The sequence below is a fragment of the Triturus cristatus genome, chromosome 2_2 (genome assembly GCF_964204655.1).
Source record: "Triturus cristatus chromosome 2_2, aTriCri1.1, whole genome shotgun sequence".
NCBI lineage: Eukaryota > Metazoa > Chordata > Amphibia > Caudata > Salamandridae > Triturus > Triturus cristatus.
The window spans coordinates 207,919,594-208,454,273 of NC_140582.1; the positions used below are offsets into that span (position 1 = coordinate 207,919,594).

General features: G+C 45.8%; 1 protein-coding gene and 1 long non-coding RNA gene across 9 annotated transcripts; one reads left to right on the plus strand and one right to left on the minus strand.

The window, feature by feature from the left end:
• Positions 1-199,971: 199,971 nt before the first annotated feature.
• Positions 199,972-275,461, minus strand: LOC146862034 (uncharacterized). The gene is made up of 3 exons (XR_014978082.1): positions 275,330-275,461; positions 200,260-200,308; positions 199,972-200,054 (listed from the first exon to the last, which is right to left on the minus strand). It is a non-coding gene; the product is annotated as an uncharacterized LOC146862034 (long non-coding RNA).
• On the plus strand, positions 205,718-472,938 carry TMEM150C (transmembrane protein 150C). 8 transcript variants are annotated; one of them, XM_085641227.1, is made up of 10 exons: positions 205,718-205,939; positions 270,904-271,221; positions 355,569-355,724; positions 426,458-426,539; positions 433,941-433,994; positions 434,112-434,144; positions 434,232-434,299; positions 450,995-451,122; positions 462,299-462,476; positions 471,114-472,938. In XM_085641227.1, the coding sequence occupies exons 3-10, from the start codon at positions 355,655-355,657 to the stop codon at positions 471,320-471,322; spliced, it is 822 nt and encodes a 273-aa protein (XP_085497353.1). In that variant the 5' UTR covers positions 205,718-205,939; positions 270,904-271,221; positions 355,569-355,654; the 3' UTR covers positions 471,323-472,938. The 8 variants fall into 8 exon arrangements, with proteins under 8 accessions (XP_085497353.1, XP_085497357.1, XP_085497356.1 ...); XM_085641231.1 differs by having other exon boundaries at positions 355,569-355,712; XM_085641228.1 differs by having other exon boundaries at positions 205,938-206,240.
• Positions 472,939-534,680: the final 61,742 nt, after the last annotated feature.

A 534,680-nucleotide genomic window follows, 5' to 3' on the forward strand; every position in this document is an offset into this window, starting at 1 on the left:
GAAGGCATAGACGCCTCCCAAGAATGGGCGATGGTTATTCTTCCCGCTAAAAGCATTTGAAGGATAAACCTACCAGATGGCATTGAGAAGGGGAAAGTATCTTGCTTCTCCATGCCCCCAAAAAATATTCTCAGAGAATCCAGATAAAATGTTATTCGTGTCATGTCTTCACCAAGGACAAAATCTTATCCTAAATTGAGCTCACCACCTCACACGCCTGCCAAAGAAGTAGCATTGTGCCTTGTTGGCTGCTCCCATTACAACATTCCCTTGTGGAGCGAAACATAGGGTACGGTAGTACCATAATACCATCATTTTGTATGCACTTTCTCTTTATTGTGAACAAAACAAGGACACACTTGTCCAGATATTGCACCATGATTATCCAGAGATGCCTGGTGAAAGGTCCTGTTTCTATTTCATCACGCAAATAGGAGTATGTTTGTGAGTTGGGCCCCTAAATATGAAGTCTTTTTAACGTAAGAAGCAGCTTCTCTCTACAGCCTGAGATTGTGAGATATGTACTACTTTTCATTTTCCCATCCCACCTATTCAGACTTGATTACCCATGATCTTGCCTGGCTGAAACTTTTCTGGAAAAGAGTAGGATGGGGACATTGAAGTAAGCACGAGGTCCATGTGAAGGAAGATATACACTTGATATAAAGACTTTTTTACATACATTTTCTGCTAACTGATCTGCCTATGATGTGGGAGCTCCTTCTTTATACGAACCTGCAAACCATGGAACACATTACTCCAAATATGAAGACAGCCACCTATAACTCAGAGAAGCAATAAAAGTCGAGTATTCCCCAAAACATGACAAATGTTCTTGACGAATGCATGCTCTGTCATGACATAAAGCAATCCAGATGGCACACCTTGGCAGACTAGCTGTGCCAGCAGTGGAGACGGGCACTGCCACTACTTGTCATATGCATCTAAATGCTACCAGAGGGTTCTCAATGTTTTACTGAGTTAAGCCCAGAACACCACTAGGCTGGCCAGAAATTAAGGGGGTTTTCTTGTTTCTTTCCTACAACGGTGCACACACCCTTATAGTGTTCTAACTTGTGAACTATATAGACCCTTCCTCAATTTTTAAGAATTTCTGCACAGAGATGGTAAGTACCAATATGTGCAACCCTGTCTATTCTTATATTCTCTAACACACCCATGCACAGTTAAGCCCCGTGCACAACTTCTACTGTAACTTTAAGCCTCACACACTGCGCCAAACATTTCCAAAATTGGCCAAACTACAACCAACACCCTTTTTTTCATCAGTCTACTGAGATTAAATGGGAAGAGGATGTGGCATAACCACCAGAGCTGTTGACTTTGGAACTGGGAAACCGGGTTCGGAGTCTGCTCAACAGCCTGTGATTCTGGCCATATCACTTAATCTCCCTGTGCCTACAAAAAACAAATGTGTTCTTGTGTAATGTAACTAGTTTTCATGTAAAGCGGTCCAATACCTTCAGGTTGAGTTTGCACAATGTAAAACCGTAAAAATAAATAAATAAACTGACAGACGCCTTGTAACCCGATGAAAATATGAGCCATCATTGGCCTTGTCGGGAATATAAAGTACTACAAAACTGATGCATATATTGTACCTGATTAACTCAACAATCTTGAAAGTATTTTAGGCCTTGCAAGGTGTATGGAAAGCGCTATATAAATACCAGTGCAATACAAGTCCCTGCATGATGGCACAAAGGTGCTCTGGGGCAGTCATTTGATGCCACCCATACAGAAACCGCAGTGTAAATGGGAAGCTCGTGGCATGTCTAACATTTATAAGTGATATCTTAATCAAAAATTGGCTCACATTCTTTGAGCAGTTGAGAAGCCAATCTTGCTTGATAAACAACAGATACTTTTTACTTTTCTACATCTGTGATCATGCTGCAACTACGAATCATCAAGACCTCCCTTCAATACCACCCTGAATTATTTTTGTTTTAATGATTTTTTTTTTGGGGCAGGCTTGGACAAGAGGATTATATAGCTATTTTGTGGGGTGGTACAACAAAGCCACAAGCCTCGCCTATCAAAGGCAGTGGGCTAACTTTTAGCTTTGCCAGTGCTTGTTGCCAATGCTGAACGGCACTTGCAAAAACAAATGCTTGGTGCTGATTCCCTTCAGCACAAAGAATCCACACAGACTCTTTTAGAGGTCGCTGCAGTGCTAAACGCAGCAGAAGTGAGGTGTGCACCAATTGGAAGTTCAACGCTAACTGTGCTCCTTCCTTTCGTGGTCTGTGTTTCGGGTAGTTTCCACCTGGTGAAAAAACCAAGCACATCAGTCATTACACTTTGAGAGTAGGGGAAAAACTGTGGGGCAGAGTTACTAAAATCTCACGCAACGCAGCAGGCAAAAAAGCTGCGCTGCCTTCCGCAAGAAGAAGAGAGCTGGAGGGCGCCATATTTGCAGAAATATGGCACTCTCTTTCCCTCTCCTTTGGTGCTAAAATAAACACCTTTGCACCATGGTCCAAGGGTGTCTGCGTGAGTCTAGCATAGGTTTTGTATTGGAAGGATAGCCTTCCAGTACAAAATACTGCGCTCAGACTGACGTTAAAAATGTTCCCACTTTGTATGTGTGCTGCAAAGTGCAACACACATACAAAGTCGGAAAAGGAAGGAGAAATGAAAACATTTCTCCTTCATAGCGCCTATTTGAAATGGGCCCTATTCTCTCAAGCTAAACCTTGTCTATTTTTTTTTTTAGTAAATAGGGTTTTGCGTCAGAAACCTTGGGTGGTAGCGCCCATGCACCACACATGGTACCCCCCCTTAGCACTAATTAATGCAAAACAGTGCTATATGCTACTTTTGAGTGTTTTCCAGCGCTCCTTAAGTTTAGCCGCCAGAAAGCAAATAAGTAAAACATGATTTTGTGTAATTTTGCATCACTTTTGTGACGCAAATACAGTGTTAAATCTTAGTAAATAGACCCCTGTGTGTATTATTCTCATTTTTTAGCACCGATGTGTCGGTCAGGGGGAGAAACTTGGGAAGATGCCAGCACAAAGGACATGGCGAGTTTTTATGCTGCAGCTTTGCATGCAGGACCGGACTGGCCGTAGCGGACATCACGCGTTTGCCCAGGAAGCTGGAAGGGTGGCGGCTGGTTTTGCAGCAGTGGGGCCGTTTTTTTTTTATTACTGGGGGCTGGTTTTGCAGCGGTGCTACAATACCGGCCCCTAGTACCAAAAGCAGCAGTGCTTCATATTGCATCTCTCCCCCACCCCCTGGTGCTGGTCCTACAAAATTGCCAGGGCTGCTTTGGGTTCCCAGTCTGGCCCTGTTTGCATGGAAGTCTAAATGAGGCTCTTGGGCGTAATCAGAGGAAAAATCCACCCAGTACACGTTTGTTGCAGGTGTCATCTGCATTTTTGTCCCATGGTAAAATCGGGAATAACACACGTGCAGGTTTCATGCATCCATTTTACAATTCTTACTAAAGCCTCTCCACCAGGGGCGGCCGGTGTTCATGAGCTAAAAGGGCGTTGCCTACCACCCTTGGGGAAAAGGCAAGAACAGGGAAAATAAACTCAGAGCAACTAAGAAGAAATCACTGCTCTGAGGGGGTGTGCTGAATCTCCTGGGTGAACTCTAGTGAACTTTGCAGATGTTCTATTGTGCAAGCGCCAGCAGGGTGCTACAGCAGTGACATCACATGAGAGGAAGTGCTGAATTAGAAGGCCATGGATCCAATTGCTTTTGGGGCGCATGAACAGTGGCCCTGGGAGGAGTTACAAAAGTCCATGAACTTCAATGGCTGAGGGTGGGGCAGGCCGATGAGGAAAAGGAGGGAGTGGGTGGCAACAATTTGTTCATTATCGTAGCGGGGCAAACTGGGGAGGGGTGCAGGGGCTGCTCTTCTGGCAGTAACACAGTCTTTAAGACTCAGATCCAGGCTGATAACAAAGAAAGTCAAACCAATTCATTAATTATATTGGAGGAAATACAATTGTCAAATATAAAATTGTCACCATCCTCTTCAGTTGGTAAAAAGAAAATTCTTATACAATCTGACAAAGTCATTTCAGGACCAAATTGTGAACTTGTTGAAGAATGTTCAAAGAGCTCCAAGGTTACAAGGCACAAGTTTAAATTGTAATTTATCTTTGACAAATCATCTACTTAAAAAGAATCGAACTATGATTGCGGATGGTTGTGCTGCTTCTCCAGCAAAGTTACTTTTATATTCCATTGTATGTCTCAAGGGGTCAATACGATATTTTAAATCGTGGCAATATATTAAAGCTAATAGCTTCTATACCAGAGCTTAGTAACCTAACATCGACCGCCTTAGAAGCTGTTCAATTTAAACAGGATTCTGATAACCCCAAACATGAAGTAACTTGTACCATATGGCAAAGTGAAGAGATCATCGATAGGATACTAAAACATACACAACAATTTGAGAAATGGGGAATTAAAAAAGAAAAATGTAAAGACAGTTTGTATCCAATATTGTTGATACCCAAGATCGACGAAGAAAGACATCTACAAGCTAAACCAACGATTATGGAATCAAAAGAGAAGAATGTTAAAACTCTGAAAGGGGCAATAGATCCACAACTCAATCTTGACTTATCTTCTGGCATAAACATCACATGTAGTAGCTGGGCCCCTCGAATTTGTAAAGAAACAAAAACAACTAGCGCCCATGGAGGATTGGGCCTGGCTACCGAAAATACTCAGCAGAGGGAGACTTAATGAGAATGATTGAAGATGGAGCAGTCTGTCAGGAAAGAATGGACCTACTCATTTTAATATTTGCTTTTGGAATGTATATGGACTTTCTAAGCTGTTAGAAGAGCATGATACATTTTATACAGAATTATAAAATATTAATGTTCCAGGAAATATGGAAAATGTGTCATGAGCTCATATTAGGCTTTTACGAATATGCTCACTTTGCAACTAGTACATCTGTTTATGGTCGAGCAAAAGGCGGGCTCTCAATCTATGTTTCTTTGGACCTAGATGTTTCTTATTATATAATAGATTTCCAACTCGCCTGGTTCTTGTGTGTTAAAATACCAATAATATTCATAAATGTGTATCTGAGTGTAAAGAACGCAATTGAGATGAATCAACTTTCAGTATTATGGGAATCAAATGCAATCTTATCACTTCAGTATCCAGCAACTAGTATTGTTATTTCCGGAGATTTTAATATGCATTTGTTTACTAAGAATTCAGGGGTCATAAAGAAGAGAGGTAATGCTATTACTAAGATGTTCTGTTCCAATTGCAGATATTGGATCCTGTGCTGTTACAGGATACTCAATACAATACGACAGGTGTCCCAACCTTTAAAAATTCAAGACATCAAGACAACACTCTACTATTGACTATACCATTATTTCAAATAAATTAATGAATAGCCTTATTGAATTACATGTGACCCCCAGAATAGAAAGTGATCACAACCCACAAATAATTACATTATCATTGGCAGTGGACTATCTACCAAAATTAAGAGCTCCCGATAAAGGGCCAGTTGTTTATAATCTGAAAGGGCTGGCGTGGCGTTCAATAAAACAAAATGAGAGTGGGGCGTGGCCAAGCATCGAACCGAGATGGCCGCGTAGAGTGAGACTCCGTCAACCCTAACCTTCTCCACGTCTATCCGTACCCTTCATCCGATCTTCCTGAAGTTGGTAATGTGCATCGGAGCCTTGGCGGCACCTAACCCTGCTGTCCCCGCTCGCGGCCGACGTCTGTGGCTGAAATTACAGGGACCCGCGATTGAGGCCTACTCATTGTACTGGAGCCGGGCCCCACAGTACTGCCGGAGGCCGAGGGTCTGCCGCAGCTGTGCTGTCTGGTATTTGTGGTGACGCGAGACCCGGAGGGAAATCGCCACCGAGAGAGGAGTGCAAGACCTCCTCACACAGATCGGGGCATATAGGGGCTGAACACCCCGGAGAGAGGGCTCCGATTGGGCTGGAGGGACCCGGACTTGAGCGCCATCTTACTTCACTTGGCGGAGACTAAGCCGATGGTGGTAATGTGAATCGGAGGCTTGGCGGCACTTAACCCTGCCACCCCCGCTCGCGGCCGACATCGGTGGCTGAAGTTACAGGAGCCCATGGATCGAGGCCTACGCACCATGCTGGAGTCGGGGTTCACAGTACTGCCGGAGGCCGAGGATGTGAAGCAGCTGTGCTAACTGTTTCCCGCGGTGACACGAGACCCGGAGGAAAATCTCCACCGAGAGAGGTGTGCAGAACCCCTTCACACCGATAGACGTATCGGGGCCGAGCACCTGCGGAAATCCGGAGGTAGGGCTCCGATTAGGCTGGAGGGACCCGGACTTGAGCACCATTTTCCTTCAATCGGCAGAGGCTAAGCTGAGCAGTAGCGGGCGTCCCGGAGAGAGACCGAGATCGGGCTGGCTCACCCTGAGTCTGGACCTCGGGGCCAGTGGCAACTCGAAGTCACCGAGTGTGGGAGTGCAGTGGGGTGCGACAATTGCGATTTGCCTTGTTTGACTCTGGCAGGGCTCAGTGTTTACGGTTAACAGCGCAATGGACTGCAGCAAGACCTCTGGGGCCTGAGGGCTCAAAACAGCCCAAACTAACAAACTTGACCGCTACACTATACCCAAGGATACGCAAATGAATCGGCTGTCGAGAGGCGCCTCCCTGAGTGGCCTGGGGGACGAGGAGCAGGAACTGTCACTGAAGGATGTCATGGACGCCATTAAAGGTGTCAAAACCTCCCTAGAGTACAAAATGCACACTATGGCAATCGATGTAAACCTCATCAGGGCTGACCTGGTTAAACTAAACGAAAAAGTCAAACAAGTGGAAATCACCACCACCAGCCTCGTCGGAAATGTCACACAGCTCCAAGGAGAGGTCTGCGAACTTCCAAATTTCCGCAAATTTACAAAACTAAAGCTGGACGACTACGAAGGGCGCCTTCGGCACAACAACCTGCGTATTTTGGGAGTTCCGGAAAAGGCAGAGGGACAGTCCCCCGACCTCTTTGTTAAGGACCTTATCCTGAAACATTTGCAACCCAAAGGCATCAGAAAATTCTTTGTTATTGAAAGAGCTCATAGGGTCCCAGGCGGCTGTCCCAGACCGGGCGCTCCCTCGCGACCGATGTTAGCCAGAGTCCTGAACTTCTGAGACAGATGTTATCCTCCAAAACGCCAGGATGGGGGCCCCCCTCTGCTACGAAAATGCTGACATTACCTCCTTCCCGGACTTCACACAGAGGGTGCAAAAGCAGAGATGTTCGTTCCTTGCGGTGAAAAGGGATCTCAGAGAGAAGGGCCTGAAATATTCAATGTTGTTCCCAGCGCGTCTCCGGGTCGAGGCGGAGGGGAAAATTTGGTTCTTCGAACATCAGGAATCAATGGTGCATTGGATTGAGCACAGGGGAGTTGGAAGCCCGAGCGCCCGCAGCGACAGAGAGGGAGAAATCCGTCGGCCTTCCTGAGGATGAGACCAAGCCTTCAGCCGAACCTAAATTGGGTATATTGGGCCTGCAGCGGGGTGGGATCGGGATGGGGGGTTGCCTTGTTAGGGGGTTGTTGCTGTGGTGGAATCCTACAAACTTGACATGTTTATTATAATTGGGGAAGTACACTTGAATCTGCTGGGGACAGGGAAGCGGAGCACTCCACCCCTACTTTTCTTCTACTTTTAGTTCTATACAAGGGCGACAGGCACTCTGCAAGTTTTCAGATGGGCAGTTCTAAGCCCAGAGTGCAGGGCAGCAGGGTGGGGGGTTGTTGGGAGGGGGCATTTTGTTTGTTTTTTGTTGTAATTCTTGCATCAGTAACCTGTACGGCGGCGCTCATAGAGGAAGTAGTGACATTTCCTAATCCATCATGGCTACACAGCGGGAGAAAGGGGTTAAAATTCTGAGCTGGAATGTCAACGGGTTGGGGGATAAAACCAAACGCTGTGTTGTCGTCCAATACATTAAGCGTCAGGTCCCTGATTTTGTATTGCTTCAAGAAACCCATCTGATCGGTAATGTATGTAAGGCCCTGCACAGAGGGGGATACATCATGTTGACACATGCGGGGTTCACCTCCAGCTCGCGAGGAGTGGGTATCATGATAAGAAAATCCTTCCCGCTGACAGTACAGGCCACTTGGACGGATGACAGGGGTAGATACATTGGAGTCTCGGGTACGTGGGAGGGGCACCCCATCACACTTATGTCAGTTTACATACCGCCTGGCTTACAAACCACCACCTTCAGAGACCTGGGGACTATCCTGCTTGCCATTCCAGGGGGCCTGTTAATACTTGGGGGTGACTTGAATTCGGTGGTCTCAGGCGAGCTAGAACACCATCCCCCCGAGAGGTGGGTACAACAGCGTGTTGGCTTCCTGAATTCCTTGAGACCATGGGGCTGGTAGATGGGTGGTGTATCTATCACCCAAGCACGGTGCAGCACACCTTTCATTCGGGGGCACATGGGAGCCTTTCACGCATAGACTATTTTTAGTCCCTGCTTCTCAGGTCACACATATATATATCTCTATATATATACGCGACATTAAACACCTGTCCAGAGGTATCTCCGATCATTCACTGGTTTGGCTTCCCTTAGTTCTTAACTATAAGCAGGTGGGGAGAGTGGCCTCTATTAACCCATGGTATCTACGGAATCCTAAAATTCGCAAGGAACTTCTCACAGCCATAGATAATTATTTTACTGACAATGATGGATCAGTGACCTCTTCTAAGATGCTATGGGAGGCTTTTAAGATGGTGATCCGGGGTCAAGCCCTATCTCTGATCTCCGGAGCAAAGAAAGAAAACCAGAAAGAGATAGCTGACATCGAGGCTGAGATTAGTCGACTAGAGACTGACCTGGCATCAGAGGTAACACCAGACAAGCTCCACTATCTGAAGCTCCGACAGCAGGAATATAGGGCATTAGTGACTGAACAGGCCAAAACCTTGGGGAGAGCCACGCAAGGAAGGATATACGACCTGGGGGATAAGGCGGGGAAATTACTAGCGTGGCTTGGCAAAAAAGAATGGGCGAGCAAGCTGGTGCCAGAACTCAATGATGAGGGAGACAACCCTCTCACGGATCCACAGGACATTGTGGACATTTTTGCTGACCACTTTAGCGTTGTCTACTCTGCCGTTGCTCCCTATTCTGTAGAAGACTCTGTTAGCTGACATCACGTTGCCCAAGCTCCCAGTAGAGGACTGTAACTTTCTAGAGAGCGATATATCCAACGACGAAATAGCGAATGCGATCAGGTCCTTAAATTCAGGGAAGGCCTCTGGTCCCAATGGTCTCCCTATAGAATTGTACAAACTTCGACCGGATAGACTTGCCCCTTATCTCCGGTCCATATTTGAAGAATCCAGAGACAAACGGTTACTCCCTGTGGATCAGAGGACTGCTACCATAATCACTATCCACAAGGAAGGGAAACCCAAAACTAAATGTGCGTCGTATAGGCCGATTTCTCTCTTGAATGCTGAGCGCAAGATTCTGGCTAAGCTTCTGGCCAACCGCCTGGTCACTGTGATTGGGACTCTAGTCCACCCAGACCAATCCGGTTTTATTCCTCATTGCAACACAGCTCTCAATTTGCGTAGAGTTCCTGGGGTACTGGGCAGTGCAGCCACCATCCAAGAACCAGCTATAATAGTCTCTCTTGACGTTACCATGGCCTTCGACACCATCGAATGGCCATATCTCTGGACAGTATTGGGAAAAATGGGGTTTGGCCCGAAATATATTCAATGGGTACAGCTCCTATACGCTAGACCTTTGGCACAATTGGTGGTTAACAATAAGAAATTTTCCACTTTCGAGCTTAGCCGGGGGACGCGACAGGGATGTCCGCTGTCCCCCCTCCTGTTTGCCTTGGCATTAGAACCACTGGCGGCATGGATACGTGGGGACCCGGTGGTACGGGGGCTGTGTTGGTCCCCAGAGTGGGAAGACTGCATTTCACTCTATGCGGATGACATCCTACTTTATTTGTCCTCCCTGAGAAAGTCCCTGATTGTTGTCTTAGATATCCTGGCCATCTTCGGTAGATTTTCTGGATATTCTATTAATTGGAGTAAGTCCCTGCTGCTTATTCTAGCGGGAGAGCCTCCTATCCCACCGAAGGGATGCCCTATACAAATACATACAGAGGGCTTTAAGTATCTTGGGATTTTTCTCTCCTTAGATCCATCACTCCAGTACGCTCGGAATCTGCTTCCGCCTCTGGCCAGGCTGAGGAAAGATATAAATAATTGGAAGTCCCTTCCCCTTTCCCTGCTGGGTAAAGCGGCTCTTTTTAAAATTATGTCCTTGCCCCGGTTTTTGTATGCCCTGCAGAATTCCCTAGATCCTGTTCCGTTGTCTTATTTCAAAGAGGTAGAGAGTCTTCAACGGGACCTGCTGTGGGATGGGAAGCCACGTTTTGCGTTAAATGACTGGTACGATAGAGGCATTAGCTTCCCAGATATTAAAAAGTATTACTGGGCAGCCCACCTTGCTGCCATCAACCATGGCACCTATGCCCAACCCAGGCTATACCATGGACTGGTGGCTTCTCTCCGGAGGGAACTACAATAGAGCTCTTTACTCCAAACCTCAACACTCTAAACTAACGGGCCCTACCAAACATTCGGTGCACGTTTGGCATACTGCCACTAAATGCCTTGGCTGGGATCGCAGACTGACACTAGCGACTCCGTAATGGGATTCAGAGCAGCTGGGTAGCCTATGGAAATCCAAGGGATTTGACAAGTGGGACCTTATTGGAATCTCGCGCGTAGGTGACCTATGGGAAAAGTCAGATGTTAGACCGTTCATCGCCATGCAACAACAATTCGATCTAGCTGACACAGAATACTTTCGCTACACGCAGATCCGACACGCTTTGCGCTCCCTTTTGCTGCGAGTTTCCACCCTCCCCGAGTCTTCCCCGCTGGAGGATAGGGTACTGGATGGACACCTTCCCGATAAAACTATCTCTCTGATATATAAAAAATTGATAAATAATATGCCAGACCCCCTTCACTCATTTAAAAAAAAAAAAAAATTTAAATCTGTTTTTATGTATTGAAATTTCGAAGATTTACAGACACTTGAAAGACATCATGAATTGTGTACACTCCCTACATGATGGCATTTAAACGCAGTAAGTACAGGATTTCACCACATACATGCTGGGTCTTATACCCGTCCAAGGCACAGTCGCTACACCAGATTAAACATAAGAATAGCGTTCGGTTCTTGCCGTGTCTGGAGTACATCCCTGTTCAGTAACTGCTCAGTGTCCAGACCCCCTTCACTCATTACAGGAAAAATGGTTAGGAGATGGTATTGAGATGGATGACGAAGAATGGCAAGAGGCAGTTTCCTCACCAAGAGTCATGGCTATGCCAGCGCGACTCAGATTGGTACAACTTAAAATCCGACATAGGGTATACATGACGGGACCCCAGCTGGTGCGAATAGGAAAAGCTGACGGGGAGTGTAGACGAGGATGTGGCCAAGTGGGTACTTTTATGCACATTATTTGGGAGTGCGACATTATTCAACCCTACTGGCGTAAGATACATGACACCATCAACACAGTGCTGTCCACACAGCTCGGTCCTGAAGCGCGTTGATGTCTATTGAATATATGGGAGCCGACAGATTTGAATGTTTCCCTGACACAGTGGGTCACCCTGGGGCTAATGCTCGCTAAGAGAAACATCGCACAGTTATGGGGAGCATCACATCCTCCTACAGCGGAAAACTGGAAGAAAGACCTAGACTGGTCCTTGCATAGAGAGAAGACAGTACATGTGGCTCGGGGTTGTCCTAAGAGGTGGACCCGCATATGGGGTTTGTGGAATTCCTACCGTGGGGATATCTGCCAGCCGCCCTGCGCTATCAGGTATGATGATGCCCCTTACCCCTAGATTTTCCAGGTGCTACATTGTAATGACTGATTTTACCTATTGTCTCCAGGATGCCAGATTTTATTACTTCCTCTGTATTGAAACTAACAAGCTCATGTATGTTAATAAAAAGATTTACAAAAAAAAAAAAACAAGATGAGATTTTGGACTGTTTAGTCCCTTTAATAGATCAAGTAATAAATGAGGGTTGCCACTGGAACTCAATAGTGGAAACGTGGCCAGGTCTCTGCTCTTTACTGGTCGATCGCTTTCCGGTAAAACCAGCTTTTAGGGGAAACCCCCATACATTGAAAAGGAAAATGTGGGATTCACACAGGTTACATTAAAAAAAGGCTCTAAATAAAGCTTCTCGTCCTATTTGTAAATCATCACATGGAGTAGTTAAATTTACCCAATTATGTTTAATAAAGAAATTGAGGAAATCGTATAAAAATGAGATTTGGAAAGCAAAAAGAGAACATAAGGAAGATTTGTGGATAAAATTGCACCATGTAAGTAAGATGTTATGAAGATGACACTATCTCAGGTAAGACACAGATTTTTATTATGTCACCACCAACTCAGTCCAGAACCCTTCTGTCAACCAACCCACAAGAGGCTGTAATAGAACGTTGGGAACAGGGGAGGGAAAAACCATGAGGGAGGAAAAGAAGGGGGTGGGCGGGACAAACCACAGGTTACAACACATCTCCCTGGGCAAAAGAACCTTCAGCAAAGCAATTAAACTTTATGATGGATAAGAGATAACAACCATATTAAGTAATAACAAAGTCTTTGTGCCAGACCGGACTTGTGATGTTTCTTGTGGACTTACGACCACTACCAGGGTTACTAGGCAAAGATACAGCAACTCCGCCATCCCTTTGTGGAGGCTTACATTTTACCACTCTGTCCATACCCCATGTTTGTCCATTTTCCAAATGGACAACATTTCTTCCAACACTTGCGATCTTTATAGGTTCCGAAAATCTGGAAAAATTCCTTCTTCTAGCCGGTGGTAAGTCTATACGGACCCAGTCACCTGATTCAATTAATGGTATCTTGACACTCTTTTTCTGGTCATACCTCCATTTATACTTCTCTTGATGAATTCCAATATTCCTTGCAATGTTCAACTTGTCTATGTTGCAGTTGTAGGTATTACATAACCACCCTGCTGTGAGATTAGTTTTAGGTTTCCTTCCTTTCAAGGATACAAATGGTGAAACATGTGTGACTGTGTTAGGTGCCGTTCTGTATGACCATATCATTTCTTGCAGTGCTTGTTTGGCAGCAATACCGGTGGCTTCTGCTCTTTGTATACATTCTTTAATGACTCTGTTCATACGTTCTACTAGCCCATTGGCTCTCGGACTATACAACGCTGTTTTCAAATGGTTGATACGTAGATCCGACAAAAATTCCTTCATCAATTCAGAAGTAAACTGGACACCATTGTCAGTCACAATGGCATCCGGTATACCCTCTTCATAGAAAGTTTCCCTTAAGAACTGGATTAAGTTCCTCGTATCAATCCTGTTCACCCATTTGGTTACCACCCATCTTGAGTGATAGTCTATGAGGACCAGGATAAAACGGTCTGTGGTTTGTCTTAGGTTTAACGGTCCAATTATGTCTAATGCCAGTTTGGACCATGGACGGTCCGGAATATCAACCGGCGATAGGGGAGGTTTCCTTATAGATAGTGTCTTGTCACTTTTGGCACATTCTACACAGTTTTTTACCACTTCCTCTACCCTTTTGTCCATGCTTGGCCACCAGTAACCTTCTCTTACTTTGTTTTTTGTTAAGCTCCGCCCAAGATGACCCACATGGGCTAAAGTAATGATTTTGTTTCTCATACCTTCTGGGGGTACAATTTTCTCCCCCCGATATATAGTTCCATTGATCACACTCATTTCATGCCTAACTTCCCAGAATTTTCCAACCAGGTCAGTTAACATGCTCTTTTGCTCCGGCCACCCACTGCGGATTAGTTCTTTTACTGTTTTATATGTGTTGTCAATTTCTTGTTGTTCTTCCCACTCTTCCTTTGTCAAACCTGTCACTTCCAACACTACTACATCACTTTCTTCCTCCTTCACATCATCCACAACCTTTAAGGGAGAACGAGATAGAAAGTCAGCAATCACATTTGTTCTCCCTGGTACATATTCTACTTTGAAGTTGAACCCTTCCAACCCTATCATCCATTTAGCTATCCTCGGGGTTAACCTGGAAGACCCTTTGGTCATGAATACATATATGAGGGGTTTGTGATCCGTCTTGATAGTAAACGGTATTCCCCACAGAAAAAATTTAAAGTGGTTTGCAGCCCAAAAACAAGCCAAGGCTTCTTTCTCGATTACCGAGAAGTTCTGTTCGGCACCTTTTAGTGTTCTAGATGCAAAGGCTATCACTTGCTCTGTGTTTCCTACTTTTTGTGTAAGGCTGGCTCCTAACCCTTTATTGCTGGCATCTGTGGAAAGGTAAGTAGTTTTCGTGGGATCGAACCTACCCAGGAAAGGAGCTTGGGAAATGCAATTTTTTATATCCGCAAAAGCTTCCTTGCAGTTTCCATTCCACTCAAATGGAGTTTTGTTTTTCAGAAGATTCCTTAACGGTTCTACTCTGCTGGCGTAATTTTGAATAAATTTGGAGTAATATTCGGATAAGCCGAGAAAAGATTTTAATTCATCTATATTGGTGGGAGCAGCTGCTTCCAGTATTGCTTCCACCAGGTTCATTTTAGGTTTGATGCCTTCACTGGAAATGGTATGTCCTAAATACTCTACCGACTTTACACCTACTTGGCACTTTTCTCTTTTTAAGGTAAGACCTGCTTGGCTCAATTTTTTAAGAGTACTCCTCAACCTGTCATTGTGTTCAAAATCACTTTTCCCAAAAATCAAAATATCATCCTGAAAACACATCGTACCTGGTAGATCCTTGAGTACGTGTTGCATGATTCCTTGAAATGCAGCTGCCGCTGAGGCTAGCCCAAAAGGCATACGGAGATACTGAAATACCCCTAAAGGTGTAACAAACGAGGTAAGATGTCTGCACTCCGGATGTAACTCTACTTGATGGTATGCTTATGATAGATCAAGGACACTAAAATGACTGGCATTCTTGATTAGAGTAAGAATTTCGTGTATTCTGGGTAGCGGGTGCCTATCTACCCACATTGCTTTGTTTAGATCCCTAAGATCAATGCAAAGCCTAATATCCTTGCTGGCAGCCTTGGACGTGATTACAATGGGGGACAACCATTGGGAACACTCAATGGGTTCTATGACCCCTAACTCAAGCAGTCTGTCTAGTTCTCTTCGTAACGGTTCATGCATTAAATGAGGAATAGGCCTCACTTTATGTGCAATGGCTTTAGCCTTGTTCTTAAGTTTTATACAATGCTGATAGTTTTTAAGTAAGCCTAATTTAATTGTGAAAACATCCGGGAATTCTTCACAGATATCTTGTCCACACACCGATCTATCCACTAAACGAACTTGGTCAGCGCTGTTGGGATCCAGTTTCATACCTAAGTCTTTTTGATGTCTCCAACAAATTAGACCCTTTCTCTGATACATAAATTTTCCCAACTGTGCTTCTGCCTTTGTACTCAATTCTCATGGTAGTCATCCCCAGCAGCGAAATAGGGTCTCCCCCATACCCTCTGGGTTTTATGTCAGCTACTTCAAGAGTACCTAATTTATTGGGAAATAACCCTTCAAATACTTTGCCGTCTAACAAGGTGTATGGAGAGCATGAGTCTGCAAAAACTTTTACCAACTTGTTGTCTACAGTGATGGTGCATTGCGGGAAATTTACTGCACTGTCCTTATCTTCTACTTGAAAAATCAACTTATTGTCAGCAGATACACATTCTGGATCAATCAAAGAGACTCTCTTTTGAATTATCATTACATACCCTGGCTATATGTCCTCTCTTGCCACAATTATGGCATGTAACACTCCTAGCGGGGCAAGAAGGACTATTAGCCAAATGTGCTGGATTGCCACATCTGTAACATTTAATTTTAACACTTGAAGTTATCACATTTTTAAACTTAACCTTTTTTTCTTTAGATCCCTCTTGCTTGACCATAGCATTCACTTCTTGACATGTGGAATCATCCGCCACATTAATCTCTTTTATGCACTCCGCTGTGTGTTCCACACTCAAAGCTATTTCTACAGCTTGTTTAAGATCAGGATTACCTGTCAATAGTTTCTCTTGGATTTTATGGTTGTTCGTGCATCTGACTAACTGGTCTCTGATGAGAGAATCAGTTAACCCTTCAAACTCACAAGTGTTGGACAACCCCTTTAGAGCTGCAATGTACGATTTGACTTTCTCACTTTTACCTTGAGATCTTGAGAAAAATTTATGTCTCTCCAAAACCATATTTATCGCTTTACCAAACTGTTTCTCTAGCTTGTTCATAGTAGCTAAATACACATTGAAATCACCTTCACTACCTCCTTCATCTTCTGTATCAGGTCCTTCCAAATTATTATAAATTTTCCTACCCTGTGCTCCTAGATTATGTAGTAAAATATGCTGTTTCCTGAAATTAGAAAATTTTTCTCCTCCTATCGCAATCAAATATGATTCAAATATGACTCTCCAATCTTTCCAACATATGGCAGGATCCCCTTCCTCATTTAGAAAAGAAGGAGGTAATGCCATATTTAACGCAGCCATACTGGAGGCTCCAAATAGACAACACCCCACGAAATTAAAATGGAGATGAACTTGTAGGAAAAAATATAAAAACAGTGCTCTAGACCTATGTATCTCATATAACAGTACATGTAATGACAATAAATACTGAGAACAGAAATACGACCCAACAATGCCACCAAGCGTGAAAAGGTACTTTTTCTGACCAATATTGTCAACTATAAAGTGTAATGGGTAAACCCCGCACAGTTATGTAAAAGTTCCACAGATCTGATAGGCAAAAAGAATGAAGCTGTGCCTATCAGCGTGTGGGAAACAAGGTCAATAAAGAAAAAAAAAAGAAAAAAAAAATTCCACTGTGGAAACCGAACAAGCTGTGCCTATCAGCGTAGAAGAAAACTTGATAGGCAATTAGAATGAAGCTGTGCCTATCAGCGTGTGAAAAACAAGGTCAATACAGTCACAAAAGAACAGAATTCCACTGAAGAAAACGAGCAAGCTGTGCCTATCAGCGTAGAAGAAATATGTAGAAACTGACGAAAAGAAAACGAAATGCTTTTACTTGAGGAACAGCTGACAGAATTGAAAAAAAAACAAGCTGTGCCTATCAGCGTAGAAGAAATATGCAGAAACTGACGAACAGAAAACGAAATACTTTTACTTGAGGAACAGCTGACACAATTGAAGAATCTGCTGAGAGGAATATGGAGCCACACGGGCGCTCTATCACTGAAAGATCTCCTCAGAAGAACACTGCCGCCTTGGAAACGGAACACGCTCCAAAGGTAAGGAGGCTAACAATAACCACTCCACTAAATGGTGTTCCCTCACGGCGGAACTCTCAGCCATGTGACGGCCCCACCTCACAGAGAACCGGCCACTCCGAGAAATCCAGGCTCAAATGTGCAAGTGTGGAAATGCGCAGGCAGATTTACGCTAATCAGGAACCAGATTTTGCGATGAGTGTGAGTGAGGAAACTCCACACAGCAGCGCCAGACAAGAAGCAGAATGAAATTTTTTTTCCCAAAAGCGCTGAAACCGGAGTGGCAAACTCACTTGACTGGTAGTGAATCGAAGGTACCGGACCTCCACACACAGGAATCTTCCGGTACTGTAATGAGAAACTCCTTCAGACTGGAACCATTACCCCAACAGGATGGACCGAGAAATGCTGAACAGCAGGGGATGGTGGTGCACTGCCCCCACGCAGCGTACGTCGCCAGTGTTATGAAGATGACACTATCTCAGGTAAGACACAGATTTTTATTATGTCACCACCAACTCAGTCCAGAACCCTTCTGTCAACCAACCCACAAGAGGCTGTAATAGAACGTTGGGAACAGGGGAGGGAAAAACCATGAGGGAGGAAAAGAAGGGGGTGGGCGGGACAAACCACAGGTTACAACACAAGACAACTATTCTAAGAGCTTTTTGGGGTATTATTAACTCTTTGGAACATGGCGATATGAGAGCTAGTAGTGCTAATATTTCTGCGATAGCCTGGGAGTCTTTTATTCCTACCCTGTATGGGACCAATACTGCAAACGGACCAAACTACATTAATGACGCATGTAACCCGTTGTCGATAATTATTATACATAATGAGAATAGAAGGCACGAAACTTATGACGATCAATCATTAATATTTGAGCTACCGCAGGTGGACACTGTAAAGTAATTGATAAGCAGAATGAAAACAAATGGTGCGCCTGGTCCAAATGGGATCCCGAATGCTGTTTTTAAAGCAAGAACTGGCATATGGTCAAAATTTCTTACCAAAATGTTTGAAGACATCGTAAAAACTAAGCAGGTCCCAGAATCTTGGCAAGGCAGCATAACACATCCAATTGATAAAAGTGGCCCGCCTGAAAACCCAGCGAACTGTAGGCTAATTGCCCTAACGGATGTAGAGGCAAAAATGTTTGCAACATTATTACTTAAAGATCTAGAGGAATGGCAACTACAAGGAAAGTTTTCCAATTTTTCAAACAGGATTTCGTAGGGGCAATCAACAATATCGAATCTGCTGATACTTACCTTGTTGGCAGAAAACTAAAACCAAATACAAAAAACAAAAACTTTTTATTTGCTATGTAGATCTAAAGGCAGCTTTTGATTCTGTTCCGCGTAATCTTCTTTGGGCAAAGTTATCAGCATGGGGCGTACCAAAAAATCTTTTAGATATGATTATACTATTGTATACAAATACGTGGGTACTGGTCAAAGTGGGGGATGGAAGTAGTACCACTCGTCGCCTTGAGACATATAGTGGCCTTAAACAGGGCTGCGTACCTGCCCCCTGTCTTTTTAACCTTTTTATGGCTGATTTGTCACATCATTTACATAGTGTCAATGCACACTCCCCAATCCTTGCAGGCAAAAGTGTAAAATATTTGCAATATGCAGATGATACTATTCTGCTAAGTCACACGCAAATAGGGATGCAAAGATTAATAGAGTCATTTGATCAATAGATATTGACAAATGGTTTACAAATAAATACTAAAAAAACTAAATTTATGATACTAGGATCAACAAAATCAGATAAAACGTTATGGAGAAGGAAGGATCTATTTATTGAAGCAGTAAAGCAGTATAAATACTTAGGAGTTACGCTGGATGATAGAATGACTTTTAAACCACACTTTGATAACTTACAGGCCAAGACAACTTTATTGTCTTTTGCCTTTAGATCATTGCGTGATAAACTTTCATGCCCAAGTTACAATCACTTATTAATAGTAATGAAGGCGAAACTTATCCCTGCGCTTACATATGGGTCAAAAATTTTCAGAAGTAAAGATAGCCAATTGTTGGATAAATTACAAATAAAAGTTTTTAAGTCCATTGTTAGGATTTCAAAAATTTTTGGACACGCTATAGTTAGACTCGAATTCGGTTTCCTAAACCAAATATTGGTAAGACAAGCTGCATTTTTAATATGTCTATTTTCACTTTATTTATCGACCCTGAGTCCCTTGCTTATAAGGGTTGGCAAGAAATGAATGAGGAGTATACCCGATCATGGAGGTCATACTTAACGGAAAGTTTGAATACTTTTAAGCCCCAACCTTTTGACAATATGATTAGAAATAAAAACATTTTAAAACAGATTTTAAAGCAATCAACTAAATTGGTATCATTAATATTGGATCAGGAGCAAACTGTAAAAAAAAAAAGCATGCCTGGTCGGTTATTAATTCGTATAATAAAATTGATCCACAATGCTATCTAATTTCTTGTTTGAAACCGACGGTAAGGGATATATTGCTTAAGCTTAGGTTTGGACCCTACCCAACAAAAGATGGTACACCTAGATGGGTACAAGTTTGGCAAACACAAAAGTGTAGATTATGTGGTTATATAAATGAAACGTTATTGCACATTGTATATATTTGCCCCAAATTGTGTCAAGAAAGATTAACACTTTTAAAACCAATATTTAATGAACAAAGGGTGAGAACGTTTCGCAAAGCGATAATACTGTGCCTTCAAGGACGTATCATCAATTTAACAGTTAACTTTGTTAAATTTATCTTTATAGCGGAGATAAAACTGGCTCAGGATGATGGTGTGGTCCAATAATTCTGAATAGAAAGCAGTTATGATTCCAACTATATTGTTTTCCTCTATACTGGCAATGTAACTTGATACATTTTATAAAGTATCTAAGTTTTGGGGTAATTTTAAGAAGCACAGATGCACTTTATATTTTAAGCATTAAGATCATAATTGGACCAAACATGTGTTACTGTATGCTTTACTTCTTTTAAGGGGCTGTTTAAAAACCAGAGAGGGGACTCAAAGATTTTCTGTATGGATGGGTTTACTAATATGTATGGTGATTAACAACGAAATGTAATGGTCATATTCGGTTATGAACAAAATTACTTTTTATGAAATGTTATGTATTTGTAACAGCTATAAAGTTTTGTTAACACCTCCTCATTTTTAAGGAATGTAAGAAATTGCTTTGTTTTATGAACTGTGTTTTATTATAATGATTTTAATTAATAGGACAATAAAGAATATACATACACATGTTTAGTAATGTATTTGGTTTCACTTTGAAAAAAACCCATTATGGAGCTGAGCACACAAAGTGCTCCTTATCTTGACCATAGAGGCCAAGAGAAGGAAGTAACCAGATGCAGACACCAGTTGCACTAGTGGAGTGAGAGGTAAGTGTGCAGTCAAGCCTCTGCATCAGGGGCATTGTCACTCCCACCCCCTCCCTGATTTAGCAGATACAGAGGAAGTGGGGTTCTTGATGGGCCTCTTCTGAATGCAGCTTGGCAGACAAAGGCTCATAATGAACTTGGGAGGGTGAGTGAGTAAAAGGAGGGATGGATGGATAGATGGAGGGAATGGTGGATGGATAGATGCATGGGTGAATGAGTGAAAGGATGGATTTAAGAAAGGAAGACAGGGTGTATGAGTGAAAGGGAGGATGGATGGGTGAAAGGATGGAGGAGTGAAAGGATGGATTGCTGGACGATGAGAGCAAGGATGGATGGAAAAATGAGTAAAAGAATGGATGAGTGGAAGTGTAAAAGGATGGACGAGTGGATGAATGGATGGAGAGAAAATATGGATGGATGAGTGAAAGGCTGGGTAGATGGATGTCTGGATGAAACGATGGATGCATAAGTGAAAGGGTGAATTGATAGATAGATACTGCTCTTCTTTAACACATACTGTGACCCCCTTTATTGCCCGTTTACACCTGTTTATTATAACCCTCCATGTTGCCAATTGTCTTGTAATATGCGATCATTCCTGTTTTTACTCCTACTTGATGTAGATATTGCGTTTATGACCTTCCTTCCATCCTAATGTAAAGCGCTCTGATATCCTTCGGGATCTTGTTCGCACTATATAAAACTTTATAAATAAATAAATAGATAGATGGATGTGAAAGAGCCTAAACCTGCGCTTTCTTACTAATGGAAACCCTGCCTTTGCTTCAGAAATATAGAACTGTATTTAAAAGGTGACACACACATTTCTGTGCCACAGAGTGAAAACATGAGCTCTTGAAATTCACAGACTTCAGCCAGACACTTTAATTTAGCAATTTATGTAACCCATGTGCAAGTAATTCATAGTTTGATTTAAATGTGTTTAGTTAGATGTTGTTCTAGCTATGAAAATGTGACTCAAACTTGTGAAAACTGTTAAATGTGCATTAGTAGAAATAATTTGCATTTGAATTAGCACAACATTTTATAATGTAGAAACAGAACCAGCTCGTGATTTAGCTTGGTCTGTTAGTTTCTGTCGACCTTAAAGATGAGCAAAGGAATGTTTTTCTCTCCGTGCGAAGAGAACAGTGGCATGATTTGCAGCTGTGACCTCGGTCTGAGCCTTATCTCTCTAGTTGCTGGAAATGTTGAACAAAGCCTCATTTAATTCTTTGCTTTAGTGAGAACAGAAAATCACATATTTTAAAAGTGCATTATCAAGTTTAATGTTTCTTGCTTAGTTTAAAAAGGTTCTTTTGCAGTTCATGTTATGTGTGTAGTTAGAAATAAAATGTCTCTTTTAAAAGGTAGGTTAGGAGATGAAATTGTATTAAATAAGATGCAGAATGTACCGTGGGAAGGATCTTTGCCTGTCTGAGAGATGACGTATGAAATCTGCAGATGGGTGGAGGCATCCTTTAGGAGAATGCTGGATTACAGTTGGAGGAAGAGAAAGTCACGTCACATGCTTTGTAACATTATTATTTGATAAATGCGTTCCTAGTTAGGAGTTTCAGAGGGAGTTCAAGAGAGCAGAGGGGGAGAGCAGAGGAGAGAGAAGAGAGGAGGAGAGAGGACGCTTTTAAGAATGCAGGCAGGAAGACTTTCAGAGCCCTTTGAGAGAGACAGACAGACAGAGATTTAGAGACGCAAAGCTGCAGAAGAGTTTCAGACTCCGACGCAGAAATGAAGGAGAGGGCAGAAGTGATTTATAGATGCAGTGAAGGAGAGGGCAGACCTTTGATGGAGAGCAGAACGTAGGCAGATTAGATGTAGGTTTAGTTTCATTCTGATTTTTGCTTTGACTAATTGGTTTTGCCTTCATGGGAGATTCTGCAATTATTAATTATTGATTGGCTTATGCTAACTCACTCTTGTTTCTGGAACTTTTCAGAAGTTCTGACTGACATCTTTTGAGCCCCATTGTCTTAGAATAGGGATTATTTCCTTTATGGAACGTGCTGTTTGCAAATTATGATGCTTTGTGCTAACCTAATTTTTCTGTTATCAATTCTGTAACCTGATTGATACCTGACTACTGAATGAAGAGTCAGAGATTCTTAAATTTTGATTGGAAAATAAATCCCTTTAAAACTGCTCATAACTCTCATTATTGGCTAAAATGTTTATTTGCATTTTATGAATTGCTCATGTTTATGTAGAAGCTCCCTGGTCATAAACGGTGGCAAAGATCCATTGACCTTTAGCGGAAATCCGGGTTACGGTAATCAGAGGAAATGGTGTCACATTTCCTAGATTTTCCAAAGCGAGATTACCGTGGGATTACCGCTGCAACAGATGGATGAGTGAGTGAAAGGATGGATGGCTGAGTGAAAGGGTAAATGGAGGGATGTGTGGGCAGATGGATGGATGGATGGAACAATGGATGGATGCGATGAAGGGTGGATGGATGGCTGTAAAGATGGATGGCTGAGTGAAAGGGTAGATAGATGGATGGGCCAAAGGGAGGATGATGGATGGATAGAGTGAAAGGTTGGATATATTGAGTGAAAGGGTGGATGGATAAGCAAAAGGATGGGTGGATGATTGAAAGGATGGATGAATGCTGGATGAAAGGGGGTGGATAAGTGAAAGGATGGATGATTGAGTGGATGGATTGGTTTGATGGATGGGTGTCCCTGGACATGTGGGGGCTCTCCTTTATGGGCTCCACAGCTACACTAAACCCTCCGTGTTTTGTGGTCCAATTTTATTGTATCAAGAGTGAATAAATATTCACTCTGGGCACAAATAAAATAAAATGCAGACCCGCTTCGGATTCAGCAACAAAATGAGGCAGCTAGTTTCATTGATTGCTGACACAGGTGCATGAAGGTGCCTGCCCATTCCAGCACTGTGAGTATGTCTGTGTGACTATGTGTGTGAGAGAGAGTCAGTGAAGAAGTAAGTCAGAGTGAGTGAAAATGAGTGACAGTAGGGATGAGTATCAGTGAGAATGAATGTAAGTGAGTGAGGAAGAATGACAGTGAATGTGACTGAGTGTTACTGTGTGTGAGGCGCAGTAAGCCTGAGTAATTCAGAATGAGTGGGACTGTGTAAGACAGAGTGGCTCAGAGTAGAATGAGTGAGTGTGTGAATTAGTGAGACAGAGTGACTCAAAGTGAGACAGTAAACTTAGGGGGTTATTTACAAGAGGCCTGCACCGCCGGAGCATCACTTTTTTAGACACTCCGGTGGCGCAGGCCTCTTAATCATATCTACGAGGCGGCGCACAGCCAGCCTGCGTGGCTTTGCATGGGCTCATAGATATGGAGTAAAACAAGGTAGCCCAAAGCGCTGCATCCATCACTCTGTGTTAAGGAGGCGTTCCATGGGTGTTGAAGTGGGTGTTCCTACGCAACATCCATGGATTTTGACCCTCCCCCAGATTTACAAAGTCACATAAACCTGGGGCAGCGCCAAAACCTTACGCCTCCCCAGAGCAGGCGTAATGAGAAGACGTTTTTTAATTTCTCCTCGTTTTTTCCTCTTTCCATGTGTGCTGCATTCTGCAGCACACATAGAACAAGCACAACGCCTCCATGGATTGTTTTTATGGAGGAAGGTGTTCCTTTATGCACAAAAACAATGCTGCCAACAGCCCAGAACAAGGGTGCCAGTGTTGGCGCTAAATACCAAATTGTGAGCTGGATGAAAGGAGAGGAATGCACCATATCTCGTAGATACGGTGCATTCCTGCCATTTTGATTTAGTGTAGGGCAGCACAGCCAAAAGACTTGCGGCACTGCCCTATGCCAAATCTTTGTAAATGAGGCCCTTAGTGCAAGAAAGTGTGAGCGAACCCTTCAAGAAGAAGCTCATTGGAATTTGAACCAAGGATTAACATGCACCACTTTTAAAGGTCACCAGCCGCCACTACTCTCCACTCTTTTTTTAAATAAAGATGGTAACGAAACTGAATTCTAAACCTGGGTGAACACTATGATTTCTCCTCTGTCAATCACTACAGCACTAAAAATGTGCACAAATTGTAAACCATGGGCACCAGTATTTAATACTGTACCGACCTCTAAATGACATGCGCAAAGTTGGTTGGATGGCAGAGTGGCCACTGGCAAGAAATCCCAGTGGACATAAGAAAAGATAAAACTGCAGGTGTGTTTTTTTCAATGTCTTGTCTGAAGATAGCTTTAGTCGAGTCACCATCCGAATGTGATAAAACAATTAGTAAACAAAGAAATACATACATATCCGTACACTGGGAGGCTTTTAGTCATCCCATTACATCCATTGCTCTCTTCAAGTGTCACTCACATCTGGCATCTGCCCAGACCAGCATCCAGCATGGGCTAACGGTCCAGCCCACTTCACCATTTATCCGTATTCCACAGTGAATGTATTTTCACTTGATTACATGTGCACATTCACCTAAAAAGAAGTGTACCTGCTAGGACTTGTGGCAAAAGCATAGGTCCTTCTCCTTTACAGGTGTGCATTATCTTTTACTTTTAATGTTTTAATATCTATTGCATACATTAAAAAATAATAATAAATAAACCACTGCAGGCTGGGCAAGGCCAGACTTGGCTTGTTTTTTAAAAACTTTTTAAATGAGAGACACTAGTTTTTGAGGGAAGTTAAGGAATCCCCAGGGCGGGATCATCAGTTCAGTGTTCCATTTCTGTATTTGTAATAAAGCTGCTGACACACACATATGAGGCAACTTTTTTATGTAATATTTTAATACTATTTTGATAAAGTAAAATCAGTTTCTAGCCCCACTGAAGAAGAGGCAGTGGAATCATAGGCCTCGCCTGACCAGGTAGTGGCCAAGTTGTGATTGAAGTGGGGAGTGAGCTGGAGGTTGCACATGTCTCTCTCACATTTAGGGGCAGATTTACAAGCCTCTTGCGCCACTTTTGCGTCACTTTCCCCATGTTAAAAGTGACGCAAAAGTGGCGCAAGTGGCTTGTAAATCTGCCCCCTAGTGTTCAAAGTGGAGGGATCTGAGAGGCATAACAGTTCCCCTACTTTTTGTGAAAATACAACCATCGGGGACAACAAATTCTGAGAGCTGAAATGCTTAATCTAACATGTAAGGCAGGGAGTTTCCTGTGCTGTGAAACCAAGGGAGGTGCAGACAGCAAAACAACCCTTCTTGCCAGGGTACCTGCTGCCTGAAAGTAATGTCAATGTGCACAACTAGTCAATATGTAAATGTAAAGGGGGCTTGGAAGCCAGCATTGACTTTAATTGAGGGAGTCACTTGAAGCTAACTGATGACACAGATGTATTCTTTTCAAGTGGTATTGCAAAGGGGTTAGCAGATGAGCTGTGACGTGCAAGTATTTAAAGGACATTTATAAAACAAATGTATTATGAACAGTCTGGGTATTACTAGAATCAATATTTTAGGACACTTATTTTAATCTTAAACCTTTTGTGCTTTTTGGAGTAGCCTATCTTATACTGTGTGTACTGCAAGTTTAAAATAATGATTCACATATTCACAGTGCTTTCTGTCACAGACTGGGACCTCGTAGCACTAAACATACACAAATCACTATTCTCCACTGCACCAACCAGGATTACATTATGTGGCTCTCTGGTTTCAGGCACAACCCTCTACAGTGCATTAACTATTAGAGGTTTCCTAAAGTAGAATAGTGTATTTCCCACTGATTAACATAAATTGCATTTAATCTTCATTGAAGCTGTCTTATTTTAAATGCAGTTACCTGAAGGTGAAAGATTGAAAAAAGTGACAGAATAGTTTGTGTTTTTTAGCCACACCTGTGACTCCATCCCTACGCTCACTCACCCCACCCACTTTGCGCACAGCAATACAGTTCCCATAATTTTTATAATGCACTTTGACAGCTGCTCAAATTCACCCTTCATGTTATTCTGAGGCTTTCAAACCAGAGTGAAATTCCTGTGGCGGGCAGGTCCCAGTTAACATGTGAAGAGCAAAGCAAACAGGAAGTAAAAATGAGCCTGAAAGCCCCCTGGATGCCATTGACTCGTTCAGTGATGTCGCTCACAAATTCGTGGTTTCGCTAATAACCATCTATCCTGCTTTTAGTGACCACAACCCCCTAACATTGGTGGTTGAGGGTGTGGTCACTAAAAAATCTGAGAAGAAGGGAAGAGGTGGTAGCATAGAGAAAATAACAGACCAGGGGAGAAGATTAAAAGGGGCCAAAGTGGATGGATGTACCTTTTATAAAAAAACTCATAAGAGATGGCAAGAGAGAACTAGAAAGGTGCCTGGACCCCGCGGTTGAGGGTCCAGAAGTAGTTAAATGCTTCGAGGCAGTTGCCCATCTAATGGACAAGTTGTTGTGCTCCGCCCACCATGGTCCAGTTATGGATAATTCAAGATGGTTCGACAAATCCTGCACTTTAGCCCTTAAAATTTTAAAAAGTTGTTTAAAAATCTCACCAAGGCCCGTACTTGTAACCGAATTATTGCTTAATAAAACTTTTTCAAAAAAAAAAAAAAAAAAAATCTCACCAAGGGATAAGTGGAAAGTAAAAGAGTCAAGGCTGATATACAATCAGGCCGTTAAATGCAGGAAAAGAGCCATTCAAACACAGGCCTGGGAAGACCTAAGGGAGGCTGCCTTAAGGAGGGACACATCCGCTTTCTTGAAAATAATTAATAATCCATGTTTCCAGGATGCTAGTGTTCCCGCACTCGGCACCAATATCTTGCCGGAAGATTGGGTAGCTCATTTCAAAGGCCTTTATTATTATGTAGCGGATAGTACAATTCCCTCTGAGGTGGAGGCAGGGGAGGTACCTGCAATTATGTTTACGTTGGAGGAGATCATTGGGGGAATACAGGGTCTATCCCCTAATAAAGTGCCAGGACCGGATGGCATTCCCCCGGAAGTAATATTGAGTTGTGGGCGCCCATACTTACAAGAGGGATCAATGCTGCAGTAATGTTTGGTTGTCCCAGTTCGTGGTCCACAGCGATAATTGTCCCTATATTTAAAAAAGGGAATAGGGACAATCCTCAATGTTATCGCCCGATCTCTCTGATCGACGTCACAGCGAAAGTTATGGGATGTGTGATTTTAGCACGATTGATGGATTGGTCGGAGGAAAATCGGGTCATTACTGATGTTCAATATGGTTTTAGACCGGGGAAATCTACATCCGACCAGTGTATAAATCTATATTTACTAGTGGCTAAATATACTCTAGCAAGTGAGGGGTCGGTTTATTTAGGCTTTATTGGCCTAACGGCCGCATTTCACCATGTAAATAGGGAGAAATTATGGGAACTTTTAAGTAGGCTGGGGGTGGATGGGGGACTTATAAATATACTTAGGGACCTACACTGTAACACATCTGCTAGAGTCTGATATAACCGTGAGGGGAACTGTAAGAATAAGTCTTAATACAGCGTAGGTTGAAGAGAAGATTTATTTTCTGTCAGTTCCCAGCTCTCGACGGACCCGTTCTAACTGCCACCCACCAACATTCCATTGTCCCCTTCAGGATGAGATTATACCATGGGAGGGGGGAAGGGGGGGGGGAGAAGGGAAAGGAAGCGGGAGGAAAATACCAAGACAGAAATAATTATACAATAAATGGAAAGAGAAATAAAGACAAGTTACAACACATCTCCCTTTCCATAGAAAAACTTAACCAACAGTGAGTACATAAAACTCATTTTGTTACAAAGTCTCTATGCCAACATGGTGACTTTACCAGTCTGTTATTGCGTCTACTTTCCAGTTTGCCCGGATACATGTCTGATGCATCCTTTTGATTACATTTGGTTGATTGTCCATAATATGGAACTAGTCTGTCCATGCTCCACATTTTTCCATCTGCCATTTTTACTACGTTTTTTCCAATCTCACGTATTTTCTCGGGAGCATAAAACTTGTCAAACTTGCTAGCACTGGAAAGGGTTTTTTTTACTAAAACTAATTGACCAACTTTCCATTCACTATGTTTGGTACTCCATCTCGAGTCATACTTCTGTTTGTAATAATTTTGATGATACACAATCTTTTCTTGAGTAATACTTTTATCACACTGAAAAGTTTTATCCTCAAAAAGCCAACTAGGTGTAAATTTAGATCCCGGTTTGCATCCTCTCAAAAGACAAAAAGGGGAATAACCTGTTACACTATTAGGTGTTATGGCATGTGACCAAATCATGTCTTTAATAGATTGAATAATAGGTTTGTGAGAAGCAATAGCTAATTGAAGAGCAACTTTTATCAATCTGTTACATCGTTCCACCAAACCATTGGCACGAGGACAATACAGCGGGGTAGAATCATGCTTTATGGCCAGACTAATCAAAAACGCTTTCATCTCTTCCGAAACAAATTGAACGCCATTATCAGTAATGAGTGTATGGGGAATCCCTTCACTGGCAAATGTGTCAGATAAAAACATTTTTATAGCCTTGGTGTCCACTTTGTTAACAAATTTCAATGTAATCCACTTAGAAAAATAATCTACTAATACTATGATAAATCTTTCTTGCAAACCCAGTACTTGTAACGGCCCAATGATATCTAAACCCAACTTTTCCCAGGCTTTGATGGGAATTTGTACTGGTTCAAGAGGAGTCCTTCTAACACATTTGGTTTTGTCACTAATTCCGCAGGCATGACAAGATTTGACTAACTCTTCAATTTGTGAGTCCATGCTAGGGAACCAATATTCTGTACGCAATTTACTTTTAGATAGGCTTCTTCCTAAATGATCTTCGTGGGCTAATTCGCATACTTGTTTTCAAAGTTCCACAGGAGGTATTACCTTCTTGGCTTTGAAAATATTAAATCCAAGAATAGACAATTCCTCTCTCACATTCCAATAAGGCTGCAAAAACCCCGGAAGATTACCACATTTACTAGGCCAACCCTCCTTAATCAATTCCCTTAAGGCTTTAAAAGTTGAATCATGTTTACATGCAGAATTCCATACGTCTTCAAGAATGGCAGGAATGGAAACCTGGAGCACTTTGTAATCATCAATACAATCTTCATCCTGTACCTCAATGGGAAGACGAGAAAGAAAATCTGCAATTTGATTCTTAACGCCTGGCACATACTCTATAGAATAATTGTAATTCTGTAACGAAACCAACCATTTACCAATTCTGGGTGTGGTTTTTTCAATATCTTTGGATAAAAATAAAGCAACCAGGGGCTTGTGGTCAGTTATTAATTTAAATGGAAGACCCCACAAAAAATACTTGAAATGATTGGTTGCCCAAAAGCACGACAACGCTTCTTTCTCAATGGTAGAATAGTTCACTTCAGCCCCTTTTAATGTTCTAGAAGCAAAAGCAATTATTTTTTCCTTGCCATTTTGAAATTGTGAAAGTGTGGCCCCAATGCCTCTGCTACTAGCATCAGTTGTGGTAAATTTAAATTACCTAGACTTAATTTATGCGGTAAAATTCAAGAAGAATAACTCAGTAAAAATAAGAGGCAGAATCCGTGGTATTCGAGGGTATAATAGGGAATTTATTCCTTACAAAGGAATGATGATGATTCGAACCAGGCAATCGAGTTCCGTCACCACGAAGGTTCAGGAAGGGATCAGCAATACATTATTGACAGGTTATAATATTTATAGTAAAATGCATTACAGTAAAGACATATGCAGAAGGCGTAACAGCTGATAAGAATACACATACGTAATGAAAAAGGCGTTACAATAGGCGTGCATAAAGGCGTATACTAGAAACGTCATTATGATGATGACACAAGTGGGTGGATCCATAAGAGAATCCTGCAAAGTCAGCAAAAATACATGACAGAGATGCGCGCGCAGCCGCATGACGTGTGATTGACGTGCAACTAGAGGGTGAAGGGAACTCGACATTTAGCCCTACATGAGGAGACAGAAGTCTGGGATGTCAGGACAACCTAGTCCCAAATCGTATCTAATATCTTTTGTTTAAGGAACTATATTATCTGGAAGGAAAGGTCTTTTCGGACAGATCCTATTCTATACTGACTGCTAGTGCGTGTACAAGTGTCTAAGTGTCTACATGAGATGCGAGGGGGCATGGGCCTACCATGGTAACGAAAGTCATGAATTACTTGCACGGAGACAGTAAGGCCGGGCCCTTTGCTCTGCAGCTGGAGGGATGTTTACCTAAGCTACTAGACAGGAATGCATTTCTCGAGGAGCGGAGCAGATAACTTGAAGGCTGAATACAGTTTTGGCAGGCAACAGGCCGGGCTAGGCACCGTTAGCCGCGCAGGAAGTAAGACAAAGTTCATGGATACAGATGCAGATCCAGGCTGGAGCATTCAGAGGCAGAAGCAGGAAAAGCTCGATGGCAGAATTCAGGGCCTACCTTGCCAGAGCTGGGAAACGTGAAAAGTATACCATATAAAGACGGTGGCAAGGCATACTTAGGAACGGAATATCTGACCCATTCATGGCAGATCTGAAAGAGGACATATTAACGTTGGACACAATTGTATTTGCGTCTTCATAGCTTGAAGTGGAGGGAACATACATGTACTTGTAGCATGTACATGGAGCCGATGGGGTCTAGATAGGGGACACAATTGATCATAAAAATTCATATTTCCTCATTCCCTCCTTGTCCCCTACGGACCCTTCATGAAATATCGATCTTCAGGAATCCATCAATCTGTTCATGTAACATCATTTGCTCTTCTTTCTTCTTCCGGGATTTTGAATGAAAACTTGAACGTGGAATACACGATGTGGCACACAGGCCGCAAATCGCTGGTCCACATTGTAGACACAGGCAACAACTGAATACTATGAGAAGGCCAATACCTAGGAAGGATAGGACTTTCCATCCCCAGGCTGACAACACGCTCCAGAACCAACCGGACTATGTCCAGGTGCCTGGATTCTGATGTGTCTGGTTTGCAATCTTGTGAAGACGAGTTATGGCTTTATATACGGATGGCGCGTTTTCTGGGATGAAAACACAGCAACTTGATCCGATGACCCTACAGGCTCCGCCCCTATCGGCTAGGATGACGTCAAGGACAAGACGATTTTGGAGAACAACAATCCGCATCGCAGACTGCTCCTCTGTTAAGTTGCCTAGGGCGGAAGTAGTTTCATTCACTACTGCTTCAAGGGTTCTGGTTAATCTGCGTATCAGTTTACTATTTGAGACAACACCTATGTAAGGAAAGAGACCTTTATTGAAGTCTGTATATTGTTCCCATGCTGTTTCAGTGTAATCACAATCGGGATATCTCTCTGGGGTCTATGGTGTACTAGATTGGTATTTCTATGATAATCAGGAGGGGCTAAGAAAACAGGTGGCAGAAGGAATGCAATGTAACAGGTACCATCCCAATCTAGAGGTAGGCGTATATATGCGGTATGACCACATATGAAGTAGGAATGACGGGAAGCTCTAAATGTAGACTTGCCTTTATCACTGAATTCGATCACAGTAGTACATTTACTATGACCCAGGTGTACTGAACCATTCTTTCTTACACATAATTCACCTTTGACTGGTAATACGGACATAGCAGGCAAGACTAGTGCAGCTTCGGATTCAACATTCAGAATCATGAGGTTAAGTGTAAAGTTACCTAATCCGTATACTTCATTTTCTAGATCAGTTCCTGTTCTTTTGGGAAGTCCCTCCTTGTTAGGATAACAGGCTTTAAGCAAAACTAAGTTCAGGTTTCCCCATACCCAGTTGCTCTGGTAAACTACAGTGTTTGAATCTAAAGAGTTAATCAAACTAAACCATGCTCCACAGGAACCATTGTGTGTGAATGGGTACGGAAAGAGAGGCAGAACTCCTTTGTACTTCTGATAGGGAGGAAGTCGGCCACATATCCAACAATTTGTAGCATTGCTGGTCTGATGGGAATGATGTAACATACTAATGAATGTGTTGTTGTGCAGCGCAAATCTATAGGACAACTCATGTGGAGGTAGTTCACTAAAAGAATGTTCGGCAGTAACATTGTAAGCAGAATGAGCACGCTTGAAAATAGGATAGTACATGTGCAACAGTATACTTGCAGCAATAACAAAAAGACTTAGAAAAAACATAATCAACAATGTCACTATACAGTGACTATGAAGTGATTTACAGTATGCATGTTTCTTGAGCTGTGTCTGTCTATTTCTCTCTCTAATTCGGTCTAGAGGATACATGTCAAAGACTTAATTCAACCGGTTCACCTTGGAGAGGACTTAAACAATCGAATTGTCTAACTTGCTAGACCTTAGTTTCAGTTTATAGTTTTGAGATTCAGTCTTTTCAACCAGGAGGAGTTTTGAATCAGTCTCTGGAAGGGGGCAGGGCTGAGAGTTCAGATCAGACGGTAGTCCATGAAATTTCTTGATATGGCTCGAGTGTAACCAACCCTTGCGACCCTCGACCTTCACTGCTGTCCTCGTGGTTAGAAGTACCAGCTTTGGTGTTTGCCAGCGAGGCTCCAACGGGCTCCTCCTGTCGAAGTTTCGTATGAAAACAAGGTCTCCAGGAACCACTTCATGGGGCTTTACCTCGGTGTTGTCGGGAAAGGCTGCAGCTACCTGTGAACGGCAAGATTGTAGTGCAGACATCAAGGAAGCAAGGTAATCTGTCAGCATATTACAATCAACATCAGTGATTTTACGAGGTATAGGCGTCCCCCACATATTTGGTGGCCTACCGAAGACCACCTCGTACGGGGATAGCCCTGTGCGGGAATGCGCTACCATTCTCATGTAAAAGAGTGCAACCGGTAAGGCTATTATCCAGTCGACATCTTTCTCTCTACATATTTTAGAAAGTCGTATTTTCAGGGTCTGATTATGACGTTCCACGAGACCTGCTGCCTCGGGATGTCGGACACAGTGGAATTTCCATTGATAGCCTAACAAGAGTGAAATGTGTTTCATTAGCTCGGATGAGAACGGCTGGCCATTATCTGAGTACACGATACGGGGCAAACCATACCGTGGGAAGAATTCACGAACTAATTGTTTGGCAGTAGTCGGGGCAGTGTAATCTGAGACGGGATATGCCTCTGTCCAACGGGAAAGAGCGCATACAACTACGAGGACATATTTGAATCCTCGACATCGTTCCATCTGGATATAATCCATCTGGAGGACTTCAAAAGGATGATCGGGAGGTTGAAATCCACCCTGCTCTACAGGTACGCCTTTACCTGGATTGAACTGACAACAAATCATACAAGTTCGGACTTTCTGTTTGGCTGCAGCTCGTAAGTGTTTGTTGAACCAAATGTGTTGAATACTGTCTAACATGGCTTTTTCTCCTAGATGTGCTGGACTATGTATTGTGTTAATGATAACTTGAACCATTGAGTCGGGGAGAAACCATATAGATTTTCCCTTCGTCATCCATCCCTGATCTGTTTGGATCCCTCCTAATTCAGTCCATTTCTTTATTTCCTCTGGTGTAGCATGTGTCTGTATGTCAATTACATCAAGGGCGGGATCCCTAACTGTCATGCAGTGTGTCGGCGTCGGAACTATTGTCTTTGTCAAGTCAGTTGCATGATTCCGATTCTGAGCTGTTTGCTTAGCTGTTCGGTCTGCTAGGTCGTTACCCTGGGAAATGATATCGGTGACTTTTGTATGGGCCTTACACTTCATGATAGATATTGAAGTAGGTAGATGTATTGCATCTAATAGAGCTTGAATGAGGGGACCGTGTTGAATGTTGGCACCGTGAGAAGTCAAATAACCTCTCTCTCGCCAAAGGACTCCGAAGTCGTGTACAACTCCGAATGCATAACGTGAATCTGTGTATATGTTAACTTTTCTATTTTTGGCTTGAATACAGGCTTGTGTCAGAGCAATAAGTTCTGCTGCTTGAGCTGATAATGTGTCAATACAATTTGTTTCTATGACTTCGGTGTCTGTCGTGACTGCATAAGCGGCCACTAACTCTCCTGTACTTGTTCTCATACATGAACCATCCACATAAAGTGTCAGGTCTGGGTCTGGTAATGGGACGTCTGTCAAGTCTTGTCTGGGTTTCGTCGTAATAGTAATGACTTCACTACAATCATGTGCCAGTGGGTCTGTTCCACTTAATGGCAAAAGTGTGGCAGGATTTAATGTACTACAACGTCTGATTTCTATGTGTGGCTGAAACAATGTTAGTTCGTAACCTGTCAGTCGTGCTATAGTCAAGTGTTGTGTTTGTGTCCGGTTCAAGAGAACCTCTACTGCGTGTGGTACTTGTACTGTCAATTGATGTCCCAATACTATGGAATCGCTTTGTCTGATCGCTAGAGCTGTTGCTGCAACTGATTTCAGACACGCAGGAAGAGCTTGAGCTACGGGATCTAATGTGCTAGAAAAGTAAGCACATGGCTTGTGTGATCCTGCTTGTTCCTGAGTGAGTACTGACAAAGCAGTACCTTCACGTTCTGTAACAAAGAGTGTAAAAGGCTTACTGTAACATGGTGTCGCTAAAACAGGTGCTTGGCATAAAGCTTTCTTTAAGTCTTCAAATGCTTGTGTATGTTCTGAAGTCCAAGGGAGAACAGTCGATGTCGCTGCCTCCTGGGTTGTCAACTGAATGAGTGGTTTTGCTAAAAATGCATATTGGGGGATCCACTGCCTACAGTACGAAGTGAGGCCTATGAAGGCCCGTACCTCCTTTTGTGTCTTGGGTGGTGGCACGTTTACAATTAACTGGATACGGTCAGGTGTGAGCTGTCTCCCCCATTTGGACAGCAAGTGCCCTAGGTACACAACTTGCTGGGCACAGAATTGCAGCTTCGAAGGGGACACCTTGTGCCCCTTGTCGGCCAGAAAATGTAAAACCGTCAGTGATGCTTTTTCACATTCGGGTTCGCTTCGGGCGGTGATCAGCAGATCATCGACATACTGAAGCAGTGCAGTGTTAACTGGCATGTGGATACTGTCAAGTTGTCTTTTCAGTGCTTGGCTGTAGATGCTAGGACTTTCTGTAAATCCTTGAGGTGCGCGTGCGAATTTAAAACTTCGTCCATTTAAACTGAATCCGAACAAATATTGGCTTTCCGGATCGATTGGGACGCTAAAGAAGGCGTTCTTGAGGTCAATTACAGTAAAGAACGTTGCCTCTGAATCAATAGCTGTCAGTAATGAAGAGATATCTGGGACCACGGGATATTGTGGTACAATGCATTTATTCAATTCGCGCAGATCAATAACTAATCGATATACTGGGGGTGTTTTTGGATCAGTTCGTTTAAGAATCGGAATGATCGGAGAATTACATACATTGGAGTCGGTTTCTACAACCACTCCTTGTGCAATGAGCTCGTCAATGATTTGCATTAAAGCCACTACAGCATCTGGAGGTAACTTGTATTGTCGCATTCGTGGTAATACCACTCCTGCTTTGAGTGTGACTCGATATGGTGTAATGTGCATACAACCTACATCAGTGGGGCCTTGTGCCCATAAATGCGCAGGTAGATTCTGTAACCGGTGATCCATGTCTCTTGACACGTAGTGACCTTTAAAGTCACACAAAAATAGTCGTACTCCGTCCGGAGAACAACATATTATAGCTCCTAGAGCTTTCAGTGTTTTAATGCCTAACAAGTTTTCTGGGCATGATTTTGTAAGCAATAGATCTGTAGTCCGTGTCAATGGACCAACTGTAAATGCAAGCGGTTGCGATACTTCGTTAATAGTAGGCTTTCCTGAGAAACCAAGGGAAATATTTTGTGAGCCTGAGAGGGGTGCCCCTGGGACCTCGTCGTGACTTATAGTTGTTCTGCTTGCCCCTGTATCAAGTAGAAACTTTCTGTCTTTCCCTAATACTTGACTCTGTACATAAGGACCCTCTTGATCTACAGGAACCTCAATAAGGGGTAAGCCAACTTCCCTCTCTAGGCTATTTCATGTGTATCGCTGATACTCTGGATAGTCATTTTGTGCATACTGGTACATCTGTTGTGTCGTGTTTTGTGTTGCGGCAATAGGCTGTGGCTGTGGTTGTGGCTGTGGTACCACTACGGTCTGTTGTGGAACCGGCATAGGCTGTACATGTTGAGGTGCTTGTTGTTGGATCTGATCCTGTCTAGGCGGACGTGGTCTCTCCTTGGTTTTACCCGTAGAGATATTATGTTTCAGAACTGCACAATCGTTTATATAATGACCTGGCTGTTTACAATAGTTGCATGTCTCTTTAACGGGAACCGCTGAATTACTGGACTGTGTCGCACCCTTTTTATGACCGTCAGCTGGAACTGACTGAGCGACGAGCATTTTCATTTTCGTGTCTTTCATACGTCTTTGTTCGTGTTCTTGTTCTTCTCTAATTCTATTCTGGTGATACTGTAACATTTGTAACATCTGTGAAGGAGTGTTAGCTTGCCAAGTGCTCTCAACTTTCAATACTCTATTTTTAACCTGTGGCAGCGAATTCTCGACTAGTTTTGTTACAAAAAGATGTGGATATGACTCGCTACTTGCTTTCAGGCCGCTATTAATACCAAAACATTTTTCAAATCGGGAATAAAAATCCCTAGTGTCTTCATCGGGTTTCTGTTTACAAGCTGAGATTGCTCCCCAGTCTTCCTTTTTCGTAGTTAATAAACGTGGCAATACTTGTACTAATAATCCTGGCAATGCTTTTGTTCTGTCCCCAAGCCCTACGCCTGCAGTTCGGGCATTTTCTTCGTTTTCTAATACTGTCCAATCAATCTTTTGGTCTCCCACTTCCCACTCTTTTTCTTTGAGTTTCTCGTAAATACCGGCAGGCAATAATACTTTCAATATTTTCATAATGTCAGGATAGGTATAATCACCCATAAGTAACATGTCCTTTAGTTCACGGTGAAAACCTGCTGGATCTTTGTCATGGCTGGGCACTAGTTTTTTCATTTCCAATAGTTCTATTTTAGTTATGGGCGTGTACACAAACACGCGTCTAAACGTATTGTCATCATTTCTAACTGGGTGTACTTCGCGTAAGGGATTCTGTCTGTCTATGTAATACGTTTTTCTCTCCATGGAAGGAGCTGGATCATGTTCTGGACACAAAAAGGCACTATATCTATGTCGGTATTCTAGAATTACTTTAATTAGATCGGTACCTAGACCTCTCCATTTATTCAGGAGTAGTTCTATCAGTATATCAGGTAGGGGACCAGGATCGGAGTGTTGGCCTTTATATAATATAAGGAGATGTTGTATCATGTATATACTAGCTAAACGCTGTTCATCTGGGGCGAGATTCAGAAACGTGTGTGCTAGCGCATCATCACTGTATTTTTCAGAGCTGTCAGCCCATTGTACTGCTGACCTGGCTAATTCTTGTTCATCCATAGAATCGAGCACATGGTACCCCCTTCGTTCTCGAAGTAATTTATCAGTAGCCTGGAATAAGTGTTCAGGGGTCCTTGGATTTGAGATAACTGTTTGAAAAATTCTGTTACATTCTGGACGTATCGGACGTATTGGATTATTGAAAGATCTTCCTTTTCCTACATAAGCTATCGTTTGTCTAGCTGGTAATTCTAATTGTCCTGTGTTCATTTCTGACTGTTCCTCCTCCTCTTCCTCTGATTCAGTTTTATCTGCTTCTAATCTTCTTTCATGTATTCGTTCTACTTCTTTTCTGATCTTTCGGCACATGACTTCTATATACTTCTGTTTATCATGTTTCCCGTCTGCTATATTCTGACCCCATCTGGTAAGTACTTGCATTTCCTCCTGATCTACCTCAGGCCTATCTCTGTTTCTGATCAAGCAGTTTATGAAAAAGCGTAACAATAATTTTTGCATGTCTACTTTCTGGTATTCCATGGCCTCGCCAATACTTTCAGGACCTTGCCCTGTTTGGACAAAGCGATATATTTTGTCTAGATGTGCTACGATTCCTGGTAATGTCATTAAATAGTTTGCAACTCGTCGTAAACGTACTGAAGATAGCAACATTCTGTCGTGTTTACCTGGCACTGGATCATATCTACAATCTGTAAGAGGCTCATTTAATATATTGTCATTAGCTCTTTGGGGTGTACGTTGGTGTGCTAAATCCCTATAAGTCAATCTAGTTGCTGGCGGTGGCGTGGAAAAACCTCCTGTCGCACCTCCTGAGGTGCCAAGTCCAAAAGGATTTGTTGGGTGTAGGGTAGAGAGTGTGGGTGCAGGAAGGACTGTAGAAACAGATGGAATGTTCTGAACGTGAGGAGGGGTTTGTTGCTGCGGAGGTTGGTGCAGCTGATCTTGGGGTTGAGCGTCGTTAACAGGTGGTGTGCGTGGCTGCGCACCATTAGCATATTCGGGGGCTGCATCATCTAAATAGGAAGAAAGGAAAATGTCCTTTGCGGTCTTGGGATGTACTTTAATCGGGAGTAATGGAGGTGGCAGATCTTTTGGTACCTCCAAGGTGGCCTTAGGCAAACCCTCGGCCAGAAGAGGATACATACCATTCATAAGAGTGTTTCGTTGTCTGTCTACTTGTTCTGTTTTTACTCGGATACCTTCGTCAATTAATATGTTTTCTCGGGCTCTTTCTGAATCTTCCCTACTTTTCTCTTCCTTTCTGAGCGCTTTCTCTGTGCGTCTATGCGATTCTTTACGCCATAGTTCAATGGCATCTTTCTGTGACTGTCTGGCTTTCTTTTTCCATAATGCTTCTTCTACTCTCATGATGCAATCTGCATCCCATGTTCCAGCAACGGGCCATCTCTGACTCTCTGCTAAATCCTTGGTGTAGTCCACCCATAGATCAAGATATAATACGGCATCTAGGCCATGTTTATGGTACATAAAGTACCCTGGAGTGTCCCTAGGTGGAATGGGAACAGCTTCCTCAAGTATCCCTTTTCTAGTTTTTATCTGTCTTAATTTTGAAAATAACGGCATCTTGAACCTTGCTACTTAATTCTTACTCGGTCTTGAACACAATAATTACAATAAACACAATAATGGAGATCGAACAATCACTCATACCACGACATTTAAAACATATCACAAACTTTTTTGAAACGAACAATAATAATTAAAATAAAACTAGTTAACTGCATAATACTAAATATACTGTATGTACTGCTAAACAGCACAGATACACTGCTAAAACAGTGCAGACCAGGTCTGTGTACCCAAACCCGTCTTGACCGGCACAAACTAATGTGCACGTCTAGATGCGTCCCCAGCAACGGTACTCACCGGGAAGCACGGAACGGAAGGCCTCGGAAGTCTGGACTGGACTAGACCAAACTGGACTGGACTCGACTCGTGACTTAGATACTTTGGAACTTCGGAATCTGGTGGGCCTCTGTATACCTCGGATCTTGCTCTCTCAGCTAGGCTCTGGTCGGGATTCTCCGCACTCCTCACCGCCTCGTCTGGGTGTTGATCGCAGCCTCAGTCGCCCCCGTTGGCCTGAGGGAGATACAGGAAATCCTGCGGGTACGCGTAATTGTCCGTCCGGCCGTGGCAGGAGACCGGGTCTGCAACGCACCTCCGGCGCGTGGGGTGTGAGAGGTGTCCCTGTTCGGGCACCAATTATGTGGTAAATTTAAATTACCTAGACTTAATTTATGCGGTAAAATTCAAGAAGAATAACTCAGTAAAAATAAGAGGCAGAATCCGTGGTATTCGAGGGTATAATAGGGAATTTATTCCTTACAAAGGAATGATGATGATTCGAACCAGGCAATCGAGTTCCGTCACCACGAAGGTTCAGGAAGGGATCAGCAATACATTATTGACAGGTTATAATATTTATAGTAAAATGCATTACAGTAAAGACATATGCAGAAGGCGTAACAGCTGATAAGAATACACATACGTAATGAAAAAGGCGTTACAATAGGCGTGCATAAAGGCGTATACTAGAAACGTCATTATGATGATGACACAAGTGGGTGGATCCATAAGAGAATCCTGCAAAGTCAGCAAAAATACATGACAGAGATGCGCGCGCAGCCGCATGACGTGTGATTGACGTGCAACTAGAGGGTGAAGGGAACTCGACATTTAGCCCTACATGAGGAGACAGAAGTCTGGGATGTCAGGACAACCTAGTCCCAAATCGTATCTAATATCTTGTGTTTAAGGAACTATATTATCTGGAAGGAAAGGTCTTTTCGGACAGATCCTATTCTATACTGACTGCTAGTGCGTGTACAAGCGTCTAAGTGTCTACATGAGATGCGAGGGGGCATGGGCCTACCATGGTAACGAAAGTCATGAATTACTTGCACGGAGACAGTAAGGCCGGGCCCTTTGCTCTGCAGCTGGAGGGATGTTTACCTAAGCTACTAGACAGGAATGCATTTCTCGAGGAGCGGAGCAGATAACTTGAAGGCTGAATACAGTTTTGGCAGGCAACAGGCCGGGCTAGGCACCGTTAGCCGCGCAGGAAGTAAGACAAAGTTCATGGATACAGATGCAGATCCAGGCTGGAGCATTCAGAGGCAGAAGCAGGAAAAGCTCGATGGCAGAATTCAGGGCCTACCTTGCCAGAGCTGGGAAACGTGAAAAGTATACCATATAAAGACGGTGGCAAGGCATACTTAGGAACGGAATATCTGACCCATTCATGGCAGATCTGAAAGAGGACATATTAACGTTGGACACAATTGTATTTGCGTCTTCATAGCTTGAAGTGGAGGGAACATACATGTACTTGTAGCATGTACATGGAGCCGATGGGGTCTAGATAGGGGACACAATTGATCATAAAAATTCATATTTCCTCAAGTGGTCAAAATGGTGTCATTGGAACTATCAAAATTGCCTATACATGGTGCGGATGTTATTGCTTTCTTAATGTTGAAGAATGCTTGATCGTGAACAGTTGACCACACATATTTAACATGCTTTTTCAATAAATCTCTTATGGGTTGTGCTAAATCAGAGACATTTTTTAACAAACTTAGACATATACTCTGCCAAACCCAAAAAAGATTTAATTTCTTCTTTGTTTACACGCACAGGAGCTTTAACTACTGCCTCAACTAAATCCACTTTGGGTTTAATCCCTTCGCTAGAGAGAGTATGTCCCAGGAAATTAACAGAGGCAACACCAATCTTACACTTGCTTTTTTTTATGGTGAGACCCGCCCCTCTTAGTCTGCAACATACCTTCCTCAAATTAGAATCATGTTCTTTTTCACACGATCCATAAATCAAAATGTCATCTTGAAAGCATAAAGAATTGTTTAAATCCTTCAACATATGCTGCATGATCCTTTGAAAAGCAGATGAGGCAGACGCTAACCCAAAAGGTAATCTGAGAAATTTGTAAGTTCCAAACGGCGTAGTGAACGCCGTTAACATTTGTGAATGGGGATGTAAAGGTACTTGATAATATGCTGATGTGAGATCCAGCACCGAGAAGAATTTGGCACCCTTTATGACTGACAACATTTCATTAATGTTAGGCAACGGATACCTGTCCACCCATATGTTAGCATTTAAACTCCTAAGGTCAACACACATACGAATATCCTCACTATTTTTTTTAGATGAAATCACAATGGGGGCCACCCATTCAGAAATCTCTACCTCTTGTATGATACCTTGTTTTACTAATTTGTCAAGTTCATTTTTTAATGGTTCACGCAAAAGTAGAGGAACCGACCTAGTTTTATGCACAACTGGTAACGCATCCTTTTTTAATTTAATTTCATGTTCGTAATTTTTTAAAACACCTACTTGATCAGAAAAAACCTCTGGGAATTCTTCATAAATGTCCCGACCAGTTAAAGATCAATCCACTAGTAGAACTTGTTCTTTGTTATTAGGGTCAAGGGTAATACCCAAATCTTTTTGATGTTTCCACCCTAACAAATTACTTCCCTTTTCAGTGATGTTAATTTTCCCATAAGTATGTCTATCTTTGAACGTGATGCGCATTTTCACCATTCCTTTTAGCGGTATGGGTTCCTTATTGTAACCCTCAGGGTGCACATCAGGTTTCTCCAAAGTGTAATCATCAACATCAAATAAAGAATTAAAAGTATCACCATCTACAAGGGTATAAGGGGAACAAGAATCCGCATAAACATTAACTTTTCTCCCATCTAATAGTATGTCACAAGCAGGATAACTAATTTTCTCATCCAACTCTTGGTCCTTAACTGGAAACACAAACTTACCATCCCTATGTGAGGAAACTTGCTCATCATTAACTAAATGAACCTCATTTTTAACCTCTTTAGAATTACACATTTTAGAGAAACGGCCGACTTTATTGCACTTCCTACAACTTACACCTCTTGCTGGACACTTAGGGAAATTGGCCAGATGATTACAATTCCCACAACGAAAACATTTGAAATTTCCTTTTTTAACTTTAGAAATAATCGAAGCATGACTGTCAGAAACCTTAAGAATATCTTCTTCATCTTTAACTTCATTGACCTGCTTTTCATTTTTTTTGTTTAAATCTGTTTTTATTAATTTTGTAATCATAGTTGCAAAACTTACAGCACACAGGCTTATGCATTCCGTAGTCAGAACTTTTAGTGCCAATAGCACTATACATCGCACAAGTCAGAAACGTGGTCATGTAACAACACCTCGACTGATAGCTCTATCCAGTTCCTCAGGACCCCTGGTACAGTTCAAACCTTAAACAGTACGATGCGCAACCCACCATTTCTCTGCAGTAGTTCAGCAAATTGTCCCAGTAAGCCTCTCAACCAGATCCGCAACTATTCCCAACAAATGATAATAGAACAACAACCCCATGGAAAACCTCAACCACCTCGAACCCAGACCAGCTCCGTTGGACATAGCCCTGTGCCCGCCACCCGCCCGTCCCCTGTCCCTCACGCTGATGCGCTATGGCGCAGACGTGACTCACCGCCTCGTACATAAGCGCGTGTTCTCATGGTATCTAAACTAGCTGCATGTTAGGCGTGGAACACCACGAAGTCATTCCGGCAGGTCCCCTGGTGCCCGCCTTGGAGTCGTCTCCCCACTTGCTGTCGCACCCTCTCCATCCACCTCCTCAATCCGTCGAAGTGCCCGGAGTAACTCCTCCCACTGTGTGACGATGGGCGTCTTCCGCAGCCCTAATGTCTCCTCCCGCCTAATAGCAGTCCCCTCTGCCCCGGCCCATGCAGTAAGCGAGTACCTCCATGCCCGCGCGTGAGGTGGGTCCTGTGCCTTCCACCTCTTAGTTATGAGACGTTTTGCGACCGCGAATCCCAGATCTAGGAATCGGGACGTCACCTTGGTTGTCGGGGATCTGCAAAAGTGGTGCAGCAGGTGGACCATCCATTCAAAAGGTATCTCACGGTGTGTGATAGCACGCAGGGAGTCGTGGACCGCGCTCCAGTAGGATTGCAGCTTACAGCAGCCCCACAGCATGTGAATGAGATCAGCCCCCATCTCCGCGCACCTAGGACATTTTGCGTCATTACAGCGAAAGTAGCGATTAAGAGCCGCGGGGGTGAGATATGCTCTGTGGAGTACAAACAGCTGTATCTGCCGAAGGCGCATATTTCTAGGTATACGCACCGGGCTTTTCAGTATACGGACCCATTCTGTATCTGTCAGCTGCCTCCCTAGGTCTGTTTCCCACTTGCCTTTAAGTGGTTCCAGGGCAAACGCCGTATGCGTTCATAATGACGCTGCAAACCAACCAATCAGCCGCCGGCCTCTCCCCATCACGTGCAGATATTGTATAGTAAGGTGTTGACTGGGTTCCGCGGTCATATCTCCCCACCTAGCAACCAGGGTCCTAACTATGGAGTGGTAAGTCAGGAATTGCCCCGGCGATAGCCCCCACTCCTCCACCAGCGAGTCACTTGAGAGGAGTACCCCACCCCGGTACAAATCTCCCAGAGTTTGAATATCTACCTCTCGCCACTGCAGTAGCGCACGGGAGGTGAGCGGTCCCGCCACTCTGGGGGTGCCCTCCAGCGGCAGCGCGTATGGGGTCACATGTCGAGTGAGGAAGAGACTCCTGCGAAAGCAGCGGTACGCCACAGCCAGAAGGAGCGGGGCCGGTGCTGTAGCCCTGGCGGCCGGGTGGAAAAGCACCAGCAACTGCTCAAGCGAGTACGGCGGCAGCAGTGTTGCGGTATCGTCTCGGCCCCTATCCGCCAGCCAGCAGGCTATCCACTGCAGCTGGGCCGCCAAGTAATAGTGTTCAAAGCAGGGTACAGCCAATCCTCCCTGGCCTGTAGGGAGATAAAGCTTTTTAAGCAACATCCTGTGACGGCCATTCCCCCAGATGAAGTCTCTAAGAGTTTGCGACAGTTTGGCAAAGAAGGCCGCTGGGACATATAGGGGCAGGTTAGTAAAGTAATATAGGAGTCGCGGAAGGATCACCATTTTAGACAGTGCCACCCTACCCGTGACCATCAGAGGCAATGTGGTCCAGAAGCGTATCTGAGATTTTATAGCCACAACTGCCCTGCCTAGATTGCCATCCAGCAGGTCCGCTGGCTGACGGTAGATACAAAGTCCGAGGTATCGGAAGGTGTCTCCTCTCCACTGTACTCTGGTGCCATTCAAGATATATCCGGGATCCTGTCGCCCCTCGCTAAATGCGTAGAGACAAGATTTGCTGGCATTCACCCGTAGCCCCGAAAGGGCAGCAAATTCACCCAAAATTTGGGCCAACTGCGGGGGTATATCATCAACATCTTTAACGTATACCAGCAGGTCATCCGCATAGAGGGACACCTGATGGACCGCGTCCCCCAGTGGTATGCCAGCCCCCATCCTCTCCCGTATGGCCACTGCCAGGGGTTCCATCGCCAGAGCGAACAGGAGCGGCGATAGTGGGCAACCCTGTCGGGTCCCCTTACCAATCGGTATGGCGTCCGAGGTATACGGGCCTAGCCGTACCCGCACCGTAGGATCCTTGTAGAGAAGGCCCACCAGCTGTAAAAATCCCAAGCCAAGATCGTATCGTAGCAGCAGGACCGACAGGTATCGCCACTCCAGGCAATCAAATGCCTTTTCCAGATCTAGCATTAGACAGCCCGCTCTAGGCCATGCCTGTGTGCTATCCGCCGCCACCCTGAAAAACCTCCGCAAATTCAAGGACGTATTTCGTTTCGGCACAAATCCGTTCTGATCTTTATGGACTAGGTGCGAGACCACCGGCGCCAGGCGCTCTGCCAACACCTTTGCAAGGATCTAATAGTCAGTGTTAAGAAGCGCTAAGGAGCGGTACGATCCCAAATCCATGGGGTCCCGATCCGGCTTGGGGAGAGACACCAGATAAGCCTCTCGCATCGAAGGAGGCAGTCTGTCCGCCTCAACCGCCGCCATATATACCTTATGGAGGTGTGGCACCAAGTGTTCCCGGTAGGCCTTATAAAACTCAGTGGGCAGTCCATCCGGACCCGGAGTTTTCCCGGACGCCATGGAGGATATAGCTTCCCCTATCTCCTCCAACGTGAGAGGGCAATTCAGGGCCTCTAAGTGCTCGGCCGTAACCATTGGCAGCTGCGTTTGTCCAAGGAACCGCTCCAAATCCTCTCCTGAGCAGTGACCCCGCGCGCGGTACAACTGGGTGTAATGGTCTACCAGAACCCTGTGAATTTCCCTCTGGGTGCACACCAGCTCTCCCTCTGGTGTGCGCAGCGCCGCAATCGGAGCCCGATTGGCCTCTTGCCGCAAAAGCCAGGCCAGCAGCCGTCCTGCTCTGTCCGCTGAAGCATGCGTGCGTGCTGTATGTGCCGCATAATTCAGACACCTCAGGCGCTCCAACAGTGCTGCATGAGCCGCACGCAGGTCTGCCAGCTGCCAAACCCGCTCACCCGGGCCCTCCCCTTCCCGCTCATACTGCAACAGTTGGGACTCCAGTAGAGCAAGCGACTTCGCCAGCTGCCTCCGCGAGTTCCATGTGGCTCCCAAGCAGTGACCGCGTAGCACCACTTTAAGCGCGTCCCATTCCACCCTTGCGTCGCTCGCCGTGCCCTCATTAAGCTCGTAATAATAGAGGAGAGCAGTCTCCACTGAGGAGCGAAACTCCGGGTCTTCTAGCGCTGTGGGCTGTAGGCGCCATGTAGGGATGGGTGGGCGATCCACTTCCCAGTTAAGTTGGAGCCACATTGGATTATGATCGGAGTGCGTGCGCCCCAAGTAGTCCGTCCGTGCCACCAGTGGTAACAACGCCTGAGATCTTACTATCCTATCCAGTCGCACATGTAGGTCGTGCAGTTTGGAGTAGTAGGAATAGACGCGGTCCATAGGATACAGAGCCCGCCAAATATCCAGTACTCCCCACTGTGAGAGCCAATCAGCCAGCGCGCGCGCCGTGGATGCAGCGGACGTCGCGCGTAGCGGAGGAAATGACCTATCAAGCTGTACGTCGAGTACCGCTTTAAAATCCCCTCCCAACAACCAGGGGAGCCCAGCGTACGGGGTGAGCGCCAGTGAGAGCCGGGCAAGGAAGGATACTTGATCAGTGTTTGGAGCGTAGATCGAGGCTAGCAGTACAGGCAGGCCATTAAGTGTGCCCCGTACCAATGTGAATCTGCCTGCAGCGTCCACAGACACCTCCCCACAGACAAATGGGACTCCCGCCCTAACCCACACGAGCGTGCCCCTGGCGTGTGCCGAGTACACTGTGCCATATAACTGGCCTCTCCAGCGCCTGCACAGTTTCTCTAATTCAGGCTGCGTCATGTGCGTCTCTTGTAAAAGAGCGATACCGACCACGTGTCGCTGGAGGTAGGCAAAGACAGAGTATCTTCGCGAGGGAGTATGCATGCCCCGTATGTTCCACGTCATAACATTAACGCGCGTCATGTCTAAGCAGTATAGGTTCAGAGGGAAGCGGGCCCAGGGCTTGCAGCAGCCAGTCTACATTGCAGTAAAGTAAGGGAGTAGTGGTCTGAGGTAACAATAACAACATGGTAACAAAAACTGTTTAACAATCGGGGCGAACCTCACAAGTGCGTCCGTCCAAACTTGCGCAACCGTACGCAGGTGAAAACTAGGTCAGTGTGAGACCTGGGGGAATATGTGTGTAGATGGCAGCTCCCTGGCTCTGTCCCCTTGTGCCCCTTAAGTGTGGCGCGCCGCTAAGAAACGTCCTCTAATGCTGAGTGGTGCGGCTAGCGAGGCCCAGTCAAGACTCCCAGGAGCCAGCCCCAGCAATTGCTCTCCCTCTATGGGCCTTAGCGCGGGAAAGGTACCTATAGACATTACAACTTACTCTCCCCAATCAGTAGGTTTGCCGGGCAGTCCCATGTTCCATACTCCCTCCCCTTCTCATTTAAGTAAAGCAGCTAGCTACCAGATACTTGTACGAGTGCCATTTGCTATGCCACCTTTCAGTCTAGGATACCGTCCGCAGTCTGCGGGGTGACCACCGGCCCACGATAGTCCTCAGAGTGTGTCGTCGATGGCGACGTAGATCCGCTCCTCAGCACCTCGGGTCGCTCATCCGTGTCTGACGGATCTACGTGGCTTGGGCTTGCGATTGACCTGCTTTTCATCATGAGAAATATCTTTACAAGACTTCATTTCCTTGACGCAATAAGCTGTATGCTCAATACTCTTAGCAATGCACACAGCTTCATCCAAATTAGGGCTCTGAGTCAAAAGTCTTTCTTGCAACTTATGGTCATTAGTGCAGCGAACCAACTGGTCCCTAATCAACGAATCAGTTAGTGCACCAAACTCACAAGTTGCTGAAAGACCTCTCAACGCCGCAATGTAAGACGTTACTTTCTCATTTTTAGCTTGGATGCGTTTAAAAAATGTGTGTATTTCTAACACTACATTTATTTTGTCTTTAAAATGAGCAGCCAATTTCCTCAAAGTTGAAGTGAACACATTGTCATCCCCCTCACCTCCTTCATCAATTTCATCTGACAAATCTTCATATGCTTTCCTCGCTTGCGTACCTAGATTATGCAGAAGAATATGCTGTTTCCTAACTGAAGAGAACTTCTCCCCCCTCCCCCGATAGCAAGTAAATAAGAGTGCAACATTTTGACCCATCTGTCCCAAGGAATTTCAGGTTCGCCATCATCATTCAAGAATGGAGGCGGTTGACACATGTTAGCTACAGACATTTTACAAAAATAAGTGGAGAAATAGTACAGCACACGATGATAGCACAGAAGGAATCTCCCTGAAAATATTACTCCTACAACAGGAGAAGAAAAGAAAAAAAAAAAATTACTGAAACATGTTAAAAAAAAATCAGCCCAGCAAAGTAGTACAAAGCATCACTGGAAGAAAAATAGTTCCATGCAGCGTCAGAAAAACTAGTGAAGAAACGTGAAGAAAAACTCACAGGATGAAATGAAACAGTCAATATAAAAAAATTAAGGCAGTACATAGAGATGAATCACTGAGAAAAAATGAATTCCACAAAGAATGAAGAAGTCCCAAAAACAGCAAAGCTCAAAAACAAAAATGCTGGAAAAACGAAGTCAAGTCAAGCAGAACAGAGCTTACTTCAAAATCAGAAACACGCCAACAGAGAACTCCAGAAATGTTGGCCTGAAGATTAGGGTTTCAAACTACGCGATGTGAAAAGAAGGAATTTATGCAGGAGGTGCAGAAATGAAGAAACGCTACTTCAGGATCGCCTCCGCAGCCACGCCAACAAACACTGCTGCAATCCGGAAGAGAAAAGCGTTTCAGGCGATAATGCGGAAAGATACCACGCAGACTCCCAAAGGACACTATTCCTTCACAGACATGCGCATCCTTGAAATGATGGCTGAGACACTTTTGAAGTGAAACGGCGCCGGCGCATACTGAACCTCTCTTGAGGACATTTGAAGAAGACACACCTCACAGGATATCCGGAGGACTCCACGTTAGAACACAGAAGGTACTGAAGGAAGTGGATGAAAAGCAAATCCACACAGGTACGATGAAGAGAGCTCATGTAAATCAGAAGAACTGGGGGGGAAACTGACGCTGTCCCCAGCACAGCGGACATCCCATCCTCGTCGCCAAATTTGTAAGAATAAGTCTTAATACAGCGTAGGTTGAAGAGAAGATTTATTTTCTGTCAGTTCCCAGCTCTCGACTGACCCGTTCTAACTGCCACCCACCAACATTCCATTGTCCCCTTCAGGATGAGATTATACCATGGGAGGAGGGAAGAGGGGGGTGAGAAAGAAGGGAAAGGAAGCGGGAGGAAAATACCAAGACAGAAATAATTATACAATAAATGGAAAGAGAAATAAAGACAAGTTACAACAGGAACCTATCAGCATCATTCTCATGCACCAGTGGGGTTAGACAAGGGTGCATTTTGGCCCCCTTTTTGTTCTCCCTATATATTAATGGATTGGAGCAAGCATTACTTGATCTAAAGGTGTATTCCCCCAGGGTAGGATCTAGGCCAATCCCGGTTCTGCTCTACGCAGATGACGCGGTACTTCTAGCACGCACACCCAGGGGCTTGCAGCGTCTAATAGACGGTTTTGTTAATTTCATGGACACGCTGGATTTGTCGGGCAATCTCTCCAAATCCTTTGCCATGGAGGTTGGACGCAAACCCATTAAGAAATGTACTTATAAAATGGGTGACAATAGTATAGGGAAAGTACAACAGTTCTCATATCTAGGCATTTTCTTTGATGGGCGTTTAAATTTTAAAATTTTACTGGAGGAACGATGCACAAAGTTAGTCTCGGCCACAGGTTCCATTATGAATTATGGACGTAGGCTGGGACGGTGGTCCCCGGAGCAGATAGCAAGATTGTACACCTCAATTTGCTGTGCAAAGGTGTTATATGGAGCTGAACTTTGGGGCTGTAGAGAAGTCCATCAGCTTCAGACAGAGGAGAATAAATACCTGAGATCCCTACTTAACATTTCCCAAAGTACCTCGTCTTATGTCACCCATGAGGAATTAGGATTGGTTTATATAGAGGATGTGGTTCATTTGAAGCCGATTATGGCCTGGATTAGGATATGGGCGAACCCAGAGGCTGAACTAAACAGGCAAATAATTATGGACAGCATCAGTAGGGATAAAGAGTTGTCCATTTCTTGGTTCGAGATATGTAAAGTCCTCTCTTGAGTCTATTGGATGCAAAAACCTTTTTAGTACCCCCATGGTAATTACCCGTTTGGACAGGAAATTGGTGATGAAAAGATATTTTAACTATGTCCAATTGCAGAGAGAAACAAAAGAAGGGGGCAAGAACTCTGTGATAGCTTACAATATGTTGAAAACGGTGGTGGGGATGGAACCGTATTTGACTCTTATGTGTAATGCTCAGGATCGGTTTTTAATCACCCATTTTAGGCTCAATCTTTTACATCACTTGTTATCTGTGCCTCATGCTGTTTCGGTTGAGCAGAAGGGTCCCTGTGGCTGCAATCTATGATCTCCTCAGGATACCCTTCATTTTGTACTGTTATGCCCATTTTATTCAGTGCCGAGACGTCGATTTTTAGTTGGTATTTTAAAACAGGCTAAATTCAAGCAGGCCAGGGTCGCCTTGCTACACCTACAAATGGTAAATGACTCTCGGACTCTGTTTTGTGTGGTGAATTTCCTGAAGATTGCTTTAAAAAAAAGGAAAACAAGAGGGGTTTGCTGAAGCAAAAATTAGTACTGTATTTGATGTATATCAGCATGGATTTTAATGACATTTTTTATTTTTTATTGCTATGTGCTTTTATGGTGTTTTCTAGATGCCGAATAAAGATTTTTTTGATTGATTGACTCGTTCAGTGATGTCGCTCACAAATTCGTGGTTTCGCTAATAACCATCTATCCTATGGTGGCACCACCATTCAGGCCCAGGTTTGTATGTAAGCACAGTCACAGCATGGTGAAGGGTGTCAACGTGACTGTTATTTGCTTACTGCAAACACTAAATATATGACACTGCAACCAGCATCTTTTTAGGTCTGGCATACTAGACAGCATACCTGCTGTCTGTTGCAAAACGTATCGTCAGCTTACAGTGGGCTTAGAGTCCACCCACTGCGTTCATTGGTTAACTTAATTGATTAAAACAATTGGCAAACCCTATAGGTCCCAAAGACAAGACCTATCGGCTTTGCCAAAGCTTGTTTCTATCTAGGCACTTGAAGATTGGGTAACTACCAGTGGCAGCCTCCACAAACAAAGGGTGGTAGGGCGGGTGGAGGGAGTGCGGGGGAGGGGAGGTACACGGGGGGCTTAATACATTTTTTTACATTTTTTTTTTAAAGGAACTTACCTTAAGAAGCTGGCCCCCCTCCCACGTCGCACCTCACCTCATTGTTCTTCCTGGTATCACCCGACACTGGGACAGACTCCCTGTGCAATACCCGCGCTACTCTCATGCTATGAGAACAGTGCAGGGATTGTGCCTGAGTGGGATGCAAAGACGCTCCACTCAGGACAGGGAGTCTGTGCTGTTACTCCAACCCGCCTGTACAATACAGCCAGGTTGGAGAAAACTAAGTGCGCATGTGTGTTTGGCCGGCCTGAGACGGCCGGCCATACTCGCATGCACTCTTGAACGTACGCATAGCACTCCTCCTCGCTCTTCCCATGGCCCGGCCTGACCCTCCCTACATGCGCTGGCTCAGTGCCGGCAAATGAAAAACTAACAGATGATATAAAATTGTTTTATTTTTCACCTGCTGGCTCTGAGCTAGTGTGGCGACGCTCCCCGCCCATCTGCGGAGGAGCCGTCCCCGGTAACTACAAAACGAACTCATTGAAGAGCACTTTGGAACCTCAGGAGAAAACTGCCACAGAAATGCCACAATAGAATACTTTGTAAAGGTGTTATATTATCTATTATTTGCATAGTGTGCAACTGCTGCTGGTGTGGCCTCATAGCAGGCTAACAGTCTGAAGTGATTAAAAGCAGACATGTATTTTTGGGGTGAGAAGTGTGTGGTTGTAGCTTGACACATCAGGGAAGAACTGGTTGCAATGTGTGTGGTCCTGACTACATCTGGTTATGTTGTGGCAAACTCGTCGCTTGCAGTAACGCCAGTAAATGTTTGTAGATCTATGTGAGAGGGCTAGGCCTCGCTTCGTGCAGCATTGTATGCACCTGATGGGAGAATGGTCTCATGGCGGCTGTACTATCTTTCCATTTGAGGGTGGAGGCGCAATGCGGGGTTGTAAACTAACTTTACAGTTTGTCATAAAGATTAAAACCACCAGAAAATACAAGGGTGATTTCATTAACCACCAAGCACTAAAAAAGGGTTGCAATCTTTCAGCCATAATCTGCCTGCAAGCCAGTAAACCCTCTCTGATAAGGCTGATATGTAAACATTTGCCCGTAGAACTGCAGCCTCGCAGCAGCCCGTTAATACGCTTAAGGGGAATGCCAGGGTGAACATTAACCAATGTACGAGGTGAACATTAACCAATGTACGAGGTGTCTGTCGGTTTTACATTGAATAGAAAGAGCCAGAGAGGAGCCGAAGAAAATGAAACCAGAACGCAGGTTGCACAAAACCGTGAACTAATAGCCCCGAGTATGCAGGGGGGCAGTAAGTGCCTGCTAACTAAACATGTGTGAGAATAAGCATTGGCAACGTCTGGGTTTAATGTGCCAACCTGGCAGCTAACGCAGACTGAGCTCGCAGAGCAAGAGCAGGATACATGGGAGGGGAGCCAACAGGAGCAGAGGACTGGGCTACAGTCTTAACCCCTTCCAGGCGGCGAGTCTCCCTTCCCCGCTCCCCCCATCATTCAAGCCAACTGCGCTCTGCTACCTTAAATCACCACTGACAACTTTCTTGGGTGCTTGAAAAGGTCGCAGTTTATTCGTATATCTTCTTCCTTTGTCCTAGAGGGGGGGGGGGGAGGGGGGGAGGATGTGTGACTCCAATAGGGCCGTTTTGCCCGGGCCTGTACTGGGTCCGGCTTTGCCTACCCGGCCCGGGTCCTAAAGTGGCCCCTCATTCAAGCAAATGAAAGCACTTCAGTCGAGGCAAGACAATATACCCAAACCGGAAATGGACAGTCCACTAGGCCAAGATACGATTGCCTATTTCTCGTCTCGAGCCAATGGCTGAGAGCCTGAGGCTCATCACAGAAAGCCAGTTTTGGTAAGGGGCAAGACGCAGAGGCCACTGTAGCTATACTGTTAGCATTAGTTCAGTTTCACAGCTGTACTGTCAAACCCCAGACTTAAAAACAAGTCTATATTTAGCAAGGGTTGTGTGGAAACAGCAAGCATCCAATTAAACAAAGCTGGCACCCACCGCTCCTCTGAATAGCTTTACTGCTCTCCAAGCATTGGAAAATCCAACCCTCCACCACGAAACAATCAACTGTATTTTGACACAAACTCCCCTAAAACACACCCCATTTTAAGGGCAACCAAGCCCAGCAGAAACAACCTACTCGGCATATAAATCCACACAGAACACAGCACAGTAATGGAGATTAAGTAAACACACAGGATGAGCGGGCATCTGGAAACAGGGTAACTTGCTGCATGAGACTTGTCTCTGGTACCCTCAAAAGTGTAGAGATGTGTCGCACAGAGGGAATGGACAAGTGAGCACGGAAACTAGATCACGGGTATGATTGATATCATTGGGAGTGGGCGGGGCCTGGTTGTTAGCGGTGACCATAGAGTGTGGGATTTGGCTAGGTGTTTGAATGGGTGTGCCCCACGTTTGTCTTGGCAGACATTTTCTTATAAGTCCCAACAGTTTCACTGCATCTGGGCTCACCTCCATGCTCACAGACTTCGAGTTATTAACAACATTGTCAGGGTTTGCAACACAAGTCACAATGTAGCTGGCCTTGCTGCTGAGCTGGCGCTGCCAACCTCAGAGAGTGTGTGACATTGTGCAGGGCATGCCATGCTGCTCGGAGGATGGAGCGGAGCCAGAGGGCTGCAGGACGTGCCAGATGTGTGACCCTGGGCAAGCAGAAGTGATAGGTAAGTAAGTAAAGGCATGCGTGTATTGATTGAGGAAGAGAAGGGTGAAAGGGAAGAGGGCTCTGGCTGAGGTGTGAGTTTGTACATTTGGGAGTGTTTGCGTGTGTGCGCATTTGTGTATGTGTGTACATGTGCATGTTTTTTTTGTAATGTTTTCAATGTGTGAGCACAAGGAAGAGCATGTGAGTGAGTGTGTGTCCCTCAGTCTGGCCTTATCCTTCTCAGTGGCTACTGTGGCTTGATCCCTAGCATCCTGGCAAATTGTGAGCATCCATGAAATGATGAGCCCACACGAGCATGGAATTCATAGTTAAATTATGCCAGCCCCTAGCATAACTCCTATGTAGGCTTAATCGTGGCCATTCTGGTCATATTGAGGGTATCCATGGCGTGATGGTGACCTCTCTAGCTGCTCCTTTCTTCTTTCTTTTGCTCTCAGTTACCAAGCGCCATTGTAAAACCTTGGAGCGTAAGTTGTGGCAAAACTATTGCAATTCACCTAAATACCTGTCTGGGAAGGCGTGCAATGATTATAAAAAAACTTGTAAAGGTCACTCGAACATCCTTCTATGCTTCGAAAATTGTGGAAGCCAAAAATTCTATTCCAAAGGTTTTTGATATTGTTAAAAATCTTCTGCCCTCAAATCCGCCCTCCCCAGCCTGGTTGTCCCTCTTTGAGTATTAGAGATGTCTTAGCCTTTATTTTTTTCAGGTTTATTTTACTGTTGATGGCAACTCAGTTGGCCCACTTCGGCTTGCTGACCAGCTGCTTGAGGGTGCCATTTTCACCGAGATTTCTTCTATCTCTGTTGCTGGCCTAGCCAAAAGCATCAAATCGGGCTCTGTGAATGACCTACCCTTGCGCACATCCTTCATAACCCCGTCCAGGCGGCGAGCACTCCCTCCCCGCTCCCCCCTGGTTGTTGCCATCGCTGCGCGCTTTTCCCTTAATCAGCACTTGACCACTTCTTGGTGCCTGAAAAGGTCGCAGTTTTATTTTTTACAACAAGCCTTTTTGTAACAGGAAATCTTCATATTTCAAATTTCAACATTCATGGTCTTACCATCGTCCTTCAACGACCATGTTTCACTTCTATCTATTGTTCATTATTTTCTCTATTCACATTCTGGACCCCAGCCGCCCCAAAAGCCCGGGAGGGGAGGGAGGGGCCCCAATCCCTGGGTTTCGATTCACGGGTCTAGGCTTCAACTTGCTACCGATTTGTAGGGTGTCCCTTTCTGGGCATGCCCGGGCTGCAAGTGCCGTCCCGCTCGTCCTGTATCCTTTCGGGGCCCTCCCTTCTCCCAGGGGTCTCTGCCGTTTGGCATCCCAAGGACCTTACTTGAGCATCTACTCTATTTTCTTGCGGCTGGGTCCTTGTCATCTTCTCCGTCTGTACCCCTGCCGTGAGGCATCCCCGGGGTCCTGCGGGAGTGTCATCTCTGTTCTTTCTCTGGCGGCACGCCGCCCAATGGCTCCCCCAGTGCCCCTGGCGTGAGGCATCCAAGGCCACTGTGTGAGCCTTTCATCTATCTCCTAGTACTTTTGTTCTCTACTAGGTTCCTCGTGTCAGCTCCGCTACCCTTCCCCCCCTACGGCTGCGACGCCCGTCTCCATAGGTGTGGGTGGGTGGGCTTTTTCTTCTTCTTCTTGGCGAGGGGGAGCCTTGTGATTGACTTTCCCGGGCCGTTGGCCCCTTTTAATCTCCCCCTTGCCTACCTTTCTCGCCCCCTGATTGGGGGGGGGAGCTTCCTTTGTTTGTGGGCCTATCATGCCCTCCCCGGCTTAGCCGGGTTTTCCTGATTGCGGGGCGTGGCATGGAGGGGTCCCGCCGCCGGCCGGCGTTTTACCCTAGGCCTCTATTGGGTCCGGCTTTGCCTTCCCCGGCCTGGGTCCTAACCCCGTCCAGGCGGCGAGCACTCCCTCCCCGCTCCCCCCTGGTTGTTGCCATCGCTGCGCGCTTTTCCCTTAATCAGCACTTGACCACTTCTTGGTGCCTGAAAAGGTCGCAGTTTTATTTTTTACAACAAGCCTTTTTGTAACAGGAAATCTTCATATTTCAAATTTCAACATTCATGGTCTTACCATCGTCCTTCAACGACCATGTTTCACTTCTATCTATTGTTCATTATTTTCTCTATTCACATTCTGGACCCCAGCCGCCCCAAAAGCCCGGGAGGGGAGGGAGGGGCCCCAATCCCTGGGTTTCGATTCACGGGTCTAGGCTTCAACTTGCTACCGATTTGTAGGGTGTCCCTTTCTGGGCATGCCCGGGCTGCAAGTGCCGTCCCGCTCGTCCTGTATCCTTTCGGGGCCCTCCCTTCTCCCAGGGGTCTCTGCCGTTTGGCATCCCAAGGACCTTACTTGAGCATCTACTCTATTTTCTTGCGGCTGGGTCCTTGTCATCTTCTCCGTCTGTACCCCTGCCGTGAGGCATCCCCGGGGTCCTGCGGGAGTGTCATCTCTGTTCTTTCTCTGGCGGCACGCCGCCCAATGGCTCCCCCAGTGCCCCTGGCGTGAGGCATCCAAGGCCACTGTGTGAGCCTTTCATCTATCTCCTAGTACTTTCGTTCTCTACTAGGTTCCTCGTGTCAGCTCCGCCACGCTCCCTACGGTTTTTCGATCGGAGGGAGCTCCCCCCTTAGCTCGGCCTAACCTCGCTACCTACTCGCCACCTCCTAGCTCGAATATGCCCACGATGTATCGCGTGAACTTGTCTCTTCCTGTCTCCGTGTGGTATACCCCCTCATCGAGACGTTGCCCTGGCTACTACCAGTTTTATGCACCCGTGCTGCCTGACATCCACGCTTTGTCCCTGATGGTGTTCAGCTCTCGTCAGGATTTGTACCTATGCCCTCTGGCTTCGCCTCCTCTAACTATGCTTGCTGCGTGGCGCAGGTATGCTGGGCTAACTGATCGTAATTGACATTGGGGAGATTGGGGGGAGCCCTCCCCTAGCCTAAACGCGGCTTCCCCAGGGTCTTAACTTGACCATCGCCCTGACCGCGGGTAGCTTTTGCACTGCCCTGTCCGGGTTTTGCTCTGTTCGAAACTTATGATATTCAATATGACCGCAACCATTGGGTTGACCTGCGCACCTCAGGGACACCTCACTATCATTTTGTGTATGCCCCACTGTTGCTGCTACCGCCGCTATGCGTATATTTATTTATTTATTTTATTTATTTATTTATTTATTTATTTATTTATTTTGCTCTGTTTTTTCTTACCAACTCGTCTTGTACCTGCAAGATTTTGCAACTCACAGATCTTCGTTTAGTCTGGAAAGTGCTAGCACCTCCGCTGGACACTATACATCTGGTTTGTTCTAGCTAAGGAAGGTCTCCCAGGAGCCAACTCTCCTTGTGTACTCCATGTAATTGCGTTTATCTCTGCTAGTTGAGCAACTTAATCTGGTGGTACCGGTTGAGTCTTTTCTGCACGGTAATCTGTAAGGTACTGGGACTTGTGAGGTGGTCGGGTCATTTGTCGTGGCTGTGCTAAACCAGCATGGGATTTGTTGTCAAGCTTCCCATCTCAGGTGCTTGAGGCTGGCCTTGATAAGCCGGCCACCCTTTGAACCCTGCTATTTGTCTACTGGAGGTGGACGGATTGGTTTGGCCTCGCGCCTCTGCTGGAGCACAGCAGAGCGGGCACCTCGCGGCCTAGTGCCGACATAAACACTCTTGATTCTGGGAGCCCGCCTGTCACAAGCCAGACACAGGTCTTGGTTTACGATCGCATTCCTGGCGCCTCTATACTTGCATCTGCCAGGGGATGTTTGTCCCCAATCTACCAACATCCCGCTCCCGTCAGACGAATAAATCCTTGTCATCACACAGCTTCAAGTGGGCTCAAGTGGGTTCAACAATTAAAGCCACCTCCGCATGCCCGAACCCTAGCCCGTCTATTAAGTCCCGTGGAAACTACATGCTCTGCCCGGAGACCCGAAAGTTGTCAACGCTTCATTCGTTAGGCCACTCCTCACCCCCTCGATCAATCTCAGAGGATGGTGGTCTGCCACACCTCTTGGCACTGCCTTGTTCTCCGGGTAAGTCAACCTCCCCATGTGCTAACCCGGGGCTTTTTTTTTTTTTTTTTTTTTTTTTTCTCCGATAACATGGTAACCCACTGACATGTTGACCTTGCATTCCCTTTATGATCTGCATGGTCCATGTTGTTTGCCGCGGGCATATTAACCCTCGGCATTGTTTAATATGAACAACACAACCCACTCCCCCGAGTCAACGCTACTACACCAGACTCTGCTCTCGCCAGCACGTTAGTAGCTATCTTGCCTTACCATTGTTTCCTGACAATTGCTGGAGGCGGGGATGGGCAGCATAGCTTTTTGATCACAACGTAAAGTAACACAACAGTCATCACCCGCTGCGGTCGCACTGCCCTGGAGCCGGTCCGGAGCTAAAAACATGCCTCTTCGCTCGTACTCTTGGTAACTCGAGTCTGCCGGCAGGCTGACCTGCTCCAAGCAAAAACGCCTTTGCGCCATCCATGTGATTACTATAAGGTATGCTTTTATTATCTCTGGATTTCAAGTTTAACGCACCAGTCTGCAGAGAACCCCGATAGGCAATTTAAACCTAACAACTTTCCAGGTTTAGATTTGAAGATTGTCAATTATTTTAGAACGGGTAAGGAAAACTGATGCCATGACGTTTTATTGCTGTAATTAACAAATATTGGCAAGGCCAGCAGAACTGGCTCCTTTTTAATTGTCGAGCCTAGCCCAGTTTACACACTCGATTTAACCTAGCCCGTGTTGCAACTGTAATTGCCAAAGTAGACATTTTAGCATTTTTTGCGCTACTAAATAGCAAGCAGCACCCTTGCGCCAGGGGGTTTCCTCTAGCGGGCAATTTCCGCCGGCCGCATGATAACGCTCCGCAGCACATGGTTCTATCGGTTGCCGTATTTACGGGCGCACTCGCCCGTTTACCGCCTGAATAGAAGATGGTTGTGCACCGTGCTCCCAATGTACGTCCTGTCCTGTTTCTACCTGTAGGCAGGCTGCCGCTAGTTAGTGTGTGTTGCGCATTCAACCGTTGCGCAGCATTTTACCTTGGAAACCACTCCCTACCTTTGCCGTGCTAGGGGTGAGGCGGCGTGCTCCCGCTGGGGTTATTCTTTTTGACATATTCCAGTACCTAGGAAAGGCTTCCACTCCCCATGTGATTATTAATATGTATCTAGCACGGGGAGATTAAAGTGATTTGCACAGTCAGCGTCATCGCCGAGACTCGAACCCTGTTCTCTAGGTCAAAAGCCCTAGCCGTTAGGCCAACCCCTCTCCCTAGGCTCCCATTATGCAGTGCTATGCAGAAATCAAGTCTCACGCTGGATGAAATAAACTGATCAATTCCTCCAGGTCCACGCTAATCACAGGTGTGCTAACTTTCTGCTCCACCTTAAGCCTGTGATGCCGTGAGTAAACCTAGTAGCAGCGTGGCCTTCGAACATAATCCTCAAAGCCAGCATTTTTAAACCAAGAAATTTCTTGACATTTCCAAAATGTGACCGAAGCACACTTTCGAACGCAATCGTATTTTAAAAACACTGTTGCTAATCAGGCCGCAAGGGGGGCTGCATTGTCTAGCTGCTTACTTTCTACAGACTTTTCAACAGATAGTGTAACATATCCGGACCTCAGTCTGTATGTTCCTTTTTTTGCCCCTTTCCAAAGGATATGTATTGGGCTTGGTTTACTGTACACGCAGGTATCTGCAAGTGCTCAGTCTGCCCTGAAATGTGTGCTTACACTGGTCCATGGCTTCCTAAGGCGCCGTGTTCGAAAGCGAGCTCCCTGCTTGTAAAGTTGAGGTTTCGACTTAGCCGAAGGTATTGCAGCGGGTTACTATGCCTGCTGCCAAAAGCGTGACCCAACGTAGATTGCAGACTGCATATGGTGTAACTATCCGCAGGCTACTGCGTTCAAAAGAGACATCTTATGTTACTTGGGCTTTTTAACTTAAAGCTCCAATATCGAATAACTCTTAACTTTCATAACGGAACTGCCTATAAACCGCAGACTATACGTTATAATTTCCTTCATTTGTTTTGCTAAACGGGTTACTTTTTTTTTTTTTTTTTTTTTTTTGCCAAAATTCTGTTTTTGCAAATTGCTTTGGTTGTACCCTGGCTTCGTGCAGCCCCGCTCCTTACCTCACTCGCTTAATTTCACTTCCGGGCTCGTTAAGGGGGCACCGCCGCCCGCACCAGTCTTCCGCCTTTTTGGGGGCACTGCCGCCCGCACCGACCCCCGCGTGGTCCCACCGTGCTTTTCCGCCAGTTGCTTGCTCGAGGTTTGCAATATAGGGGCTCTTGTGTAGACAGGACTGCTCGGAGCGGAGGATGAATGGTATCTATTCCCAACGAAGAAGATACTTCCATGGATTGCCTCGTGATTTCTTTCGTGATCCCGCTGTAATTGCTCCCTGTGCCTCCGGGTGGCACCGATCCAGCTCCCCGCCCAGGTCGTTGCTCTTGTTGCTCCGGGCACTGCCGTATTGGCTACAAGTGCTCGTGTGTCCTGCAACTGTGGTGGACCCTGCCCGACCCTCGACGACAGATGGGACGGGGGTGATCGCTGCATTTTTTCCCTCCACAAAACGGCGCGAAACGCCATGTAGCGTCCTTGCGTCCTCTTCTCCGGTCAGGTGGCTTCCCCCTCCTGACCCCCGATGCCGTTGTTCCCTTCGCTCTTCCACCATTACGAAGGAGGTCGTGAGGTCCTGCTGCAGTGCATGCAAAGTCTCGGATTCGGAGCAGAGCGGCACTGACCTGGAAAAAAGGACTAGCGCACTCGTGACTCCGCGATTCCCTGCGAGGCCCTCTGGACACCTCGCGTGCATCCGCCGCTGCCGGTGAAGGGAAGCCCGATGTCCCTGCCTCTACCGCTCGGATACTGCCGGCCGGCGTGGAGGCTCTTGCACCCGCTGCTCCCATTCTTGTGCGGCTGCACACTTCCCGTCGCCGGTTCGTGCTCGCGCCCAGTTTCCCCCGCTGCTCTGCAGTCCCCCTCGCGTGGGAGCGCGCCCCCATTGGCCGGAAAGTCGCCTGGAGCCTGCCGGGGTCCTTAGTCCTGCTGGTGTTTGGCGCGAAAGCTCCGCAGGTACGTCCAGGCTTTTTCTTCTTCTTCTTGGCGAGGGGGAGCCTTGTGATTGACTTTCCCGGGCCGTTGGCCCCTTTTAATCTCCCCCTTGCCTACCTTTCTCGCCCCCTGATTGGGGGGGGGAGCTTCCTTTGTTTGTGGGCCTATCATGCCCTCCCCGGCTTAGCCGGGTTTTCCTGATTGCGGGGCGTGGCATGGAGGGGTCCCGCCGCCGGCCGGCGTTTTACCCTAGGCCTCTATTGGGTCCGGCTTTGCCTTCCCCGGCCTGGGTCCTAACTCGCTTCATATTGTTTCAGCTCTTTGTATTCACTCTTTTGAACCAACTACTATTCCTGCATATTGGAAGGAAGCAATGGGAGTTTCTATACTGAAAAAAACCCAGCTGACCCTAATTTTAAAAGTAACTTCAAGCCCATTTCACTTTGGCATTTCCAGCTAAAGTTCTAGAAAAAGAGGCCAACAGACTACTGGTCTCATTGGATGAGTCTATTTCCCTCTCGGCAATTATTAGCTGTATCTTTGGACCTCCATTTGGTTCTAGATCAAGAAGGCACATCAGTCTTGGTTCGTTTGGACCCAAGTGCCTCAGTGGATGGGTCTATCCCAAGGGCCTTGTTATTTTGCTCTAGTCTCCTGGAATACAGGATTTAGCATGGACCCATTTAACATATTTTTTCAGATAGGTCCCACCAAACCATCTTCCCCCATTTCAATCCATGCCAAACGCCTATACTTTCTGGGCTGCCTCAGGGATCTTCCTCGAGTCTTTCCGGACTCTTTTGTTTTTTTAGTGTTCTTCTCCCCCCCTTAAATTTAATCACTTGAAAGATTCATTAATCGAAAGGCAACCAGTAAGCACAAAAATAGTTTGACTCTGCTCAGGCCTTGGCGAGTTCATCTGTTCGTTGAAGGTAAAAGCCCAGTTAGTAACATGTCACCAGTAGGAAATGCTCACAATTTTGGAAAATAAGGAGACTGCGGCACAGCGGGTAGAAGTCCTTTGCCCAGGATTACACAGTGCAGTCCAGCTGACAAGCTCTGAAAAAAACAATCTCGAGGACACCGCTTGACAACTTAAGCAGTAGATTGCATGTATACATTTGCTTTATTTACAATATATTTTTCTAAAATGAACTGAATGTTTTAGGGTAAACATGATGTCTCTTTTAGAGCAATTCACAACACCCTTCATTCCTTCAACAGTAACTAAGTTATAAGACAAAGCGACAACATGGTCAGAAAGCTTGAAAGTCCAGGATTTTGCCATAAAATGTTGGAGAATGTTATTGCTTTAATATACACTCACACTGCAATCCCAGTACAAAAACATCTTTCTAATTTTGGGGCATATCTACAAGGCGCCGATAAAAAATTATCGCCGCTTTTGCGGCCGTTTTCGGCCGAAAAGCGGCGATAATTGTATCGCTATATCAGCAAGGTCATGCTATCGCGTCAATCCTTGCCTTAGCGCCTGTTTTCTGAACGCCCAGCGTCGCATCTCTAATGAGAGGCAAAGTGGGTGTTCCTTCCTGAAATAACTGGAGAAATGTCGCTAACCGACATTTCTCCAATTATCAAGGGAATCGCTAACAAGCATAGCGATAAGAAAAGTAGCGCTAACCATGGTTATCGCTACTTTCCTTACGCCTGCTTTTCAACTGACTTAGCCATGATATCCTAAGGAAGGTGGATATCGTGGCTAAGTCTGTCTTGCCCTATCAGCAAGCTTTCACCAAACGTTGTGCGATTATCACTGGATTTCGCGTTGAATTTTATCGCTTTGGAGATAAGCGTTGCTGATAGCACGCTATCTCCGCGATAAAATTCAGCGTTGGCCGGCGATAATTATCCTCACGCTAAGAGCGCTGAGCGATAATTATTGCCTTGCAGATATGCCCCTTCCTTATTACAGTCTAGTTTTGACATCTCTAGCCACTTATAATTAGAAAATTATGTAGCTCCTCAGCTGTATAACTGCCAGTGCCGGCAGCCAAAGTGTAAGGCACGTCACTGTGCATTATTACATCTGCAGTCTAAACATGGTTCCTTTTCTAAAATGAACAGTGATCAGCACAAGGAGAGCTTTATGGCATAATGTTTATGTAATTGCACACATAATTTGTTACAGGAAAGAAATAATCTCTCTACATATTAAAAGTCTAAGCTACAGCTGCTTTTTTAACCTGATTTACATTAGAAGCATTGTAGTATTTTTTTTGCAACAAAATACTAACTGCTTTTTGGTGTATATCATTTCTCACTTCGGATTCCACTGTTATTCTTCATGTCTGTAACCTTATTCTCACTTTCTTAGGAAAGAGCAAGACACTAAAGATTTATGCGGTTTGTGGAAGGGGTGATGGTGTGACCATGTGTTAGAAGAAATGAAGGGCCTCATTTACAAGGAATTAACACAGCGCTGTGCCGCAAGCCATTTTGCTGTGCTGTGCTGCATTACTTCTGAAGCAAAGGGATGCGTCATATCTATAACAATATGAATGATCCCTTTGCTCTCCCCTGCGCTGGCGCACAATTAGCTGCCATGCACCAATGCAGGCACCCTCGCACCATGGTGCAAGGGTGGCTGCGTCACGGGGCTGATTGTTTTTGTGCAGGAAGGGATACCTTCCTGCACAAAAACAACCACAAGAGGTGATTTCCTCTTCCTATGTGTGCAGTAGAATGCAGCACACATAGAAAGAGGAAAACAACAAGGAGAAATGAAAACATTTCTCTTTGTTGCACCTCCCTTTTCCTCCACTGGGGAGGCGTAGCATTTCAACACATTTCCAGGTTTACGATTTCTCGTAAATCTGGAAATGCGACAAAAGCCATTGGTGTTGAGTGGGAACACCAACAGCAACACCCCTCGCATGCCCCTTTCACGCAAAGTGTTGCGTGTAAAGGGGTTGCCTGTAAAGGGGCCCATATTTACAAGAACACGAAAAGCCACGCAGGGTGGCTGTACGTGTCCTTGTAAATATGGAGCAGCAGGTTGCGCCACCGGTGCGTCACAAAAAGTGACACACTGGCGGCTCAAGGGGCTTGTAAATAAGCCCTGAAATACCTAATGCTGAGCTTTAAAACTATAGTGCAAATCATCTCAGAGTACCATGAACTGGTTAAGGAACTCAGCCTCCGCCCCTTTCCTCTGTATGGTGACAGAACCCCTCGATGGCTTGCAATATTCCTATCATGTAAAGCTGGGAGTACTTTATCCCAGATAGAATTGCCTGTTATTCATGTTCTTATTAAAGGCACATTTTGACATCAGAACAAACCTGTAATTAACAACATCACATCACTGCTCATAGGAAACCAAAACAAGATAAAGAAAACCCTTCAATTAAGACGGAAGCAAATTAGATTGACAAGCATTGTAAGTGTTGGTAATGACAGAGAAGGGAAATGAAAACTCCACTTCCTTCCTTTTATGAACTTAATTACTGCTAAAATCTTATTGCAGACAGTAGAACTGCAGCCTTTAGCCTTTATGCAATCTCAAGTGTGGACATAGAAAACCGGCATATTTATAATGCATCCCCTACAAGCACTAATTTGACTTTCATTTTGTATTTAGCCTATGAAATACTAGGATTTCATGCCAAGCTCATTATATATATTAGGACTAATACATGTGTTCTCTCTTTAACAGTCATCGTAACATAATGTGTAGTCATATGCAACATTCTGTGCCTCACAATTGGAAGAAGCACATTTATGTACTTGAGCAAACAGATTCCTTTCTTCCGGATTCAGTTTTGACACATCACATATGCCTCTGACTTATTTAAAAAAAAAAAAAGATTTTCATGCTATGGATAAAAAGAATTGGTTGGTCATGGTGGGGCACCATGAGCGGTGCCCGACCCCATTGGAAAACTATACTGGGGGTCTCCCAGAGCAAATGAAACAAGCATTGGCAAAGCCAAGATGTCTCACCTATGCGAGAGCTGTTGGCTTTGGTAATGAGTTTTAGCCATGCTGTACACCAGTGTGGCTTTTGTTCAGCATGGCTACAAGTTAGTGGAGTGGGTTGGAGTAGATTGGGGTAGAGTGGAATGGGGTAGATTGGAGTGAAGTAGGGTAGATATAGGTAGAGTAAAGTGGGGTAAAATACCGTAGAGTGGAGTGGGGTAGACAGGATTGTTGTGGAGTGTATTGGGGTAAATTGGCGTGGGGTAGATTGGAATTAGAGTGGAGTGGGGTAGATAGAGTGGAATAGATTGGGGTAGATTGAAGTGGAGTGAGGTCAATTGGAGTGGAGTAAATTGTAGAGGGGTGGGGTAGAGTGGGGTGGGGTAGAGTGGGGTGGGGTAGATTGGAGTGGGGTGGACTCGGGTAGAGGAGTAGTGGAGTGGGATAGATTGAGTGGAATGGGGTAGAGTAGAGTGGGGAATATTAGAGTGGAGTAGATTGGGGTAGACTGGACTGGAGTTGGGTGGGATAGATTGGAGTGGAATAGGGTAGATTGGAGTAAAGTGGGTTAAGTGGTGTGGAGTGGGCTGTATAGAGGGGAGTGGCATGTTGTGTTGGGGAGTGTAGTGGCGAAGAGTGTCTTAGAGTGGGGGGCGTAGAGTGGTGGGGCATGTAGTAGAGTGGAGTGTCGTAGAGTGGAAGGGCATAGAGTGGAGTATTGTAGAGTGCTGTAAAGTGGAGTGGAGTAGTGTTAAGTATGCATGGTGTCGTAGCGTACTGCAATTACAGACATTTTCAATTGAAATTACCTTTACATTAAAGCAGAGGCATACAGTTTAACTGTGCACAAAGGATAATGTGTGGAAATGTCATCACTTAATGTATTGATGTGTTTTGATTGCATTCAAATATTTGTTTCCACCACACCTTAGAATTACAAAAAAGTGCTTCATTTGTATTTTTGTAAATCTGATATATTCTGAAATATTAGCACAGTTAATTTGTTTTGTTGTGTACTAGAAAAAATAACGTCTTACACACTCTCCTCCCACATGTCTACTCAGCAGGATTGTCAGACAAAGTCTCTCACTTTGAAGTCGGAGGAAGAAAAATAAACAACAAACTCCCTCAGAAGACAGCGCCTGCTAACCTCTGTCTTGTAACACACAGTACAGCCAAAGGGTCAAGAAAAGAACACGTTTTAAAGGGTTCTTTACAGAAAAAGAGTACTTTGAAGGATACAGTTAACAAGGTATGCTCTTGGGAGGGACAAACTCAAGCTGGACAGCCTAAAGCAAATAAAGCAAGCAAATAGGAATCAGGAAACTGTGAGCTACAAATCACAAAGCCAATAGTAAGCAATAAGCTAAATGCATTCCTAGGAAAACTTTCAGAAATGATCTCAAAAAGTCGTTAGGCTTTGACCTAAAAATGGGCAAAAAAAAGAAGAAAAAAATAGGTCACATGCAATAAAATTACAATTTTCGTGAAAAGTGCAATCTTGTAGCAGACATTTTGTGAGCAGCAAAAAAGGCATCATTTTGTTCTGAAATTAGCGATTTTCATTCCAATTATGATGTTTCACTAAAAATAAGAGAGAGAAAAATAATTTTCCTATAAAAAAAAAAAAACAGGACAGAAAAACACAATTTGTGTAGCGGGGGTTGGCTGACAGCGATGGTGAACAGCAGTGGGTTGGCACCCTGTACAGGATTGGTAACAGGGCTTGGTTGCAGGTTAGGCACTGCAGTCAACTTCTGAAGCTCATGGGCAAATCTTGTATAATATGTCACAAATGTTTTTAATGCATGCCTAACATTAATTGGATGAACCATAAAGATAAATGAAGGCCACATAAGAGTGCGTAGTCTATTAAAGCAATCTTGTCGTCATTCCTTAATTTGCATTTCATCATTGTATGACCGGTATCCCTACGGATAGGAGGATGGCTGTTGTCTGTCTGATGAAATGTCTTTTCCGATAAAGAGCTACATATGCTATTCTCCAGCTCTGGATCTTGCATAGATTCACTCCCCGCCTTTGAAGGGGGCGTCCCTCTGTAAATTTATAATGGCAGTAAAAGATGCTGACTGTTGTAAATCAAAAGGCAGTATCCACTTTGCTAGCACATCCAACTCGTTTTAAAAGGGCCCAAACGTCTGCCAATGAGGTGAAGGCGCTCTCTGACTCACCCCTCCCAGAAGACTCCACGCCTCAGATTTCTACCGCACATCGCGTAGAAGTGAGTTTTTCTTAAAGTACAGCTAAGTGAACTTTTTTGCCTTTTTCCTGCCTTAACCCTAATACCCCTGAGAAGTGCCATCAATGGAGAAAGCCCAAAGAATCCTGTGTAAAACTATTGATTCCTGTAGGAAAAGAGGGTTTTTAGCTGATGATCCTTAAAAGAGATGCATCTACTGCCTTTACCCAGACCATTTGGCCAAAGACTTCACGTTTTGAAGAACATTTTCTGCCACAACTCTCAGTGACAAAAATGGGAGAGTTCTCAGGTGCATTCAAAAGAATTGAGTATCACTCTTAAGGATGCAACATAGAAGACAAATAAACAATTTGTTGAAATGTGCGTGTCTCCATCAGAAAGGTGAAGTGTAGCCAGAAGACAGTGAGAGATGCCCATTGAAGGCTGGGGTGGGGGAGCTGAGATGTCAGCATATTGAGGAAAAATTTCCCGCAATAAATCAGCTGATAGTGGCTCTCTGGTTCTGCCCAGGAAGAGGTGTGGTGATCTCCAGTATGAATGAGATGTACAGGCATAGCGTTGGTATCACACCTTTCCTTAATGTAGAGGCACGGATTACCAAACTAAAGTCACGTCTCTACAAAAAGCAAAGGTGATGGATTAGAGACCCTCCACAATCAGCTGTGAATACTATAGGCAAGGTCCAATGAGAATCACAAGCGCGCTGACATGTTCTGTGGCTGTAGAGATGTGCTAAATCCACAGAACACTTTTTTGGAGGCAAGCTTTCTCCAAAGTTGAATGGCCTCCGTTGGTGATTACAGAACTGCTGAGACTGTTGATTGGAGAGAGAATCTTAATGACCGCTTTAGGAAAAGTGCACAGAAACCTAAATGTTCTGAGCGGATTGTGGTGGATTTTGATCCATGCTTAAGCAAACTGAAACCCTTAGTCATAAATCTTTATTTAGCTGATTCAAAAAGCATAAAAGTACAGAATTAAAAATAGTTTAAATACTGATTTAAAACAAATACAGTATCATCACTATACTGTCTTAAAAATTTTAAAAAGCATGTTTTCCATAACTTAATAGCAGCAACAATACAGCTCAGGACAGCAGTGCAATTTTCAAAGGAAGACAGACATTGTAAATGTACAAATGCCTCTTTGTACGAAGTAAAGTGCTTGTGCGTTAATATGGGTCATAAGAAACACCTTCTAAAAATGTTATACAGGGAACAAAAGAATAAAAAGTGTGCAGTAGATTAGGCAGATATACCATCGCATGGGCAACATGGAAGATAATTCAACCACATGCCAACTGAAGGAAAAGCAACAAAGAATGGGTCATGTTGGGTCCTAACCTAGTCAGGTAAAATCTATTCTCTGGAGTAACAATCCAGGATAAGTAAGGTTCCAAACCTATGCGTGTATCAATTTCCAGCTACATAGTAATTTAACTCATGTCAAGTGATCTTCCTAATCTCGTGTCCTCACTATGTGATTTAAAACTCAGTTTGACTATTTCTTTAAACTTGGGGGTCATTCTTTCCGGTGTATCAAATAGATGTCTTAGTCACAAGGTACAAAAGGTATCTTTGACATGAGTCAGCCTTGGGATGGCAAACATATTATCTAGACTAAGAGAGTCCATTAATACCTGTCTGGAGAATTCTGCCCTGGGATTATGCCATAGGTCTCGCCTGACCCAGCGCATGCGCTGGTCTGGCGAGACATTTTGTGAGGGATCCAAAAAGTGCTATCAGGCCAGCCTAGAGCTACAGTGCATGTGCGCGGGCGCGTGCGTCGCGCTTTACCGCGATTACTTTCACTTTTGCAGCTGCGCGGCCGCTTTGATGTTTGATCGCGCCGCTTTGATGTTCTCCGTGAGGCTTCAATAGATTGCAGCAGTTAAAACAAGCATTGGTATAGCCAATAGGTCTCGCTTTTGGGACCTTATAGGTGTTTAGTTATGCAACTGTTGCATGGCTAAACACTTATAAGGTCCCAAAGGCGAGACCTATTGGCTATGCCAATGCTTGTTGGGATAGCTAGGAGCTTACATAAAAAAATATTTTTAGCTACCTGTAACTTCCCTGGGGCAACATGATCCCAAACGCCAGCTCCATATGCACCAACTGATAGACATTTGCTTTTATACAGTTGGGTCATCTCCTTAATGGGCTTGTGGCCAACTCTTTTGGCAAATCTGAAAATTGAGTCACATACCGACCCCATTGTTTTAGCTCTCTGGGTCATTAATCTGTCCCATGTACCATTTGCCTAAAATAAATTCCAAGATAATTAAAAACGTGAACTTTCTCAATTGGGGACCCCCCTATAAAAAACTTTTAGATGTAGTACTTTTCCACCCACATGTCATAACAAAAGATTTTTGTTGATTCAATTTAAGATTCAAATTGGTCATAAAGTCATGAAATCCATTTAATACATTTTGACAACCGTTTGCGGTTAAAGCTAAAAGAACCGCATCGTCGGTGTAGAGCAGTGCCAGAACTGGTTGGGTGCCAATTCTGGGGACATCCTTACTGTACACACTCAAGGTTTAACCCAAAGAGTTGATGTAAAATACAAACAGGAAAGGGGCTAAAATACAACCTTGCCTGACCCCTCTTGTATCTTTAATAGATGCAGTACAATCCCTCTTCTTCGTAAAACGAACTCTTTATCTAGAGTGCCAGTGTAAATGTTTCACGAGAGCTAAAAGGGGAGCCTCTATACCCACTTTACCCATAAAGTCCCACAGCAACTCCATATCAATCAGGTCAAAAGCACAGGAAAGGTTCATATAAGCCATTTGTAAGGCACCACTCCTGGCTTTGACATATTTACCTGTGATAAGATTAAGGTTTACTATTTGTTCCACAATTCCTAGGCTGAATCGAAAATCGTATTGTGGTGGTGAAAAAAAGAGTTTATCTCTGCCCAGTCCTCTAATTTATTCAATATTACACAAACCAAAATCTTAACTGTGGAGTCGAGCAATGAGATTGGACGGTAACATGATGGTAAGTTTTGATCTCCCTTTTTATAAATGGGCACTATTATGGCTTCTCTCCGGGTATCAATCAACTCTCCCTTCACTGCTGCGCTTAATACATTAGTTACAAGAGGTGCCCAGAACTCCACATTATGCTTAAATAAATCAATGGTTACCCCATCCGGACCTGGGGCTTTCCCATTGGCGGCACTCTCAATTGCTTTGGTGACAGACTTAAGGTCTATGAGATTTATTACCCAGTTCTCTTGGGAAGCAGGGAAGTCAGCCCTATGCCCTGTTTACCCCCCTCCCTTCACATTATCTCAATAAAAAATTAGGGGAAAGTGAATAATCCATTCTTCTTCAGTAATATGACATTCAATGCTTTGAGCTTTCTGAAAAGAAGGGGCGATTTACTATAGTACAAAAAGGTCTAGTGTCTTTCTGAAGAGCAGCTTCATTTAAGTCCTCCCATGCCTTCCTTTGAATCTCTTGTTTCCTATTCTGCGTGGCATGCATATAGATGTTTCTTGCTTCTGTGACATCAACAATATTAAGGGGGCATTTTATTAGTGGCCAGCTTCAAGGCTTTGAGAGTTGAAGTAGATTCAGGACTAAACCATGCTTGGGGGGCTTTGTCTTTTGGGGATTTATTTGATAATAATCCTCGGGAAATGACTCAACAAATCCCCCAAAAATGTCACAGTACTCTGCCTTTAAGGAGAGGCAGCAAAAATGATCGCAGGAGGCCTTCGTGACAAGTTCGGTGAAAAAATATAATGGGTCAGTAATGACCCAGTTGAGCCGTATCTTACTTACCGAATAAATAACCATGGGCACAGTCCTGTAAAAGGCTCCTCGAAAAAGAGGAATAGAAAAACTCAATGTAATGGGGCTAGGAACAGTGTGAGGAGGTGAGCGCACCTCATAGCTCATCAGATTCTGTGCCAAATCCCTTGACAGAAGAATAAAATCTATTATACTGCTCTTGCCTCTTCCTATGAAAGTGGGCACATTTATTTGACTATTTCCCTGCAAATCTGAGGCAAAGGTGAGATTAAGTGTTAAAACCAGCTGGTTTTAAGGCTTCACCATAAATTGAGTGTGTAAAATGAGTCATATTGTCCCCTTGATTGTTGGAGAATCTGCATATGCGGTTCCCACTATGCGGATATTTTGTAATATTAAAGTCATCTGCCCAAACTATTGAAATAGAATTCCTCTGGGAAGATACAAAGGGGCATATCATCAAGGCCAGGCGATAAAATTATCGCCGCTTTAGCGTCCGTTTTCGGACGGAAAGCGGCGATAATTTTATCACCTTATTAGCAAGGTCACGCTATCGCGTGAATCCTTGCCTTATCGCCCTTTCCCCCAACGCCCATCTTCGCATCTCTAAGGAGATGCAAAGTGGGCGTTCCACCCCAAGATAACGGGAGAAATGTCGCTAAGCGACATTTCTCCTATTATCTAGGCACACGCTAACCTGCAGAGTGACAAGAAAAGTAGCGATAACCTCGGTTATCGCTACTTTCCTTACGCCTGCTTTTCAACGGACTTAGCCATGATATCCTATGGAAGGTGGATATCATGGCTAAGTCTGCCTTGCCCTATCAGCAAGCTTTCGCCAAACGTTGTGCGATTATCGCTGGATTTCCAGCGATAATCGCACAGTTGGCAACTTGCGTGTTGAATTTGATCACTTTGGAGATAAGCGTTGCTGATAGCACGCTATCTCCGCGATAAAATTCAGCGTTGGCCGGCGATAATTATCGCCTGGCCTTGATGATATGCCCCAAAGTCGGAAACAACTTTCCACATTTCATGGATTATACCAATTGAGTGTGCTGATAAAAACTTTTTTATAAAAATGTATTAAAAGAATATTGAGCCCTTTAGGCAATTTAAGATTTATAATTTGATAACATGGCCTTGATGCCAGTTTTTTCACACTCAGATTCCTAATTGAGCATGCCACAAACATAGCTGACCCCCCTTTTCTCTTCCTGCTGCAGACAGCGTTGCATCGCAGCAATAAGATGTAAAACCTTTTAAAGCTACGGAATTCAAAGCCCATGTTTTCTGACAACACATGATATCAAAGTTAGCTAAAAGAGTCAGCCAGTCCTCATTACGTTTCTGGCATTTTACTGCAATATTCCATGGTATATGCGGCATACCTCGGCAATCAGACAAAGTGATTGAATCCTTGGAATTTGACTCAGGGGCTGGGATAACTGCAACACCTGCATTTCCCCTTGTACACAGCCAATCATTCTCCTCTAGTCCCCAGAGGGACCCAGACTTGCTGTTTAAGGATAAATGGAAATTCAGATGGGGTCTATTTTGCGTTTGCTTGGGACCATAGGGCCAATTTGGTTTCACCATTACGGGGGCTAAATGTTTGTAAAAGAAACCCAATGGCAATATCTGTATAGAACTTGATTTAGTGAGCCCTGTGCATGCTTGGTTCAAGATATCTAATGCAACCTTAGGTTGTCAGAAATTAATCATGACCGTGTCACCTGAGTAGCTTCTCTCCAGGGGCCCAATGCTGCCCACAAATAAAATCTCGTTACAAAGGTCTCAATAACAGCTTTCTGTATCATACAGCCAATTAAGAACCTTGTTTTAAGGACCCCCTGTTGATTCACTGATCCTGATGCCAAACTCAGCAAAACACACAAGATGATGGACGGAATGTTGCACAATGGCAAAACATTCACCCCACCCCCTTTTGTACCGCTTTGTTCGCCATAAGTTGGCAGGGTATGCTCAGACGTGAGTCCCTTGCTCACTTTGCCACTGGATTCAAGCAAGCCTGGCTGAAGACGGATGAAATGCCAGAAACTGGTCTTAGGAAGCTTGTTTCCGGTCCAGGGAAGGCATGGCTTGGTAGTTCGGGCTGGACTGTTCCCATGAGGCACAGGGTCAGACTGATTTGCATATGGCCATGTCTGAACTGGGGTGGCAGAGTGGGCTAAAGAACGGTGATGGATCAAGCCCAGATCTCTTGACTGGGTGTGAGTGTTTGATTGGTTCTGATGCTCCGTCCATCACCACCCCTTTTTGTACCGCTTTGTTCGCCATAAGTTGGCAGGGTATGCTCAGACGTGAGTCCCTTGCTCACTTTGCCACTGGATTCAAGCAAGCCTGGCTGAAGACGGCTGAAATGCCAGAAACCGGTCCTAGGAAGCTTGTTTCCGGTCCAGTGAAGGCATGGCTTGGCAGTTCGGGCTGGACTGTTCCCATGAGGCACAGGGTCAGACTAATTTGCATATGGCTATGTCTGAACTGGGGTGGCAGAGTAGGCTAAAGAATGGTGATGGATCAAACCCAGATCTCTTGACTGGGTGTGAGTGTTTGATTGGTTCTGATGCTCCGTCCATCACCACCCCCTTTTGTACCGCTTTGTTCGCAATAAGTTGGCAGGGTATGCTCAGACGTGAGTCCCTTGCTCACTTTGCCACTGGATTCAAGCAAGCCTGGCTGAAGACGGCTGAAATGCCAGAAACCGGTCCTAGGAAGCTTGTTTCCGGACCAGGGAAGGCATGGCTTGGCAGTTCGGGCTGGACTGTTCCCATGAGGCACAGGGTCAGACTGATTTGCATATGGCTATGTCTGAACTGGGGTCGTAGAGTGGGCTAAAGAACGGTGATGGATCAAACCCAGATCTCTTGACTGGGTGTGAGTGTTTGATTGGTTCTGATGCTCCGTCCACCACCACCCCCTTTTGTACCGTAAAACTCAGCACTTTAGACAGTATGATGACTTAAGGACAGGAGGTTGGGGCCAATCACTCACCAGGAGGGGAATTAAGTTGGTGGTAGTCCTACTTGGCTGATTTCTGGGGTGAGTCGGGCAGCTGAAAACCCAACATTATGGGATAATAAATTTGAGGCTGTTTCTAGAGTTCTAGTCGAATTTAGGATACTACCTCCCTAACAATCCCCCCAGACATATTACATGTAGCAGATTGTACAACATGTTGCAAGGAAGGGAGCGAAGGAGTAGTCGAGGTTGCAGGATCGTGAGATGAGTGGCTGAGCTTTCCTTGTATTTGTGGAACAACTGGCTACTTGTGTAGCTATTTTATCCAAGCTGGCTTCTATAGACATCGTAGATGGGCCGAAGTTTGGCATTTAACAAATCACTGATGCACCGAGTTCTAGAGTCCCAGTACATCTGAATCCACCACTTTTTTGGGAATAGGTAATTTCTGTTTTGCTTCTTTTTTCCACACTTTACCGGTGGGCCCGGGCTTAGTAAACTGTCTATGTTTAGACTCAGGCCCTTCTGTCTTACTGCAAGTAAGAGGGCTGGGGTCAAGACCCGGTGGCGTAACACAAGCCCTAGCAGCCCCCACAGTGCTTGGGGGCCCCAATCTCACGGGGGCTCTCTCAGCCCATTACTCTGGCCGGAGAGCTCCTGATTGAGTCCGGAGGGGCGCCCTACACGTACCTTGCAGGGGGGCCCCCTCAAGTTTAGTTACACCAGTGTCAAGACCCTTTGTGCTTTCCCTTCTAAAATCTACTTGGGTTACTGGGTGAGCATAAATGCTGGTAGCATCAGTTTCCAAAATATTAACACTACATCAAGGGGTCAGAGGTAAAAGGGGAACAGCAAGACCTTCTGTTGTCAGGGAAAAATGTCGCTCAGCAGGTTTGATCTTTTTGGAGACCAAGTCCACAGCCCTCACCAAAAAACTGTCTATAGTTGTGCGTTGCCGGGTTGTGAATCCATATTAGGCAGTGGAGTAACCTTTCTCTTCCCCATTTCCACTCAAACAGATACCTTAAAATACTGGAAGAGCTAATTGGTTGGGCTGCCACCATTTGTCCTCTGTCAAGCGAAGAGGCAGATTCTGTGTTCCAGCGACAAGAGAGGGGCTCACCCCAGTCTCTGTAGGGCTCTGAAGGGCTAAGACGGGCCTGCTCTTGTCCTGGTCTTCGCCCGGGCACGCTCCACTTTCAGTGCAGCTAAAAACACTTCCCCCTCCTCCACCAGCATGGGTCCCTGTGGGCTGAAGTCCGGCCCCAGGCAGCTTGCTGCAACAACGTTTCAATGCAGGCAGAGTGCCCCGCGCCATGAGCAACCTTCTGCCCTTTTCAATGCAGCTACAAACACTTTCCCCACCTCCACCAGCACGGGTCCCTGGGGAATGAACTTCAGCCCCAGGCGCTGCTGGGAACCTTCTGCCTGAAACCCATATCCCTTTGATGAGAGGAAGGCCACCTCTGCTGAAGGGAGGATATCAAGAACGGAAGATTCATCGAGGTCTTTAGTATTCTCAAGCTGAGTGGCAGAACTATTCTCTGGCTGACCAAGTAAGTGGTTTGCCTAGAGAACTTATGCAGATCCAGAACAATCAGAGTACTGGGGTGACCCCAAGAAGATGGCATGTCCGATCTCAAATCAACATTGGACGCCTTGTCGTAAACAATGTCTACTGACTTTTGAAGAGGCTCTCCTGATATTGAAGAAAGCAAAGAGGAATCATAGGAAGTGCTCTAGGCTTGGTGAAAAGGATAGGGGAAGAGGAATATATAACCTTTCCCAAGTGTTCCCTATCTCCCTTCCATTCTTCTTGGTGAGTACACCTATACAGCGAGATGTGGCCACCAGCCCTGGGAACTTCTACTGCCTCTTATGTTTCCACAGCTCTCTATTTCTTTATTTAACCTTCCACAGCAGTCCCTCTCCTTTTTACCCACCTAGTCCATGTTGTTTAACCTTCCCATTCGAAGACCCTCATGGCACCCCATCTTGGGTGTCAGATACACTTCTCCTTTTTTAGGGGGTGGGGACCCACAGGATAACAAAGGGTACTTATGTGTTATTCCGGGTGGACTCCCTCAGCGTACTTTTTATGCATGGAGCTTATATTTTTTTGGGGGGGAAATGGCATGTACAACACGGGTTGAACCACGCATGCTGTTACCACGCACGCCGTTGCCACGCACGCCGTTGCCACGCATGCCGTTGCCACGCAAGCGGAACAACACTTGTCGAAACCACACATATGCCTTTTTTTCACGTGGCATTTACGGGCTACCAGGGGTTGAAACTGCAACCCCTTGCTTTCTCCTTGCGACCCTTGGCCTCAAAGGTGGCAAGGGCCCCATCTCCCTGATTTCTGCCCATGTTTTATTACATTAACGGTTATTAGTAGCGTATTATAAACTATTAGTGTAATACAAAATGGAGCATCAGGAGCTGGGACGAGACCTTCACTGGCAGCTAAAATAAGTACAAAAAAATATTTTTAAATGTATGTTGTGTACGTGATTGCGGCTGAGATTGTGTTTGTGTGAGAGTGTTTGTGTTTGTGAGAGTGCGTGTATATGTGAGCATGTTGTGCAAAAGTAGGTCGCACACTGCTCGTCACAACAGCAAGTTGCCCCAAAGGACTGTGGGAAATGTAGTGGCGACGGCGGGTACGCCTATGCCACGATGTGTAAAAAGAACAGTATGTGTTGCGTTAGCCATCCCTGGACACGTGTTTCGAGGTAGTTGCCTCTCGTCAGCAGGGAGCAGGTCAGTGTAAGGGGGTGCCGTGTGGACTGCCAAAATGTAATTAAAAACAGGTCAAGTACCTCTCATGGCGCGCAGGTGCAGATCCAAGGCTCGTCAGCCCGTTGGCTCAAGGGAGCCGTAATAAATTGTGCAAAAGTAGGTCGCACACTGCTCGTCACAACAGCAAGTTGCCCCAAAGGACTGTGGGAAATGTAGTGGCGACGGCGGGTACGCCTATGCCACGATGTGTAAAAAGAACAATATGTGTTGCGTTAGCCATCCCTGGACACGTGTTTCGAGGTAGTTGCCTCTCGTCAGCAGGGAGCAGGTCAGTGTAAGGGGGTGCCGTGTGGACTGCCAAAATGTAATTAAAAACAGGTGAAGTACCTCTCATGGCGCGCAGGTGCAGATCCAAGGCTCGTCAGCCCGTTGGCTCAAGGGAGCCGTAATAAATTGTGCAAAAGTAGGTCGCACACTGCTCGTCACAACAGCAAGTTGCCCCAAAGGACTGTGGGAAATGTAGTGGCGACGGCGGGTACGCCTATGCCACGATGTGTAAAAAGAACAGTATGTGTTGCGTTAGCCATCCCTGGACACGTGTTTCGAGGTAGTTGCCTCTCGTCAGCAGGGAGCAGGTCAGTGTAAGGGGGTGCCGTGTGGACTGCCAAAATGTAATTAAAAACAGGTCAAGTACCTCTCATGGCACGCAGGTGCAGATAATGCGACACATACTTACTCTTACACTTCGTAGCATAGGCGTACTCGCCGTCGCTACTACATCGCCCATAGTTCCATGGGGCAACTTGCTGGTATGACGAGCAGTGTGCGGCCATTTATATCTAATTCATTACGGCTCTCCTGAGCTACCGGACTGACGAGTCTTTGACCGGCACCTGCGCGCCTTGAAAGGTACTTTACCTATTTTTAATTGCAGGCAGTCTACACGGCACCCCTCTACACTTACCTACTCCCTGCTGACGAGAGGCAACTACCTCGAAACACGTGTCCAGGGATGGCTAATGCGACACATACTTACTCTTACACTTCGTAGCATAGGCGTACGCGCCGTCGCTACTACATCGCCCATAGTTCCATGGGGCAACTTGCTGGTATGACGAGCAGTGTGCGGCCATTTATATCTAATTCATTACGGCTCTCCTGAGCTACCGGACTGACGAGTCTTTGACCGGCACCTGCGCGCCTTGAAAGGTACTTTACCTATTTTTAATTGCAGGCAGTCTACACGGCACCCCTCTACACTTACCTACTCCCTGCTGACGAGAGGCAACTACCTCGAAACACGTGTCCAGAGATGGCTAATGCGACACATACTTACTCTTACACTTCGTAGCATAGGCGTACTCGCCGTCGCTACTACATCGCCCATAGTTCCATGGGGCAACTTGCTGGTATGACGAGCAGTGTGCGGCATTTATATCTAATTTATTACGGCTCTCCTGAGCTACCGGACTGACGAGTCTTTGACCGGCACCTGCGCGCCTTGAAAGGTACTTTACCTATTTTTAATTGCAGGCAGTCTACACGGCACCCCTCTACACTTACCTACTCCCTGCTGACGAGAGGCAACTACCTCGAAACACGTGTCCAGGGATGGCTAATGCGACACATACTTACTCTTACACTTCGTAGCATAGGCGTACTCGCCGTCGCTACTACATCGCCCATAGTTCCATGGGGCAACTTGCTGGTATGACGAGCAGTGTGCGGCCATTCATATCTAATTCATTACGGCTCTCCTGAGCTACCGGACTGACGAGTCTTTGACCGGCACCTGCGCGCCTTGAAAGGTACTTTACCTATTTTTAATTGCAGGCAGTCTACACGGCACCCCTCTACACTTACCTACTCCCTGCTGACGAGAGGCAACTACCTCGAAACACGTGTCCAGGGATGGCTAATGCGACACATACTTACTCTTACACTTCGTAGCATAGGCGTACTCGCCGTCGCTACCACATCGCCCATAGTTCCATGGGGCAACTTGCTGGTATGACGAGCAGTGTGCGGCCATTTATATCTAATTCATTACGGCTCTCCTGAGCTACCGGACTGACGAGTCTTTGACCGGCACCTGCGCGCCTTGAAAGGTACTTTACCTATTTTTAATTGCAGGCAGTCTACACGGCACCCCTCTACACTTACCTACTCCCTGCTGACGAGAGGCAACTACCTCGAAACACGTGTCCAGGGATGGCTAATGCGACACATACTTACTCTTACACTTCGTAGCATAGGCGTACTCGCCGTCGCTACTACATCGCCCATAGTTCCATGGGGCAACTTGCTGGTATGACGAGCAGTGTGCGGCCATTTATATCTAATTCATTACGGCTCTCCTGAGCTACCGGACTGACGAGTCTTTGACCGGCACCTGCGCGCCTTGAAAGGTACTTTACCTATTTTTAATTGCAGGCAGTCTACACGGCACCCCTCTACACTTACCTACTCCCTGCTGACGAGAGGCAACTACCTCGAAACACGTGTCCAGGGATGGCTAATGCGACACATACTTACTCTTACACTTCGTAGCATGGGCGTACTCGCCGTCGCTACTACATCGCCCATAGTTCCATGGGGCAACTTGCTGGTATGACGAGCAGTGTGCGGCCATTTATATCTAATTCATTACGGCTTTCCTGAGCTACCGGACTGACGAGTCTTTGACCGGCACCTGCGCGCCTTGAAAGGTACTTTACCTATTTTTAATTGCAGGCAGTCTACACGGCACCCCTCTACACTTACCTACTCCCTGCTGACGAGAGGCAACTACCTCGAAACACGTGTCCAGGGATGGCTAATGCGACACATACTTACTCTTACACTTCGTAGCATAGGCGTACTCGCCGTCGCTACTACATCGCCCATAGTTCCATGGGGCAACTTGCTGGTATGACGAGCAGTGTGCGGCCATTTATATCTAATTCATTACGGCTCTCCTGAGCTACCGGACTGACGAGTCTTTGACCGGCACCTGCGCGCCTTGAAAGGTACTTTACCTATTTTTAATTGCAGGCAGTCTACACGGCACCCCTCTACACTTACCTACTCCCTGCTGATGAGAGGCAACTACCTCGAAACACGTGTCCAGGGATGGCTAATGCGACACATACTTACTCTTACACTTCATAGCATAGGCGTACTCGCCGTCGCTACTACATCGCCCATAGTTCCATGGGGCAACTTGCTGGTATGACGAGCAGTGTGCGGCCATTTATATCTAATTCATTACGGCTCTCCTGAGCTACCGGACTGACGAGTCTTTGACCGGCACCTGCGCGCCTTGAAAGGTACTTTACCAATTTTTAATTGCAGGCAGTCTACACGGCACCCCTCTACACTTACCTACTCCCTGCTGACGAGAGGCAACTACCTCGAAACACGTGTCCAGGGATGGCTAATGCGACACATACTTACTCTTACACTTCGTAGCATAGGCGTACTCGCCGTCGCTACTACATCGCCCATAGTTCCATGGGGCAACTTGCTGGTATGACGAGCAGTGTGCGGCCATTTATATCTAATTCATTACGGCTCTCCTGAGCTACCGGACTGACGAGTCTTTGACCGGCACCTGCGCGCCTTGAAAGGTACTTTACCTATTTTTAATTGCAGGCAGTCTACACGGCACCCCTCTACACTTACCTACTCCCTGCTGACGAGAGGCAACTACCTCGAAACACGTGTCCAGGGATGGCTAATGCGACACATACTTACTCTTACACTTCGTAGCATAGGCGTACTCGCCGTCGCTACTACATCGCCCATAGTTCCATGGGGCAACTTGCTGGTATGACGAGCAGTGTGCGGCCATTTATATCTAATTCATTACGGCTCTCCTGAGCTACCGGACTGACGAGTCTTTGACCGGCACCTGCGCGCCTTGAAAGGTACTTTACCTATTTTTAATTGCAGGCAGTCTACACGGCACCCCTCTACACTTACCTACTCCCTGCTGACGAGAGGCAACTACCTCGAAACACGTGTCCAGGGATGGCTAATGCGACACTCTTACTTTCACACTTCGTAGCATAGGCGTACTCGCCGTCGCTACTACATCGCCCATAGTTCCATGGGGCAACTTGCTGGTATGACGAGCAGTGTGCGGCCATTTATATCTAATTCATTACGGCTCTCCTGAGCTACCGGACTGACGAGTCTTTGACCGGCACCTGCGCGCCTTGAAAGGTACTTTACCTATTTTTAATTGCAGGCAGTCTACACGGCACCCCTCTACACTTACCTACTCCCTGCTGACGAGAGGCAACTACCTCGAAACACGTGTCCAGGGATGGCTAATGCGACACATACTTACTCTTACACTTCGTAGCATAGGCGTACTCGCCGTCGCTACTACATCGCCCATAGTTCCATGGGGCAACTTGCTGGTATGACGAGCAGTGTGCGGCCATTTATATCTAATTCATTACGGCTCTCCTGAGCTACCGGACTGACGAGTCTTTGACCGGCACCTGCGCGCCTTGAAAGGTACTTTACCTATTTTTAATTGCAGGCAGTCTACACGGCACCCCTCTACACTTACCTACTTCCTGCTGACGAGAGGCAACTACCTCGAAACACGTGTCCAGGGATGGCTAATGCGACACATACTTACTCTTACACTTCGTAGCATAGGCGTACTCGCCGTCGCTACTACATCGCCCATAGTTCCATGGGGCAACTTGCTGGTATGACGAGCAGTGTGCGGCCATTTATATCTAATTCATTACGGCTCTCCTGAGCTACCGGACTGACGAGTCTTTGACCGGCACCTGCGCGCCTTGAAAGGTACTTTACCTATTTTTAATTGCAGGCAGTCTACACGGCACCCCTCTACACTTACCTACTCCCTGCTGACGAGAGGCAACTACCTCGAAACACGTGTCCAGGGATGGCTAATGCGACACATACTTACTCTTACACTTCGTAGCATAGGCGTACTCGCCGTCGCTACTACATCGCCCATAGTTCCATGGGGCAACTTGCTGGTATGACGAGCAGTGTGCGGCCATTTATATCTAATTCATTACGGCTCTCCTGAGCTACCGGACTGACGAGTCTTTGACCGGCACCTGCGCGCCTTGAAAGGTACTTTACCTATTTTTAATTGCAGGCAGTCTACACGGCACCCCTCTACACTTACCTACTCCCTGCTGACGAGAGGCAACTACCTCGAAACACGTGTCCAGGGATGGCTAATGCGACACATACTTACTCTTACACTTCGTAGCATAGGCGTACTCGCCGTCGCTACTACATCGCCCATAGTTCCATGGGGCAACTTGCTGGTATGACGAGCAGTGTGCGGCCATTTATATCTAATTCATTACGGCTCTCCTGAGCTACCGGACTGACGAGTCTTTGACCGGCACCTGCGCGCCTTGAAAGGTACTTTACCTATTTTTAATTGCAGGCAGTCTACACGGCACCCCTCTACACTTACCTACTCCCTGCTGACGAGAGGCAACTACCTCGAAACACGTGTCCAGGGATGGCTAATGCGACACATAATTACTCTTACACTTCGTAGCATAGGCGTACTCGCCGTCGCTACTACATCGCCCATAGTTCCATGGGGCAACTTGCTGGTATGACGAGCAGTGTGCGGCCATTTATATCTAATTCATTACGGCTCTCCTGAGCTACCGGACTGACGAGTCTTTGACCGGCACCTGCGCGCCTTGAAAGGTACTTTACCTATTTTTAATTGCAGGCAGTCTACACGGCACCCCTCTACACTTACCTACTCCCTGCTGACGAGAGGCAACTACCTCGAAACACGTGTCCAGGGATGGCTAATGCGACACATACTTACTCTTACACTTCGTAGCATAGGCGTACTCGCCGTCGCTACTACATCGCCCATAGTTCCATGGGGCAACTTGCTGGTATGACGAGCAGTGTGCGGCCATTTATATCTAATTCATTACGGCTCTCCTGAGCTACCGGACTGACGAGTCTTTGACCGGCACCTGCGCGCCTTGAAAGGTACTTTACCTATTTTTAATTGCAGGCAGTCTACACGGCACCCCTCTACATTTACCTACTCCCTGCTGACAAGAGGCAACTACCTCGAAACACGTGTCCAGGGATGGCTAATGCGACACATACTTACTCTTACACTTCGTAGCATAGGCCTACTCGCCGTCGCTACTACATCGCCCATAGTTCCATGGGGCAACTTGCTGGTATGACGAGCAGTGTGCGGCCATTTATATCTAATTCATTACGGCTCTCCTGAGCTACCGGACTGACGAGTCTTTGACCGGCACCTGCGCGCCTTGAAAGGTACTTTACCTATTTTTAATTGCAGGCAGTCTACACGGCACCCCTCTACACTTACCTACTCCCTGCTGACGAGAGGCAACTACCTCGAAACACGTGTCCAGGGATGGCTAATGCTACACATACTTACTCTTACACTTCGTAGCATAGGCGTACTCGCCGTCGCTACTACATCGCCCATAGTTCCATGGGGCAACTTGCTGGTATGACGAGCAGTGTGCGGCCATTTATATCTAATTCATTACGGCTCTCCTGAGCTACCGGACTTGAGGAAATATGAATTTTGTGATCAGTTATGTCCCCTATCGTAGACCCCAACGGCTCCATGTGCATGCTATAAGTACATGTATGTTCCCTCCAGTTCCAGTTTTGAAGACGCAAATATATGTGCGTCCACCGTCAACATGTCCTCTTTCAGATCCGCCATGAATGGGTCAGATATTCCATTCCTAAGTATGAAAGGCCACCGACTTTATGTGGTTCACTTTCCACATTTTACAGATTCAGGCGAGTAGGCCCAGAATTCTGTCATCAAGCCTTTTCCTGCCTTCTGCCTCTGAAAGCTCCAGTCTGAGCCTGCATCTGTATCCATGAACTTTGTCCTACTTCCTGCGCGGCTAACGGTGCCTGATCCAGCCTGTTGCCTGCCAAAAACTGTATTTCACCTTCAAGATTATCTGCTCCGCTCCTCATCCGATGCATTCCTGTCTAGTAGTTTAGGTAAACATTCCTCCAGCTACCGTGCAAAGAGCCAGGCCTCGCTGTCCTCATGCAAGTAATTCATAGCCCCTGTTACCATGGAATATTCCCACCCCCTCGCATCTCATGTAGACACTTAGACGCTTGTACACGCATTAACAGTCAGTATAGAATAGATTCTATCCTAGAGACCTTTCCTTTTGGATAACACAGTTCTTTAAACATAAGATATTAGATATGATTTGGGATTAGGTTGACATGACCCCCAGACTTCTGTCTCCACATGTAGAGCTAAATGTCAAGTCCCCTTCACCCTCTAGTTGCACGTCAATCACACGTCATGCGGCTGCGCGCGCATCTCTGCCAAATATTTCTGCTGACATTGCAGGATTCTTTTATGGATCCACCCACTTGTGACATCATGTATAATGACGTTTATTAAATTACGCCCATATGTCCGCCTTTATTAGTTACGTATGCACATTTTATCTGTATTATCAGCTGTTACGCCTCTTGCATCTGTTTCACTGTAATGCATTTCCTATAAAACTAATTATCTGTCAATAATGTATGCCCTTCCTTCCTGAACTTTCGTGGTGATGGAATAGAAGCCTGCAATTCGAATTGTATTCCTTTGTATAGGAATAAAGCCTTTTAGAACCACTAATACCACGGATTCTGCCTCTTATATTTACTGAGTTATTCTTACTAGACTTTACCGCATAAAAAATAGTACCGGTAATGAAATATTTACCACATAAATTGGCGCCCGAACAGGGACACTTTCTCATCTCACGCGCCGGCGGTGCGTTGCAGGCCCGGTCTCCTGCCACAGCTGAACGGACAAAAACGCGTACCTGCAGGATTTCCTGTATCTCCCTCCGGCCAAGCGGAGGCGACTGAGGCTGCGATCAACACCCAGACGAGGCGGTGAGAAGTGCGAAGTATCCCGACCAGAGCCTAGCTGAGAGAGCAAGATCCGAGGTATACAGAGGCCCACCAGGTTCCGAAGTTCCGAGTCCAGTCCAGTCGAGTCCAGTCCGGTCCAGTTTCAGTTCCGTTCCGAGGCCTTCCGTTCCGAGCTACCCGGTGAGTACCATTACCGGGGAGGCATTTAACGTGCACATAGTCTGTGCCGGTCAAGACGGGTTTGGGTACACAAATCCGGTCTGCACTGTTTCAGCAGTGTATCTGTACTGTTTAGCAGTATATCTAGTATGTCTTGCATATAAATAAGTATTATCTAGTGTCAATATTATGTCAGTAACTAGTTTTCTATTAGTTATCATCGTTCGTAAAACTGTTAAGTGTTAAATGTTTTAATACGTCCTATATATTGTGGTGTGAATGACTGTTCATTATTGTGTTTACTGTATAAAGTGTGTTCTAGCAACCATCTAAAAATGCCGCTCTTTTCGAAATTAAGACAGATCAAAACTAGAAAAGGGGTACTCGAAGAAGCTGTTTCCATCCCACCTAGGGACACTCCAGGGTACTTTATGTATCATAAGCATGGCCTAGATGCCATATTATTTCTTGATTTATGGGTGGACTACACCAAGGATTTGCCAGAAAATCAGAGATGGCCCGCAGCGGGGACCTGGGATGCAGATTGCATCATGAGAGTAGAAGAAGAATTATGGAAAAAGAAAGCCAGACAGTCACAGAAAGATGCCATTGAATTATGGCGTAAAGAATCATATAGACGTACAGAAAAAGCACTCAGACAGGAAGAGAAAGGTAGAGAGAATTCAAATAAAACTCGAGAAAATCTATTACTTGAGGAAGGTACCCGAATAAAATCAGAACAAGTAGATAGACAAAGAAACACTCTTTTGAATGGTATGTATCCTCTTCTGGCCGAAGGGTTACCTAAGGCTACCCCGGAAATACCAAAAGACTTGACTCCTCCACTGCTCCCGATAAAAGCCCACCCCAAAACACATCCCAAAACAGCAAAGGACGTTTTTCTTTCCTCCTATTTAGATGACGTAGCTCCCGAGTATACTAATGCCATACCACACACACCGCTTGCCGATGGTGTTCAACACCAAGAGCATTCGTCTGTACCCCCGCAACAACAAACTCCTACACAAGTCCCAACAGGTCCGTCCGTTTCTACAATTTTTCCCGCATCTACAATCTCTATCCTACGTCCAACGAATCCTTTCTTGCCCAGCACCTCAGATGGTGCTACAGGAGGTACGACAGACATGTTTGCCACACCGCCGCGAAATAAACAGACCCTTAGAGATTTAGCACTCCAACGTACACCCCAACTAGCGACATCCGACATGTTTAAAGAACAGCTTGTAGATTGTAGATACGACCCAGTACCAGGTAAACAGGACAAATTGCTCATATCATCACTACGTATACGACGAGCTACATTGTATTTAATGACGATACCAGGAATGGTTGAACACCTAGACGATATATATCGCTTTGTCCAAACAGGGCGAGGTCCAGAGAGTATTAACGAAGCTATGGAGTACCAGAAAGTGGATGTACAGAGACAACTACTCCGTTTTTTCATAAATTGCGTAATTAGGAATCAAGACAGGCCTGGGGCAGATCACGATACCATGCAAAGACTTGCCAAATGGGGTCAGAACATATCAGAAGAGAAACATGATAGACAGGCGTGTATAATCGCCATGTATCGAAAGATCCGCAAGGAAGTAGAACGAATACATAAAGAAAGACGAGAAGCAGACAGAGTTGAATCAGAGGAAGAGGAGGAGCAAGAATCAGAACAATTAGAAACGATAGCTTATGTAGGTAGAGGAAGACCCCATAATAATACAAGAGGCTTTAATGATCCGATACGTCCGATACGTCCAGAATGTAATAGACATTTTCCAAACCCTATGTTAAATACAAGATCCCCTGAACACCTATTCCAAGCCGCTGATAAATTACTCCGAGATCGCAGGGGGTACCACATGCTCGATTCCATGGACGAACAAGAATTAGCCAGGTCAGCAGTACAATGGGCTGACAGTCCCAGCGAATACAATGATGATGTACTTGCACACACGTTTCTGAATCTTGATCCATACGAACAGCGTTTAGCTAGTATATACATGATTCAACACCTCCTTATATTATATAAAAGCCAACACTCCGATCCAGGACCCTTACCTGACATATTGACAGAACTACTCACGAATATATGGAGAGGGTCAGGTACTGATTTGATTAAAGAAATTCTAGAATTTCGAAACCAATATTTAACTTTCGTATGCCCAGAGCACGTTCCAGTTCCCATCATGGGAAGAAAAATGTATCACATAGATAGACAGAACCCGTTACGCGAAGTACACCCAATCAGAGGTGACGGTAATAACTTTACACGCGTGTTTGTGTACACGCCTATAACTAAATTGGAATTATTAGAAATGAAGAAAGTAGTACCCAGCCATGACAAGGATCCAGCAGGTTTCCACCGTGAAATAAAGGACATGTTACTCATGGGAGAGTATACCTACCCCGACATTATGAAAATATTAAAAGTCCTACTACCCGCCGGTGTTTATGAGAAACTCAAAGAAAAGGAATGGGAGGTGGGAGACCAAAAGATAGATTGGATAGCATTAGAAAACGAAGAAAGGGCCCGAGCTGCAGGAGCAGGGCTTGGAGAAAAGACTACAGCACTACCAGGATTACTAGTGCAGGTACTGCCACGTTTATTAACTACGAAAAAGGAAGACTGGGGTGCAATATCAGCCTGTAAACAAAAGCCAGATGAAGACACTAGTGATTTCTATTCCCGATTTGAAAAATGTTTTGGTATAAATAGTGGCATAAAAGCCAGTAGTGAGTCATATCCACATCTGTTTGTGACAAAATTAGTTGAAAATTCTCTGCTGCAAGTCAAGAATAGAGTATTGAAATTCGAAAGTACCTGGCAAGGTAATACCCCATCACAGATGTTACAGATGTTACAATATCACCACAATAGAATTAGAGAAGAACAAGAACATGAACAAAGACGTATGAAAGATACAAAAATGAAAATGCTTGTTGCACAGTCAGTTCCAGCTGATGGTCATCAAAGGGGTGATTCCGCAGGTTCAACGAAAGGGACATGCAACTATTGTAAACAACAAGGTCATTATATACACGATTGTCCAGTCCTGAAACATAATATTGCCGCAGGTAGAACCCAGGAAAGACCACGTCCACCTAGACAGGATCAGAATCAACAACAAATCCCTCAGCATGCACAACCTAGGTTAGCTCCGCAACAATTAGCTCCGCAACAGGCAGCTCCACAACAGACCATAGCACCACCACAAGTGCAGCCTATTGCTGCAACACAAGCAACGACACAACAGATGTATCAGTATGCACAAGCAGATTATCCCGATTATCAGCGATATACATGAAATAGCCTAGAGAGGGAAGTTGGCTTACCCCTTATAGAGGTTCCTGTAGACCAAGAGGGACCTTATGTACATAGTGAACTATTGGGGGAAGACAGAAAGTTTTTACTTGATACAGGGGCAAGCAGAACAACTATAAGACGCAGTGAAGTTCCAGGGGCACCCCTCTCAGGCTCACAAAATATTTCCCTTGGATTCTCAGGAAAACCTATAATCAATGACGTAACACAACCTCTTCCACTTACGGTCGGTCCATTAACACGTACTACAGATTTATTGCTTACTAAATCATGTCCGGAAAACTTGTTAGGTATAAAAACATTGAAAGCTCTAGGAGCCATAATATGTTGTTCTCCGGAAGGAGTACGACTATTTTTACGTGACTTTAAAGGTCACTACGTGTCCAGAGACATGGATCACCGACTGCAGAATTTACCTACACATTTATGGGCACAAGCCCCACTGATGTTGGTTGCATGAATATTAAACCATATCGTGTCACACTAAAAACAGGAGTGGTACTACCACGAATGCGACAATACAAGTTACCACCAGATGCTGTAGTGGCTTTGCTGCAAATCATTGACGAGCTCATTGCACAAGGAGTGGTTGTCGAAACCGACTCCAATGTATGTAATTCCCCGATAATTCCGATTCTTAAAAGAACGGATCCAAAAGCACCACCAGTATATCGATTAGTTATTGATCTGCGCGAATTAAATAAATGCATTGTACCACAATACCCTGTGGTCCCAGATATCTCTTCATTACTCACCGCTATTGACTCAGAAGCAACGTTTTTCACTGTAATTGATCTTAAGAATGCTTTCTTTAGCGTCCCAATCGATCCGGAAAGTCAATATCTGTTCGGATTCAGTTTAAACGGACGAAGTTTTAAATTCACACGCGCACCTCAAGGATTTACAGAAAGCCCCAGCATCTATAGCCAAGCACTGAAACGAGAACTTGACAGTATCCACATGCCAGTTAACACTGCCTTGCTTCAATATGTCGATGATCTGCTGATCACCGCCCGAAGCGAACCTGAATGTGAAAAAGCGTCACTGACGGTTTTAAAATTTCTGGCCGACACAGGGCACAAGGTGTCCCCTTCTAAGCTGCAATTCTGTGTCCAGCGAGTTGTTTACCTTGGGCACTCGCTGTCCAAGGAGGGAAGGCAGCTTACACCTGATCGCATCCAGTTAATCGCTAACATGCCACCACCCAAGACACAAAAGGAGGTGCGGGCTTTTATAGGCCTCACTTCATACTGTAGGCAGTGGATCCCTCAATATGCATTTCTAGCAAAACCACTCATCCAGTTGACAACACAGGAGGCAGCCACATCGACTGTCCTCCCTTGGACTCCAGAACATACACATGCCTTTGACAGCTTAAAGAAAGCTTTATGCCAAGCACCTGTTTTAGCAACACCATGTTACAGTAAACAGTTTACACTCTTTGTTACAGAACGTGACGGTACTGCCTTGTCAGTACTCACTCAGGAACAAGCAGGATCACACAAACCATGTGCTTATTTCTCTAGTACATTAGATCCGGTAGCTCAGGCTCTTCCTGCGTGCCTGAAATCGGTGGCAGCAACAGCTTTAGCAATCAGACAAAGCGATGCCATAGTGTTAGGACATCAATTGACAGTACAAGTACCACACGCAGTAGAGGTTCTCTTGAACCGCACACAAACACAACACTTGACTATAGCGAGACTCACGGGTTACGAATTAACATTGTTTCAGCCACACATAGAAATCAGACGTTGTAATACGTTAAATCCTGCCACACTGTTACCAGTGGGCGGAACAGATCCATTGGCACATGATTGTGTCGAAGTCATTACTATCACGACGAAACCCAGACAAGACTTGACAGATATCCCTTTGTCAGATCCAGACTTGACATTGTATGTAGATGGGTCATGTATGAGAACAAGTACAGGAGAATTAGTGGCCGCTTATGCAGTCACAACAGACACTGAAGTCATTGAAACAAATTGTATTAACACTTTGTCAGCCCAAGCAGCAGAGCTCATCGCTCTGACACAAGCCTGTATTCAAGCCAAAAATAAGAAAGTCAACATATACACAGATTCACGTTATGCATTCGGAGTCGTTCATGACTTCGGCGTACTGTGGCGAGAGAGAGGTTATTTAACTTCTCACGGTGCCCACATCCAACACGGACCCCTCATTCAAGCCCTATTAGACGCGATTCATCTACCTACTGCAATATCGATCATGAAATGCAAAGCCCATACAAAAGTTACCGATATCATTTCTCAGGGTAATGACCTAGCTGACAGAACAGCTAAACAGACTGCTCAGAATCAGATTCATACAACTGACGCGACAAAGACAATAGTTCCGACACCAACACATTGCATGACAGTTAAGGATCCCGCCCTTGATGTAATTGACATACAGACACATGCTACACCAGAAGAAATAAAGAAATGGACTGAATTAGGAGGGATCCAAACAGATCAAGGATGGATGACGAAGGAAAAATCTATATGGTTTCTTCCCGACTCCATGGTTCAAGTCATCATTAACACTATACATAGTCCAGCGCACCTAGGAGAAAAAGCTATGCTAGACAGCATTCAACACCTCTGGTTTAACAAACATTTACGAGCCGCAGCTAAACAGAAAGTACGTACCTGTATGATATGTTGTCAGTTCAATCCAGGTAAAAGCATCCCCGTAGAGCAGGGTGGATTTCAACCTCCCGATCATGCTTTTGAAGTCCTCCAGATGGATTATATCCAGATGGAACGATGTCGAGGATTCAAATATGTTCTCGTAGTTGTCTGTGCTCTTTCCCGTTGGACAGAAGCCTACCCGGTTTCAGATTACACTGCCCCGACTACTGCCAAACAGTTAGTTCGAGAATTCTTCCCACGGTACGGTTTACCACGTGTTGTCTACTCAGATAACGGCCAGCCGTTCTCATCCGAACTAATGAAACACGTTTCCCTTTTGTTAGGCTACCAATGGAAATTCCACTGTGTCCGACATCCCGAGGCAGCAGGTCTCGTGGAACGCCATAATCAAACTCTGAAAATTAGATTGTCCAAAATATGTAGAGAAAAAGGTGTCGATTGGATAGTAGCCTTACCAGTTGCGCTCTTTTACATGAGAATGGTAGCACATTCTCGAACAGGGCTATCCCCGTACGAGGTGATCTTCGGTAGACCACCAAATATGTGGGGGACGCCTATACCTCGCAAAATCACTGATGTTGACTGTAATATGCTGACAGATTACCTGGCTTCCTTGATGTCTGCACTACAATCTTGTCGTTCACAGGTAGCTGCAGCTTTTCCCGATAATACTGAGGTGAAACCCCATGACGTGGTTCCTGGTGACCTGGTTCTGGTCCGGAATTTTGACCGGAAGACCCAACTGGAGCCTAGATGGAAATCACCAAAGTTGGTTCTACTAACTACAAGGACAGCCGTGAAGATCGAGGGACGTAAAGGGTGGTTGCACTCGAGTCATATCAAGAAATTTTATGGACTACCATCTAGTGTGAACTCTCAGCCCTGCATTCCCTCACAGACAGACTCAAAGCTCCCCTTGGTTGAACTAAAAAACACTGAACTTTATAAACTAAAGTTAAGGTCTAGCAAGTCAGACAATTTGATTGTTTAAGTCCTCTCCAAGGTGAATCGGTTGAATTTGTCTCTGACATGTATCCTCTAGACCGGAATAGAGAAAGAAATCAACAGATGCAGCTTAAAAAGCATGCGTATTGTAAATCACTTCGTAGTCACTGCATAGTAACATTATTAATTTTGTTTTTTCTAAGTCTTCTGATCATTATTTCCAGCATACTATTGCACATGTATTACCCTATTCTTAAGCGTGCTTACAATGTAACTGCAGAACATTCTTTTAGCGAATTACCTCCGCATGAGTTGTCCTATAGATTTGCGCTGCGCAATAACACATTCATTAGTATGTTACATCATTCCCATCAGACCAGCAATGCCACAAATTGTTGGATATGTGGCCGACTCCCTCCCTATCAGAACTATAAGGGAGTTTTGCCCCTCTTTCCCTATCCGTTCACACACAATGGCTCCTGTGGAGCATGGTTTAGTTTGATTAATTCCCTAGATTCAAATTCCGCAGTTTATCAAGACAACTGGGTATGGGGAAACCTGAACCTAGTCTTGTTTAAAGTCTGCTATCCTAACAAGGAGGGACTTCCCAAAAGAACAGGAACTGATCTAGAAAATGAAGTATATGGATTAGGTAACTTTACACTTAACCTCATGATCCTGAACGTTGAATCTGAAGCTACACCAATCTTGCCCGCTATGTCAGTATTCCCAGTAAAAGGGGAATTATGTGTAAGAAAGAATGGTTCCATACACATGGGCCATAGTAAATGCATCACTGTAATACAATTCAGTGATCAAGGCAAGTCTACATTTAGAGCTTCCCGTCATTCCTACTTCATATGTGGCCAGACCGCATATATACGTCTACCTCTAGACTGGGATGGTACCTGTTACATAGCATTCCTTCTGCCACCTGTTTTCCTAGCTCCTCCTGATTATCATAGAAATACCCATTTAGTACACAATAGACAGCAGAGAGATCTCCCAATTGTCGATTACACTGAAACAGCATGGGAGCAATACACAGATTTCAATAAAGGTTTCTTTCCCTATATAGGTACAGTTACTAATAGTAAGCTGATACGTAGATTAACCAGAACCCTTGAAGCAGTAGTGAACGAGACTACTTCCGCCTTAGGCAATTTAACAGAAGAGCAGTCTGCTATGCGGATTGTTGTGCTTCAAAATCGTCTTGTCCTTGACGTCATCCTGGCCGATAGGGGCGGAGCTTGTAGGGTCATCGGATCAAGTTGCTGCGTTTTCATACCAGAAAATTCACCGTCAGTATATAAAGCCATAACTCGCCTTCATAAGATTGTGAGCCAGATACACCAGAGTCCAGGCACCTGGACTTGGTCCGGTTGGTTTTGGAGCGTGTTGTCAGCCTGGGGATGGAGAATCCTATCCTTCCTAGGTTAGGAAACGGTGGAGGGTGATGCCTTCTTAATTGGTCCACGTCAGTGGATAATCAACATCAAGAACATTGCTCAGAATGAAATTACTTGTGTTGTTTTTATTTCTGGCAGACAAAACAGGTATAAATTGTGAGAGGAAAAGCAACAAGCCGACACGTGTTTCGCCCTAGTGGCCCATTGGCCTTGGGCTTTTTCAAGGCGGTTTTCAGTAAATAACAAGGTCTTCCTGCGGATTAAATAGATGAGTCTCTGCGGTCTCAGGGAAAGCGGAGGAATGAGCTGCTTATGTCTACAATGTGGGCCAGCGATTTGTGGTCTGTGTGCCACATCGTGTATCCCACATCCAAGTTTTCGTTCAAGATCCCGGAAGAAGAAAGAAGAACAAATGATGCTATATGAACAGATCGATGGATTGATGAAGATCGATATCTCCTGAGGGTCCGTAGGGGACAAGGAGGGAATGAGGAAATATGAATTTTGTGATCAGTTATGTCCCCTATCGTAGACCCCAACGGCTCCATGTGCATGCTATAAGTACATGTATGTTCCCTCCAGTTCCAGTTTTGAAGACGCAAATATATGTGCGTCCACCGTCAACATGTCCTCTTTCAGATCCGCCATGAATGGGTCAGATATTCCATTCCTAAGTATGAAAGGCCACCGACTTTATGTGGTTCACTTTCCACATTTTACAGATTCAGGCGAGTAGGCCCAGAATTCTGTCATCAAGCCTTTTCCTGCCTTCTGCCTCTGAAAGCTCCAGTCTGAGCCTGCATCTGTATCCATGAACTTTGTCCTACTTCCTGCGCGGCTAACGGTGCCTGATCCAGCCTGTTGCCTGCCAAAAACTGTATTTCACCTTCAAGATTATCTGCTCCGCTCCTCATCCGATGCATTCCTGTCTAGTAGTTTAGGTAAACATTCCTCCAGCTACCGTGCAAAGAGCCAGGCCTCGCTGTCCTCATGCAAGTAATTCATAGCCCCTGTTACCATGGAATATTCCCACCCCCTCGCATCTCATGTAGACACTTAGACGCTTGTACACGCATTAACAGTCAGTATAGAATAGATTCTATCCTAGAGACCTTTCCTTTTGGATAACACAGTTCTTTAAACATAAGATATTAGATATGATTTGGGATTAGGTTGACATGACCCCCAGACTTCTGTCTCCACATGTAGAGCTAAATGTCAAGTCCCCTTCACCCTCTAGTTGCACGTCAATCACACGTCATGCGGCTGCGCGCGCATCTCTGCCAAATATTTCTGCTGACATTGCAGGATTCTTTTATGGATCCACCCACTTGTGACATCATGTATAATGACGTTTATTAAATTACGCCCATATGTCCGCCTTTATTAGTTACGTATGCACATTTTATCTGTATTATCAGCTGTTACGCCTCTTGCATCTGTTTCACTGTAATGCATTTCCTATAAAACTAATTATCTGTCAATAATGTATGCCCTTTCTTCCTGAACTTTCGTGGTGATGGAATAGAAGCCTGCAATTCGAATTGTATTCCTTTGTATAGGAATAAAGCCTTTTAGAACCTCTAATACCACGGATTCTGCCTCTTATATTTACTGAGTTATTCTTACTAGACTTTACCGCATAAAAAATAGTACCGGTAATGAAATATTTACCACAGACTGACGAGTCTTTGACCGGAACCTGCGCGCCTTGAAAGGTACTTTACCTATTTTTAATTGCAGGCAGTCTACACGGCACCCCTCTACACTTACCTACTCCCTGCTGACGAGAGGCAACTACCTCGAAATACGTGTCCAGGGATGGCTAATGCGACACATACTTACTCTTACACTTCATAGCATAGGCGTACTCGCCGTCGCTACTACATCGCCCATAGTTCCATGGGGCAACTTGCTGGTATGACGAGCAGTGTGCGGCCATTTATATCTAATTCATTACGGCTCTCCTGAGCTACCGGACTGACGAGTCTTTGACCGGCACCTGCGCGCCTTGAAAGGTACTTTACCTATTTTTAATTGCAGGCAGTCTACACGGCACCCACCTACACTTACCTACTCCCTGCTGACGAGAGGCAACTACCTCGAAACACGTGTCCAGGGATGGCTAATGCGACACATACTTACTCTTACACTTCGTAGCATAGGCGTACTCGCCGTCGCTACTACATCGCCCATAGTTCCATGGGGCAACTTGCTGGTATGACGAGCAGTGTGCGGCCATTTATATCTAATTCATTACGGCTCTCCTGAGCTACCGGACTGACGAGTCTTTGACCGGCACCTGCGCGCCTTGAAAGGTACTTTACCTATTTTTAATTGCAGGCAGTCTACACGGCACCCCTCTACACTTACCTACTCCCTGCTGACGAGAGGCAACTACCTCGAAACACGTGTCCAGGGATGGCTAATGCGACACATACTTACTCTTACACTTCGTAGCATAGGCGTACTCGCCGTCGCTACTACATCGCCCATAGTTCCATGGGGCAACTTGCTGGTATGACGAGCAGTGTGCGGCCATTTATATCTAATTCATTACGGCTCTCCTGAGCTACCGGACTGACGAGTCTTTGACCGGCACCTGCGCGCCTTGAAAGGTACTTTACCTATTTTTAATTGCAGGCAGTCTACACGGCACCCCTCTACACTTACCTACTCCCTGCTGACGAGAGGCAACTACCTCGAAACACGTGTCCAGGGATGGCTAATGCGACACATACTTACTCTTACACTTTGTAGCATAGGCGTACTCGCCGTCGCTACTACATCGCCCATAGTTCCATGGGGCAACTTGCTGGTATGACGAGCAGTGTGCGGCCATTTATATCTAATTCATTACGGCTCTCCTGAGCTACCGGACTGACGAGTCTTTGACCGGCACCTGCGCGCCTTGAAAGGTACTTTACCTATTTTTAATTGCAGGCAGTCTACACGGCACCCCTCTACATTTACCTACTCCCTGCTGACGAGAGGCAACTACCTCGAAACACGTGTCCAGGGATGGCTAATGCGACACATACTTACTCTTACACTTCGTAGCATAGGCGTACTCGCCGTCGCTACTACATCGCCCATAGTTCCATGGGGCAACTTGCTGGTATGACGAGCAGTGTGCGGCCATTTATATCTAATTCATTACGGCTCTCCTGAGCTACCGGACTGACGAGTCTTTGACCGGCACCTGCGCGCCTTGAAAGGTACTTTACCTATTTTTAATTGCAGGCAGTCTACACGGCACCCCTCTACACTTACCTACTCCCTGCTGACGAGAGGCAACTACCTCGAAACACGTGTCCAGGGATGGCTAATGCGACACATACTTACTCTTACACTTCGTAGCATAGGCGTACTCGCCGTCGCTACTACATCGCCCATAGTTCCATGGGGCAACTTGCTGGTATGACGAGCAGTGTGCGGCCATTTATATCTAATTCATTACGGCTCTCCTGAGCTACCGGACTTGAGGAAATATGAATTTTGTGATCAGTTATGTCCCCTATCGTAGACCCCAACGGCTCCATATGCATGCTATAAGTACATGTATGTTCCCTCCAGTTCCAGTTTTGAAGACGCAAATATATGTGCATCCACCGTCAACATGTCCTCTTTCAGATCCGCCATGAATGGGTCAGATATTCCATTCCTAAGTATGAAAGGCCACCGACTTTATGTGGTTCACTTTCCACATTTTACAGATTCAGGCGAGTAGGCCCAGAATTCTGTCATCAAGCCTTTTCCTGCCTTCTGCCTCTGAAAGCTCCAGTCTGAGCCTGCATCTGTATCCATGAACTTTGTCCTACTTCCTGCGCGGCTAACGGTGCCTGATCCAGCCTGTTGCCTGCCAAAAACTGTATTTCACCTTCAAGATTATCTGCTCCGCTCCTCATCCGATGCATTCCTGTCTAGTAGTTTAGGTAAACATTCCTCCAGCTACCGTGCAAAGAGCCAGGCCTCGCTGTCCTCATGCAAGTAATTCATAGCCCCTGTTACCATGGAATATTCCCACCCCCTCGCATCTCATGTAGACACTTAGACGCTTGTACACGCATTAACAGTCAGTATAGAATAGATTCTATCCTAGAGACCTTTCCTTTTGGATAACACAGTTCTTTAAACATAAGATATTAGATATGATTTGGGATTAGGTTGACATGACCCCCAGACTTCTGTCTCCACATGTAGAGCTAAATGTCAAGTCCCCTTCACCCTCTAGTTGCACGTCAATCACACGTCATGCGGCTGCGCGCGCATCTCTGCCAAATATTTCTGCTGACATTGCAGGATTCTTTTATGGATCCACCCACTTGTGACATCATGTATAATGACGTTTATTAAATTACGCCCATATGTCCGCCTTTATTAGTTACGTATGCACATTTTATCTGTATTATCAGCTGTTACGCCTCTTGCATCTGTTTCACTGTAATGCATTTCCTATAAAACTAATTATCTGTCAATAATGTATGCCCTTTCTTCCTGAACTTTCGTGGTGATGGAATAGAAGCCTGCAATTCGAATTGTATTCCTTTGTATAGGAATAAAGCCTTTTAGAACCTCTAATACCACGGATTCTGCCTCTTATATTTACTGAGTTATTCTTACTAGACTTTACCGCATAAAAAATAGTACCGGTAATGAAATATTTACCACAGACTGACGAGTCTTTGACCGGCACCTGCGCGCCTTGAAAGGTACTTTACCTATTTTTAATTGCAGGCAGTCTACACGGCACCCCTCTACACTTACCTACTCCCTGCTGACGAGAGGCAACTACCTCGAAACACGTGTCCAGGGATGGCTAATGCGACACATACTTACTCTTACACTTCGTAGCATAGGCGTACTCGCCGTCGCTACTACATCGCCCATAGTTTCATGGGGCAACTTGCTGGTATGACGAGCAGTGTGCGGCCATTTATATCTAATTCATTACGGCTCTCCTGAGCTACCGGACTGACGAGTCTTTGACCGGCACCTGCGCGCCTTGAAAGGTACTTTACCTATTTTTAATTGCAGGCAGTCTACACGGCACCCCTCTACACTTACCTACTCCCTGCTGACGAGAGGCAACTACCTCGAAACACGTGTCCAGGGATGGCGAATGCGACACATACTTACTCTTACACTTCATAGCATAGGCGTACTCGCCGTCGCTACTACATCGCCCATAGTTCCATGGGGCAACTTGCTGGTATGACGAGCAGTGTGCGGCCATTTATATCTAATTCATTACGGCTCTCCTGAGCTACCGGACTGACGAGTCTTTGACCGGCACCTGCGCGCCTTGAAAGGTACTTTACCTATTTTTAATTGCAGGCAGTCTACACGGCACCCACCTACACTTACCTACTCCCTGCTGACGAGAGGCAACTACCTCGAAACACGTGTCCAGGGATGGCTAATGCGACACATACTTACTCTTACACTTCGTAGCATAGGCGTACTCGCCGTCGCTACTACATCGCCCATAGTTCCATGGGGCAACTTGCTGGTATGACGAGCAGTGTGCGGCCATTTATATCTAATTCATTACGGCTCTCCTGAGCTACCGGACTGACGAGTCTTTGACCGGCACCTGCGCGCCTTGAAAGGTACTTTACCTATTTTTAATTGCAGGCAGTCTACACGGCACCCCTCTACACTTACCTACTCCCTGCTGACGAGAGGCAACTACCTCGAAACACGTGTCCAGGGATGGCTAATGCGACACATACTTACTCTTACACTTCGTAGCATAGGCGTACTCGCCGTCGCTACTACATCGCCCATAGTTCCATGGGGCAACTTGCTGGTATGACGAGCAGTGTGCGGCCATTTATATCTAATTCATTACGGCTCTCCTGAGCTACCGGACTGACGAGTCTTTGACCGGCACCTGCGCGCCTTGAAAGGTACTTTACCTATTTTTAATTGCAGGCAGTCTACACGGCACCCACCTACACTTACCTACTCCCTGCTGACGAGAGGCAACTACCTCGAAACACGTGTCCAGGGATGGCTAATGCGACACATACTTACTCTTACACTTCGTAGCATAGGCGTACTCGCCGTCGCTACTACATCGCCCATAGTTCCATGGGGCAACTTGCTGGTATGACGAGCAGTGTGCGGCCATTTATATCTAATTCATTACGGCTCTCCTGAGCTACCGGACTGACGAGTCTTTGACCGGCACCTGCGCGCCTTGAAAGGTACTTTACCTATTTTTAATTGCAGGCAGTCTACACGGCACCCCTCTACACTTACCTACTCCCTGCTGACGAGAGGCAACTACCTCGAAACACGTGTCCATGGATGGCTAATGCGACACATACTTACTCTTACACTTCGTAGCATAGGCGTACTCGCCGTCGCTACTACATCGCCCATAGTTCCATGGGGCAACTTGCTGGTATGACGAGCAGTGTGCGGCCATTTATATCTAATTCATTACGGCTCTCCTGAGCTACCGGACTGACGAGTCTTTGACCGGCACCTGCGCGCCTTGAAAGGTACTTTACCTATTTTTAATTGCAGGCAGTCTACACGGCACCCCTCTACACTTACCTACTCCCTGCTGACGAGAGGCAACTACCTCGAAACACGTGTCCAGGGATGGCTAATGCGACACATACTTACTCTTACACTTCGTAGCATAGGCGTACTCGCCGTCGCTACTACATCGCCCATAGTTCCATGGGGCAACTTGCTGGTATGACGAGCAGTGTGCGGCCATTTATATCTAATTTATATGTGAGCATGTGTTTGTGTGAAAGTGAGTGTGTGAAAGTCAGTGAAAAGGTGTATTTTTTGGCAAGAGAGACAATCATATTCAGAAATGTCATCACACTGTTCCAGAAAATAGCCAATAAATACGCATAAGGATTTTCTGAATATGACAGCAACTCATCAAGCCTCAATTAACAGGTAAAGGAGCTAAGCGGTTTCACATTAGAGTATTTCACGCAATTCTTCCAAAATACAGCAGAAAAAGCATCGACTTCCCGCGGTTTTCAAAAATCCTTTCATCCTGTAAAAAGTTGCGTAAGAATTCGGTTAGCCATATTTTGCAGACCGAGGGGACTTCTTTACAAGCCCCTTGTGAAACCTGTGCGTCACTTTTCCCTATATTAAAAGTGATGAACCAGCGGCACAAGAGGCTTCTAAATAAGCCCCCAAGACCCTTATTTACAACTGGCTTACTCTGCAGTTGCGTCACTTTTTGTGACGCTGCAGTGGCGTAAAAAAATGCGCCACACTGCTCCATATTTACAAAGTGATGCATCTAGGCAGATGAGTCACTTTGTAAACCCCTGAGCTACATTATACCTGCGTCAGGTATAATGTATTCAGGGAGGGCGTTCCGACACAGGAAAACCACGTAGAAGTGACAGATTATCACTGCGACCTTCTAGTGCATCACAGCATCAGATCCTTACGCCTGCTTCACAGCAGGCGCAAGGACTTACGCAGGGCCTTTTACATGCTGGAGTTGCGTCTGTTTTGTGACACACTCCAGCAATGTTTCATAACTGCGCCACCAGATACGTCAGGAATCCTGAGGTATCTGGTCAATATTTGCGACAGGGAACATCGTACTGTAAATACGGCGCATCCAAGGTGTCGCAAGGAGGGCGCAATGAAAAGTGTTCAAACGCTGTTTTCAACCAGCGATGCAACATTTTTCATAAATGAGGCCCCAGAGGTTTCATCTTTCCTTCTTCATGTAATTAAAATATGCCTTACATCGTCATAAAAAATGCCCTTGTGAGCTTCGTTATTGCCTGGATTATACATTCCTGATAAAATAGCCTAAGGCTTAGGCTTAGTTAAAGTCTCAATAATTTTGCCAGTGGGACGGATATTAGCTGCGACTTTTGTTCCTTCTTTGGACAAGCAGTGAACATGTGAATAATGTCGCTATCAGTGACTGGAGGAACTCCCTTTCATTTTTATTTCACAGAGGACCTAGGTGTAATATGTCGCAAATAATTTTATAATGTTCAATTTGTAGGCGTTCCACATACATCTAGAAGAATGGTTTGTGCAAGGTATCATTTCACTGATGCATTTCAAAACGTTTGTGAATGTCCCTAAAGGCTACTACTTTGCAGACATTCCCTAATTGTGCATTTTATTTACTTGTCCAATTCTCTAACAACCTGCTGTTTCGTGGTTCTATCCCTAGGAGCTCGCAGCCTCTCACCTATATTCAAATTCTGTTTACGTAACTTACGCTGAACAGTTTTGTAGTTCAGCCTTGAACCCCGCTGGCATATCTTGTAAAATACATTATGAGAATCAGGACATGAGGGGGGCTTGTGAGGCAGCGGAAAGAGAGTGGAGTGCGGATTGTTAGGGGTTCTTAAAACACAATTGCTTTTACACTAACCAGGTTTTAAGACAGAGACAAGAGAGTGGGTGTGTGTATGTGTGTTTTTGTCTGTGTGAACATGTAAAAATCCAGGGTGAAATCCGACATGCACCGCACCATACTCAACTGAAAGTCCCTGTACCCAACTATTTACTACAGAATATGTTTTTTAAAGGGGTGTGTACCACTGCACATACCCACCCTGAAGCTTCGCCCCTGATGGTTTGGGACATTAACATCTCCATGGCATATACCACACTGTTAAACGAGTCGCTACTTGCTGTCTGCCCTTGACATTGTACATGACAACAGGCTAGGAGTTCTTTGCGTGGACAAAGACTTTACATTTTCAGTAGATCCTGGATTAAGTGAAAACAAATATGTCTAATGCATCAATGATTTATTTCCCCATAAAAGGATCATTTTATAATCGCCAATTCAAAGTCAAAATTAATGTCCCCACATTGACTGTTTGAAGCTGCAGGCACCATTAAGGGGAAAACATGGCTGTCGCCAACTTTATGTTAGGCAGTAAATGGAGGATCATAGCTATTCGCTTCTATCGCAGGGCTCCACACTCAGGAGAATACTGCAGCATCTCTGCTGGGGCACAGCGGTTTTATGGGTACACTATGTCTGGTGGGGGTCTGACCACTCCCTTTGGTCAGGTGGATGGGGTAAAATGGCAGGCATTGCTTGTGGCGCTCAGAAAAGCACCACCATCTTTGAGCCCGCATAGCCACGCGCCACAACGCGGACTGCTTATATTGTGTTTATTTATTCAGTTTTAGTAGTGAGCACATTGCTAAAGGGTCTTAGAACACTTTACATAACGAGCATTGGCAATGTTGGTCTGACTTTAAAGGAATGTTGTATGGTAATGTGAAGCATTACAAGTAGATAGTGTGTGCATGAATATGTGTGTGTGTGTGTGTGTGTGTAAGCAAAGAACCGTACACTAACATTGGTGTTAGGTTAAAAGGTCAGATGCAGTGTCAAGCCTAACATAAAAATCAATGTAGGTTAGTGACTTCCAGAGAAAAACACCATAAATTATCTAGTTATCTAACAAACTTTAATAGAATTACAATGCCATGTGTGTGCCCTTGAAACGTCAAGTTTAAATTAACAAAATGATAACATCTGTGTGGAGGGCAAGCACTATTTTGTGTGGAAGGACTCCACTTCTGCCCAGTTAAAACAAGGACCCCTGCTCCCACAATGGAAGCGGAGCCAAATCCCCTTTCTCATTATTCTTACATAATTGTCTGGCGACAGCTGTGCTGTCAAGCCGGACCTAAAAAAGTGCTAAGTTAAATGAGAATTAATAGGTTACATGGAAACGGAACATATGACCAATGAGAAAGATGAAAACAATAAATAACATAAGAAAATAAGCTGGCCATCACGAAAGCAAGGTCAAAAACACACAACAGCAAAGACAATACAATATTCATGTAAAGGTGAAACCTAGGGTGGATAAATATTGCAGTGTGGCACGCTGGCTCTAGTCTAAAGAGATCTCCTGTAGCCACTGACTAGGACAGGTTGGAGGCAAAGGTGAAAGCATATGACCGGAGGATGTTGCATTGTAAAAACTGTGTGAAGATGAAATGACGCAAACAGTTGAGGTAGGCTAGGGTGGAATAAAGAAGTATGTCTTGGGGCAGCAGAAGTAGAAATAAGTGGACATGTGGCAAAGAGAAGGGACAACAGCAGGGCCCCCATTCAGCCAAATGCCAATGAATGAATATCTGTGAAATATGAGACTCATGGGCCCTTCTTCACTTTCTATAGGGGGCCCGCTTATTTTGTGTGACGCCGCTGAATAAAAGCACGGGGAATACCCTAGAGAGGAGTTTAAATGAACTGAGGGAGGACTCCAAGAACAAGGCAGCTTAGATGGAGCAGGTATATCTGGGCCTGAGTAAAAGAATCTTTGAAGGAGAAGAATTTTGAGTTCAGTCTTGAATGTGGACAGTGAGGTAGTGGTTCGTAAACCTGGGGTGCACAGAGTTCCAGATTCTTATAGCACTGCTTGAAAAAGACGGTGTCCTTGTGTGTTTTTTTAAAATGCTAGGGGTGTTAGAAGCAGTGTATCAGAGCTATGTGAGAGTCTGAGCCTGCAAGGTTAGCGTTGATGCCAGGTATTGGGGCGTGGGGGTGTGAAGGTCCTGAGGAGTGATGCACGCCGCTTTATATAAAGCTCTGAATGAAACTTGTATTACCTCTCATATTTTTGATGCAACTGTGTGGTGGCCCATATGGCCATGTGCAGTGCCCTTTCTACTCCAAACCCTTTCTACTTCAACGCATATTTTGTGCAGGGTCAAACACATTGTGACAATATTCCTACTAAATACACACAAGCCCTATTGAGGAACATGTATTAAAAGATTGACTTCTTAAGCATGGATGTTCAGTTACAAAAATGCCAGGGATATCAGTAGACACATCACACAACGTTTGCCCCAAATGACATCACAGGGATAAATAACCCTTTGTCTCCCCCTTCACTCAACAGATTCTAATTCCCTGATGAGGTTCTAGCACAAGGACAAGAAAGGCTGAGGTTAATTCAAGCTTTCCACGCAACCTTTGCCCCAAATGACATCACAGGGATAAATAACCCTTTGTCTCCCCCTTCACTCAACAGATTCTAATTCCCTGATGAGGTTCTAGCACAAGGACAAGAAAGGCTGAGGTTAATTCAAGCTTTCCACGCACTACTTTTCATGCTGTCCCAGTGGCGTAACAAAGGCCCCCGCACCCCTGCTGTGCGGGGTTGGGGCCCGAGCTCTGGTGGCCCCCTCTGGCACTGGCAGGTCCCTAGCCTGAGAGCTTCAGACTGGATCCGGAGCGTGGGGGGCTCCCTGCATGTACTTTGCATGGGTGGGGGCCCCTTATAGTTTTGCTACGCCACTGGTCCATGGAAGTAAAACCACAGAAAATAAACTTGGCTCCTGTAGCCCATAATACTATCATCCTGCCGTTGCCTTAATGATTCCTGAGACCAAGAGTAGCAGGGACCTCCAAATTGCATGGATAGCAGATGCTGTCTCGACTTGACGCTCAGAGAGACCTCAATCTTGATTCTGTGTTGGACATTACATCATTCAGGCCATTCACCTTCAGGAAGAGCCTAGAGACCTGGTTCTTCGACTGATCGAGCTGCAATCCACCCCCGTGCCTTGAGACCCTCACGGGTGAGTAGCGCGCTTTATGAACCCCTGATTGATTGATTGATTGATTGAGGTTATTAGAGCTGTGTTAAGCCAAGCTGTGGAAGGCCTTTATTTCCGGGTCATTGAAAGGGACTGAAATAAACTATAAGGTAATCAAAAAGGCCACCTAAAACTGAAAGACCTATGTTTGGAGAATTCCGTTCCTTTTAGAAACCGATCACAAATCCCAAGTCAACTGAAGCCTTCAAAGGGGTATTGGTAGAAACGCCAACCTCGCCTTTGGCAAAGTGGTTATTCAATACACAAAATATCAGATTCACGTGTGAAAGATTTCCGAAGGAGAGAAAGTCTGTGGTAGAAGTGTTAGTGAAAGTTCATTGTTACAACTGGGAAAGCAAGGGAATGACTATTAAAAGAAAGAAGTAAATTGATGGTGATAATACAAAAATGTGAGGGAAATAGTCAGCAAAGTATGGACTAACATGGTTACCACGTATCGTAGACAAACAGGCTTATGTCCAGGGTGCCTAGGAGGTTTGTCACCTAAAACTGAGTTGTCAGTGATCGAGGACCTACTGAATAGAGACACAAGACTAGTTCCATTTCAAATTGGTACATATTGCACACAAAGAACATTTGTGAATCTCTCTAGTTTTTCCGGTGCATACATGAGTAATTCATAAAGCCCAGGCTTTTTTCTTTCAATTCTGGGACCTGTAGTTCTGATTTTAAAGTGGGATAACCAGTACCTCAAATCCTAGAATGCAAAGCAACAAAAATGTAGACACATGGAACTGAGAGAGTTGAGAGCTCTGCATGTGGATCAGAGAATTATATTGATGGCCCGGAATCTTTTTCCTATGAAAGGCTAATATTATTTAGGGACTCCTGCGGTTCCATTCTGCCACTTTTACATTTTTGATATCTTCTGGGCTTTTTTTTGTTTGTTTTTTATCATTAAGGGCTTCTTGGGCAATGTCTTGTGCTAAGAAGATCCAGCTCTATGAGACACCATGTGACTCTGATCAGAGTCATCAACACTTGCATTCATGCTTGTCCAAAAATAAAGTCAAGATTCAAAGATAAGTTTTCACAACTTAAAAAAGCCAAGACAGAGGTAATTTGTTTTGGCCAAAAACCAGGACTGTACTGCAGAGTATGTCTCTGCCCCTTTCCTAGGTTCAGAGTTCATGCCAGCTCAAAAGGCTCATAAAATTAAAAACATGGGTGTTTGTTATTTCTGAATGAGAGATGCATTATTGACCGCAGGCAAAGCCACAAGGAAACTACTTCCAGGATAACGGAAGCTCTGAGTGCCAAGTGCAAGAGTAGAATCAGATTCTGGAACAAACAAACTATTTATAATATAGTAGAGCAGGATCAAGTAACATGAGAGATGATGCGCTACACCCGATACATCTTTGGGTATCAGTGAAAGTAGGTGGGCTGGATTTGGCAGAATGAAACCTACCATAGGAGAGACAGTACTGTAGTCGGTAAAAGACAATTACCAACATCACGAAAGAGAAGCAATCATCCTGAGCAAGGGGACAAAAAATCCCTATGTGAGTGGAAACCAGTCAATAACAGACTCATGACATGGTGTTGAAAGGTAAAAACATCAACACCAACATTATCTAGTGCTATACTCCAAGAAATGACACAGGAAACAGTCAAGAAATTATACTACCAACAGATGCAAGTTGAGCTTGAAGCTGTGCCAAACCACAACTTGAAAACTGTGATGGGGACTTGAATGCTAAAGTGGGAACACAAACTATGACAGAACCATGGGAAAGGAAAGTTATGGAACAATGACTGACAATGGAGAAAGAGTGGTGGAAGTTTGCACCACAAATGATCTGGTCATAGGGGAGACTCTACTCCCAGTGTAATATTCACAAACTAACTTGGTGCTCACCCAGTGGCAGAGACAGAAACCAGATGGACCAGCTGATGATAAGTGGTACCTGGAGACACTCGCTGTAAAATGGCAGAGTGAGGAATGAAGTGAACCTGGCAGCGATCGCTATCTTGTGACTGCCCTTATGAAGCTGCAGCTCAGAAAAACAGAATGTGAAACATCAGGATGACAGCACTTCGAAGTGGGCAAAACTATAGGATCCCATGACCATGAAGGCGTTGGTGTTACAAATTTAAAAAAACAGGTTTCAATTCCAGACATGGTAGATCAGTCTGAGCCAGTTGCAGATACAGTCAACAAGAAATGGAAACAGGTCTCTTCACTATATTCAAAGAGCGGTGAACCATGCCTGGGACCCAAGTCGAAGAAAAAGAAAGAATGTATCTAGATGAGACACATGGCAAACTATAAAAAAAAAAACAGGAGGGAAGCAAAAAAGAAACTCATGGAGGACAAATATAAGAGGCTGTAGGAGAAGTGAAAGCAACAGTACATAGAAGCAAATAGAGCAGTCCAAAGAATGATAAGAGCAGATAAGCGGGCGTTGACAGATAAGTTTGCCAGCCAAACAGAAGAGGCAGCCAATAGAAGAGAACAGAGGAAAGTTATTAAGATAATGAGGATAGGATGTGATGATTCATGTGCAAAATACAGCTACCATATCATGGATTAGAAAAGCAGACTACTGACAACAGAGAAAGAGGAGGAAGCACGCTGGGCCGAGCACTTCAAGATGTCTTGGTCAGACCAGTACCAACAAGTGAAATGGACATCCGTGAAGCAGAGACAAACTTGAATGTAAACCCCCCCCCCACCCCCCCCCCCCCTCCACCAACCACAGAAAGAAAACGTTGTCACTGCCATTCGATCTTTCCAGAATGGGAAAGTTTCAGGCTAAGACAACAAGAATGCAGAAATGTTCAAGTCACCCTGAAATACCAGCCAAGATTCTGGGAGCGAATGAAAGTACAAGATGACTGGACCAAGACATCATAGTCAAGATTCTAAAGAAAGAACATTAGCCTGCTGTGACAAATGGAGTGAAATCATCCTACTTTCAATGCCAAGTAAAATCCAGGAAAAATCCTTATACAGCGCATTTCTAATGTTGTGGACAAGAAAAACAGGCTGGGTTCTGCAAGGGGAGAGGGTGTGTTGATCAGATTCTTTCTCTATGCAACATCATAAACCAGTGCACGGAGTGGGAGAGACAAATTTATATCCCCTCCATTTATTTTGAGAAAGCCTTTGACCATATCTACTGTGTCAGCCTTTGGCGTGTACTAACAGGCTATGGCATACTGAAGCAGATAGTTCTCTCCTCAAGAGGTTCTAAGCCAAATTTACCTGCAATTTGGGTGATTGGAGGTAAAGACTGGTATGAGACAGTTTCTCTTCAACGTAGTCATCGACTGGGTGATGCGACGCAAAACAGAAGACAAAGCCAGAGGCATCAAATGGACCTTATTCTCTACACTGCAGAATGATGACTATGCAGCTGACCTACCCCTGCTCTCTCTCACACAACAGCATATGCAGAAGAAGACCTCTTGCCTCATCGTTTATGCACAGCAAATTGGCCAGAAGATCAATACGAAGAAACCAGAAGTCATGCCACTAAACATCCCAAATCCTCCACCAATCAATGTGGAGGAAGAGGACCTAGCCATGACCGAAGGGTTCACCTTCCTAGGTAGTACTATCAGACTTTATGGAGGAGCAGGCAGTGAAATCAAGAGCAGACTGAACAAAGCCAGGAATACATTTAGGATGTGCAACAATGGAGTACTATCAGATACTAACAAGGTAGTGCTATTAAACATGATGGAGAAGCAAGCAGTGACATCAAGAGCAGACTGAACAAGGCCCAGAATGCCTGCAGGATGCTCAACAATGTGTGGAGGTCATCTTGGGACAGCCCAAATACCAAGCTGAGGTTTTACCAGAGTTGCAGTCTGTCCACACTCTTGTATGGATCATAATGCTTGCAGATGATAAAAAGGAACATCTTGACCCTGCTCCAATAGGAACAGTCCAGCCTAAATTGCCGGGCCAGGTCCACCCCGAACCATAACACAAGCAACCCAAGACCAGTTTTGCCCTGATTGGGGTTCATCAGTCAGGTGTAGCTTGGTTCTAGTGGCCTTTTTATTTTTAGAAAAGGAGAGCTATGGTAAGATTAAAAACTCTGAAGACCAGTTGAACTTCTTTTGTTCTGTGGAGCCTCTCCTTTGGTCTGCATGCTTAATGCTCTACTATCTCACACGGTCAAGTGGGTTTCTTCTGGACCATCTAATCCTACCCTACTATTTCAGGACAATGCCTTAATCTGTAATAAAGTTATTACACTTGATCGATTGCGCACGACCTTGTCTGTCGAAATGTCATACTACCATACATGTGTACAGTCTTTTACCTTGCATATCATTGACTGATGATATGCTTATGTGTTATTTTCTAAAACTGAAAAATAAAGGTTTAAAAAAAAAAAGTTATTACTCTTACTACACTCAATAATCTATGTGTCATATAAAGTGAGTCCCCCTGAGATTTTGTGATTCACGTGTTTCAAGCGATGAACCCCCATATTTAGAGATAACAGCCCTTTTGGGATATGGATGAGCTAAGTACCCACATTTTTTAAATTTCTGATGTGCCTTCAGGTGTCCCATCCATTCCCTCTGACCCAAATTATGGAGCTTCTAATCTTGCCATAGCGCCCCCTTTTCTAAAAGTAAAAGTTCAATTCTTGTGGGCATCTATAGAATATTTTAATATTATTTCACTACACACAATTCCCACTATAATCAATGACGCATCAGAACCTATCACAGACAGTAAAAAGACCTCAATCAAAAAGCCCCTAGTGAGGGGCCCAATAGGCATTGCACAGCCCATCCTGCAAGGGACAGAATCCTTTGATGATGCATGCCACCTTGGTGATTGATGATGATTGTTCCTGAATAAACAGATTCCTTATGGCTCTGTTGGGTCCACAAAAAGGTACTACATACATTTTAAATACTGAATCTGGGTAGTCTCTGCGTTTCCAGAACGTTGCATTCCTTTGTTTCAGGTTCGGAAAACTCACACTTTGTTATGCCCATATTATGAATGCCCCAGCTTGGAGACTACCCCAGTCCTATCTGCTGTGAGAAGCATCGCTTTACACAAAGCTGTGTCTGGCGAGCAGCCTAAGAAGGACACCTGAAAGAGAACCACTCCAAACGGTTGAGAAGTTTGAGACAGTAGATGCACATTCCCTGTCTAGAAAATGAATCTAAAAGTAGGATACAAACTGCCCCAGTTCCAGTTCTAAGTTTTTCATGACCAAGGGAAGAAGTGCTCTGCAGAGTACTCAAGGACTGATGTGTGACCAGAGCTGGAGTCTGCCTTTGAGCCAGTCTCTTAGAGGTTAGGGGACATTACCTTAAGTCTGCACCGTCTGCCAGAAGAGCCGAGGGTCTGCCTAGTGTCTAGAAGATTGACTGCTGAGAGAGAAAAGGAGTCTGCTTAGCCTTGCAGTAAGACAGACTATCCACGTGGAGAAGCCCTGCATTATCCAGGTGTGAGGAACACCATGAGAAAGTGGTCTTCCTCAGAGAGTGAAGGCCAGAGCAACCCATTAAGGGGTGTAATGCAGGCACCTGCAGCCTCTGTGGCACAGAGGGCCACAACGCTTCCCCATTCAGATCAAAGCCAATGAACATCTGTGAGATATGGAAGACTCAAGGGTTCTCTCCAAGTTCTTCATGGGGGCCCCCATCATTTTGTTTTATGCCATTGGTTGCATTGGGCCTCCCAGTCTCTCATTGGGATTACCATTGAGAAATGCACCAGCCCGCACTAGGCTACAACAGCCTTGCTGCATGATCCATGCACTAGCCTGAGCTAGGCTGCACTGGCCTTATCACGTGCTCCGACTGCACCAGCCCAGAAGTGGGTTGGGACTGCTGAGGTCCCCAGAATCACTGGTCCAAGGTTCTCTGAGCAGCAGCCATCTGTTTCCTGAATAGGCCACACACCAAAGATGTGGGCTGCATTCAGCCTCACCTGCAGGAACAGAATGCAAATACCATTGGCCTCCACCTGTAGTCAGGACCAAGCCTCTGCAATGTGCAGTTAATATGCCACCAGCACCTACAGACTCAATTTAAGCGTACTGTATAATTATATCAGTCTGAAAGAATTGAGAACTTGATTAGTTATGGATAGATTGCAATGCATGTTCACAGAGTGACACTACCCCATACACCAGTGAACAATAACCGGCTAAGAAGTCAAAAGTTCCTGGTCGACAAGAAATTACTAGAGGTTTGCCAGGAAGCGTTCCAGAATGGGCGATAACCTGACACTATGCGAGAGGCCCTCAAAGTTATGGTGACGAAGCCTGTTAAGGACCCTGAGGAGGCGGCATACCGTCGACTGCTCTCACTTTTGAACGTGAATGTTAAAATATTAAGTGCCACAATGGTAGCACAACTATTCCCACACATGCTATCACTGATACATTTGGATCAGTGCAGCTTTAGTTAGTGGAGAAGCACCATGTACAACCTGCGTAGGCTTTCCGATATCTTTCACGCACCACATGTGAGGGAGGGACTTTGTGTGCTGGCGCTACTCGATATCGAACCAGTGTTTGATTCCATTGTATGGGAGTACCTCTGGCAGGGGATGGAGAAGGTGAGACTGGGCCCCTGATATATATAGCATGAGTAAAACTGTTGTACAACAATCCGGGTGCCAAGGTGCGAATGGGAAATGTGGTGTCTGAGCGGTTCCAGGTATACTGGAGCACCCGACAGGATTGTCACCTGTCACGTTTGCTGTTCGCCCTGGCCATGCAGCCTGTTGCGATGCTGCGGCGCTAGGAGCTGGAGCCCTAGGGGATCGAAGTAGGGGAGGCCATCCATGTGGTCTCCTTATATGTAGACGATGCCCTGATTTACCTACATAGCCAAGAGGAATTGGTCCCGGTGCTTCTGTATGTGATGCCGTTATGTTTTGGTGAACACTCACAAATCCCAACTCTTACCAATGGGGTCCCTGGCTGGGCTGCTGTCTCAGAGATTCCCGATGGTGGGACTCCCATGGGAGCCGGAGGGTATACTGTACTTAGGGGTCAGACAAAACAAAAATTGATTGACCTCAATATGGGCAGAGTGCTGGAAGGTCTGAAGGCATTGACTCGTTTTTTGGAGTGACCTCCCTTTATCGCTGATGGGCAATGTGTCAATTGTGAAAATGGTGATGCTCCCAAGATGTCTTTATACCCTGCAGGGAACAATGTACAAGATACTGCGGAAATACTTTATTGAGTTAGATGGTCTAATCACAGACCTGTTGTGGGCCAATAAAACGTATTGGATTGGCCATGCTCAAACAGACTTGGGAAAGGGGGGGGGGGAATTGAACTCCCCAATATAGAATTATATTACATTGAGGCTCACCTACAACATGCAGTTCATTGGCTGGATCAAGGGACACCTGGGAGAAGAATCTCCTGAAAGGTTCCTATGAGGGACTAACACTTCCGGAGCTGCTTACAAATGGTGCTAGGGTACTGTCAGAGACGCCCTTTCTGATACCCTAGGTATGTCTATTGTGGGAAGAAGCAGTTACAGGGGTGCTGTGTCATGTGCCATATGCACAGAACATGTCACTGTGGGCACTGAAACCCTTTGCACAGATAGAGGAGATGATGTCTGTGCAGAGATGGAGAGACGGAGGTTGTGAACTCCTGGGAGATTTATACTTGGGTGGCCGATCTATAACACATGAGGATGCAATAAAATTTAGATTTTTCACAGCCTGCTGGGCAGAAAATCTGGATTTTATTAAGGACACGGAGGCTAAGATTACGCAAATCTCCTTTATTGCGCAGCTCACAGCAGCAACAATGAAGAGATCTAGAACTTCAAAACATTCCAACAGGATATATAGTCCATGACAACGCAGGCATCTCCCTTCTTTGTGCAGCGAACAAGATAGCTTCGAACAATCAAACTTTGTAATCGCCTTGAAATAACTTAATGAAGACAACCGGAAATTCTCTTGAACATTCTAATCTGAAAAGACAAAAGAACAAATAAATTAAATTCCCAGGGAGGGAACAGTAGAGGAGGGATAATCTTAGCCTCCGTGTCCTTAATAAAATCCAGATTTTCTGCCCAGCAGGCTGTGAACAATCTTTTTTTTATTGCATGACACGGAGGCCAATATTATGCAAGTTTAAAGTGTGTTCAAGACATTATCAATAACATTTGAAACAGGTTTAAAGTAACATTTTTTGAAAATGGACTCATTTGACCAGTCCGCAGCTTTAAGGATATCTTGAAGGCTACCACCCAGCATAAAGGCTTTTGAAGCTGAAGCTCCTCTAAGAGAGTGGGCCCCAAAAAAAGAGATGTTAATCCCTGCTTCTTTCATAACATCCTTAACCCATCTAGCTAAAGTGGGGGAGGAGACTGCTTTATGAGGAAACCTGTGGGATATTAATAATTGATCGGTATTGCCTCTTAAGCTTGATGTTCTTTTTTCATATTCTAACAAACACTTAACCACACACAAGGATTCATTCTCAGGAAAAAAGGGATAGAATACAGAAGATGACATAGTCTTAGTTCGTCTTTTAAGGAAAAAACAAACTCCCTCAGGTTGGAAAGCCCTGGAAGAGATATCTAATGCTTTAACATCAGACGTACGCCTGAATGAAACAAGGCACAGTAAGACGGTTAGTTTATAGGATAGTTTTTTAAGTGAGAGAGTTGAGTTTTCACCCCAATCAATGATTAATCTAAGGACGACCCTTACGTCCCATAAACTAGAATATTTGGGCAAAGGTGGGTTTAAAACCCGCATACTTCTCATAATTTTTTTAGTTAATAAATTTTGACCTACTGAGATACCATCTATTAAGCAGTGGCCAGCTGCGATGGCCGATCTATAGACGTTAACGGTTCGATAGGCCAGACCCGACGTGAAGATTTCAGCCAAGAAATTGAGAACTTGGACTACATCAGTTGAAACGGGATCGTAATTCCGTCGAAGGCACCAACAAACCCATTTACGCCAAGCCAATCTATAAGCCTTCCTTGTTCCAGGTGCCCAGGATTCAGACATGAGTCTGAAAGCGCTCTCCGAAAGTCCCGGGAGCTGCCATTGTCTCCTGAAATCCTCCATGCCATCAGTGACATGAGTCCTTGAAGAACAAGGGGGTGACTGATGCAATAAAATCCTTGGCACTGGGTGCAGGGCAGTATCTGTAGTATGCTAAGGTATCGGCAACTGCGCGAGAGACATGGCTATGCTTCCCTGTGGAACCAGTACACTCACAAACACTGATGGCGCTGTTTGAGCTCTCTAGTGCCCGCAAATTGAGCTCACACTTATTTATTTAAAGGTTTTATATAGCGCTGGCTAGACTCAAGGGTATCAGAGCGCTTTACGAGATTTGGTAATAACAGAGTTACAGTTGATTTTAGAACATTGAGGTAATGTGGCAGGGCAGTTTGATAGATTTGTGAAAGGTAAAGTAAGCTAGGAAGAACTAAGAAAAGTAACATTGAAGCAGGAAGAACTGGAGGACAGCAGAGAATGTAAAGTAAGTGAGAAGGAGGACAGGCTAAAGAGTGAGGGACAATTGTGGTGAGTGAGGAGTAAGGGGAAAGCAGGTGGCAGAGGGTGGGTGAAATCCTGAAAAATAAAAAAGGGGGGTCGGGGGGTCGGGAAGAGAGAATAGAGTGGGAAAGGGAACCAATAGTGACAATGTAAGGAGGAAGAAATTAGTAATCAGTGAACTATATATTAGGAACCCCAATATTTATTGAGAAGGAGCATCTTGAGGTATTTTTTGAAGCAGGGGTAGGAGGGGTTGCAACGTAGATCTTTGGGAAGGGCATTCCAGACGGTAGGCGTGTTTCCAGAGAAAGAGCGAGACTGTTGATTTCTTTTTTAACAAAGGAGGGGCAAGTACAAGTGTGTTAGTGCTCCTCATTGTTCTAGTGCAGCCCGCTTTGTGGAGTCTGTCAGAGAGGTAGGAAGGGGTATTTTGGTGGTGGGCTTTGTGTGTGATGCATGCGGTCTTGTAGGTAGATCTGCCTTCGATCGGAAGCAATTTAAGGTTTTTGAGAACGGGGGAGATGTGATCAAAGCATTTGCAGTCAGTAATAAGCCTGGCAGCAAGGTTAAGAACAGATTTTATAGGGGCTAGATGGATTTTGGGAGTTCCAGCAAGATTGGCGTAACCGTAATCAATCCTGGACAAGACCAATGATTGTACAACTGATTTAAAGTCATCTGCAGGGATAAAGGGTTTAATTTTTCTAAGATGGTGCAGTGTGAAGAGAGCACCTTTGGCCGAGTTTTTTATGTGGGGAGTAAGACTGAGGCTCTGATCGACGCTGATGCCGAGGGACTTGACCGAGTTAGAGATGGTGAGAGAGCAGTTGAGAGCTTTGATGTCGGAGATCCAGTGTTGAATAGGGAGGGGGTTGTTTTTAGGAGTGAATAGAATTTTTCTATTCACTCCTGATAGCAGTTTTTTTAGGGTTTAGTTTGAGGTGGTTGTAATGGAACCACAATTGAATTTTAGGCAACGTGTCATTAAGATGTAAGACGTCGTCATGGGATTTGATCCTGTAGTAAAGTTGTGTGTCATCTGCATAGAGGTGGTAACTAATTCCCACTTGTTTAAGTATAAGGGTGAGGGGTTCCATGAAGAGGTTGAATAGAGTAGGAGAGAGAATAGAGCCCTGGGGGATTCCTAAGGTGACTGGCTGAGGTTTAGAAAGGCAATCACAGACTTTAATTTGTTGGGTTCTATGTTGGAAATAGGAGGTGAACCACTTGAGCACGGCACTTTCCAAGCCAAAACGGTCTTTGAGAATATTGAGTAAAGCTACGTGGTTAACAATATCAAAGGCAGCAGAGAGGTCTAGAAGAATGAGAAGGGAAGATTCACCCTTCTCTAGTGAGCAATGGATGTCATCGATAATGTTGAGCATTGCAGTTTCGGTGCTACAGCCCTTTCTAAAGCCTGATTGTAAAGCATCCAAGAGATTGAATGGGTCAATGTGTTTGTCCAATTGAAGCAGGGCACATTTTTCCAGGGCCGTCGATAAGAAAGGAAGGTTGGAGATAGGGCATAGGTTGTTTAAGTCATTAGGGTCGGCCATGACATTTTTGATGGTGGGGGTAATTTGGCCTAGTTGGAGGGACGCAGGGACACAACCATTGGCAAGGGAGGAGTTGATAATAGTGGTCCAGTAAGGGGCGATGGTGTGTTTTAGTTCCTGTACAAGATAGGCTGGGTGGGGATCTTTGGTATGTGAGGATGGTTTAAGCTTGGTGATGATGTTTAGGACATCTCGTTCTGAAACTGGGCAAAAGTTGTTCCAGGAAGCCTTGTTTTTTAGTTGGGGGACGGTGTGGTAAGGTTCTGAGGGGGTGACAGCGGGGGGGGGGGTTGGGCGGAATCAGGGGGAGTAGTGGTAGAGGATGGAGACACGGAGAGGAGGTTATGGAGGGGAGGTGGGTTATCTAGAGGGGGGGGGTAAACACACAGGTTTGATAAGTCTTAGTGATTTTATCAGAAAAGAAGCTAGCATTTTCTTCACATCTCTCGACCGTAGCCAGTAGTTTAGGTGGGGCTGAGGAGGTTTGGATTTTGACGATGTTAAATAGTTCCCTGGGTCGGTTTCTTGCCCGGTCAAGTTGTGAATGGAGGATAGTGGCTTTCTCATTAAAGATATGTTTTTTGTAATTAGCTCTTGCAGTTCTGAGGAGGACAAGATTCGAGGGGGAAGGCTGTTGTCTCCAAGTGCGTTCAGTCTGCCTGAGAGCACGGCTCTCATTATTAAGGTCGGTATTGAACCAGGATCTGGAGGGTTTATTTTTTTGTAGTTTTAATTTAGCTGGGGCAATTTGGTCAAGGACTTCACTGATAGAATTGTTGTAATGTTCTATAAGACCGGTGAGACTTTGAGAGAGAGGAGTAAGCCGTAGACGATCTTTTATTTTAGTCTCTAGCTCGCCAGGAGGAATAGTGTGAAGATTTCTGGTTAACTTCTTTTGTTTGATTAAGTTGGAGGGAGGGATGGGCACAGAGCTATTGATCGTGAAGAGGATGAGGTGGTGGTCAGACCAATCAATGGGGATAATGTGGGAAAGAGAAGCCAGATCCTTGCTAGTGATAATAGCGTCAAGGGTGGCTCCTTTGGAGTGTGTTGGAGAATTACAGAGTTGTTTATAGTCATTGATGTCAAGTAAGTCATTGATGAGAGTAACCGAGGAGTCATCATTTTTGTTAAAGTGGAGGTTAAAGTCTCCGAGGAAGAGGTTTCTAGATTTGGAAATAGATGACTGTGTAAGAAGATCGGACAACTCTTCAGCAAAGGAAAGAGGGTCGCCAGTGGGGTGTTAGATATTATGTAGGCAGATAGAGGGAGAACCATGGACTGTAAGCTCAGCACCAAGGTATTCAAAAGTGGTAGGGTCCGGGTGGTTTACAGGAGAGAGTTGAAGTTCTGCTTTATAAATTATAGCGAGGCCCCCTCCAACTTTGTCAGGTCTATCTTTTCTGAGGATGGAATAACCAGGGGGAGAGAGTAAGTCAAGAATTGATGTGGAGTGGGAATTGAGCCAGGTTTCTGTCAAGAAGGCGATGTCAATGTTTTCACTGAGGATGGTTTCAGCGATTTCTGTAGCATGACATGAGGCCGATCGGCAATTGACCAGCCTGCAATTAAGGGGTTTAGGGTTGTTTAGTTTTGTGGAGGAACAGGAGTGGATATTGGTGAGTTGCTGAGGGGGTCTAGGCGAGACTGGGGAGGACGGAATCCTACTAGTTCCCAGTATCACTGAGATAGATGAATGAGGTGGGGGCAAATTCGTATTCAAGGTGGTGGTGCAGGGGTAGACTTTATTGGGGTCAGGGAGGACGTTGAAGGGAGGATGGGTCGGGGAGAAGGGCGGTCCAACAGAACTATTATTGCCTGGAGGTCTAGCTGGAGAGTTGTCATTAGGGGAAATATTCCCTTGGTTAAAGAGTGCAGGGTATATTTGTATGGTGTCTAAGGGATAAGTGCAATAGGATTCCTAGTGGAGAGGGAGTTGACTTAATTTCTGAAAGAAGAGAGTTCTATCACTAGGGTTGAGAGGTGGAGTTCAATATTTAGGAGTGTTTGGGTAAGAAGTAATATAGGGAAGGGAGCTAGGAGATCGGGTGGAAGGGGGGAGTGGTCTATGTTAGTCGGGGTTGATGGTCTAGGGTGTGAAAGAGGTGGGAAACCGGGCGGAGGGAAGAGAGGGGTGTTAAGGTTACAGGGTGAAGGAGGAGTTGAAGGGTGAGAGAATGCATTTCCAGGAGTCAACTTGGAGTCATGAGAGGAAAAAAGGGCCTGGGAGGAGAGGTGGGTGCTGCAAGAAAGATAATGGGGTGGATGGTTGCCAGGAGAAGAAATGTGAGAAATTAGTAGAGCCATTGTGGGATCAAGGGGAGGTGTTACATGAGGCGAGGGAAGGGTTTGCGTGGCTGAGGGTGTAGTAGTCAGGTTACTAAAAGGGAAGGATATTGGGGTTATTCAAGGAGCAGTTGGGGGTTCAGGGGATAAGGGTACCAGAGAGGGTGGATTTCGGAGGTAGGGGGTGTTGTAGGAAAAACAGGAGGGGGGGTGCTGATGATGTTGTGGGGGAGTACATCTGCGAATCAGGGGTTTCATTTGAGGTTGGCGAAACAGGGAAAGGCAGGGAAGGGGTCAGTGTGAGTGGGGACATGAAGGTATCTTGCGATGGGGAGGCTGGGCGGCTGATGGTAAGTGAAGGAAGTAGGTTTTGGGATAAGGAGCTAAAGTGGTGTTCAAAAATGGAGAGGTGGTGTTCGGAGGCTTGAATAAGGTGTTTTCCAGATTTTAATATAGAGATGTCGATTTCACCAGGAAATGTAGAGGAAGGAGTAGGGGAAAGTTTCAGACCATAGGGAATTTTGCAGGACTTCGTGACAGGAAGGAGTTGGAGAAAGATGCTTTTCCATTTGGAAGGGCATTTAGTGAAGAAGATGTAGTTTGTTTTTATGATGGAGGTTAGGCTATGGTAGTTGTCAACGAATAAGGTTTCTTGGTGGCAAATAAGAAGTTTGTGTTTAAAGTTTTTCTTGCCATTTTTGGAAAGGTTAGAAGGGTAGAGGATGGACCAAGAGTTAGGGCCATGCCTAGTGATGGGTGAGTCCAGTGTCAAGAGAGTATTGTTGAGAGGAGGCATGATAAATCTGCTATAGTGGTCAGGGGGAGAGGGCAGATGAGCGGGAGGTCGATTGAGATGGGGCAGACGTGTGTGAGGGGAAATAGGGGAACGGGGGGAGGGGGTAGGGGAATATCAGTGAAATGTAAATATCTCCACGTGATAAAGAGGGCAGAGTAATGTGGTGGTGAGAGAGAGTGAGGCGTTTGGGAGGGGGGGAAGGTGGGAGAGGGGGGAGGTTCCAGGGGAAAAGGCAGTAGACTGGGTCGATCTTAAGAAAAAGGGGAGAGTGGAAGATAGGGAGAAAGGGGGGAGGGGAGAGCGAGACTGAAGGGGATAATAAAGATAGTGAAGTCAGTGGAACATCAGGAGTTGACAAATCAATGAGGAACAAGAAGAAGGGAGTATAAGTGCTGTTGAACGTCTTAATAAAAATAGAATACAAATTTAAAGTTTCACATTACAACAAAAAGATAAAGTGAGGTATATCAATATGAATGTAAGTAGAATAAAGATAAATAATACAATTAACACCAAATAAAAGGTCAAATGAGGTAGGCTGCTATGAATGCACCTAGAGCAGTGATTAATAACAATAAGCACCATTCACAGTAAGTTACAAACATGATAGATAGTCCAAAAATAAAATAAAGTGGCGGAATGAGGTAAGTCAAGGAAACAATAAAAATTAGCAGAAAGTATGCTTCGGAGTAGGTTGCATAATAGATTTATGGTGGACAATAGTGGGAGGTGGGCTGGTTTATGGCAGCACTTCAGGTATAGTTAGGGGTAAGATTAAATAACAGACTCATGGGTGGTGGGACAGGTAATTAACATGGAGGAGGGCAGAGTGTATATCTATTGGGGGATAGGGATGGAAAGAATATAGACTAAAAAATAAACAAGGTGGTGGGTATATTTAGATCTTCAGGGTCATTCCTTTTCGAGACTGATTCCATTTCAAGTTGGCCACCGTAGAACTGAAGTGGGGAGAGTCCTTTTTTTCTCCCCCCATTAGTTTGAGCATCAGGAGGGAAGAAGGACAAAATGGCAACTAATTCTTAGCCGGCCAGTCCAAATGGCGCCCAAGTTTCCTGACCACAGGCCAGATTATGTGTCTCTGGTAACAAAATAAAGGCTATCAGGCAGTCACCAAAAGGGGTCTGTCGCCTCCAACACAGCCCAAAATCTGTGACTATGACCATGCCCATCTCATGTTCATCTCATGTTCATGCAAAAGTCTAGTTTGTGGTAGGAGGACAGCTAAAAATACATCTTGAGCCCAGCAGACTCCGGTCAAAATAGTCGTCACAACATCGAGGGGGCTCCCATGCATGCCAATCCACTGCAGATGGAGAGCTTCCCTGGGACGATTGGGACGGTCAGGAGACCGCAGTGCGAGCGCGCATGCCAGAGAAAGCAGCCACAGTCAGACAAAAGCGATGTCAACAGCGAGCATGGACAGAGATAGAGTCGGGAGGCAGGATCACTCCAGGGGGACTCGCCCATGTCCCATCAAGCCGAAGGGGCCAAATCCAGGCCGACGGGCCGGGAAAGCCAACCGATTGCGCAGCGGGGAGGACCCAGACTCACTGGATGCAAGACATGCTCGTCTTCAACGTCGAGAGGCCGGACCACTCCAGGGGGCCCGCCCACGTCTCCCACAGGCAGATGAGGCCAGGTCCAGGCCCGTACAGCGGGGAAAGAGCAAGCCCATCGGAACCATTGGATGAAGCCGAGCCGTAGCACCGCTCCGTGGAGGCTCGATTCTCGTCGTCACCCTGTCAGAAGAATTCGATCGTAGCCACGGACCATCAGGACTGTTAGCACTGCGAGCAGGTTCCAGTGCACTTTGGCGCCACCCAGCCGGGGGGGGGGGCAAACCTGGCCCACAGGCCGGAGAAGCCCGACACTGGACCAGCGAGCAGGTCCTGGACTTCAATGGCGTCAGCCGTCCGGAAGGGCCCAAACCCACCTCACAGGCCGGAGGGGACTGTGCCCTGCCCTACGGAAGGACTTGCCCAAGATACTACCTAAAGCATATAGGAAATGGGCTGAGGCACTGGGCGAGACCCTGTCCACCCAGGAATGTCCATATGGGGGTGTGGACAGTGAGTTCTAACACGCGTTTCAAACTAATACAATACAACTACACACACCAGGTATATCTCTCGCCCAAGACTTTGTACAGTATTTACAACTCTCGGTCGGCCCAGCATGCTAGATACAGTGCCCTGGCTGCGGACTTTACGCGTGTAGTGTGGCAGTGCTCTGTGACAGGGCCCTACTGGAAAGAAGAACTAGACAGCCTGAACAGAGCTACGGGATGGGAGGTGTCGCTTGCCCCTCGTGAGGGGCTGTTGGAGCTATTTCCAGAAGGATGCTGTCAAGAGAGAGAACTACTCATAGTAGATCATTTTGGGTAACTGTCCAGTTTATCTCTGACAAGATGGAAGGCTATCTTCAAGAAAATGGCAGTTGACTCCTGTCCTCTTCTCTGAAAAGCCCCTTCTTTTCTGACCGATTGGTACAGCACACCTACCGCTTAGTCACGGTCTCTAGTCATTCAGAGCCAGTGTAGCATACAGGCACTGGCGATAGCGTTCTCACTGGCCAACTCATATGGCCTGAAGAGGGAACCAGACTGCCTTAAAATGGCTTCAAAAAGTGCCCGTTGCTATTGGAAAGGGACCATGTCCCTGGAGGTTATTAGGAAGATGCAAATGGACTAATATGAAGCATATTGTGATTACGCAAGGTATTTGAATACACCTCGAAAAAACACCCATAGACGAACGAGGCCTGGGGAAAAACAGGTTGGCTAACATTGGAACTCACATTGTCTAAGTCACAGAATCAAGAAACAGATGTATAAAGGTCAGTAAAAGAAAAGCATATGCAAATTAAGGAGACTCAAGAAATTGTTCTTTAAGATTTTAACAGAAGACCGCTGGATAATTGCTCTAAATTACAATCGTTGTTGCTATGGGAAAGGGAAAACCTGAACAGCAAAATGTCATTTTACCCTAGGTTCTGAAAGCATTATTGTATTCAGTCAGCGCCTGCCGTCTGAGTCAGATTGGAGAAGCCTCACTGGATGTTATAGTAATAGTGCATAACTCCACATAACACTACAGGTCAGATCTCTTTCAGATGCTGATCGGAGGGCATGTGGTCTCTAATGTGAATGCTGCTACAAGCAAAGGATACGTAAAGGTTGATCATGCGCAAGACAAGCACTAAAGTTTGCCAGGCCCAGGTTATGATGTCAAAAGACTGCGGTTTCAATTAGAAGGCATCAAAGAGTGAGAACCCTAAGGAAGATAAACACTCTTTTTCTCTAAATTTAAGGATCGAAGGAAGAACGTTAAAATGAATAAGGACAAACATTTGTTGGATGATGGAATCCAATGGAGCATCAGTGGGTTGTGCAGGTGGCTCTATTCTCCAACAGTGTGTGGAGGAGAGAAAGTAGATGGCTGTTGGATCAATGTAGGCGTGAAGGACAAGAGGAAATAGGTTGATGCGCAAGTACATCAGTTCCGAGTCAAGAAAGCACTATGGATGGCAACTTTTGTAGACTTTGGGATCTTCTACATCTTAGAACCACTGTAACAGATCCAAGAAAATGCCATTGCTTGAGATGGACTCAAGACCAAAGTTCAGAGCAAGGGACAAAACCTTGGTTGACTATGTATTATATGCCTCTTGCATTTTAGCACAACTACAAGCTTGGATCTCAGAAAAAAAAGATCATGCCAAAATTTCAAACTGGATTCAGGCAAGGAATGGGAACAATAACAAACTTAACCTGCCTATCAATTCTTATAGATCAAGCCGCAGGAAAAGGTAAGCGGCTATATGCTTGTTTTATTGATATCAAGTCCGCCTTTGACCGAGTAAATAGAGAGCGCTTATGGAGTAAATTGGAGAATTGGGGGCTGCCTCTCCAGCTTTTAATAGCTATTCAAGACTTACACGAAAATACTTGGACAAAGGTGAAATTGGGAAATGGCGGTTGTACAACAGGATACATCTCAACGCACGAAGGTCTAAAACAAGGCTGTGTCTTAGCACCCACCCTTTTCAACCTCTTCCTGGCTGACCTCCCTAGGGCAATCGAGTCAGCTGATTGTCATCCCCCCCACCTGGCTAACAACCCAATCCACTTTCTCCAATATGCTGACGACATAGTGTTGTTGAGTAAAACCCCAATCGGTTTACAAAGAGCCATTAACAAACTAACTTCATACTTGGAAAAGGAAAGTCTGGAATTAAATAAAGAAAAGACAAAAGTTGTTCGGCTGGTTGACCCGAAGAAACTAAAATATAAATGGATGGCACAAGGGTTACCAGTAAAAGAACAAGAGAACTATAAATATTTGGGCCTAATAATAACAAAAGGAGGCAGTCACAACGATCACAAAACAGCATTAAAAACAAAGGCACAAGCCCTTATTTTCGCCCATCGCTCCATAAAAGCTAAAATGGATTGCCCCAACTACAGCCACCAACTAAAAGTAATGGCAGCCCAGATAATTCCGACTTTATCCTACGGTTTGGTAACATGGTGTGGGAAGGAGGCCGATCTACTAAACATCTTACAGACCAAAATTTATAAAGCGGTCTTCAACCTGCCAAAATCTGCTTCGGCCGCACAAGTTAGGCTTGAATTCGGACTGCAAAACCAGAAACATCGGAGTATGAGCAGTTTTGTGAAACTTTGTAATAAACTTCGATCTGCTCACACAGACACACTGGATTGGCTGAGTTGGGAGGAAATAAAACAACGTGGAGAATCTGAAAAGCCGACCATTTGGGGTCAGTATTTGAAACAGTGTGTGGAAATGCTGGAGTTGGATTCAGTCTGGAAATCTGGGTCTGAAAAGGCACTGTTTAGTAAACTAGCTAATGCAACGGCCAAAAGGAAATCTTTTATGGAAGACAAAGAAACATTGGCAAAACGTCGGCATGGTTGGACAATCATGAACTCTTTCAGACCCTCAAAACCTTTGCCCTACCTAGCTTCCCACTTCAATGCCCATCTTAAAAACGTATTTATTGCTTATAGGATGGGGATGCATGTCTCAAAAGACCTATTACCGTCTTGGAAACCGCCGCACCAGACGAAACAATGCCGTCTCTGCGGGTATTATACAGAAACCTTGGATCATCTTTTCTGTATATGCCCGGCCCTGATAAAACAGAGACGCCAATTTTTTAAACAAATTTTTTATTTTTTATTTTATTTTTTTTAAAAATTTTATTGTGCAGAGAAAAAGGGTACAAGCACGGGCCTACAACCTCCTGGGCCGGCCGCTAGTATTCAGAAATGATCAAGCAGTTCAAAAACAATGACTGGCCCACAGGGGCTCCGCTAAATTACAGGAGATCAGACTGCACATAATGAAACAAATTTTAAAGGTGCTTAATATTCGATCTTGCAGACAGGCAGTCTCTTGTTGGCTAAGTGGCTCCTCGATTATTTTAGCTTGCCGTGGAGTTAAATTCTTCGAAGAAGTAATGAAACTCCTCTCTTAAATTCTGGACAATATAAGTACATCTTCTGATAGTAAGACCAATTATTTATTTCCAGTATAAACTACCTTTTAAAATGGAAAAAAAGAGATTTTACTTATTATAATTGTATTCACTATGTGTATTTTGTAATAGTTTTAATTAATTATGCAAATAAAGTTCTTTGTCTTTGTATTATATTGTTATTAGCTTACATCTTTGTCATGCCAACTCCATCCATTGCACTCTCTAGGATACCCATCGCCTAAAACATGTTTTCTTTGCTGTATGTAATGTTGTTCTGGCAATTCTCCTCCTTGCACACCTCGCCTTGCAGTTTTTGCCCCTTCAAAATGTTCTAAGATGACACACAGGAGCAATCATTTCAAATTATTACTGTTTGACACATCTATTGCTTATGCCTATCGAGACATTGGGGTTATTGCCACAAACGTAGTGCTTTCCTCCACATGGAGGATCACTTCACAGCTGAAAAATTGCCTTTACCAATATCAAGGGTTGAATTTTCCTTTACAAATATCAAGGGTTGAATTTTCAACACAAAGTTTTGATTACGAGTGGGTCATTATTTCCAACCCCTGCTTAAACTCTGTTTATCGGATGTATTAAACACCTCAAACTTCAATAAATTTGGGCAGGCTTGCATTGCAAAGCTTATGGTATTTACCGTATCATGCGGATTTTGATATGGTAAACACCAAAATCCGCATATTATTCCCTTCGGTACCTTAATAGGTGCTATTTAACGCACCCAATAAATAACGTACCCTGTGGTGTCATTATTTATCAGGTGCGATAAATAGCATCCATACTCGTGATTAGGGCCTAAATGTGGCCCCTGGAAGAGTGCCTCCTAAAATGCAAGTACAATTTTATTGCCCATATATCTGGCCACCCTAGCATGCTTTAGGTGTGTATCTCATGATACGTACTGAAAGTCTACCACTCTTGTCATGTTGGTGTTTCATGTAGTTTTTTGGGTTGTAATTTGAAATAGCGAAACTCAACCCAAAGGTATTGTAACGCTTTACATGAGCACCAGTTACATTACACAAGGACACATTTATGTTTTAAACATTTTTAGGCCCATGCAGACTTGGGGCCACATGTAGGTAAAACAAAATTGCGAGTTCTTTATAGCGATTTTACCCAATTGCTATTAAGAACTCGCAAAATCCGATGTAGATAAAAAAGTCCCCAGAAGATAGCGATTCGGTAATAATCGCAAATAAAACACCGAATCTGCATTAGTGAATCGGTATTAGCTAAAACGCAATTTTTAAAAATCGCAAATTAGTGAATCCGCTAATCGGGTGCAGCCTGATGACCTCACAACCAGGAAGTGGCCTGACACATGCTGTTTCACTGAACCTGAAGCTGTGGGGGAGGCAGGGAGCAGGAGCAGAGACCCAGGAGCTGCACAGTAATCCCCAAGCAGACACCAAAAACAAGCCTGGACACACAGGAGAAGAGAAAGGAGCAGGCGGAGAGGAAGAGGAAACACGAATTCTCCGAGAAGGAGTTGGAAATCCTAATTGAGGAGGTGGTAAAGGACCACAACCAGTTGTTTGGCAAGAACTCATTGCATGTTCCGGAATCTCAAAAACGGAAGATATGGCTTGTAATACAGGCAAATATTAATGCCATTGGTGTCAGCCAGCGCTCCATTGACGAACTCAAGAAGCGCTGGTATGACCTGCGCTCCTGTGCGAAGGAGAGGGTGGCTGACAGGCTCAAGCAATCCAATCAGACAGGTGGCGGAACATCCACTGCGCCAGTACCAACACCCCTGGAGGAAATGGTGGAGTCCACCCTACAGCCGGAGAGCATCGTTGGCATCGGAGACGCGGACAGTTCAGCCAGTGGAAACAATAGACAAGGTAAGAAGCATGCACAGCATGCTGTGCCCCCCTCCCCAATCCCCAATCCTCAATAAGCAAGTATGAATCCCACTCCAGTCCACGATTTGCTAACAGCCAGCAATGCATCTTGGGAGATGTAGTCCAAATTAACACATAGCATACCAGTTATTCCAATGAACCCAGGTGCATGTGACCCACATCAGTAAATAAGCAAGCTGGGGACTGTCAGTTTCAATGCCAAACATGTAATTTAATGGAACCCAAGTGCCGCCAGGCAAGTCAGTAGATTGACATTCTGTATCCACAGGCAAACCTGCGCCACAGACTGCTGAGAGGGAGACAGAAGAGGCACCTAGGGAACACAACACTCAGGATGATGAGACCCTGACACCTGCCGATGTCACACCACCACCACCACCGGGACGCAGGAGGTATACAGTGGGTAGCCTTCAGGAGATGGAGGGTTCAGAGGAGGAGAGCACGGGAGCCCCACAGACCATGCAGTAAGAGGCAGGACAGACTCCAGGGAGAGAGTCACCCATGGAGCGTTGCCACACAAGTGCCCGAGAACACAGACCAACAGGGCCGGACTGGGAACTGAAATCAGCCCTGGCAAAATTTGGCAGACCAGCCCCCGTCAAATTTGGCAGACCAGCCCCCGTCCAGCGCGTAGCGAGCGAGCCCGACCGCTATTAGGGGGGTTTGGGGGGGTTCTCCCCCCAAGAAAATTTTGAAAAACAACCGACCAAAATGGTGAATTTTACAGCACATTTTTCATTACATATTCAATTGTATCAACTTTCAAAGCACAGTAAATAGTAGATGATGACCTTCAAGAGCACCAGGTTACCCACCCAGTCATATGTACCCATAGACATTCTTTCAGAGAGCACCAAAAATAGGCACAAGTAGTAAATCAGAGAGAAGTAAAAGTGAGACCAGCCCCCACATGGTGTGTAGCGAGCATGCGCAACAGTTAGCAACCACTACTAGGGCTTGCGCTAGTGGTGACATCCTGGTGACATATGTAGTAAAAGGGCATATTTTTAGGCCTGGCAAAAGGTTCCAATTGCCAGGTCAAAATCGCAGTTTTACAACTGCACAGGCAGACTGCAATGGTAGGCCGTGGCCTTGACACATGTTTAAATAGGCTACTTACGTGGGTGGCACAATAAGTGTTGCAGGCCCACTAGCAGCATTTAATTTACAGTCCCTGGGGACATGTAGAACCACATTTTTAGGGACTTACAAGTAAATTAAATTTGCCAGTTTTACCATGTTTAAAGGAAAGAGCACAAGCACTTTAGCACGGATTAGCGCTGGTAAAGTGCACTGAGCCCTAGGAGCTAACAAAAATGGCTTTTGATGTAATAAAGCAGATCAAACCTGCATTTAATTTGGAGAAATCTTAGGCCAACAAGGACTTATCTAACCATGTCTCAGCAGTCAGTATGAACAATAATGTATCTAAAAAACACTTCACAGGGGAGGCCTGTGGAAGACTAGTGCTACAGCTCATCATCCTTTAAGAGCATCTCCCCATGAAGTCCCAGTATCATTTTGAATGTTTAACACAGGAGAGAGTTTATGGATGCATATTCTTTAAGTTCTTTTCAAGTATTCTGAGTGTTATGTGAAGCAGATTAGCAGATCTCTATGTCCATTTACTTTGAGGAGTTAATAATTGGCATATCCCACTGTCATTGTATCAGCAGCAAATAGTTACAGACCCCACCAACCATTTAGCCCAACCATGAACATGAAGCATAGGTTGTCCTCAAGGGCACGCCACTTATGCAACAACTTGTAGGACACTTTATGACAGGCATGTGCTTTAAATGTGCATCACATGTGCGCAGCCTTTTGAATCTCAAAAGAACCTGGAGGGGACTACGGAGAGTAATCCCATTTAAATGGATGGATATATGATGGATGGATGGATGGATAGATGGATGAGCTTTGATAAGAGGACAGAGATGTACGCGAAGGACATTGTAAGAGTTTGGCCCAACAGCTTTGTCACAGTATATCCAAGATAAAGCCCTCACAGGTTCAAAATACAAACAGTGCACCATCATATATTATAATTGCATGGTCTATGCACACATTTGTGCCAAGCAAGGAAAATCCTCCATGTTCATCACACCATCAGTGAGCTCATTATCAGACGCGGAAAGGGCGCGCATTGAGTTCGCACTGTGAGGGTTTCGAGCTGGGGCCATGCAAAACCCTTACTAACCAGACACCATCAAACCAACCAATGGTAGAACAGGTCTGGTTGGCAAGAGGGGATTGCTTTGTTTACAGTCTAGGAAAAACCATGTCCTCCATTGTGCTCCTTGTGAAGATGACTGGTTTCCAAGAAAATCAGAAACAGCTATGGGCTTGGTAGAAACGTGGACAGGCTTCCAACACCACAGGCACATCTGTGTTTCTTATTTAAGTCTGGCCTAGAGACAACTTTAATTGACTCTGTGTTAAGCTATGGAATGGAAAGAGGCGCATCAAGGACAGGCAAGAATGCACTTGCACAGGCCGTAGGCTGAGATGGCCTTGGGTAGCCACACAGGTCATGTACAACTGTACAGTCAGCAAGCTACGATGCATACTAGTAAGTAGTGGGGTAAACCAAACAGCAGGCATGCTGCAGGTCAGAAGGAACTCATGTTATATTACAGGTATGATACAGTAGAGACTGCTTCTATTTGGTAGAGAATAAGCACACGCAGTACCAAGTGAAGTAAATCTGGTGCGTGTATTGGGAAGAAAGAGGTATTGTAGTAAGTGCGGGCAAGAAAAACACTTAACGAATAAATAAAACAGAATAAACCGTCCTATCAAGATACATTGATACTTTTAATTTGGAACACAATATGTTATAAATAGATGGAAAGAGTAACTTTTCCAAATTGAGAGAAAGAGCCCTGAGAAAGCGGGTTTACACTTTTGAAAAACATGTGTTGGCTGTTGTCTTAAATGTCATGAACTTGTAGAATGAGATGTTAAAAAAACTACGGTCGCAACTTCAGTGTGGATAAATAGTTGTCGAACTGAACTAAAATTAAAAAAGAACAAGCATTGGCATAGCGAATAGGTCTCGCCTTTGGTACCTTATAAGGGTTTAGTTATCCAGCACAATATCCTAGGTGCAACAACATCAAATGTTGCATGGCTAAACACTTATAAGGTCCCAAAGGAGAGACCTATTGGCTATGCCAATGCTTGTCTATTTCCTGTTTTGTTCTAAAATGATACAAAAGAGGGCGATAATACTATTAGAAAAAGAAGTTGGAGGCACCTTAATGACGTGTAAGATAGAGAGTGCTTCTCACGCTGACGACACTGCTGGACCGAAAGGACCAGGCGCAATGCAATTTACATGAATTTAAGACTGTGAAATTCTATAATAACAAGAGATCCATTACAATTCAAAACCCCTGGTGGCCTATATCATTGTGGGGAATGTGAAAGATATGAGGACATTATTTCTTGCCTTGAGAACCATCTCTTCAGGGCCCTGTAACATTTCATTTTGTTTATGATATTACACTGTGCTTTCACTAGAAGGAGATGGGACGGCTAAGGACACGTGGCAACAAGAAGCCTGCTGGAGAAATCATCAGACAATCTGTGCAGCGAACCCTACCCACGAGGGGAAGTAAGCCTCTGGTTCAAAATATTTCCCATAGTGCTTGTTCCTTTTGAAGTTGCCCAGGTCGCCAGCAGGAAGTAGGCCTCTTCTCGGTGCATGCACTGGGACTGCAGCACTTGCTTCCTCAGGTGCCAGCAGGCACGCGACACCCATTGGACTCAAAGGGCTTCAGCCCCCCCCCCACCCATCGTGTGTGGCAGCCCGGGTTGAGACAGCTTCCCGGGCACACACACAGCTGCACCCGAGCACTTCACAGGTCTTTATAACACCATTTGCATGTTAATGAGGCCTTGCTGTCGTTCCACCTCTTTTTAGAGCCCCTGCAGCTCCACTCTGCAGGTTGCTTAAAGATTCAGCCCCCTCCCCGAATTTGTTTCTTAGCCCCGTTCCCTCCCAGCCCCCCCCCCCCCCTTCCCAATGAAATTTGGCTCTAGTTGCGCCTCTGGGTGCCAGTAATAATAGTATCTTGCTGTTCTGTCACTGGGAGGAGAAAAGAAAAAACAAAAGAAAGGGAGTTAGCGTGGATCCTTCGACGAACAAAAGTGCTTTGTGATGGTGCAGCCAAGTAGTGACGCTGTTTCAATTCCGCCCTTGTCAATGCACGTGCAGAGTTAAAAAGAACACACATCCGGCGTTTTCAAAGAAGCAAGCGGCCAACAATATATGTGTGTTGGTAAATGTCCATGACGTGGTGCTGTCACACCATCACACAGCTGCCACTGCCCGTGTCGTATGTCACCTCTACACCATCCTGCTTTTAGCCAAAATATTCTGTATGCTTGTAATTGTAGGAGCGTTACGTACAACGGGGGGAAACCTGCAAGCTCCAGAATCCAATCCGCTGTTGGAACAAAATAGGTGGAGGTGTCACAAGTGGCCTGGGTCCCCATGGTAGCTATGCAAGTGCAGTCTGTGTACATTGATGGCAGTAATAGGCTCACACTGTTGTTATGAGGCAGCACGAGATTTGCAGAATCAGTATATGGGAGGGGTGCTAACTTTAGATAAAGTGTGTTCGATAGCTGTACAAGGCTACAGCTTAAAACAAACCAATCCTTACAGTTAGTATTAAATGTCAACAGGAAGTCGGAGCCAGCAGTAACTTAGAGCCCCGGGCACCCATATCGGGTTGCAATGCAGATGCATTTACTGTGCACGATTACTCTGTGATTTGCCTTGTGGGATACGTCAGCGCAAACAAACTGCAAACAGGAGAAACCGCAGAATACTTGTCCCGTTAATATCAATCAGGCAGGGATGCGGTTTGCATATTGCTCTGAAATGCTGTGAATGTAGGCAAAGGACGGCAAAAACCCAACCCTGCATTCTTAGCATGATAGAGAGCAGCCCCCGCCCCTCAGCCTGGCAGGGGCTGCAATGTTAAAACAAGCCGGTTGTTTGTGTAAACCAAATGTGTGGGCGCGAACGGGAGTTGTGTGCGCGTGAAAGTCGAAAGAGATCAGGAACAGAACATTTGAGAGGCGGAGCGAGGCGCATGCACTTGTGCGCGTAACAGCAAGCTGGTGGCCGCCTTTGGTAGCACTTTAAAAACCCGCTTTCTAAATGTCTTGCCAGACCAGCGCATGCGCTGGCTCTAGCGAGACCTAAAAATGAATTTCATAGTATGAATTTGACATTTTTTGAACAATTTCCTTTCCATTATTCGGATTAGCATTATTCTGATTGCATGCATTAGAAAGTATACATCTTATTTTCTGTTTTTTAATAAATACACTGGGGGTGGCATCTAGTGTCTCACTGAGGAGCACCAGTTACAACAAGACCACTATCTCCCTAAATTGCAACTGCAAGTTTAGCTCAGATATAATAGGATGTTCTGACTGCACTACTTTGGCTATTAAACACATTTCCTATCTATGAGATGCCCCTGGCTTCTTCACATTCACTCCTGTTCAAGTACTTTCAGCCAGATTCAATAATCTTCATCTAGCTGTTTATCATACTTTATTTAAAAACGTGTTCTTTCCCAGAAAAATTGGCATTCTCCCAGTTACCTTTCTTTCCCTTGCTACTCTTTTTCCTAATCCTGCCTTCTACGCTTTTTACTCAGATGGCAAATTCTCCATTCTTAAACCTTTGCCATTGGATTTTCCTCTCTTTTCCTCTGCTCTCTTATCCTTTCAGTTCTTATCCTCCTTGTCTCTCCCTTTTTCTAACCCATGTTCTAAATATAATCTCCCCTCTCATTCCATTGTATTCCTTTCTTTTCCCTTTCACTCTTCCCTACCATTTCTCCATGATCACCAAGAGTCTTTACTGAATTCCTATCCTGGTTAATGCTCTCTCATTCCTCCCTCACCCTTGTTCCTCCTTCCTTTCACCCCATTACTTGATTCCATTCCTTCTCTCACTTCTCTCATTATTCCTCTTGTTTCCTCTTCCTTCAACTCTGCTTCCCATCCTCAATGACCTACTGTTGTAGGGCAGACTGCGGCACAACTGAATTCAGGCAAAACCTGCAAATATTCACAGGCATCAGCGCAAACTTAGCCATCACCCCCTCTGAGGTCCGGGACCAGACCGGGTCCTGTCCGACTCCTGGCCCGGGGCCTAAACCCTTGCCCCTAGGCGCCTTTTGCTTTCCCAGGTTCCGTAATTCAGGAGGACAGGTCATAAAACGAGGAGTGCCACATCTGTGTGCAACTTGTTTCTAGTAAAGGGAATATCTAGATGCTAATTCCAATAGTGTTGTTTAATTAGATGGAGGCAAAATGGAGGCGTTAATTAAAAACTTTGCTTAGATCGAGTTTGTGGGCTGGGCCTGACAAACGTGTCCACTCTCTCACAGTGGAAGAGCTCAGTGGAAGAACTGAATGCAGAACCAAACAAATCATGTTTTTGCATTTAATCAGTCAGCTTTAGTTAACTCATCTAGGTTTCCCAGACGTTTAACAGAGGCTCGTCTCCCCCCCCACCCCCGCCACCAACGCAATGTTTCTGCTGATGCAGGCGGAATCAAGAAGAAACACCCCGCACATTAAAATACCTATAACCTGTTCGCCGATTAGTATGTAAATCATGAGCACATGAGCGCCATTACACTACAGCAAGGTGAAAAGGAACAGCAATTTTCAATGTTAGCGTGCCGATGTCAAGTGCAAGTGCTGCTGGAAGACGGGATAATTCTATGTGATGGCGAGGCGGTCCTGCCAACATAACATGCTCCTTCTGCCGAAGCTCCAATCCTTACATCTAAACAAAGGCAATACCAGCTGGACAAAAAGGTGACCTCCCCCTCAACAATAAAGAATCAGCAGTGTGATACAGTTTTATCTGAGAATAGAGAAAACGCTCCTTTTGTTGAGGTCACAGACTAGCTCCAGCACCAGCCTGCTGTATATAAGGACTGTAGTCCCAGATCACACCGGCATCCGTCTCCATAGAGCAGCCAACATGGGAAAGATAAGAGCACATTTTCATTAACAATATTTGACGACAAAACCAGCCCGCCTTTAATATGTTGTCAATGCGTCGGGTGGAAGCATCCATAAAAGTTGTTTTCAGTATTTGCAGCATGCTACTGAGGGTACATTAGGTTCTGAAACCGAGTTACTAGCGCAGAGGAGCCTAATATTTGAATGAGCATTTATCACGAGAAGCAAACGAGTTATGAAGCTATCACCTGATGTGGCTTCCGCTAATCCACACATCAATTATATGTTTAGACTACATTTTAAATGTTGAATATGGAGGAGTTAAAATTGTTGGGCGTAGGAGACCAAAAATGTAAAGCCCTGCTTATTGTACGCATTCAATACTAAGGAGTTAATTATCAGTTTATAGCGCTTGACAACTGGTACACAATTCTCTCTCTTTAAACCCTCCAATCTCTCCCGTCACAATGCCCTGGGCCTGCACAATGCACCCTTACTTAAGTTCGACAGGAAGACAGAGCCAGCGCGCGGTGTTCCATAATATGAGCACACGGCCAAGAATAATTCAACTTCTGGCCGGCCCGCCCCGGTCACGACAGACAGTGCCACAGTGGCATTGGCAAACCCCGGTCGCCTGGTTGCGACTCTCAACAGACAGGGGCACGTGACCTTGCGACCAGGCCAGAAAGAATTAAATCAAAAGGGGCCTAAGGGGCAAGGGTCCCGGCAACCACCGCGGATGAATCAGATCAGGCCAGAAGCATTTAAGGATTTAATGCAATTTAAACGACTGGACGGTGACCAGTCTAGTCGTAAATAGACTCACCTGCGGGCGGCAGTCCAGACAGGGGGAATACAATTAGGGGGTGCCTCGCTCTTTCCCAGTCCCCCCCTGGCCTCTGAGATGCCTGCCTTGCCTCCTCGACCTCGAAGTCACGCTGCGCGCACTTTTTATTGCGCGAGCCAAATGCGCATGAGCATCACCAGGCAGCAGACCTCACAACTAACTAAAACCACAGCGCGCAGACGCGGAGGAGGTGACATCTGGGCGCTGCCGGCATCTACGTCACTCCTTAACATCAATGACAATGATCACATGGTCAGGTATTTTTTGTAAATAAATTATAATGAGTCCGGTATAGCAAGCTGCCTGCTGCTGCCTAAATTAAATTGAAATCAGCCGGCGGGTCACGGCGCACGTCACGTCACGGAGGGTTGTTGTTAATGCAAAGTTATGTTTAACTTTACTTTGTACGGTCGGTCCGACACGGCCAAATCGGCCCCCAGCAATAGAACCGGCCCCCTATCATAAAACCGGCCCCCACCCCAGCCAGCCTACCGGGGGATTGCCCGGTGCCCGGAATTGTCAGTCCGGCCCTGCAGACCAAGGGCACACACTTCAGATGCACAGGGAGATGATACCAGTGTATTTGCAGGTCTGGAGGGAAACATGTTGAAGGTGCAGCGGCTGCAAGGTAAAACAATGCGGTCAATGCAACGCCAGATGGTGTACATGAACAGACATATGAGGGACATGAAGGAGGGCATAAATGCTCTAAATACCACCGTTGCTGAGGGCATGCGGGACATGGCCGATGCTGTAAGGCTGTTGTGCGGCAAAATGGACAAGGAACGGGCGGCAAGGCGCAGGGAGAAACAGCACCTGGAAGGGTATACAAAGTCAGTGAACCGGCCATGGAATGCCACCTCTGTCCTCAGCAGACACTCAGTGGCCATGCAGGTGGAGATGGCCCACTGCAGCCGTGATGTGGCTAGGGGCTTGGTTACTGTCACCACTGCGTTGGAAGAGCTCCAGACAAAACACATCGCTGCCACAGTGTCTGGGGATGGTGGTGAAAGTGAGGAGGCAACAAGCCGCAGCAGCATCACTCCACCTATAGCAGAGTCAAGGAGGCGCATTGCAAAGCACGGCCCAGCCGCAGGACAGTCCTCTGGCAAGGGCAGTGTGCAGGGTGAGCGGAGCAGAGCTGTGCGTGGGCGCAAGAAATGACATTGGGAGATGGGTGAGGTAACCCATGTTACCAAATTCTAAGGGATGACAATGAGCATGCAGTGTATCAATGCCATGCTGGGATTGTTGACCCACTGAGGGGCCAATATGGTGCTGCGGTGTGAATTCCTATTGCCTGACGCAAGGTCAATAAAACACCGTTACACATTTGCAATTACTCGCTTTGTCTCATTACTTACTCAGAAATAGTTGCGTGTGATCTCAGCCCGTCGGTGCCTCCCATCTGGCGCTGCTGCGACATCTGCTGTGCGGTGAAGTGGCTGTGGATATTCCTCATCATCATCCTCTGACTCAGTGAGTTTCATGGGTGTTCCCTTCTGTGTGGCCAGGTTATGTAGCATGGCACATGTTGCTATTATCTTGCAGCAGATCAGAGGGCGGTACTGCTGTGCACCTCCACTTTTGTGGAGGCAGCTGAACCTGCTTTTCAAGAGTCCAAATGTACGCTCCACCACATTCCGCGTTGATTTCTGTGCCACATTGAATCTCCTCTCACTTGGGGTAGATGGGTTGAGGTGTGGAGTCAGGATAAATGACCGCACCACATATGCGCTATCACCTAAGTGGTAAAGGAAGAAACATCATTCACAGTCAGCAACAGACACATTCAAGGTATACATCAGGGTGTGTCACATTTATTTACCTAGAAGGTATACTTCTCCAAATTTACCCCCAGCAAGACGTGTATAGATCCCACTATTCCTGAAGATGTAGGAGTCATGCGTGCTCCCTGGAACTTTAGCGACAATATCGGTGATGATGTGAGACGCATCACAAATGACCTATACATTGATTGAATGTGTTGATTTACGGTTCCGATATATGTACTCAGTAGCAGAGGGGGGGCAGATTGGAATATGTGTCCCATCGATGCACCCTATGACATGTGGGAACTGGGCCTTCTGATAAAAATCCATCTTTATCTTATGCAGTTCTATCTGTGTGCTGGGGAACCGGATGTGGTGGTGCATTCTTTGAATCATGGCATCCTGGAATGTGTTGAAGAAACGTGACAGGCAACTCTGTGAGACACCACCAGCCACAGCTATGACCCTCTGGTAACTACCTGATGCAAGTAGGTGCAGGCAACAAAGCACCTGCACATGTGGTGGTATTGCATGCGCCCTTGGTGTCTGGTGCTCCAGGATTGGGTGCAGGTCACGTATCAGGTCTAGGATGGTGGTGGGGTGAAGCCTGTTCTCATGTATTTCTGCCTCTGTGAGTTGGAATAGTGTGATGCACAATCTGTATACGCGTTCCTGTCGTCTCCAGATCCTCAGTGCTGCAGCTTGCATCCATATTCGCCTTGCAATGACATAGAGGGCCACCATTGTGTTCACGCAGATACATTCTGGGGCTGTTTATATGCAGTGCACCTAGTTACCACCTGCTTTGAGTCAGTGTTAATTTGCGACTCCAAATTAGCGATTTTTCATAAAATCAGTATTTATGATTTTATGTACATTGGTTTGCGACTTTATATTGCGATTCCTTATTTAGCGACTCGCAAAATAGTGAGTCGGTGTGGCATATTCGCTAAATAAAGAATCGCTAACTGTTTTCCTTTATTTTTAGCGATTCTTTATTTAGTGATTCGGTGTTTCTGCCTCTACATTTCACATGGGTTATTTGCGATCGCAAACGTGGAAATTCTGCAAATTTCTGCGTTTGCGATCACTATTTGTCTACCTACATCTGGCCCTAAGTGATTTTCCGAGAGTCACAGGATGTTGAGCCGTCACGGAGAGTCAAACCTGGTTTCCCAGTTCCAAAGTCAACAGCTGTAGCCATAACACCACATCCTCTCCCCATGAATAGAGTTAACTCTGCCACAAATGGTAGATCATCAGCTACCTTAGATTGGACGGTTGATCAGCCATCAGTCACGCCGGTTTTTACTCGAAACCTTTAAGAAACCGAGTGCAGAGCAGGAGGAGACTCTGCCAGCGCGGCATATGCCATCTTGGAACCACAAAGTAGGGTAGTTCAACCTCCAGAAGTGCAGATGGATAATCTACATATTTTAGGAGATTCTTTGTAACCCCCCTCCTGTAGACCTGGCCACAACAGCAGTCACAGATATACAAAACTTTCATAAAACAACTATGGCAAAAACATGTCCATCTTACACTCATGAAACCATCCCACTGCCCACAAAGGCCTTCTCTAGATCAGTGGTATGGGTTCTTCATCACCGGACATAAAATAGCCTATTGTATGCGGTAACAACCTCCTCAGCCTCTAACACTTCCATCAGCATTTCCTTCAGATCTTTTCCAGTTTTGATCTTACCTTCCCTGGTTTGGGAGTAACGTAGTAGCAGGTGATGGGGAGGAGGGAGGATCACGGCTAGTGGGTGGGCGAGCAACAGAGGAGCTTGAGGTTGAGGAGGGTGAGATAAATAAAATAAGAAAATGTAAAAATCTGAGATGGGCGAGAAATTACGGTGCAGAGAGGAATGAAACACATGTACTCATTGAATGTCAACAGCAAAAGAAAAAGTAGTTGCCTGAATGTGAGCAGTGGAAGCATTCAAGTCATCCAATGAAAAGGATGGTAAAGAAGCTAGGCTCCCTAGGAGAGCCAGTCGATTGCCTATTGATACTTTGAGTGTTTTTTACACTTTTATTTAATTCACACAGATCCTCCATTTCCTACTCCTCTAAGGACAGAAACCACAAGATACTTCATTACCCCAGGCCAGACATCCCTCGTTCTTCTTCGAGATATGCCTGACGTGTGGTTATGGAGAAATCCTCCTAGCTTGTGCTAGCACTTAACAGGAGATCATTACTGTCTTCCATCAATGCATTAATTTTAGAATGCTATTTCCCGAATCTGTTTCAAGTGATGGATTCGTTTTATATAACTCTTTGGAGAGTGTGTTGGGAAGAGAAAGGCAACACTCTCGACTCTGTCTTAAGAAAGGTTAGCAAATGTTCTGAAAAGAAATGTTCACACTGTAAAGAATTGAGGGGGGGGGGGCATATGTACAAGGACTTAACGCCACCAGAACATCACTTTTTAAGATGGTCTGGTGGGTTAATTTCATCGCCTTATTTACAAGGCTCCATTAAGCCACTTAACGCAGTCTTGTAAATAAGGCCCCCTTTCATGCTACACTTAGCGTGAAAGGGGCGGGCAATGGGTGTTGCGGTGGGAGTTTTGCCGTAGCACCCATTGATTTTGACACAGTCCCCTATTTACAAGGGTGGCGTAAAAATGGGGCAGCACCAAAATTAAGACCAAAAAAAACTGGTCTTAACATGGTGAAACGGGGAGAAATGTTTAATTTCTCCTAATTGTTGCTGTTTCTTTGTGTGCTGCGTTGTGCAGCACACATAAACGCAGCACACATAGAAACAGAAAATCGCCATGAATTAATGTTTATGTGCAGGAAGGCTTGTCTTTCTGTACATAAACAACAATCAAAAAAATGATGATTTTCAACTTCTATGTATGCTGCACAATGCAGCACACATAGGAGTTATAAATCACCATTCTGGATTGTTTATGTGCAGGAAGGTACACCTTCCTGCACATAAACAATCATTCCCTCCCAAGGCAGGTGCAAGGGTGCCTGTGTTGGCACTAGACAACTTAATTTAGCGCCAGCGCTAGGGGAAACACAGGGGTGTGCCACATCATTGTAAATACAGCACATCCCTGCATTTTTTTACTGACGGAGTGTGGCGTCAGCAATTTTTGGAGCTAACCCGCGCTCCGCCAGTTTATTGTACTTATGCACCCTGGGTTCCAAGGCGAATGAGAAACAATGCACGCTGCCAAAGGCTTTCCTCAGAAAAGGTATACTAGTTTCAGACACTGACCCTGTTGCCAAGCCATACACTAGAAAGCGTATTGCTGATAGAAGTAACTTCTAAACTAGGCCAGCATGGACAAAGCCAATAGGTTTGACTTTGTTATAGTGGATTCAGTCAAAGGCATACAATAAACAGGAGTAGGTGCATACATACATACATGTACACAATGTAACAAAGCCACGTCATGCATGCACACACAGATCAAAACATGCCCACTGCACAACACAAACACAGGCAGAAATTCACATAAATACACAAAACACATATACAGGCACGCATGTTCATATGTACAGTACCCAGGTGGCTTTTTATCCTGCGTGGCACCTTCAGCTGGTCCAGGAGTTTTAGCCAAGAGTATTTTCCATGCTAGAATTTTTAAGACAGACCTATAACAAAAAAAGGGAATTACTAGTTCCAGAATGCTAAGTTCTGTTGGGTGCAAAGCTAGAACTTGCTGCAAGTGTCACATAGACATATTCAGAAGGGTCAGGAAAAGATATGGGAGCGGGGCAGTGCATTTAGACAAGGACAGTCATGTTTCTGTTGCTGAGAGTAGATTTGACTAGGCAAACAAACGTGTGCCTTGCAGCATGAACAGGTCGCCACACTAAATAGCATAAACTGATGGAACCATGAGGCCATGAGGGGAGTAGCTGGACCGCGGGGCACAAGCACCAAGGCTGCCAGAGGACTTCATACTCAAGGAAAGAGCGCTTCCCTTCTTTAACAACCTAATGCATTGTGGGTATTTTAGCTGTAGTGACGCATGTGAACACAATGATTTGTTAAAGAAAAGCCCAGCCCTGGAACTTTGCGTCTTTGCTGACAAGGAATCACCTGGTAAGCTTGCCCACATGTCAACTGATCTTCATTTTTGCTTTGATTTGGAAGTCATGGAGTACGCGGACATAGTCTTGATATTTTTTGGTGTACTGCATCACTCTATTTCATTCTTGCATAGCAAGGAAGTACAAAGGAACCACTTATCGACACAGGTAAAATCCCACTTTTGAGGCACATGCATTTTTTCAAGGCAGCTGTGGGGGTGGAAGGACTACACTTTGACAACATGGGAACAGGAAGATAGTGCCGAAGCCTGGGATGAATATCAAGAGGCCATTCAACGTGTAATGTCACACTAAAACCTTTGGAGCATCATTAATTGTATCCCAGGTGTCAGGTCTCATTCTGAGCCTCAAGACACATTTTGCCAGGGAAAACCCATGTAACAGGTGGCAACCAAGTGAGAAATCTCTGATCATGTCTGTTGTGCCTTATGACCTGCAGAACTCGGAGCGATGCAGTGTTACTCTATCTGGTAAATACCGCAAGCCGTGGTATCAGTATGTACCGGATGCAGTATTACCATATAAAAATTGACAGGGCACTCTAAAAGGGGCCATTAACCTGGCAGCCCAATATGAGTGAGCAGAATTAACTAAACAACTCATTAGTGATAAAATAATCGTAGTAGAATGTTCTAAGGGGTCTTCTTGGAGTTATCCCAAAACAGGTGATTGCAATAGCCATCATTGAGCAGGTAAGACGTTTACTGAGATAAAAGCTCACCGCTGACATCTGTTGGGATCTTTGGGCCAAGATCTAGCATCCTAAAAAGACCAACTCAGCCTTCTGTGATAACAAAGTTTGATCAATTGAGTACATTGGGCAATAGTAACCTCTGTTGTTTACAGTGCTTATCAGAAGAATGAAGGAGAAGGGAAGGGGCAGCTATTTAATCCAGAAGAATACTGGATAGAGCTTAAAAAGAATCTAAGCAAAGGCTGCTACGCATCTGGGTCAGAACACATTTAGGTAGCAGAGTGTCTTGCACCCCTGTCGCAAAATTATGTTGGCTGGTTTGAAGGGTAGGGTCTAGTTACGCAGACTAGGCATGAGGTTCAAATTGTTTCTATGAGTACTAATGAATGGTATATAACGGTAGAAGGGTACAAGGTGTACTCTCATGCTCTGCCTTTACAAACAGTTCTTAAGGAATGAAAATTTTTGTTCAATGTAAAGCATATTAATGCTATTCAAGTCCAGCAGTGCCATAGAAAACCACTAAATGGTTGCAAAGTACAGAGATCACTATAGTTTTCATTCAAGCTTTAGTGACGTATGTAGCATTGGCGGTTTATACTCCAGGGCCAGAATTCCTATCTCAATACACGTTTACAGAAGATTCATTGTGGGTGGATTTATAGAAAAGCCGGATGCTTCCAGGAGAAAATGCAGGAGATCAAGAGCCTGATGCTGCAATCCTTTTTGATGTTGGATTTCCTACGACTCCCAAAATCACAGTCTTTGCACCTACAGAAAGGCAAGTCACAACATACAAAGGATGCCCTGTGAGTTGGAAATGACTTTGAGATTTACAAAATGCCTTTTGAGACTGATAGTGATTTGGAAAGAGAAGATGTGAAGGGAGCATCCCCGCCTCCTGCCGAATTGTAATGTATCAATGGTTTGTGACTGCATCTGCAGCTGCATGTCAGGCTTGGGACACTCCCATTCTAAAAGAGATGCTACCTCACTGGCAAAGTGGAAGCTGTCACATGCTTTTGCCTTGTGAATGTGTGCATTTGACATTGAACAATGGAGGGTGTGGGTTGGGGTGGGGAGGGAATACACTTCATGCTCCCCTCATAGTCCTTCACTGAATTCTAGCTTTAAAAAAAACAATTCCAATCTCTAGAAGCGAAATGGGCTGCTTCAAAAATGTTACCATTCAGTGAATATGTAAGCAGAGGTTTCCTGTCCTTAGCGGGCCCACATCCCTTTACTTGGAGCCATTGTCATAGAAATTTTGTGAGGAGTACTCGTGAGTTTCAGCTAATGGTAATTTTGCACTTTGGCTGTGTTAGAAATGGGGGTATCTAGTTGGCAATGGTTTGCACCTTTGTCCAAGTAGGGACCCTTGCTTCTAGGCAGGGTAAGGGAGTTACGCTCTTAGACAAACCCTGCTCACCCCATTGGTAGCTTGGCACGAGCAGACAGGCTTATCTCAGAGGCAATGTGTAAAGCATTTCTGGACCCATACAGTAACACAGTTAAAACACTACAAATTTACACCACACCAGTTTAGAAAAATAGAAAATCTTTATCTAAACCGAAATAAGCCCAAACGACAAAAATCCACCATACATATGTAAAGATATCACTAAAAATAGGATATTTGCAAAAATAAAGCTTGTAGCAACAAATAGTTCCACCTGGGGCTATAACGATGTTGGGACAGATGAAAATCCCAAAGAACGGCGCCAACCGCGAGGTGCACAGCGTTGAGCCCGGAGTCACATGGAGCCCAAAGAATAAGACCTTGGCAAACGATGAAAAAAAAGGAGGTGATGCTTCATTGGCACCGGGTGGCGTTGTTTCTTACGACCACAAATGAGGTGGGGCATCAGTTCCTTACTGTGGCAGCTGAAATAGCAGTTCCAGGTGCAGGATGACAGAGGGAATGAATTATTTGTGCCCCTGAGACTTCAGAACAGGAGGCAAGCTCTACACCAAACCCTTGGAAATCTTCTTCAAGCAGGATACACAGCACACAGCAAAGTCTTGTTTCTCTCCTTGGCAGAAACAGCCACTGCAGGCCAACCCTACACAGTGCACAGCAAAGGGGCAGTACTTCCCCTTCAGCTTTCCCAGCTCTTCTCCTTGCTAGAGGTTCCTCTTGAGTCCAGGAGTAATCTAAAGTTCTGGGCCCCAATATTTATACCACATTTTCCTTCATTCTCTTGTGGCAGAGACTCTTAGATCAGTCCAAACCAGTTCCATCCTCTCTGGCCCAGCTTCCTTGCAGGCAGTGGAGACACCATTGTGTAAGTAATACTGGGCCTATTCAGGTGCAGGGAAATCTGCTCCCACTAGTCTAAATACAGCCCAGGTCTATTCAGCTCAGCCCTGTCTCATCCAGGGAAGGCAGGACACACCTCTGCATGAAGAGAATGCACATTCCCAGCCCCTGTCACTCCAAAACCAGACAGTCAATCCGCAAACCAGTAGAGGCACACAGGATGGCTAAGCAAGGAAATAGATAGTTCTAAAAGTGGTATTTTCAAACACACAATATAAAAATCACCTTTACTAAAAGATGCATTTTTATATTCTGGGTTTGGGCATATTAAACTCTAACTTTCTATCTTGTACCCATGGGAAGTTATACTTGTAAGATGTTACAAAAGTATTCCCCATTCTATCCTATGGGACAGATAGCAAAAACGGAATACACTGTATTTCACTATCAGGGCATGTCACACACACCAGTACATGTCCTACTTTTCACATAGACTGCACCCTGCCCAGGGGGGTGCCTTGGGCCTACCTTAGGGGTGACTCACATATAAGAAAAGGGAAGGTTATGGCCTGGCAAGTAAGTGTACTTGCCAGGTTGACATGGCAGTAAAAAGTGCGCGCAGACACTACAGTGGCAGGTCTGAGACAGTTTGAAAGGTTTCTTGTGTGGGTGGCACAATCAGTGCTGCAGGCCAACTAGCTGCATTTGATTTACAGGCCCTGGGCCCATACAGGGCACTATAGTAGGGACTTAGTAATAAATCAAATAAGCCAAACATGGAAAGACCAATCCATAAACATAATTTACTGGCAGAGTATATGCACTTTAGCACTGAATAGCAGTGGTAAAGTGCCCAGAGTCCTAAAACCAACAAAAACAGGGTCAAAATAAGAGGTCAAGAAGCAAAAAGTCTGGGGATAAGTTCGCTGAAAAAGCCAGGTCTAACCACATCACATCGCAAAATGAAGGTTAGGTTGCAAAGCATTCCGTGTGCAAAAAGAATTAACTGGTTTGATGTCTTATTCTCATCCTCTTCAAAGTCCGCTCAGTGCAAGCTTTCTCACCCCTGCTTGCCATTGAAAATGCCTCACCCAAACTTCCCAGATGCCCACCAGATGGGACAGATCCTCCCACTCCTAAAAAAAATCCACCCTTGACCCTAATGAACCCGCCAGCTACCAACCGATCTCAAATTGATCCTTCATCAGAGAGATCATTGAAAAACAATCAATGCGCAACTCCAAGATCAAATGAATGCTTTCTCTTTCTTAAATACCAATCTCGCTTCAAATCAAGCTGCATCACTGAAACAGACTTCTTGCAAAAAGTAGATGATGCCCTCCTAATCAGAGATAAAGATGACATCTGCCCCCGATATTTGGACTGAATAGCTGCCTTAAAGACTGTATACCATCAACAACCTGAAGTCTTAATTGGAATTCAATGGTAATGTCCTCCACTGGTTCTCGTCCTACATATCCAATTGATACCCATTTACCCACATAGTCATTTCCTGCACCCAGAAGCTCCCCATCACTTGTGGGGTCCCCAAAGCTCCATCTTTTCTGCTGTCGTCTTCAAACTCTAAATGAAGTCCTTAGAATCCTACCCACCATCAAAATCAATAAAATGCACACCCATGCCAACAACACACAACATTACACAGAGGTTTTCCCCACTTTTGACATTCAGCACTTCGAGCAATGCCTGTACTTCATCCAAACCTGGATGTCTAGAATCTACTGGAAACTCAGTTCCACCACAATTTAATTCCTCCTATTCGTCAACAAGAACAAACCTGGCTCTATGATATAAACTTTCAACTCTCAACTAACACCCAGCACCAAGTTACTGGCATCCACCCCTCATGGAACATTTTGCCAAGAACAACAAGACAGCCTGTTAACAGCTTTCTTTGCTAAATAAACCATCCACATAGAAAGCAACTTCAGAATGGCTGTCCCATCCCTGTTGTATCTAGACAGTGGCAACTCCCTGTGACTCTGCTTCCCGAAAACAACTCAGGCCCTCTTAAAGAACACATATATGCCACAGTGAACATGATAAAGGTGTCAAGAATTCCTGTCATGCGAGGGGAGGAAAACGGTAACCAGGGAAAACGGACTACATCTCCCAGGATGCTTAGCGGTTGAGAGGTTATGTAAACAGGAGAGCTGTTACATAACTCAAGGAAAACACGCCCTTATGTAAACAGGAGAGCTGTTACATAACTCAAGGAAAACACGCCCTTATGTAAACAGGAGAGCTGTTACATAACTCAAGGAAAACACGCCCTATAAAGGGAGGAACCGGGAGGTACAACGCTGTCGGATATTGTGTTTACACCGACGTACCTGCTTAGTGAAGAGCAGTGTTCCGGAGTGGTGCTCCAGTAAGGCAAGAACGGAGGTAGGTCGAGTCGTTACTCCCTGGGCCGTGTCTTGCCCCATCGTCACCTGTGAAGGACCCGGAAGCTCTACCGGATAACCATTGAGCTTCGCTTTTTGACTCGGCTGAGTCAAAGCGCAGTGGCGCTTTTGCTGGTTGGAGTCGTAACTCCCAGCCCGACCAGAGATACAGGGACTGCCAGCTGTAACGCACACCAGGAGGTGTTTGCCGCGTTACAGACTCGGAAGTCCACAGGATCGATCGAGCGGCTGCTCTCGGTTCAGTCTTCTTTGCTTGTGATTGGGGTATCGGTGACGCATCACCAGGAGGTGACTCCGCGTCCCGGTGCAGTCTGAGGAAGAGGTTGAGCGGCTGCTCCCTTCAGGTAGAGACCCCGGCTGGGGGTTTCCCTGACTCCTCGATTCTCCCCAACACTCTTCGTGCCCCTCACAGCCTACCGATTGGCATTGTCGGCCATTTCATTTCTGCCCTCTGTTGGCATACGCCGGGATCGGCGTATATGCAGAGGACGGTTAGGACCATCCGTGCTGTGGGCTGGTAACGTACTTAGCCTGGAGGATTCCAGTGACTATAACCTTTGTTTATTCCTTGTATTATTTTTGCCTTCATTAAAATAACTAAACCGTCACAAGTGGTTGCGTTCTCATTATCGTGTCTGTTAAACGATCCTGAGACGTTCAGGGCGTTACAAAATATCCGACCTAAATAACACTAACTGTCTCCCGGTCGATAACAGACATGGCAACACTTGATGATGTGCTGGCTGCTTTAGCGACCGTGCAAATTGAATTGGCTGCCTCCAGGCAAGAAACAGCCGATGTAAAAGCCAGACTGGATGCTATCCAATTGGACCCGCTCACGCCCAGCACCTCCCTCACGAACCAGACCCCTGCGGTAGTAGTGGAAATGCCGGTAGCCGTCCCCTCGGCAACACCAGAGAGGTACAGTGGGGATCCTAACACAGTGCAGGTATTCCTCACACAAGTGGCGCTACATTTATCGTGCAAACCAAGGGCGTTCCCCACGAGTCAGGCTCGTGTGGCTTTCCTTATATCCTATTTGGCTGGAAACGCGGCACAATGGGCCGTACCTCTGGTGAGCAGGGACGACCTCATCTTATGTGATTGGGGTGCTTTTCGCGAGGAATTCCTGAAAGTCTTCGACAGAAGGGCTGACTCGTACACGGCGGACCGTGAAATGCTTGAGTTGAGACAGGGATCCAACGACCTGGTGCAGTATCTCAACGCGTTCCGAAGGCTGGTTGCGGAAACCAAGTGGCCTGTTGCTAAACAGACGGCGCTCTTCCATCACGGGCTGTGCGATGAGCTCAAGGACGCCGTGGCTCATATTGACCCACAACCCAAGACAGGTGAGGGCCTTATCAACCTGGTATTACGGCTGGAACATAGGCTAAGTGAAAGAAAGGGGGATCATGGGAGAAAAGGAAACTCCCTTCCATCCTATGTGACAGTGGGAAGTCCTGAAACTTCCACCGCATCCAAGGGAGAACCCATGGACATCGGCGCAATACGAGCGAGCCTCACAGCCACGGAGAAAGAGTCACGCCGTAAACAAGGATTGTGCCTATATTGTGGCAAAAAAGGCCACTACGTACGTGAATGCCCTGCCAAACCGAAGACGTCACGTTATCGGGCCAACCGGTCGGTAACAGCCGTGGTGGATGTACCGGCGGAAAACTAGAGGACTCCCAGACCAAAGAAGGGGCATCTCGGAGTCACTCATCCATCCCTTCCTTTCCAACTCGGTCACTAAGGGACAACGACACCTGTTTCTCACGGTGCACGTGGGAGTGCATGACCAGTGGATACCCGTTGTGGCCATGGTGGATTCAGGGGCCACTGGCATGTTTATGGACCACAACGAGGCATGCAGGCTAGGGCTAGTGCTTCTTCCCAAAGCTGTACCCGAAGACGTCTATGCGGTAGACGGAAGGCGATTGGTGACGGGGCCCATCGGGCAGCACACGGGGGTCCTTCCGATGAGATGTGGGAGGAACCATTTGGAACAAATCGATTTTAACATCATCCGAGCGCCCCAATATGGCGTCATATTGGGATTGCCGTGGCTACAGAAACACAACCCCTCTGTGGATTGGCCAACACATCGCATCGAACTGACGTCACCGTATTGCATCCTGCATTGTGGAATAAGAACGGAATCCCTTGACGCAGATGAGAGCGGGAGTCAGACGGTGGCTACAGCGGCAGAAAAAGATGTGGCTCTCCCCCAGGCTTATCACAGTTTTGAGGATGTATTTGATGAGGTGAAGGCGGAAGTGCTACCACCACATAGACAGTTTGACTGCCAGATCGACCTGGTGCCAGGGGCCAGCGTTCCCAGCGGCAGGCTGTATGCCCTGACGGAGCCTGAAAACGTGCATCTCCGGGGGTACCTGGATAAACTCCTCAAGCTAGGATTCATCCGCCTGTCCAAGTCTCCGGCCGCCTCGCCACTCTTCTTCATCCCGAAGGCTAATGGGGAGCTGAGAGCCTGTGTGGACTTTAGGGCATTGAATGCGATAACCGTAAAAAATCGGTACCCCTTGCCTCTCATCAGTGTACTTCTGGAACAGGTCAAGAAAGCTCGTATCTACACCAAGTTGGATTTGAAAGGGGCATACCATCTGGTGCGCATGAGGGACGGAGACGAGTGGAAGACCGCCTTTAAGACCAGGTTCGGCCTTTTTGAGTACCTCGTCATGCCGTTCGGTCTGTGCAACGCCCCGGCAGCCTTTCAGTACTTTTTGAATGAGGTATTCAGAGAGGAGTTGGATATCTACGTGGTCGTATATATCGACGACATCCTCATCTATTCGTCCAGTGTGGAGGAGCACGTACACCACGTCAAAGCTGTGCTCCAAAAGCTGAGGGAAAACATGCTGTTTTGTAAACTCAGCAAGTGTGACTTCCACGTCACATCCGTGGAATTCCTCGGAGTGATGCTGAGTCCAGAGGGACAGGAGATGGCAGAACGAAAGATCAAGGCGGTGAAAGAATGGCCGGTGCCCCAAAGCGTGAAGGACGTCCAAAGTTTCATTGGCTTCGCCAACTTTTACAGGCGGTTTATAGATGGATTTTCAGGATTGGTGGCCCCAATCACACAGCTACTGAGGAAGTCCAAGGAGTTTGTCTGGTCCCCTGAAGCGAACAAAGCCTTTGAGGCCCTGAAAAGCGCCTTTGGTAAGGCGCCGGTGTTGGCTCACCCCGATCCGGATCTCCCCTACGTGGTGGAAGCGGACGCATCGGATGTGGCGCTGGGGGCTATCTTGTCCCAACGCAACCACGACACAGGGGTGCTTCATCCTGTTGCGTACATGTCCCGCAAACTCAACGACGCCGAACGCAACTACCATATTGCGGAGAAGGAGCTTCTCACAATCAAGGACGCCTTCACCGAATGGAGGCATTGGTTGATGGGGGCAAGACATGTGGTATCGGTGTACACGGACCATCGGAACCTACAGTTCATGACGGCCACAAGACACCTTTCTCCCAGACAGCTGCGGTGGATGATCTTCTTTGCGGGGTTCAACTTCCGCATCACATATCGGCCGGGGACGGAAAACCGGAAGGCGGACGCCCTGTCCCGTCAATCTGCAGTTAAGGAACCATTGCCTGCGACCGAGCATTCCATCATTTCCCCGAGGATGGTATTGGGGGTTATCCAACCGGATACTTTCCTGAGGGGAATAAAGAGAGGGATCAGGTCATTCGCATGGCGGAGGTGGCTCCTCAGTCACAGAGAATGGCAGCTGAAGGACGGGATACCCCTGAAGGGCAGGTGCCTATTGATACCCACGCCTAGGCTAAGGAAACAAGCATTCATCTGGTGCCATGACTCTCCATGCGCAGGTCATTTGGGCTTTGAAAAAACGGTGGCTAGCATGGGACGGCATTTCTGGTGGCCAACCATGAGAGTGGATGTCAGGAGGTGGGGACAGGAGTGTCCTACGTGTGCTACCATGAAGGCCGACCATGGCCGAACCCAAGGGCTCTTACATCCACTTCCGACCCCGGATAGACCATGGGATAGCATATCACTGGACTTCGTGGTGGGCCTACCGGTAGACCAGGGGATGACGGCAATACTGGTGGTGGTGGATTACTTGACGAAAATGGGGCACTTCATCCCCTGTAAGAGAGTCCCTACGGCCGGGGAATTGGCGTCACTACTCCTAAAGAATGTGGTACGACTGCATGGATTACCTGGGGTGATCGTGTCGGACCGGGGGTCGCAGTTTACGGCGCAATTCTGGAAGACTTGGTGCACTGCGCTGCATGTTAAGACCGCCCTGTCCACCAGCTACCACCCTCAAACGGACGGCCAAACCGAGCGCCTGAACCAAACGCTCAAACAGTATCTGCGATGTTTTGTGGACCAGGGCAGGGAAGAATGGGTCGACTTGCTATGGGTTGCAGAGATAGCCTATAACAACGCCACTCACAGCTCCACACAGTCATCTCCGTTCTATAGCAACTATGGCCAACATCCCAGGTTCTTGCCATTTCTACATCCGTTCAGAGAGGACAGGATTCCCGCCACAGCGGACAGGGTGGCACACATAAAAGACACGTTGATGCGCTCAAGGGCTGTCCTAATAGAGGCCAAGAGAAGATACAAGGCTGCGGCAGACAGGAAGAGAAGGCCCGGGCCACTGTACCGCACTGGAGACTACGTCTGGATATCCACAAGAAACATGAGGTTTCGAAAGAACAGTGTGTTCCATCCCAAGTACATGGGCCCCTATCGAATTACCAAGTGTATGGGTCCCGTGAACGTGAAGGTGTGCTTGCCCCAGTCATTGCGGATACACCCTGTCTTTCATGTATCATTGCTCAAACCAGCACCCTCCAAGCCGTCTGGGACACCTAGGCCGGTATGCGTGGAGTCGGAGGTGGAGTATGAAGTGTCGGGCATACGGGCGTCCAAATGGCGCAGGGGGAAGCTGTGGTACCTGGTTGCGTGGAAAGGCTATGGCCCGGAGGAGCAGTCATGGGAACCGGCTGAAGGGGTTCATGCTCCGCGCTTGGTCTCCTTGTTCCATCGGCGTTTTCCTGCCAGCGCTGGACCCGTGGGGAGCCGCTGAGAGGGAGGATGTACTGTCAAGAATTCCTGTCATGCGAGGGGAGGAAAACGGTAACCAGCGAAAACGGACTACATCTCCCAGGATGCTTAGCGGTTGAGAGGTTATGTAAACAGGAGAGCTGTTACATAACTCAAGGAAAACACGCCCTTATGTAAACAGGAGAGCTGTTACATAACTCAAGGAAAACACGCCCTTATGTAAACAGGAGAGCTGTTACATAACTCAAGGAAAACACGCCCTATAAAGGGAGGAACCGGGAGGTACAACGCTGTCGGATATTGTGTTTACACCGACGTACCTGCTTAGTGAAGAGCAGTGTTCCGGAGTGGTGCTCCAGTAAGGCAAGAACGGAGGTAGGTCGAGTCGTTACTCCCTGGGCCGTGTCTTGCCCCATCGTCACCTGTGAAGGACCCGGAAGCTCTACCGGATAACCATTGAGCTTCGCTTTTTGACTCGGCTGAGTCAAAGCGCAGTGGCGCTTTTGCTGGTTGGAGTCGTAACTCCCAGCCCGACCAGAGATACAGGGACTGCCAGCTGTAACGCACACCAGGAGGTGTTTGCCGCGTTACAGACTCGGAAGTCCACAGGATCGATCGAGCGGCTGCTCTCGGTTCAGTCTTCTTTGCTTGTGATTGGGGTATCGGTGACGCATCACCAGGAGGTGACTCCGCGTCCCGGTGCAGTCTGAGGAAGAGGTTGAGCGGCTGCTCCCTTCAGGTAGAGACCCCGGCTGGGTGTTTCCCTGACTCCTCGATTCACCCCAACACTCTTCGTGCCCCTCACAGCCTACCGATTGGCATTGTCGGCCATTTCATTTCTGCCCTCTGTTGGCATACGCCGGGATCGGCGTATATGCAGAGGACGGTTAGGACCATCCGTGCTGTGGGCTGGTAACGTACTTAGCCTGGAGGATTCCAGTGACTATAACCTTTGTTTATTCCTTGTATTATTTTTGCCTTCATTAAAATAACTAAACCGTCACAAGTGGTTGCGTTCTCATTATCGTGTCTGTTAAACGATCCTGAGACGTTCAGGGCGTTACAAAAGGACTTGAAGAAATTCAGAAACATGACGGGTGTTCTGGTGCCGATCCATTGATTGCCCTTACAGGTCTGTTGTAAGCCTGCTTGTTCTGTTAAAATTTATATTTTCAGCTCCTTGGCCTTCACTTTAGTTATTCATGGAGCGGGAGCGAGTTTAGGTTCAGCGGATATATGTATAATATACTCCAGTTCACATTTGGCAAGCGCAGCAGAATATCATCATTTTGATAAAGGAGATTTTGGGGAATACTGTGAAGCTCTCTCAGATGACTACTTGGAGGAAGAGCTTGTGAAAGCTCTTGATCCTTCTGTCCAGGAATTTGTGAATAGGGCACTTGTAATGACATTGCGACATTTCACCAGACCTCTTAAAAGGTATTCTCAATGACAGTTGGGGACAGAATCTAACAGCCCTTTCTTGGAACTGATAAAGCAGACCTCCGGAGCAAAAGCACAGCGTACTAAAGGGCCTCATACTGAGGCTTTGGAAAGACTACACCTGCTTTCCTCAGAGCTCATGGGCGTATTTATTAAAAGTTCACGCAACGCAGGGCTGCAAGTAAAGTTGCTGCACTGTGTGAGCAGGAGAGAGCTGATAGCTAAGATATGGCACCGTTCAGCCCTCTCCCAGCTGTGGCACACTTGAGCGGCAGCTCAGGCACCCTGGAACCATGTCACCCTGGCACCATCATTGTGAAGCCCTTGGCTTCACTTTGAAACTGAATAATAGATTCAGCTTTCAAGGTTTACTGATCTATCGTCCACCAGGCCTGAAGGCTAATTTTATATGTAAAATTCAGGAATTTATGGAATCTGCTATAAGCTATCCCAGTTTCACGTTAGAAGGTGATTTAAATTTTCATTTGGAGTTGCTGAATAACCCAGATACCAACAACCTGACTGATATTTTTAAGAGTTTTAATCTAAATCAATTAATAAATGAATCCACACATCTTGCAAACCACACTCTTGATGGATTACTTACTAACCTTCAGGAGCTAACAGTAGAGAAGGTCCTGCCAGTAGTATGGTCGGATCATAAGGCCATCTTTTTCTTAGTCAGGATTCCGTCATATAATAACACAGATAATAATAGACTTAGAAATATTAATTATCGGTCTTGGAAAAATCTTAATGTTGAGAAACTTAGGGACACTCCCTCCAACACCGGCCCAGCCCTAGTTAGAGATCTGAACAATGCTGTAATAGACTATACACATTGGTTAAACTAAGCATTACTGAAGGTGGTACAGGAAAAACAGGTAAAAGCTATAGGAAAAATCCATCAGCTCCTTGGTTCTCACAAGAACTAAAAGCTTTTCAAGGAAAATGTAGGCATCATGAGCATGCATGGAGGAAGGAATATTGTCTAAACGAAAAGGCAAAATATAAAGAATTACTTGTACAGTATAAGGCCCTAGTAAAAACAGCTAAAACAAAATGTTTCTCTGAAAATATAAGCTCAGCAAAAAATTCAAACAGAGAACTTTTTAAAACAGCTAAATCCTTATCTAAATAGAATAACACGAGTTCTTTTTACCCTGACCAATCTTTTTGTAATAAGTTGGCAATGTTTTTTCTTTCAAAAGTTAATGCAATTTTAGAAAATTGGTCACCTCCGTTAAATGCACTAAGTACAGGTAACATCTTAACATATGCCATGGAACTGGATGTACAGCAAACCCCCTGCTCCACAACTAAACCATTATTTGCAAGTTTTTTACCTCTTACTAAGGAGAAAACACTCAGTCTTATTAACCTCATCAAATCAGGAGCCCCTTCTGATTCCTGCCCGCCACAGGTTATTAGGCAGGTAGCAAGTGTAGTGGTTGATCCGCTTATGAAATTACTAAATGAAATACTGAGTAAAGGGCCTTTTCCCAATTTTATGGAAGGAGGCATCTATACTACCATTTATGAAAAAACACACTCTGGATCCAGCAAAGGTGAAAAACTATAGACCCATATCTGCCTACCGTTTCCTACAAAAATATTGGAGAAAGTGATGAATGAGGAGATGCTAGCCTTTTTGGACGCGAACTTGCTACGTGATTCCTCACAATATTGCTTCAGAGCAAATCATGGCATGGAATCTGCCTTGGTAGTGGCCTCAGAGGAAGTAAGAATGGCAGTCGACAAGGGGGAAAGAGCGGCACTGATCCTATTGGATCTATCTGCCGCTTTTGATTCACTCCTCATAGAGAGGCTCCACTTATTGGGTCTCAGAGACTCGACCCTGGCTTTGCGAGCTCATTTTTTAGTAATAGACAACAGCAGGTGGAGTAGGGAATGCAAGTTCCATGCCTTTCTCTTTACCCTGTGGTGTTCCACAGGGGTCCTCTCTTAGACCCACGATGTTTAATATCTATGTTAGCCCTCTTGTCAATCTGATTGGTAACTTTGGTCTGGCTATTTCATCCGACATAAACAAAGAAGCAAGAAATTTCTGTAACTATATGTCCCAAGTTGGACTATGGAAGCAAAATAATTGTCTGAAACTCAATTCGGAGAAAACTGAGGTGATGCTTTTCGGTAAAGAGACCAATTTCTGGAATGATTCATGGTGGCCGTCGAGCCTAGGCACGTTACCTGCTCCAGTCCAGTAAGTAAGAAACCTAGGAGTTATTTTTGACACAAAACTAATCTTTTTGGAGCAAACAAATTCAATCACCTCCTCAGGTTTCTTGGTACTGAAGGTTTTGAAAAAAATCTTTTCATCTATTCCCACTGATCTTTGTAATGCACTGTATTTGGGTGCTCAAAAATGTATGGTAAAGAAATTACAGGCCTTGCAAAATGCGGCGGCAAGATTGCTGCTCAGAATCCCTAAATTTAGCTCCGTAGCACAATCTCTGCGGGATCTACATTGACTCCCCGTGAAAAAAAGAATTATTTTTAAGGCTATGTGTATAGTCCTCAAGGCTCTACATCAGACTGGCCCTAAGCACTATCAGGATCTTTTCGTCCTGGTTTAGGCCAAGTAGAAATCCTAGATCAAATAAAGCAAGATGGGGAGGTAGGACTTTTTCCACAGGGGCAGGAAAATGCTGGAACTCACTACCTTTTAAGCTGTGTTGTCAACCATCTCTGAGCAATTTAGGTAGCAGCTGAAGACCTGGCTATTTACCGAAGATGTTGACAAATTTTTGCAGTTACAATCTATGGCGTTTTTGGGAATTGGACTGGTTCTGATGTTCTGCCTATAGCGCTAAGACACCTTAGGGTATGCACAAGCTTTACAAAATCATTTAATTCATTCATTTCATGCAAGGGTGCCAGCCTTACAGGCAGGATTGTTTTTTTTGCAAGAAGTGATACCTTCCTGCACAAAAAAGATCAAAAAAGGCATATCCCTTCTTCTATGCATGGTGCAGAATGCATCACGCACAGACAGACGAAGTAACAAGGAGAAATAAACGTATTCCTCCTCTTTATGCCTCACTGTGGTAGCCTTACAAACCTTAGTAAATCTGGAATTGCGTGAAATCCATGGCATGCAAGGCCACACAAATCAAGCCCTGCATGGCTTTGTGAGTACTAAGTAAGCCTTTGTGTTGCCCTGCATAACCTTACATGACATCAGGGCAATGCAAAAGCTTAGTAAATGTGGGCCGATCAGTATAGTCCTCTTAATGCCCATGGTATGTACAAATCCATATCTCTAAGCAGGACGGATGAGGCTGAAGAGATCAGACACTCATATCACCATTCTGATTCTTCCTGGGAGAGCACTCTGCCAGAAACAGGCAAGAGAAAGGGCAAAAGCCATGACAGACCCATGAATTCCCAACCAGGGTATGGGTAAAAATGCCGGATTTCGATCCAGACAAAATAATTCACCTCAGGTCATGGGATTATCTTCCTTGACCCGTGGTGGCCGCGTATGTTCAATCAAGACTACACAAGGGATTCAAAACAGAGGTTCAGACTCGATTATGAGCTAGTATTTAGCTCATAAGCAAGCAAGATCTTCCCTCACAGGTAAAGTGGACAACACCACCTAAATTGACCTAACATGGTCATGTTTAAGAGGAAGTTCTCAAAGAATTCCAAAGAAGGGATTGATCATGCTCAGTCTACCTGTCAAAACAACGTTTTGGCTATTTCTGAGCCTCTTACAAGGGCTCCCATCGACCAGAACATCTTAGTAGACTGGGCCCAGAGGACAGGATGGTCGTTGAGTAAAGCCCTGTCAATGGAGAGGTGTAGATCCAAACTTATACACATTGACCTCAAACTTATGGATCTTGCCGTGGCTGAGGCAGGCCCATTGCAGATAGTTGGTTTTTTGAGACCCCTTTTTTAAAGACCTGGAACGCTTTGTGCAAACTTTCCCCACCCTGGATAAGACTTAAATTTTGTTAGAAAAGGACTCCCATTTTGGCCTTTTTGGCAGGAATGGGTGTCTCAGAAGACCTTCACCAGGCTGGTTTGACAGCTTGTGAAGTGGTACCTTGTTCTCCTCAAAGTAACGAGGAGTTCAAGCCGGTTTGGCAGGAGTGACTATAGAGGCGCCTCCGGATCAACAACCACAAACTTTGCAGATGAGCATTATTCCTGTATCAAGGGTGATCTGAGGGGGCAGAGTGAGACACTTCCTACACAATTAGCGCATGATTACACACGATGCATGGGTATTGTAGACAAGACCATTTAGAGCTACAAACTAGAGACCCACCCCAGACAGCTGTGTTTTTCCCAACAGGAACAAGTATTTATAGACTCCAAAATTCAAGAGCTAATACACATAGAGGAAGTATGCCTTATGCAACCCCATCTGAGAGGGTTTATCAGCACCACCTTCTTTGTGTAAATTCAGCACCTGGATCCTGTACTGGCTCTTCAAGATGAAGGTTGTTAGACCTGGCACCTTTGGCTTGGGTCTCCCTTCCATTTTTCGCTGTTGTCTCCTCTGTTTTGCTGGTAATAGATGCTCTGGGCGCTGTGCCACTGCCATTCACTGCCACAGCGCGAATGCTCCCTGTGTAAATATGAAATGTGAATTGGTATATCCATGATTGGCTTATTTGGTTTACCTGTTAGTCCCTAGTTGCATGGCCTGTGTGTGCCCAGGGCTGGTAGACCGAATGCTGCTGGGGGGCCTGCAGCGCTGGTTTGCGCCACCCACAGAAGCAGCTTGTAAAATGTGTCTCAGACCTGCCACTGCAGTGTCTGTGTGCAGTCTAGAACTGCCATCTTGGCTGTGAAGTGCACCTACTTCCCAGCCCCTGAATCTTCCCTTGGCATCATGTAAGCGACCCCTATGGTAGGGTGCATTGTATGTGTAAGGTAGGACATGCTCTGATGTGTGTAGCATGTCCTGATAGTGAATTACACCCAATTTCGTTTTTCACTACTGTAAGGCTACCTGTTCTCCATTGGCCAGAATGGCAGGTTTGGCTATTATATTCTATAGTCCTAACTGACGCAAAGAACATGGTAGAAAAACGAATTTAGTATGCCTGAGCTCAGAATATTAAAATACATCTTTTAGTGAAGTTTATTTTTATATTCTGTGTTTGAAAATACCACTTTTAGAAAGTAGATATTTTCTTGCCTAAGCCTTCCAGTGTGCTCTGCTGTTATGTGTATTGGCTGTCTGGTTTTGGAGGGACAGGGCAGGCTGAGTCAGACCTGTGTTGAATAGAGAGATCTGCATTGGAGTATGGGGAAGGGTAGCTCCTGGACCTGGATAGGGCTGTGCCTGGCAAGGTGAATGCTGGCTCCACCTCCCACTGTGCATCTGATGGCAGACCCCCTCTTTCTGAAAGGAAGGATGTAGCCTGGTAAACAAAGTGCTCCACGGCTGGGCAGAACTGGTTCTGGCTGGGTTCAGTGAATTGTAGCTTCTGAGAACAAAGACTTTTGGGGTATAAATATCTGTGCTGAAACCCCTACAATTTGTATTGCTCCTGGACAACAAGAAGAACCTCTGTCCGTGTAACTGAAGGAATCTGCAGGAGAGGAGTGTCCTTTTGCTTGTGTGCTGTTTCTTGGACTGGCCTGCAGTGGTTACTACTGGACTTGGAAGAAGAGGAAAAGGACTTTGAAGGAACTTTTATTTTTGCTACAGCAATCACCCAAGGGCTAGAAGAGAGCTAGCCTCCTGCTGGAGTCTCAGGCACATCAGACCCCCACCACCAGCCTCCTGTTTCCTCCCAGTGAGGATTTTTATCTGCTGGTGAGGCTCCTGTGAGTTCCAGGGCCTCTAGTTCTACTACGGAGAACAGAGTGCTGAAAATCGCCGCTAACGCCCGTTTTCGAGCTGCGACAGCTGAAGAGCGCAAGGAAATCATCCCGCTGCTGCCGCTGAGTGCTCGCTACCGGAGATCATCGCATCACACGTTTGCGGGCTGCCAAATGCTCGCTAACCCAAAGATTCTCGCATCGCATGTTAGCGGGCCTCCATGTGCTCGCTAACCAAAGATCATCGCATCGAGTTCATTGCTTCATGACATCGCAGCGCGGACACCGAGCGTCCGCCATTTTCATCGCATCAGGATCGTCGCTCCCTCATGGAGCGCCATTTCTTTTCATCGCAACAAGATCGCACACCCAACAGGCTCGGCGCATCATCCTCCCTCGCAGCAAGGATTTCAACGGATCGCCGGCTTAGCGTGGAGAAGTTTGTCGCTTTGTACTGCACACAGATCAGCGCATCATCCTCCCTTGCGGCAAGGATTCAACGCATCGCTGGTCACGCGTGAGGAAAATCATCGCTACAACTCATTAGCGACATTTTGGTTGCTTTGCTACAGAATCCAGGTATTTTGTGAGTAAAAGGGTCGCAGAGACCACTGCCTTGAACTGAACTCCTCTTTGCACACTTTGAACTATTTTTGCAGCATTTCAAGAGTAACCCTATTTTCTAGTATTGTGGCTTTTTACTGTTATTGGTCTTGTGTTAAGTCTATATATAAAGATACTTATTTTTTATAACTACTTGTGTGGTGTCCCTTTGTAGTGTTCTTCACTGTGTTACTGTGTATGGTCATAAATGCTTCACACACTGCCTCTGAGATAAGCCTAGCTGCTCGCACTCCGTTACCACCGGGTTGAGCAGGGGTTATTGTTACGATGCATACTGACATGCCAGGTAACGCCACACTATCGCATGTACCTGTTTATAAGTATGTATAACATATGCCTAGTAACGTCATATAATCTGGATACCATAATTGGTACATTCCGAACCTCCCCACAGTAGTTGGTTCATTCCTAGGACCTAGAGGGCGCATTAGAATGTTGATGAAGAGGATTGTATTGATGGCCAGAGGAGCAAGGAATAAAGAACTTTACACTCACCTGTTGTGGAAATTCATACTTCGTAACACTGGCGACGATCTGCGTAAGGGGGCAGAAATACCTTGCTCCTCCCCTTCTGTATTCGTCCATCAGCTGTTGATAGTCCGGGAAAGATTGACATCGTAACTTGGTGATCCCTCCTTGTGTCAAGCTAAGCCAAGGTGAATAATTTGGGGTCACCAGGGCCAGCTACGCCACAGACCTTCGGAAGGAGCGACCGAAGTCTGCACTGTGCCTCAAGCCTCAGCGATTCAGTGACGGGCAGCTCTCTCGACGAAGACTGAGGTACGACAAAGGTATAGACTGTGCTCCGAGAGCAGACTGTATGCTGACCAGCGATGCTTGATGAGACGCTGCTTCCACGACGAAGGCGTCCGTCTGAGGCACATCTATTCGGAGGCGTCCAGTTGAGGGGTTTCCGGTGAGGAACGACGTGTTCAGTGATCCATTGGCGAGTGGCCCTGTCAGGAACCAACAGCGACGGTATTCGGAGGCGTTCATCTGAGGTGCGTCCTGAGGAGAAACGACGCGTTCAGTGATTCCTTGACAAGCGAAGAGTCCGTCGGTTTCCTGTCAGTAACAACGCATCTGCGCAACTTCACCAGGAAGACGCTGATCTCCGAGTCAGGTTGCCTAGCGACAGTGAATGCGTCAAGGCTTCGAAGAACAGTGGTACGGGTAAGGTGAGACCGGAACGGAGATACGCACTCCTCTGCGTGTCTGCATTGTATAACTCCGCTAATTAAAGAATGAGCAGCACTCCTCTATCCTGAGACACACCTTTTAGCAAATCTAAGCTATACGTTCTTCACTGTGATGTAGTGGCACCTGCTGTAGCTTGTGCTCCACACACCTACAAAGATTGGTTACATTATTGCGTAACATTCGTTGATACACACAACAATCCACCTCTGTTATCCCTAGCCATTTGAGGGAATTTCAATCCACTGACACCCTAAGGAACTCAGGACTTCTTTCATAGTCCCTGGGCAGATCGGCACAGAACAGTCATAGGAAGGGGCTCTATTCGTCTTCCGCCATATCAAAGAAGATCAACTGGTATCGTTATGTTCTGTTGAAGGGGGTGGTGTGTGAACTGCACAAATACACCATCCTCACAATACTATTAGGCTCACGTCCAACTCTGCAATCATCCCTCCACAATGGCGGCTGCCAGTATGTTACAACCAACCCCGTTTCTGAATGAATTGGGGGAACCAACCATTCCATGGGAAGATTGGGAGAAAGTGTTCGAGTCCTACCTGGTGGCAATAGGAGGGGAAAAATTCAGCCCTTTCAGGAAACAACATATCTTGCTACATAATTTGGGTTCAAATGGTAGGAAAATCTTTGAATCGCTACCGGAACCAGAAGGAGAAGAAGATGATGATGATGCCTATGACACTACGTTAATTAAATTACGGAATCATTTTGGGGATAAAATAAACGTAGTTTTGGAGAGACACAAATTTTCAGTCATACACAGGGCAAACACGAGAATGTTTCTACATATGTGGCGATTCTCAGAGGTCTAAGCAGACTGTGTGATTTCAATGAGCTCAATGATTCTCTAATCAGAGATCAGTTGGTACGCTGTACTAACAACAAAGAAATACAAAAGAAGTTATTGCAGAAACAACTGAATCTGGTAGAAGCGATCAAAATCGCTAAGTCAATCGAGCATACAGCTATATGTATGAAAGAGATAAATTTGACAGAGCCCAATGAGCAGGTGTCAGAGATAATGAATAGGGAAGAAGAGAATGAAATATACAAAATCAGAAATGATGCGGCAAAGAAGAATGAAAATTGGCGTGGTCAGACGTCTAATCCAGAGAATGGAAAATTCAAATGCTACCGTTGTGGAAGCAACAACCACTTGGCAAATGACTTAAGTTGCCAGGCGAGGCACGCTTGGTGCAGGAAGTGCAATAAGAAAGGGCACCTTGCAAGAGTTTGTGGGTGCTTCCCGAAAACATCAGGAGGAAGTCCAGCCACCACGACACCGACGCAAGTGAAGAAAATTGTACTTCAAGTGAATGAGGCTCAAGAGCAACAGTGTTACCCAGTATGTGAGGGGACCCTCGATGGAAAAAGGGTGAAGATGTTCGCCGATTCGTGCTCGCCGTTCACACTAGTGAATTTTGCAGATGCGGAAGCCATTCAACAAAAAGGAAAAGAAGAGCTGGACCAAGCCGATATAACTCCTAGTGGATACAATAGAGATCCTATACCAATGAAGGGAATGTTTACGTCGCTCATTTCCTTCAAAGGCAGACAAACGGTGGGCAAGGTTTATGTAGTTGAGAAAGGCTCGAACCTACTGGGGTGGCAGCACCAAAGGGAGCTGGGGATAAAATTGGACCCAAACAACCGGGAGCAAGTCCTGGTGGTGAATCCGTCGACGCAGAGGGAAACTGTCCCTAATGAGTTCCCAGAAGTATTTTCAGAGACGCTAGGATTGCTCAAGGACTTCCAACACAAAATACAATTGAAATGGAATGCCACACCAGTAGTTCATAAAACTAGGCCAATTCCAAATCTGATGTGGGAACCACTAAAGAAAGAATTAGATAGGCTACAAAAACTGGACATCATTCAGCCAGTGGCTGGTTCTGAATGGGTTGCACCGATCGTCATCGCCAAGAAGGGTCAGAGCCAGGACATTAGGGTGTGCATCGACCTGCGTGACCTGAAGAACAACATATTGGTAGAAAGGCACCCTTTACCCCGCATCCACGAGATGTTGAGCAAAATGGGCGAGGCTGTATGCTTTAGTGTTCTGGATCTATCCATGGCATACCACCAGGTGGAGTTACATCCGGACTCCAAGAAGCTAACAGCTTTCACTACACCAATGGGCACTTTCATGTTCTGTCGCATGCCATTTGGGTTGGCCTCTGCGGCAGGAGTCTTTCAAAAGATCATGCAGCACATCTTGAAGGGGGTACCGAAAACACTATGCTTCCAAGACGATGTCTTGGTGTACGGCGCCAATGTGGAAGAGCACGACGATAACTTGAGACAAGTTCTGCATCGGTTCAGAGACGCAGGACTCACACTAAAGAGGGAAAAATGCCAGTTTGGCGTGGAGTCAGTGGAATATTTGGGACATCGCATTTCTAAGGATGGATTCAAACCGAAGCATTGCCTAGTGGAGGCGGTAAGAGAGGCATCGGCGCCCACGAACAAAGAGGAACTCAAGTCATTTTTGGGGTTGGCAGAGTATATGGCAAAATATGTGAACCACTTTGCTGATATATCTTCCACCCTGAGGGATCTCACAAAACACAATACGCAATTCAAATGGGCGGAGGAGCATGAAATGTCATTCCAAAGAATAAAGAAGGACATACTAGCAGCTCCATTCTTGAGTAACTTCGAACACAACCGTAGAACATTTCTTACCACGGACGCTAGTGGGAAAGGACTAGGAGCAACGCTCTCACAAATTATAGAAGGAAAGGAGAGAATTGTTGCATTTGCTTCAAGAACACTCACCGGGGCGGAAAATAACTATTCAGTGGTGAAAAGGGAGGCGTTGGCTTGTTTTTGGGGAGTGAAACACCAAGTTTTTTCTGTGGGGCATTCAGTTTGAGCTACGCACTGATCACAAGCCCCTGATTTTCATGTTCAACCCGAAGAATAGTTGTTGTAATACTCCCCGTATCGCTAGGTGGCTGCTGGGCTTAGAGGGCTTCTGTTTCAGAATTAGATATGTCCCGGGGGTCCAGAATTCGGCGGCTGATTTCCTATCTAGAAGCCCCATCGACAAGGAGGAGCAATTTGAGACACTAGAGTACCCGGTCTTGCAGCTCAAATTAGACACCATCACCACACAGGAATGGTCAGAAAGCATGGGTGCGGACACCATCATGAATCAGATTATCGACCTCACTATAAAGGGCTGGCCCAATTCCTCTGATAAAGTGAAGATAGAGCTTAAACCATTCTGGGAGGTGCGTATGGAGCTGAGCGTAGACCAGGGTGTCCTATTCAGAAATGACAAAATAATTCCACCAGAAAACATGATGGACAGAATAATCGACCTCGTACATGAGGGCCACTTGGGCAGGAACTTAACTAAGGTGAGGTTGAGGGAGAGATACTGGTTCCCCAAGATGGACTCACTAGTGGAGGCCAAAGTTAAAAATTGCGTCACATGTTCCAACAGTGACAAAACCAGAACGACCAGGAAGCCACCCTTGTTCCCCTTATCGGTACCAGACAAACCATGGGAGAAGGTAGCGTTAGACATTATCGGTCCCCTCAACATAAAAGGGGTAGGCAAACAATTTGCACTAGTAATGGTCGACTTCCACTCCCACTGGACAGTAGTCAAAATGGTCCATCAAATAACGACCACATCGGTGATTCAATTCCTGAAGGACAAATTTGCCCAAGAAGGCATACCGTCCTTCATAGTAACAGATAACGGGGTCCAGTTCACATCCCATTCCATGACAGACTTTTTATGCAAACTAAACATAAAACACTTGAGAACAGCATTATACTGTCCCAGGGCTAACGGGCTAGTTGAAAGAATGAACCGCATGGTTAAAGAATGCATACAACTAGCAGTGGTCAACAGAATACCCACTGAGCAAGCATTACAAGAAATGTTGTGGGCGTACCACACCACCCCCAATTCGGTCACGGGAATCTCCCCGTTTTCAGCCCTGAGAGGAAGGAAGCCAGGTACCAAATTCTTCCCATATTGGCTAGGGGGGGGGGGCCATGTCACAAGGGATATGCATGCGAGTAGGAACAAGATTGAGGCACACCAAAGCAGATACAAAACCCACTATGACACTAAATATGGAACTAAGACTCCACTATGGAAAGAGGGGGACTGGGTACGTATCAGGATGCCGAGAAGGTGCGAGGGGGAAACCAAGTTTTCAGAACCTATGCGCATTAAGAGAGTAAGTAACAACACAGTCATATTGGAGAATGACCAAATGTGGAGCATGGAAAGGTTAGTGAAAACGCAAAGCACACACAAACGACCTGATGACCAGGCAGAGGTGCTACATAACCTGGGCATCGAAGGGTTACCTGCCACACGTAGGACATGCAAAGCTCCAGGTTGGCACAGAGACTTTATTAGGTATAAATAATTTAACCAGTTAAGTTTGTTTTAAATCATATTAAGGGGGAAGATGTGTTACGATGCATACTGACATGCCAGGTAACGCCACACTATCGCATGTACCTGTTTATAAGTATGTATAACATATGCCTAGTAACGTCATATAATCTGGATACCATAATTGGTACATTCCGAACCTCCCCACAGTAGTTGGTTCATTCCTAGGACCTAGAGGGTGCATTAGAATGTTGATGAAGAGGATTGTATTGATGGCCAGAGGAGCAAGGAATAAAGAACTTTACACTCACCTGTTGTGGAAATTCATACTTCGTAACAGTTATCAAAGGGTGTAGCCCGCTTACTCTGACTTAGGAAGAAGGGTCCCTACTTGGACAGTGGCCAGCCATTGCAAACTAGAGACCCCTATTTCTATCAAAGGTCATCCATCTTTTAATGAATCTGTTACACAAGAAGGACTGATTAGTCCATCTAGATTGTAAAGATTTTTCTGCCACACTGGCCCTTTCTTCCGTTTCAGTAACAAGGATGTTGATTAAGTTCCAAGTTCTCCCGTTCAGTCTCTGTCATACCCAATGGTGTTTCATCAAACTGATCAGACCTGTGGTAGAAATCCTGAGGGCGAAGTGTGTGTTCAACATCTACTTGGGTCTTTCCTGCACAATTCAGCTATTGCAAAACATGGAGTTCTTAATCAATGTGGTGAAGGTACTCTTGGGACTGACACAACACATAGATTTTCTAGGTTATCAGATGGACTCAGTTCACACGAGATTCGCATTGCCCATGCAGAAAGTGAAGTCCATCAAAGAAATTGAGGTTAGCGTTGTCCAATAGGTCTCTGTTCTTGAGGGCCCTTGCCAGGATAGTGGGGCTGTTGGCCTCTTCCATTCAAGCGATATTTCCTGGCCCCTTGCATACATGGCCCTCCAGAAGCTGAACATACATGATCTTTGGAAGGGCATCTCATATCCAGAGCAGCTATCTCTATCAATAGAAGCCCGAACCAAGCTGTCCTTGTGATTGGACCACATGGAGGCTTGGAACAGCAGAGCCATCTTTGGCTGTCTGCCGGAGATAGTAATAAAGCCATATGACAGCAGGTGGGACTGGGGTGGGAGACTCAGTCCAGAGGGCCGTTTGTCCAAGTTGGAGTTACGCCTGACTATCAATTGTCTGAGTCTTCTGGCAGGTTCTTCTTCCATCAGAGTGCTTTACACCTGGAAGACGAACTGTTGTATCCTCTTGCAGATGTATTTACCGTTCAATATATCAACAGAATTAGCAGAATGTGATCCCGTTTGTTGGCAGAAATAACCAAAGACTTTTGATGATTCTGTATGTGACACCAGATATCAGTCATGGAGGAGTACATTCCTGTTCAGAGGAATGTTGTTGTAGAATGAAACTCGAGGTTCCTAAAAGACAAAAGCGACTGAAGATTATCACCCCAGGTTTTCAGAACCCTTGATCGGATTTGTGGTTTGTGCCTGATTTATCTTTTTGCGTCTCTACTGAACATGCAGATGAGCAATTTCTCCAGTCGGAGGCTGGACCTGTTAACTGAAGCAGCCAATGCCTTTCTCCAGGACTGAACAGGGAGTCTACATTATGCGCTTCCTTTCTTTGTGATGATTCGGAGGGTATTGTCTCAGGTGCGCTGTCAATTGGAGAAGTTGATCTTAGTGACTTCGAAGTGGAGAGCACAAACTTGATGGCCATTCCTGGTAGACCTGTCTTGTGATTCTTCAATGAAGCTCCCAACCTTTCGGGATCTGACAGATCCTTTGGGCCATCTGCAACCCTTGATCCTGTTGAGACAACTCTCCCTTATGGCCTTGAGGGTTTCAAGAGATGCTGGAACATGCCGGCCATTTTACCACCAGCTAATTTCTACATCCCACAGTCTTTATCAATCAATACCCATAAGCACTATTCATCAGCCTGGAGGAGATGGGTTGGTTTGTAAAATGAATGGAATGGGGATCCCATTGGGACACGTTGCCAAAATTGGTAAAGCAGACTGGCTTAGAGGTCAGTAAACAAGTACACGATTTTATTTCTGCGATTTTGGCTGAGCATCATCCTATTAAGAATAAATTAGTGTGCAAACACCCTCTGGTCTGTAAACTGATGAGAGGTGTGGGATTTTCTTATACTCCGAAACCTTACTATACCGCCTTATGAGATGTCAATGTGGTTCTATTATTTTCAGAGAATTGGCTGGGTAATGAGGATTTATCCAGGAAGCAGTTGTCGGTCAAATTGACTATTTTGTTATGTTTGATTTCAAGTGAGTGTCAAATATGTAAGTACTGGACCTAAGTGAGAGCGTATTTTCTCAGAATGGAGTATCCTTTATGATTTCAAAGTGTACTAAGACAAGCTCACGTTGTGTTTCTTACCCTGCTTTTCCTGAAAATCATAAACTGCGTATTGTCCGATGTTTGAAGGTTTATGAGTAAGGCTCCCACTTTTTTGTTTCAATGGATTTTTACATATAAATACAGACGGAAAACTATTATGCTTTTGTCTGTATTTATAAATTAGAAAGTTGAAAATACTGACAAATTGTGCACGACAGCCCCACCGCAGCCCAGGGTTACCTCACCACCACCCTACACCACTACGGCCCGTTTAAAACGAGCTGCTTGTATATCACATCAGCAGATGTTGCATGTTATGGGGGTGGGGGATGCTGTAAGAAGTGTGAGTGCTTGAAATTTAAAGCAGCACTGTGTTCATCCCAGAATGCCTAATAGCCAAGCACGGGGTGTTAATGTGTGCATTAGCAGTCCGGCTCACTGTTAGAAAGCTGGGGTCAGTGCTAATAATGTAGCCTTTGAATGCCAATCAGTGGCGGCAAGGCAGAGGCCTGTTAGCAGGTAACGGTGTGCTCGGTGGCAGATGGCAGGCATTTAGTAATTAAAAAATTAACATACTGGAAGTGTACAAATATGATGGTGACCCCGTTTAAAGAAAGCATAAAATTCTCTCGTTTTTCAACTGTTTGCATGTGGAATGGCAGCTGCTTCTGTGCAATTATCTCTCTCCGCCGTGATGTGTGGATCGAAGTCTTTCCTTTTTAGGTCTCGCCTGACCCAGCGCATGCGCTGGTCTGGCGAGACTTATTGAGAGGGCTCCAAAAAGTGCTACCAGGCCAGCCTAGAGCTACAGTGCATGTGCGCGGGCGCGCGCGCCGCTCTTTACCGCGATTACTTTCACTTTAGCGGCCGCATGGCCGCTTTGATGTTTGATCGTGATCGAGATCACTTTTACTTTCGCTACCACACGGCCGCTTTGCATAGCCAATAGGTCTCGCTTTTGGGACCTTATAAGTATTTAGTTATGCAACTGTGCATGGCTAAACACTTATAAGGTCCCAAAGGCGAGACCTATTGGCTATGCCAATGCTTGTTTGCTGTTGCCTTTGTAATTTCCCATTTGCTTTCATGCCTTTTTCCTTCCTCTTCTAATCTTCTTCAATAATGTTGCGCTTCCTCTTTGCATCACCAAGGGTTAGAACAGGCAGGTAAATTTAAGAAGAGATTTTGTAACCGCAGTGCGTGTTTGATGCAATCACAAAAACAAAGATTTCAAACATTGCCAAACCAGAGGCTGCAACCCCCATCACCCTCTCTTAGCACTCACTGCTTCAGGTTACCTGCTTAACGTGCCCTGGATGTCTGTACAATAAATGCACAGTTTTTGTTTAAAATAGAGTGTTTCGTCTTTCAGTGTTTTCAATTTGGGGGCTTATTCAGAAGGAAAGTGGCGCAGCGTGTCGTTAAGCCAAGAAGGCTAACAACATGCCCCGTCACTTTAGAAATGGAGGGCTGCACCAGATTTACAAGAATATGATACAGCTCTGTGTTTTCCCCTGTGCTGGCGCTAAATTTAGCTGCGTAGTGCCAATGCAGGCACCCTTGCACAATAGTGCAAGGGTGCCTGCGTTGAGGAGAGTGATTGTGTATGTGCAGGAAGGTGTCCCTTCCTGCACATAAACAATCTGAAATGGCGATTTGTAACTTCTATGTGTGCTGCTTAATGCAGCACACATAGAAGTTGCAAACGTCATTTTATTAATAATTGTTTTATGTGCAGGAAAGGACACCTTCTTGCACAAAAACAATCAAAATCGTTTTGCTGTTTCCATGCTGCACAACGCAGCACACATGGAAACAGCAAAAACAAGGAGAAATTAAACAATTCTCCTCGTTTCACCATGTTAAGACCAGGTTTTTCCTGGACTTAATTTTGGCGCTGACCCATATTTACGCCACCCCTGTAAATATGGGGCAGCGTCAAAATCAATGAGCGTTGTGATTGAACACCCAATGCCCTCTCCTTTCACGCTAAGTATAGCGTGAAAGAGTGCCTTATTTACAAGGCAGCGTTAAGCCACGTTAAGTAAATAAGGCAAATCCTGTATCCCCACCACAAAGTCTTTGCATGCAGTCTTTAAACTCTCTCCATAGCCCCTCTACTGCATGTATTTCATTTGTTTTATAGCGCCTCTCTTACCATCATTGAAGAACTTCACAACACACACACATACAAGGACAATGAATCATATATGTGTAAATCAGTGTATAGAAATATTATATAAGACAAAGGGTGCAGTTGCAGGATTCACATGTCATCCATACTGGCAGGTATTGTTTTAAGGGTGCTTGGTCTGCAAAACATAAACTCAGGATCCAGAACGTAACACAGTGTTAAGGGTTGACTTTTTTTCATAACAATTTACTTCTACCTAAACAAACCCTTTGTAGCAAAATTAGGATAATCAAAGAATGACAAAAACAAAGATGAATGCATTATGTTTACTTAATTTGACGTATATATAGGTATATCTAAACCTACAACAAACAAGTGCAAGTATGAATTGAATATTTAAATAAATGTGAACAAATACTAGCTGCAGCATCTTCTTTTGCTTGAGACAAAAATGTATGTGGATAAATACAGATAAAATGACCCCAAAAGTAAATATGGATAAAAACAGATAGAAATGGTAAAAAAAACTTAATACCATAAAACCGGGAGCCTTTTTTATGAGGCACGTACAAGGGAACTTCGTTAGGATGCCTCTGGACAATTAGGTTCTTATTCATTCGCTTCTCAGCAGGACCGGACTGGCCATAGTGGGCATTGAGCGTTTCCCTGGGAAGTTGGAAGGGTGGGAGCCAGTTTTGCAGCAGTGGGGGCTGGCTTTGTTACTGGGGTACGGTTTTGCAGCAATGCTGCTATATCGGCACCCAGTAACCAAAGCAGCAGTGCTTCATACATTGCACCAACTCCCCCACCCTCTGACCCCGGGGGCTGGTCTGACAAAATTGCCAGGGCTGCTTTGGGTTCCCAGTCCGCCCCTGCTTCTTAGTCATTGGCTTGCCGTCCTCCTCTTGTTTTATTCCCTCTCCTGAAGCATAACCTTTTTACCATCCTTTTGACTGGCTGATTGCATTCTTTCCCAGGTTCTTTTTAGGGAACTTTGGGGCATATTATCAAGAGCAGCGTTAACATTATCGCCGGTTTAGCGGCAGAAAACTGCCTCTAAAGCGGCGATAATGGGCTTGATAATATGCCCTGGAGAATTCCAATAGAAGCCCATGTTCACACCAGAACATGGGCTTCTATTGGAATTCTCCAGCTATCAAGCCCATTATCACCACTTTAGCGGAAGCTTTCTGCCGCTAAACCGGCGATAATTTTTAACGCTGCTGTTGATAATATGCCCCAAAGTTTTCTTTTTCGTTAAGCAATGCATGTGATTTGTAGCTCTTTCCCCCCATGTGCAATTCTTCCTCACATTCACAAAACCCAGCTCTCTGTGTTGCTATCTCCACCTTGTTTATAGGTTCCCCACCACTCCTCACCAATCTCATCAGCTGCTCCTCACACACAGCCTCCCCTCCCATCTAGTCTGTTGCTTCCCATCGCTTGTCTGACTTTGCCATGTTCAGGCAGCTCTACTGTACTCTGTCTGTGCACTGAAAGTAAACGCCCTTCTCATTTTACTAACAGAGTGCTCAGGTGCTTTCCTGTGCCTGCTGCTGCACCGCCCATTTGACCATGACTGTGTGTTTGTTTCTCTTTCACATTCATGCTGCTGTCTTGAAGAGCAATGTGTGTGTGCCATTTTTATTTTAGACTAAGTAAACTTAGTTGGGCTATTTGCTACTGTCTGGGTCTCCCAAGAAGTATGACTGGTTTTGCAGCACTTCCTTGTTTACTGATAGAACTCAATTGGCTTCCCTTGCCAGCTCACACTATCTTCAAAATCATATGCATCATTTACAAAGCTGTCACAACCAACACCCCCACTTTTGTTTTTAACTTTCTGCATTGAGGTTTTGCTGTTATGCAAACTTTACAGTTTGTAAGGTACTGTTGTCCAGCAGCAGCAGCTGGCAGGGAACAGGGGTGGCGGGGTGGTGGATGAAAGGGGAACAAAATATAAAAATATTAAACACTTACCTCTGTCCTCAAAGCCGCCGGCCGCTGTCTATCCTCCATTGCTTCGACCAGGAAGCCGCAGGAAGCACCCAAGCTCCCAGGCTCTCCTAAGTCAAATTACAATGCTTCAATGCAGCGCTGTGATTGGTCTGAGCACCATGGTTCGGCTCTCAGACAGGGACAGAGAGCCTGGTCATGTTCCCCACCAGGCTGTGTAATGCAGCCTGGTGGGGAACATGCTAAGTATGCATCATGACTGTTTGGCCTGTCCCAGACGGCCGGCTAAGCAGTCATATGCACTTAGTGTGCACAAACCACTCCTCCCCATGTGCCACCAGCCCGCTCCACCCATACCAGCCCGAACCTACGAAAAATAAAATAATAATAACTATGTTATAATTTTTTTCCTGCTCTGAGAGTAGTGGGGAGACGCCCCTCCACCTTAGCGGAGAAGCCGCCCCTGTCATCCAGTAACTTAAATACAAGTAACTTGATTCCTTGATAACAGTAAAACATGCATCTAATGGAATTAAATCAACCAGCACCACCACATATCATGCACACAAGCACACCATCTCTGATGGTTGTCAACACACCCAGAGCCAGGACAACATCAGGCTGCACACTAAGAAGTGTGAAAAAGAGTAAGAAGGCAGCAAGCCTTTTCCATCTATGCAAGGATGATCAGGAACACCATCCCCGTATCCATCAGGACTGTCCTAATGCGAGTATAGCTAGATGGAGGGAATTTGTTGTTTGCTGCTATTTTTAAACATTATATTTGCACTAAAAGCCTTTCTGGAAGCTGTTTTAATCTGTGTAACGCTGTCCTTTGGTTTTAAAACTTTGGCGGTACCTCGCTCTGAATGGCCAGTTTCAGCCAATCGGAGACCAGCCTGGGAGGAGCCAGTTGTGCTCCTCAGACATTAAATGCACACCGCAGCACGGTCGCTCAGCGGGCGTGCTGCTGGCATGCCAAAGGCGTGCCCGTCCGCGCCTGTGCGTCGCCAGAAACCAGGCACTCTGCTCCACCTTCATCCCACAGGATAGTTTATTCACATGAAGCCTTGTTTGCTCTCCGATATGAAGCTTCCTGTGGGAAACATAACTGGGCTCCTGATGCCTGCCCTCCCCCACATTGTAATCAGTGCACCTTTAAGGTCAGCCCTTGCCTCGCTCCGCAGTCCCCACTTCCAATGCAAAGGCTTATAAAATCTGTACCTTAAATTGCCGCTCTTTGACTAAACATTATGCTGAGGTGTTCAACCTCTTACATGAAGGGATTCCTGATGTTTTATTTCTTATGGAGACGTGGCTTTCCAGGGATTCTGTTGCCATACCAGCCTTGGCCCTCTCTGTCGGCTATGCAATGAACAATTTGAATAGAGCGGTGGGGGGGGGGGGGCATTGCAATTATACACAAAGCTTTCTATACTTGTAGCCTCATCCCCAAAGACATTCCTGACTGCGAAAGAGCATTTTTCTAAATTGCGTTGACAGATAATTTTACATTTTCTGGGCTACTCATCTATCGTCCACCTGGTCCATCATAACTTTTCAGAGAAGCCCTAGCTAATTCTGATACTACACTAGCTCTTCAGACAGCCAATTTTAATGTTATAGGCGATGTGAACCTTCAGCTGGAGTCGCAGGATGCGTCTGATATTTCTAATTTCCTTGGGGACATGGCCGCATGCCAACTGGTCCAATTGGTCTCAGGACCGACCCACGTAGCGGGTCATCTCCTTGACCCTAGCTTTTTGAATCTTCAGACCTTAGAGGTGCATGCCCCCCTTCCTATGTCCTGGACGGATCATTCCCTCATTTCGCTGTGGATATCGTTATCTGGCCCAAAATCGCAACCACACCGCAACCCCTCATTCAAATGTCCCTGGCACAAATTGGACCCTGTTGGCTTTATAGCGGCCTTAATTACACAGCTCCCAGAATGGCCAGCTAATATTGAAGCAGCTAATAAATATTTTCTGGGAAGGGTTACCCAAGCATTGGATAATTGCATCCCGGTCAAATTAACCCACCCCAAAAGTGCACGGGTTAACGTCTGGTTCGATGAGTCTTTAACTCTAGCTAGGAAGAACTGTAAGGTTCTAGAATGAGCATGGAGATGGCCCCACAACCTTCTGGCTAAAGTACTATATAGAAGTGCGATCAAAGCATACCATAAACTGGTCCGCAAGCCTAGGGCCGTAAACTATACCAACATGATCACTACTAGTAGCAACTCTACCAAAACTATATTTACACTTTTGAAGGATATGGTAAAATCCCATTCTGCCTCTGACAGCACCATATTTTCCAGTCTGCAATGCGAAGAACTGGCTAAATTTTTCATTAATGAGGTTTAGCGTATCTACAGCAGTTTTTGCCAAGGGTATACATCTCCCTGCGTGGGGAAGAAATGAGCCCTTGGGCTCCAAGACCCACTCCCTTTCCTCTTTTCCTCCCATTTCCGCTAAAGTTCTGGAAGATCTGTTTGTTAAGGTAAAATCAGGGTCTCCAAGTGATGCTCTGAACCCGGATTTTTCCCTAAAATTCCTACAGTGTCTCTTAACTGAGCGCTTGGAGTTGGTTAATCTGTCCCTATCTTCGACGTCGATCCCTAAGCCATGGTACACACGCCAAAGTTGTTCCTTTGTTGTAAAAGCCAACGTTGGACGTGTCCAAGCATGAACTCTTTTGACCGATTCCTCTGCTCCCGTTCCTATACAAAATCATGGAATCATATGTTAACACGATTTTAACCCAACATCTGGAAGTCAATTCGATACAGGATACATCTCAAAACGGTTTTCGGCCACGACACAGCACTGAGTCCGCTCTGCTGGCAGTTATAGAACAGCTACGGAACTCTTTGACTGAGGGTAGAACCACAGCACTGATTTTGCTTGATCTGTGTGCGGCCTTCGACACGGTCTCCCACAAGATCTTGCTCCACCGGTTGATGGAGATTGGTGTCGATGACAAGGCCCTCACCTGGTTCTCGTCCATTTTGGCCGACTGGACCTTTCAAGTTATCACTCCTCCTTTTTCCTCCTTCACCCACCCGTTATGTTGAGGTGTCCCCCAGGGGTCAGCATTGAGCCCTTCTTTATTCAATGTCTACATCAGACAATTGGCTTTGATGGCTAAAGCACGGGGTATTTCTCTGGTGTCATACACAGATGACACTCAGCTGGTGATCACCTTTTCTAATAAGCCCAGCCAGGATTCAGCAAAATTTAAGGAAGTTCTAACTGCCATCTCTGACTGGATGGCTATCAACTATCTGCAGTTGAACGCCACCAAATCCAAAATCCAAAATCCTTCTGGTGGGCAGGGACTCCCATCTCTGAGGTAACCAGTGGTGGCCTCCTGCTCTTGGTGTATCCCCGTGCCAAAACCTGTGGTTGAGAACTTGGGAGTATGGGTGGACAATGATCTTTCCTTTGAGGCTCATGCAAAATCAGTGGCAGGCACATGTTTCGGACTGCTACGTGGCCTAAAGTCGATTCTAGGTCTTTTCGATTCTCACACCTGTCAGTTGATCATCCAGTCTACCATCATGGCTAGATTGTATTATTGTAATGTGCTACTTTTGGGATCCAACAAATCATTGATCAAAAGGCTCCAACGTGTTCGCTCTTCCTAAACATTATCATATTTCCAATCTCCTCTGCCAGTTACACTGGTTGCCCATGGAACGGAGAATACATTTCAAAGCTCTGTGCATCATCCATAAGATCTTGTCGGGCCTTTGCCCTGGGATCTTGAGCGTTATGTGCTCCCCTTATGTACCCACCCGCACCTTGCAGATCTACATCTAGCCCGAGTGCCGCAGGTACGGAGGGCCAGAGCGGGTGGCCGCTTGTTCAAGGCATTGGCACTTGCCCTTTGGAACTCCGTACCTCCTTCCATCCGCAGCACCCCTGATCACTGGATTTTTAGAAGGATGGTGAAGACTTAAAATTGTCTCCGATTCCTCACTATACTTGACAGTTAGCGCTGGGACGCCCCGTTGCTGGGGCAGCCATGCACTTTATAAATATTATAACATAACATAACAATGCTGCTCCAGTTTAGGAAAGAATTGAAGAGTCTCCTCTTTAAAGAACATTACATCACAATGCATTAACAGCCCACAACTCAGCTACCTCTCCTATGACTCATTGACTTTATGTTTCTCCAGCTTTCTGCTGCTTTTTGGATAGGTTCAAATGATATAAATACCTAAATATGTATGTTTTCACATTCTGTCAGCTTTGCTGTCCAGAGGTGTTTGACTGTTTCTTGATGTTGGGAGGAACAATAGTGCAGCCAGGTCTAAATACACCTAATCAGCTCTGAGGGCTAGCCCCCAAAACAGGCTCTTCACTTGGCCAGACAGGAACATGTGTTATGGTGGAGAACTTTAAGCTCACAAGGCCACAGGCATCACTAGTACATCATGGGCCCTATTGCAGAAAAGGAAATGGAACCCCTTGCCACTTTTTGAACAGTGAAATACAGCAATAATCAGAGTGCAGTTGGGCCCTCAGGCCTCGTGGTCCTAGTGCAGCCCTGCCAAGTTTTCCAGGTCCATTGGTGATGTGCTGCTCCAGTTCGGGATTTTTCTTTGAATTCTGGGACTAGTAGTCTTGTTTATTGCATTATAAAACAGGGCTACAAGTCCCACAATTCAAAGAAAAAACCTAAACTTGTGCAGCACATCAATGGGCCTATGAAACTTGGCAGCTATGCCAGTGTCATGTCATCTGCTGCACCAATGGAAGCTCCATCCCTGTGCAAAGCTTCACCATGTCCCCAGGACTGGACTGGGTAACCAAAATCAACCCTGGCAAAATGCTCAAACCAGCCCTTTCTTTCGTCTCTCGAGCAATTTCTCTTTCCCTGCTTGCAGGACATGGCAATCCCCCTTCCCTTCTACCCAGGGCTTTAAGTGGGCCGGGTCTCACCGATGCTGAGCACTGGCGGTTTTTTAAAGGGGGGCCTCGAAACGGGTCTCTATCGGGCTCTGTTTTGTGCCATGGCACAGGTGGTCCGTTTTTCCGGATTGCAGTGACAGCAAGCACATCGATGTGTGCGTGCTCACACTGCTCACTTCTCACTAGTCGAAAAGTTACGGCAGGACGTCATGCCAGGTGAGCGTTGTAGGGGAACGGAAATCCTTTAAAGAGTCATTTTCTCTCTGGATTTCCCTTCTCTTTTTGAAACTCAGGAGCAGCAACATTGTTGTGGTAGGAGCAGCAACATTGTTGTGGTGTCTCCAGGGCTTTAAGTGAAAGCTTTTTCAATACTATATACAAGTCAGAGGAGCAACTAGAGCCACATTTCAGGGGGGGGGGGGCTACCAAAAATTTCGGTGGGGGGGGGGGGGGTAGTTCTTCCAGCGATAGTCAGAGTGGAGATGCAGGGGCTCTAAGAAGGGGTGAAATAACAAAGCCTCGTTAGTAAGTAAATGGTCTTATAAAGACCTGTGAAGTACTCGGGTGTGGCTGTGTGTGTGCCCCGGATGCTGTCTCAGCCCGGGCTGCCACACACGACGGGGGTGGGGGGCTGAAGCCCTTTCAGCCCAATGGGCGTTGGGTGCCTGATACAAGCCATAGTTGCTGCTTATTTATCTTATGCAACTAACAACCACTGGCAAAGCCAATAGTCCTGACTTCTTGTAAGTATGGTGTTACTTGTTGTATCATATATCTGGATGCAGTGACAGACACAGCAAAATACAAGTCGGGCGGCGCCCTTACATTGGCCACACCCCTTTGAAAGACCCCCCAGTTTTTTCATCCCACTTAAAACCCTGCTTCTACCAAGGGCACGTGTGCTCTTCAGCTACCTGTCTGCCACTTATGGCCTTGTTCCTTGAGTATACTGGAGATCGCATTTCTACTTCGGACACTCTCTACTTCATAGCTACTCCTCCGCACTCTCCCGAAATCCTTTTGTAACGGTCACAAGGAAGCACGAGCGCTTTTCAAATAAAGAACGTTTAGAACCCCTCAGCTTAGCCTCTGCCAACCCTTTGCTGGTCCCGTGAAGCACTTCCTGGAAGCCTGATTGCTCTCGCCAAATACACATGCGTTATGCTTGTAAGATAAAACGCCAAGGCAAGTAGTGAATTTATGTCCTAGATGAGAGGCTGACGTGGTTTTCCACACTCAGAATCTTCACTCCTAAAAGCCGTATTTTGCCAATTGACACCGGAGTATACCGCATAATTCGTCTCAATTTGAAAGTTGGCATTCGCAGATGTGTGCTCTGGTTCTCTGCCAGCACTTAATGTTCATAAGAAAATAGCTAAGGAGAGGTTTCAGGAGGCCAAGAAAGGACAGCACTGTAAACAGAGATAATATGATTTGTCGGCTGGATTGGAATCCACTAGCCCCCTTCTGTCCTTCCAATATACTCCCCTCCCAAAAAGCAAACCTGTATGTAAAACATGAATTGAAAGGACAATCTGGCCACCCTTCTGTGAACACTGTCAGAGGGAGCTTATACAGGCCTTTCGCTTAGCAGGGTGGTAGCAAACGTGGACATTTGACATTCTGAAGGGCAGATGAAATACCTTTCCAAAGAAGATGTGTATATGTGCTGATAACATTCAAAACGAGACTGATAACAGAGCTTATAAGTAGAGGTGGGCGGAACTTAATGGAGTTTTAGTCTGTGGAAGTCTGTGGGGTCCTATAAAAACTCCACGAGCTTCCATGGAGTTCCGCGAGTGGGCAGAATTCTTCAATTCGCAATGCTCAAACTGATTTGTACCACTGGGAGCTTGTTCCGTGCTGTAAAATCCGTGCAAACAGCACCATGAAACGCATCAGAGGGTGCTGCTTCCTTCTGCCACTCGAGTAGATTTTCTACTCGAGCCACATCTTTCTCAACGCGAACAGTCACAAACTGCTGTTAGCACCTGCTTTGAAAAAACCTCCTTGGGAGGCGTTCAAGCACCAGAAAATCGGGCCATGGGACAAATTCTCACTCGCCAACTTAACGTTGGTAAGGTGCATTCGAGAAAAAACTCTGCCACGCAGCGCTTGGTGGAGGTTGCTGGAACTAACCGATACTCTCGTAGTGCAGGGTGGGTAAAACTGCGTGAACTCCGCCAGCGGAGCACAATTTTCTGCCCATCCTACTTATAAGCTGAACAAGCAGTAGCGGCTGCTTGGGCTTAGCTGTGGTGGGGCAAAGGAGAGCAATGCGAAAATAAGAACAGAAAAAATATATATGGAAAACTTTACTTACCTGCCGCTGCGGGCACCGCATTGCTCCTCTTCCAATACTCAACTCCAGGGCAGGTGCACACTGCACAGGCTCCCAGATGGCAATCCTGACGCTGCTCTCTTGCTGGAGATACTATTCCCAGCATGGGAGCAGCACCAGGATTGGTCTGAGCGGCCTGGTTTGCCGCTCAGACAGTGCCTCGGAGCCTGTGGCTTTTCTTCACCCGGCTGTACAACTAAGCTGGGTACAAAAATGGTGCCTAACTAAAATTAATGTTTCTGTTTGTAACGCAACTGGTGCTCATGTAAAGCGCTCTGATACCTTCGGGTCTAGTTCTCACTATAAAAAACTCAAAACAAAAACCTAGCGCAGAGGGGGAAGAGAATCAGACTAGGGAGACAGCTAGAAAATGCATGGACTTTTGTGAAGTGTTTAGAAAAAAGAAAAAAGTAGCACCTGAAAAATGAGTTGTGGAGGGATACAAGTAATGCATCCATACTCCTGGGGAGGGACAAACACTAGAAGAGGAAGGAAAGCCCACAGAAGTTACAAATGTGAAGCAAGCAAATAAGAGTGACAATGAAACCAACCAATGGTAAGCAATGGACGGACTCAAGGACCCCTGTAAGCTAATGAAATGTCTCACGACAGACAGTGCATGCACTATCTAGTAGGCGAGACCTGAAAAGTAGCTCCCTAAAAGTAAGCAGAGGAAGCATAGAAAGCTAAGGATTAGTAAAGAGGATATGCTTCATGGTAGGGACAAACACAATATTGACAAAAAAGGCATCAAATAAGAAGCAGCCAAATGTGAGTGACAGGAAAGTCAAATAATGGTACGTAATGGGCTGTCTTCAAATCCGTGCATGTTCTTGTAAGCCCACAATCAAACATCTTGTGCTGTCTGGTAGGCTCTACCTAAAAAGCGTCATCAGTAGTCTCAGACTGGCCGCCTACTGTGCAGAGTGCATGTGTGTAGTAGCTTTCGATATCCTCTTGCAAGGAAGGTTCATGTATGGTCTTAAATGTCATCTCGACTAACAATTTCTATGCCGACTCCATTGTGGCACTTATATGCCCTTTAGCTCCAAGAGCAGTTCCTAATTTTGAGACTGATAAACAGGTCCTTGTGTACTTCCTGGAAAACTCTCCTCCTTTGCAGTCTGGGTAAAGGAGAATATTAACACCCTTTGCCCTCCCACTTCTTAAGGGTGACTATCCTGAGCTGAGCCTCCACCAGGGTATCCAGCATGGTGCCCATTCACCAAGTTCTTCTGTGTGCTTTTAAGTCAGAATACTCGAGGCGGTGTAATGGGTCTTGCCGCCTTATCACCTAATTAAGAAAATTCTCTACCACCCCATGGCATCTCATTAAGAATCCCCTGAACCTGCAGATTAGTTTGTCTAATTGTTCACCTTGTTTTGCAACATCACTAATGAAGCTGCTACAGATTGCTGAAATTAATATAAATTTGTGTGCTCCCATGAAACGTTCTCCACTCCAACTTAAAAAGCCACTTTAGTTTCCCCTGTAGTAGCTCTAGAGCCCAGGCCCTCCAGCTTCATCTTGAGGGTCCTGTTTTTAAGGTCTCGCCTACCAAACGCCTCTCTCAGCTCCTGTGGCAGATGGTTCTATACCTATGACCACGTCCTAGAGGAATACATAACAACATAAAACACATGCTATTCTTCACCTGCATTATGCATCACTTTAAAATAGTCATATGCATGTTACTGACCCCGTGCACAAGTGCCAACATTGACACAAATGCCATCTGCCCTCATTTTAGCATTCGCTCCAATTGGGAGGTGGCAACAAACTGCACGTGCTTCCACTTTGCCAAGGCACTTTTTGTATTTACCTACAGGCAACTGCACCCTGCCAACCCTAAATTAAAAAAAGTTCAAATAATCCATGCAAACAGCTGCAAATATCTTGTGCGTGCATTACTGCTTTGTTTTGTTACACGTGAGAAAAACACACACCATACCTGGGGGGGCCACCTCACACTATGCCGTCACATATAGTTTCCAGTCTTGGGCTTCCATGTGACAACTAATGTATTTTGGGTGTTCTAGCCTTTATTTGTTTCCATTGAACTAATTAGACTAGCACACCTTTAATCAGTGATGTGTAGTTTAAAGAACCATGATTAGAAATACTGTCTGTGATGATCATGGGCACCAAGGTCTGAGGGACACTGTGGCTCAGCAATATTTCAGCCACGGGGCTCATGAAAGTGCACCAAAGCAGTGCTTAATTTGAGCCTGTGGTTTACAGTGCTCGGCATCGGTACTTAATCGTCAACACCGGCTCTAGTGACAGTCCACCACTTGGTGGCGCTGTCTGTCTAATTTACAAATGATCACAACAACAGTTTAGCTTTAAGGGCTTGGAATAGTCTGAATTGTCGCACTTGTAGGAGTCTGATGGGTAGCAGTTGTGTTGGTACTGTCATTGGCAGCGCTGCCAGTGGCAATGGATGATGCAAGTTACAGTGGGTTCCCGATGAGGGCCCTGGCACTTATTCTTTTTACAAATTAAGCACTGCACCGAAGTCTGCGTTCTGCATGGACACCGAAGTGCCAGCAGTGAGTCTTTCTTTTCATCTTCTACTTTCAGACACGTCCAGTTGCAGCTGATGCTTCTACACAGCCGGACCACAGGAGGTGTGGGGGTTTCGGGTCGAGTCCATGCCCCATGGAGGCTCTCACTGTGCTAGGGAGTAACAGTTTTAGCAAGGTCTGAATGTGAATGTTTGCCCATTAGCATTGAGATACTTACATCTGCACATGAAATGCATTCTCTACTCATTCACCTCTTCACTGATTAACCCTGGATTGTTGTAAATAATAAAAGTTGAATCTCACGAACTGAAACGTGTTTTTTTTTTAACATTGTAAGCCGGGCTGAAAAACCCAACTTTCATGTGGTCAAATACGTTTTAGCATGAGCACAATGGGCTATTGCTCAGAGCACCTACAGTCTAAGTGAGCCCATGGTAAAGCAAGTGGGAAAGTCAAACGTCCTAACGCGTACAGTCCGCTCCTCACGCTGTGTTGCCCTGCGCACTGCTGTGATCCAAAAGCTTTTATTTTTTTGCAAATTTGTAGCCAAAGTGACAGCTTTCACAGTCTGTAAAAATCAGAATCTATAATAGTTAATTTTTTAGAAAATTGCAACAGGTCCCTTTAAGACTAGGATATTACATTTAGGTTTTGGTTGGTTTACCACTTTTCCGTACAGATGTATGTCTGCATAGGATCGCATCAACTCATTGAGAGAGCCGCCTGATAAAATGGGATCTTACTCAAAATGTATCGAGGCAATCAATCAAATTGGACAAATTAACTAAATGGAATATGGAAATAATATGTGGAATTATTGTAACATTAACTCGAGGATTTAGTTTTACACAGGAGGTGAAAGGTGGTACTTTTGCTATAAATTTGCAAATAAGAAAATCATGATAGAATCCAAATTAATAAATCGCATGCAAACATTTCCATTCAAAATGTGCTGCAAAGTCTTTGCGCTCACAGCTGTGCACAGGGTAACTCGGCGTGCTGGAGCATACGGTACATAGATGGACAGTTTACACCCAAACCAAGACCGGGGTGGGGGTGTTTGTCTCTGTAGCACACAGAAGGTGTAGCAGAACTTAACCAAGAGCAACAACATTATACACTCACATGTACACAGACTTGTTAACAGGGTACGTCACGTGTAAAATACGGAATGTCGCACACGTTCTTAGAGTCCAAAGTACTGCTATAATAGTGATCTGATGTTTTTTAGGTCTCACCTGCATTGCTGCGCATGCGCTGCACGCTGGCGAGAAAATTTGTGAGAGAGGGATTTCAGAAAAGGGCTTTAAGCCACGCGCCTCATTTGCATTGGCTGGCGTCACCGTTTATGCTAAACGGTGGCCTGCCATTGGAAATGAGCTGTTGGCGTTGCCTCCCTTTTGTCTTGTGTTCCAGCCCATCCGGACTGGATCGCCTGCTTCACGTCTGTCGTGAAGCAGTTTCTTATCGCAAGGAGGCGTGTTATATAAACAAGCCGTGCGATCCAGTCCGGATAGGCCGTCCCAAAAGGAGACAGGGCGCCGAGTGTTTATTTTTGCATCGCGCTTTCACTTTAAAGTGAAAGCGCGATGCAAAAATAAACAGTGGGAATGGCAAGCTCTTGGTTTTCTTGTTTCAACTTATCTCTCAAACGCCGCCTTAGCAGCAGTCTGGGGTTACCCCAGGAGGTGGTAAAGTGATACAACTCACGTAAGTATGAACAATAGTCACTCACCCGGGATAAATTCGGTCTCGTGAGGAGATGCAGCTCTTAAAGGGCCTGGTTTACAGAAGAGGGGTAGAATGAATCTCCAAAAACTAGCCCCTCTGCTCATCGACAAACATCTGCTGAGCCACGTGCCAATTGTCTGCACACACATGAAGTGCCCTAGAAGTGATGGGGACAAGTGGCCACCATAGGTGTACAAAGTCCCAGAAACATAAAATAAACCATAGCCCTGGCCCGGGTTGTTCGGACCAGTGACCCAAGGCTGGGTGCCCAGGGCTGGCTTATACGGGGGCGGGGGGAAGCCAAGTGCAAGAGAGGTAGCGGGGCCCCTCGACCACCCTTTCCCCACACACAGTGTTCTGTGTGTCCCTCTTCCTCACAGCATGTCCCCTCCTCACACCACACGCCGCTGTTCCTCACAGCACATGTATTTACTTTATTCCCTTTTTACAGGAGTTGCATCGTGGAGCTTTTCACAGAACGGCGTCCTTTCCTCACACTATATGCACGGCACCTCTCCCCTTCACACATCGCGCCTCTCCTTCACACATCTCACTCACACCACATGTGTGTCTTTCCCTCTCACTCACCTTGCCTCCATCCTAACGCCTTTCTAACTAACCCCACAACCTTGATGGCCGACTCGCCGAGTTACGTGCCTCGTGCTCGCACACATTTCCCCTACACGCCCCCCACGCTAGTCATATCTCACCGTAGTTCCTCACCTCGCTCGCCCCAGGCCCCTCTCCCAAACCCGTCACTTCATGTCACACACCGCACCCTACTCCCTGCTTCAAGCATCTGCGCCCCGAACCCCATCACCTCTCAAAGCTCACACTGTCACACACGTCACACCTCACTTTAGCTCCCTACCTACCTCGTGCTCTTGAACATGTCCTTCATACGTCACATCTCCCTCTAGCCTCTCACATATCTCATCCTACCTCCCTCGGTCTCTCCCCCTGCCCCCACCTTCACATGACATCTCACGCTAGCACCCTCACACACCCCTGCCACTCACATGTCCCATCTCACACTAGCTCCCTCACACACCCTGCCCCCTCACATGTCATCTCCCAATATCTCCCTCACACACCCCTGACCCCCTCACATGTCACGTCTCAGACCAGCTCCCTCACACACCCCTGCCCCCTCACATGTCACATATCTCACACTAGCTCCCTCACACACCCTACACCCTCACATCTCCCCTCATCTCGCCCTTGTTTATAATCCTTTCACCGCCGTGCCCTCTCCACACACCCTTCACATCACGTGTGACACATCTTCCCATCATTCCCTCCCCCCCCCCCTCCATGCACGCACAGAAACCCAGAGATGGAGGGAACAACCTTCCAGATGGGGAGAAGGAGCAAAAGAGGAGGGAAGGAATATACTGGCAGAGGAGAGGAATTAAGGCTCAGGCAGCTAGTCCCTCGGCCTACGGGGGCAGGAGGGCAGGGGTGAGGGGACAGGAGAGAGCGACCTTATTGAGGGGTGAGAGAGAAGGGGGGGATATACTTGGAAAAGAGAGAAAAAAGTCACAGTCAGCTGGGCCTGGTGCAGAGGCTCACACAGGGACTGAGGGATCAACATTTCAGAGGGGTTAGGGGTGGGGAGGGTTAGAAACAAGGAGAAAGAAACAAGGGAAAGAAGCATTTGCAATGCAATAGGTCTCGCATTTACGCGAGTTTAAGCTATTGGCATTGTAAATGGCAATGCCTTTTATTTATGTTTTAAACCCAAAAATAAAAGACATTGTCATTTGCAATGTCAATAGCTCAAACTTGCGTAAATGCGACACCTATTGCATTGCAAATGCTTGTTTTATTTGACAACTGGACATACTTACCGAAATGTAGAATGCATGATTGGACCGCCTCACCCTCACACTCTGAAGAAATAACATTTATGGCAACTATATAATTAAAAATAATTTTTCTATGACATGGAACTCTCCTAACTTCACATCACTTCTTCTACCTCATCCCTCTCTACCTCTCACTCTCTCTGACCTCTCTCTTTGCCTACCTATATGTCTCGCACGCTCTACTACATCTCTGTTCCTCAGTTCAAGTCTTTTCTACATCGACTTTACCTCTCTCAACATCCTCTCTCTTTACCTATACTGTCTTTCTCCGTGTCTCTACACCTTACCTCTCTCGACCTCACAACCCTCTCTCCCTGTCTGATCTCTCTGTACCCCACCGCTCTCTCTCACTACCACTCGAGTTGCCTCTCAGTTCATTTGCTGTCTTACCCGCCCTCCTCTTCTCTCTCTTTCTACCACTGTTCCCTCTACCTCACCTCTCGCACAACCGTGCTTCTCTCTCTCCACTTCTCTATCTCTACATCTCATTTTCTCTGGCTATTATTAACTCCCCTCTCTCACGCACACACCTCGGTTTGTACCTCCTCTATTTGAACTTGCCCCCTATAGCACACCTATGTCTTTCGCTTCTTCTCTCTGTGCTGTGTTTATTCATCTCTGTACCTCACCATGGTGCGCCTTCCTCTAATTCTACCTCACACCACTATTTACCTCACCTCTCTCGCTCAACCTATCAACCTCGCTCACCTCTTTCTGGACTTCACCTATGTACCTCGAATTCCTCTTTTTATTTTCATTTCTCTTTCTACCCTTCATCCCATTCTCTGCCTTTCTGCTGCCTCACTACTGTCTTTACCTGCCATGCCATTCTGTACCTTTTTGCATTTTGCACCCCTCTCTCCCTAACGGCTCTCTCTCGACCTTGCCTCTATGTATCTCTCAGCATTTCAAGTATCTCTCCCTGTGTACCTCTCCCTGCCTTTACTTCTCTCTGGCTTGTCTCTCTCTCGCTCTCTAACTTATCTCTCTCTCTCTACTTCTTCCCTCGGTGAGCCCCAGTTTTCTCCTCTCTACATTTCTTTCTCCCTATCGCTAGCTCTCGCTTAAACACTCAAACTGCATGTATCACTTTACCTACCACTTCCTTGTTCTACCTCTCTGTGTCTCATCTTTCTATTTACCTGATGTCTCCCCATACTTCACTTTACCTCATCTCTATCTACCTCCACCCGACCTCTGCATCACTGTTCTTGCTATACTGTACTTTGTATCTCTCTGCCCTTCTCTCTCCTGCACCCTCCAATTTCTCTACTCAGCAGTCATAGTCACTTTAGAGCACACATCATCAATTCGGGGCTTTAATTTTCACTCTCGTAGCAAGAAACAGCAGGGAAGGCTGGTTTATTTCGGATTACGAATATGCTGCAACTAAAGCTACAATTTAAATTGTTATGTTTAATATTATGCACAAGTTGACCAAACATCTTTCAAGTCATGATTGCTGTGCCTTTCCAGCAATGGAAGGAAAGACTGTTTAAACACTGAACACCACATAAAATACGGTTTCTGCAAGTGAAAACAAGCAGTGGCAAAGCCAACAGGATTAAAATTTGTCTGCCAGTCAATTAGCTTTGTCAATGCCTGCTTTGTCATGGTTTTTGTAAAACTTTATTGTTGGAGAATCTGCATAGTCCTAGTCAATCTAAAAAAAAAACAGTGTCTAAAAGAAAAAATACTGTTTGGCCCCAAAAGCACACATTGCCATAGTAGTCCCTGGCACTGGAGAGAACTACTATCACTCACAGTGAAGTTAGTCAATGGCTGAAGAAGGCTGACCCTTCGCCTCATGTTGAATACTGTAGAGGGTGTAAGAAAAATATGAATGACACAATACCCGATAGATGAAGGGGAGCGGGCTGAACACCCCTACAAATAATGACTATGTATTTATTTGTTATTAATATTTGTATTGTGTTTTAGAATGCATAAAACAAACACTCTCAGAAACAGATAACATAAGGTAGCAGGCAGTCGCGGCTCGCATGACTAGCAGGTGGGAGGCGGGTAGGGGGGTCGTGTGGATGTTCACGCGCGGGGATATAACAATTTTTTTAACAAAAAATTACTCTCTCGGTCCCGTACCGCCTCTGCTCCTGGCCAGGTCCCGCGGTTGGAACAAGAAGAAGGCAGACTCCCTCCCCTCCCCTAAGCCAATCACAATGCTGCAATAGCAGCGTTGTGATTGGTGGGGACAGAGCCCAGCCGGGTGCCTGTAGGGAGGCCATTTTCTCAATGTATAAACAGGTAGAAAGGTGCCTTCAAGGGATTTGTTTGGTAAATAATTTGTATAATTTCGATTCTTAATTAAAGGTAGGGCAGTTATATACCTACAAATTTATTAATTATCACTTTTTCAATACTTAAATCAGCTTAGTTTGTCAGAATCAGGATTGAATAAGGTGTGAGTGAATCATCACATATTAACCTGAATACAATAAATTCAATAAACTAAAAGGAGGAGAAACAAGCGGGTTTCCCCATTTCCTTATCACACCGTGCCATGCAGCCACTGGAGGGAAAGTGGGGGATCGCAAATGTAGGGCGATAGTCCGCTTGGACAGTAGGAGAACTAATGACGCGAAGTTTCTGTTCCCCCCTATGCTTGAAAATACCCATGGAGCATGCCTCCCAAGTGGCTAGGTCTGGGAGTTACGTGATGACTTGCAGGGTGGTGTGTATAGAGTGCCAATAACTGCGGAGGGTTGCACGAGACCAGATATATGCTGGAAATCAGCATTTGGAGTTTGGCAAATTGGACAGTTTGCTTGTGTGTCGGGGAAAAAACGATTCAGTTGCGCTGGGGTCAGGTACGCCCTGTGAAGAATGTGAAATTTAATGTTCTTGAAACAGGAGTTACGGGGTACGGTTTTGGGTAATTGAAGCACTCCGTCCCACTCCTTGTCGAGAAGCTCTCTCCCAAAGTCATTCTCCCACTTTTGGCGTAAGGGAAGGAGGCAAATGTGTGTAAGCTCCCGTATGGCTTTATATCTCCATGTAATGAGATGCCGGCCTGCGCCCATAACTAAGATGGACTGAAGGATAGGATGAGTGGGGAGTTCTTCATCTGTGATGTTTCAGAGTGTGCGAAAGATGTGCCCCAGCTGCTCTAGGGGGCGGACATATTCATTGACCATGCGTTCAAAGGGGAGATGTCCATCGGAGAAAAGGTCACATGCTACATGTACTGAATGTTCGGTCCAAACTGCTAAAGCCTTAGCCGTGTAGAACCCTGGTTGGCGAGGACAAGCAGTGGGACGGTCGACGCATACGCTGGGGCTGTGCAGGAGAGGCGGTGAATGCAAGTCATACAGGCCTGCGCCACTGAGACCTGGCGGGCCAGGTAGAGGAAGGCTGCGCCTACCGGAGGAGAAAACCTCAGAGTGTCTATGTAGATACGGACCCATCGCTGTTAGTGGCTTCCCCCAAATACTGACCAGCTGTCCAGCAAGATAGCCATTGCGATGCTACAAACTAGGCCTCAAAAGATGGGGTGCATAAACCCCCACAATCCGTTGGGAGCTGTAGTTTAGCAAGAGCTATCCAATGATGCCTGGCATCCCAGATTAGGTTGGAAAGGATAGTACCTAGCTCCTTAAAAAAAGAGCACGGAGGTACAATAGGGAGGTTTGTGAAATAATAGAGGAGATGGGCTGTATGACCATTTTCGCAAATGCTATTTTTCGATTGGGAACCAGGGTGAGAGATTGCGAAGACGGTCTTGGACTCTAATCTCAGCTAGGTCTTTATGGTGATTTCCCTCATAGATGTCAGTGGGAGTGTGATATAGGTACATTTCCAAGTATCGGGTTGCTTGTGCCTGCCAGAGCATGTGGGTACCACCCAGATGTAGCTCCAAGGGTGTTTGGTCAGGACAAAACAGATACGCCGATGATTTTGCCCAAATAACTTACAGCCCTTTCACAGAGGCAAAGTCAGCCAGGGTGGTCTGGAGAGGGTAAGATCCATTGTGATGTCCCGTAAATGTAAAAGCAGATCGTCTGCATATAGGGATGCTGCGTGTGTGCTATTCACCAGCGGGATACCTCACGTTTGGCCCTCCCCATAGAGATGTATTGTGAGGGGTCCAGTCGCGAGGGCGAAGAAGAGCGTGGACACTTGTCTTGCGCCTCGCCAATGGAGAAGGGAGCCAAGATGATAGGACCCAGGCGAACCCAGGAGGTAGGACTGGAGTATAACAATTAAGTGTGGGCTAGTATTTTGGCCCTATCCCCATACAGGCGAGTGCTGCAAATAGATAATGCCATGTTAAAGTGTCCAATGCCTTTTCGAGGTCTAAGATGAGGCACGCCTCTCTCAGAAAGTGGCCCTGCACCTGGCCCTGAACGTGGAAGAGTCAATGAACATTTTGGGAGGTGCTGCGCCTGGGTACAGAGCTGTTTTGATCAGCATGGATGAGGGATGGAAGTATTTGGGTATATCCATCTAAAATGATTTTCCCCAAGATTTTGTAATCTAATCTTGTAGGATCTTTGACTAGCTTAGGGAGGGGGGTCTGGAGGGACCTGCGTAGAGAGTTCAGTAGTTCACACATGTGCAGCGCGGCTGTATACATGGCAGTGAGGTGGGAAGCCAGTAGGGGCAAAAAAGTGCTATAGACACCAGGGGCAGGATGTCAGGCCCGGAATTTTATTTTGAGCAAGGTCACGAATCGCCTGCGTCATGTCAGTGGTGGTGATTGCTGCTTCTAAAGAATTCCTGAGCGATGCAGAGATAGTAGGGATGGGTAAGCTGGCAAGGAAGGCCTCGGTGAGGTTTGGTGGAATGGTTGAAGGGCCCTGATATATATAGAGGAGTAGTAATTGTAGAAGGCCGGCAATATATCTGACTGTTGGTAAAGTGTGGTGCCGTTAGGGTCCACTAACTCTGTGATAGGGTGAGTAGATGTCTTGCTGCGAATGAGCCATGCAAGGAGCCTGCCAGCTTTGCCACTTTCCTTGTGTAGTTTGGAAGCATGGCCAGTGAAGGTATAGCACCTCAGGTCTTCAAGGAAGGTTACGTAATCAGTTTTAGCCTTTGCGAGCTGTGGGGCAAGCATCGGGTCCCTGTATGACTCTTTGCATAGAGAAGCCAATTTGCGTTAGGCCTGCACTATATCCTTCTCCAGGGACCTACGGACTTCCACAATCTTCTGGATACAGACTTCCCTCATAACCACCTTAAAGGCGTCCCATCCTAACACCCTCGTGGAGACTGTGTCATTGTTTTCAGAAAAGTAGTGGTGAATGTTGTCCCCCTACTCGGAAGACCTGGCCCTAAAGGCAGTTCCTTGGTAGTCTCCACTTAGGGGCCAGGGGAAGAGATGGCATCCAGCGAATATCCATGGTATGTGCATCATGATCAGAGACCACTCTGCCCAGGTAGTCCGAGCAGAGAAAGCAGTCCAGTTGGACAAATAGGTCACAGGGGTATGGACTGGAAGGAGTACAACTGGATCCCAGGATGATGTGAGCACCAAACATCGGTCAGTGACCAGTGCTGGGTCTAAGCGCGGCAGCAGTACGCCTGCGCCTGTGGGGGGGAGCAGGGCAATGGGGGTGGGACCAGTCCAAGGTGAGGTCTAGTGCACAATTATAATCTCCTCCCAGTACCCAGGGCAAGTGAGTCTTGTGGGCGAGCACTGCAGACAGTTTGTCCCAAAAGGCTCCCTGTTTAATGTTGGGAGCATAGACGCTCTCTATGAGTCGCGGTTGGCCATCAAGGCGTCCCTCAAGGAGTACACAACAGCCTTCTTTGTCCACTGTCGGACCTATTTCTTGATAGCCAACACCAGGGCGGATCCATATAAGGGCTCCCCAAGCATACATCGAATATGTAGTGGCATAGATGTGACCCCACTCCTGCATTTTTGCATGAAATAAAGCTCCCCATAGAGACATGCGTCTCCGGCAGAAGTACTACCTGCGACTGGTGGCGCTTAATATTGAATTAGACTGTGTGATGCTTTCGAGCTGTGTGCATGCCGCGGATGTTTAGTGTAAGAAACCAGTGTTGTGGGTGTCAGGGTGAGGGGACGCACCGTGAAGATGCAATGCCCTAGTGCATCCGCCAGATCGTGCCCGGCAGCCGGTGCCTTGTGTGTCCACCCAAAGGTAAATGGTATGGAGGAGGGAATGTATTGGGGAGCATTAGTAACTCAGGAAGAGAACTGTTCCAAAACAGGGTAGCCCATCGCAACGGGTGGTGCGCCAAAACACAACAGTCCTAACTAAATCTACGGTAGCTTGAGGGGGTGATCGGTACCCGGTACTAAAGAGCAGCCATAGTGCCCATGATATGCAAGAGAAAATCATGCAGGGTTTGTGGGGGTGATGGCATTCGCCAGAGGCCCCTCCTGCAGTCTCCAGATATTCGGGCAGTAGAGCACCAGTGCAGGAATGTGATAAGAGGGAGCTGCGTGTCGCGTCAAAGCTGTAGGAGCATTGTTGTGCGGCATAGTGAATCAAATGAGGGTGTCTGCAGTTTGCGGTGTCACTAATGGAGGGGATTGGGCGTCTCTGGGGAGTCCTCCGAGGGTCTGGTGTCTTCATCCAAGGAGAAAATATATGGGCCTCATTCGTCATCTATGGCCGCCACAGCAGTGCCCAGATTAGCCTTCGGTAGTAGGGCCTGTCTGTGATCGGTGATGATTTGCCCCAGGTTAGGTGAGGAGGTGGACCATGGCCTGGGGACTGCCCTCAACCAATGCTTTCCCCATCTCCGGCCCCGTGTTCTTGGCATTTCACCATGGTGATGGTCTGCCCAATCCCATGCCTCCTTTGGGTCAGTGAAAAACAAGGCAGTGCTATTTAGCATTATTTTGAGGTAGGCAGGGAACAATAATGAGCATTGCATGCCCAATTGGCAACTCTTCTTGACTTCCAGGAAGTAGGAATGCTGCCGCTAGACAGCGCGGGTATAATCAGGAAAGAGCATTACCACTTTGTCCTCTGTGCAGAGTGGACCCGCCCATCTGGCAGCACAGAGGATTGCATCCCAATCTCTGAAATGCAAAAGTTTTGCCAGCCCAAGACGAGGAGATGGGGTCCCCGGGCCATGAATAAGTACTTTATACAGATCATTTTTGCAAAATCGAAAGATCACGACCAATCCCACACCTGCAAAAATTTGCTCTATCTGCAAAAAGCAATGGTTTGATCTATGCTCATTCATTCTTTATGGTACTGTTTGGTCAGCAAACACCAGGGCATTTGAGATTTGACCCTTGTTACTGGAAGTTTAATGATTAATTTAATATTGTTTGGCATCATTACGGCTTCAATTAGCAAAAATGGGTGATAACTTCAAATGTGTTTCAAACAGTGGGTCCCAAAATATATCTCGCTCAGGGCCACCAAAATCCTCAAGACGTCGAAGCTCTTGTTGCTGGCTAAAAAGCCAGGAATGCCTGAAGGATTAATGCATGAAATAAGGTGACTTGGACTCAATATTTTTACATTTTTACAAAGTGGTCCATTTCCAATACTATTACTGCTTCATCCGCATGTAAGCCTAACTAAGAACCCTGATCACCTATCATGTGGAAGGGTGCTATTTCAGTCACAAAGGGCCATTTGTTATGACTTTTTAATGATGTATATACAAAATGTTTTACTAAACTTTATTCGCAGGCAAGAGATGTAATACAGGAACAGCAATGATCCATGCTTTTGGAACACAACACAAACGGATTGCAAAAATAGAGATGTGAGCGAGTGTGGCTATATGAGTATGAGTGTGTGTGTGTGTGCACGTATGAGAGAGTGAGTGTGAGTGTGAGCAAGTGCCACAACTGTTGCACAAGGGGCCACCCAAGACAAAATTCTAGTACTAACATAACGGAGGTGTAGGAAGCTGGCTCTTTATATAGTGGACAAAAAAGAGAGGTATACTGTGCAAAGAGACCAGGTATCCCTTATAAGTGGACAGGGATTTGCTCTAGCACTCCTGAGGTGCTCTCTTATGGGGGTAGTGTGGTTGAGAAGCCTCAGGCTTATCAGAGGGGAGTGTTAGACATCTGCAATACACACACAGTCAATAAATGATGCACACGACTCAATAAGGAGATCTACTCCAATAGAATTAAAAAAATATATATATATATCTAGGCACTAGAATCAATACATTCAGGTAAATACGTTTCGAGATAGAAATATTTGCAGTTTTCAAAAGTTGACACTGCATTTATCAGAGGCAGCAATTTATCCTTAGGGTGACTATGGGACAAGGTCCAAGGCAGCACCAACAGGTCACCTCGGGTGGCACTAGGGCGGCCGGGTGCAGAGATGCAATACAGCGTCAGGTGTCCTGTTGAAGTCCATGAGGATCAGTCTGGTCACAAAGAGGCCTCTGGTTTAGACTTGGGGGCCAGGCCAGCTGAACAAACAGGGGGCTCAGGTCTCATATTGCTCGGGGATATGGGGACACCTTTGGTCCACTTCTCCTTGGGCCGGGGCGGCTGGGTGCACAGGTGTCCTGAGGCGCCGGGTCTTTGTCACCAGAGACACTTGTGGTAGAGAGGCCCTTCACAAAAAGGCTGAGGGGGACGTCGGGAAGTCCACAATTGGCAAACCCAAGGAGGCTTTGGCTCTGGAGGGTCTGGGGACCATGCTGGCACCGTTGGCCCTCTTCAACTCGGGCTAGAGGGCATTGGTGCAGTGGAGCTTTCCAGTGTCGGGGTTTTAGCAGTTTGGAGTTCATGCTCTTCTGGGGTGCCTGCAGAATACAGCTGCACTACTCCACAGACGTTCTTGGGTCTTGGTTGAAGGCTGGATGCCCTCCAGGCTTTTGGAGGCACAGGCAGCTGCAGGACAAGTCGCCTTTGGTGCAAGTGCCGAGGACAACAGGAAGGCTTGCAGGGTTGGCACCAAGTCAGTTGCTGTAATTCTTTTCTTGCTTTTGCGACTCTTCAGCATCCATCTTCTTCATTCAGGTTGGCAGGATCTGATTTTCTAGTGCCAGGGGCTCCACTAAATACTACATTTAGGGATATTAGGGGAGTGTAGGGTAGTAGCCAATGGGCTCCGTAGCCCTGGGTCACTGTGCCCCCTATATAACCACTTCCTGTGGGAGGTCAGCATAACCCTGTCCCAGAGTTCCTAATTCTGCAATCATAAAAATAGCAGACTCTGAAATTATGTCCATATCAGGTAGCCCACCTTAGGGGTGGAACTAGTCTGAAGGTGAACACGCCTTTCTGACTAATACTTTTCTGGCCTGTACAGGCACCTAAGGGGTCCTTGGTCAGGGGGGTTAGCATCCCTCTGAGGAAAGCCAGATTTCCATACCAAAGGCGGTGGCCTCTGTGAAGCCTCCTGCCTTACAATGCAAAATTACAGGTCATCCTGCTGGAAGGGGTTGTAAACACTCTCTACTGGAGAAGGCTTTATTTCTTACCTCCTGAGAGAGATAGTCCTCGCCCCTGGGGGTCAGAAACTAGTTTGTGGTGGCAGGCTGGTCAGGGCCAGTTAGACAGCACACTAGTAGTTGGAAGGTTTTCAGGGGGCACCTCTAAGGTGCCCTTTGGGTGCTTGTATTAATAACTCCATCACTGGAATCAGGGGGAGTTCATTAATACAAGATGTTTGATACTAAACATCTTCGTTTCATTGAAGCAATCATGTAGCTGGGGAACTTGTTATCACCAGTATCCAGCACATGTACTTAAAATAGCTTGCCTGGTCATTCGTATTGGCAGTAACTGAAATGGCCAGCACAGGCACATATGTGCTCATGCAGCTATGTCCACACATGCAGTATAGGGCACCCTGCCTTGGGGTTGTAAGCAGTAGGGGTGACTTACATATACTTAAATGCAGTGTCTGTGGGCATGGTACACAGGACTGTGTGCCATGTCATGTTTTCACTTTTGTCTGCACAAAGACATGCAGCCTGCAATAGCAGTCTGCATGAGTTAGATGAGGGGCCCCTTAGGGTAGCACAATTCATGCAGCAGCCCTTAGGGACCCTCTTTGGTACCCATACCCTACGTACCTGGGGAACCATCTACTAGGGACTTACAGGGGTGCCAAAGGTATTGCCAAGAGGGGTACAATTGTACAGTTTTGGGAAAGAGATTGGCACTGGAGACCTGGATAGCAGGAACCCAGTCATTCTAGTCAAAATTGCATCACGTGCAAGGCAGAAAGTGGAGGTGACCATGTCAAAAAGGTGCACTTGCCTACAGGAGGTAATTCCTGACACATGGGGTGAACCATGGCAAATTTGAAAACAAGCAGCCGCAAAGCCTGTAGGTATGGCCGTGGCAAGCCAGTCATTTATTGTGAACAAATATAACAGGCAATAAACTTTTTAAAGTAGGAAACATTATTAAAAAAGTAAAAAAATCAACTGTCTACAGGTAGAGTTTAAAAGTTTGCACACAAAAAGTTTTAAATGATGCATTGCAAAAATACATAACAAATCATGCTAAGAAAGCAGAAAAAAACAGACATTGGCTGAAGATTGCTTTCATCAAAGTTATGCCAAAATTGTGCTATGAAATGCACTGTTTGACCTCCTTTTTCAAAATGTTCTTGGGGGGGGGGGGCAAACCCCCCCCACACTCACCTGAGAGAGAGAGAGAGAGAGAGAGAGAGAGAGAGAGAGAGAGAGAGAGAGAGATCAGAAGCTGACATTTAGCTTTGGAATTAACATTGCCCCTTCACCCTTCCTTCCCATCATAGTTGTATGTGAGGCCGCCCTGCCCTCCCCCGTGACCGTTTTTGGCCGAGCTTTGTAATGTAACTCTTCTCTTTTTTCATGAAAACTCCTCCCTTTGGTCATAAATGAACACTCCCTCCTCTACATCCTACTGCTTCAATTTGTCTCCTCTGAGTGATCCACGGTGGTGTAGGTGAGGCTTTCTTCTTGTGTTTATAGTATATTCCTTACTGTAAATTGTAGTGTTTCACTCCAGCGAGCACCCTGTAAGGTGCTTGGCAGTCCCTCATCGCCAAAGTCCCAAATCTCAGCTTCCGAAAGCATGACTTTCTGGGGAAGCTAACAGGTGGACGGATCTCAAAGTTCTATGACATGTAGAACCAACTATGGGTGCTCAGAATAGCTTGCCATTCGATCATGTTAAAATAAGATCCAGATCCAATCTTTTGAGAGAATCCAGTACCAAAGAAAGCAGTAAACAAGCACTGCCATAGCCAATAGGTCTTGCCTTTGGGACCTTATAAGTGTTTAGCCAGAGCGAATGGTTTTGCCAAAGTCTTTAAACTAGGTTGTAGAGCAGTGTGGCTGCTGTGCAGCATGTTGAAAAGTTATAATAAAAACGTGTTATAAGCATTTTTCTTACCTTATATATAACCAAGAAGACATTATGTACAACTGACAGACACAGACAGACGCACACACAGACACACACACAGACACACACACATACACAGACACACACAAACACACACACACAGGCACACACAGACACACACTCAGGGTATAACGGACCTGCGCCTTTTAATAGACCAAGATAGTAATACTTGATTGGCCAGGGAGGAAGTGAGAGTTTGCCAAAAGGATGCAAATCAGCTCAGAGTAGTAGACTGGTTAAGAAAGCAGGCTCCTAAGGAAATCATGACCCCCTATACAGGGGTTATCCTGGGAGGCCAGAATTACGAAGCAGTGTTGACAACATTGTGACAAGAAAAGACAGATGATGGATCATAATTCGCCACAATTTGTGACAGTATGAGGATTGTCACTTCTGCACCTAGAAATACGGGCAGGACAAATTGCACCTCACTAGTACCAGTTTAAAACCTGAACACTGCAATCGGCCACCAGCTGAAAGGACCCAGTTAACACTTGCAAAGAGTCTGCCATTGCGCTCTTTAATAACCTTTAATCAGTTTGAGATTAAAAAAACATATTTTTATTGGCAAAGTCTGCTAGTGGTGCAGAAGATGCTGCATTACGTGATGAATCCATAATCATGCAGTAAAGGGCCAGTTTGGCAACATTCCAGTAGCCCGGAAAATAGTACAATTACAGTCACGTTGATGCCAGTGCCCGTATTACTTACTATCGATCCCTCCTTCACAACTGGTTGAAGTGTGCCTGCAGTTTACACAAAACTCGAAAATGCAGGTGTTTGAATGTTGTCGCATTAAACGACAGAGGGCGGCTCTCACAAGCATTGCTCCATGCCACACATGCGTACAAAAGCACATCCACTGTCAGCAAGTGGAGCCTGGAGCCCTGCTAGTGCTCATGGTTGTATCGGTGCAGTGAATCTGCAGGCACAGTGACCAATGAAGCAGCAACAGCAGCATTGTTCCTCAGAGGGAAACTGAACACACAGCTGAAGACACCAACAGAAAGGGTAACATAAGCCCAGTCAGGTTCAAAGCACAACATTTTCACTGACCATCACGGCCAAGCGAGAGAGTGAGTGCGCAGACTGGCACTCTGTAAAACTTGTCCTGCTATCTGCTGCATGAGCGCTAGTCACAAGCTGACACCACGCAGACTCCACAGCAATGTAAATAAGTGATGCCACACGCAAGCAGTATCGCGATCGGCGGTCTTCACTTTTGAAGCACTGCACTCGTGCTTGTGGCGGCATCCACCTTGCGGGAGCGAGCAGCGGCCATATGTTTGTAATTAACGTGGCCGCGCCTCTGCTCGCTCCCGCAAGGCGGATGCTGCCACAAACACGAGTGCAGTGCTTCAAAAGTGAAGACCGATGGCTAAAGGCCCTCCTAGTGCAGCACATACGCGCTGCCTAGGCGAGACCTGGATATATAGCGGCATGGATTAGCAAATTTAGCGGCACAAATATGGAAATTTAGCGCCATTTTGCGGCATTTTATTTGGCAGTTTTTCCTACAACAAACACAGATATCTTCGTTTTTGAGTTATTCAACAACATGAAGCTATGTATATTTGGTTTATTTACAATGTAGACACTTTGTTTGTCTTCAAGGCTACATATAGGACATAAACCTGTGAATGAATAAATGCCCACGGAACCTGTATGCTTGTGCTGTTGATTATAATGCAAAAACAATAATGCCCGGATGGATTGCTCTGAGAGGGACCGTCGTCTGGCTGACAAAATAATTTTGTAGATGCTGTTGCTCCTTTCAGCATCTGTAGAACTGGTCACACAGTCCTTGTACACAGCTGCAAGCTGTGAAAGGACTGGAATGCGATCAGCCATCCCACGCCAAAAGAGGTCAGTGTCAATCACCCCAGAAACAGATGCCTGTACTGCTTCTGGGCCTACATGTTCAAAGTAGAGGCAAAGCTCCTGATCGGGAACTTCGCTGAAACCAGGGATGGCAGAATATGCACTCTTGTCCTTAGGCAGGATGCAGAGTCGTGCAGGATTGAAAAGGCGTACTTGCTTCGAGAACCCAATTTGGGCCTCCCCCATGTCTTTGCCCGCCTTTTCCAGAGAATTTTCAAAAGCTTCATTAAGCTGGGCTGTTATTTTTTTTTTCTGTGTCAGAGTTAATTTAGCCCCTGCAGTGGTCTGTAGAAATGGTTGTAGCGACTCCAGGGTGAGGACTGAATTGTTTGTTAGGTCCATTTGAAGGTCCTCCAAATAATCATAAACCTTCATTGTCACTGGTGTCTGACTCTCAAATAAGTCCATCAGATGTAAAATGTTTTGGCATTTTTCGTCCACAATGTCCAATTGCACTTTAATGCAGTTTCTTTGGTCGCTGTTCAAAATCCTTTGCAGATTTTCAAGGGAATCTGGTGGAGACTTGCTGAGTTGCATCTCAGATTCAACAAACCCAGCATAGGCCTCAAAATGCTTGCAATGGTACCGGACAGCAGCAAACCAAGAATTCCACCGGGTACTGCAAGGGTCAGGTGCCATTCGTGGTTTCATCCCATGGTTCTCAGCAAGATGGTGCAGGTACCGTCTCTTTCTGCTACCGGCCATGTAAAAGATGCGCGAGAAGTACAGAAGGAAAGCATTTAGCTCCACAAAAGGCTTCCTAAATGACTCTCCAATAAGGTTCATTATGTGTGCCAAGCAGGTGATATGGATGGAGTTTGTGTACAGATTTCTCAAAACAGTGTTGTATGCCTTGAGCATGTATGCCGCATTGTCAGTGTTAAAGGAAATAACGTCCTGAAAGGCTATTCTGTACTCTGTGAGCACCTTCACAACTGCTTGCGCTACAGTCCCATGGTTGCACTGTGAGAGGAACACTGTGTCTGCTAGGTGGGTGTGGATCTTATGGCCCCCCTGCGCAGAGACCACTGCAAATAACACATTCAATACACAACGCCCTTGAACATCAGGTGTTTCATCAAATATAACACTGATCTTCTGATCTTGCAAGTGTTCTTTTAGCTCGTTCTTTGCTACTATATATCTCTCTGGGAGATAATGTTCTTGAAGCTGATGACTTCCATGTATTGCTCCACCATTTTGTACTCGCTCATGGAGAAACGTGCGCAACACAGGGTGGTCGGTTTTGCTCAGCGGAATGTTCAGCGCTGTGCAGACATTGACCCACTCACTTATAATTTCCTGGTTTGAGGCACCAGCAGCTGTACTCTTTGTGAAAAGTAAGTTCACAGTCATCTGACGGGCACGTTTTGGCAAAGAGTGAGGGTCTGGATCATCTGAACAGCGCTTCAATTGTTTTTGGGACCTCACATGCATATCAACTGTGTGTTTCCGGATGTGGTCCACCGCCACATTGCACCACTGCAAAACAGCACACCACCATCAGCATGCATCACGGCGCTGTACTCTTTGGCCCGATCTGCTGCGGTTATATGGGTAGGTAGATGTGATCGGTGCTTCACAGTCTTCAAAGGCTGCAGAAACTTCTCCATCGTGCTTTTGTTGTGGTGGCTTGTTGCTCCCTTGGAATCCAAAAGATCTCTGGCTTGTGGCGCACTCACGTAACTCACCTACAAATATATTTGGTGTTACTAGATGTGTTCCAAAGGGGAAAAGGACATTGCAGTTGTTGGATGGAAAGTTAAGAAAAACGTAGGTTAAACGTGATTAAAAATGCATGTAACTCTGAAGCAAAATTGCATACATGGCGCGTTAACATACAGGTAGGCAGAGGTCCTTCGAAGGGAAATGGCACACTTGTGTGGTCCCGCTAGGCAACTTTGAGTCGTCTGTGGAGGGCAGTGGGGGTGCGAGCTAAACATAAAAAACATAAGGCAAAAGTGTTTCCCCCCGAAAAACAACCGTGCCCCAAAGTGCCTGCAAAGAAAAAATCACATTTGGCCAAAAACGGGAAGAAGGGGAAGGATGAGCCACCTGCAAAGAAAGTGAAATTTGTACAAGTGTACTTTGTAGGAGCACATAAGCCCGGCGTTTACACTCGGGGCGGGGGCCAACAGTGCTTAACCAATCCAGGCCCAAGAAATACAAAAAACAAAATTACAATTATGAAACACACATGATCACGCAGAATGCTATCACCAAACCATGCACAGCGCTCCCACCCATCACAAGTAGGACTTCACAAATATTTAGCATATGTGATAGTCATCTCCCCGGAAGTATACAGAAACCAAAACGTACCCATTCTGTGCAGCAGAAAGCATATATTAGTTGCCAGACGGCCCAATGGCTCTTCAACCAGCAGATTCTTTCCTCCGGGACTCTACAAAAGAAGAAAAAAGAGTTACAGCTGGCTTGGCTAGCCCTTCCCATGGCACCTGTCCCACATCACTGCCACCTCCCCCACTACGCCGCTTTAAAAACCACAGCACCCCCATGTGCCCCCTGGGCCCGCATGACCAGCTGGCCCCAAAAGAATGACACCTGGGCCTGCCACACACCGGGCACGCGGCGGGGACAAAACTTACCTGTGCTCTGTACCGGCTCTTCAACCAGCAGATTCTTTCCTCCGGGACTCTACAAAATAAGAAAAAAGAGTTACAGCTGGCTTGGCTAGCCCTTCCCATGGCACCTGTCCCACATCACTGCCACCTCCCCCACTACGCCGCTTTAAACACCACAGCACCCCCATGTGCCCCCTGGGCCCGCATGACCAGCTGGCCCCAAAAGAATGACACCTGGGCCAGCCTCACACCGGGCACGCGGTGGGCCCTACATTTCATTAATAAATAAAAATGGCCCCTGCGGCCCACCGCGTGCTCCTGTGCGGCGGGCCCAAAGAATGCCACCTGGGCCCGCCGCACACCGGGCACGCGGCAGGCCCAACATTTCATTATTTTTAAAAAATTGCCCCCGGGCCCCACCGCGTGCCCGAGTGCAGCGGGCCCAACATTTCATTAATTTAAAAAAATGGCCCCCGGGGCCCGCCGCGTGCTCCTGTGCGGCGGGCCCAAAGAATGCCACCTGGGCCCGCCGCACCCCGGGCACACGGCGGGCCCAACGTTTCATTATTACAAAAAACATTGCCCCCAGGGCCCGCTGCGTGCCCCGTGTGCGGTGGGCCCAAAGAATGCCACCTGGGCCCGCCACACACCGGTCACGCTCGGACCCAAAAACAAGAGAAGGAAGCACAGGTCAGGAGACCTACCGTCCTGGGAACCCCTCAGCCAGCCAGATTGATGAAGGAAGAAGAAGTAAGCAGCAGCAGGGCAGGTGAGGGGTGGAGAGGTGTAAATAAGCACCCCACCTCGCCTGTCTGCTGTGAGGACCTGAGGACCCCTCCTTCTATTGGCTCCATGGCGAGAGCCACCGGGCCAATAGAAGGGGTCGGATTTCGCGGGCAGATTTGCAAAAATCGCGGCATTTTGACAAAACTACCTATTTCGCGATTTTTTTGCAAATCGCAAAATCGGGAAATCCTGGAGGGTCTGTAAAAAGAAGTTGATACTAGGCAGTATACTGGATTTCTTCAGATCCCTGTCATGAGAAACAACAGGGCACATGTGCCATCTTGTTCCTAGTAACAAAATTGGATGGACTGTTTCTTCTAGTCTCGGTGTGAAATTTGTAAACCAGTTTCCTCATTCCATGCCCTTTAGAATGACCACCATTCAGTTTGTAATCCTGGTAATCTTGGATGGGGATTATCTGATGACACTTTACCTTCAAGATGCTTATTTTCAATTCTCCATTTATGACAAAAGACCGTCATTGCAGAAGTTTGTGGTGGATGGTCAACACTTTCAAATCAAAGCCCTGCCATTTGATCTGTAAATGGCTCTGTGAGTGTTCACGAATGTACTTGCTCCAGTCATGGTTAGTCTACATTTTGAGGTCTTTCAACTGTTTTTGTACTTGGACGACACGCTAATTTCATCCCCTTCACTTTCTAACAAACAAAGCAACATGATAGATGGAGTGCTGAAACTTTTCAACCACTCACCCCCAGTCATAAGATCTCAGTTAATCCATTGTTCTCTTGCTCTCTACGCCACCCCAGTTTGGACCCAGCCATATGCAAATCAGTCATGACCCTGCTCTTCATGGGGACAGTCCAGCCCGAACTTCCATGCCAGGTCCTCCATGGACCAGAAACAAGCATCCTGGGATGGTTTCGGGGTAACACCCCTCATCAGCCAGGCTAGCTTGAATACAGTGGCACAGCGAGCAAGGGGCCCACGCATGGGCATACCCATGGCCACATAGGGCGAACATAGCAAACACAACAAGATGATGGATGGAGTGTTGAAACCTTTCAACCACTCACCCCCAGTCAAGAGATCTGGGTTGAATCCATCATCCTTTTGCTCACTATGCCACCCCAGTTTGGAACCAGCCATATGCAAATCAGTCTTGACCCGGCTCAATCGTGGGAACAGTCCAACCCGAACTGCCAAGCCAGGTCCTCCCTCAACCAGAAACAAGCACCCTGGGACTACACTTTTCGTCCAGGTGGTATGGGTATACCCAGACGTGGATCCCTTGCTCGCTGTCCCACTGGAATAAAGCTAGCCTGGCTGATAAGGGATGTTACCCCGAAACCGGTTCTATGATGCTTGTTTCCAGTCCAGAGAGGACCGGCTTGGCAGTTTGGGCTGGACTGTTCCCATGAGGAGCACGGTCAAGACTGATTTGCATATGGCTGGGTCCAAACTAGGGTGGCGTAGTGAGCAAAAGACTGGGGGTGAATGTTTGATTCATTCAGCATTCTGTCCATTATTTGTTGCCATAGCACCTTATCTTTCTAAAACACAAGTTGGTAGAAGGGTGGAAAGAGTCAGTAACTGTCTTCATAACCTCGAATTTGTGTTGAAACTACAAAAATCTAAAATGTTCCCAGCTCAAGAGACAGTGTTTAATTGGCACTCTGGTCAACATGCTAAGGGGTGACTCTTTTTGTCAGAACCAAAGCTGTGACTTTTCAGGATAATTTACGGCATCGTCTTTCTGTTCCCTAAGTACCAGTAAGGCTCTAGCTCAGAGCCCAAGGTATAATAGCAGCTGCAAAGCAATAGATCCCGTGGCTTGTTGTCATCTAAAGACAATCCTCCATCACTAATCAGCACATATGTCCACAGGACTGAGAGGCACCAATTCCAGTCTCTCATTCGGTAGGCCAGGATTTACACGGATGGGTATTTCCAGAGAATCTTCAGAAAGGGGGTAATCTTCCTCTAGTTTCCCCAATTAATGTAGTCTTAACAACCAATGCAAGTCAGTGGGACTGGAGAGGCACATTGGTAGGAATGGTTGGGTTCTCTTCAGCCTTGGAAAGTATGAGCTGCAATTCTAAGAGCCTTTCAAGGGTTTTCTTTCCATTTCGACAGGAAAGCAGTGTTCGTCTAGACGACAACTAAGTCGCCAAACGTTACATAAATCAGAAGGAGGGGACCAGAGTAATATCCCTGGCAACTCTAGCTAAGTCAGCTTGTGCCTGGGCAGAGTTCCATGTGCTCTCCCTAAAAGCTGTGTAAATGCCAGAGGTGAACAACTTACATGCAGACAGCTTAAGCAGGAACATCCCGTCATCTGTAAATTTTCAGTGGAGGAGGGAGACTGTTCCAATGTATCAGGGATCTTCAGTTGTCCTTGACTGGCTCTGTGTGTGTTGCTATCCAGTGCTCACCTTACTCCATCCTGCTCGGTGACGTGGAGCGAGTAAGCATGGGGAGTGGATGCCATGTCAGTTCAATGGCCAGCAGGTCTTCTGTATGGGATTCCCCATTCAACCGCAGGGTGCTACAGAAGATATGAGGGAAGAAAGTGCCTGTTATTTTAGTTGCCTCATATTAGCATTTAGTTGTCAACTCTAATACAGCTGTTACCATCTTCCTTAGCATCCATCTCCTCTTTGTCATCTGCACTTACCTCAGAAAGCGCTAGAACTTTTGCACTTCACGACATGGAAAGTGAGAGTGTTGGGTTACAGAGCTTAGGTTGTATGAGGGAGCCTTCTACCCTGCCTTCATATTCAAATCACTGCAGACATTTTGGCAGTTGGTGCAGGTACAAGAGTTTGGCTGCAACATCTTGTGATCCCTTTAAAGTTTTGGATTGTTTGTGAGGGATTTCAAAAGGGTATTTACCCTTCAAACTTATATTTGAAATTGGCGGCAGCCTTTAAAGGTTTCAGAGCGCACTAAGGTGATATTTTGAAGGTTGGATATTTGGTGATAAGGCGGTTTAAAAGATTTAGGCTTTCAAAAGCAGTCATTCCTTGGGTATTTCCACCATAGGATTTACCCCCAGTCTTGAAAAATCTTCAAACCCCTCCCTTTGAACCTCTAGAATCTGCAGCTCTCCAATGGTTAACATCTGCAGTAGTGTTCCTGGTGGTGATCCCATCAGCAAGAAGATTGTGAGAAACAGGAGCTCTCCGCTTTTCCACTTTTCCTTATATTTGGTTTTTCCTGACAGGGTGGATATAAGAGGTTGCACTTCCTATTTTTCTGCTGTGATAAGATTCTCGTTCATGTTTGTCTTTGGGCCTTACCACTATCACAAGGAAGGACAAAAAGCTTTAGAGAGTCTGAGCCTATTTGCTTCTGAGGGGCCAGCTGGCTGGGGTAAAAGACCCCCAGCTTCAACCCAGAAAAGATGGGTGGAGTAAGCAATCGCACAAGCTTATACCTCGATGGGAGTTTAGATTCCAGCCAAAATTCAGGGGAGATCTACCAGAGGGTGGCAGTATCATGGGCTGAAGCGAAGGGGGATCCTCTCCTGGAGATCTGCCGGGCTGTGACATGGTCAGGCTCCGATACTTTCATAAAGAATTTAGGGTACGGAAATGCTTACGTTAATTTCGGTTCAGAAGTATTAAAATCTGTTATGAGGTGAATAACAGTTAAATAAAACAAAACACTTTATTTTTGCTCATTCTTTTGGTAAAGGATATGTATCTACGTCATGATTGCAGAACATGGAAAGCTTCATTATATCTTAACATCGTAAGGATTGTGACGGTGAGGATGGGTAAAAGGTTGATGAACCCAGTACTTACCAGTAATATGTTTTGAAGGGCAGGGCAGACTCACACAGCAAGGACTGTGACAGGGAGGACGGTGGATCCGGGTGACGAGGATAACTGGCGAGTAAGGGTTCAGCATTACCCACTCATAAAATTGATACAATTCTTTAAATTTCACAAGTGGATAAACCCACCGCACTCCCATCCTACCTGTTATTCTTTCTAATATATATTCAACATTTGGCCATGTGACCCGATGCCCAACAAACAATTCGGTGAACCTGGCTCCCATGATGACACGCTGAGTGGTTGGTCACCCTACCGATGCCTGGTGCAATTGGTATTTTTCGACAGGTGATTTTGTGGCCTGCAGTTTACTTTTTCGAAGTAAATCTGCAAAATATAGATGTCATCTACTATTGAGGTCCCAAACGTGTACTTTTAAACTCGCGAGACATTACAAAATTATAAAAGAACAGGCGTGCATTTGAGATAAATGCTCTGCGCAAAATAGACAAAGACCCTTCTTTACTATGTTCTCAGTGAAGTATTTAGTTTTATGCCAAGACCTTGAAGTGGCACATCAGCTTCAAATACACAATGAATGCTTCTTTTATTGACGTATCTTGTTTCAATATAACATTGGTTGTTTCGTTTTCATCACCAACTTTGAGCCAAGTGGCTATTGCATAATCGTTGTCCTTGGTCAGTTTGAGGAAAGGGGGGGGGGGGGGGCGCGTCGCATGGGAAGCCAATGAGAAGGGTTGGGGAATGAGGGAAAGTCTGGGAGCGAAAGAAGGGAAAGAAAAGAGGGAGGGGCAAGGGCATAAACGAGAAAATCGGGGAAAATTGGAAAGAGGTGCATGCACAGCGTAGAAAGAGAAGGAGGGGGCGTATGGACAGGAAAAGAAAGTGTAAGGAAAAGAGATATGCTAATGGCTAGAGAAGAGGGAGGAGGCGAAGAAGAGAAGGGGAAGAGAAACAGTCTGAGGCGGAGAGGGGATGGGCAGGCGAATTGTTTATGGGTAGAGCCGCAGGGAAGCAGGGGAGGAACCTGAGGCAGGCTGAGGAGGGTCCGACACCTCCCACCGCTTCCCTCCCCTTGCCTTCCCCACTGAGCCCCAGAGCGCCGGGTGTAGGCAGGATCAAGCGGCGGACCGTCCCCTCCTACTGACCCGCAGGTAAGCCCCACGCTCCTTTTCCTAACGCCACGGTAACCAGCCTCCGGGGCCAGGCGGCGGCGAGCGCCTCTCGGCCGCCTCTCCTCAGCCCCGCCGCTGCCCGCAGTGCGTGCGTGTGTCTGAGGTACCTTGATACTGCATCACACCGCGCTGCCGCATTCGCGCCGATGTGGCCCACCTAATCCCCTCACCCAGACCAGCCTCCCTCCGTCCTATGATTGATCATTCATGGCGCTCTGGTGGCCCAGGCTGTGCACTAGAGCCGACTCGCGTTGTGTGGATTTACCTCAGTCAAAAAGAGGTTAGTGGAATATACCACGTCTCCGTCTATATTCGGGTCTCTTTGCCACTGGTGTTTACTTCTCGCGGTGGGCACCGGAACGGTGTGTTTTCAGAGGCATCCTGCAGGTCTACAGCAGCAGGCTTTTTACAAGGCACTCTGAGGGGAATACCTGCCCAGCCGCTGCCAGGAAGGACGATACAAACACAAGCTGCCCGTCGTTTCATCCAGACGCACCTTGACAGCACAGGCTGCGTGTCTGCATTAAATGACACCGGCGTGGGAGAACGTGAACCGGTTGTTGGTCGGAGCACGAGCCCGCTCCCTTTCAGTGACGTAGCATACGTTCCATGGGCCCCAGGGAAAGCAAGGCAAATGGACTCCAAGACAGGCATTTGGGTAGTGAAATAAACCAACAATTAGGGTTCAGGGTCCCGGTGCCACTGCACGTGCTGCATCGCAGATAACTATCCCCTCGTTGTTGTTTGGCACATAAGTATGACCGTTGGCTCTGTAGTGCTTGCACCTTAAGGCTTCAGTTCCGCCATCACGAAAACCTCTAAATATTTTATATTCTTCTGTGAGTGGTTTGCGCGTGACGTTGGCTAATTTAGAAATACACACCATACTTTATCATTGGCAATGTGATGTCTCATAGCGCTCAGTGACGTACCAATTGGCTCAGTAGAAGAGCCAATACATATTTTGGTCTCATTTATAACCAGGGAAAGGGTGTAAGCCAGGGGCGTAGTGGCCAGGATAACGTTTCGCTAAAATAATATTTTAAGTATTTATTTTTCTGACCACATAGTGAGGGTTAGTTTAGTAGCGAGTGTGTGAATGTGCCTTTGTTATATGCAGAGGAGTGTCGCCTGTATGTGTGAGGTGTATTTTACAGCTGGGTAGACAGGCGTTTGATCAGATTGCCAAGGTATTCGGTGCTCTTCCAAAGCTAAGGATTTTTGCACAGAATTTAGAGAACGCCTGATGTCCTCTGTTGACAGGGCAGATAAACTATTGATATTGACTGTAGGAGTGCAAGACCATTTCTTTTCCCTGGCTGTCATGTGTTCATTAGAGTGCCTGAGGTAATTTGACCTGTGATTGGACAGAATGTTTGACAGTGCATGGTTTCTATGTTTTGTAGGCAAGGGATCGAACGAAAAGGGTTGTTTTTCATAATTATAGCAAACCTGTGTATTGTTATCTGAAAAGTCAGTAATTCTTTGGAGAGCTCGTTTTTTGTCTGTCTTTCACCCTGTTGGAACAAGTGCAGGAGAGTTTTGTATTTTTGTCTAGTTTTGGCTGGTCCCTGGCCCAAGGGCTGATGTAGGAAAGCTGCAGCTCCTCCCTGGTGAGCCAGTGGTGGACTTGGACCGTCCCACGCATTGGCATTCAGGGCCAAATTTGGTACTTTTCTATACCTGTATAAGGGGATATGATTTGGGTGTTTATCTCATCAAGTCTTGAAGATGCACCAAGATGGTTTTACTGACAGAAGTGACACAGGGCTACATCATCCCATCCTGAACTGAGTCTAGGTCCATAATACTTGCAAGCTCGAAGGAAGTTGGTGCGAAGTAAATTAGCACTAAGATTGCCTTGAGTGGGTTCTGAGAGCTTGTCCCTTGTACCAAAGAGTGATTTAGTTTAGCTGAATCCAGGTCCCTCAAAATGTGAATTTTATGCCAGCAGAGATCTGCATGCTTGAAACGGCACACTCAACCACTCCTAGGAAGCTTTGAATGTCGTGAGATGGAAATAAACGTTCTGAAGTGTCTCTGATGAATATTGGTGATACCACGTAGTTTTACAAAATAACTGGGGCATCTGCGATACAGAATTACATAATTGTGAACCTGTGGGAATTTACCACGACCCCAGACCCTGATGAGCAGACACAGTTTTGATTGGTATTGTTGGATGGCCGGTGTATGGAATAGATTTAAGCATTCCTTAATTTGTTTAAAAAAAAAAAAAAAAAGTACGTGCAGGGGCTTCCAGTTTTTCTTAGGAGCCTGTTGCCCGCATTGCTTAATGCCACGGTTGCCGAATATCAAGGCTGCCTGGTCTTGATTCCACCGTGACCTCATCCTTCTTTCTTCTACCCCTTACCCTTCTTGTCTCTCTATCTCAGTCTAACTTGTTCTTTTCATCCTGGCTTTCAACACTTTTTCTCTATTTTCGACTTTCTTTTCCACCTATTTTCTGCCTTTCTAAGTCTTGCACTGTCTCAAAGTCTGATGATGGAAAAAGTAAGTCTTGGTCACCAAAAATGTGGCCAGTACCTTCCACCTGCACAAATTAAGCACTGCTCTCAGGTGATGAATTTCTTAAGCTTGTTTCTGCACAGTAGATTGACTCTCCATAAACTGCTATGGCTCACGTGACCGTTCTCCAGTGTCAGACCTGAATTTCAGCTTTGGTGGTCTCCCGAAAACAGCATCCATCTGCTCTGGATTCAGCTGCTGCTACAAGTGCAGAAAATGCAGATAGTTCCAAACTGAGGGACACTCAATATATCTTGACCAATTAGATCACAGTAGTCCTTAGATTTTCCACTTAATTTCTTTATTAATTTGTTTCTTTTATTTCTTCAAAACAGCCAGCGTGTTTCATTTTCAATGAACTTCTTCAGGGCCAGTAGTCATTCTTAAGGGTATGATCCTGTAAAGTAAGCCATTCAGGTAAATGTAACGTTTCATCAGTTAAATTCAGTAAATTAGATGATTGGGCCCCAAACTTGATTAGTTTCTCATACAGCATAAAGAGTACCTGGATCCAGTGTTCAGTCGCTCCCCCTCGTGTTAAAGACGGCATTGTCCTCCTATGCTGGAGATGCGATGTTGCAACATCCAGGATTCAAAGCTTCCCACTTTAATTAGAGCAGTTATCCTCTTATGCTTAAGTAAAGGCCTTCAGCGATATTGTTTGAGGTAGAGGATCTACTTTCTCACTTCAGGCTTCAATTGGTGCACAAATCGCATAACTAATAGGGCCCTGGTGGTCAGCAGACCTCTCTATTTTATGTAAATAGAGGAGCGTCCTTACAGGAGATTTGTGGTGGCAGGTTGTTTTCATCCAGATTGTTTTAATCCCGGGATTCATTTTACCTGCCTTGTATGTAATGGCTCCGGCAGTGTGAAATGTGGTTTCACAAGGTTGTGGTAACGGTGCGGTATGCTTGCAAGTTGATGACAGATTGAGCAGTAGTATGTGCTGTTGATTGTGTTTCTGTCCTACACCTTTAGGCCTGGGAGAGGTTGTAGTTATCGCCACCGTAATGTTCTAGTGTTTTTTTCTGGTGATAATAATGGAATGCCAAGTAGTGTAGACCATGGCTGTTGTGCACCGGCATTGGGTTTTTCAATTGAGTACTGTGAAAGCCCTTCCTGCAAGACTTCTGCATAATTTCAGCAGTTGTGATTAGCAGCCACTCTGTAAACGACCTACTCCGAAATATCCTGTTTTGAACTGTAATTAATACATTGACTTAAGGCAGTATTTTTTTTTAGCTTGACACCATGGAGAGACAGAACGGGTGTACATGGTGTCAAATGAATCACTATTAACGCTTGATGCACTCCAAGCCACAATGCTGCCTCTACACTTTTTAGGTTTCCCCTGCACAGCACTTGCGCTGTGCTTTTGAAATCTATTTTTTAATATAAACGTAAAAGAGACTTACATCCCGCCTCCTCTCTTTCCTGGCTGCTCATTAGTGCCACTTCCCTTTCCTCCATTTCTATTGGCTGTAGCATATTTTCCGGCATTTACCAATGCTTGTTCCCTGTCTGCTTCTCTTATCAGTGTACGGCGCCAAAATACTGTTAACATCCGCTTTGGTGGAACTATATTTTCATAAAGTTTTGCCTTAATAAAGTTTTGCCTTTTACTCTTGCAGCATATTTAGATAACAATTTATCACCCTGAGAGATTTGGTGATTTGCATAGAATCACAGGTTGTTACACAGCACCCCGAGAGTCAAACCGGGATCCCCAGCTCTCAAGTCAGTAGTTCTGGCTGCTGCGCCACATCCTCTCCACTCCCGTGCTATCCTCTCCACTCCCGTGCTATCTGTCAGGGAGCTCCTTCCTTTTGCCGGACGATGATTGATGAAAACAGCTCTTTATTCATTACATACGCAAAACCGATGCATTACCAATGCTTGTTAATTTTTTAGGTTGAAGCCTACCAGACTGGGCAGCTGTCTGGTTTGCTAAAGACATCTTGGAGACATTCAGAAAGCTTCCTTGGGAATACATTCCACCTATTGCTTACCATTCTCTTTGTGGTTTGTAACTCACATTTTCTGGCTATTTGCTGGCTTTATTTATTTTCGGGTGTCCATCCCTCCCAAGGAGCAAAGCCTTTTCAGACCAACTCCCCTGGTATTCTTTCTTGCATGTGTGCTCCTTTCTGTAAGCAGGCCTGTAAATCTTGTTCTCACCTTGTTACATTTTCTGTGTATTCAAAGACAGAGGTCAAATGTCAGGCTCTGTCTCTGAGGTAGCTTGGTGTTTTCTTTTTTTCTTCTGACTTCAAAGTGAGGAGATTTCTTTGATAAACCTACTGGATACTGGGGTAAGAAAGTTTTTTTTTTCTAGCACTCAACATCATTTAAATGAACTGTGTACGTATTTCAGAACATATCAGATTTAGGAATGCACAAATAAAGCATCTTTTTTTGTTAATTCTGAAGTGTGTGTGAAGTGTGTTTCAAACAAGTACTTCATATGATCAAATCAATACATTAGGTGATGCCATTTCCACACATTGTTTATGCGCTGTATATTTTTATTTGTAAAACTGTTTGCCTGTGCAAATGTAATGGTCATTTCAATAAAAAATGTTTCTGTAAGAGCAATGTTCTACAACACCATGCATACTTCATTTCATTCTACTCTACTTTGAATCACGTCATGCAACTGCACTCTACTCTGCACCACTGTACTCTACACCCCTACACTCTTTGCCATTGCACTCTGCACTACTCCAGCCTAGGCCACTCCATTCTACTCTGCACAACTCAAGTTTACGCCACTCTGCAACGCTGCACCCTACTCACTGCACTGTATGCTAATACACTCTACGCCAATGCATTTTACTCTGTAACACTCAACTCTACGCCCTTGCACTCTATGCTAGTCCACTGTACACCACTATAATCTACTCTGCACCACTCCAATCTACACCACTTCACTCTACTCTGAAACAGTCTACTATATGCCACGCCACTCTATGCCACTGCACTCTACTTTGTACCACAGCGCTCTATGCCGCTGCTCTCTATGCCACTCTACTTTACTGCATTCTAGGAAACTCTTCTCTGCAACATTGCACTTGTGTCCACTGAACTCTACGCCACTCTACTCTTCATCACTCCACTCTAAGCCGCTGCAATCTACCCCACTCTTCACCACTGCACTCTTCACCACTGCACTCTTCACCACTGCACTCTGTACCACTGCACTCTGTACCACTGCACTCTGTACCACTGCACTCTGTACCACTGCACCGTACTACGCACCACTCTAATCTACGCCACTCCATTTTACGACACTACATTGTACGCCACTGAATTCCATGCCGCTGCACTCTATGCAACTACACTCTTTGTCACTATAGTCTGCAACACTCGATGCCAAGGCACTATACACCAGGCCAGCCTACTCTATGCCACTCCACTGCACTCTACTCTGCAGCACTCGACTCTACGCCACTGAACTCTGCACTACTCTACTCAACACCACTCTACTCAATGCAGTCTATGCCAATTCACTCTACAACACTGCACTCTATGCACCTGAACTCTACACTGCTCTTCTCTGCACTGCTACATTCTATGCCAATGCCCTCTATGCCACTGCACTCTACACCACTCTACTCTGCATCACTCCACTCTATGCCACTGCACTCTGTAGCACTCCACTCTGCACCACTGCACTCTATGCCTCTGCATTCTACGGCACTATATCCTGCACCACTCTACACCATTGCACTCTGTACCGCTCTCTTCTACTCGGCACCACTCTACGCGACTGCACTCTACAGTGCAACACTCTAATTTATGCCACTGCATTCTATGATGCTGAATTGTATGCCACTTAATCCTATGCCACTGCACTCTACGCCACAGTACTCTGCAATACTCCATGCCAATGCATTCTACACCAGTCCACTCTACACTATTCCACTGTACGCCAATTTTCGCAACTCCACTTTATGCTTCTCCTATACACAGCACTCTGTGCCATTCCACTCTTCACCATTCCACACCACTCTCCTAAACGTCACTAACTTTTAGCCATGTTGAACAGCAGCCATAACACTTTGGCAAAGCCAATAGCTCTTGCAAAGGCAAGAACTGTTGGCTTTGACAATGCTTGTTTTATTTGGCCACTGCTTCGAACGCGTGAACAAATTTCAAGTCGACATACCAATGTACACTAAGAATACATAAATTACCATTGAGGTTCCTGTAGAACAAAATATATTGGAAGGTCTCTTAAGACCCAGAAAAAGTGGCTTCCCAGTTCAACACATGTATGAGTAGCTTCGCTCACCGGATGCAGATAAACTGTTTGAAGCTGAACTTGGAAAAAACTGAGGTGTTGCTATTTGGTAACAACGCCTCTTTCTGGAGCAACTCCTGGTAGCCATCAGGCCCCTTCCATCCCCAGTGCAGAAGGCCAAAAAAATGGGGGTAGTTTTTGACAACAAATTTGCCATCATAGAGCATTCAAAACAGGTTACATGTTTCTGCTTTCTTATTATTACAATTCTTCTTTTTTTTTTTTTTTTTTGAAAACTTTATTTACGGTTGAAACAGAAAATATTACAAAGATCTCGGTGGTGTGTACAATCAATTTCCATGTAGGAGACACATTATGACAATTCCGTTCCATAGTCCACAAAGAACACATAAGCAAAGCTCCGGGCATCAAGGCCCTGTCAACCATCACAGCATTTCCACCCCTCGAACCCAGCCAGGAATACCCCGGACCATTAGAGCTAAGGAAAACAGTTATATCGGCTCTGGTCATTTCTAAAATAGATGATTTTAATGGCCTATATGTAGGCTCTCAAACACGCCTCCTTAGCAAATTGTAGACACTTCAAAATGCGGCTGCCAGAGGGCTGATGAATCTTCCAAAATTCTGTTCAGCCTCCAAAGCCATCAAAGAACTGCACTGGCTTCTTATTAAGGAACAAATGCAGTTTAAGGCCGCGTGCTGGGTCTAGAAGGACCTGCATCAGGTCCGTCCTTGCTTTCTGCAGCGCATCTTCTAATGATACTCTCCTTCTTGTACCTTTTTGGTCTGGAACTGTTAAGAAAGAACTTGTCTCCTCAATAAAAAAATCACTTTGGGGAGGCATGCATACGTTTTTCTTACTCCACCTCTAAATGGTGGAATTATCCTCCCAGTCATCTAAGAGCTTAGCCTAATCTTTTGAAGTTTTAGTGAGGATTTCAAAACCTAGCTTTTTAGCTCTCTAGTCGAAATCTCCTTAATTTCCTAAGTATCTTTTTTAGGTCTGGTTCCCAGGCTAAATAAATTACATACCCTCACTTTCACTCAGTTTCCTCTTTGGTTCAATTGATACTAGCGCCAAGAAGCCATATGGTATTCGCACACTCTATAAACTCATTAACCATAACTTCAGCTCTTCTTAGTTGCACCGACCGTGAATTTGCCCCAGCTGGTTAAGGCTGAATGGCAAAAAAAACAAGCATTAGCAAAGGCAACAGGTCTCGTTGACATTCACTTTTGGCATTGCCATTGCTTATCTGTCCATTGTTTTTTTTTTTTAAAAAGAGCATTCCAAGAAGTTGCCTGTGCATCTGCACACACAAATGTCCATCTGGAAATGGTTTAAAATCCATGAATAGAGTGTTAACATGCCAGTATGGAGGCGGGTAGTGGTAAGCACGCAAGGCGGCTAGGTGGGCATAGGGAGTTGAGTGGGATAATAAACCATAAACTGAGTGGAAGGCCTGAAAAGTTTAGGGAAGGACACGAAGTTAAGCACTGACAGAGAAAATAGTTCCTCAGGCACAGTGTTATGACTTCAGCAGTGGAAGGATGCAACACATCCGATCAAAACAGCGAGACGGAAAGGCTTCTTAGTTGGGACTAATTCAAGAAGCCATCAAAACAGGTGCAGGGAATTTAGATAGATGTTAAAGTCAAATAAACCACGAGCAAGGTGCAGACGCAAAACCTTTGCTATTACTATATTGGCTACAATAGGTCTCTGGCTACAGACTGCTGAAGATGTATGTTTAGAAGACCTAAAAACGGGGAATTTCTTATTCGTATGGGAAAATCACCCATCATATTATAATTGCTTCTGGGACAAATTGCTTCCAGGCGCGTATAAAATAAAAAATATTTTAATGCTGCTCGACAGGGATATGTTTTTAAAAACTCAAACCAGTGTGGTTGTTACCCATTGTTTGGCCCAATTCAATTTCTAGAAGATCATCACAAAGCATTAATTTTTGAAGCTGTAATAAACTTCCATCTAGCCTATAGCAAATCGTTATATGCTAGGCTGCCTACTCAAAACTGACATAAATTGCTCCCTGTCCGTGTTTTTAAAAAGCGATGAGCTTGTCTCGCGGAACAGAAAAAGCCACTACTTTGGTGTCCCTTCAAAGACGAATCCTATATAAATTGTCTCCTGCCATTGAGTAGTCTCATAATATGGCACCTGCATGCCGTAGTGACTCCAGTCCATAGTTTATGCACTAAGGCAGCGTCACCGAAGGTCCAGTTAAGGATTATTTCAGGGCAGTTCCCAATAAATTGAAATCCCAGTGTGGTCATCAACTCTAAATCCAAGCTTGTTAGGCATGGAATGGCCTTCCGGGAAAGGTACAATCTCTTCCTTCTGAGGACATACCCTGGAAATGCACAGCAAACTGTTCCTTCACACTTTTAAAGGGAATATACACAAAACCCTTTAATGGAGTGAATGTGAATGAATTTCTTCGCAGACAAAAATTTTTGTTTTGTTCTGTTGCACTAATCCACCAAGCTTATAAATGTGGATTGTCGGCTACCAGCCATTTCCTAACTTGTTGTGAATCAGGTACTTTTTTGTTTGTGATCAGAGTCTTGTGGTTGCTCTTTATACATGTTTTTTTTGGATGAATGTAGCTGACCTTCGAGCTGGTGACAAGTCATTTAGAAGCAGAAAGAAGACCGAACAGGCCAGGATGTTCTTTTTGTCGCGGTGGGTGGTGTGGTGAGAGTGTTTGTGCAGCTTGCTTGTGCCAGAAAAGGCGGCTGATCTGCCTTCCATTATTTTTTATATGAAGCACGAGGCTTTTAAAGACTTCTTGTAGAGTGAGCAATTGCCTGTGGTTTCTTTGTTCAGTCCTGACAGGTAGTTGTTGTACATCATGTATTTTTGTAGACATGTTAGACTTTTAACAGACCTTGCTGGCTCCGGAAGATGCGCCTTTATTATGTTTGTTTTTCTGTTCACTTTGATTACTGGACTTGCTACAGCGTTTTGTATCCTAGAGTGGTTGATTAGAATGTTTGGCATGAAAAGTTATAAATGTCACAGTACTTCATTTTAGTACCAATGTTAGCTGAGGTGATGGCGTTGTGATTCGTTTCTTAAAGAGATTGCCACAGTCTCAGAAGTTTTAACAAATAGGGTTTTGTACACAGACTACTTTGTCAATTTGGCGTTCCCTGGTGAAGAAAGAATAGTAGAAAGGATTTGTAGAAAAATTAATTTTTGCTTAAAGCGTGGAAACTTAATTTCTGACTAGAATGAGAGAGACTTAAATAGCATGAATACATTTGCTCTGCCTCCTCCATTCTAAGCAATGAGGTTCGTCTTGGTGTGTTTGTGACTCAGCCAGTTGTCCATTACCCAATTATTGATAGGATGAAGATTTTACTGAGGATGGTGGTGTCCACTGCCAGGTTTGTCATTGAGAGGTGAAAGGTTTGTGTGGTTGAAAACCCACACCCACGAACAAAAGTAAATTGTGACGATAGAGAGTACTTCCGGTATGCTCAAGTCTACCATGCGCTGTGTTCGGTTTTTCCAGACGTTGCTGCTATCCCCGAGTACTCCCCACTGGAGGATAGAGTGTTGGATGGCTACGTGCCCGACAGCACTATTTCTCTGATTTATAAGAAACTCATTAATGATCGCGCGGACTTGCTGCTCCGTCTGCGGGACGCTTGGACAGGCGATGGCTTGGAATTGGACGACGAGGACTGGGTATCGGCGGTGGCCTCCCCGAAAGAGGTGGCGATCCCGGCCCGCTTACGATTCGTACAGCTGAAGATCCTTCATAGAGTGTATGTCACGGGGCCCGGTTTGCTGCGTATGGGTTACTCGATGGATGGACAGTGTAAGCGTGGATGTGGCCTGTCGGGTACCTTTCACCATATCTTATGGGAATGTTCGGAGGTTGTGCGATTTTGGAACGGTATCCACACCGTAATGGAGGAGGTCACGCACGTTGCTCTGTTGCCAGAGGCTAGGAGGTGCTTGTTGAATGTCTGGGAACTGAATGATTGTAATGCGGCACAGACGCAGTGGGTGACCTTGGGGTACATGGTGGCTAAGCGTAACATTGCACAGCTGTGGGGCTCCCCGAGGCCGCCCACGATCGAGGTATGGAAGGAGAATATGGACTGGTGTATGTTTAGGGAAAGGACGGTGTATGTGGCGAGAGGCAAGCCAGGGAAGTGGGCTAAGGTATGGGGTCCATGGAATTTATATCGAGGACGTATCTGCACCCCGCCTCTGCCATTAGAGATCGATATTGCTTTGTCCCCCTAGCCACGCATTCCGCGGGATGGTGTGAGATGTGTTCCATGCTTTGTTCTCCCGTTGCCCCCCTCTACCGCTTCCAGACAAGACCTGCTTTGGACACTGTACGTTATCCCCCCTCCTGGGAAGAGCACGCTGCTATTTCAGACTCTCATTGCCTTGAGTGTGTTTTATATTTAATAAAAAATGAAACTGTTTATTCCGAATGCTCCTGGCCTATGGCCACGGCCTGTTACATGTGCTCACGAACTGCCGGGAGCTTTGCCTCTGGATCATTTGAATGTGTGGCGTTGCACTGCGGGCCCTCAGGCTCTATAGCGGCCGGCCCTGGTGGTTGTAGGCCCTTGTCTGTATTTTATTGTGTATCAACGGTTTCTAATAAAAAGTTTAACAAAAAAAAAAAAGTAAATTGTGGATTGGTTACCCATTCAACCAGCTGGGTGAAATGTCCCAAATTAAGCTACGAAAAATTCCAGGGGCATCTTGCAACAGATTACCAATGTCATTCCTTGCCATTGGAGTCTTTTGCTTGCCGTCCCTGTTTTTATTTAATTACTGGAATTTCCTTTTTTTTCCCCCCACTGGATAAATATATTCTGTTCAAAATCTTTTACGCTGCAACTGGATTCAGTAGAAACCATTTGATAACTTGTCAAATGAAATTTCCATAATTTTTTACATTATCATAAAATGGGATATACCTTATTTAGTGGCTGTCGCAAACTGTAATCTACCCACTCAAAAATATTCTGTTTTGCATTATAACGTAGTTTTGATGTACGATAATATTTCTTGAGCTGAAGTGACATAATTCATAGATAGCCTAATCATTTGAGAGCTTAATAAGCAAGGCAACTCGCATTTACTTGTACTAGATCGAGTTTCTACTTCACAAACAGATTTAAAAAACAAAAAGTGAGTATGTTGAATCGTGTAAATTGTTAATGCCATATATACTCATAAAGCATGAATTTTAACCCATTTATATCAAAATGTTAATTCAATGAATGATTACTCTAATATTTACATGACATTTTTAGTAATTCTATAGTTTTTAAGGTCCTATTACTCTACAGTTGTGCAGAATGTCAATTTCAATTTTCGCTAAATTGCCAAGCATTTCTGAAAAGTATCATTAGGAATGCTGCAAGATGCGCAGATTAAACCCGGAACTTCCGAAATGTGTGACTGGACGGGACTATTTTTCACTATGGCATTGGGGAGGTTTTTCACTGTGTTGAGTAAACTAATTATATAAGACAATTGACTCATGCCCGGTGTGAATGTTGGTATTGTACCACCAGAAGCAGCGACTTGTGTTTTTTGGCAGTGCATTGCCTACCGGCATTGTAACCGGGTGACAGGGGATGGGCGCGTCCGGCCTCAGTGCCCCTGTATCCCTGGCCCTGTAGCTACCACAGAAGTCTCTCTGCCTGTGGAGCTCCTTTTACTTGGGGCAGGCCCATTCAAATGAGCCCCCCCCTTGCGCGTTTGCAGGCGATGCCATCTTCTGTGAGATTATATGTGTGACAGACACAACTGACACTGGAAAAAAACATAAGGCAGACTTTTGCTGGCCACCTCGTGGACGGCGTCAGCAGGGGGAACAGGGAGGTCCCCTGGAGAAGAAGATGGATGTCTATGGGTCGCAGTTAGCGGCGAGCGAAACGAGCAGTCTTCGTAATTCTCAAAATTGTCTGGTTTATTCTGCATGCGAAGTGGCAGGCCCGGCTCCAGGAAATTTTATTTGGGTGGGCCACTGCTGGTCCGATTTATCGCTTATGTATCTAGCCAGGCCTGCTTCTGGGCCCGCTTTTATCTCTCCTTAGTCTTACAAGGCCCAGTAAAACGCACTCTTTTCCAAGTCTCTTTCTAAATGTTATCACTCTCCAAAAGTGTTTTGTCCATGTAATGTCCCTTTGATGGGAAGAGGAGGTTTCTAAGGTGGGAGACTCAGGCAAGTGACACTACTCAGGCTCCTTCTGTGCGAGCCTTCAGGCAGAAACCCTCTTCATTACTACCTCCACCTGACCCCTAATTCTGCAGCACACTCCCTTACAGGCTTGATTATCCACTTTTCTACCACCCCTCTCCATTACACCTTATCTCACAGCTGACCGTGGGCCCCAGCCCAATATCAGCCACCATTCAGTTCCACTTTCATTATTCCCAGTAGGAAACAATAGTAAAATCACCTTCAAACTTAAAACATTGAATATAGCAGTGAATGTAATTAGCACACACTTTAAAGTATGCTCCACAGTTGTCCTAATCACCTGGTTGCTAATTAAATAATCGAAAACAGAAAGGCCATGACAGGGCCGGCTTTAGTGCTGGCGTGGAAGTCTTTTTTGGCGCACCTCCACCAATGACCTCTTCCTCTGTAGATAACTTAACTACCACCCTCCAACATTGCTCTTCATCTCTCCGTAGCCCCTCCCCGTCATGGGCTCCTCCTCCGATTCCCTCACTACCACCCTCCACCAGCGTCCCTCATGTCTCCGTAGTTACCCCCACCCCATGACTCCCACATTGGATTCCCTCACTACCACCCTCCACTGGTGCCCCTCATCTCTCTGTAGTCCCCCCCCCCCCACCCCATGACCTCCCCCTCAGATTCCCTCACTGCCACCCTTCACCAGCGCCCCTCATCTCTCCATAGCTCCCCCCACCCCATGACCTCCTCCTCAGATTCATTTACTGCCACCCTCCACTAGTGCCTCTCATCTCTCTGTAGTACCGCCACCCCATGACCTCCTCCTCGGATTCCCTCACTGCCACCCTCCACTAGTGCCCCTCATCTCTCTGTAGTTCCCCCCCACCCCATGACCTCCTCCTCTGACTCCCTCACTGCCACCCTCCACTAGTGCCCCTCATCTCTGCGTAGCCCCACCCCCACCCCGTGACCTCCTCCTCGTATTCCCTCACTGTCACCCTCCGACAGCACCCCTCATCTCTCCGTAGCTCCCCCGTCCCCTTGACCTCCTCCTCGGATTTCCTCACTGCCACCCTCCACCAGTGCCCCTCATCTCTCCGTTGCCCCTCTCTCATATCCATTTCATTTGTTGTATAGCGCTACTCATATCAGTGTAGGGTGTCACAGTACTTTACATAACAGCACACATTATACAGAGACAATAAATCAGTCTACGGGGAATGTCACATAAGCCATTGAGGATTACAATGTGTAAAAATCACAAGTCATCCATACCATATATTTTACGAGGGTTTGGTCTGGAGAAGCACAAACTCAGGATTTAAAGAGTACTCCAGTGGTTTGGGGTTGGCTTTACTGATAAAAATGTATAACTGCCCGAACAAACTCCTTTTAGCTACATTAAAATAATGAAAGACTGGAGAAGTTCTAACTATATCACAACACAAAAAAGCGAAGTTTGTATGCAGCACTTTGATGACAGTTCATAGGTTACTGTCCTATGTTAGGATAGTAATTTCTGAACAAGTAACACAAGGATATCTGTGACAAAGGCAGTAACCCACTGAGCTATCCCCATAAAATTCAGTTTATCAGCAATCAAAAACTACCAACAGACAAATGGTTGCTCTGCAGCAGGATCATAAATCACCAGTTATCTGATTTTTTATTTTTATTTTTATTGTTGTACATCGGTGGCAGATTAACTGCGAGGGCCAAGGCTCATGTTTGGGTGGGCCAGGCTCATGTTTGGGTGGGCCAGGCTCATGTTTGGGTGGGCCTGGCCCACCCGGCCCACCCTCTAGAACCGGGCCTGCGAAGTGGTATTGTGGCTGATCAGCTGCGCCTGCGCAGTGGGTGGGAAAAAAGACCAAAGCCAAAAGAACAGTTGGTTTTAGAAGCACAGTGAGGGGTCGGGCAATGTATTTACCTCAATGGCAGCTGCATTCAGGTAAATACATTTTCAGACCTGAGGGTGTTCTTCAGCAGAGTCTGCAGCGAAGTCTGAGCACAAGGCCTGCCTGCAGATCTATCCAGGTGCTGCACGCAGGCCCCCGTGCTGCGAAAGTTGCTTTGAAAGCATTCTTGGTGACTGGCAAGTCCAATTAACTTAATGTAATTACCTTTAAGATAATTACAGTGTGCCTCCCCTGACAGTGCTCAACAGCAAAACAATTCCTTGCTCTGTGCATCCCTCACTGCAAGAACGAGGGATTCTTGTTCTTCAGGGTATTTATTCCCCCCTTCTTTTTTTTTTTTTTAAATTCAAGGCATGCAGATGCACAACCAGAAACTGCAGAGTTGCCTGCATATTTGCATCCATGGCTACCACCAGAAGTAAAGCAACTGACAGCCTCTCCTCCTCCCTTCTACCCCCCTCATGCACCCAGCCACAGAGCTGCCACCAATTTAGCTTTCGTAATGTCAGGGCCCACAATCGGCACTCCAAGAAAAGGTACCCCCTCCTATTGTGGGATTGGTGTAAAAAGTAATCCCTTTTCATCAGATTTCACAAACCATGCAGTAAAAGACACACACACCCTCCACTGTTAGAGCAGTATGTACTATAATTTAGGCCATTCCAGTTTTGTTTGGTAACATGCATGGGCGCTCTTTAAAGGAAGGCATTTTGTTTCTGTTTTACACGCCCAGTTCATTCAACATACCTAATTTGCAAACATTGTTGGTGAAGAGTTTGATTCCATCAAAATCTGAACAACTGTATTCTCCATGCCAAACCAATTTTGGTAGCTGTTTGATACTTCACAGCAAATCCTCCAGGAACTATAAGGACAATGATTTTACTTCCATTTACTAACTGCCCATATCTAATTGTTATTTTCTAACTAACTTTTTTGTAATAGTAAGTGTGGAAATGGCAACATATTCTATTTACCAAAGGGACTACATACTAGCCCATTCACTTTTGCTCACTTAAAAAATAGACTTGTTTGCCACATTTAAAGTTTTTAGCACAAACAAATCGTGAACACATTATTTATCAGTGTAGACACCACTCTGCAGTTTAACTTGGGTTTGACAACAAGGGTAACAACAAAGTTAGCAAACTGTCTCTGCCACACCTTTTGCTGTTTAATATTTCTATTTCCTTCACATCTTTAATTTTTCACTAATTTCTTCCTCTTTACTGTCTCATTATCCCTTTTGTCATTTTTTTGACTCCTTTAATCGATACTTCAATTAAATACCCTGGTTAGCTGTTCCATGACTGAATATTGAACATTTCAGCTTATGGGTGGACAAGATCGGCAGTTTTTTCGATTGGTGATGTTGCTGGCATGTTGGGGTGGGGCGCTTTGTGTGAGAGGTCGCTCACTGGAGACTTTATTATAGCTGCATGTAGTCATGCTGGTTTTGCTGCCAAAGTGTTATATGCCAGGTTGAACTTTTCATGTTTATTAATCTGTAGTCCATATTGCTGCCCAATAGTTTGCTTACTTTATGCAATGATGGCCAGGGTTGCATACAAATACAATTCATATTTGCTGCCTTAATCTAATAATATTGTCTTCCTCTATAGGATGGTTGCTTTGCCATGATGTCATGAGTGATGATTTATCTGTTATAGTGTGAATTTCTACTGGTGCGCAAGATTTCTGTGTGCGGAAATGTTTTCTGAGCTTTTATTGTGATTTATTGAGTTCCTGGCAAGAATAGGCAAGTTCTTTAAAGGGGTGCAGGACCTTCTTAAAAAAAATACAACAAAGCCCTGAGATGATTGCTGACTGACTACTTTCTGCACTATAGTCAATATGCACTTTATAGTCTGACTGTCTTGCAATTGAGTTTTAACAATTGCAACAACTTTAATTTAACTGTATTAGATCTTAAATCATGTTTCTTTTCTTTGGATATCACAAGTCTGTCTGTATTAGATTGCTCCACAATGATTTACTGATTCTTACATATATTTCACTTTGGCTTACCTGTAATTGATTTTAAACAGTCATATTGCCACAAAGCTAACTAATGCAGACTCAGATCATGCGTTTTATCCCCTGATATTATGCATCAGCTATGTCAGATGGTACTACAAGGACCCATCCACTTTTTCTTTTTTTTTTTTTTGTATAACATGCTTTTTAATGTTTTATATTGAGACGGTTTTAATTAGCCATACAATAACATTTCTGTCAAAGCTTGTTTCCATTTTGAATTAGCAATATTTTCATATGCATGTTCCTTAATGTAAATGCGATGTTTCCATTTTGAATTAGCAATATTCTTAGGTGTTCTGTAAAAGGGGAAGTTGTGTCATATCTGTTGTATTGTATTATATATCTTCCCTGGGGCTTTGGTCCTTGATGCTCAGCCAGTAGGAATGTGCTGTGGAATGTTTGCGTGCATGGTGATGCAATGGAAGGCTGTGGTGCCTGTGTGGTTGAGTGTGTCAGTTGAAGTATGGGCTGAGTAGCAGGGAGGCTGCTCATGGTGGGGCTATCCTGAGCTAAGAACTTATAAATGATCTTACCTGCAGCCAAGATTAATAAACAATCTTATATATCTACACCTCGGCTACTGGAGTTTTTCGTCATAACATGGCTCCTGTTTCTTTAATCAGCTCCTCCTCTTCTCTGTCTTTTTCTTCCGTGTCCAACCCAAAACCACCAAGCCACTCTTTATCCTAAATTCCCTTCTCCCTATCTTTTGTCCTGATGACCTCCCCTCTTCTCCCTGTAAGAGTCAGAGAACATTAATATTACCACTAGGTAACCCAAGTTTTGAAAAGCATATTAAGTGCTTTGTTTGAGCAAGTGGTTGCAAGTGGGGCCCACCGGGACTGATTTTTGGGGAACAGGACTTATTTTCCCTCAACAGACTTTGGTCCAGAGATCGAAAAAGACAAAAGAGAGAAAGGAGGAAGAGCGTGACCGACATACATTGACAAATAGGGATAACCAAGAACCTGCAAGAGTGAGATAAAGAGGCAGAGATGTCTGGTTATAGATTAAAAGTCCATGAGATGGAATCAAGACTATGCTGCCTTGGTAATCGGAACCCAGACCTTCGTTAGTGCCGACTGCGGGCTTCTGAGCAAACTTTTTGGCCCCTGCACTTATTCTTCTACAAAATAATAGCTTGTTGTTAAGTAGGACCATTAAAGATATGTTTTTACCATTACCCTTAATGTACTAAATTCAAAATATGTTTAAACCGCTGTAGACTGAATTGGATGTTTTTCATGACAAATGTACCATTTGTAAAGTTCTTTGATTTTTACCGAGGTTCCTTTACGTTGGGAGTCTAAATTGGGAGATTGATACTCTGTTAGGAAAACAGCCTTGTGTTTGGGCAGACTAGGGTTGTGGTATATAAACTAGATTTCTAGGAGCTTCTGCTAGTTTAGATATGATGTTTTTCATGTGGTCATCTTAATTAGAATTTTTAACAGCTTTGATGAATTTTGGAACATTTGCATCAATGCTGGGCCCATCACAGAAGACTACCTCCCAAGCATCCGAAGGAAAGTACACCAATGTCATTTCTGCTCTCATCTCATTTTAAGTCCTTGGAGATTAGATTAAGGAATGAGATCTAGTTCATTAAAATTCATCAGCAGAAATTATAGTTGCAGCCAAGAAATGTGAGGCTACATACCCAACCCCTGTGGTACCCCAAATCCTACTCATGAAACAACACTCAAATTTCAAAGTTATGATTATCAGATACAAGATGTTATTTACAGAACTCATTTCTACAGTGAGCTCGAAACTGAGTGTACCTTTTTTAGTACTTAGGACATTGTTATGGGTCCCAAAAATCTTTCATGCTCTGCCTTGACCACATTCCCTTCTGTGCCTATCACTAACCTTAAGAAAGTGATTTTCCAGCACTCCGTCTTATCCCGTTTCCAGTTTCAGTAGGTGCAAGAAATTTAGATCAATTAGTGTTTGTTGGGTTCATCAGTACATAAAAATAAAAACTTTTATCAGCATCGTATTTTTCCGCTGCCTATAGAAGACATTGAATAGTTTGCAACGAATATTAAACCATTACTTAATGGCAAGTAACCCAAATTCAGATTTATTTATAGGCCCAAGAATTGCTTTAAGATTTGAAGAATAGATATCTAGATAAATTAATGCATATCCATAAGGCCCGCTCTGTGGTAAGTAAATAAAATGAATATACAGATAACGGATGCGTTCAATAAAAAGTAAAGTTATTGAGCCATAAGTAAATGTGTCGATGAGAAAAGAGAATTTTGAGTGCTGAAATCTTGCATGATGTAAGCAGAGGTTACTGCGCTCCAATTGAGGTCATTAGAGTTGTTTCCCACTGGTATACTGTTGCCACAGTATCATTAGACCCTGAAGTGAATTACTACTTGCTCCACATTACCACTTGGCTGTCCCAGGCAGTAGAGCAGTCTAAGACAGGATGTGCTGGTGGTGAGACACTAAGAACTCAACAAAACATATTAATTTCTCTAACTGAATATTCAATCAATGGATGTATGACTTTACCACAGCGATGCCTATACCTTGCATGCCCTTACCACGCATGGCAAGTATGCTTAGGGTAAGGCTACAGGGACGTTCTGGTTAGGCTCATATTGTACACACACAAAATCATAGAAATTCAGTAGTTACAGTTACCTGAGTTAACTATAACTTACGCACGGAATGCACTGCTTATGACTTCACATATTACATCACTCGTGACATGGGCAGTAACATCACTGATGACATCTTAAATGACTTCCCTGATTACATCATCCAGTGATTGTAAGTGTTTCGTTAACTTTTCTGAGACTTAAAGATATATACTAAGCTACTGCATAAGTTAAATTACTATTCTTTCTGTACTACTAAGTGATACTGTTTCTAATATATGTCATCTGGGTGGCTGCATGATTGTCAGTATCAGTCTGTGAGTGGGTGTATGGGTGGGTGGGTTTGTGAGTGGCTGTTTAGGTCTGTCAGTGGGTACGCAAGTGGTTGTATGGGTCTGTAAATGGGTTTATGAGTTATTTTCTGGGTGTGTGAGTGGATGGATGTGTGATTGGTTGTATGGATGTGTGAGTTGTTATGTGGGTGTGTGAGTGAGTGTCTGAGTAGCTATGTGGGTGTGTGAGTGGTTGTATGGGTGTTAGTGGGTGTGTGAGTGGTTGTGTGAGTGTATGAGTGGGCATGCAAGTGGTTGTTTGGGTGGGCATGTCAGTGGTTGTGTGGGTGTGTATGTGGTTGGGTGTGTGAGGGGTTGTGTTAGTGGGTTTTTGAGTGGGTGTGTGTCTCTCAATGGGTCTGTGAGTAGGTATGTGAGTGCCTCAGTGGGTTTGTGAGTGGGTGTGAGTGTCTTAGTTGATCTTTCAGTGGGTGTGTGAGTGTCTGAGTGGGTCTGTCAGTGGGAGTATTTGAGGGGGTCTGTGAGTGGGTGTGTGATTGCCTTTGTGGGTCTGTGAGTGCATACATGGATATGTGAGTAGTGTGAGAGTGTTTAAGTGGGTTTGAGTGGGCCTGTGAGTGGCTGTGTGAGTTCCTATGTGGGTCAGTCACTGGGTGTGTGAATGCCTGCATAGGTGTATGAGTGAGTGCATGACTGCCTCGGCGAGTCTGTAAATGGATGTGAGAGTACCTGTGTGGGTGTCTGAGTGGGTTGGAGAGTGTTTTATTTCAACAAACTCTTTCAAGATTCGTGGATCCGTCACGGATTTAGATTGGGTTCCGCGCTGAGCCTCGATGGGGATCCGTGGATTCCTGAAGTGGATAAAAAAAAACCAATATAACTCTATTTTGTACCCGAAATAGGTTCCTCTAACACACCCATGAGGTCCGCGTACCTCTACCCTGACCCCTTTAATCATTTTGCATATACATTTGAGGACCCCTGGCCCGCTCCCCGATACTTAAAATGGTTGCCACAACCTCCTGGTCAGGTTATGGTCCGCCAATCACTGCGTTGCTGCTAGGGCATGGCTTCGCAGATCCCCGTGGGGATCTGCGGAGGGTCCACGTCCATAAATATCTACATCTCTTTTTTCTTTAATAACTCCACAGCTACTGAATGGATTTTCACCAGATCACAAAAAGCTACCTCCGCCAAACTTGGTGTAATTCTGTACAGTAGTTTGGACTGTAGTCGTGTTCAAAATCCGTATGGGAAATTGCATGGTAAACGCAAATATTTTGTCCCCCACCTCCTTTTACTCAGCCCCTGCTTCACAGATCACTCTGAAACTTTCCATGCAGAACTAGAAATACTGTGCCACTTATTTTAGAAAATTCAATGAAGATTTGTCAGACAGTGCCAAAGTTATATGCAAGTCCAAAAACGCTTTTCCTTTGGAAACTAGGTCCTAACTAACTAGTCCTAACTATATAGCCGAAGGCCGTGCGTGGCATGTGCGTGGCATGTGGTTGCCAGTGGGTGGTGGACTAAGGGCCTGGCCTGCGAACAGCACATGGCCAAATACCATGTGCAACGTGTGGTTGGCTGCCTGCTTGGGTTTGGCCAAAGTGCTTGGCTGGGCTTGGCTACCCGCAGGTGGTTGCCAGCAGGACCTTTGGCCATGCATGTTGGGAGGTTGACTATGCATATTGTAATACATTGTTACTTTATGTAAAAAAAAAGCTATAGAAATTCACAGATAAAGCCAAAGGTTAATGTAACATTATAGTTAGGTGAAAAGTTCAAGACTACGTAACGTTTTAAACTAAAAAAAAAAAAACACTGAAATTCTCCAGTTATATCACAGTTTTCTAAAGTAACTATAACTCGTGCCCTACGGTTAGTACAACTTGTGCACTCTCCATGCACTGCTAATTACCCCACATATTACATCACTCATGATATAGTCTATGTCAATATCAGAGGCGTAGCTAGAGCTTGTGGCGCCCGGGGCTATCCCTTAGATTGCCGCCCATGGCATCCGCAGCCCTGTGATTGTGTGAGCTTAAGTCTCGGACTCGAATTTTGAATCTCAACTCACTGTCAAATTTCGGGCACAAATATTTCTCGCATGCATCATTGGAATGCTAGTTTTACATTGGTCTATTAACTAGTGCAAGTAAGTGTTAACCATCTGAACTCGCAGTTGTAGAGGGCTGCGCACAGCACCCCAGGGCCACTCCCTTAATTATACTGGTGTGATTTTTTAAAAATACTTTTAAACACATTTGTCAGCCCGCCTGACTGTGATCGGTATATGTGTCTCACAGGCTCTCCCAAGGCTTACCCAGCAATCATGCTATCACGCACATGCTCACTGCGGCAGCCGGAGTCCGTGAGTCAGCTGACTAATGAATTTATGGTATAGGCCTGAGGCAATTGAGATTTGTGTTAGGGCCTCTCACACCGTTATAGTCTGGCGCATAAATAAATTAAACAGCAATCCCAAAAACACAAAGCATTGCCCTGACGCTGAATAGTAGATTAGCAGATAGCAAAATTTGATGTAAATAAGATAGACTGTAATCCTAAAATACCTGCAGTGCCCTCATGTTTAGGCCGCAACACTGAAAACGACGTGCAAATATTCATTGTGACGTCCTAATCTATCGAGCAATAGTGGGTCAGTGCCATCTGGTGGCCTGAAACCCTCCGTGTACCATAAGGCAAACTTCCCTCTTCAACAATTCACTGCCACAAAACCATATAACCATTGACTTACGGTTGCCCATTCCACTCAAGCGCTGCCTTTGCCAAACCTAAATGGCCTTTAGTGTTATCTGGTGGCCAAGATACCTCCGGAATGGATGTGAATTAGCCCCCTTGTGCTTCCTCTAGACGCCCTGTAACAAAATAAACTTCCCCCACACAATTACAGAATGTGAAATATCCTCGACGAGCAGCAAGAGGCCGCACTGCTGGTTTGTGTTGGTGGAGCCTGCAGTCAGCCAATAGGTGCCAATCAGCTATCCCCTTTGCCCCCTGCACGGCGCGGCCATGGGAACACCCGGCACGTGTAGGTGCTGCAAGCAAATAAGTGCACATTGCTCCGATAATAAAATAGAAATTTCGCTTTAAATAAAACAGCCACAAAGCCATATACGTTTTTTGTAAATGCAATAAGTAAATAAGTGTGAGTGAGCACATCGCGTTGACTTGCCTGCACCATGGGATAAAAGTGAAAATGTGGGCCATCTGAAACGCTGGTTCTGCATCCTTAAATACTGAACCTATCGGACAATACATAAACGCTTGTGATAATAAACTGCCCCCCAAGCCATAATAACCATTTTGTTTGTTTGAACCATTACCACGAAGTGCTTCAACCAACCACCCAAACATGAACATCATGTATGAGGCGGCCGCCATTTTCGCCGCCTGGTCATTTTGGGTCGAGCCAGGGCCGGACAGTGTTGCCATGGCGATACCGACTATGTAAACTATTCTCGATAACATACCTGGCCTGGGCATCAAACTTTCAACCATGCTGATCGTAGTACCACGCTGTACGTGATTGCGTCACAAAATCCCCACACATCGCAGTAAAAAAGAACCTTACAGCTGTTCCATATCCAACAGCATTTGAGAACAAGCATTACTACCTGGTCTTACCATATCCAACAGCATTTGAGAACAAGCATTACTACCTGATTAAGACCAAAGCGCAGCAATCAACCTTGTTGCCCCGGTCGGCGCTTAGGCGGCTGGCCACTCTGCTGCCATTAACTTGTGAGAAACCAAAGCCTCCTCTGTGCTGCCGAAGGCCCCATCAGCCATCCGGTTACATACTGTGCACGTGAAGCCGGAAACCACCCAAGTATATCCCGAGTCCAACCACATACAAAAACGCCCCGAGATTTGAGGGTGTATCGGGAGAACAGGTCAAAAACATCTTCTTCGTCGAACAGCAGGCCCCAGGTGCGCCGCCGAAGGCAATCCAGTTACATACTGTGCATAAGCAGCCTGTAAACCAGCGAAGTATAAATCCCCGGCACAACCATATACAAACACGCCCAGGGGTTTTGAGCATGGATCGGAGAGAGCAACTTAGGATAACATAGTCTTCAATGAACGGCAGGCCCCCGCTGCACCGCTGAAGCCTGAAGGCCATCCGGTTACCAAACCAGCAAAGCATATATCTCCGGCACAACCAAAAACGCCCAGAGATTTGAGGGTGCATTGGGAGAGCAACTTAAGTAAAGCAGGCCCCCCTATTAGGCCGGGCGGAATGTGGAAATTACACCGGGCATGGGCATGGAAGTCACGGCTCACCTGAAACAACTTGACTCTATTCTAAAGAACCGCGGCGACGCGACTGCTCGCCTACTGATGGACCAGATGCGAACCGCCGTGAGCAGAAAATCATCCTTCTGATGCCTGCAGCAAAACCCTTGTGCTGCCTGTGCCGGAAAAGAGGCGAGCGCGATTTGGTGGAGCGCGTGAGGCGTAATTGCTGCACTACTTTTCAGCGCAAGGGCTGGCCAAACATTACGTCCAGGGCCGTCATTGGTAGCGCTTTCGTGCACTACAAGATTGACGGCCCTGGGACGGGACCCACAATCACAAACGGGGTAGGTTGCGCATTGTTAATGTAACATCCCGTTCTCACTCGGTCAAGAGAAGTTAATACGGTGCTTAACATTCAACACCAGTTACAATGGACTCTATGCGAAAGCTGATCACTACAGCCTGCACTTTGCGTAATGAAGAGCAGTTGGTATCGCCCGCCAACAGGTCCAATTTTGGAGACCTGAGCTTACTGTTTACATTTAAGAGGCCTGCGAGGTGGTGAAAACGGATGTTACCTATCTAAATAGATTTTCCTGCCCCATGTTTTTGTCTCTTTCTCGCTGTTTTTCTGCATCTACCAACAAATCTCTCTGCCTTCTTGTTTGTTTTCCTCTGCATCTGCCTGGTTGTCGGTGTTTTTTTTTCTCTCTCTCTATTCTTTCTGGTCTCTGGTACTTTCCCCCTCTCTGTGTTATCAGCAAATGTATGTAAATCAATAAACGCCCTTAAGTACTATGAGGCCATAGGGAGCTGTGACTTCCCTAGTCCCATCTCCCACCAGGGTTGTGGGAGGATGTGGCTTAACGGCTAGAGCGGTCGACTTTCAATGTGGGGCACCCCATTTGAGTCTGGCAGGTGGCCCAAACAGTCTGTGATTCTTGGCAAATCAATTATTCTCCCCGTGCCTAAAAAACATGAATGTCAGTCTATGATGCAACTGGTGCTCATGTAAAGCGCTCTGATACCGTCGGGTCGAGTTCGCGCTATATAAAACTGCAACAACAAAAAATAAAATGATATAAAGCTAAGTTTATTGAAGCCATGAAACCTGGGTGGCGTTTTAATTCCTGTATGGCGGTCTGCTTCAGGCGGTCACGATATTCTGACCTCGCGGTGTGGGCGGAGCATGGCTGTCTGTCACCTGCCACCCATCAGCCAGGATACATTTTATCAGCTTCCTTTATCAGATGTAAATGCGCGTTTCTGCCTCTCACGCACGAAAAAACATAGCTAAGCTTGCATTAGCATATTTCATCTCTTCCTTTGTTAGCTCAAGGATGCTAACCTAAAAACACTGGGGCAGATTTACATGCCCCTTGCTCCACTTTTGTGTCACTTTTAACATGGGAAAAGTGACACAAAAGTGGCGCAAGGGGCTTGTACATCTGCCCCCCAGTACCCAGAAACAACGAGCAAACCGGAAGACTGCGCCGTGTGTGTGAATTCCGTCGCCCAGGCCCAAGTAAATGAAAACCTTTGCTATTTAAAAGAAAATACACTCCCCACTTTTCAAGTGGGTATGGCAATGATTTGGAATAAAGTCATACATATAATGTGCACTAAACATACATTTATTTTGACCGCTGCAGCACACGTCACGGTTTCATCACAGTGAATGACAGCGCCTGCAGCCGTCGCGTTATCGGACGCGGATAACAGCCAAGCCTGCTAGCCCTTCACTTCCCGGATCCTCAGTGGCGGCGGCCTCTATAATTTATTTGGGGACACTGACACTACTGTAGTGCATGACAGTAGTGTCAGTGAGTGTCCACAAATACATTATAAAGGGCGCCGCCATGGGCCACAAGTGCCGCGTGCCGCCGCCCCCAAAGTAGTGCCGCCTGGGGTGGACCGCCCCTACCGCCCCCCCCTAGCTACGCCACTGGTCAATATTGAAAATATCATTGCAACATTTGCATTGAAATTATTGATGAGAAAACTGTGCATGGCGGAGTTATAGTTACCTTAGGGCACAAGTAATTTTAGAAAACTATAACAGTTGGTTGAATTTAAGTGGTTTTGAGAGTTTAAAACATTACTTTGTCCTTGAAAATGTTCACATTGTAAAATTCATTTTTTTTAATGAATCTATATAAATATATATATATATATATATATCTCATCACTGAAAAAGCCATAGGTTTCATGCACGTTATAGTTAGGAATTGGCATTTAAAAAACCTTTGAAGTTTACTGAAAAAACCAAAGGTTTCAGGGGCGTTATAGTTAGGAATTGGCATTTAAAAAACCTTTGAAGTTTACTGAAAAAACCAAAGGTTTCAGGGGCGTTATAGTTAGGAATTGACATTTAAAAAACCTTAGAAATTCACTCAAAAAAACATAGGTTTCAGGGGCGTTATAGCTAGCTGGACATTTCCCTCGTACAAAACCCTAGAAATTCCCCTGTTATAGTTAGTTCAGCTAACTATAACTCGCGCCCCCGCAATGCACTGCTGATGACGTCACATATTACATCACTCATGACATGGTCAGTGACATCACTGATAACATCACTGATGACATCTCAAATGACATCACTGATGACGTCATCCATGTGATAAATTAGTGCATCTTCTCACACCCTAATATAACCTTTGATACACCGACTCAAAATTTCAGACGGACATTTTGAAGACCATAGATACTTCAATACCAATAACTACACACCCACTCATTGACTCTTGGGTCTACATACATCTCCACTCACTCACCTGTACAGTCACTCATACTTACAGTCACTCTGTACAGGACTATCATATGCATTTATACACCTATATAGACACTCACACTGTTTATTGGCCGGGTGTGGTTAATGCAGGGGTAAAACGAGCATAGTTAGGGGAGGGCCCTACTTTACCTGCAAGCAAATACTTCGATTCCCTGTTTTAAACCCATTGTTTGAATTTGTTTTTACTGCATTTTACAAGCTTCAGTTAACTTACTTTTTTTTAGTTTTGTTTGTTACTTTATGCTTACGCCATCATGTTGTGTTATTTCCTGAGCCTCGTCTCCTTTGTTCACTCTGCTACAACATAGTTCACTTTAATGTCGCCAGGTTCCAGATCGCATTTGTTTTGGGAGTCGGTGCTCTAAAAATAAACTCTTTGGTTCCTGATATTTGGAATGCACCCGTTGAATTTCTTGCAGACCTGCTGCCATGCACACGTTCAATTTGTATATTAGATATTTTCTAAGTGCTGTTTCCATATAAGCATTTTTCTCGAAATCACTTCAATGTGTTTTCCAAAGATTATTAGATAACGACTTGTTTATCTTTATTTATTCAGAAATGTATTGTTGTCCTGCTATAAATGACGTCCATGCAAAATACAGCTCACAAGAAAGCAGTTTAAGAGAACAGAAATCTGTGATAAAAATGTTTTAGGGTTTGTTTTTATCTCAAATAATTAATTTTAGAAATATTGACTTAAATAGCCCCTTTTGTGTCGCAATTTCGAATAGGAGAGAATGGGAACCAAATTAAATATTCTGTAGAAGCAGTCCTTTAGCAATCTAAAATAACCGAAAATGTCGTGGTGTCTATTTTGTAGCCAGTCCATGTTATGCAATCGTTATGTCAATTAATGCTTGTAAAAGCAAAAGGATGAAAAATCAGCAGGTGCCTCTTAATCCAAAAATATAGCATTGTATGAAACGTAAATACGATCTTGTTGAGGCAGGCTGAAAGACAAATAGGGCTGGGACGATGTCAGACAGTGCCATTTTATTAAACGTTGGCACGTGCCTGACATGTATCCACTGTCCCTGCCTTTCAGAAGATTTGAGTGATGGTGAGAGAACTAGATCTTCCTATAAACGTGCCTGTCCCTGTTGTCAAACATCCAAACTGTATTTGGCTTGATAGTGTCTAATGCACATCTCTTGAAGTGGTACGGTGCAGCTCACGGTGCAGTGCTAGGCACTATATAAATGTATTACCATTTGTGTTTTCATAAATATACGAAATAAAGACCATTGTTATGACAGCGAAGGACCGCTAATTGGATGCTTGAAGATGAATGGACACAAAATCCCTAACTCACTACAATTATTTTTAAAGACTCTTCATTTTTAGGTCTCGCTTAGAGCAGCGCTTGCGCTGCCTCTTCGAGACATGCAGTATTCAGTATATGTGCATTAAGCTCTGCCCATGTTCCGCCCATCTTTACAATTGGCTTTTCTTCCTGTCCTTTGTAAAAGATGACTTTTGCTTCGTCAATAGGCTTAGTAGTCCCTCCTTAGTACCTCCTTGTCTCTCTTTGTAACTGCCCATGAGGACTGGCCCTCTTACTGTGGTTACGCAGTATATTTTATTTTACTGCCTGTGGACAGTATTTTCTTAAATGGCTTTCTCCTATCGCACACACAACATGCTTTCCTGCAATCTGCAACTGCTTGTTTACAAGTTACTACTGACAGACGCTCCCTTCCTCTCCTATGCTCCCTCTTCCTCCCTCCTGCTTCTTTAATGGATGCTGTCTGCTGCTAGTTTTATTTTGACACCTCTACCCAGCTTTAATTAGCACCAACATCCCTCCCTCCTGTTGCTTGTTTAAATTGCCCTGCAGAAATGTGAGTTGTAAACGGAGGGTTTAGTAATGCATGAGGGCATAGAAAGATTAAATTTGGAAAAAAACACTTTTTGGGGCAAACCCAAATTAAATGTAGCTTTTCCCAGTCACCTTTTCTTTCTCAAAAAAGACTTCCACAGAGGTGCAGTGTGGCACTTTTCAAAGAACCAGATTATTTATGAAGTGCCCTCTCTCCTCCTATGTCCACAGAGACAGTTTAGCAATGTATTAAAGACACAATTTGTCCAAACTGCGGCGCTGTCTCTGCGGGCATAGGAGAAGGGAAGGCGCTTTATAAATAATCTTGTTATGCTTCTTATATGTGCAGTAAATCCCCTTGCATCTTTCACTTACTGTCACTTAATGCAGTTTTTTGGCTTTAATGCAAAGGGAGTGTTTCACATTCAGTTGCTAGAAAACAGAGCTGCAGAAAATGCAAATGTCACTGCTCTGTAAAAGCCAGTCTTTTGTTATTTTTAAGAAGAGTTTATTGCTTAGCTACTCACAAGCTATTTTATGGGTGCTTTAGGAAGGAGACAGCCCCATAACATAAGGATCAACAATCAAAGGGTATGTCTGTGTTCTAGAAACATGTGCTGCTTTTCTGTTACTTTAATATTATACAGCGTGGAAATTTTGTCAATCATACATTTCTTTTATCTTTTTTAAGAAACATTTAAGAAATAATCCCAACACTAGTAGTCTACCTTAAAACATATTTGTGATATCTTCAAAGGTTTTTTTTCTTTAATATGGGATAGTGTGCTGCTTTGGTAAGAATGTTCCTTTTCTAATCTCTTTATTTTTTAACATGTCAACAATATAATTCAAAGTCCAAGGGAACTCAAGACCTTTAAACAGGGCACATTAGATGTAACCAATACATCTGGGCTATTTGTTTTAAGCAAACAACCATAACCCATAGGTTTGTCTACTAAAAGACCCCTTTACTGGAATAAACAAAAATTCTGCTCACTCAGGACAGCTTTCTTTCTAGAAATTGTACAGATGTTAACAATGTTTTTATGAAGCATTTGCGTTATGTTTTTAAAGGGAAGGCTTTTTTATATGTACTCGGTCAGCACTGCTGTAGAAAGTCAACAAGCATGCCGCGCCACATAAATCAAATCAATGCTACACAATTCCACAACACACAACACCATTACAATCCACATAACACCACATCAACTCCATCTAATTACATGCTACTCGATATCACATAAATGCACTCCACACAAATACACTTTATGACACATAACAATCCACAAAAAATGCACTCCACACCATGCCACATTTTCCCTCAACACCACACTGTTCCATGCCACACTATTCAACTCCACACAAATCCATTCCACCCTACATAATTCAACACCAAACCACATTATTCCCCTCCACAGCACAATTCAACTACACACCACATATATTACATTTAGAACACAGAATTCAACATTGTACCACAGACTGCAGCAGCATACCACATATTTAAACTCCACTACATAACAATCAACAAAACAAAATGCCATTCCACACAATTCCAATACAATCAAAAACACCAAATTACTATTCACATAATACAACTGCACACCATGCCACATAATTCTACTTCACAAATCCACGCCACACAACAATGCAACAACTAGCAATCCCAATCTAACCCACATAATTCCACTACACACCACATACATCCACTCCAGTCCATAATACATAAGTGAGATGTTTATATTTACAACACCAGTACCTCTAACTCTTCTGTTTATTTAACACCCAAACACACAGATCTGGAGCTTAGCTCCTAACTATTTGGTCTTTTTCATTACAAAAACACAACACTATCCACACAGTTCCACGCCACACAAATCAACTCCACACATTTCCAATGCACACCACATAATTCAACACCAAACCACATTACTCCACTCCACAACACCATGCTACTACAACTCAACAAAAAAATAACACAACACATCACATATATGCAGTCCACACCACACAAATCCTATCCACACCACACTATTCCACACCCTGCCACAAAATTCAACAGCGCACCATATAATTAAACTCCACTACATATCACTTCACAACACAAAATACCATTCCACATAATTACACTCCATAACAGAGAATCCCACGCCACATAATTCCAGTACACTAAATACTACATAAATACTATCCAAATAATTCACAGTACACCATACCAGATAATTCAACTACAAAAATCCTATCCACACCACACAATTCCATGCCACACAATTACACAACTAACTAATCCAATACAACCCACATAATTCCACTACACACCACATACATACACTCCATAACACACAGGTAAAAGAAATTGCCATTTACAATGCCAATAGCTCTAACTCAAGCTAATGTGCGACTGATTGCTTTTGTTGTTAAAAAATATCCCAGCAGTAGAATAAGTAAGGGTGCAGTACATTATATGGCTAATAGAGATCCCTATACAACTCCACAAAGACACCTAGTAACAGCCTGTGGTACTGCACGCTTTTCTTGCTTCGTGGATTTTCTTTAATTACTTATGCTACTTCTGGGATATTTTTTAACAAAATAATATCTAACGAAGATTATCATTTGCAACGCAAATAGCTAAAACTTTAGTAAGGCGAGACCTATTGCATTGCAAATGCTTGTTTTAATTTGCATCAAATCTCCAGCTTCTATTTTTTTTTTAGATGTTATGTATGTATGTGAGAGTGTAGTTGAGTGGGAGGTTAAATAAAGAGTAGATGTATGATACGTGTTTCATGGTAGGAATGGTAGGTAGGTTGGGAATGATAGGTTAGGTATGGTGGGTTAGTTATGGTTAAAGCTAGGTTGGGTATCGTATGATACTTGTGGTAGGTAAGTATTGTTGCACAGGTAGATACATATGTATGGTAGTTCTGGTAAATAGGGAGGGTGTGTTGGGTATGGTAGGTGTATTGCAAGTATGATAGGTAAGTAGGTATGGTGTAGGTTTGGTATGTATGTTTGGTTAGGTGTGGATAGTAGGTTGGGTATGAGAGTTCCGTATGGTAGGTGCGTATGATAGGTAAAGTTGGTACGTTTGGTAGGTTAAGAATGATAGGTAGATTTGGTAGGTTACTAGGCAGGTGTGATGGATAAATAGGTTTGTATGATGTTAGGTATGGTATGATACATATGTTAGGTATGTATGGGCAAGGTGCATAGGTTGGGTATGATTAATGGGTATAAATGAAACCATCTAAGTTATTATGAGGTAAAGTAGTTTAAGTATTGTAGGCGTGATTGGTATGGTAGTAATGTAGGTGAATTGGGTTAGATGTGGTAGGTATATATGGCAGATTAGTGTGGTAAGTTGGGTATGGACTGTAGGTTAGTTATGGTGTTGGTAATGGTAGGTAAGTATAGTAGGAATGATAGGTCAGCACTGTAGTAATGGTAGATAGGTATGCTTGGTAGTTGTAAGAAGTATAGTAGTTGGTATATAGGTTGGTGTGATAACTAAATAGGTATGGTAGAGAGGTTTGGGTGGTACGGCTGATTAGGTATGTTAGGGTAAGTATGGTCAATGGTTCTTCAGCTCTTTATTTATTTGCAGTCTTTCATAGCGCAAACCAGATTCAAAGGGATATCTCGAGCACTTTACAGAGCTCAACGAAGCAGTACATTATCCGAGTTGCCATGGAGTTTAGCCAACAATAAGAGTTCAGAGTCTGAATGAATTCAGGTCAATTAAGCCTGCATTAGAAGTTCATAAACAAATGATTAGGTTGGGCGATATCAGCTCCTTTTTGAAGGAGATATGCGAGGGGATTGTCCTTATGGCAGTTGCGATGGCGTTCCAGATTTTGGGGGTGGTGCCTGAGAATGATTGCCTTAGAGTTCTCCATTTTTTGGAGGCAGAAGTTGCCAGACGCTGTGAGTTGGTACTTCTGAGGAAACATGAGACACCTGAAACGGTTAACTTATTTGTGAAATAGTTTAGTGGGCCTTCATGTAGGGTTTTTTTTGTGGATGATGCATGCAAATATATGAAGGTACACCTTGCTTCAGTGGGGATTCAGCTGAGTGAGGTCAGGGTAGGGGTGACGTGGTCAGAATGTCTTGTGCCTGAGACCAAGCGAGCAGCAGAGTTGAGGGCTGTTTTCATGAGGGCAAATTGAATTCTGGGAATGCCCGTAAGTAGAGATTTGCCATACATTTTGAAGTCCTCAATGGAGATTAGTGATTTGATCCTTTTAAGAATCTCTATGTAGAATTTGGCATTCTTTGCTATAACATTGATATGTGCGTGCAAGTTCAGATTGGTGTCAAGACTAGAACCTAAGAATTTAGCCTTGTCTGCAAGTAGCAGGGTAGAACCACCAAGATTTTAGGAGGCCTGCAATAGTTTCTGACAGGTACATAAGATTAGTGGGAGAGGAGACTCTTAGATATAATTGGGTGTCATTCATGTAGAGGTGAAACGAGGTTCTGGCATTCTCCAAGAGTGAGCAAAGGGGTTCCATATAAAGATTGAAAAGTGTTGGAGATAGGATTGAGACTTGTGGTTCTCCATGACGCATTGGTAGGGAGTTTGAGAACGAGTTTGCGATCTTGACTTGTTGTCAGTGATTGGATAGGTAAGATTCGAACCAGTTCAGAACGGTACCCTTGTTACCCATTCAATCTTTTAGGATACTTAGAAGGGGTGAATGATTGACTGTGTCAGATGCTGAGGATAAGTCTAATTGTTAGGGTATGGTTAAGTATGGGAGGAGTGGTGGGAAAGTCTTCTAACATTATTAGACAGATGGATTTATTTTGGTAAGAATAATACATAGGTATGGTAAGTTAGATGTGTTATTGCTACTGAGGCATGGTAGGATATACATTTTTTCTGATAGGTAAATGCTTATTCTCGACTTCTTGCTTACAAATGATTGCTTCGTTATTCAGAAACCCAAATGTATTTCTACACTTTTGACAAATGGACAATATTTTTGTTTCAGCTTTAAGAAAGGCTACATGCACACACTTTTTAATTTTGTAAGCAAAAGACCGTAAATCCAGCAACATGTTATGACAGCAAAGTACAACACATGAATGTCCAAGGAAGATTAGTGGATAGCAATGGGCCCTTATTTTAATACAAGTTTAGGCACCCACACATCAAGCACGGCAGCCTTAAATCAGCAATCAAAATAAATGTTCTTGTGCTAGCAAAGTAAATCATCAAATAACTCGCACTAAGTATCTGTTTCAACATACAAGTCATGTTGCATCTGAAGTTTGAAAAAAGATCTACTTTGTGTAACCATCCTCAAAATGCCTTGGCCTTGAGGGGCAGCCAATTAAAGCAACAGCAAACCATGAAAGACGCATGAAAGCCAATGAGTGAAATGGGCTGACGCAGAGCCCACTTTTTGTCTATGTTGCTTAGCACTTCTTTTTGATAGATAGATAACAAGTGTTTTTGCAACAGAAAGCAAAAAATGTTTCTAGTGAGCCCTAACAAAGAGCTCCTGCACCTCTCCTGCATCCTCTGGGCCATTGGTGCAAGGCCGCAGCAGGATTTCCCTGTCTGTCTGGATGAAAACACTTGTCCCCTCCCAGGGTAATTGTTCAGAACCCCCAAGTGTTTCAGGCACTGAACTGCTCTGTTAGCAGATAGGATGCCTACCAGGTCAATATTTTACCAAATGGCTGGTATTTCCATGTCAAAACTGTTTTTAAAAGTGGATGTTTACCATCATGTCGTTGTGAATCTAAAAAACTGAATACCAGAAGAAACCACATAAACGTTATTTCAGAGCTCATTAATTTACCCTTAAATGATTATAAAAGTGAGCAGAGGCACAATTGCCATGATAAGCAAGCATTGGCAATGTCAGCTGTTGTTGCTTACCTTTACATACAAGTGCAACCAATTAGCATTGCCAATGGTTGTTTTAGTAGTCTTCCAAGATCGATGTTGTATCTTCCACATTTCTGCACTTTTACCAATGACCTCTAGGTGGCACTGAACGGCATCGAACTGATGCTTAAACTTTACTCCCTCTCTCTTTCCAATGCTACCTTCAGAGCAGGAAGAATGACAAAACTACTGACAGCAAACCTAAAAATCTCCAGTGGGCGGGGCAAAAACAGAAAGGAGGAAAGCAAATGAGATTGACATGAACGCCATTCCATCTTGAGCAATGATCGGCTCTGTGAAGTATGATATAATGCTGTCTCCTGACAGATAGCCGAAGCTGTCTCTAACAAGACCAGAAAAAGAAGTCAGGATTTTGAAGAATCTCTTATTCCAGAACAAGCTCTCCTCATCTTCATGCTTGAAAAAAAAATCCATAGATTTTTCCCCTGAATAAAATGGCAAACTTAGCTGCAGCTCATTGGTCGACTGGGCTCTTTTCCAGCCCCGTCTCTCCTAGTCACCTTTATCACCTCTGTTTGGATGCAAAGAAAGTGTAAAAAAAACTTTTGCTTCTAGACTGTTGTTAATCTCAAGCACACTGATGCACTACTCCTCTTGGACCCCCCCCCCCCCCCCTTCCTTATGGCCCAAGATGCTGAGGAACATTGTGGCCCCTGGAGATGCGACTACGACCCCCAAGGGGGCATGATCCACAGTTTCAAGATTTGCTGTAAGTGGACGCAGCATTTTTGTTTTACATTTCAAGTACCCTATATTGAACTTTTACAGGAAAACAAAAGCACAATTGTTCACCATGCATACGATGCATTGGATACAGTAACTTTTGAAAGTGAGCTAAAAAGGTTCCGACATTTACATACTGGGGAGTATTTTCATTTCTTGCACCTTCTTGTATTCTTGCATGATATGTTTCTAGGAAATCTACTCCCTTTCTGGGACCAGCAAAATGTTGATTTTATATAAGACCGAGCATGGACATTTCTGGACTTGACATTGTTCTCAACATCACTTTTGGACCAATATGCAAACCGCTTTATTTTCTCACTGCCTGGAAACTAATAATGTTCCAGACAGTTGGAAGGGCTCAACTCTGTTTCCTGTTTACAAAAATGGTGATCATTCCGCCCCTCCAATTACCCATCATTACTTGATGCGGCAAATGGTGTGGTAGAGTTATACTGCATGAACTTGAAACTTAAGATAATGAAAATAAACTACTTTCTTCTATCAAACTGGCTTCCAGTGGGGTTTGAAAAAAAGCTAATGCCCTTTATAAATTATTGACTGGTGGCTTTTCATGGGAGGCTTCCAAGTAGGCAGACATTGCACAGCGTCCACTTAGAGTTTCCTTTGGCTTGGCTGATTGCCTGATCTGGGCCCAAGTGAGCTTAGAATGTAATCTGTATAAACAAACCCGCACCCAGGAGACCTGCTTTCACTCTTATTGTGCAAAACGTGGATCTGCACTTAAAGGCGCGTTGAAATGTTTACAGTGGTTGGAAGTTGAAGATTTCCGAGAGCTGTGAGAATCCTTGATATGCTATTTCTCGTTGCTGGAATGTGGAATAAATCATTGCTAAACCTTCATTTTAAAGGTCTGGTTTATAAAGCAGGCAACGCTGCCATCTTATTTTACAGACCGACCGGAAGTAGAAAGGAAGATCATTTGGAGGAGTATAAGTACATACACTTCTAAAGCGCCGCACGAGTATTTTGGACGTTTTGAACGAAAGTGCAGACTAGTACGAAATGGATTTGTTGCATTGCCTACAGTGAGCTTTTTTTGCTATGGCCGAATACATAGTGAGGAAAGAACACGTGGTCCTGTTTGCGTCTCTGGCGACGACGTTGTGTGCATTTGTCAGAATTTCTCTTGATCAACAAGGGAATTAAGACCGTCTGTTTTACGTATAGGAAACACTGACCCGCAATCAACCGGGTAAACTTTAAAATGTATGGACTTAGTCTTAAGTAAGCTTTTACATCGCTCTCATTGAATTCTAGTTGAGTGCTCCAATTATGAGAATTTTTATTGACTTTTATATTTACTTTTCTGCTTTTCATTATTGTACTTTAGTGAGCACCTACTTATTAAATCCAATTTCTATTTATTTATCTAGTTATTGTATAATGAATTTAATTAAGCGTTCAGTAAACATTTTGGTTGTTCTCCGCGTTCCTGCAGTATTTGTTGCATGTCACAGTTGGGACATTATGTCCTCCATTGATCTAGTTACCATTTAGGAATACTTTAAAAGGTATTCAAAAAGAATAGAACCTTGGCATAGTCCTTCTAAATTAGCATATTTGAATGTTTTATATCGTATGCTCGAAAGTTCCTCCTACAATTGTAGTAGATTGCGCCTCCATACTTAATTTTACAAAAGTCATAGATGTATATGCATAGGCCTGACATTAAACCACAATATTTAATTTTCGGTTCAAAATCCACCTATTTACAGTAATTCATAAAGGTACTTCATCTTTCCTTTCTCTCCAAAGGAAAAATATGTTTCCCTGAAATCTGTTCCTACATCCTATATAATTCGTTCCACTAATTCTGATTTTGTACATCAGGATTTAAATGTATAAGTTTAATAACCTTTGTGCCTCTTAGTGCCGCTAGGTGGACAAAAACATTTGTGAGCTTTGCCCATAAGATAGTTGTACAGAAAGCAAATGTGGGTACAGTGTTTCCATGCAACATAGTTGTTACCCTTACCATAGTAGGGCTCCAGGCTCTGAACAGTAGGCACTTTAGCTCACTATACTTTCTCTTACAAACGTGATATTTTGGTGCAAATCTGTCGACAAGAAGCTTGGTTGAAGGTCCTCACTCCATGGTCTAGATAGCTAAAGTTATTTTGTCCAGAGTGAGGCACGTTTTTCACTTCCATATCTGATGGAGGCATTAATAGGTCAAAGTCTTGCTTTAAAAACCACAACAACCTGAAGATCCATGAGCCAGCCTAAGATCGATGGACTGCAGACGGAATGGATGCAACCCAACCATGTGCAAACGTGAAAATCCTGATTAGGGCGTAACAAGAAATGTTCATGGAATGATTTCTCAAGATCCATGAAGTTCATTATATCATCACGTATTGTGTCTCCACTCTATTATGTTGGTCATTTGTGTACCCGATTATGCGAGTCTGGTTGTCCCAAACACTGAGGGAGGACAAGAAAAGTGAAAGAGATAAACCAGGAGAGAGGAAAGGAGGAAACAAGAAGAGGAAATATAGATGGAACCTTATGGATTTAGCATTCTTCCCAAAACTCTAGTACCTCACTGGGTAAAATAACAGGGTGTTGTGGGTATCCAGTCGTAGGTCTCTGGTAGAGAGGTACCAGAGCAAGACCACTGACTCTTTGTCAGTGAAATTGCTCTCCCACCCTTGCAGCTCCACCATTGAGTGAGGCCTCCCCCAGCCCCTGCACTCTCTAGTGTGGGTGTTCGAGGCCCTCCTCCACCCGCAGGTTCACCTGCGCCTCATCCCTGGTGGTCCTGTGGACCTCTGTCACCCTTTTCTCACTCCGCTTTCCGCTCCTTTTTTCACTCGTTTTCACCCTCTTTCCTCAATCTATTTTTCGGCACTTTTTCTGTTTTCTGCACTTTCCTGCGTTTCTGCTTGCTTCTCTGTTTTCCTCTTTACTCCTCCTTTCCCGCCCCTTTTCCCCCACTGCTGCTGCCCCCGCGGCCCTTCCCTCCCCCAGCACGACCAGTGTGACCAATCCAGCTCCCCTCCACGCTCCCGCCTCCCAGCTGTCAGCCGTCCCGACCCCTACTTAATAGCGGCCGCTGTGCTGCCACGCCCGACCAGCACCAGGAACCCTGGACCGTCGCACCGCCAACGATACGACCCAGCAGCACTCCACGCACTCAACCCAGGCAGCAACAACAACTGCAAGCTAGCATCACCAGCCGACACCCACGGACCCTTCAGCTGTCACCGATGCCGGCACGCCTACAGCACCGCCAAGAACATGGATCCAGCACAACCCGCCCACAAGAGCACAACTGAACTGAAGAACTTGCAATGCATCCTCCTCAACGTCCGATCCCCCCACAAACACGCCACCAAAATCTAGGACCTCCTCGACAGCACCACCCCAGAAGTAGCGTTCTTCACCGAAACCTGGACCAACACCACCTCGGGACTGGACATCACCATCGCCATCCCCCAAGGATACAAGATCTCCAGGAAGGACCGCACCACCCGCCCGTGTCTTGCTTGCGCCTATCAGATAATACAGCTCCCACACGATGGCTCAACACCCGGCGAAGCAAAGACTTTAACACAACACCTTTTAGAAAAGGGTTTTATTTTACAAAATGCAAGGGCTCTCTCTTTTAGAATAAGGCTTGGGGTTTTATTTTACACAATGATTTCTAACTGAAAGGCTTTCCCAGATGCTAAATGCACAAGATTCAAATACACAAAGAGATATGTATGTTTATATGAAAGCAGTAATAACACACTTAGTAAATATAATGCATGAATAATACTGATGAATAAACAAGCAGTAAATAATATGAAATAAGACACAAGCAAATATACTTGACGTCCTGCAAGAGATCAGAAAGATATATATATACACATCAAATGATTACTTTGGAGGTATACCTTGACTCACTCACACATCACAAAGAAAACACATCAAATGATCAAAGCCACTGGCCAAACATCACAATGGCAATAATCAAAACTCAATACTTCACCTGGTGCAAACACTGCATCTCAACCACTCCTGACTGGGGAAGTTAAACAGCCGTGATTTAGAGCCTCAGCAACCAGAGTTCCATACTCTGAGGTAGACGCGTCTGTCCCCACTCAGACCTCCCCCGGGCCAGAGAAATCTTACCAGAACTGGCCAGGTTCCAAGCAAGCATTCCCTTGGCAGGAAGGAGTTCTCACGTCCCCTTCTCCAAATCTCGTATATTCTAGCCTTTATCTTGAAGCTCACAAAGCCTTCCAGAGTACATTAAACAAAAAACAATCCTTGAACGTGAATAACCCAAACAACTTGCAAGCACTGCTGTGCACGCAGAAAAGCTGAAGCATGGCAAAGTCAGAAAACAAGATGACATGAGGCCATGTCAAAGCCAATAGTAAGAACTTCATAATTCTCATCAATGTACAACACAATGCACAATTGTGCACAACTGCTTATTGATTAACACACTTCATATCTCAATGTACAACACCGAGCACATGTGTGCATCACTGCCCACCACACTGCACTTCGAGACCAAAAAGTAAATTCCACAACTCTCTCTCCCTATCATGCTTTCAAATGCACATCCCACACGTTCTGTTCTTGGCAAGGCTGTCTACTCCGTGACAGCTCCCACTGAAAAACAGCAAGATTACAACAAATAAACCTGTAAGAGAAACAGGCATATGCAGGACCATTGTACATCCAGGCTAGGATAAAATAACACACTAAAGTCAGTTAAAATAATGGTAGTCACAGGCCATCACAGGGTGTCAAACCACAAGAGGGCCTCTAGCACTCCAGCCCGGGAGGAGGATTTGCTATCGTCCACAAATCCATCCTCCGCCTGAGCACACTCTCCGACGAACCCACAGACCTGATGGAAAACCTTCACTTCAAGAAACTGGCCAGCCCCACCACTACCCTCCGAGGAACCCTCATCTACCGACCACCTGGACCCCGCGGACCCTTCACTAACTCCATCACAGACATCATCTCCCCGCAGGCCATCACATCCACCAACTACACCCTGCTGGGAGACCTTATCTTGCACCTCGACAACCAATTAGACCCCAACACCACATCCCTCTTGGACAACCTCCACAACATTGGACTCCACCAGATCGTGACCGAGCCCACGCACTCAGCAGGACACACCCTCGACCCCTTCTTCACTACAGGAAACTCCATCACCTTCAGCCACACAACCGAACTCCCATGGACTGACCATCGTTGCGTCCACTTCACCTTCAGAACACCCACCATCCGCAGACACCAGCACCTGCTATCAAGGAGAAACTAGACGAAAATCACAGACGACCAGCTCCCCTCCTCGCTCAACAATTCCACCCCAACCATAGCGGAAAACGACGACCCCAACACCGCAGCACAAACCCCGCATAGATGGATCTCGGACAGCGGCAACACCATAGCCCCCCTCAAGTCAAACAACAATTCCCGCACCAAGAAAGCCAGATGGTTTACCACCGAACTTCAGGAGTCCAGACACACTTGCTGCCGCCTTGAAAAGGCCTGGAGGAACACCAAATCCACAACAACTTCAGAGCCGCCACCAATGCCCACCACCAACTCATCAGAGAAACGAGGAACAAAGCGGATGAAGACAGAATCTCCACCCACGCGCACAACAGCAAAGAACTCTTCAACATCATCAAGGAGTTCATCCAACCCACCAGCGAGTCCACTGACATCCCTCCCTCACACGACCTCTGCAACAAACTCAGCACCTTTTTCCACCACAAAATCAAGAGCATCTACGACAACTTCGACGAAGACAACCAACCCACTGAACCCTCACCAACCACACCCGGAAACCAGCGATTGACTACTGGACAGCCCTCATCACCGAAGACACACTGAAGACAAAATCAATCCACTCAGGGGCCCCCCACACACCTCTGTCCCCACCACATCTTCACCAGAGCCGCCGACTCCATCGCACCCATGCTCCGCCACACCATCATCCGCTCCCTGGCGACCTCCTCGTTCTCCGACGACTGGAAACACGCCAAGGTCAACCCCCTCCTGAAGAAACCTCCGGCGGACCCCAACAACCTTAAAAACTACAGACCCATCTCCCTGCTCTCGTTCCCAGCAAAAGTCTTTGAGAAAGCCATCAGCAGCCAACTCGCCACATTAATTGAAGAGCACAAGATCCTCGACGACGCCTCCCAATCCGGCTTCAGAAAAAACCACAGAACGGAAACCGCCCTCCTTGCAGCAACAGACGACATCCGCACCCTACTGGACAAAGGAGAAACAGTAGCCCTCATCCTCCTCAACCGCTCAGCGGCGTTTGACACAGTCTCTCATCGCACCGTAATACGCAGACTCCACGACATAGGAATCCAAGAGAAGGCCCTCGACTGGATCCGCTCCTTCCTCTCCGGCAGAACACAGTGGGTCAGAGACCCCCCTTTCCTCTCGGACTCTACACCTACCACTTGCGGAGTCCCCCAGGGCTCCTCACTCAGCCTGACACTCTTCAACGTCTACATGGCTCCACTCGCCCCCATCGTCAGAACCTACGGACTCAACATTGTGTCATATGCAGAGGACACCCAACTCATCCTCTCCCTATCCAAGAAACCCAACACCGCAAGACGCGACTTTCAAGAAGGCATAGAAGCCATTGCCAAAGGGATGAAAAAAAAACAGCTGCCTACAACTAAACACCAACAAAACAGAAGTACTCATCATGGGCCCAAACCCCAATGCCTAAAGCGACCCCTGGTGGCCCCCCGCCCTCGGAAACCCGCCAACCCCCACGGACCACGCACGTAACCTAGGAATCATCCTGGACTCCGAGCTTAAAATGGACTGCCAGATCAACTCCGTCTTGTTTTCCTGCTTCCACACCCTCCACCTCCTTCGTAAGACCTTCAAATGGATCCCCCTTGAACACAGAAAGACCGTCACTCATGCCCTGGTCACCAGCAGACTCGACTACGGCAACGCACTCTACGCTGGAATAAACAAAAACCTCACCGGCAAGCTACAGAACATCCGCCGCAAGACTGGTCCTCAACCTGCCAAAACACTGCCACATCTCGCGGCACCTGCACACTCTGCACTAGCTCCCCGTCGAGGTGCAAATCACCTTCAAGATACTCACCCACGCACACAAGGCCCTCCACGACACCGGACCAGCATACCTGAACAGCCGACTCAAATTCCACGCACCCCAAAGAACCCTACGATCAGCCCAGCTCTCCTACGCCGTGGTCCCACGCACCAGAAAGACCAGATCGGGAGGCCGCTCCTTCTCCTTCCTCGCAGCCAAAGCCTGGAACGACCTTCCACTCCACCTCAGACAGACAACATCACTCCCCATCTTCGCAAGAAACCTCAAAACCTGGCGCTTCGACAGACCCCCTCCTTGATGGACTGGAACCTGCACCCCCCCCCTCCCCCTACCCCTAGCGCCTTGAGACCCTTACGGGTGAGTAGTCGCGCTCAACAAACGCCTAATTGATTGATTACCAAGGCTGGATGGTTAGAAATCAAAATACACTACTTGTATCACCACATGGTAAACATTAAATCTATGACCTTAAAACAAACGTGTACATGGCAATACCACACAATAATATTCCAGACAAGCTAATGCTTGGGGACAAAATGATTGCAGTTTCAAATGTATATTTTGACGTGATAATCACCGTTGCTGTCTGAGACATGACTTAGAGCCTGTAAGACTGATTTTAACTTGCCTGCTCTCCGAACCTGCACGGTCTTCGGGTCTTGAGCAATTGCACTGCTGTACTATTCTGTAAAATCCTTTTATTTCTTCAATCTGTTCTCTTGATTGTGAGATTTCTGTATTTGGATGATGAAGGAGGTGTGAAGTAGTGGGGCAACATATGCCCCCCAGTCCCCATTGGGGGGAGGGGTCGAGTTCCAGGGGGTACCCTCAGCAAAAGTGGTTGGTTTGGGGCTGGGGGGGTCCCCTCCATGTACTTTGCAGGGTGGGGGTCAAGTTTAGTTACGCCATTGGTGCAAGGACGTGCCATGTAGCAAGTGTGGTTTTGTTGATGATGCTGGTTGGATATCTGTGTGCATGATAAGGTGTATGGGGGCATAGTTTGTAGGGATTGGTCATTAAGAGGTGTAAGGTGGTGGAGGAGTGTAGGCAAGGCGAGGTAAACTGTGGTGTCATAGTATGGGTTGTTGTGCAGGGGAGTTTTGGGATGATGTGTGCTGGTTTTATGAAGTGTGGGGATCATATAAGTGGCGGAGATGGTCTTGAAGTGTAGCGTGTTATATAGAGTAGGGGAAGCACTTAAGGAGATGGGATGAGTTAGGGATGAGTTTGTGTAAAAGGGGGGTGAATTGGGAGCTTGAGTTGGACTTTTGGGACAAGTGAAAGTATGTGAACAAGGGGCTGTGGTTGAGAGCAGTCGGCGAGGTAAGTAAGGGGGTGAGTGAGACAAGTGATGTTGGTGTGAAGAAAGGGAGAGGGAGCAGTGGACAGTGGACACGGGTTACGAACATAGTGAATGTATTTTTTATAGGAAGTGGCTAATTGAATAGATTGGTGGAACTGGGATGGTTTTGGACAGTGTTTGGTGTGTGTGTGAGAAATTGGGTTGTTGTTTGAGTGGGGTGTAACCCTGCTCAAGCAACAGCCACAATCCCTGTCCGGGTGAAACACAAAAGTTACTAAAATAACATGTGCGTAACTCTCTGGAAGCTTGGCACAGTAGCAGTCGGTGTAACTTAGAGTCTAAGTGTAAAGTATTTAAGCAGCGCACAAACAGTAATAAAGTTAAACACAACACAAGAAAAATTCCACACCAACTTAGAAACATAGAGTTCATTTTAATAAATTATTTGACACCGAAATTATATAAAAATCCAATTAATAGAACCAAAGTTATTACATTTTAAGGTAAAAACTGGTGCCTAAATGATCCAAGTGCCAACTGTAGTCATCTAGTTGCGCGAGACCGGGTCAAAGTAAAAAAATATGGCTGATTATGATAGACGATGAGTCGGATACAGGAAGGGGTTTGGGCCCAGTTGCCACTTACCTTCAGATTTAGAAGAAATTTCTGCGAAAATGTTCTGAGAAGGTAAAGTTCAACAGGGCAAGGCTGCAGGCTGTGTCCGGGGAGGAGGTGTCATCGGCGAGGAGCCGCTGGATGAAGTTGCAGTGAAGATTTCTACTTTCAGACTTAGTCTCTGTTTTGGAAGTCGAATATCTCAAGCAGGACGAAGCCAACAAGAGTTCCATGACCCCTTTGGTGAAGGTCCGCTGAACAGGATTTGCTGTGGTGAGGACAACAGCAGTGGGAACTGTTGTAAAGTCAGGCCGACTGGTGATGCAACTTGGGCGGATAGACAAGCAGGTTGGTCCCGGTCTCCTCTCGGTTCTCAGAACAAATATTTTTGGATAAAAACTGAAGTCACAAGTTTTGGATTTTGGCTCCCTGGGCACCTTTAGCACTACCACCAAGGGTCAAAGACCAGAGAGTAAAACTTAACAGTACATGTCCAACCTTTTAATTACAATGCACCCTGCCCTATGGGCTACGTATGGCCTACCTTAAGGGTGACTTATAAGTAACAAGCATTAAAAATGCAATAGGTCTCGCCTTTTATTAAGTTAAAGCCATTTGCTTTGCTACACAATACCATTAGCAAAGCAAATGGCTTTAACTTAATCAAAGGCGAGACCTATTGCATTTTCAATGCTTGTTTTTCCCAGCATTGGCCGTGTGCGCACACAACTCCTGCTTCTCCCCCTCCCCCACCACATATCGCGTCTAGTGGCCGCATCAATAAGATGTGGCCTAACGGCTAGAGCGTACGACCTCGAAGCTTGGTAACCAGGTTCGAGTCTCTGCGGCTCAACCTCTTGTGATTCTGGGCAAATCACTTCATCTCCCCACGTCTAACAAAACATGGATGTGCCCATCTAGAACAGCTGGTGCTAGTGTAAAGCGCCCTGATACCTCCGGGTTGAGTTCAAGCTATATAATCACCTACAAGACAAAAAACACGGCTCTGCGGATCTCACACGCCCTCACACGTGCACTCACTGTCACGGGCCTCAGAGATGCTCTCGTGCTCGTGGGGGATGCACTCTCCCCCCTCCATAAGTGCCCCTCACTCCCAGAAGATTCACCCACTTCCTGCTGGTTGGCGAAGAGTGAGACACAAGCTCTCACGTGACAAAGTCGGGGTATAGCGCCCACCAAGCGCATCTCGGGTTTAAACAAGCATCGTCATACAAATAGAACACGGTGACCAGTACGGGGTTGTTTGCTCTACCCCACGCCCCAGTGACACACTCAGGAGTGACACCCTCAGTAATGACACACCCAGTAATGACACACCCGGTAGTGATACATCCATGAGTGATAACCTCAGGAGAGACACACAGGGCTGACAAACTTAAGAGTGACACGCCCAGGAGTGACACACTCTGGAGTGTAAGTACATGGGCCCCTGCCCCTGCAGGCTGGACTCATTAAGATGTGGCCTAACGGTTAGAGCGTACAACCTCGAAGCTGGGTAACCAGGTTCGAGTCTCTGCGGCTCAACCTCTTGTGATTGTGGGCAAATCACTTCATCTCCCCACGCCTAACAAAACATGGATGTGCCCATCTGGAACAGCTGGTGCCCGTGTAAAGCGCCATGATACCTCCGGGTCGAGTTCGAGCTATATAAAACTGCAAGACAAAAAACAGGGCTCTGCGGATCTTACACGCCCTCACACATGCACTCACTGTCACGTGCCTCAGAGGTACTCTCGTGCTCGTGGGGGATGCACTCTCTCCCCTCCATAAGTGCCTCTCTCTCCCAGAAGATTCACGCACTTCCTGCTGGTTGGCGAAGAGTGAGACACAAGCTCTCACGTGACAATGTCGGGGTATAGCGCCCACGGTTGTTAGTCACCAGAGAAGCCAGAGACACTTTTCACTCTTAGAGCCGTCCCAGTTGGACTGGCTCGCCTGACTTACTGCTGGCGTAAAAGGTTTCTTATCTTTATGGGACCATGTGTTTGGCCCCATAAAGATAACAAACCTTTTACGCCAGCAGTAAGTCGGGGCAACCAGTCCAACTGGGACGGCTCTGAAAGAGAAAAGTGTACGTCACTGGAAGCTCTTTTCCAATGGCTGGCCACCGTTTACCATAAACGGTGACGCCAGCCAATGGAAAAGAGGGGCGGGGCTTAAACCCCGCTAGTGAAAGCTACCCCAAATCATTAAATCTCACCAGCGAGACTGCGCATGTCTGCGCAGCCTACGCCAGGTGAGACCTAATAGAAGGGGAGTTTAAGGTTTGGTAAGGTTGTTACATTGCCAAGTCGAATTGGCAATTTAAAACTGCATTCAGGCTGCAATGGCAGACCTGGGACATGATTTACGGAACTACTTAAGTGGGTGGCACAATAAGTGCTTCAGACCCACTGGTAGCATTTAATGTACAGTCCCTGGGTATATTGTATACTACTTTACTAAGGCCTTGTACGTACTTTAAATATGCCAATTAACTGTAAGCCAATGTTAGCATGTTTTAGGGAGTGAGCACAAGTACTTTAGCACTGGTTAGCAGTGGTTAATTGCACAGAGTCCTAAGGCCAAAAAAATAGGAGGGGTGAAGGCAGAGAGTTTGGGATTGCCGCGCAGAGAAGGCCAAGTCCAGCAGTGTGGGAAATGGGTAATGAATGGTAAGGATGGATACGGTGAAGGTGATCAAGGGATGGGATAGTGTTGGTGGAAGAGCTTTTGGAAAGCAATAGTGGTGGAAAGTAAGATGAATGTATACTTCCAGGAGAGCAGTGCAGTAGAGGAAGGGGTGAGAGGTTTCAGGTTGGCAGCATGGCTGGTGTAGACATAGGTAGGTGGGCATGAAAACAGGCATGCAGCTGTGTAGAAGTAATGGTTTATGGGGTTTGGGAAATGGTTGAGATTGGCTTAAAGAAGGAGACCGTGTATGGGAGATGCCAAACGTGGAGAAGTGATTGAAATGAAATGAAATGAAATGAAAAGGAGTTTTATAAAGCGCGGACAGTTACCCTGAGGCATCCAGGCGCTGATGGATAGAGGAACTTCTGCTGGGGTGGATCGCTGGTGGATGATTTTATTTAGATATTTTTTTGGTTGAAAAGAAAGGTTTTCAGTTGTTTACGAAAGGTGAGCAGGTTCGGGTTAGATCTTAGGTGAAGGGGGAGAGAGTTCCACATCTTGGATGCATTGTAGGAAAAGCTGCGACCACCTGCTCTGGCTCTTCATATCTGTGGAACGGCAGTTAAAAAGGCTTTCGATGAGCGGAGTTCTTTTTTTGGATGGTAGGGGGTGATCAAGGAATGATTGATCAACGGCCCAATCTCCAGAAGGATTGGTGGGTAATGCACATGGCCTTGAATTTGATCCTCTCTCTGACAGGGAGCCAATGCAGGGATTTCAGGCCAGACCCTATAGAGTTCCTACGCGAAATTCCGAGGAGGGTGCGTGCAGCGCAGTTCTGGACCCGCTGAAGTTTGTTTAAGCATTATTCTGGGGATCCCAGATATAGAGCGTTGCTGTAGTCTATACGAGACTGAATTAGGCCCTGGATGACTACCTGTTTTGCCTCAAAAGGGAGGAGTGGTAGGATTTTTTTGAGTTGCCTAATTAGGCCGAAGCAGGTTGCTGACACTTTAGTGACTTGTGTGTTAAAAGTCAGAGCTTTGTCTAGCCATACTCCAAGGCTCTTTATGTTGTCTTTGGGTGCGGGGGGATCGCCTAGGCTAGGGGGCCACAGAAGCTCTAGAGTGGAAGGGGACTGAGAGCCGAGGAGCATTAGCTCCGTCTTGTCCCCGTTGAGCTTTAGGCATGAGCTTGTCATACAGCTCTTTACCTGCTCCAGGCAGGGAATCAGGTTGGTTTGTGATTGCTGGCTATCCTTGTGTGCAAGGGAGACCACTAGCTGATTGTCGTCCGCATAGGTGACGATGGTAATGCCGTGCGGACAAACAATCTCTGCCAGTGGTCTCATGTATGCATTGAAAAGCGTGGGGCTAAGTGAGGAGCCCTGTGGCACCCCACACCCCAGAGGCTTGCTTGCGGAGACTGAGGCTCCTTCAAAGACACTGAAGGTACGGTCTTTTAAAAAGGATTTAAGCCAAGCCAGGGCTTCTCCCGATATTCCCAGACTTAGTAGGCGGTGGGGGAGGATTTGATGGTTCACCGTGTCAAATGCGGCGCTCAGATCAAGGAGGATCACAGCCACTGCTCCTCCCTGATCTAAGATCCGCCTTGCCTCCTCTGTAACTGCTACCAGGGCCGTCTCCGTACCATGCTTGGGTCGAAAGCCAGTCTGTGTAGTGTCCAGCAGTTGGTTACTCTCGAAGAATTTAGTTAGACAGGTGTTAACATGCTTTTCAATGAGTTTGCTTGTCCAGGGGAGTAGTGAGATAGGCCGATAGTTATTGAGGTTGCAAGGGTCGAGGTTGTTTTTTTTTTAAAGTGCACGTACCCTCGCATGTTTCCATGTTAGTGGGACTGTGCTAGTTGTTATCGAGGAGTTCAGCAGTTCCAGTAGTGTGGGGAGAATTGCCTGTCCAACTGAGATCAGTGAGTTTGGTGGGGCAGGATCACAAGGTGAGCCAGATTTTATTTGGTGCATTAACGAGTCTAGTGTGACTGAGTCTAGTTGTGGGAGGTGGGCTAAGGTGTTGTGGGGAGATACCTCTGTTTCCGCTACGGAGGAGTAGCTTTTGGAGGAGGGTTCTGCTCCCGTGTTTGGAAAGGATGTGTAGATATCATTTATTTTCGTAAAAAAGAAATCCGCTAGATCGTCAAATCGTGGGGGTTCAGTGGGGTTGGTGGTTGAGGGCGGGGGAAGCGTGGTGAGGCTTTTTACCGTTCGGTACATTTCTTTGGGCTTGCACTTGGCTGCCATTATTTTAGCCTCATAGTAGGCTGATTGGGTCAGCTTTATTGCTGACTTATAGGGTCTGATGGCATCTCTGTATATAGTTTTATCCGTGGCCATGTAGTTTAGACGCCACTTCCTTTCAAGCCTCTTACAGGTACGTTTTTTTTCTTCGGAGCTCTTCCGTGTACCAGGGGGCTGTATTATGGTGTCTTTTTGATCTGGTGATGCCAAGGGGTAGTATGGAGTCTAGTGAGCTCGTGATCCAGTTGTTGTACTCGATGTTGCCTTTTGAGGGGTCACTGTTGAGTACCAGTTTAGTTGTAGTGAGGTTGCTAGCCCATTTATCCGGACAGAGTTTGGACCAGTTCCTAGATCTGGAGGGGAGGTGGGGGGATGGGACACACTTGCGTGTGGTCCAGGTGATTGGAATGAGGAAGTGATCAGTCCATGGGAGGCAAGTGGGGGCGCCAACTGTTAATTGGGGGCAGTTGCTAAAAATGGGATCTAGCAAGTGGCCTAGTATGTGGGTGTGGGAGGGGACGAGCTGTTCTAGTTCGATTGCTGCTAGACTAGCTATGAGTTCGTTGGCAACATTGTCCTGATTGTTGTCGAAATGTATATTGAGGTCGCCTAATTTTGTGAAGTTTGCCGATAAGGTGGTTAATTCGGCCACGGTATGAGGAAGTGCAGTGGGGAATTGTTTGGGTGCTCCGGGGGGGCGGTAGATAAGGATGCCCGTGAAACTTTTGTTGGAGGAGAATTTGATGGTGAAGTGCAGGCTTTCACAGTCTGCGATGGGCTCAGATGTGCATCGGCAGGTATAAGTGTCTTTATAAATGATGGCGAGCCCCCCGCCTTTTCCCTGAGCGCGGTCTAAGCGTGCAATCTGGTAGCCTGGTGTGAGTGCTTGAACCAGGTCAGGTTCAGATGCCTGTGTGAGCCATGTTTCGGTCAAGAAGAGTATATCTGGCATGAGCTCATCCAGCAGCATTGAATTCTCCAGACGGTGTTTTGGGAGAGATCTGCAGTTTAGTAACAGCATTTTGTATTCCCACAGCTCCTCCTTCTGCAAAGGGCTGGAGAGTTGTATTTTGCAGTGAGGGCATTGGTGGGGGATTTCCAGAAGGTGGAAAGTTTGGCCGCACTTGACTGTTAGTGTGCCGTAGCTGGTAGAGGGTATCCATGCTGTATTGCCTATTTGTTCTCGTACGTGAGGGAAAGGTTGTTGGGGGGGTGGCCCCTTGCCCCGACCAGCCGCGGACGGGCGCAGACGGGCTCGCCTGCTGCGCTCGTCCGCTGCGCGTCCTGTGAATGTGATAGAGATCAGGGTGTGTATAATATTCCCACTACCACAGATAGAGTAATCTCACAGTTACACGCACATACATTCATCATACGCTAGGGCCCATTTCACTAACATACGCTCAAATACTCTACCAGCAATAAACCTGCGGAAAGAAAACTCCTAGTCACCCTGCATCTATATCGAGGTCGATAAGACCTGGTTATTGAGACTGCCCTTAAACATAATCTCAACAATCTATACAATAATGATCAAAATATAATACACAATAATTGACAAGAAATAATATCCAACACCATGTTCAAATTATATTGCTTTATCTAAAATTAGTCAAAATGAAATCAATCAGAATAAATCATTTTTCTCATAGTTACCTATTCTAGCTAAATGTCAGAACGGGTCAGGACAAGTCTCTCGGTAAAGTCTCTCAAGACGAAGTCCCTTCAGCATCAATCCTCAGCAACGCAGATTCGGTACGCGGCAAAGGCAAATGGCAAGTGGCAAATGGTCTCTCTAGGCTAACAATTCTTATAATGAATCGAACAAAGGAAAGATACATAAAAAGTTGTAATGTCCGCTGGACCGCTGAGCAGAGCGAGAAGGAAAGGATGTAACATCGCTACATTTGAAAATCTCCGCTCAGGAAAAATCACAAAATAAAGACTACGGAACAGGAACCAAGAAACATAAATGTATCTTGTTAGTTCTACTTCTCCTTGGCAATGATACCACAGTTCAGAGTCTTTCTCTAAGGCTCCTTTGTTTCCCAAGGCTGCCAAGGACGTTCCATTTCACTTGGAGATTACCCAGGCTGCTGCTGTCCTCACGGAAATTTTAGCAAGGCAAGCAAGGACTGTGGTCAGCTGACTTCAGGACCATATTCAGCAGGGCTCTCTCCCATCATGGCTTTCTACTTTCAAATCGAGGCCAGGCTTACGAAATCGGCCATCTTTGACTAGGCCACCATAGGCCACAATAGACCATCTTAATTAAAAGAAACAAAAACAACGTTACCACAGCATAGTAATTAAACAGTGTTAACCCCACTAATACCCTTATGTGTATGCATCTATCTAGCACTTGCAACATAGAAAAGCATTAATTCGGAAAGCGTTTTGTGCTCAAAAATAAACAGCACATAGCAACGTTTAAACATGAAAACACGCACGTTATTTTTAAACAGCACATTTATGCGTACCCACATGTAACTCTCTCTTATTAGGACAAACGGATTGATTAATATAAACACACTTGCACAAGACAAATAATTAATTATTAGATATTAATAAATTAATATGACAAATAGACACACCAGAGCTTCAAAAACCAACGAATTTTCAAACAGAAAACTCTGCTCCAGCAATCCCCCCTTTGGTGATTTTATCACCAAATAAACCCAAAAAAAACTATTAGTAAAAATTTAGTCCCATTTTAGGAGAAATCGGAAATGTCTTTTTCCCCTTACACAGCATTACACACCAGTCACTCTTTCATCATCTCTCTTTGTCTCTAAGTAAACACTCTCCCTCAATTCTTCCAATTCAATTTCTTGCGGTTCTCTTTTCAACCTCTTGTTTTTCTTCTCCTTATTCAGTTTCAGTTTCTTCTTCCCTCCCCTGTTTTTACAACACACACACACTAATCTCAGTATCAATAAAGCAACAATTATACAAGTTAAAGGAAACAATATTCTACCTATAATAGTACTACCTATTTTTGCAATAAAATCCTTAACAGCTATCATTTTATTAGCTATTTTAGTCCATAAATTCTCAGCTTCAAGTGGTACTAATTCTTCATGCAAATCAGTAATATTTTTGATATAGACCTTCAGGTCTTTGCTTTTGTCTGGAATGTAAGTGCAACAATGTTGAACTTTCAGCATTCCACAGACTCCACCCTCCTTGGCCAATAGAATATCAAGGGCAAGTCGATTTTGCATAGACATGGCACGTACGGCACTTAATTCCGTATTTACCAAAAGAAACCCTCCAGCGGTATTTGTCGATAAGCGATCAACCACTGTGGACAGTTTCCGAATTCCATAAGCATTCAAAGAAATTCCCACTGCTGGAATCAAAACTCCAAAAATATCACCCACTATTTCAGACCAAGTTTCTCTCTTAAAACGCATTAGTAAATTAATATGTTCCACATCTCTTATCTTATCTATATGAAAAATCTTTGGAAAAACCAGGCCCACATAACACGTGCCATACCAATGGTCAGGCAACTTGTAATAAGCCTTGTTCCCACAAACATAGTATACTCCTGGAAAAATTGTATCTTCTCCACCTCTGAAACCCCAACCTGTTGCAATGAAGTATGTATCATGGCACTCACTAGTCCCAACAAAATATGTATCATATTGGGATTTCCTTCTTGTAATGCAAAGTTTACCCTTCTGTGGTGCATCTAAAGCTAAAGTTGGACTAGCCCCATTCTTCAACTCTTTTCCCATCTCAATGTCCCAAATTGTCTCACTTACTTTATATTTTCCTGCTTTCTCCTGCATGTTCAATCTCCTTTCCTCTACCATATCCAGGAAAGCTTTCTCCTCTCCTTTCAGACTGCAAGTTAAATTATTCTTAAAAATGTAATCTAATGTTAATCCTTTTTCTTCAATAAAAATTTCACCAAAAGTGTTAGCTTCTTTAGCTGGATTCAGCTCTTTGTTCATTGGCAAATGCCCAAAAATACTATCTCTGTTAGACATCTTATAATAACTTTCCCTAACAAATAAAAAACACTACTTAAAATACTACAAGAAATACCATATGTAGCTGGTAAATGATAAGTAACACCCTCTGAAACGGATGCAGGTAATTGCATACAAACGTAGAAATCCCTCACTGCCATTGTTTTCACATATTCATATAACAATTTTGAAAAAACATTACTAGAAAAGTTATTAATTGACCTATCTTTGTGTATGTAAGTATTACTAATTCTAATCTGAACTATTTTTTGCGAATTCTTCTCTACATTTGTCACATTCTCTGTATGCATCTCAAACTCAACTTTAAAAGTAACTAATAAAACTAAAACACCCCATAGAAGCATTAATAATCCAGTACAGCAGCAGCACATTCTACACCACTTTTTAAAGAAGGCACATCTATTTCGATTATCCTCTATGTTAGCCATTTTATTATTTTAATTTAGCCTCTACTACTCCACTACTGAAATTGGAACTCTTAAATTCTTCAACAATTCTTTTCAATTTTTCTCTTCAGTCTTTCCAAATGATCCTTTCGTTCACTTAATCCAAGTGAATCCTTCCTTCATTCAGTTTGGATACTTGTCATTCTTCACTTCAGTTTCTTCAACATCAAATTGTATTAGATCTCCAACATCAAAATCCTCAGTATCTGACTCTTCTCCAATGTCAGTCAAGAGTACTTTCAGGATTTCACCAGTATCTTCCTCAACCACTTCTCTCAAGATCCCTTCCGGATTATCTCGAGTCACTGTTTCTTCTTCTCCTTCTTCAGACAGTGCCACATAAGACCATTCCGGTGATCTGTACTTTTGGTTGGGTCTTCTTACTCTTTTTATTTCTACTGGTTCTTTTGATTCCTTTGATTCTTCTCCTTCAGCTTTTGAACTTTGACTCGATACTTCATTCACTTGTTCAGCTTTTGATGTATTTGCTCTTATTATTTTGTATCTCAGCCTCTTAACTCTGTTGTTAGGCCAACGATCTAGTGGCGGAAGGGGCGTGGCCTCCCGGCAGTGGGCGTGGCCTGTGGCTTGCGAGGCTAATGGCGGCTGTAACTTTTTCCGCCCCGTGGCAGCGTTGTCACGAGCTGCGCGGGGATATTTCAGCAGGTCTGTAAGGGGGGGGAAGTGCCCAGGGAGCAGAGTGTTACAGGTAAAAACAGTTTTGACAATGATACAATTTTAAAAATGCGAGCGATATCTCCCGGCTTCCGCCTCAGGATTTCAAGTAGTGCTATATGTAAAGCAGTGTTACATTTTGAGTTTTGTATTTGGTTGAGGCGGCAGAATGAATGGGAGTAGAATGTGAGGGGGAGAGGTGTGTGCTTATTAATTGTATGTCTTTGTTTTCATGTGGTGCTTGAAGTGTGTGGTAGAATATGTGGTGTTTATGATCAGTATGAGCACCAAAGGGCGACTGTATGTCAGTTTCATGTTACTTCTGCGTGAGTTTCATGTGTGAGAAGGAGTTTGATAACCTGGTGTTAAGAGGGAAGGTTGAACCAACAAGATTTAATTATTTTTCGAGGGTCAGGTAGTCATGTGTTGTGTTCCTCCAGTTTGGTTCTTCTAGAATGGTATTTTTTTTTACTAAGAGAGCATTGCTAGATCTTACGGCACACATTTGTTGGTGTTTGGAATGCTTGAAATTCTGGAACAATGCTATGAAAGGTTCTTTGTGTGATGGAATTCTGGGCTCATTCCATGAAAGGTCCTTAATGTGATGCATAAAGCTTTAAACTTCTCCTGTGGTTTTATTGGTAATCAGAGAAGAGTGCATTGCACTTAGTCGCCTCATCAGGGGTAGTAAGTGCTATATAAAGACAATTACAATAATGTTGGGAACTTTATGTTCTCTGAGGTTTGTGTGTGTTACAGAACTGTTGTCTTAGTGATCCTTTGTAGTCTTCCTGTCAGTTGTGCTGGTAGGTATTGGAATACAGCCGCTGCCCGTGCAGGTATTAGCGGTGGAATGGTGGGGCCGGATGAGGGGGGATTTTGACAGGCGATGACGAGGGAAACGTAATTATTTATTTAATTTTCTTTTGTCATTGTCTGTCGAAATCCCTCCCACCGCTTATACCTGCATGGGCCGGGGCAGTCGGAATAGGACATTTACGCTGTCAAGTAATGAGAAGGTTATGGCAATCAAGGTGTGTGCTTGATGGTAAAGACTAAGGAAGGAAGAACGTGGAGTTGGAAAAAGCAAGTTTGGATTACTATTTTGAATAGTACCAAAATCTCCTCAAGGGGAACCCACACTTCCTAAAACTAATGGAATGCAATAGTTTTATGATCAAACTTATTGACTCAGTGTACTTTGTAAAGGTCTATAACCAGTGTTTGTTGAGGGTCGTTTGACAAACTGCGGATAAAGTAGTGTTTCTTTGTTGGCAATTCCTTAGAAAAGTTACTGTCACAGCTCTCATTAATTGTGTCAGAGCGGAAAGTGTAGGCCATCCCAGCAGAGAGAGTGGTTTGTTGGCAGAAAAATGTGGCTGCGGAGTGGTGATACAATAAGAATAATAATAATAATCCACATTTGTAAAGCGCAAACAATCACCCGTAAGGGTCTCTAGGCGCTGGGGGCCGTCGGGAAGATTAAGCAAGCTATTGCCCAGAGTCACATGGTGCGGGCTAATCTACCGCCGCCGCCGGAGATCGAACCGTGATCCCCAGATTCCGGAGTCAGTCTGAGGGGGTTGCTTCATGAATTAATGGTGCCCACTACAAACATTCGGCTTTGATGTTTATTACTGAATGATATTAAAATATCACTGAAACTATGCCCACCAACCAGCACTGGTGTACTTTATTCAACCCACGTTTTCCAGTAACTGCTAATAAATGAAAAGACTGACTCGGGGACTGGCACCCATCTACTAGACCATGTGGGGGCCCGTAAAAAAGCTCCACATGATGGTATATGTGACTACACTACACTTCTTTCATTCTCTTCCAAACATACCATCAGAAGCATCCATTGAAACACTGCTCAGAACCTCATTCACACCAAACTCTTTTCTTCATAGGCTAAGTTGCATACTTACACTTCCCCAACCAGACATCCTTGCTCTGTCCAGCAACTAAATAGACACGGTTGAAGGAAATGGAGGAGGTGAGGTGTGTTGGAGCTTGAGTGAAGCACAGAGAATGGGAGTCTACCAAGACTACTTCTCAGAATTTTGAAATGCTACAGATTGCCTGTGAAAATTTTGATCTGAATCAAATGAAGTTTCTGCAGAAACACGATCCCCCAACAATTTAGATGTTTAGAGAGAAAAAAGTAGAGGTGGCATCAAGCATCGTTGGTGTAATTGATCTAAGAAGGGCTCCTACAAGGTCTATGCAGTACTGTCTGTTTAATTACAGCAATAAGACTTTGTTTGTCCAAATATCGTTTAATATCATACCATGCAACGTGCTACTATATCCCACTACAATGGTTCTCAATTTACTGGTCTTGGAAGAGTGGAACACTGAGATGTCCTTTCTGGGATTAAATTTCATGACTAACAGGTTTCCCCAATGTTGGTGGTGAGAGTTTAACTTGCTGTGTGCCCTGCAGCAGGGAGACCAAGCCTTGCAGGCACCTCAAATCCTAGATATTCCAAAAAGAGTGTTCCAGAGGGTAAAACTAAGGAAGGGCAGTGCTTTATTTGTAAAAAAAAACAACACAAACGCTGGGGCTCTCATTAGCATGCAGCTTGCACCAGCCCATTTCTCCTGTTAGTGTTGTCTAAAACAGAACCAACTACTAACCATGAAAGTGGGGAGAGAGCTGCTGACTTCGGAGCTGGGGAACCAGGTTTGAGTCTCCGCTCAACATCCTTTGATTATGCGCCAATCTCTTAATCTCCCCGTTAGTGAATGTGTCCTTACCTGGTGCTCATGAAAAGTGCTGGTGTTAATGATTAAGTGCTGGTGCTGAGCACCGGAAACCATCGGCTCAAATGAAGCACTGACCAAGGGTGTACCATTTGGTCAGCTGGATCTATTATGTGCACTTGACTGTTTTGACAAGACATCCAAAGAGGTTGACTTTTCTCGATATAAGGAGGGAAGATACCTCTTAATAGGATAGCTATGTACAAATGAGAAATGTATGTTGATTGGTGAAGCATATTGGGCTTTCGGGAAAGCACATCCCTTTACTTCAGAATAGAGTTGTCTGAGAGTAGATTCCTGGATACTCCAAGTGGATCAAACGTGCTATGGTTAATAATGGAATTGAGTTGTGGAACTGGTCTCTCTGACACAACAAAGTGTAGTGGCAGAAAGCCCGGCACCAATACTAAAAGCCAGTGCTTAATGGGATAATGTTCTGGAGGATAAAGTAATGAATGAGGAACAGCACGATCAGCTTTTTGTGAAGAAAGTGTCTTGTAAGACCCACCTTAAGATACTCCAATAATCATATATATATACCACTTGTGCAATCCTTAAGATGAAGCCATAGGGGTCTGAGGTATGTGCCAGGTGCAGACTCCTGCAATCAATTGTTGTCCTCATGTTATGGGAATATTTGGTTGTCTATTCATACCAGAAAAAAATAATGATGGGTATTGCAGAGGGTGTTGAATTTACAAGTGGTCCAGGCTCCCAAAAGGTACATTTGCTGGGGTCTCCTTCCCCCAGTGCTTTTGCAGTGCCAAAACAGATATGATAGTGGATTCTGCATACATTTAGTATTTGATATCTAGCTGTAGCGGCAATGAAAGATTCCATCACCATGGTTGATTTTAGGTGTCCTTATAAGTTTCTGGTTGATGATGCAATCATGAGTGTCTGGTGGAAAGTAGATGGAGGTTGGAGAGGAGGTAGTTCAGCTGGAGGCAATGTATAGCCATCCAGTCACAAATGGCATCAAGGCAGCCTGATATCTGAGATTGTAAAAGGAAGAAAAGTTTGGAAGGAGAAGAAAATTTGGGTGGTAGGAGAACCCAAAGGTGGGAGTTATATCAACAGGTGAGGTGCCACAGGGTGAATCCACTTGGAACCTTCACTATGAGGACGTGACTTTACCTTCACTGTGAGAACACGACTTTGCCTTCACTGTGAGGACATGACTTTACCTTCACTGTTTACCTTCACTGTGAGGACATGACTTTGCCTTCACTGTGAGGACATGACTGACTTTGCCTTCACTGTTTACCTTCACTGTGAGGACGTGACTTTACCTTCACTGTGAGGACATGACTTTACCTTCACTGTGAGAACACGACTTTGCCTTCACTGTGTGGACGTGACTTTGCCTTCACTGTGAGGACATGACTGACTTTGCCTTCACTGTTTACCTTCACTGTGAGGACGTGACTTTACCTTCACTGTGAGGACATGACTTTACCTTCACTGTGAGAACACGACTTTGCCTTCACTGTGTGGACGTGACTTTGCCTTCACTGTGAGGACATGACTGACTTTGCCTTCACTCTTCCAGAAACTGAGAACATCAAATTACTTTTATAGTGTATCTGCTCATGAGACATATATATCTTCCCCAAGCTCTACTCAACCATATTTGTAGTTGGAAAATGTTAGTCTGCGTAGTGCTACCCTTTCATGACAACAGCATAGTAACTTTGTTTTCTTTAAACTTGAATTACTGTAAATGGCTAAGAAGAAGCTGTTAATCGTCAAATCCTTTGGATCCCCGTGGACTGTGATCGATATTTTGGAGGACATGGCATTTTGTTGTTGAATTGTTCTCACTGTTGATTGTTGGTAGTTGCAAAGGTTATGTGATTTGTCATCTGTTTTCTAATTGTGGGTTGTCCACTGTAAGACTGGCCTTGCCCAAAGCTGTGCCTTGATTCTGGGATGTAATAACCCTGAAAAATGTTTGCAGGGTAGCTGAGGGGTATGTAGATTTTTATGGACAAATCATGTTTCCTGCTTTATTCATGCATAGAAATTCAAGTCTTTTTCCTGCCTTTTATATGCACTGTACGGCGTAGCTAATGAGTAAGCCATACTCGTGGTCCGTGATGATCCGATTAGCCAAGGAGTTTAATGGCAGATACTGTTATCGCAGTGATGGGTTTTGCTAATGCGGGACTAATGGTGAGCCTTCTAAATCAGCCCGAGTGATGAGTGCAGCTATGAAAACCTTCTAGATGAAAATGCTTCTCCAGTTAATTAGGGGGATAATGATCTGCTCCTGCAGTTGTTAGCGGAATAGGATGTCTTGTGCGGTATATTGCAAGTTATAGAATCCAAATAACTAATTTCTACCTCTGTTGGCTGAACAATTGTTGCCCGAGCAGAGATCTAAATATTCTCATAGATTAGAAATCTCATTTGTTGCTCAGTCTCTTCTGTTTTACGTGATAAAATGAAAAATAAAAATGCTGCATGCTGACAAATTGGTGATGTCAAGGAGAGTAAAAAAAAGCGGGGTAATTTTGTGGTTTTGCTATCTTAAGAAGGACTTCTGGTAATAATCGTGGCTGACCTTGTGAAATCCAAACTTCCCCTTCAACCCTGAAGTCTTGATTTTGCAAGGATGCTCTACAAATTGCACTTGACAAAATTGTGTAAAATATTCAAGGCGCGTTGTCGATACCAGTCAATAGGTGTTCTAGAAAATTCTGTAAAATATTTGCTGTGTTAGCCAGCAATGTTTTCAAGAAAAATCTGTAAAATGTACAAGATGTATTGCAATCCATCCCTCGTGTGATCCATAAGGACTGAGGGTCTTATTCACAAACTGCATTTGTAGTACGTTGTTAGTACTAGTAATGTACTACAAATTGCCATTTACAAACCTACATACAGCGGTTTCGCCTCCACCTCTCCTATTTTTTTCTGTGTGGAGATCTCTGCCCCCACTCCAGAATCTCTGCACACGTAAGTATACATTTTAGTAGTAAATATGGGTGGGGCAGAGGAAGGGTTGGGTAGGGGTTTAAGAAGGGAGATGCGCTCACCCACACAAGAGTAAGCCCATTCCTATTTACATTCTGCACTTCTAAAGTTACTACAGCCAAAAAAGATACCAAATAATCGCTAATGTACCTCAGCTCAGAGCTGGCATGAATCCAGCTCCACAGATGGCCAACCACTAGTACTTCAACACCCTCTAAAAGTAAATAATGGAGATAGGGACTTAAAGTAAAACCCTGCAGGAAATTATGGTAAATTAAATTATTTTCACTAGTTAAAAGTAGAAATAAATGTAATGTTAAATCATTTATTTAAATTTAACATAGTTTGATAACCTTTTTAAAAATGAACGTAACATCAATTTTATTAAAATATAATTACATTACTTTTAATGTTATATATCATTTTTAACCATTCTTAACACATAATAAATATATATATTTTCACTTTTGTGTGAATTATTTTTCAATTTAAACCGTGGAAGGATGATTTTAATGTAATACATTCAAAATAATTACTTATTAAATTGTTAACCCTGTAACCTTTTTTATGTTGTTCTTAAATTAAACTAAATATATACCATTATGTAACATTAATATTTTAAATTCAAATATGTTTTCTATTTTTTTTTTTTTAAGTTGAATAAACTGTTATACTTTTCCCTACACTTTATGATATGGAGTTCTCTGCGCAGATGGCACAGTCCTCTGCCTACATGTGAAAAGTTACTCATAGTAATTTTAAACTATTAACCTATTTTTTTTACTTGATTATTGAATTAATTTAAATATGTTCACTTAAACAATTTATAATCATTTATTTAAAAAAAAACTTACTTAAAGTAAAATGTATTTACTTATGTATCAAAAATTATAAAAAGTTATGTATACAATTAACTGAAATTCATTTAGTTTTTCTAAAGAAAAGTTAAACTTATTTCAAAATAAAAAAAGGTTATTAAAATACGTATGTTTTTGATGTATAATTTATTTTTATAAATATATAATTTTTTTTTAAGTCAAAATAAATTATTTGAAATTAACTTTGTCCTATTGAATTCTATTATAAGTGCATGCCTCAGTTATTTTCGATGGGAAGGTGTTGCAGTGGTTGGCCATGTGTGATGCTTGACTTACAACTGCTCCTTTTTGGCTGTAGTAACTTTAAACTCATAATTGGTCTACTCCCTCCCCCCCCCCCCCATTTCAAGGAGTGGAGGCATGAAGGTCTTCACTTTTGAGTAACTTTACACTCTGAAATGGTGAATAGCCCAAAGTACCTTCACTCAAAAGGGTGAGAGTATATTTTACAAGTGTAGATTTACCTGTGTAAGTTCACCTTTGTAGATAGCCCCCCTAAGATGTTAGAGTAGTATACGTAGTGCAGGAATATTACTATCACTTTTTATTTTAGTGTTCCAACGATTGACATTGTACATAATAGCTGCACTTTTCTTTTTCAGGGAGGCTATGTGGACGTTAGGCTTGAAAGTCTCTGTGAACCAGACACTAAGGGGCCGATTCCGATCCTGGTCGGAAGGGCACCGAACGTGATCCGGCCGGAAAAACTACGAGCCGGACGCGTGTTTTCCGGCCGACTCGTACAGCTGTATGAGCGAGCAAGTACGATGCGAGCTACATGAAATTCACCGACCGAGTCTTTTCCAGGTCCGAACCGCTCCGTACGTCTCAGTCGTAAGCTAACCGTGGCGTGCAATGGATGCGATTCACGACCGAGCCAGTACAATGCACGCGTCGGACAGCCTGTGCGAGCCGGAGTATCCGGCTCGCAAAGCGTCCGGGTGGTTGCCTTTGGGGATCCGTGTGGGACCCCCTGTCACCCGCAGCCCTACGACTCGGACACAGGGGGAGACCCATGGGTCTCCCCAACACAGGCATGTACGGTGCGGATGGCACCGACGCGTACCCACTATATGGGGCGCACTTGTCTGCGACTTACCCATTCAGTCAATGGGAACCTATGTACGCGTCGTACGACCGGCTCCCATTGACTTCTATGGGAGTTCAACCGAACCGAGTCCGGCAGCATACGGCCGCATCGTACTTGCTCGGTCGGACTGCAGGACTCCGGCTCGGTCAGAAAACACTCCGGATCCGGCTTGGTCGGAGTGCTTTCCAACCCGGATCGGAATCGGCCCCTTTGTAGTTGTTCTTCCTGGCTGATATAATGATCTTGCTGCCTATATGCCATATGAGGTGTTGCTTGTTTCTATAGCGATCAGGACCTTAGTCTTGTTCTGATTTATCGTGAGGTGGTTTTTAACCATTGTATATATGGAGGCTGCTCAAGGCTCGCTGTATACCAACTTTGGTACGGTCCATTACCACTATATCGTCTGCGTATTGCAGCATATGTAGTTTGGACAGGCCTAATTTGGGGGGAACCAGTCAACCTCCCTCCAAAGCTTTGCCCAAATCTGCTGCATAAAGGTTAAAGGGGGGGCGCAAGAACACAGCCCTGCTTCAGGCCGCGGGGTGGTGATTTTAGAGGTGGCAATATGAGAACCTGTTCTCACTCACACCCATATACCACTGCACAGGGCAATAATTGCCCTAGTAATTTTGAGGGGGCACCCCACGCATTTAGTTTTCACCATAGTGTGGGGTGATCTACCCTGTCAAATGAGGCTGTATAGTCAAAGAAGCAGCAGAAGAGTAGAAACTGGTCTCTCTGTACTGCTAGATGGCTCAGGGCTGCAAGTGAAGTGATTTTGACACAGCGGCTCGGAACCCAGTTTGGCAAAAAGTAAAAGAATCATTTTCCCACAACTCAGGCGTCTAGCTGTTTGAGTAGTGTTCTAGCAAAAGCTTCGGCCTCTAGGTTTACGAGTGCTAACGGGCGATAATTTGATGGATTTGTCAGGTCTCCTTTCTTTAGTTTTGGGCACAGAATGGACGCCCTCCACGCCTCTGGGACTTAAGCAGTGAGGAAGGCATGGTTGAAAAGGGGGGTTAATGCCTTCGACCATTCCTCAGAGGGCATTTAAATATACTTTCCGGAAGATCGTTGGGGCCAGAAGCTTTATCATCTTTCATTGCCATGATGAGTTTATAGACCTGTGCCAGAGAGGTCAGTTCCTGGGTGTTATCTATAGTCAGTTCTGCATTCTCCCACTTGTCAGTATTATCGAGATCAGTGTATAACTCTTCATCCAGGATCCTTCAGAGACTCAATTTTCCCTTGTATTATTGGAGGATTTAAATTAATTAATATAGTTCCAGAAGCGAGCTTTGTTTGTTTCATGCTGCATTTGGTAAATGATTAGCCATTCCCTTTGTTCTAAGGCCTTCTTTACTTCCCGTGCTAATTTTGTGTGCTGTTTACGCAAATTAAGGATGGCCGCTGCAGTTTTGGCACTAAAATTGAACGTGTGGGCATGGAGGGACCTCTTTAGTGCTTTTTGCATTCACACGATGACCTTTTTGTGTTACGGTTGGAAACCCTCCTTCCCATTGGTTCTTGGATGCTGCTCCCAGTTTCCGGCAGCTAGAAGGGAATCCCTTAGCTCACTTATAAGTCCATTCCAATCATGGGGTATGGTCTATTGGGGGTGCATGTTAGCCTCAAAGGCCAGCTTTCCTAGCCACCTGCTCACCGTTGAGATGTCTGTCTGCCTCCATTTTATTCTCCTTACAGGTTTTGCTGTTTCAACTCCTGTAGAGGAACCCACTGTAATGCATTTGGCCGCAGTAGGAGCTCCTAATGCTAGGGTGAGAGTCAAAGGGTTGTGGTCACTTTCAGGCCTATTGGAAATCTCAAAATAAATGAGGCTGTTCCCTAAAGACTCTGACAGGAAGATGTAATCGATAGTTGAGACTCCTTTAAATGTTGGAGAAAACTTGACAGTGGGGGATGTAAGCCTCATATAATTGTTGGGTCGAGGTCAATTTGTAAATTGTCAGGAGGGCTTTCATTTTTTCCCATTCTTTGGATTTTGGGGCACAGTTGCTTGAGCTCCCCGGGCCCCTAATGTTAAAATCCCCCACCAGCAAGATTTTGTGTGAAGCATACTCCATTAGGAGATCCTCCAAGCTCCACCTCTGCCGCGTCCCCATGCTTCTCGGGGCCCTAATATTCAAAGGGCGCACTTTCCCTGTTTGCACCCAGTGCCGGGTGCCCTAATACATGGAATGCCCTGCCCCAAGGGCAGGCGTGAACTCATGCTGCCCTGGGGGCTTTGAAGCCACTCTGTGTTTCACTGTGCAGGGGGCAACCAACCTGCACTTTTAAGGGGGATTAAATATTGCCTTGTAGGCGGGTGCAGTGAGTGACTGTACCAGCCTGCAATGGGATGTCCGGGGGGTCCATGGGGACCCCCTTTCTCCCCTCCAGAGGGTGCAATCATGGGGGCACTGACAGTGCGCCACCTGACAACTTATTTGCCTCTGCGCTCACTTCTATAATACGGCTCAGGCGCAGTGGCAAAGGGATTCCCTCATTTGCATCCAGCCAAGCCTCCCAAGCAGATGAGAGAACGCCCTCTGATGATAGCGCTGGCTTTTTATGTATGCCGGCGCTATCGGTATTACAGAAGGGGTTGCACAAGCATCTGCAGCCCCTTCTTTCATACAACAGTGCTCCAGTAGCAAGCAAAGTTGGCGCAAATGCGTATTGTGCCCCCGGGCCACTTCCATAATACAGCCCTAGATGTTACCTGCAGAGCTCTGTCTGTTATTCTATTGTCACCGCTAACTCCTTTATCTCCTTTCTCTTGCAGGGCGAGTTGAGGTAAGGCGTTTGGCGATTTTGGCATTCTCTGTGTTTCGGACTCAACGGAAGATGCCTGTCTCAGCGCACTGTCCTAGCTTCCCGGTAACTGCCACTATCAAGCAGAAGCCTTGTTAGATTTTGGCAGCGGTGGGCGGTAAACGATAGGCGTTACGCGGCAAGCCAGCAGTCGGCTGCCCCTGTGGTTCTCGGCTCCCTCGTCGCTCTTTGCAGCTCAACGTCACGACTCTTCGATTAGCCACAATTGAAAGTACATGACATTTGGTCTACACCATTTACCACGCCATCGTTCAAGAGCGGGTGAGAGGTAAGGAACTTTAAGTCATACCTATAACTTTAGAATTTCTAATGTTTGTGTAGTTTGTATTCTATACAAATAATTAAGTTTTCCTATCTTTCATTGAATATACGTATGGAGCGTGTTTGTTCAATTAATTGTCATGAAAGCACCAGGATCTCTCAAGTTTAAAGCACAACCTGACTATGTGTTTGCAACATATTACAAGCTGCACATCTAGTTGTGTTGACATCCACAATTCTTTTTTCACCTTTGATCCATACATCAGCAACTGTGAGATGTCTTGCATTGAGTCAGAGCAAGAAAATGAACGCTGTATCAAAGCAGGTGAAGGGAAGGATGATGTGATGTCGCTCCTGTGTACTACTATATAAAGTGTTCCCTGCCATATATAATAAGGGTATTTGAAGTCACCTAGAAATTCTGTCACCTCAAAAGGCGAACCTCTGTAACTTAAAATATCCTTGTCTCAGCTTTCAATGTTCCAGTTCACCTGCTCTTTTGTGTTTTTGAAATTGCCTTTCATAATTAATACGAGAAAGGTAACGTAGTGAGCAGTTCCACTGTGGAGAAATGTCCAACCTGTGTGCTGGTTTGATGGTTACAAATGGTGTGTGAGTCAATTGAGCTTAATTCACTTTGTCAGTTTTTATGTATTGTCCTCTGTGTATTTGCATTATACAAGATATGGTGCACTGTTACAATTTTATGACCTTTGATGTTATCTCTCTTCCTCTTGTTAGTGGATTAGTGATTCTTGTTTTTTACGTGGAAAACGTTCGCAACAATATCCCCTGCAGGGCTTTGTCTCAGTTTCCGTCTGTTCCTGCTCAACTAGAAGTTTGTTAATTATGGTGCTTGCAACATTGTATGGCTGCTGCGAGTTAATTGCAGGTTATTGTCAGCCTGGCAGCTTACTCCTCCGAAGCCCACAAGCTTATCTTCGAAGTGCATCAAGGTTCATCACTTAACCTACCCTCTTCAGCACATACAAATTCCTTCTGGCCAATGACATCCACATCCTCTCATACCCTGTCAACACGCAACTCATACTGTCCCTCTCGGACAAGACCCTTGATAGAAATGGGGGTCTTTAGTTGGCAGAGGTAGGTACCTTTGTCCAAATAGGGACCCTTCTTCCTAGTCAGGATAAGGGAGTTATACGCCTAAAATAACCCCTGCTCACCCGCTCGGTAGCTTGGCACGAGCAGTCAGGCTCATCTTAGAGGCAGTGTGAAGCATTTGCACATAACCAACAGTAATACAGTGTAAGCACTACAAAAGGACACCACACCAGTTTAGAAAAATATCCAATATTTTTATATACATAAGGCAAGACCAAAAACTATTTAAAAAATCCACAATACAGTATTTAGTAAGCTTCAGTTATCAAAATAACCTTGAAAAACAGTTCCTTGATGTCGATAGCTCTGTCCAGGACTATTACGGCGTTGTGAACAAACAAATCCAAACAGTTCTGGCTGACCCCGGCGTCACGGGCCAGCTACGGTGTCAGGAAGACCCACAAAACCTTACCTTTTGAGATGCAGGGCGTCAGCGACCTCTCGTTGAGTTCCCAAAAGCAAGGCGTACGCAGGCATCGGTTCCGGAGATTGGTGCAGGAGTCATCGGACCCTTGAAGTCGCACATGTTGCAGATCGAACTCCTCGCGGTTGAAGTCAGGAGCGCTGGCATCCGCAGGTGTCGGGTGCTGCGGTGCGAAGTGCAGCGGCGTGCGGTGCCCTCAGGTCTCGGTGCGAGCAGCGCCTCCGTGGCGGCGTCAGATGGTGTTGTCGTGAGACCAGGGTCGTGGTGCGAAATGAATGCGGTGCTCGTCACGGTACTGGCAGGTAACGGTGCAAGCAGCGACGTCGACTGATGAACTGAAGTCGATGGCGCCGGTATTGGTAGGTCAAGACTGCAGTGCGGGATGAGGGCGGTGCATCATGTAACCTTACGAGCGGTGCCCTTGAACCATGGTGCAAGCAGCGTCGTCTATTTCGGCGTGAAGCTTCGTCGTCGGGGATACCAAGGCGGCGTTGTGAAGGGAGGCAATGCGGAGTGCGGTGCCCACAGGTCGCGGTACGAGCAGTGGCTCGGTGGCGGCGTCAGCAGGCGGCGTCGGTAAGACTAGGGTCACAGAGCGGCGATGTCCTCTGCGGTGACTTTAGGACACGTAGTCGGCAGCGGCATCGTAGACGGCGTCGGGTTGCTTTTTCTTCTGTTGCAGCACAAAACACACGGTTCCCAGTGCTGAGGGCAGAAGAGCTTGAAGTCTTTGCTGTTCTTGAGACTTCTTGAACAGTGGGCAAGCTCTACCTCGAGCCCTTGGAGAAACTCACAAAAGTAGATTGCAGAAAGTTCAGTCCAGTCCTTTCACTGCCCAAGACAGAAGCAGCCATTGCAGGCCAACACAGCAAAGCACAAAGCAAAGTGGTAGTTCCTCCTCACAGCTTGTCCAGCTCTTCTTCTTGGCAGTCTTCTTGGTCCAAAAGAGTTCTAAAGTTCAGGGGTTTGGGCCCCAATATTTATACAACAAAATCCTTTGTCCTCTTAGGCAGAGAGTGTCTGTGCCCAGCCAGAACCAGTTATGCCCTCCCTGGTGTGGCTTCCTGGCAGGAGGTGTAGACTGCATTGTCAGAGGCAGACCAGGCCCATTCAGGTGCAAGGAAATCTCCTCCCCCCCTACTCTAAATACAGCTCAGGTCTATTCAGCTCTTTTCTGAGCCACCTACACTATCTGGAGTATCTGCTGCTCCCCAGCCCCTGTCATCCAAAATCCCAAACCCAGACAGTCAATCCACAAACCCAGCAGAGGCCTGCTGGATGGGTGAGCAAGAAAATACCTACTTTCTAAAAGTGGTATTTTCAAACACAGAATGTAAAAATCACTTTAACTAAAAGATGCATCTTTAAATTCAGAGTTCAGGCATACTAATTTTTCTTTTCCTACCTAGTTCCCAGAGCCAGTTATGTTTACAAGATGTTATAAACAAACTCCCCATTCTGTCCTATGGGGAACAGGTAGCCTTGCAATAGTAAAAAACGGAATTGGCCGTAATTCACTATCAGGGCATGCCACACACACCAGGGCATGTCCTACCTTTCACATACACTGCACCCTGCCCACAGGGGTACCTTGGGCCTACATTAGGGGTGACTGACATGTAAGAAAAGGGAAGGTTAGGGCCTGGCAAGTGGGTGCACTTGCCAAGTAGACATGGCAGTTACAAAACTGCGCGCAGGCTCTCCAGTGGCAGGTCTGAGTTACCTTGTCAGGGCTACTCATGTGGGTGGCACAATCATTGCTGCAGGTCCACTAGTAGCATTTGATTTACAGGCCCTGCCACACTCAGTGCACTTTACTTGGGACTAACAAGTAAATCAAATATGCCAATCATGGAAACACCAATCCATAATACAATTTAAAGAGAGCATATGCACTTTAGCACTGATTAGCAATGGTAAAGTGCCCAGAGTCCTAAAACCAGCAACAGCAGGTCAGGAAAAAATAAGAGGAAGAAGCAAAATGTTTGGGGATAACCCTGCAAAAAGGGCCATCTCCAACAACCCCCAACACAATAAACAATTTCACCACCTGCGTTACCGAAGTTGATAACTGGATGAAAACCAATTGTTTCAAGCTCAATACCGACAAGACAGAAGTCGTGATCTTCGGCAAGACCATGGGACTCCAACTGGTGGCTGGCCGGCATCTGACCCACACATCACCCACACCAGGAATCTCTTAATACTCCTCAACAGCAAACTTGATAAGACCTCACAAGTCACTGCCATCACTGCATCCTGCTTCCACACCCTGAAAATACTGAGGAAGATCTTCAAATGGTTCTCAGGCAACACTGATAAAACTGTTACTCATGCCTCAGTCACCGGCAGGTTGGACTATTGGAACACCCTCTCTGCCGGGGTCACCAAGGAACTCACCAGAAGACTAGAAACCATCCAGAACTCAACAGCAGGACTCACCGTCAACCTTCAAAACAGAACTCGCATCTCACCACACCCATGGAGCTCCACTGACACCTGATACACAAATGCGCTAGTTTCAAATTCCTCTCACACAAAGGCACTACACAACTTAGGGCCCACCTACCTGTGAAGCAGATTAATTAATAACCTGCTGGTGCAGGGATCACCACTTCGCCACGGGTTCTTATCAAGTAAGGAGGAATCGACAGGAGAGCAAAGCCAAACCATGGTTAGTTTATTTAATCATTCATGAATGGGTTTCCATCCAACAAGTACCATCAAGATATCCAAGGATTGAATACGCTTCAACAATGGCTACACGGGTTTTTATAGGGAACATCACAAACAAGGAATGCCCAGAGGTAAATAGAACTTTGGAAAGAACACACAAATGAGCTAAGGCAAGAATCTGCCAGCCTCGGTGTCTTGTGCAATTTCTACGTTTTAAGGCTGAACAACAAAATGTGCTATTCTGAGTAGACTTTACTTAAGGATTAACTATTGCCTGAAAACCTTCGAGCAAGCTGACTCTGCATGTTTACACAGCCTACAATGTCTCAATTTGGATCTGTTACCTAATGTTTATGCAGTTGTGATGACAAGGATAGAGCCAGGCTGAAAAACAGATCAAAGGTGAGCATGGATAAAGCACAGAGTAATTCAAAAACGAGAGATTCAGATTCTAAAACAAGAGCTTCAGATTTTAGGATTTCACATACCTGTACAGTATTTATACATGTGATAACATTCCTCACATTTATTCAAAACCACTTCTGAGCTGTATGTTCCTCTCTTTTTGGAAATCGTAGGAGGAGTGTAGCGAGTGTAGGTTGAAAGCAGTTACTGTGCCTAGCACCTATTCACTAACAGCCACCTGGTGCGGTGAACCTCACACCAGTGGCCTTTGGCTTTGCCATGCATTCTTGCTGTGACCGTGACCTGTTTCTTTACATCTTTTCTGCACATGGACAGAACGTTTTTTCCTGCTGTAAGATCTCTCTCAAACGACTCTCTATCCTGGCACATTATACACCGCTGTCCCAGTACTGAGACTTTGTAAGAGCTCTGCCAATGTACTTCTATCCCAATCTACCTAAAAACTCTCAAAAACATGTGTATCATGTTATTCAGCAAGCATCAGACATGTGGTAATGAAAAATCCAAGCTCTTGTAATGTCCTGGACACAGTACTGCACTCGCAATACTCTTCTGGGTTGTCTTGTATCATGCTTTGGCAATCCATTCACAGAGCTCCCATAATGCCTGATCCATTCACAGAGCTCCAATAATGCCTTACCCGTTCACAGAGCTCCCATAATGTCTAACCCAGTCACAGAGCTCCCATTCTGCCTGATCCGTTCACAGAGCTCCCATAATACCTGATCCATTCACAGAGCGCCCATAATGCCTAACCCATTCACAGAGCTCCCATGATGCCTAATCTATTCACAGAGCTCCCATAATGCCTAACCCATTCACAGAGCTCCCATTATGCCTGATCCGTTCACAGAGCTCCCATAATGCCTGATCCATTCACAGAGCTCCCATAATGCCTAACCCATTCACAGAGCTCCCATAATGCCAAGGGTTAAACTCCGATATTTTTTATGCGTCTTGAACCCAATAGTGGAAGCAAAAGACTTCTAGTGAGATAGTTGTGCACAGTGTGCCATATCGAGATCAAAGCTTAATTGTGGAGTCATGTTTTAAAATTAGCTTCAGGTGAGCCGGAGACCAGGATTGTAGGATAATTTCGGTGCACTGGAAGTACTCCTGGGCCATTTTAACATTTTTGTTACAAGTATATTGGTTTGTTCCCACCTGAAAGGTTTCATGATTTAGTAAGGCCCTTAAAGAGCCTTCTTCCGCATGTAGGAGGTTATATGCCCATCTGATTACATTGGACAGAGCTCTTGAATAGGCACTAGTAATAGGTTGTTGATTTGTTGAAGTATTGACACTGGCAAGAGTGCAGGAGAGTCATTCCTTACTATCTGCAGAGATCTGAAATCTATATCTGGGCCTCAAACCTATGTGCTTTCAACTGCCCAGGTACCAAGACCCAAGCTGGAATGAAAAATTTCCTAGCTAACGTAACGGAAATTTTCAATTCTATTAAGGACTCGGAGGCGAGGATTATGCTCTATCTTTCTTTAATTCAATAGCAGCACTTCAAAGTTAAACAAAACCACCGTTCCCATGAACCATAGGGAACATAGTACAAAACAATAGAGTGTGTCCGTGGGCAGATAGTCTATCATCCATGCACCAATCACAGGGCTCCTGGGGGTATGTAGTCCTCTGTCCTTATCTATTCCTCCTCTTTCGATGCTGTAGGCCAGCCAGTCCCAGATCCTCATGAATCTTGTTTGCCAGAATCGCCTGTAGAAGCAAAGGACAGCGTAAGCGAGAACCTTGGCTAAGGTTTAGCCCTGCAAGGAAAGAATGTCGGCACATTTAACAGGTACAAGCAAAATACAAATCCAGAAGAAGACCTGTTACTTATCCCAGTACGAGGGTGGGAAGGTATCCCCAGCACCGATACCCTGGGTGGGATAATCCTCGCCTCCGAGTCCTTAATAGAATTGAAACTTTCCGTTACGTTAGCTAGGAAATTTTTCATTCTATGTCAGGACCGGAGGCGAGGATTATGCTCGTTTAAAGCTTGCTCACCACCAAATGTGCCATATCCAGCACTGGTTTGAAATCAAACCGTTTAAAGGTGGAGTCCGAAGACCAATCTGCCGCATTGAGAATGTCTTCTAGACGAGCTCCCAGGGTAAACGCTTTAGAAGCCATGGCCCCTCTTGTAGAGTGGGCCCCAAAAAGACGGAGGTCAATGCCTGCTTCTTGCATTACCCAACGAACCCAACGGGCTATCGTGGGGGAGGAGACTGCCCTGTGCGGTTTCCTCAGTGCGATAAGCAACTGACGCTCTCCGGGAGGACGGTAGTCGTCCGACATTTCTTCGTAAGCCTTGAGGCAGGATACTACGCAAAGTTTCGGAGAGTCCGGAAAAGCCGGGTAGGAAATGGAGGTGGTACCGCATTTTGTTCGCCTTCGGATAGTGAAAGTAACCCCAAAGGGGGTAAAAATCCTTCCTGAGACATCCAATGCCCGCACATCCGACACTCGTCGACAAGATACGAGGCAAAGAAGCATAGCCAATTTGGCCGAAAGCTCCTTCCGGGATAAGTAACGGTTCGGTTGCCAAGACAAGAAAAGATTCAGGACCTGGTTCACGTCCCACAGCTGGGAATAACGAGGCTCCGGAGGCACTGAAAGACGGATGCCCCGGAGAAGGCGACAAACCCAAGGGTGCTCTCCCACCGGGGAGCCGTCCACTAAGGAGTGTCCGGCCGAAATGGCCGAGCGAAAAGTATTGATGGTTCTATAAGCCAGCCCGTCTTCAGCTAAAGCGGCTAAGAAATTTACGATTGAGGTCACATCAGCCGCCACGGGATCGAGATTCCGTCGCACACACCAACGCACCCAACGTCTCCAAGTGGATCGGTAGCGTTTGACCGTACCATCGGCCCAAGCCCTTGACATGAGCTTCTCAGCTGTTCCCGAAAGGCCCGGGATCGCCCATCGTCCCCGGTAATCCGCCAGGCCATCAGGGCAAGGGAGCCCTTCGCTATGAGCGGGTGAGGAAGTCCGTCGGGATTGAGGAGAAGAGTCGGGAAGCGGGGTAGTAGGATTGGAAAATCCCAGGAAAGTTCCAGAAGAACTGGAAACCAAACCTGAGATCTCCAAATCGGGGAAATCAGCACAATGTCCGCCCCCTGGCGACGCACCTGCGCTGAAACTCTCGTTAGCATGGCAAACGGGGGGAAGGCATAACCCGTCTCCTGACTCCAATCCTGTAGAAAAGCGTCCGTGCTTGTCGCCAGAGGATCCGGACGCCAACTGAAGAAGCGGGGCAGTTGATGATCCAACCGGGATGCAAAAAGATCCACCGAAAACGGGCCCCAGAAGCTCTGGAGGTCCGCAAACACCCCCGGATGAAGTTTCCACAGACTCACGTCCTGCACATGCCGAGAGTGGAAATCCGCCACTTGGTTGCTGTGGCCCGGAAGGTATTCCGCTGTGACGGAAACGTGATGGTCGAGGCAATACTGCCAAAAATTCGCCGCCAGGTCGGATAGCGCTCGAGAGCGGGTACCCCCCAGGTGGTTGATGTAACGCACCGCGGATACGTTGTCCATCCTGAGAAGGACGCAAGAACGGACTGAGTCCTTGGTCCAGCATTTGATCGCAAAGGACCCTGCCAACAGTTTTAGGCAATTGATGTGAAGCCGCTGCTCTTGCGGAGACCACACACCTCCGGTAGCATACTCGCCACATCGTGCGCCCCATCCGGACCTGCTGGCGTCGGATTCGATGACGATATCGGGCGCGGAACCAAAGATCGCCCGCCCATTCCCGGCTTCCATATTGGCAAGCCACCACTGCAATTCCTCCCTGGCCTCGTCCGAAAGGAGGACTTTCCGGGAGTACGAGAGGCCCCTGCGAAGGTGCCGTGCTTTCAGGCGCTGTAAAGCCCTGTAGTGCAATGGGCCCGGAAAAATCGCTTGGATGGAGGCTGAGAGAAGACCGACTATGCGGGCCAGTTGGCGGAGAGAGAGGCGCGACTGAGCGAGGGACCTTCTGATTTCGTGACGTATTTTGGTCATTTTGCGAGAGGGCAAGCTGAGGGTGGCTGCCACCGAGTCGATCACGAATCCTAGGAACGTCACTTGTTGGGCCGGAAGCAGGACGGATTTCGCTTCGTTGATAATGAAGCCTAAACTCTGAAGAAGATTCACCGCCGACTGAAGGTGTTCCGATAAAACCCGAGGACATTGAGCCATAATCAAAATGTCGTCCAGATAGACGATCATGCGCAAGCCGGACGCCCTCAAACGTTCGATCGCGGGCCGAAGAACCTTGGTGAAACACCAAGGGGCGGAGGACAGACCGAACGGGAGGGTGGTGAACTCGTACACAGTGTCCCGCCACTGGAATTGCAAAAACCTCCTGTGAGGGGGGTAAATCGGAATCGCTAGGTAAGCGTCCTTGAGGTCCAGACGCGCCATCCAATCGCCGGGCCTGAGGAGATCGCGCAAAAGATGAATGCCCTCCATCTTGAAGTGGCGGTAAACCAGCCACTCGTTGAACTCCCGCAGATTGATAACTGGGCGCTGAGTCCCGTCGGCTTTGTCGACCAGGAAAATATTGCTGAGGAAACCTCTGGAGTGAGGCTGCGCCTCGACGATAGCGTGTTTGTCCAATAAGGCGGAGACCTCTAGGTCGACCAACGCCATGTCGGCGGCCGAAAAAGAAAGAGGGCGAGGGGGAGCCGACTGGAAAGGTTCCCCATGGAATTCTATGTGGAACCCTCGGACCGTTTGCTGGACCCACGCGTCCCCCGTGACAGAAGTCCAGGCCTGGAAAAAATGCGCCAGACGGCCCCCCACTCTTAGAAGGGAAGAAGGGAGAACACTCACCGGATGAGTTGGAGGCTCCACCGCCTCGACCGCCTCTGCCTTTTCCTCTGCGACCTCTTGTCGGGTAGAAGTTTCCGAATCTGGCTTGATCCTGGTAGTTGCCATTACCGGAGCCTTGCCCTCTGCCTTGATAAGGACGGCCGGACGAGCGGCCCCTGCCTCGTCCGGCCCCCCGGAAAACACGGGGACGGAAAACTTTCCTAATGGTAGAATGGGCTCTATCCAGTGAGGTGAAGGTATTGACAAATTTACCCAATTCCTTAATAAAGGGTTCTCCGAAAAGGCCTCCCTGGGCCACGGAGCCCGCCTCAGAGTCAGCGAGGTCGCCAAGCTTGGGGTCCACCTTGATGAGTAAGCTACGGCGTCTCTCCGTAGAGAGCGCGCAGTTAGCGTTCCCTAGGAACACCACAACGCGCTGAGCCCAAGCAGAGAGGGTGTCAGGAGAAATGAGAGAACCTGATACTTTGGCGTCTTCGGCCATATCAAGAATTTTGGTGGCAGGCCCAAGAACATCAAGGAGTTTATCCTGGCAAGCTCGGCAGGACCTGTCAATACCCCTCTTAGGGTCCTTGACAAATTTTTGCAAGAAAGTCGCCATGCGTGGGTCAATCTCAGGTGTAGCAGCAACCTTGCCCTCCAGAGAAGGGCGGGGGCATTCCGCCCTAAGACGGCTCCTGGCTGTGGCCTCTAACGGCCGACGGATTCTGCTGGCGACATACTGGGCGACTTTTTCTGAAGGCGCCCAGTCCGAGGAGCGGGGATGCAAAATATCATCCGGGTCTAGCATATCGGCGCAAAGATTTTGCGCCTCGGTAGCCGGTTCTGGACGGGACGGCCGCCAGGGACGGGATGGGCCAGCCTCGTCGTCAGTAGTGTCTGCGACCTCTCCCGAAGGTGCGGGAGTTGCCGGTGTGGGGTTACTCGCTAGGAACACCTGCTTAAGGCGAGCGAAAGCATCCACATCCACATCCACTCCAGCCTCTTTAGGCCGTTTGGCAGGAGGAGGCTGGGTATCCCCAAGAGTACCATCGGGGACGGAGGAAGGCAGAGGAATATTCTGCGCCCTAGCTAACGCCTGCTCTATCCTACGGGAAAGGCGATCCTCCAATGGCCCCATGGCCTGCTCAACCGCCCTGTGGATAGAATCATCCACCGCGTCATAATAGTCCTCCTCCCATTGCAGGTCAGCTAAGGGATCCTCCTCCCACTGACCGTCCTGCTGATAAGGCTCCTCGTCGTAAGACTCCATGCCTAAGAGCGTCAAGCAGGTAAGTGGGGCACAGAGGGTAACCTCAAATGTAGGGGGCTGGGTGTCAGCCTCAATAAGGTGCGGGCAGCGCTCGCGTTTAAGAAGGGAACAAGCCCTGGGACCCACAGCCCTGGTGCGATGTAAAACTTAGGGCACCCTGCCAACAATATGGGACCCAATACAGGCTCTGCAGAGCGTTGTTAGGGAGAAGAAATGATACAGACCCCCCCCCCCCCCAAGGCGATTGTAATCGCCAAGAGACTTGCTGCCTAATGGCAGGTTAATACTTACTGCCTAATGGCAGATACAGACTCGTCAAACGAGCGTTCAACAGGCTCTGGGGGTAGCGTTTACTTTATCACTGCCTCAAGGCAGGAAAAAGACCACATGGGTGTAAGGCAGGGCAGGCTCGTCGGTGAAACGTCTCTGGCATGGAAAAACGCGCGAGGAATGCGCAGAAAGCCAGACGTTTTCACCGATGAGGCGCGCGCCAGGCGCCCTCTAGCGGTAGGAGGTGCACCGCGAGCCTGAGCACCAACAATCAACCGTTAGGGAGGAAGAACGCTCCCACGGCCGTGCGAGCGAGGGAAACCGACTAGCGGCTCCCTCGCACAGCTGCTGAAAGGAAACAAAAACAATCTACAATACTGTTGATACAATCTGCACAATAAACGAAGTTGTGAGGAAAAAAGGAGCGCGCTACAAATGAACGCGTCAGCCAAGCCAGCTGATCTAATTACAACTGAACTAATTTACATAAGCAAACAGCGCGCGTGAAGCGCGAATGAAATCAACTGTCACCATAAAACTTGATATTTCCCACACCCAAACCAAGGAAAGGGAAACAACACTTATCTCAGGCTGCCAGCATTAAAGAAAGAGAAGCAATAGATAAGGACAGAGGACTACATACCCCCAGGAGCCCTGTGATTGGTGCATGGATGATAGACTATCTGCCCACGGACACACTCTATTGTTTTGTACTATGTTCCCTATGGTTCATGGGAACGGTGGTTTTGTTTAACTTTGAAGTGCTGCTATTGAATTAAAGAAAGATAGAGCATAATCGTCGCCTCCGGTCCTGACATAGAATTTCATGGTCACAAAGAATCTTGCAGCAGCATCCATGATCGTGCCAAGAAAGGACAGGCCCTAACTTGCTGCAAGCTTTCCTTGTTTCATGGGCTAGAGATGTGCAGTACCGAGCTTCAGCACCACTTTTAGATGCACAGGTGTCTGCTGCAAAAATATGAGACTTGCAGATTTTAATCATGGGTGAGTCAATTTAACTTGCAACGTACAAAGCCTGTTAAAACCTCCTACCCTCAAAAAAGGCGTAATCCCGTGTCCCAGTTCTCACCTACTGAGCTTATCAAATCAGAATATATGTCTTTACATCGAATGCGCTACAACGCATTCCATCACAACGCGTCCGTTACAACGATCACGTTGTTACAACGCGAACCATTACATCGCAAGATGTTACGACTTGCTGTAGGGGGTGCGCTGGCTTTAGGAATAGTATAATTTACTATTTCTATTCCAGTTTGTGCAACAGCAGGGAAGGTGTTGGATTGTAAATCCAACACCTTCTGCCCCCTACAGCAAGTCGTAACGACCTGCGATGTAATGGTTCGCGTTGTAACAACGCGTTGTAATGGAATGCGTTGTAGCACATTCAATGTAAACGATGTTTCCCATCAAATCTATATTGATATTGAACGACCCTCAATGCAGTCTGATCGTAAAATAAACAAAGGTAAACATCCTCTCCTCCAAGGGCAGAAAGGGACAAAGCATCACTCAACCACACAAGAGCCTATGCTGGAACCCTTGACTGAACAATATGTGAGCTGCTGATGCTTCAAAGATTCTCAAGGCCAGCGCCACTCAGGCATATTATTGTGTCCATCTATTTGCATTAAGGTCAGAAAAATGTGGATACATAAGTGGAAGGCTTAATGTACTATAACAAGTGTACCCCTAATTTAGTTTCCTATATCAGGGTCTAAAGCAAATATTTGCAAATATATATATATAGGAAACTTATTCCAACAAGGTGAAGTGGTTTAAAAACAGATGTAGACCCATATATATAACTGTGCACTGTGCTGTTGTAATGACCAAATATGACCCTGAGAACAACTTAGTTATGTATCTATTTTTATTTTCTTGTTTATCAATATAATTTTATACAATACATCAATTTTGGTCTTTTTCAGTACTTTTTTATACAAATTGCTCCCATTGTGGATACTAAATCATTGTATATGCAAATTGATCAATAACTTTCCGTTTAATCTCGGCCATAATGATTCATTTAACATGGCTCTATTTGATTTGATTGATCAATTATATTCCAATTAATATCAACAAAAAATGTTTTTATTAAAACATGGCTCAATTTAGATCAAGTGGCTACATAAGAAATAAAACACCATAGAACAGAAGCCTGTCCGTGCTTTTCTGTTCACCTGTGCATGTCTCATTTCTACCAGACTCTTTCTCGCTGCTGGTTGAAGTGGTCGTTTTCTTTCTCCACAGGTTTTAGGGGGTAGACTCTAATGATTGTGAAAGTTGGACTTGCCTGTCACCGGGCATACTTGTTCCTAAAAATTAATGTTGATAAATATTTATGACCTTATTTCATTACTGAAAAAGTAAGCTTTGAAAATAAACATATTAGGTGTAAAAATATGTGAAGAAAAATAGACTGCAGTTTCTGAAAAATACAAAAAAAACCTGAACGTTTATTCGCTTCGTACATTTCTAAGCCCATTTATTTTTTTAGCAAAAGTTTTGGACATTTACCTTGAAAAATATCGTAGGGCTTTGTTTAACCCCTTCGATGCTGCGCAGATTCCGCCGCTGTGCTGACGGAATCTTGCGCGGGCGTGGTCATGACGGAATGGTTCCGTCATGAGCACAGCTCAACCGTGGGTCATGACGGAACCATTCCGTCATGAGCACCGAAGGGGTTAAAGAAATGCCTGGGGATAGTGGTGAAGCCCTCTGGAAGTGTTTTGATAGATAGCCTGCCTACTTAGCAAAAATGCGTTGAAAGCATTATTAAAATGCTAATACCTAGGTTTGACAAACGCTTGCCAGGGGTTTGCAGAAAACCAGAGTTGCTGCTTCATTATTAAGCCGAAGTTTTAATTATTTTCAGCGTACGGATCCGGGATTATTTTTCCTGCCTTGCATTTTCCTTCCATGGCAGTCACTTTCCTTCTGTGAAGGAGGTTACACGTGAATGATTGCCCACAGCTGGGAGGTTTCCCCTCGTCTGTAACCAAACACTGGTTCACCTGTGTGTGGTGTCCTTCCGAATTCATTAATTTGTAGGTTCGCCGCCTTTCCTTACTCGTGTGAGTAACACCTTGATCTGGGTGTTGTTTTTCAGGTAGTGGGTCAGCCCATGTCCCTTTCCCCCCGGAGGGGTTCCGTGGGTCACCCCTCCCATGTCAGTCCCGATAGTCATGACCCGTGACGTAGGAACTAGGGTAATCATAAACAGGCTTGGGGGTGTAGTTAGTCCAGCACCAACCAAGACTGCTGTGTGGTGTTTTATTTCTTACGGCCTGAGATTGTACAAGGCCGGCCGCTTGACAACCACGCATGCATATTGTACCGATAGCGGCCCTCCCTTCACCAGTCAAGAGGCAATGGAATACCTACAATCCCAACCACCGTAAAATTACGCCACAACGGCCTCAGGCCAACAGGGAGGCAGAGCACCCTATGCATACTCTCAAAAAGGTGATCAGGATTGCTGTGGCCAATGGACCGAATGTAGACTGTGCCCTCTATGCTTTTCTAAGGGAATATCGGCTGACTCCCCATTCCACCACTCAAGTCAGTCTGAGCTCTCCGTGCATGAATCCCACTGTGGCCGATGTTTTCCGGCAAATGGCAAAAGCATCAAGAGCGCAGGTAACGGCTGCTGACCAGTTACAGCGGCGTCGATCAAGGAATGAACATATGTCCGGAGCTCGCAGAGCCAGACCTAGTTACATCGTAGTGATTTTTTTTTAACAAACTTTATTGATGACTTTAGCAAATTTGAAATGTATCAGTCATTCTACAGAGACAGTCTTTCACTTTTGTATGGAGAACATTACACACATAGCTTATAATGGCTATGTGCGGCATTTCGTAAATGATAAAAGCGAAGACAATGATCTCCAATAACATCGTTGTAAGCGAGTTACATCGTAGTGATGATAAAGAATAGACATCCTGAGGTAAATTTATGCTTCCTTTTGCGCTCCATCCATGGAGGCTGCTGGCGGTAAAAGGACCCATGATCACAGCCCAACGGGCAGGAGAAATCATCACTGGAAATGTGTCATTCTTCAAGGGATATCAAACTCCTGAGAGTGGATCACTAACCCACCCTTGTGTGAGATCGGAGATGAGGAGTCTACAGAAGACGAGCGATTGCCGCATGGCAGGTTTGCTCACTCCACACCTCCTGTGGTGGCACCTGAGTTGTCTGAGAGTGAAAGAAGTTGTGTCCTGGAAAGATGATCGCCTGGTTCCCCTGGTCTCCGTCCGGTATCTGGGAATTGCCCAAAAGAACAAACGTGACAGTAAATCTGTTCTGGATTACTTAATTGCTCAGAAAGAGGCTGCATTTCAAAACATCTCATGGGGTTAGAAGCACCTGCTGCAGAGATCTTTCTTTGCCCAGCAACTTTGAGGGCATTATAATAGCGATAAGTTATCTCCAGTGATTAATGCAGTTATGGGAGAGTTCTGCATTTTGTCCAATCACAGTTTTTACTCAAAATAGCAGAGGGGCCTAATGTGCCTGCTGCAAAGCAAATAGTGTAACATGCAGATTTGTGTTTTATGTATATATGTTACCGCTTTTGACAAAGATCCTTTTGTTAATTGCCGCTCACAAGTCACAATCCTTCCAATATAGCACAGTGAGCTATGAACCAGCATCAAACAGCTCCATTCAAACTGCAAGGCGTGGGTGTAGGACCGTATTTTTTTTGTCAATCTGTGTTATTCTAAGGTTAATAAAAAGTGTTCCTTTTGGTTATAGCATCATTAGTACAGACTTCAGTAATTACTGCATTACATTTTAAATCCTGCCTTTGTGTTTCTCCTGACTATGCATTCTTAACATATAATGCCTATCGGTATGGACACTATGTCACTTCTACACCTTGTAACTTTTATTGTCTTATGCAACATTTCTTGTAACCTTTATTGTCTTATGCAACATCTCTTGTACATTGATTTGCACACATATGATTTATTGTCTCTGTATAATGTGTGTGTGTGATCTAAAGTGCTCTGCCCTACATAGGGTTAAGTAGCACTATAAAAGAATAAAAACATTAATTAGTACTATTTAAATCATTATTTGTATTTAAATCACTATTTGTGTAATTACTCATACAGATATGTCTGAAATTCTTACAGTGTATGCATATCTCTTATATAGAAGGGTTGAACAAAGTAAAAACCTGCCTCAAAATCCGACTTTTTTAAAAAAAGAACTTGTGAAGGGATAAAAAGCTGAGTGCCCTTGTTTCCCTCCATGACACTGGTATCTAGGTGTTAGGCTCCTGATAGCTCCCAGCCGGGCTGATACTCAACAAATGGAGGTCTTATGGCCCTTTAACTCACGCCTTTGTTTTGGACCCAGCTGGAAGAGAAAAAAAGCAAGCCCCTTCACCTTCTGCAGGTTGCTGCTCGCAACAGAAAGCAAACCATGTGCTGGAACTGTTGAACGAGTCCTAGTGTCTGCAGATTACATCGGGACAAGTTAAGCATATCTTTCTGGAGCCACACGGATCTTGGATCCTGCTCAATAATAGCTGCTGCATCCATGATCCGGTTGGCTCTCCTTATTTCCTGCATTGGTTTGATTGTTTGGAGGAAGTTTGCTGTGGGAAAATTTAATTTTGTAACATAACACCTCTTGCCGCCAGTTCGTCGCATGGGTTGTATTGATCAATAAATTCCTACTGCAACACGCTGTTTATTAACATCCAAAAAAGGTTCCCGAATAAGTTACAGACCCTTCATAATGCGGCTGTCCGCCTGCTCCTGGGTATACCCAAGCATAGGTCTCCCTCGCAAGCCTTCATCCAATTGCAGTGGCTTCCTATAGGAAAGCCTTTTCATTTTAAAGCCCTCTGTATCGTTTTTAAATCCTTACATAATCTGGGTCCTGCTACTTGGTACAACGCTTTCAACGCTATATCTCTGCCAGACCTCTTCAGTCATCCTCTAGTGGAAACCTTTTGTTTCCCAAATTTAAAAGATCTAAATGGGGTGGCAGGAGTTCTGTAACATGTTCTGCCCGGTTATGGAACTCCCTGCCTCAGAAGCTAAAGGAGAAATCGGACTTTCTTGAGTTTAGAAGAAAATCTAAAAACCTGGCTATTTAATCATTAAGAACAATTTTTTGACCTTTTCTCACGCCCGCAAGACAGTTCTCGGTCTTTAGGTTTAGTGCTTAGACACCCCCGGGTAGTAGTGTGCTTTAGAAATTGTATTTTTATTTTATTTCATTTCATTTGGCGATTGTCAGTGCCCCCCGTCTAAGTCCTCGTTCCAGGGGAGAGCGTGGCGGTGAATGAGTGAGAGCAGAGACACCTCCATGAGAGGTGGCCAGTTGACTGGCCCAAATCAATTTTCAGAACAGTCCGTTCCCAGAGAGGCAGCTGATGATTGTGTATCCTCATTGTCCACAAATTGTGTCACTGTCCAGCCAGATGATAGAGAGCAGGTCACTGTGCCAGATAGGCATTACAAGTCAAGGCCGCAAACAGCATGTGGTCCGCCGGCTAGATTGACGTCTTTGGTGGTGGAAACCGAGGTTCGAGCCTCGGGGTCGAGTCCACATCCTGTGATTCTGGGCAAATCACTGTATCTCCCCATGCCTGAATGTGTCCTTGTGTAACGTAACCGGTGCTCATGTAAAGCGCTCCAATACCTTCGGGTCGAGTTCGTGCTATATAAACCTGCATTAAAAAAAAATATATAATAAGTACTCTGTCACTACTGTACAAACTCTGAAAGCCTTCAAAATTTGCCAAGCACATTCTCCAAAAGAACATGAGCAATCACTAATGTCCAGTAAGCCGTGCCTGGATGAAATTCACTTGTAAGTGCAGCCACTTCTTAATTTCTGACTTTTTAACTCCACATAAGTAGAAGAAAGAGTATAAGTATCACAGATGAAACTCAGAAAGTCCCCCATCATGGCACGAATTCACTGCCTGGGGAAATTGATGAAGCAACTTCTTTTTAAAAATCCCCTTCTTTTTACCAAAAGTCCCACTCTTTCTACTAGTCAGCCACTGTATGGATGTTAGAGCTCTTTCAATAAAAAGATTTAGCTACAAAGAACATAGCTTTAATTTATGACATTATTTATAGCTGCACCAACAGCCATTCTTCACCCTATTTGGAACTAAGACAACTCTCCTTTTAACAGAGCAGAGTGCCCAAGGCAAATGGGATGACAGCAGCCTTAAATGTTATGCACTTCCCATTATCAAAACAAACTTTTGCAGCAGAAACTCGAACGAAATTGGCAAGCTAGCACTGGTAAAGCCAATAGGTCTCACCTTTTTTTTTTTTTAAAACAGGCTCCAACAAAGTGTATAGCGCTTGCTTATAACTCAAAATGCAAGCAGGCCTAGCGGTTTTGGCAGTGCTTGTTCTTACATCACATTCAGTGTCAACAATTCCTGTTTGTGTACTCTGTACATACCAAAGACATGCAATTAAAATAAATTGAAAACACGCAAAAAATCTTCAGTCAAATGTAGCATTTGCATCACCGCAGAACTCTGAAAACCTTCCATTGCACTTTCATAATGCAGACTGCAGCGTCTTACCTTGTTACTAGTGTTCCCTCATGTTGACACAAGCCCTTGATGTAGCAGGCGGCATACATTAGGCCTATGCTAGAAGTGCCTTGAGTCAGACATACGTTTTTCTGTAGTAGCTGGCAGTACCGTATGCAAATAGGTCTTGACCCTGCTCCAGTGGGAACAATCCAGCCCAAACTGCCAGGCCTGGTCCTCCCGGAACTGGAAGACAAGCAACCCAAGACCAGTTTCGCCCTAGTTAGGGCTCATCAGATATGTATAGCTTGGTTCCAGTGACACACTGTGTACGGGATCCTCGTCTGGGTATACCCGTCCACTTACAACACACTACAGTATACGCAAAAGTGATGGATGGAATGCTTGAATTAATCTCAGCCAGTGATAATTTCTCGGGCCACATCCCAGTTCATGGTTATTTTTCACACCATGCCACCTCAGTTTGGACCCAGTCATATGCAAATCAGTTTTGACCCAGCTCCAGTGGGAAGAGTCCAGCCCGAGCTGCCAGGCCACGTCCTCCATGAACCGGAACTCAACATTGTATGTCCATGTCTGGAAAGAACAAGTTGACCCTGATTTACTGTTAGTTGAGCATAATTAAGGCTTGACCAGTAAAGTGCAAAATATTTAACTGTGTAATACCATGCTGAAAAGCAAGATAAATTGTTGTAGGGGAGGTATCTGGGTGCCTGTTAGAAAGAAAGGATGTGTGGATTCAATGAACTGTGCAGGGGAAGGGCGCGTGCAATTACAATCAATCCAACACAATACTCTCATCAGTAGTGGCCATACACCACTCACGTGGGAGCTGCTCCAAGTCAAACAGGAGTAGCTCATCCACTTCAGTTTTTACTGCGGACATTGAAAGTTGCAGTCCTGTAGGTGCATAGTTTTCACGTCCCTGGAGCGACTTACGGCCAATCCGGATTCTTCAGCAACAGCACGCTAGAATTGTATTTTCTCTTCTCCATAATAATATTGGCTACGGGTTTCTGCACGCTGAGTGGTGTCAACAGAAAACAAGGACTAACTGAAAGTCTGCTTCATGAGGGGCGCCCAGGTTGCACCTTGATCAGTGCTTAATTTGAGCTGGTGTTTGCTTCCCTCAATCATTAATGGGGACCCGCCCTTTTTTTTCCACACCAGACGCTTCCCTAACAAAGAGACGAAAAAAACCCCAAAGGGGAAAGACCGGGGAAGAGAAAGGCGGGAAAACCGTCACAAATGTACAAAGCAGGGGCCTGAAAGACTGAGATAAAAGGGCAGCAGTGTCTGGCAGTTGAGGGAGTAACCCAGAGGTAGATTCTAGACTACGCAGAGCTTAAATAGCGCTGTCCGCCAGCTTCTCAGCAGAGCTTTGGGCACCGGCACTCATTCTGTTGCAAGTTAAGCACTATATATGTATTTGGCCAAAATAACTACAGGAACCAGTATTGAAAGAAACATGGCGTAGATGACTAATCACTAATCCTCCAAGCCAATTTGAGAGTTTTAGTGGAGAGAGGGTTGTTTTGATTAAGCAACCTCTTACCTCTCATCCTGTACACACAAGAGATTGTCTTCCCCCTCAGTGTGGAGGGAGAAAGGTGGTAACCAGATGTTACAGATTAAACAAACGAACACGGGTGGTCGCGTGAGACAACTGTAAGTCACATGAGTGAGTATTGCAGTCTGCTGCAACTCGCCTTTCTCCTTATGCCTATTGTTAATTGGCAAATATAGGTATGCACAACACACATTGCTCATTTTTGTAATGGGCCTCCTCTTCTCGTACGCCAAACAGTGATGTTTTGTGTGCCAAGAACCAGGGTCGAATTGGGAACAGAATGTGGTCCAGGCACTGCCGAAAAATGTGGCCCACATTCGCGGGGCGTGCCCTTTCATGAAACACCATTTGGTTACTCTTAGAGGTCTAATTTGTAGATAAATGTTTGGTAAATGAAGCCTTGTACAGCTTACAGAGCCAGTTACATATTATAGACACGAGCACTGCCGTTCTGAAAATATGGACGTGTTTTTAAAAAGCGTCCTCTTTAGTTATCATGTTCCGTTTGCAGAATCATAAATAGGGCTACTGGTTTTATGGTATATATTTTTTTTTTATATTTCCGTCTGTATTTATCCATATTTATATTTTGGGAATTTTATCTGTATTTATCCATATTTATTTTGTGTTTTGCATATAAATAAAATTGTTAAACTGTAAATTTCCATTTTTTTTAACCGATAGGCGCGCGCTCCTAATTTGAGGTCTGCAGTATTTTAGCTATTTAATCTACCAAATATTACATAACAGTACATCCACTGGTAAATATTAGCATTATACCCCAAATGTATTTTGACACTTGCAGTTATTTAAAGAAATTTCATCCTGTTTTTTAATTTCCCATGCTGTCCATCTGCTCAATCACTTAAAAGAAGCACAATCTTCTGTATTTATCCACTTTTAAAAATAAATACAGAGAGAAAACACAATTGTTTTCTGTCTGTATTTATCTGTAAAAATCCGTAACAACGGAAAACAGCGAGCCTTAATCATAAAACATGAACAAATGTTTTTTTTTAATTATTGTTTTTCCTTTTGATAGTTTTATATAGTGTGAATTGAGCCCATGGTAAAGGCTATTTGACCGCTATTCATGAGCACCAACTACAGTGCACAAGATCAGATTTTTTTATTTAAGGGCCTGGGAGATGAAGTTATCTGCCCAGAATCACAGGATGTTAAGAAGACGCTGGGACTCAAACATGATTCCCCATCTCTGCAACGCTGGCCTTCAGGCCACATATGCCTATGCAAGGCATAAAAGTGGGAGTAAATTGTTCTTGGGAAGGACACCGGGTCCAAGGTGACAATAGCCTACAAGCTGAGCAACTGAAACACAGTAAGGCCCCTTCTATTACAAAATTACTCCACATCCCTCGATTGCTGTAGCAACTGAATAGTGATGCCCCTTCTATTACTAAATGACTCCGCCCTCCACTGCCTCAGGGCAATGGCCTGGCAGGGGATGGGATTAAGCATAAAAAACAGCTGCTGGGCCATCCATGAGGGTGGGGGAAGGGGGTGGCTGAGGTGTAGATGGTCCGAGTTCACAACCACAACATCACCTGGCCCCCATAGCAAGACCCAGGCAAAAACCCACCCTCCCCTGCCCACCATGCCCTGAATGAGGAGGGCTGTGAGTGAGGTGTCAAATACGAATACTGTTTCTGGGCTGCGTGTGCGGGGGGGGGGGTATGGGGGTCGAGGCGGGGAATGGCTCAATGGCCAGAGCAACACCTGGCCCCCAGGGAGGCCAATTCTGGCACACAATCACCCGCTCCCCAACCCACCTCAGCCCGAGTGCCTGCAGTACCAGCCATGAACCTAAAGTTTGCCTACACAGAGTACTCCGCATGAAATAAAAAGTATGCAAACAAAAACACCTGGACATGCCTAAAGCCAATAGGTTGTCTAGAAACCTTTGGTACTTGTGAATTTAAAGTAACTTGTTAACACAAATTAACGTGCACCGTTCCTCTACCACGGTTTGTTTTGAAACTTTAGACTTGTTTTAAGCACTGTGTGCTTTTGTGATAAGTTACTCAATATTGCTAAATGGGACTAACCATTTTGAATGAAAAAAAACGTGACATGCAAATACATTTTCGCTCCTTTGGTGTTCTGGGCTGCCCCACCCTTTCATCTCTTTAGACTCTGAGCAGTGTGACCCCCAAGGCAGGACGCGCTTATCAACAGTTGCTCAGGTCAGACAGGGCTTTGGTGGAAGCGATGGAGAGCCTGTCTCTTTTCCACACATTTACCAACGGCAGGGTCTGTAAACAGTGTGATGGAACAAGGATTGGCAAAGCCAATAGGTCTCGCCTATGCAAGAGCTATAGGTCTCGCCTACGCAAGAGCTATTGTCTTTGCCAATATGTTTAAGCCATGTTATACACCAGTGTGGCTGATGTTCAGCATGGCTAAAAGTTAGTAGCATAAAGCAATGTGGCATAGAGTAGAGTGTCGTAAAGTGGAGTGTCGTGGAGTAGAGTAGAGTGGAGTGTTATGAAGTGGTTTAGAGAGTCGTAGAGTTGAGTTGAATGCAGCGGATTGTCATGGAATGGCCTAGAGTGGAGTGGTGTAGAGTGTTGTGGAGTGTCGTGGAGGGAGTAGAGCGGAAGATCGTAGAGTGGAGTAGAGTATCATAGAGTTGAGTGGCATAGAGTGTAGTGAAGTGGCGTAGAGGGTGTTGTATAGAGTGTTGTAAAGTGGAGTAGATTGTCGTAGAGTGGAGTAGCGTAGAGTGCATTGGCATGGAGTGAAGTGGTACAGAGTAAAGTGCATTGGTGTAGAGTGTAGTGGTGTAGTGGAGTGGTCTAGACTGGAGTGGTGAGTGCAGTGGTGATTAGTAGTGTAGAATGGGGTAGATTGCATTGGCGTCGAGTGGTGTAGAGTAGAGAGGCGGGAAGTGTAGAATGGGGTAGAGTGCATTGGTGGAGAGTAGAGCAATACAGAGTAAAGTGCAGTGGCATATTATGCAGTGTTGCAGAGTAGAGTTGAGTAGAGTGGCATAGAGAGCAGTGGCGCAGAGTACAGTGTTGCAAAGTAAAATAAAGTGGCGTAGAGTACAGTGGCACACAGTGCAGTAGTACAGAGTAGATTGGTGTAGAAAGCAGTGGCTTCAAAGTGTGCCGTGAAGTGGTGAAGGGTAGATTGCAGTGCATTGAGAGCAGTGGCATATAGTACAATGGTGTTGAGTAGAGTGGTGTAGAATGAAATGTTGCAGAGTAGAGTATAATGGTGTAGAGTGCAGCGGTGCAGAGTAGATTGGTGTAGAGTGCAGTGGCATCGAGTGCATTGGTGTTGACTAAAGTGGTGTAGAGCAGTGGTTCCCAAACTTCTGACTCCTGAGGACCCCCATTGAGTCACCATTGGAAGCCGGGGACCCCCAAGCAATTTGTAGGGTTTAAATTTCAAATATTAAAACAGTAATTCAAAAAAAGATTAACACACATCTGCACACAAAACAAATACTCTAATTACTAATGATTTTAGGGGCATATTTACAAGCCCCTATCACCATGGAAACATCACTTTTTGAGACGTTCCCGTGGCGATAGGGGCTTCACCTTATTTACAAGGCTTGGCTTAACGGTGACTTGTAAATAAGACCGCCTTTCACCCAATGCTTAGCGTGAAAGGGGTGGGCAGTGGGTATTGCAGTGGGCGTTTCCACTGCAACACCCATTGATTTTGACGCTGCCCCCTATTTACAAGGGCAGCGTAAATGGGAGGCAGCGCCAAAATTAGGACCAGGGAGAACCTGGTCTTAACTTAGCGAAACAAGGAGAAATGCTTCATTTCTCCTCGTTTTGGCAAAACTCCTTGGATTGTTTATGTTCAGAACATCAACAATCTTTTTAAAAAAATTACATTTTGTAACTTTCATGTGTGCTGCATTAAGCAGCACACATAGAAGTGACAAAATGACATTTCAAGATTGTTTATGTGCAGGAAGGGGGACCTTCCTGTACATAAACAATCTTCCCCTGTTAAGTGTAGCGCCAGCACAGGGGAAACGCGGGGCTGCACCATATTCTTGTAAATATGATGCAGCCTTGCGTTTCTGAAGTGGCGGAGTGTGTTGTTAAGCCAAGGAGGCGAACGACACTCTCCGCCACTTCTGTTGTATTTTATATTGAAAGAATTTGCAAGAAAACGAAAAACGTTAATGGGAAGGTTGGTGGGTTGGTGCTGCAACTCCGTGACTAACTTTTCAGTGGTTGGTTTTATTTCGCAGAACGAGGCTCCTGCTCCTGCCAGGGCCAGACTGGAAACCCAAGCAGCCCTGGCAAATGATTTCAGACCAATCCCCATACGGTGCACACCAAGTTCAGTGAGTGAGCCTGACCACTACAAAGGGGGCTTTGGGAGCTCTCCCCCTAAGAAATTTAGGAAACAATGGTGCAGTCTACAACACATTTATCATTATATATTTAATTGTATTAGCTTTTAAAGAATAGTAAATGAAGACCTGACTATGCACCAGAATACAACAATCTTTCTGGGGGTTCGTCAATGATTCCCCCACTATCACCCTCGAACAGTGCTTCTCATCTCTCCATAGCCCCTCTGTCATGTGTATTTCATTTTTTATAGCATCTCTCATACCATTGTAGGATGTCGGTGCACTTTAAATCACACACCTATAGAGACAGTTAATCATATGTGTAAATCAGTGTATAGAAAATGTTACATAAGGCAAAGGGGACTACAGGGTGTAGAATTTACGTCATTCATACTGGTAGGCATTTTTAAAGAGTGCTTGGTCTGGAGAAGCACAAACTCAGGATTCAGAACATAACACAGTGGTTCGCATTGACTTTAACAATAAAAATTTACCCAAATAAACCTTTTTAGCAGCATCAGGATAATGAAAGACTAGGAAAAAACCTAAGTCACTAACTTGTACCTTGCAGTTTGCAAGCAGCTGTTTGATGACAGTTTATAGGTCACTGTGCTAGATTACGATTGTCACTTATGAACTGCACTGTAACAAAAGAACCTCTCTGACAAAAGCAGTAACCCACTGAACCATGCATATAAAATACTGTTTTTTAAAATGCATGGTACACGTTCTTTGCAGTAGGCATATTAACCCTCTGTGCTACATTAGATAAGTCAAAGCTGCCACTGGACAAAACTCCTCTCTCTCCAGCAGGCACATTAATCACTGGCGTTATCTTGACACTTTTATTGTTCTTTGAAAACTGCTAAAGATACTTTGCAGTGCTTTTAAAACTGCTGCCTCTGGACCCCCTGAGAATGTGTCGGGGACCCCTGGGGGTCCGCGGACCACAGTTTTGGAAACACTGGCGTAGAGTGCAGTGGTTAGAGTAGCATGAGGTGGTGTAACACAGATTGCAGAGGTGCGGTTTGGCGCAAGGTGCAGTGGCGTAGAGTAGATTGTTTCAGAGTAAAGTAAAGTGGCTTAGAGTGGAGCGGTGCACGGCAGTGTGGAGTGGTGCAGGATAGAGTGCAGTGGTATAGACTGCAGTAACATTAAGTAGAGCGGCATTGAGTGTAGTGTGCATTAGAGTGGTGAAAAGTGTATTGGCATAGAGTGGAGTAGTTCAGAGTAGAGTGCAGTGTCGCAGATTAGAGTGGCGTGGTGTGGTGTAGAGTGGAGTAGTCTAGACTGGAGTGGTGTAGACTGCAGTGGTACATAGAATAATGGGTTAGAGTGCATTGAAATAGAATAGAGTGGTGCAGAGTCGAAAGGCGTAGAGTGAAGTGTCTTAATGTATAGTGTTGTAGAGTGTAGTGGCATAGAGTGCAGTGGTACAGAATAGATTGGCATAGAGTGCAGTGGCATAGAGGGTATAGGTGTAGATTGCAGTGATGTAGAGGGCAGTAGCATAGAGGGCAGTGTAGAGTGCAGTGTGGAATGGAGGGGTGCCGAGCAGAGTGCAGTGGCGAGGAGTGGTGTAAAGTGGAGTGGGATAAAGTGGAGTATGCATGGTGTGGTAGCGCACTGCCATTATAGCCAACATATTTTTAATTCAAATATCCCTTACATTTGCACAGGCATACAGTTTTACTTATAGAAGTATACAGCACTCAAACGATAATCTGTGGAAATATCATCACCTAGTGTATTGATTTTGTTTTGCTCGTATTAAAATATTTGTTTCCACCCCACTTTATTATGACAAAAAAAGTGCTTTATTTGTGCTTTCCTAATCCTGATATATTCTGAAGTATCTTCACAGTTCATTTACAGACATTTCAATTTTGTTGTGTGCTAGAAAAAACATAACATCTTAAAGCCGTCCTCGGGCACACTTCCATTAGCCAGCATGATTGACCGATACATCTTTGAAGTAAACACCATGCTGCCTTGGAAGACAGAGCCTGACATTAGTCCTCTGTCTTTGAATGCACAGTAAATGTAAGTTATAAAACACAAAACCAATGGTAAGCAATGGGTGGATTGCATTTCCAAGCAAGCTTTCCGAATGTACCCAAGATGTTGTTAGCCAAACAGACAGCTGTGCTGTCTAGTAGGCTTAAACCTAAAAAGAACTCAGTGCCCCTTGGCTTCCCTTTTGTTAAGTGTACAAGATGCCTGAGGGAGCTGAATACACTCTTATAAAATGCAGTGTGCAGGAAATGAGAAGTCAAATTACTAAGGGCTTGGCAGGGCTTAACAAGCATTGGCAATGCCAGCAAGTCTTGTCTTAAGGACATATTTACTATACTAAAGCATGTGTACCTACAACATGACTAGGCCACGTCATCATGGCTTTTTAAAATGTATTTACCAATCTGAAATGGACCGTTAGATTAAAGATAAAAGTAGCTCAAACGCAATTTAAAAAAAAAAATGTATATATTTGAGTGCAAAGTGGGTTGGGGGAAGCAACAGAAGGGCAGGGAGAAGCACACAGACAAAACAGAGGAATACGGAGAGCAGGGGGAAGAGGAATGCCTGGTAGAGAGAGAGCTATACAGGTTTGAGTGGATGGAAGTGAGAAGCACACTGGTAAGATGGCAGTGTGGAGTGGGGGGTTGCACAGAAATGCACATGGTGAAAGAGAGCGACACAAGAGCAGGAGGAAGAGAAGCACACCAGGGGGACAGCTGGAAAATACATGCATTATCATGGAGTACTTTTCAAAAAAAGAACAAATAGTTCCTCGAAAGCAAGCACTTGTGGAACAATAGGAGTTAATCAAAGAGGTGGTGAAAGGGTGTGCTCCACAGGAGGGCAAACGTAAGCTGGACAGGCTAAAGCAAAGCAAGCAAATGTGAATGACAAAATGGTAAGCCAATGGTAGGTCATGGGCTGAATGCTTTTCTAGGCAAGCTTTTAGCATGTCCGCAATATGTGTTTTACAACCAGATAGCTATGGTGCCCGGTAGGCCTCAACCGAAAAAATGGCAAGTGCGCTCACATAGATGTAAAAATTAGATACTAAAGGCTTTGATCAGCAGGGCATACAGGAAAAGTGAAAAAAACCAAGCATAATGCATCTGTTCTGCCATTTTAGCTAGAGTAGCTAAAGAATGTTTAGCAATGCCTAACTTCCTGAAATCAGTGGTGGGAGTTTTTAGTAGCACGTCTTGTGGCACACAACCTTCGAGTTAAAATCTGGTGACTAAGCCCTTTGGCCCATTAAACATTATAGAGAAACACGTACAGTTGGTACCCAGATGCACCAAAACACATTGGAGATGTTGTAGACCTAGAAATCTTCAATTGAAAATGTGCAATGAAAACTCAGATCAAAACAAATTATGTAAATACACAGATTCTCCGAGAGCCAATCGAAAGTTCGAACAGTAGAGCACAGTTCATTGCATGTATTAAAAAAACAACACAAAAATAACTAAAATAAAGGGCATAACTCCTTCAAAGCTGGCGCCCCTATGAACAAATGATTAATGTGGCACTCCCATTCTTGGGTGTTTCCCCCCTTGGGCACTCCATAAAGTCCTATAAAAGTAGGTTCTTGAATTTGTAAATGAAAGAAAATGAGTTCAATTTGTTGTAAACATCGGTTCATGTATTTAATTCTTCATACATGTTATTTTGTTGTTTTCAAAATCACTTGCAATTCATAGTATCCATCCAATGCATTTCGGGTTTTCTTGAACCCTTCATCAGGGATTAGTCCTAGGATAAATGTAAAATAACCATGAAGGGTGTTCTTGCTTTGTCTAGAAGAAACTAATATTAAGGTGCATTTAAGGTGCATAGCTGTTAGTAATGTGCCTTCAAAATTAACTTGTGAAATTGCTCGCGCTATGTTTGCGAGTCTTCGTTTAGTGGGATACGTGCTAGTTTATTTGTGAAAAAAGTTTTTAAATGCTCACAGAAAAACCGAAGATGATCAAAACATGCTGGCTGAGAGACTGTGATAGCAAAGAAAATGTTAACTGTTTCTCGAGTGAAAAGAAAACGTAATCTTAGTTGATTGTGGCCCCCGTGTGTTTTTTAAAGAGGAAGGAAAGACGTTCGCGGTTGAAACAAAGTCTGATATGCCAAGTGCAGTGAATCAAACCATTCGTAACGAAAGTTAGTAAGCAAGTTGTGAAAGCGATTGTAGACGCGAGTAAAAAAGGTCCGTGAACAGTTCTTCAAGGGTATTCAATTAGATTAAACTTGAAAACGGTAAAAGCATTGACAATGTCAATAGGTCTGGCCTATGAATAAAAGTGCCTTTTGTGTCATTGATTCATTGATGGGTTTAGGTACACTAGTCATCGTAGATGTTCTTGGTCATTATCTTTGCACTCAGGCATCCTTCATCCACCCACTGACTCATTCTTGCATTTGCGCTCTGGCACACCCATAAAAACACACACAAACACAACATATGCAAGATAAATTAAAAGAATAGAAGTGGAAAAAAGAAAGCATGTAGCCTTCTAAACGCAGTGCGAATATGCTTGCAATAACAAAATAAAACCGAGCAACTGGTGTCTGTCTTGCTGTGGTATTGTACATAGTCTATAGTTTTAAAGTTCCAACATGGCCTTCACCTTTAGGACCAAAACTTGGGCCATCTTGGAATGTGGACTGTGGCCAACAGCCTTCTAGTAATGGGTGCCTGGTTTAAAGGAGGTGGCCCAGAGGGAATGTGGTGCACTGCAGATGAAATGTGCGTCAAGCAAGAGACCTGTTATCGCTGCCTGGGTAACTTTAGGGACCACTTAAGAATAATTATAATGAGCTAGCAGTGGAAGGGGATCAAGAGTCTACGACAGCCCCTAATGTCCACCTGGGGCCTTCACCATTTTCAGCAGAAAAGGTTATTACTGCAATTTTGACAATATACATATTCCTAGTCAAGAGATTATGTGGAACCCCAGATAGGACTGTCTCTGTAATTAAAGACTAGAATAGTTGGCAGTCCAGGGCCGAATGGCCTACTGACAGCAAGGTTTAGAAGTGATCCAGGTAATTGGGCTCAAAATCTAAGGGGCACATGCATCATTCTAAATACCGGTCGCCCCCTTGGCGACTGGTATTTTTGCGTTTGGGATGCATCAACCGAAATGCAAATTCGCAATTTAAGTAATCACAAAATTTGCCATTACTTAAATTGCAAATGCATTTAGGGAATCGCAAATTGCGATTCCCTAAATACAATGCATGATGAAATTTTAAATTGCGATTTCGCAATTAGGGATCGCTAATTACCATCAATTTAAAGTTGATGGTAATTTGCGAAAACTTTGAAAAATGCACTGAAGTTCCATGTTGCGCACACACATCGGGCATGTGTGTGCGCAACATGTGGTCACATGGCAATTTCAGGGGTGCGTCAGGGTGTCCTTTTGGCACCCTTGAAATTGCATGCGCAATTTGATACTCGCAAATTGCGTATGCAATTCCCATTTATTCCTATATGCCTCTAGGCCCATAGAAATGAATTGGAAGCTATTCCCTAATTGCGATTCGCAATTTGCGAGTCGCAATTATGGAATTTGTAGGAATCGCAATTTTTTTGCAATTCCAACATGCATAAGGAATTGCGATTCCTAAATTGCTATTCCTTAAAAATCGCAATTCCTTACTTTGATGCATGTGACCCTAAATGTGTTAATCTGCAGCCTGAACACAAGAAAAGCTCAAAGTCAAATGTAACAAACTGCTGCTGAATTGCGCTTGTTGTTGAGTCAAAATTGTATATGAAATGAAATGAAAAATTATATTTGTATAACGCGTAACTACCCGAAGGCCTCGCAGCGCTTTGACTGATTACTGTGGCGGGCTACAGGGTGGATTAACACGCTTTTGCGAACAGATGAGTTTTCAAAGCTTTTCTGAATGCCAACCGGTTATTATTCTCTCTAAGAGCTAGGGGGAGGGAATTCCAAAGCCTCGCGGCGGTGTGGGAGAAAGAAAGGCCGCCCCATCGGGCTTTGTTGATTTTAGTTGTGGTTGCTAGATGCAGTGAACCGGAGCGAAGGGCTCTGGACGGGGCGTAGGGCACGACTAAGGGGAACAGGATGGAAGGGCCTGTTCGGTGGAAGGATTTGTGCACAATGCACATGGCCTTAAACTATGCTCTAGGAGCCAGTGTAGTTCTTTTATGGCTTTCTTGGCTGACTGCCAACGGGGGATGTTGAACAGTAATCGGGCGGCACAGTTTTGCGTGACTTGGAGCCTGTTGGTCACTGCTGCGGCGGCTCCTAGGTATAAAGCATTTCCATAATCCAGGCGGGAGAGTATCAGGGCCTGAACCATGATTCTCCTCGCCTGGAAAGGAAGCAGAGGGAGCACTTTGCGGAGCATTTTCATTAGCCCGACACACGTTGAAGGCCGTTTTGGTGGCCTGGACCGAAAAGTCTAGCGCTTTATCAAGCCAAATTACAAGGCTCTTTATCTGAGGTTTTGGAGGGGGAGGAGCGCCGAGACATGTGGGCCAGATGGAGGCCAGAGTGGTCAGTGGAGAGTTGCCCAGTAGCATAATGTCCGTCTTCTCCCCGTTGAGTTGGAGACAGGAGGATTGCATCCACTTAGCGACAGCCTCTAGACAGGGGCCCAAGGTGTTGGACGACCCCTCAGTGTGGTCCAGGGAGACCACCAGTTGGGTGTCGTCCACGTAGGTGACAATACGCACACCGAAGGGCTGGACTATCTCTGCTAGAGGTCGCATATAGACATTAAAAAGTGTGGGGCTTAGGGAGGAGCCCTGGGGAACCCCACAGCTAAGTGGTTGCTTGGGGGAGACTACCTCGCCCTCAAACACCTGGAAGAATCGCTCATCCAGGAAGGAGGTCAGCCATTCCAGGGCCGCGCCCGACACGCCCATGCCTTTCAGACGATGTAATAGTGTGGCATGGTTAACCGTGTCGAACGCGGCACTGAGGTCGAGTAGTATGATGGCTGCTTTTCCTCCCCGGTCCAGCACAGCTCTAGTTTCTTCCGTCACTGCTAAGAGGGCAGTTTCGGTTCCGTGCTGAGGGCGGAAACCCGTCTGAGAGGCACATAGCAGATTATTAGATTCTAAATAATCTACTAGGATGTTATTGATGTGCCTCTCAAGCAGTTTGCTCATCCAGGGAAGTAGGGAAATAGGGCGAAAGTTGGCCAAGTTGTTCTGGTCTAAGGTGGGCTTTTTCAGGAGGGCTTTAACCATCGCACACTTCCATGGAACTGGGACGGAGTTAGAGGTGATGGAGGCGTTAAGGACATCCAGGATGACCGGGCGAATGGCATCAATGACCTTAGTAAGAGTCTGCGGAGGTGCTGGGTCATTGGGAGATCCCGAGGTGACTTTAGGGATCATTCTGTCTAATGTGATGGAATCTAGGAGGGGGAATTTGTCCAGCGAGCAGGGGACAGGGAGGTCAGAATCTGTTGTGGTGGTAGACTCCGTGTCACCACTACCAGTGGTGAATGAGGAATAAATGGCCTGGATCTTCTGGGAGAAGAAGGTGGCTAGGTTGTTACAACGGGTTTGCGCGCCGTCAGATGACAGACGCTCGGGGGGGGGGGGGGGGGAATTAGAGATTTGGCTATTTTAAAAATTTCTTTAGGGGAATTTACAGCTAGGTTAATTTTGGATTCATAGAATTGGGCTTGTACAGATTTTATTTCATTTTTGTAAAGCTTTATTGCAGCTCTGTACTCAGCTTTCTTCGGTTGTGAGTGTTCTTGTCTCCAGGCTCTCTCTAGTTTGCGGCAGGATTGTTTCATAGTTCTAAGGGCGGGGGAGTACCAAGGGGCGACTTTGGATCTCTTTATCGAGTGCAGGGATTCCTTCGGAAGGACTTCGTCAAGGGTACTAGAAATCCAGTTGTCAAAATTGACAGTGGCTGTGTTGGGGTTAGTCACCTTCGGGGGTGGGTGTTCGGTGAGAGCCAGTTTCCACTTGGGGAGCGAGACCCATTTTCTTCCCCAGTGTTTATTGTGATTTTGTAGAGTGAGGGGGGTGCATGTGGACCATGTAAAGGGTACTAAGAAGTGATCGGTCCAGGGCAGTGGTACGGGTACCTCGACAGTTAGGCTATCTAGATTACTATAGATGTGATCTAGGAGATGCCCCTTGGTGTGCGTCGATTGAAAACCTTTCTGGAGCAGGTCGATGGCCTGGAGGTTCGATCGAAAACTGTTGGCTGCTGAGTCAAGCGGATCGTCTAGATGCAGATTCAGGTCGCCCAGCAGGGTGAAATTTGCCGAGGTGAGCACTAAGTTGGCAACTATGTCCGTCATATTAGTGACGAAGTCGCTAAGGGTACCAGGTGGTCGATAAACTAAAATACCAGAGAAGGTGGTGGTGGGGGAAAATTCGAGAGTGAAGTGTAGGTTCTCACAGGCTGGCGTAGTGGAGGGAGTGACGCTGCATCTATAGTTGTCTCTATAGATGATGGCCAACCCTCCGCCTCTGCCTGTCTTGCGGTCCAGTCGCTTAAGAGTGTAGCCTTGGGGGGTGGCCCATACTGTTGCAGGATCGGTTTCTAGCTGGAGCCATGTCTCTGTTAGAAACAGGGCTTCAGGATTGAGCTCCTCGATCAGCATGGCCAGTTCAGTGTAGTGCTTCGGCAAAGATCGGCAATTGAGGAGGAACATCCTCCACTTGTGCATGGAGGGATGTTTCCCTGTATTTGGGGTGGACATACCCCAATCACATGTTTTACAACGGGCCTTCGAATTTATAGGGAGGACCGAATGTAAGCATAGTGGGTTGGTGGTAGGTCGTAGTGCGTGCAGGGAGGAAGCGCTGTATGAGAGGAGGTTTCCTACCATAGTGCCGGCTGGGACCGGGAGCTGGAAGCGTCTGGACGCGGACTGGCGCAGACTGGCTTCTCTTTGGCGCGTCTACGGCGCTACCGCTGCGCGTGCCGCTGCGCGGTGAAATAAGTGTTTTGTATAGATTGGGCTCGAGTAAGACTGGAGCGTCAACCCAGTAAGATGGCTGCCGAGTATTGGCACCACCACGAAGTATGAGCGCTCTGTTCTCCCTCCACTGCAAACAGCCTAACTCGCTGCGGTGGACCGGGGAGTCAGTGCACAGTTCAATTATTATCAGCAACAGCAGTATTTTAAAAGCACAAGAACGATTTTTAAAAACGCATGCAGCAATACACAAACGGTGCTGTCACCTGGAGCGCTAGCGCAGAAGTGATCAGTTTCGAGATTTTACTCTGCGCGTCCGCGCTGGGAGCCTAAGTAGTCAGGGCTCGAGGAAGACTGGAGCGTCAACCCAGTAAGATGGCCGCCGAGTATTGGCACCACCAGGAAGTATGAGCGCTCTGTTCTCCCTCCACAACAAACAGCCTAAATCGCTGCGGTGGACCGGGGAGTCAGTGCACAGTTCAATTATTATCAGCAACAGCAGTATTTTAAAAGCACAAGAACGATTTTTAAAAACGCATGCAGCAATACACAAACGGTGCTGTCACCTGGAGCGCTAGCGCAGAAGTGATCAGTTTCGAGATTTATATTACAAGAGCTTTCAGCCTGGGTGGCCCAACTGAATATCTCAGCGTGGTTCCAGACGGGCTTCATGCCGGATTGAGGGCGAGGGTACAGAATCACAGCAATATCACTTATTAATTATCGCACTCCTTGTTGTTTAAGTGTGCATCTGACTACAAGCCATACATAAATATGGTTATTAATCCTGCTGCACGTGCTCTTTATGCAAACTTTTAATTGGGTCTTTTAGCCCTGGCCACATTTACTTGCCCCTGGACGAAAAAGAGAGACACATCTACCATGTGCAAGATGGGTTGTCTGGTAGTTGATAATATCAAGCATGTGTTATTTTTTGGCAAGGCCTACGCCAAACAACGATCACACTGGATTCTTCCCCTTTGTAAATTTCTAGGTTTTAGGATCATCACTATGTTCTTAGGCAATGTAAAACCAGCACTAGAGACTGTGCCGTGCACTCAAGCGCGAGATACCTGTCGGCAGTATGGCACATTGGGTCGAAAGCACATTCAAAACAGTAATGATTATCTTTTGCACTTTTGCCACCCGGTGAGTTCAGTGTATTTATGATAGCCCCTGACTCGGTTTCCTTTGTTTTATTTCTAATTTCCTTGAAGGATTTTACTTGTCTTCATTAATGTCTCTTTTTAGCCAAAGGATGTTTCCCTTTTAAGAATATTTAATATAATTATTATGGTTTTGGAGATATGACGAGATTTGGATCGGCGGACTGCAATTGTTAAATTAGTCTGCTTTTTTAAAGAACAATGTCCATTCTTCGAAAATCAATTGCATTTTTTTTTTTTACATAATGATTCTATGGACCTAAATAAAGGAGACATGATACTCTTATAAATTGTCGCAGCTTTTTACAAAGGGCCTCATTTTTTTCAGTTTTATTGATTTTAGGTTTAAATCTTTTTTTTTTTTATTGAGTTTATAGTCAAAAGAAAATCAATAGCAATCCTATGTTTCTCAGAGAGCACCAACCTATTTTAAATATTGCCATTTAATACCTCACCTTTATTAGAAAACAGCATTGCATGCCATTCAAAAAAACAAACGCTCTTTGAAGAAAATTCATGGAACTCAGGGAGAAATTAGTATGGGAGAGGAAAAGGTCCCATAGACATTGTGAGTTTTAATGGTTGGAGAATTTTTATATCCATCTGCTTCCTCAGGGTTTCTGGGTGAAACCTCCAGTAGCTGTCCACAGCTTTTTGTCAGGTCTTTTCCAGGTTTGCCATCTGCTCCTCAGATCTAGTGTTCAAACTATTGCTGTCTGGGGGATCTCTCATTGCTGGGGCTAGGTAAATGTATACTTTTGCCCTCACTCTGCACCCAAAGTCTCGCTGGTTACCACATTGAGCCACTACATGCCAACAACGTTTTCTCTGATTTGGAGCTCTGACCACTTATTTTGCATAGTTTTTTTTTTTGTTTTTTTTGGGAAACATTTTATTGTCATTATAATACACATCGAGTAGAGTAATTCACAATCATGGCTGTTTTCAGAGAGTAATCGCCATATTGTTACACACAGTAATTCCGTACACAATAGTGAGACATATAGATACAGGTATGCCCACCCCACCTCTATACATTTACCAAAATCCTTTGTCGCACATTGGGAATTTCCCATGGCAAGTCCGTCTTCAGGTTATCTGTCACTCAGGCCCGAATCTGAGTCCTCGGGGGGGGGGGGGGGGGGACACATATGTTTCCCCAAAAATTGTTCCATATCCCCCACACTCTTGTCCATTTTTGGGGGCATCCCCTGCTAATAAAGACTGCCTTTTCTGCCACCATGGCATTTTGCATTGTTTTGCTGATGTCTGGTAAAATTTGCACTTTTCTTCCACTATATGAAAGCCATCTGTCCTTGAAGGTGACATGTGCGACTTTTGCTCTCTATAACGGGGTTCCAGGTTTGTGGCAAACTGCATTTGGTGTTGAACTATACATAAAGTATTTCCCTCTTATTGCTGCCACTTACCTTATTTGTATGGGTTCCATGTTATTGTGTGCAGTCTGGTGAGAGTTCCATCCAACCGAATCGTTCTTTGGTTGGATGCTCTCGGTGTGGCAGCAGCTGGTGTGGGCTCCCTTGCCATTGAAATAAAGCATCACTTTGGTTAACTTCGGTGGTATGAAGCATTCATAGCACAGTTCAACCAACACTGTTCCAGAGGCTGAAGTTATCCCTTCGGGTCTGTATTATAGAATTTAAAACAGCCTTTTACCGTGTTGACTGGGGTGTCTTACGTAAAAGTGTATTATGTAGGCTACCTCTCCCATATTTTTGCAGTGAGTACAAGTTTGATGGTCTAATGATTGAGTCAATGTAGAAAAAGCTTATAACACCTTTAATGGATAAAATTGACATCAATTAAGTTCCCACACAAGAGTGTATACTGGTGCCCCTACTGTTGTACCTATACGTCACAGACATAAGCCTTGCGTTAAAAACCCAGAGAGTCTTACCTCCTAAAATGAGTTGTTTGCCAGCGTACATCATGCAGTATGCTGAAGATGCAGTCTTTTTTTTGGGATCAAACTAAGGCTGGACTACAGTATATGCTAAACACTAGGCGAATATTGTAAATTAAATGAACTGGAAGCTAACAAATCAAAAGTGGTAGTTTTCGGTGTTTGTGGGGGTAGGGTGGGTTGGGGATAGTTGGGGGGAGTGTTTCTTACAGGTGTATAACTGACCGGCTTGCTGGTCTTGTGTTTTTCCTTTATTGATGTATTGTTGGAAATGCCAATCACCAGGTTCTTTAACAAAAAGTGGTAAGTTTTAATACAAAACCCCAAAACAAACCCGGTCTGGAATTTGTATGATCTGTACGGCCTCTGTTACGACCTACATGTAGGTGTTTATTTTCACACAATGGATTCCATCATCTTTTCCCTAGTAACACATTAAATTGTTGCCCCACTAATGTTTGCCTGTCTTATTATCTTGGAGGGTGAAACCACTCTTGGATTTGCGGCCACGTTTTTGCTAACTTTTCCCTTGACACTCCATACATTTGATCTTAGAGAGGTTTACAACTGCTCCAGACCCAGCTCAGGCTAGTTTTCTACATTTGGTCTGGAAATGTGCCAGGGTAGAGGGTACTGCAAAAAGAACTATTGATGGACAGAATGCAGAACAATGTCATACATTCACCCCAGTACAGAGATCTAGGCCTAAATCCATCGTTTTTTTGCTCACCATGCCATTCCAGTTTGGACCCAGCCATATGCAAATCAGTCTTGACCCTGTGCCCAATGGGAACAGTCCAGCCCGAACTGCCAGGCCAGGTCCTCCCTGGACTGTAAACAAGCATCCTAGGACCGGTTTTGGGGTTTCACCCCTCTTCAGCCAGGATAGCTTGATTTCAGTGGCATGGAGAGCACGGGACTCGCGTCTGAGCATACCCGTCCCACTCGGGGTGACAAATGCAAAAAGAACTATTGATGGACAGAATGCAGAACAATGTCATACATTCACCCCAGTACAGAGATCTGGGCCTAAATCCATCGTTTTTTTGCTCACCATGCCATTCCAGTTTGGACCCAGCCATATGCAAATCAGCCTTGACCCTGTGCCCAATGGTAGAGGATACTGGCATGAAATGCTGGCCAATCCGTCTAGCATGGCCGATTGTAAGATTGTGTAGCTGTACTGGATTGGAGAGCTGGATACACACCACATAAAACATTTATTGCCCTTGAACCTTTTTTTGCAAAGAGACAGGTGGCTTACTGCACAAGAAATGACTAGACTCTCTAATCTATTGCAGGGAAATGGAGCTGTACGTCAAATTCAAATGAATGCCCCCACCCCCCTTCCAGAGACATTTAGGGCCCACTGAAGGGCTATTTGCTAGCTTTGGCTATAGAATGTCATTATAGCTGTCAGGATCAGTTACTGATGTGTAGCCTTCCTGTGCCTAGGGATTGATTACTGCGCGCTGGGCCTTTTTATTGCCGCACTCCATAGACATTCTGCCAATGGCCGTGAGTTTGGTTGATGCATTGTGTACCCCACGCGTATGAGGTATTGACGTCCATGCAAATAAAAATGCTATTGTGAATGACTGCCAAACATTGAGCTGTGTAATGGTGTATTATCCTACTCTTGCTTCTCCCACCCCTGCAAAAAGGCCCACTATTCGATTATGACCGCTTTAGTGATGCCAGTTGATATATTGTTTATTTTTTAAAATGATAAATGAAGTAATAAAAAAAAGGTTTTTGACAATTTATTATGAAATAGAAGCATTCTCAGGAAATTGAAAGACTGGCAAAATCAATCCCACTGTAATCTTTCAGAATGATATTTCATCTAGTGTGTGCAACCACCCAGGAACAAATACTCCTAGAATTTAAGTTCCGGGACCAGACATTTTTATTGGGTGCTGTAATACTCCAGTACTGGTTCTTAATAAAAGCTGTAACGCTCATTTAAAGAGTAACCATGCTGAGAATTTGGATCCACGGTTTAAACAAATAATACACTATGGCATTCGATTGTTGACACCGTACTGGCTGAGTTGAACATAATGGTTGTCTGGAAGCAGGGATCGACTTTGTGTTTTTTAATTTATTTTTTATTGTTTTTATTTAAATTAAAACCAAGTCCACACTGTTTCTCACACGGTTTATATGGCTATATTCGAGAAATTGAGACCAAGTCGTCTGGTTCTATGTAGTTACAGTAGCAATCAGCCAGAGAGGCATCAGCAACTTCCCTTATCTCGGGAATTGAAATTGAGCTGTTTGCGAATGTTTTTTGGCTTATCGGGCCTAAGTGATGTTACGGAAACCTGCAGGTATAGGAGCTCAAGCAGAAGCTGTTGCTTCTATAGTTACAGGCACAAAGGTTTACAACGGGTCATTTGTTGTTGTCTAGCATTAGCCAATTACCACAACATTTATTTTTTACCCTTGCTCCCTAGAATAGAGCTACATATTTGTATGGAAACATTTATTGATTGATGTTACTGTTTAGCTGGACCCTGATTAAATGGATTTGTAAAGTTGATGAAAACGGTAATGATTAGAAAGACTCATGAGACTAGTAGCATTTAATGACGCAGAATAAGAACTGATGTACTCTACGACTGATAAGTTCGTTATTTTTTTATATTTTACTGTATTCATTGTATATTTTGGGTGTTGTTTTATTTATCAATACTCCTATTTACTCCTTCAGAGATGCTCCTAAGTCCACCCCTATGTTGGGGAAATTGTTGCATTGTTTGAAGGTGGGGAGGATTAAGCAGGATTTAACGTAACTCAAGACTGCATTACGGCACAAAACACGCAGTGTGCAACCGCCTTTATTGGATAAAGGAGCATAGCTACAAGGGGAAGAAATATTTAATATTTGAGGGTCACAAATGAGTGTAAAAGCTAGAATGTTCCTCGGGTTAGGAGCTTTTTTCAGTAAGACAGCTACTTTGAAACCCAGCTCTAATGTCGCATAATGCATTGCCGTGATGAAGGCAGTACTTTGAATAGTGAAATGTTTGCAGATTTTTTATGCACTTAGTCAGCTTCTTGGTGCTGAAAACCGGAAGCTCCTCATCTTTGCTAATGATAGCGATTTAGTGGGCTTTAATAGTTGGTATTCACACTTCCGGCCACAGCCCGGTAATGAGAGAGCGTAGCAGCCCGAAAACTGTGGATCCTGAGAAATAGCTTGTTGTTCCTAACCTGCAACCCCAATGACTGGTTACGTTACACTTTATATCTGAAAGAAACACGTTAGTTAGATTCCTCACCTTAGAATATCCCCAGGCGTCAGACTGGATCCGGAAGATTTTTCGTCAGCAATACCCCTTGCGCGTCGCTAGGCGTCGTCTGCGGCTCCGCGTCCGTCGTCGGCGTCGTGCGCCGGAATGACGTCGTCGGAGTACTTAGACGCCGCCCTCGCGCGCTGACGTCAGTTCTTTTTTCCTCGCCAGTAAGCGCAGATCCGGGAGAGCTACCCCTTTAGTCACTTTTTGACTAACTTTTTCGATCCTTTTTGATCTTGTCTCGACTCCGGTGCCGGTAGGATGCCTGGTTTTAAAGCCTGTGCTGACTGTAGCCGCTTGATGTCGGTTACGGACCATCACCGCCGGTGCCTTTACTGCTTGGGCCGCGGCGTCGTGTTCGGACTGCAAGGCCCTGACCTCGAAGGCTAGAGGGAGCGGTCCCGTAAGCTTCTCGAGATTCGCCACTCGGCTCCGCGCCCCTCTCGATCCCGGTCCAGGAGGAGGTCCAAGGATCGGTCGCGGAGCCGCAGCCGACGTGATCATCGGTCGTCGGGATCCAAGTCTTCGGGTAAGTCGAAGCACTCCAAGAAGTCCAAGAGGCGACACCGCTCTTCGGACTCCCCTCGCCGGTCGCGCGACTCGGCCGAGGGTCAGGGTGGTTCCACCCCCGCGGCTCCGGCGGAGCCGCAGGCGCCGCGCAAGTCCCCATACCCACCGGTCCCTGGGACTGACGCGACGCCGGCGGAAGTCAGTGCCTTCCTCTCGGCCATGAGGAACCTGGCTCCGCCGTCGACGCCCGCTGGCGCGCCTTCGGGCCCCGCGGTCCCGGCTGGGCAACGTTGCCTGCCGGCGGCTCCGGCCCCGGCGCCGTCGATGGCTCCGGCCTCGATGCCGCAAGCGCCCGAGGGACCCGTTCCCGAGTCCCCGCCGACGCCGGTCGACCTCGTCACGCCTCCTCCGCCGGCGTCGACACCGGTACCACCTCTGACTCCGCTCGGTGTCGACCCCCAGTTCAGCCCCACTCCAGGTCCGGCACCGATGGACGCCGCGTTCGGCGCCGCTGGAGACACATTTTGTCTATCGCCCGGCTCCGATCCTTCCTCCTGCATACCAGGAATCGGATGATGGGGGCGAATGGGAGGGATCCGAGAATCCTATGGCCGCTCAGGCTCAACTGTCACAGGACTGGGCAGATGAACTGGGGGAGGCCAGTGGTCTGGATACCTCTCCGGACACTGGATTCATCTCTCCTCCGACTGTGGCTTCGGAGGAGGGTGCTGCTTTCTCTGTGGTGCTGCGCAAGGCGGCCGCAGCCCTTGGGCTCGAGCTACCTGCCGTGGCTGTGAGGACTAACGTCCTCACTGAGGTGTTTCAGTCTGCAGCAAGCTCCACTGAGCCTCTGCTGCCATTCAATGAGGCCCTCACTGACATTCTGCAGGGCACCTGGTCCAAGCCCTCCACAGTTCCTCCTGTGGATAGGAACGTCGCCAGGCGCCACCGCCCTGCTCCGGCCGACCCCAGTTTTCTGTCCCAACACCCTACCCCCGAGAGCCTGGTTATCCAGGCCTCTACCTCCCAATCCTCCTTCCTGACCGCTCCGCCGGACCGGGATTCCAAGAGGCTGGAACAGTTCGGCAAAAAGCTGTTCTCATCCTTTAGTTTGGGTCTGCGGTCTTTGAACACCGCCTGCCTCTTGGACCGTTATTCCCACTTTCTGTGGGATACGGTGGAGGACGTGCTGCCCCTGTGTCCGGAGGAGGTCCAGACACGACTTACCCAGGCTCTGGCCGATGGGAGGGATGCAGCGCGACATGCTATCCGATGTGGGCTTGACACTACGGACTCGCTGGGTAGGGCGATTTCTACCTCGGTGGCGCTTAGACGTCACGCCTGGCTGCGGTCCACGTCCTTTTCGGGCGATGTCCAGAGCACCCTCATGGACATGCCCTTTGATGGCACTCGCCTTTTCGGCGAGAAAGCGGACAGTGCGCTGAATCGCTTTAAGGACTCCCGGGCTACGGCCAAGTCCTTGGGCCTCTCGGCCCCGCGGTCGCAAACTTCCGCCTTTCGCCCCTTTCGTGGCCAAGGAAGGGGTGACTCCTCACGTGCGCCTAGCTACCAGCTGCAGAACCAACCTGCGCGTGGTCGCGGACGTGGTTTCCGCCGAGGCGGTTCTGGAGGACGACGCGGTCAGCCCACATCCACCCCGGCAGCATCCGCCTCAAAGCCTTCCTAGTCCGAGCTTTCAGGCCCATTCCACGCCAGTGGGCGGCAGAGTTCGCCATCACCTGCTCCACTGGCGGTCCATCACATCGGACAGGTGGGTGCTGCAAATCGTCCGAAGGGGCTACTCCCTCCCCTTCGAGATGACCCCTCCAGCCATGCCACCGCAGCACCACCGTATCTCTGGGGATCATTCTTCTCCACGAGGAAGTTTCGGCCCTCTTGGCCAAGGGGGGCCGTCGAGCGCGTTCCAAGCCCAGAAGTAGGTCGTGGTTGTTATTCCCACTACTTTCTGGTTCCCAAGAAGGGCAAAGGGGGCCTACGCCCTATCTTGGACCTCCGGAACGTCAATGCCTTCCTCCGGAAGGAAAGGTTCAAGATGTTAACTTTGGCTCAGGTTCTAGCTGCCCTAGACCCTGGAGACTGGATGGTAGCGTTGGACTTGCAGGACGCATATTTCCACATCCCCGTCCTGCCGGCCCACAGGCGTTACCTGCGGTTCACGGTGGGCCAAGAGCACTTTCAGTTTACCGTGCTCCCCTTCGGCCTCACCAGTGCCCCTCGGGTGTTCACGAAAGTGATGGCGGTGGTCGCAGCTCATCTGCGCAGATCAGGGGTTCCAGTCTTCCCCTATCTCGACGACTGGTTGTTGAAGGCGGGCTCGCCCCAGACAGTCATCTCCCACCTCCAGACTACGGCGGATCTCCTGCATTTGCTGGGATTTTCCATCAACGTGCCGAAGTCACACTTGAGTCCCTCTCAGAAGCTCCTCTTCATCGGAGCGGTTCTCGATTCGGCGCAGTTCCGGGTCTATCCGCCGGAACAGCGGGTCCGGGATATTCAGGCCCTGATTCCCATCTTTCGGCCTCTATCCTGGGTTTCGGTCAGGCTAGTGTTGCGGCTTCTGAGGCTGATGGCCTCCTGCATCCTACTAGTGCATCACGCCAGGCGGCGCATGCGGGCTCTGCAGTGGGACCTGAAGTTTCAGTGGGCCCAGCATCACGGCAATCTGTCCGACCATGTCTTGATCTCGGAGGGCACTGCACGGCATTTGCAGTGGTGGCTCACGGACCGCGATTGGGTCAAGGGCAAGAGCCTCTCCCTTCCCCAACCGGAGCATGTCGTAGTGACGGATGCGTCCCTCCTGGGATGGGGTAGCCATATGGGAGACGCGGAGATCAGAGGCCTCTGGTCTCCGGCGGAGTCTCGTCTCCACATCAACCTGTTGGAGTTGAGAGCGATCCGACTTGCACTGAAAGCCTTCCTTCCCTCTGTCAGGGGAAGTGTCGTGCAGGTGTTCACACACAACACCACCGCCATGTGGTATTGCAACAAACAGGGCGGGGTGGGGTTGTGGACCCTTTGTCAGGAGGCTCTGCGCCTCTGGACGTGGCTGGAACACCAGGGCGTCACCCTAGTGGTTCAACATCTGGCGGGCTCTCTGAACGCCAGAGCAGACTAACTCAGCCGCCGGTGCATGATGGATCACGAATGGCGTCTGAACTCCGAAGTGGCGCAAGGTCTCTTTCAGCAGTGGGGAGAGCCTTGGTTAGATCTATTCGCCACCGAAGAGAACGCGCAATGTCAGCAGTTCTGCGCGTTGGAATTTCCAAGGCGGCACTCGCTCGGCGACGCTTTTCGTCACGAGTGGAGTTGCGGTCTGTTGTACGCCTTTCCGCCTATACCACTTCTGCCCAGAGTGCTGAAGAAGATCAGGCACGACCGGGCCCAAGTCATCTTGGTGGCTCCGGATTGGGCACAAAGGTACTGGTATCCCGAGCTACTCAGTATGTTGACCGATCCTCCGATACGTCTGCCCCTTCGGGAGGATCTTCTGTCGCAGCAGCAGGGGACGGTCCTCCACCCGAACCTGTCCAGCCTCCACCTCCATGCGTGGAGATTGAGCGGCGGCAGTTGATGCCATTTGACTTGCCTCCTGAAGTCTGTGATATCATTCTGGCAGCCAGGCGTCCCTCCACAAAGACGGTATACGCCTGCCGGTGGAACAAATTTGTGGCATGGTGCACAGCAAAGGCTGTGGATCCCCTTTCCGCCCCTCTTTCTGAGGTTCTACTGTTTCTTCTTTCTTTGGCCCGGCAGGGCTCTGCCCTGGGCACCTTGAAAGGTTATCTTGCTGCCATCTCTGCCTTCTTGCGGCTTCCTGATCAGCCTTCTCTTTTCAAGTCCCCTGTAGTTACACGCTTTCTAAAAGGCATTACTCACACGTTCCCTCCTGTCCCTTTTGTAATGCCTCAGTGGAACTTGAATCTTGTTCTCACATTTCTAATGTGTGCTCCCTTTGAGCCTCTTCATAATTGTCCTCTTCGTCTGCTGACGCTTAAGACTGCTTTTCTGGTAGCCATCACCTCGGCTAGACGGGTGGGTGAGCTCCAGGCTTTATCATCAAAGCCTCCTTTTCTCTCTGTTCATCCGGACAAGGTTGTCCTTCGGCCTCGTCCCTCCTTTCTTCCGAAAGTGGTGACTCCATTTCATCTTGGGCAGTCTGTCAACCTTGCCCACCTTCTTTCCGCCTCCGCATCCTTCCAAAGAGGAAGAGAGGCTCCACCGTCTGGACCCAAAACGTGCGCTCTCCTTTTATCTGGACCGCACAAAGCAGTTCCGGGTGGACGACCAACTTTTCATTGGATACGTGGGTGCTAAGAAGGGGAAAGCTGTGCACAAACGGACCATCTCTCGGTGGGTCGTTTTGTGCATCACAATTTGTTATTCCTTGGCAAAAAAGGACCCTCCTGTTGGGCTGCGCGCCCATTCTACTCGGGCCACAGCGGCTACTACTGCTTTGGGACGGGGTGTCCCTTTGCAGGACATCTGTCAGGCGGCGACGTGGGCTTCGCTACACACGTTTGCCAGGCATTATTGCCTTGACAGCCAAGTCTGGAGGGATGGCTTCTTTGGCCGTTCTGTCCTCCAGGACTTTCTGGTGTGATCTTGGTTCGCAGACCCACCACCGGGGATGGTATTGCTTGGGTATCTATTCTAAGGTGAGGAATCTAACTAACGTGTTTCTTTCAGATGAACAAGTTACTTACCTTCGGTAACCATGTATCTGTAAGAAACATTAGTTAGTTAGATTCCTCACCGACCCACCCATCCTCCCTGTTCTGCGAACTGACATCTAGGGTTAAGGCTATCCCTTTCAGGGCCCTAGATTTTATTTTTGGCACCAGTGTCGGTCTTTGCATGGCTCTGCGTTCCTGGCGCGGAAAGCTATGTACAAGAACTGACGTCAGCGCGCGAGGGCGGCGTCTAAGTACTCCGACGACGTCATTCCGGCGCACGACGACGACGACGACGGACGCGGAGCCGCAGACGACGCCTAGTGACGCGCAAGGCGTATTGCTGACGAAAAATCTTCCGGATCCAGTCTGACGCCTGGGGATATTCTAAGGTGAGGAATCTAACTAACTAATGTTTCTTACAGATACATCGTTACCGAAGGTAAGTAACTTGTTCGACAAGAACTACCATGTCGGCAACTTCTTGAATAAATGTGTTTGGGGTTTCTCCCAAAGTCTTCCATGTGGAATGGTAAACTGGTAGGTACTGCTAGGCACAGCTGCATCAACCATGTGCATAATCTCTGAAGTCTAAGGCTGCTGTGAAAAGCATGCCAGTCTGTTTATCTTCCACTCTGGATGCTTAGCACCACAAGGCTACCAGCTATGCCAAACTCAACTCATTGATGCAGGATTGTTCGAAACCCGCGGATGTACTCCAAAACTCTAGAATTTGATCCAATGGAAGAATCCCTTCCTTGGATGGTCAGTGGCTTCTGGGTGCCCCTGCGACTCTCATCTTTCAAGGAAAGTGGACTTAAGACGTAGTTGTGGACTCCCATGTGAGGCCTTCCCAACATCACAAACTGAACTTTACTTGAATTTAGAAAATGACTGACCTTACCTCTTGTGTAGAATGAAGAACAGTCCTTAACAAAAATTTATTGGATTGACGGGACACATTCCTCAGCGAAGTCGCTCTGGGTTTAAAAAAACATTGGGTTGTTGGCATGCTATCCTCCTGAATTGTATTCTATTATATCTGCGTTTATACTGAGCTTCATAACCCCGCTGAGCTGCCGAAGCCCTGTAGTGGATGGTAGCATGCAAAACAGTACGGAGTGCTTGTTTGGTGCACTTAAGGCAGTGATGAGGTGAAGAGTTTGAGGGATAGAACACAAAGCTTTATACTAAATTAGAATTTGAGAATGTTGAGCACTCCATTGAAAACAGTAAAGTTCTCTGGGCTTCTACTGGCTTTTAGAAGCCCGGAGAGCAACATTCCAATTTCTGTTCTCCATTTTACAGCTGTTTCTGTGGATTTAACCCCCCTTAGGCTCCAAGAGCACTTTGTTTTAAAAATTAGAACATTCTGCCCTCTAGGGGCGGAATGTTCCAATAGCCTTAGAGCCCTCGCAGCAGGCTCTATCGACCATTAAAGTCCTGCTCTGTTGTTAAAAGCTCACGCGTTCGGCTCAGGCCTTTAAAGCTAGAGCGAGACTTTAATGGCTGGTAGAGCCCGCTACGTCGGGTTCTAAGGTTATATTATTTTTTCTTAGTTGAATGAGTCTCCCTTATGGGTGGGGCCTATGTAGGTAGTGTTTTGCTGTTGCATGCTATGAATAGTGGAATGCATGTCTCATGTCGCTAGAATTGCCTGCAGATGCTTATGCTTAGAATGAATTGAAGCAGAGTGATACATAGATGCACGCAGGTGCCCACCGCCCTTCAGATTCAGTTTATTTGGTGGGATTTTCAGTCTCTCATCTGATTTCATATTTTCCTTGTGGGTGATGGAATTTGTTAGCTGGTATGCGTGATTCCACATTATTAGGTAAACAAGAGTTTAGCATTTGTTTCTTTTTTGGGTTTTAGGCGATATTTGATGTTTTCTTGTCTTTGCTGAGAGGAAGTGCCATTACTTTACAACTTGTACAAAGAAGGGGGTTTTGGATGCTAGGGTTGGGGTGTTACACACACAAACATTTTCTTTTCTTTGTGACAGCACACCAAGGGATGCTATTGAGAGGCAGAGTTGTGTCTCAGTACCAGAATTTAGGTTTGCTTGAATGTGTTTTTTGAGAAACTGACACTCTGTTAATAAATCAATGGAACTAAGGTGAATGATTTCCTTGGATGTTCTGTTTTGAACACAACTTTTCTCCTGCTGTTCACAATGAACAGAAATAGGGTGTTACAGTTCCTCATGGTGAGCAGCTTATTTTTTTAATTTAACTTAATCCTCAGGTAGGTGGGTCTTACCATTTCAAAGCCTACCAACCCCCTCTGATCGATTGGAGAGCATTTGTTGTAATTGGTTAAGACATTGGTTTGTGCTGCTTAGACATGCTTACGTGGATTTTTTTTTTTTTTTTTGAAACCGTTTATTACAAAACTCAAAAAATATACAAAGATGGGCCTACAACCTTCCGGCCGGCCGCTAGTAGACAAAAGGAGCATATGATACACATTGTAGAGCGTGCGTTGCGGCTGAGGAAGATGCACAGGAGTTAGCAGCGTTGATAGCCACCCCATCCGGACCCCACTGTACGGTTTCATTTTAAACTGAAAAAACAACCAGAAAAAACAAACCCACAAGGCAATCCACAATCCGAAATAGCAGCATGTTCTCCCCTGAGAGGGGGACCCTACCAGTCCATAGGAGTATCAAGAAGGGGAAGAGATCAGGACTAGGGCTGGGTAAACTCAATGTCCGGAACAAGGAAGATGGGTCGGCTAAGGGGATGGGGCAGGCGACGGATCAGGCAATAACGGCGGAGCACAAATTCCCCCTCGGTAGGCGTTCCAGGGGCCCCATACTTTCACCCATGTCCCAGGCTTACCTCTCGCCACATACACCACCTTTTCCCGAAACATGCACCAATCCATATGTTCCTTCCAGGCCGAGACAGTCGGGGACCTCTGGGATCCCCACAGTTGAGCAATATCACGCTTGGCCACCATATATCCCAGAGTCACCCACCACGTCTGTGGCGCCGAATAGTCGGCAGGTTCCCACACATTCAACAGGCATCTCCTCGCTTCGGGTAGCAGCACCACATGCGTAACCACACGCAGGACCTCATGCACACCACGCCAGAATCGCTCCACCTCCGGGCATTCCCACAGTATATGTAGAAAGGTCCCCAAAGCGCCACACCCACGCCTACACAACCCGTCCACAGCATAACCCATACGCAGGAGCCTTGGCCCCGTCATGTAGACTCTGTGGAGTATCTTGAGCTGGACGAAGCGAAGGCGGGCCGGTATGGCCACCTCTTTCGGGGAGGCCACCGCAGAGGTCCAGTCCTCGTCGTCCAGCTCCAGTCCATCGGCAACCCAAGCCTCACGAAGGGCAGTCAGCAATCCTGAGCGGTCATTGATCAGTTTTTTGTAGATCAGTGAGATCGTACTGTCCGGAACGTGTCCATCCAGCACTCTATCCTCCAGGGGGGAATACTCCGGGATGGATGCAACGTCCGGGAAGACGGAGCCCAGTGCATGACGGATCTGCAAATACCGAAAGTACTCCCTGTCATGCAACTGGAATTCCATCTGCAGCATCTCGAACGTTTTAAATCCTCCCCTCGTCCAGAGATCCCCCACTTTGCTGATGCCTATCATGTCCCACTTCTCAAAGCCCTTCGAGGTCCACAGGGAGCCCAACTGCTCAGACGCGTATAGTGGCGATGCCCGGGTCAAACGGTCCTTCCACCCCATCGCCACATTGGCCGCGTGCCACACTCGCACCATGACACGCGTGGGGCCGGTCAACCGAGCGTCGGGCGCGCTGGAGTAGAGCGCTCGATTATAGTCCCCACCCGGGAGTAGCATCTTATCCATTGTGAATGCCGGGTTTAAGGCGGGCCCGTACAGGCCGTGATTAATCGCAGCCAGCTGGGAGGCCCAATAGTACCGTTTGATATCCGGGAGGGCGACCCCTCCGTCATACCATGGGAGCGTCAGCTTCGCCAGCGCGATACGCGGCCTCCCGTCCCAGAACAGGCGGCGCTGCAAACTCTCCACCTCACGGAAGTAGCGCGCTGGGACGAGGTCCATGGTGTTCTGCAAGGCGTACAGGAAACGCGGCAGAGACATCATCTTAAACAATGCCGCCCGGCCGAGCGGCGAAAGCGGCAAGCGCCGCCAGCGCGTGACATCTTCCTTCAGGCGCAGGAGGGGGGGAAGCAAGTTCCGATCATACCGGGCCTCCGGGTCCAGAGTAATGAAGACACCCAGGTACCGAAATCCCTGCGTGGCGATCTGGATCGGACAGCCCCGCGGGAGAATAGGAGCCTCCCCAGAGAGAACATACACACACGATTTAGCCCAGTTGATGACAAGGCCGGAGTTACGACCAAATGAACGCAAGACATCAACCAGTACTATCAGTGATTTACGTGGGGAAGCTAGGTACAGAAGGATGTCATCAGCGTATAGGGATACGCGGTCCTCATACTCGGGGGTCCAACGGAGACCACGGATGGAAGGCTCCCACCGCAGCCACTCCGCCAGGGGCTCCAAGGCAAGCGCAAAAAGGAGCGGCGATAAGGGGCAACCCTGCCTCGTGCCCCGGCCCAGCTCGAACTGAGCCGATACTCTACCGTTCACCACCACCTGCGCCAATGGGCCCGAATATAGCAATTTGACCCAACTGATGAACCCAGCGCCAAAGCCAAACTTCGCAAGCATCGCCCAGATGTATGGCCATTCAAACATGTCAAACGCCATGGTGGCGTCCAAGGACGCCAAAATGGCCAGCTCCCGGATGTACTGAACACGTGCAAGCACCCCATGCAAACGCTGCAAGTTAAGGGCCGTGCTACGATGGGGAATAAAGCCGGACTGATCCTGGTGAACCAGTTCGCCCACCACGCCGACCAGCCGATTGGCCAGGACCTTGGCGAGAATTTTGGGCTCCGCGTTCAGTAGCGAAATGGGCCGATAGGATGTAACCCGGTCCCGAGGTCTCCCCTCCTTGTGGATAACCACGATTGTAGCCAGACGCTGGTCCAGCGGGAGGGAGCCCACCGAATGAGCCTCCAGGAACATCGATCGGAGATGTGGAGCCAGCGTATCCGGTCGCAACTTGTACAACTCGATGGGGAGACCATTAGGACCCATGGCCTTGCCGGAAGCGACCGAACGTATGGCGAGGGCGATTTCGTCGGAGGTTGGAGCGGCGTCCAACGACACTCTGTCCTCCTCCGAGAGGGAAGGCAGCGCGATATCCCTGAGCAGGGCACGGGAATCCTCTTCAGAGCGGGAAGACACCGGGGTGTACACCCCACGGAAATAGTCCGCGAAGCAGGAGACAATTTCTTCCGGTTCAGTAACACACACACCATCTGTTTTCTCAATCAGCGGGACTACACGACTCGCTCTCTCCCTTTTGTCCAGCCACGCAATTAATTTACCAGCCTTATCACCCACATCATACAGTCTCCCCTGTTGCTCTCTACTGAGGCCCCTGGCCGCCTCCGTGACGAGGGCCCTATAGGCCGCTTGCTTGAGTTGGAGGACATGTAATACGGCATCCGTCACCCCACATTCTAGGTTACCCTCCAACTCGGCTATCTCAGCTTCCACCCGGGTCACCTCCTCCCGCTCGCGCCTCCGGGTGTGGGAAATGAGGGACAGAGCCTCTCCTCGTAGTACTGTCTTGAATGCCTCCCACAGTGAGACAGCCGACGGCACGGACCCCACATTCTCGTCAAAATAGCGCTGGAGGGATTTAATCAATTCAGCGCGAATGGTGGGGTCGCGCAGGTACCAGGGATTTATCGGGACCACCCTACCCTCACCCCTCGGAAAAAGATCCAGGTGTAACAGGAGCGGGGAATGGTCCGAGATACCCCGTGCCAAATGACGCACCTCTCCCACCCTCCCAACTTATGCCGCCGGGACCAGGACATAATCTAATCGTGAGAGACTACCATGGGCCCCCAAATGGAAGGTATACTGTAACTGCGTGGGATGTTTTAAACGCCAGCAATCCACCAATCCCAAGGTGTCCAATAGACCAGATAGCCACGCTTGGGCCCGGGGGAGGTCCCTAGGGGGGTGACGATCCACAGTCCCGGAAACCACCGCATTGAAATCCCCCCCCCACCACCAGAATCCCCCCCGGAAGGTCAAGGAGGAGGCGCCCCAGGTCCGCAAAGGTAGTCGACTGCAGCCCCGGCGGGACGTATACTGACACAAAAACGACCACTTTGCCCTCCATCCTTCCCACCAAGACCGCATAACGTCCCCTGTCGTCATGGAGCACCTCATCAATCTCCAACGGGAGCGAGTTCTTAACCATGATGCCGACACCCCTTGAGCCAGACGTGAAGCCCGAATGGGCCACTAGGCGATAGCCACGCCGATTCATGGCGCAGAAGGAGTTGCCAATGAGGTGTGTCTCCTGCAGAAAAACTACATCGGGCGAGATTCGCTTCAAGAACTGCAGGACCACACCTCGTTTTATCCTGTCCCCCAGTCCATTCACGTTCCAGGACAACAGTTAGTGCCCTACCCCCCATCGTAGACAGAAGCCACCATTTGTCCCCCGGAGAGCACTATAGAGCTAGCACAATAATACTTTTGCCTTGTGGTAAAAACGAACAACACCCCCCCATCCCTGCCCACCCGCCCCAACAAAACTCCCCCCTCCCTGCACCCCTGCATGAGCCCGAACAGCCCCCCCAACGTGCAGTGTGCCTGTCGCCCCATATATATAGTAAAAAACTAGCTAAACCCCCTAGAGGAGGAAGGAGAACCCCCAGTAGACCCCACACAACCTCCATAGGAGGGGAAATTATACAGACAAACGCTTAATCGAGAGCGGCATCATTTTTGTCCAGAGTGAAGCAGAATATTACCCCCTCAGTCCCGATCCAGCGTGCCGTCTCCCCCCGCCGCCCCCCCCCCCCCCGCCTCCCAGATCACGATCCCCAGACAGAGTGTCCAGCCAGTCCCCGGCCGCTTCGGGACGGTCAAAAAAGTGCGTGCGACCCTCTACCTCCACTCGCAGCTTGGCTGGGAAGAGCATAGCGTATTTAAGGTTCAGGTCCCGAAGACGGCACTTGACGCCTTGGAAGCTCAGTCTCTGCTTCTGGACCGCTGGGGTGAAATCAGGATAAAAGTTCACCTCCATATTGTCAAGCTTAACCGGCCCATGCAGTCTGGAGGCTTGCAGGATAGCGTCTCTGTCCCGAAAGTTGAAAATCTGGGCAATGAGAGGCCGCGGAGGGGCTCCGACCTTCGGCCTTCCCCCGGGAACCCTGTGGGCCCGCTCCACCGCGAAGAATTTACTGAGCCCCCGTGGCTGGAGATGGGTAGCGATCAGGTCCTCCACAAATAGGTCCGCCGCCGCTTCCTCCCGTCCCTCGGGCACCCCGATGATGCGAATGTTGTTCCTCCGGGCCCGACTCTCGGAGTCCTCCAGGCGCCGATCCATAAGGGCGCTCGCCTGACTAAGCCGGCGCACCTCCTTTTGTAGTGCCGCCACCTCAGTAGTAAGGCCCGATGCGGTGTGGGCCAAAGAATCAACTCGGTCGTTGGTCTTGGAAAGGTCGGCCCTCACCAGGCCAACATCCACGAGGACCGAGTCGATCTTCTGTGCCAGTGTGTCGAACCGCTGGCCCACCGAGGCCTTCATCTCGGCAATGGCACCCATGACATCACGCAGAGTCAGATCCGTGAGCAGGTCCGGGGCATCAGGAGGGCCCTCAGGGGATTTGTGCGGTCCGCCAGGAGATCCCTTCTGGAGGGTATAGCGGTCCATACTGTTGGCCTGATGGGTGGCGCCACGCCGGGTCGATTTGGTCTTTGCCCGGTCTCCATCTTGTTTCGTGGCCATGGCCACCAGTCCCCCGATCGCACCAGCCACGACGTGAAGAGCAGGCAATCAGGGTCACAAGCTCCGGGGGGGGCCACCTCAGATCGGCGGGGTGGGTCACAGCCGGCGGGCAGGCCGAGTCTCCCCGCGAGACCACACCAACACAAAGAGCCCCGCGACCCAACCCTGCAAAGACAGCAAGGGGGTGCGAAAGTGAAAGCGAAAGTGCGGGGTACGCGACTCGCCAGGCCCGGCCTCCCGCTGTTGTTCACTTTGTCACTGGGTCACCCCTCAGCGCAAATCCGGGGTCTGGCGAGGAGAAGGCCGCAGACTTCAATCGGTGCTCACTCCGGTGTCCGAGGTCCGATTTGACAACGGGAAACGGGTGCCACCTCAGCTCAGGCTCACCAACACATTCCTCTCGTCCGAGACAGGATAAATTCAGGATAGTCGTAGGAGGTTGCGGAGGTCCTCGGGAGCCTCGCACCTACGCGGCCATCTTGGTTGCGCGCTAGGCTCCTCCTCGTGCTTACGTGGATTTTTAATCTTTGATTATAGTGTGGGGAAATTGGTCCCTTTCACCTGGTGAAATACTGAATTGTGAAAAACATAGAAAATCAGCAATGGGAGAGGGTGTGGGGGGGGAGTCGGGGGAAATCAAGAGAGGGCGAACAGCAGACACAGCGAGGGAGATAGAGAGAAGCTTTAGGTTGGCCAGGGTGCCATGTGCCCCAATGCAAGCAATTATAATGGGCTCTTGACTCAGGGCTGGTACTAAGACTCTTTAATTGGGTTTCATCTGTGGAGTACCCAAGGATCGTTGTACAGCCCCACCCTCTTCAACACTTATATGGCACATCTGGCAGCATTGCCAAAACCCACACCCTCAACATCTTATCCTACAACTCCTCCTCTCCCTCTCCGAAGATACCACCAAGACCAACTTCCACAACTGCATGACAGATGTTGCCAACTGGATGAAGGGCAACTGATTGAAGCTCAGTTGGGACAAGACAGAAGTACTGATTTTCTGAAAGAAAAGCTGCCCATGGGACACATCGCGGTGACCCTTAGAACTGGGACCTACGTCTACCCCAACTGACCACGCTAGGAACCTAGGCATCATTCTGGACAACAAGCTAACCATGGCGACACACAGGTCAACTTCATCTTCATCCTCTGCATGCTTTGAAAGATATTGAAATGGGTACCCCAAAGCTCAAGAAACACCATTACCCAGGCCCTCATATTCAGGCAACTGGACTACGGCAACGCTCTGTACGCAGTGATCATATCTCACCTCCGACGACTACAGTCCATACAGAACGCTAAAGCCAGACTCGTCCTGGATCTCCCTAGATGAGCCTACATCACCGCCTACCTCAGGGTTCTCCACTGGCTCCCTGTACAGGAAATATGGCAGTTCAAGCTCCTTACCCATGGATATAAGGCCCTATACAACTTCAGACCCACCTACTTGAATCACCAACTGAATTACCATCAGCCCACCAGACACCTCCGCTCCGTGTCCCTTTCTCTAACCCTCACCCCTTTGTTTGCGAAGTAGCAGATGCGGAGGTCACTCCTTCTACCTAGCAGCAAAGATATGGAACTGGCTACCCTTTCATCTACGGACCTCCCCCTCTCTTTATGAGTTCCAAAATTGTCTGGAGACCTGGCTATTCAGCTAATGAACTGCAGCCTGCCAGCGACTGGATACCCTCACGAGTGACAAGAAGCTTTCTGCAAATCTACTGAGTGATTGATACTTCATAATACAATGGATCTAGATCGTCCATTGTAGAGCAGTCGCATGCTGAGTGGTGTACTGAATGTATCAGACTGGTTTCACCTGAACATATTCTATACAAATCACAAGACCAGGAATCTGTAGACTTTCCTGAAAGAAGCTAACATAGGGAATGTTAGTTGTTGTATCCTCTTTGCATCACTTGGCTGGAGTTGACCTCTTCTCTACATACTTCCCAACCCCCGCCCTAATTCCCACGAACACAACCACCCCATGCGCACATTTCACCATACTCTCCCGCCATCTGTCTTTGTATTCAAATCACTGTTGGAATTCTTAAAACCCATTGACATTCATGGGTTCTGTGCAGAATAATAGGGGGTGTAGTTCTTACGGTTTTGCAAGTGGGAATTTATATCTGTTTATTAGTCTAGATTTCTTTATATTCTCGAATATTCCCAGTCGTGTATTCTTTGATTGTACTTGTTTGGTGTAAGTTCAACCATCTGCTGGTTCAGCTGTGTGGTGCAATTTTTATATATGTTTACATAAATATATACATGCTGTGTTTGAACATCAAATAATTACCTTTTTAAAGGGTTGATGCAGTTTATACCCTCAATTAAGTTCGGTCTTTTACAATTCTTGCTTTCCCTTCTTTTTACTTCTACATTCTTCACATAGAGCCTTATCACACTGTCTGTAGCACCTTTATTGTAGTTAACCTTAGTTTATTTTTTTGTTTGGTTATTGATATTTATTGTACTGCTTTTTATGTAATGAGAAGGTCGTAATCCAGACCTCCTCTTTATTTGAGTTGATTGACGTAAATGTGTTCTGAAGAAGAAAGAGTTTGGCAAAGTGCATGCGGGTTATCCAGGCTCTTAGATTTAATTTAAATTGGGAAAGCATCAATGTGCACTTGACCTGCATGTGCACCGCCGCTAATGTTCAGACTTAACATATTACTGTCATTCACTTGTGCAGTTCTGCACTTGTGCTCTAGATTTAATCCGTTTTACCCCGGAAATGGTTTCCAGGATAGACCGGTGTAGGCCTGGGCTTTGAGTACATTTTTAATTATTTTGTAATTCATAAAGAATTCCAGGAATATACGTGGAAAGCTGCGACTGTTGTAGCATCTCAGGAGTACTTGAATGCATAAGAAATTGTAACAAGCCTACATTTTTGTGTGCATTTTGTACCTTTTCCAAACCATAGAGTATTTCCTCCCTTTTACTAATGTGAAAACAGACGCTGGCCCTCAACAAGAGTAATTGTGCGACTGGTTTCAGACAGAGAAACTACCTGCAAAATATTTGTGCATTCTAACAAACTTGTTGCATTTGTTAACTTTTGAGGTCTCTCTACCAGGAGCACCCACAGTTCGCTCCTGAAACAATATTTACTTCCATTTAGAATGATCTATTAATATTACTTGTAAATGTACGCTTATGGCTGATACCGCTTGCACATCCAAGCTATAATCAGCAAACATGTTTGCTTTGGGCAAAAGGTAGGAAGACTATTGTAAATAAGATATTCATGACCAGTACATGTTCAAAAATCATGTCAGAACACATACCGTATCCATACTAATTGGTAAAAACTTGTTTTTTTCAATCTTCGTTTCCTGAAATCTGAAACTAGGTAAAATGTAATATATGAAGCACATGTGTAATGCATGTGCCATTGCAGAATCTCACATTCTATATGCCAAAATCTAGCATGTGACCCTAGGATTTAGATTGATTTTTTTTGTTTACAGTGGTGCGAGGAAAACGAAAGGATTATGCGCCCATCAAATCCACCATAAATATTTGTTCATCATTATTATATAGTTTTTGGGGGGGAAATAGTTAGATTTTCTCTGATTTCTTTGTCCGTTTTATGATCTTTTTTCCAGTGTAAGAAGCAGCTTATGGTGCCATCAACAGGTTATGACAACTTATAGTAACAGGGCAGAATAACTTTTATTCGGGGTGAAGTGCTCCCCACTGTCAAACGGCAACTTCACCATGCATTGGTGAAAGCCTTCCATTAAAATACAGATGAATGCCTCTGTTGGAAAATGGCCCTCTCTGAAGGGTCTCCCCTAACACTTTGTCTTCCTCCTCATCTTTTTCTGACCTTATTTTTGTTGGCTTTAGGACTCTTAGCACTTTACCACTGTTAACCAGTGTTAAAGTGCATGTGCTCTCTTCTCTAAACATGATATAATTGGTATATACATGATTGGTATATTTAGTTTACCTAGTCCCTTGTAAAGCGGTATACCATATACCCAGAGCCTGTAATCTAAATGCTACTAGTGGGTCTGCAGCACTGGTCAAACCTGTCTCAGGCCTGCCATTGCAAGGCCTGTGTGTGCAGTTTACTTACTGCCTCTTTGAATTGGCATGTACAATTGCTTGTCAAGAGTGAAAAGCCCCTTTTATTACACATAAGACGCCCCTTAGGTAGGCCCTAGATAACCCTAAGGGCAGGGTGCTGTGTAACTAAAAGGTAGGACATGTACTTTTAAGCTTTACATGTCCTGGTAGTGACTAACAGCTAAATTCATGTTTCACTACTGTGAGGCCTACTCTTTTCGTAAGCTAGCATTGGAAATTCCTTAAAACACTTTAAAGCTGTAATTCCTGATTAGAAAGGAGTAGCTACATCATGTTTCATATCTCTGGAATTGTAACAATAAATCCTCTTTACTGGTAAAGTTGGATTAACACTACTGTTTCAGAAATGCCACTTTTAGAAAGTGGACATTTCTCTGCTCTTACTACTGTGTGCCTTGCAGCCTGTCTCCAATGCACGCCTGGGATGTGTGACAGATACAATTTGTGTATTTCTTCTAGACAGCCACAAACAGAGGAAAGGAGGGTGTTACCAAGAAATCATCTGCATCCATCAACATTCTTATAGCTCTTCCTGGGCAGGAAGAGGGAGGGGGAGCAGACACACCTGAATAGGCAGTGTCCTGTGTACCACACAAAGGGCTGATTACCCCCTACTGATAGTCTGGAGCCAGGGCAGGGACAAAAGGGGAATTTGTGCACTGCAAGGGCTTGCTTTGAAGTCATCTCCACTTCAAAGGCTCAACTGGGTATAAGTATTGGGGCTCTGACCGTACCAAGACAGTGCACTACTGAACCTGTGAAGAACTCTGCCAGGAGTAAAGACTGCTGTGCTACAAGGATTGCCACTTTGCATGACTGCTTTCTGCTTTGCTGAGCTGTCCTGCTGATCTCTGCCCTGCTGAGGACAAGGACTGGACCCATCTCACTCGAACCCAGAGTGACTCCAAGGGCTTGCTGGCTTGCCCCCTGTTCTGAAGTCTCAGGTCAATCAAAGATTTCCTTCAGCCCTGCAACAGTACCTGTACTCTGCCCTCTGTGAGTCCTGCCTTGCCAAGTAGTGCCAATCCAGTCTTGGGCCCTTGAAAGGTGCTTTCTGCTGTCCAGAACCATCAAAATCGACTCTGTACTGACTTAACGCCAATCTGAACCAACACATTGCCCTTTGACTCTGATGCAGGAGCCGATCAACATCGTTTTGATGGACTGCCTGGCTCGCAGCTCAACGATGATGCAGTGCCTGCTTTGTAAAGGAGTTAAAACCACCTGTGCGGATCGACACCGACGCATCGAGACTTCAACATCAACACTTTGCTTCATCCAAGGTACTTTCTCAGCGGGACCTGCATGAGTCCTGTAGCTGGCCTGCCCTCCATTGCGGTCGGTCTGAACTTTGGATTTGCCCAAGTCCAGCGTGACCTCAAGCAACCCCTTAGTGCTTTTGACTTCTAAGCATTACTTTTTGATTTATTCATTAAAAAGTAATCACTCCGGTTCTACTTATTCATAAAAATATAATCTATTTTTCTTACCCTGTGAGTATTTTAGTGGTGTTTTCATTGTGTTACTGTGTGTGTGTGTGTGTGTGTGTGTGTTACACAAATACTTTACACATTGCCTCTTTGGGGATGTATGTCGTTACAACGCACACTTTTACAACGCATGCACTTACAACGCATTTTTTACAACGCACAATCCATTACAACGCATGACATTACAACGCAGGACACTACAACGCATTTTTAAAAACTACCTTTACAACGCATTTCCATTACAACGCATACTACCTTTACAACGCATACCATTACAACGCATAACATTAAATTGCATTTAAGGTAAGTATTAGATAGTATAGGGGTAAAAATTACTATTCTAACTCCAGGGGGTGCAACAGTAGGGTAAGTGTTGGATAGTATAGCATTAAAAATTACTATTCTAACTCCAGGGGGTGCAACAGTAGGGTAAATGTTGGATAGTATAGGGGTAAAAATTACTATTCTAACTCCAAGGGGTGCAACAGTAGGGTAAGTGTTGGATAGTATAGGGGTAAAAATTACTATTCTAACTCCAGGGGGTGCAACAGTAGGGTAAGTGTTGGATAGTATAGGGGTAAAAATTACTATTCTAACTCCAGGGGGTGCAACAGTAGGGTACGTGTTGGATAGTATAGGGGTAAAAATTACTATTCTAACTCCAGGGGGTGCAACAGTAGGGTAAGTGTTGGATAGTATAGGGGTAAAAATTACTATTCTAACTCCAGGGGGTGCAACAGTAGGGAAAGTGTTGGATAGTATAGGGGTAAAAATTACTATTCTAACTCCAGGGGGTGCAACAGTAGGGTAAGTGTTGGATAGTATAGGGGTAAAAATTACTATTCTAACTCCAGGGGGTGCAATAGTAGGGTAAGTGTTGGATAGTATAGGGGTAAAAATTACTATATTATGCGTTGTAATGGTATGCGTTGTAATGGTAGTATGCGTTGTAATGGAATGCGTTGTAAAGGTAGTTTTTAAAAATGCGTTGTAGTGTCATGCATTGTAATGTCATGCGTTGTAATGGATTGTGCGTTGTGTGGTAAATATTCTTTTTTACCTAGACTGAATTTCATACGGAATCTAAAATAAAGTAAAATAGCTCAGAATAATAAGAGGCAGAATCCGTGGTATAAGAGGTTTTCTGAATGGGCTTTATTCCAAAATGGCCGACTCGAGTGGCGGCCTTCAGGTTCCGTCACCACGAGGGTTCAGGAAGTGAAGTACAATACTTTATTGACAAGAAGTAACTTTTATAGGTCATACATTACAATGAAACGAGTGTAGAAGGCGTAACAATTGATAAGAGAAATGACATAGTAAGTATGTAATCGAAACTAGGCGTAATAAGGAGCAAAAAGAAACATGATTGGCTCTGATTATCATACATAGGTGGATCTATAAGATAATACTTAACATAGATGCGCGCGCAGCAGTATGACGTGTGATTGACGTGCAACTAGGGGGTGAAGGGGACTTGACATTTAGCTCTACATGTGGAGACGAGAAGTCTGGGGGGTCAAGTCAACCTAATCCCAAATCATATCTAACATCCTATGTTTAGAGAACTATGTTATCCACAAGGAAGGACTCTCGGGCAGAATCTATTCTATACTGACTGTGTGTGCGTGTACAAGCGTCTAAGTGCCTATATGAGATGCGAGGGGCAGAAAACTTTCCATGGCAACAGGGCTATGAATTACTTGCAGGAGAACGGAAAGGCCGAGTCCTTTGCTTGTGAGCTAAAGGAGATGTTTACCTAAATCACTAGACAGGAATGCATCGGCTGAAGAGCAAAGTAGATAATTCGAAGGTGAAATACAGCTTCTTGGCAGGCAGGCGAAACTGGCCGAGGCAGGCACCGTTAGCTGCACAGGGAGTAGGACAAAGTTCATGGATACAGATGCGAGCTCAAGCTGAAGCTGTCAGAGGCAGAGAGCAGGGAAAGGCTTTGAGGACAGAATCGGGCCTACTTGCCTGAACTGTAAAAATGGAGTAACTTAGCCATATAAAGTCGGTGGCCTTTCATACTTAGGAATCGAATATCCAGCCCATTAATGGCGGATCTGACAGAGAACATGTTGACGGTGGACGCACATATGTTTGCGTCTTGGAAACTGGAACTGGAGGGAACATACATGTACTTGTGACATGCACATAGAACCGTTGGGGTCCAAGATAGGGGACATAACTGATCAGGAAAATCCACATTTCCACATTCCCTCCTTGTCCCCTACTTGCCCTTCAAGAGATATCAATCTTCATTATTCCATCGATTTGCTCATGGAGCATCATTTCTTCTTCCTTCTTCTTCCGGCATTTTGAACGAAAACCTTGATATGGAATGCATGATGTGGCACACAGACCACAAATTGCTGGTCCACATTGCAGGCATAAACAGCAACTGAAGAGCATAAGAAGGCCAATACCTAGGAATGATAGAACTCTCCATCCCCAGGCTGATATCACACTCCAAAACCACCCGGACCACGTCCAAGTGCCTGGATTCTCGTGTATCTGGCTCACAATCTTATGAAGGCGTGTTATAGCTTTATATACAGATGGCGAATTTTCTGGTATGAATATGCAGCAGCTGGATCCGATGACCCTGCAAGCTCCGCCCCTATCGGCCAGGATGACATCAAGGACAAGACGATTCTGGAGAACAACAATTCTCATCACTGATTGTTCCTCTGTCAGATTGCCTAGGGCGGCTATAGTCTCGTTTACTACAGCTTCAAGAGTCTTGGTTAGTCTACGTATCAGCTTACTATTTGATATTGTACCTATATAGGGAAAGATACCTTTATTGAAATCTACATACTTGTCCCATGCCGTCTCAGTATAATCGACAACAGGGAGATCTCTTCGCTCTCTATTGTGTACTAAATGAACATTTCGATAATAATCGGGAGGAGCTAGGAAAACAGGTGGCAAAAGGAATGCTATGTAACAGGTACCATCCCAATCTAGAGGCAGACGCATATATGCCGTCTGACCACATATAAAGTAAGAATGGCGGGAAGCTCTAAATGAAGATTTACCTTGATCACTATATTCTACTGTAGTAACGCATTTGCTATGGCCCATATGTATGGAACCAACTTTTCTTACGCATAATTCACCTTTAACTGGAAATACTGACATAGTGGGTAGAATTAGTTCAACTTCGGATTTGACATTCAGAATCATAAGATTAGGTGTAAAATTACCTAATTTATACACTTCATTTTCTAGATCAGTTCCTGTTCTACTGGGGTGACCCTCCTTATTAGGGTGACAGACTTTGAATAAAACTAGATTCAGATTTCCCCATATCCAATGTTGTTGATAAACTGCTGTGTCTGGGTCTATGGAATTTAGTAAACTAAACCATGCTCCACAGGAGCCATTGTGTGTGAACGGATGTGGAAAGAAAGGCAGAACTCCTTTGTTATTCTGATAGGGAGGGAGTCGGCCACACACCCAACAATTGGTGGCATTACTAGTCTGATGGGAATGATGTAACATACTAATGAAAGTGTTATTGCGCAGCGCAAGTCTATAAGATAATTCATGTGGCGGTAGGTCACTAAAAGAATGTTCAGCAGCAACATTATAAACATGTCTAGAAATAGGATGATATATGTGCAAAATCACACTCGTAATAATTATTAAAAGACTCAATAAAAACAGAATTAATAATGTCCTTATACAGTAGCTACGCAGTGATTTACAATACGCCTGTCGTTTCAACATTTCTCGGGTATTTTCTCTACTCAGGTCCAAGGGATACATGTCAGAGACAATTCAACCGCTTCACCTTGGAGAGGACTTAAACAATCAAATTGCTCGACTGTTTGGGCCTAAGCTTTAATTTATAGTTCTGAGAGTCATTTTGCTCAACAAAGGGAAGTTTTGAATCAGTCTGTGAGGGAGTGCAGGGCACAGTGTCTATATCCGAGGATAGTCCATGAAATTTCTTGATGTGGCTGGAATGTATCCAGCCCTTGCGGCCCTCAACTTTCACGGCTGTTCTTGTGGTCAGCAGGACTAGCTTCGGTGCTTTCCACCTGGGCTCCAACTGGGTCTTTCGATCGAAATTCCTCACAAACACCAGATCACCCGGAGCAACGTCATGGGGTTTCACCTCAGTGTTGTCAGGAAAGGCTGCAGCTACCTGTGAACGACAAGATTGTAGTGCAGACATCAAGGAAGCCAAGTAATCTGTCAGCATATTACAATTAACATCAGTTATTTTACGTGGTATAGGCGTCCCCCACATATTTGGTGGTCTTCCGAAGATCACCTCATACGGGGATAGCCCTGTTCGAGAGTGTGCTACCATCCTTATGTAAAATAGTGCAACTGGTAAGGCTACTATCCAGTCAACACCTTTCTCCTTACATATTTTAGACAATCTGATTTTCAAAATTTGATTATGTCGTTCCACGAGACCTGCTGCCTCGGGGTGTCGGACACAGTGGAATTTCCACTGATATCCCAACAAAAGTGAGACATGTTTCATTAATTCGGATGAGAAAGGCTGGCCGTTATCTGAATATACAACACGTGGTAAACCGTACCGTGGGAAGAATTCTCGAACTAACTGTTTGGCAGTAGTCGGGGCCGTGTAATCTGATACTGGGTACGCCTCAGTCCATCGGGAGAGAGCGCAGACAACTACAAGAACATATTTGAATCCTCGACATCGTTCCATCTGGATATAATCCATTTGGAGCACCTCAAAAGGATGATCAGGAGTCTGGAATCCACCCTGTTCTACGGGAACACTTTTTCCTGGGTTGAACTGACAACATATCATACAGGTACGGACTTTTTGTTTAGCTGCTGCTCGTAAATGTTTATTGAACCAAATGTGTTGAATGCTATCTAGCATAGCTTTCTCCCCTAAATGCGCCGGACTGTGAATTGTAGCTATAATGGCTTGGACCATAGAGTCAGGAAGAAACCATACAGATTTCTCCTTCGTCATCCATCCCTGATCTGTCTGGATCCCTCCTAGTTCAGTCCATTTCTTTAATTCTTCTGCAGTAGCATGTGTCTGTATGTCCATTACGTCAAGTGCGGGATCCTTAATTGTCATACACTGTGTTGGTGTCTGAACTATTGGCTTTGTCATGTCTAATGTGCGAGTCTGAGCAGTCTGTTTAGCTGTTCTGTCAGCTAAATCATTGCCTTGAGAAATGATATCAGTAACCTTCGTGTGTGCTTTACATTTCATAATCGATATAGCAGTGGGTAGATGTATTGCATCTAATAAGGCATGAATGAGGGATCCGTGCTGAATGTGGGCACCATGGGAGGTTAAATAACCTCTCTCTCGCCACAGCACGCCGAAGTCGTGTACAACTCCGAATGCATAACGTGAGTCAGTGTATACATTAACTTTCTTATTTGTGGCTTGAATACAGGCTTGTGTTAGAGCAATAAGTTCTGCTGCTTGGGCTGACAAAGTATCTATACAGTTTGTCTCAATAACTTCAGTGTCTGTTGTGACTGCATACGCGGCCACTAAATCTCCTGTACTTGTTCTCATGCACGATCCATCTACATACAACGTCAGGTCTGGATCTAACAATGGAACGTCTGTTAAGTCTTGTCTAGGTTTCGTCTTTATTTCAATAATTTCAACACAATCATGAGCTAGTGGGTCTGTTCCAATTACAGGTAACAATGTAGCAGGATTCAATGTATTACAACGTCGGATCTCTATGTGTGGCTGAAACAATGTCAGTTCATAACCGGTAAGTCTTGCTATGGTCAAGTGTTGTGTTTGTGTTCGGTTCACAAGAACTTCTACTGCATGTGGTACTTGTACTGTCAATGGATGTCCTAACACTATGGCATCGCTTTGTCTGATTGCTAAAGCTGTTGCTGCCACTGATTTCAGGCACGCGGGCAAAGCCTGAGCTACGGGATCTAATGTACTGGAAAAATAAGCACATGGCTTGCGTGATCCTGCTTGTTCCTGAGTGAGTACTGACAAGGCAGTACCTTCGCGTTCTGTAACAAAGAGTGTAAAATGTTTGCTATAACATGGTGTTGCTAAAACAGGTGCTTGACATAAAGCTTCCTTTAAGCTTTCAAAAGCTTGTGTATGTTCCTGAGTCCAAGGGAGGACAGTCGATGTGGCTGCCTCCTGTGTGGTTAACTGAATGAGTGGTTTTGCTAGAAATGCGTACTGAGGGATCCACTGCCTACAATATGAAGTGAGGCCTATGAAAGCCCGCACCTCCTTTTGTGTCTGGGGTATTGACATGTTAGCAATTAACTGGATGCGATCTGGTGTAAGCTGCCTTCCCTCCTTGGACAGCGAGTGACCAAGATAAATAACTCGCTGGACACAGAATTGCAGCTTAGAAGGAGACACCTTGTGCCCCTTGTCGGCTAGAAAATGTAAAACTGTCAGAGAAGCCTTTTCACATTCGCGTTCGCTTCTCGCGGTGATCAGCAGATCATCGACATATTGAAGCAGTGCAGTATTGACTGGCATGTGGATACTGTCAAGTTCTCGTTTCAGTGCTTGGCTGTAGATGCTGGGGCTTTCTGTGAATCCTTGGGGAGCGCGTGAGAATTTAAAGCTGCGCCCATTTAAACTGAATCCGAACAAATATTGGCTTTCCGGATCTATTGGGACGCTGAAAAAGGCATTCTTGAGATCAATTACAGTAAAGAATGTTGCTTCGGAATCAATTGCTGTCAATAATGATGATATATCGGGGACCACAGGAAATTGTGGCACAATGCACTTGTTTAGTTCACGCAAATCAATAACCAATCGGTATACTGGCGGAGCAGTAGGATCAGTTCGTTTAAGAATCGGAATTATCGGTGAATTACATACATTGGAGTCTGTTTCTACAACTACTCCTTGGACAATTAGCTCATCAATGATTTTCAGCAAAGCCACTACAGCATCTTGCGGTAACTTGTATTGTCGCATTCGTGGTAGTACCACTCCTGCTTTCAATGTGACTCGGTATGGTGTAATGTTCATGCAACCAACATCAGTAGGGCCTTGTGCCCATAGATGCGCTGGTAAAGTCTGTAGTCGGGGATCCATGTCTCTAGACACATAGTGACCTTTAAAATCACGTAAAAACAACCTTACTCCTTCCGGAGAACAACATATTATAGCTCCTAGAGCTTTCAGTGTTTTTATTCCTAACAGGTTTTCTGGACATGATTTAGTAAGCAATAAATCTGTAGTTCGGGTCAAAGGTCCTATCGTAAGTGGAAGAGGCTGTGATACTTCATTAACAATAGGTTTTCCTGAAAAACCAAGGGAGATATTCTGAGAGCCTGAGAGGGGTGCCCCTGGAACTTCACTACGTTTTATAGTTGTTCGACTTGCCCCTGTGTCGAGTAAGAATTTTCTATCTTGACCTAATAATTCACTATGTACATAAGGTCCTTCTTGATCTACAGGAATCTCGATAAGGGGTAAGTCAACTTCCCTCTCTAGGCTGGTTCATGCGTAAGAATAAGCATTGCATTCGGGTCTACCCCCAGACGGTCTTGATTTCTGATCACACAGTTTATGAGGAAACGTAACAGTTCCCCCTGTATCTCTACTTTCTGGAATTCCATAGCTCTGTTAATACATTCTGGATCTCGCCCTGTTTGAACAAAATGATATATTTTATCTAGATGCGTAGTCATTCCTGGTAACCTCGCTAAATACTCTGCGGCTCGTCTAATACGTAATGATGCCAGGACCATTTCGTCCTCTTTACCGACCACCGGGTCATATCTACAATCTATAAGGAGTTCCTTAAGCGCACGTTCACTTACGAATTTGGGTGTACGTGAATGCGCTGACTCTTGAAAAACAAGTTTATTTATTCTAGGTGGCGTAAAAGTGTTGCTAGCACCTCCCGTGGCCCCATCTGGGGTGTCGGGTGTGAATGGATTCGTCGAACGTGACACAGCAACTATAGGTGTCGATACCACTGTAGAATCGATTGCGGGGACAGATGAAACAGATGTGCTTGCCGGAGCTTGTGTCGGGACTTGCTGTTGCACGGGGACAGATACCTGATCCTGACGTTGAACCCCTCCGCCAGACGATCTATGTGGTGCGGGGTTAGCATACTCGGGAACTGCGTCATCTAGATATGAGGAAAGAAAAACATCTTCTGCGGTTCTGGGATGCCCTTTAGGATGTACCTTAATTGGGAATAATGGGGGTGGCAAGTCTTTTGGCATCTCTGGAACAGCCTTAGGTAGTCCTTCGGCTAGAAGGGGATACATACCGTTCATAAGAGCATTTCTTTGTCTATCTACTTGTTCTGATTTCACTCGGATTCCTTCCTCAATTAATAGATTTTCTTGAACTTTCTTTGAACTTTCTTTACTCCTCTCTTCTTGTCTACGTGCTTTTTCTGTACGTCTATGAGATTCTTTACGCCATAACTCAACAGCGTCTTTCTGTGACTGTCTGACTTTTCTTTTCCATAACTCTTCCTCCACTTTCATGATGCACTCTGCATCCCAGGTTCCCGCTGCGGGCCACCTTTGACTTTCTGGCAATCCCTTGGTATAATCTACCCATAAATCAAGAAATAATATGGCATCTAAGCCATGCTTGTGATACATAAAATGCCCTGGAGTGTCCCTAGGAGGAATAGGAACTGCTTCTTCAAGCACCCCTTTTCTGGTAGTAATCTGTCTTAACTTCGAGAAGAGCGGCATATTGACAACTGATCTGATACTTACTCTTGAACTCACTTAATACGGAAAAAAACACAATAATGAACAGTGAACAATGAACAATCATTCATACCACAATATGCAAGACATTTGAACACTTTAAACATTTAAACATTAACCATTTTAAAAAAACGACCGACAATGATGACAGTCTGTATAACTAATCACCAAGCTGAATTCTTGACAATAACTGAATACTTCGGAATACTTGATATACTGCTAAACAGTACATATACACTGCTAAACAGTGCAGACCGGATTTGTGTACCCAAATCCGTCTTGACCGGCACAACCTATGTGCGCGTCAACACGCCTCCCCGGCGATGGTACTCACCGAGTAGCTCCTTGAAACGGAAGGCCTCAGAGAATGGACGGGACTTGATGACTGCGGACAGTGGACCCTCTGGACATCGGGACTTCGAAAACCTGGTGGGCCTCTGTATACCTCGGATCTTGCTCTCTCAGCTAGGCTCTGGTCGGGATACTTCGCACTTCTCACCGCCTCGTCTGGGTTGATCGCAGCCTCAGTCGCCCCCGCTTGACCGGAGGGAGCTACAGGAAATCCTGCTGGTACGCGTTATGGTCCGTCCAGCTGTGGCAGGAGACCGGGCCTGCAACGCACCGCCGGCGCGTGAGATGAGAAAGTGTCCCTATTCGGGCGCCATTATGTGGTAAATATTCTTTTTTACCTAGACTGAATTTCATACGGAATCTAAAATAAAGTAAAATAGCTCAGAATAATAAGAGGCAGAATCCGTGGTATAAGAGGTTTTCTGAATGGGCTTTATTCCAAAATGGCCGACTCGAGTGGCGGCCTTCAGGTTCCGTCACCACGAGGGTTCAGGAAGTGAAGTACAATACTTTATTGACAAGAAGTAACTTTTATAGGTCATACATTACAATGAAACGAGTGTAGAAGGCGTAACAATTGATAAGAGAAATGACATAGTAAGTATGTAATCGAAACTAGGCGTAATAAGGAGCAAAAAGAAACATGATTGGCTCTGATTATCATACATAGGTGGATCTATAAGATAATACTTAACATAGATGCGCGCGCAGCAGTATGACGTGTGATTGACGTGCAACTAGGGGGTGAAGGGGACTTGACATTTAGCTCTACATGTGGAGACGAGAAGTCTGGGGGGTCAAGTCAACCTAATCCCAAATCATATCTAACATCCTATGTTTAGAGAACTATGTTATCCACAAGGAAGGACTCTCGGGCTGAATCTATTCTATACTGACTGTGTGTGCGTGTACAAGCGTCTAAGTGCCTATATGAGATGCGAGGGGCAGAAAACTTTCCATGGCAACAGGGCTATGAATTACTTGCAGGAGAACGGAAAGGCCGAGTCCTTTGCTTGTGAGCTAAAGGAGATGTTTACCTAAATCACTAGACAGGAATGCATCGGCTGAAGAGCAAAGTAGATAATTCGAAGGTGAAATACAGCTTCTTGGCAGGCAGGCGAAACTGGCCGAGGCAGGCACCGTTAGCTGCACAGGGAGTAGGACAAAGTTCATGGATACAGATGCGAGCTCAAGCTGAAGCTGTCAGAGGCAGAGAGCAGGGAAAGGCTTTGAGGACAGAATCGGGCCTACTTGCCTGAACTGTAAAAATGGAGTAACTTAGCCATATAAAGTCGGTGGCCTTTCATACTTAGGAATCGAATATCCAGCCCATTAATGGCGGATCTGACAGAGAACATGTTGACGGTGGACGCACATATGTTTGCGTCTTGGAAACTGGAACTGGAGGGAACATACATGTACTTGTGACATGCACATAGAACCGTTGGGGTCCAAGATAGGGGACATAACTGATCAGGAAAATCCACATTTCCACAGTTGTAAAAAATGCGTTGTAAGTGTAGTGCATTGTAAAAGTTGCGTTGTAAAGGTTGTTCCCCCCTCTTTAGATAAGACTGACTGCTCTGTGCCAATCTTCCAGAGGGTGAGCAAAGGTTATATTTTAGAGTGTATCTAGCTAACCCTTACTGGAGTGGTTGTTTCTGCTCGTGCAGGGTGCATACTCTATCAACCAGAAACCCCATTTCTAAGCCTCCTAAAAAGGATGGCACGGTGCAATGCCATGGAAAAGGAGTGTGCCTTCAGCCACTGCTTCTGTTCCATTTTTGCACCATGTCGATCCCTGGCGAAGCAGGGCAAATTGTTTCAGTTGTGGAAACAGAACCATTGTCTGCTCCATTGAGAGACTCACTGAGCTGACCTAGACACTCAGCAACCTAGGTTACTGTGCCCTGTGCAAGGAACAATGCTGTGACATGCATGCATTCAAAGAACAGAGACATCTGGCAGAAAGGTGTATTACTGTCTCAAATAGATTCACATATGAGGTGCCACAACTCTGCATACTTTGACCCCTCATTGACCCACACACAGAACCACCTTTCTTGCTCGGAGTAGGAGATAATTTGAATGTGCCACTCATGACAGATAGTACAGATTTGCCTGTGAGTGCAAGTAGGTGCCCTCCCTTCCTCGGGCTAACTATAAAATACCTGTACACCATGATTGGCAATTATCTGCTACCAACCATCAGCATGGCCACGGCTTGGTCGTGGGGACGGATGTAACCCAGATTAAAAGAGCACCCACTTCCATATAGTGCCCATGCTAGGAGATTCATTCTGCATGTCTCCTGCTCATGAAAACACACCAAGTGGGTCAGAAATGGCGAAATCAGTTCTGGGGCAGAGGGCTACTGCACAAGAGCCTTTGACCCAACAGGCTTCCCTCCTATGAATCACTAGGCCAGAGTTTACACCATCAGATAGAGTAAATCTGAAAGGCAACAACAAGATGTTGCTGTAGTGTTACGTTTCTTGTGAGGCCTGCACTTCACCATAGGCTGTTTTTCCAACATTAGGTTTGGCGCTAACACTCCTCCAAACATTTAAACGCTCATGGTGACCTGACTCTGAGACTTCAACCACAGTGAGAAGTGGGCTCAGTGTGAAGCATTCTTCCTCATGTGTGTGAGCAGCGGGCTCAGTGAAGCATGCCACGTACTGTGGGTGAAAATCTAGAGTAAACACAAGTAGATGATGGAAGGAGCTCTGAAACTTTTCAGACACTCACCCCCAGTCACAGATCTGGGTTGAATCCATCATCGTTCTTTAGCTCACTTCGTCACCCCAGTTCAGACACAGCTATATGCAAATTTGTCTTGACCCTGTGCCTCATGGGAACAGTTGAGCCCGAACTGCCAAGCCATGTCTTCCCTGGACGGGAAACAAGCATTCTAGGATCGGTTTCGGGCTAACAGCCCTCATCAGCCAGGCTAGCTTGAATCCAGTGGCAAAGTGTGCAAGGGACCCACGTCTGGGCATACCCTGCCAGCTTAGGGAGAACAAAGCAAACACAAGGGGATGATGGACGTAGTGCTGAAACTTTTCAGACACTTACCCCCAGTCTCAGATCTGGGTTGAATCCATCATCATTCTTTAGCTCACTTCGCCACCCCAGTTGAGACACAGCTATATGCAAATCAGTCTTGACCCTGTGCCTCATAGGAACAGACTGGGGGTGCCACTGGGTTCAAGTTAACCTGGCTGATGAGAGGTGTTACCCCGAAACCGGTCCCAGGATGTTTGTTTCTGGTTCAGGGAAGACCTAGCTTGGCAGTTCAGGCTAGACTGTTGCCATGAGGCACACGGTCAAGACTGATTTGCATATAGCTAGGTCTGAACTGGGGTGGCTAAGTGAACTAAAGAAGATGATGGATTCAACCCAGTTCTTTGAGTGGGGGTGAGTGTCTGAAAAGTTTCAGCGCTCCGTCCATCATCTCCTTGTGTTTGCTTTGAAAATCTAGAGTCCTTTTTAGGTCTCGCCTAGCGATTGCGTTTACGCAATCGCTATGCGAGACTCTAGTAAGAGGGGCATTTCAAAGTGCTCCCAAAAGTGGATTGCATGGCGAGCACACGCACAATCACGTGCATCGTGCCGCCATGCAATCCGTTTGGGGAAGCGCTTCAGCCCACTGGCGCGTGCACGTGTAGCCACAGCCTCGGCATCATACTTCAAAGGGTCCGCTCCCCCGCCTGGAATGCGCTCCCCCGCCCCGCCACAGCATGCCGAGAGCTTGTTTCCTCATGGCGCCTCTCACAACTGTCCCTCCCCCACCACAGGGCTAGTTTTCATTTGCATGTTTCCGTAGCATTGGACTTTTAGCACTCAGTAAGAGGACATGCGTCTTTCTCTTTCCTTTTGTGTGTCCACATCGAGATGCTCCTCCACCCCCCCCCCCCCCTCTGCTCTCACTCCCTTCTCCCCCTCCCTCCTTGTTGTTTCAGCGAGGATTCTGCAATCACCAAGTATTGTGGGTTAAACTTCAAACCAACCCCCAGGTTTCAATTGGCGCACTTCATTGTTTGTCTATATCTAGAGTTTATCGCAAGCAGACAAAAAAGTGACTGAACATTATGTTGGCTGAGACTGAAATAATCTGAGTCCTCGTCCTCTCTTTTTGTATTAACAAAAGGTCTTGGGAGTCAGAGAGCTAAACCGTTCATTAAGTGGCCTAACAATGGGAAGCTTCAGCATGATTGAAAGTGGAAAAAAAGCTCTACGACGTGATCAGCATTGATCACGTTATAGCTCTTTTGTTTTAATTTACCTTCAACCATGCTGCACGGTCACTGCACTGCTGTCCTGCCTTCCCTCCCTCTCGTTGTCTGTCCCTTCAAAGTTCTCTCCCCCCCTCCCTCCCCGTTGTCGGTGCCCCCCCCTGTTGTTGTGCGCAGTGCAATAAACTTGTGCGCTTACTTAAATATTTTATTTACAGCACGGTCCGCTTTGACTTTAGCGGCCGCGCGGACTACCACTACTGCCTTTGCCCCTCCTCCACCATCTACTCATCGGGTGAGGTCTGGAGGTGCGACTGCCGCTGCCGCCTTTCCCCCTCTACCGCCGTATCCTTGAGCACTGCTGTACTCTTCGCCACCAGTACAGCTTGTCGTGCGGTGTTAGGAGAATGTTGTTTTTGTGACTCGCGTCACATTGCAGTCACTATCTGTGGAGTGGGACTGGAGCTTAGCTCGTCACACTGCTTCCCGGTAGGATGGGCCGCGACAAAAGGCTTGGTTGGCATTTCCGGGTGCACTCCTGCTGTGTACGCGAGTGTGTGTGATCTTGGACACTGGGGAAGGGGGCTCTGGTGACTTGCTATTGTGCGGTACAGGCTCTATTCTTAAGCCCATTGTGCCGGTTGACCATTACCTCCCCTCTCCCTTAAGTGCCCAGATTGTCCCACGCTGAGGCGGGATTGTTTCAAAAGTAAAGAAATAACAAGCATTTGCAATGCAATAAGTCTCGCAGTTACACGAGATAAAGCTATTTGCATTGTAAATGACAATGCCAATAGGCATTATTTGCAATGTCAATAGCTCAAACTCGCGTAAATGCGAGACCTACTGCATTGCAAATGCTTGTTCTTCTTTGCTGTGTGCAAAAACTCATTTGTTGAAATGCATCCAATATAACGAGTGGCAACTGTCAACTTGAATTCCCACCAAGGACTACGGACACTTGGGCGAACTGTCACTCCGTGCTCGCGTTTGCGCAATATCAACTCTGCCTTTTGACATTTCTGCGGTCTCCGAGGGCACTTCCCCCTCCGTGACATACAGCGCTTTGAAGCACAGGCCATGTGGCAGGAAGCACAATATTAGGCACCATTCTCGGGTCATGCTGAGATAGCGTGGGGGCGGCACGGTGGGGTGCCCTTTTTGGGCCGCTCAGATTTGCGGTGCTTGGGCTTGTGTCCAACCTTTGACCTCACCCCCCCAGGACAGGAAAGAACCTTTCAAACATGTGCCACCCGCCGGCTCAGTGGTTTCCAGTGTTACAGGGAGGTCAGGTCAGCCGAGGGCACTTCCCCCTCCCCTGCCCAGCACCTTGAGGTGGATTTGCAAAATCTAGCTCCCCAAAGCCACACTGAGCCCCTCACTCCTACCAGCACAGTGTGAACTCACAGATTTGTGTGTGTGGGGTGAGGGAGGCTGTATTCCTAATGCTGTGATTTCTAGCTCATTTCCTCCGAATGAAGCAGTTTTATGGGCCTCATTTAACTCTGTAAAACCTGACACCATCTGCGGGCGCAGCTGCAACGCGTCCTGGTGGGTGAGTTCAAGGCAAGATCACACCACCACCCACCTACCAACCAAGTGAAATGAAGAGAAACTAACGCTCGGCCCTACCAAAAACGCAACTGGAGGGCGGGGGTCAAATCGTGCAATACGTTCTGCAACGAATAATTGGGTGTTTCATATTTTTTAACTGAGAGAGCTGTTGTTGGAGGGTTGGTCTTTTTTATGTTTCAGAAATAGTTCCCCTATACAAAATCAGACCTGTTGTACCAGGCGTGCAGAAAATGCAATCAATCCCGGCTGAGCCACTAACGCTCTGTGAGCCTGAGTACATTGTCTTCCGGTAATTTCCCAGCCTTCGAGTGCCTCTTTGCCTGCCAAATGATACGTGAGCTTACAAAACGAGTGGGGCTCTAGCACATTAAGGGGGAACACTTGAAGCATCCTTAAGTGTTAACCAACACCCCCTTTAATGTGGGGCGCATTGCGGAATCTCTTAAGTAGCGGGAAGTTCAGCAAGGGAAAGGGCCAACAGCTATAATTACCGGTTTCAATTAGAAAAGTATAAACAACTGGCACTATCGGGACAGTTTCACCCTTGCAGGGGCGAGCATCCATTGGTGCAGGTGGTGCAGTGGCACCGAAAGATAGAGGCCTGAAGGTTAGCGGCCTTTTGGTGCATCTGGGTTCACCAGTTATGCCCCGTTTTACATGCTGGACTTGTTGCTAGAACTCCACACGTTTTGTAAGATCACATATCCTTGGCAAGCAAAGCGGTGCTCGGAGGCTGGGAAATTACCGGAAGGTAATGTGCTCAGACTCACAGTGCGTTAGTGGCACAGCCTGAAAACTCGGGGGCTTATTTACAGGGAAGCCTGGCATATGGTGAGCACTATCGCGGCCGCTTTGATGTTCTCAGTGGCCGCGCTGCTCACTGAGAACATCAAAGCGGCCGCGAAAGTGATTAGCAGGCTGACAACTGGTGCGTGCGCCCGGCGCACATGCACTGTAGTTGGTGACCTCAAAAGCACTAGTTTGCACTTCCAAATATCGCTCTCTATAGCTCTCGCCAGAGCAGCGCTAAAGCGCTGGCTCAGGCGAGACCTAAAAACATTTTTTTTCTGTTTCTTTACTTTTGAAGCAATCGCGGCACGCACAGTTTAGCTTAAAATGTTTAAAGCTAAAGTCCGAGTGCCGCGATATTGCAAATGGTTGGTTCCAGTTAAATCCTAGCTGGTAAACGGTGTTGAATGTCAAAGGAAGCCCAGCTGTGTAATCGCACCATGCAGTCAGTCTTGATCGCTCATTACTGGAACGAAGATACAGTCTCTTTTTTTTGCTTCAAAAGCTGCCGAAGAGTTACATTGAAAGACAGGAGCTTACATTCTGCAGCTGCTTTTGTACGTCTGATATGTTCATTTATGGCGTCATTACCCTAATAATAATCATTTCCCGAATAATAATCATTTGCATCACAAACCAAAATAACAAGTATTTGTGCAACTGAATATGTGTATTTCTCCCTACTAACTCAATGTCATGTATGCGATCAGTTATAGAAGAATGAAATATTGAGTTGCAACATGCAAAGATTCATATTTAGGCCGTGGATGTAACACGCAACTCTTTGCAGTCAGCGCATAACCCCTTGAGCCTTTTTACGAGGATTGGAATTTAACATAATTACAATGTTTTGGGATAATCTCTAAGACCGTATGAACCTTGTCGGGCATTATATTATCATATACAAGCATACAATGTTATCTTATGGCGCAAGAGTGTGACAAATTTGGATGTACAGCACCTGCAAAGGTTTCGTGCAGATGGAGGTGTATAACAGGTCGACGAATGGGTTTGAGTTAGTGATTCTGTGGCTGACGCGGAAGCGTCTGGCGTTACCAGTTTTTTTCCCTAAGCCAGTTCATGAATGGCTCCCAAATATCTTTCTTGCGTAATGCCATGGATATAAGGTCCCCGAACACTGCCAGATATATTTTTTATGGTAAATATTTTTTTAATAGGGTTGTTCAGTTGTACATAATGTCTTCTTGGTTATATATAAGGTAACAGTAATGCTTATAACACATTTTTATTATAACTTTTCAACATGCTCCACAACAGCCACACTGCTCTACAACACAGCTAAAAGACATTGGCAAATCCAATAGCTCTGGCTAAACACTTATAAGATCCCAAAGGCGAGACCTATTGGCTATGTCAATGCTTGTTAAAGATGATCCTAACTTTATAGAGTCCATAACCTAGTGGAATGTGTTAAATAAAGCAATAACTTGATGCCTGATAAGAGACTAGAACTGGGCACTGTTTCCAAGTTCTTTAGGTCGAGCCTGGGCAGCGCATGTACTGCTGCGAGGCATGCAGTATTGGATTTTGACCTTGAAGACTCGCCCACTCTCTGCCCATATTTTTAATTGGCATGTGTCATTGTCCTTCCTAAACGCTGGCTTCCGAGTCGTTATTAAGCTTGTTAGGCCCTCCATGGTAGGGCCTAGTCTGCATTTGTTACCTCCCATAACGACTGGACCTTTTACTTGTCTTGTTACGCGGTCTGCTTTATCGTGGCTGTGAGCGCTATTTTGTTTAATGATTTGCACCTATTCCACCAATTACATCACAGCATGCCGCCCGCTTTTATTTTATTTACTAATGGCGGTCCGCTTTAAATATAGCGGCCTTGTGTCTTTATATTTATTTTAGCAGCGTGGTCCACTTAAGTATAGCAGCCGTGCTTACTTATTATTTTTATTTTTTTGTTTACTAGCGCCCGTGCTGCGCTTTCACATTCATGGAGGCCGCGCCCCTTTAGACAAGCTGCATCTAAATAACGGTGTGTGGCCCCTATTAAAGTGAAAGCGTGGCATGGGCGCTTTTACAAAAAAAATTAAACATTTGGGAATTTGACAAACAGATGTTTTTTTGTCAATGTGCCCCATGCAGCGGTTTCACTTTAATGTCGGCCACACCCCTTTCTTTAGACGCTGCTTTAGAAAGGGGTGCGGCCTCCATGAATGTGAAGGCACCTCATGGGCGCTACTAAACAAACAAATATTTGCAATGCTATAGGTCTTGCATTGGTGAGCGTTTAAGCTATTGCATTGCCGATAGCTCAAACTCTTGTAAATGCGCGACCTATTGCATTGCAATTGCTTGTTATTCTATATTAAAACTTGAGACCACTGAAGATTGCGGAGCAACACTGGGCAGTAAACGCTGGTATATAGACCTGTTGCTTGTCCTGACCACCGAACTGCCCTGGGTGATTGGGATTCGAGAGGGGGGGGAACAGGGAGCACCAGGCCTATACGGCGGGGAGGGGAGAAAACAGTCCGCACCACAACGTGTCTTGGTCGGAAGTCCTGCCCCCGAGCGGGCCGCTTCCCTTTATTGGCTCCCCCGCAGGCCACGCCTGGCCTGCAGATGTAGGGATGTGTGTTCAGTGCAAACTCCCAACAACTAGACCATAGTCATTACATCCCTACCAAACTTTGGGGTTCTTTTTGTTCTCCCCCCAAACAGCGTCACAAAAGGTACATGACAACATATTTTACATGACCATTAATTTTCACAGTCTTTGGATACTTGCGTTCTCCCAGGGCATCGTCGGCTGGGTCTCAGCAGGCATGCAAAGTCCCTCAGTCTCTGGCTGGGCTGGGGGTTCGGCCTCAACCCATACCTCCCCGAGCGGGGTCCTCCGCTCGGAATTGGGGTCCGAGGGCTACCAGGAGCTGCAGCTGGCGTGGGCGATGCCCCAGCCTCTCCCCGGGTGGCTTCCTCAGTGGCCGTCTCTTCGTTATTATCCTCGAGCCCTTCTTGCAACAGGTCTCCCTCGGTGTCATCCCCGCCCTCTACCGAAGGGACCGCCCTGAACCAGGAGGCATTTCTCGTTACTGTTTCTTCTCCCTTCCGGGCGGTGACCATAGTTCCCTTGGTGGCCTCGATGGTCCAGAGGCCAGGTTCGAAACGGGTTTGGAACTTGCCCCCAGGCCGTCTATTCCTTATGATCACTTGTGTTCCAGGCGTAGGTATCTTTGACGTGGCCCTCCGATGATGACTGGCCCGTCGATTGCCTTGCTCCCGTCTCTCTTGTGCCCCTTCCGGGTCGGCTGGCGCAGGGGTCCACTCTGGGCTGCTGGGGAGGAGATCCCTCCGGGTCCCTTGAAACATGAGACTCCACGGGCTCCTTTGGGTGGTGCAATGTGGGGTGCTCCTATACTCCCTCAGAAATTCATGGAGACGATGCTCCGGGTCAGCCTGCTCCACCATGGCTATGCGGAATGTCTTATTTAGTGTACGCATAAATCATTCAACATCCCCGTTAGCTTGGGGCCATTGGGGTGTAATGCGTCTGTGCCGAATCCCTCTCTGGCTGAGGTATGTGGCAAACTCAGTGCCCTGGAATGGTGGTCCATTATCGCTGCGGAGTTCCTTGGGGTATCCAAACATGGAGAATATCTTCTCCAGGACGGGTCCTACCTGTCCGAAGGCCGTGGATGGTACTTTTTCTACTATGGGGTATTTGGAGTGTGCGTCCACCACAACTAGAGTGTGGCCCTCCCCGGGGAAACTCCCAAAGTCCACACTTACTTTTTCCCGGGGTGTTAGGCAGGCGTCCTCCGTTATGACGGGCTGGGGTCGGTCCGGCTCACCCGTGAGCTGGCAGGCTAGACAGCCCCGGACATGTTCCTCCGCCATCCGTTCCAGCTCGGGGAACCACATCTTCTCTCGGATTCTAGCCTTCAGCTTGGTGATCCCTTGGTGTCCCCCGTGTGCGAGTTGAATCGCCCGCTGTCTCAGGGCCGACGGGATGACCAGTCGCGAGCCCCGCAGAAGGATGCCGTCTTCCGTGGCGCTTAGTTCGTGCCGGATGCGCCACATCTGAGTGAGTGCTTCTTTGTCTTCTGGAGCCCACGAATTTGCCTGGTGCAGGTATCCAGCCCATGAACCTTCTTGAACCGCTCTCATTGTTTTCATGTACACCGAGTCTGTCTCCACCCCCTCCTTGTTGTCGTCCAGCGTCACATTCTGTGGGCATGCGGTGAGGGCAACCCATTGGGCGTATTCATCGCCTTCTTCATCCATCCCAGTTTGGTCTGGGCTTGGTGGATGGCGGATAGGAAGTCCGCTGGGTTCTTTGATCCCGGTCGATAGACCACTTCTTGTCGATGTGCAACCGTATCAGGTCACACTTGATGCACCCCAGGCCCTTGAAAAGTTCCGGAAATTGAGCCAACAGTTCATCCACTTGGTGTTTTCGGACCTGATGTGCAAAAGCTACCAGCTTTAGATCTTCTGCCGTGTGGCTACTCAATAGTGTCTCTGCCTCCCGGTCGATGATGTGGATTGTTGCTGTTACCTCCACCCCGTCAGCTTTGATAGGTGCTATCATCTTCCCTTTTAGGGGGAGAGGGGTGTGGCCCCCATACGCAAAAATCCGAGTCCTGGAGGGTAGGAGCTGTGGCCTGGGTCGTAGTAGATTGAATTGCTGTATTCCCATGACATTTACGGTGGCCCCGGTGTCAATTATAGCCTTCACTTCGTTCCCTCCTAGTTGGACGACGCACGTGGGCTGTGGTCGCCTCCTGCGTTTTAGTTCCCGCGCAAAAAAGATGATGTGTACTTCTTCGTCTTCGGAGTCAGAGTACTCCTCCACCGTCGGTAGATACCTTAGTGGAGAGGTGTGGCTCACTAGTTAGAGGCGGCAGACCCGTAAGCAGAGAATCGGCCAGGGACCAGGGTTCAATTCCCGACGCGGCAGGGTCGTGGACCAGGGTCAAAACGGACTCGATAATTCTCGCCTCGGTACCTACTCTAACCAGGAACACACTCGGCAACTCTGGGCATTAAGCTTGCCTCATCTCTACAACGGCCCCCCACAGACGCCGGGGATGCCTGGTTTCACCTTGGAGATACCCAGAAAGGGACCATCTCACAGGGATAGCCAGGACGGGTTCCCCAGCGGTCTACAGCGCCGGGACGCCCCGTTGCTGGGGCAGCTGTGCGCTTTACAAGTCTACAACATTTACATTTACTTAAGCACCCTGGGCTCCTTCCGGGGGTGTCGGGTCGTCGAGAGACAGCTGTCGCACCGATTTCGGCAGTGATTTGTGGTTTTTATGCCCTTTCGTGTGGCTGCGCCGTCGGCAGACGGACGCAAAATGGTTTGGGACCCCACAGTTCGTGCATGTTTTCCCTTGTGCAGGGCAATCTTTGGCGGCATGTGGTTCATAACCGCAGTATCCGCATTTTGACCGGGAGCCCTCCTTCCGGGCGTCCATGTGGTACCTATTCTTCGGCATCGTTTTCACCGCGTCCACCTTTTCCACCTTTACATTGTCGTTTTTTCCTGCATGCTTGTTCAGGGCTTGGTCCATGGCGGTGGCCCTCACTGCCGACAGGTCGTGCGACCGGGCTAAGATTAGTATGTCCTCCAGCGAGATGCCGGGCTTCCTCAAGATCAAACCCCGTAGCGTCTTGTCCCTACAGCCTTGGATGATCTGCCTTCTTATGGCTTTGGGTTGGTCTTCGTTGGTGCACGTGCTTGCGAGTTCCCTCACCCAGGCGTAGAAACGGTCCATGGATTCTCCTTCCCTCTGTCTTGCCTGCCCCAGTTTGAATACCTCGAAATCCAAGTTCAGCTGTGGGTCAAAATAGCCATTGATGGCCTGGACAGCCGCGTCATAGTCGTCCACCCTGCCAGTATTGGGGAGGTGCTTGAATAATTTGAAGATTTCATCGCCTGCATAGTGGAGTAGCAACGATCTCTTGATTGCCCCATCGGTTTCCCTGGATGCCACAAAATAAATTTTCAGGCGCTCCAGCCAGAGCTTCCACCTGGGAGACGCCGTTGACGGATCTTCGACCTCACTGAAAGGAGGTAGGACTCCAGACGCGGCATGCTGGTATGGGATGCATGCCCCTGTTGCAGGTTCGTCGTCAGCCATGGCTCTGCCTGTTCCTGAGTAATTCCGGCACCTTCCTCTTATGCCCCTTGGGTTGTTATGCTGTTGTTCCCCTTGATTCCCTACTCCTCTGTGGCCTTAAGCTGGAGCCGCTCTGCCCCTTTTTCCACTTGACTGCGCTTGCCTGTGCTGTTTCTCCTTTGGTACACAACAACTTGTGGTGGCCAATGCTTGTTTGCTTCTCTGTAGACACCGGTAGTGAGCGGTGTTAATCCAGTGCTTTGTTTGTGGCTTTCCTGGAGGCACCGGCTTTGCGCGCTGTTTATTTCTCCTTTCCCCCCCCCCCCGCGGGTGCGCCCTCTCCCGTTGCTCCCACGTGTTGGGTGGGCCGCTCGTTGCTGCGCATGCGTGCAGGGCTTCTCCGCATGTAGGCCTCGTTACGCGCCGCGGCTCCGCTTCCCCCTCCGTGCTTCGCACGTAGCTTCTGGTTACTCTGCTGCTTACCGGGGTCCTGCTACCCGGATCCTGTGGTCCCGCTCGCGTTCCGGTTGGTGTTCCGATTCGCGGATCTCACCGGCACCGCCACGCACTCTTCCCTTCACCGTTGTCGGGTCGATCAGGTGTGGGACCGTATCCCACCTTCGTCGCCAGTGTCCCGACCACCGAACTGCCCTGGGTGATTGGGATTCGAGAGGGGGGGGGGGGAACAGGGAGCACCAGGCCTATACGGCGGGGAGGGGAGCTTCCCTTTATTGGCTCCCCCGCAGGCCACGCCTGGCCTGCGGATGTAGGGGTGTGTGTTCAGTGCAAACTCCCAACAAGTAGACCGTAGTCATTACATTGCTGTCAACATTTCAGTGCTCTGATCCACGCCCTCTATAACTCCCCCTCTCCTGCCTTTCCAGGAGATATGGATTCCGCAGGGGAGTGAGAGGCAGCGAAAGAGAGAAAACGATGAGTTTTCCCCTTCTCCCGCAGCTTTGGCGCCTGGAAGGAGGGGCTTGAAGAATTCTCCTCCGCTCCTGCGTCTCCCTCGGCTCCGCCGTAGAATAACAGAGCCCAGGCAGAACCCGGGGATCCCGCTGTGCGTATTGTGCGCGTGGGCAGTAATTGTTAAATCCTCTCGGTGTGAAACAAAGCCCGGGAGGCTTCGGCGCTGCAGGGAGGGCCTTGGTTTCAATGAGAACATTCAGCCTACATGGGCTGGAATGTTCTAGTAGCCTCGTAGCCCACTGTAGTGGCCGTTAAAGTCCTGCACTCTTGTTGTAGACCTTCGACTGGGGCCTGTAACTCTGGAGCGGGCCTATAAAGTCCAGTGTCACCCTCTACAGTAGGCTTAATGGCTACAGTGCAGTGTTCTTTTTCGTTTTGTCTCCCAAGCATGAACACATACAGGTTCTGTAAGAAATGATGATAACAGCAGGTGCACGTGGCATTGAGTTAGTTTCAACCTTGCAACTTTTATTTGACATTCACCGTCAGTACGGAGTCCAAACTTGCTCCCAGAATTTTCCCTTCAAACAGGTCGATTGGTCCTGACTTTTAAGCAGGTTTGATTGTTAAAGGTGGGTCGATTATTAGAGAGATGTTGAGTCAGAATCGTTGTAGTTCAGGAGCCTACGTATGTTTTCTGTTAAGGTCAATACATTGAATGGAAAGGAGGCCTTACTTAAGTAGTTCTGAACAGTTCTGGTTTCCAGCAATGCACAGTGATAAAGAAGTGTTTTTGACTTTGGAATGCTAAACTTGGTCACAATTTTCAGTGACTCAATCATGTGCTTGATTTGAGCCGGTGTTTGGAGGTGGGGCCCAACAGCTCTGGTTTTTGGGCACCGCAACTTATTTTTCATCATCAAACTTTGACCCAGAATTATGGAGACAAAAGCAGCAAAGTAGGGCAGAACAAGGAAGAGAAAGAAAGGAAAATAGTAACTAAGGTAAAAAGCAGAGGTGGAAAAGAACACGCACAAGTGAGATAAAAGGGTAGAGATAGTTTGGTGGAGGATGAGAAAGGCATGAGGTGGAATCCGATAGCCTCAGTAGTCGGCAGCACCACTGCGCCAGCAGTGGGTTTCTGATAAAAGCTTCGGACCCCAGCACGTACCATTTTACAAATCAAGGACTAATAGGCATTTTTTTTATGTATTAAAAGAGAGAAGGAATCATGTGGTGCTGCATTATTGAGGTTAACAACTGTCTGCATAATGGTTGTATTATTGTTTCACCTGCATGTTTGGCAGGTATTGTCAGTCAGTATAAAAATGGTTACCGATGCAAATATTATCCTTCTTTTCACACAGATCCTTGTAGGGGCCTACGCCCACTACAATGTAGAATGACCAAATAAAATTTGTTATAAAAAAAAAAGAGAGAGAGAGAAGGCTAGAGCCACATGATTCAACAAGAGATCTGGAAGGAGCCTGGAAGAAGGAACTGCAGATTTTATAACTTTTATGACCTTGAGAAAGCAGCAGTTAAAACATGGAAGACTGTAGTCTGTGCCTGCTGATACCATGTAGTAGGACTGGTTGGGGTTTAAGTACATTCATAACAAATAGTAGTATTTTATTGGCTGTTTTGGGTGTATCGTCCCTACTGTCCAGTACTACCTTTGAGGTTGGAAAGCAGATCGAAGGGGAGGAGCTTTTAATTGTTTTGAGCATTCCCTAAAGTGATTGTTAATAATGCCGATGCAGGGTGTGATACTGTCTACAGAATCTTGGTTGTTAACTGGGTGAATTGTTGGTGGTATTCTTCTGTTAGTGTAAGTCTCAGACATTATTGTGGAAGAGTGTTCCTTTAGCTGCATGTCCTCTTTTGTAAATTTGTCAAACAATTAATAGTAGTCACTTAGGTTGGTGGGAGCAGACTTTAAGCTGGTTAGGAAAAGGTTTTAAAAGACTGTTGAAAAGTTTTTGTACGAAGTTGATTGCATCCTGGATTCTAGAACGAATATATATATTTTTTCCCGTAAAGTATAGAAGCATAGTACATGGGTTTGTCTGTGTGATAGAAAATATAAATTGCTCTTGGGGAATTCTGGTACAGTAGTTTTGCAACTTTTGTTATTCTCTGTGGTAGTAGGTTTTTCTGAAGCCTGATTTTGACCTGCATTTTATTTTGCAGACTGAGGATGTCTGTGAGCTAGGTGTTTTCCTTAATCGTGTATTTCTTTTCTGCTGCAGTATCTTTGTGAATTGACCTTAATAGCAGTTGATAATAGTGCTTATCACTTATGCAGAGGTCACTTGGGACTTTTTGGAGTTCGCTTTGCTGAGCCTGGCATGAGATCATACAGAAGAAGAATGTTGTTTGAGAACTTTTCTAATGGTGGAGTTTGTAATTGTGTTCTCTAATTGGGCTTCTGTTTTGCAGGGGAGATTTTGAACATATTAAGTTTGTGGCTAAAACGCTCAAGAATTTAACAATCAAGGACTTTCTTAAGGATGTGATGCGAGTCTAAAGGACAACTTTCAAAGCTCTTTCTATGTATTGTAACTTGAAGTTTTCATTTACAATAATGGAACACGCCAGTAGAGCAGTGTGGTGGGAGGGATTGGATCTCAAGTTGGATTTACAAGAACATTGCTGGCATACATTTAAAAAAAAAAAAAAAAAATAGAGTGGTTTGACCTGATGTGGCCATTTGCTTCCAAGCAGCGTGATCGCCATGATTTCCCAATGGCATTTCACTATCACGTCATCACTTTACTGTGACAACAGATGTAAACCAGTGCCACTCTCGCTTTTTTTGGCAACATAGGAACATATTCCATGTACATGTTGAACCAGAGCATGACCACTTTTTATTGCATTATGTTTCATTTTAGCAAAGCTCTCCCTAGGTAGTAGAGAGATTGCTGAAAAAAGATCCCTGTCAGCAATCTGCATTACCCAGGACAGAATTAATGAACTCAGTCCCAGGGGCTCTTGAGTAATTTCCGGCAGTGCTTAGAGCCATATTGGATGGAAATAATTCTGGGAATCAATGTTTGCGTTGACTGAGATTATCGATTAATCCGCAGTTAGAAGCTTGCGTCTATTCACCAGGCATTGTAGCAGTATGTGCCAAGCTGTATATATCCCTGCTCTGTATGACGTAAATTCTTTTTTCACTCTTCAAGGTGAGGATTCCTGCCGTCCAGTAGGACTTATTTGAGGCTCGAGGAGAAGAATTGATCTTTCCAGCGAGTGACACCGGTGGGGCAGGATGCCGGACGACGAGATAGTCAGCAGATACCTGGGCTCTCCGGTCGGACACAACAAGTGTATGGATTTTGGTTTGTATTATTTTTGTCCTCGCCGTTTATGTCCTGAGTTTGCTCTGTAAAATAAAGCTGTTTTCGGGGGCACTGAAATTACGCAAAATGGAAGGGACAATTTATGCGGTAGTGTTGACTAAGTTATGCAGCAAAAAAAGGTAAATTATATGGCATCATGCAGCACTATACTGTTACTTCATTATTTTGCCATTTTGCACATTGCAACGCTGTCTGAGCAGAGAAGTCACTTTATTAGTACCAGTTTAATTATAGCAACAAGCAATTGAGATGACCAATCAACCTTTGGAAAGTACTTTCACTGCACAGGTATGCCAGCCCCAGTTCCCCCGCTGAATGCATCTTCCACCCCTAATTATAGTGGAGCTAATAAACAATATCCTCGAGGGATAAAAGCCTGCTCCGCTCTACTCCTGACCTACCTATGCCAGGAGATATTCACTCCTTAATCATATTCATGAAACACCATGGCCCTCATTAAGTTTTGTGGTTTCACCTTGGAGACACTGATCTGCGTGATTCTGAAATGTATGACGTTCCTGCACCCAGAAATACCAGGTGCTGGGACGCAGGACCTGTCTTTTCCAGGTGCAGAAACACAATCCTAAAAACCTACTTTTGACCCAGTAAAGCTGAGTCCACATGTTATTGTCCTATCCAGAGCCTTCCATTCTGGACCTTGTATCTCCTCAGGCAATTTTCAGCTACCTCAAAATGAGTGCCTATTAGGGAGATGTTTCAGAAAATTCTAGAATCTGGAACTAATTACAGTTGAATGGGGGGGGGGGGCATTCTTCATGAAAATGTGATGTTTTCCTCCCACAATACTTACAGTCCAAGTAAATAGTCTCCAGGCTGAATTTGATAGCAATCCAATTGACAAAGATTGAACTTATCCTTGGAAAATAAATTAATTGCCTTGAATTTATACTTTCAAAAAGTGCTTTCTGGCTCTTGGTAGATTGGTTGATGTTCTACGTGCTGCATTCTATGTCTGATTTAAAGAAAATGTAAATCCTGAGTCATTATTTGTTTGGAAAATGGTCTGCGCTGGTTAATAAGTGTTCCAACCCTCCGTTTGTCAAGATCACTTGCGGTCATGTTGAATGTTGATGTGCCTTTAGACATCTAGTGTAGTGCTGTTTATTTATATCCATTGCTCTAAAACCTTAATTAAGATCTTACAGTGTTTACCAAATTTGGTAACAAAAAAAATAGGGCAACATATAGAGAAGTAATCACAAGGGCTGAGTCGGAGATTAAAGAGGATAATTTTATATTTTTTTTCCAAAAGTTTAGGTATGCTTCCAGCCTGGGCTATACTGGTAAATTGTTCCAGAAACTTGCACTGTCTTACCTCAAGTGCGGTCCTTCACAGGGAAATTTACTTTAGTTTCAGAACAAATTTATTTAGCCATGAAACTTTGAATTATACCTGTTTATTCCAGTGGAAGAGAATGCCCATATGGGCCAGAACTTGAGTTGGGAGATTCTTTCGTGCAAACGAATCATCAGCTGGCATCCAACTTGACCTGCAGCATTGGAGCTTAAATTGTGTCCATGGATGCAAGAATGACCATTTCTGGAGACTGGAACTTACTTTTAATTCTTAGACGTTTGAACACGAAAGAGGGCGCAAGAGAGGCACCAAAGGGAGGAGAAGAAATAGTAGAAATCAGTGACTGAGCAAGAAAACAAGGATGAAAAAGAGCCCACAGAGTGAGAAGAAGACATGAAAGGTAGGTTGGTGGAAGAAAGTGATAAAAGATAGAATCAAAACTAGGCAGCCTCGGTAGCCTTCTACTCTGGCGGCCAGCAGCTGCGGGCTACTAAGAAAATATTATTTTCTTTTATAAATTAAGCACTGACCAGAGTGTAATTTATACGAGATCTTTTTGGGGAATGCCTGAATTCTTTGTAGGTTCCCCATTTGACAAATTTGGTAAAGTGCCCATTACTTTTAAGGTCCAGGATAGTTCATTATTGAGCCAGTTATGGTTCTGTCCTGTGTGCAAGACCTGATACTTCAACCTACAGTTAAAACTGTTAGATGCAGTCACAGATGAAAATGGCATTGTTTTTTGCGAGATAACTTCATCCTATAGTTATTCATGGGTCACAAGAATCTTGAAATGTCCGAAATCATCCTTTACCTTTAAGCAGATGACAACCTGGCAATTGTAAACCTCACAAATACTCATTTCCACACCCTGATGCATCATGAGCACAGGATGTGTCTAAGACTTGCAATAGAAGGACAGCACTTGCAATTTTATTTAGAATTTATTTTTAGTGCTGTAATACAACGATAACAAGAGCAAGAAAGTACAACTGCTTACAGCACGTTGAGAATGCACAACAGTGGCCAGATTACCATGAAACTGGTACACAAAAGTCCCACCAACCATCCAAATAATGGACACTGCAGTATGCATTGCGGATTTTAATATAGCCTTTGACTCTGTGCTTGATGAAATATCATATCAACATTGAATTGTTCAGAAAGCACACCATATGTTTTCAGGATTGGAAAAGACATGGAAGAGATGCTGCGTGTTGATTATGCTAGCGTATAATCAACACGCAGTGTCTCTTTCATGTCTTTGCGATATGCTAGAACCTTGAGGCTAACTTGACCAATAGTTACCAATGCTGTCACCACCATTATTTTGTAAGAAGCAAGGCCATGCTCTTGATTCTTCTTACGTCTTTGGAAACCACCTTCATGAGTCCCGCAAGACCTACCAAAGGTGATGGAACCATACTCTGTGGCTCTCACGGCGATGGACCTGGTAAAAAGATGCTTTATTTCCACAGGGGAATGACAATTACTACCGGGCTTGGTTTTCCGAAGGTACGAGTTCCACAGGTCTGAATAGGAGATAACATGGTAATACGCATGTCTTTCCCTATTGTGAACTACAACACTTGCACCACATTTCACAGACAAAATAAATTGTGCTGGAAAACTGCATGGTCAGCAAGATACTATCACAGCTCCAAGAATGAAGACCCAGGAATGTATGAATTATATTTTTTATAAAATCATTATTGGCACTCGCATACTTATTGCTACATGTATCAATGACACATGAAAGAAGCCGTTCCGCAGTCTCATAAGAACATTTTACATACAGTGGCAACAAATTGTGGACGGTGCTAGTAGTCTTGAGAACAATAATGAAAAGGGTCTTTTCTTTTTTTAATTGATCTTTATTTTATTTATAACATTAAAATAGAATATCAGTACTGCCATGTTGCTTAAATGATTGTATACTATTTATTCTATTACTAACCCAGTGCCACAGTGCAGATCAAAATGGATAACAAAAATATAAACTCTTGTGGTCAACTAGTAGTCTGGCCCCGAAGATCAACTTCAGCATTGATCAGTTTTCAGCATGAGCTCCTGGTTATGACAAATTAGCCTGTCCCCTGGGTATTATGGGTTATTGCTACGCTGCTGATCACATGACATCTGTAGTGTCATGGTTGCATGGTGTACATTGAGTAGTCTCTGGCTGTAATAAGTTCCATTTACTTGGCATGGCTTGCAAAATAATCACAAATGGCCTGAATGTGTTCTTATGCTTTTGCATAAAGTGTGCCCCATTCCAGTCCTGACCGCCCATTGGGATTGCGGGCAACCATATGTAGTCCTCAGTTACGGTGCTTTACGATCGGACTTGTTCATTAAAGCCATTACGCTGGCTCAGGCGAGACCTAAAAATGGGGCCTGAGGAGGTTTATTGGAACAGCGAGGGAATTCTCCCCAATCTACACACTCTAAAACACAAAGAGCCTTTGGGTCCGGGAACGAACTAGCGATTGTACTAATGGGGAAAAGAATGGAGGAAACTATGCTATGATGGTGGGAGTCCCTTTTAAGGACGGTTTCCCTCACACAACAGAGATGTCAGGCCTCCTCATAGTGATACCTCCTCGTGTCACAAACCTGGTCTCAACCCCCTCGCTGCGAGGGAGGAGCTTAGGGATGTTTTACAGAGAGTAGGGGTATTCATAAAACCCAATGTGAGCGTTGTGTGAAGTGGAGGGAGTGCAGTGCTATCTAAACGGTGGTGAAAAACCTGTAATTAAAACTAGCTACGAGGTAAGCCTAACATAGTTTCTTGATGCTACCTGGTGCTAGGATTAAAAGTAATAAGTGAGTAGTGTAACTGCCAATATTAGAGACAGTTGCACTAGAAAGTGATCAACATGTTTCAGCCGTATTGACCTATACTAGTGTCATGGTTTTCATCAGAATCTCTTACAAGCTACTGCAAGGTGTGTGTGTGCAAAAAATGAAAAGGTGAAACAGAAGTGTGGGAGTGTAATACAAAACCAGTGATCCAGCTGTTCAGCAGATGCACTGGTACAACCTGTGGTAAAACAAAAAAAACATACCGCACAGTTAAACCAGTGGGGTACAGCGTAGTTGAATCACATTCTTGCATATCTATAGAGATAAACATCTACAATTTGTACATGAAGCACAAGTGGAGTGCGTAATTTAGCAAAAACGTAGTTCTGTATCACTCACCTGCAAAGAGTCAGATGTAATATATCATCTGTCCTTAGCAGGTGGCCCTAGGTACAAACGCCCATCCAACCTGGTGAGTAGAGGTGGTGGCGTTAATATATGTAAAAGTGGTGATAATGCCCAGTTAAAAGACCAGAGACCAGTATCAAGAAGCTGTGGACTATATCTGAGACCTAGAGACAGGTGCCTAAATACAGTCTGTGACATGTCGAAAAGCTAACCGCAGCGTCTCGGAGGAGAGGAAGGGCAATAGGCATTGAACAGGCTCAATGTGGGCCGGTGTCAGAACCCCCTATTGTGAAGGTGCTCGTGATCGCAGCTGGTGGTAAACACATAGGCATGGCCAGAACAAGAGAACACTACCCAAGAACAAGGCACAAACAGCTCTAAGTGATGCTCGGCAACCGATGTGGAGCCCCATAGTGCCTTGAGGTGTGTCTGACCCCTAAATCAGAATCCGCGCGTATGCTGAGGTGACAATAAAAGAACAACAGCAGCAGTGCAACATATCATTGCCATACAGGGATCTCCAGTGCACAACAAGCAGGGCCCACCTAGAACACTGCACTATTTATTCCTTTTGAGTCAGTGGCTGTATTGCTATCGCAACAGAGAGGATGACAGACAGCATATCTGCAGAGTACTCCTACCAGGCGGGAACAAATGAAAAATTAACCCCTTCACCATCACCATGAACGTCGGTCATCTTAAAGAAGTGGCACATACTTAAGGCAGGATGGACCCACATTTATTTTTTGTAGATATGCAAAAAGATGATTACATTTTAATCTACAGAAGGGTCCACAAAATGAAGATCTGAGCTGCAATATTGAGCACAAAAAGTTCTGCAGTACAGGAGCTGTGAACCTGGCTTATTAAAGAACTCCTACATTGCAACAAACCGTTCCACTATGAATAGTATATAATACAGGACATGCCAAAGTGTCAGAAAATGAGTTTTTGATTAAAAAAAGGGTGCGCTTTTGCTTTTTAAAAGAATAAGGACCTTATTATGACTTTCGCGGTCTCTGAGCCACGCTGCCGCACCGCTCCGTTACTACTAAAGCCATTAAAGACCGCCTGCCAGAGTACAACTTATTTTTACTGTGGGGGTGGTTCTTTGGCAGTCCCACAGCGGTGCCTGAAAAAGGCTACACAACGAGAGCGTCAAAGGCAGTTCCTGCAGAGCATCGACTGTCAAGTTCATGCCTTGCAGGAACTGGCGTGAATGTCCCCCCTGCATGCCCCCCATGGCGCAGAGGCAACAAGGTATGTTTCCTCATGGCACACTTTTCATGGCGGTCCCACCGCCATGAAATGTGTGGTGGTGAGGAAACTCCTAATATGCTGGTGGTGCTGCAGCGACACTGCCAGCATATTAGGGGTTTCAGAGTACTGCACCACCGCCAGGGATCGTGTATCTCTGGCGGGAGCAGCGGTCCAATGGTGGTCCAACCGCCAAAGTACTAATGCGGCAGATCGTCAGTCTTGAGGTCTGCACCACGGGTTTGTCTGTTTTAATTGACGTTATGCTGCGTGGCTGAGCTTTCTTACATCATCAAATACTTGGACCTGATTCATAAAGCCATTTGCACACCGAAGTTCGGCTTTCAATAACTGTTCTGAGTGTAAATTCACGTTTACAGAGTTTTTTTTACAAATATTTATTTGATAATTTTTTTTGATAAATACAATTCACAAAATGTGAGTTAACTATAGTAAATGTGTTTACTCACATATACTGTGACTCTAGGAATGTGTAATATTTCATTGGCGTAAAAATGCTCCTAGGGTTGAAACGTGAGCTTTTACTAGGGGTGGTAACAGGTTTTTCACAGAAAGAAATATTTTCTCAGAGACGAAAAAACATAAGTTACCAAGTGCACTTTTGCTTAGCATTTACCAAGTGAGTAGATGTACGCCTTGGATATTTATGTCTTTGCACCTGCAAAGCTGCAACTGTTTCCCCCTTTTCAGAACTAAACTTTTTCCACAGTTTCAAAAATATATAAAACTACTCCAAACATAGGTGTAAATCTACAGGTGTAACATACACTTTTTTCAATGTCTAACTGCTGCACTGACTAAAAGCAAGTTGAATGCAATATTATCTTCAGCAAACTCTGTATAATGCCTAAAGTTAAAAAACCATTGGCAAAGCAAATAGGTCCCAAAGGCAAAAATACTGGTATTGTAAACGCTTGTTTGTCTTACTGTTGCTTCACACCTTTCCATATTTGTTGAGGGTATATATACATTGATGGGCAGGAGCTTGCTGAGGAATCGGTGTGGGCTAAAAACCAAGTAAATTTATATGCACGCATATTAGACCTTAAATTAGAGTTGTTAATACAGAGAAGGTCAGAGAGAAGGGGAGAAAGCCACTTCGAAAAGGAGCGGGTGGTCTCGGATTCAGGGCCGGACTGGCCATACCGGGCAACGGGCGTTTGTCCGGAATGGTGGGGGGGGTGGGTGGTTTGAGCTGTGAGGGTCAGTTTTGTTACTGGGGGCCGGTTTTGAGGTGAAACAGTGCTGGAGTACGCTTTTGTTGAGCAGCAGCGCTTGACAACTGCCCCCCCCCAGGGTTGTGGGCCGATCCCACAAAATTGCCAGAGCTGCTTTGGGTTCCCAGTCCAGCCCTGCTCAGATTACATTATCAGGGTTAGTAGAAATTATCATTTAATGGCTCCGCTGTTAATCCTACCCTTGTACCGCTGCCAGATAGTGAGGCTGTCAGCCAATGGCAGTGTGCTTGGACAAGGCCCATATTTTTCTCTGTAGGAAATACCCTCCTGCAGACGTTTAGGAGAGATGCAATTAAAGCATTCTGGTTCCGTCCCCTTTCTCTTCGTGCCCTTCTGCTGTGACTGTGGTCACTGCCTGTCCACCCACATTTTTATGCCTTTTCTAAATTTCCCACTCCCCTCCCACAAGGAAACTGTCCAACTCTCTGTAGTTGCAGTTACACCAAACCCCCTTGTGTTCTGTTGTATGTGTGTATGTATGTATTCGGTATTTATATAGCACAAACCTATCCGAATGGCCACCCATAACAAATGTGTTTTCTCTTACTCACTTTGCGTATTTTGTTGCTCTTGACCCCACCTCTTTTCGCATGCACACCTGCTCCCTCCCGCCCACAACCAGGCATGCCTGCTCCATCCTTCGCATCTCGCTTTAGGGCCTACCGCGGATGCTGCTACTGAAGAACGCTACATACGTAGGCTCTGATTGATTAGTGATTCACCTAGAGAAGGGTACGCAGGGACGCACTGTAGAAGTGTTCTCATTATATTCACTCTCTAGCAACTATGACACTGGCTCTTTGGAGGGCGGGGTTGTGAGGACTGGGCAGTGGCATAGCAGGTAGATTTGAGCACTGCTTGCCACGTGGAACATTTACATGAAGGTTGATTTGGGCCATTCCAGGAAGGGAACCCGATTTAGGTTTAAGGGAGACTCGAGATTAGGGAGAAGGCGTCCGGCATGGAAGGACTCTCGATCTGAGACCTTTACACTTGACCAAGCATTGATGTATATTTAAGCGTCAACCCCAGCTGGCTTGGTAGATCCTGGCACGTTGGACTGTGCCACTGACCTGCTCGGCACTTGTGATGTGTAGCTGGGCACCCAGACACTATTCGACTTTAGCTTCTCAGCACTATTTGACAGTTGGGCTCTTTTTTTCAATTGACTCTTTGGGGATCATGCTGCGGTGACAGATGATGGACGGATTGCTGAAGAAATCAAACATTCACCTCCAGTCAAGAGATCTGGGTTAAATCCAAAGTTCTTTTGCTCAGTACCCCCTTCCCCAGTTTGGACCCAGCTAGACTGTTTCCATGAGGGGCAGGGGCAAGACTGATTTGCATATGGCTGGGTCTAAACTGGGGTGGCGTAGTGTGCAAAAAAAATGAGGGATTAAACCCAGATCGCTTGACTAGGGGTGAGGGTTTGATTTATTCAGCATTCCATATATAATTTGTTTGCGCAGCACCTTTAGGGATCATGGCACTTTTCCACATGGGGGAACTAGCAGTATTTAGCATGGGTGTTTGTGGACAAGACTAAAGGCTTTGGCACTGGTGAGAACTAGATTCATTGACCTCTATAAGCACGTGTGGTAATAAAAGCTAAAGAGCCAAACAGGGGGCGTTATGCATGTACTATGAATCCTAGCACTCTTGAAGAGTGGGGGTCCTGGAACTGTTGGGTATTGTATAACCTGGGACAGCTGCGAACTCAGAACACGGACACTGGTGGCCAGAGATGGCCTCTGCCGAGGATACTCTTGGACTTATGTACTCCAGGGACTCTGAATCCCAAGTGAGATATCACCTGATACTCTGTTCAGCCATGGAGACCCTTTCACAATTATCGACTTGGAATCTTGGCACTGTTATACCCAGGCTGCCTTGGCATTGCAGGAGTCTGGGGTTGTTGCTACTATTGGCCACCCTAATGACCCTGAGACGAATGGCTTCAAGAGAGCCTATCACTGCTGCAAGTTTGAGAAATCAGATCTGATTGACACTCTGGAAACGAACCCAAATAAATATTTTGTAACGGGCACTGATGGGTAACAGGGTTTCTGGTCCTTATGGGCACTGGTGAGCCTGGGACGAGTTTACCCCTCATATCGTCCTTGATTCAATACCAGGGTCCAATACCTTGATTTGTTAGTTGTTTATGTACATTTTTGGAGGGAAGTGTACTTAATGATCTTTGTTGCCAGCTCTGGGCTGGTTCACAAAGGCATGTTAGAGTGCATAAAGTAGTACTCCTCTAGGGCTCATTTACATACTTTAAAATCACTTTATGAATCTGCCCCAGAACATCCAAAATGGGAGTATTTGGGTCCTACTCATTTACAATTAGAAAGGACTGTGCACTCTTTCCACTTTTACTGGTAAGGAGTTGTACTTTTCTGGGCCGATTCATAAAGGCACGTAAGACTATGTGGAAAGAGTACTACAGAAGTACTCATAAATGCTTTAGTGGATCGGTCCCACGCTTTCCAGTGTGTAGCCTCACATATCCTGATTACATAGTCCTGTCTACCCTCACCCCATCACACTCTGCTTTTCGTAATAGGAGTTGCTTTTTGAGAGCTCTGCGGATGTCAGTATGGGAATGCCAGTGCATTCTGCAAATCAGGAGGATAAGAGTTTCCTGTATGTCTCAGTGTTGTCACAGTTGTGCATCATACCACTGAGAATTAGTTGCACATAGTGCAGGTGAGCATGTAGGTTTTTAGAGCCCTGTGAATGACTGAATACTGTAATATCAGTGTATGGTGCATGTCAGGATACAGGCTTATTGTGAGAGCTATGTGCTAGGTACAAGAGAAGCGCTTAGTGGAAGCTCTAAAGCTCTCCGGGTGTCTCATGCGTCTGTTGCAGGCCAGAATAGATTGCCTTCTGTGAGACCCACGAATGTCTTGAAAGGGGCATACTTGTGTATGGTGCAAGACAAATAAGCTGAACACCACAAATCTAACGTGTTCTAGTTGTATAACTTGTAATACAGTCCAATTATTGTAAGGTGTTCAGGTCCAACATTATTCTGTTTTAGACAACAAGAGCAAAGCTCGAGTTGTCTTTGATGACACTCAGAACCCCGAGATGAAAAACATCCCCGTAACTCACTTTTTACCCATCTACAATTTTGTTTTGTGTGGCCCCCAAAATCATATGCCCATACTTCCAACTGCCGTGCAGGGGCAGAGGAGTAATGGAGGAGCTATACATACCAAGGCCTCCTCACCCTGTCCCAAATGAAAAGAAAAATGCATGGCCTCCCACCACTCTCGGTGCTTTACAACATTTAATGGGTTGATAGATCTTTAGGTGCTGTGTGTTTATCTATTCCAGACGAGAGCCCCACAATTAACAAAACGTTTACCCAGAGGATAAAGAAAATCCACTCAGAAAAACCCACACGAGACAGGATTCAGTGTAAAAGCCATGAAAGTTTATTAATGATTAAGAATAAATACAGAAGGCAAAAGGCATTAATTAGTCCAATCCTATCTAAATCCTAAAAAAGGCAAAATATATGTCATTGACAGTCGAAACCAAACACTAATCTATTTAACATCCAGCACCAAATACGGCCCAGCACCAGGCTCAACGAGCATTGTTATATGGACAGTTCAGAAGGCAGGGGAGAACCTGCAAATGATTCCAAGTTCAAATTAAATAAGACTTTGGCATGTAGTCTGCTTCAATGAGAATCGGGAAAGAATTCTGGCTTGTGCCAAAAATTATGGGTTTAATATCTTTGTAGACAGAGAAATTGTACAGTCAATGTGATCTGACAGAAAAGGTTGCACATCACAGCTAGTAAGTAAATAGAAAGCACGTTACTTGGTAAACGTAACATTTGCTCTAAATCTAACGAATATGTTGTTCTATGTTCTACAAGAGCAATACACAACCACTGTTAGCCTTTAAAGTGCAGATGTTAACAGCAATGTAAACCTTCACTTTTGAGTAAGTATACTGTCTTTCGCTATTCCCAAACAAATGATCTAATATTAAGTTTAGGACTCCAGAGACTCCACAGTCAGGGCGGAGAACTCTACATATAATAAGATAAGATCAGCCTACCCTTTTATTTGCGGAGTTCTCTGCCCTGATTATTATGTTAACCCCTTCGCTGCTAGGCCTCCCCCCCTCCCCCCCTGTGCTAAGCCTTTTTTGGGCTTTTTCGACCACATAAGGTATCCATGCCGAATTTGCGTCCTTTTTTTTCCAACATCCTGGGGATTCTAAAGGTACCCAGGGTTTGTGGATTCCCCTGGAGGGGACCCAGAAATTAGCCAAAATACAGCTGCATTTGGTTTTTTTGGGGGAAAAAAGGGCTGTAAATGAAAGCGTCTGGGTTTTTCCCTGCAAATGGTATCAAAAAAGGGGTTGTGGGGCTGAAATCACCATTTTCCCAGCTTTTAGGGAATGACCGACTTTTGTCAGAAAAATAAAATGTTTTACACAGTTTTGGCATTTTTCTGGGACAAAGCCTATTTTTGATATTTTTTGTGCTTTCAACCTCCTTCCCGTTAATGGTAGAAATGGGTATGAAAGCAATAATGGATCCTGGAAAGCTATACATTTTAGAAAAGTAGACAAAATTCTGATGTCAGCAAGGGGTCATTTGTGTAGATCCTTCAAGGTTTCTTTATAGAAACTAACAGTTAAATATAGGAAAAAATGAAAATTAGTTGAAAAAACAGCCTTTTGTGTCAACGTTTTCACCTGTAACTTTTTCTAATTATGATAGCTCTTTGAAAGCAATATACCGTTACATCTGCTGGACCTTACTATTTGTGGGGATATATAGGACTTGTAGGTTCACCAAGAACCCAACGAACCCAGAGCCAAAAACTGAGCAGCGACTTGCAATGATTTTTTATTATGTACCGGGTATATAGCAATTATTCTGGGAAAATGTATACATGGAAAAATTGGTATGAAAGACACCCATGTATTTCTGAAATGGTAACAAAATATAGAGTTTAGAAACAGTAGATATTTGCACATTTCCGAAATTGGGAATACTCATACTAGCATGAGAATTATCGGTCATTTTTCAAAATAACTTCTTTTTTACACATTGTCTTTCATTTGGAAGGCAGAAATGCATTAAAAGTCAATAGGTAATAACAGTTGCTTTACAAATCTGAATTACCCTAGGTCGCCCGATAAAAATGGTACCTCACTTGTGTGGGTAGGCATAGTGCCCACGACAGGAAACGGCAGAATTCTTTGCAAACCTAAACAATTGTCAAAAAAAATACATTTTCCTCACATTTCTGTGGTGGAAAGTTCTGGAATCTGTGTGGATCTACAAATTTCCACCTACCCCACGTTCCCCAAAGTCTTCAGAGAATAATTGGTACCTAATTTGTGTGGGTAGGCCTAGTGCCCGCGATAGGAAACGGCACAAAACGTAACGTGGACACACCACAATTTCACAGTGAAAAATGACCCTTTTTTGGCAAAGTGCCTAGCTGTAGTTTTTGAACTCTAGCTCTGCTGGCGCCTAGGGAAACCGAGCAAACCTACACATTTTTGAAAACTAGACACCCAGGGGAATCCAAGATGGGGTGACTTGACAGCCTCTCACCAGGTTCTGTTACACATAATCCCTTGCAAACCTAAACAATTGTCAAACAAAACACATTTTCCTCACATTTCTGTGGTGTAAAGTTCTGGAATCTGCCTGGATCCACAAATTTCCACACACCCCGCGTTCCCCAAAGTCTTCCGAGAAAAATGGTACCTCACTTGTGTGGGTAGGCCTAGTGCCCGTGACAGGAAACGGCCCAAAACACAAGGTGGTCACACCACATTTTCACAGTGAAAAATGACCCTTTTTATTTTTTTTGCAAAGTGCCTACCTGTAGTTTTTTAACCCTACCTCTGCCGGCACCTAGGGAAACCTACCAAACCTATACATTTTTGAAAACTAGACACCCGGAGGATTCTTGGGAGGTGTGGCTTGCGTGGATCCCCCAATGTTTTCTTATCCAGAATCCCCTGCAAACCTCACATTTAGCTGAAAAAATCACTTTTTTCACATTTCACATTTTTCACATTTTTGTGTGGGAAAGTCATGGCATCACCGGGCTGACACAAATTTCCTACCACCCAACGTTCCCCCGGGTCTCCCGATAAAATGTATTGAGGCGACATCAAAATTGCCTATCACAAAATGTTTTGGGCCCTTGCCTGTCTCGGGTACTTGGGCCTCCTACACGAGTGAGGCACCATTTTTATCGGGCAACTCGGGGGAACGCTGGGAGGTAGGACATTTGTGTCAGCCCGGTGATGCCACACCAGGGGGGCAGAAAGAATGGAATTTTGTGGGTGGGAATGGTGGGGGCATTGGCATGCCCATCTTGGGCAACCCCCACCCCTAAATTCATCGGGGGAAAAAACCTGGTGTCTAGTGGGCTTTGGGGCTACTGTCCTGATCTGCCCCCCCGGGGGGGGCAAAAAGACTGTACCTTTGCTGCAAGGGGGGGGTGCCCATATTGGGCAGCCCCCACCCCTAATTATATACATTTTTTAAATCCCTGGTATCTAGTGGAAGACTGCGATTTTGTGGCCTGGGGGTGGGGGCATTGGCATGCCCATATTGGGAAGCCCCACCCCTAATTAAAATATAAACAAAAATCTCTGGTATCTAGTGGGCTTTCTGCTCCCCGGGGGGGCAGATTAGGGGCTACTGCCCCGTCTGCCCCACAGGGGGGGCAGAAAGACTACAGTTGCCCAAATGCATATGGGGGGAGCAAAGGCCCTTGCCCAAGAGGCCGCTCCCCCCTCCCTGGTGTCTAGGGGGTTGAGCCCTGCTTGAGTTTCTCCCCTTTCCAATAATACCTCTCCCGTCTTTCTACGTGCCCTGGGGGCTGAGATAGCCCCCTGAGCACGTAGAAAGTGAAACTGAAATGAGCCTAAAGGCTCATTTTAGTTTCGGTTTCTGTGAAATGACGGCGGCGCGACGTGCACGCTAATAGTTCACAGAAACGGCGCGGGGGCCTCGAGAGCTGGGGAAGCTCTTCCCCAGCTCCCGAGGCTTTGGGGTAGAAAAAGAAATCCCTCTGCTGTCTACAGCAGAGGGATTTTGTGCCCCTGTCCTCATGACTGAAAGGTTCCGTCATGAGCACAGGAGCACCGATGCTCATGATGGAACCATTTCGTCAGGGGTTAAAAACAGAAATCGGGTATGTAGAGTTCAATAACAAAAATAACAGTTTAGTAGGAAGTTTTACAATCCACTTCAGGGACTAGAAGGGGGAGGAAATTTTGCTAGAGTCACATATTATCATCCCAGAGAGGAAGTGGCAACTATTATATCAATGAGTATTAGCAGGCCATGCTATGCACGTTCTCTTTGCTTCACATACTTTACTGTTCTGTCAATTACAATCAGGGCCGGACTGGCCGTAGCGGGCACCGGGCAATCCCCCAGTGCGCCGCACGAATGGGGGCCGGATTTGGGCCCCTGGGGGCCGTTTTTGTTACAGGGCCGTTTCGGCCATGTAACAAAATCGGCCGAAAACCGGCCCTAAGAGCTCAGCGGGGGAAGGAGGGGACAGCCGAGCACTTTGCCAGGGCCGGTTGTGGTTCCCAGTCCGGCCCTGATTACAACGTACATGTCAGTCAATTATCTGCCTTTTGGTTTAAGTAGCAGTTTGTGCATGCACCTACATACACTCTCTCCTGTTGCGGAGCTGGTTAGGGTGGTTCTATTTTAGTGTCCTTAGTAGGCTGTTCCCCAGACTTAGCCTTTGTGCAAACTGATGCTTCTCCCAGCAAGGAGAACTGAGGCTGGCTCCAAGCAGAGGCACCCACAAGGGATCACATTGCAGTCTAAAATGTACTCACCTCAACCTTCTGAATCAGAAATTGGGGACAGACCAAAAAGCAGGTCTGGACAAATAACGTATTCACCTTCAACAACTGAAACTAGAGCCCTGACCTTGCCCCTGCCATCCACCAAATAGACGAGCTCAGAATCAAGTCATCAGCAGACTCTTGCTAACCAAGTTCATGGAATTTCTAAGGGTAGTCCTGTCTCCACTCCGTCACTTCAGTGTCTGGATCTCCACTTTCCACCCACTAGAAAGAAGGGAATACATTTCCATTGTCTGCAGAGGCTCTCCTCTTCCCCCATCTTGTGCCATGCTTAACCAGGGGCATCCAAATTGATTCACTTTGCTTTTGTAAGTAATATAATAATACCAGCTTTAAGGGTTTAAGAAGACGTCCACTCCAGCATTTACAGTTTCTAATTTTTGATGTTTACATAATTTACCCCAATAGTCTCCCACTTTGCTATGATCGCAAAGTTAGTACTTCCTTTTAGAGCTGCAAAAATCTCTTGTCATTTCCCAATATATTTCCCCAGTAGATGTATCCAGCCATTTACGAATGTCTGACCTGATCAGCTGTCCTTGCTGAAGTGGTGGTGAAGTGTTAGCTGAGCAGAGGATCGGCTGTTAGTCTGAATCTCTTGCCTATCAAAAAAAAAATAGAGCATTGTGTCAATAATGCTGTTTCTTTCTACAGTGTTGTATTCTTATATTACATGCTCTCTAAAAAAAAACCTGCTCTATATTCCTAAAAACCTGTATTCAAACCTGACCTTGACTTATCACCTCTCCTTTTTTCTTTCAAATGGCACTCCCACACTTCTCAACCCTACACCCCTCTTCTCGCTCTCTGAACACAGTCTACTCGGTCACATATGCCATTGCCTTAATCCAGTGCTTAATTCGAGCTGGTGGTTTCTGGTGCTCGACATCGACACTTGAGTGCCGGCACCTACACTTAAGACACCTGCCACATGGTGGTGCTGTTTGTGTAATTTAAAGATGAGCATAAAAACAGTTGTTTGTTAATTCAATATACATTAAGAATGGCTTAGGTGCTATGTATTAGTTATTTTTAAAGCTTTAGGGTAACCCTGGGCGGACAACTACGCTACGCTCGTGAAGTTTGCGTAGTTTGTACTACTTCGCACTATACGAATTGCACGTAGCACAGTGCAAAATCGCGTAGCGTAGTTGGCATTTTTTGCTCGCTCGCGGTCCTCAACGTCAAGTTGGCGACCGCGAGTGAGCAAAATGACATCCCGGCTAGACTTTTTCCTCGTTCGCAATCAGCAACATCAAGTGGCCGATCGCGAGCGTGGAAAATAAACCTCCCGGCGAGATTCTCAACGCGGGGAGGTCAGGTTTCTCATTGCGAGTGGTCGCGTATGCTCGCCGCCGCTCGCGATGAGAAACTACCAGTCCGCGTTGAGAAAGCTGCCGCTCGAGTAAAAATCTACTTGAGCGGCAGAAAACGACTGCTTGCACTGTGCAAGATGCCGTTTGCAATGATTGCACAGTGCGGACAAGCAACTGGCACTGTGCAATCATCGTGAACTGCGTAGTACGCTGATAGCGTAGTGCTACGTGTATCTTGCGAAGTGCACTTCGCGTAGCTGCACGTAACGCTACTACGCGAACTACGCCCAGGGTTACTTATGGGGCCTTGAATAGTTTGAATTATCACACTTGTAGCAGTGTGATGGTTAGTAGTTGTGTAAGAGCAGTGGCAATGTGTGGTGCAAACTAATGTGGCCTGACGAGGGCCTGGCACTTATTTTTGATTTTGTTTACAAATTTAACACTGCCTTAATCTGTATTATTACATTTCTGCAATTTGCCCACATTTTGTTTGAAAAATGACAACAAACTTATTTGTAATACACCTACATGCGCTCTAGCTTATTTATTTATCCAACCAACCATTTGAATGAATTCACATACCCCCTGCTAATGATCACACCTAACCCCTATTAATTTAGTCTACCACGAAGAAACTTAAGTAAATACATGTGTTGTTTCCATGAGAGCACAAGATGAATCTAAATAACCACCAATAAACACTGGACTAACCTTGGGTTCCCTGAGCAGCGTGCTGCCCGGCATAAAGCACTTCAACGCCTTATCAGGGGTAGTAAGCACTTTATAAATTCAATTAACGTTACAATTATAGGTATATTGTGATTCGGATTCTAAGAATTCTTCTCTGCCTGACACAACTTTGGCAGTAGTGGGAGTTCTTATAAAATTGACACCCTTGACTCCGATGATGAGCGCATATACCAATATTGTTCTCTGGTTACGAGCTTGTATCTACATCTAAAAAACGGAATAGATTCAATCCTATAACCAAGCAACCCATTGCTGTAAATGGAAAATAATTCCTGTCTTTCTAGCTGCAGCTTTTGAATCAGCTCTAAATTTCAATATTAACATGCACCAACATTGTTTTTAGCATTTTCATTTGTAACTGCTTTACGTTTGATTGCCTTAATATGCAGCATATGTTTAATTGTAAGACACTGTCTGTAATTACACCATATAGTGGAAAATCGGATGTAAGCACGTGCAAATAGCTGCAAGATCTACAAGCTTTGATATCTTTATCTTGAGTATTAATTCAAAGCTTCCTATAACAGGAAAGGGTCAATGATCATATAATAATGAAGTTGCGGATGTAAAATCATAAGTTCAGCAGAACCATAACTGTATTCACCCACAAGTTTGTGTCTTCCAATAGTGTTGCAGAGACAACCCAGGTCTCAATAGCTTCCTTTAAGAACCGCTGAGCACAGTCCTCTTCACCACTGGGCCACCAGCTAAAATTCTACGTGATCTGAGTGCAGCTCATTTACTAGCGGCATGCAAAGTCCACGGTTTCAATCAGACCCTTTGGGCAAGCAGTGTTTAGAATCAGTATCCAAAATGTTTCCCTCGGTTTATCCATTTGATGGCAAGGCATCTTTTCTGCATCCTGAAACTTTTTTGGGGCTACTCCGTTTTCATACTGCATGTTAAATGTCTTGCTACATACAGGTGATTGTAGGTAGTCACCAACTTGTATATCGTACAGGAATAGACAGAGACAGGAGTGTTGGTTCTACATATTTTTTTTGCTCTGAAATTCTTTTTACACTGGTCCTGTTGCTTTCCAGATGTAGAACAGCCGGGGACAGATTTGCTCATGAAAAACGTAATTTCTTGTTGCAAATCTCTTCATTGAAAATCTATTTTTAGAGCGTGGAAATGCAAATACATCTCCCCTAACAATGCTTCCATGTAGACATGGAAATGTTCTCTTCCTGTTCATTGTCAAGAGATTTATAATATACTGACATAGCGAAACCCTAAGGAAGGGAAGCAAGTAAAAGCAGACAGCCAATATAATAGAAGGTGGGAAGGAACCCAATTTAGAAAGAACACCAGTCTATTTTAAGAGCCCAGTCCGAAATTAGATATCTAGGCATAAGTAAGAAAACAAAGCCTGGCACGTGGACACTTAAAACAAACAAACTATATTCTTTACAAAGGTCTATTTACGCAAATGCTGGTTAACCATCATTGAAGACAACAAACCTAATATTTACGTGAAGTAGCTGGAGCATTAATACGTTTGCTTGAGTTTAACATAAACCCAGGCCCCATATTACAGAAAGGGCAGACTGCCCTGGTGTGGGTGCGCCAGGCACAGCCCAGGTCACTGCGCTCAAACCCATTGAAGCTGCTGTCCCGTGTGCATTCGTGAACTTGTCCTTGACCTGGAGGCAGTGCATTAGTGAAAGGAGGATCGTGTGTTTGAAGCCGCTGGTTTGCCTTTCACTGTCCAGGAGGCAAAATGGTTCACTTCTCAAAGGGGGACTGAGAGCAGACAAGTGCAAGCCACGCCTCCCGAAGATTCTAAGAAAAAGGGCGCGACTGAGCCGACTCTTGTTATATGAACCACAACATACTAGTGCTGCCCAATGAATGAGGCTTTCAAACTCCAGTCTTTTGCCTTCCCCCTGGCTACTTCCATTGTTAAATGGGGTAATTAGCATGTATAAATGCTTCTAATGAGATGCATATGGCTGTGATATGACCGTTGCCCCCCTTTTCTTGTATGCGCTTTACACCAAACTATGAACTCTTTACTGAGTTGGAAGAGAATGGTTACTGAAAGGCTACGGAAGGCGAAACCCTGGACACTCCCTACAGGCACTTGCTGTCATGACACGATTGGTACCCTCATACATATCATTTGGGAATGCCCCATCATACAACGATACTGGAGCCAATGGTGGGAGCAGGTATTGCCCTAGAAGCTTGGCTAGCAGGAACTAAAGGTGCATTAGGGTTTGTGGGGCGGCTCCACATGGACACTGAAGTCATGAAAACAGCACTCGCTTAGTCCAATGGTGTATGGTCTGGGCTTTCAATGTTTCTTAGCAGCGATGTTGGGCAGGCCCATAGCCCTTACTACTGGGACAACCACTTTTTGGTATAATGGAGGCACAAGAAGCAGCCACACTTTTATTGGGATGCGAAGCATGATTCCAAAAGGGAACTAGCTCTGACATGGAGCCACAGGGAGGCTCCCTCCTCTGCGAGATTAGAGAAGTTGTATGAACCAATGTTCCTACCTAGAGAAGGCCTCATACAATGCCAGAGGGTGTCCTCATAAGCATGGGAAAGTATGAAGTGTGTGGTTGGAACACTCCCAAACGATGGATACAAAACAACTCCCAACACCACATGCGCTCCCATTACACACTGGTGGTGCAGGCTTCATCATTCTACAAGACTTCTATAAAAATACACAACAGTCACACACCCTCATTCTGTGGAAAGCCTCTCTAGGGGCAACGCTACTGATTGTTGGAGCCCGTACCTGCCCTTCCCCAAATGCACTGTAAAGTCTGATTATTATTGACCTTTGTATGTGTGGTGGGCGCATCCTTGTATATTGCGTATGTACAATTGATTACACTCTATGTATAGTAAAGATGTTGGAAAATTGATTGTATTTGCATCTAGTTTTTGAAAGTCCAGTAAAATGTTGTGAAAAAAAGAGAGCGTTGTTTAAATGTGCTAAGGCGAATATTCCTGTAATTAGTGTATTTTTTGCAATCACTTATTGTTAGAGTAGAAAGAACGCAGTAATAAAACAGAACACAATCACAAATCGTGTACCAATGTGGTACCCATGTTCTTATTGTAACCTTCGTGTTTGGAATGTAAATAACAGTGCATAGCATCTTAATGCACTCTCTTCCTTAGTTTCTTTTTCATCACTGCATGTTTAATCACTTATATTTTGTAAATAAGTGTTTTTAATTGTATTTAAATGTAGACATATGCATTGCCTAAACATTAACTGTTGTGTGGCAATAAGACAAGCTGGCATATAGATCTGATTACATGGTTTATCTATGAATACATAGATTTGTTGCTTAGTGGGCGCTGTATCCACATACATGCATTGCCTGTATGCATTCATCAGTAAATCCATAACATAGACTGTATACATATTTACATGGATGAGTAAAATATTGGGATCATTTCCTGTAGCAATCTTCTAAATTATACATTTAATCCAGTGTGTTTCAATGTAAAGCTCAATTAGGGCCATCCCTTAATATCAGCAGCCGCCTTAATAAACTTTGAAGGGTTATCGACAGTCGTTGACCCATGTGAAGAATCGCTCTGTTGTCGGAGTGCTTGCTCCAGCCTCTTCCACCCACTGTCTGTTGTAGAGAAGGACACGGTGGGAGTGAGGATAAGAGATGGGGGGAGGGGCTCAATACTAAAAATAATTTTAAGAAGTGCTACAACACGGCCAGCGCTAATGCTTTTTGGAAAACAAATAGAGTATTAGCTCTGGCCGCATAATACCATAAAAAAAAAATGTTTTTTAGTTATGATACAAAGCAGCCGTTCTGCTGTACCGCACGGCCACAAATCATTGCCAAAGCCAATAGCTCTCATAGGTGCCAATGCTTGTTCTTTTTTTTGCTTCTTTGATCTGTGTTTTGAGATTGTATGTATTAACATTTCACTATGAGGACACAATCACAGTGTAGTCCCAATCCAGTTGGAGAATGGAATTGGACAATGCAATAATACAATGTGACATAGTCATTAGTACGCGTCTCTCAGAGATCTAACTGTGCCAATCGAAGGCAATTTAAGACAGAGGTTCTGTTTTTAAATTGCAATGATACATCCAATTTGTTTGCTTGGTACATTGCGATCCTGGCCGTGACACTGCATGGTAATGAGAACAAACGTATTCATAACATGTCAACCTTTAGTAACCATCATCTACAGAATAATAAAAAAGAAAGGAAGAGGAATAAAGGAAAAGGACTGTGCCTCCACACCAAACAGTCACAGTTCACTCCTGGCTTTCCTCCATCATTAAAAAAAATGGCAAGCAACTTACTATGCATTTTGCAATATATAGGATTACAGTGCGGGTAGCAGCTTTAGGTGTTTTCTGGGTGTGCCGATGCTGGTGTAGGCAGTAGGTCAACTGGCTCGTGTTTCTCCGCTTCAGCCCGCAGGGGTGTCAGTCAGGATGACACTCCAGTTAGAGGAAGTGGGGTATTTGTGGAGGCCTAGGTTATCTTCCCTTCGGAGGGATACACCCTCTGCCCTGGCCCAAATGATGACAGAATGTGAGCAAGTCTCCACCGATGGCGGCTCTTGGAACTTCCAGCGCCTGGTGATCAGGCGCTTGGCCACTAGTGTGGAGAAGTGTGGCTCAATGATTAGAGCGGCAGACCCTGATGCAGAGGTCTAGCCCGGGACCAGGGTTCAATTCCCCGCCTCGGCGGGTCTTGGGCTCAAAAATTCCACGGACCTGATAATTCTCGCCTCGGTGCCTATTCCAATCATGGAGTCCCACTCTGCAACTCTGGGCAATAGCTTGCTTAATCTCCACAATGGCCCCCACAACGCTAAGGATGCCTGGCCTCCACCTTGGGGGTGCCCAGGAGTGGACGCCTCACAGGGAAAGCCAGGATGGGTTCCACAGCGGTATTCGTACAAGCGCCTTGAGACCCTTGCGGGGTGAGTAGTGCGCTATACAAGTATCAAATTTACATTTAGTAAGCCTAGATATTGAAAACGTGTGGCTGCTCTATGCTTCTTGTCCCTGGGGTATAGGCCTCCCAGGCAAACCTCCCATGTATTTGTGAATTGTCTACCTGTGCATGTGAACAAATGGCACGTCGCCTCAAACCAGTAATGATGCGGTGAGGGGCATAACCACCACATGTGTAGAAGATCAGCATTTAGCTGATCACAACGGGAGCATCTGTTCTATGGAAATAACGGTTGAGTTTTTCAGGTGTGAGGTATGCCCTTTGCATAATACAAAGGTGTATCAGTCTAAACCTGGCCTCTCGGGGGATGTAGGTAGGGCTCGCTAGCCAATGCTTCTTCATAAATGGAGTCATGGCAGTCGTGTATCTTTTCCTGAGTCTATGTAACAGTTGGCCAGTTCAGTGTAGTACTTGGCGATGGTCCCTATGGCTTAATAGAATCTATCTGTGCGGCTGGATGTTGTCTGAGCTTGCACTGAGTTTGTGCTTTGGGTGTTTCTATCTGACAGAAAACTGTAGACTTTGCAATTCCTCTCATTCCACAAGGGTGAATGTTGTCCGTTACCAGTGGATTCTGTTGCTCGGCACCAACCAATTGTCTGCTATATGCTTCTAGTCTTGTATTAAGTTTGTGAGAATTTAAGGGGACTGTCTAATATTTTATCTGTATCTGTGATGTTTGGTATCTAATAAGCATGTTCTATTGATCGGCAGTAAACCTTTGAAAGCTATTTGGCTATGTTGCTGTATTGTGCATATGAGGCTGCACAAAGGCCTGCCTAAACGTGTTCTGTTGTCTCTGGCAATCTGAGTGTGTTGCACAAGTGTGGAGCATCCCGTTACCAACTATATGTTTTTCTTTCATGTTGAACAATCACAGACTGCCAACTCTTAAACATGTGTAGGAATTGCAGACTAATATTTAGTAAAGATATTTGCAATCACTGACTGACTAGCAACTCTTAGTGAAGGGAGGCTATTGTGAGAGGAATAAATGCTTCACAGTTAAAATGTTAATGCCTATTTCAGATATTCCAGGAGGCAATTCCTGGAGGGTTTAGGAGTAAGTCTCTCCCATCTCCACCGCGGTGTTCTGAGGAGCCCCTCGGAGGCAGTCTGCTCCTTCTTAGCCTCACCAAGCCAATTGCCCCAGTCAGACGTCTCATGCAAGCCTTTCACTAAAACAAAGATGTACCTGAGGGCTAAGAGGTGACTATCAGGTTTGTGGGGGAAGCTGGTGGGAGCAGGTATTGCCCTAGAAGCTTGGACATCTGGAATTAAATGTGCTTTAGGGTTTGTGGAGCGACTCCACATAGGCACTGAAGTCATGAAAACAGCACTCGCTTAGCACAATGGTGCATGGCTTGGACTTTCAGTGTTCCAGGCCCCCACTCTAGGTCGTTTAACTGGCCCACTAAAGTACATTTGCTTTTAAAACACTTGGGATTGAATCTGGCAAGGTCTGAAACATGCATTTGGAATGTTTATGGGACATATTGGAGGTGCAGGGCTGAGGAACCTGCATTTCCCTGCACCACGTGGCGCCTGCCACAGGGTGCATGGAAATGCAAGGGGTTACCATGGGTACCCCCCAGTGCAGTGACAACCCCCCCCACAAGTGGGGCCCGCAACGGGCCCCCAAACCCAATCCCAGCCAGCCTTTCCATGGTATCGCCTCCATGGAAAGGCCTCATAAAACCCACAACCTAATATGGCAGACGGCACCGCCAGCATATTAGTAGCCCTGCTCCGTCCGCCAGGCAATCGGTGCGATTGCCTCTGGCGGAAAAGCGGCGGACGGACTTGCCGTCCGCCACAGTACTCACCACCATCCTAATTTGAAGGTGGGTAAATCACCATGTGATGGCGAAAGGACCGCCACCATCCTTCCGCCATCCTAATCAGCCCCTAAAATACGCAAAATGTAATCAACATAAAATTAATCACTTCTAAAAATTGCACACAAACAATAAAAAAACAGCTATACTTAAACAAAAATAATTAGATTACATACTAAAATACAGAACACTAATCTAAATAGCGATATTATTAACAACGATATTTTAACAAACGATATTACTGACTTCGATATTACAGAAAACAATATTTCTTACCTTCAAGTCGATATTCTGGTCAACGATATTCTTGCAGTCGATATTCTGACACTTCGATACTCACAACTCGATATTCTGGCACTTCGATATTAACAACTCGATATTCTGTCTGTGCACCGGTTCAAGGATACTCGGGAACGGCTGGCTGAAGAAATATGGCTCACAATGGTACAAACTGATTGCAGGGCTTCTTACAAGATTGGTGTGTTATGGCAGATACATTCTTAGAGAAGGAACTTGACCCACCGCTGACGACGTCTCTGAGTAAGATGTCCCTTTAGGATAGCCATCCGCCTGAGCTGCCTCTGTGTGGGGTGAGAGTTTGCACTTGATGCAACAGGCTTTGATGATGATTGGGCGAGCATGGGGCGTCGACTGGTACTTGATTTGTACTGGAAACTCTCTAGTGTGGGCGGGGTCATTGTTGACTTGATGTTTGTAAATGTTTATAATATAAATACAAATATATTTTTTTTAAACTAGAACAGCGAATACCCATATCATGGCATAGTTGATGCACTGTAATACTCTTCCGGGCACCTTTGTTTTGCTCACTATGGAGTGTTTGCATGGGCCCAATGACACCCATGGCTACTAACATCAAAAATCTCTACTTTACACCTCATGCTTAAAGTTCGTAAGTCACCTACATATTACAGATTTGCTGTTATTTTTTTAATGTAAGATAGTTTGATACTCAAAGGCTACATACAAACCCAGCAACATTAAAAAAAAAAAAAATCTGACATGAGAGCATACAATCCACTTCTGTGTAAAGAAATCACAAGGTGCCAGTTCACAGGGGATTGGAATGTGCGTGTTTGCAGCTGATTAATAATGCAGTGGCAACAGTAAACTCAAATGCACACTGGAAGCGAACTTTACATTGCAGCTGACGGTTCTCTCCCTTTCACACAACCACATAAAAATCGGTGGTCTTTATGGCCGATAAATTCACAAGCAGAGATTGGCATTTCTCGCAGTTAGAGATGGTGAAAGAGCCAATGGTTGTTCTCAGCTCTGTCTAGAGAGCAGCTGCCTCGAAGATCCACCCTCCAAGAGACTTCATAAATAGAAAAACAAGGTAGTCAATTTACTCCCGCATTTAGAACGAAGTGGAAATAGTGAGGACCAATAACAATGTCACTGCATTTTTTTTCTATTCTGCGCCATTGCAAAACATCTTTGGTATTGCTCAGATAATCTTGGTGAAGTCGCAGCAAACTATTCTGCTGCTACAAAATGTCTGTCCTGAAAAAATAGAGCTCCAAAAAAGTATGATGTAAATATGTGAAGCGCACAAATGGTCCAGTGTCTGTTATGGACCCTTTATAACGATTTGTATTCCAATTCCCTCCCAATCACAATCTGCACCCAGTCCGAGGCCACAAACAAAATACTGCTCTATGACGACACCTCATGCTTCCGATGACCCTGATGCAATATAGAAATGTATCCTGGTGGGTGTAGTACTGTTTCTTTAGGATGGGTCCTCCCACTATATCAACTTTTTAAAATGAAATGCTTAGTAAAAAGTAGAGTTTTCTAAGTCCCTGGAGAGTGTTCAGATCTCGCAGTTTTGGCAGAGGTTTACGGATTCCTTCACATCTGGGGTGATGATTCAAAAGCTTACAATGGTTGGCATCGATTACCATCCATCGCCATGTTTGATCACAAGTGTTTTCTCAGTCTTTTAAAGAGGGTTGACTGGTGCACCAACAAGAAACCTCCCATCACTAGTGGGAGTTAGAAACCACTTTAGCAGACCTGGGATTTTCTGGTTACGGAAGTAGAACTACAATTGGACTTTCCCAAGGAAGTTTCCTTTACTTTGGCGGACACGATGGGGTGTTTTATGTTACTTCAAGCTCAAAATTCTGCTTCTGGAACCCCAAATCTCATTTAAAAAATGCAGTGCTGACCTCAAGTCCAAAAACAACTTATCACTTTTAGTTTTTTTTTATTATCACACTCTGATCTCTGCTCAAATTAAAGCCCTACATTGGCTACCTGCGAGGCAACGTATTCAATTCAAAGCCTTGACATTGGCCTTTAGGGCCCTCCATGGAATGGGGCCTAAATTCCTAATACAACAACTTCACTGGTACTCCCCTACCTGAACCCTACGATCCTCGGATGCCAAATTGGCTATAGTTCCCAGGGTGAAGAGGGCCAATTGGGGTGGTAGAGGTTTTGTGGCCAATGCAACCAGGGCATGGACTGTTATTCCTATATCTTTGAGAAGTATGACCGATCTGCTTCCATTCCGAAAGACATTAAAAACCTTTCTTTTCAAGTATTGATCCTCCATATCCTTCATCTTCTCTCATATTTTTCCTCTTTAGGCCTTCCCTGAGCGCCAGGACAACTTTTTGGTAACAGTTGCGCTTTATAAATGCTCATAACATAACATGTGGTGTACCTGTGTCCCCTATAGGATAGGATGGGCCCAACAGCCCCCTTTGGGTTCAGAATACTATTTCGTGGACTAGATCAGTAGGCCTCAAAATGGTTGCCAGAGATTAAACATTCAATGACTGGACAGGCCTTTTATTCCACTGGGCATTTCCCTGGTGGGTGGTAGCCCTTATAGGCCGATACTGAAAACCCAAGGCTGCTCCTGGTGCCTCTGTCACTTTCCCCAGTTCCCCAAGGTTAATTGCAGCAGAGAGGGTGAGGGAAGTGGGGAGGAAGAAAGTAAAGAGAAAGCGATCAGAAAGAGTAAAGGGGGAGAAGGAGAGGACGAGGGGGGGAGAGAAATGGAAGAATAGAGAGAGACTGCGCAAGGAGATAAAGGGAGTGTGGATGGTTTGAACATGAAAGCCAAGGCTGCTTTTGGTTCCTCAGTCCGACCCATTTCCGTCAGCCAGTCTGATGGCCAGGTTGGAATCCATTTTCATCACGGCGACCAGTTTACAGACAAAGGTGCGCCCATATGTTTAAATTTAAACCTATGGACAGAATTTTACAGAGAGATCCCATAGGCCTCAGAAATCGTGTGCGGTTGTTCCATTTAATGTTTCTTTTTGGAAGCTAATTAAAAAATGCAACTTTTGGGACTCCCTGCTTCTTTCCCCCTCTAGTTTGCGCTAAAACCTTTAAAGATTAACCATCAATGTATGTTTGCTTTATTTGGAAATTTCCACTCAGATTTGCCAAACGGTGTCAAAGATATTAAGCAAATTAAAACATTATTTACTGAAGAATTAACCACTAACCAGCCAAAAACCTGCTTTTGCTGTAATTATCGCTGAGTCTACGATTGCCACTGTACTTACAGGTAAACCTTATTTCTGTCGAAAGGGCATTTTTGTATTGTTTATAACATTGTCCCATTTTGACTAAACTGCCCAAAATGTAGTATCAAATATGTTTCCCCTTGTAATTTGATTTTCTTCAGATTGGTCAAGAGGGGTGCAGGGGTCAAAGACTTGTTTCACTTTTAATTACAACAGTATATTTTTTGGAAGTAGGACCATAAAATGTGCAGAGCAGAACTCAGTGCTGTTTACGTCCAGTATCTTCTGAAAATGCTTGAGTATATACTGTCTGATAGTCCATGAGTGCTCATTTTAATTTAAGCTTGGCTTCTAGTTGAAACTCTTCAGTCCGGGCACCATCTTGTGTTATGGGTCAAAACTCAACCCTGTGGATTCTGTTCCGAAATGTGTAGATTGTGGCATATGAAGCCCCAAAGAAGCATAGAGTACCACGAGGCCAGCATCACTCGCAACCTTTCACCCCACACTCACATTACGCCACACCTGAAGGAGCTCCACTGACTCCCCATTCACAAACGAGCACATTTCAAATTTCTCACCAACAGTTTTAAGGCACTGCATAACACTGGCCCAACATACCTCAGGAATCCTATCTGCTTTCACAAACTTTCCAGACAGCTCCACTCATCTGGATTCCTACCTGCACACTTCACACGAATACAGAAAACCAGATCAGGCAGTCAACCCTTTTCCTGCATCGTTCCTAAAGCGCTACACATTAGAGCCTCCTCACTTTGTGAGGGTGACCTCCTTGGTGATAGTGCAATCCACAAACTCTCATTGCATCGCTTTATTAAAGTAAGTTTAAATGTAATTTTGGGCCATGTATCTGAAGACAGGAGTTATGCAAATATTTTCATTTACTTTGTGAAAAGTGAGCAGAGAATTACTTTGGGTGCGTGGACCATAGTGTGGATTTGCAAACCTAGGCACATAAAAAGACTGGCGGACTACATATGCTACATGAGTGCCGAGCATACCCTGTGTGTACTCTGGCCAGTATGTACTTCACACAAGGCACTGCAGAAGTTCATGCCCTCCTTGCTTGGCTACAGAACAGGCCGGGGGGACTTGCCTACATGAGTAGCATCCTACACCGTGTAAGGTGTGTGGTTGGAAGGATGTGTTTTTTTTCGTTTGGTCCTATGTGGGAAGTCTTTCCATGTTGTGCATGATGGCCACAGAGGTGCGGTTATTGTGTTATGGGATGCAGCATGTAGCACTGTGTTGGATGAAGCAGAGTAAGACCGATGCACAATCTTATGGTTTTCAGTATACTGTTAGCTTTGAACAGCTCTGCAGGTCCCTTTATGGTGTTTCATATGATATTGTCTACTTAGCTGGTTACTGCACTGGGTTGTTCATTCTGAGATTTTGTGTACAGTTGTGGTCCTGAGCTGGCAGGTTGGAGGGAGAGAGAAGTGGAAGGATCTGTAGGGTGTTGGCATTTCAATTATCATCCCATATCTGAGTCTCTATGTGAGATGTAAAAGCGGTCAGATTGTATAGATATTTGGGACTTGTAGTGAATGGGCTATAATAAAGTCTTCAAAAACTGTCCAGTAATGTGTGCCAGATCACTTCAGTTATTCCACGCCTGTTCATTTGGTGATGTTTGTTTTTTTGGCTGTACAGTACTGGTTATGTACAACCCTAATAGCAGTTATGTATTATGTATATTTAATAGGTATAAGTTACAATTTGTTGCTTACTGCTGCGTATTATCGTTTTAGCATTTGCGCCGATAACAGTACATATGAAAAAACAAAAAAATATAATGCTACGGCATACCATAGGTCAGCCCTTTTTTGTTTACCTGCATAATGAAAGCAGTTTGCTGGTAGAGTTGTTTTCAGTTCGTGGGTTGTAAGATGAGGGTGGTGCTTGATGGTATGTCTGTTTCTGGGCTCTGTTGTCTGTCTGCAGGTGGTGTATTTCTTTAGGAAATAGTCAAGTTTTCAACTGTCCTCTGAAGTGTATATGCTCCTGGGTGCTTCTAATAGGGCAATTAAAAAGAAAATCAGTGAAAAACCTTGAAGGGATGGCTTTGGTCTCCTAAAAAAAAAAGCCGTACCCATTTTCTAAAAAAATAAGAAGCTCACTTGAAGGGATGTAATGTTTACCTACGAAAAATATGAAGATCCTAACCTAGATATTCTGTGCAACCTTACCTCCACACATAGTGAATTGTTCATGACCTCGCACATGACATCACTGCTAATATAACTATGATCAGTGTCATTAGGTCAAGGTGTCATCCTCAAATCGCCAGGTCCCATGCCCACTGTTCCCATTAACGTGAGCGCGCGCGCACCTCTGTTATCGAGAGCGCGCACTGCCGTATGGGCAGCGCGCACACACCCACGGCATCCCGCGAGTGAATCGCGCCGCTGCTTTAAAAAAGCCAGCGGCGCGAAAATCACTCACTTCCTGGATTCGGTGTCGGGACTGGGAGTGAAGGTAAGGCGTGGGTTGGGGGCTTGCGGCTGTCGGCACATGCGGGGAAGATTGTGGGCTTTTAAGTATTCATGTTAATCACAGCCCATTCACGAGCTATGATGAACATAAATACTTATACAAAAGCCCACACTCTTCCCCACCAGGCCCGGTTCCAGCCAAACAGGATTCTTGGCCCTCACAGTGAGGGCTTGAAGGCATGCACGCAACGCCATGAGGCTCAAAGTGCTCCAACTCCCCCCTCGTGTGTGTCAGCCCGGGACAAGACAGCTTCCCGGGTGCACACAGACAGCATTAGAGATTATCGCAGCCGCACCCGAGTACTTAACAGGTCTTTAACCCCTCCCCTGCTCATGACGGAGCCATTCCGTCATGAGCCACGGTTGCCGTGTGCTCATGACGAAGTGGTTCCGTCATGCCGCGACCGTTGGCGGCCGCTCCGCCCATGCGGCGCTGTTTCTCCTGTGCGGGGGGACAATGCAACTGGGCGGAGTCATGACGGAACCACTCCGTCATGAGCACAGCGCCACCGCGCTGCCCCCCAACCCCCCCAGCGCTGCGGCGGAATTCCCGCCGCAGCGAAGGGGTTAAAAGACCATTTACATGTTAACCTGGCTTTATTCATTGTTTCACCCCTTCATCTTCACATGGCGAAAGGCGACAAATCCTTTCTTTAACAATGGTAACCATCGCCTACTGTTCTGCTGCGTGGATTTTTCTTTCTATGCAGCGCAGGAGAGAAGTAGTTTATTCACAACCATATATGGTATAGTTATAACTTGGCTTTTTTGTTTTGTGATATAGTTAGAACTTCCGCAGTCTTTCATTATTCTAATGTTGCTAAAATGAGTATATACGGGCAGATATACATTTTTATCAGTAAAGCTGACTCCCATGGAATACTCTTTAAATCCTAAGGTTGTGTTTCCCCAGACCAAACCCTCTTAAAATATACTGCCCACCAGTATGGATGACATGTGATTCCTACACCTTGTAATCCTCATTGGTTTATGTGACATTCCCTGTAGACTGATTTACATACTTGTATGATTCATTGTCTCTGTATAATGTGTGCGTGGTGTAAAGTACTGACACACACTACACTATGAGTAGCGCTATACAACAAATGAAATGCATATGAGAGAGAGGCTAAGTACAGATGAGGGGTACTGTTGGAGGGTGGCAGTGAGGGAATCCGAGGAGGAGGTCATAAGGGGGAGGGGCTATGAGGAGATGAGGGGCACTTGTGGCATGTGGCAGTGAGGGAATCCGAGGAGGAGGTCAATAGAGGGGGCCATGGAGGGATGAGGGGCACTGTTGGAAGGTGGTAGAAAAGGTATTTACAGAGAAAGAGGTTATTGGTGTGGCACCAAAAAATACTTTTGTATCAGCGCTGAAGCCGGCCCTGTCATGGCCTTTCGGTTTATGTTTATTTAATTAGCAGTCGGGTCATAAGGGCTACTGTGGAACATACTTTAAAGTGCGTGCTAATTATATTTACTGCTATATTCAATGTTTTAAGTTTGTAGGTGATTTTACTCATGTTTTTACCGGGAAAAATGAAAGTGGAGTCCTATGGTGCCTGATATGGGGCTGGGGCCCAAGGTCAGCTGTGAGATAAGGTGCACTAGAGAGGAGTAGTGGATAATCAAGCCTGTACATATCTTTTTAGCTGTGTGTGTTGTTTAATCTTGTGTAACTTTCTATGGCATTTTATATATATATGTATGTGTGTGTGTTTGAATTTAAATAGTGTTATTGTGCTACTTTTGGGTAAATAGTATTTATGTATTATGTGCGATACAAAACTCACAGTGGTCAACTACTGCACTTAGAAAGGGGATTTTTATCTGACATGAGGGGGGATTTTCTGGTGTGAAAATCCACGCAGTCTGGGTCCTTTTGGAACTTTCAACCAATAGCTGCATTATTTTCCCACTGTGAGAAGAAAGTGGCAGATGTTTTTTCTTATGTGACATCCCTTTGATAATTTTCTTATAAACACTATTTGTATTGCACTAAGTGTATTATGCAAACACAGCAGTGAAGCCTAATTTGGGACCCATTTATTTATTTATTCTTTTAAAAAGGTAAACGTATAAATATTTGTTTAAGTGTCCGACATATTGGCTAGCTGTCCTGTCTAATTTCCAAGACAAAACACATTACTCATAAATATTACTCTGTGGAGTTATTTCAAGTCTCTAGCAAATTACCTTTGCTCACCAAGGACTTCAGCAGCCAGTGAGTGCCATTTCCACCACAGCAAATAAATAAATATGATCTATTACAATTCTTCTACCTGGGGAGCTAAGTTGTTTTTTGTAATCAAGGGATGTTTCAAATATTTGTATATACTTTTAAAATTGTGGGTAGTGTAAATTTGATTGGTCTCAAAAAATTCCTCTCACCTCCACTCTGATTTCCTCACATACCACATGCAAAGGTTTGTAATGATATTATTTAATTGAACCCAGACTATCTGAAATAGTTTTTTTGGGTGTGAATCATTCTGCTTATCGTAAAATACATTGTTCTCTTTAACACTGGTCTTGTCATAAAGATATGGCCATTGTTGAGGTTTTAGAGATTTTTCAGCTTGGAATAAGTAAAACCCTAACTTTATTTTACAGGTACTGTATATTTGTTGACCATGATTGTTATGGGTGAACCTCAAATTGATGACTCGCTGTAGACAATGTATGCACTAAGAGGTGGCAGTATGGAAGAAAATTTGTAAAGATTCTTTGGGCGAGGATGATCCACCGCATGCTTTGGTCTGCCTTTGTTACTTGAGGGGGATGAACCATAAACGTGGCTTTGTGGCATATGGCCACATTAAAAACATGAGAAATATGGGTTATGCAAAATCAGCAGTTGCTTTGTGGGTTGTTTCAGATTCCCATTCATTCATTTTTATATGTTATTTTATGATGCTTGTATATCGTGGCAGCTACCCACTAGGGGTATCCCTGCGCTTTAGCAGCAGGTAAGGTTACTCAGGCTCAACTAGTTCAGAATAACCTGGCGTGCTGTGGGTGAGGTAGTAATGAAGAGGGATTCTCCCTGAAGGCTCGCACAGAGGGAGCCTGAAGTGTCACTTGCCTGATACTCCCACCTCAGAAACCTCCTCTTCCCAATAAAGGAACATTACATGGAAAAAGCACTTTTTGAGAGTGATAATATTTAGAAAGAGATTTGGAAAAAAGTGCGTTTTACTGGGCCGTGTAAGACTAAGAAGAAATAAAGGAGGGGCCGGAAGCAGGCCTGCCTAGACATGTATGCGACAAATCAAGCCCGCAGTGGCCCACCCAAATGCATCCTTGGCCCACCCAAATAAAAATTCCTGGAGCCGGGCCTGTTCCCCACATGGCGCTTTACAAACAAAAGAGTAGAGCAAGTTTAAAAACCCAGCGTGTACTTTCAGGAAGTACACGCTGTGTTTTTAAAGTTGCTCTTCTCTTTGCAAGCTGCAGCCCCTCTCCCTTGTGGTACTTACAGCATAGCAGGAGGTATGGGGTCGAAAATGCAGAGCTTGAATTCTAGCTAGTCACTTTGTGGTTTGAGACGTACAGAGGTTGGCTGTTATTTAGGCATCTATTTTAGTATTTGAGGAACTCCCTTGAATCGGCAGCCCTACTGTGCCTTGTTCTGTGTTTTGTTTAAACGTATCTTCAAGTAAAACATGATTGAAGGTTATTCCTCTTGATGCTGATTTTTAAATTTCAGGCTGAATTTTTCTATTTACTGTTCAAAAACACCCTTACGTTCTTATAATCAAATGCTATATTACTCTTCCGCTCGGGTGGTCTGTTGCAGGTTTTTTGCCATTGCAATAAATGGAAATGCAGCTCTTTGATAGTTAATAGCTTACTGTTCTATATTAGGATTCAAACTTCTATACTGCAAGTAACAAAAGGGGCAACATTTCCCCACCCAATGCACAGTGCTCCAGTTAAGAATCTTTAGTAAAATCTTATGATGGTACCACCGTTGGGGGCATATTATCAAGAAAGGCGTTAAAATTATCGCCGCTTTAGCAGCAGGAAACTGCCGCTAAAGCGGCGCTAATGGGCTTGATATTATGCCCTTGAGCATTCCAATAGAAGCCCATGTTCACACCAGAACATGGGCTTCTATTGGAATTCTCAAAGGCATATTATCAAGCCCATTATCGCCGCTTTAGCGGTAGTTTCCTGCCACTAAAGCGGCGATAATTTTAACGCCTTTCTTGATAATATGTCCCTTGGAGTCTGTTCTGCAGCGTGCTGTTTTGAGGTACGGCATACATGCACGGCCCATTTCCCCGCCCGTCTTTTTAATTGGCTCCTGTTACTGCCCTTGCTAAATGGTTGCTTATCATTTGTAAATAGGCTTGTTAGTCCCTCCTTGGTACCGCCTTGTGTGCATTTTTTACCTCCGACTGGACCTTTTACTGATGGTGTTACACAGTCTGCTTTATAAGTTGGTGAGCACTATTTTCTGTAATCCTCTTCCCCTTTTCCACCCACAACATAGCAGCACCCGCCCACTTTTATTTTAATAGTCATTTATTTATTCAAACTATAACGCGGTCCGCTTCAACTATAGCGGCCGCGCTTATTTGATTATTTAATATACGGCGCTGTCCTCTTTCACTTTAGCGATCGCGCTTATTTAATTATTTGTCTAACAGTGTGGGCTGCACTCACTGTAGCTGCCGTGCACAGAACCTTTTGAAATTATATATTTTTTTCACTTTGGGTGAAAGCACCATTGCGCTTTCACTTTAATGTTGACCACGCCCCTTTGTTTAGACGCTGCTCACTGTAACCTGAATATGCGAGCAGCGTCTAAAAAAAGGGGCGCGGCCATCTTTAAAGTCGTCTCACATTTGTGAGAGTTTGAGCTCTTGGAATTAAGAATAGCAATGCTTTTTATATATGTGTTGCTTTTAAAAACACATTGAAAATGCTTGTTTAAGAGTAGGCAGTGGTCGGTGGGACCATTGTCTGTTCTTAAAAAATATTTTTTCCACATTCTCAAAGGGGAAGGGGTTTTTAAGGGACCACTTTCTATTTGCAAATGGGTTGCCATCACTTTTTAAAAGGTGGCAAAGTGTTACTGTTTTGCGTCCGTAATTACTGATTCGATAGTCTAAGGGATGCCCAAAACACGCCCCTTCCACATTCCGAATCGCAAATGCAGATTGGGACTTGGTAACAAATTACTGAAACACATTTTTCTATTTGTACACCAGAAAAAGCATTTGTCCAGATGCAAACCGGCCAGATTCTGTGAATCAGGCCGTTTGCGACCAGAAAAATGCTTTGTACATCTGGGCCAAAGTTTTTTATTTGATTTTTAAAGTAAGATGGCGAAATGTGTGTGCACAACTGATCCAAACGAGTAACAACAACACCGAAAATGATATGAAAAATGACTCTGCTCTCTTTTGGGCCTGCCTATTCCAGTGTAATGTGAGATAAACGGACGTAGCTGGGAGGATCTTGTTTTTATTTTTGGCTCATTGCCTTCAGTGTTACTAAATACGTTTTATTCAGGCCTGGCACTTTTTTTTTTCTTGTTTCCGGCTCTGGCGTTTCTCACTAATAACACGTACACGGATGTTTATGGCACTCCCTTTTTCCTTCTTCCTGGAAACAGTGGCCAGTTCGTGCTTACTTAATACAGCGTAACCTTCTACTGGATTGTACATATTTTCTACAAGACAATAGAACTAATTTCAGATTCAGTTTGTAATTTGCAATTTCTTAACCGTTTATCAAGATGATTTGGAAATTGAGAAACCAATAATGTTATAGAAAGGCTTCAAGCAAAACGTCTTCAATCCTGGTGTTGTTGCTTTGAATCTTGTTGCTTTGAATCATTTGTGAAGGAAGAGAAGCAAAAAGTGCCATTCTATTTTTAGCATTTCTGTTCCATCATAGGAGAGATCAGATAATTGACCTCCCATTGCAATCTCCATAAAGGCCAGTTTCTTGTATACTGTAACATGCAGCATATTACTGGTCCATCTCTAAGCCAGAATCACACCCCATCATCTAGCCCCACCAGACGATGATCCATCGTCGCAGACATATGACCTCATTCTATAAGGTTATTCTTCCCCACATAGCGATATCCCTTTCACTACCCGCCTTTGTCTCCCATTTGTTGTAGGGAGAGTGTTCTTTGGGAGCGAATGGTTCATGGCGTTTGGTTTTCCCCATTCCATGTCTCGGAATGCTAAATTTAAACAGTTTCAGTTCTTCATTCTTCACAGGGCCTACCTCTCACCTGCTGCCATTAATAAATACTTTGCACATGGAAACACAGCCTGCCCCCGCTACTCAACTGATCCAGCAAACTTTCTGCATCTGTTCTGGGTCTATCCAATGCTGGGTCAATTCTGGTCTCGCATCATTGACACCATTACTACAATCACAGGCAAACCTCTCCTACATGACTGGACAACTACAGCTCTAGGCATCTACAAGCGATCCAAAAAAGATAATGTGGTCCCCACGTCTAATTAACCTTTCCTTCCTCCTTGCGAAATGGACAGTCTCCATGCACCGCACAGGCAAAACACCTTCCTTCATGGCATGGAAGTATGCTCTACTGCGTTGGGCTGAGGCCGAAAGCTAGAAGCTGCACAGGAAGAAGACCTCCATCGGCTACCAATAGCTGGATAATGGGATATACTTTTAGAATCCGTAAAGGAAAGCTAACTGAAACCACTCCGTCCCAATAGTCTTCTCCTAATTTATAATCTGCTTTGTATCGTCAATCAATTTCGTGCAACCTCTTTGCGCACAATTGTAGGACTGTGCATAATACACCAACACTTCCCCGGGCTGCTCAGTGCCCTAAACATCATATCATTCTGCTTTGCTACCATTGATAGCCCATTATGGAACGCCATAGACCAGGGCCTAATTCACTCCCACCCCCCCCCCCCCCTCTGATTCCCTCCCCTTTTTACTGTCCTGTCCCTCTGTTTCAATTTAGTCACCAAAACTAGAGTACTCCATAGTTGTCGAAGCAAGGCATTAACAAGAGAAGTAATACCAATCAAGCAACTTTAAAAATGTCACTGTTAGAGTGTTACTTTTGACTGGCCTAATGTTATTGTTTGCATGGCTCCTGTAAAATAACTTTAGTATCGCCCAGCTTTAGTATACCTTTGCTTGCAATGTATAAAAAATTTCAAAAACGAATAAAGTACTTGGCAAAAAAATCTTAGGCTTGGATCAGCCTAACCATTTGCAAATAGTTCTAAATCTATCTAAAAAAGAAGGGGTCTGACCCAAACTTTCAGTCCGTATCTTCTTTGCATAAAAACACGAGCAAACGCAGATATGCTTTTTTGGGCCTCTTTTCTTTAGGATGTAGTTTGATTGTTTAGAACTTAGCTTGTCTAACATTCAAAGCCAAATATTAAAGCAATGACTACTCAGTTTTTTCTTTGATTGTCAGGACTATAGTATCTTGCCCTGAAATAAATACTCCACGAGTTAGTCCAACAGTACACTGACAGCAGAACATAGCACAGACATCCTAGCTATGCCTCTAAATGCTGTAATGGGGTGCCAGCAGCACTCACTGTGACGCCCCCTCCTACAGAACCCGTTGTCAGAACTTTCCACGCACAACACATTTAGAAGACGCCATATAGTTGGGGGTCAACGTGCTCACAGCAAACCAGCCCACCAAGGCATACCACATGCTTGTTGCTTAATTTGTAAAAGAATAAATGTTGGGCACAGGGATTTGCTCAGAAACCTGCGGCTGGCTCTATTGAATATTGTCAGGACAAATACAAAGGCTGCTCCCCACGCCTCTTAAATCCACCACCAGACACTTCTTGTCCCTCGGTCTCATTCTTGCAGGTTCCTGTTTTTAGGTCGAGCCTGGGCAGCACTTGCGCTGCTCTGGAGGCATGCTGTATTGAAGAATGGAATAAAAGCTCTGCCCATCTTTTCAATTGGCTTCTATAACAGTCCTTTCAAAACCGTTGCCTTTCATTCGTGAATAGTCTTACTAGTCCCTCCTTGGTACCGCCTTGTCTGCATTTGTAACCTCCCATAACGACTGGACTTTTTACTTGTGGTCTTACACGGTCGGCTTTCTCTAGTTGGTCACCACTATTTTCTTAAATGGTAATTAATGTAAAGAGCACAGAAGGCATGCCAGCTTTAGCAGTGGCGGCCATGTTTTTTTGGGGGTATTTACAGCGTGCTATGCGTGATTTCACATAATGGGCTTCGACCTTTAAAAAAATCTGGAAGTATTTTGGTACATCTCTCCTGTTTCAACTACCAAAACAATTTACAATTCATTAAATCTCATATACTCCCTGCAGGAAGCTGGCTCTGTAGATGGTATGCCCACTAGGTGGTTATACCGTGCACAGTGTTCAGGGGTTCCCCAAAAGTGTACATGGCTCAATGTAAAACCCAAAGTGCTCTATTAGTGGTAGTGTGGACGAGCAGCCTTAGGCCTAACACAGAGGAGTGTGAGACATGTATTGCATAACTCTGACCAATAATGGACACCCAACTCAAATGGAGAGCCACACCAATTTTGGAAAAATATACTGTGTTGCTATTTTATTTTAAGACCAAGATCTATGCAATCGGGTTATTGCGTTTTTTAAATAAAAATACTTTTCACTTTCAAAAGTCGACACTCTAAATATTTTTGAAGCAGTTCAATGTTATCCTATAGGGAAAAGGATGAAGCGGTTTAACAGGTAAGTAGCGCACTTACAAATCCAGCCTTCGTGCCCAAAGGTCAGCAAGGGTCAGGTGAGTACCAAAACTGCACCACCAGCAGCACAGTGGCGGCTGGGTGCAGAGGTCAAAGTCAGAGTTCGGCCCAATGTGTTTCACTGGAGACTGGGGGTACCTGGAGCCATACTGTTTGCAGGTAAGTGGATCGGTTGCAGGGGCCAAGCTTTGGGGTTTAACACAAGCAAGGGTGGTCCACAAAGCCGCACCAAACATACACCACAAGCGGCACAGGGACGGCCAGGTGCATGGTGCAAAATGAGCATCGGGTGCCCAATGCTTTTCATTGGAGTTTCTTCTTTTGACAGACAGGCTGCAGGCATCGCACCAGAGGTTGCAAAATGAAGGACAATGACAGCAGAGGTAAGTAGAGATGTAGGGGGTAGCAGGGGCAAAGTCGGCTCAGCTCACCAAGGCCCAGGGGCTTCGGGTGCAGGGGAGTCGTTCGACGTCGGACTCTTCTTACTGTAGCCGGGCGCAGTCAGGGGGACCCTCTAGGTTCAGGCTGCAGGCATCGTCGTGGAGGTCAAGAGGTGACAGTGCACACACCCAGGTCAGTAGGTTTTCAGAAGGCAAGTCAAAGCTGCATCAAAAGCCAAGCAAAAAGTGTGTGTACTGCAACAGAATCACATTTTCTCACACTCACCTGACTGACCACACACCACCACAAATCCGAATCACACCCCAATCTGCAAACTGAAATGTTTGTCATACTCCACACTCCTGAAAGTTGCAGCATTGACACTCTAATTGCAGATTTTGCTGTATACAAGTGGTAGTTGATACTAACAGTAGAAACTGTATTTATTACCTGTATATTTTCTTATAACCAAATTTTATAGATTTTTGCATCATACAACAAAGCAAAACAAGACCCCAGTCCTTCAAGCCAAAACAACAGTGTACAAAGCGCAATTAACACTCAGTCAAAACATCCAGTGCGTTGTGAGCCCACCACCTGCCCCAAATCTGTGTTTACGGGGAAAACGTCGGACTTCGTGTATGGGTCCCTCCTGCTGAGCCCACCAATCTACCCCCCTCCACCACTCTGCCTCTGATGGGGGGCTCAGGGACCTCCATTTACAGGCGATATCTTGCTTGGCCACCAGCGTTGCTACCCCAATAAAAATGTGTTCTATCCTCTGCCTACCTATGCCTTACAGCAACCCCAGCAAAGCACCCCTAAGGGTAAGGGTGAGCTGGCAGAACAGAAATGCAGAAAGCTCCCTCCCTATCTCCCAAAGAAATCTGCACCCTGCAGAGAACATCTGGTACAGTTGGTCTGGGAGGGCCTGCCAGCTCTTTGGAGCTGCATGGGAGACAAGTACTTAATATGTAGGTAGTTAAGTTGGACCAGCCAGAGACAGTGTGGAAATAGCCATTTCTTAGGGGGGCAGTCTAGCCTCAAGCCATTCCGCATCATCAAGCTCTCTCGCACAGGTCTCCCACTTCCATTGTAGCCTGGGAAAGCGGTCTGGAGCATTAAAAACGAAGGAGCAATAATTTGGGGAGTCAGCCACCATATGTAGCTTCCCCATTACCAATTTAGCCTTGAGTGGACTGAATTTCAGGATTTGCATGTCATGGGTATATCAGCCGACAGGACGTGTCGCAGCTGCAGGTACTTATGGAACTAGGTATGCAAGAGCTGAAAATGCTCCTGCAACTCCTGATACGCTGGCAAACCAGTGCCTGCCCAAACATCCCTCAGGTGAGTGATGCCTTTTCCATCCACTGCACAAAGCCCTCCAGACCTGCAGTATGGTAAAGCCATGTCCCTGCCACGGGTGGGGGGGATCAACCCAGTGGTTCTATGGTCCCAAACCATAAAGCAGAAGGCATCCCCTCCAGCACAGTAGCACCACCGAGGTACGCTCAGAAAGGGCCGGGTGAATCAAGGCCCCATAAAGCTGGCCCATGAGCCTATCCAGGCCAAGCAAAGGCAGCTCCATCCAGTAGGCTGGTTCATCCTGACCCCTATTAATTCAGCCATTGAGCGCGACCAGTTGCAAAGCCAAATAATAACCATATTGATCTGCCATACCCATCCCTCCATCGTAGGGGGATGGCTGGCAATTGACAAAGGCCACCTGGGGGCGGCCCCCTGCCCAAAGTAAAGTGTGTACCATCAAAGCAAGGGTCTGCAACCATCCCTTAGAAATTGGGTGGGAAAAGTTAGATAAAACATACAAAAATCGGGGCAGAACCATCATTTTAAAAAAGGCCACTCTCCCCAGGACATGCAATGGTAGACAGCCCCACTTCTGCAGGTACCATCTCATTCTAGTGACTAGGGGGTCAGATTGAGGCTCCAGGCCAAGTCTGGTAGAAGTGAGATATAAATACCCAGGTATTTAAAGGACAAATGGGGTAGAACTATTGCGGATCGCTAGAAACAGCTACTCGTGTCACCGACGATGGGGACCAAGAGGAATTTGGATTCGTTCACCTGGAGCCCGGATGCCTCCAAATATATCTACCAGACTTCCAAACAGCACGGACCTGAGGTCTGCGGGTTCGCTAAGAACACCAAATGTCATCCATATATATAGTGCAATGTGCGCATCTCCGCTCTTGTCCCTAGACCACCCCTGAATAAGAGAGTCGCAGCGAATGAGGCATGCCAGGGCTTGATTGCCAAGGCGAATAAGAGTGGAGAAAGGGGCCAACCCTGCTGGGTGCCTCCACAGATAAAGAATGGAGGAGACAGGATACCGTTGACCCGGACATGGGCGGTCAGGCTGGCAAAAAGAAGACCAACAAGGGTACGAAAGCAGATCCTCAATCCGTCTCTCTCCAGCACTGCAATTAGAAAGGACCAATCAATGGTATCAAAGGCCTTCTCAAGATCCACCAAGAGCAGAGCTCAGAGGCATCATAGGCAGTGGGCTTGGGAGAGGTACACCTGAACCCTCCGGATACAGTGGCGAGTACCGCAGCACGGTATGAAGCCCGACTGATCGGGATAGATCAGATAGGCTAGATTGTGGCACAGCCGGTTAGCCAAGATTTTAGCGAACACCTTAACGTCTAAATTAATAATAGAGATAGGCTGGTATGAAAAACATCTATCCAGCAGCGGGCCCGGTTTAGGGATCACTACAATTGTAGCTGTATCCAACCCTGACGGGAATATCACCCGATCTGCCACCTCATTGTACATCACTAGCAGGTGGGGAAGCAGGAGCCTCCGGAATGTCAGATAGTATTCAACCGGAAACCTGTCTGCACACAGAGTTTTCCCTGGGAACATATCGGAGGGCGCCTCCATGATCTCCTCCACTGTAAGCGGCTGATCGAGGTCTTTAGCCAATGATATGGGATCAAGGGCAGCGGAATATCACGCAGCATTGGGTGCTCAGTCTCACGAGGAGGGGGTGCAGTTGAATTCACTGTATGGTAGTAAACTGCAAAAACGTGCACCAGAGCAAGGGCCTGCTCACACAAGCGCCCCTAATTGAGGGCACCACCCTATGAGTGGGCAAAAGAACAATTGGTTGAAATGCTACCCCAATTGATTGTGAATGGTTAGACAAATTGTAAGCAATTTTCCCATTACCTTTTGTGTGTGATCTCAGCATGCTATGGCTCGCCCAAGCATACTGCATTTGGCAGACAGTTGCTACATCACAAAACAAGGATATTGGGGAGAAAAATTCTCAGGCAAGAGTATAGTTAAATCAGTTTACTGTTGGACACACCAAATTAAAGACATCTTCTTGATTTTGTGGTTGTCATCACTTTCATGTTTGTTATTATTAAGCAGTGCTTAACCAGTAAAATGCAGTAAGTGCAGGCGACCGAACTTTTTCTTAAAAGCTGGACAACGGGAGCTACTGAGTGCTGGAGTTATCGTGTACCAATGCTGCTTTGTCTTGATTTCACCGTAGTCTCTTTTCTGTCACCAAACTACACTTGGCGTTTCTATACCTCATTTGTAAAGATCCTTTTTGATCCCTGCTGCCTTGCTTTAACACTGTGTTCCTTCCTGTTCTCTTTCTTTTTTTTTTTTAAATCTGTTTTTATTGACTTTTTAGGTTACATGTACATGAATGGCAATGTACTTTTATAACTATCTATGCATGAGTATCAATAATGGAAACATATATCTGGTACATGAAGTTTGAGCATTTCAAGTGTCCATGGGGTGCCCGTTGCACCAGAATGCATGCGAGTCCAGTAATCAGCTAATTTCATGAAAATTACAGATTGCAGTTCAGTGATAGCATAGTTCCATTAGTCCAACGCATAAAGTCTTTCAAATGAATCAGTGTGGACTTCTGAACAGATGTCGAGTAATTAAAACAGTCAAAACCCAACAACCTCAACATAGGCCGGTGCTGATGCAGGTATCCCCACCACCCCTCTGTTCCCCCCTCCCCGCTTCACAATACAGCAGTCAGGCTGTTACTCCCCAACAGTGGCGCCAACTGCGTACACCCTTGGTTTCTGTTCAAATATTCATATTCGTGGAACACTACGGCCACACATGGGCACGTCCTGCTCTACCTACCCTGGGTCTAGATCCCTCCCCTCGGGTTGTTCCCCTGAGCATTCCTCCTCAGTTCGCTGAAGTGTCTGGAGCAATCCCTCCCATTGAGCAGCTGTGGGCTCCTTCCTCAATCCGAGTGTCTCTTCCCGGCGGATTGCAGTTCCCTCTGCTCTAGCCCACGCGGAGAGCGAGTGGCTCCATGCCTGTGTATGAGGTGGGTCTTACGCCTTCCACCTCTTGGTCAGAAGTCGCTTAGCGACCGCTAGCCCCAGATCAAGAAACCGAGATGTTACTTTGGTGACTGGGGTTCTGCGGAAGTGGTGCAGCAGGTAAACAGTCCAGTCAAAGGGTATGCCGTGACCTGTGCTTACGTGCAGTAACTCGCTGATTGTGTGCCAGTATGCCTGTAATCTACGGCAACTCCACAGCATGTGGACTAGACCAGCCCCGGGTTCGGCGCATCTAGGGCACACTGCATCCGTGCGGTGGAAGTACCTACTGATCGCCTTGGGTGTGAGGTATGCCCTATGCACAATGAACACCTGTATTTGTTGGAACCTCATATTTCTGGGTATGCGTACTGGGCTCTTCAATACCCGTTCACACTCTATGTCCTCTAGTTGTCTAGTCCCCAGGTCCAGTTCCCATTTGCTCCGAAGAGGTTCTAGGGTGATCGCCGAGTGTGTGCGTAGTGACGCCGCGAACCAACGGATTAGACGCCTGCCTCGCCCCATAACATGAAGATACTGTATGGTAAGGTGGAGGCTGGGTTCTGTGGACATGTCCCCCCATTTAGCAGTCAGGATCGTAATTAGTGAGCAGTGTGTTAAGAATTGCCCCGGTGGTAATCCCCCATCTTCGACGAGGGAGTCATACGGGATAAGCGCGCCATCGCGATATAGGTCTCCCAGGGTCTGAATGTCCGCGTCCCGCCAGCGTGTGAGTGCGAGAGAGGTGAATGCCCCTGTCCCGCTAGGGGAGCCTTTCAGTGGTATAGCCGGTGCGTAGGGGACCAAGGTTCTGGTTAGGATCAGACTCCTACGATAGCATCTATATGCCACTGCCAGAAGGAGCGGAGTCGGCGTCGCAGACTTGGTGGCAGGGTGGAAGAGCGCTAGTATTTATTTTAGGGAACGTGGGTGCAGTATAGATGCAGTATCTTCCCGACACTTATCCCCTAGCCTGCGGGCTTTCCACTGCAGCTGAGCAGCTAAATAGTAGTGCTCAAAGCAAGGCGCGGCCAGTGCCCCCTGGTCCGTGGGGAGATAGAGCTTTGCTAGTGACATCCTGTGTCGACTGTTCCCCCAGATGAGGTCTCTAAGTAGTTGAGATAGCTTGTCAAAGAAGGCCGCTGGGACATATAAGGGCAAGTTAGCAAAATAATACAGTAACCTGGGGAGAATCACCATTTTAGATAGCGCTACTCTGCCAGTGACCGTTAGCGGCAATGTGCTCCAAAAGCGCACTTACGACTTGATGGCCGTGAAGGCCCTGCCCAGATTACCATCAAAAAGGTCTGCCGGCTGACGGTAGATCTGGCGTCCCAAGTATCTGAATGTGTCTCCTCTCCACTGTACCCTCATACCATTAAGGATGTATCCTGGATCTTGTCTCCCCTCTCCGAACGCATAAAGATAGGACTTGCTGGCATTCACCCGGAGACCGGAGATGGCAGCAAAGTCTTGTAAAGTACGGGCCAACTGGGCTGGAATATCGTCTATGTCTCTCACGTATACCATCAGGTCGTCGGCATATAACGACACTTGGTGTACTGCATCTCCTAGGGGTATGCCATCTCCCAATGTTGCGCGTAAGGCCGCCGCCAGGGGCTCGATTGCCAAGGCGAACAGGAGTGGTGAGAGTGGGCACCCCTGCCTGGTACCCCTGCATATTTGATATGGCGCCAGAAATGTACGGACCCAGCCGCACCCGAACCGTGGGGTTTTTGTATAAGAGGCCCACCATTTGCTGAAATCCCAGTCCCAGATATTAGCGCATCAACAATGCCGACAGGTAACGCCACTCCAGGCAATCAAATGCCTTTTCCAGGTCCAACATTAGGCAACCTGCTCTTGGCCACTCCCGTATACTGTCTGTGGCTACTCTGAAAAATCTCCGCAGGTTCAGCGAGGTGCTCCGCTTGGGCACAAATCCATTTTTATCCCTGTGGACCAGGTCGGAAACCACTGGTGCCAAACGCTCTGCTAGTACCTTGGCAAGGATCTTGTAATCGACGTTAAGGAGCGCTAACGGCCTGTAAGATCCCAAGTCTGTGGGGTCTCGGTCTGGTTTGAGCAGAGATACCAGGTACGCCTCGCGCGTCGAGGGGGGTAACATGCGGTTCTCCAACGGTAAAGCGTATGTAAGTGCGGCACGAGATGTTCCCGGTAGGCCTTGTAGAATTCGGTGGGTAGGCCATCCGGACCTGGTGTTTTCCCAGATGCCATTGATGAGATCGCTTCCCCTATCTCCTCCCGGGTGAGGGGACAATTGAGTGCCTCCTGATGTGTTTCGAAGGCTGTGTGTAACCGGGCCTGCTCGAAGAACCTCTCCAGGCCTTGGCCTGTGCAACGGACTCTTGATCGATACAGTTGTGTATAATGATCTACCATGACCCTGTGAATCTCCCGTTGTGTATGCACTAGAACTCCCTCCGGTATGAGCATAGCTGCAATCGGAGCGCGGTTACTCTCTTGTTTTAATATCCAGGCGAGCAGGCGGCCTGCCCTATCCGCAGTGGCGTGTATGCGGGCTGTGTGAGCCGCATAGTTATGACATCTTAAGCACTCCAGGAGTGCCTCATGTTGTGTCCTAAGGTCCTCCAGATGGTTTGAGTGCCTGCCTCCTCCTTCTCCCTCGCGTTCATATTGTAGCAGTTGGGATTCAAGGCGGGTGAGTGATTGTGCTAGCTGCTTCCGTATGTTCCACGTGGCTCCTAAGCAGTGACCCCTAAGTGTTGTTTTGAGGGCATCCCATTCCACTAGCGCATTACTCGCTGTGCCTTTGTTGAGATCAAAATATGTAAGGATAGCTGTCCCTAATGAGGAGCGGAATTCAGAGTCTTCCAGCGCAGTGGGTTGGAGACACCATGTGGGTATTGGAGGCCGATCAGCATCCCAGCGGAGCTGGAACCACAGGGGGTTATGATCGGAGTGTGTCCGCCCCAAATACTCCGACTTCACGACCAGTGGCAGCAAAGACTGGGACCCCACCACCCTATCTAGCCCACATGTAGGTCATGCGTCGCCGAGTAATAGGAGTAAATACGTTCAGTGGGGTGGAGGATCCGCCACATGTCCAGCATTGCCCAGTGCAAGAGCCAGTCTGTGAGCGCCTGTGCATTAGAGACGGCTGATGTTTTACGGAGGGGGGGAAGGATCTATCTAAGGGAACGTCAAGCACTGAATTGAAGTCCCCTCCCAGCAACCAGGGGAGCCCAGCGTAAGGGGTCAGCGACAGCTGTGTTAGGAATGTTACCTGGTCGACATTTGGAGAATAGAGCGAAGCCAACAATAGGGGTTGCCCATTAAGTGTTCCATGTACTAGAGCAGGGTTACTCATAGTACGGCCCGCGGGAGGGAGAGGGAGGGAGGGAGGGAGGGAGACAGAGGGAGACAGGTAGGGAGGGAGACGGAGGGAGACAGACTGAGGGAGATGGAGGGAGGGAGACAGAGAGAGACAGGGAGGGAGAGAGGGAGGGAGAGAGGGAGGGAGGGAGGGAGACGGAGGGAGGGAGACGGAGGGAGGGAGACGGAGGCAGGGAGACGGAGGCAGGGAGAGGGACAGAGGGAGAAGGAGGGAGACGGAGGGAGGGAGACGGAGGGAGGGAGACGGAGGGAGGGAGGGAGGGAGAGGGAGGGAGACGGAGGGAGAGGGAGGGAGGGAGAGGGAGACAGGGAGACGGAGGGAGACAGGGAGACGGAGGGAGACAGGGAGACGGAGGGAGACAGGGAGACGGAGGGAGACAGGGAGACGGAGGGAGACAGGGAGACGGAGGGAGACAGGGAGACGGAGGGAGGGAGGGAGACGGAGGGAGACGGAGGGAGACGGAGGGAGACGGAGGGAGACAGGGAGACAGGGAGACGGAGGGAGGGAGACGGAGGGAGGGAGACGGAGGGAGGGAGGGAGGGAGAGGGAGGGAGACGGAGGGAGAGGGAGGGAGGGAGAGGGAGACAGGGAGACGGAGGGAGACAGGGAGACGGAGGGAGACAGGGAGACGGAGGGAGACGGAGGGAGACAGGGAGACGGAGGGAGACGGAGGGAGACAGGGAGACGGAGGGAGACAGGGAGACGGAGGGAGACAGGGAGACGGAGGGAGACAGGGAGACGGAGGGAGACGGAGGGAGACGGAGGGAGACGGAGGGAGACGGAGGGAGACGGAGGGAGACAGGGAGACGGAGGGAGACAGGGAGACAGGGAGACGGAGGGAGACAGGGAGACGGAGGGAGACAGGGAGACGGAGGGAGACAGGGAGACGGAGGGAGACAAAGGGAGACAGAGGGAGGGAGACGGAGGGAGACGGAGGGAGACAGGGAGACGGAGGGAGACAAAGGGAGACAGAGGGAGGGAGACGGAGAGAGACGGAGGGAGACAAAGGGAGACAGAGGGAGGGAGACGGAGAGAGACGGAGGGAGACGGAGGGAGACGGAGGGAGACGGAGGGAGACGGAGGGAGACAAAGGGAGGGAGACGGAGGGAGACGGAGGGAGACAAACGGAGACAGAGGGAGGGAGACGGAGGGAGACAAAGGGAGACAGAGGGAGGGAGACAAAGGGAGACAGAGGGAGGGAGACGGAGGGAGACAAAGGGAGACAGAGGGAGGGAGACAGAGGGAGGGAGACAGAGGGAGACAGAGGGAGGGAGACAGAGGGAGGGAGACAGAGGGAGGGAGATGGAGGGAGGGAGACAGAGGGAGGGAGACAGAGGGAGACAAAGGGAGACAGAGGGAGGGAGACAGAGGGAGGGAGACAGAGGGAGGGAGACAGAGGGAGGGAGACAGAGGGAGGGAGACAGAGGGAGGGAGACATACGGAGGGAGAGAGAGGGAGACAGAGGGAGAGAGACAGAGGGAGAGAGACAGCGGGAGGGAGACAGAGAGGGCGACAGAGGGAGGAGGGCGACAGAGGGAGGAGGGCGACAGAGGGAGAGAGATCTGTGTATGCTGGGTCTGGTGGCTCAGAGGACGAAGGCGTCTGCTGCAGGGACCTGTGTTCAACCTCATGGTCACAATTTTGTTTTTGCTTTAGCCCCGCCCCTCCCCCTCTGACCCCACCCCCACCGGTGCGGCCCTCGGCCACAAACCACACTGTAAATTTGGCCCCCAAGAGAAAGTTTGTGAGTACCCATGTACTAGAGTGTATGCTTCAGGGTCTATTGTGAGAAGTTGGCCTGGTATATGATGTCACTAATTCTAGTGTACATCTTGTATCAGTCCAAACAACCCTTATGGTGATTGGTTGTAAAGTCAACCTTATAGACCAGCTATCCTAGTGGTAGCATGGACAAGAGCAGTCTTAGGCTAAACTCTGTATGGCATGTGAAGCCAGCTGTTATACCATATGTAATCCCTTGAATACCAAATGAAAGGACACCACAACAGATGTATATAAAAATAGAATGTATTTATTCTAGTCAAACCCTCAGCACTCTTTATGAGATTCGAGGTAAGTACAACACAGTCTTATTTAAGCATACATTAAGTCACACAGGTAAGTAATACAGTTAGGCCCTAGGGGCCACGCAAACCATATACTAAAGAAGTGGTATAAGAACCACTGTCACGAACACAGGATAGGCCCAGGCCTAGGGAATCGCTGGGGCTACACTATACTACCAAAGGTTAGGAAGTGGGAAGCCCACGGGATTCAGGTGCAGAGTGGAAACACTCACGCGTAATGCGTAAAAGTCGATAGAAATAGAAGTTATTAGAATTTAACAGTTTTAGGACACTTCTGGAATAGCTAGGAAGTCGAGACTTGGAAACTAGACCCTAGGATAGTCAATACCCTTGTGAGCACCGGAGTACTCACGTTACCTAGCCCACGGGCTGCGGGTGCATAGGTGGGAACTTGCATCGGGTTTCGTCATTGACTTCTATGGATGCCTGAAGGAAAGTTTCTGACAGGCAGTCAGTGAAGTGTCCCCAGTGAATCCCAAGGATGGAATCAAGAAGGAAGGGTACCTGCAAGCAGAAGGGACAGAGTCTAGGTCACCAGCCAGGAGCCGGGAAGGAACCAGGAAGGAACCAGGCGATGTCGTGCAGATGCAGGTGAAGAGGTGAAGCTTGTCGCAGCAGCCACGGGTACCAGGAGACGTCGAGGACGACCAGGACCAGGAGGCGAGCTGTCCCACGAAGGCTCTTGCTGTCGGCGGCGTCGATGTCGAGTTAGGACCCAACAAGCCTTGGCAAGCGGAACCCACGCAGAATGGAGGACTTGCTTCTGGTGCAGACCAGGAAGGTCTGGGGTGCTTCTCTTTCACAGAGGAGTGAGTGCCAGTCTGGAGGAGCCGGACCAGCAAGGTGAAATCAAAGGTTCGTCGTCGCAGAGGTCACTAGCCAACGGGCCAGCAACCGGACAACACGTCGAGCAACTCAGGTGCAGAAGGGCCCCACGCAGAACACGTGAAGTGTGGGGAGCTGATCTTCTTTGCAGATGGTGCTCGGGATGGGGGCTTCTCAATTCCCCAAGCACAGCCTTGAGGAAGCCTCAGAAGTCGCGCTAGTCAGTTACTAGCCACTTTTCCCAAGTCGCCGGTCCCACATCTCTCGTCGCCTCCACGGGTCTCCGCTTTGCTGTAGAGGTGGATCTGGTTCAGAGGTGTCCGGAAGTCTCGGCACTGGTCAGTCTCTGCAGTCGTCCCTCGTAGGATCAGTCGCAAAGCAAGCAGCAGTCGCTGGATGGTGCCTGGTTGCCCAGGGTGGTCACTCCTTGCCCACAAGGGAGATTCTTCGGTCTTCTTCCTGAGGTCGAATGTCGAAGGTCCAGAGTTTCTGTTCAAGTTGCAGATTGAGGATAATCTAATTTGCAGGGCTCAGTTACCTACTGATATACTGGGCTAGTGGGCTGGGCTACCTGCAAGGTCCCTCCTATGGGTGGGACCATGAAGGGGAGTGGTTACACCCCCTTTCCTTTGTCCAGTTTCACGCCAGAGCTGGGGCTGGAGTGCCCCAGCGCCGGTTTGAACTGGACTATACATGGAGCACCTTGTGTGCCCCAGGCATGTCTCATTCCTTTCAGCCCTCCCTGCCCCAATACACTAAAGTCTGTCTGGGGAGGTGCTAGCACCTCCCCAAGCAGGAAACCTATTGTCCAGGCCTCCCTGGCTGGGAGGGCTCCCAGCTGCAGGAGGTCAGACTCGTGTCGTGGCAGCAGCATCCATTTTGTGATGCTGAGGCTTTGGTCCGAGTTAAACAGCAAAGTAGGATTTTAACATGTCTCTCCCTCTAGAAGGGGGGAATAATATCCTCATCACCAGAAATGGTATGGGGGTATTATTCCAAAGTGTTAGACACCTTACACGACATGTTTTGATAAAGCCAAATCATAGTTACCATAACCGTTTAAGATTATAAGGTACTTTAAGAGTATATGGTAGGCTATATCATAGAACAGCTATAAGGACATGGTTCGGAAAGCTGCAGACAGGCTCAGCTCATGCTAGAGCACCACCTCACATGTTACCAAGCACTCTGCCTCCAGGATTGTTAAGGCCTGCCATAGGAGTGGCTAACAGGTACACATGTGTCTATTTTAAGGGTAGATATAGGTATACTATATCTAAGCAAGGGGTGATTACATGACCTTGCCCCAACTGAGTGATCAGCCAGTTGTGTCTGATTGTAAGGCCAGGCCAGGGGTGGCATAATACATGCTTCAGCCCCTGGTAGGCCTAGGGTACACCTCTGCCCTGGGTACCTAGGGTACACTGTACAGGGTCCAATAAGGTGATCCTTATCAATTGTGTATGTACCTAGGGTACATGGAGTCCATTTTAAAGAGAGAGCAGACAGCCTGAGACCCTGAATGGCAGGATCTCAGGCCAACTAAACCAGCTAGACACTAGGCAAAAAGTTGGGGGTAACCATAGTCAGATATCCACCTTCCTACAACTATTACCACACCTGTGCTAGCGAACGGAACACCTGCTCTCACCCAGCCGAGTGTGCCCCTAGCATGAGCCGAATACACTGTTCCATACACCTACCCTCTCCAACGCTTGTGCAGTCTTTCTAATTCCGGCTGTGTCATGTGCGTTTCTTGCAATAGGGCGATTCCGACCGAGTGTCGTTGGAGGTAGGCAAAAATGGAGTATCACCGTGTGGGAGTGTGCATGCCTCGTATGTTCCACGTGAGTATGTTAACTCGCGCCATTGCTAGAGTGGATGGTCATCTGGGAAGCTATGGGTGGGGTATGTCTTAGTGAGCGTGGAAGTTAGTTAAGCGTGTGTGCACCGGTCTGAGGTAACAATAACAAGGTATAAACTGTGAACAACATAACGTCCAGGGCGAACTTTGCGTGTTTGTCCGTCCAAACTTCTGTGACCTTGCATAGGTAGAAACGTGGCTGTCCCCTCCTTACCGTATGTGTGTGGTGCGCCACTGAGAAGTGTCGCCAGTTTAGCCTGTGGAGCTAGTAAGGTTCAGGTGCAGATTTAGGGACCGTCACGTGCAAACCAGCTGTCCGCGGGGGGACCCGAGAGATGCCTGGCTATAAGCTGGGTGGCTCCCTGGCAACGCCTAACAGGCATGTTCAGTCGATAACACTGCTGACCCGCCCCCACCCCCCACAGATCATGAACAGAGCCATATTAACAAACAGTGGGCTACTTGCGTGAGCGTTCCGCCGCATAGTTCAGCATAATCTTATTCTCAGCCCAGGATACCGTCAGCAGTCTGCGGGGTGACCTCCAGCAGGCAGAGGTCGTCAGAAATCTCAGTTGATGGTGACCATGAGCCGCTCACCACCACCATGTGTTGCGCGTAGAATTCCAGGCGATCTTTGGTATTCGGGGTGCCTAGTGTTGTGACTGCTTCTAGTACGTTTGACGCTCCAGTCGCATTTTCTCCGGGCTTGGGGCTACTGTTCTTATTGGTTTCCCGCGTGATGCCTTTCGCCGTCCTCGCCGTCTGTCTCTCTTGCCTGGTGAGGTGCCGTCTTCCGGATCAGTTGGCCTCGTTCCCGTCCACAGCCCCGACTCTTCAAGCCAGTCCCATGCCTCTGTTGGCGAGTCAAAGAAGCGAGTTTTTCCCTTCTCAACCACTCGCAGCCTGGCAGGAAATAGTAGCGAGTATGATAACTCTAGTTCCCCGAGCTGGCATTTCACCGCCATGTAGTTATTTCTGCGGCGTTGCACAAGAGCAGTGTAGTCCGGGAAGAACATGACACGGCTGCCACCCACGGTGAGGTTGTCCAACTTCCGGATCTCACGTAGCACCGCATCCCTGTCTCTGTAGTTGAGGAGTTTGAACAGGAATGGGCGCGGTCGGGCTCCCGGCCTAGGCTTCTGTGTTGGCACCCGATGAGGTCTTTCCACTGCAAACTGTGTCGACAGTGTTCCCTGTGGCATAAGCCCGTGCAGCCAGTTCTCAACATACTGTTCTGGGTTCCGACCCTCCTCTCCTTCCGGCAATCCCACAGCGCGAATATTGTTGCGACGAGAACGCCCTTCCGCGTCCTCCGCCCTGTCCTCCAGGGCATGTATGCGATTCATCATGTCTTGCAGTGCAGCAGCGTGACTGTGAGTGACTGGCTGTAGTTCCTTGAGCGTTTGCCCTTGGGCGGTGACTTTGTCAGCTAATTTGCGGTGGTCCGCATGCAGGAGCGTGAAGTCGGAGGTAACTTTATCAATTCGATTTTCCAGGGATGTCCTGGTATGCTCTAAGGCGGCCCCTATTTTCTCCACTGCTGCAAAGACAGAGTCCCTTTTGGCCCCAACGCTGTGAACGTCGGCTCCGCCTCACTCTCATCTCTCAAGTGCGAAGGATCTAGAGTGCCCCCACGCAGCGGTCCTTTCTGCATTCTGGCGCGCATACGGCCCATCACCAACTGTTGTGCCGTGGGCATTCGCAGCCAGCATCCGGCGAGGCGGGTGCTTATACGGTACAACTGCGACAGCAGCTAAGGACAGAGGTCGATTGTCTCAAGGGCGTGCATTTCTCAAATGGTGTGTTCAGGCTGAGGCATTAAGCACGACCCCAGTATAGTGAGCGTCTGGTGCACCGGATTCGTGTCTGCTTTGCGGACTGGTCCTCCCACAAGCGGCGGTCAGCAGCGTCTTCCAGCAGCCGGCCCCTACTCGGGTAGACCCTCCACAGAACACTCACACAATAAGGAGCTATAGAGGGAAAAAGACCCAGGTCGCCCTCCTCTCAATCAATATTTATCTACACAGGCCTAGGTCTCTGAAGGTATAATTACCCTGAACTGTGGTTCAAACCCTATCACTTTAGGTATTTTATACTCCCCGTATTTCTAGATTTGAGGTAGTCACCAACAGCTAACCACCTTCAATTTTTAATTAATAAGAGTTTTACTTCTGGCAATCCCCCTAATGAACTTCACAGTGTAAGAACTCAAGTAAAATACACCGGGTATTTTTTCAATCCTATGAAAAAAATTGTGAAAAAAATGTGAGAGGAGCGAGATGACACCTCACGTGCGCAATTGAGCTTACTGATTGGTACTCATCAGCTCTGCCCATTCTTATCATCATCGGTTGTCATCATGTTCCAAAGAAAAATAAACAGAGTGTCCACAAAGATAAACCCAAAAAATGTGGAGGTAAGTGGTGAGACAATCACATACCAAAGTGCGACTGAATAGTGAAGATAAAAAATGAAAAAGATGCACCTTCTATAGGTCAAAACTTTATTCCTCCTTAGATGTGCACCCAGTTCAAAACTTAAAAAGGTTGCTTAATATGCATACCATTGTGCTGTGCCAACATGTTTCATCGCCAAATGTGTTTGTAGCGATTTCGTCAGGGCAACTACAGTCGCTTGGCACAAGTAGGGGACACTTCTTAAAATTTCATTCGGGGACTGCCAAAAGTAAAAAACACACAACACTCAACTACATCCCATTATACATAGATGGATATATATCTCTCATTTAAATCCATTAATTACCCTTATTGAGCCATGGCCTCGCGTACCAGCTCGATTTTACAGGTCACACACGGGATCCATATGTGAGTCCTCGTAGTGGTTCCGCATTCAGCTGTGATGCGAATCTAACGGTAATGCAATTTCGACATAGTAAAATTTCTCAATGGTCCGCATTCTCTACGTTATCTTATCAGCAGCATACGTTCTCGCTGGGCTACATCGAGCCCCTTACTTCTATAGAGCCCTCCCCTTTTTTTGTGGATGTTTTTCTATCCTCATCAATACCGGAGTTTAAAGGACCCGGTATGCATTCATACACATCACTGTATTACCACTCGCAATTCACATCCCCCATAACTGGGAAAATAGAATCCCTTCCTTCTTTTCACATCCCTTGGCCAGTTTGTCAATATCTCAAGACTCCGATGTATAAACAAAGCACCAAAGACAGGGGGGTCTACCCATATCCCGTATATCTAACATTATCGATGGGGTGGTAATTCTGCTAGAATTTAAGAGGTTGGTTGCGGGTGTTTGCACAGGGGAGACTATTCAAACAATTAATAGTCAGCGTTCGCAACCGGAATAGTCAGCATAACGCACAGCCCCCTCCTTCTCAATCACGCCTCCTTACCACCCAAAGCCTCACGGAGCTCCTTATCTCCGCCGGTCAGAAGAGTTCTGTTCCCACATCCGTTTATATTCCTATGCGGGAGAACGCCCACATACCCGCGTCAAACTAATGCGCGCCATCTTGGATTGGGGAGGTTAAACACGAGGGATCCAGGTTATACTGCTCCTCGTGACAGTCTCTATTCAGATTTTATATATATAGTTATATACAAAGCAAGAGAATAAGAATTCAGATTCACCCCCTGGTATTCCTCAAGGACGGACTCGTTAGTGATTCTTAGTGGACTGCTACGTGTCCGCCTCCCTTCAGGTATCCATCCCAGTCTTTGACCACTGTGGGCGCCATCTTTGACTGGGAAAGTGAGAAACATAACTTTCTACAGACCAATAAGGTTACCAGTTACGGGTCCCTGTTATGTCGCCTTAGACGTTCTCAAGGGGATCCTATCTAATGGTGATATGTTCACATACCAATCACTCGATATTGTATGTAATTCCGAATAGTTTCTTATATCATCTGCTCTTATCCTTTATGTTAAGAACACAGCAATTGTAGAATGCTCACCTCCCTCTTACTAGCTTATATCAGCCGGCAGAGCGGCGGCCATGCCTCTCCCCACTGAGGCATCTAGTGGTTCTATTACTATGCGTTTGGGGACTGGCGGCAGTCATGAACCATGAGGAGGTGTTGTGTCTAGGCCAACAGCGAGTCCGTATGTTCCCAATCCAAGGGTAGGGTGCGCGTCGGAGGTCTCGCACCAAGGGAAGTGTTTCACCTTGTGTAACCGCTTGTCCACAAAGCTGGTGCACGCCGTGGCTGTTCATTACAGGCGGATCAGCAGCAACCAGGGTAGGCCCCGTGGGCGCGGGGCGGGAAGTCAGTGCGTCTATCTCGGGCACCCCCGCTGCAGGTCCACTACCTGTGCTGTGCGGATTGTAGGTTGCAGCTCCTCTGTGAGTGGTTCCCAGCGGTCCTCACTCCGTCCCAGCGCCGCCCTGCTCTCCTCTGCAGCGCTCAGTCGGCACCTGGGAAACACGGCCTGTGCGTCGGTGCTGTCAAGGCCGCACCGCGTAGTGCCGCGTAGGCCTCAGAGCGCGACTCTCACCGTATGTGCCGATGAAGCAGATTCCGCCAGGCAACTCTTCCCCAGCGCAAGTCCAATGTCTGAAGCAGTTCCGCTAGAGGCTCTGCGTGTTGCGGGTGCCCCGGCGTGCTGTCTGCGGCCCCTCAGCTGGCCTCTACTCTTCGTCCACTACTGCTGGCTCCTCAACGCTTCGCTCCCTGGGGAGTCCTCGGGACAGGGCAGCACCAGCGCGGGCTGCGTCACCTCCCGCCGGGTGGGCCCGCCAGCACACCACAGCCCAGGGCTGCACCGCAGGGGTAGCCACTCTCCCCCTACGCTCCTCACCAGGTAAACCGCCACATTGTACGGATGCGCAGACGCCCAGCGGCCCGCAGGCCTCGCAGCACTGCACTTTAGTGTCACAGGCGGCCCCACCAGACGGTGCACCTCTTGTGGCAGCGAAGCAGCCGCATCCGCTTCACATACAGTGGCCAGAGTTGCGGGAGAAGCCGGTCGCGCCCCTCTCTCCGGAGGGCCGTTGTCACCACGGCAGTCTCAGTGCAGGCGGCCGCCGTCCGCTGAGAGTCCCTGCCGCTCGGCCTCTCCAAGCGGGAACCACGTCCGCCTTCCCGTCTGCAGCCGCGGCCCCAGTGATGAAAACGGCTCGAGAAGGTATTTTCTGGCTTCGGCCGCTCGTCCGCAGTCTGTCTCCGCTTGTTACCAGCGTGGATGGCGCACCGAGAGGATAATATTGTCGGATTATAGGGGATATCTGCCTGAGCGTTAGGAATTCGCATCCGCCATGTTGGCTGGCTAGCCACGCCCCCCTCTGTTCTTCTCTTTCATTATCCATTTCTCCCTTTCTCTCACTTGCTTTGAGTCAAACACTGATAATGGGGGAAAAAAAGCCTGAGTCCCAAAAAGGGATGACGGTGGCCTCACCTGCGACTCCGTAAACAAGTAAAATGCATTGATCTAAACTAATTCCTCTGTGTGGTGCCTATCTAACACTTGAGAGCCAGAAAAAATGTGGTAATACTTTTGAAATTGCCTCTTTCTGATAAAGGGTTACAGCTGTAATTATGTGGCTCATAGTTAGTGCATTATTTGACTCATTGCTTGTAGGTGGGACACCTCCCCAGGTCTCATTTTTGGGGTCCAGCTTTTCTTTCCTCAACAGACTTTGATCCTAAGCAAGAGAGAAAACTACAAAAGTGGGAAAGAGAAAGACCAAAAAATTGTGACAAAGGGAGAAAGCAAAACCTACAAGAGTGAGGGACAAAAGCAGGGAGTGTCTGGTAGGGGATTAAAGAGGCAAGACTACATAGCCTTGGTATTCGGCAAGCTAACATTCAGCAGTTCTTGCTGCTGACTTCTGAGCAAACTTTGGGCCCCGGCACTTATCCTTTTACAACTTAAGCACTAGTTCTAGCCATTACATCAGTTCTCCTTGTACTGATATTAAATAATCTTTATAAATTCTTCCAAGCGCAGGCACTGTACTGACCCCTCATCTAACACACCCCACAAATCACAAGTGAGTCTGTTTTCTCTCAAGCGACTTTAGGACAAAAGCCACATCACATTACCACACTAGTAGCGTTTCCTTAAAAGAGCACCTACAAGTTTTTTTCTGCACAGAAAGAGTAAGGAAATCGAAACCTAGTAAAGCCCGGGTCATTAAGTTACAACAACAGCAAACTTGGCAGTGTTAGTCACTCACTGACCCGACCAGGGGCTGGGAACCTGTCCAAGAGAAAATCAACCTTGGAGAAACAAAAGAACACCCATGACTGAAGTCTTTACCTCCGTTGAAAGTAATAAGTAATGCACACACAACTTGTAAATCTTAAAAGCACACATACGGGCTCTCCCAATGCCCGCGACCTTCTTCGTTCCACATCACGTAGCCTTCACAAGTGCCAGAGGGCTTTGGGCACGGTTGCAAGGCAGTTTGTAGCACTACTACAATGAATAGTACAAGAACTTATTTTGCAAAGATGGAAAGAATATAAAGATTTTGTACCAGTCAAATGTCCATACACCTGCAGAATAGTGCGACGCAAACGTAAAACAAGGATTAGCAAAGCCAGTTGTTTGGGTTTGGCTGAGATACTTTTGGCTTTGTCAATGCTCACTATGACATTCGTTTTGTAAAGCTTATTTTGTTGGGCGAGCTGCTGGGCTTTCAGCAATATAAAACAATTTGGCTAAAAGTACAAATATTTTTTGGTCTCGGAAAGCCCACATTGCCTTAGTAGTCCCTTGAAAGGAACTACTTTGCTGCGCAAAATGTAGTTTGTTTTTTTTTATTTTAGGAGCCTGCTAGTCTCAAAATTGTACCTTGAAATTTCCCTTACCTGGAGCTCCCTAATCCTTCGTGAACGCCACAAAACCTATTTGCTTTTTTGCATATAGAAACTGACATTTATTTCTGCTGAAAAATGTTTTTTTTCACAAAATTGTTCTGTTTTTAATAGAGTCTCTCATGACATTCACAGCTCTTAAATCATGAGTATTGTTGTTGCTGCAGCTTTTTGCCAACTCCTCTGCGGGTGAAATAACTATTGGTTTTAATTTATCTCTTCTTTATGTAGCTTATGTCGTTAATGACCTTCAGCTGTGACTAGTTGTGGTTATTGGCTGTGATCTCTAGTGGGTGTGCATCAGCAGTAACCATTGCCTGCTCTCTTTTGGAGCTGTTGTCAGTAATAATTGGATGTTTGGATTCTGTTGCTGTTGTGGTTGTTGGCATTCTCCCCTTCACGCTTGGCGGCTGTGCTTTTTATTCTCCCTGGTTCTCAGTCCGGGATGATTGTGTATTTCTGACCCATAATAAATCATCAATTACATATTTTCTTCTGCCCTCTCTTAGATACTTTACCCCATGCTTCCATATTATAACCCAAAAAGAGCAACAACGGTTCACCCTAACAGGCATTATGCTTCAAGCAGAATTTGCAGAGTTGCAACAGGATGAATTAGAAAGTGGTGAATGCCTATTTATTGTTTGAGTATTTGCAGCAAGCTACACACAAGCATAGATTGCTTGAGAGCATGATTGTGAAGTGCACACCACTACACTGATTAAAAAGTTAGTCTTTTGTTCAGCACATAGATTTGGGGACAAACATGTCATTTTGTATGAAAATCTAATTTCTTCTATGCATGCTTATAGTGTTCTTGGCACGCTCTACCTGGTTGTTTCAGTTCTTCAGGTTAGAAGCAGGGTTACTTATTGATTTTATTTTTGTGCCGCAGGTGTTGGGGTCTTACTCATGCCTAGCTGAGTGTCTTATAGACTGCTTTAGAACTCTACACGGGCAACCTCTATAAGCAGGGGTAGCCCGGGCAACATTTGCTTTTCTGAAATGGACACCTCTCTTTTTGTAGTACAACATAAATGTAAAAACTGTCTATATGGCAAGTTATCCTTAAAGATGCATTGGTTCCTGGTTACCATCCTGAAGTAATGTTTACCAGGCGTGCTGTATATACTAATGCATAGTAACCGCTCTGTATGCTGCAAGCTCAGATCCAGGAATTTGAAACATTTCTTCATACTATACTCACTGGTAAGTCAAGGCTATGTTGGTAAATTAAACCTTCCTGGCCTGGTTTTATTGCCTTTCCATGTATAATAGATAATATTGATAGGTTCCTTCCACTGCTTCATTTAGGCCAAGAGAGGGGTTCAAACCAGAAAAGATAACAGGTTTTGAAAGTCAGACATAAACATATTTGTCAAATTCAGGACAAAGCTAGAACATGCTGTATTACCTTTTGTCTGAAAAGCAATTTTTGGGAAGAAGGATATTTTCTCTGTAAGGAAGATAGTGAGTAACTAATGTGGCGCTTTTGGGTAATCAAAGCATCCATGAATAAGCCGGCATGCCAGATCCTTCTGGATGTGCTGTACAAGGCCTTTGATGCTCACGGTGACAAGTAGTTTACATTCAGAATCAAAAGGACAATTTACAGCCAATTTAAAATGCTCCTTGCTATCACATACGTATTTTGTTCTGTGTGGAATAAAAGGGTCTGATAAAGCATCCGTGTACCCAGCAAAATGGTTGTCAAATTGTTTGGCAACCCTCGTCTCCTGTGCGGGATTGTACAAATTGCTATGGATCACAGGTAACATTATAGATAACAGAAATTGTAATACCAGGGTACGTGAGAAAATTGGAAATCTCATTTATCCACTGCTGTGTTATTCTTGCATTAGGAGAGAGATCTCTTATTGCACGCTTTTGCTTGGATCACGTGTAAGACAATGGTAATGTTCACGATTGATTAACTGTGAATTGATTTATGACTTGTATTCCACCACAGTTCCTTTGATCAGAACGTGTCCATCCTTGTTGCTGGTTTAATTAACAACTACAGATTTTGTATAAAATTCTTCAATGCCAATCATCAATTCTTTGTGCAATTAAAATCTACATATTTCATATTTAGAAACCACTTGCCAAAGTCCTCAAGAGTAACTCTTTCTGAAGCAGTAATCTCCTCGCACATTTCAGTTGTGCAGGGGGAGAGCCGATTACAAGGAAAGCCCAGTAACCTCAGTCCGGCTTGCGTCCTCGTTGCCCAAGAAGAAATATTTCAGACATATAGGAAGAAAGGCCCTCATAAAATCCAATTTCACTTCAAAAATGGAATTTTGAGTGGGTGGTACAAAGGGCAGTCCTTTGCTAAGTATATATATAGTGTGTAAAGTGCATTTATTGTATACTAAAGCACTCTGTCATTGGTGTAATCTCCGTATTTTCTCAATCTCCTCACCACAGCGCCCTCACCCTCGTGTAATGTCCATCACGTTCTTTCTCCCGCTCCACTTATTACCTCGTTGACAATCTGTGCTCTTCCTCAGTCACTACACATTAAGGGCTCATCCACACTCTACCAGGGCAACTACGATAGTAAGCTAAACTCCTTCACAAATTACTCCTACCCAGTTGTCTGGATTGATGCCAGCGCTCGTATTCGCTACAAATTGATTTATCCTTGATTCAATCCTACCCTACGATCCTGCTTTCTCTCCCCGGTCACTGCCTCCCTCTCGTACGCATGCTCACTTTGCCCCCCTCCCCCCCCCCCCCCGGAAGCTGGACCTCGAATTGGCCATTGCCCCGAAAACCTGATCAGCTCTCGGCTATCTGTACTGTCGGATCCACCTCTCTTATCTTCATTTATTGACGCCAGAGCACTCTTTTTTTTTTTTTTTTTTAAAAACCTTTATTACAGTTTCAGAGACATACAAGTATGGGCCTACAACCAACAAGCCGGCCGCTAATGCACACTATAAGCATAGACACATCGGTGAAGCAATAAGAGAGCCACTAGAGTGCTAATCAACTCAGCCAGCCGCAGTCCATAGACAAGCAAAGAAAGGTTTCATATTTTTAAGAAAACGAAAAACATCACACACACAAGGCAGAGGAGGTCAATAGTAGTAACATGTGCTCCCCGTATCGAAGGGGTAAACAAACCCAGGGAGAAAGAGGGGGGGGGCAGGCAGAAGAGACCAAATGCACATGTCGCAGGAGCATAGAGGAATACGCGGGCTAGGGAGACAGAGCAGCGTCCATCTCTCGCATCTGGGGCGGTGCGCAAATACCTCCACGATAGGAGTTCCAAGGACCCCACACCTTGATCCACTTCCCAGGCTTGCCTCTCGCCACATACACCGTTTTCTCTCTGAACATACACCAGTCCATATGTTCCTTCCACGCTGAGACCGTTGGTGGCCTCTGGGAGCCCCACAGTTGTGCAATGTCACGCTTCGCTACCATATAGCCCAGAGTCACCCACTGCGTCTGCATCACATTGTAATCAGTCGGCTCCCAGACATTCAGCAAACATCTCCTTGCCTCCGGCAACAAGGCAACATGCGTGACTTCTTCTAACACCGCATGCACTCTACACCAAAACCGAGTCACCTCCGGACACTCCCACAGGATATGGAGGAAAGTCCCCAGTAGTCCACAGCCACGCTTACACAGACCATCCACCGAATACCCCATACGCATCAAACCAGGCCCCGTGACGTACACTCTATGAAGTATCTTAAGCTGGACAAAACGCAAGCGGGCCGGGATAGCCACCTCTTTCGCGGAGGCCACCGCCGACACCCAATCCTCGTCGTCAAGTTCCAAACCGTCGGCAATCCATGTCTCCCGCAATGAGGTCAGCAAACCCATTTGATCATTGATAAGCTTCTTATAAATCAGCGAAATGGTGCTATCCGGCACATAGCCGTCCAATACTCTATCTTCCAACGGGGAGGACCCCGGAATAGCCGCAACGTCCGGGAATACGGAACACAAGGCGTGATGAACCTGAGCGTACCGAAAGTATTCCCTATCGTTCAACTGATATTCGGTTTTCAGCATGTCGAACGTCTTAAATTTCCCTTTCGTCCAGAGATCCCCTACCTTGCTGATACCAATCATATCCCATTTCTCAAAGCCTTTCGTAGTCCACAGATAACCCAAACGCCGGGAAGCGTACAATGGCGTTGCCCGAGTCAAGCGATCCCTCCACCCCATCGCCGCATTGGCTGCATGCCACACCTGCACCGCGACCCGCGTCGGGCCTGTCAATCGCGCATCAAGGGACCCCGAGTGTAGTGCTCGATTATAATCCCCGCTTGGCAATAACAATTTGTCCATCTCAAAAGCCGGGTTCAAAGCAGGCCCATACATCCCGTGATTGACAGCAGCCAACTGGGAGGCCCAATAATACCGTTTAATATCAGGGAGAGCGACCCCCCCATCGTACCACGGTAGGGTTAGTTTGGCAAGAGCGATCCGCGGCCGCCCATCCCAAAACAATCGACGCTGAAGACACTCCACCTCCCGAAAATAGCGGGCCGGCACTACGTCCATAGTGTTCTGTAGGGCGTACAAAAAGCGCGGCAGCGACATCATTTTGAACAAACAGCCGCTGCCAACCCGCCACATCCGCCCTTAGGCGCTGAAGGGGGGGGAGAAGATTCCGCTCATACCGGGCCACCGGGTCTAGGGTTATAAAGATTCCCAAATACTTAAACCCCGACTGCACAACCTGGATAGGGCACCCCCGCGGAAGGGGGGGGGGGGCCTCCCCGGAGAGAACGTACACACAAGACTTAGCCCAGTTAATGACCAATCCGGAGTTGCGACCAAAGGAGCTCAACACATCCACTAATACAATGAGCGATTTGCGCGGGGATGCAAGATACAAGAGGATATCGTCCGCATATAGGGAGACACGATCCTCGTACTCCGGCGTCCATCTAAGGCCACGCATTGAAGGGTGCCACCGCAGCCACTCCGCAAGGGGCTCCAAACAAAGCGCAAAGAGAAGAGGCGACAACGGACATCCCTGTCGCGTGCCCCTACCCAAAACAAAAGGAGCCGACACCCGTCTGTTGACCACCACCTGTGCCAGTGGGTTATCATAAAGCAATTTCACCCAACCGATGAACCCCGGGCCGAACCCAAACTTCGCCAATGCTGCCCAAATATACGGCCATTCCAAGGTGTCAAACGCCATGGTAGCGTCCAGGGACGCCAAAATGGCCGGCTCACGCATGAATGGCGCTCTGGCGAGGACGCCATGCAGTCGCCGCAGGTTCAAAGCGGTATTGCGATGGGGTATAAAACCGGATTGATCCTGATGAATCAGGTCGCCCACGACCCGGATCAGGCGATTGGCCAGTACCTTGGCAAGGATTTTGGGCTCCACGTTCAACAAAGAGATAGGCCTGTAAGAAGTACACCGATCCCGCGGCTTCCCTTCCCTATGGATAACAACAATAGTAGCAAGACGTTGGTCTGGGGGGAGGGAGCCCGCCGCCCGTGCCTCAAGGAACATGTCCCGGAGATACGGCGCAATCTTATCTGGGCGCAACTTATATAATTCGATGGGAAGGCCATAAGCAATAGAGCGAATGGCCAAAGCAATCTCATCCAGCGACGGGGCCGCGTCCATCAATAATGTATCCTCATCAGATAGAGACGGCAAAGCAATGTCTTTAAGCAGCAGGCGGGAGTCTTCCTCCGATCGCTCAGAGACCGGAGAGTAAACCCCGTGAAAATACTCCGCAAAGCAATCAACAATATCACCGGGGTCCGTTACACACACACCATCCACCCTCTCAACAACCGGCACCACTCGACTCGCTCTCTCCTTCTTATCCAACCAGGCAATCAACTTCCCCGCCTTATCACCCATATCATACAAACGCCCCTGTTGCTCCCTGCTCATACTCTTAGCAGATTCAGTAACCAGCGCCTTGTAGTCGGCCTGTTTAAGCCCCAGCACATGCAGTCTGTCATCCGTAACACCTTGCTCCAAATCGCTCTCTAACTCGGTGATCTCATTTTCTAGTCGAACCACCTCTTTCGCCTCGCATTTTTTGGTATGGGAGATGAGAGACAGGGCCTGGCCCCGGAGCACCGTCTTAAAGGCCTCCCAAAGGGAGACGGCAGAAGACACCGACCCCACGTTGTCGTTAAAATAGTGTTCAAGGGACCTAACCAGGTCTGCACGGATCGTGGGGTTTCGTAGGTACCAGGGGTTGATCGGCGCCACCCTCCCCACCGCCCCCAAGGCGATATCTAAGTGTAGCAAAAGAGGGGAGTGATCAGATATACCGCGGGCCAAATGTCGCACCTCCCCAATCATCCCAGCTTGGGCCGCAGGCACTAGCATATAGTCAAGCCTCGAAAGACTACCGTGGGCCCCGGAGTGGAAGGTATATTGTGCTTGTCCAGGGTGTTTCAACCGCCAACAATCTATCAGTCCCAGGGTATCCAGAAAGCCCCCCAGCCAGTTCTGGGCCCGAGGGAGGTCCCTAGGGGGGTGCCGATCTTCAACTCCGGAAACCACTGCGTTAAAATCCCCCCCCAAGACCAAACCCCCCCCCCGGATGCCCAAGTAGCAGGCGCCCCAAATCAGCAAAGGTGGCCGTCTGCAGGCCCGGCGGCACGTAGACAGTAACCAGCGAAATCAGCTTACCCTCCCATCTCCCCACCAGCGCAGTGTAGCGCCCTCTGTCGTCGTGGAGCACCTCATCCACCTCCAACGGGAGAGAGGTCCTAACTAAAATGCCCACTCCCCTCGAGCCAGAGGTGAAACCAGAATGGGCCAGAAGGCGATATCCCCGCCTGTTCATGGCATGGAAAGAGTTCCCTATTAGGTGCGTCTCCTGCAGGAACACAATATCCGGCGAAATACGTTTCAAGAACTGCAGGACCACCCCCCGCTTTATCCTGTCCCCCAGCCCATTCACATTCCATGAAAGAAATCTCAACCCCTTACCCCCCATCCCCCCCAGCACAAAAGATCCCCCTCCCGGAGAGCACAATCATAATAACACAACAGAAAACATTACCCCGCCTTGTGGTGCAAACAAACAAACCCCAACCCCACCCTGTCAGCCCCAACAAAACTCCCCCCTCCCTGCACCCCTGCGTGAGCCCAAACAGCCCCCCCAACGTGCAGTGTGCCTGTCGCCCCAACATGAAACTCGCTACAAAGAAGACAAGAAAAACCCCAGAAGGAGGAAAGGGCCCCAGCAAGCCCCCCGCAACCTCCAAATACCAAAGGGCAAAGTGTTACAAACTGGAGTCCAGTGCAGCCACAGGTGCAAAACGTTACCAGTCCGGTCCATAGCCAGGATCCCAGTTCTACTCCGCCGAGCACTCTCCGCTCTCCGCCATCCGACCTTCCCGACCTCGACCCCTAGGTAGGGCATCCAGCCAATCTCCAACCGCCTCCGGTCGGTCGAAGAAATGCGAGCGACCCTCTAACTCAACCCGCAGCCTAGCCGGGAATAGCATCGCATATTTCAGCTCCATGTCCCTCAAGCGCCGTTTGATGGCCAAAAATCCCAGCCGTTGCTTTTGAACCGCTTGCGTGAAGTCTGGGTAAAAGCTAACATTAGAGTTCTCAAACTTTAATGGCCCAGCCACCCTCGATGCCTGAAGGATAGCATCTCTATCCCGAAAATTAAAAAGTCGGGCAATGATAGGCCGCGGGGGAGCACCCACCTTGGGCGCACCGCCCGGAATCCTGTGGGCCCGTTCCACAGCGAAGAACTTGCTCAGTCCCTTGGGTGCCAGATGAGTCACCACTAGATCCTCCACAAAAAGATCCGCAGCAGACTCCTCCGATCGTTCAGGCACCCCAATAATACGGACATTATTCCGCCTGGCCCTGCTTTCGGAATCCTCAAGGCGACGATCACTCAGGTCACTGGCGAGCCGCAACCTCCGTACCTCCGTCTGCAAAGCGGCCACATCCACAGTTAGGCTCGACGCCGCTTGAGTCAATGAGTCGACCCGGTCATTTGTTTTGGACAGGTCCGCTCTGACCAAATTCACATCAATCAACACCGAGTCCAATTTATTAGCCAGGGTATCAAATTGCTGGTTCACAGTCGCCTTCATCTCCTCAATGGCCCCCACGACATCCAGCAGAGTCAATTCGGACGATGCGCCCGAGGCCTCCTTGGGCCGCTCAGGCGATTTATGTGATCCACTAGGGGATCCCTTTGACAGCGCATAGCGGTCCATGTTGTTGGCCTGGGTATAAGCTCCCCTCCGGGTAGACTTGGGTTTCAGCTTGTCGCCGTCCACTCTCGCCGCCATCATCAGCGACCACCAAGGTCAGCACCCTCCAGCACCCGGAGGAAGGCCAGGCGACCAATGCAGGAGATCCGGGCCACCAACTGAAATAGGCCCGTTTACAGTTCGAGAATCAGGCCATGTACTCCGTCCATGGCGCTGCTTACCTGAAGTCCCAACGTCAGTTTCCGCAGGTCAACTCGAAACCGAAAGTGAAAGTACGGGGTACGGGGCAGGCCCAGACTGGCATGCCGCTGTTGTTCACTTCGCACCCGGGCACCTCACCAACTCTAGTTCGGGACCAAGGCCGGAGAAGGCCGCAAACTTCGGATCGCCACCAGTCCGGTTCCCAGAGTCCGATTTCGATTTGGAAAACGAGTGGCACCTTAGCGCAAGATCATACACAAAAGCCCGTCTAGAAAACCAGGATTACGACAGGATAGACGTGGGAGGTTGCGGAGGCCCACGGGAGCCACAAGCCTACGCGGCCATCTTGGTTGCGCGCTAGGCTCCTCCTCCCCAGAGCACTCTTAATGAGTCATGTAACCATCGTCCTGATGATGACCTCGAGTTAGAGAGGTCGAAACGCCGTCGACCCCACAACGCCAATTGCGGCATACCCAGTGGTCAACCATAAATGAGGAAATTAGGTTTGTGAATGTAAAATAATTCTGTTGACCTTCACCATCCTTTGTATTGTTTGCGCCGCTGTGCGTTGTTCTTCACCACAGTTGTCACTGCGCCGTTTATTCAATTTTACACTTCCAGTGCACCTTGGTTGTTATGGTTACTGCAATCTAGTTGTGTTTCTGTGCTTCTATATGCAAAAATAACAACCTTTCATCCTCCTCGGTCTCCTTTGTTCTTCCTTGTGCTATATGATTGATCGCTTGTTGAACAGTCCCCTTACGTGATTTACCTGTTGAGACATTGTGTATTGTTGCCAAACTCCTTTGTACAACACGGAAGCTGGGTGCTTTTTGCATCACCTCTGGGAAATCTTGTCAAATTTGCACTAACCGGGCAAACTGGTTCCACCAGGAGTGAGATTAATCTCCTTGCTTCCCTGAACTCACTTATAACCGATAACCGTGCATGAACGACTATGCTAGTCGGCAGTGGATCCAGGGACGCGAGTGGCATAAGGGAGAGCGACAGACACCGGACATCTTCACACTGCCTGTTCTTGCAACTGAGCTCAACTGCTCAGCTGTGTCGTTGATCTCTGAAACGACAATAAACTTTGTTAGTATTTCATCTTTTATGTTCAGTACACTACCCTATGACCCTACCTTGCAACAATGTCAGCATCTCTGACTGATGGATGGTCGGAACTCTGGAACTTCCTAGAGCTGAAGCATAAAGGTAACCTCCATGATATATGCAAAGGTATGCATGAGCTTTAATACTTGTTTTCATGTCAAGAACTACCTTCAGTGATTTGTGAGTTAAATCTGCGCTTTGAATAATTCATAATATAACAAGTTCACCGGTGTATTACCATACCGAGACTCTAAGAAAATGTGAGCAAAGTCTGTAGAGTGGAGATTCTTCTCATTAAGTAAATATTGCAAGTTGAAATTCACACTCCTTGGAGGGATACCTCTGTAAATAGCACACGACGATTAAAAGCCTAAATCCTTGATTACAAATGTTATCCGAGAATACTTCTCTGAATGTTGGAAAGTCAGCAACATATCAAGGCGTACCAACTCTGATAATAGTAATCTGGATGCAGTAGCTAAGCAGCCAAGAATGCTCTGAAACATGAGGAACCTCTAGAGACTCCAAGAATTCAAGATGGCCATCAACATCGCAAGCCTTGTGACAGTCTTGTGGCGCCCTGGGATTTGTAGTCTGTCCTAACTCCAACCATTTTTTTCACATAGTGTGTTTCAATTAGTGTGCGCCTCACATCAACCAGCATCCACACTCTGCCTGTAGTGCTGACCGCGTCTGCCTAAAAAGAACTGAGCACCCATGACTTATGAAGGGGCATTTCCGCACCTGCCCTGTGGCCATAAGTGAGAGTGGTTCATGGATCATGGCAAATATTTGGGGTCCCTATATGTTTCCACACTTTGTTTTACTACTTTGCCCTTAGTGTGCAGTTAACATTTTTCATGGGGAGACAGCAGAGACCCCAGTAGTAGAGCTGATCCAGAGGCAATGAAAAACGTCTTCTAAATTAGCCATCAAAAGTATGTTGCCTTGAATCAGCATTGCTTTATTAAGATTGGAATTGCACGGGTGCTTGTAACAAGGTATGGAAATAAAAGATGAGCAACGGTTTGGTAATCTGAAACGCACAAAAGTGGCAGTTTGGGCTGGACAGTTCCTATTGGAGCAAGGCCAAGGCTGATTTGCCTTTGGCTGGGTCTATTATGAGGTGGCATGGTGAACAAAACTATTAAGGGTTGGAATGGCACATTGAGTGATTACCAGTGGTTGTGTGTTAGGTGTAACACCCTAAGTGGCCAAGAGTAGGCCCAGGCATAGGTCCTGTATTCACTGTGCCACTGGAGCCAATTTGCATCTGATGAAGGGGTCCAAATAGGCCGAAACCGCTCTTGAAGTGCTTGTGTTTCGGTTCAGAGAGGACCTAGCTTGGCATTTGGGGTTGGACTGTTGTTATTGGAGCAGGACCAAGGTTTATTTTCATATGGCTTGGTCTAAAGTGGCATAGTGGGCCAGTGAGTTGAAATGCAGCCCAGAGTGATTGGCAGCGATTAGACTATTTGAAAGCCTCCTCCCATCACCTTTTGTGTGTGTACTAATATGGAAACCTGCAACTGCTACTCATTGGACCACAGATTGCGATGACCTTAGCGGTACTCGCCATTCCAGAAGTACTGTACACCATTCGATTTCTATTTCAGAAGACCTGTTGACCATGACCTCTGCTGGTTCTGTGATAAGTAAGAATTTCTTTCCTATACATATTTTGGGCTTGTGAGTATTTGAAATCATATTGGGCTAACGTCTTCCAGAGAAATTGTTCTAATTTAGGGAATACTCCCACATAGTATACCTACCTTAGGTCTTCATGACAACAACTCCACAAGGTAGGCATAAAGAATTTCTACTTTGTGCTCTCTTAGTGGCCAAAACAGATATGTTGAGGCTATTGAAGTCAGTAAGAACACCTCGAGGACTGGAAACAAGATGTAATTTGGCTACCTTAGAAAATTCTTTGTTTGCAGTAGATAATTCCTGGACAAACATGAGTAACATTCGCATGGATTTGAGAAATGTTTGGGTTCAATTTACCATTTGTGTTACTGTGAATAACATACATTTAGGACTGCTCTGATCTTCAAATTAATATCCTCACTACGAGCATCAGATGAAGTATCACAGATTTCCTTCTTTCCCATCCTTTCCTTTCTCCCTCTTTCTCATTTCCCTGGTTACGAACGCAGATAATAAGGTACAAAAGAGTAAAAATATTTGTATACGTATCAGTGGTTGAATACTTTCGTAAACTGTTGTTTCATTCACGCCATTTTTAAATCGACCGCGGTGAATACCAGTTGTGCATAGGCATGGTGTCATGATCATCGTGTCATTTGAACTTACATTTAATGGCGTTTGGTCTTAACCAATCGACTGTGTAAGATCCACCTGACTTTACAAATGAAAAATGAAATGAATTAAAAATAGAGCCATGCTTGTGGGCCTGATGGTGCCCGAAGCAGCAGATCCCCTTGTAAAATGTTTTGCATTAATTTATGGAACGTTGCGGTTGGTTCATTGAGAGGACAATGGACTAACGCCCTACAAATTCTTAGGAATTGGAGATTGTGAAACTCATTTGTGTGATGCACAGCTGTTTTTTGTGTACAGTTGATTAATAGCTTTACTAGAAGACATCACATTCTGGAGTAATATAAATATATTTTAATGAAAGCTTGTCAATGCACTTAGCATGACTGCTGCGTTTCTTGGAAAATTACCATTGCACAATGTTTTAGAATTATTCTCCATGAATATGCATCGAGGACCTTTGCCCTGTTTGCATCATTACCCTAGTGCTTCTTCTTTTTAATATTCCATAAATATGTCCCTGAAATTGCAAATAACATTTTCTTCTAACAGCAAGACATATTCTACTAATTCTCATGCAAATGTGATAGTGTCTCTGTGGGTACCTGATGTCTCTTTGTTTCTGCTTTTTCACATCCCAGGTGTGAATGGGAAAAGATGCAGTGTGTGGATGTTTTTACCGCTGGTGTTCTCCCTTTTTACGGCCTCCGGACTCTGGATAGTGTAAGTGACCATCGGCCATTATTACGCTTTCTTGTGGGCGTAACGCAGGACCATCCAATGTAATTGCAGGAGGGCCAGAGAGATATCAGTTTTCAGTAAAACCCCTGATCATGATATTTGCTTTTGTAGTAATCATTTTATGTAAATATATAATGTGTGGATAACCTCAAAGCCTTTGGACAGCCTCATGTAGTAAGTGGTACCCCTATCTTTAACTCTAGCCTGTGTTTTCACCTCTTGAAACATGATCAGTGTCACAAATGAAGCACCTGAAAACAATTTAAACATATTTACCAATAACAAAAATAGTTTTTCAAATACAGCAACACCAACCCCTTTCTGTAGTCAGTAGCACACAGTATAGGAAAGCTGGCACACAGAGCCACTGATAGTTTATTTTTTATTTTGCATAGTTAATTAAAACCATTGCAATAAAGTATTCCAAAATTCTTAAAACATTCTTATTGGAAACCAATAAAAGTCAAAAAGTGAGACGGAGCCACTGAAAGATTGAATTCTGATATTGAGATGATTTTAAAGATTATTGGGGCCTGGAACAGCATTGTGCTGCATACTGACACCAGTAATAATCTCTTAAAGAACACAATAATAACTCACCTTAATGAAAAAAAACATCTCCGGAATTTTCAATTTTGAAACTGATTTGCTAAAATGTAAAATCTATAATAAAGAAGGCCATAATTCCGAAAATATTTCTTAAATCCTTACCATAGCCTTTCATCACTCAACACTAATTTTATCTCTATAATCCTTACTTATCCTCCTTTTACATGCCCCTTTCTCTTACATTAACTAACACAAACTTTGAACCGAACCCCATTTCTAACGGAGATTTGCTTTCCTGGGAGCACATCAGGTGTACTCAAGGAACTCTAGAACCAAGGTGTGCAATTATGATAATGTGCATTTTCACATTAGACTTTATTTTGTTTATCCTCAGCGAAAATATTTTCTCATGGAGAAACCCCTTCCCACAAACCTCTTTTACATTCATGGATGTTGCCTCACCATTCCTCCTGTGGAAGCACAGTTATTTACTCATGCCTTTGACTGGAGTAAATTAAACTTTGTTTCCAGGGTGGGAATCTACATGCAAGACGTTTGTTAGAATTCACAAACTCACAAGTATGTTTACACACGTTGGCAAGTAGGCCCAAATGGAAATGTCCACACCACTGCCATTAACAGTCAATTTGCTAATGCAACAATTTAATTTTCATATTCCAAGATGGTCTCTGTAATTCAAGATTGTAGCTTTACTTCCACAAATTTGTCATTTTGTCCAAAAATGTTTAACCTAGATGTGCAAAATACTATGTGATTTCCTGTTGGCATGCCAAGAATTGCCCCCTGCGGTGACATCTGTATGTTGCATGTTCACTGGTGGCTTTTGGAGGGTGTGCTGGTTTCAGGTCAAAGAACCCAACCTCACCTGAAAGGGTAGCCTTGAGAGATTTGCCTGTGCTTTTTGACATTGTTTGTCACTGATGCCTGCCATCATCAATTTGCCCATTATGACTTCTCAATTATAAGTTTAAACAAACAAAAAGAATGCTCCTTATGGCCTTAAACAATCCATGGCCTTTTACCCAGAGCCCACTTAGAATCAGCCCCCATTTTAAAGCTGCTAAAAGAATCGTTCAGCGAAGAGGTGTGCAGTCGTGGAGCAAAAGTTCTGGGGTATTGAGTAGTGCAGATCTATAGTTTTCTTATCTAGGACCATCTCCCTGGTATGCTTGTGGACTATGAAGAGGAACTTAAATATAATCCTTGCTTCTAACTGGAACCAACAAAGTGCTTTTAATGCCGGTTTGATGTGGTTGTGCTGCAACACGTCTTTGCGATTATTGGGATGGAGGTAAGTTGTATATTGGCCCTCCCAAAAAAACACTTGACTTATGGAGTAAAAGAGACTGTGGTGTCCAAAAGAATTCCCAAATCCCTTACTATTGATGACGTTTGGGAGGATTTTCAAGGCCTAGAAGTCAAGTAAAGGGCAAAGATTCACAGTCAATTCCACTCATCACCAGGATTTGAAGCATGAGGAGTGATTGTGCCATTCAGCACTGTCTGGGGCCGGACAATGTGTTTACCTTAATGGTAATTGAATTATATGAATTACGCTCTGGTCCTTGATAGTGCTTCAAAGTAAGTTCCCCAGCAGGGTAGTTTGACCATTGTGTTTACTGCATAGAGCACCAGGAGGACCCTGTACGCAGGCACTGCACACAGGCTTCTATGGTGAAGTTGCTTTGTAGTGCACTGCCAAGGGTTCGGGCAAAATATTTACCTTAATGCAACTATTATTAAGGTACTTACATTGACAAGCCCCTCATTGTGCTCCTAAGAACAAATGTGTTGGGACTACTTTTTCCTGCCTGCAGAACCACCCTGATTCTGATCCACAGGCAGTAAAAGGTGGATTTTGCAAGTTTTGAAATTGACTTGAATATTTTTCAGAGCCCTAACTTTCGCTGGTTTCCTTTGGTTGCTCTCCAGCTTGAACTGGATTTTGGGGTCTTTGGTGTACATTTGGAAATTCACCTAGTGTTGTTCGAGGAGCATACCTTTATGCTGATGAGCAGGCAGGCCTATGCCAATAACACCAGTTGAGAAGATGTTCCACAGAACCAATTATTTTCTGATGTCCAATTGAAGATAGGGTTTGCTGCTCCTGGCCAAGGCGGATCCAGACTTGCGAGCTCACTGCTCTAACCTTTGCAAAAGGTTACTGTGGTCCACGGTGTCATAGTGTGCATCAAGGCAGATTTCTTGTCTTCATCCACAGACAGTAGGCGATCTTTTCTTATATGGCTTAAGGAGGATTCTGTGCCTTTACTTGTCTCAGTCCTGACTGGTGGATAGGGAAAAGGCTTTTCTGTTTTATGTGTTGCTGACATTTTCATATGAAGTTCCCTTAAATAACCTTGGTACAGTAGATTGACATATAGACGAGTTGATAGTTACAAGGATCTTCTGTTCTACTGATGACTTTTTTAACAGTGGGGTCTCATGGTTCATTTTGGTGGACAAGCACAGCTATACGTTTTCTTATGATAAACTCTTCTTTTCTCAAGGCATTGTGGATTTCCACAGATTATTCTATTGTGGCACTTTTGTATTGACGGGTTGGGAGGTTAGGTTGGATGATTTTTGCAGGGGATAGAGATGTATTTGTGTTTTGAGAGGTAGGGCTAAATATAGTGTTAAGACCACATGTTGTAGAATCGACAAGTTGGGGTTGTTCGGGTTGTGTTTAAAGACCAGGTTGAACATGTGTTTGGATGTGTGCATTAGGCTCTCACTGTCTTTTTGCAAATAAGGCTTTCTATTTTTATGAAGCAGCCCATTGCTGATTTTAACCCAGAGACAGACAGAGGAATTTGTGCTGTTATGTTGTATCCAGGGGTATTGATGGACTGTAATTGGTAAGCGCAAGTGTATTTATCACACTTTTGTCAAAAACTGCTTTGGTGCAGCAGACATAATAATGCAGCAAAATCACAGAAATTGGAAATCAATTAAATCCAACAGACTTTTTTAACATAGTTGCCCGTTGACAATATTGCTCAGTAAAGACTTTGTAGATGTTGTGCAAGGGAGAAAAAAAGCACATTTAAGGAGGGTCAGTTAAAGAGATCAGTAAACAATGGGCTTTCAGAAACCAGGGGAAATATTGACTACTTCTGTCAAATGGTTTTGAGACCGCGATTGAGCCAAAAAACATGTCTGAAAGGAGAAGACAAAGAAGGGTTGGTTACATTTGTTGATTTATATGCTGATTACAAGAATGTTTCAAGAGTTAAAATAATATGGAGAGATTATTACAGGTGCAGAATTAAGGTACTAACTATTTTCTTTCAATAAAAAAGGGGCAGACTTAATGGGTTTAATGATGGACCTTAGCCTCTGTTGGGCTGGCATAACCTATCTCAGTGCTCTACTTGTGAAAATGGGCCACCGAGCCTAAAAAAGGTGAAAGAAAAACAATATGAGGAAGATAAGGAAACAAGGTGAGGGGTCATATTAGGTATCCAAAGCTCATATGATTCTTAGGGTTAAACCCTCCAACAGTGTCACTGACGTCTGTATTTTAGGAGTATCAGATAAACCAAAGATAAAAAAAGTTGGAAAGAACGGTGAAACCGGTTCATGGGTCACTGAGATTGAAGCGAGTATAGCAGAATTTTGTTAGCATGTGGGAGGCGATTTTTAAGTAGAGAGGCACCACCCCAATCTTTTATATGGCCTGCAGGCTCTACAGGTGTCATCAGAAAGACAAGTTTGCAGGGTGGCGGAAGAGGCAGACACATAGCCCGTAAAGTACACACAGTGTGCCAGCACTATACTGGAACTGATCTCCCCCATGTGTGACATGGAGGAGGACAAAGGTGGTGAAGGCTGAAAGTCCAAACCAGCTTTTTAAAGCTCTCAGTCGGGGCTCATGCGGGGTGTGAGGACCGCTAAATTAAGGTGATTAGCTATTGGCGGAAAGCTTTTATGAAGCTGCTGTGTGAAATTGAGTGGATACATTGACATAGTTTGGTGTATTGAGGCTCATTGACAAAAGCACAAAAAAGAATGCTGCAGCTAATTCCCTTTTCAAGTCTCGCCCTACCATATAACAGAAATCGTCAAGCGTTCTGGGGTCATGTGACCCTCCCTGATGAACCGGAGCTTTCAAAGGGTGAGAAATGCGTATGCGCTCTATCAACTCCATGCCTTCTGATCTCAGATTCTGCTATCGAGGGGAAAGAGACCAAACTGGGAGCGTGATAGCAGTTGAACAGATGGTGCACAAAGAAAAGCATCTTGGAATACTCCACCACAGACAAGGAATCCTCCTTGGTGGATTCAATGAGTTCTGCAACCATGCTATCTATGTATTTGCAGCTTTAGACGCTTACGAATGCTTGTTATTAGCCTTCCAGTAGAGCAAGGCCCAAGTAGCCTTCAGAATGCGGTCTCCATTAAGAAAGTCCTCTGGCTTCCAAGTAACGGCCCAGTGGGCACAATAAAGGATGGTACACAATGATGTTGGTTTTTTCAGACTCAAGGAGACATCTTCGAGGCTTCAGTAAGCAGCAAATCTTCCTATTCCCTGACTTATGTACAACAACCTTGTAGAGGAAACATACTCTTCATTGGATAAGAAAGTCACACTCATTGGGGATCCCAGCATAGGTCTTACCTGCAAAATGTGAAGTAGACATTTTTTATTACGCCCGAGGAGGCTGCATATCGTTTTTTGAAAGGGTGGGAGAGAAATTCGGTGCCTGCCTGGTCTTGTAGACCTTTTAGGGCTATTCTTTTGCTGAACACTTGCGTCTGATTCCACACCTAAATTCGCTTTGGTCTATCCTCCTGACAGAACAATAGGGAAGGCATTACATTTATATATTAGATGTTGCTTGCTAACAAGGATTCAAGTTGACACCTGTTGCAATGTGCGATCCTCCTTTTGGCTCCCACTCCCCGAAATTCCAGCTTATGGTTTACAAGGAGTAGTTTTTCTTGGTTTTAGAATGTGTATTGCTGTTGTGTTTCTGCGTTTGCAACTTGGTTGGAGGATTGATGACCAATCTATTGCTCTCCTGAAAATAGAACTGACATATCTGTTTTTATCCTGAGTAAAACGATTTGAACTAATAGAATGAGTCTATTTGTTTGCCATTCAAGCAGTATTGCACAAGAATGGTAATTCCCGAGTAGCTACTGCCCAGGAGAGCTCTAGATGAAGGACTTTACCTATTGTCCTGGAAGGAGCCTATGGGCAGTAATATGCAGGGCTCTCCTTTGCAAAAGGGTAATCTGGTCTCCCTTGTCAGGGGTGGAAAACCTACTTCATTCCAATGGTATCTGTGCCACAGACAGTGGTTCTTAACCGAATTACTTTTGCAGACCCCGATTTAATCATTACAGAATTCTGGAGACCCACCACGGAGTCATTATTGGAACCTGGGGACATTCATTGAGTCTTTGTGGGAATCCGGGGACATCGGCCTAAGCAATTTGATTTAAACTGCAAAACAAAGCAGAAACACATCATACAAATTATTTAGAAAAATGTAATTCACAAATAGATTTTTTTTTTAAATATCACAATTTTAATGGATATGTTGGAGCGTCCATACTATATTCTGTTTCATGCACTTGCACTCGTCCCACAAATCAACGTAACTTTTAGCGTCCAATTTAAAATTCCTTTATATTGCCAGAACGTTTTAAATTTTCAATTTTACTTTTTTGTTTCTTTATTTATATATGCCTTATCAATCTGTTAACATAAGTTACTTTTCTCAGCAGTGGTAGAAGCTCCGAGTAGGTCTTGCGGACCCTCAAGGGTCCCCAAATCACATGTTAAGAATTGCTGACCTAGGGTGTCTGTGGAGGGAAATTAGACCTCCCTTGGGCTGGCAGTTGAAAGAGCTTTCCCTTTGGTTGTAGAGAGGAGCGGGGTCTTGTGGAAAAATCCCACCAACATGCTGCCAACTGATTGGCAGCTGCAGGAAAGGGGGAGGGAAGAGATGACTGCCTCGCTCAAGCTTTCTTCAGTTTCTTCCAAGGAACTAAAAAATACCCCAGTGCATTAATTTGTATTTATTTTTTAATTTAGAAAGTTTTATATAGCGCTAACATGACCCTTGCAGGTATCTGAGTGCTTTACATGTGAACAGAGGGCAGAGACAAAGTAAAACAGATATTAAGCCCAAATACAAATGGATATAAAAGTACTTGCATAAGAACAGTAAATAAAGCAAACATCAAAAACAGAGACTGCCAACAGCCATCTTGCGAGTAACTGACGCGATCAGGTGAGTTAGCTCATGAGTAAACACTTCACTTCTTTCCTGAAGGAAGCAGTTGAGGGGTTCACTCTGGTTTCTGGGGGCAGTGAGTTCCAGATCCTCGTGGTGATCCCAGAGAAGGCTCAGTTGCATGTTTTCTTTTTGGAAAGTCTTTGTGGTTTCAGCAGTAGAGTGCTGGAGCTCCTGGAAGATCTATCCCCACCAGAGAGCACCAACCTCTGAGCCAGACATCTCGGGGTCTTGTAGTGAAAGGCTTTGTGAGCCATGCAAGCGATTTTGAATTGGTGTCTATTGCTTCGTAAGGGAGCCAATTCAGAGTTTCTAGGTCTGGTGAGATGTGGCAGGTTCTTTTAGATCCTGCGATGAGCCTAATAGCAGAATTAGGGGAGGCTCTTAGAGGAGCCGTTGTAGACCTGGAGACGCCACAAAAGGGTTGCACTCCCCTAAACAGCCAATCCGATACAGCACACTAAAACTCTATACAGTATATATACCATATTTCAACGTCCATCGATTTGCCGCCAGTGCGCATTGGACGTTAGTGTTGATGTAATAATACTCTGTTTTGCAGATACTTCATAGCAGTGGAAGACGACAAAATATTCCCGCTTCATTTGTCAGACCTGTAAGTACTCTTTTACATCCCTCTGAAATTCTAGACTTTAAAAATGCACGACTTAACACGTTAAGTGCAAGAATTTACACTCCACTTCCTTCACCGCTCTGTGTTTTTCTCCCTCAGGAAACCAGGCTCCAGGCTGCCTCCTTACATAAGGTAAGTGTTGAAAAAAAGAGCCTTTCTTTCTTTTGAGTCTGACAGGAGGCTGGTAGTAGATACATGACACCGTGTATATTTTTAAAGTATTGCAGGTGATGCACCGCCTGCAAGCTGCGTGTTTAGTCAAGTCATGAACATGGCAGCCTTCCTAGGTAGGCACGGCATGAGATGTTTTGTTTGTTTCATAATCTCTATTCAATCTTTTTAAGCTGCACGCAGACAAAGGCCTGATTAAAAGCTGCCTGGCATGAACTGATGTTTACTTTTGCTGATGTGAAACTGTTTTCCACCGCCAACCCACCAGAACATGATTACATTTGCATTTAATTTCTAATATTGTTTTCATACAAAACACCGACAAAAACCTTATAACCTTGTATTCCATTATGCATTAAATGCTTTTGCATGAGATAGTGGTGAAACCCGTGTTCTTTTAAAGGTCTTTGATTCAATTGAAGCAGGATTCTTTGAAATTTGTCTTACACAGTTTAGAATGCATATATTCTATTAAGTTCTTCTAGGGCTCTGAAGCCACGCAGAGTAAAGTAAAGCTTGGTGCCCAAACATTTTATTTTAATCCGGATAGCTTATTGACTATCCCCTTAAGCCAAACTAAAGCGCTTTTTAATCCATATATACAAAGGACACGGTTAAAGTCCAGAGGTGAGGGGATAGAAAACATTTCCATGGATTTTCCTGTATGTCCGGCACTTTACTTACAAATGAGAGACGGAGGTTTCTCCTGACTAGGTTTCATCTCAAACTCATACATTTTCTGTTAGCCTTCCCAGTAAAAGGCACGTGGTTTTCGTCTCCCCCCCCCCGTCATTGTGAAGCCCCAGCAGAACAAAGCACTATGCACTTTTTTTGCACATTTTATATTGCACTAAGAACGCAGTTTCTTCGTCCAGTATTACGAGCACTAGAAGCCATATCTCATATAGCTGCTTTTGCTTATTTGCACTGTTTGGGAAATGAAACTGTTTTTATCATGTTTAAAATTACATTTTAAGTGCTTTAAAGATAGGATGCAATTATTGAATGCTTTCTTCATATATTGATGTTTTTATACTTCAGTATTAAAAAATTATTTCTCCTTTTTTATATATCATACTGTATCTGTTTTTCTGATGTGACTTTTTTGGCTCAGTAGAGCTGAATAAAGTGTTTCGATTGATTGATTCAAGTCACGGAGAGGTGACACGCAGCTCTATATAAAACTTGTATGAGATAAATAGGTTTTAGAATTCAGGGCAACAGCTGGACATTTTAGAAGAGAGCATCTTTTTGAAGAGGCAGTGTAGAAAGGGTTTTGGATGCTAGGTTTCACATAGGTGGCACGAGACCTGCCAGCTCCCCTCACCTTCCCTTATGTTCAGCTCTGATTTTCTATGCATAGCCCGTGGCACCACCTGGTCCACATGGAGGGACAGCCAAAGGGTACGGTAGAGTTACTGGCCTAGATGGTTCGGAGCTGGAGTGGTACCCGTGTTGTCCTGTCAGCAGTAGCTAAATCATCCCAGAGTATGGTTGTGTGCAGAGTGGGAAAGGTAAGTACCCTCATGGTGAGTACCTCTCACCATTACGGCCCGATACTCTCCACTCTAAGTAATGTGAATTCAGTTGGTACTTATTCAGTCAATAAACTAGATATCCCCTACAGATCATGGACACAGCAAATGAGTACCAACACGCCTTTATTGTGGATGAAGTAAAGTTACACCCGTGGGTACATGCTGCATTTCAGTAAAGACCATGTATGGCATCTTTATTGGGAAGATTACGCCCACCCAGACTTCCCGGCATATTGGTCTTGGGTCATCTGTAGTCTCCGAGATAACAGATAGACATTCGACATGCTTCAGAAGCCTCATTTGTGATGTTGTGAATAGCCAATCGCCTGACTCCCTACATTCCTGTAAGAGAGGTAGTTCAGGGATATGGCTCACACTGAGGAAATGCTCCCACCTCCCCTTCACAAAAGTAATCTTTATTAATAATTGTACTACCCGTGACTTCCCACCAGGGACATTTGAGTTTGTGTCTAGAGACTGCCAGGACCTATCGTTCAGAACCCTCTCAGGATGAATAGGTTGGTAGAAGAGTCTTCCAGTGTCCAAATCACCCAAAGGGTTGGTGTCCCTAGTGGTGACCTGCATAGAGGCCCATGAACTGTTCTCTGCATATCCATTGGCACTATGTCACCCACCAAGGACAGGGCCATCATATTCTTGCAAAGGATCACCTACAAATAGCGTACGATAGTCCTAGTGTTCATTTGTCAGACTCTTGGAATCCTTCTCAGGTCCTACTCCCTTGGAGTACATGTCCCAGATTAATGGCCATCCCACTTGAGTATCCTTCAAGATCCGAAGCACCCGTCTCACTATACTCTACCAATCTGGCCCAGACAGACTTTTGTCACTCATTTAAGCTCCTGCCCAACCACTTTACCCAAACACACCCAGAACACACCCCCCACCTTTCTCTCATTGGGTGCCCTATCCATGCATATACATATCTGCCCCCTGTTGCTAGGGAATAAGATACCCAGCAGGAATCGCACCCCTGTGAGGCTGTGACTAGCAATGCCAGTAATGAGTCAATAGGAGCATGTGTGTACCCAGTTCACATTCCTCCTCAAGGTCACTCTTGCGAGGGATCTACGGACTCACTATTCTGTAGGTAGAGATCCCTGCATATGCAGCATTAGTCACTAGCACTCTTTTTGGCTACTGCAGTTTCTCTCAAGATGAACATTAAAATATGAATTGCTCCTTAATTTCTGGCAAAGCCTATTCATTCCAGGGTGCTTTCCTTGGAGGGAGGTGTTGACCCCTCAGGTGTTTACTTCAGGCCTTCTGGAGCTGTGAGACCAAGTCCTGACTGCTCTGTTGCATGCTTCTCGCACTGATGAGATCTATTGTGGTTGATCGACTCATCGTTTAGAACCAGGGTGTTGGGGCAAAGCAGTATCTCCTAATATTCTGTGCCAGTTTTTATTGTGGATGTGATTTCTGGTTCAGCTGGTGGTGGGCCATTATTTTTCAAAGCTCGGGTGACATGGACATATTACTCTAAGTAGCAGCTTGATTTTAGATTCTCTGGAACTTCTTAATTACTTTCTTCATAACCACACCATAAATTAATCTACAGTAGTGCATCCAAGACCTTACCAGCGCCCTGGCGTGTTTGATTCAATGTTTAAACATAAGAGCAGGAAGACCTTCCACAACATAGCAGGTTATAAGTTTATATTTCCTGTGCCACTGTGGCGCCTTGTGTGAAGGAAAGCACTGGATCAAAAGAGGCCCCAAGAATTTTGACTAAGTTGGGTGTGAGTGGGGATGTGAAACTATTGATCAGGTTTGTTGCAAGCCTTACACATTCTTCCACAAGGAGAAACTGTTTTTATTGATCAATTCTGTTTTTAGAACATTTGTAAACCTGTACAGATTCACCACCTACAAATTAGAGGCCGGCGTAACTTGGTTGAGAAAAACAGAGGAAATTGAAAGAGGAGGGAAAGAACGTAGGAAAGGAAAAACTGTGTACCCTGCCTACCCCTTTCCACTTCATTGACTCATGACGCCTATGAGTAGTACATGTTTCTGGCACTGTATCTCTTAAAACCAAAAGCAAAGGTAATCAAGGTCTAACAGTCCTGGTAACGTCCAGAATAGTTGCTAATCATAGACTCAAGCCTCTGTCTCCTATGTATGATTGGACACTATATGTAGCAGCTTGAGGTACTTCGGACAAGTGAATAGATTCTGTTGAAAGAAGTTCTATGAACGGAGACCAAGGGCCAGATGTACGACCCTTTTTTGCGGCCGCAAATGGGAGATCCTCCCGTTTGTGGCGGCAAAAACGGTAATAGCATGTACAAATGCTATTTTGCACGTCCCTTCCTAATAGCGAGTCAACATGCTATGTACTGATGTTTTGCGGCCGCAAAACACTAGCAGTTTACCACCTACTTCAAGTAGGTGGTAAACCACTCGCAAAGGGGAAGGGGTCTACAGGGGACCCTTTCCCCTTTGGGAGTATGTGGGAACATATTTTTTAAGAGCAGGCAGTGGTACCAGAGACCACTGCCTGCCCTTAAGTAAAAGGAAACTTTCCAGTTTAATTTTTTTTTTAAATGCATCCCATTTTCCTTTAAGGAAAACGGGCTGAGGAGCGCTAGGGGGTGCCTGACCATCATGGCCGCTTAGCGGTGCGGCTCAGGGCGCCCGGCCCCGTTTCTTTCTGCCTGCTCCGCCCTGAGCTGCCCTGGCCGAGCTTTAGCGGGCGCATTGGGGCACGGAGCAGACCCACATCCTTGGGTCCCAGTTTGATGAGATCCGGCCCTCCCGGGCGCCGCTGAACAACATCGTAGCGGGCCCGGGGCGCGGACGCGGCGAGCCTGGAGCAGGGACCGGGGAAGGCAGCCACTGGAACCCGCAGCGCCCACGAGGTGTCTGGGCCCCGGGCCTTCGGAGGCGAGGAAGAGGCGCTCGGCTGCGGGGATCGCGGGGGGCTCTTCCCCCGCCACCCCACGAGGCGAGAGCTAACCCTGCCTGGGGTGTCCGAGGAATATGTGAAGACGTGGAGCTGGTGGAGCTGGTCCCGGGGGGCAGCTTGACGCCAGGAGGTTGCCGGTGAGTGCGGCGCGGCGGAGGTAGGCGGCGGGGCCATTGGAGCTGTGAGGGGGATCTAGAGGAGCCTCCTGGGGGAGGACCAGCGCTCCTTCGCCCGACGCCCCCCCCCCTCCGCTGGAGGCGCCCTTCTGGGTGTGCGGGTCCCGGCCCATGGAGGGGCGCTGCGTGGCGTGAGGTTCTCTCTGCTTATCGGGCCGCAGGCCGGCGGTCAGGAGGGCTAGTTCCATTTCCCCCCTCCGCCCGCGCTCCCGGGGGCCGCCCTGCAACGTTTGGAAACCCGTGTGGAGTGAGTGGGCACTGAGGCCCCACTACAGACAGCGGCACTGACCGTGGGCAGGGGCGGGTGGCGGCATACCACCCTGGGCTTCGACGGGCCGCGAATTGGCGGCGGTCCCTGGGGGCGGATCGGCTGTCATATCGGGCAGCGCCCCAGGAGGTGATTTGCGGGGCTTCGGCCGACGGGCTGCCCAGGCGAGTGGAGGCCCCAACTGCACGTTCTCCATCCTGCTGCCCAGTTCCCCGGTCCTGGTGGGCTCACTGAGATCTACTGCGGGGCCCATCGGTGGGTACGGCCATCCCCCACAGGCTGAAGTGGGGTCACCATGGGCAAGGACAGGCCCTCTAGACAGACGCCTGCGGCCACCCAAAACAGGATTGAACAATTTACGACCTCTGAGAGGGGGACTGGCCCGACCGGGGAGGCGGCATCGGCCCCTGCTACATATCTGTCCGCCATCTTGCAGGCCATCAACGCGTCCCGCTCCTCCCTGGAGGGTATGGTCGGGGAGGTCAAGGTGGATGTTGCCCTCCTCCGACAAGACTTGCGCAATGCCACCACCCGCATCTCTGAGGCCGAATCCAGAATCTCGACTGCTGAGGATGATATCCGCCAGCTGCAGGACCAAGTACAGGAGCTCACCACCCACTCTAAGGAGCTGCATCGCCGGGCCGAGGATGCAGAAAACCGGGCGCGGCGCTGCAACCTCCGCCTGGTGGGATTTCCGGAGGGGGCCGAGTCGGGCCGGGTGGATGACTTTTTGGAGCGCTGGTTTAAATCCTGAATGCCTGCGGGCAGCCTGTCGGCCTGGTTGGTGGTGGAGAGGGCCCACCGCTCCTTGGCTCCTAGGCCTCGGGGGGCACCCCCCCGCCCCTTCATTCTAAATTTCAGAGACCGGGACGCTATTCTCCGCGAGGCCCGGCGTGCTGAAACTCTTACATACCAGAATCATAATATCATGATCTTCCCGGATTAAACTCGGGAGGTCCAGGAGCTGCAGCGGTCCTACACGGAGGTGAAGCAGAAGATGCAGGCTCTGGGCCTTCAATACCAACTTCAGTTCCCGGCCCGTCTCCGGGTCATCTTTCAGCACAAAGCCATATTTTTTGATACGCCTCGAGCAGCTTGGACTTGGCTGACGGAGGAACATCCTCTGCCTCGATCCGGACAGGGCTCACCGTCGATGAACCACAGGGGACAGGCAGTGTCCAGACCGTCAAGAACTCATCGACGGCGGCGCACAGAGCCCCGGGGGCGCGCGGAGGGAGAGGTGGTGGCCACGCGCTCCATGGGACGGCCACGTCAGGCCTCTGGAGCTTCGCCCGCCTCTTCGGACGCCCCTGCCGGTCCCGCAGCTGCTGGAAGCCGGGCCGGATCCCCTCTGCGGGTGGGCTCTGCGGTTCCACCTGCTGCGCAAATGGACACCTCGGACCTCTCCCGCAGTCCAGTTATCTGACTCTCTCTTGCTGGGGGTGGTTTGTTGGGAGGCTTGGGAGTGATCTACCAGGCGGCCAGTGCCAGCGTTTGGACTTCCGTGCCCCACTTTAGGGATAGCTCTCGGCCAGGGCAGGGGATTTAGTCATGATCCGATCTGTGGAGGGGTCCACTATGCACTCAAGCCCGAGCGTTCTAGCTTGGTAGTTGTTATTTAGAGTTAGGGCGACAGATGCTTCAGTTTTCGAAGTATAGGGTGGGGGATTGGGGTTGTTTTGGGGTTGTTTCCTTCTTCTAGAGAGGATTATGTTGACTGGAGATATCCTCCTCAAGGTTGTTGTCCAATGGCATCGTTGCGTTCCTGACCTGCCCGCTGACCTGCTTTCCTGGTGTTTCTCCCCTTGGGGAGGCCCTGCACCTGCGTCCCCCCTGGTTTCGCTGCTAGGTGCGCGCTCTAAGGACGCTCCCCTTTCCGCGTGCACTGGGTGCCCCTGCTTGGGGTTATGGCTGACACTATCATTCCTAGGGCCGCCATGCGTATTTTGTCGTGGAATGTCAACAGCCTTTTGGACTGTTTCAAACGCATGGCGGTTCTTAAGTACGCGCAGCGTATGGGGATTGATGTCCTCCTCCTGCAGGAGACCCATCTTCCTGGCAATAACTGTCCCTTCCTTGCCCGCTACGGGTACGATAGGGTGTGGCCCTCAGGCTTTGCTAGGGGTTCCCGGGGAGTGGCTATCCTGTTCAGGCGGACTTTTCCCTTTGTTCTAGCCCAGGTGCATTTAGACTCCCAAGGTATGGCTGTTGCCATATGTGGTACTCTCGAGGGGCGGCCATTCACCCTTATATCCTTGTATGCGGCGCCGTCCCTGTTGCAAACCGTCCTCTCATACACTGCAGCCTTACTTCCAACACTCCCGGCGGGGGCGCTCATTCTGGGGGGGGGGGATTTTAATGCTGTCTACACGCCTAGCATGGATGCGACGGGCCCGATCTCCCTTGCCAGAGCCGCCCGCGCGAAGCTGCTGTCTGGCTGGGCTGAGGCCCAGGGCCTATGTGATGTGTGGAGGGTCTGGCACCCGCAGGCCCGCCAATACACCCATACCTCGGCGGCGCACCACTCGCACGCTCGGATTGATTTAATCTTTGTCCCGTCTACCGAATGCGCGGGGGTTCAGGATGCCCGCATTCTTCCTAGGGGCCTCTCAGACCACTCTCTGCTGCTTCTGGCCCTCGGCCCGCCTCCCTTTTCCGCCCGCCCGGTGTGGCGTCTGAACGCTTGGTTCCTACAGGATAAGGACTTTCGGAAGTCGGTAGGAGACGAGATCTCTAGCTACTATCACCACAACGTGGGTCTGTTTCTTCCGCGACCGTCCTCTGGGAGGCTGGTAAGGCGACTATTAGGGGAGCGGCCAAGGGACTTGTACAGCAACAGCGCCGGAGACACCTCCAGCAGCTTACGGAATGTGAAGCGCAGGCCTTGGAGCTTGAGCGTGACCAGGAGGCATTGAGTGATGCTGGGCGGGCACGGCGGCTGGCCTTTCTGCGGGAGGAGATTTGTATGCACTTCATGGAGGCGGCGAAAACTCTATGGCGCTCCTCAGTGGCTCGAGTATACGGCTGGGGGGATAAGAACGGTGCACTTCTCCACCGGCTGGCCACGTACCACCGGGCAAACAGGATTGTCCCTGCCATTGTGGGCCCTACCGGCGAAACTCACACTGTCTCCGTGGCGATGGCTCAGTCCTTTGCCGATTATTATTCCACGCTGTACCGGGCTCGGGCACTGGGGATCTCCCTGACGGAGCTGATGGGAACGGCTGGAGCGGGCCTGCAGTGCTTGGGGCGAGAGGCCGGTGAGACCCTGGACTCGCCCGTTACGCTGCAAGAAATTGACGCAGCCATCAGCCATCTGGCTCCTGGGTAAACTCCGGGTCCGGACGGCTTCCCACAGGAATATTATGCCCACTACCGTGAAGCCCTCGTTCCGCAACTTTTGGGCCTCTATGCAGAGGTGATAGAGAAAGGCTTGTTCCCTTCGGAGACGGAGACGGCTACGATAGTCGTTCTCCCCAAAACGCAGCCCCCATCACAGTCCTGCTCGGACTATCGCCCGATATATCTAATTAATACTGAAATTAAGATATACGCTACCATCCTGGCGCAACGATTGCGCCCGCAACTTACTTCACTGGTCCATCCGGACCAATGTGGATTCATGCCGAACCGAGGGACTCTGCACTGCCTGTGGCACCTGCATCTCGCCATGGCTCACCGGGGGCGCCTCTCTCCTTACCTGGCCCTGTTGCTAGTCGACTTTGAGAAGGCCTTTGACTCGGTGGGGTGGGTCTACCTTGAAGAGGTACTGGAGAGGATGGGGTTCGGTCCTCAATTTCGCGCCATGGTCCGGGTCTTGTACGCGGCTCCAGGGGCCAAGAATGGGGCTCTATCCCGCCCGTTTCTCATCGGGCGGGGGACGCGTCAGGGTTGCCCGCTCTCGCCCCTTTTCTTCGCCTTGGCAATGGAACCCCTGGCCGTTCTGATCCGGTCGGATCCTGCTCTTCGTGGGTGGGACTGGCCGGGCATGACTCATAATAAAATAGCTCTGTACGCGGACGATGTCCTCCTTTACCTCTCAGACCCAGCTATCTCCGGTCCTCTTGTTCGTCAGATTCTTCGCCGGTTCGGTCAGGCATCGGGTCTCCTTCTCAACCCCGGGAAATCGGTCTTGGTTCCGCTGCATCCGGCTAGAGATTGCTTCGACTGGCAGTCCGATATTCCCCTCCGGTGCCTTTCTTTTAAGTATCTGGGGATCTGGGTCACCCTTCTAACGGAGCTCTGCTGGGCCCTCAATGTGGCCCCCGTGGTCAATAAAGCCAGATCAGACCTGGCGAGGTGGCAATCGCTCCCATTGAACCCGCTGGGGAGGATTGCACTCTACAAGATGATGATCCTTCCCAAGTTCCTGTACATGCTGCAGAACACGCCCTGCTCTTTTTCTCGTCCTTGGTTCCGGGACTTGGATAAGATGGCGACCAAGTTTCTCTGGGGAGGCGGTTGAGCCCGTCTGGCCTTGAGCCGGTGCCGGATTCCATCATATGACGGAGGTCTGAGCATGACCAACCTTTATTTGTACTATCTTGCAACTCAGCTCCTGGTGGTCCACGATTGGTTTTCGGGCGGGTGGGACAACCCAGCCTACAGGCTGGAGGTACAGCTGCTGGGGTTCCCCTCCATTCAAAATATGCTCTACGGAGCAACAGCTCCTCGGGTGCTCCCGGACGTTGTACGGGCCCCTTTCTTGGTATGGCGTGCCGTTCTCCGGCATACCCGATGGTCGGGGAAACTTACTCGTGTTACACCGCACTGGCATGCCACTTGGCTGCGGGAGGTCGCGGTGTTGGGAGGGTTTCGAGTGTGGGATCTCTTTGGGATTTCTTGTTTAGGCGATGTGTGGCAGGGGAGTCGCATGTGCTCCTTCCAGGAGCTCCGGGATCAGTTCTCGTTGTGCCCCTCGCAGTTTTATAAAGATCTCCAGCTGCGTCACGCGATTCAATCTCATGTACCTCTGGATTCAAGGATCCCTGATCATAGCCCACCCGAAGCTCAGGAGATGTTGGGGTTTCTGGGGAAGGGGGGAATTTCCCGTATTTACCGGATCCTGGTCAATAACACCCCGACGGACTGGGATGACATGAAGCTGCGCTGGGAGGCCTGGGTGGGACCATTGCACGATGCTGATTGGAGGGACGCCCTTATGGCACCCAGGACGATTACCTCATCAGCCAGGTTGCGGCTCATCCAGCTTTATTACCTGCATACCGCCTATCTGACCCCGGAACGCCTCTACCGTGCGGGTCTTTCTCCAGATGCCTCATGTGCGCGCTGTAGGGCAGACCCGGTGGACTTCTTCCACATGGTGTGGGCCTGCCCGCATCTGGGAGCCTACTGGGGCGAGATTGAAACTGAACTAACTGAGATACTGGGGTGGGAGGTCCCCCATGATCCCAAATTGGCCCTGCTGAGGATAACGGACGGTCTGGACGGTATCCGTAATGAGAAATTCTTCCTAACTACTGCTCTGGTGGTGGCTAAAAGGGACATCGCGGCCGCCTGGAAGCGGGCTGATCCACCCAAATGCGCTACATGGAGAAGGGGTGTGGACTGTTGCGCGACGCAGGAGCGCATGATGTATTCGGCGCGGGGTTGCCCCAAAAAGTTTAGCAGAATATGGGGGAAGTTGCTAGGGGGTATAATCTAGGGGTGTTGATGCGGGTGGAGGGAGTGAGGGGGTCGGGGAGGGGGTGGGAGGTCTTGCTATTGAGTGTTTATGAACCCAGGAGATGTCATTTTGATGCCAGTTCATTTGGACGGTTGTATGTACATTTATGTGTGTTCTTTTGCAAAAATAAAAATTTGCTTATCAAAAAAAAAGGAAAACGGGCTGCATATAAAAAATAAAAAAACAGCTTTATTAAAAAAGCAGTCACAGACATGGTGGTTTACTGACCCCAGCAGGCCACCATCCCTGTGAATGCTAGCCATTCCTAAAGGGGTTGCAAATTGCACCTGCCTCATTAATATTCATGAGGCATGCAATTTGCGACCCCATTAGGAATCGCAAACAGTGTCTGAGACACTGTTGTGCATTCCAATTAACGAGTCGCAAATTGTGAGTCACAAATGCGACGCAATTTGCGACTCGCTAATTGGCGGGTCGTATATCTGGCCCCTAATCTCTTGAAAAGTATCAGCTTTGCATTCTATGGAAAGGGCCAGTTTCTCTATACCCAGCATGCGCCATATCAGGAAAATGTTTTTTAATGTCTATCTTTTCAAATTTCCTGCAGTATGATTGGACTTCATAGTTTTCTTTTTATCCAGGTATATTGCATGTTGAAATGACGAGACGAAACCTTGTAGCGAGGACGTTTTATCTGTAAAGAACCGGGGCCATTTGGTTTTGTATAAACTTTGATGGCTGACTCCTTGAATATCACTTCCTTAAGACTTTCTTAGCTTACTGGCTGGCCACTTATACCTCGAGGGCTACAAATTTACTGGTCTCCCACCTTGGTGCCTTGATGGCAAAGTTAGCATCCGTTACGTTCCAACACATTTCCTGTTGCACATTATAGTCAAGGAAGCCACGTAGTAACATCTTGCTATAAATATAATTTCTCAAACTGATTAACGTGGTCCTTTTCAAGAATCTGCTTCATTGAGTTGCTCCTGCTAAAATAGATTCCTTTCCACTAAAATGATTTCATAATTATTTTTTTACTTCCCACAAACAAGGAGTGTCTTGGACTGGCTCTCCTATAGTTCTCCTAGCTCCACACAAACCATCTCACCATATCCCTCTTGGTCTCCGCTCTGTACATGAGGAGGAATTAATGTGTTCATCCAGCGGGTTAACAAAACCTACCTCTAGTTTATCATGAAATGCTACACTCTGCTTTGCAGAAGCACATTTTTACCCAGTAGTGTAATCTTTAAGTTCACCGAGTCCTGAATAAGGTGAAAGGCGAAAGCCTTTTATCAAATCAGGTTGTCTTCTACAGAAAGACGATATTCATCTTTAAAACACTTCTGTAACCTTACAATCTAGTCTCCGTTCAACCAGGTCACATCTTTTCACCTTATCTGGTACTCTACAGTTACAGTATCTCCCGTCAGTTTCTTTTACTTACTCACTGGAATACCTAACCAATGTCCTAGGCCTCAACATCTAAGCCTGCCTCCGATAACACCATGAGGCATCAGCTCAGCTATAATCAGAGCACATGCAGCCTCTCCATCAGTGACAGGTTTGCCTTGAAGTAGAAGTTTCTTAAAAGAACTCTGGTCTGGAGACAACACTCTGTACTTCTTAACAACTTCAGTCCACCTTTGAACAGCTACCAACTGACTTTTTTCAAATTAACAGAACCAGAAGTAATAAATACACTCTGTCATTCAGTTCTTCCGGACGTTCTGGTCAACCACCTAAAATTCTAACCTGTTCATGCCGCCAGCCCATGGATTAGTTAGTCATACACAGACAGAACACTTTTCAAACCACCCATGTCGTATACAGACACTGATCAGATGCAGCAACCAATCTTGTGTGAATCACCCTCTCCGAAGAACTGTATCTTGTCTGTATCGGTGATAAATTAAGTGCATTTCAAAATTGCCTTAAATCTACAATATTCAGGCATCAAACTTATCTTTTAATGAACTGGGAGCTACTCCGCTTCAGCACAATAACCAAGGTGCTGGACACATCTGTGAAAGCTGATTGCAGTGCTTCAAATCTCGTTCTGGTCGATACAGAGTCAGTCCTCATGCAGAATCAATGCTGACCTGGGTAGGGTCAGACAGGCCCAAAATCACAATTTTTTTTTCTTTTCTTTCATTCCTCTAAAAAATGTACTTGCAGCCTAAGCTTTCTTGTGGAGTAAGCATACCAGTACTCAGGTCTTTGTTGGTAAGAGTTGGAAATGTGGTGTCCTGAGCTGGTAGTACTTGTCTTTATGACAGGCTGCAGTACCGAAACCGCCATGGTTAACATTTTTGATGACATTCATCATTCCTTAGAGAATGGAGAGGCTTGCCTTCTTATCCTTTTGGACCTCTCCGCAGCGTTCAATACAGTCAATCATTCATCCTTACTGGAATCTCTCGAGAATCGTTTTGACCTCAATGGCACTGTCCTAAACTGGTTCACCTCCTATCTCAAACACCGAACACAACAAATTAAAATTAACTCCTGCCTGTCTAATCCTACTCCTGTCTCTCTGGGTGTCTCCGAGGGCTCAATTCTCTCCCCCTCGCTCTTCAACCTCTTTATGGAACCCCTTACTATCTTTTTGAATCAAGCCAGGATCAACTATCACCTGTACGCTGACAACAAGCAACTCTACTACAAAATGAATTCACACAGCGACATCCTTAATCTAAACAACACTTGGAGTAAGATTCAATCCTGGTTTTACACTAACCATCTAAAATTGAACCCCACAAAACAGAAATCATTCTATTCTCCCCCCAAAAGTAACCACCTCCCTATCCAAAGCTGGATTACCGGCCTCTCAGCCCTAAACTGTCCGCTCATAATATACGACGTTACATCGTTGTGTTTACACCGCAATACCTTTACAACGCAGGCATTACAACACAAGTCGTTACAACCACTTGCGCTGGAGGGCGCTGGACTTAGGAATAGTATGATTTACTATTCCAACTCCAGCCTACGTTACGGTAGGGAAGGTGTTGGAATAGTAAATCATACTATTCCTTAGCTTAGAGCGCCATCCAGCGCAAGTCATTATAATGACTTGCGTTGTAATACCCGCGTTGTAAAGGTATTACAGTGTAAACACCGCGATGTAAGCGATGTTTCCCGTCTGCTCACTCTATCCAACTCGGCTAAATCCTTAGGTTTCATCCTGGACAACAATTTGGCACTGAAAGACCATATCAATAACTCAACCAAAGGAGCTCTTTTCACACTTAAACACCTAAAAAAAAATCAAACCCTTCATCCCTACAGACAACTTCAAATATGTCGTTCAATTGTTAGTCCTCTCTAAACTTGACTACGGTAACGCTATTCTCATTGGAACCCCTAAAGCTTACCTTGCCCCCCTCAGATCCGTGTTCAATATGGCTGCCCGGCTTATAACAGACTGCAAACGGTTTGATCACATCACGCCTGCCCTCAAGTCTCTTAACTGGTTCCCCATCTGTTGTGAATGTGGCGCCTCACCAATAAGCCACACCCAATCCCTGCACTCCCACTTGGAAGGCAAATATACCACTGCACCTTTGAATAATATACACTTTTGAGCATGTCTTACCACCCCAGGCACAGCAAGACTGCAGCACAAAACAAACAGCACCTTTTGAAAATGGGTTTTATTTAACAAAATGCAAAGACTCTATCACTTTTAGAATAAGGCTTGGGGTTTATTACATAATACTATCTAAGCAAAGGCTATCTCAGATACCAAATGCATAAGATTCAAATATATGTAGCAAACTTATAATCTAAAGGCATGAATCAATAACTGAGCAAACTATAATACTGATTAATAAACGAGCAATAACTGATATAAGATAAGGTACACTGGACGTCCTGCAAGAGATCAGTAAGATATAAATATATAGAGAGCAGAGGAGTACTCTGGATGTGCACCTCCCACACCACAAAGAAAACGCCTCCAATGATCAAAGAACCACACAACTCAATACATCACCTGTTGCATACACTGCCCACTTCTGACTGGGGGAATTACAGCCGGAGATCAGAGCTCAGCAAGCCAGGGCTCAATCCGAGATAGACACGTCTGCCCTCGCTCGGAATCCAAACTCCCAGTTTCTCAGCCTGCAACCCTCAGCTATAAACACACTAGAAGATTCGTGAAAGACCTCCTCCCACCGCCAGAGGAATTTTACCAGAACTGGCCAAGTTCCAAGCAAGAATCTCCATGGCAGTAAGGAGCTCTCAAGTCTCTTCCTCCATTCGCACTTCTTCCAGCCTCTGTCTTGAAGAAGCTCTCACAAGGCCTTCCACAGTACACTAAACAAAAACAATCGCTCAGGAAAACACCAAGACCTTGAATGTGAATAACCCAAACAACTTGCAAGCACGGCTGTGCACGCAGCAGCAAGGCAGAGTCAGACATGAGGCCCTGTCAAAGGCAATAGTCCGCACCTATAATTCTCATCCACACAACTTACAAGCACCACTGTGCACACAGAAAAGTTTGAAGCAAGGTAAAGTCAGAAGGCAGAATGACATTAGACCACGTCAAAGCCAATAGGTCAAAGTCATAATTCACCTAACCCAAATAACATTATACACTTAATCCCTCAGTATACAACATTGAGCACATGTGTGCACCACCACCCACAAGACTGCACCTCAACATCCCATACCTTCTATTCTTGGAAAGACTATTCCACTAAAAGGCAGAAGAAAAGCAGGCTTATGCAAACCCATCCTACATTAAGGCTAAAGTAACATAACACAGTTAAGTCAGCACAGAATGGTGGTGGTTGAGGGTCATCATAGGGCGTCAGACCACAAAAGTGGCTGATTCACTACACCATCGAAGGAAGATGCATCTACAAGACCGCCTCATCACCCACAAAGTTCTTCACTCTCAATCCCCGGACTACTTATTAAATAAACTCACAAGAGCGGGAAGTGCAAGACCGAAGAGAAGCTCTAATGCTCTTCTCGTCGTTCCCCCATTTCTAAAAAAGAAATATACCCAGACTCGCTCCTTCTCAGGAAACGCACCTCGCATCTGGAATTCCCTTCTGAGGGACCTTCGTTTTAACCCCTCCTACCACGGCTTCAAAAGAGACCTTAAATGCCATCTCCTCAATACATACTGGAGGACATGATCCTTTCAGAACCTGATATCTTGTGACACCTATTTCAGATCATCTCTCAGGTGGAACAGACAGTCGAGGATATTTTCTGCAAAACTCTCTGGCCACGGTTGCCCTTCCAGGACCCTTTCTGAATTAATTTCAATGGATGTATCAAAGGATGAGCTGTTTCCTGTGGTACATCTGGATACGCATTGTTTACAGCGCACTGAATGGAATTGTTTCCTGGCATTTGGTGGGATTGACTGGTAACATGAGGAGGACAACGAGGTAAAGACAAATGTTCATGAAGGTGTTTCAGCGCTTCCTAAGAATATAGCTAAGCATTTGGTTTTTCAGAAAGATTTCCAAGTCAATAATATTTGTCATGTGGTAGCTGAGCAGTTCTCCAAGCCCTCTGTAGATGCAGCTTTCTGAATACCAAATCCATCTTTGATGCGAGGTGCAAAGGACAATGTTCCATGATCTCTTGACTTGAAGCCTGCTGTTTGTGGTCTCTTTACAACATTCTGCTGTGTCCCATCCTCATCATTTAACCAAATTCACATCTGCTTTGTAATAGGCCTCCCTCTCGTACAGATTAAAGAGAAGAGCGTGGTACCAGTTAGTAATTTAGATTTCCTTCCTGTTAATATTGTCCAACCTCCTTCCTTGCTTCCCAGGGTGTCTGCCTGGTGTCCTTCAGTAGGATCGTGGGGAAAAAGTCCCTTGTGAGCATCCAACAAAAGTCTTCTATCCCACCATGTCTCACTCTTGTACTTTAAAAGGTATGTGACTGTGGCATAGTCACGCTTGACATGTCATGCCACGTATTGCTGATAAATACATTCTTGTCCTGGCTGCCTGTTTCCCATGATCCAACAAGTTATACTCAAAGGAAGGTTCACTCAGAGTGACTGAACGACTACAGGCGAGTAAATCTTGTATCTCAAAATATAAAATTCAAAAGATATAATTTTGGAAGAGCTCGTTTTGTTTCCCATTTGCAGTCTGTGCACGATTTATTGACTGCTTTTCGTTTACAATTTTGAGTAATTGTCTGTGCACGATTTATTAACAGCCGGTTGTTTGTACGAACTTCAGTTCAATTGTATCCTGTCTTTTAGTGCTTGTCGTTGCAGTTCTTCGTTTCATACAGCTGAAACCAAAGGTTTTAAGTCCGTGGTTGAACGTCGGCGGGCTGGTGGCCCTGTGCTTGTCATCATTCGGAATCACCTTGCTTGGGAATTTTCAGGTACTGTACTCACTGCTGTATGTCATTGATGTGTGTGCTTGACTCTTTTTTTTTTTTTTTTTTTTTTTTTTTTTTTTTTGAAAACCTTTATTGACAGTTCAATAAGAACAAGTATGGGCCTACAACCCCCCAGGGCCGGCCGCTAAGCAATCAGAGCAATAACGACAAGTATAAACACAGGCAGCACTTCGGGGAGCAAAATCGTACTGCTAATACTGTGAACAGCGTAAGTAGGGCACCAGGAGAAAGAGGTTTTCATTTTATGATGAGACAAGGCAGAAGGATCAGGTGACAAGCAATTTTAAAAACAACGATCACGGATCTGCAGAGTAATGAACGTTAGCGATTTACAGCAATCTATTAGGTCAATGGCGCAAACACAAGAACTTCAGGATGGGGAAGAACATAATATACAGCTGCGCCCGCAGTCCCCCGCCAGAACTCCCCAAGAACACCCCGGAAGTTGTGAACACATGGAACGGCAACGAGGCATAGCAAAAGGAGGTGTATCACGCTGATCCCAGAAAAAGAAAAGCAGAAAGAATCAGAAAAGAAAAAGGAGGCCATGGAAAAAGAGATGAAAGAATACAGAATCCCCTCCCCCAACCCCCCACCCTGCACCTCTGCAAATGAGTACGGCCCCCCCTGTGCTTGACTCTTTTAAATCATTTCCTTTATCTAGGCATTTATCTGTGCTGTTCTTCCCCATTATGGTGACTGTTGGCATAATGTGCAGTTATATTGGTGGTATTTGTAAATGGGAATTCACTTTCAGTTTTGGGTCTTCCCAACCCATTGAAGGGACTGCAATAGCTAAAGAGCCTTTAAGAATAATCAAGTTTTGCATTCTTTGCTGTAATGACAGTAAAATAACAACTGTACATGACCATGAATGCAGTGCTCCCTATGCCAGCTTCTTTAGCACAGGCAGACTGCATTGCTGTGGCAGTGACACATAGTGGGCAGTCAAGGTATGGCATTCTGTGTCCCACAAGGTATCCTTTAGTGTCTGTTTGTACAATGTGCAGAAAAGAATCAGTTTTTTTACTCCATTTTGAGGCCTGACCAGGGAAAATTTGTCTGGACTAAAATAAGGAGAAAAAGGAAATAGAAAAAAGACCCACTTTTGTGGGTGATGATTGGCAAATGTTGGATACCGGTGTGCTATAATTGTGCCCAGCCCTTCTGAAGGCAGGCTTTGCCCTTTATTATTGTTTTGAGCATTTTTATATTGCACACTAAAGCAAACTGTATGAGAATACTGTACAATGTAACAATTCCATATATGGCACTGTACAGAGAAGTAATTAAAATACTTGACCTTCAAACTACTCCATACAACTCCTAAAGTATTGGGGAGCATGGCAGTGATTAGTGTTACATAAGTGAGAGGCTGCCATGGAACTCAAGAATCTACAAGAGGGTTTCAGAGCCCGACTACAGTCAGCAGCTCTGGCCATTAAGCCACATCACCTCCTTCCTTGTGAAACTCTAGCGTTTCCTGGCATCTAAGTTTGACTTGGAAGGTATCCAAGCTGGCGCTGCCCCTGAGAATGATTGCCTGGCCGCATTTATATATTGTCTCTTAGATTCAGTTGTAAGTTTTGCATTCGTCTCAGTTTTCTACTAGATCCTGCAATCGTATAAAGTAAATTTAATTGAACTATTTTATCTCCCATTTTTAAATGCCTCCTAGCAATTTTGTGTCTTTAATTTTGTTTTCCCGTACCAGTTGCTAGGATATGTCCAATGTGTAAATAAATAAAATAAGAAAATAGGTTGTTTTGTTTTGGGGGGGGGGGACTTTCAGATATTTTTATTTCAGAGACGATCAGCTACGTCACCTAGACAATACAAATTTCTAATTGTTGAATGCTCCCACATTGGCTAGAACATTGCCAGTTTCACCATGCAGTACCACAACATGGAGAAGTAATTTGTTCTGAAGCAAAGTCGTACATTAGCTATTCCCTTTCCAGAGGAAAAAACAAACCTCCAAGTGCAATGGAGGAGCTATGCCATATGCAAACGTTGGATGAGTGTGCACAGTGTAGTTCAGAAATGTTAGTTGAAGTAGCAAGACATGATTCAGCTTACTTCAATGCACAAGATGGAACATCAAGGATTAAACTTAGTTTATGTCAAAAAGTGGTGAAGAAACTTGATAAACTTGAAAAGTCAGTTTCAGGTACAGCTGGTTTAGAAAAAAACTCTAAGCCTCTTTAAAATGCAAGGATTATTTTGCGCTGTAATTTGAACGTTGACCAGGGTTTAGTGAACAGACGATGGGAAACGTGGAAGGCGTCATCACATATCACAACAGAACTGACAAGGAGTCAGCTGTGGTGACGTTTAACCATATAGAAGAACCTCAACAAACAGGTAATTGCAGTGCCTGATTTCTGTTGGTGAAAGATGTGTATGTGCGCGGAGTAAAGTTTCTTCTCTGCTTGGCTCATGCTTTCACCAAACATAAATCACAGGGATTTAGGTTGGATGCAGCAATGATAAATATAGGCCACAAAGTTATTCAGGAAGGAATGTTTTACGTTGTATTGGCACTTGTTAGGTCACCTTCTGGACTGTATTGTCTTGATTTTGATGGCAGCAAAGGAAATGTAGACATTGCATTGTTACAGAGTATAATCACTTGAGAAGTGTGTATGTTCCTCATCTGGGTCCTTACCCAAATCCTCAAAATTGTGTATTCTCCGACAAACTAAAGTAAATCTTATTTTTCTTTTTACACCACTTATTCGTCCATTGAGGAGAACACAGATTAGACAATACTTGGGGCATTGTCAGTTCTACTGTGAATAGTGCAGGCTAACAAACATGTGTCCCATTCTGTGACGCATAGTCACAATATTGCCAGCCTGTGTACAGGTACAGCATAGTTTTACCTCTGGCTAAACTTTCACTATTTAATCATTTTACTCGCTGGGTAGGCTTCACTTTTGATGTCTATTTAATATATGCAGGTCTTTTAATACATTGCGCTTCTGTCATTTGCACTGAATCTGAACGGAATTTTGCTATTTGCACATTGTTAACTGTGTCTGTTTACTGTGTTTTTCATTTTTGCTTGGTCTCCGCTTCCCCGGTCCAACGCTGGCCTTGCTGCCGTTCGATTGGAGGGAAGCGGACACACCCCCTTTTCCGGCCCGGCCTGTCTCCCGGATAGTCTCACTTCCGGGGAGGAGGGCCGGGCTTGGATTTGCACATGCCCAGCCAGCTACTTAATCCCATGCTGGGCCGGACACGCAGCGGACGCGCGCAGCGGGGGCGCCGAAGGCAAGCCCGTCTGCGCCCAGGCCAGGACAAGGGTGGGAAATGCTTCCCATACTTCCATAAAGGCGGTATACACATCCGAAGCTCTTAAACTTCTCAATAGCAGGGAAGACTGTAAATGTCTCATTCCCCCTGATAAAATACTGGGGGCCTGCTCTTGTTACAAGTGCAGGATTAATCTTCCCACTGAGTCTCTCATTCTGGATAAAAAACCCAGCCTCGCTAGTACTATCGGGAATGCTCAGCTTAAAGGAGGTCTAATTAATGCCAGATCCATGTGCAAACATAGTCAAGATGGTAGAGATTTAATTGTAGATTACCAACTAGACTTGTTGTTTGTCACTGAAACATGGCTAAAAGATTGGTGTAGCCCTGATGTCGCTGTTTCTCTCCCACCCGGTTACTCGATATACAGGAAAGATAGAATGGTAGGCAGAGGAGGGGGTCTGGCCATTATTTTACGAGACACATTCTCATGCATATATTTTGACCTTGACACTATTAAAGGAGCAGAAAGTCTTGGCTTTTGTCTCTCCCTCAATGCCACCTCATCTTTTTCAGGAGCCCTTATCTATCGCCCACCAGGTCAAAGTACCACTTTTACAGAGTCACTTGGAGATACTTTGAACTATCATTTGCTCAAATAAGCAAATTTTACACTTTTAGGCGACTTTAACCTTCACTTAGAAGGCAGTGCTGATCCAGGTACAGATAACTTTCTTCAAATTTTAGAACTTTTTTCGTTACAACAACTGGTGAGGGGGCGAACACATCTGGCGGGTCATTCCTTAGATGGGGTATGTTCTAATTTTGGCTGGTTATCGGCTGACACCCCTTCCCCACAGTTGTGGTCTGACCATTTTTTTATCCCCCTTACGCTTAGAATTCCTCAGAAGATCCAATTAGCTAAGTCACCTATCGAACCCCAACAAGGGCCTAAATGGGCACAAATAGCCGGGAATCCTAAATTAGCCACAGGGGCACAGGCCTATACTCCCGTCCTGACAGGTAACACAGAGCTTGATTCACGCCTCTTTCAGTCCTGGATAACTAATGTATGTAATATACTCTCTCCTCTTGAGAAGCCAAATAAGCATAAGAAACTTAAAACTTTGAAAGCCCCCTGGTTTACGCCCTCATTGGCACAAGCACATTTGCTTTGTAAACAACATGAGCGGCAATGGAGAAAGTTTTATAATATTGAACAAAAAACAGTGTTCAAGAATAGAAAGCTCTACTATCGTCATATTAAATTGGCTAAAAAAGAATACTTCACTAATAAAATAAATGAAGCTAATCAAGATCAGAAAACTATTTTTTCAATAGTGAAGTTGTTCACAAATCCTAAAGCACAACAGAAAGAGCTTCCTGCCTCGCAGAAATTGTGTGCTAATATCTCATTATTCTTCGAGGAAAAAATCCATAAAATTCAAAAAGACTTTCCTGTGTCCCCCGCCCATAATCAGGATTTCGCCTTTGATCCTGTTCCAGTGAATATTACTGAAGCTATTGGTACTTTTGAACCAGTCTCACTGGAGCAGACTCATGCGGCTATAGGAATTTGTAAATCGGGCTCGCCGTTGGATGCTTGCCCTCCAATGATTCTTCATAGAATTATAGACCAAGTGAACCCTATCATCAATCATATAGTTAATTCTTCCTTAAGAACAGGCATAGTACCAGACGAGTGGAAGCTTGTGCTGGTAAAACTGCTAAAAAAGAAACAAAATATTCATCCTTCGGTACTCTCAAACCTTCGTCACATTTCTCTTCTTCCCCTATTAGGTAAAATAACAGAGACGTTTTTCACAAGGATCTAACTAAGCTCATTGAAGTTCACCATCTCCTCCATCCACAACAATCTGGATTTCGACCAAAGCACTCTACAGAATTGGCTCTTTTGGAAATAACCGATATTCTTAAAATGATTGCAGACAAAGGCAGGAAAGCGGTTTTGATTCTTTTGGATTTGTCGGCTGCATTCAACACCATTTCCCACAATATTCTTTTGAAACGTCTCGAATGTAGCGGCATCTCCAGTACGGTGCTGGACTGAATCAAATCATTCCTTTCTAACTGTAGACAAGCAGTTACCCTGGGTACGTTCCTTTCAATAGAACGTAACTTAATGGCAGGGGTCCCTCAAGGGTCTTCTTTAAGCCCCTTATTGTTCAATATATATATGACCCCACTCATCTCTCTGATTGGATCATTTGGGATAGAGGTCACCTCATACGCAGATGATACCCAGATGATCCTCTCAATAGACAATACTACAGCTGAGACCAATTTTAAAAGTTGTTTATCTGCTGTCCTCCAGTGGATGAGGAATAACCAGCTAAAATGCAACACGGACAAAACAGAAATCCTCCCGATAGGGAAAGATGTCCTTTTCCAGCCATCTAAATGGTGGCCTGAGGGTGTGACTCCTCCGCCAGATGTGGTAGAGGTGGCCAAGAACTTGGGGGTACAATTTGATGCCACACTTTCTTTCTTACCACATGCTAAAGCGGTAGCAGGGACTTGTTTCAGCCTCATCAAGTCACTAAAAAAGTTCTTCAATTTTCTCCCACTGGCAGCAAGGAAATCTGTGGCAGTGGCTTTCATTCTTTCGTGCCTAGATTATTGAAATAGTCTTCTCGCAGGAGCTAATAAAGCCATTTTAAAGAAGTTACAGGTGGTGCAGCAAGCAGCAGCGCGGTTAGTGCTTAAACTTAAACAAAGATCTTCAGCCTCCGCTGCTCTAAATAGTCTTCACTGGCTCCCAGTGCACAAGAGAATTCTTTTCAAGATTCTCCTGATCACTTACAGAGCCAAGCTCAACGTGGGACCCAAATATCTTGCAGCACGCTTTGTTCCATACACCACAATAGGACTTCTCAGGTCATCTTCAGCATACCTGCTTAAACCCCCTACTTTTAGATACAAATTGAAAGGAGGCAAGACCGTGGCTTACCTTGGAGCCAAAGCCTGGAATCTGCTTCTATCTCATCTTAGGCTATGTAACTCAGAAACTTTATTTAGGAAGGCCTTAAAAACTTGGCTCTTTAGTGTCTCAGATGAATCTTGTCTTGCTCTCATCTAGTCCCTTTATGGTTCCTTCTCACCTCCAAACTCCAAAACAATTCAGCGCAAGGATACTCCTCGCGGAGTGACAGTCGCGCTTTACAAATCCCAAATCAAATCAAATCAAACATGTGGCCTAGGCAGAGTTCATGCCAGCAGTGGTCCTTAAGTGAGAAAACTATTTGGGATAGAAGGCTCATCCAAAGCTGCCTTTGCATGGCCCAGTGATTTAGTGGGTCTCAGCCCATATCCCCGTTGATAATGGGGAGCGAGAAGTTATGAATGAGGACGTTAGATTCCAACGAGCATATGAAGTGTATAACCCCATGTTATTTAGTGCAGATTCTTGTGAAATAATTCAATGATATAGTGTTCACTTCAACAGCTAATTCTTTATGAAAAGCTTGTAGTTTGGCTGTGTGTTCAGGCAATGCACCCGTATAAGTGTGCTTGAACTCTGAGAGAACGACCTCTGTGTTGTTGCTTCTTTGGCAGATTGACAGTTTGTCTAAATATTAGACCCTAAACAGATCACATTATGACCCTAAGTATCAATTCCATTATCCAGGAAAATTAGGGAACCTAGAGACATTTCTGACTGCAGAGTTTTAAACTTGCCAGTATATTACATTGATTATTTGTCTGGCTAAAACACAGTGCCCAACTGTCTAGATTTAGAAAAAAGAATCTAAAGGTCTTATTGTGTATTTAGCAAACAGTCATGGGATCTGGATGTCCGTTTTCAGTTTCTGCATGGGCAGCGTATCCATGTTCATGGGCCGTATGGCTCGTGTGGGTATCGTGATTTAGATGTCCACAATATCTGTCCCGTCAGGCATCACACTTACTCAGACTGATTCCCAGGTGCTGCAGAATCTTTTGCACCTCATGTCTGTCTTCTGCCTCTTGACGGTCAGTTTTCCTCTCTGGCCCTCTCTTTTGCTGGGGTTCGTTACACAAACCCTTAAAATTTTAGCTGACCTCCAACCCTCTATCCAGTCCCATGCCTCCGCCTGGGACCCAAAGTACCCAGTCTTTCCTTCAGCCACCACTCTCAATTAAGCCGGGAACATCATGGAATACTTAGGTCACGTTGGTGTAGTGTCCTCTTCACCTCGGCAAAGTCACTTTGGAGTATTTGGACTCGGAGAGGGAAATCGGGAAAAAAACTGATGATTGCTTCTGCATGTTTCAGTGGTGTGGGCGACTTGAAGAATTACATCTGGGTCTCAATATTTGAAAATGTGGGCAGTGATGGTTGAGGCACTACACCTGGGTTTGGTGGGACCCCTGGCATTCTGTGTGCCCACTCAGCCGAGAAAAAGTTGGGCAGTCTTCGTGACTTCAGAACTTTCGTGATCAGATCGCCAATAAAGAGGTCTGCACTGGGGCCATCTGCCTGTTCCGGAACTCTGACTACTCTTATATTATTTTGGCATGCACATACCTCATAATCTTCCAGCCGCTCCACTGTTTCAACTTGGTTGACCCTCAACTTTTCGACTTGGCTTTTTAGAGTCTTACTTTCGCCCTGCAAAGTCACAATTTCATCTTCTACTTTCCTCACTTTATCTCCCATGTTGCGCAGGTCAGCTGGGATCAGTGCAATTTCGGTGGTGACTAAGTTGATTTTTGGTTCCAGAGAGCCACAGATTCCCTGAATGGCCGACATTATACAATTAAACAAGTATGTGCAATACATTACAACGAAGGAAAAAGGGAGACTCATGATACGTTTTTGAAATGTGCACATGGCATCATATAATTAAAGTAAAAATTAGAAACGGTACAGTTGTAGCAGCACTGTAGGCATAGAATGCATAGGCACCCCGAATTGGACTTGGTGCACAAGTGTGCTCATGACACATAAAAGTGGCGCAGCAAGTGACAATGTGAAATCAGCGAAAGGTGTAAGGTGACACACTGTGAAATATGTACAGAGGACTTTGTGGTTCAACAGGAACGATTTACAATGATTGGATAGGTAATGACTGAACGATTTAATTGAACCACAAGAGGTTTTGCACCGTAAGTTGCGCTGAGGAGTCGACGACGTTTCGACCCTAGAGATTCAGGATCATCTCCAGGACCGGGTTCCCGAATAGGCAGTGCTGGGGTCAGGCTAGGTAGGACGAGCGTGGTTGTGAGGAGGTCCAGAGGTGGCGCACCGAACAACGTCTGCGTGAGGGTGAGCCAGAGGCTGAAAGGGACACGGTCCCGTGTCCACGGTATGGCGAAAGGAGTCAATCCAGACGTGATGGCAGCAGATCGGGGGCAGCATGTTGAGAGAAGGCTCCGAGTGATTCAGGAAGCCCTAAGGGATGAAGAACGAATGCCACATTGGGTCGGAGCTTGGAACCTCTGGGCTGGAACGCCGTAATTGGGGATCGGCGTGAAAGGCACAGGAGGCACGTGACTCAGGAGCCTCTGCGTAGCCAAATAATTGGTGTGGCAAGGGGGGATGGGTTGGTATGGAGTGAATCCGCCGGGGAGGAGGACACTCCGATCAGCGTCGAACCGCCACAGTAGTTTTTGCTTTAATTATATGATGCCATGTGCACATTTCTAAAACGTATCATGAGTCTCCCTTAATGATACCAGTTGAGATATTGTTGCTTATTTTTGTTAACCTAACACTGACACCTTTTATTTTTTACAATATAAATATGCAAATAGTTGGAACTGGAACTGTATATATGTAATTTATTAGCGTGTTTAGTGTATCTTGTGTACCTTATGTAATTTACCTGGTTCTTTTGCAAAGCACTCTGACACCTTTGGGTAAAGTTTGTGCTATATGAAACTGCATTAAATAAATAAATAAATAAAAGTTTGAGATGCAGAGCCGCTCCAGAAAGCGGCCATCGTGTTCGGTGGTTGGCCACGCCCCCTGGAAAACAGAATCTGACCGAGATCTCCAGGCTGGGAGATGTGTGGCAGGGAACACAGATGAATTTTTTTGTGATGCTCCAAGTTGAGTTTGACTTGTATGAAGCACAATGATATAAGTACCTGCATTTTAGACCAGCCCTATCTACCCAATAAAATTAATGAATCCTCCAAGAATATTCCCCTGAGCCCAAAGTGGTCGGGCGATATTTCAGATTGGCCACTCTTCGTAAATGCACCAGACCTCTGCGCTAAGCTTGGACATAAATAGGAAGCCTGGGGGATCTGTGGATGATAGTGACCGGCAGGATGCTGGAGTGACCCGTGTGACATTGTTATCCTTGTCAGATTCTAACAACTAAAATACTTGAACACCACATACTTCACCTTTGAGCAACTGTGGCAGACTTGCAGGATCCCTTCTCCCTAGTACTTTAGATGTGATGAGTCAGTGGAGTCTTTTTTCATATTGTCTGGGAATGCAAAGTGGAGATAACTGAATATTTGACATTAATTCTATCCATCCTGTCACAAATTCTGGGGTGACCAATGGAGCTAGCGTTTGCCCTACTGGGGATTCTGGATGATATTGAAGGTGGCCGAGATGAGCATACATTGGTCTTCATCAGAACAATGATAAGTTAGTAAACCATAGCCAGACATTGGGCGGCCACAACTGCATGATCTGTTTCAGACAGGACCTGTGAAATAGATCTTTGTGCAAAATTTGAAGTCTCTTTTTACAAAGTAAGGCGCCTTCCAAAGTAAATATAAAAACATTTAGGGGCCATTTTGGTTTTCTATACGATTGGGTGGAATGTAATTCTCCCTAATCCTTGTAATGTATTTTCATCTGGAATTGTGTCCATACAGATGTAATCGTGCTAGTTCTTTTTATAAAACTCAATAAAATACTTGTTATAACAAAAATTGATGAGAAGCTCCTAACTACCCCTATTGTAAGGGTGTCTGGCATTAGAAATGGTGGAGCAGTCTGGGCTCTGCATTTAAAATCCTTAAGGGTGTAAAGAGAGGCCATTGACAGCTATACACATTCGTGAAATCACTTAATCTGGTGCAGCCTCTCACTGGCACCATATTATACATCTACATACTGACTGTGCTGTGGGATTTGACAATTGATAGGGCCATGAAAAGGCAGTCCTTCTTGCTCTGGTGCAATGGGCTATCTGAAACAGCAAAAGTGAATAAATAAACAACCTTTTTATGTCAACAAAGTAGGTCGCCTCTTAAGCAACAAACACTGGCAAAGCCAATGGGTCTGGGTTTAATTTGCTAATGTAGTCGAATAAGCACACTAGAGAGAGACAAAATGGAGTCAAAGAAGTGGATGCAGAGGACCATGGTTCCAATGTCGACCCTAATGCAGCTTAATGCAAGCACTTCAGTGTGGACAAAAAGATGCACCCAAACAGCGAATAGCATTAGGTTAGTGAAGAATACACCACTGAGATGACCCAAAACATGAGTGACTGAATCTCAAGCCAGTGTCTGAAAGTGGTGGACCCAAAGCCCACTTTTGAATATTGTTAACAATTGGTCTGGCTGATAGCTGTGCTGTCAAACCTAGACCAAAAAGTGATTAGATATGTGGCTGTTCTCATAGTCCTTTAATATGGATGTGAATAGAATGTGGTGGGGGAGTTCAGATGATGGGGAAGTGAAGTGGTTCATGAAAGAGGGTGTGGACAGTGGGGGGATGTGATGCCGGCTCTATTTTTGCATCGGGTGTAACGAAAAACTGAGAGCAATGCCAATGCATGCAGGATTTTGGAAGCCTGTGGTTATTGGTGTCCTGGACTGAATCTTTCATGAATGTCTGATGGCATGCAGCCTATTTTATGATTTGTCTGTATTAACATTACTTGCAGATATGTAAAATAAATAATATTCTTATGTTTTATTTCAGATTTCAAATGATGAAGACATACATAATGTGGGCACTGCCATGACATTTGGGTTTGGCACACTGGCCTGCTGGATCCAGTCTGCTCTTACGTTGCGAATAAACCTAAAAAACGAAGGAAGAAAGGCTGGAATCCCCAGGGTTATTTTATCAGCTACTATAACACTTTGTGTTATCTTATGTATCCTTTTCACATTTTTCTTGAACACCTGAATCTCAAAGGGGTTTATTTCCCCATCTGCTCTTATCTGACGACTAAAGGGCTCACTAAAGAGATCAACAAGAATAGGCGAGAGTGGGCACCCCTGCTGCGTGCTTCTTTTAACAATAAATATGGTTAGTCAGAAAATTGTTCACCAGAACCCTAGTTGAGGATCTAAGATATAAGGCTTTAATCAGATTTACAAGATTTTGGAGGATCTCAAAACTCTATAAACAACATCCGAGGTAGTTACAGCACACCTGGTCAAAAGCCTTGGCCCCCTCTACTGCTATTATTGAACTGAGAGGAAAGATCTATGGCTCCAATCAGCTGATGAACCATGTCACAAAGTTACCTCCCAAAGATAACGCCTTTTTGATCCTCATTGTCCAATTTGCTAACTAGCTCTGAAAGTCTGATAGCCACTATCCCTGAAAAGATCTTATAATCACAATTTAATAACATTGGGATTCACACTTAGTTGAGTTCTTGTTAGGTTTTAATTGAACAATTATAGAAGCTTCTCCCCACAATGAATGTTGGGTTTGTCTCTTGATCAGTATGTTGTTGAACAACACCTTCCATACAGAGATTACACGATAATATATAATCTTATATACTTACCCTGCAATGCCATCTGGGCCTGCACCTTTCCCGTTTTTAATACCTTAGAAATTGCAAATTTTATTTCTTCCTCTGTTATTTCTTGAGTAAATCTTTCTTGATCATGTGGCTCAAGTGTAGGAAATGGGAGTGATCAAGCCAGGCATTTACGTCTTGAATATTCATGGTTGACGTTTCATTGTATATTGGATAGTAAAAATTATGAAAAGCTGAGCCAATCTTTTTACTTCACAATGTTGGTGGATGGCCCAGGGAATGCTAAATACCAATATTATTATTGCTTGCTTCCTGTCTCCTGCCTTTCCATGCAATGATTTCCACACTTTTTTTAATCTCCATATTCAACGTTTTTAAGATTCCTGGCTTTCGCTTCATCTAGTGTTTTTTGTTCAATTAGGGATCTGCATTGCAATGTAAAATGTTTTGATTGTTCCTAATCTCTTCATATTTCGACTTTTGTTGTGGGTCTGGCAGTTGAGGTTGCGGTCTATTGATCTGTATCAGGAGATTCTTCTCCATTGCCCTCTCTACTTTTCCGTGCTTAGAGACCCCCTTAGTAATATTACCTCTCAGATATCCTTTATACACATCCCAAACCATTTTTAACAGCCAGCCATCTATCCATCTATGTGTATGTAAAAAAAATACTTGTGTATTTAAATTCTAAATTCTGAACTACAGAGGTTTGATTTAGCAATCTCCTTTCTTTAGTCCACTTTCAGGACTGATGTTTCCTGTCTATTCCTAGCTCCAGGGCTACAGAGGCATGGTCCCAAAGAAAGAATGGGATGTACGTGTCTTTAGTTACTTGTTCTAAACAACACTCCCAATCCCTCAACCAATAATCGATCCACAAACTATGGCCATATTGTTTACTGTGAAAAAAGTAGGCTCTCTGGTGTCCTGCTCTCTCACTCTCTCTCCTTGTATATCTGCAAGACTCAAGTCCTTAGGAATATTTTTCAGGCATCCTGCTGTTTTTGGCAGATTCCAGTGTGGGTGGGAAGTTGACCGATCAAGGATGTTATTCATTAACGTAATGGCATCACCTCTACACAAAATTGGAGCATTATAATATATGAGCCAAGCGCTTTAAAGGGGACAGATAGTCCAAATTCAGACCATAATATCCTACACAGGTAAATTGACGTTGTTCGATTTGCAGCCGGGATGGTAACCATCTGCCATTCTTGTCTACTTCAGAGCATTCATGTGCATTTTTCCTCACCAGTAATGCTACACATTTATTACTGCCAAACCAAGAGGTACATATCACGACTAGACCCAATACTTCTTAATGAATAACAATTAAGTTCAAGCTCATCCAGGTGCGTCTTTTGTGATGAGAATATTTGTGCGCTGCTTCCCCTCAGATATTCTACTGTACATCTGTCTTTTCTTGACTTTCAATCCATTTGTGTTCCAGGAGATTAACCTTATCAAGCAATTACCTATATATCCAAAAACCCTTTGTTATAGGCATGACTAGACATTTTATGAATAAAGGCATTAAAGGACTATTCCCCCCCCATGTGCTCCCACCCTGTTTTCTCCCCCTCCGCGAACCCTCCATTATCTAGCGGCCTCCGTCAACCATTGAGCGCCCCTCCCAAGATGAAATGCCATGTTGTATTCTCCGACTTGTATGTCTTCTAATGCATGTATTGTGAGATAGTCTATGACTACCTGTGTGGTAGTGTATATTTGAAAAGATGACTCCTAACACGTAAGATGAAGTCTTTATTCAAGTTCAAACAACAAACGTCTCGGGTCTGTAACCGCACAGATTCAATGGTCGCAACGTGTCCCAAAATGAGTTAGTTACTGCCACAGATGATTAAAACTTGCACATATAATAGCTGCTACTAGGCAATTAATGATCATGCCACCGGTTGGGAGAGGGTATATTCTTGAATCTGTACTGATTTCTCACACAGCCAAAGTCATTCAGAGTGTTACCCCCAGTTACTGGGCCGACTTTAGCGCTGGTGGTACCCGGGAAGACAAAATCTGCAGGAGCGCAGCAGCAGGTGCTTTTAAAACCAATATAAACTTGCAAAATCGGTGCCCCCTGAAGTCAGCAACCGGTGTGTTGGCACTGGCCGCACCACTCTAGCCCCGCCTCAGACCAGTTAATGTAGCTGATAGTCTCTGATTAATGGAGTAGAACTTGCGCTTAGAACGGCTGCTATTAGGCAATTAACAACCATTTCGCAGGCTGGGTAGGGGTATAATCTAGCACATATACTGGTGTAACATAAAGCCAAAGTCAGTTCAGTGTGTCACCACCAGTTAATGAGCTGCTAATCTCTCACCATAAAGCAGGGGGATAAATTCTCATTGTAACCTACCATCCTTGCTCTGGCACAGCTTCCTCAGAATTGATATTCACAAATCCCTTCAAGAATTATTTCACAGGGGTGGAGACGTCTTGCTGCCCCCTGCACAGCATCCCACCCTCGTCGCAATTTGAAAAGATGACTCCGGACACGTAAGATGAAGAGTATTCAAGTTCAAACAACAAACTTCTTTAGTCTTGCCATCTGCATTTTTACCGCTCTGACAGGATCCCAACATTCCAATTATTCTCCACCTGAAGGTTCCAAGGTTTATACAAAGGGTAGGGAATAAGGAGGGGGAAAGCAGGTACATTAGCTTATCATATTTAAAAAAACAGTACAACACAATTATCATGCTGTGAGGGGAAAAAACCTTTATCTACCTCTATTTAGCTCCATCAATGTTATAATTTCATAATGAAACAGGGGTCTGTCTTTCATAGAATCTGATCTGAACACCAGGCCTCACACTCCTTGTTATGTTTTTCCTGTTTTAGTGTCTTGAATTATTATCTCAGGATCTTCTCAAAAGGTGCATTTTGTTGTTCAGCATTGCCTTCACTGACTTTTGGAATTCCAGTTACGCTTTAGCCCCCAAACTCTGTAGTTCAGCCATTTCATTTCCAAGAAACCACTGTCTTTCGTCAGTAACATAGTACAGATTGGATCAAATGGTGCAAGTGAAGTTGTGATATACTATGACCTTGGACTTTAAAGCAAGATGGTGAGTCTAAATGGTTCTCTGTGTACTTGCTGAATCTCCAGAGCAAACTCTCCTTGCAAAACAGCCGTAGTTCCATTAAAAAGACCATCTTGAATTGTACCAATTACAAATGATTTTAGATCTGTGCCTTCTGCTCCCTCCACGACATTCATTATTTTTTTATATTTTTCCTTCTGGCCTATTTTTCTAGCCTCTCAAGTGTCTCCTGTATGGTTTTATTCAGAACTTTTAAAGTGGCCAGTTCGTGAGTTTCTTTCCACATAACGGACACATTTTGTCAATGCGTCTTGGAGTGTGGAAGTGCAACTTGCCAAATAATCTAGTTTCCCTTCCAGTCCTTGACACGTATCCGGGATATCAGACTGGTTAGCCTGTGAGATAACACATCTATTTGTGAGCTGCCCTGCTATATTTTTCAGCATGTTTTTTGATCCCTCCTTGCTTGTAGCAGCGGTCTGACAGTGCTTATACTGCCTCCGATCTGCTCCCCTGCTACTCTAATAGGAACCAAAGGCCTGTTGTGACTGGCTCCTCCTCAAATCCTAGTTGGGTCAGGGCTTTGCACATATGGTGGAGTGGGATTTCTTTACGTACAGTAAAAGGAAACGGGACTATGAGTGTATTTGGGGCTGTTCTGTATAGGGCTCCAGAGCCCCTCTGTTTATCCTGGGAGCATGAAGCTCAGGTTCAATTGCTGCCCTGATTATGTCAGTATTTAAAGCTATCACATCTGACTCTGTGTTCCTATCCCTGTTCAGTTCTGAATGGGTATCTTGGTGACAAAGAGCTCTATTTAGGGCATACAGAAGCTTTAGTGCACACACTATTGTCTCCTGGGCATCCTCTGCAATCCAAAAATCTGATCTGAGTAAGAGTGTTGGCCTAGGAGACCTATGCTTGAGTTTCTGGTGTTTAACTCTGTACAGAGCTTAAGATTCACTAGCAGTTCTAACCCTGCGACCTGGGTCAGTCTCAGCATGTTTTTATATGCTAAAAGATGTTGGTTAGGTTTTACTTTCGCCAGATAAAGCTATTGGGTGCTCTCCAGAACCTCTGGCCCCATATCAGCAGACCTTAATTGGTAATAATTGTGAAATTTTTGTTTGTGAAGGCTGGTAGAAACTACTTTTCCTGCTATTTGAGTTTTAAGATAGGGTGGCCAGAAAAGTCCTGCATGTCTAAAGACCTTACTGCTCATCCTCCTACCGCCACAGGGCCGGACAGCGAAGCCGAAGTGGGGTTCGATTTGCTTAAATCCTCTGGTGCTGTTATCTCAGCCAAAATCTTGTGGGGTCTGCTACACCCCAGCAAACGCTCCGCTCCCTACCACTGCCTCCTTCAAAATCATCAGCTACATGCAGATTCCCTACGGCTGGCTGTCTGGTGCTGACACTGCTGCGTCTCTCCCAGAGGGTAAGCTTCTATGCCGCTTCCTGTTCTCTGGTGAATGTGACAGTTGCCCGAGACCAACAAACCAGGAGCCATTGGGCGCAGACTTGACCTTATCATGAGCGCCCTAGGTTCCTGTGTTGCTGGAGTTAGTACAAGTATTCAAAATTGAAACACAAGGTTTCTCATTGCTGATCAGATCTGCCTTTCCTCAAGCGTCTGCTTATGGTGATAGCATGGTACTCAGAATGGGGAGGCTACACTCGCAGCACCGGCTTCAACCTGTAACCATGTTCCTAGCACACTCTGATCCTTCCCTACTCATGGGAACCTTTGTGACCAAAATACTTCATAAGGAATATGTGGGAAGTGCCTAACACGGTGGTACCATAGAAAACATAGGCCTGCGGTGGTTCTATCATTGGATGTTGATTCTGTGCAATGGCCTTTATTAATGGCTGTTCTGAAATGGATTTGATTTTGTCGGACATTATGTCCTGGGTGTTGCTGTCCTGTACAGTGACAATGGTAAAGGTCAATAGAACAATGCCGGAACCCTTCCAGCTGAACAGTGGTACAATGCAGGGTTGTCCCCTGTCCTTGCATTTATTTGCCCTTGATATCAAACCCCTGGCATGCTGTATTAGGAAAGTTGTGCTGGTTAAAGTTGTAAGGAAGGACCATGATTGGGAGGATGTAATTTCACTATATTACAAAGATATACTCCTATAGTTACCAACTCCTATAACTTCCATTGAGAGAATTCTATTTATAGTAAAAAGTTATAATTGTTAATAAAAATTCCATAAAAACTGGGCCAGCTCTATACTCGTGCCCATCCCAGACCGACATTCACACCTCTCAGGAGCCTGCATAGGTGGAGGCCCTGCTGTCTGCAGGAGTTCAGTAGCCATGCCAATCCCACGAGCACCAGCACCACTTCCTGCTATGCGACGCTAGAATAGAGAGGCAGGGCCATGGTGTGGCCTTAGTGAGACCACAGGGGTTCTGACCTCACCACTAGCATGACCCAGCTGGGGCATCCCACAAACAACTGCTGTAACCTGCTTCAAAAATGCATTGGGTGTAGAAAGGGTAATTGTGTTACACATTGGGTTAGGGGCTCCAGACCGCATCCAGGTCTGGCACCACCCAACCGCCATCTATTCCGATCCGACCACTAGGGGGAAAGCTGCTGGGGCAGCTTGGCCTTCATTCTGCATGGTGGAAAGGGCCACTTCGGAAATGGACTTCCCTGAAAGGCACACAAACTTGTTTGGATGTTCCCATGCAGAGTGAAAACCTTTTGCTTGAAACAGGCAAGTCTGGCCAAGTAGTCCATCCCTAAACAGGCCTAGTTTACCCAATTGATCATAGTATGGTGCTGGCTAGAACATCCCTGAGCAGGCTGCCTAGGGTGTTTTACTTCAGGTCTTTGCCTGCTCTCCAGGAAGCTTGGCTCTTGGACAAGCTCCTCAGGCAGGGGTATCCAAGTGAGTGTCTAAGTGGCAGTGCTGTCTGTAATTCTTTAAAAAAAAATACTGAAGGCCAAAACACTTATCGGGGTGAATTAATCTGAATATTATGAAGAATTGATAGGTAACTGAGAAAGCTACAGAGACAGAGTCGTTTCCATCATTAACATCAAGGACAACTTTCTGTCTTAACATCGTGTGTGGTGTGCAGTTAATGTTCTGGGTCCATTTTAATAATGTGGTGGAAAAAGGATTAAAAATATGTTTCAAAATATTGTATAAAAAATGTTTTACAAGTGTGAGTGCAGAAATGTGAAAGGGCTCAGCACTACGCAGACCAACATTTGTACTGATGTATGGCCGTACTGAAGTATTACCACAAGTTCTTAGGTGGCATTGTTGGCCTAATTCCCCATAATATGATGGATCCAGGTAACTCGTCGTTACCAGAGACACTGTCTTCCTTCCCCACCCACCAGCTATCTGGTCGTTACAGCAAACCATAACTTCTAACTATGCAATCTTGATGTCGCCTATATGAACAGCATGTAATCAGCCAGTCCACTGGAAATAGTCACTCAATAGCCACTGGACAGGCATGCTAGACTAAAGAGATGTGCTGCTGGCCACTGGAGGACTTTAACAAGGTCCACGCCTGTTGGAACTGACTTGTTCTATATCAGCTGGCATCCTATAGCTGAGAACATATTTCAACAGCCTCATAAAGGATGATGGTAAACTTTGACATACTGACAGATCTCTGTCTCTGCCTCCCAGTGCTTCAACACCGCATTCCCCAGATCCATAAGGCCTTGGAGTGGGCAGCTTTCACACAGTCCACATATAACACTTTGTCTCAGAATTTAAATTAATTATAAACATAAAATGGGAGTTGCAGAGTTACTCACAGTACCAACAAAATATAAAACATAAACTTGGTGTCTATCTCTTATGTCCTTCATCCAACACACCACCATCTGCTATTACAAGGCGAGAAAAGCACACCTTTCTGGCCACTCACGCAAGCCCTAAAAACATTTCCCGCATAGGCCCCAATTATGAGTTGGGCAGAGCGGAAGTGGCTTGTGGCACTCCTCTCTGATGGAATTCCGCTTTGCTCAACCACGACTGGCACACTGTTTCCGCACCTGGTTTTCTTGGGTGCAGAAACAGTGAATCTGTTTTTACTGACCAGAAATTCTGGCTTGTAAAATCACCCAAGGCTACAGTGGAAGCCAGGCCTTGGAATCCACCCCAGCCTGGTTGCTTTCTCCGGCACTTAACACTTTCTAAAATGATACATCAGTAGAACCGCTGTTTTCCATCTTTTGCTTCCAAGAGTTGCTTTCATGCAAGCTGATGTATGTAAATCAAGTTGGGATTACCAGTGGCCTTTCCATGATTGGTTAGTACCAATGAAATCGATTCATAATACAAAATAAAGAACATATGTCGCAGGTCTTGCGCAAACCGCATATAGCCAGGGGATCATTAGGCGCACTTCAAGTGACCCACTGTGACTGACACCCCGAATTCCCCCATTGAGAGGTATCATATAAATATGTACAGAGATCACAGGCATTGAGTAAAAAGAAATGATGTGAAGTGTAGCAAAAGTTATTTTTTGGTTGTGGTCTTCCACAGCACCACAATGAACAGGGTGCTGCAATGGGCCACCACACTTGAGCTTCACAGCAGATTTGTCAATTTGTTTCAATGCGCTCTCTGTACCCTCTGCTACACTTTATATTGTGTTGAATTGACACAGTGTGACACATAGTTTCAGCTATGAGACGGCGCCCTGTAAAGTCACTGCCAGCAACCAATTGCAAACTACTCAGAAAAGATGTTTAGAGACAAAGAAAAGATTGGGTACTGTGGAATGTTAATCTATATTTGTTTGCATTGTGGCTAGTATCTTCCATAGTTCTATGCTGAAGATAAGAAAATAACCCCAACTTGTTTCCTGCTCCATGTATAAAATATTTTCTTAGAATTTCATAGAACTAGAGACCAGCCTTACTTCACCTCTTTTGTGGTGATTGTCCCTTGACCTATTCCCCAGATTTCATCCTGATGGCGGAGCAGCTACATATGCATGCGGCGAGAATCCAGTGGACGCTGGTGATGGGCTTTCTGCTCTACTTTGGCACCTTTGCAGTGGAGTTCCGGCACTACAGATTTGAGATTATTTGCACCGAATTTCACGAGAATTTTCTCACCTTCTCTGAAAATCTGTCTGAAGCATCGGAGTACCAAACTGATCAAGTTTAAGCACCTCTTCTCCTTCCTTCCTTGTTGTTATTTTACTTGTTTTAGTAGTGGACGGATGCGGATGACCGATTCATCTTCAAGCACAAATTACACATGGAAATACACAGATGCTTGAGATATATTGCCAAGAGCCTGTATGGCAGATGCAGCTTTTTTTACGCAGCTTTTTGATCGAATCGGAGGCGAGATCTCTTTCTTTAAAGAAGATCCTTTTTACGCATGTGCAAAAGGGGTTGTAGAATTTTGAAAAGTTTTATGCATTCCATTTCACTAGTTAATTTGTACGCTTACAGGAGGAGGTATGGAGCGGAGAACGGGCACTTTGAACGGCTCAAACAGAATCAAGCAGTCAGAGCCAGGAGATGTGCCGGTTCGCTAGTGGTTTTTTTCCCCGCAGATCCATTTACTGAATGAATGTAGCCTAAACGTGTATGTCACCAACAGAGTGACTGGTTTTGAAGGCCGCTACCACATAGCGTTAGACACCTATTCCTAGAAAAGAATGGATTTAAAATGGAAACTGATTTATATATTAGAAATGCAAGGCCAACAACTGGATGGCAGCTAAGAATGTATGCAAATGCTTGACAAGCCCTGCTTTAAAATGTGAACGTTGATAAGCTGTAAATTCAAATGTGAATCGAAACTTAAGAACCTGAAGGAACAAGGTAATAAACACTAAAAACACAGTAACCTAGTTTCGCAGGGTAAAGTGGAGTAGATTGGCGGCTCTGATTATTAACCTCCACCCAATAATACAAAGAAGTCTCAAGTTTCAGGAATAAGATAAGAGAAAGGAATCATCCACTCCAACTTTCCCCCATGGACCTTCAATCAGAGGTGTCCAGTGCTAGTCCGAGATGGGGATCCATGCCAGATTTTGAGGCTACTTGCTGACTTTGTAAATTATTTCTTTGTGGTCAGTTGTATGTAAATATATTTCATGTGGATGTCCTGAAAAGTTAGCATGGATGCGCTTTATTGGATCCACAGTGAACACTCTACCCTAGAGAACGTAGTATCTTTTATAATCCAGGTCTGAATAGGTCTTGGTTGTTGCAGTAGTAGTATCACTTCTGGTGAAGTAGGCAAACATCTTCATAAGAATTGTTTGCAATGATTTCTGGAGCCTGTATGAGGAACACTGTAAATTCTATCTCTAAACCACTGACCCAACGCAACAGGAAAATTTGAGTCCTGTATGTGAACAAGGCAACTTGCTGGCCACAATCACCATGTGTGTGTCCTGTGTTGGACAACATAAATCACTGTCGAAATTTACAAGATGCTTTTTTGTGTTTGATTTGGGACACAGGATTTTTTGTTGCTTGCTCTCCGGACAGTTAAAAAAAAAATCATGAGCTGGCTTTTTTGTTATGGTGTGGAATTTGTTCTCATTTAAACTGAATTGTGCTTTGTGAGAATATCGTAAGTGGCGGCACCTTCTCTGCCTGCAGCCGAGATATACAAAACTGCTAGTTTGGGCAAACCTTTGGTTCAGACCTAGATATTTTTTCTTGCATTTACCTTCTGTGTTCACAAAGAACATGTGTTCTAAAATTGTTTCTATATGTTTTATTTTGCTACAGTTAATACATTGAGTTTTTAAACAAAAACGATTTCATTTTATTATTCAGGTCAGATTTTGAATAATCATGCAGTGTGTGTTTCATTTAGATTAACCGTGTACATTTATCTCACTTGGATATCCAGAAAATCTGGCAAGGTTTGTGCCCATCTGGATCTACATTTGACCCCACTGATTTGTTGCTAGCCTTGCAAACAGCATCACACTAAACACATCCACTTGCCTTTCATTGGCTCCCAACAAAAGCAGCCTTGTGACATCTTGGAAGAATGTGGCGCTGGTTCACTCCACTACTACTGTGTATTTTGTACAGAGAAAAGGACACTTTTGCAGCGCAAAACACCTTATTCGTTGAATAGTAATTACCATGCATGATGTTGCATTGCTTTGCACTGGTACAAAGCCGTAGTAAATCTGGGTATAGTTCATAGGGAAAGTTCTCTTTAATTTTTTACGGTTTAAATCTATTTTATTGAATTTCAGACAAGTAAACAATATAGAACATTAATCTCACCTACATCTAGTTGCTGGTTAGGTGCATTATGATGGTGGCGAGGAAGATAAACTAAGGGGAGGGGAAAGGGAACTAGGAATGGTGCAGTGAGTCCAATACAATTATCCGTGGGTGGGGGAGAATGGGGGGGATAATAAAGTCAGTGAGAAAAAGAAGGTACTGCTTGACCCGGTCTGCCCCTGCAGGATGCTGTAGCCTTTGGGGGTGAGCATTAATGTCCAATGTTCATTCTCACTAGCTCACTCCGCATCCTTCCCTGTGTGTGTGAGTCAAAGTATCCGCAGATACGCTGGTCAAGACCGCTGCCTGAAGTCTCATGCCAGGAATTGTATTCATAGGCCCCATATCTGATCAAATTGTGGAAGCTTATGTTCTACAGCGGCTTAAATGTTTCCATGCTGAGCAGTTCCCAAAGCTTGTGTAGCCAGTCAGCATGCGTCTGTATCTTCTCTGTGCCCCATTTCGACAGAATGACTTGTTTGGCCAAACAGAGTGCTGGGGTAATGGCTCTCTCTCTCTATCCCCGAGCGCAATGGGTAAATCAGAGCATTGGGAAGCCCTAGTAATCTGTAACTAGGAAATTTGGGTATATAGGACTTGTACATTTCATTAATGGCTGCCAGGATGTCCGCCCAATATCATTTTAGTTTAGGGCAATGCCAAAGACTATGGATCAGCATACCTAAATGGCCACATTTCCGCCAACAACTGTCATCCCTGTCTTGTTTCCAATTAGCTATTTTGGCTGGGGTGTAATACCAGTAATCTCCTTCCAGGAAGCTCTATAGGGTGGTCTTTGTGAAAAACGTCTGCTCATTCTTTGGCAATGAAGGCTGCTCACATTCTAATTTAGTGGTGGCTGTGGGGGTGTTCAAGAAGGCATAAATATCCAAGAGTAGGCCTTTATCATTGTGACATGTGAAGAGTCATTTCTCAGAGTGTGAGGGGTGTACTGGCATACGGTCGCACTTGGGGATGTGTCCCCCAGTGCCAAATAGCAATGTAATGCTAATATTCACTGGGCGGAACTCCATAGCTAGACCTTATTTGTGGTAAATTCATGAGGCTGTGGTGGTCAAAGAAATCCCCTATCCTTTTCCAATTGGCTCCTTGCCATGGGAGAAACGTTGTGCCCTGCATGGCAGGTGAGAAGGCAGGGTTCCCCATAATGGGTGTTTGTAATGTAGTGAGATGTGGGTAGAGAGGTTTTTCACCAGTTTAACTTCATCCCATGACTCTTACTACTGATGAGATGTAAACCTCAAGTGGGCAATGTTTTTAGGTCTCGCGCCTAGCGATGCAGTGCACAGCACTGCTCGCGCAGCGAGAGTCCTTTTGTCCGGGGTTCCAAAACGGAGCCAGGAATCGCACACGCTCTTGCGTGTGCTTTTCCTTTTGTGCCCCGCTATTGGCCTTTGATTGCGTGTTTTTTTCCGAAGAGAGCACGCAATAGGCCAAAGGCGGGCGCATTGCTCCGCCCCTGACTTATTGGTGTCTATTACGTGCACCAAAGGCCATGTGGTTTCAATTATCGTGCCCAGACACGGGCGCGATAATTAAAAATATATGGCTCGCTGTGGCACGCGCGCACACCACTCGCTGGCATTTTTTTTTTTTGTACAATAGCGATTTTCACTGCCGCTTGTTTTTGTTTTCCACGTTTGCAAAACTGCTTGAGCGAGAGCGCACCAGCGCAGCTCTTCCTTGCCACGAGGGAAAGAAGCCCTCTTGTAAGGGCATGCTACTCTGCTTTCCTGTCACCTCTTTCTGCATGTTGAAATAGCAGCCTCTTTACTGCATGCAGCATCCTGCTTTGACGGATGTGCTTGTCTCACATTCAATTTCTCTTCCCTCCCTAGCTGTACCTCCCGGGCCTCATTTCTCTTCTGTGTCCTACCTCTCGGGTACTTACTTTTCCCGCGCTTCTCTGAGCCCTTCTTTCCCACCACTGCTCCGCTGATCCTTTTCTCATCTCAGGGGCTGCTCCCTTTCTGACTCGCCTTAGTAGCTTCACCCTCCCCCCCTTTACGGCTTGCTTTATTCTCAGCCCCCAGTCCCCGTCACTCTGCGCCAGGCCATGTCCTGCAGCAGCGGTGCTGGTGGCAGGCCCTAGCCTGGTTGCAGACGGCCTGCCTGTTGATGAGTTTGGTGGCCTGCAATGACGCGCCCCCGGTGCCGCTGAACGATGTGCATGTGGAGCGCCGCTCCGTGCCCAACGTCAGCCCCCGCGATGTCACAGTCGGCGACTTCTTGCGCTATCACTACCACGGCATCTTCCCGGACGGCAGCAAGTTCGACTCCAGGTGAGGAGGGGAGGCGGACGGGCTCGTAAAATGACAGGTCACTAGGCGCCTGGAAGTCACAAAAGTAATCTCACTTGTGACTATTTCATATGCTTTCCAGTCTGTCAGCCCAAGTCTCCTTGGACTCGTAAAGCCTCACTAGTCTAACATCAGTTTCCATGATACTGAAAATGCCTCGAATATTCCTTGAAGTAATTCAGTTAATCCAGAATATAGCCGTGAAATGAACTTGTATTTACGATCTCACTTTCTGAACTGCATCACAGTGCATTGGTAAGGACTCAAATTAGACGTGTAAATTGTTCGCACAGAATTATCCCAGCTATAGGTAGAAGCTGTTAAAACCAACAGGACCTCCCCATTGATACTATCGCTGCGATATACCGACCCCCTCCCCCCCTGATTTATCTGCACCATCCCATCACCTCATACTCCTGCGCTTCTTGACTGTATTGAGTCCTCAGATGATCATTCATTGATTACAAGCTCGCGGCAATCTAAATAGAACTTTGAAAAAACTCGTTCTGAAATTTAAGGTCAAACCAGTTGCTCTGCAATTCATTAAAATCTTGAGACACATCTGGCCAAGCAGACCTTCCGCTCCATGAACACCTAATAAAAACTCACTTTACACACCCCACCCAAAAGCCAGACTCCTTGGACCTCTTTCACAATCTCTCCCATCAATTACCCCCTAGTAAAACAAACTCGTTTTATCATGTTTGGTGCTCACAGGAGTACAACTCACACTTCAAGTTTGCATAGTGATTGTTTTAGTATCTCTGAGGGTGTTGGTCAGACCTCCAACTACAGTGTGGAGATGCAGATTGCCTGCTGGCGTTGGACCCGACCAGTAGTGTCCATGAATGAATGAAAAGCATATTTGTTTGGAAACTCAAACTGGGACTGCCCTGAAATTCTCAACGGATCGAATCCCCAGAGAATGTGGACAGTGGAGGCCCGTGATTGTTTATTTTTAAAAAAACATGTTTATTGTGATTTGCACACATTTGAGGCACAATAGCACTGTACATATGATGTTTAAGAAAACAGTAGCACAGTACAAATAATGTGTAAGAAAACCGAGCTGTATCTGGTCCCATGTGATAATCAATGCGACAACGAGTATCCAGATATCTAAAAGAAACATTGCAAAATAAAACAACCGAAGCACAAAAAACTATACCTAAATCAACAGCAGCAGCAAGGGGCCAGTGCAGTTCTTCACCAAAACTAATGACCCTACCACCCACTACCTCTAAAGGGGAAAGGGTGGAGAAGATCAAAATACAAGAGGTGGGCAAGGGGAATAAAAGGAGCAGTGGCACAAAAGGAAGGTAGGGGAAGGGAACAGCCACAGCAGCCCCCAACATGCTGTCACCACCACACTGAGACACACACTGCTATAAGTACTTATCCATATCCAACTTCCAAATCCTCGTTCTAACCCTCTACAGGGAACGACTCTGGCTCCGGATCCTGAGAGGCAGCGAGGGGAGGCATCGGTTGGCATATCCACCTCCAACAAACCATCTAACATGCCTTACCATAGTTCCAAATCACGTTCAGTATGATCGTCAGTGCACACTGCTCGCAGCCGCCACACCCCACTGATGCACCTCCGCCATCCACTTACTAATCGTCAGTATGAAGGGTTGCATCCAATGGCCACCAGTCACTTGGCCAGCACCAGTCCCAACAGTGCGAACCGATGGTTCATCTTGGCCCCACGCTTAGGTGTAACAAGAACCCCAAGTAGGCTGTGATCAACACAGGCCTCCACAGGCACCCGCATGACCTCCGGATGATCCTCATGACCTCTCACTAGAACCCCTGTAATTTGTTACAGTCCCATGTCATGTGGAGAAAGAATGCTGTAGCAGACCTGCACCTATTGCAAGCATCCGTATAAGCTCTGTTGATTTTATGCAAACACTGCAGGGTTGGATATGATTGGTGCAAGTAATAAAACTGTGTAAGCTTGAACCTTGCATTACTAGTCACCTCCCTAACTTAGACAAACGCTCTCTTCCAGGCACCCTCAGTAAGCAGTGATGACAGAGCATCAGTCCATCTGCTCTGGACCCCTGTAATGCCAACACAGCAAACCCCCTTAAGAGCCTTGTAAATGCGTGAAATTATACCCCGAGTCGGTGGCCCTTGATTGTTTACATGTTCCTGCTGAAATATCACTATGGCACATTATTGACTTCTGCGGTGCTTGTTGGAATGCCACTGTGGAGCACATGCTGACGGGTCAACTTTGAATTAGACATTTACATACTAGTGCTTTCAAACTACAACAAGCAAGCCCGACTTCCACTAGTTCCTTTAAAATGTGTTCTTCCCTGAGAAAATATTTGACATTCTGGGCACCACAATTCTCTCACAAACAGACTGACAAGCAAGCCAAATGTTTTGACCGAACACTGATAAAATATTCAAGTACTTTCACAGTGTGCCTAGCTAGGCAGGAATTCACCAGAACTGTTGGGCATTCATCTTCACCAAGGAAAATGGGAAAATGTGGTGGTCAATTGAGTATTTTCAACACAGTTTTCTTAAAAAATTGCTAAATATTTACAGCTAGTTAAACAACTCTACAATTTCACATTGGCCTATCAGTTTAAAAAAAATAAACTCTTTTGCAGTAAGCTTTCTTAAACGTCATCAGTCTGCCCTTCCCACGTGGATTCTCAGTCATATTTTGTGCATTTTAGACTCATTCCTCAGACACCAGTTGTGGAAATGTCATAAAAAGCTGTAGCAATGTAGATGAAGAAAGACCTCCGGAGACATCATGAATTAACAGATATAATATTTATCCTCTGGTTTAAGTCTCATGATCTCAGCATTAATTAGCACTCAGTAACGTTTATATATATTTTGGAAATGCTATAATTTTTTCCCCACACACAAGCTTGTCAGTTTCTAAACAAATTAAAAAGTTTGCTTTCAAATACCCGTTTGTATATGTGAACTCAATACCGCCACACAAAAGCCTATTATTTTAATGAAGGAAACATGCTTGTCCAGAAATAGCAGCATCTAATTTTTAGCAAAATAGAGGTGATCCCCAATTATGCAGTAAGGCAGGTACAGACTGGTTTTATTATGCATGCTAATTCATCACTTTCACATACCAGGAATGCCCGTCATATGACCAGAATTGTCACTCTTATGCTAGGGAAGACCATAATATGTCATATATCTCATGTCTGCTCCTAGCTACATATTTGTGGGGAAGAGGCAGGGTAAATGCCACTCAGATAGATCTAAAGTCTTTCTGCGTGCTTACTTTAACACATAGAGAGACTTCTTTTGCAGACAATTTTTACTTGCTCAATAGATCATTACAACAATTTATCTTCAACAGGTAAAGCCTCCAATTAAAAATCGCTTTCCACCTTTCTGCTTCCAGCTTCAGTTGTATGTTGCCCTATATAATCTTAGCCCATTGCTTGCATCACAGAAAAATAAGTTGTCATACGGTTCCTGTTGGTCGGTGTAGGTATTCAAACTCACCAACCATGGATGATATGCACATATAGCTCTTCCCTTCTGTCAGTTACCCTCCTGATAAGCGTTTCTACCACCGTAGACTCATCCACTAAGTATAACTGGCAAAGTTCAATTGGTATTACTTCTATGTAATTACTTTCAAATCGTTTTGACCAAAAGGCTCCTGGCAGGAAACAAACATCAGGGTGGGGCATAGCAGCAAGTTCGGAACACAGACTGAGGTTTGAGCTTGAGTAATACTCTTTTTCCAGGTAGTGTTAGAGCCCTTTTAATAATTCGACCATCATATTAATGAAAGTAATCCAACTGTGATTTTCACTCATTTTAAAATGCTCTTGTACTGCAAAGCATGTTTGGGCAATAATTATGAAGGGAAGGGAACTCAGTAGGTTGTACTTTAGCTGCACAAATTTCTGTGAAATTTGCGGTCAGTCTTGAGCAAGTACTTTGTGTTCTTTATGGCCGTTTCTAGTGTTGCAAACAGTCATAAATAAGAGTCCTATGTTAAATTCATTCTTTAAAGCCCATTCTCTCACAGTGCTTGATTATTTGTCTCCTCATCTGTCTAATGCCAGCGGAGAGTAGGAACACATAGGCAACAGTCTTGTATTACCGGCCTGTGCTGCTTTATGCATCTGGATTCTTTACCTATGTTCCTTGTGACTGCTTCAACCTTTCTGCATCATTTACATGTATTGTTATTTCCTAGTCCTTCAGGCAGAATGCTCAGTTTACTTCTATGAAAAAATGGAACAAAAGTAGCATTTCTGGCCTAGTTTTCTTTTAAGAAGCACAGTATCTCCAATGAAGATGTTCAGGTGCCTGAAGGGGCTTCTTGTCCGAATTCAGAGCAGGAAGAGGCATGAATCGCGCTACTCGAATTTCTTTGCAATTTATGGAATTGTCCACGTCTTTGGATTCCCCCTTCTCTGCCTGTTGAAAGCGTTTCACAACTTAAGCCCCGCAGAGCCACGAGACATTCTTGAGGTTACGTTCCCCTAGAAGCAAGCCCTCATAAAACAAGCATTTGCAATGCAATAGGTCTCGCATTTACGCGAGTTTGAGCTATTGACATTGCAAATGACAATGCCTTTTATTTTTGTTTTCGTTTTTTAAACCTAAATAAAGGGCATTGTCATTTACAATGCCGATAGCTTAAACTCGCGTAAATGCGAGACCTATTGCATTGCAAATGCTTGTTTAGGCGGCCAGGGAATTTTCCATATATGGATCCCAGTAATCGCCTGGTCAATGGATGTTTTTTTGTGTAGGTTCTATTTCATTCCACTAGATATCTCAGTTAAGCCGCCTGATAATAAAAAGTCCAATGGGAAATACCCAGGCATCCCTCCACTACAGATAGGTAGGCTTGCTTCCTGGCCATTGTATGTATGTATGTATAGGATTTATAAAGCGCCGGAATCACCCCCGGAGGGGTATCACCGCGCTGTCTTTGCAGGAAAGTAAGACAACCAAGTGCGGATAGAAATTACATCCTGAATAGTGCAGTTTTCAGGAGTTTCCTGAAGTGTACAAGATTGGAGCATTTACGCAAGTCCACAGGTAGGGTGTTCCAAAATTTCGAGGCCAGATGGACAACAGTTTTGCCGCTAGTCCTAGGAACCACTAACAGCCTTTTCCCTTCCGACCTAAGATGGCGATTGCGACAATAGACTTTGAATTTATCCGCCAGATAGCTGGGGCTTGTTCCATACAGAACTTTATGGGTGAGGCAACCAAGCTTAAAATTAATAATTTAGCGGATAGGGAGCCAGTGAAGCTGTTTTAAGAAAGGGCCTGCCGTGGTACGCGGAGGTTTTTTTAGAGCCAGGCGCGCGGCCACATTTTGAACAATCTCCAGTCTGCTGAGAAGGGACTCATTAGCAGATGCCAGCAGAGCATTGCAGTAGTCCAGGCGGCCAATAATCATTGCCTGAATCAAGGTTCTTCGCACAGCGAGTGGCAAACATCTATGCGAACCCCAAGATTGTTTGCCACTGAGGTTGGAGCGGGGGCTGGACCTAATGTAGCAGGCCACCATCTAGGGGACCAAACAGCATAGATGCATTTAACTGTAGACAATGGTCCGTCATCTATTCAGATATAGCTAACATACCCTTAGCAAAACGTTGCTCAATAGCCTCAGAGTCCTTATCAAAGGTCAGAAGCAGCTGGGTATCGTCAGCGTGAGAGAAAGGGGTAAAACCGAGCTTCCTGATAACCTTGGCCAGGGGGGCCACATAGACATTAAATGAAGTCGGGCTAAGACAGGAGCCCTGGGGCACCCCCTTAGTAAGTTTTAGGGTTTGGGACCGGAAAGGGCCCAAGTTGATGGTCTTAGTGCGCTGGTCGAGGAAACTGATGAGCCAGTTGAGTGCCTGTCCCTGCAGCCCGGCCTCTCTCAGTTGAAAAACCAATTTCTGATGAGAGACCGTGTCGGAGGCTGCTGTCAGATCCAATAAGACCAATATCCCTGCTTTATTACCATCAACACCATTTTGATATGATACGTGACCCCAATAAGGGTTGTCTCTGTAGAATGGTAAGGTCTAAACCCAGATTGTGAAGGATCCAAATAGTATGGTTATCAAGGTAGTCCATAAGCTGAGTGTTGACATAGCTCTCCACCATTTTACTCATCACTGGGAGGAGCAAGATGGGACGATAATTTGACAGCGTGTCATCAGATAGCTGATCTTTTTTTTTGCAGGAATCACTTGAGCAGATTTCCAGTCCAACTGTAAAATACCTTCATGTAAGGAGGTATTCAAGATCTCCGTAATCGGAGCGGCTAGAAGAGGGGCAAGCAGAGCATATTTGTATGCTGGCATAACATCTAGGGGGAGCCCGATTTCGCTGTGCTAAGCATGGCTTCCACCTGAGAGATCAGGATAGCTTTGAAACTATCCAGGCCCACTTTTAAATCCTCAGCTACTTTAGAACCCAGGTCAGTGGACACAGCATAATCAGATTTTTGCGGAAATTCACTATAAACCGATTTATTTTCTCATCAAGGAACACAGCTATGCTGTCACAAAGGCTCTGAGAGAGAGTGATCTGTTGGGCGCAAGCTGTGGGCTTGGTGAAAGAGTTAAGGACTTTATATAATTCCTTTGCAGAGTTTCCTGCCTGGTTCAATTTCAAAATACCATGATTTTTTCGTGCTATTTTTAAGTTCTTGTGGTAAGCAGCAAGGGCCAGTTTAAAACTAAGTATCATTTTCAAGCTGAAATTTCCGCCATCTTTTTTCCAGCACCTTATAACTGGATTTTTCCCTGCGTAACTCTACAGTACACCATTCGTCATTTTTTTTCCTAGATTTGTTTGTGCCGTGTTTCAGTGGGGCCAACGTATCAATTATTATGCTAACATTGTTATGAAAGACCATCAGCTTCATAGTACTGTCCATGTGTTCCTTAAATATCATGGGCGTATATAATTTGCTAAAAGAGTAATGCATGACTCTTTGCCATCGTCTTTGAGGGACAGTCCGAGCGCCTTTAACCAGTTTCTGTCTAATGCAGCTGGTGATCCGAAATGGGATCATGGAGTGATCCGACCAAGTCAGTGGGCAGGGGGGATCAGCGTTTATAAGAGGGGAATTAGTGAAAATAATATCCAGCGTGTGGCCGGCCAAATGTGAGGGGCCAGCATTGATCTTTCTCAGTCCCAAGATGGCCATGTCCATTAAAAAACTAGCAGCCTCATTGTTGTCTTTATCCTCGCTGTGGATATTGAAATCCCCTAGCAGTAAAAAATTATTAGAGGTAACAATGTGAGTGGCGATTTTCTCAATTAATTTTAAATTCAGAGTCAACCACTGTAGCTTTCAGCTCTTTTTTTAAAGATAATGGCCAATCCACCGCCCACTTTCCCTACTCTATCAAGTCTGAGAATACGGTAGCTCTCAGGGAGCGCAAGGGAGATATCAGGCGTGTAAGTCGGTTTTAGCCAGGTCTCTGTCAAAAAGCCAAGATCAGGAGATTCTGAACTAAACAAATCCCAGAGTTCAGTGGCATGTTTCGGTAAAGAGCGTATGTTAGCTAACAGCCCCTCCCAGGTACACAACTGGTTTTTAGTGTTAAATCCAGTTGAGCTAAGAATCTCATCCGTTACCCCAGTCTCACACTTCTCTTGAGAGCCACTTGTATTGGATACAATATCGCTGCAGTCATAGTGGCAGTCCAAACAGGCAAACGGCCCTTCGAGATTGTTAAGCATACCATTATGTGAGCATAGCATCAGGCCCTGCCTCACCTGTGCGGACGTATAGGAGAGTTTAGACATGTTACCTGGTGGGAATTGGACAGGGTCACTGGCTCCTGGCGACAGTCTGGCACGGACGGGCGCATACGGGCTTGCCATTGGCGTGTCTTCGGCACGCGTCCGCTGCAAGTCGGCGCCATCTGATACTAAAATAGTCAGGATCAGTTTCCAAGTGCAGAAGACTAGAGCGTCTTCTAGCAAAATGGCCGCCCAAAAATGTCCTACCAGAAGTGAGGATTAACTACCTATCCTCCCTTCACCCCGCGGCTCCCTCCACACAATCCGCTCAACCAGCTGCGGTGGACCGGGGAGAAAAACGGGTGAGGCGGCTTACAACAGGGAACAGGATCCCGAGAAAGTCACAGCGGTAAGAAAATAATGATTTACATACAACTAAATGAAGATACTTCAAACACAGTACAATTTACATAGTAAAATCACTAACAATTAATAGGAAAAAAGCATTTAAAATCGTTAAGTCTCAAGTGCCAGAAGAGGGCACAAGCTGTGTCTGTGGATCACGCACAAGCGCTGCCTCAAACTGATAGTCCATTTGTGCCTTTTACCATCCCATATGTAGTTCTCACTCAGATGCTGCAGTTTCCCAAGTGGTATGTGTGGTGGGTTGTAGGGGGATGTTTCGCTTTATATAAAGTATCTTTGGAAGGAGGGTCATATTGACTGCCACTATCCTACCCAGCCAGGAGTTAGGACTGCCCCTCCAAGACTGTAGGTCGGAACGGGCAGCTGTCAGCAAGGAAGCATAGTTGTGCTCCGCTGTCTTCTCCACCATGGAATGTATTTGCAGGTACAAGTACATTACCCCTTAGGCTGCCCATGGAAAGGAGAAGAGGTGCTCGAGCTTCTGTCACTCTGGGGGATAGTAAGGCTGAGGGCTTCAGATTTCTGCATGTTGACTTTGAACACGAGGTCTCTGCAAAAAGACTTCAAGCTGTTGCAAGAGTGGTGGTATGGAGATGCGGGGTTGTGAGTGCAATCATTACATCATCCGCATATAATGCGATCTTACGCTGCTGGTGGCCCATGGTAATACCTGTAATAGGGTTTTTTTCCCTCATCCGCTTAGCTAGGGGCTTCATGTAGAGAGCGAATAGGAGAGAGGACATGGTGTATCCCATACGAGTACCCCCTGCTATATTTAAAGGTTGCAATGTCAGTCCATTAACCCTCACTGTGGTGGCTGCGGGCTATGTATAATTGCACCACCACCAGCTCCGAAAACTGGCGCGGAGTCCCGTCTTTGCCAGCACGACCTGGAGAAATGGCCAGTGCACTCGGTCAAATGTCTTCTCTGCATCAATCGTTATCAAGAGTGCTGGTATCCGGGAGCAGTTTGTTTTAATGATGAGATGCATGAGGTGCTTTGTGTTATCACCACAGCCTCTCTCTGGTATGAACCCAGCTTGGTCTGGATCAACCAACCCCTGCATGTAGAGGGCCAGTCGGACGGTACATATGCTTGTAAAGATCTTGGCGTCTATATTAAGTAAGGAAATGTGCTGTTATGAGTAACAGAGAGTTAGGTCTTTACTGATCTTAGGAATCACTGTAATGGTAGCCTCGCTTATTGTGTCCATAAGTGTACCTTGTGTCACTAAAGGAATTATTGAGGTAGGGTAAGGATGGAAGCCAGTTGCGCAGCAAATGTTTTGTAGAAGTTGGACGTGAAACCGTCTCGCCCAGGTGCCTTGCCCAGTTGAAGCTTTGCTATAGCAGCAAGGACCTAGTCTTCTCGGATGTCCTTTGCCAGCTGAAGAGCACCCTCAGCAAATAGGCATTCAGTATGCGCATGAGCTATATAGGCTGTAGTGTCCTCATGCGTTGCGTCTTCCACCGAATAGAATGTGGCATAGAATTGCTCAAACTCCTGCCTATGGTAACATCCTGATGCGCACGTTGGCCTTCGTGTCCCTGAATTTCAGCAATACTGAGCTTGGGTGCCTGGGCTCTCAACCAATGGGTGAGAAGTCGCACTGCCTTTTTGCCCCCTGCGTAATATTTCTGCTTGGTTCAAAGGAGAGCATATTCCTCCTTGTCCATGTTGAGGGCTTTGAGTTACTTTCTAGCCAGCGTTAGCTGTTTCCTCACTCTATGGGAGCCTGATTGTTTGTGTGCATCCTCTAGCATTATCCTTCCTGTCTTTGTTGAGTCGAGCAGAAATGGCTATGAAGGTTCCTCTCCGGACCGCCTTTAGGGATCCCAGTGTAGGGAGATGGAGGTGTCTGTTGTGCCATTTGTGCGGATGAAGGTGTGAAGGGCTTCCCTGATATCTTTTAATATCGACTCATAGGTCAGCAATTTGAGGTTAAGGCACCATGGACAGGGAGGCGAGTATGGGCCTGAGATATTCAGGGTAATAAAAATAGGAGAGTGGTCAGATAGAGCAGTTGTGCCTATGTCTATGTGTGTGTGGCTGTTATAAACCAAGTAGATGTCCGGAAGTAGTCTATTCTAGCATAAGCGTGATGGGCTTCCGGAAAATAGGTAAGGTCTTTCACGGAGGAGTTGCAGACCAGCCATACATCCACCAGCCTAATTTCTCCCAGCCAGTGGAAGCCTGCCGATGTGTATGCTTCTGTTTGTCCCATCCTGTGTATTGACTGGTCCATGAGTGTGTCTGGGAAGAGATTGAAGTCACCCCCATGAGTGTGTCTGCATTAGGGGTAGTTAGTATCTGTCCTATAACATCCAGGTTATCATTTGGGGCATAAATGCTGGCTATTGTTAAAGTGTGTGCTATCACTGAAAACCTCAATGAGAGGAACCTGGCCGGCAGTTCCTCCTGTGTCTGAAGGATCTGACCCTGGAAGTGGCCTGAGAGTAAGATCGTCACTCCTTGGTCTAAAGGAGGGGTATTGGCGGTCAAACCAGCAGGACCTCATGCGTTTCCAGTTTCCCTTGAGAATGTGTGCTTCTTGTGTAAGGCAGATGTCACAGTGGGAGACTCTAAGCATAGAGGGGTGCACTAGCCGCTTTACTGGGGTCTACGGACATTCAGTCTGAGAATTGTAACCACTTATCACTATGGGAGGGTGTTAGTGGTAATGGCCAAAGGTTGGCTACCATCGGCTCCCCTTGACAGTTGGGACACGCGAGCACTGTGTAGAAGAGGTAGTCAAGTGGGTGGGTGATCGAGGAAGGGATGGGGAATAGTAATCCATACTGGGAAACTCAATCACTCCCCTCTTTGGAACATGAAACATTAGATGTTTGGGACTCATGTCACTGGTGAGCGAATGCCTTAGTAGTAGGAGTGGTCGAGCTTCGCCTCCTTTGCTGGATAATAATTAACATGAAGGGCTAAGGCAGTCAGGCTCCCAGTCGCTTGACTGACCCCTGAAAGTGTGGGTGTCACAATCAGCCCCTCTGCCGATAGTGCATAGTCCTGTTGCAGCCCCTTAGGTTGTTTCCTAGTCTGAAGAGGGTCTCCTGTGTTGGAGCTGATGAAGCAAGGTTGTTCTCTCTTTGCGGCTCTCTGCAGCCGTGGGCTTGACCGTTTTCCTTTGTGATGGTTGACGAGTGTGATCCGTCATACCAGATGAGGTCGGCAGGCTCCATGGAATCGATGAGCAGGTGCCCTTCTACTGCAGGGTTTCTAGGCCCGGACCGACCGACCGGGCCTCTTCCATGGTGCGAATCTTGTGCATCATTGGTCCATTGGCTTCCTTTTGGCTATAGAGGTCTACACAAGTCAGGATGTCTTGAGGCACCCACGGGGATCTGGATGTGCAGTCTAAGACAAGGCCTTTCTCTATTTCTGGTAGGATATGTCGGAATAGGGAGATCACGTAGTCCCCTAGGTTCCCTGAATCGGCCTGGGAAGGGATTCCTTTAATTCTGATGTATGATCGGCATGATCTGTTTTCGAGATCTTCCAGGTGAAGTTGCAATTCTGAATTTTTGTCACTTTGCTCCAGCAGTTCATGTCAGTGATCGTCAAGTTCCTCTTCTCCTATGTCACAGCTTTGCTCCAGAGTGGCCACACGTTGACCCAATTCCTCCACCTCTTTTTTTATTTCTTTGAAATTTACAGTCAATTCTTGTTTATGGGTGGGTATGTCGTTCCTTAACACACTGAAAAGACTCTCCACGAAGGAGCATGTGAATGGGGCCTCTTCCTCTGGAAGATATGTATCTGCCGCTGTGCGGGGGGGTGATCGGGGTGGATGAGGTGTCTCGCTGTTTTTCTGGCTTTTTTGGATTGAGGGCTTGCTAAGCATGTCTTTTAGTGTTGTCTATTTTTGTGCAATGGATAGCCATGATGGTGCTGGACCATCCCTGTGTGGCGGTGCGCTGTTGGTGGTCAAGTTAATGGGTCGGAGTGGGGGTGTGGCCTACCAATATCAATGAGCACCTGCAATCCCTTGACCACGGTAGGGAGAGACTTTGTTGTTGTGAAGGTGCCCCGTGTGGTCACGCAAGAGAGGGGGGAGCAGACTCCTCAACTCCTCAGGATTTGTGTATCTGACTGACCTCCCTCAGCCCCATCTCTATTTGTGGCATGCAGCCCCCCTGCCAGAAAGTCACAGTTCATTCATTTCGGCCCTCACTGTGATATCCAAGAGTGTATCCGGCCCTCTGTCTGGGTTGGCCATGTTAGGGCACTTTCTGTTGCCTCAGGACCGTGGACTGCGGTGGGCAAAGCCTGGCACCAGCCCCCACAGTCGTGCTACCGTTTCTTTCTCTCTTTGGACCAGCGCACTTGCCGCTGGCTGGAAACTCTGTGGCCAGGTTTGCCGCTTGCACAATCCTGCTCTGCTTCGAGGAAGGCCTTAGGGTTTACAGCCTAGACTTTGGTGGGGCTCCCTTCGCTTAGCGTGGTCTCAGTGTTCGTCATTTACAAGACCCTGTGTGCGGCTCCGACTGCACAATGCGGCAATGTTGGGACGGCTTCCCTTGGGGTTTTAGTCCATAAGCTCTGCAGGAGCTGCCCTCTGCGGTGCGCTGGTTGCCTTCGCCGTCTCTATTCTCAGCTGTGGAGGGCAAGTTTTTCCCTCAGATGTGGCCTGGGGTCGTCCCCCATCTCCGAGTGTGGTTCAGTCAATTGGGGACCAGGCGAACCCGCCTGCGTTCTGAATCGGGCGGCGGAGCTCCGCAGGGTCACTGCTACAGGGGTGCCATGTTGGACACACTGGCCCTCTAGCTTTTAAAAGAACCTTCTTTTTTATAAGACAACAGAAACATCACTCCTCCTTCCTTTTACAAAAAGGAGGAGGGCACAGTAATGGGTGCTTGGAAGACCACTCATGCAGCAATCTTATAGCCGCTTTATCTCGCACAACACTGAAGGTATACATTAAGGGTCTGTCAATGTAAATATAACTAGGGTTCCTGGAATTTCACGTTGAAGCTGTAAAAGTTCACCTTTAGGTTTACTGTTATCAGGACTTTCAGTGAAGCCATGTCAAGCCCCCTTTTTAATGATTCTAGTATTTTTATTCCAGGTTTAGGAGTGCTGACTCATAGAAAATGTATCTTCGTATTTTCGTAAGCAGTAGCTTTAAGGAAGGCATGGCCAAAACTCCCATTAAAAGAGCACAAATCAAAATCTTAGAGGTCAGATCCAACGATGCAAATTCTGCCAGAAAAGCAGGGTGCGGACAGGCAGTTTCACTGAGGGCAGAATCAGATTCTTGTAGGAGTATCTGCCACCTCAAACATCTTGCTGCAACTCTGCCAACAAAAATCATGGCTAGAAGTGTATGCTCAATACCAATAATGACTGTAAAGTAGTTGTGGTCCCCACTGGAATCCACTGTGTTTCAGCTGGAATCTCCTGGAGAAGGTTTGGGGAAAATGAGGCATTACCAGTGGAAATTGATGCAAAATTATCAATTCTTCAAGTAACTCCACACTTTTTTAGTGGAACCTCAGTGTCCCCCCTGTTAAGTCCCTCCTCCCCTTCTGATGTTACAGTGCCTTCCATATCCATAACTTCAGAGAGGGTAGTGGGAGTTAACAAATTAAACTATTGAGAACGCGCACTGAGGCCCAAAGTCAGTGAAGGGTCTTTAAATCAGTAGCTTATCGTGTGCAAATTTGAAGAGCAAGAAAACATCACTACATATCACAATGTGGTGATTTTGTTCCTATAATCATGCAAAGGAGCCCTTTTGCCGTTAAATTCAGATTTTTGTTTGTAGTTTGAGATCTACAGCATACACGCTTAACATAGAATACACCGTAGCAGAGTTCTAGACTGATGGTCTCTGCGCGATGCAGCGCTTGTTGAGCACAATAATATGATGGGCATGCTATGAAATAAAATGAGTTGTCAGTCAGTGACTCATGCGCTGTACTGCCTTAATAAAGCTTTAACTGGTGAAAGCGCTAGAGACAGATCTTAGCAGTAAACAAGTCAATCATCATAGCATACTTTTCCATATTCGGATACTATAACGCTGCGACTTGCAAACCCAACATGTCGGTGTTTTAGACATAGTTAATCATCTTGAGGGACCTGCAAAGTGTGCTTTCACATGGGTGCAAATTCCACACCTGGTAAAAAGTGTGCCTGTTGGGTATTTAAAGTGTGCTTTCACATGTAAATGTTGTATACTTGTAAAGCGCACAGCTGCCCCAGCAACGGGGAGTCCCGGCGCTGTATACCGCTGGGGAACCCATCCTGGCTTTCCCTGTGAGATGGTCCCTACTGGGCATCTCCAAGGTGAAGACCAGCATCCCCGGCGCTGATGGGGCCGTAAGTGGAGATTAAGCAAGCTATTGCCCAGAGTTGCTGAGTGGGATCCATGGTTAGAGTAGGCACCGAGGCGAGAATTATCTAGTCCGCTGACCTTGGCCCAAGACCCTGCCGCGTCGGGAATCGAACCCTGGTCCCGGGCCGACCTCTGCTTCCGGGTCTGCCACCTCTAACCAGTGAGCCACACCACTCCACATGGGTGTAAATTCCACACCTGGTAAAAAGTGTGCCTGTTGGGTATTTACCAGGTGCGCAATTCTCCTTCTCATTGCCACACATTAGGCAGGTGGGTAATGTGCTAATAAAACACCATATTTCCCATTCGCCTAGCATCAGGATGCAATATGTTTTCCCATAAATATGTGAAATCTGCACCCTAATTAAATTCATAATTAAGCCAGTATCAGAACAGATGACTTCAATCTCCTGCCGCAATGTATGGAGAAAGGATTAGAATGATAGCTGTTTGCTTTAGCTAAGGTTGTGTGGTTCCCATAATAAACGAATAGGAACCAATATTAGACCAAAATCTTGTAAACCCATACCAAAATGATAAAGTGCCTGTGTATTCCCACAGTATGCAATAAGCCTTCCCATTAAATTATTTGGTGCCAGTTATGTTCAGTAATCCTTGCAAATTTGCTGTGCCTCTAGACTGCCGTCAGGTTGATCACTGATATCTGCAGATCTGTCCACATCGGGCGTGCAACACCCATTGGGCTCACCGGGCTTCATCCCCCCCCCCCCCCCCCGGCTGAGGCGGGCTGGCAACCGTCTAATTGCAGCCGCACCAGAGTACTTCACGGGTCTTTAAAAGACCATTTACTCGTTAATGAGGCTTTTGGTGTGTTTTCACCCCTTCATACAGCCACTCTGCCTATGGCTGGAAGTCTTAGCCCCCCCTCCCGAAATCTTTTTCAGCCCCCCTCCCGAAATTTGTCTCTAGTTGCCCGCCTGGTCCACATCAGTCCAGTCCACAAAACTCTTCATTGCTTCAACACAAGTGCAGAATAACATTTAAAAGTACCCGCATTGCATACAAATGCATCCAACAAAATTTGCTGGTTAATTTGATGACAAACCGAAAATCAGCTGCAGTGCTGGGGGGACTTAATCACCTTGAAAACACCCAGAAACAACCATATCTTCACCCAAGCATTTATCAGAGCTGTTATGATTTATTTTGGAATGCCTTGCCAGCTGATCTAGGACTACATCACCTCTTCAAATCAGAAAAAATGAAATCCTCTTTAGACAATATATCCGAAGGCTGCCACTCTGGCTTGGCCAACATATTTTGCTTTAATCCCAGCTCCCAGGTGTAACCAGTTTCTGTGGCTTCCTGTGGACTTTATGAAACCTTCTAGTTGGTGGTCACCTGTATATTTATCAGGCAGCCACAAGTATACCAGCGCTAGGAGAGAGCACATATCTTTGAAAATATGTTATAGTTCTGCCCTCTCCCTTTCACGCAACACAGCGCAGCAACTTCCCTTGTTGCGCTGTATGAAATGCTAGTAAATATGCCCCTTATTTGTAGTAATCCTTCTCAGCTTTGATTTCTTGAAGAATTTCCATCCTACTCTGTGCTTAAGTGTGAGAAGGTGACTAAGGCACAATGCCAGAACATCAACCCTAAAGCCCTGAGGGCACATAAATAGCAACCTATTAACAATGTGGGTAACACTGAAACCCAACCTCCATTAAAGGCAATAACGCTTAAACCGTAAAACCTAGGTAGTTACTACATGCCATTGACAATATGTGACTTTGCAAACCTGCAAGAGAGATTCAATGGCAAAACACTTAGATACAGCAAAGCCAAACTAAATGCACAACAGGCAAGTGCTTTTTGAATTCAGTGGCAGCGAATGAACTCGTGATCACTTTCAAGGAATAGCTTCTACGTGAGGAAACAGGCAATTGCTGGATTGTGGAGACCTCCAAAACCAAATATGTGGAGAAAAAATGTCTCCTCTTTATGTGCATACAACCGTTCATTTTTTGACAGTGATATGTTTAGGTGAGGGCATAAGGCCTGTAGTCTTGAAAGGGCAGTGGGAAGGGATTTGTTTGGGCCTCGTCATACAACCCACACAGCCTCAGGCAATTACATCACAGTGTGCAGCTTGTAAAACCAATGCGTTCTCATCTTTTAGGCCCTCAGACGGGAAGCAAACGCCACAATGAGCCTGGGATCAGGCGTGCTTGTCAACTTTGAGCCAGCTGCCTGGATTTAGGAGTAGGCTCTCCGCTCTCTAGATCTCCACAATGTCCTGGCGTTTTCTTCATCTGTTGACTATCACTTTTCATGGTTCATTGTTCTGGGGATCTGTTTAGGAAAGAACTGCTCACAAATTTTCATTACCTTCTGTGGTGGAGATTGCTGGGGGATGATGGATGTACGGGTTGATCCAGCTGCTAATGTTCTTCTGACAAAAAACACCTCTCTCCCGAATGTTCTACTCAGAGATGACCTGTTTGGAATCTCTCTATTTCAGGTGTGTTAGTTAACCCATTCTAGCTTGAGCTAAATAGTCACATAGTCGCATGATGCTCAATCAGTGGCCAACCGTACAAGCATTGAAAAAGTCAATAGCTCTTGGCAATTAAGAGCTATTAGCTTGGTCAATGTATTTTAGCCATGTTGCATTGTAGCACGGCTGTTGTTCTGCATGGCTGAAAGTCAAGGGAAAAAGTGGTATGAGGCGGCCAGCACTGGCTGCTGCATAGCCCTTTTTTGTATAGTAGGAGGTGTGGCGTAAGTAACAGAATACCAGGAATTGGAAAAGCAACACAATAACTGAGGGGGGGAGAGAAGGGAAAAAAATGCTATACAGGGCCAGCGGTGTCTGTATCATAGCTCTCTTTTTTGTACTTGTAGTTGGGATACTGGGAGTGAGAGGCAACACACGGAAAACGGGTGGGAAGGAAGAAGCCAACAAGACAACGGGAGAGAGGGAGCAGATAGTCAGGGGAAAGCCGAATATGAATGAGGGTGGGTGGGACGGAGAAGAAACAGGCGGGGATGGGAGGAAAGGAAGCAACATGGACAGGGGTAGGGGAGTGGGAAAAGGAGCAACATGGAAGGGGAAGGGGAGTGGGAAAAGGAGCAACATGGAAGGGGATATTGGAGATGGTCTGAAAGCATAACCACTCATATGGCGTGCTTGACCAGAAAAATAAGCTCCAAAACGGGAGCTTTGAAAGGACACAAGTACTTGGTCCATGCTCCAGGGGAATTCCAAACACAAGAAGAGGACATGATGCATGCATGCCTTGAGAAACGTGAACAAAGGAAATTAAAATGACACTGAAACTAACCAATGGTATTCTATTGGAGAGCTGTAAGCCCATTGTGTTGTGTATAAATAAAATGTCTCAAAGAGAAATGTTCATGTGTTTGTGGAAAGAAGCATAACAGCATATGTATGGAAAGTTACATATCGGTTAATCCTCAGTCCTACAGAGGATTACACTCTGCCTCTCTTAGGAGGAATTTCCAGTTCTTTGAACATGGCCAATGTACATCTGGGCAAGAGGGTACCTCACAATGTGTAAACCTATACTTCTGTAGCCATTCCTGATGTGTTCACTTGGTGTATTCTTCATCACTCTCTGTACTCTGTTCATTGTAGGGTGTCCCATTTATTCTCTAGAATTAGTATACACTATATTAAGTAACAGTTTGTTTTTCTTCGCTTTACTTTTCTTCAAAAAGGCAGGTGTTTAGCTTAGTCAGGGAGTTTCAAGGGATGTGAATATCAAATTTCCCAATTAAAAAATGGTGGCACAGAGGGTGGAAGGGTGAGGTGACCAAGGGGTTCAGCACCCATGAGAGGTTGGAAACCTGTGAGGGCAGCTTTGAGATTGTACTTTCTTTTTTATTGGACAACACATTCTTTCCAATTAATATTTTTGGATATTGTGCTGTCAAATAAAATCTTAAGCCCCAAATGTGTTTCAGATTTTGTTGGTGTGACAACCCAAATCCTCCTGGGGAGGGTTAGAGTGTCTTGCAAGGGTCCTCAGTGCAATAGGGGACGGGGATTAAAACATTTCCCAGAGCTGCATATTAAACATAAAAGTAGCATGAGAGTTTTTGGATCTGCTGTCCCATTTCACACACCAACTCCAAAAAGAAAAGAGAGCCATTGATCTTTATGTTTAGCTCCTCCATCCCATAATATACTGACATTGTGGGCCCAATTCACGAAGCCAAATGTATGACCAAGCCCATCGCTGAATATTTAGCGTTTACTTCTTTGCAATTGTACATCACAACTTCATACATATATGCAGTGGAAAACCCTGTGAATGCCCACCAACTTGTGAGCATTCTTAAACTCCTGTCTGACACTTCCCCACCTTGGAAATTGTCAGAGATTTACTCCACAAACAGCTGGAGGAAATCCTCTTCCATGGCTGTAAGGGAGCTGAATACCCTAACATTTTGTGGGGGGGATGGGGTTTCCCAACACTAAAAATATTCCCTGTGGAGAAAAAATGTACAACTTTCTCAATGAGAAAATGCATTGTTTGCGTAATCTGCAATTTGGAAATAGCTTAATCCAAAAATGTTATACAACCAAAATGTCACATGACATTACCAGTAATATACCTGGAAACCTGAGACTGGCACAGCTTTCCAAGCCTACTACTACCCACATTTGTGAATCTGAAAAAGTAGTAAATCTGGACTTCACAGAAGTACTTCTACGAGTGCAGATTTACTACCTCCGTTGTAAATCAGTCACTAAATATATCTTTAAATTCCCAGCACAAAAAATGAACAACTTAAAACCTTCTCTTACTGAAATGAGGACCAGAGAAAGCAACACAGACATAGCAGACCCAACTCAGGCCCAAATACGAGGGAAAGAAGGCATTTATTTGAAAAAAAACCTTGAAGCCACGCCCCTGCATAAAGGAACCTTCTCCTCTGCTCATATATCATCATGGGGTTGAATTTTATGATATTGTCGAGTGGGCTAGGAAGGGGAGCCCTGCCATTCATTCTTGATCCCAGACCCTTTCAGCTGTAGGGGAAATAAATTACTGAGTGTATTCGAATCTTACTTCGAGCATTATATTGGATGCATTTGCTGTGTAATGTAAGTCCACCGATTTCACCCCTTAGCCTCCCCCTCCCCCCAAATCAAGCTTCTTTCACTCGTCCTCTTCTTGTCCAGGACCACTCCATCTTTCCATAGATTTACCTTGTTTACTTCTCAGGGATTCTAGGTCTGAGTGTCCTGCCACCTCACAGAGTATCATTCTCTCAGGATTCCACACCTCCCATTTTATCAAAGAGTAATGGCATGCAATGACTTGCAGCTTCTGTTGATATAGTTGCTGTTGTTGTACCCTTCTGCATATATTTTGGATGAGACCCTAGAACAAGGGTACCCGCAAACATTTTCCCGGGACCCAAAATGTTTAGTCTGTAATGTGACCGATGGCCACATTGATGCCAGCAGGGGGGGGGGGGGGTTGGGGGTGCAATGGCAGTATAGTGGGTGTAGGAGAGCAAGGCATAAACATCTAGTGTCTGAATTGCTCAATGTGAAACCAGAAAACCTGGGATTAATCCTGGCTTCCCCACTTTACCAAACTGTGTGATTCAAGGGAATCATTGTATTACACATTCCCTTCATTTTCTTCATTATCACATATGAGGACCTCGAAATACAGGTCTTCAGGATGTGCACTGTACAAAACCTTCTCCTGTGTTTGATTTAATAAACAATAATGTTGATACAGTATAATAGGAACCAATGCTACCCAAAGAGTGCACATAACAACTGATGTGCCTCTACATTCACTACTGGCATTGTTGTCAGTGTGGAGGGAAGAATAAATATTTCCAAATTCATGTTTAAAAACTACCACTTTATACAAAATAAACTTCTAATGCACAGATATAACCTGATGTACTAGGGTGAAATGGTTCTGCATGTTAATGAAATGTACTTTTTGAATTTTGAAGTAACTTTATCATATTTTTACACTTTTGCTGCAAGAGGTCTATAAAAAATGGTGTTCCTATAGTTCAGCGGTACAGGACAACCTAGTTACATCTTTAACTTCAATTAACCTTTAAATGAATGCTTGCCTGTTTATTTAACATCTTTTTAATGCTAGTGCTGGGTCGAGTTACAAGTAGCCCAGTACTGGTGTTGATCAGGGGGCTACATGTAAATGTCAGGAGGGTCGTTCTTTGAGTATCACTGCCCTAGACAAAATAATTGGAGTGTGGGATAAGGACAAGACCGGTTTCTTGAGAAGGGTAAAACACTCTCCAAATAGTAGTGCAAGCATAGTATGTTAGAGGAACCATCAGTCTCAGGTTTTGCAAAGTGGGTGACCCCCTTGTACTCGGTTGGGTGCTAAGTGTTCCCCATTTTCTTTCCAGGACAAGGAGAATAATTGAAATTTCCTCCTTCATACCAATCCTGCTGCATATATACGCTGATATAAAAGAAATCATCAAGTTAGTGTGTTGGTACGAACCTCATCCCTTCACATTGGGTACCCGTATATTCCAGAAGGTTTTCTGGAAATCGTTTGAGTTAAAAGTGTACTATAGGCTTACGGATTCATTTTGAGGTCGCCTTTTGTGTCCAATATAGAATCTCTCAATTACTTGGCCTGGCTATTGAAAGACTAGGCTGTAGCATGCTGCCTTGTGGGAATGAATGGTGAGATGCATTTAGAATTAGAAAGGTTTGGAAATAGGAATCCATGTACCAAAGAAGCATTGTTTTAATTCACAGATATATTCTGTGATGTTGAGTATTTTATTCCTGTAGGCCAAGTTATTTATCAGTGTGCCTTATGATTCCTGATGGTAATATGAACGCATTTGACATGTGTACTTGACTTGGGGCATGCTTTGTTTGCTTTTTAAACAATATTAAGGGCGGGTGTAAAATATCAGTCTTATCCAATATGAACATACTCCTCCTTGGAGTTTTACTCCAGATATCTGCAAAAAGACCACTATAGTCTTTTAACCAGTGTTTTGATGGGGTAATCCCTAGAGATAACCCAGTAAATTCTGAAAGTTTTCTCTATGCATGTTTTTCACCATAGAAATTGTATTATGTATTAATCAAGGTTTTCTTGTAGAGAGGATACTGTGCTTGCCCCCAGTGCAACCCTGGAAGCCTCTGTATTCTTTCTCTATAACAGGAAGTGAGTTTCTAGGGAGCAAAGATAAGAGATTTTGAGGGTAAACTGCTCTTGCACCCCATGCTCAATTATTCAAACGGAACTGTAAGAAAAATTCAAATTTCAGTGACAATTTTTGCAAGGTTGCAAATCTAATCATTTTAATGGCTGCGCACCCAACACCCTAATGGACTGGCGTGTTGATGAGTTCTGGGCAAAATATGTAGTCTCGCAGTGAAGTTAAAATGTTGATCAGTTTTCACATAGGTCTAGTTATTTAAGAAGGAAAAACCTAGATTCAGACAGTGTGAGGGTGGAAGTTTTTAAAATCATTATAAAGTTTCCTTGAATGTCCCCTCCGATGTCAAGGGAGAATTCAAAACGGGTGCCTTAAATGGAGAAAAATAATTGGATAGTGGATAATATAGTTAATGGATGTTTTCCAACTTTTGTCCCCCTCTAAACTTTGAAACCTCTTCACATTCTAAAGACTCACTAGAGAGAGTATGTCTTTATGCTGTTCTGTCGCTTAATATCTCTTTAAGTTAATTCATTGATAGTTTGTCTTTATCAACTCAACAGGGTTCAGTTGTAAAAAACCATTGTTTTGGGATTAATAGAACTAAATAGCACAATTGTCATAGTACTGTCTGATTCCTACCGCAACACCAAAGGATCTCCCCATGGGGTCCTAAATCAATGTCTTGGTAGAAGAATAAAATGCCGCTACCACCATATTCATAATCGTTTGAAGATACAGGTCACATATGCAGGTTCGTCATCAGAAAAATGTGTACGATTTTGGGGACTCGTTACGGGTGCTCCCAGTAACCCTGATGGGTCTAGTAACCAAAGTTACTATGGAGATAGGATAACAAATAGAGATATTTCACCCAGAGATTTCTGCAGCTAGTGAAAACATGTGAGAGTCCTCTCAAAAACACGGATTCCCAAATGTTGTTCTTCAAAATGTCATAACATGGAATATGTGTGCATTCCCAGAAATATGCCCTTGGTATCTGAAACCCTGGAATGGTGTGGAACATCAGGCCATATTCCTGCCCTGATCCTTATAGTCTCTAAGGATGAAATGATAGTGCATAAATACAACTTACTCTATGAAACTAAACCTAATCAAAACTGCAACTACTGTGCTATACGAAAGAAAACAAGGTGGCACAAGATCTCACAATTTATAAAGAGTAAAGTTATAGAACTGTAGTATTGCGCTGTTCTGAGCAAAGTGTGTCTTCACACCGAATACTTCCAAGGACGCACAACAGTTTGGTATGTATTCTTAAAAGCACCTTTGATGGTTGCCACAAATTGGAGCTCCAACCAGCACGTACTTCAGAAAATAGAGAAATTTCAGATGTAAAGTTGTTGCAATCTGATAATTCGCAGAAGGCTTAAAGGGAATTTCATTCAAACCTCAGAGTAGACATTCACTTTAACATTCTCAAACATTTCTACTTCAATTGGTCATTCAAAATGTCAACACTCCGGGTTGCCGATGATGTTGGCTGCCACAATGTGTGTTAGGCAATTTTGAATTCATTCCTGGACTTTTACCAGCTGTTGCAAATACCAAACAAAAGACAGACATTTGAGCAAGACTCATTCTCACTCAACCTAACAATCTTAGTAGCTTGGCTTCTGAAATCTTGGGATGTCGCTGTTTAAAGTTCGCTTTACTTTTCCCGTAATTTCTTTTGGAGACAAGGAAGTCAACAATGGACAGGTGCCATTCATTAGGAATCAAAGCGTCACATCCTGGCACCCAGTCGGATTGTGTGGGTCTAGGATGAGAAGCTTACAGGTGGGTGTGCTAGTGTTTGGATCCAAATTTAAGCCTAATAATCCCTTTCTATTGTTGTGGTTGGCGGGAGCTGTTTTCCACTAAAGAAGTCAATGTATTGCCATTTTCAATTACTAACTAGAACGTCCTCCTGGAAAGAGATGGGTCAGTTTGAAAACCATTGAGCTATGCAGGAAATACCGTCTTGAAACAGCCAGATTTTGAAGAGGTCTTTATGGATAAGACTGAGTATAATACCCATTATGTTTTGTTGGGGACAGGGAGCATCAGAAAAATATGGGGTCATTATTAGAGGCAGGCAAGGCCGCCTTAGAGCTGCTCTGAAGACCATTATTATTTGACAGACTAACAACTTTTTCCGCAAATTCATCAGCAATGTTTTTGGGTGAAATGATTGTAAAACTCAACTCCTAAGCATCTGCATCTGTGGTTGAGCAGCTAAAGGATCGGCGGCTGATGAGGTGTGCACTCATAAACCAAGGTTTCTGGGTGTGAAATATAGGGAGCCAAAGATTGTAAATATTTTGGGTCTTTTCTCCATAATTCTTTCTGGTCAGTTCAGAGGACCTTATATTTCGTGGTCGCCTTATGATGGCCAGCGAAGCACTTTTAGTTCTGGTTCGGTTCAGTCACAGTCTTGCAAACTGTTTCTCCCTCTCTTAGAAGCCTGTCAGTTGTTTGCTCCAACCATCCTGACCTTGTGCGCTGTTTAGGCCTGTTCTTGGTTGTGACCCGTTTGCAAACAGATGTGTCTTTTATTTAAACAAGAGCAGTAAGGAGATTGAATGAGAGATGTTGTTTGTGGGGCTTTTCAGTTGACTTACAAAGCAATACTTGCAACGTGTATTTTTATGCATTAAACTGTGAATTCCACTGGATTCTCAGTAGTATTAAGGTAAGAAATTATAAGGGAGGGACACTTATTATAGATACCGCGGTTTTAGGTTGTTCAGATTTTCTGAGAACCATCCAAATCCTTTCTTTGATATTTCACCCACCACTGCTTGTTACTTGTGTGTAGTGGTTTCATTAGGGCCCCTCATGAGTCGAGGAGGTGGAAACCAGTGGAAAGATGGAGTCCATCATACTCACATGGACAGTAAGAAAGGGAGGTGAAAGGTCTGCCTACAATAGGAATAAGGGCGAGAAGCGGCAACACTGTTACTGCGGCTTTTACCGATAAAGACATGGCGGGCATAACAAGGTGTGACTACTTTAAAATTTAGTTTGGGTCTGAAGATAATGAAAGAAGAATGCAAAATCACTGTTGAGAGAACTTATTCAGTACATGCGGTAAAAAAGACTCGAAAATATATACTACAAAAATACCCACTTGATTAAACATTCCAAGTACAGACTCAATATTCACCTACTACAGCACTTGGTCCAGCCCTAGCAAATTTGAGGCCAAGTCCTTGTTGGAGGGGTGGGTGCATGTTAACATTTCTGTAAGTAGGTCATTTATATGGTCTTTCATTTTTATTCTGGCTTTTAAGTCTTTATTTTGTGGTCTCTGAGCGCTAAAGCTTTCCAAGACTTATAGGCCCCAAGGAAGTATTGGTACAAGATTATCACAGGAGTGCAGATGCTACAGAGTGCTATTTCCATGTGCAGAAATCCCATGTATACAAGACATTCAAGACATTCACAATGTTCAGTGTCTTCAGATCTTTCGCTCATCACTTTACAATACATCACTTTTCAAGAGCTGTTACCTACAGATCAAGAAAGTCCAGGTGGATACGCAAAAGACCCCATCCTACATGCATTTATACATTTTGTTTTACTCTAGGTTTATGGACTTGTTGATTCAGAGCATTTTAATGCCTGATCAAAAGCTACTGGGATGCAATATTTAGAAAAATTAATAGAGAACTGCTATAAATGCATCTGGTTTTGTGGAAATTTAAATCCTGTTGCATCTTTATATACAAATGTATTTTAATCATCGTAACGTTCTCAAGTAAAATGCCTATTAACTTGGGCACTATACATCTTCAGAACGTTCTGAAGTGTTTTGATATTGTACATTTACTGTTTTGAATGACGCTGACCACTTTGCCCACTTTTCTGCTGCTTGTGGCACATTGCACTATAGATGAAGTAAATAATGCAGTGAAGTTACAGTGAAACCATAAAACGGGGGTTTGTATTTTAAAACTAGTGTCACCAAGTGTACATCATCATGGACAGTAGGATGTGTACGTTTTACATGCCTGTTGTCAAATCTAAAATGTGTTCACAAATAATAAAAAGCAAAGTTTAACAAAGACCTGCTTGTCTCTTTACCCGTGACTGTTGTAGACATTTTTCTTTTGCGATTTCAGGTGCATAAACTGTTATAAATGACGATCTTTGCATGATATGCTGCCAGGGATCAGCATGGTTGAATTAAAATACACCTGGCGATTCTGCCCTTTCCTCATTGTGTATAAGTGTGTACAGGATTAGCTAAGAAAGGCGGTGGCAAATGTGTTAAATTGCGGATGAAACCTAAAAAGAAAGAGCAGTCTTTCACTTTGTGCTTTGCTTCTGTAATGGAGCTGCTAAATACATTTTCTATCCTCTTTGGTGTTACTTCCTGGATCAGCATTTGAAAGTTTTTCACATAATGGCGGCCGCAGGGATCAGAAAAATGCTTAGAGAAAAAGTCAAAACCAGTACAAGGCAGATTGAAAGATGTGTTGTAGAGAAAACTAGAAGAATGTAAAACTTTAAGTGAGGAACAATGCATCGATTTTTTTTTTAAAGTGTACATTTAGTCAAACAAAATACATACACTTTAGAGGGGGTGGGGCAGATTTTCAGGGCGCTCAACGTAAAGGACGTTTACTTTTTATCTCTGCTCTCTAACATCAATGTGTGCTGCTGCAAAAACATAAGAACGTCCAACACCAGCATAGGATTTCTGGAAAGAATGTACCACCCCCCACAAAGGAACATTAAGTGAACATTTTTTACATTTCAGAAGAAGTGTATCTGTGACTTAAGAGATGAACGGAGGGGGTAAAGACCAAAAATAAAAATATATAACTAGGGTTCCTTCCAGATCCTTAGTGGTCTGAGCCAGAAGCGAGCCAGTACCGGCAAATCCCACACCATCTGAATGAAACCTGCATCCACAAGACCACATCAAGGACAACTCATAGTTTGTGTGTAACGTCACTTCAGTCGTCTGTGAGGCACTTCTGTAAATAATTAAACTGTGTATTTTTATAACTGGTATTCCTGGAGACTGCGAACATGGTCTAATGCCTGCTCCCACTCTTTCCCCTGGAACCATCTGGCAGTCGCCTTCTCCCCGTCATGCACAGTCGGAAGCTTGGCAGACATCATCTCAAAGAGTGACTTACAGAGCCAGGAAACCAGTCAATGTCAATTGCCAAACGTCAGTCAGACCTGCAACAACTCACGGGACTGGGTTCTAATCCGCCACTATACCAAAGATGCTGCAGCGACCATATCACTGAGCCATGCGTCAAGAAGTGAGCACCAGAAAGACCGTTTTCCTCTTTCATTGAAGGGAGGTCTCAAAGAGTCCCCTCATAATGATAATCACCAGCGGTCTCTATACCAGCCAACTGCCACTTCCGCAGGCGTCTTGCTGTGAGAAAACCCCCACTTGGAGTGAGGAACCCCACCAGTTGAAATGCCACGGCATGTAATCAGTGTTGTTGCCAGTGGAGTAAAAATAGTCCCCGCGGTGTGGGTTGATGGTGAGCTCCAGGAGGCCTCAAGCACTGTGCACGGAAGGCATGCACATGGCCCGAAAACACCTGAATGGGTACATAGCGTTGGGGGACCCCCTCCATGTACTTGGCGGGGGGGCCTCAAGTTTCGATAAGTCACTGGTTGTTGCGTCTTTTTAACTACCACTTTCCACCAGTGGATCATTACTGCAAGGAGTTTCGGTTGGTGCGTGAATTTCAAGTGTACACCCAATATCAGTGTCATCAGTGCTTCCTATCTGTCCAGTGTTGCCCCCTCTCTAATTTTGGCTAAAGCCATCCATGCAAGCCATTGCAGCTGGGCTGACAGATAATATACGTAATCAGCTAATTCTAGACCTCCACATCTGGTGGGTAACGCAAGGTATGCAGAAAGACCCATTGACGCCCACCATCCCAAACTAGATCCCGGAGCAGGGAATCATGCAATTGAAACCACCATTTTAGAGAATGATTCTCCGGCCATTATTGGCAATTTAAGCCACGTTCCCCTTAAGATACCGCAATACACTGTTCAGATTACCCTCTTACCGACCATAACACCCAGCTATTTGAAGGTGTGGGGCTCCCATTTACAGCCAAGCTTCGCCCCACTGCCAATTGTTGATCAGGCAATACCAGGAACGCACAAGTCTTTCCCAAATTTCTGCAAAGACTGGATACTGTCTCTAGTTTATCTAAGAACCCTACGCTTCAGGGAACAACTGTTGACCTTTGCTTTTAACATAGGATGTCACTAGATTTAAAATGTGAAATGATTAAGAGCATTTTAATTTACAGTTTGCAGCAGCTCCTGTTTAAGCAGGGCTACTGGAAACTTTAGATGCTCGTAAATACCTCATGTCACCACAGAACATACAGAAAGGGGCTTTGGGTCAGCCCTCTCTAGCCATTGGCTCGTTTGGGTGAGACACCTTCAGACACTGGCTGTTTCGCCTCTCCATTATTTGTTTCCCTGCAGGCCCTCTTGTCATTTCCTCTCCTTGTTCCAGCACACTCGTGCATCTCTAATGCCCTCCTCTGCCTGCAGGTTGCTCCTCTATGCCCCAGCTGTCTCCTGCCTGGAGTTCGCTGCTGCTCAGGCGGTGCCCTGTCTGTGCCCTTACCTAATATATCATGCATAATAGTGCTAAGTTTGCAAAAATACAAGTGACAGGGCTCTCGTCAGGAGGCCCCTGCCATACTGCCAACGATAGAAACAACACAACTACTAACCATCACAATCCTAAAGTGTGACAATTCGGACTATTCCAGGCCCCAAAGCTACAGGAATGACTTGGACGACAGGTAATAGTCATTTTTCATTTATATTAATTTAATGATTAACTGTTGTTGTGGTCATCTCTAAATTAGACAGACAGCGCCCCCTTGTGGCAGACTGTCACGAGCGCCGGAGTTGACACTGAAGTGCTGATCCCAGAAAAACATCGGCTCATATTAAGCATGGATGCATACTGAATGAATGAATAAATGAGTGAATGAAGGTATTTTTAAAGCACACAGCTACTCAGGAAGAGTGTACTGGCGCTAGTGACCCTCGGAGCTGGACTGCTGCTGTCCCTGAAAGTGGGAAACCTTAAGGTAAGTGCTGGAAGACCCAGGTTTTCAGCAACTTCTGAAAAGTAAGTAGGTCAGACACTTGTCTGAGTGTAACCGGCAGGAGGTTCCAGAACCGGGCGACCTGCACTTTGAAAGAGCGATCTCCAGTGCGGGTACAGGACAACTTAGGTACAACAGCCTGATGCCATCAGGATGACCTCAGGGTTCTGCGGGGAACATAGTGTATGACTCTCCTGAGATATCGTGCGCCCGTACCCTGTAGAGCCTTAAAAGCCAGAACCAAGGCTTTAAAGCAAATTCTTTTTCGAACAGGAAGCCAGTGCAAAGCCTTCAGGTGAGGAGAGATCTGAGCTCTCGATCCAAGCAGGAGGACTGCCCTGGCGGCCGGATTGTGGACCACCTGTAGTCTTCAACAGGTACTACGGGAGGCCTAGGTATAGGACATTGACATAGTCCAACCTGAGACAATAAGAGCTTGGACAACGGTCTTCCTATGGGCAAGAGGAAAGAGTGGAAGAAACTTCTTGAGCATCTGCAGTAGGCCAAAACAAGATCCTGCGACTGACTGAATTTGGGCTTTCATGGACAGGGTAGCATCCATCTTAACACCCAGATTCTTGACTGTTATCCGAGGCGAGGGGGGGGGGGGGGGGGGGGGGCGACATGTCTGATGGCCACCATTGTTTCCACTCATCCCGAGGTGTAGAGCTGAAGAAGATTACCTCCGATTTCTCTGGGTTGCATTTAAGTTGGTTCACTCTGATCCATGCGTAGACCCCTGTCAGGCATTTATTGATCTTCTCCTCTGCAAAGTCCTCGCCCTTATCACAAGTAAACAGAAGCTGCGTGTCGTCAGCATAGGAGATTATTGTCACACCGCAAGCTTCAGCCAGGGGAGCAAGGGGGAACATGTAGAGGTTGAAGAGTGTCAGGCTCAAAATTGAACCCTGAGGGACACCCACCTTCACAGGGGGGATGGGAGCGGAGAAAGGAGGAGACCAGACCTCTTGGTATCTATCCTCCAAAAAGGAGGAGAACCACTTTAGCACCGTGCCACCCAGGCCGCACTCCTGTAATCTGTGCAGGAGTCGGTCATGTGACATGAAATCTTAAGCCATGGAGAGGTCCAGTAAAATCAGCACCGCTTTACCCCCTATATCCAACTTCTCCCTAATGGACTCAGAAATGTCAAGCAGAGCTGTTTCTGTGATGAAATTAGATCTGAAACCTCACTGGCTCTGGTGGAGAAGATAATTTTTTTCCACATAATCCGCGAGGACTAAGTTAGGAATATGCTACTTACCAGTATGCATCTATTCTTGGCATGTAGAGCTGCAGATCTACACACTTGTGCATAGATCGCCATCTGGTGTTGGGCCCGGATGTTTGCAGTTTGTTTTTCCTCTTGAAAAGTCTTTGGAAGTCACGAGGTCGGTGACTCCTCCTTTGGATCGAATTGCGCATGGGCTTCGGCTCCATCCTCAGATTGTTTTCGCCAGCAGGGAAAGATGGAGCGTAGTAATAACAGTGAAGATGCCCATGTGTGTGCTATCTAAATAAGATAAAACTGGGACAGATACAGGTAGCCGGGGAGGCGGGTGGGCGTGTGTAGATCTGCAGCTCTACATGCCAAGAACAGATGCATACTGGTAAGTAGCATATTCCGTTCGAGGCATATGAGCTGCAGATTACACACTTGTGCATAGATTAGATAGCAGTACCCACCGTTAGCGGCGACCACCCGTATCTGTTGCAGTGGTTTGAAATAATGTTTTGAGTACAGCCTGGCCCACACTAGCTTGTTGCTTAGTTTGCACATCTACACAATAGTGTTTGGTGAAAGTGTGCGGTGTTGACCATGTAGCTGCTTTGCAGATATCATCTAATGGGATGTTCCCTAAGAATTCCATGGAAGCCCCTATTTTTCGTGTAGAATGGGCTTTCGGGGGAATGGATAGCGTTCTCTTTGCTTTATGGTAGCAGATTTGAATGCATTTTACAATCCACCTAGCTATCCCTGATTTTGAAATGGGGTTGCCTTTGTGCGGTGGAGAGAAAGAAACAAACAGTTGTTTTGGCTTACAGAAAGGTTGTGTTCTTTGAATGTAGTAGAGTAAGGCTCATTTGACATCCAGTGTGTGAAGAGCCCTTTCTGCAACGGTCTGTGGTTGCGAGAAAAATACTGGTAGTTCTACTGTTTGGTTTAGGTGAAAGGGAGAAATGACTTTAGGGAGGAATTTTGGGTTGGTACGGAGAACAACCTTGTTGTGGTGCATTTGGAGAAAGGGTTCTTGAATGGTAAGCGCTTGTATCTCACTGACCCTTCTAAGGGAAGTGATGGCTACAAGAAAAGCGGTTTTCCATGTTAGGAATTGTAGTTCGCATTTGTGCAGATGTTCAGAGGGAGGCCCAATTAGCCTTGTGAGAACGATATTTAAGTTCCACACAGGTGAGGGTGGCACTCTGGGGGGGAATTATTCTTTTATGGCCTTCCATGAAGGCTTTGATGGCAGGCACTCTTAAGAGGGATAGATGTTGTCTGTTTTGTAGGTAAGCTACAATAGCTGCGAGGTGTAGCCGAATGGACGTGTAGGCTAGATTGCACCTTTGTAGGTGGAGTAAGTAGCCTATGATGTGTTGCATGGACACGTCCAGTGGATTGATGGTGTTGTTATGGCAATAAACAACAAAACGTTTCCACTTAGCGGCGTAGCACGCTTTAGTGGTAGGTCTTCTAGCTTCTCTGATGACGTTCATACAGTCAGGGGTAAGATTTAGGTACCCGAATCCTAGGATTTCAGGAGCCAGATCGCAAGGTTGAGCTGCGCTGGGTCCGGGTGTTTGATCTCTCCATGGTTCTGGGTTAAGAGGTGTGGAGAGAGGTGTAGTTTTTGGTGCGGTACTACAGATAGTTCCAGCAGTGTGGTATACCATGGTTGTCTGGCCCACGTTGGAGCTACTAGGATTAGTGTGAGGGAGTGTTGTTGTAGTTTGCGCACCACTAGTCGAGTGAGTGGGCGAGGCGGAAAAGCGTACGCAAATCTGCCTGACCAGTTCATCCATATTGCATTTCCTTTGGACAATGGGAGTGGGTATCTGGCGGCGAAGCTTGGGCATTTGGCGTTTTCGTGGGTGGCGCAGAGGTCTATCTGTGGATGCCCCCACATTTGAAAGTACGGGTGAAGAACTTGCGGGTGAAGCTCCCACTCGTGGATCTGTTGTGTCTGCCTGCTGAGCAGATATGCCACTGTGTTTTGGACTCCTGGGACATGCTGAGCTAGGAGAACGACTTTCTGGGGTATTGCCCATCTCCATATGCTCTGTGCTAGGTGAGAGAGCTGTGGAGAGTGTGTGCCGCCTTGTTTTTGAATATAATACATGGCTGTGATGTTGTCTGTTCGGATCAGGACTGCCTTGCCTGATAATTTGAGATTGAAAAGATTTTAGGGCTAAGAAGATTGCTAGTAACTCCAGATGGTTGATATGGAGTAACTTTTGTTGAGGTGCCCACTTGCCCTGTGTGGTGAGATGTAGTAGATGAGCTCCCCAGTCGGGAGCGATGCGTCCGTTGTCAGTACTATTTGAGGAACCGGGTCCAGGAACGGTCGACCTTTGGAAAGGTTTGTGGTGTTCCACCACTGCAGAGAGCGATGGGTGCGACCGTCTACCAACACCAGATCTGTTAATTGACCCTGGGCCTGGTTCCATTGGCGCGCTAAGCACTCTTGGAGAGGACGCATCTGGAGTCTTGCGTGAGGCACTTTGAAAATGCAAGAGGCCATCATCCCTATTAGTTGCATAAACACTTGAGCTGCGAGGGAGTGTTGTGCTATGAATTTTGTGCGTAGAGCCTGAATGCTTGCAATCCTGGCAGGATTAGGGTAGGCTAGTGCTCTTGAGGTGTGTATGGTGGCACCGAGGTATTGTTTTATGTGGGATGGTTGGAGATGGGACTTCTGGTGGTTTACTGTGAAGCCCAGCTGGTGGAGTAGTTGAATGGTGGTAGACGTGTGTTGTACACACTGATTGTATGACCGGGCTTTTATCAGCCAGCCGTCTAAGCATGGGAAGATGTGGATGTGTTGTCTTCGCAAATGTGCTGCCACCACTGCTAGGCACTTAGTGAATACCCTTGGCGCTGTTGTGACTCCGAACGGGAGCACTTTGAATTGGAAGTGTTGTCCGTCCACTACAAATCTGAGGTACTTCCGGTGAGCTTTGTCCACTGGAATATGGAAATAGCGTCTTTTAGGTCTAAGGTGGTCAAAAAGTCGTTTTGGGAGAGGAGCGGAAGTACCTGCTGAAGCGTTACCATATGAAAATGGTCTGAGTGTATGTATGTGTTTAGGGGCCGGAGATCTAGGATGGGCCGCAGAGTCTGGTCCCTTTTTGGTATGAGAAAATATAGGGAGTAGACTCCCATGTTTTGTTGGTTGGTAGGAACGGGTTCTATTGCCTGTTTCTGTAGGAGGGAGATTACCTCCTGCTTTAGGAGTATTAAATGTTCCTGTGACATTGGGCGCTGCCTGGGTGGAATGTTTGAGGGGGTAGATATTAGCTCTAGGCAGTAGCCTGACTGAATTATTTGTGTTACCCATTTGTCTGAGGTGATGGTAGCTCAGACAGGAAGGAAATGTTGGAGTCTGCCCCCGACCGGAGTGGAATGGTCTGGGGGGAGCGGGGGGAAGTCATTGGGTAGGCGTTGTGGCAGAGCGGGCGTTGTTTGTTTTGTCTCTGCCTTTATTATTGTTACCCCTATAGCCGCCTCTTTGATAACCCCTCGTGAAGGTGGACTGAGTAGGGGATTTGTATGAAGTGGACGCGGATGAGTAGCCTCTAGATGTACTTCAAAAGGAAGAGCGGCGAAAGGAGCGTCTAGGAGGGTGTGACTGTAAGGCTCCCATGGACTTCGCCGTATCCTTCTTCATTTTTTCTAGGGCCTCATCCACTTTTGGGCCAAATAGATGTTCCTGATCAAAATGATGGTTCAGGATGGAGGCTTGTACCTCCGGTTTAAACCCTGATATTCTTAGCCAAGCATGGCGACGGAGGAGGACGCTGGTATTGATGGCCCTGGAAGCTGTGTCTGCTGCATCTAGGGCACAGCGTATAGAGGTGTTAGTAATAGTTTTAACCTCTTGAATTAGTTTGTTGGCCCTAGCTTTATATTTTTCAGGGATGTGGTGCATTATGCTCTCTAACTCATCATAATGTGCCCTGTCATATGTGGTCAATAGCGCTTGAGTATTGGCGATACGTCACATATTGGCTGCTTGTGACGCAGTGCGCTTCCCTGATGCGTCCAGTAGCTTTGACTCTTTGTCAGGTGGTGGCGCTTCGCCTGACGCCTGGGAATTTGCCCTTTTACGTGCAGTGGATACCACTAGAGAATCTAGTGGCGCTGGCCCTCTGATGCAGGAGGGATCTGTGGGGGCAGCTTTGTATTTTTTCTCGATGCACAGGTTAATGACCCTGGCCCTAACTGGGTCCTTAAAAACCTCTGGCGCATGCTTTACCACTCCTTTAAGCATAGGTAATATGGAGGTAGACCTATGTGTGGTGTCGAATGCGTCGAGGAGGAAATCTTTCTCCACGGGGTCGGTATGTAAGTCTACCCCGTGATAGTGTGCCTCCCTTTGCAGTAGGTGGTGGAACCCCAATGAGTCTTCTGGTGGAGATGGTCTGGAGGGGTAAAGCTCATCTTGTGGGATGTTGGGGATATCAGGGATATTGTAGTCGTCCCATGGGTCTGGGGATCTTGTAGGGGTGGGGTCCCCTGTGGGTAGGTCCTGGGGGACATCCCCGATGTCATCATATGGGTCCCCGTGATCATCATCGTGCGGAGAGGGGCTGGGAGAACGATGAGGAGATTGGGGTGGAGAAGGCGGAGGGGGTGGAGGTGGGGAAGGTGGAGGAGGTGGAAGAGGCGGGGAAGGTATTCTGAACGGAGAGGTAGCAGAGTCCTTCCTCTTTGGAGGCGGAGGTGGAGCAGGCTTCTCCAAATGTCTCTTTTTGGAAGAAAGTGTCAAATGTCCAGATTTTGGATCCTTGGTGAGTGTTTTTTGCAAGGGATCCAGTGTAAATAAGTCTGGTGAGGCTGGTCGGTCCGTCGGTGTCGGGCCGTAGGCTTTTTAGGCTTTTCTGTGCCGGTTCGGTGTTTGGAACCTGGTTTGGGAACCTCCGGACGCTTGGTCGGCGTCGAGATGGGCTTCGGCCTCGAAGTGTCGGTGGCCTTGTGGTCGGCACCGAAGGTCGTGTCGGTGCCGAAGAGCTGGGTTTCGACCCCGAGTGCTTTGGTGCGGGGCTCGGTGTCGATATGGAGGTCGGCTTCTTTTTCGGTGCCGAAGCGTGTTTATTGGCACCGACGATAGGCTGGCTCGAGCCCGAGCCACCGGAAGGCTTGCTTGGCTTCTTTACCGGGCCCGAAGGTGCGGTGTTGGAAGCAGTGTCCTTGGTCTTGCCTAGGCCCGGAGGCGAAGGTGTGACCGGAGCCTTTTTCGGTGCCGGCAGGGGTGTGGGGGGAGAATCAGTACTCACGACACTCTGGGCCGGGGTGATGTCCTCCACATCTGAGTCGTCGGCTTCGGAAGCGCTGACGAGGCCCTCTTCGGTGTAACGCTCTGGAGCGTCGATGCCTTCGCCGAAGATGTCGTCCGGAATCGTCGTTGAGGAGTGCGCCATAGTTCTTCTGCCTCTTCGGTCCCGAATTGTCTTTTTGGACCGGAAGGACTTGCACGCCGGACAGTCTCGAGCCTCGTGTTCAGGGGAGAGGCAGAGATTGCATACCTCGTGGAGATCGGTGTGGGGAAATTTGGACCCACATCGAGGGCACTTTTTAAATGGAGTCCTTTCCATTAGCCAGGACCGAAGCTTGGAGAGGCACGAAGACCGCCGTCGACGACTGGAACCGAAGAACTGTGCCGATGAGAAGACGCGTCGAGTACGGGAGATCGCGATCGAAACAATACCGCGGTTCGGGGTGAGGATTGCGCGTCGATCGTCGAACTGGAAGCTGTTCGGAACCGGAGCGCGAAGATTACATCCGAGCCCGATGGCGGAAAAAAACAATCTGAGGATGGAGCCGAAGCCCATGCGCAATACGATCCAAAGGAGGAGTCACCAACCTCCAAAGACTTTCCAAGAGGAAAAACAAACTGCAAACATCCGGGCCCAACACCAGATGGCGATCTATGCACAAGTGTGTAATCTGCAGCTCATATGCCTCGAACACATATTTCTCTAGGGCTTTAGAAAAAAATGGGAGGATTGAGATAGGTCTATAATTGGATGGACAATACTACCTTTGCAAAAGTGTGCAGAATGTTAGCGTCTGCTTTTCATCAGGCTACAATACCTCTGAAGCCCATGCTCTCTCCTCAGACAAAATGAGATGAGCAGAGGCAAGAGCAGGGGCTAGTGGGATATTGAATATTGAATATTAAATGAGCAGAACAGTTTGTCTCTTTATTTAGAATTATCCCCGCAGCCTCAAAGCCTCCCTGCTGAAGCGTTGGCCACGTGCTGTTCTTCAATAATGTAAGCCGCACCCAGCTGAAGTACTTAATGCCATGGATGAGGTGTTGAAGTGCTTTACGCCGCAAAGTATACTTCTCTGTAAACCAAGGTAGTGGTTAATCCGATGATTATTGTTGGTTTTTAGGATTAGTTGTGTGCTCTCAAGCGGACCATTCCACGCACTCACTCCAGTTCCTCTGTGGAGGATTAAATTAAATATGAATCAGGGGCGAATGCTGGAGGGGAGGCATCTGAGTTTATGCAGATGGGTGGTGGGGTTAATAGGTATGTGCGAGTGCAGGGCACAAAATCACGTTGCTGGGGTTGATCTGCTGTTGGCTAGAGCAGTATTTTGCCTCAGTCTTTCCTAGCTGGGGAGGCACTTGTTGCAAGGTTTTGGTGCCTGCTTAGAAAACAGCACTACAGCACTACAGTGAGTGAAGTGTGTCCAGAGGACGTGAGCTAGGGTTGCCACTGCGCATGAGCAAGCGGTAAGAGAAAGGGGACCGCAGGACTTGTGACTACAAGCAATACTGGTTATGATTTACACTATTGATAATACGCAGCTGGCTAGGCCGCACTTTTTCCTGAACTTAGTTTGAGCTGCTGGAGAAGACGGAATGGACATGCACATCAACACCCTCTGATATGCACAGGTTCTTCTTGCTCAGAGTCTAGGGAGAATAAAAGTAAGCTCTTGTGTTCAGGGGGCACTCTGCTCCGAAGAGTGGTGCGTCAAAGAGTGCGCGCACAATTCATACACAACTGTATTGAATAGATTCTTTCTTCCATTGGACTTCACAGGCTGTTCCGTAACGTCCACTGAAATTCTTACCATGTAACCTTTGTACATGCTTTGCTGGAAGAAGATGGTGGACATGGGAAACATCACCATGCTACACTGAGAATACACCCTCTCAGGTCCCAAACCTCTAATCGTGTTGGAGGTGCAAGGACCAGCAAGGTTTAAAAGCTACTGTGACAACAGTAGCGATTGACATCAGCAGGATTTCATTCAGTAATCTAATCAACGAGCTGTGTTCGTAAATATAACCAACATTTGTAGAGTGGTGCTGTAATCACCAAATCTAAATTGAATAAATAGTAGATGTGCTTTGGTAATACAGGAGCAGTTCTCAATAACCTGTCTGTGCTCACGATAGGGTGACCCTTTCAATCAGATGTTTTTAAGCTAACTCCCCTTTCAACAACATAATGGTGTGCAATTATACTGCATAAAACAATGCTAAAGCAGCAGAGGTTATAAGTCTGGTATTACAGCCATGCTACTCACTTTGCCAATGCTTGTTTTCTTGGAATGTTCTTGGTAAAGTATACCAAAAACAATTCCAAGGTGACCAATTGTGAATGCACACAATGTCTGACATTTCTTAATGATTGGTAGCACTCAAGGATTGGCAAAAATACTAACACCCCCAATTTATTGTTTGGACCCTCGTAATCCAGATGGCGCTTGACAGGTCGGATAGACCTTTGCCACCTTGGTGCGAATGGAGCAAGGACAAAAGCATCAGTCATAAATACCATTAACTATCCAGTTTAGTATTTTCAGTAAATGATGAGAAGCTATTGAAGTTTCTAAATCGTTATATAATTACTTTGGTTCTTATCTCCATTTCAGTTAGTCCAAATTACAGAAATATCGAGAAAAGATTGATTGGTGATAGCATAAATCAGAGTATTCCATAAAGGAGATTGTTACGAAAATAGCTAAGAAGCCTAACCTACCCTAATTTAGAGAACCCATAAAGAGCTCTTTCTAGAGAAGAATAGGATTTTCGGAACATGGCTGAGTTTCTAGAACGACCCTTTATGGGAAATTCAAGACTTATCTAAGTCCCCACAGCTGCAGTAGCAACCGTTAAAATATCGGTGGTAGCGAAATGATCAATGCAGTTGCATTGATTAAGAGGAATCAGTATGGCAGAAAGTAAAGTCACTGTCAGTAGTAGCATCCAGCATTGAGGAGTAAAGAGGATTCAGGAGAGAACTCCAACAGCAATCCACAATAAGTAAAGCCACTCCTAACTAGGAACACTCACATATAATATAAAATCACAGAATAATGTAACAAATTAAAAGGTGTACAATGCTCTCATCCAATGAAAACCGCTCATTCGATAGTGTCGCCAACTTCTGTTGCTTCTTCTTCCGATTCCCACGGTATACATTCACGCCGGTACATAGTTAAACAAATGTTGTGAGTTTTTGAAACATGGAGGAAAGTTCTCATGAGAACCTTCTTACCTAAGCTAATAGCTAAACTATGAAGAAGGGTTTGTAGTGATGCGGTATGCGATGGCGCCACTCGTGTGTACGTATGTTTGAGGCAATGTAGGATTACAAATGGTGCCACAGGCGGGGGGAGAACGATAAACCATTCCAAGAAGACCAAGGTCTATGATTGATTGAAAGCAAGTGGTATGTGCACACGTGATCTGTGTATTACAGCATAAATGCAGCACGTAATAGTATAAACAAACAAATATCTTAACAACAGTAGTCCAATGTGACGTTTTTTCCTGATTTAATGTAGATCTGATGCCCAGCCAGGCATACTATTACATGCTGCATTTATGCTGTAATACACAGATCACGTGTACAAAGGCCACTTGCTTTCTAAACTAATAGCTGTGTTCAATGTCCCGTTGTGAATACAAAGGGCCAGTCAAATGGAATGAAACAATTTTATTGACAATATCCTAGCATACATAAAATATATCTAAATTATTGTTCATTCTAACAGTTTATTCATTATGAATTTACAACAAAGTTCCCTGTGCAGGCATCATGATCTAAAATGCGTGATGAAGCAAAAGAACATAATCTTGAAGTCAGCACATTCTTTAGCAGGATGCTGGTGCTTGGTGAAATTCGAAAGTAGTGCCTATTTAACTGTGAGCAGGAGGTGAAAGAAAATATAGCTTGGGCCTAGTTACAGAAGCACATGGAGAATGATAACCTACTAAATTTTTAGGTCTCGCGTAGGCAGCTCTTGCGCTGTCTCTTCGAGACATGCTGTATTCAGGTATGGACTTTAAGCTTTGCCCATCTTTTCAATTGGCTCTTGTTACTGTTGTTTGTAAATGCTGGCTTTTCATTCATCAATAGGCTTAGTAGTACCTCCTTTTACACTATTGTACCCTCCCATACGGACTGCTCCTGTTATATGTGTTCTTACTTTAACCGTTATTTATGGTGCTCTGTGAGAACTCTTTTCTTATTAGGTCTCACCTAGTTTGGTGGCTTGCTGCTGCTTTATACAGCATGGCACGCGCTTTTCTTCATTTCTGCACAGCGCAGGAATAGCAGTGCACCTTTCTTATTTTTTCTCCACAGCGCTGCTTTCAAATGAATTTATGACGTGGCAGAGGTGAAGGCTGCGCTTTAACACATAGCATGGCGTTGCACCTTTATTTATGAATGGCGCCGCTTTGACTTTAAGTGTGTCTTTAATTGTTTAAGAATGGAGTTGATTTCCCTATGCGTTTTTGCATTTCTTTTTCACACTGGCAAACCAATTTATTTCATTTTCCGAATGTGCTGAGCCAACAGCTGGTTGTTCTCCTGTACCCCAGTCACCGAACTCCTGCTGTTCACTGGCAATCTCACTTGTTTTGCTGTCCCAGCTTCTCATCTCCCACCCCTCCTCCATCCTGAACCACTCCCTTGCCGCTGTCTCCTGAGCACCGATCGCTTGATTTACAGCCTCAAAATCTCTAACAATTTTCTAAAAAATAACTCCACTGCAAACAAAATAAGATAGATAAAAACATTACCATTTACAACACCAATAGTTATAACTTTCACAAATGCAAGACCAATTGCATTACAAATGCTTTTCTTTTTTTTCTTTATCTTCCTACATGTTTAAGGCAAGCACATTTTCATCACCGTGTTATTTACTTATGCATTTCTTTTAGCAAAATTAAAATGCATTCTAAAGTGATTCTATACACGTTTAAAGCAGGTACATTTTCCCTGTGTGTTATTTTCCCATGCAAAGTAATTTCTGCAAAGGTTTACACGCATTCTAAGGTGCAAGTCCAATACAGTGTGTAAGTCGACATTTGCTTTTAAAATGCATTTCTTACATGGTTTTAAAGCCCATTCAAAGATGGCACCTCAGTGTGCCCAGGCAGTGGCGGTTCATTTTAAATGGGAGCTTAGACGGTGAGGGTGACTTTATACCACTACCTGGCACTTTGGATGTCTGGTGTGGTCCGTTGACCACAGAGGGAGTCGATTGGCCACCATGTCGGGGTGGGCAGAGTTTGGGCTTCCAAGGATCTGACAGTTGGATCTGGCCCCTCCTTTTGACCTAGGTCGGTGGCACTCTGGTCTTGTAACAGGACTTTTGGCAGTTCAGGTACAACTTTGGGTTTTTGGGATTTATTGTTGGCAGCTAATAGTGCAGGTAGAGTACTGTTTTGGCAGGATGGTGAGCAGAGTAAAGCAGTCATTGGCACGCTCCTGGTATCAGAAGAGGCAGGGAGGGCAGATTTGATCACGCCTAGCGCACTTGATCAGGCATGGGTACCCTGGCATTGGAGCCCCCAAAGGCCCTCGGTGGGCAGAGTGTATGCTGCCATTTTGGCATGCTTGTCCCCAAAACCGAAAGTTAAGTGGGAAAAGGGAGGAGTAGCAGTGGTGAATGCAGGGTGTCAGAGCGAGAAAGTGCTAGCGGGTGGCCCTCCAGAGTTGGCGGGCTTCACTGTGTGGCATTGGTAGGAAAGACCAGAAAAAAGGCATGATGGTACCTTAAGGAGTCGATTGGGACCCCCATGTGAAGTCCAGGCCGGTGGAGCTGCAGCAAGCAAGCATGTCAGATGCGGGCCTGTCCCTTGACTTAACAGTGTCAGGTGGGCAGGTCCACTCGGTAAGCACAAAAGTAGGACTAGGCACGTGACTTGATTTTCCTACCTAGTAACGAATGACGCGACACTGTCACGCAACTAATGACACTTTTTGAGTCTCTTCCTCCAGCCTATTCTTCGGAAGGTGTTGCCTAGCAACCTAGGACGCTACAGCTTCTGTGGATGGAGACGGCGCTCCTTCGTGATTTTAACAATCTCTTCCCCTTGCCTTCCTCTTGTTATTTCTCGCTGGCAGGCACAGCTTGGTTTACCGCCTACTTGCCATTTCGCTGGTAGGCACAGCTGTTAGTTTCATAGCAATTCAAGCCTTCTTTTTGTTAAGTTTAGCCCGCTCACACTGACGGGCACAGCCTGCTTCCTTTTATCTCTCGCTGGCAGGCACAGCTCAACATTTTGCCTTCCCACAATTTTGTTGGTAGGCACAACTGTTTGTTACTGCAAATAATATTTCAAAGTCCTGCTTTTGTTCAAATCAGCCTGCTTACGCTGACTGGCACAACAGTTCTTAATTTTCTGAAGGTCTACATCACCTCACCTGCCTTCTGTTGTTTCTCGCTGGCAGGCACAGCTTGGCATATCGTCTGCTTGCCTTTTCGCTGGTAGGCACAGCTGTTTTTGTGTGTTAGTGATAATTTTTCTACTTTGCCTCCACTTCTGGTCGATTTGCCTGCTACGCTGAAAGGCACGGTTCATTTCTATCTAATTTGTTTACGACCACCAATTGTTCACCAACCTTTAGTCCTTTACTTGTGCCTTCTCCTCTCTTACTGCTGTGATAAGCACACTTCCATTTGGAGTGCTTTCACTACTTTCTTTGGTGACAGGCACACCTCTAAAAATGCAAAACGTCACCCGCCACCTTTCTTCATATCTAATCCAGGTGAACCCTCCATCCACTGGTCAAAATGGAAGGAAGTTTATCTCAATTACGCTAGGGTGTGCGGAGAGTCACTTAGTGCCGAAAGGAAGTCGGCCTTACTTTTACACTGTCTAGGCACTGAAGGACAAGAAGTTTTTGAACATTTACCAGACCTCAACAACACTGAGACTGACAGTCTCAACCAATTTGAAATCTGTTTAAAAAAAACTAAATAAACACTACCTTCCCAAGGTCAGCACCATCTTAGAACTGTACCACTTTGGGAAGCATGTACAGCAACCTAAGGAGTCCGTTGAGATGTATGTGACCCATTTACGCAAACTAGCTTCTACTTGCAAATTTGAAGGCGCATTTGAGGAACGCATTAGTGACCAATTTATGTTAGGTTGCTCCGTAGAAAAAGTGAAGGACGAACTGTGGCAAAAAAGACGACCCAAAGCTTGATGAAGTCATCTTGATTGCCAAACGCTTGTGTAGAAGTGATTAAGAAGGAGAATGGCTCTTCTAACACAACTAATGACAATGTACATGTTGTTTCCAAGATTAAGACGTTTAAGCAAATCGAACCTCGGCTTTCAAATTTTAAAAAGATTTTCTCTGGTAAATGCTATCGTTGTGACATGGTTGGTCATCTGGCAAATGACAAGTCATGTCCTGCTCTAAATGCAAAATGTCTCAACTGTGGGAAGATTGGCCACGTAGCGAAAGCCTGCAGAGTGTTAAAATTGTTGCTTCTGACAAGGTCTATAATACTAGAGTCCAACCCATGGTTGTGCGCGAGACCTCGGTTCATTGCTGGCAGGAAGTAGCTTTGGATCTTCTTGGTCCCATTGCTAGCAGCTACGGCCAGTCCTATGTCCTGGTGTTAATAGACATGTTCTCCAGGTGGCTGGAGATCAAGATTACTCCCAGCATGCGCCAACATAAATGTCAACATGCATCTCCCCTTCACATTGCAGAGGGACAAACAACACTTCCAGCAGGTCACACCAGACAACCCATCAGTGATGCCGGAGACGACCACCACACCTTCGACACTGACGCACTAGAACAGCCCATTGACATCCCACGCAACCCACCACCAGGACCAGGGCAGACAAGCTACTTCGAGGAGAACCCAGCCCCTGCAACAGACCACACAGCATGAAGCACCCGCAAGCACGGCTGGCACACAACAGTTCACTGACCCACACATGGCACACCAATGCCAGGTGTCAGAACGCCAAAAGGAGGTGGGCCAATAGGTGCGGGTATGGTCTGAACCCATGGAAGGCGAAACCGAACACAAACGTGGGTGTCAATTACCCTTAAGGGACCACCTACACCCCACAAAGGAGACCCACACTGCCATAGAGACACATGCAGATGCACATTCCCAGGATAGAACCACGCCCAGGGGCACGCACATATCAGTCACACACCCACGTTGGCTCTACGTACGACGGTACAGTCCACTTCCCTTACTAATTGAGTGGGTGAAGACAAAGCTACATGTCCAAGCTCTAACCTACTGCCTGCGGTGACATGTCTGCGTCCGCTGTACACAGCACAATGTAATGTCGTAGGGCCCAGGGCCCTCATGCATACAAAAAGACCACAGGGACACGCGCAGATATTCTGTCGAACTGGCTACGGGCACTTGCACCCGGCCCCTTTATTAGCAGGGCCACATGTACAGTGACACCTGTGCTGGATGTGTGTGGGGTGGGTGCAAGCCAGCCCTCAGGGAGTTGTTGGTGCTGGCAACAAATACGACAGTGAACACAATGAATACGGAAACAGACAACACCACCATTTCAGGGACAACTGCGGAGCATCATGGAGGTAGCCTGAGCAAGTCCAGAGGGCACACAATGAGCAAACAGAAGTGTCTGTGAGTTGCAGTGCGCTGAGTCTGGGGCACCAGGAGTGCTGAGCAGGGGATCCGGCAGAAGATGGCATTCACGACATGTGGAAGCAACTCCGTCAGTCTGCCAGTACGAGGATTTCGACACAGGCATTTTGCGGTTGGAGGCAGTCCTGGCGTTTGTGGTGTGTGCCTACTGCGGTGATGCGACGTCCAGGCCGGTCAGGACTCGATTTGATGTGTGAGCCCTGGTGGGCCGCAGTTGAGACCGGAGGCTGCGGACAGCGCAGGGCCACAGACACATGGCGTTGATGACCCCAAGGCCATCGCTTCAGAGGCCATCCAATATCTCAGAAGAAGGGATCCCGGACCTGACCAGCACAGAGTTAGTGGCCCTGGATGCACTACGGGCGGCACAGGCACCCAGCCACGGGACGGTGACTTGCGGTGCAGTCAGATGGGTCCTCATCAATGTCCGAGGTGTATGTTGCAGAGGGTTGCAGGGGACAGTGTAAGGTGTCCTCCAGGACATAATGCAGAGGGTGGAAACTGTCCGGAAGTAGCAAATGGAGGAGTGGAATGCCACGGCCTCGTTTTCGCCACAAAGTCAGAATCACCGCCATGATGGCGACAACAACCCCAAGTCCATGGACTCGGTCGCCACCAAAGTCCAACCAGAAAGTGTTCATGGGTCTCGGGGAATAGACTTAGTAGCACCAGGGCTGAAAGCGGATGCAGTTCGCCTTGAGGCCTGTACAATGACATCAAGTCAGCCATAAATACATCAAGGCTGAATTCAAAACTGTGTGTGACCTATTCGACCGCAGTGTAGGCCAGGGGCAGTGGTCAGCAAGGGCCCACAGCCACGTGTCGTTGTCTTGCGATGCACAGAGTTAGTGACACCAAGGCAGTTGTTGGTAGTGTTCGATCACCTCCATAACGATGATCCTTTTTTTCCTCCTGCCTGAACCACGTCTTACTCTTACGCCTCTCCTTGCGTGCAATGATTCTTACTCTGCCCTTGAATGATCGATGTTCAGTTCCAAATCTGTGGCCTACTCGAGCGCAGCGTAGGCCGGGAGCAGTAGTCCGCGTGGGCCCACAGCCACGTGTTGTTGGGATGCTATGAACATGGTTGCTGCCATCTGGTCGAAGGGAGTACAGTGAAGTAGAATCTTTATTATTGTGCGTACACAGACAATGTATGATCAAGACTCAGTTCCAAATGTGTGACCTACTTGTCCGTAGTGTGGGCCGAAGGCAGGGGACAACAGACATGTGTCGTAAGAATGCCATGCACAGAGTTGGTGCAAAAGCAACAGTTGATGGACATAATGCAGAACAATGTCATACATTCACCCCAATACAAAGATCTGGGTCTAAATCCATCGTTTTTTTGCTCACCATGCCACCCCAGTTTAGACCTGGCCATATGCAAATCAGTCTTGACCCTGTGCCCAATGGGAACAGTCCAGCCCGAACTGCCAAGCCAGGTCCTCCCTGGACTGGAAACAAGCATCCTAGGACCGGTTTCGGGGTTTCACCCCTCTTCAGCCAGGATAGCTTGATTCCAGTGGCATGGAGAGCACAGGACCTACGTGTCATCCTGGGAACTCTGGTTGATGATGGACTTGCGGAGGATGAAGGAATCATGCACACTGGCTGGGTATTTGGAGGCGACATTGGTGGAGGTTCCACGATGTTCGGATGTTGCCTGCACATTGATGTGAGACGTGTGCTTTCTGTTGTGGTGATTGTGTGCTGTGTCACCAGGGGGCACAGGTAGGACATGTGTGCTGTGGATTGCCCCCAACACGTGCGTGTATCCAGCTATGACGTATGATCCTTGCTTGGTCTCCAGCAGATCCTGCGCATTGTGTTGGACCTATAGGGACTGGGGTACCAGGCTGATGGTGATGTCCAGGACAGGTGTGAGGGACTTGGATGTGGCTGGCTGTGAGACTCCTCCGACTCTGGCGGGTGTTGGTTGGGGGGTACCAAGGGCCAACAGGTGCAGCACAGCCAGCAACTTTGTGTGGGGTGGGATGTTGGTTGTCCGCTGTGTTGGTGCCGTCGGCCTGTTGGGCGATGATGGTCAGGATGCGTAGGATGGTTGTCCTTTTGAGTCTGTAGTGGACAATGACATTGTCAGGTGTTGAGTTTGTGAGGCTGGTGCGTTTCCTGGGGGTCCGCTGTCTTTGTCTGCGCTGCCTCTGAGATGGTCCGGGGGGGGGGGGGGGGGGGGGGGTTTAGGGTGGGGGGTTGGGGTCCTGGGGTGGTGGCGGTGGGGGTTGTGGCCCTCTGGGGGGTCCGGGCCACATGACCAGTGGCTCCATGGCATCTGTTGCCCTTCCGATGTAGCTCTGGGCTGGGCTCCCTTTTGTGGTGCAGGCTGTCGTCCGACTTTGCACCAGGTCTGAGCAGGTGTTAGTTTCCGGATGCTAACGCGCCTTATTGCCTGTTTTGTGTTCTTATCGCCGATCTGGCTGGTCGTTGAGAATGTTGAGGTGTGGTGTTGTCACGGCTTTTCACACGGGAACGCCTATTCTGCATCTCATTAGCAATAGTTGCGAGGGTCATCTGTGGCGATGTTTTTTGTGGCTGCTATCACGGGTAAACTGGTGCTGTGGGCTGTTAACACCAGCTTGTGATTGGGGCAATAAGTTTCTCGCAACTTTGGCTGCGATGAAGTGCCGTTAACTCGGCGATAGGTCCTTGTGAATATGCCCCATAGTGCGTAGCCCTAGCTGCAAAGATTGGCCAGCTGCTGGTGTCATCCCTTGTGTTGGTGCACAAATAGTCAGCTTTGCGCAACACAGAGCTTTGCACTTTGGTGCAAATGTATGCTTTCCAGCATAAAGTTTGTACTGGAAGCATACCCTTCTAATACAAATTGCTACGCATGGGCAAAAACCAGATTCTGACACATTAGATGTGTGCTGTTCACTGAAGCACACATGCAGTGCATTGGATTCTGGGAGAAATCCAACACATTACCCCTTTTTTGTGCCTGCTTGCAGTAGGTGTTAGTGGGCAAAGCCTGGTCTGGTTTTGTTAGTAGATCATGCTTTGCTTCAAAACCAAATGGTGTTTGAACTGATCTGGCCCCCGTTGCACCCCTGGAAACAAAGCGGCACAAACTGGATTTCGTGCTCTGAACAGTGAACCTTTTCAGAGCAACTAATGCTGTTTTGGCTCGCTCTAGCACCAGCGCAATGCTTTAATTACTTTACTGCCTTTGTGCATGTAGTAAACTGTATTATATTCATCTGGTTACTTTCTGTTACTTTCTCCCTAGCTGCTCAGTCAGTGTGAGTGTGATGCATGGAATGTTGGTGTGACAGTCTTGAATGGAATGTTTGGGTGCCTGGATGCTTGAGTGTGACAGTTGGAGAATGGGCTGAGCAGCAGGCAGACTGCTCCTGGTGGAGCTGCATATCTACAACTCATCTACTTGTGACTGAACTTAATAAATCTACTTAAAACTAAGCCTGGGCAAAACACTACGCTACGCTCGCGTAGTTTGCGCTACTTCGCGCTACGCGAATTGCACGTAGCACAGTGCAAACATGCGTAGCGTAGCTGTGCGTAGTGCAGCGATAATTTTTTGCTTGCTCGCGGTCCTCAACATCAAGTTGGCGACCGCGAGCAAGCAAACTGACATCCCGGAGAGACTTTTTCCTTGTTCGCGATCAGCAACATCAAGTTGCCGATCGCGAGCGTGGAAAATAAACGTCCCGGCGAGATTCTCAACACGAGGAGGTCAGGTTTCTTATTGCGAGTGGTTGCGTATGCCCGCGACCGCTCGCGATGAGAAACTACCAGTCCACATTGAGAAAGCTGCCGCTCGAGTAAAAATCTACTCGAGCGGCAGAAATCTACAGCTCGCACTGTGCAAGATGCCGTTTTCAATGATTGCACAGTGCCGGATGCTTGTCCGCACTGTGCAATCATTGAAAACGGCATCTTGCACAGTGCGAACAGGGTACTACGCAGTTCGCAAAGTGCTACGCGTAGTGCGAAGTGCACTTTGCGTAGCTTTGCGTAGTACTACTACGCGAACTACGCCCAGGGTTACTTAAAACTACATCTTGGCTATGGAACTCGTCACTACAGATTTTTGGGGATGATTCTTGAAACAAAACTGCATGTTTAAAAGGACTCTTAAAGAAATAATCTCTAAAGAAAATGTACTACCAAGAAAAAGCCTATTCTGAAGTATAAGCTTTGTCAGCCCTACCAGTGTCCTTTTTCATCGGACAGCCCCAGCCAGCTTGTACTTCATTGGACATTTCCTGTTACTGTGACAGCATGTGTGAACCTGAGCACCTGTCAGCGATCTGCTTGGTCTGGACACGCTTCGTCGGTCCATTGTATTTGTTCTAATGTAGATAACTGGTGCGACCCTCAGCACTTTCATTTCATCTAATGATCTCTGCATTGTCGGCTCTAGGGAGAGCATGTGTTCTGTCAGCCCTGGGTTAAATTATCGCTACCGCCGACGTTTAGAACTCTGCTTGCAATGTGTATTTATTTCCATCTGGTTTCCGCGTTAGGAAACTATTTTGTCACACATAAAAACATTGGTAAATGGCTTTTTATACCGCCAATCGGAGCACGAGTTTTGCAGCGAGTTACAATTTGGAGTCGCAACGGTTCTGTGGCATGTTGTTTTATGCAGTTTACGTGGCGTGCTATACAACTATTAGTAATCACACAAGGTGTTTGAAATGTGCCATCGGCACCGGGGGACACATCAGGATTCTGTACTTTTGCTGGTGGATACCATGGTTTGTATATTACCTACATGGAATTTGTTTTGACCTGGCACAAAACGGATTAAAAATAATACATGAAGCATTTTAACCCCTTCGCTGCGGCGCGAATTCCGCCGCAGCGCTGGGGGGGGTTTGGGGTGAGCGCGGCGCCGCCATGCTCATGACGGAACCACGCCGTCATGAGTCACGGGCGAGCTGTGCTCATGACGGCGTGGTGCCGTCATGACTCCACCCACTTGCGCTGATCGCCCGCACAGGCGGGGAAACAGCGCCGCATGGGCGGAGCGGCCGCCAACGGCCGCAGCATGACGTAACCACTCCGTCATGAGCACACGGCGCCCGTGGCTCATGACGGAGTGGTTCCGTCAGAAGCATGCAAGGGGTTAAAAAAAATGTTTTTTAAAAGGAAACAGTTAACCACCACGCGACTCTACTGCACGAGCCATGGCTTTCCTTCACAAGCAGCGGTGTCTCTCTCTAGCTCTGCCCGCAAGCGCTGCTTTTCAATGTGGGCTGCATGCACGCACCTGGAGCCACCCAACACTCCTGTCTGGTATGTGCTGCCATCTTGTGTTTCCTGGCAGCATTTTCCTAAATCCTCTGCATCCGGAGGTTTTAGCGCTCTTCATGCTGGCGTGACACCAGTTTTGTTTACTGTCTTGATGTCCTGGCAGATGCTATCGCTATTCTGTTGTGCACGGTTGTGCACACGCATTGTTTGGGTTCGTCTATTCAGCAATCCGGGGAATCTCAAGACATAGGACTTCCTTGATGGAGGTAACTGTAATGTTCCTTCCACCACGACCAGAGTCTGGTCAAACGTCTTCTCTAAGATCCGGAGGACTTTATGACAGTTTCCAGTGTAACTATTGTGCCACTTCTCTCTTTTAACAACCTTAGTGTGCTGCTCCCTTTAGTGTATTGATCTTGTGTCCACTTTTAGCTGTGTTTATCTTGCAAGCTGATTCGTGTGGGTATTCTCTCACATGTGTCCTTGTCTCTTATTATGAGGCATGGTCCAGTTGCTGTAGTACGTTTTCTTTGTTCTTGTCTACAAAACTTTACACAAGCTTGTGGTCATTTCATTTTGATTGGGGATCCCATCTACATTTTGAATTTTGACAGAATCTTCACTGCTCAATTTGGCGTTTTGTGTTGCATTTTAATGTAGCTGGCTATATGTTGGCGTTGTTGGTCTATATTTTTGTTTTGTTTTTAGTTGGGTCTCCCCTTTATCACAGTTGATGGGTTTTAGTCCCTTTCAACATAGTGTTCACAGTTCATGGGTGTATTCACCTTATGCTTCACACTTTAGTTTTGTTTAGTGGGTGTTAGTCCCATCTACGCAGTTTATTGTAGTTGTTAGTCCCATCTGCGTAGTTCTAATGGGTACGAGTCCCACATTTGCATATTGTTTTGTTCACACTACCAACCTCTGCGCAGTTGGTCTAATGGGTATTAGTCCCATGTATGTACATTGTGTGTCCACACTACCACTACCAACCTCTGCACAGGGGTGTCTTATGGGTACCAGTCCCATACTATTGTTTTGCTCACTCTTCTAACCTCCACATTGTGGTTCTAATGGGTACGAGTCCCATGTATACTATTGTCTAATTCACGCTTCTAGCCTCCATATAGGAGTTCCAATGGGTATGAGTCCCATGGGTTCTATTGTCTAGTTCATGCTTCTAGCCTCCACATAGGGGTTCTAATGGGCACGAGTCCCATGTGTTCTATCATTCCATTTACGTTTCTAAGCTTCACATGGAGGTTCTAAAGGGTATGAGACCCATGTGTTCTGCTGTTTTGTTCATGCTACTAACCTCTAAATAGAGGTTGCCTGCCCTTAAACCTTTTTGGCTGCTTGGTCATTAGTCAACCTTCTTTCTTTCCCTTCTATTTTCTTTGGTTTATGTTGGATGTAGATTTGCCTTGTTGTTTTCGGTCCATTTACTCACCTGTATTTTGGGGAAAGTTAGTTCGGGTGTCCGTCACCCATTTCTAATGTTAAAAAAAAAAAAGAAATAGGCGAATGATGGGTGGGTAATATATATTTTATGTATATTTATCTTTGCATCTCCTCTACATTGTTTATTTTTCTTACATGTACTTCTTGTACAGCTCTTGAATATTTTATGTGAATTTTCTTTTCATTTCTCTTGTACTTCGGTCTTAACCTTTCATTTCATTTTCTCTAGTACTTACTCTTGCATATCTCCGGTTAGTTTCTTCCTTGCTCACGCTTGATTTTTCTTGGTATTTTGCTGTGATCCTTTCATGTTCGGGTTCACTTTCTTCTTGCTTTTTCTCTACTTTTCCGTTTTTTTGTTTCTTGGGATTCCCCTCGTTTGAACCTTATTCTTCTTTGTAGTTTCTATTCTTGTTTTGTGGAATAAGGGAAGGTATGTTGTAACCTGTATTATATTCATCTGGTTACTTTCTCCATAGCTGCTCAGCCAGTGTGTGTGAGATGCATGGAATTTTGGTGTGATGGTTTTGAATGGAATGTTTGGGTGTCTGGATGCTTGAGTGTGACAGTTGGAGTATGGGCTGAGCAGCAGGCAGACTGCTCCTGGTGGGGCTGCACCTCTACAACTCATCTACTTGTAAATGAACTTAATAAATCTACTTAAAACTACATCTTGGCTATGGACCTCGTCACTACAGTGTCCATGTTCCTTCAAGCATTGCAAACAGTGTTGGGAGAGGTGTTATATTATGTTTGGATTTTGTTAAGCGGTCTTATACCCGAAGGTCTTGTGGTGCTGGGAACATACAAATATGTTCAAATAAAGAGCAGTTCATCAGCTCTAGTAAAAATATGTTTCTGATAGATTCTTATAACCACAGATTACTCATTTTGTGCCAGACAGGATCCAGAAAACTCAGAAGTCAGTGTTCCTGTGTGACGATAGGCGGCGCAGTGCAAGTCTGTGTTGACTCAATTCTAACTCGGAAGTGATGATCAAATTACCATAATACCTTCAACCATGCACACTGATATTAGTTTCTTTCTTTCCACACCTTCGGACGAGGATACAGAGCTCTGCTCCTCTTTTTCTTCACTCTGTGAAGAGATTATTTTTTTCTTCGTCTGAACTGTTCCAGTGTACAAGGGAACATTTCACTCCTAAGATTACAGAGTTTTTTCCTTGTAGCAGCTGTCACAAAGGAACTTCTATGACATATCCCCAGGAGATGTGCCTCTGGTGTTTGGTGCACGACGCTAAGGCCTGTGATGACTGCACGCAGATGAATCCGAAAGCCATTCCTGAATGCGAGAAAAGCTCTATGTGGAAAAACAACGCAAGGCTCCAAGCCAGTCCAGTTCTGAAATGCAGTTGAGAGTGCGGTCAGGATCCCACTCCCAAACTGTTCCCATAGCAGATCTTTGAGTTGTAGTCTTCAGTTTAGTCCAAGAAAACACTCAAGATGTCAAAGTGGACCTATCCGCTTCCCACCACTCTTGTGAAGGTGTGAGTGTGTCACTGTGCCTCCAGGTCTCGCTCTCATGCCACAGCAAAGTCAATTCAAAATTTTGTCCCGATGTATCCTGTGACAGCCAGTTTCCTGGGGTACGATGCGAGTCCAGGGTCTGGTCTCCAGTTGCATCAATTTAAGTTGTTCACATTGGTGTCCTGGGGCCACACTACTGCTGGACCCTAAACTGGATAACCAAGTACTCCTCTAAAACACTTTTCTCTCTCTCGCTCGCTCTCTCAGAGTAGTGAGACAGAGCAATCCACAGCTTTCTCAAGGATGCGGGGTGGTTTAGACTTTTATAATACAGTTTATACCATAATAGCAGCTAAAATTATCAATATCTAGTCAGTGCTTTACTTTATAAAAGAAAAGTACTTCAATACATACAAGAAAATGTGCACGCGACGGTGCAAAAATGACGACCCTTAACTGTGAATTATCAAGCCACGTAAAACCACCTTGCGTGGCCCTAAGTGGCTTGATAAATTTAGAGTAACGCAACACCCATGGATTTTGGGGCATTCCCAGATTTACCATAAGTGGTAAACCTGGGAATGCATCAAAACTGCTACGCATCCCCAGGGAAGGCATAACAAGGAGAAATATCTTCATTTCTCCTCGTTTCTTCAACTTTCTCTGTGTGGTGCAGAATGCAGCACACATAGAAAGAGGAAAATGCCTCAGGGGATTGTTTTTGTTGAGGAAGGTTTTCCTTCCTGCACAAAAACAATCCTGCTTACAACTCGGGCATCCTTGCATCATGGTGCAAGGGTGCCTACATTGGCGCTAGGCAGCACATTGTGCGCCAGCATCTGAAAGAGACAGGAATTCGCCCTATTATGTACATTACAGTGCATTCCTGGCCTTTTCCTCTCATGCAGTACAGCAAGGAGACTTGCTGCGCTGGGTGACTTGTTGGTTAATATGCCCCCAGTGGTCTCCGCAACCCTACCGGCCGCTGTTCTCAACCTAAACAGTATTATAGCGCCTAAACGTAAGCACTATAAAACCACAGTTAACACTGTATTTTATAGACCATATTACACAGGGTTACTCTGTAATGGTACCAATATTTGTATTACAGTGATTTGGTTTCAGCATTCGATACAACGTTGAATGTTCTTGGTCCATCCACTGTCCCACCATTCAAAGCAACATAAGTACCCACCCTGTCTTGGCAAGGACACCACTCTGGTGAAGTCAGAGGTCTGCTTAGGGGTGCCTGGAGTATTGGCAGTAACTGGAGTCCCACTAGTCCGTAGCCACTGGGCTAGCCATAGGAGGGTGGTGACTAGCCAAGGTGTTATTCCACCCAAATACTTTCAGATTACAAAAAAATGGAGGGAACTGTACTACAGAGCCCACTGGCTGCAGTCTAAATTTTCTAACATCAGGGCACCCACGGCTACCTGGTACTAGTACAGCACAAGCAAGGACAAAGCTGGAGGCTATGCAGGTTCTATGGCAGTTACCAAGGGGTAAAATTGTCAGTTCTTCAATAGGGCACTATTTCCCCAACTATAGATGGTAACTCGAAGCACTCATTGCCCACCACAGCACATGGGCGGGGTAAGGGGCGTACCAGTCTCACCTTCAATGACAATATGGAGCTTCCCCAATCTTTCTAAGTGTTGATGTGAAGCAAGTTCCCTCATCTTGAGCAGCTGTCTGCAGTTTCCTTGTGTTCCAAAGCACCCAAAGCCTACACAAGCCTCATAGTTGTTCCCTGCTTCGATGCTGCCTAATGATCTGAAGCCCAGCTCCTTCCGTAGGACTGACAAATTCCTTTGACCAGTAATCCTGAATTCCTTTCCTGGATCTCTGCTACCTCTAAGACCTCTTGTGGGTGCCTTGTCAGAAAAGGAGAACAACCTTGAAAAACCAATTGGGCGGTGAGACCAGACTTTTATCATTCCCTAATGGACAGGCTAATCCAATCAGGGGGGTCTGCTACTTTGCTTTGGGAGAACCCCTCCAATCCTGGGGCATTTTTCCTGCATGTGCACTGCGTTATCAGTGCATGTGAGAAGGGACCCTCCCCGTCTTTTGGTACCTGTGGGGCCTATCCCCTAGAGATGACTTTTAGTTAACTGCAAAGAGGCCCTGACCATCACCCAGAAGAAAGTGAGGAGGCCCTCCTACGGTGGTAATCTTATCTAAATTCATATAAGAGTTAATGCTCCTCCCAACCAACCAAGCTTCTACAAGAAATAGAAAGGGGCATGAGTGAGCTGGAATGTCCAGCAGAACATAAACGAGTTTGGCTCACATTAAACACAATTCCTCACTGTCCTCAGCCAGTGAACCCAATGGATCTCTAAGCACTGATCCCAGATATGAAAGAGGCAAAAAAAAGACCCCAGATAAGGGAGACTGCAAAGACTTTATTATGAGGGAGCTGGTAGGAAGCCCCTCCTCAAGGTTACAGCTACACCCGAGTAGGGAATAATGCTGCCACCACTATCAGTCTACCACAGCCTGGATAGAGAGGGGAGTAGCCACTCTCTGTAAAAAAGAGGGATGCAGTATGAAAGTACCCTGAACCTCTGTGCCAAGCTCTATGGTCTCAATTCATGTAAACAGGAAGACTCTCGGTAGACATGTGTGATTGTCATATTCACTGCGTTCGAGATCAAGAAAATCTACATCAACTTTCCAGTGACCCGCTATGAGATCAAGACAGGGCAGGAAAGCAGGATCTTCAGGGCCATGCAGAAGACTTACAGTCCCAACATACCCCAAGTTCCTGGGCCCATTTGCAATGTCTCAGCAGGGTGAAGCCTTTTGAGAGGCCATGCTGCATATCTTTGGCACTCTTTCTGCTCCCTCTGGCGTGCCTTGGGCCTGACAGACAATGACTAGGCCATCAGAGGAAGCATACATCCCAATCCCCCACCTTCTGGCAACAACATCTAAACCTCTTTAGTGCATTGTTAAGGGCACACAGCTATCAGATAGGAGGCATGGTCAGCCACTTACTTGAGGGGTGGCAGAACATTACATCCAACAGGTGGTTTCTTCAAAATGTCCAACAGAGCTATGCTGCACAATTTCTTTGCCACCCACCACACCTGCTACCCACATAGAAGCAACCTTTGGAGGGCAATCTGTCTGTTTGCCATGAGATGCAGGCTCTTCCTGCCCACCATCAAAGAGAGGTTGGCGCAGATTCTCACATACAATACCACTGCAATGTGGTACTGTAACAAGCAGGTGGGGTGAGGTCTTGTGCCAGGAGGCTCTGCGTCTCTAGAGCCGACAATCATTAGGGCATTTCCATGGTGGTACACAACCTGACAGATCTCTAAACAACAGGGTGGATGAAATCAGCTGGTGATACCTAGTGGATCACAAATGGCAGTTACTCCCAGAGGTGGTGCAGGGCATCTTCAAGCAATGAGGAGAACCCTGGTCTGATCTTTTTGGCATCATTGACAATTCTTAATGTTAACTCTTTTACACGCTGTAGTTCCCAGGAAAGGTATTCCTGGAGATACATTCCTTCTGCAGTGGAGTACCGGTCTCCAGTATGCCTTCCTGGTGCTATTTCTCCTGGCCCAAGTCATCTTAGAGGCTGCGGATTGGGCCAGGAGAGTGTGATACCCAGAACATCTATGCCTGGGCATGTGTCCTCAATCAGACTGCCGGTTGAGGAGGACTTTTGGTAACAGCAGAAAATTGCCACCTCTCCCAGAAGTGATGCGTCTATCACTACTGTGAGTTCTGGGTGCGCAAGGAAGAGGGGTCAGTCCCAATCGCGGTTCGTCAGCCACCACTGAAGATTTTTTTGCAGTTTCCTCCAATACCAGAACCACGTCAGGGAGATTCCCCTTGATGCTGCACTCACTGGCACTTCAGATCCCACAGTAGAGCCCACATATGCCACCAGGGCATGTTTCAACACTAGGATGCAGGAGGCCCTGAGACCCAGCATCCTCAGAGTCAGTTTCACAGAAGATTCACATCTTTATTTAAGGATATCTGCAAGGAAGGAGGACATCTCTATGCCTTCAGCAGAGCTGCCATTGTGGCAACTCCACTGAAGGTACAAAAAGCTTGCTCAGTGGCTGCCATGTTTAATGCAGCTGCTTGGAAAAGTTGTGGTTCTTCAAAAACAAATTTGCGGAGCAGGAGTTTGTTTTGAGTAACAAAATCAATTTGCTGCTGCTCTCCTGTTCAGGACTTCCAATTTTTCCCATAAGCTCAAAACGGCAAAAAGGTACTTCAGAATGTGCACCCTACAGGCGGCCTTTGACTGATGGCCAAATGTTAGTCGTGTTGTCAGTCAAAAGCCTCTGACTCCACCAGCCAAACATGAGGCTCCCCAGTCTTTAGAGTGAGTGGACCAGGGACTTCACCACATTGTAAATAAAGAAAACATTACTTGCCAGTAACAATTAGTTTGCAACTTGTGCTGTATATTCACATGCTTTGCATACTCCTGCCATTTAGTGTTGGGTGCAGCTGTTACACACTGCTTTTCTTTGAAGTAGAGGTTTTGTGATAACTTGTGATCCCTCCCTGGAACTCACAAGGAAAAAACGTCACTCTAGTTTGTGTTTTCCCATGCAAGTGAGAGAAAGTATACGTAGTGTAACAAAAGAGGACAATATATGTGTACTGGTGCTCCATAAATGTGGTTCGCTAAGTATTACCCCAATCATTTTGCTATAGCTTTGCATGCAGGGCAGTGGGAGGGTGCATGTAAATTTACACAACTAAAAGCTGTAAAGCAGTTATTACAGGCAAGTAATCTTTTCCGTTTCCAACACATGCTGCTACAGAGGACATGCCATGCACATACTGAAAATCAGTGCCCTCTTCCCAAAAGCACTGGCTTACAAGTAGAAGTAGATATTGTTTTGAACAAAGTTCCAAATACAGTTTGTCCAACTTGTGCATGAATGTCTACACAGTAATACTTTATGAACATGTGAGTTGTCGACCATGTACAGCGTTTACAAATGCCTGTATGTGGAATGGTGCCTAGGCAAGCCATAGCTGCAACTTTTTTTACTATAGAATGAGCCCCTTGTACAGTAATCAATCAATGCTTTACCTATGCATAACTCAATTATATGCATTTAACTTCATTTTGCAATGCCTGACTTCCAAATTGTAGCTTTTGCGAAGCCACAATTATAGACACCAAACAGTTGCTGGGTTTTCCGGATTGGACTTGTATAATAAATGTAATACGTCAGTGCTCTATTAACATACAAAGTGTGCAAGTCCTTTTCTGTTACTAATTGGGAATGAGGGTTTGTTCTAAGGATGCTCTTATCTTTCTGCACGTGATGAGAAGTCCCTCCACCATACATGCCAACATGGAGAATTTGAGGAAAAGATTTGGTGAATTTATTTTCCCTATTGACTTTTTCAAGAGGGGATTTTAGGTGGGAGACATGTAAATAAATTCATTTTGGGCTTAAAAAAAGACAGTTGGGAGCCTCCTGCCTAAATCGGGTCTCTTGGCCTGTATCCTCCACCGCCAGGGCTTGTAACTTACCAGTGCTCCGTAAAGAAAAGCCGCTTGCCATGAAAGAAATTGTAATTTGCGTGAGTGCATCAGCTCAAAAGGTGGTTTCCTGAGCCAAGTGAGTACAACATTAAGACCACATGAGCAAACTCGTGCCATTTTCGGAGGGCTGACTCCTAATACCCTGCATGAACGCTGACATCTAGAACTTTAGATACAAATTGGAGTTGCCTCTTCTGCATGTAACCTCATACAGCTGCCAAATGAACTCTGACCAAGGGCTACGTTAAACCTGCCTTTTGCAGGCGCTAGATGTAGCAAACATTGTGTTGTAGGGGCTGCTTGTCATTGTTGCTACAGCAGTGAACACATCTTTTCCATTTTACTGCTTAGTTAGGATTAGCAAGGTCATATGAGCCTCCTTAAGAATGAGCATGCACTTTTGTGGTAGTTAAAGGTACCCAAATTCTTAGACTTCATGTGCTAATTTTCAGAGTTCAGCACACTGAGGTTGGGGAGACATAGCTGACTCCAACGCTTTGTAAGTCTACATGAAGAGGTAATTTATTGTGTGGATTTAAAGACGGTCTAGTGGCAGTGAGTAACAGGGTTGTCTCACCCCTATAGGTATTATGAAAATGAGCTTTGTCAATACCCGTCTAATTTCCCTCACTACATACAGTAGCAGTGTCCCTGGAGGCAAAGCTTAAACACATGTCCAATCGGTTTATCCATGGAGCTCTGCCCATGGACTGTGGGTAGCTGAAGACAAGGTTTGAGCATTTTTGTGTTCCCTGGAGTGGCAAAAAATAGAGCATGGGCATCCCCAGCAGTGAAGTGCTGTTAAAGTACTTGGGCATTAATCTCCCATTCATGTGCCCACGGAAGCGTCCTGCTGAGCAGGTCTGCAAAGTTGTTGGCCTCCACGCGGGGAAATTCTGTAAGGAGAAAGACCTGATGACAATTAGCCCAGTTTCATATTGTCGATGACAGTTGGTAAGAATGTGTGCCCTCCTATTTTTGGATGTAATATATGGGGGTCGTGTGGTCTGTTCATATTCTTCCAGCAGATCCTACTGCCACACCTCACACTCATAAGTCCTTGCCCCTGGCTGCTTCTCCCAATATGGCTTGGTCCTAGCTAGTGCACTGAGATGTTCAATGATTTATCTTCGGTGTTGCATGTGGGAGTCCTGGATCAAGGTCCAAAATCTGGAGATTCACAGCTTTGTACTGGGACAACTTTGGAGCAGTACGAAACACATCCAAACCTGATGGTGGA

Coding starts and splice junctions, on each gene's coding strand:
- TMEM150C (XM_085641227.1), top strand. CDS start 355,655: ATGCCGGACGACGAGATAGTCAGCAGATACCTGGGCTCTCCGGTCGGA. Junction 433,995..434,111: donor CCGCTTCATTTGTCAGACCT/GTAAGTACTCTT, acceptor TTTCTCCCTCAG/GAAACCAGGCTCCAGGCTGC. Junction 434,300..450,994: donor GAACATGGCAGCCTTCCTAG/GTAGGCACGGCA, acceptor CCTGTCTTTTAG/TGCTTGTCGTTGCAGTTCTT.